The following is a 576,716-nucleotide window of genomic DNA, read 5'->3' as shown; positions in this document are numbered from 1 at the left end:
GAGGCTCTGAAATGCTTATGGAAGTTTAAGCTCCCAAAACAGCTACGAGCAGAACAGGCCTGCTCTATATGATTAAAACCAGTTATATATTCTTTAATCAAATCAAAAATACAGAGTAAACATGTCGGCCGAGACTGCGGAGAAGAAGACAGATATCAAGAATACTCCCGGAACATCTGGAGAAGGTGATGCTGCTCCAAAGCGCAAGCTAGTAATTCGAGAAGTTGGAAGGAGATGGCACAAATTTCGAATTCTGACACCGAATTCTGCGATTCTGCGAGGTTCCTTTGCAATGAACGATCTTCATTTTAAATATCGAAGTCGCGGTCGCCAAGCTGCTCCAGCGTCAATAGTAGCTATTGTATATGGGCGTCTTTTTGAACCGAAAGAATGGGTTCAAGATTATGTGAATCAAGTGTTGGAATATGGTGACAAAGTATTTCGCACTAGCGTCATGAGGAACCGAGTCAAAGAGGACGAATATATGAAAGCCAAGCTGGTTCACCCAGAATTCTACATTTCTAATTACAAAGTTTTAGTTTGCATTGAAGAGACGGGTATTTATGGAAATCTTTTCAGCGAAACTGTAGGCTGTCCAGATTTCACGGATGGCTTGCGAAAGTTTTTTCAAAGCAGTGACTCTGGTGTGGTTACAGCTCAAGGCACGTCAACCGCTATGTGGCGTCACCCTGATATCGGTTTTTTATACTTTGATCCAGCTCCTTGTGACGAAGAAGGTGTTCGCCATCCGGAAGGTGTAGCATGTGTCATGAGATTCAAATGCTTGCATGATATATGTGAGCACTTCCTTAAAAGCATGGACAAACGATATGACTCTAGGTATTGCATTGACAAGGTGACCATTTTGCGAGTGGCAGAGGTTGGTCGTGGATACATCGATCGCCTTCCAAGTGCTACTCATTTAACAGTAGACAAAAGTGTCCTTCGTGCCATCAATCCTGTAGATATTGATGAGAACAAAATGGATTGCACTAAACCAGTACCTAAAGGAGACAAGGTGAAAGCTGCCACAACCGCCAAGATTCACAGGGAACCTTTGTCGATTACCATTTCAAATTACAGCATTGACAAACGTTTTGCCACTGATCCTTTAGTAGATCAAAATAACTTTGACACTGGTTATAACTATGAGAATATGCACGTGAATGTACCATCGACGTTCAGAGAATTACCTGGAAATATGGCAATTCTTCATGGTTTGACACATGAAGCGAGCGAAATGTACAAGGGTAAGGGAGCGCAGAATGTGGCGAATTGCGTGATGGCTATTGCCATGAAAAAGGTTCATCCTGTGAAAACGTGGCTAAGGCCAAAGTTGGATGAAATATTAGCATTAGGGGATACATTGTATGCAGATGTGAAATCGGAGAAACCAATGATAAGGAACATGACTGCGTCTGATTTATACGATGTGAAAATTCAAGTGGAGGACAGGAAGTTAGTTATCGATGTGGACCTCATCACAGTCACTGGTACAATCAGTTCTAAGATCCCAACAGTGTTAAACTTAAGACAAGCATTAGACGAGTTCTTTTTAGTTAACACTGAAGGTGTAATTGAATCTTCAGCAATGTCTGTAGCGATTTGGAGTCAGGATGACTGTTTTTACATGTTCGATCCTCGTCAATGTGACCCCATTGGTGTTAGAGTTCGTGATGAGAAAGGCGGAAAAGGCGCCAAGGCGGATGCGCCAAGAAAAAAAGGAAATTGTTGTGTAATCAGATTTCCTAATGCTGATACACTGGCTGCTTTGTATTGGAAAAATGTTGAGCTTGCGAAGAAAAACGATCGTTTTACTATTAGGCACATTACAATCTTGGATGACATCCCCGGGACCAGACCCTGGTTCGATTTCCAACCTGGAATAGCTGGAGAAACATGGGTACTGCAAGGAAAGATATCTAACGAGGATGAAGACTTTGAAGATGAAAGTCGTGGTATTCAAGGACTCGCTATGCCAGTCGTGGCGTTGATTAGTGCTAGAGAAACGCCACCATCGAGATGGACAGATGAGACGATTGACACAATAGTTCGAGAAGGAGATGCTTACTATAATTGGTGCATTTCTTCTATGAAGCTCGATGAAGACAGCGAGCATTATTTTTTTGTATCTAATTTGAAGAAAAATTTGTATTTTAAGAATAGAAAAATAAGAATTGACGTGGAAGAAGGAACAATTGTTGGGGATTTGACATCACCGGATGACAGCGATGTGCCAAATTTATTGACAGCATTGAATCAGTTTTTTGAAAATCATCAATATGGTATCATTGATTTGAAGAATTTGAGCCTAGCTGTATGGAAAGTTGAAGAGGATGTCCAAGAAAAGGACGACGTAGTAAAACAGAACGTGTACTACTGTTTCGATCCTAATCCTAGAAATAATTTAGGCTTATCGTCACCAGAGGATGAAGAGGAAGGTGTAGCCTGCGCAATTCGAACTCTGAGTTTACCTGTGCTTGCGAAATTGATCGAAACAAACGCAGGTCACGACCCAGAACCTGAAAGTGAATTCGCTATCCACGACATAAAGAGTATTTCCATTGGTCCTGAAATGACTGAAGAGGAAATAGAAGCAGATAAACTAATTCCGGTGAAACCTGATTTATACAATTACTATAGCGTAGGAGATACTGGGGCCATTCTATTAGGCAGTTTTAATCAGGCTAATGAGGTAATGTTTAAGCGTCATACTAGAGACAAGCAGCAAGCAGCAAGTGCCTTGGTTACCCTGGCAATGACGAAATTATACAATCCACATCTGTGGTATAGAGAAGTACTTGATGACATATTGAAGCTAGGCGACAAGATTGCTATGGACAATTTAGAGAATCTTGAAGAAGCAGACACGACAGAAGAGACACCAAGAAATTACCTTCTTCCTAGTGAAATTAGCGAGGACTTTACCGTCGGAGTAAATCGAATGTATGTTGAGCTTGAAGAAGAGGCTATTTCGGGTAAAATGACAGACTTAGAAGCGCAGTTGGAAGCTTTTTTTGAAGCGAATGCCATGGGTATATTTAGGCAAGACAATATAATGATGCCCATTTGGAGGGAAGGCGACATATATTTTACAATGGATCCCAAAGGAAGGGACACCCGAGCTGAACCACGAGAAAGAGATGGTACAGCTGCTGTAATGTGGTTTACTGATATCGCATCATTAGTTACTTCGATCCAAGCAGTTGCCACAGGAGAGGACTTTGTTATTGATAATGTTAATTTAGATAATGCTTACGAAACGCGAGTTGCCGAAGGGGAACGCCCAACGAAGCCAACTTCAGGGGATAACCCTTGGTATAACTTTGCTAAAATGACCGAAGGTGTTTGGAATATCGATGGCACAGTGAAATTGGATGACGAGAGGTTTGCGGAGGCTAATCGCGACAAACAGACGGCAGCTATTGCAGTTATGGCTATTGTTTTCTCGAAGGTTTACGAGCCACGATACTGGACACAAGCAGTACTCGATGAAGTTATCGTTACTGGTGACAAATTACACTCAAAATGTGTTGAGAGACTCGGAGAGAGTGCTACACCGAGAATCAATGATATCATGACAGAATTCTTCCTTTCGAATCGCCGTATTAACTTGACAATCAAGGACTGCGTACAAGCTGGCAGTTTGACCGCGAAACCACCAAAGGTTCAGGATCTGCAATCAGGCATCGATAAATTCTTCTCACGATGTATCTCAGGTGCTCTAAGTGTAAGTGGGAATAAAAATATAGCTGTTTGGAAGTCCGATCACGAGTATTACGCTTTGATACCTACTTGGGTGACAACAACAGGGGAAACCACAACGGTTGCACCTAAAGTTCTACGCTTTGCAAATAAGGAAACTCTGGTGAAGTATTTGTTAGATTTCCTTGGAAGTGACGGAGACTATGAGCTGATCGCAATTGATGTAGTCAATTGGAACAAACTTCCTCCTTGGAGATTCGACCCAAGCTCAGCTGTTCGTCCTTCAAATCTACCTCCGTTGAACGCTTACAGGAGAGTACATGGAGAAGCTCGAGCAATCCTTCGTGGCAGCTATCATCAGGGAGATGAGATCTTTCCAGAATCCTTCCGGAATAAGCAGACTGCTGCTAACTGTGTTGTCGCTCTTGGAATGTCCGTTGTAAAAAGTCCCATTACTTGGACGAGGAAAACCATGGATGAAATTCTAGCAATTGGAATTAATGTTCACAGAGAAACTCAAAAGGCTAAACCAACAATATTACGAATTAAACCTAAAGATATTATCAGGGTATTCTATGTAGGTGTTAATATTCTAACTGCCGACATAGAGCCTGGCACGGTTTCTGGTATAGTTGCGATTCCTCCGCCTGCTCCCGAAGATAAGAAGAAGAGAAGACGAGGTGGAGCACGAAGAGCCAGGGGAACTAGAGGGAAAAAGAGTAGAACTCCAACAAGAGTGCGTGCTCCACCACCTCCACCAATTCTATTGGAACAAGGAATTCAGAAGTTCTTTGAGAACAATCGAGCTGGAATTTTGGTCACTGATCGTGGAATGGTGGCTATTTGGAAAGATATGGGCGTGTATTTTATGTATGATTCGCGGGCACGTAGCGATCAAGGGTTACCTGACTTCTATGGTACCTCGTGTGTGATGTGGTTCGCTTGCGTAGAACCGCTCTACGAGGTTTTATTTGCCAATATCGACGAGCAAGAGAAATACGGTCGCTACGAGATTTGCAGAGTTATCATCAGAACTGCTATGATCGAGCCTTTACCGTGTCCTGCAGGTTTCAGGCCATACTTTGACTGCGTGTCTCCTTCGATTCCGGTGCAACCTATGAAGAAAAACACCACATTAGATGTAGAGACAGTAACAGAATACCGTATCGTGGACGAAGAACTCAGTGTGCTGCGTGGCAGTTTACATATGAACCACCGTACTTGGAGTACCATGACCCGTGGTTTCCAAAGTACTGCTATCGCAGCTGTAGCCATTGTTGTGGGACTTCTTCATGTCCCTTCAACCTGGACACCCGAACTCATCGACGTTATACTGAAGTACGGGGACCTGTTGCACTCAGATAGCGTGCGCGCTGCGCGTCCTGGCTTTAGAAATTTATCGCCTAGTGAACTCCTTACAGTTTTTATCGTTGGCGATTTCCGTGCCACGATACACATTCACAATCACACTACGGCTGGATTACTTCATACCTTTGACTTGTCAGAGTCTCTGGCCATGTTCTTCCGATCGAATTGCGCTGGCATTCTTCACACAACTAACATGGCGGTTGCGGTTATGCAACATTATGGAAAGTTCTACTTATTTGACCCTTGTGCCAGGAGCGAGCAGGGTAAACCAAGCTTCGATGGAGCAGCCTGTGTAATGAAATGCGAGAATATCATGAAGATGGCCAAAGTGTTCGTAGAAAATTCTAATCTTAAGACTCCGAATGTTTATACGTTGAATGCGGTGAATGTGTTGAGCTTATACTTCTTCTCGGATGCTAAAACCGGGTGTCCATCCAAATGCGAACAGTAACGTGAATTTACTTGTTCTTAGTCATTTGTATCGCTGTCCTTAGTCTGCATACAAAACTTCGGCTTAACGTGCTTTCAAAAAATTGACCTAGTTATGATCTTTAAAATAGTCTTAATTTTCCTCTTTTTAAAGGTATGAACTTTTGTATTAACAACGATGTAGTATTAAAAATAAATTGTACTTACATCTGTACCAAAATTTACTTTTACTTTCTTTCTATACTTGTAGAATATTTTACTGAAATTGGTAACTGTTGTAATATTTGTGGGTATTGATGTGAGAATAATTAATTCGTACTCGGTACACAAAATACTTTATTTCCCACAATACTGTAGCGAACGTGGCACAGCCTACGTCTTCTCGTGAGGACACTTCATAGCGTTCTCCCTTCACGCTCTCGGTACCCAAATATTGGGACCTCGGGTTTTTCCGTAGAGGAGCGTGACGCGATGTTGGAAGAAAAACAGATGGCTTCACTCGTTTTATGATATGGTCTGCTCAAGGGCCTGCAAGTTCCTCGGCTTTGCCAATTCGCCCGAAAGTTTCTCTTCTAACCACTACGAATGCGTCATCATATATTCAACATGAACAATATCGGTAATCAAGCGGTACAGCAGTGACACAACGCCAAGTACAGTAATGTTGCGGACGAGAGCCGTTTCGTCTACACGGACGAGAGCTGTGGTTTATCCCCACTACCTCGTTTGATACGTGCCGCCGAGAAACCAATTCTTGGAACCATCGCGTTCGATCTCGACGCCTGAGAAGAAGGACGTCATAAAAAACAACGATAGCATTAGGGATTTAAATAGGAAAAATTGAAGTTTCTTATTCGCAAACGGATTTTCACGCAAGTAACACCAATCGATTCCTTGTGCTCTCCCGATTAAAATGATGTTAAACAGGACATGATTCCGATTATTTTTAACAATGATACATAAAACTTGATTTGTAGAACGGAAGGTCATGCTCGTCGCGTTATGTAAACAGACCCGGGCGCGACTCTCGTCCGTGAGTGGTAGTCGATTTTAAGCACGACTAGACCCGAGCGCGACTCTCGTCCGTGAGTGGTTGTCAATTCGACGAACGCGGCTCTCGTCATAGGGCTAATTCCCTATTATTCCCTCATATTTTTGTGTTTAATTATTTAATGATTGAAATTATTAAGAAAATGAAAGCGTGACACAAAAAGTATATAAGTTCCGTTTTAAATGTTTAGAAATTTTTATTTTTTTATTTTCAATATCTTCTTTCCGATATCGATTAAATATAATATACATAAATTCTGTTAGCCAAATCTTCATTTACTGTCATTTTTAGCTCGTAAAGAACTGATAGAAAAGTAACTTTGACGATTCTCCGTAACCATCGCAGGGTTCCAACCTTTATTATTTAAATATTTTTATTATAAATAATAGGAATCATGTCGTATTTGATATCATTTTTATCGGGAGAGCACAAGGAATCGATTGGTGTTACTTGCGTGAAAATCTGTTTGCAAATAAGGAACTTCAATTTTTCCTATTAAATCCCTAATGCTATCCTTGTCTTTTCTGACGTCATTGATTTCGGGCATCGAGCTCGAGCGAGACCCTTTTTTTTGCTTCTCCGGTCGTGTACCAATTATCTCGGCGACCGAGAGCAAAGGAAGCCGAATCGACTACCAGTCGCGGACGAGAGTCGCGACCAGACCCGAGAGCGGCTCTCGTCCGCAACATTACTGTATATGCGAGGTGCAGCTGGTACTACAGAACATACACATTGTTTGGAGTTTGGCGTTTGAAAAGCTTTAATTGTGTATATCATTAGATCCGTAGCTCAGATCTAAAATTCAGTATTATCGCAATATAATATTGGTACGATTTTTCGATTAAGCCTGGTCTCATCAAAATTGATGCATCTGTTGCTAAAATCTCACAATGTGATTCTGAAAAGTGTAACTTTTAATTTTCATTTTTCAAGATTTTCTTCTTCTCAGTATGTATGGATGTCCGGATGTCCGTCTCGTGAAAGCGCAGGCGCAATCATACATTATGGGAGGGGGTGTTCGGTACGACTCGGGAGGGGTACCCGAACCGCCCCCACCCCAGCCTGCAGAAGTACGAATTTCGAAAAAAATTTGTTTGCTTGCACCATCACAACTTTTCCAACAATTTTTTTTTACTGAAATCTGATAAAGTGCTATTATCATTGTTACGTCCTAACTAGACGGGCGGTTGTCTCGAGCGGCGGATATCGACCTTGAAGGTTCTTGCTCTTTTAAAGTGTTAAAACTCAGCTTGATTAAACTTATCTTAGAAGTGTGTAGTGGAAGGAAAGAGGGGAGCTGATAGATTATGCTTAGATTTGTCAGTTTCATATATTCAATATGTTACGAGTTACATACCAACTCCTTCTTACTGTCTGTACAATCTCAACGTTGTTACCTTGTAAGTTAACTGATCGCTAGTTCGTGGTCGCTTCTCGATGTGGTTTCCTTGCTACACGCACTTTTCTATTTTGGATTTCGCGGATTCTCTCAACGCAGTCTAAGGAGGCGGATTCAGACTTCGCGGAGTACGCTCACGATTTACGCTCATGGAATACGCCCTCGCTGTTACAATGTTACTTTCGCTCTCGCGGGTATAGCCTACAGCGGGTAGTTATCAAGGATCCACTCTGATCCTTGATTCTATATAATCTCGCATTCAACTTCTTACGCACACTGACGATTCTTGTTCTTATATTATTCCTTTTTGGGTCATAACATCAAAAAGGAGAACGCTTACACATCGATTTACCGAATCAGCTCGATTAAGTTGGTTGCAGTCGTTCATATACTTAGTTACATTATTCGAAATGCATCAGCATTTCTCGCTGATTGACACCAAAAAAAGGGACCAGGTGATGGTCGGAGGTAACATTGTAGATATTCAGTAGAGCTTATGTGTTAGAAACTTTTCTAAATTGATTCCTCGTTCAAGGTTCTGGGGTAAGTGCCGTGTCCCTTGACACAGTCCTCTTGCCAGAGAGTCAAAAGACTCTCCCCATTCCGTGGCCAGATCCTTTAGGAACAAAGTCCCTGTTCTTTAGCTACGCGGCGTCAGGCCGCTTGATATTTCCAAACTCTCTATCTCTTCACATAAACATTCAATCCCTCAACACCCGATAGTTGGGAGACCCAACGTGGTCATCAGCCATCGCCTGGCATCGAGGCTGTTTAGTCTCACGCACCCTCATTCAAGGCCACATAGCCTAAGTTCCATACATAAAACCCTTGAAGACAAGACGGCATGGAACCGTTCACGCTCAACTCGCTTTTAAAATACGTTGACGCTAACATATGAGTGGTTAAATTGGCATGAGCGTAAGCACATCCATTGGTGTATTACTACAGCATGTCTGTAAATATGAATGGTAGGTGTAGAAAAAGGTATATTCTTGGTCTCTCATGATCTTCAGACTTGTCTAGTAATTTTTGAGCCAAGTTGTTTGGATGGTTCTTTAGTTGTTGTTGATATAATCTGTTATATTTGGCAATTTCTTCTTTTACAGTACGTATAATAGTTTCTTTATTTATTTGTTTCTCTGGTACATACCACTCTGCGTTCAAAATGGTCCTCAGTTTTTTGTTTTGCCATCTCTCTATGAGTTTTAAATTTGAATGAGACATATTGACTTGAGGATAATTTTGTATATTAGTAGTTTGTTGTTGGTTGTTAGTTGTGATTTTTTGCCAATTAGCCATCAACGTTTTCCATATCTTTCATTTAGTTGTTCTATTTTTTTACGGATGTGCGTTTTCTACCTCAGTGTATACCAAGGTATTTAACTGTTTCTTGTTGAGGTAGTATGTCGTTGTTTAGTTTTACTGGTAAGCATGTTCGTTTTTTGGTGGTGAATCTGTGTTTAAATGTGGGGTCATTCCGAGGCCAATCCCTCATCCGCGAGGTTCGTTGCCTACAGTCATACATGACTTACCGAAAGTTTAACTTCGACAGGTGGTACTGATATGTTAAGAATAAACATAGCAAAAATGTTTTAGTTTCTGTGGTATTACTGCATCAGCTGTTCGAAAAAAGCACCTGAGGTCGTATTGTGACGTTAGAGTACCAGAGAGAGAGAGAAAGTGCTAGAACAATAGAGAAAAAGACATGGTGTGGGGGACATATCTCTTGTTACCCAAGCTGGGGACCAGAGGGCGACACACTCGCCCGATAGGAGAGAGGAGAGAGAAACCAAAGAGTGTTACGCAGTAATTACGTTTAAAATAAATTTTATTACAAAGTTAAAGAATTTTCTCGTGAAAACCTTTATTTCACCCACGCCCAATAGGTAAAGTGGTACACAACACCACAATGGGAAGGCAGCGAACGCCGCGTAGCGGCTAATTAGTGACGCGGAGACACACCTGCCCATCGTTCGACAGTGAGCAAACAGAAGCGATCAGTAGCACCTCGTTAAAACAGATCCGAATCTCTTTGACAAAAATAGGAGCGCTGTTCTGTCGCTGGTATCTCTGTCTCTAGCGACCTGATCATTCGACTTGTTCGAACTACACGTTCTCTTGCACGACAGTTGAACCAGCTCGCAATAGAATGACGGTTTTTTGGTGAATTAATGCAGTTTGGGAATCGACGACCATACCTTGATTCCTTGAGACTGCTATTCGGTTTTGGAGTACCAAAGACCACTCTTTGGTTGACCACTAGTTAGCGGTGCACTCACCAGAAAAAGTCAACGTGAGCTAATCTCAGATTCCTCCGTTGTACGAGCTTTACCACCTCGTCTAGTATTTCTGCTACTGCTGTGTCATCTGATTCAAGGTCTAAACATGTCTGAATAGAAAAGCTTTTTCGATTTATTCCTTTTGTGATGAAGAAATCTAATATATCCGGTTTGTGATTTTTGTGAGTGGACTAATATGTGGGTTCTCCAGTTGTAAAAACTTTTAGATTCAGCCTAAGTATGGTGTTCATTAGTCTGGTTTCTTGAGGGTTTGTTACTTTTGCACCCCAAGGAGTGTTTAGCGTTGTAGTCACCTCCTATGATAAATCTGTTGCCAAGCGTTTTAACAAAGTTTGTGTATCCCTCCATTGCCATTTAGTGGCGTGGTGGTTCATAAATTGCCAATATGGTTAGTAGTCCATTACGATCTTCTACAATTAAACTTGTGGCTTGCACATAATCCTCCTGAAAAGGTTGTAAAATATAGTGTTTGATAGTATTTTTAATGATTATTACTCACTCTGCGTGTGCATTACTACTGGGGTGGTTAGGGTCGTATACATTGTAACTTGGAGATTAACAATATGTCTATTTTGGCTAGATTTATGTATGCCTGGACCACTAAAATGTGTTGAGAAAAACCATTGGCGTTCCACAATGTTATTTTATATTATTCCATTTTATACTTTCTGTAGAATGTGGTTAAGCGTTGTTAGGAGTAGTTTTACTCGTTTTGTTTGTTAGTTTAAGACAGTTTTCATTTCTGTCATCATTTTCATCATTATAGTGATTTCTGCATTCTTATGTTGTCCAAGGTTTCTTTATTGTTGTTCTCGTAGTTCGCTCCTTAGTGGTACTCGCATAGAATAGGCACTCCCCTCTGTACTGCAGGTTTTTGGCATGCGTGTCGTATGATTGGTAGGTATTGTATGGATTATATTTCCTCTTCGAGACGATAACATATGCCGCGCAGTCCTTGTAGTTTGCTGGGTGTTTTTCGCCACAGTTTGTGCATTTGACGTTTTCGTCTCTAATTTTCCTTGTACATACTGTTGTATGATGGTCTTCAGCACATTTCACGCATCCAGAAGTTGTAGTAATATTTTTGAGTGTATCTGTGTCTTTGACATCTTTTGCATTGTTCTATTTCCTTTTTTTTATTTGTGGAGGTTCTATTGTGATTTTAGTGTCTAATAGTCTCTCTAGAGAATATATTTCTTTATTGTTAGATTTCACTGCTAGATCTATGAAGAAGATTTGTTCCGTTCGAAGAGGCAATCGCGTTTATTGCTGCCAGATGTGGAAATCCGAGTTTCTTTTAAATACCTTGTGTATTCATCCGTACTTTCAAAAATTCCACATCTGGCAGAATAAAGTAATTTCGTGCTTTCTTCGAGCGAAGTGTTCCTCCCTAATAACCACCGAGGGCCGTATTGCTCCGCAATCGGTGCCTTCGCCAGCTTATCCTCTTCGGACTCAGAGGGTTGACGCTGACTCGCGGGACAATACGGCCATAAAAACATTCAGCAAATACGCGCGTGGGCCCGCTCGAGCCATGCTATTCCAGGGTTCGTTCTTCCTCCCCAATTTTCGCGGCCTTAGACCTGAAGGAGAGGTCTCCTCCACCTTTGTGGCGAGGAAATCAAGACGGTTTCTTTGCCCCCGTCAGGGTGACTAGGAAGATCTTCCTTCTTTGGGTCAAAGGCCAATCAATGTCGATTTGTTTCGTCGTACAAAATCGGTGACGCCCTTAAAGTCGCGCGCTTTGGGGGATTTAAGGAGATGAAGAACGGACTCCGAAAAAACTGAAGAAGATGCATTCGAGTCTTGGATAAGAACGCAAGGAAAGAAGTCAGAGCCATCTGAACTTCACCGCATCTATACTGCGTTCACTGAGAGAACGCAGTCGTTTCACGCAGATGGCTTCCATTGCCCCGACTGACTTTTCCACTGAGATTGGTGAAGGATTCAAGAGCCTAAAAGGACACGCCTTGCTTCTTTCTACTCTGTATACCTAGTGTCCAAATGAAACAAATGTTTCTATCTATTAAGAAACAATATTTATTGAGATATCAATGTATAAGAATCCACAGCTTATTTGATTATAAAGAAACAGCAACGGTAGAACTGTTTCCTGGATTTCCTAGAAAATGTTCGATGCGACCAGGTCGTTTATGGTATTGCAACGCAGTAAGAATTCTGACTAGTACCAGTACGTTTTCGGTCGACAGAGACGATATTCAAGAAGATTTTTATTTACTAACAGAGCCGCATTAATACTTTCGGAGAAAACTAAAATCTAAAAGAATATCGTTTGCTTGCTCAAAATTTCTTTCACACCGTTTATGCGCTAACACTTGAAGAAGTGACTTTCTTTAGAAATGGTAGGACCTCCAAGGGCCCAACAAGGGGTTCATGGGTAGGGATGTGCTCGGGAGTGACAGAGCCAATAACTAATGAGCGTAGGCGTGAACTGCGCAAAGAGTACGAAAACTCGTCAACCGACAACTGCGTTCTCCCAGTGAACGAAGTATAGAGTCGTCGTGCGGACTCACTGTTTTTCATTATAACATTTCACTGTTGAGGTCCATCCGGAATTTGAAACAGCCACTCAAGATTAATTTGGCGAGCGGCAAGACGAGTGTCGCGAGTAAAACGATTAACCGCGAACCGAACAAGATTGGTAGAAGTTGTTTTGTGACTCTGTGTTCAGCACTATATGTGGTAGGTTCGAAGTTTCGTGTACCATTGTTTCTAATTCTTTCGTAGTTTCTTTTTGGATCTGACGTTGTATGCTAATTACCGCTCTTAAGAGTCTATTTTCTTTTAATTGGAATGTGTTGAATTCTACTCCTAATTGTTCTAATTTTTATCTTGTTTTTCTGTAGTCATCTATGGTGCCAGGTTGGATCTGAGTGTACAATTAACTGCTGATTCTGTTAGCATTTCGAATAGTTTTTGAATGTTGTGAATATTAGGTACTATGATCGGTTGTGGTTTTGCTACTGTCATATTGTCGTCTGTTATGTTTTGTAAAATTTCAAATCTATTGTACGTAATATTGTTGTTGTTGAACATACCTGAGTTACTGACTGTAGGTAACAGTTCCGAACACGATTGGTTTCGTTTTTCTTTAGTATCATTTTTAATGAGACTGGTTTCTTGATAGAGTTGTTGCTTCTCTTTTTTTATGCTGAATTACCCTCCAAGCAATCGTAGAAGTCTTTCTTCGAAATATTCGTTGACTGTAATGATGGTGATGTGATATTTTGAATGTCGGAGTCGGTGTCCACTGCCTAATTGCCTAACTCACCATGGTTGCAGCGTGTGGAGTGATACTGTTACGTGTGGTCTGTGTATTTTGTTGGGTTTGCTTATTAGCAGTTGAATTTGGTGCAAGAACATTGGAATCTTGTGTCGTGAATGTTGAGTTTTTTGGGCAATACATAATTATGTAATGTCTGTGCGAGCGTAAGTCACACAGATTAATTCATTGTGCGGCTGTTAAAACAAAATTACAAAAAACAATTAAAAACGAAATTCTAAATTTCATACATGAAAACACACTGATATTTTCTAAGATACTGCCTTTTTTGTATATCTGATTGCACAGCAAAATTGAACCTTTTCTGTCCTGAACTGTACCCACTTTACTTTCCTGAGATTCAGAATAGTTTATTCAAAACCAGCAATTAAGTGATTTCCTAAAACAACAAACGCCACTGCGCATGCGCGACAACACAACAGAAAGTTAAACAGAAAGTTAAACAGAAAGTTAAGTGAATACAAGAATACATTACGGAACTTCATGAATCAAATTAAACAATTCATTACATTATTAAATATGTTTAATTCAGAAAGATGCATAATATTTCTCCTTTAGGTTAGCCTAAATTTTAGCCTAATTTTAGAATTAGTTTGACTAATAATAATCAAACCTTTATTCAATATCACAAAAAGGAGTCAAAAAACCTTAAAAAGGTAAACAAAAAAGCACGCCAAGTATATGCGTTACATTAAAAGACCTATCTTACAAAAACCAGTCTCTCACAAAGCATCAATCATTCAACCAATTTAAGATATTAGCCAAGCGCAATAATTTAATCTTCTATCAAACCATTACTAATGTAGTCCCAACAAATATCACTTTTAAACTTATTTCTACTGCTACGATATATACTTCCCATTAAAAATATTTTTGATGCTACTTGCACATGCTACACGATCATATTTCACCATGTGGAATACGCCTTCAATTTTTATGACAAGAAATCAACTTACAAAAATCATTGCTTATGCCACAATTCGTAGCTTACTTGACTAAGAAACACTTGTTAGGCCTGATGATTTTTGCAAATGTAGTCTGATGCACATTTTTACACTGACAAAATTTTGTTGGAATCGGAATAATTACAATTTCTGCGAATGTACTTGGCGCACATATTTACACTGTTGTGGATTGAAATCAGTATTGATACGCGTGTTTTATTAAACCCACACACAGATTTCATTTTCCGATCATAGCCAAGGCGTGAACGCTGACAGAATCTTCGCGCGAAGCGAACGGTTGACCGGTTATGGTAGAATTAATTTCAACAGGCGGCTGAGGGTCACTCAGCCCCTCACGCGCCTTTCTGGTGGGTTCCCCCACCGCGGCAGTTCCCCGTGCGCGCGGCGCACTTGCCGCGCGTGGGGAATATCCATGAACTCACTCCTCTATCCCACCAGAAAGGCGCGTGAGGGGCTGAGTGATCCTGATCCGCCTGTTGAAATTAATTCTATCATAGTCAACTAATGACCATGTCGCTAATTTCGGAAGGCTATTTATTTACCCTTAGACAAGGACAGACAAAGTTCTGGCGACTGCCTCCACGCGCGGGAAAAAATGTCGCACGTAGTTAGCGAAAAAATACTTGTTGTCTGCGTGCAAGTCTGGCTACCAGATGTGGCCAGAATCAGACTCTACCCCAAATTTTGGAGAAACCCGCTCTACCTGCCGGAAACACCGAACGGCTACGTAAAACACTGCAGGGTGTAGAAATGGCAAAGATGCTACAACACTGACAGTGTTCTTATTAGGATAAATTATTTAACATATTTTCATTGCTAGAACAGAATCTTGAAACTGAATTTTTTCTGTTTCATGCTAATAAAGTGACTAGGTGTTTCTTCCGAAATTAGAATAGACGACTAAAGCTGGGGATGAAACGATATTTTCTATAAATATACAAAAAAAATTGACCATACCTAAGTATCGCCGAAGTTGCTTTACCGTCATCGGCTGTCTAAACTTCGTTATAGCCTCAACACGATCGGCTAAAGATCTAATACCGTGTTCGTTGACCGTGTACCCGAGAAAGGTGATTTCAGAAACCCCAAAAGTACACTTCGCAGGATTCATTACTACGCCAAATTTGTTCAAATGTTTAAATAAAATGTTTAAATGTTCATAGTGCTGTTTCTCGTCGGCGGATGCTATTAGGAAATCATCGATAAACGCGTAATAGTAATATTTTCTATAAATATACAAATTTTTAACAAGAATAGGTACAATCGACTCGGTCCTTCCTCCGCTCGACGAAGCAATTGTTTATTTGATTGTTACCAGATGCGAAAGTCAGAGTTCGTTCGAAATTGTCTTTTATATTTTCGATAGCTAAGGGTCCTGCATGTGGCGACTATGGTAGAATTAATTTCAACAGGCGGCTCAGGGTCACTCAGCCCCTCACGCGCCTTTCTGGTAGGACAGAGGAATGAGCTCACGGATATTCCACACGCGCGGCAAGTGCGTCCGCGCGCACCAGGAACTGCCGCGGTGGGGGAACCCACCAGAAAGGCGCGTAAGGGGCTGAGTGACCCTGAGCCGCCTGTTAAAATTAATTCTACCATAGTATAAAACAATTTCGGGCTTTCGTCGAGCGGCGGAAAATAAGCCATATAACCATTGAGCTATACAGGGTGTAACAAAAATGTCGCAGTTCCTTAAAAGGGGTGATTCAGGGGGTGATTTGAAACAACTTTTTCCTTAGCGAAAATGTAAGATGAGGCTTCGTTAACGAGTTATTAATGAAAAACACCGGCCAATGAGAGCGCGAGTTTGCCGTTCGAGCGACTGCGGTAGCGTTGGGTACGCGCTGGGCACTACGGTTGTACTCCGAACAAGAAAGTCGACATGCGTCGAAGGAAATAGCATTAGTGTGAAAATATTTGCATAACGTATAAACGAAAAAGCAATGCAACAAAAGAAATGAACGGAGAATTGGAGAATTAACGTTGAAGATAGAAACGTTGAAAGTAGTCTGCGTTAGATTTAAAAAATAATAATCATTAATGAATTAAATGCAATTCATCTGTAGTTTGTAAATCTGTGTCACTGGGTCACTGTACCGATACTGGTCATCGACCTCTGGAGTGGTTTATGGCAGGGTAGAATTTTTCCAAAGAAGCTCCTTGTACCCCCCACGTAGTTTAAGCACCTCAGACCTTCTTTGTTCGGACACTCCGAGATCATGTCTTCTTCGAAACCAAAGCAATAAAGCCATAAATTACCTAAACGCGTGCCCTAGCATAAACCATTTCGACAGTCGATGACCAGGATCGGTACAGTGACCCAGTGACACAGGTTTACAAACTACAGGTGAAGTTTGTTCTCTTCTTCCTTTATTTTTCGTTGTATTGCTTTTTCGTTTATACGTTATGCGAATAAGAGATTTACATATTCGTATTTTTACGTTGCACGTAGTTTTCCTCGATTTTAAGTAATTATTCACTTCAAGTGATAAACAAAAAAAGGACTCGGTGTTATTTATTATGTCGCTTTCAGTTTTCATACTAATGCTATTTTCTTCGATGTATGACGACTTTCTTGTTCGGAGTACAACTGTAGCATCTAGCGCGCGTACCCAACGCTACCGCGGTCGCTCGGGCGGCAAACTCGCGCTCTCATTGGCCGGTGTTTTTCGTTAATAACTCGTTAACGAAGCCTCATCTTACATTTTCGCTAAGGAAAAAGTTGTTTCAAATCACCCCCTAAATCACCCCTTTTAAGGAACTGCGACATTTTTGTTACACCCTGTATATGCGTCCATAGCACTCAAAAGGTTAAACTTCACGAACAGACGTCTAAAGTCGGAGGCAGTCAGGTAGTTCGGTGAGGGACACCTGTTTTCGCGCTTTTCCCCTTTCCACCTCACCACGTGAGTGAGCATGCCACATACGCACAATATTCGTACTTCTCTTCTCACTTACCTATTGTGCGTGTGTGCAGTGGCGGATTAAGATAGAAATTGGGGTCCAAAGTGTAATACAAAATTAGAACTCATAGTACTATGACAAAGAGGGCTATTATTGAAAAAGTTTTATTTTTAAACAAAAAAGTAATAAGAAAAAATTAACAAATTTTATTTGCAATTGCAGTACGGGAAACCAGGGACAAACGTAACACAGGGCGAATGTAACAAATATTTTAAAACAAATACTAATGGATCAATAGTCTTGTGCTTCCATCTTTGCATGTCATTTCCACCTCTCCTACACCATAGGTTTTGGCAACACATGAAAATAGGCAATTCTTCGAATTTTAACGTTTTACTTAAATAGTATATTAAAAATAAATTTATAGAGTCTGTTTCAATTATGCATCCTTTTGTTCTGGTTTCATAAAATCTTGTGACTTCTTTTGTAATGTATTCAATAGATATTGACCTTATAGGTAGGTATAAAAATTATTATGACTATAAGTGAGACTGGTATGTAGAACACGTCCATGAGAAATACTGCTAGGGACAAAAGTAACAACTTACTACTTTTTATTTACTTTTTAACAAGCTGTTACTTTTGTCCAAATTGTAACTTGCAACTTTCTACTATAATCTTTGCTTTAACGGATATGTTATTTTAATAAAATTTATTAAGGAAAAATCTTGTTAAGACATATTTCCTAAATTTTACAGATGAGTGATTTTGAAGTCTGAAACTGAATACTACAAAATAACAGAAACGAGTAATGCAATCAGCGTGGTCAATGTTTTTCGATACAATTATTCGAAACTACATAATAACTTTGAATTTCTCGTTAATATGTCAAATTATTTTCCTGTTTCACATAGGCTTGTTAAGGTATTTCCTTGTATACCCATTATAAAAATAGTTCTTCATGTCTTGATCTTTTCAACTTTGACATACAATAAAAGCATTTTCTTTTGACTCATACGACATAAATAAAAAATAGAAAATGGACAAAAATGGGGTTATTAAGTTCTTAAAAGTAATATTCAAATGCGGGATTACTGTTTAGAGAATGTTTCACAATCGTAAAAGAAAAACATATTGTGGGGTGGCTTCTTAAAAGTCAGTGTTAGGTTTATGTTGATATTTATACTTATTTTTACCTTCAAAATAAGTAGAAATACCTTTCAGAAGTATTTTTTCTATTATTTAATTTAATTTTTAAAGTTAAATAGGATATTGCCATCATTAATACCTCAAATTATCGTATGTTACTTTTGTCCCTAACCCTAGGGAGACGAGTAACAAATGACATACTTAAAAAAAGAGGTGTATTTAAAAAAATTTGTGTAACGTATTGCTTGTTTTTTTGTTTGATTGCGTTGTTTAATAACGTAAGTTTACTGTCCTGTTTGACTTATCTAAAAATTTCATAAAACTTAGAAGTTACAGAGTCAATAACCCAAATTGTTACATTTGTTTCTAGTTTTCCCTAATTAAATTAAATAGCAGTTTTCCTAGATTTTGATTTTGTAAAATTGTTAGCAAGAAATACATTTTTTGTCAATTTTGACTCTCCTTCAAGGCGCCATCTTTGTCCAGGTGGTCCTGGCGCGAGCTTCATGTGTTTTATACGTGATTTTCACCGGGTTGCTTGTTTGCCTCCGACTTTAGTAAAGGGTTACTTTAATCTGGTGTATTCATCGAGCCCTCCTGATAAAACTATTATTACATTTATTACCCAATATTTTTATCCTTAGGCTATTGTTGCGTACGAAAATTATTTTCGAATCTGTTAAAATTATGAAAGTACATGTACTAAATGTCTTTTCATTCGTTTATAAAAATGGCTAATTGAAAAAGTATGAATACTCTACAGTTTATTTGTAGTTATCGGTCTTTATGATGTATTATTAAATGCAAGCTTGCTTAAAATGTATTTCAAAATTGTAGATATTGATTATATAATCAGGTTTGAATGATATATTAAGTTTCACTGCATTTAATATTTAATTTTCTCCAATTACCCCAGGTCGCTATGTCTACTAATAAAGATGAAGCAAATAACAAATCTCTGTAGTCGACAACATTCTCAAATTGCTAATTTTATTTATAGGTTTTTATGACACAAATCACTTTTAGCATCTACATAAGTAGGAGATACAGGCTATACGAGAATGAATTTGATACAGATCACTTATTAATGTAAATACAATGTATCTTCAATTACACACTATCAACTAGATACTTAGAAAACACTGTACAACGCAGCTGAAAACTGTCGGTGATACTTTACAATATGTTACAAACACTCCTTGAAGCGAGACGAGCCTAGCCGCATCGAAGTCACAAATTCATTTCATAAAGGTTTCGTAGTCAGCCGCGAGAAGGCTTTTTCGAGCGACTTGATGACGCCTCGCGCGGTCTGTAGGCCGTGTTTAGGGTTCGGAAGCTGTTCCACGTCGAATTTTTCGCAACAACATTCATTCCGGCGTACGTCTTTCTACAAAACGAATCCATGAACAAACGTGAGAATAACTTCCTCGTCCCTGACCATTTTTTAGGTCACAATGGACCTTCGTGACGTCGTCTCGTTCCTCGTAAAGTGAATTAGTACCAAATTACACGAGCAGAGTTGAAACGAAGGATACACCTGGATCTATATAAGTAAAAATTATGATTGAAACTTTAGGTCTTCGAGGATCTTTGCCACGAATACATTTCAAACAGAGTCAGGGAATCATGAACAATTACATTTGGCTGTATCGCATTGTTTCTAAATGAACACTTGGAATAATTAAAACAAATGTGGAGAGTATAGATTATTTCTGCCATAAAATATCTAAAATGTTGTTTAAAGAGATACTTTAATAGAGTATGTTCAAATACAATCTATCAACTATTCCCTGTAACTTCTGCCCTTGTAACCTGGTTTACACAGCAATCATCGATTCCACACACATACGCGCACACACATGCACTCACACGCTTGGAATAATACATCGCGCGGTATTACGAGTCTTTTCTTTGTGGTTAACGTCTGTCAGTACTATCAAAAGATAGTATATTTCTCGCGCTACTCCCGTGAACTGCTGGTCGTCCTTGCTCGTACCTACTTATTGCCTTAGCGTCTCGATCGATTAACAATATCTTATCACTTTAGATAGAACTTACGACTCTGTCTTTTCCTGGTGCGATTATAATCAGGATTTCTGAAGATCCTCAAGAGGAATACAGGATTCGGAATAATATTAGACACTACAAGTAGATTTACAAAGAATTAGATCAGAAGAATGTTAATCTTCTTAAATGTAAAGGTTACTTAACATTTGCAAATGACTTACAAATGACAATTGCAAATGACATATTAGGGACCGAAAATATGTCGAGTAGATAATGAATAGATATAGGAATGTGAAATCACCGACTGATGAAGATTTCTAAACGTTAAATGTCAAAATGCCATCGATTTTGATTGTTCTGTGATCTTCAGAAATCCATAAAATACACAGCGCTATATCGTAGATTATGGACAAAGACTTTCGATTGAGAAGAACGAAGCAATGAAGGGAGAGGATAAATGATGGTCGCAATAAAAACGCGACAAAAAAAAAACAGAAATACGTACTCGCGTTGATAGACTACTGACAGAATGAAGGTGAACAGATCATAATGTAAAAAATATGTATGTATTATCAATATATTGGCATGATGTTGTTTTATGGCACCTTTAGTTTACTGTTCACTAACGCGTTTACAAGTTATATCTTACGTTCTCGCTATACAAACGTTGTAACTATCTCAGTCAGGAAGTGGAAATAATAAACGTAGAAAAAAAGAACAAAAAGGGGAAAAGAAAAGGGAAAACACTTCCTCTAATATTTCTTTGTGTCTTTGCTCTCTATTTTCCATACATGTACACAAATGCATACGTATACGCAAACAGACGTACTAACACGCACACGCTCACGCTTTGTTCATGCTTCATTTTTTGCCCACCCCCCTCATTTTCTCTCCCTTTCTTTCTATCTCTCTCCTATTTTCTTTTTCAACATATTCACGTAACTTTTATATTACGACATAACACCTTCTCTATTTTTTTCCTTCGTTCTAAAGGTCTTCCATTGCACTTTCCCTTTCGACGCAACAAATGCACCTTAAAACGTATTTACTTTATGTACAGAAGCTGTTTTTCAATACAAGCCTACGAAAACAATTTTCGATTAGGTTTTGTATTATGTGATTCTTTCTTCTTTCTTTTTTCTCTACCTTCGATTGGTACCGTCATAAGCGAGATTTGATTGCACCGAGGTTTCATGCAACAGAAAATTAATTTTACAGTAAACGCCATGTGAGATTTTGCGTTTAACAATTGACATTACGCTTGATGAGCAGACGATTGCAGGCTCTTCACTAATTCTGAGTAAATTTGCGCTCGCATGATTAACGATTCCCTTTCAATCAAGATAGAGTACCATTAATTTAATTGGTTTTCGAAAATGACATTAATTATTCATCAATCGATTCATAATTCAATGATACAATTAAAAAACAACTTAATTCATCGATTGCAATGTCAATGAAAAATATATAAAATTATAATAATATAATATCGAAAAAAATATATAAATGTCATTTGGTCGAAATAATCGAAACCACACCACAGATGAAATTACGAGACGATTAGCCTGCTTTCGTATAACTAAAACAATATTTCTGTATCACATAGTTAATATATCTTTCGCTGCGGTTTCTCCTATGCCAACTAAAACAATAAAAGTAAAACAAACGAAAAAAAGTTGTTATAAAATATTGCGATGTTTGATTTTCTGACATGTTTATTTCTCGCTATAACAGTGATCAAATGGAAATAAAAATGTAATAATAAACGAGTGATGAATTATATATAATTGACATTACTTTTTCGTAATTTTGTTGTTATAATAACAGTAACAGCGTTGCCATTTTGTAAAGTTTACAAATTAATGTGAGAGTATGATAACTAAAACGAAATAAAATTATTGTAAGGCGACAAGAAAAATTAAAACAAACGCAGGTGGCCTAATTTTGTTATCTTACAATTTCGCTTTAACGATTTAAATCGATTACACAATTATCACGAGAACTGTTGTCAAACATTCTTTGCCTTTTACCAGACGTAAGAGTAATTCTTCCAACATTCGATTATCGCATTTTATCGAATTCGAGGTCTAAACATCGTTTCTGCTAACAATCTTTCTTTTATTCTACGCTTTGCACATATTCATATTCTGGTAAACACGTAACTGCAGTTTCGTAATACCGAATTCTTCCCATGAAAATCAATGAAATCATGGGAAATCGCAAGAAATAAAGTTATTTTTGTTACTACTCGGGAAAACACGACAAAAGGATCGAAAAAATAAAAATAAAAAGACTGACGTTAAAAAAAAAAAGAAGTTAGAAACAATGAATTTTGAGAAATCGATCATTGTTCGGCCAGTAAAATAAGAAGCTTTTTCTTTGGTCTCGATCGTGAACGACCGGTGGAGCGGCTCGAATACGATTCCCGATCCCAATTCCATGGAAGCTCTCGACCGCACTTTCGATTTTACAACAGTCTCTTCGCCGTGGTTATTGTCTAGGATTGTTCGAAAGCGCGAGTTGTGTTTGTTTTAACCGCCGCATCCACCTCTCTGATTCTTTGATTTCGATCTTACTACGAAAGAAAACAGAGCGGGGGTTACTAGTGCTAAAGGGAGGGTAGATCGTTCACGAACGAGCTGGTTTCCGTGTTTCAACAGATTCCTGAGATTTTACTTTAAAGACCGTCACACCCTAGCGAACATTCTCGCGGAGCAGTTGATCAACGTGTTCAGAACTGTTCAGACATTTTTGAAACAAAAATTAAATGTCTGTAGACACTTCAACCGATTGCTCGATGCGAACGACGGCTAGCGTGGGACGGCCTTAACAATTCGATATAATATGTAATGGAATTCCCTGTTAGAATACAATTCGCCGAGGTCCCGTGAGAAAAGTCCTACGACATTGTTACCTGATAATCCCGTTACACCAGACTTGAGATTACCCGAAGAAAGGGTAATACGATTGTAACGGTGAAGATCGGGTAAGAGGACAAAATAGAGTGATTTGAAACTTACAGACTCCGTACTAAAACGAGATCTTATACGCTAATTAATCGCACAGTGTATAGACTTTTAAAAAAATAACAAATTACATACAGATAATAGGTATTTTGACACTGTGAGGTCGAATAAATGAATGAATAAAAAAATTTCGCGTTTGTTCTTCGACTTATCTTCTTGCTTACTTTTCTTATTCTTTATTTTCTTTCACTCTCTCTTTCTCTCTCTCTCTCTCTCTCTGTCTCTCTCCCTCTTGTATTTACCTTCTTTTTCATTCTCATTCATTTATGTAATTGCTCATCCCTTCCTACTTACAAGCAAACATGTGCATTCATTTATTCAGTCATTCATCCAGTTACTCATTCTCGTGTACATTTATGCACACACTGTGTTTTTGTTTCTCTCTTGCTTCCTTGATTTACCTTTAGTTATACGTTCACGGTATAATTATTTTATAGAATATAGTACCTGGCACAGGAACATGACCTCTCAGTCATTGGCATCACAACGTAACAAGGACTACAAGCTGTGTCACGTGTATCTTTATCGCTTCAATCGTTTCTGCTTTTCTCATCACCTCTCACGTACGCATCTACGCAACTGAGACTTTCACTCTCATTTCTTTCGCGCTATCTAACACACACAAACTCACAATCTTCCTTTCTCGAGTGAGTGACTACAGCCAGACGCTTGGTCCTGAGTATTTCTGCATCAAATTCTCATTTTCATTTGTTTTCATTTACTTTGTTCATTTGTTATACGCATTAACGTCTGTTCCCACCAGTCTCCGTTTGTTCACTCCGTTAACTTTGGACACTGGATTTATCCCCGATGAGCGAAGTTGGAGACGATTTATCCGAGTATCTAAATACCTTCTTATCTTTTATCGCGTACATCAGTCAAGCGATCTAAGCTCAGAATTGTACAATCAACGAGTAAGTATCGCCACCTCCGTACCCAAACATCGTCGATCTTGTAATCACTATCGGATAATTCTTCGGCTTGACAATTTCAACCCGAATCACGGATTGACAGACAACCAGCCGCTTAGAAGTGTCTGCGCCTCCCATTGGAGCGACTCTCGGCACTTGGGGCCGCCTCTGACAATCTTCGAGTCGAAGGAAGTTCCAAGGTTCCGAATTTTCTTACAATTGTAGGAAAGACCTCGATATACTATATTTGACAGTCTCTCGACCTAAAACCGTTTGGCCGATGATTTCTTTCCGTTTGGTCTTCGTCTTATAACGATCCCAACACAGAGAAATCTTCTCCGTTATCCTGCATATGGTCGCCACGATAATAATCGCTGCTATCGTCCGACTTTCTATCTGTACACGTACATGGACCCTGTGGATGACACGATGTGACGCAACAGTTTTGTCATGTGGGTCCGGCCGGGGCTACGTAACACTAATCGCCGGATTGGACGTGCCCGATGGCGCCGGTACCACTTCACTCTTTATACACTGTCCGGTTAATTGGTTGACGCTAAGGGGATTGTTAATGTCGTGGGGATTGGTGCCAACTGGGTTACGATGTGGCGGCGGCGGTTGCACCGATTGACTGGTCGCATTGGACAGGGGTGGAGGCGGTACCGGAGGTGTCAGAGGGCAGGGGCACGGGCTGGCCAGGCTTGAGGGCGACGGTAACACCAGTGATGGACTAGCCAGACTAGACAATGCGGACAAACCCCCTGGACTGCTCAAAGATTCATCCTCCTCAGGAGTGCCTGCCTCCCCCACGCTGCCCAAGTTGTCCTCCGAGTGATCGTCCTCGCCTTCACCGTCAGCTTCACCATCTCCGTCTCCTCCCTCCCCCATGTATCTGATACATTTCTTCTTACGTCTGTGAACAAGTAATGGGAGGTTAGACAAGTATTATCCCCAGGAAATGTCCTATTAATGATAATAGGAGATTGAGCGTCACTCCTTCGTGCGTCTGGGGCTTCTTCTGGAACTAGAAATGAATCAGGGAGCGTAATTTCAAGTTAACATCGCCACCAGGGGACACGGAGAGCAACATTCAATCTATCGAATAAAGTTACATCCAAAATTATTACCAACTAAGAGAACATGCGATCACTCCTTAGTCGTTGCAACGCTGGCAGTGCAAAAGAAATCTCTGCTTGAAATCTCTTTTTAAAATCTGTTTGGTTTTGTGGAAACTTCTGATTTAGAAATATTTTACTACTTCTTTTTTAAATTGCAAGGAACTTGTTCCAGCACGGCCAGCGTTGGATTTTATTGCTCAACACGGATCACTCGCTGCAAATGCCATGCTCAAAACGTTCAGACGTAACAAGCAAATAATTGTGTTGCAACCGTATACGTGGAGAACGAAAGTTTTAACAAACAGAATTGAAATGCCGGGGCACAAGGCGGGGGACGGGGGGTAGATGGAAACAGGAAGGCTCCTTTCCTCAGGCGACAACTATGTGTTCCAAGTAATACTGTGATAAACGGCAAATTGATCTTGAGTCTAAAACTCTAACAATTTAGCGTGTACCGAATCGCAACAAAGAGTCATGCGAGTCGGATCAATGCTACCTGGAACTTGGAACTTTCAATGACTCTTTCTCGTCGTATTTGAATAGAAAAAAAAAAAATTAGAAATAGAAATGAAAACAGATGAAAAGAAAATAGATAACGTTTAATCGCAAGTACCGGATGTAACTCGCGCAAATCGTGTTTAATTTCACGAAGAACGGACCACGAAAAGGAAAGAGGCAAAGTTTGCTACTGCAAAGTTTCCGAAAAGTGAGCCCGACCGACCCTTGCATGATAACTGCATCGAAGTCGAGACATTTATCGCTCTGCCATTGGCTCTCATTATTCATCTCTTAGCCAGTTAGACAATTTTCTTATATTCGGATGTAAATATTATTGCTTTCTGGACAAGACATCAACTGTTACAGGCACATCTGGACTGAAGCGTTAGATGTATCTCTACGCACTTCGATAATAGTTGATTCGTGCAGCTGCCGAGTCGCTGACTTTCTCACGAGTTGGTAAAACAGGTAAGCGATCGTTTTAGAATAAGTTGTCAGCACAAGTTGACATTCTTCGGATTATGGAAATTTTAGGTAGTATCATTGCCTGCAAAATAAAGTATTTCTGCGACTAATGTCACAATAGGTTACATTCATATTAAAAGCACCACAAATTGCATGATTATTAGTCAACATATTTTTGAGTTTTAAACAGACAGCGACAGTAACAGCGCGAATCAACGCTAATTCGATCTTTCGGATCTCTACGAAACATAAAAAATCACGTACAATAGCTTCGTCGAAAGATCGATCTCTGAAATTTTGAAATTACTACTAGATTATTCAGGGTATAGCCTAGCCAAATTTTAGTTTGATCGCGTGGCTTCTGTGGAATAAGATGACTCGCAGTTCTTCAAGTCGAATCATGACGCGCGACTACGTAACAGTTACATTACAACAAATAAGACAAATAAAACAGGGAACGAAAGAAGAACGTAAAATCTATGTTCACGTACTAAAAAAGGTCAACATATCCGTTACAACACATAATCGTCGGAAATCGTACGAACTGCCATGCCATAAAAATTAGAATCACAATTATATGATATTATGCTTCTCTATATGTCAAACGTTCAGAACCGAAACAAAAACATGAAAATTTGGTTACACGTAGTAAACGCGTGTAACATGTGTGTATATATATCCACACACACGCACACAAAGGATATACATATATATATATATACTTAATACGTATATGTGTATACATATATATGCATGTATTACAGATCAGCCATGCTAAGGGCAACACTGAGTAAAGTTTAACTAAATAAGGGAAACTCAAATAACAATAATAAGCTGCAAAGAGCCACAACAATGAGAAACAATGCGAGCATTAAGGCATCGCTGAGCCATTCACTATGTTACTCCGCTCGTAGAAACCTTCGGCAATGAACTATCTCGGTCTAAGCGGCTTCCAGGTAAAGATCGCCAACAAGTGTTTCTAAATTTAAAAGACCGTACAGCCGCTCTCTTTCGGTTTTGCCCGACACTTTCTTTCCGTTTCGCATCCGACGAGCAGAGTTGGTCGTATATAGCGATGGCCAGCTAACCTGTAGGTTTAAGTCGGGACTGACCACTGTTTAAGAAGAAGTGTTGCAGTAGAAGGGAGGCGATAGGCTTGACTAGAGATTAACATAAGTGGGTTCTTGCTGAGGCGAGGAGGCATTGGAGGCAGTGTTGGTGTTTGGAGGGGCAGTCGCTGCCCCTACTGTCCCTCCACCACCTCCAGCCCCGACCCCTGCCCCCGCGCTACTTCCCACACCGTGATGGATTATGCTCGCGTGGATGCCCATCCCCGCTCCATGCTCCACTGGGCTGCCAAAACCAACCACCAGCCATTAAAGGGGCGCTCTCGTCGCATCGACGTTATCACTTTAATCCCACTTTAATCCCACACCGTATCGTCGTCACCCACACGCATCGGCTCAAGTCCTTGGACTGCTGCGAGCAAGCTCGTACATTCAACCTCATTTCTTTGCAACTGTATTTTTCTTTCTCAACACCGAGAATCCCAGGCTCGGCCATCGTCACGATCAAGGGATCAGATTGCTTTTTTGCCTTTCAATTTTCTTTCATTCCTGCCCGGCCTCTGATCGATGTCATTCTAAGGAATTTTAAGAACTCTGGGCGCGTTAGTCTTTCTGGGACCTTGCATCAGCGAACGACGCCGAGCCTGTTGCAACAAACTCGATCCGATTTGAAGGAAACTGCGTGCAATGAGGGGATTCGATCGAAAGTTTTAGGTGATTCGGTTGTTTGATCAGAAAATATGTCTCCCAAATGTCTGCGTTAACGAGGTTCTGAAGTGTCATCTGAGACGCCACTGTTTCAAGAACATTTAGATCTGTAAGGTTTATTAAATTATCGACAAATTTTTCTTTAGATATTTTTGATAGTGCTTCAAGATAGCAAACAACAGAAATGGTGTCTAGTTCTAACAGATTGGTTTGTGCAAATAGAAAGGATTATTTTATTCCTTGAGTCTCTGATAGATCTGCGACTACTTCTTTTCCTCTTTGTTTGAATAAACGACCACTAGCGCCGCGAGCGAGGTTTGTTTCCGTCCACCGTGGTTGGGATTCGTTTTCGCCCCTTTAATGAGGTCCATATGATTCACAAACCCAGCCGGGAGTTGGGGCGTTTGGGCGCGTTGTGCGACAATGTATAATGAACGAGAATTCGTGGCGCTAAAAGATGGGTTGCTTGTGATACCGCAATAAACTACAGTGTGAATTCTAGTAGAAATATTTACAAGCAAAGTACAGCCGTTAGATCGATCCTGCAGTGCGCGAGAGAGATTTCTGAGCTACTCTCTAATCTCATTCTTCTTATTTCATTCTTTTTGGAAGACACATTTTCTGACGATTGGCGTCATCTACCCTTTGCTCCATTTTGTTTTTTCCGTCGAGGCGATTGCTAACGAACAGCTAGACTTGTATCAAGGACTCGAACATGTGTTTCAAACGTGACTGTTGTATCAAAGCGCGATCAAATGTGATTTTACCATAAACTACTAGGTCGTCCGAAATTTTTGATTAACTTTTTTCAAGTTCCACGATAACATGTGGATGACGGAACGGAGTAGAAAACAATAACAATAACAAGTGGTGATATTCAAGAGTACTAATATCGTGCCCGGGTTGCATATCTTTTACTTCAAACATGATGACCCGATTTATCCGTCGCTAAATCATGTTTTTGCTTTAGGCTTCTTGTTCGAGTATCTTGTAACACTAACGCCTCTTTCAGAACAACGAAAATTAAATTACACTTAATTACTTGTTAGCTCTCCATTATTTCAAATTCATTTTATCAAGATTTCTGCATTCACTTTCCACTTTTGGCAACGCTAATTACATTGCATTTTGTACATAATTACAGCCAATTTTTATGCAAAAAAGCAGCCGTTCAAAGATACTCGAGCATTTTAACCGACATGTACTGTCACCATCATTCACCACATGTAATGTAACTTTTTCTAGTGAACTACATAACTGACGTGAGACTTCTGTTCCTCTTCAACACTTCTCATGATCGAATAGTTATGTACACGCGACCGAAACAGCGTGCTCAGCTTTTTGACAAAACGGTATATATTCTTCTCTCAAGAAGCAATTAATCAAACCCTCTACATGATGCTCACGTACCTGCATGGTTTGCACCACTGGCTTTGCTGGTCTAATCCATACCTGGCGCGACACTTCTTCATGTTGTTACCTAGAAAATTCGAATCGTGCGTCGATTAGTATGTTGAATAGGTTTTGACCCAATATAAAACAAGAAAGAGGCTTTCGCACGAATAGATATACATAGACATAAATATACAGGGCGTTCAGCTACGGGTGGAGGAAAGCTTAAGGTATGATTCCAGATGTTAAAATAAGACAAAAATGAAGAATACTGAAATTGAGTTTGAGTCTTCCTTTGTTAATTATGAGCTTTAAAGAAAACAATGGCTGTCATAGCTATTGACATAAACCACGTAACTTGTCTTAAGGCCTCTTCATACTAACCGTCTAGCCAGCAGGACGCTAGCTTTCGTCAAATTTTTTCCTCATAGGTTTTAGATAGCGACCTCTATGGAACCGCCTGTTGGCAGTCGTACTGCGCTGGCGCAGAAGCTAGCCTGCCGCCGTTTAGACGGACAGTGTGAATCTGCCCTTACACAGCTGTGATGGAATTCGTAACAGTAACTATGATCGTCACTGTCCTCTATGGACTGAACTTTACCACGAGCTTCGCCTTGGCATTTGAATTGCCAAGTTTCGGGTGAATTTGACCAATCTTTAAATACTTATCACTAAACTCAAACTCAAACATATTTCATTATTTTTCATTTTCGTCTCATTCTCATGTCTAGATTCATCTTCTAACTTTTACACCATTTGTGGCTAAACACTCTGAATAAATAATCGAATTTCTACCATTTTGCTAGACATATGACGCTAATTGACATTTGAATTTTAAAGAACTGTAACCTAATGAACAATAATGCAAGAACTAATTGCTTTTATTGTTTAAATGCATATTATTTTGGGATGTCCTTTTTTATCATACATCAATATTTTGCAATAGAGTTTTGAATAATTTAGCGAAGGTAAGTAGCTCTACTGAGAATATTGACCAAATTCAAACGTTTGTCAACTAGCCATGCGTATAACAAAATGATCACAACTGATTGAGCTTGATCTACGCAGTTTTTTTTTCTTGTGGTTTTAGATTGCTAGTGACTCTCGCGACGTGTTACAAAGGTAGCTTGGTGTTCACAAAAATTCATAATCAATGTATAGTCGAGCTTTTAAAGAAACGTGTATAGTATTTCTACGAATATTAAGTTCTAGAGATGTATATATTATCGTTAGAGTTCAAGTGTTACACAGTTTTGTATTTTGCATAGATATTTAATATTGTCTTCTTGAGTGTCAAGCTCAAACAGTCTAGAAATTTGATAATACATCGGTAAGATAGGGCCTTCTCAGAAGACGTTAACGTTCTTTGACAATTGCGTAATTCAATCAAAAGAATTCTAGAAGATATTGAAGAAGATTACAGAAGATAGAAGTTAATGATTCGCTTCAAAATGACTTTAGAAATTGGCAGTCTTCAGGGAAGGACCAACGGATCGACAAAAAAGAGATATTCTGTCAAGCTGAGTAAAAACAACATGCAGCGTAAAAAGTTAAAACGGCGTACAAAATACGATCAAAGATTATATCTACTCATTAATGTCGTGATCTGTATCAAACACAAGCTCTAAATATAAATATTAAAGTTAAATATAAAAAAAATAGGACACCTGAGCACTCAGGTATTGTGAACAAAACACCTTGTATGTAAGAGTCGAGAATAATAAAGTGATTGATTAGAAATGATCATAAAAACTGAGTGAAAAAAGGTCGAGTATTGGTAAGTAAACTGAACGCTTTATAAATGATAATTAAGAAAAATTTAAGTAATACTGGACAAATAAAAAAAGTGAAAAAAGTCTGGTCATGTTGAAACGATCAAACGTGAGGGAACAGAATTAGAGTGAAATGAAATCAGTGTATTAGAGTAAAAAAAAAAAAAAAAAGAAAAAAAAAGAAAAATGAAGAGAGAAGAAAAGATTAATAAAAACTGCAGAAAATAGAGCACAGAAAGACGCAAGTGTTGGAACGAAGGGACAGAATAGAAACTGAATGAAAATTAAAAACGCTTAGGATTGTCTGATTGCGGAATAGGTCCCTGTAAAAATGCAAGATGGCCAGCGTCCCCAAAGTTGTATACGTAATTAATAATTAATAATGCTGTGTTATGTGCGTGTATGTGTACTGAATGCGCTCGTGTTTCCACTTGATCTCTTAATGTATTTATATCTACTGGAAATAGGTAAGTATAAACACGCACGTGCGCATGCGTACGCTTGCACACTCGCTCACGCGAGAATGTATTTTTTTTATTATCCTTACTCTTTGTTTTTCCATATTTCTCTTAAAAGAAAAAAAAAGAAAAATAAAAACACGAAAGATTATAATAGATAGTTATGTGTATGTGTATGTGTGTTGTGTGTTGTGTGTGTGTATGCTGTGTATATGCGCGTACGCACGTGTGCATATATGTATAATATCTTGATATATATTATATATAATATAATGTATATATAATATATATGTACATATCGACCCAAAACCCCAAGACAGGGGGAAAACATGCAACATAATGTAGTGTAGCAATAAGAATGTATAATAATTATAATAGTATATGTAATAATGAGGGGGTGGGGGGCTGCTGAGGGGAATTTCATAATTTTGTTGCTGTCGTTCATAGGACAGGGGAATTTTGCAAGAATGTGTGGAGTGAGGCATATGGGTACCTCCAGGATCACTGTTTGTGTCTTGTTTGCGCTTCCTCTTCTTAGTTCGGTTGGTATTTGCGCGGGAAGACCAGTCAGGGTACAGCTGCATGTGCAACTGTCTCTCCCGTCGCGCCAACTCATAATACTTGGCCTGTTCCTCTCGCCCTAGCGCGTGCCACTACCGAGAGAGAACCAAACACTATTTGTAATTGTGCATGAACCGTAGGCTAAACAATATTTTAATCAAGAAAAAAAGTTTAACTAATGCTACTGCCGCCACCCTAGTTGAATTTCTCTATCGCAAGTTGACTCTTTTTTTTTTCTTATTTTTGTTGCTCTCGCACGAAGTTAGAAATTCCTGCCTTATGTGAGTTATTTCATCTACAATACATGCTATGTTTCCTTCACTTTTTTGTTTGATTAAGAAATAGTTTTTATCGTTCTTTATAGTTTTCTCATTTAACGCATCGTTGCTATGTTTAGCATTTTCAGTAACACTGGGGTCCCTACTTTCCGTTTAAAGTGCTAGAAGAACAGCCTAGATCTCCCCTCCCCCTCGGTTGCACCGCTATTTATCGTAACGTTAGTTATCAAAGAACTTAGATCATACAGGGTGTCTGATAGGAGGTCGTCACAAGAAAGTGCTGAATAAACACTGTGGTCTGCTTTCCCGAGCATGTATCCAGTGAAACGAGGATTCTCGGCTGGTCTATACACTAAAAAAATATACTATAAATATGCATCGTACTGTATACAAACTTCACGTAACGTATACGTAATGATTAGATACAATAAACCAAATAATTTGGCCATGCCTCTTCCTTTCGAAACGAAAAAGGAAAAAACAGAATAAAATCGACGTTTCTAAAAACCAGATTGCTGTTGCTCTAACGGAACAGGACACTGAAATTCAAGCATCACTTACCAATGACGAGATGGTAAATTTTGAGACTTACGAGGAAACGAAAAAAGAATGGAGGAAGAATAAGGAGATTGAAGGGGTTTGAGCGTGATTAGCCAGCACAGAGTTCTCGTTGGACCGGGCTAAAACGGTGTCATCCGTTTCATAATCCTTTTTAATTAATACGGGGGCAGTAAGTATAAGCAGCGGCCCCCATTGAAAGGATTTCAAAAATCGTCCACGGTAAGAGTACCCTACGTCTACCAGACATCCCGTACCTATGGCTCTCGTTACAACATCGCTCTCGCTCGAATCATCGTTAATCTATCATTGAGGTACACCTCTTATCTTTTTTTCTTTTGTCTCTCCGTGAACGGATACCGCTTTAGGGAGTTTGGCCAAATACAAAAAAAAATTACATTACAGTCCGTTTTTTCCTCTACTGCGCTGCATCAATCCGCAAGATTTTCCCCAACAGACAATCCAATAATTCGGTAATCGAATCGAAAAAACGGAAACAGTACATATGTATACACGTACATCGTACAGGTTATGTACAAGTGTATACATACACGCTCGAAGAGCTGTCGGTATTATTAATAAACACAAGTCCGCACGTCAAAGAGTGAATGCCAGAATAAAAAAAAAACATACAAATGACAATTAAATAAAAAAAAAAAAAAAAAAAAAATTAAAAAAAAGTAAAACGCACAGAGACTTTGATCGTTTTAATATTAATCAGTAGGTAATCTATGAATTATTATAATGAATTATTAAGGGCCTGCTGTTCTAGCACTGGAAAGTGGTACCTCCGGTGGGATCTGCGGAGCGCTCTTTCTTCCTCTTCTTCTTCTTGCTGCCGTATCCGTAGTTATCCCTGGCACTCCAGCCGGGGTATCGTTGTTGATGGAGATGGCGCTCCTGCCTGGCCGCCTCATAATACCGCGCCTGCTCCTCCCGGCTTAGCGAGTGCCACTGCGTGTCATACCCCCAAAATTCAGATTCACAGTTTCACAGTATTCATCCGTGCACCGTGTCCCTTTCAAGCTTTTTCACGTTTCTTTTCTAATCTTTTATTGTTATTTCTTTAACAACTCTTTTACCCTTAAGAGGAAGGTGTATTCCTCGTCGCACCCACCCCTTTGCTCGATCGACGATCCGATCCCAACCCACTCGTCTTATGCCCTAGATTTCCTTAGATCCCACCTACGATGCTCTCTCTTTACTTCTACTACGTTACTAACGGATCAAGTTAGTGTTTCAACCTAGTTTACGGACGACCAACGGATAGAGCTAAAATGCATGCAACTTATGATCGCCGTTGAGGACATCTGTACGCTTGTAAAATCTCTAAGTTGTTATTTTTTGATTGCCAAGTCAACATTTGCCTCCAAGTTCGGCCACGAAAGTCATTGCATATACCCTTGAGAGTTATTCAAATGACAAGTATTTGGTATCGATTGATTACTGACCAGTGATAGTTGTATCGTAAATCTTCCTTAATTACATGTTGTTAGTATTTCCAAAATGGCTAAGCGGCGGCAATAAATTAAGTAAAAAAGAAAAAAGAAAACAGAAGAAAATCTTGACTTTGGCACGTGTTTACTATATTTACATCAGGGTTTCAGACATTTTTCTAATATTTTGTTTCAAACAGTGTAATTTGAAACAACTGTATTAAAACAAACTAAATATTTGGTATTGACAAGGACCTAAAACAAGTTCTTAATGTAACGTAAAAATATTGACTGCTGTCAAATAAAATGTGAAAGAGCAAATTCTTCTCAAAATCTTTCGTATAAACCCTGATGTAACAGATTTCCAATAAAAATGTTCAACAGTAAAAAATATATAGTCATTACTCACTCGTCTTCCCAATATTTGGTTGATTGCAGCACTTTCTTTTAAGGTACATTCCGCCACGACCTTTGCCCTCATCTCCTTCATGTATAGCATAAATGCGTTCAAAGGCTTTTTTATGTGGGGTTTCTTTTTATCTGTCAACGTCATCGAAGTGTGGTATGAGAAGCGACTTTCATAATTAAAAATAAGCGATAAACTGATCACGGAAACAAATTCAAACAATCGAGGCTTACCTTGATTGTTTTGTTGAGCTGAATCTACATTTTTCCCACTGTCGGGTGCTACCAACGTCGTAGAATTTTTCTGTTCTACCGAAGACCTGTGAACAGATTAAAAAAGACCAAAGAATAATTACATATCTTCACAAAAATTGAAACACGTTGCGTGAGGTCTCGTCAGCTCTATTACCGTTTGAAGAAAGGTTGTTTCGTGTCATGGTTCAAAGGTTGGTTGGGTTTCGTGCAGGTCAGAGGATAGGATGATGACGTGGTGTTTTGAGAATTGCAGAGCTGTTCCGTCAGATTCGATGTAGGCCCGTCGAAGTACGGCTGAGGTAATGTCAGAGGGTTTCTAGGAAAATTCTGCGGCAGTGGCCAATTCATCTGTTGCCACATACGGTGTCGCGCCTCGACCATCGCTAGCAACTGCATGAAGTTGTGCTGAGCACCGTACGGAGGCGGTGTAACGTTCCTCGGTACGTTCATGTTCGACATCTGCATCAGACTACTCATGTAGAGTGCCGTGAGAATTTTGTGATCAGCCGTGGGTAAGCCTGTTTCGTTAGACTTCATCGCGTCTTGGAGTATCGTCATGTTGTCTTCGAATTTCGACTGGATTTTCTCCTCGTCGATTTTGCCGATCGATGCGTCCTCGGTAGTCTCAATCACGGTTGGTCCGTTCTCAGCGTCGTCTTTCTTTATCACAAGGTTTAATGGTTCCAGGCACTCGGGCTCCATCGCCGGAGCGAACTACTCAGTATTTCGTGGGTCCTCTTATACCCACCGAAACGATCTAGACTGATCCATCGAACCGCAATCTGTCTGTTGCAATCTATTCGATCTTACGCGCTCTAAGTTTTTCGTATACGCAAGTGTACGCGTAGTGATTAGAATTCAAGCAACGATGAACCGGCTTGGTCGATTCAGTCCTCTCATCGTCGTTCAAAAACGGCATCGCATGCTTTATGGGATCGTCAGTGACATCTCTTCCACTTGTTCGTATTACCTTGCGCTCTACGTTCAATTCCCCGTGCCGTTCCATACTGTGCATTATAGAAACCTCATAAAATAATCTTCGTAAACAACACACATACGCGCACAACATCTACATGCTCCTCTGAATGTTCCAGTCACCGATCACATATCCGTACAAGCATTCACACACTGTCCCCGCTGTGTCAATGTTAATAGTTCTATACTATTTAAGATTTCTACACGTTGTGTTGCACAGCAAGATAGTTCCTCTTACGAGCCACCGTTTGGATTCAGCTTATCGCCCAGTAAAAAGTCTTTTTCTCTCTCCCTCCCTGCCCTCTTCTCCTTTTATTTCACCGATAAAAAATTCCTGGTTTTCGTTGTCCCGTTCGCAATGTTACACGGTTATCTTCTCCTGTCTGACGTTTCCAACCCGGCGTTTCCTTCTATCACCCTGTATCCTGTGCATCCAGCGAAAACGCGTCGTTTCTTGCGTCGGTGGAATCACCGAGCAGTGTTACGACGATTGATTATCCGCGAGTATGGACGGGCGGCAGGGAGGAGGGTTGCACTGTGGGGCCGTCATCGCGATTCATGGCTCCGCAGCAACGACACCCGACCATCCGCCGATGTATAATTCGCGCATGGGGGGTGAAGATTGCATTCTCTCTGCTTTCCCTGCGTGATGCCTTTTTTTGGCGGGCTACGTGGCGCTACCATCGATAGTCTCGCGTTGCCTGGGTCGCACAGCATTCGCACGATTACGTGCGACTTGATTACCTACGTCATTTGATTAGCTATTTGTTCTTATTCGAGTCTTCAGTCTTACAACGAGCTCGACAAATCTGGCATCGTTGGGATCAAACGCTTCAAAGGGGAGTCTCCCTTCTGGGCACTGTCTCTTTTGGTCCTTCCACGTGAGCCTGATGGATGTAGATCCATCACATCCTGGCAATTCGTGCACACATTTCTCCAGTTTCTTTTCGGCGGAGGCTCTTCAGCGACGAACCCACTCTCTGTAGAACGTTTTCACTTCCTAAGCACGTGGCTCGAGCGAAGGTCAAAATGGATGACAGGTCTCGTGGCAGCGGCTTGCCGCATCCCTGCCAGCCCCGTCTATGTCACTCGTAAAAGTCTGTTGACGTCCCGACGCATCGTCGTTGTCGTTGCAGTTTCCACGGCGCACGATGCTCCTCGGCTCGGGAACAATCCTCGGGTCAGCTGATCGCCTATGGTACGTGGGTTGCGAGTATAGGAAGCGCGGCTGCGACCATGCGGTTTTGTATACACTGGTTGGACCAGCCGATCGGCCGGGTACTAATGCAAATTAGAAATCTGTTTAAGAGGGTAATGATCAATACATAACCGGTGGCGGTGGTGGCGGTGGCGGTGGCGGTGGCGACGGCGGCAGGCGCAGACGCTGTGCGAAGAGAGTCATTCAATAAGTGTTATACGTGCCTCGTCGGCGAAAGGGGAACGATTGCACGAGGGGTTGAATACCCCGGGACGTGCTACCCCCTATGGTCGTCCCTGAAACTATCCGTCGATTTCTGATTGCACCACGCTTCTTTATCAACAGACGAGACAGCTGCATTTTCGAGTTCTCTTCAAAGCCTTTATCGATGGATGGACAATCCTGTTATCGCGTATTTTATCAAACGATTTACCTCATCTTGGTCTTATTACCTACGGCACCGAATGCGAATATGGAAAATATAAGTTGTATTAGCCAGTGAATTTTTCGACCTTTTATGAATTTTAGGACTTTTTACAATTTTTGTTGTATAAAGAGTTGGAGGTTTAACTATATAGAAACACTTTTATTATCGTTCACAATCTTCTGAGGTTCTTTGTTTCATTTCATTCAGCATACTCAGTATACCTCTGCATTCAGTAAATTATCGACTCTATTTGCTCTGTGGTAGTCTTCCCTCAGTTGCAATATTTACCATCTCTCCTGCGAGTGTGATCAAAGCGCGTGCAAGCGATTTATCCCGGTAGAGCGAGAATTAGGCCTCCAGATTCCTGTTATCGCATGCAGTGTGTCAAGCTTTTATGTATTTATAGAGCTCGTCATATCAACACCACATTTTATCACTAATCAACGGAACTTTGCTTCCACTTTCACTGCTGATACATTCGCCAATAGCTAGCTAAGTAATATTAATAATTTAGTATCTGATAGAAAACACTTTCACCTTTTTTGTTCTCCGTCGACTTTGTCAATTTTTATAGTTTATACTATTCACTTGTTTAGTTAGTACAAAATACTGTCGTCGATTTTAGTAGGGATAGGATTAAGAAAAGGAGTAAATGAGTTGCTAAACGAGACCACTGATCGGTTCTACATAAATGAAATAAGTGTCATCATTACTTCAGAAAAAACAAACCTGTGATTGTGATCCAAGGTGGAATGATCCGTTTTTGGTGTCGAGGGCACTAGGGCATGGGACGTCAATGCGTGTGCGTGTGGACTCAGTCCAGGGTGTGGGGGCATCAGACCCGTTGGCGAAAATCGATAGAGATCACTGGAAAAAACATCACATTGCTAATTGTAAGTCTTTTAAATAATACTGGATAATGGCTACCTGCAGATGTTGGATTAAATATTCCAACGTTGACTTGTATTCCATTTATAACGAAAAAAGGCGATCGAGGGGTAATGAAAAAATTTAGAATTTTTCATGTACTTCGAGTTATGGATTGAATGTAAAAGTCTATACAAAATTTTGATAAAAATTAAATTCCGAATTAATGAATTTTCTAATACTTGTAGAATTTAAAGGTTGCAAACAAATTCCTCCAAATTTTTTTTCTTTTGAAATCCAAATTTTTGTAGCTTTTTTTATTTTGTGTCTTAACGATTCCAAATCACATACTACAAAATTTGTATTCTTGCATGCGCTTAGACGTTCCTGTAAAATTCATTATTTCATATGGAAGCACGCGCATTTAGCCCAAACACGCACTAGTAATTCAATTCAGTTGCTACCAAGTAGACTGTAAATAGGAAAACGCTATCAATTTGAGCTTATGAAATGAATCATGATTTAAACATGATAGAAGATAAATCGACACATTTTATGCATATTCAGAAATGCTTCTTCTTTCGTGAGCAGTGCATCAAAGTAGAGAAAGATCAAAGATCAGTAATAGAAGTTAGAATATGTACTAAGCATTTGCAAAATGCCATAATAGCAAAACTAATCACAGACTGTATTGCTAAGTTGCTATGTTTCAAAAGAGAAAACCTTTCCAGGAACGACTAAAATGTTATATAATTTCATTGCCTAGTTTGTTCTGAGTGTATGATACCAACTGAATTGTTATACAATTTAACATAAAGCTTAAGCTTAAGGAAATATGAAAATGTTGAAATGCTGAAAGCATTTAATTATTACAACATGAAATGTTCAATTTGAAGCAAATGCCCAATGACATGTTTGTACATTGAAGTTGACAATGTCGTTTACTTTTGTTAACCCTTAGCATACCAAGGTATGATAAAGCTTTTATAGGGTAACAAGCAAGTTTTGAGTTACAATGCTGTGTAGAATAACTGCAATATTTTTCATGCTGAAATCCACTACACCATAAAACTGTATGTTTTTATATTAGGTACATATTTAAGTTCTTATCAATTTTTTCAAAATGAATTTTAGAAGTTACCAAATTCAGATGAAATTCCACTGAAGCAAAGGCATGGTTACATGCAAGAAACAAAACAATTTAAATGTTGCTTGCCTTTTGCTTTTTTTTAACAAAGATTTAGTGTCTCATGCAACACGACACAAAAAAGTGCAATACATTAAAAATCGCAGTCAACACTCGTATTAAAACCTCGACTGCTCCATGTAAATATACTGCTTGAGTATAATCTTACGTTTATACATAAAAGTAAGGAAGCTCAGCTAGATATTGCTTTTCCTACAATTAGAGCGTGCTAAAAAAGCTGGTTAGACTTGAAAAGATTTATTGTTAATTCGCTGTTAGGCGAATTGCCAAGTGGAACTGGAATTTGTTAAGCAAAGCGAAGTCGATGCAGTTGACTTCAATCACCTACTAACCTTGGTAAACTAGAACTTGTGATAGGTAAACTCGTGGGGTACGGACTTCTGAAACCAGCGCTTGACGGAGAAATGGGATACATGCTTGGTGTATGCCTGAAACGAAATTGTGATGCGTTAACAAAAAACATCTGTGGCAATTATACCTTAATATTTACCTAATAGCTCGAGGGCTATTAAATGCATTAATTATGTTAGAAAGTCAATTACATGAGAATGTTAATATTTCAGTTGCTGTAAATTTAAAAATATTTATTATCCAGGTGTCTCTGTAGTCCATGAAAGTTAATTTTCATTTAAATATTTGTCATAAAATAGAAACATTATGATCATGATTTTTATACAAACTATTTACATGCTTCAAAGCTTCTTTCTTCATATGCTTTCGATCTCTAATATAGGTATTCACTCCCTCTAGATTGAATAAAAAGCAAATCCTAAAGAATTATGTTATATCAATCGTAATCGAAGTTTTGTGTGAAGCAATTTCGTCAAAATTATTTTATAGGTACCCTTTTTATTGGGAAATGTCAATCTTAAAGTCACGAAAATAGTCCTGACGTTGAGTAAATTCGTCGCTGACGAATACGTATCTATATTTGATTCAATAATTAAAAAATTATTAGACAAAAGTTTAACGTTCAATAGGTATCTATGAAAAATCTGCATTTTTGCATGATAAATTAATTTATGTAAAATACTTTACGTTTGTTTGGTTAAATGATAACAATAAATGGTACCTACATTTTGCTCAAATCTGCTCACAGTTTACGAATAAATTTCTGGTATGATACAATTTTATGATACAATTTCAAATATTATGCTGAAATACGAAAACTAGAACTAGAAAAATATTACTTTTATTTTAATAATTTCGGGTTACCCATAATGATATCCAGTATTATTCCCTATTTTAAAAAATCTTAATACATATTTGTGTACTGTGGTAAAACAAAATATAAAGTTCGAATTCTTCAATAATATCTATAATGTCTAATATTGAAAAAAGGTTGTTTTTTAAATGATATAATGACATTCAAACTATTAAAATTTAAACCTGATCAACAAATTTAAATCGATCGAAATGCTATAAACAACTCAAAAATCATTTTCTTTAGTGATTTTTTAAATTATTATATCTATATCTCATTATTTTTTTGATTTTATGAAATTTTGTGAACTCTTTCCCAAGTTCACATCAAATTGCAATGACATTTTATCGCACGGTATTTCCGCCAAGATAAAGATAAACAATTTTCAGAAATAAAGAAATTCGAAAAATAAAATCAACTGTCGTTTTGTATGAATTCCGTTTTGAACGAAGACCTGAAGGATTATTTTTGATTTTTAGAGTATGAAGTACTAAAGATACAAAATCTTTAAAAAAATTCTTTTCTTAAATTTTAAAAACTTTTGATAAATAGTACCTTTAACACGCTTAATTCAAAAAATTAACGACAAGCTTTTTGCCTTATTAAAAACTAATCAGCCAATTATTTCGTTCCATCTCGTACACATGAATAATAATTTTTGTACAATTTATTCCAACTTTAAAATGACATAAAATTTCGTATTTGCTTGTTTCGTTAAAAATCAAAAATCCAACAGGTCAACATAGATCCCTGCGTTTCCTCAGAGCGACGAAGAAAGCCTCGGCAGAAAAACGCAAGGGCCGCCCTCCTAATTGAGAAGAACGGGCTTAATCGTCCATGGAAAATCTCAATTTAGGGAGGCTCGGGCAGAAAGCAAATAAGAAGGAGGGAGCTGAGGGAATTGTCGCAAAAAGAGGGTTTGCTCAATAGTTGTGTGGTCAGTGTGTAATAGCGACTGTTAGACGCCGATGCCTCCACTGATGGCGATGGTGGTGGTCGTACTCGATCTAATAGACCGGAACTGAGAGGATGACCGGTTGACCAAATAGGGGAGACGGAGTTGGACGTTGTGATTTTCTCGTTAAAAAGGAGAATTCAGTGTGTTTGTGTTTCGCGCTCATTATTCCGCGTGGGTTTCTCATCATCGAATAAATCTCAATGCCGCGTATAAGCGTACTATTCGTTCGGAAGGAGCGGAGGAGGTCGATTGAAAAGAATCTGGCCGAAAGAAGGACCGAGAGTAAATAAAAAGCAGATATATCCCGTGTCGAGTTATGGTTCGTAGCCGAATCGTTAGTACGCAAAAGGCAGTACTAACGACTGCTTCAGCGTGATAAATCAGACGTTTTTCATGTAAATCCAGTCATTTCGTGTCCGACAGAAACCGTTGGCGAGGTTTATTGCCACGAAAAGGTATTAATGCTTGAGCTACTTTATCCCGAACCGTTTTCTTCTTTTCCTCTGTCTCTTCCTTTAACAAAAACTGTGTTCTATTTATTCACATTTCTGATTCACATTTTGCTGATGTCTTTGCGAAAGAATATGAAATAAGAATTCTTTCAGCTTTATGATTGTCCTACAAGTGATTAGCACACACGAATACGCCGATTCCTTTAAACGAAGCATTCATTGTTCCTATTGACCAAAAGATAACGAAAGATGGCGGATCAATTCGCTTTAAAGCTCCTGGAAGACACAACAGATTCGTCATCCAGCTTTTTGTAAGTGACGTTTTCTATCGATGAAAGCGCGTATTGACTTACCAGGAAGCGGCGACTTGCGTCATTTCCGGACTAAGCATGGGGTATGGATATTGACCCGTGGAGAAGGGATACATTGGTGCTCTCGTCAGACCTGGAACAATAAAGATGCTGCATGAATTCCCTACCTTTCAAATGTATTTGTGAAGTAATGTTCGATTCCAGTCGACTTCCATCAAGTTGACTTTTTGTGAACGGTATCCCGCAGTTAAGGTTAATTTTAAGAGATATTTCATTTAAAATGAACCCCACGTAAGTTTTGTTGAATTTTGTTAGTATTTTTATGCATTCACAGATATTTTAAATGTGTGAAAAGTTACAGAATGCATAGAATATTCAAAAATATATAAAATATGAAAACCAAAGTGCAAATTATGGTATTTGAAAGATGAATCAAATTGTTATTTAGATTCTGTGTCTTTAACCTGTATGTCAATACTCAAGTAGCAGAATATCCTTTTTCCGATATTCTTTAAATGGCGACAATTTTGGGTGTTGACATAAGGGTTAATTGTACCTGTGAAAATATGAAACTGTATAATAATATTAAAAATTTGCAGTCTAGCGATAACTATTAGGTTACTGTGCAAGTTCTATTCATCACTTTAATTGTATAAACAATTACAAAGGTTATAAGTATTTGTAATAGCTCTGATGTAGTTCATGTAAGACGTTCCATGCCCTACAGAGTTTAACTTGGTTAAATAGCAGTGCAGGAAGAAATATTAGAACTGCGCTGGAAACTTACTCTTCATTCACCATATTTAAACAAATATTTATTGTTTTTGAACACTACAAAATAATTCAGAAAAAAACAATTTTAACAATTTTGAGATTCCAGAAAATACAATAAGTGTTTCAAATTATAAATCCGAAAATTTCTATAAAAAAGTTGAAACGCATTTTATAACGTTTTTATAAATAAGGATAGAAAATATAATGTTTATGGTAAGTATAAGTTGTTTTCAAGAATCAGATATGTAGAAAATGTACTTTAACAAACAGCACTGATGCAACAAGTTAATGTATAAACATTTAAAAAACTCACTGGAAGGATATTTAAAAAAATTCTACAGTGCTCTAAAAATTGTTATGTCAAAATTGTGATCACCTGATCTACTACAAAAGTAAGTTTATAGTAATAGATATTTAAGATAAATGAGTAGTATGAACAGTTGTGACGAGATTCCTTCAAAAGACATAGAAGACAAAAATATGAGTTAAAGAAAAGGGGATCTCGAAATCACAAAAAAGATACATAAATTGTAATAAGTATATTATGCGTGGACGTGTAATTAATTTGATAAAAATGGCATTAAACGTTTCAAAGTTGTCTGATAGATTTTGTTCTTTTTCTAATTTGTAAATTTGTAATAGTAAAAATGACAAATTAGTTTACAAGAAATTCAAACTCTTAATTGTAATATGAATTGGGATTTCTTAATGTATTTGAATATCTAGGATATTTCTGCTATATTTAGAAATTTTCATTATCATATTTGCAAGTTTCTCCAGGATAGAGTGTATCACTAATTTTTCTTTTTCTAACTAAACTACAATCTTTAGTTAATTATTATCTATAAGAAAAACTGAGTAGATACGTCAGTATTTTTCAAACATGCTTTACAAATTTTATTATAACAAGATTTCTACCTTTGGAAATTTGTAATCAATTGATGTAATCAAATAAGACACCAAAGGCACTAAGCAAAGCAAAAAATTAAAAATCCGACAATTCATATCTCTGAATTTTCACTATGGAAAATAGATTGTTAAAAATTTCTACTTTTGATTCACTCTGAATCGTGTAGGTAAATTAACTTCACTATATTTACACTGAAGACAATACTATGTACAACCAAAAAGAATTATTAATATACTGAATATTTAAAATTTTGTCACTAATAATTAGATTGTTAAAATTAGAAAAATAGTAACTAATTAAAGACTTTAAGTTTAAAATATTATAAAATATATTTATCTTTTATTAATTTCTATATTTTTCCATACGATACTGATTCTGTATTCTTTTGTACATTGAAATTTCCCATAAATTCATATAGACCAGCACTCTGTTAATAATACATAGCATCGTTCCTAGGCAACTGATATCCACATGAAAATCCGAATTTTTAAAAATAACACACAGTTTTCACAGTAGCGGTATCTGATATAACCAGTACGTGCTATGAAACCGGTCGCCAGCTCGAAGAGCCCCAGAAACGTCGGGTACTGATATAAGTGGGGTGCCTTTGGCGAGACGAAGTGTAATTGGCTTCATAAGGGTTGACGAGAAGCGCTCGGAATATCGGCAAGCCTGAAACCGCTTGACGAGGCCAATACTCCTACCCTCCCCCTCCCTCCCCGTCTCCAATTCTATCGTTTCTCTTTCTATATCGTTCATTGTGGCGTATGGATGAACTGGACTTACTCTCTTTTCACTTTCGTCTCCGCCCCTCCCTCTCCATACTCCTTTTTGTGTTTCGCGGTTGAATGTGTCCTAGAGGCGTATTATTCCTCTGCCACCCTTCTCATACGTCTCACTCCAAATCGGTTAACACGTGGTTTTCCATGATAGGGCTATTCTAAGCTCCCGTAGATAACGAGCGCTTTAATGTTGAACCATAAGGGAATCTTTAACATTTTTTAATTCGGACTCATTCGGGCTGTGTTTACGCGAAATATTTATATAAACGCCATTGTCCTAAATGTCGTGGTAAATAAGTATTTATTATTCACATTTGTGAAGATTAAATTTTAATTATTTTAACCTGTCAGAAGAAACTAGCACGTAGGTCTGTGTACGTTTAGTTTTACTTAAATTCATACGTTATTATAAAAGATACAATGAAAATTCTTGCGCGTAGATATTACCAAGAAACTTCCTTATTGTCTGTTGTTTTTTATTTGTTCAAATATATTTTAAATGAATATACTGACAAAATAAAGTACAATTGTTCTATTTGATTTTAAAAAGGCGATATGTTTCTTAGGTTCTATGTTGATACTTTATAATATTATTTAAATACATTTATATGTTAGCATTTGTGCTTTTTAAAGTGTAAGCCGTGCATTTTTCTGTAGCTCTTCGTACGGTTACTGACAGTTAATTAAAGTAAGTCTGTCCAAACATGATCTTCTTTACAATTAGATTCTGGCATACAATTGAAATTTGGTATATTACTCCTAATATTTTTATAACAGAAAAAAATATAAAATATGAGAAAGATGAAACAGAAAAAAATATAAAATATGAGAAAGATGAAACAGAAAAAAATATAAAATATGAGAAAGATGAAACAGAAAAAAATATAAAATATGAAAAAGATGATTCTTTCACCTTAGCGTTTTAGAATCGCAGTTTTAAATATCTAGGGAGATCTTTCTATATGGCGATACAGCTTATAATTAGAGTATCGGTACATAAAATCTAGTTATTTTACATAATTGCTACTAATGTGAAATTTACAACACAATACTTGAAATATATGAGTAATTGTTTTGTGAATCAAGTAAAATTGGATAGGTACATAATACATTACGAAAAATAATATAACATATAATAGAATGTGAAATAGAATAGGTACATGGCTTGTTTAACTCCTCTAACTGTAAATTCTCAGACGAAAATTTTAATCAAAACAAATATAACTATATAATCTTGTGATTTTTCATTGTAAGAAACTTGTTAATTACTTGATTTTCCTAGTTTGATTGGTTTCTACAAACTATTTGTCTGGTTTATTGGTATTTATACTACTTAATTTTATGTTACAAGGCCATGTTTTACGATTCGAACATCATATATACACTTGTTTCCTTGATCTGATTACTTTAAAAAACAAATGTATTATTTTTTGCTATGGGCTATCTCCTCCACTTTTTGCTATTAATTAAAGTGAGCAGTAGAATCTTCTGTTTACTTATGTTTTACAATTAGATGAGATGAAAGTGAATCACTGAAGCACATTTCTTCTCGCTATAAACTGGTCGTAGATGACGGTTGTAAGCTTATAGTAAAAGAGTAATATAATGATTTTCAGTGAGCTCAATTCCTTTGGCTATTTACCAGATATTTCAAGAAATGGCAACTTAATTTGTAACCAACAAATTATGACAAATAATTAAAGCAGGTTGAATTTAACAATAACGCATATTATTTTATTATATTGTGTATTACATTACGTTTATATGATACATCGTCCCAGTTTGCATTTTATTAAACTGTCTCACTTTAAAATTAAAGTTAATCAGTCGAAATCAGAGGTTATGATTTGCGTGTTTATAAAAACCTTTTTCAAGTTAACCCCACACTTAAATTTACTCAGAGAAAGTTCATTTTTTATCCTAACTAAGACGTTCGAATATTTCCGACTATTTTTATAATATTATTTGGCCACGTGCAGTTAATACTCAGCCTTCGCAATTTGTGCCATGTGTCGTCCAAAAAGTTCTCATCTAAATCGTGATTCCACTTCGTGGGTCAATGAAAAAGAACAAACTGTCAATATCCAGATCAGTCGTTTCGTATAGTGAAGTTTTCTAAGGGTTGCGATATGCAACCAGTTTAGAGAAACGCAGAAACAGATCGTTACCTATCCAGTAGCATGTAGGAATGAGATAAGGGACGAGAATTAGAAGCAGGATCTGCGGCAAAGAAGAGCGGGAGATGGCGAATGATGTAAGGGAACGAGAGAGAGAAGCGTGGAAGACAGAAGGACGACGAAGGTGGATTGAAAGGGGTGGCTCGTAATATCCTGGCGAGTCCGCGGGCTCCGTCATGTGTGCTTAATCACTTTCCAGTCGACTCGGCAGTCTGCAACCCCATTATCAGGGTCTCACCACCCGGAAAATTACTCTTTTATTCTCGAACAACTAGAGCTCCCGGTGTACCATACACCGCGGTATTCTGTCTTTCCTCTTCTCAGCCCCATCCACCGCCTTCTCCGTTTCTTCACTTCGATCGAATAACTTCGATGCTTTTCAAGATTTTTGGGGAGAATTTCCTCAACTAACTTTCAACGCGTGTACTTCACTCTACCAGAGACAAACGTTGCTGATTACATGGTTCTTGTTTGAATTGAAAGTGTGGATCTCAGTGGAAAAACACGGTAACAGAATTTTCTTAAAAAAGATATTTGTTGTTATAAGGCAAAACGATGTGAGCCACATTAAAAAAGATTGAGTTTTTGGCTTAGTTGAAGGCTACAAGATGGAATTTCTATTCTGGATGTAAGGAGATTAGATTGAAAAACTTTCTTCTTTTACAAAAATAAATGTAATACAAATGCTTATTGTATGAAATTGACACAAATTTATTGATAGATCCTATTATTTTAACCTATTTAATAGGCTTCTAGTAAGTAATGTGTTAAAATTCAAAATTGCGAATGTGAATGTCTCAAGAATAGAAAAATGTGAAGAAAAGATCCAATTAGAAATCTTGCTTACGAAGTATTGTGGTCTATGGAAAGAGAGCCCGAACAGAGAATTTAAAGAGAAAATAAAATTCATTATATCTTATAAACGAAGTCAGATAAAACATGTATTTTTATGACTTTTTTTATTGTTTTTAAGATAAAAAGATAAAAACACTTGGAAGTCTAATTCATCTCATCGTATGCAAGGTGTTCAACGACAGATATCATTAATCCTAAGGGCTGATTCTACACCTCAAAATAAGATGAAAATAAAGATAGACGAAATTACATTTTCGAGTTGTTAACACGTTGACTGCCATGCCATCCATATGTGGGTGACAATTTTGACATGATTGTGAATAACGATAAGTTACATAATCATGAATAATAGTAATATACAGAATTTCAGCGACACTTAGTAAAAGAGAAGAAACACTTTAAAATAATCATGAAAATGAATTAAAAACAATTTTCTTTAAAGCTGGAATCACAGCCAAAATGATAGAATTTTTAATGAAGTTAAAGTGGCAGTCAACGTGTTAATTGTTGAGAAAACACCTATCATACGTATGAAATGTGTTTAGGCTAGGACTTACTCTGTTAACTTTGTTATGTTTAACCTAATACACGCGGCAGTAGAGTAAGTCCTAAGTCAGACACCTTTCACGTGAATCTTATAGGCATTTTTGCAAGAATTAATAACTCTGAAACGAAGCCCTGAACCAAATTTTATCATTCTTGATTTTCCTTCGATTTTGATACATAGAATCATCCCTTAGAATTTCTGGTACCTGTTATTAAATACCTTGTAGTAAGACGCATAAAATTCAATAAAGTACACGTAAAGAAATTTCACTCATTTACTGTAATAGCATATTACCCCTGCTAACAAGTTCTCGGCCAAATGCAATAATACGAAATTATTTAAAAATATTTTAGTTTTTAACAATGTAAAATACCTAATGTAAAATGTCTAATAAAATGTGATGTAAATGTGTAAAATGTAAAATATCTAATATTCTTATGTATTTTGTATTCATATAATAGTATTTTACTTTTCGAAAAACACAATGTTTTTAAATAACTTCATATTGTTGTGTTTGGTCGAAAACTTTTTTCTAGGGATAGTACTATGGAATATATTATATAAATAAAAAATTCAATGGTTTGAGTTTTAGATTAATCTAAGTAACTAAAGTTATTGCCTCATTTCTTGGAAAGTTATGATTTCTGTGTTATGCTATTGCTGTAAAGGACTGACAATGGGAAATAGGACTGATGTATTGAACACGCAGAAGAGCTTAAAAGAAGATATCTTACATTATTCTGAACTTCTTAATCCTACTAAGGGTCACTCAACATATCACGCCTCTACTTTTCTCGAGGTCTTCTATACAATTTTATACTATACAATTTTAAGCGCTCGAAAGGTATTACAGAGGGAGAAATGAAAACATCCAGTTTGAAGTAGATAGAATCAGTGGTCAGACTGTAATCCCTGTAGGTACATTCCTGAAGTGCTGAAAACTATACATGTATACTGCTTTCTACTCATATTAAGTCTCATATCTTGAACTCGCGTTTCATATCGGATACAATGTTATTTGACTATTATGAAATGTATGTTACGTAGAATTAGGAACTGGACTTCGATTATAATTTTCATAGTAAATTTAAATTTTAATTCTTTTGAGTCAACAAGCAAGGACCTGATTAAGCTGCTTTACCAATCATTCGAAAAGTACTATTCTAAACTTCTTTATAATATTTTCCACGAGAATATACATTATACCACATTTAATAATACATAAAGCAACAATTATTACTTCAAAAATAGGTTTTCGATCGGTGACTCTAAAATTCGATATTCCATGCGAAGCCCAACGTCAAAGAAATGCAGATTGAAACAAATTAGAATGCATAACAACAAAAGAATTGATAAAATGTAAAACAAAAGAGGACACGAAGACCAGAAACGAAAAAGAATCCTCATCGCCGCAAATAAAAGAAGAAGTAGGATACGAATGACGAGAGTGGCGGGAGGAAAGAAAAATTAATCGGATCAATGGCAGCGTTTGGTAGAAATACTAGAACCGTCATTCTCCGCGTTCAATCTTCCATATCCTAGAGCACCCGTTTTTTTCCCCCACTCCCGTCTCCTCTTCGACGAAATCCTGAAATAAACACGTGGAGGAGATCGAAAAGTGCAGCTAATTAGAACTATATTCGTGGAAGCATGAATTCGGCTCGCGAGTGGGGAAGTTTCGTAGACAGAATGGTTGGGACCGTGGAAACTTGGGATGAGTGACGGAGAACGAGGAAATAGAGAGAAAGGGAGAAAGAAATCGGGATATAGCCTGCGATTCGAGAGAGAGAGAGAGAGAGAGAAAGAGAGAGAAGAGTTGTGAAAGGGTGGGGGGTGGGGGTGGAGAAAGAGGTAGAGACAAGGAGACAGAAATGAGGATGAAGAGGTAGAGGAGGCAGAAGAGGAAGGTCTAGGGAGGGTTGAACGAGAGAGGAAGGGAAGTCAGAGGTGGCGGTGCCCTCGGTCGAGTACTACGTTTCAGGAGAGAACGGGCGAGTTGTGGGTGGTGGTCGAACAGGAACGAGGAGAGAGAAAAAGAGAGAGAGAGAGAGAGAGAGAGAGAGAGAGAGAGAGAGAGAGAGAGAACGCTGTCATTCTGAAAGTGGGGGAGAGATGAGGGGAGAGGGGAAGGTGAGGGTGATCTCGAGCAAGGAGAGGAACGGCGAAGGAAGCCCGAGGGTTGGAGAGGGGGACAAAATGCTCGCTCGTTTGCAAGACAAAGAACCCGAGCCGCCGAACGAACTCGTAGTCGTGCATAAACGCTATCAACCCCATCTACATATTCCAGGGACCATGGGGAAGAAGGATAGGGGAGGAGCGGGGAGGCCTGGGGCAGAAGAAGAGAAGAGAAAGGGAGCGCGCGCGCAAACACGTCCAAAGTCTCCCGGCCATGACTCTATGTCAGTGAAACGATACCTGCAGTCTTCCAAGAGGTAATCTCGACGTCGAAAACGGTACATGAACTGAATTAGAATCATCCTCTCCGTGAGCCCGACGATTTATCTAATAGGGCATAATTGAAGTTATCTACGATAGAAATTATGAGCTTCTGTGGCATCTTTGTATCGATTAAGCTTTAAGTACTCCTTTTTTGTAATGGAACGTTCTTCTCCTTACTTAGAAAAAATAGTTTAAATTAGATGACTCTTTCAACCATTTTCTAACGATTTATTCAATACTAGTTTGTTTTCTATAGATCTACACACGTATGCTTCGTGTATTTTATTGATTAAAAATTATATTGGCTATGTGCGTACCAGTGCGTCATACGACAGTTCAGGTGTTGAAGTTAAATGCAATTGCATCTAAAAGTTTTAAAAAATATCCGAGTTACGATCAGTAATAGTATTGACAACATTTTGTATTTAAGTATAATATTATAGCGTGGAGAAGGTATAGGATAAACCTGTTATCAATGCAAATCTTTGTCACACAGAGGGAGCGTTAGCCCTTTCAGGTTATTGATTCGATTCACAATGAAATAAGAGTATAACACTATTTGCCACGAGAGTTGAAATTAAATATGATGACAAAAGGTAAACGTGATAGCTAACAAGTACACAATAATTCTAGTAATAATTAAATATGACTTTTATATTTATTAATTATGTTAATATTGACGATCGTTTAGAATAAATAGAATAATTTCTAGATTTGTCTAAGTTGATAATTATACCTAATACAGCTGACGAAGAAAGTATGTACATGTATAAAGTGTTACTAATTAATAACAAACAATATTATATAATAAGTGTAACAAATAAGAAAAGAAAAAAGAAGTTTGTAAAAGATCGCATGTTATTCATGAGTGCATCTGAAAAAGAGTATTTTTTATGATATAATAAACTACTATACGTATATTAATATTTCAAAAACCTAGCTTTGACCTAGTATAAAAGAATAAATGTTAAGAGAAATTTTGTAGAATATGAAAAGTAACAGTTTTCAATGTACTATCTGTACTTCGATAATGTAATTTAACCAATTTTTTCAGATTTTATATAAATACATACAAAGTTCGTGTATGCTGTTTCATTTTTCGTACTAAAACGATGTCAATATCTGCAACATATAAGTAGTGTTCTTATCGCCTAAGGTTGAAACATTGATGATAAAATCAACATTTTTTCTTTACATGGCTGCCACTTTGTTAAAGTAGATTCTTTTTGTTTTGTTCTAGTATGGTAGATAATCACACAGCAAATTTAGATTACCTTCGACTTTTCTATTCTGGATAAACATAACATGAATCATGGTAGCCATTAAAAATAACACACTGCTAACATATAATAACATAGTTGACGTAAAATATACATATAAATGCATAAAAATTTCACTATGAATTTTTTGAGCATGAACGAACGACCTTTTCAAATGGGGATATTATCTTAACGGAATATACAGATTATTTTATTAAATAAGAATTGAATTTCCTGAATGAATTTTAGGGTTAAAATGATACTTATAAAATGAGTTAAAGTTCATATTTTCAAAATTATCAATAATATCGGCAAATATACTATCGATCAATGATCGTTCATTTATGTTGGTTACGTAGCTGATAGTGAGAGATTTCTTTTGACAGAGAAGGCAGTCTTGGAGGGCGGGTACTATGAGGACAGGAAGGAGAGAAGCTGTAGAGAAATAGAGAGGCGGGTTGAAATCCCCTTGACCCGGCACCAGAGGGAGGATGCATGCCTGGTTGATTAGCCTAATGGTGAGTCCTCCTCTTATTCTCCTACTTGACGCCAGTTCACGAGTCTCTTCTCTCTCTTATCTGCCAACCGCTTCCGTTCTCCCTCTCCTTCTCTCTCTCTCTCACTCACTCTCAATCTTTCTTCCTACTTTCGATTTTTTTCCTTTTCTCTCTATTTCTCTCATTTCCCTCTAGGGACGCTTCATCTTCTCTACATTCTCGTTCGTACCGAAGTATCAGATCAGACCCTTAACTCAACAGGAAATATTCTTTTAGTTAGACCTCCATATAAATATCAATGTTGCATGACTATTACCATCGAACAGTTCGATTTCCATTTAGTTTCTTTTCCTTTTAGTTCATCACTGGGGCAACAAAACAGGATATTATATAAAATATTTTAGAACGTTTAAATATTTACACGACACAAATCTCGATTTTCTTTTGTTTTGAAGCAATAACATTTTAAGGCTAGCAGTATGATTTTAAAATGAAGTACATATAGAGTACGCATGCCTTGATTGAGAGCAACGTTCAAATGGGTTGTTGACCTAGATATGTATTCCAGTTGTTCGAGAAAGCAGTGCGTTACTTGGAGTAGGCTTAAGATTTTCGCACACAATGCATTTGACTGCAGTGCACCGATCAAGTTACTAGTTATTATCAATGCTTTAGAATTAGCAGTCACAGAAATAAATTAGTCTTTTTTATAAATTCCTTGAAGTTTTAAAACTGTACCGTTAAATTGTAGAAGATACAACAAAATGTATTCAGACATTTTGCATCTATTACTGTGCTATAATAAATTTGCAAAACTATATCACTTGAGTACTGATGTATAAACATATTTCAATTTTAAGAAATTATTTCTGCAAAACAAAAACACTTTAATGTTCGTTCGTGAAATACATTTATCTCATTTTATGTTCCCTAGCATACTAATTATTTCATACAAAATAGATTTCGTATGATTTAAATATGAAAGTGTCTTACTTGATTCATAATTTTCCTGTATAGAAAAAAGTAGTATCGTAGGACAGTCTAAGGTTTTCAAAAGTTTAGATATTAAAAAAATATAACTTATTTCGAAATGAAATTAATCATTAATAAAGTGTAATTATAAGTAATATTAAACTTTTTATAATTCTTTTATAATTATGAATATGTGCTCAGGAGCTTCCCCCACCTTACCTTCACATTTACTAAAGCACCATTCATGTATATATGTGCAGAATATTGGTTTTAATACTAATAATGATAGACTTTCAAATCTGATAAAAGTGGTGTTGCGACAGATTTGTCGTCATGATTGTAGAGTTCCAAAATGTAAAATACAATTTTTCGATGCTGCATCTCCTTTCCAAGAAAATTTAATTTGAATTTTGACTGGCTATAAATGTGCCATAGTATGCATAATTTTAGGCGCTCGATTGGTATGTAACACGGAGTGAGAGGGACGCTTCTAGTTTACAGTAGATAAGTGGAATCAATGGTCAGACTGGGAGTGTTCCTCTGACCCTGTAAATCTCTGAAGCGCCTAAAACTGTGCATTTGTATACTTTTACCTGGTTAAAACCTAAATTCAGTTTTCTCAAAAACGAAGCGTGACATTAAAAAATTTCATCACTTTTCGCCTGTGCCACTACTTCTGAAACAACTTATGGCAAAAACAGATTTATTTCGACAAAAAGGCTATAATTCAGAATATACCGCGTTGTTCGAAGATAACCTGTCTGGTTTATATTTATTTTTGCTCATATGAATAAGGAGAACTCATATAAGTGAATAAGAAGGTGTGAAACGTACAATTGTCACTTGTCGTGAAAAAGATGGAATGTACTTTCTCTCATTCTGATATTTAAATTTGCTCACTCTGTCTGTCTCTTTCAGCACATAATGGAATTTCTGAAGGAAACATTCACACTTCACGACAGAAATCTGAATAATTTTAAGACAATACCATGTTAATTTTATTATTAATGATAGAATAAAGCAAAATTAAAATAATTAAATTATACGTCTGATATGAAAAAGATCCTCTTTCAGAATGATTTAATAACTTACACGAAATAATTTCCGTAGTTAGTAGATATTAAAGTTTCAATTAGTTAAAATAACATACCCCTATGCAGAGTATTTCAGAAGTAGTGGGACAAGCGGAAAGATAGTAATTTTCCATGGAACAATGGATTGAAAATGTAGAATGAATTTGGTTACACAGAGTAAGAACACTTACGGTCTGACTACTGAGACTTTCTCTACTGTAAGCTAGAAACATTCCCTTCTTCTCGTTTATTCCTGAAAGCTGTAATTCGGTATTCTCTTGTACATATCTATTATAGTAAATGAGAATATTTATCAAAAAATTCGGTACTTACATAAATTGTTATTAAAATGCAATAGTGAATTAATAGGAACTAATATATTAATAACGCCAAAGTAATTTATTTTATATTTGCAATTTAATGTTAAATAAGAATTTTTAATCAATATTTAACGAATATTATTATAACTTTTCACGAATTTTTTTGTTATATTTAAAGGACAAGTTTCATTGAATTAAGAATAGCTTTTCTATTCTGAGACTAGAATATTTATATATATAATAATAAATATTATTAATCAGGAAATCGTAATGACACATAAAAGACAGTCCACGCATATTATACATAAGGTATATTCATGTATATGAAATATATTACTTAACTAAACTAACTTAATTTGTGGATACGTCTGGATATTTATATGTAGATATACTTTTAAATAGAAATAAAAACATTAAAAGAATTAAGACGATTGCATTACTCCGTCATAAAAGTGTTAGAATTAATTCGAAAGCAATAAATGCACTAACAAATAGGTAATACCAACAAATATGTAATAACAACATTAAATGCAAGTTAATTATTTCAATACGAATTCAATTTCAAGAAACTTTCTATGTGAATAATTCGAAATTAATTTTACTATTTTCAAATAATGCACCCATAAAACACTATACTAACTTATTTATAATTAGGTATTTTCAGAAAATGAGCATTAAGCTGTCATAAGTAATACTAATTAACTAAATAAGTCAGACAAACATGCATGTATAACTAGTGAACTCATTAGGACATAGAAGCCACTGCAAATTTCCTCTTATTGTTAGTTACTACGATCATTTTTTAGGTATAGTTTCGTAATACAAAAAAAAAGAAAACACGTAAATGCTTCTTCACATTAGGAATACCTTATTCTACAACAATTTAGTTCATTCGTATCTACGTTTTTATATTTTTAAAATATACTTCCTATAAACCTATATTTTCACGAATTTTACGTTGTTATTGATTTGTACGACTAAAGTATAAATGATGCTGTTATGAAAAGATGTTTTGAGTGGGTGTTCAGAGTAGGTGGCGATTACTCAAGAGTGCTCGATAACTAGTACTTACCAGCCGCCGCAGCCGCTTTACCAGCATCCAATGTTCCATACGGTGGAATTCCCATATGAGCTGGCGGTGGTTGGGTCAGGTGGTCCCCGTTGGGGCAGAAGAAGGGTAATCCACTCGGATGTGTCCCCGCTAGACCCATTTTACTTGCCTGTAAATCAGATACGAATATACGTTTAAAACTAAATAACACTATAATTGCATTATCATGCACATTTGGTTTTGCTTCTAGCCTTGAACGTCATATTATCGAGTAATTAATTCATGTCGAATCAATTAATGCTTTGTTAATACAGTCGGATAATCAGTCTGTGGAGCGTATCATTTAATTAGCGCCTCGAATTAGAATAATCTTCCATGGAAAATAATATTTTTCTATCTATCATCTATTACGGAATTATACTCTTTGATTAGATTTCTAAACTTCAGCAATTTAGATTCAGAGGTAAAAAATATAAAATAAACAGTCGTTGTTTCTCGTTTACACATTAAGAGACGATAGCTTTAACGAGCTACAATAATATAGTATCAGTTTCCAATTCTTTGATCGTGACGAGTACCATTACAGTTCCTTCCTATTTAATGTAGGCATTGGCCTTATTTCCATCCGTTAATCTCGGACGACGACACAAGACAAAAACAAGCGAGATCGCCGAGCTAAAAAGCCCTCAGAGAAAATATAATATACAATTCAATAAGCCCTCGAAGGGGAGCAGTTATCGAGGACGAGCTCAAGCATTAATTTGCAAAGACGACGCGGGCTCTTCGAACGGTTCGAGGGTTCGTTTGGCTTTTTCGTCCGCTGGCTCGAGACGTATCGCCGAATACAAGTGGCCCTTCAGCGTTCTCGCGCGACTCATCGCGTCTCTTCGACCCTTCTCTCCTTCCTGTTGAGTGACAGTCGATGGAATTAGTTCAATCTGGCCGCGAGCTTACAAGGTCGGGGTCCCCTCTTTCGCTGCTTCGTGATGCACACCGGCGATCGATACCTCGAGTGGTTGTCTCTTATCAGTTAGTGCTTACCATGAGTGCGGCGGTATCGCGCATCGATCTGACGGCAAGTAATAGTCCTGGATCAAGAGGCTCTCTTTCCATCCAAGTCAGCACCCTCGATAGCAGACCAACAGTCTCTTCTGCGGTGGGCTCGTCTTCATCTTCCTCCTGCTCCTCTTCTTCGCTTTCGTAATCAGTCCATTTTTCCTCCGCCTCGATCTTTACCTGACAATGGTCCTCTTCCAGCTCCTTCTTTACGCACGCAACTATCTCGCTCCCTTCATCTAGGATCCACTTGCTTAGTTCCTCGTCGCTAACAGCTATGCCCACTTCTCTGGCCAAATTTTGAAGTTCGATCAACAACATCTTGTCTTCATCTTGCTCGACTGACACACGAATCCGTGGAGACAGGGTTAGAACATTGTTCAAACAGCTTGTTGGTGTATCTTCGCGGTCACGCGATAGAATCCAACTCCTGGCGAACGTCTCTGACCTGACACTCAACCAAGCACGATGCAAATCGGCAAAAGCTTCCTTTAAGGTGAATCTTTTCATATACGCGCTCAGAGAATCAGTTTCTGACGAAATTTTACGATATATACTGTACGTGGCTCTAGAAAGGACTCCAGTGGCAAGTCGGACTCTAAGCTCTCTAATGACGATCCTCATTTCGAGATAGTCTTTGGGTATCACAAATAACCTGACCAAGCCGTCTGCAGCGACGCAGTCGGCTTCTGCCGGCAAGTAATCGGCACTCTCGGCGACCAGCACAGCACCATCGGGATGCATGGCCATTGCTGTAACAGCGAACTCCCGATGAAACCACCAGAGAAAGAGATCCGCGGTGAGAGAACCCCTTCCGCCACCGGCGTAGATAACTGGTTGACTCAACATATTGACTCGTCTCAAGCAACGCGGTCGCCAGTGACGACCAGTTACCAACAATCGTGTCCTATGATGGCCTTCGTGATCAGCAGCTCCCACCACCCATACTTTCTCGGCGTCGTCAGCAGTAGCGGTAGTCGCGCGCCGTCGTCCCGGCAAGTCCCGCCAATCCAAGCAGGTCACATGTGCGAGGTAAATTCTACTACGATCGTAGCTCTCCAGAGTGGTTCTCAAGCTCTCGATACTGGACGGATGCGATATGGGACAGGTCTTGGTGCTGGATTGACCCGGCTGCTCTTTCACTGTCTCCGAAACTGTGGACACGGAAGAGGAGAAGGGCGAGGGAGAGGATAGCATCGAAGCAGTGGGTGCACAAGTTGTCGACGATTCTGTCGCTGTTACAACCGCCGGTTTCTCCGTTGCTGTGTCCTTAGTACGAGACCTAGCAGAACATTGTCTTTCCTGCTTCCGTTTTCGAATCCTATCCTGATCGACGGTGGACTGGAGTCGATCGCTATACCGACTCGAGTCCACATCTTTTTTCTCGTCCCCTGATGGACCGTTATCCTTCCGTAGTTTTCCCTGAGAGATCGTCGACGTAGAAGTGGACGAAGTCGAGTACGCCGGCGATGAGACGGTCGATGGTGGGGAGACGGACCGTCTGAAAGACACATCGGTGGAGGACACTGAAGAAAGGTCTGGCGAAAGGGCTGACGACAACGACGTTGAAGACGATGTACTATCTCCGTGGGCAACATCGGTGAGCCGATTTCTCTTGGCGGCTACGATCCGATCGTGACGTCGCTGTTTCGTCGGCCATCGTTGCACCAGGGTACCGTTTTCACGGGGCTCGAGATCACTTTCCAGGGGCTGGCGCATGCGCGCCGCCAACGACGATCGACCCTCGCATGCTACCACCGCAGACTTATTCGTTCTCGTAGATGTCGTAGCCGTGGTCTTCGTGTCTGTCGTCATCGTTCTACTGGCTGGCTTGCTGGACGGACTGGTAGCGGATGTCGCCTGCCGTGCTGTGTCTGCAGCCTCGTTCAAGGTCACTCGATAATGGCCGCGCACGGATCGTCCCTTCGCAATCACTTTGTTGACACGCGTGCACCTGCTGCCGCGAGGAGACATTGTCTTTAACGAGCTGGTCGAGACAGATCCCCGCGACTCACAGCTCGAGCCTGCGAATCTCACGGATTCGGCAAGCTTTCGCGCGCGCGCGATCGCTCATCCACGGCGTGCCGGCTTCGCCTACCGAGCGATGACTGAGCGAGTGGCCGCGACGCAACCGTCAAAGGCCGGAGCGGGAACTAGAAGGCTTTGATGTACCGCCGCCCAGGCGCGCACAAAGCGAAAGCGGCCCCGGTTCGTTGGTTGGCATACCACGGGGGCGGAGGTGGGGGTGGATAGAGTGAGAGAACGGGAACATGGGCGAACGCACGTTACGGGTACACTGAGCCAGATAGAGATAGAGAAAGCGGGAGGGAGAGAGACACGGAATGTCGACTGAGAAGGACACAGGAGTAAGGGGGTCGGTGGAGGGGGACAGCTCGCGACACAGGGACACGGGGACATTATCTAGCATCGTACGAATATACAGTGCGTGAAACAGATGTAGCGATGTACTTCAAGCACGTTTAAATAGGGTTTTCAGCGATGATGGCTTGTGTCCTCTCGAGCATCACTGTTTTTCTGTTCGCGCTATGTGGTCTCAGAAGTCTAAAATATCTATATATATGTATATAACTAAAGTGTTTGGGAAATATGCCGAATATGTTCCTATAGCGTTTGTGTCTGATTCTAAACTGCGTCGCCAGCTTCACCGGGTCTGGGTTAGGTCGCATGTGATTGTTTTTATAATGTGTCGTATGTGTTCCTCCTATACAGTTAAGCAGTTCTGCGCAGCGTTTTAGTATCACATGGTTACGTAAACTGAATTTTATTCAACTTGTTAACCAAGGACAACGAGTCATCGCATAAAAATTCTTCCACATTGGGGAAAATAAATTCATTCATAGCAGAAGTTCAGTGCTAATAATAGCTTGGGACTAGAAAGTACAGTGCTCCTGTATTCATGGAGTCAATAATATGTTACTATAAACATTGTACAATAATGATTTCTTTAATATTTTTGTATACCTTTAGAAGGTTCTGAATAGATTAAAGACAATTTCAGTTAAGAGCTGAACCATTTATCAGGTTAAAACTCTAATCATATGATTGGTTAGGGTACGAATGATAGAAGATTGGAGTTTTTATTTCTTGGTCACCCTTTCTTTGAAGTAGCAATCTAAACGATAGCTAACATTCTATTTTAATGATTGACTTTAAATGTATTAAGTAATGGCGATGAAGTTTATAGTAAATTTTTGAAGTAGGCTATACATTAAGATCTGAAAAAAAGATCAAACAATTTAAGAGGCTTATATAAATAATATATTAATTTACACAATCTTTATAATAAGTATTAGTAAATATTCAGTAGTATAAGTATAGAACACTTCTTATTTAAACATTTTTTCTATACAGAAACAAATATTTTATTTGACAACATAAAGAGAAATATAAATCTTTTTCGTAAGATTTTAAAGCATTTGAAACTTTCACGAATATTTGCCTAAATTGTCTGAACTTGCGGTTTCAATTTACTATTCTACAACAAAATTGAGATTAAAGTACACACCCTTCATCTTAACCTAATTTCACAAAGATTAGGTTTCGAATCTACGTACATGAACTAAATGTCTTTTACAAAATTTAACAAGTATTTACTCTATAACCCTCAATTTCTTTGATTCCCTTTTCAAGTTGCCTTGTTCAGGTTACCTTGATTGAGCATCATGACAAAACCGAAAATTCTTTTTCTACTGTCAAGATAGTTTATAATACTTACAATATAATATTATATTTTATTTTAATGAACCAATCCTTTCACGAACATGAATTTAAGCTTTCAAATGATCTATGTACTCGCGTAATTGAGTAAGTGCCTCTATCTTCTAGATTGTAGACTATGGTTACAGAAGTAGAGGAGAGGTGACAGAGACATGAGACATTTACATAGATGTTTCGCATAGTTTACATGTGGGCGTCACATAGTTCTATGCGACATGCTTCCACAAATTATGTTTTTCATTATCAGTGACATTTCAAGAGAGCGAAAAATAGGTATATTATGTAAAATGATGTATAATAAAAGTAACATAACCTATCTGATGAATGTTATTAGGAATGTGAGAAGAAAATTTTAATACAAAATCTAACTAGAAGTAGGTAAATAATAATGATACATATATATTCCTTTAATTGAAATTTTCAGTAAATCCGAAGATGTATTCTCAGATTGGGATTTTTTAATTCTCCTGATTAATTTTATATTCATAAAAGTTATTTTCAGATTTTGTGGAATGAGGATAGTGAAGATATCTTTATTTTACCGAGATTTAAACGCAGCAAAATGAAAATTTCATGAAATTAGTATTATGAATGCATACAATTTATTGATATAAAGAGAGATAGAGAAAATCAATAAATTCTATCAGAAAACATTGTATTTTGTTCAAGATTAAAATTATGTACATTTATTTTTTATATTCAAGTGTACTGAATAATTTTAATTATTATTCTGACTATCTAGTATCACTTGTGATCTTTTTCAATGTTTTTATATATATATACAGTACATGTGACGTCTCTTTTCAAAGAGTTTAGTTTAAAAACTTTGTCAACAGCTCTTACATGATAGTAGAATAGGAAGAAATATTTAACCGAGTAATGTCTTAACACTTGTTTCCAACCCATTTATGGATTTTTCAAAACTGATTGTCATGCGAAGGAATTTTGATTAGCATAAATTCTTTGAAACTGAATTAAAATTGCATATATGCATTAAATAGCATATCAAATAGTATTGTTTGAATTGATCAAAGTGCTTCTTATATTAAGGATTCTGTATGCTCCATTTCTTGGGGTCGACTCAAGGGAACGAACCACCGAAGGCTACTTACGCTCCACACTTGTATAAACAAATGCTGAGTCACCATATTGGTTCATGGGAGGTGAAATAATTATAACTTTTACTTTTTCTTAATAAAACAATATATGTAGGATGAATTTGTATATCTTTCTAGAAAAATAATTTCTAGATAAATTCAACTCTTTTTAGAGTCATTAATAATTAGTTATTCTGTATAATACATTCTGTGTATAATTAGTCCTTTTGCGTATTAAACATCGAAAAAGTTTTACCAATACACCAATCATCGCTCTATTAAAAAAGAATGAAAATTATAAAAATTCGTCAATTCATTTAACCCTTTGTGGCCCAATGGTGCCAAATTGAAACCACATTTTCCTAGCTTGTTATCACATAAATTATTATCAAATTTAATTAAACTGATCTTTCCATTTTCGTATCCTGGACCACAAAAAGTTAAAAAGATGTATTTTTAAAAGAACGCAGATTCTGTTTCGCCGCTTTGCGTGAGTTTGCCGCTACAACTTTCCTCAAACGTATCGCTAAGTTGCCGCGTTCATATCTTTCCTTATTTTCGACAACTGAGAATTTGGACTTATCCTTGTTGCTACAACGCAACAATGTGAATTATCAATCTGTGTTTAGATTTAGGGATGTCAGATATGCTTTCCAGTAAAGAAGTAAATACATATATTTAAACCAATGTTAGGATACAAACGCAAGCAATGTTACCAACAGTTGAAAAATGTACATTCAAATACTTGTGTTCATGATTTAAAACTCATCATCACTATAATAAAAATTTGTTATAATAAGAATCTTGTAACGTGACATATACTCAGCATATCAAACTCAAGGTCACAGTACTTTTTCATTAGTTTCAGCTTGGTCAGTCTGAAATTCGACACAATCGCTACTCGCATTCGGCACGTTCTGGCTTGTCGCGTCGTCTTCCACTAATTGTAAGGCCGAGTGTTGCCTCACAGCCGACAAGCGATATCAAACATACCGATACGGCTTGGTCTAGATTCGATAGCTGCACAAGTTGATTTCAAACTAAACTTGCAAGACATACTGAGTTTATCTTTGTTTGATGTTAATGCGTTTAAGATTCTGTTTTCATTATATTTATCCAGGCTTTTTAAACATATTTCTCATGATTAACAATTAAGGTGTTTGAAAAGTTGTAGAAGACGATATTTTGTAATAAAGTTTTTTAATAATATATAGTGCGACGACAAGTTTCAGAAATTTTAAGGGGTAATTCTACATGATAAGATAAAATGAAAATGTACATAGATAATATTGTGTTTCAGGTTTCGTTCGCGAGTTAATAATTCTTGAAAAAATGCCTAAAATACGCCTGAAATGTATCTAACTTTCGACTTATATTACTAACTTCGCCGTCTCTAACCTAATGCACAGCGTAGTAGCATAAGTCTCAAGTCAGACATATTACATACGAATTTTAGACGTTTCTGCAACAATTAATAACTTCGAAACGAAGCCCCAAACGCAATTTCGTTATTTTTGACTTTTGTCTTATTTTGATACGTAGAATCCTTTAAAATTTCTGACACCTCTTGTCGAACACCTTGTACATATAGTGGAAAGCATATTAAGGAATATCTAACATATTTATGTAGATACTGTACTACGTCTAAAAATATTTAAAAAATGTATGTTATAATTGTTACTCCAGTTACTACAATTTGAAGTGTTCATTCCAGGTTCAATAGAAATAGCTTAGAATAGTAAGACACAAAATTTTTCAAATAAGTTTCTAGATTCTATGCTTCTTTAAACCCTTACATAAAACCAAACAACCCTTTTCTTCATCAACACCTACAGCTCCATCATCTGTAGCTCCTTTCCCATCTCTCACAGAATAACTACCCAAAACGAGACAATTCCTGCACACCCAAAGGTACAAATCCTGATTCCTTAAACACAGAGATTTCCCAACTAGGAAAGCGAGTTCCAATCGTTTACACGTCAATTAATTACTAATCAGGAGTTACTAACTCTTCGAGGCTGGTCAATCGATCGAACTAATTAGGAGAGAAAAATGTTGACTCGTTTATGCGACAGCGTAGAGGGGGCCGCTTAATATTGCAAATCGGATTTAGCCTTGGGCGCTGGTCGCGCATGATTATCGGCGTGTCGGCATTTCATAAACGCGTCCACATCAAACGCAGCTGGTTGGTCGATCGCGATAATATTTGTCACGTAGTTGCGGTGCGCGGCGACAGGCGTGCATGTACCGCGGATACAGGCTAATCGATCGGCCTCTGCAGCCCGTTCGTATGCGTGATTACTTTCCGGTACGCGATGTCTCCTCCACGTCCGGAATTCTAGGCTCGCATGCCACCAGACCAGCCTGCGATTCGATCTAAAAGCCCGTCCATATGATACGTCTTTCACGCGTCCCTCGCGCACACAGGGAACCCTTTCTATATGCACAGTATCCAGGCCCATGTAGATGGGAAACGATTGCTCTATCGGATTGCTTAACTGAAAATCAACCTCAGATCTTTCGCGTGGCACGCTAATCAATTAGATTATCTAAGTCATTAGGGAATTCGTTTTTCTGAGACATTACGAACTAGCTGTTTAGCCTAATCGGGAATGATTGAAGGCAACTGTTGGAAGCCCGTGAATATTAAAATGTACAAGTTTAGTTTAAAGACTATGACAGTGAATTATACCCGTTATTGAGGAAAGTTTTGGAGACAGAATCTCTGACGTTAGATTTTCTAGCTGTATACAGGGTGTAAGGAATGCAGCTTTCAATATTTTGAAAGATGCTAGGGGATGCAAATTGGAACATAAAATGTTCTGTGATATTTTGAGATGATATCTCGGATCCTTAAAGCTTTATAAAAGATAAATCGTAAAAGATACAATAAAAGGTATTAATAATTTTATAGTTTGCATCTATAAAATTACAGAATCCTGTGATTGTTGGTTTTGCATATAGGTATGTTTACTTTAGGATATTATTATTGCAAAACGAAGGCAAATCAGGCACTATGTTACAGGACATTTTGTGTTTCAATTTGGATCTCCTACCACTTCTTAAAATATTGAAGGCTATATTTGTTACACCCTGTACACATGTATCTACTAGAGGGTTTTAATGGGGAGGTGAAGACCTTAGCTCTTAGCTTAGTCACCAGATAAAAACACGAGTTTGGACATTCAATTGGAGAGTTTATGCAATGACCTAACCTGATTTGGATGGAAATCGCTTACCATGTTGACCCTTTATAAAGCAAAACTAATAAGCTAGTCCCCCAACACAGTGTTCACGTATTTCTGTATAAATAAAGGAAGTAGGCATGTGCGTGACAGCATTTTCGATGAAGATACGGAATCGTTTGAACGCTGCTTGATTATCGAATTGGTCAGAAACTGTTTTGTCTGAACTATATAATTGAATGAAACACGTGTAGTTCGATTGTCATTGATTGGTCCTTATATTTGTCTATAATAATTGTCTTATAATTGTCTCTTCTCTAGATACTTTCAGTATTTACATTTTTGCATAAAAGAGATTTAATTAACCTCGAAGAATATTTTCACGAGTAGTCTATGAACAATGAGGGCTAGTAAATAATCATCTTCATTTACTTTAATTAATAATCATTAATCGTATAAGTCGATCATGCGAACTTTGTAGATTTGACTAACCTGGACTGATTGGAACTAGAAAGCTGTTCAGTACCAATTGTACATATTTGTTACAGGTACATCTTATAATTTGGATTCACAATACTTTTCAGTCACTGCTGTTCTTGATTATTTAGTCAAGATTAGTCGCTCAAGTAATCATAGACGAAGGTAATAGGCTAGTCGATGTTCTTTTAATCGCAGTCGAAGGCAATATACAGGATGTTCAAATACAGATATTAGAAATTTTAAGAGGTAATTTTACATGCTAACATAAGACCAAAACGAAGATAAACGAAAGTGCATTTCTGACTTTAGGAAACGTCTAACACTCACGGAAAGTATGTCTGGCTCGAGACGTATTCTACTTTCATCACTGTTTCTGATCTGACTGCTGCACGACAATAAAGTAAGTTCCAAGCCAAGCATATTTCACATGTTTTATTTGCACAAATTTGCAATAATTAATGGCTCTGAAACGAAGCCTCAAACACGATTCTTTATTTTTTCCATTCGCCATTATAACGCCATTTTGTATTTTCATCCTATTTCATCTATTTTGACATGTAAAATCATCCCTTAAAATTTCTGACACCTGTTGTAGAGTATTTTGTACAAGAAATAATGTAAGATTATATCTTTTATGATATGTATTTAACATATAACGCAATACATTTAAAAGATGATACATTTCAAGTGAAGCAGGTGTAATCATGGGCATTCTTGTTAAACAGGGTTTGTTTAAATACAAATCATCATCAAATGAACTGAAATTTCGATTGCTTAAAGATGACAGCTCTATCAAGTTTGCCTGATTTATATCTATACTATGCTATTAAAAATCAAATGTGATTTATATTGTAGGGTGGAATAGGGATACTATATTGTTAGAGGAATAAGGAAATACATGTCCATATGTTTTTCTCTCTTTCTTTTTTTCCATGAACACTAATTGTAAGTGATTCTCAGATTCACTACCTGTGGTAAGGGACTATATGGCATGAAAAGCCTCGCCAGGTCTAATATAACTCATTATCTGAATCATTTGCATGTTTCCTTAAAAATTTTAAACGAACAACTCAACGCCTTTCTGTACATGAAAATACACAATCAGCATCGTAATATACTACGTAATCACGGACTAAGAGTGGGGGAAATTCTTGAGGTACATATGTCCAGAATGGGACAGGTCTGACGTATAGTAATGCTAGCTGCTTGTTCGTTAATCATGATCTATACTCAAATGTTTCGTTATTCAAAGCATATGAAAGCAACAGGCAAGAAAAAAATACTTGAAAATGTCTATGTTCCTTTGATATCCGAAACCTGTTAAGGAAACTAGTTGTACGTGTTTCTGACTAACGATATTAAACCGGAGAAAGTATTAAACGGGGAGCGTTGTTTCCAGATGACGTGTTGCGTTCATATATTTTCTTTCTTCATTACGCGGTATATAGCTTTCAAACAGCGAAAATTTTAATTGGGTTATCTGTTACGGAATGTCGTCAATATGTGTAGTTAGAACTGTGATATAGAGCTTTTCCATGTAGTTCCAATAAAAATGTTTTAACGTTGGTAATTGTGTATCTGCGTTCATACACGTTTGAACAGAGCTGTTTCTCCATTCTATTCACTGTGACGACCGCGTATTAACAGAGGAAAATTAATAACAGTACCCTTCGATGGCGGTAAAACATCATACGTGGTGGAATAATGTCATAAAATAAATTTGAAGGTATTTAGGATAAAAAATAAAAAGCGGTAAAATAAATAGTCGTTATAAGCTCAACACTATCTTTTTCATTGTTTAAAATTATCGTCCTAAATAGTTTCTCTGTTTCATCTTTGAGAAAATAAATACTTAATCTTAAAAACGCGGATTCTGTACTTTATAAATTCATTGCAAGTAACGAGTCGCAAGATTATAGTGAATGAATTATGGGCATATATCTCTTTTCTTTGGTTTACATACTTAGAACAATTTTTTTAAAAATGATAAATGTTATAAATTAGTAAATTGCGGGTTATTAAAAAGAATAAACGATTACATAATATGTAATTTTATCTTAATAAGTGTATCAAAATTAACAAATACTGTCAGTAAAAATTCGATAGAAATTGTTTTTTAATTTTTAGGAGTACATCCTTTCAGCGATATTATTTATGTATATTTGGTATTCCTCTGTTTTATTTGGTCCTTTTCCTTTTTAGGTTAAAAGTATTTCAATTAATTCCTTCCTAAGTTGTATTGTTTCTCTGTAACGATTAGGTTTCGAGAGTAGTCATCGATTATACCTCGCCCATTACATAAGAGTGTTTAAGTACGTATAATCTGTCTGTATAAAGTTATCTGGATCATAAAGACGTTAGTAATAATAATTTCAAGATATTCGTTATGTAACAAAAAACAGTCTTGGCAATAATACTTCGAAACACAAATACGCAAGAAAATGTAGGTATCGATTATACGCAGCACGTGAAAGGCGACCAGTGGGGTGTCATCGAATAACTTCATGAACGTGAATAGGTTCGAATTCGGAATTTCGCGGCACCTGCAGTAGAACTCCCTTCTTCATCCTCACTGTCGTCGGCCGTTGGGAGTTTACCATCGATTTAACCCCCTTGAAGGAAGAGACAATGTTTCCCTTTCGTATGACGCACTCGCAAACGACTACGCGCGACTCCTCCACCCGGAAGATCGAATCTGAACGTCGTTCAGCCTCTTACTTGGTGTCAATTCGATTCACCCTATTTCAGAACAGAAAAAGCGACGTAAGACCCTGCGCTTCTACCCTTCCGTCGATATCGAAGCAGTCGAGGTAACTTCGTAAAAACACAACGACGATTCTAAGGGGGTTCCCACTTTTTGGGACAACGGTTCAACTGGATCGAAAACTTCCTGTTCTTCTGCAAAATGGTCTACGACACCCTGCATAAGATGTATCTACTTCTGTCTAATATCTAATATGTTATGTTATAATCTTTTAACTGCTCATAAAAATCTATTCTTAAAAGCGAACTTACTCAATCGTTTTAAGGTTATGAGAAGAATTGTTTCCAAAGACGAGGTTTTAACGTGAGATAAACCCTTTGGTTTTGAAAATACATCTTCACACATGAAATGCAATATAATTGAATCTCGATAACTTGAATTTCTAGGAAATAGCTAAAATTTTCAAGTAATGAAGATTTCGCCTTAAGCTACGTTTACATTAGGCAACTTTTGGTGGGGCAACCGATTTGATTAACGTAATGTCGATTAAAAACTGTCATATCAACTTGGTTGAAATTATGTTTACACAAAAGTTGCCTGCTGTGAACGTAACTTTATTGATGTTTTCGAATAAGAGGCGTTTCATAAATGAAAATTCGACAAACATCCCTGTCCAACAATATTAGATCAATTAGCAGTGATCAAAGTTTGATTTATGGAGATAAGTTTGGAATTGCAGAAATTGGGTTACTCCAAATTTAAGTTGTAGAGGTAAAATAACACCTGAGCACGTGGCAAATAATTGGAGTTAAAGCAAATGTATATTCCAACTCGTAGAGGTTTTCACAGCAGAAAGAAATGAAATCTCCTAGAGGTTCGAGTTACTGATGTTCACCTGTAATAAATTTTGCAATCCATAAAACTGTGTAATCCCCAAACATAATCGTGACTGCATTTTCATCCAGATTCTGTCACTTTCAAACTACACATTAACGTCCTAAAAAAGAATTGTAACACTTGTTCCCAACAAACAACCGAAATCTTTTCAAATCAGTATTGGTGTCTCGTTAAGAGTTCAGTCAAACCTGCGAGACAGGGCAGAACCTCGGATTGGCCCGTCCACAAAACGCTGCTTCTTGTCCGCCTCGTGGCACTCCGAGTATGCATGAATTATTCGAGGTAGGTAAGTTAATTCAGTTAGCTTCCAGAGCAACCGAAATTCTCTTGCGATCTTTTCTTCCTTCACCGTTTCCTTCGCCGTTATTATTTCTCTCTCACCTCTCCTCGGCCACGGCGATCGCAGCAGACGTGCCTTTCCTTCTCCCGTTTCTTCCGCGAACGGTTCGGTCGGGGCAGGATCGAAACAAGGGTAGCAGAAAAGTAAAGAACGTCGCAGGAGGGTGACCAGGGGGAGCAGCGGAGTGAGGAAACGGGCACAGGACGGAAGAGGAGCGAGTCACGGTCGCAGAACGAGGAGACGTCGGAGGAGAAACGGGTTAAAGGGAGGGGGATGCACTGAATGGAGCTGTGGTGCACGGAGGAGGCGGAGGCCAACCCCAAGCTGGGGTTGCCGAGGCAACGCGGGAGGCGTAGGCGCTCTGGGGGCAGAGAGGATGGGTTCCCTCGTTCGTTCGGTCGACCAGAGCCATGCTACGAGGGTTGCAGAGGAGAGGGCTCCTGGTGAGTAGCGTAGTCGGGGGTGGTTGTTCCGGTAGTGGGGGTCAGAAGAATCGTCGGAGTAGCGAGGAGACCTTCTGTGGCAAATGACCATTTAGGAGCGACTGTTCGGTAACGACCGATAGATCTTGCCATGTTTATAGTTTAAACTGTGCACCTTACTTGTATTTCAATTCCTTGTGCGTGTACTTCAGTTTTATACCGTCGATTTGCTGGGAAAGTGATGTATCTAAGGAGTCGTCGATTCTGAGATATCTGCAAAAATTGACTCTAAAAGTGAACGATTTTTAGAGAGGGTGGGAATGCCGTAATTATTTAATAAAATTATACTGTTTGACGAGAACACTGTTATAATTTGAGACCCAGATCTTTTCATTTTTTTAGATGCTTTAGCCTTTTCTTTAATAACAAGCAGTCAAGACTGTTAGATACATTTAAAGAGAATAAAATGTCTTTATGGTTAAATGATCGGGAATTAATCATTTTCTTCCACGATAAATTTCAGATCAAGTTTCTGAAAAATTGTATTTTTTCTTAGTTAGTCTTACCCTTCTAACAAAATGACGATATCGTTCCACTTACGTGCCTACGTATGTTTTGTCTTTAAGCTACAATTTTGTGATGCTTTTAATTACTTTTTCATTAATACTACCAGCAATTTTTTATAATATAAGACAATAGAATAAAATAGAATACAAGAGAGTAGGAGATATATATAATTTCAAGATTAAAGATGAAGTATTTCCTCAGAGGCAAATGTATAAATATCAAACATAGAAAAGATTACAATTTTTCAACAACTGTTGTAAGCGATAATTACTTGAACATAGATTTGATAGAACCACGTTTGCTTTTTCATTACAAAAACGAGGCTTTGTGGTAATACTGCTGTGGTAATACAAATCTTTAGTAAATTTGTATAAAAATACACGTGATACAGCGTGATATAAATTCAAAAGCATTAAATCAAAGCTTAAGATATGCTTATGAGCTTGCCATTGTTTTTGTGTTTTTTCCCATTTCAGCTCTTTCTCATTTTATCTCATATTAGACAGGAAGATATGATACAAAATGTAACATTTTGTAATGTTTACAAAGCGATTGTAGATGTTACAAAAGCTGGATCCCTTTCAAGGGATAATGTAAAATTAATAGGTAAAGTGTATGTCTGACAGAAATTTTTTGTTTAGATGTCGACTAAATATATTGACACAATGTCATTTTTTTACTTACATGGACTTGTGCCATAGTCTTTACATGCATCAGTACATTGTAGGTACTTGATTCAACGTTAAATTAAAATATCAAATTAATTATATTTTGAGTCTTCGCCTAGTTCATCTTATCATTTATTAAAATACATTATTTATTTAAATCTTGGTACTTCTGTAAATAGACATATTATTATTACAAATCAATTTTCCTTATCTAATATTAGCATACTTTAAAGAATAATCAAATGTACACAGTTAACACCGTTCGTATAACATATTTCAGTATTCTACACTGTATCTAGTATTTTTTTTAAAGTCAACGACTATCCCGGATATGGTTCTCGTATCCATGACTTCCTAGTTCATGGCTCACATATTTACCAACATATTCGACTACATGGTCATTTATGTACACCCACCCACTTGTATACCTACTCACGTACACTTCTACTTATACATGCATTCGTGTTCCTATCTACCTAGCCATTCATCTCACTCTTCTTCTACCATTTTCCTCCATCTTGTTGACAAGAGATTGAAATAACCGTTCAGGAATCTGTACATTTTCATTTTTTAATTCAATATATCTTTCTCGTACCAAAAATGTTACATTTTTTCCCTTAGTTCAGTTTTGAACGATAAAGATAATAAACTGGTATACGATAAAGAACACTATAATAATATAAATCGCCTTTGCCTCATCTGTCCTGATTGTTAGTATTAAAATTAATTTATGATCAAGCTATTCTGTATCAAATATATTTTTTAGGTGTCTTTTGCATACGTACAAACGTACTTATTTTTAACAAAGTAGAATAGTGATATTTAGTATAATATTTCAACTATAGAATATAAGTAATATATTTACATACGTATAAAATACTGTTTTAATAGTGGCTTTAGAGCATTTCTGAGAGACAAAACATAATTCTTGTCACGTCATAAATAAGACTAACGAATTATTCTTTATATTCATAACAATGTTTAAGTTAATAAATAATTCTAAAACAATCAGTATTATAAATTCAAGAAAAAGAATTCTTTACCAAATTTCTTCAAAGTATATAGGGTATCTCAGAACTGATGGTACAAGCGAAACAGTGGAGATTCTACATGAAAAAGTAAGTTGAAAATACAGAAGTACACTTTCTGATGTGCTACGTTTTTGAAAAAATTGAGTTCGTATTACGATTGGGTACAAATGTACTAAAGTACAGTTTTGTGTTTAAAGGTTACAAAGAGTAAGGGGAACACTCATGGTCTGACCATTGACTTTCTCTACTGTAAGCTAGAAATGCTTAAAACTGTACTTTGTTATTTTCGTTGTTAGGTCAAATTCGAAATCTTCTATTCAAAATTAAAAACACGATCTTAATTATTTCCGGTATTTCTTTACTTCAGTTGTGGAGTAATTGCTGAATGGGAATTGCAAAATGTGTAGGGACAAGGACATTATGAATTTTGATAGCTTGAGATAATAAACGAAGTTAACGCAACCAATTAAGTTGAACGTCAAAATCATCTGGTCGAGATCTTGTGGAGAATGTGGTTCGGAAACGAACACAGTAGTTAACCTCGCTTCATTTCACAACTATCTATGCAGACATATATGGAATTTATGCAATTCCTGTGTAAAAACACAGTATGTGTACAACTAAGTATAAAAATTAATGTACTATTTGAAAAGTACTTGCACATGATTTACATATCTTATACTCTGAATGGAATTATATAATTCTACTGTTAGCTAGTATAGCTCAGGTATTTAAATTGTTTATATTTTACTTAGTTTCGACGAATTCTTCGTGATATCAGATAATTTGATTTGCTTTAGATAAATTCAAATATTACTTAGACAATATTTTAATACTTTGGTATGTATTATAATTAAGAAATTTTCCTGTCCTGGTTATTAAATCAAAATCTTAATTCTTATCTTATTTTCATATTTTTATATTTTTTGATTTTCAATATATTACCTATTGAAGTTATTAATAGATACTTAATTATCTAATTTCCGAAGACTCTTAATTTGAGACAAAATCAAGCGACAAAGTCTACTAAATCATGTAGGTATAGTTTAGATTCGAACTAACAACTACCTTTTATATATATGTAGACAACCTTTTGAATTTGAATTTTCAATTCAGTCACAAATTTAAAACGTTATTGAAAAATGAAGTAATATGTATTATTTCTAAGTGTTGGGGTTTCAATTCTAAATTTTGATGAGTTCTCGCAGTCTTGAACTCAAACCAAGGGATGTACAAACAGATAGGATGGGTTTGATGTGTACAGAGGTACAGTTGATTCATGTTCGACAAACTGTCCATCTGAGTGAAGGATATTCGGTCACGATTACTAGCTTAATGATGTAATTTATGTAGATAATATGGTTTATATTTCATATGAATAACGTATGTGAAATTGCCATAAACATATGTCAAGTAAGTATGTGACATGCAAATACACTTTTTAACAGTTTTGTGAAAATACAGAAAGTAATGATAACAATTTGTCGGATAATGGAAGTGATATAGTATTTTTCGCGTGATTCTAAAGAAGATAAAAATACATATTGCACGTATTCATATCATGTGCCTCAAAACTCAAACAATTAAAAAAAGCAATAAGTTATGGTTATAAAGTTATTTAGTAAACTCAGCTCTCTCTATCGGAAAAAATCTACTAACTGAACTTCGAAATCGTAGAGTCTACCTATTCAAAGAATTGTTCAAGTAAATACTTATGAAGTATGGGAATAATGTAATCACAATTGTTTATTGCAAATAGCGAGTAGCTATTTTTCAGACTGATTTATTTGAATGAAGTAACTTTCGTTAAATAATGCTATTTTTTTACTAATACTGCTTCTTTAGTAAATAATTTCCTTCTAACCTCGTAAAAAGTTTTTCATTGTTCCATTTTGTAAATAAGTGATTTCCTATTAGAGTATTATATTGTAGTACTCTAATATAGATACATTTATTATTCACAAGACTAGAAGAAACGCATAAGGCTAATTGCAGTTTATCCTACTAGCAATACATCTGATTAGAGTACAACGTATGTATTCTCTGGCTAATTACACGCTTATCTATTTAAAACTTCTTTAATGATATGGATCTTGCACCTCCTACTAATATTAACATTGTACATAATGTGTATATACAATATCATCTAGTTATGCATAGTTCATAGCATGATAATAGAGACAGATTTCTATCAGAGTTGAAAGTGCTCCACCCAGAATACAATGCTTGCAACTGGGGGAAACATCAGTCGGTCTAATTTATGTCTTGTTCAATATGAAGAAACGCAGTGCTTTTTGCTCTGCCTCTTTTCTCACCCTCAGTTTTTGTGGCAATTGCATTTCGTGTGGCATTATATCATGATACAAAACTCGCAACGTAGCTTTGCCTGTTGCTCGTGGATACCTATAGCTGTGTTTGTACACAGGATGATCCTCAATAATGCAATGTCGTTCATGATAATTATTCTAACTTTTAGACAGTTTAGAAATTGTAAGCTATGAATTTTTTGAAAGTCCATTTTTCAGCCTGCATTTTGAATTTCATTTATACACAGATCCAGTAACTCCTCCTCAAAATTCGTATATTCAAAAACAAACGTTTACATGAAATACATTCGCGTTTTCAAAGAGAACAATAAGGAAGTCTACGAGATACGTACTGCCAAAACAAAAACCGACGCGGTGATCGGGACTACCCAGCGCTACCATTCCCTCAATACGTAGCATGCAAACACACACTACAAATTATAAACTGAATCCTCCTCGTCACCCAAGAAGCAACGCTCACGACGCAATAAAGCTTGAAATTTGCAAATTTCACCGAAGCGTGAGAAAATTCGAGAGAAAATCGAGAGAAATGAAAAAGGATCGAAGAACGGCGGAAGAGAAATTGAAACGGAGAAGGGAAAAGCATGGGAACTGGTATACGGCGAAAGATGCGTGTTCCATCTAGGAGGGGGATGAAAAAATGAGAAGCACAAGGAGAAAAAGAGAATTGAGGAAGCGGAGGGAAAGGAGAAATAGAGCGAAAAGAAGACGAGAGGCAAGAGGTAGCGCGCGAGAGGAACTGAGACTCGGACGAGAGGGTGAATCGGAGGCGAGGTTGACAACGGGGGTGGACGGGAGCTATGAGCCAGAGGGGTTATCGATGGTGGTGGATAGTACGTCAGAACCGGAGGCCGGCTGCGGGGGTCGACGCCGGGGATTCAAGTGGAAGCTGCGGCCAATCCGAAGGAATCGTCACCATGGCTACCGGCGCCTGCGTCCACCGGCTTGCATACAGACGTTCCACACACAACAAACGTACCAGCACCCTACACGTTCACGCGCCCCCTCTATGCATTTAAGTATATCGCACGCGTGCGCGTGTTTGTGCACCTATGGAATGTGCAAATACCTCATACACACAGGGGAGGCTGATATATGTACCTAGGCTCTCCTTCGAGTGTATGTTCATTTATAGAGGAAGCCACTTATATATCCCTATGTAGACGAAATTGCCCGTGTCCTTACGCATATGGCCAGAGAGGGTGTTTGTATGCGTGGGCCAGAAGATAGGCGTTAATACGATATATCTTTGTCTCTTTATATCCACTCTTTTTCTCTGCTCCCCTGCCTCCCTACCTTTCCACCCCTTGCCCTCTACTCTCGCTGCTTACCTCTTCTTTGTTTCTGCATCGCCAAAGGGGTAGTCGAGGATCCGTATAACTTCTCCCTTTTCTTCCTTTAACCCACTTTTTGTTGCGAGTGTTACTTCAAGACCGAGGCAGAGTCTGAATTAAGCCGCAGGGAAACGGTGCACGCGCGTTCAATTTAAAAGTCATTTTTCCAGACACCCGGTGCATAAAGCTGCGCAAATAAAGTTATCGTCTTCGTCTTGTTTACACGCCACTTAGGACAGCGAAGTTTCTCTCTTTGAGAAGGGAACCCCTTCTAGAGACGGAAGCTTTCGAGATTTATTCAACTTTTATACTTCGATCCGGACGCAATCCCGCCGAGGTCTGAACTTTCCCCGTCAAGGCGTGCCTTTTTCTTCCTTCTCGTCTCTCTTTTCCAAAAAACAGCTTCGTTTCCTTTCTTTCTGCCCGCCTCCACCGTCTCTCTCGGCTGTTACAGTTTAATCGACGATCTCGGATCCGCAGTCGCAAAGACGACAGCTTCCTCTGTGATCTCTTTTCCCGCCGCAGGAACTGCATCAGTGGCTGTTCGACGAACCGTGCCGCGGCGAAGTATCATACAACTTCGTTTAACCCACTTTCGGGGCCACGAGTATAACTGTGACAAACTTAAAACCGAATGCGCTGGCAGAAGCTAGCTGTTGCTTCTTCTCACCCTCGCCTTTCGAGCCACTCTTCTTCTCATACTTCGTCAGCCACTTCTTTGAACACGAAGTACAAAAGAAAGTCGTTCACGGAGAAGTAGCAGGATAAGTGCCCCTAAATTGCCGGTGTCTTTTTGAAGTGTGCTTGATTAGGGTAACATGTGAATTTTTATTACTTTTGACCTCCTCCCAATTTTTCTGATTTCTTAATTTCTTTCTTTATTTCTTATCGCTATGATCCTTAGGAGCCAACAGTTCTGTGTAGAGTTTTCATGCAATTTGGGAACTTGATCTACGTTTATCCTCTTTGTGCAAAGTTTTGTGCACATTTTTGTTGGAACATATTTGACAGTTGCAAAGAATAATTTACAAGATCCAAAATTCAGTACATATCATGAGAAGTCTGTGAGATACGAATTATTTCAAATATACTATATGGATACTTAATTTCTTAAAATGATATAGACATGAAATGGAATATTTCTTCAAATAGTAGAGAAAAATGATTAAAGTTGGAGCCCCGCCTCTTATGTTATATTATTTTATTAACTACGTTTTTCAAACTAGTGCTGAGTGAGACAATTACTTCAAAGTAACGTCATGCAACAATGGTATCAGTTACTTATTTTTTATTGAGTATTAGTCAGTGACATAATGATACCTATCGATTTTTGTGGTTTTTGAAGTAGTTTCAACGCGTTTTTCTTATGATATAGTGTGTATGTTTCAAAGATATTTGTGTTTAAATATTTGAGAGTGTTTAACTCTTTTATGAAAGGGTTTTCTTAAATTTCAATCAATAAGTGTTAATTGTTTATTTTTTACACCTATCTCTACACATATATGCAGAGAAAATATAACAGTTTGTGCTTTATTGAAATTAGATTATTTGCAAAACTTAGTTTGTATTATACATGAAAGACTAGCAGAAAATGAATATTTTATTTCTTTTAATTTTGTTTATTCCCAACTGTTTAAAAGGAATAGTCTTGTGCATATGTTTCAATTGCTTATATTAGTGTACATCATATTTATTTATCAAAGCATGCGTATGTTACTCCACGTTCCTATAGACAAATTTATGAAAGTTTATTCTTTAATATTTATGTGGATTCATATTAAATTTGAAACAGGAAAGGATTATGCAATACATATTCCACGAAAGGTACGTATTTATGATATACGTTAATAATAGTAGAATTTTTATAAATTTCTTGATTGAAAAATACTGAAAAAAATTGGTTGACGATAAAGTTCACGCGAGCAATTATAATCTGACGTTTTCTCGTTTTTCTCTTAATTGCTTTCATTTAATATAATCAATAAATAGACCCCACTGTCCGATACATTAAAACTGAGAAACGATTTAACCTACTTTTCATCAGAAGGAATAACAAATATCGGTCGTACATATTTCAAAGACTGAAATACATAGTAGATACATATTCTTAGACTACAAAGCAGAAGGCTTTGGTAAGTGGAATGCTTTTCACTTTCACTTTGCTTCCTATTCTCGGCACTTTCAACTGCCTACCAACTTGATCCTTTACTTTATAACCGAATTTAAAGGAAAAATTATCTGGGGCGAGTTTGTGCCGCTTTTCCCAAACATTACGATTAATTAAATCTATTTTGTGCCAACGAATTTTGTAATTGATTTTTTGCAATAAAATGTGGTACAAGTTGACTCCAAAGTGAAGTGATTTTGTATTTGAAAATGCATAAATATTAACTGCATGACATTAGAGATACACATATCGGAAAAAGACAAGTTTGATGAACAGAACTTAGATTAAAACTTTGATCGAAATAAATTTCGTTGCTTGTAGCTTTAAATCAACTATAAACATCTTTCTTCTTGAGAATTAGTTCAGATATACAAATTTCTTAGAAATGTATTTTTTCTGCTAAATTTCGTTCCTTTTTTAAACAAAGATAGAACACAAAATATAACCCATAAATTATTTTCGTATTAAATTTATTTCTTAATTCTGAACTGTAAAATATAGCAATATTAAGTTGGTTTTATATGTAATGCCAATTATGTAGTATAAGTTTGTATAAGAAATACTATTTTTTATAGCAGATCCTCTATGTACAAAAAATAAGTCCTGATGACGATGCATGTTTAATGATCGTGTTTTGAGTAAGTACACTGAGTACTGAGTATCGTAACATTTTTTAAATAGTCATTTCTTCTCTGCCATACCTTTCATTTTTTAAATTGAAGGGCTATGTTAAATAATCGGACTGATAGGAGGAAGTTAAGCATACAAATTACAAATATAAAAAGATCTGATTTTGAGTTCGTTGGATGTTAATTACAATTTTACTTTGGAGATATCAGTACGTCTTTGGAAACTGCTTATTTTCAATTTGCTGCAGAGGAGAAGCGAACCGAGTGTTTCCAAAGCACCATAAAAAAAATTAATTTTTAATACGAATTTTATAATGCACGAATTCGTCGTTTAATTTCAATGAAATGATATTTGCAGTAAAGCAGAGGATTGCGTTATCTGTAGAACTATTTCCATGTAATTTTTAATTTAAAAAACCGGTAACGTTTTAATTCGGCTACTGAACGTTATGATTCGCTCACTTTGGTTGGCGTTTGGAAAAAAGTCAGCTGCCTTCGAGGGTGCAAACAGTTTATTTAATCTGAAAAACCTATTTGAGGGAATAAGGGAGACGATGAGCAAGAATGGCATCAAAGGCTACGTACACACTCTGAATCACATCCATTTTCCCTAACTCCCTTTCTACCACCCCCTATCCTCCCTTCGCCGTCTCTTCGATATAATAAAAAAAGAGTTTCGCAATAATGTTACTTTCCTTTGTAATTGAACATGTATCTTTGTATCTTTTTCTGAAAAGAATTCACGAGTTAAAAAATTACGATATAGAAAAACAGATCCTTGTACTTAAATTACTTATTGTTGGTTATTTGTTAAACACTTCTGTGTAAGTATAAAATTAACGAGAAAAATACTTTAATAAGTAATTGCCATGGCAAATTATATTGAAATTTTTATTAAGTTGATACCTATACAAAATAAAAAGGGAGGGACGTACAATACAATTTGTGAGTAAAGAACAAATATAACTGTATTAAAAAACAGAAAGAAGAAACGTAGAAACGTAGTGTAAGTGAAAAACAACAATTTCGTTGTATCTCATTTAGTGTAATAATTGACTAATGTAATAATTTCAGAGTAATTGCAATCGAAAAATCAACTCTCTCTTAGACAATAATTGATAAAGTTTGTTGAATATAATTTGCTTAACAAGTATCACACAAACAAGAATAGTTTTACTATATATACATATATAAAGTGTTTGACAACAGGTGTCAGAAATGTTGAGAGATGATTTTATATGTCAAAATAGGACGAAAATTAAGAATAAGAAAATTCCATTTAAAACTCTGTTTCAAAGTTATAAATTGTTGAAAAAGACGTCTAAAATTCGCGTGAAATGTGTCAGACTTGGACTTATTTTACTAACTTCGTTACGTGTGATCTGACTAGTGCACGTTCAACTACTACTGAGTTAGTAGTATAAGTCTCAAATGAGACATACCTCATACGAACTTTAGCCATTTTTCAGTAATTAATAATTCTGAAACGAAGCCTCAAGCAGATTTTCGTGATTCTTGGTTTAGATTCTACTTTGCCGCGTAATTACCTCTGTATACACATAAAAGCCAGAAGACCCTTTCCAGTACTCACTTCCCAATTAAATTTCATACTTCAAGAATTTTCGCCAAAAACCTGAAGATAAAGATCAGACACGACTGTTATTTTCGTCTAAATAAATATTGCAGCTTTATTTTCAAGCAGTTTGTAGAATTCCATCGGAGATCTTAAACTCTATCGCGATACAGAATATATTAAGATCGCTTTATACGCAGGACGAGTCGTGGCAGCGCGTTTGATGTTCGCACGCTAAGGCTCGGTAAACCGCTGAATGTGGCAACACGAAAGGCTTAAGTCCATGCCGTATCCCATGGTATTCTCAACAATGTTGTCGAATTTTTCACATGCAACGCTCAGAGTTAAATAAAAAGAAACGCCACCGAATCAAGTTACGCTCGTGGTTTGGGTGTTGCGTGCATAAAATTCGACAACATTGTGCCCATATGCGACAAGAATACGGTCTACCGCGTTGTCTCACGAGTGCTCACTGGTCACGGTGCACTCGACTCTCCACCGCACGAGTATCAAATTTACCAGCGCGGCTCTTCTCTGGGTTGGCGGCGGCATAAATCGATCTTTTGCGTCTTGAGCATGAAAATAACTACCAAATTTGTAATGGTCTGTGCAGAAACCATGTGTGGGATAAATTCAGAGGAAGAAATGAGCGAAATCGTGTGAAAATATTGTATTAATTTGGATCGCGTCTGTCTACAGATGTAATAATTATATTATTAGATTCTGTTGACGTTAAATTGATCTTCAAAACTGCTAGAAAATAAAACTAGATTCCCAGTAATGAGAAAGTTAAGTAGATGAAAATTAATGCTATTTATAATGTTTTGATAATGGTGGAACTTCAAGTATGAGTAGAATATTGAAAAATAATTAAAAACATTTTCTTTGGATCAGAACGTATCTTATCTTTAAATTACCGTATATCGTCGAAGACGAATATTTTCCTCTTAGATTGCGGGTTTTTTTAGAATATCTAATTTTATAAAAGCTAATATTGCTTATGGAAGAAAATGCCACTGGAAGAAAATGCTTCAGTTTTCGAAATTGCTTATGGTCCTGAGTATAGATACCTATAAACCTGATACTTAAAACTGTCTAAACTAAGTACGTATGCAGTAGTAATCATGATGGAAAGTAATGGTAAAAACGAAATTAGGAGTTCGAGATTGTTTTTACACTTATGGATTTAAACTCATTTAACGCCAAAGTGTAAATAGAAAATTAGATTTAAAGAATTATAAAGAATTATGGGTAGTCTAGTCAGCTACTACTATATTTGTCATTAGCAAGATTTCTACGACGCTACTTCTCGTCCACTATACATAGGTATGTATCTATGTGATCGTGTGACTTGCAGTTTGACAGTGTGAAAGGTTTGTAGCATCTCGATTGTTGTGATGATTTGGCATACTGCATCATGAGCATGAGAGTTACGCAAAGGCAAGGCACTGTTCAGAAGACATGCCTACACAGAAGTGTGCAAGTCCTTTAAACATTTTAAGTTTTCAAAATATATACATATGTCTTTAATAACATTTTTCATACAGAGGGATAGTATTTCAAATAACTAAGTTAGACTTATCTTCAGAAAAACTTAATATACACTATCGAGCATAAGAGTTTGAACACTAATATAATTGGAACTACATAAAATATAATTCAAGTAAAATTCTCTACTATAGTTTTGACTACAGATCTTATAATAAACGATTATTTTATAAGGTTTATAAATACCAATGAGAATAACATTTGATATCAGTTAATACATCTAAAAAACTGTATTTCATGCATTTAAGTAATGTGAAACTATCCAAATACTTATGCATGGTTGTGTATGTAGAATCATATTAACTGTTTACGATACATTCAACTAGCAATAATTGTATTTCCAGTATAAATCAATTGATTTGATATAATCAAAGCTTATTACGATTTACGTAAATCGCGTTTAAAGCCTTCCTTAAAATTATTTTAAGTTACAAAAAGTACCTAGTATACATATACCTACACATACAAATTCATGCATTCTTCATTGTATTTCAAAATAGAGACTCATTTACTACAATCATTTTTCCCCGAAAAAATTTAAAAAAACTCGTTTTTCCGCCCTCATTTAAATGACCCACCTTCTTCAGTGTAATCAGTAGTAGCGCGCAATATTTTCCAAACGGGAGTGGATTTTTTAAATACAGGATTACAAAGTTGTTGGATGTATAGCAGGTTTGGCTTCCAAAAGATAAGTATTTATTAACACTAGATTGCCTAAGCAAGTCATTTTGACTGCTTTTGAATTTCAATTAAGAAAATAATGATTTAAATAATGACACAGCTTCTTATAATTTTGTGACTTTTTCTACAACATATAAATGGGTTAATTAATCATTGTTGTTGCCCCCCCCGTCCTTCACTTCCGGAATATATATGTGTTATACCTATATTGCCGAAAAGCAGTCATTTTGACTGCTTGGAAAAGACCAGTTCGATAACATGCAAGTTCACGATAAATTGTCGATTTCGACATATTCTTGATAAGTTGCAGTTGTTCAATAACTAAAGTTATTGTTATTGTTATTGTTATTCGTACTTGTTATTCGAATCTTTATGCCAGGCCTGGCCACGCGCTTTGTTCCCTTTGAACGCGCTGTAACGTCATTCAGATGGGAAGGAGGATCTCTGAGTTTTTTTTCGAACTGAAATACATTTTTTTTATTGTTAATACTTATTAATAACTTGTTATATGACTGTAAGTGATATAAAATATACTAAAAATTACTGTTAAACAAATTTCTTTGCGCATTAGTTATTTTTTCACAATGCAGTCATTTTGACTGCTTTCAGGCAATATAGGTATATACTAAGCTCCCGTCTTTCTAGTGTTAAGAACAAAAATAGAAAAGAAAATAGTGTACAAGAGTACGGTCAATTCAGCGACCTAACGTTTCGAGTGTTCGTACTGAACTGCTTGCACGGAGCGCAAAAATACAATACTCCCTGTACGGAGGGAAGAAATTCACTCTTACCGTTTTTGGGAGAAACCCAGCAAGGTAACGGTAAGCGACAGCAGTGACTTAGGATGCAAAACTGACCGTTTTTTTATGATGCATTGTCAGACCGGAGCTTCGCCTAAACGTACATCAAGGCTATACCTTCTCAGGTAGTTTGAAAAATAAAATTACATCTAAAACTGTAAATTCAAAATACACTGAGTCGATTTATGAAAAATCTAACAAAAGTGTACACTAGAATTGGGAAAAAATAGTATGACGATACATACTAGTTCTTCAATGATACAAAAATGCTTTCCCCGATTCTCCGAATCGCGGCAAAGTCGTTGAGGTTTTTTATTTCATAAACATCAGGCACGAGGAGTGTGGCACGTGCGTGCACGCGCGTAGGAGTGTGCGTTTCAATAGTGCCGGAACTCGCGCTTCGCAAAGAGCGTTTGTCACGCGCTTGGAGAGTCCAAAGAAGGCGGCAAGATCGACGACGGCGCCCCGGATGTCGAGCAATCAGCCACCCAGCTAGAGTGTTTGATCTGCGAAATCGCGGCTCGTCGAGTAAACGAGGTTTCTGCCGTGCCAGTTTAGACCACCTCACTAGTCCTCTCTTTCTCCCTCCCTCTTTCGCCAGCCTCCCCTTTCCTTTCTCCTTCGCCCTCTCCTCTCCTCCAGCGTTCTCGCAGAATTTCCAATCTTTTATCTCTCGAGCTTCTTCTATCTATTATCGCAACTTTTTTGTTTCGTACTCCTCGCAACTGGATTCTATTGTCCGTCGTAGCACTTCTTTCTCCATCTTTGCAGTACCATTTCTGGGATTACGTACGTTTCTCTATTAAAATTCATTCAAATACCTCGCCCTTTTTCTTTATTCAATCTTTACATTTATATTTGAGATCTTTTCTCTGGTTCTCTACCTTTTTTCCATGTTAACATCTTCCCATTCTTTTTTCTCGTCGTGGACTATATTCGCAGTATTTCCTGTTTCAGGCTCTTCATTCTAGCACTTTTTTTCTCGCTCTCCCTCTTTTTTTAACCATTTTCTCCACCTGCATTCTTTAATTCCGTTTGTCTCCATTTCTTTCTCCTCTGCACACTTTTAACGCTTCTGTTTTCTCCTCTACCCTTTCTCGCAAATTTTTTCTGTTTTCAGAATCCCTCAGCCGATTTCTTCCTCTTTTAGCGCCTTTGGCAGCGCGTAAAAGGGCCACTGCCAGAGAGCGACGCGAAAAAGTACGCGGAGAACGTATCTGTAACGTCAGCGCGCGAGTTGAGAAAATCTCTGTAAACGAAAATGTATTAAGCGCGGCTGTCTAAGCTCGTAATTGCTACGAGGCTCAATTAACTTGTGTGTTTGATCCGGGCTGTCTGCGCCGTCAAACGCTCGTGTTCGCAATTTTCTTTTCCTTTCTTTTCCCTTTTTATTCCAAGATTCTCTTTGTATGTCGATTGCTTCAGACTGTATAGAATTTTTACGAAGAGTATGTACAATATTTTACGCAATGACTGCAATGATAATGTTTGTGTGACCTTCAGGCTGGAATCCTATTTTTACTGATGTTGTTTGCAAACTGGGTCTTCTAAGTCCATGCAGCATTTTTTATGTTTGTGTGTTTCAAAAAAGTCAAAAAAATTATTGAGTACAGAAACATATTTTCTTTTAGGAGCCATGGGAAAAATTCAAAAACAAAAATTGTCTGACTCGTAAACGACCTGGATAGCAGATTAAATTATAATAATAATAGTTTATAATTTAATTAAGCTAAATTACAATGCTGAAAGTTAAATACTTCTGTCTGTATTTTAATTCTGATTGCTTAAGTATTCGCCATTAACTTGTTCAAATAAAATAGTAAATGAAATCTGCAATTGCTTCTAACTTTAGGATTCCAAAATACTTCTGAACTACTTAGCTCAATAAATATTAAGAAAACGTTTAACAAGGTCTACTTAAACCGTGGACGTTACAAGAAACTCTGAAAGCACAGCAGCCTTCAAAACTGGATGTAGCAAGTATTACTTGAAAAGCAGAATCGAATAACTACAGAATTCGCAACGTGGAATTCGTGAAACTCGTTTCCATGACTCAACAATGAGATACGAAAACTCCTTTCCCAGTTTGTCTTTTTTTAAGCAATCAATATTTTAACGTGGAACTTTATTTAAGACTCTAATCTCAATCGATAACTACAATCCAGAATTTTGGAAAAGATAATAAGCATGCTGGAAAATCGTGAAAATTTCTTCAATGTTTTACAAGTAAAGCTAACGAAGGTTATTTACGCGTAGATCGCGCCAAGGAAATATCGGGTAAACGAAAACGTACTGAGCCCTGCGCTAAGCCCGTAATTGCTGCGTACCTCTATTAACTCCTGCGTTTGATCCGCACAGCTCCACTCGTTCTTTGTATAAAGTAACGTAAAGTTCGACGTACGAGCGCAACAAACATATTAAAACTTTTCTTTCGGTGTACTGGTACTTCGTGTAATCTTGGTATAAATTTCATCGGTAGAAATTCGATTAACGCGTTGATTACGAACGTGATTCTATCCTCAATGTATCGCAGCAAAAGGTACGAAATTTGGGAAGAAACAGACCACAATATGTGGGTATCAGATCAAAGTATTAAGTTTATCAAGTGCATACCTTGAACGAGTACAGAACTTTATATATTACTTAAAGTTTGATTTATTATTGAAACAGAAACTTCTTGAAACTCTGATATTATTGCTGTTATAATGAAATAAAAAAGTGAAATGAAATACTAGCTATCCTAAGTTGAGGTACTTCTCCCTTTTTTTCAGGTCTCAAAAATATGTTTCTGTATGGTATAAACTACTTATAGATAGTTTCTTGTTTCTACTTTTGTAATTGAAGAGTACAGTGGGAAAACTGATCACCTCCATTTTTTAACAAAAATAATTTTTTAAGGAGTTTTTATGTATTTTAGTATTCACTAGTTCCTTGTTAATACTGTAAAATTTTTAAAAATTGAGCTGACTAGTTTTCGCACCAAGTCCTTCAATTGTACCTTATAATGTTATAATAATATATATCGATTAATATGAATAATTCCACGGAAAAAAGAAGTAATGTAGCACAATCTTATGCATCAACCCAGAAATATTAAAATAAACTATTTTATTTTTTTTAACTGGAACTACCAGAGGACTCAAACTGACCCGTACGATTATTTTTTATGTATGCATATTTTGTTCTCTAACAACATTATATTCTTTATATGCTAATACCAAATTAAATTAAGAAATATGTAAAGGAATATTTTTTGTACGAAATACATATACCTACTTTTTCAAAATCAGTAATTTTGTCACTCTAATTTCGATATCAACTGATGCTCATTGTATCCTGTTTTGTTTTTATGCAAAATTGACTTTAAAATTTTAACTTTATTTTAAGTTATAGTGAACATAAAAACGAGAGTATAACGAGGAAGTCAAATTCAAGTGAATTCGTTATAGAGCATTCATGTTGCAGTGACCTTAACACAAAGGCATTTCATTTCTTGAAAATAGTATCTATCTTATTTTTACTAAAACGTACTTTTGTCAAAAAGCTCAAATATTTTACATGAATTAATTTCACACGAAAAATTGGTTCTAAATATATTCAATATACTATGTACGATTGTTATTAGTATACTGAATCACGAAGCCTTTACCCCAATACAATTAAAACCAAACAAAATCCGAAACTGTTTAATTAACTAGTACATAAACCTGTTCCATTTTCTCAATTCCACGTGAAAAAAACAGTTTCCAAGAAGCAGGAAAACGAAGTCCTATACTTCAACAGTATACCAATTGTTTCATTTCATGGAGTTTTAAATCATCGAAATTGAAGATATCTTAAACATCAACAGCTTTCGGTGGTTTCACAACAGTGCCATGTGATTTTATCACGCGGGTCGTACCCCTTCAATTCGTACAGCTCGATTGCACTCTCTCGCTCCCTCCCCCACCCTTTCAGCCCTCGCTGCCTCTCTTTCTCTCTCTCTCTCGTTCTCTTCCTTTTCCTCTCGTCTGGGCACAAGCGGTATTGAGTTTTCGCAGTAACTCGTTTAACTAAGCAGTACGCCGATATCGGTAATCTGCCAATGGCCATTTAAATACCTGTGGACTGGCCTCTCTTTTTTTCGCGCGCATTTTCACCGGCAAATGTCATTGTTGACTCCACTGGAACGTTTAAAAACCAGTCATAGTGTTCATAGAGAGCTGCACGAACATTTTAATTATTGAACACGATTATCCACTAGAAAGTCTTTTTAGACTTTTTTATCCGTTATTTAATAATACCGAAATTGAAGGAACAAAAAATCGTTTTATTCGTATGTTCAAAAACAGCATTAACTTTAACCGCGACCGTTTCGTGTTGTGCGCTATTGCTAAATCCAGTGCTTGTTAAAAAATAGTTAATAGAATATGTGTCGAATTAATATTTTTTAATTTTATGGATTCTCAAAATTGCAAATTGTAAATGTAACTCCTTTTTGTGAAATTTCGTATGAAAATTTTTCAACTAGAAAATCCTTATCCTGTTGGCTGTATAGTTTTAATTTAAAACTGTGTACTTAGATTGTGCAGCTGTTAGTTGTTTACAACGAGTATACTTACAACACAAGAAATTGACATATTTTCATGACGAATACACTCGTCATTTTACAGTTAACAGATTAATAATCAATAACTGTTTGGCATTTATAAGTCCCTTCTTGTAACGACGTCAATCCTAGTCTTTTTGTATATAAATCTGCAATTTTTTATGATTACATTCTATTTTAAAAACAGAAACTCAATTTGCAATATATTTGCACTGATTTTCATCTGGAAGGGATCTCATAAATGTATCACAATTTTTTGCACCGAGTTAAAGTAAAAGGTACAAAAATGTCTTTTTCTACAGATTTAAGTGATAAGTTACTTTTCATTAATCTTTGTGAAATACGGATTTATGTAGTAAAGTAATGCAATAGCTGCTCAATGAAATTCATTCGAAGAAGCAGTAATCATATTCTTATCGCAAGTAATGAATCTGCTCATCAGAATTAACGACATATTGCTTCGTATAGAAAATCTAATTGCACAACTTTATTTGGGAAGTTAAGAAGGCAAAGGAAACCTTCGCGTTTACAATTCAAGTTATCTTATTCCTGAAATAAAGTGTAATGTTATGTTGACTGAAAAATCTGTTTTATGACTGAATGTTACGTTCATTACTCCAAACTCAAGTTTAATATCTTCACGTTAAGACATTGCAATATTTTTAATAAATATTACACAATATAAATAATACACAACTCATCGTCAAACGGGCAAAGGAAGATTCTGTTTTCTATTAGAAGTCTTTATCAGTTTGTGTAATAGAATTCATAAAACTGAATAGCTAACAGGTCATTGTAGAAGTCTATGACCAATAGTTTGAGAGACGATATCAGTAATTAAGTCTGAAAAACTTAAAGACTTTGAAGTTCCTAAATATCTACTAAAATTCTAATAATTTTCCCATTTGCTAAATTCGATAATTTTCAACTTACTAAACGTTCAACTGTACAAATACCCTAATATCCAAACTAATAAACACCTACCTAAAACATTCATCTTCCTAAACATTTCAAACCTCTAAACATTCAAATCCCTTAATCTCCAAAGCTTTCAAAAAATTAGGACGCCCGAGAGAACTCTAATCACCAGCACCTCCTGGACTATTGGTCACATGTTCCCAAAATAGGGCACTACCCTCTTCAATTCACCGAGTTCTATAAACCGGCTAAGAGTTATCAAAAAGAGAGCTCAGCGCTAGGGGAACTTTCCCAAGCTTCGATGCTCGAGCCCGCTAACCCTATGCCAGCCCAAGCGCGCGTTGTTATGCACCAGAGGAAGAAGAAGCCTGCAGAGAAGCAAGGAAGTGAAAGAAAACGGGGCAAACGCAACGAAGACCGTTTTTTCTAAAAATACGGAAGATTGGAACGAGAAAGAAAGACGATCGAGGAATACGACAGAGAAGAAGATAGTGCGAAAAAGGAAAGAGAGGAAAAAGGGTGGTTTAGTTCGAGAGTCTAGGGACCATAGGGGATGGAGATAGGTCGGCGGTGCAGGGTCGAGAAGGGTGGCTGTCGACAGGATCAAAGGGCGGTGCTCGTTCGAGCTTTCGAGGTACGAGGTAGGAGGGTAGCGATGAGGGTGGACCGGTAACGGGACGGAGGGGGGAGCGTAGGGGTACCAGGGGGGGCGTGAGGGGTATGTAGGAGGTTCGAATGGAGTTGGCAGACCGGAGGTAGGTGGGTGGCGATGCTCGTGGGTGGAGGCGACAACGAGCAAATCTGATTTTCGCTCCACTTGCTATGCCTCTGGGCCCCTGCCGCACATCCCCCTATATCGCCACCCCCAACCCCTCCTGTCCCGTCTGCGTACCAATCCGTCTTTTTCTTTCCTTCGCCAATTCCGTAGCCTTATTTCCTGTCTTGCCCACGAGCCTCGCATATTTTATCCTTATCCAACATATTGGCTCGTGTTTTGCCCGTTACAGCGTTAACGAATGTTCTTCAATCGATGCGTTATGTTATATCGTTAGACGTGAGCGAGATGGACAGAGGTCGAGCGACAGGTGACGGGACTTTTTACCAGTCTAGAAAACTTGTAGGGGGATGTTGCTGCAGTTAATTCTTGTTCTGCATTGGGATTCAACATAAGGATGAGGCTTAACCAATATGTACTAAATATGGCGACAAATAAGATTGCGTTGGCGGAGAAATTCACGTAGCTGTCTTGAGTAACGAGAAAATGTTAATTAAAATTGAAGAAATTTACTCTTGGATGAAACAAATCCTTTGCATTACTATGCAATACAAGAAAACATGTTCTCAATACAGTGTTATATAATGTTTTTCTTTTCCGCCACCAGATCGTAGCGTTTATGTCGAATACCAATATGTCTAACTGATTTTATTTGTTACATATTTATTGCAATCCCATGGGAGGGAACAGTTTCCTTTTGCAACGTGACTGTATTTGTTACAAACAAATGCCTCTAGTTCAAGGGAAGCGAGTATTACCTGCCTTGTACAAGACATATGTTCCTAACCAATCCAGAGCGATGAACATGTAACGAAAATTTATTGTAGTTATAAAGGTATGTAATATAATCTATGTGTCATGTATTATATCTGTGCTTGTAAAGCAAAACGACCTATGTCCCATTTTCTAAAAATTTGAGTTACAGAATCTTAACTGAAATCTAGAATATAGAATTTATATTTGCAGAAAGAAGAAAAGGTATTAGAAGTTTTTCATCTAAAATAGAACCTCAAGAAAACCTGTTCATAGATAGTACTGAAATAAAAAATTTTAAACACCAATATCTTGAAAACAGAACCATATGACTTAGGTCAATTTGCTTTACAATCACAGATATTAGATTGCTATATAAATTATGTTCGCTATAGTTCAACTATAAATTTGAGTTTTGAAATCACCTTAATGAAATTATAGACTTATTTTAAATTATGTATTTTCCATCATTATTATAGTTTCTTATCTAGGTGGAAGTTCTTATCTAGTTTTTCATTTTAACATTAAAAATAGAACTTATTGCAATTTCTGCTGCTTTAAAATGATTGAAACTTTTTTCCTCTAAACTATTTTCACGATCTTTGGTGATCTAAAAAGGTAAAAGTCTGTTGGTGTAAAATCCAAGGAATATAGTATATAAGGCACAGATACATAAGTTTCCATTTGAGTTTAAATATTTCATTATTCGAATAGGTGCTACTGTTTTATGTTTTAAAACATGCAGTTCAAATTAATAAGAGGAGACAAACCTTTCTATTATAATAATTAATTGTAGCTTACAAGATCGTTTCTGAATAAATTTTTCTAACTACATTTTTAACTGCATTCATTTTTTAACAATGAAACGTAATCACTCCGCTAAGGTAGTGGAATCGAGAAAGGAAAAATAAGGCCACAGATTAATTATTGGAAATTGAAATTGCACCGATATTCTACGTACAAATTATAGGCCTCTTAATGAAAAATCAATTTTCGTGCAATCCCTGGACGTAGCATGTTTTCTGGTGAACCATTCAAAATAAAATTAAAAAATCCCATCCAATTACGACAAAAACGTGATTTCAATCGATCAAGAATACAGAACGTGTTTATAAAGGCTGAGAACTTTTATCTTGTAACTGCCTACGTGCATTAAGTGATTATATTATAAAAGTATGCAAATACAAACTATCAGTCATTAATAATGGATATTCTAGTGAAATTTTAGTTTACATGTTTAATTACTACATTATTTTTAATAGAGTTTCATTTCATATCTTTTTATTGTTAAATATTAATTTTAAATATGCAGGGTATATCGTCAATTATCAGAAAACTGTCACAAATCCGAAACATGAAATTTCTCAAGGACAACAGAAAGAAAATTTTGGTTTAGTGAATTATTTAACAGCAGTATTATGACACTTTTAACAATTAAGAATATCTAATAGATATTAACAGATATTAAATGCAACAACATGAAAGTTGAACATTTTTTACCTATAGTAGTCTGTAGTTGGTCTACACTTTCATAATCGCGTTTCTCAAAAGCGAAAACTGGTGGAATAAAAATTAACTGCACGTTTTCGATGGGCTTATTTACATAAAATTATACTCTTTCTAGTGATGTATATCTAGTACTGAATACATTATAATAGGTGCATGAATAGTAAATTTCAAAACTTAGAAAACTGCAGGAGAAACAATATTCTGTTAGTCTAGACGTATAAGGTGTTCTATAGTTTTCCGTTCAAACAGGTAAAAATAAGACTAAAATATTCTGTAACAGAAAGTTCACAAATGTTTTACTAAAAAGTTATGGTACAAATATGAACCATGATGTAAGGCTGATATCGATTTAATACTATTCAATATGTTATCATGTTGCATATTATAGCAATACCGCAACAGTCTTCAAAACAAGGGAAAAAAGTTGGCTCACACAAGGATGTCACGTGAAAAATCATGTGTCCACATGACGTGATATTAATGTGTTTGTATCACAAGTTCATTACATAATAGACTGAATTTCGTTCTGATTTTGTCCAGTAATTAAGCATGCGATGTTAATTCTCGTAGTTAGGTATACCATAACTGAAAATGTAACATTCAAATCCTTGATACTGGCAACTATATTATATGTACCAATAATTGTGTCTCAGGTCTAGTTAAATATCAGACAAAATTCGCATCTAGATTAAATTATTTGACCCCTTGACCTTCCATATTTTAAAGAATCTGTAAGATACTAGCGATTTTCTTCTTTTCATACTATAACTATAACTAATCCAATATTGCAACACTGAATTTCATTTAAACAAAATAAATTTCCATTAAAAACCGAGTAGAACTATAACTAATCCAATATTGCAACACTGAATTTCATTTAAACAAAATAAATTTCCATTAAAAACCGAGTAGAACTATAACTAATCCAATATTGCAACGCTGAATTTCATTTAAACAAAATAAATTTCCATTAAAAACCGAGTAGAAATATTATTACTCTCATTATTACTTAAAACTGAGTGTGAAGAAAAGGTCTGTGCATTCGAATGAGTTAAATTATTCTCATGATCGTCTATCGCGGTTAGACGAGGTTACTTTGCATAAATCCTTCTATTTTATCACATCTAAAATATATACACAGAAGACTTGATCGCCATCTCTTATCTACCATCGCATCTTAAAATATGGACAGACAGTGGCTTAAATATGTCAAGAGGAAGACGGATCGGGCAGAAGAAAGTGAATATATGTAAAGTCGGATAACATCGGAAGAGCGAATGCAGGCGATCATATGTACAGCAGCATCGGCCAGAGGGTATTAAACGAGTGGTCGTAATTGATTTCCACGGATCGTGGTCGCGCGTCGCTCGTTAATCATAAATCCGAGCTCACGCCTATCCGAGTAAATTATACGCCACGACGACGAGCTGGAACGGACGAGCAACCAACCAGCTAGCCGCTGTCGCCGCTGGTTGTTGTATCATCGATTCCTCGGACGTCGCTGAATGGCGTGGCGAACCGACGACATTGAAAAGTTTCGCGGGGGGTATTATATACCCTCCGGCCTGTCGGCAGCTGCCTGACAGAGCGTGAGGTAGCTGCAACTACCTGCTAATATACCTGTTCGCTGCGCATAAGTGATTCCATCGATGAATGAACAAGTTACTCAGCAAGTCTTGTGTTCGCGACTATCGATACAGACGTAACTGGAGAAACTCGAAGAAATGCTCTGAGAACTGTCCTTTGCTCGGAAAACACTTCGCCAGATTATTTCAAGCAACGTTTCTCTCCGTTTTTCTGAATTTGAGACAATGTGTTTTTCAGGGAAATTTTGTATCTTTATATACAACAGATCCTTCCATATTTAACTCAGCATTTATACTACACACCTCACTTTTAATATTTCTCATGTAAAATATTAGTGAATTACTTATTCCTCAATATTAATTTGAAAAACTATGAATTTTCTTTTTAGTATTATTAATGTTATAATACTGACATATCAGTTCAGGGTTAGGTTTTTGCTTCATCGAATGGAATTAAGATGATGATACCAGATACCTCATCATGTGTAGCTAATATTAATTCTCACGATACTTTTATGAATGAACACATCACCAGCCTTTTGCACTATTGTTTAAAAAAAGCTCTTTTATAAAGATTCTCATCCTCTATTAAAAAAGAAGTTTATTGTCTAAAATATCAACTTTTAAATGCATAGTTTTCTATGTTAAATATTATTCTCTTTGAGCAGTAGTCGGTCTTGGACCACTAGAAGGAAAGTCAAAATTGGCAAAATATGTATTCCTTGCTCACATGACTGAAAATTTGGACTACAAAAAGATTATTAACAGTTTTACAAAACACAAATCCAGGAAAACTGTTATTTCGTTTTAAAATAAAACCTTCTGAATAATAACCCCCTTTTGCATAGTAAAAACAAAAAAGAACAGTAATGATTGAGAAAAATAATTAGTAGATCTGTAACTAATACACTGACATTGAGGATAAGAACTACCAAATATTGCATGGTCTATCTGTATATCAATAAGTAAGGGGAAGCAGGTACTATATAAACAGACGAAGGAAGAATTTCCTCGTTATAAGACTGTGAATTACCATGTACCTAAATAATATGTAAGCATAAATTCTGAAAATGATTGTCAGTAAAGAAATTCCTAAAGGACCGAAGTGGGCCGAAAGGGTAAAAACACGAGCACAGGGGAAAGTGGACTGGAGCGATTCGACATCCAAAAACGGATGTCTGATGGGCGTCAAGAAGGGAGGAGGGTCTTTCAAACACATCGACCGATAAATTAAACGGTCGGCTGGTGACGCTCACGGCTTGACATCAAAGTACGAGAGAAGAGGGTGGTATCCATCGCGGAAGAGAGGGTGATGCAGAGAAAGAGAGAGTAAGTACGTGGAGAGAGAGAGGAAGAGGGAGGGAGCATGAATATGAGACAAAGAAAGAGAGATTCGCAAATTTTCTCGACGAGGAAAAACTTGATTACGAAATTTACAAGCGAGCGTTAAAAGGATCGCCCTGGAAAGAGGGGTCCCAGCAGATTGTTATACGGCACGGCTGGAAATGAGGCGTGAACGAAACGTGACATCATCAAGAGAAGTTAATTGCAAACGACGAGATAGTAGATTATAGCGTAAACTAACTTGGCACTTTGTGTGGCCCCCGATACACTCTTCTACCAGTTCTCTCACCCTGCTGTCCTCACTGAGGAATTGGGAGAGGAAAAGAGAGAAAAGGGTCTTATTTTCATGTTCATTTTCGTCTTTAGACGATAGCAGTAATGGACAAGTGTGAGAGGAAGGACAGTCGAAGAAGAAACTATGATTGTGATGAGATCTTCTCAAAACCAAATATTTTTAAGCTACTATATTTTACATAAATTGTAATATGCGCTCACGAAAGATTAAAATATTGTGAATATTCGGTGATTTAAATACATGACTATACGCTAGTTTGTATACCACAATCTCTGGTAATATAACATAATTCCAAAAGTATATTGTAAAAATACTGTCAGTAGACAGCTCTATCTATATAAATGTCAAATGTATTTAATCACTGAGCATTTTCGCTGAAATCGAATACATTTTTACTTTTCTCACAAAACATTTCTAAATAATACCTTCTACTCTTCCAGTCTTTTGGCAACAAGTGCTGAAAGAAGTGACTCGCAATAACTAATAGCTTTCCATTGCCATATAAAACAAATCTATCTAAATTGTTTAGCTATTACAAATATAAATCCATTTAACGAGACAACATCTAACAGAAAAGAATTCCCACGCCGAAGGGCGTCCAAGATTTTATCATCTATGAGTAACAGAGATTTATCAGCAGCGCCGTTTTCAGGCCACCTGGCATACCCTTCATCTAGCCTTTATTACTCTTTTAATAACGAGTCATAATAATATATAATTTCGTACGGATTACTGGCCGATCTACCCTCCTAGCTAAACACCTCGTCATCGAGGTATATCCACCGTAAAACCGACCATACAGGTCCACAAAACGTCTCTATCGTCTGCAAAACGACAGGGGAACCGAAACGTGGATGAATGGACGAAGAAACGGAATGGAACGACCTGAACGACTGGCGGGATCAGGGGTTGCGCAGGAGGGGTTGCAATGAGATCGACAGCAGGGTCGATGCTATCGCCACTCTTTGTGATGAGATCCGGTACAATGATATTGCCGAGGCTTCTCTCGACATGCGCGCAATACCCCAGAAGACCCCCCTTTTCCATGGACCCTAGGTAACGCACAGGCTCCAGCCCATTTCGCTAATAAGGCGTTTCCCGATCTCCGTGTTATGAATTGACGTGACACGAGGTCAAGCAAAAGAATCGTTGCATTCCGGATCGAAACTGTGGCAGTGATTCGCTTCCGGATACGAGTAATTAATAGAGTGGGCCAATGTATGTGGATGCTATGGATCTCTTCTTTTTCTCTCGTTCTCCGTGCAGCTGTGGTACTATGTGGATTGATTGGAGCTTTCATTGGTAATGGGCTGGCAGCTTTTATCATTCGGTATTATTACTGCAGCCTGTCATTGATTTACGAAGGAGATCCGATGACTCGAGCTGGTCGTATTCATATTTTTTCTGTTTAAGCTTTGTGAAATCTAGATATCGTAGCTTCAAATCAAAGTAGTAAGTACCTAATTCTTTGTTTCTATATTTTGGCATTTTCTGATTCGTGATCTTTGTTGAGCGTTTAAACTTTTAGCAGTTGGCAACAGAGTTAAAGTAACGATCGGACTGTTTACTGGAGTCTGATCACTAACGGTATAATACTACTAGCACGGACCCTCATTCAAGTTTGGATGCAAATTATGTGCAAACGGAATGTGCTGAACTTATATTGTTTTGTATTTTGAGCATTTAATGGAAATATGTAAATTGGATTGAAAACTAAACTACTTTATTTGTGACTCTTATTTTAAGCAAGTTCAAGAGGACTTTGTCATTCTTATTTCAACTATGTGATGATTAATATTGTTTGAATTTTGGCCCAAACTAGTTGAAGATTAAAGTTTAATTCATTTAAATGATTATGTATCCAAAGTTTTAATATGTATAAATATTATGTGAATATGAAAATTGTGTTACTTTTAAATAACAGAAATTTGACAATGTTAGTACCTTTTTTGTTGAGTGTAATAAGGACGTAGAAAAAGTGTGAAGATATCTTAAAGGATAGATTGAAGAAACTATTACTTAATAATAAACAAAAACGTGTAACTCCTATATTTCTATGGAGGCTGAAATATAAATTATGAAATATATTTCGCTGTTGATAGACAAAGTTTCCGACACTGTTACAGATTCAGTTACCGCATTTAAAAGTTCTTAAGTTTGTAAACTATAAGGCAACAGAAATTAAAATATTCTTTTTTCGAAAAAAGTGAATATTTATAACAGGTGTTCGAACTTATGGCCTTCAATACTCATATAAAGTGATTTATAGGTAACTATATAACAAATTGCGCATTTTCGATCCACAGTTTACTACCCAAGTGACTGATAGAAATTATGATTTACATAATTGGTAATATCCTGTTTGCGTGAGCGATTTCTTGAAGCCTGTGCAGAACTTCGTGCACAGGAAACGAAATATTGCTAGTAAAACATTAACCTCCCTGAAATAGTGAATGTATGGTAATACAGTACGCTACATATACTACTTCATGGTTATTTACGTCTACTATAAAAAAACAACCATACATAATATACAAGAATTGATAAACCAAAAAATGTGAATTGCCTGCTATAACTGATGTTATAATGCTAACCAATATACTACATAACTAACACTATACCCGAGGATCAATAACTTATCAAAAATACTTCAACAAAATCGTCATCCCATCTCTTCCCACTTCCATTCATAGAAATAACATCGCAGAAAGGTTAAAACTTCTCAAAAATACTTCAACAAAATCGTCATCCCATCTCTTCCCACTTCCATTCATAGAAATAACATCGCAGATAGGTTAAAAATCGAGAAACCTCGAACGTTGTTAAAGCAGCCTAACATTATTGGCATGTTCAGGAACGCTCGATCGGACTGATAGTCGAATCGCTAAGAAAGATCCAGCGGAAGAGATTCATCAGCCCAGGCTCCGTATATGACCTCGTCCCGTGGGTCGCATCTGTGTAGCGGGAGCATATACGCGCGTGTACACGCGAGAGCGTCGAGGGATAAACGATAGCCGTAGCATTCGTTCTTTAGTCAAACCTCCGCCCCTTTTCAATCGAGACTTCAAACGGTGAAGCGTGGAATCATGATTGGAACCGGCCGGCTGCTAAGCAAGGGGCTGCTGCCTGGCCCCGTTAGTTCGTGCAGCGTGTCCGCTGGACTCGAGGAAAGAGAAGGAGTGAGGAGGAAGAGGAGGAGGAGGAGGCGTTGGGAGGGAGGAGGGAGGGTAGTAACCCCAGGGGCGGTTCTCCGCCGGCATCCCCACGATCCTCATTCTCCGTTCGCTCCGCCGACGTCGTACCCCGCTGCTACCGTCTCCACGACTCAACTCATGATGAAATTCCTAGCATTCAATCGCAGCACCGGCCGCAACTACCCACATAAAGCGAGCGGGAGGACTAGGAACGAGAATCAGAAGGAGGAGGAGGAGGAGACGGGAGGAGGGGAGAAAGAGAGGGCCGGGAAGACGAATTGTCGACGAGGTGGAGATGAAGGGTAGGTTTCCGGCTATAGAGAAGAGAGGCCTGGTGTTAGTGCAAACTATCACAGGCACCAGGATTCTGCCAGGTCTGACACGCCATGACCACCGATATCCCTGGCCACCCCTAGGATGAGCGTCGACAGGGTGAGTAACCTGCCGGGTCCTGTGCTCTATGGCCGCTCCTCTCGGCCTGCTCGCGTCCGAGCTACGCGCTGGAATTCAAATACAGTCGTTGGGGAGTAACTGCGGGGGTTGTTGGGCTTTCCGAGATAGATAGGTTTCCGCCGAGATTGGAAAATACGATCGATCATCCCGCATCACCCTCTCTCAAGCTATCCTGCCATTGCCTTTTCTCCTTTCTTTTCACTCTTACCCCCAGCCCCTTTATCGCATTTCGGAATGATATAGGAGTCCCGGCTCTTGCCAATGAAAACTGTGCGAAACTCAAGCTTGTTTCATTCTTGAGGAATTCTTCAATCAAACATAATTTCGACTTCCCTGATAAAATAAGAAACACGAATAAAATAACGGAAATCGATATTACTGCTAAAAAAATACGTTCGATAGCTTCACTCCAAGATAAATTTAAAGATTAAGGATCTTAAAAAATTCCAAAGAATTCATCTCACTCTAATTTCCAACGCAATACCTGTGACATCTTGTTCAGAATACTTGCGCAGACGAAGAAAAAGTGATCTGGATTGTCACATGGTGATTTTGAATCTTTATTTCGCAGATTGTCAGTTCACCTGTCTGGGTAGGAACCGTTTAGACAAACACACGATGCACACGCAGCCAGAGATGGGACACGAGAAGCCTGGCAAGCTTGCGCTGGAATTCAAATACAGTCGGAGGGACGGAGGGAAGAGCAAGGCGAGGGGTGGCTGGAGGGGAGGGTGAGATTGTAAAATCGGATCGATCTCCCTCCCCCGTTCATTTCCCTCTTCACATCCTCCATCCTTCTCCGCTGTTGAACACCTCCTGCAACGGCTCTTGCTACGTCCTCACCCTCGGTTCCTCCTCCGACCTATCCAGTATAAATACCTTCCTATCATATTCTGACAAACAAAGGTCGATATGACAACGCGTCAGTCGGATGTGGCCAGGAACGAGAAACTTCATGTATCGTTCGGCCACCGATGGTTTTGTCATTGAAAAGGAATTTCCAGTTGCCCCCCCATCGTCACCCCTCTCGTTCCCCCACCGCTACCGGTTGCTGGTGTGTATCGGCGCTCGCCAGTTCTGCCAGTGACCGGTTCCCTTTGCAGCGGACCCATTTGTGGTGATTTCAGCCCGTGACAAACGACGTTCCGGTTTAAGGATGGCGGAGTTCTTCGTTTGCGCTCCTTCGAGGAGCGTGATGTGATTACACCACCCTGCAGCCGCGGCAAGAGTCTTAGGAGAGTTTCACATTTTAACGGATGAAAGCTTTTGCGAATTATGCGCACGTGATTCCTCCCGCCGTGTCCCAGTAGTAATTCGACAAAGTGGAAGAGCGCGAGACGGCGGCACGATTTTTCGCGATTTCAATTTGAATTAAGACGTCTCGGGCACCGCTGTCACGATTTTTCACCTGGAGAGAGTAATCCTGGGTAGAGCGGCGAGAAGAATGCTGGGGAGAACGATCGGGAAATCGGCACTGTAGCTTTGGTTTTTGAGAAAAGGAGGAATTTGAGAAATGAGAAATTAGAGACTAGTCGTCAGAGTGGAGAGTAATATTAGGATTAGAAAATGTTTGTCGGTGAAGAAGGAAATGTGGTGTTATCGGTATACGTAAATGGGAAGTTTTTGCGTGAAACTAAATAAAGAAGGCAGAGTGTACCAAAATTTGATATGACAGTATTTTATGGTATGCATTTTGAATATAATGCAAGTTTGACCCTCTAATTTTCATTACGTGAAGTCAAATAAATTTACAAGATGTGAGCTTTTAAATTACTTATACGAGAAGTTCTTAGACACTCATAATGTCTCGACAATTCACTGATGACGTAGGAAGACGTTCAAGATTCAGATATTTTTTTCTTTATAGTAAAACACACGTTCTTTCGTATTTGATCTTCTAGTGAATATTAAAATAGGTGTAAAATAATAGCTTGTAAAATCTCTTTCAGAAAAGCAGCTTTTACTTAGCGTTGGTTGTGGTGAAGTTTATTATTACACATGAAGAATTCAACTGTGGTCAAACTGCACATGTGCATATACACAGCTGTCTTCTTTTAGGTGCATTCTAACTTAAGATGATGACGACACTTTGAAATTTTCATAGCATAGCTAAATGAAGTCTTCGATCACGTGAAGTTAGAATGCACCTAGACGAATTGGTTTAAAAATAACGTTGAGTACTTCCTTATAGTAGCATCATAAATTTAACTAATCCTTGAAACTTCAGACTACGAGCAGTTAGTTAAATTGCTGATGCATTTGTAGTAATATGAACAAGCTTGAGTTGATTATATGTGCATGGTATGAACTAAATATGACTGAGCATACTTAATTAAAAAGATACACTAGGTCGTAGAGTCTGTTAAATGCAAAAGTAGTGACAGTAAAATTTCAATTAACCCTGTCTTAATTATGTGCAGGTGTTTTCTTATTTAGGATTAATGCTATATAGTCTAATAATAATTAGAGTACTATAGAACATTCAATCTTGAGCTATAATTTAATAGTAAGCTAGTATAAGCAATAAGGTTCGTCATCAAGAGTGTGCTACAGGTTTAATTGTAATACTCATATTAAGCTGGTTAATTGAGATCTTACTGTATGTTACGAACATGAAAGAGGATGATGAAATAAGTAAGCATTCCCATAATAAGTTTCCCGTAAAAAGCACAGAGTGCTTAGCAACCAATTGCTAACAAGGGATTAAAACTTGGGCAGTAGTGAATAAATTATAATTAATCATTTTATCAGTAATCTCTTCGCCATTTTAAGGATTCAAGTTAGGATCATATGATACCCCTACTATTTAGGAAGTATAATTCTAAAAATTTTTGAATACTATTCTACAAACACATGACGTGTTATTTATTTAACTTACGACATTTTATACTATTTTTAATATCGTAGATATTAAATCTCAATAATAAAGTACGCTTTTCGCCATAGATATCTACACATATACATTTCCTGTAATATATTACAGAGAACTTCTTCAAAAGTATTCAAAAGAAATGGACATATATATTGTCAAGAAAAAGTTACAACATACAAAATACAAACTCGTTGTCTCGCTACCAATAAACCAATTATTTGTTGTAGATACAAATGAAACGACACTGATACAATGACAGAATGAGTGTTTCTCGACACAAGTATCAACTTGAAGTAAAAACAAACGAAATACAAAATATCAAAACGTTATTTTCTCTTTCTCCTTCCACAATTAAAATAAGCAGCTCTAATGAAAACGTTGGATGGGCATTCCGTAAAAACTGTTTAGACTCAAAGCAATTTCCTCCGCCACTAGTCATTGGAGCTAAAATTCGCAGTGTATAAGTGACCGTGGTTTCCGGCGAAATATTCGTATAACGCAGCGAAGTTGTATTATGGTTAGCACGGAGTCGAGCGTCAGTTGGAAGTTGAGAAGTCTTTGGTGTCAGCAACAGCAGCCCCATGCGCTCCCTTTCCCCTACCTCTCTCAGCCATCATTTCCGTCTCTTTCCTCGCCAATGAACTCGCTCAGTTGTTCACGGTAGGATCAGGTAATTAGTTACGTAGCCGTGAGCCTTGTATCGCGGTAAGCCCAGGGCAGCCTAAACCTCTTCGTCTACGAGTAACACCAGCGACAACACAGCATCAACGCTAACTACAACCACTGGCGTCATTCTCGGGCTAGGTAACGACGAACGAGCTGCCAACAGCCACCGGTTTCCATTTGTCACGTTCACGGACTTGGCCGCTACAAAGCGTTGTCCCGTCCACGATATTTCCACCGACCTTCTCCGCTGGAAAATCAACCACCCCCTGAACCGTCCTTTTCCCTCTTTCATTGCCGAAGATCATGACAATACCACCTGCAAACGTTTCTGATCCCATTCAGATATTTTTCTCACTTATGAAAACGTATTACTGACTGAGGGCGTATTGGAGTTGATATTGGAATAACTTGAACGCTGGGAGTACACTTTTGTGCTTTCATACATGTATATCCATGGATATTGTGCATATATTCATATATAGTATGTTCAGGTGTATTGTATGTGCAAATAGATATACTTATGCATTTAATTATAGATATATATTTGTTTCTATAGTGAGGACATATTTAATACTCTGTTTTCTTTGGTTTTTCAAGAATTCCCAACTTGTAATTAGAGAATTTTTCAAACTTTGGAAAGTCTTCTTAGAGATATGTTGTGTGTTTCTTCGGATTTTTGTAGTATACTCTTGTTGGTAATTCATTTTAACGAATTTATTACGTTGTACCTATGTACATCAATATTAAAAAAAATACAGATGTCGTGGCTAATTGGCAGAAGTTTCAAACAGAATATTGCAAACAAGTTACAAGTCTAAAAACCGATAATTGAACCATACAGGTCTCACATAGAACATGTGATATTTTATTACGAGGTATAGCAACAATGAGCTGCGGAGCCAAAATCGAAGCTCAACAGTCCACCATCCTATATTCAGGAACACAATCGCATCAATACTCGCAGAAATAACCATAGTAACAAATAAATATAAAAATAGAGTAGAAACTCACAGCAGTCCTCTGGTCAGTAAAACGTACAAAAGAGTAGAATCGTTTTTTCAATAGTGGGACCGTCTACATGATAACTTATATAAAACGTAATATAACAATCCTGCCCAACTATGGAGAAAAGCATCTACTAAAAATATTTTACTATTATTTTGCACTGAAAAAAGACACGAAATGTTCGAGATTATCTGAAGATACAAAAAACTCAACTTCACATTTTTTGCAGTTACTGCCTTTCTTCATAGTTGGACAGAATTTACCTAATATTCAATTTTACAAATTGTACAGAACAAGGGAGATGAACAAAAAATGTATATCAATCAAATACAAGGTTTCTAATCTGTATGTTAGAGATTTTTATAGAAAATTGCTATTCTTTGTCTAAGAGTATATGAACGCAAATGGATATCAATGAAGCAGTAACGCAAGTAGTGCAATCTGTTTTCCCATAAGATAGTCATAGAATTGCTAAACTATATAGTAGGTAGGAACCTATATGTTATTGAGTTATTAAAATTATTTCTGCGCTATGTATCGATCTTATACATCACTGAATCTCTTTGACTAATTCAATAGCGTCACCGTCATTTTGTTTAGCTTTCATTGCGTCATGCAAATTCCGTTGAATGTGATAGCAAATATTTGGAACACTCTCGTCGAGATGCGAAGATTATCCTGCGTTTTCACTGTACGCTTCTAATCCAGGATTTACGTATTTTCAGTGATGCTCGAGGGTTGCAACCGTCCCTCTTCGGAGAGCTCGTCCCTCCCTTCCTCCAATAAGATGAAAACCTTACAAATATTAAGAATAACCCCTCGACATTGCCGTCCACCCCTAGGAATGAACTCCTGAAAGCCCAACCAAAGCCGATTTGTTTTGATCTCCTTCTTCAGGGTTTTGAAACGTCTCACTTCTATCTGCAGAAATATTGTTGCTACATTCGTACAATACTGGTGACCGTTTCAAAAGCGCAGACCGTGGAAAATTTAATTAAATGTCGGAGGTACAGCTGGCATCGATTTTAAACTATGACTAGATGAAATTGTAAACTTATAAGTGAAAAGTTCAGGGTAATAAGGACATAAACCCCATTGTAACAAAAATTTAAGTGTCTACATAGAAACATGCCTTAAGATGATCTTTTGTTTACTAGGCACACCGTCTAATAAAAATTTACGTTAGTCTGAGTCCATAACGTGCTAAGTCATACACAAAAATTAATAAATGTTTACCTGATTTCAGGATTTAATGAAAACCTTCGAGTCGGTTTTTTTTAGTTTAAACCCAATATGGCGTAGGTCCGTGTTATTCCAGATGCTTCAATTATTATTGTGCCAGTACTTATAAAAGGAGTCTAATTTGTAAATAAAAAAATTTAGATAGATGAATTTTTTACTTATTTTACAATGTAAATCGATGCAACATGTGTGTATAACAATGCAAATAAGTGATAAGTGTAAATTTTTAGATTTTTTTTCTTATTATTAGATCACTTTTTTAATTACTGGCACAATTAGTATCTAAATTATGCTCCTTATAATGCATAATGAATTATAATTTTTCGAAGTACGACCATGTACATATTGCTACGCAGGGTCAGTGATGCTCAAATAATATTGATCATGCATGAATCGAAATAGAGCAAAATCAATCTACAAAACATTTGTTCAAACCTTGGTTTTAGGAATCTAGTTAAAGGAAAATTTAAGAACAGAAGATATTGTAAAGTAGAATTCTTTCTGTGGGTTTTATGACACATTATCAAAACAAAGTGATGTCATTCCTCTGGAAGTACGTTAATTTTTTTCCAGTTTGTCGTTTTCTTTAGCTACTTTATTACATTTTGCACTAAATTTTGCTCGTTATTTATCTTTTGAACCTTCTATCTATTTGTAATAGAACAATACACACAACAGTCATCGGTACATATAAAAACCAATTACGTATACTATGTTTCGAAACCCTCACAACAACGTATTTGTTATAAGTATTTTCCAAGAAACTCGCTTTAAAAATGAGTAACGTTAATTAAATGCGTTATTTTGCGCGACACAATACTTTAATATAATTCGAAAAATTAATAAACGAGAAATACGAAAGAAATACGAGGAAGCAAGAATACATTTCCATAACTGATAAACAAATCGAGAAGATCGCGAAGAAAAGGCATAATCATGCGGAAGTATTCGACAGGGAGGATATTTCATAATTGCATGAAAGGGCCTTGCCGCATAATGGCCGCGCTGATTGTGAGACGCTGCATTTCGAGATCCCGCCGTTAAAACACAAATTAGTGGTTACGTCGATGACGATGATGTACCACGAGCCGTTCGTATAGCTACTTTAATTGCTGCTACAATGCCCGTTTTATATTTCTTTTATCCTCTCTCCTCTATCCCCCTCTCCATTCACAAATCTTTTAATAACGAGTCAACGTTGCTTGACGTCCTCTATTGAATCGCTCCTCTCCGAAGCAAAGCAGGCTTTATGAAAGGTCTGGGTGTGCTGCGCGTTTGTAACGTTGGCACGTTTGATATGCCCCGGCAATTAAGCTGCCGCGCTTTCCGCCCGCGATCACCACTTTCAGCGATCAACAGGGAAAAGCTTAAGGAAAAGTTTTTACGGATGGGGAGATTCTTGCGGGGGAAAAAACACTGTCGCTCGTGCTCCTTGCCGATCAATAACACGCCTGACAAGGACTCGTCCAATTAATTCGGTAATTATCGATTCGCCGACATAATTGACTTACCCTTAATGCAGAATTCGTTCCGTCAAACGGAACGTTACCACTAGCCGCGAACGATGCATATTTAGCGGCACTTTTCCCTCTCCTCCGTCGCGAAACAGTGCCCCGCGATTCTTCAAAGGAAATCTGGCGTGTTTGCCAATAACGGTGAGACGCATCGTCGATGCCATATTTAATTCCGACGGTAATTAAACGGCAGTTCTACTCTGCTCTAGGTCGTTAACCCTATCTTTTTATGTATTAAACGCACTCGAGGAAATATCGATTCGTTTCTCTACTATCCTCATTGGTCTACTCAAGATTCGTATGCTAATGTGTATATTCGTGATGGAGAGTACTAAGAAGCACGGAGTAATAAAGCAGAATCTAATACGAGATATTCGAATAAAAAATGGTAATAATGGCACAATTTATTGCGTTAAATGTAATAACTGTTGTAGGGCTTTAATTATGTACAAATTCCGAAGATTTAAATATCATGGTAATGAAATACTAAGTATGTGAAACTACAGCACTTAAAGTTTTATTGTGTACGTGAAATTATACTTCTAAAAAAAATAGTAGATACTAAAAGATAATACACTTTGCGTGACTTTGTACTGCCAAATCTAAAATTTCGAAAGATAACGAAAATAAGATCTTGACTATTTGAAAACAGTAAATTGAGTTTTAAAATATAGGTATTACCTATAATTATTTACCCTGAAACTGTACCAAATTAAAGATACAAAGATATCTATGAGAAAATTTATTCTTCAGCCACACAGTGTAATATAATACTGTAATATTATTACATTGCAGAAAAGAAAAGGAATAAAAGGAATATAAATTGAAAGGGACATAACAAGTATTTCATATCTGGTTACTCAAAAGCAAAGGATTTTCCTACGATAAAAGTATTATCATTGTGCAGCAATTGCAAATATTGTATCTAGCAAGTAATAATTCGAATCTAATAATTAAACAACGTCAATTTAGAAAGAAACAAAATACCCTCTTTTAATCCAGTAAGATTGCAGTATTTTCACTATGTATCATTTTCGGTACACACTATTGGAAAGCCTATAGTTTTTAAGTTAAATAGTGGATGTATACAAATTTTACAATTATTGAAAGACTATTTAAAAAAATATTTCTAAACAGAATTATTATGAATTTAATGGGGATACATGATAAAATGAAGATTATATGATGTACGGAGCTCGCCGCAGAAAAAAGCAACACAGGCAATTAACAGAAAAAATCTTATCATTGCAACTAATAGAAAGTCTTATCGTTACCACGTATTCTTAGAGTCAGTTAACTGACCTTTCCAACATTAACAAGTAAAACTACATCGATTATGCACCTTTCTTGCTGTCTTCTCACACAAAAATCTCCCTTTCATCCCGACGACCTCTCCCCTAGCAGTACCACCTACTCTTAAAATAATCGATTCCCCAAAGTACTGCTCCAGACCTATGGTCCTACCGCTGGCAGAATTAAAGGTAGGTATTGAATTGTCAATAATCGAACTAGGACAAGAAATTTTCCACGAAGCAATGGTATCAGCGGTAGTAAAAGGAAGCCAGATGATTAGCTGCATCAATGTAAGCACGATCAGGGTAGCCAGAGAATTGCCAGCGATGTTGCTAGCGTGGAGGTACAGCGTCGCTATGTCGCTGCTAATGAGAGAGACTTCCAGACACCCCTTGCGTTCAACCAACGCCGCCCATTGACCTGGCTGAAGCAACCAGCCCTTGGAATATGAAACCACCTGCTCAACCATTTGCATTTGCCAGAGGATTCAGGTTCCGCTAATTCGGCAAACGGCCGCGTTCTGGCTCTACGTCCTGGCCAGACCGACACTGATTGAGGATTAAGAGAGCGAGAGAACGCTCCTGCAACAGAGGGGCTCAGCTGACAACTGACGCAGACGTATTGCCATAATTAAAGAAAAAAGCTTATAGACTGGCATAACGTACCTTTTAGCGGGAAGCTGCCGAACGATTAACTGATTTAATCTCGCCGTTATCTCTGATTTTCTTTTTTCGTAAAGCTAGCCGTTCGCGTTGGGCAAAATATCGTTGTTCGTCTGTCTGAGAAGGTGGTACGTTAGTGGATTAGGGTTGGAAAACACAGACACAACGTGGCCAGTTTTACGGTCATAGTGGATCTTTTCATATGAAATTATTTTGTACAATTGATGACTTTATTCTATGTAATTTTCATAGATATCGATAAGATGGAAATACATTTCTGCGTATTAGTGGTTTACAATGGATATCTATCTCTGAAAACGTGAGGTTTAACCGCCCCATAATGAAAGGAATAGATAGGGAAGAGGATTGTGAGCACATAAACTACTAGAATCGAAAATATTTTCTGTGATTATTAATTATATCTTATTTAATTTTTGAATACTTATTATTTAAGAAATAATTAAAATTAACAGAATATGAAACTTTGTGTTCCATATTTGGTAACGCTAACACATTTAACTACTCTTGAGTTGTATTTGCACCCACGTATATAATTTTTAATATGCTTTGAAATTGAAAAAACCGTTCGAAACTTTTTCCAAAAATTGCCGCGTTGCCTACTGAAATCTGTCGCTCTAGGCTTTAGCAAAGTGATTCTAGCCTATTCAGCCTATATCTAAATCTACCTACAATTAGAATAGCCTGTATCTACTAGTCTATAGGAAGGTGGTTCCGTATTCCAAATCACCAAGAAAAGGGCGATTTCGATGCTTAAATTGATCCGCGTGTCGAGCACGAAGGAGTCGGTGGAGCAATCGGTGGCGATAGAAGAGGAGGCGTGTGGCTGCGCGGGCAAGCTGCAGTTCTCGACGTTAGTCCTGCGTGGCAGGGGGTGGAAAAGGAAGAAAAGCAGCGGCGCGCACGCACGCCGAAAAATAAAATGGCGGGTCTATGGGCATCTCACACGTGTTCCACCCTTACCCTCTGCTAAGCTTTTTAAACGTATCTTTTTAGCGTGCTCCCAGTATTAATCAGCCAATGGCGCTTTGTCTTTTAACTGCCACTTAAATCCACGTACCCGCATTCGTTTCTCTCGTTATCCAGCGACTCGCGGTTAAACGAGTATGTAAATCGCGTGTGAGTGCGCGCGCGCGTATGACGGAATCGTGTGTCACGGTGAATTTAACTCAAGCACGGCCGGATAAGTGTTTTCGTGGCGTGCCGTAACTTGCATGAATGGGAAGCTACTACAAGATTATTCCCGTTTTTTTGCCGTCAATACCGCAGGTGCACTGTGTTGCGGCTAATGTTATTTCGAGGTGTCTGAGAAATAAGACAATTTTTGAAAGTGTAAATGACCACGGAGGATCAAAATAAAGATGTAAACAAGAAAGATATGTAGATCAGAATATTACGCAGGAGAAATATACAGGGCGTTATGGAGAATGTATGACATTTTTGCAGGGTCGATAGCAGGTGTTAGAATAATGAGAAAAATGTATGTGTACAGTGTGTTGGATAATAAGTGCCAGGGATTTCAAAAAGTTATTCTATATGCTAAAATGAGAGGATGACCGAGAATTTCGAAATGGTCTTTGAGTCTTCGTATTGAAGTTTTTAGGTGTGAAGAAAATGCCTAAAATAACGTGAAATGTGTCTGACTTGAAACTCCATCCATTCTACTGGCATCGATGCGTCTGCTTAGCTAATACATATTGGCGGTACTAAAATAAGGACAGAATCGGGCACAATTTTCACATTTTAGGTGTATTTTTCACATTAATAACTCAGAAGGAAAACGCGATTTTGTTATTCTTAATGTTTGTCTTATTTTGGCATATAGAATCACCCCTTAAAGTTTTTGATACCTGCTATCGCACACTCTGGAGATGAGTCGAACAACTATTTATTAGTTATGACGTATATTCTATTTTTCAAAATATTTATTAACACACTAATTAACAGAGCCATTCATCACCTGTTATGAAACCATCCATCGGTGGTATCATCCAAAAAGCAAATGATTATCTCACTGAGGTTAAGGCTCGATGCACACGAGCGATATTTTGACGTACGATCTCGTTGCAATCATATGACCATCTTCGATGCTTGTCATTGGGAAAACAAAGAAAAACATATGGCCGCAACGAAATCGTCCGTCAAAATACTGCTTGTGTGCATTTCGTGACATTTAAACTTTTACATATTTTATGTATATTTATTTTATGTATTTTATGTATATTTATTTTATGTATTTTATGTATATTTATTTTATGTATTTTATGTAACAAGATTTGCAAAAATTGATTATGATTACTTGTATCGTCAGGACACAACTATTTCTTGGTTAGCTAATGATACAAAACGACTACCCAATACCTGTTGATTAGTATCTTAAATTAATATTTTAAAGAACATAGAATAACTTATAACAATGAATCTCGTATATGAACAAAGTTTCTGTAATTAAAACTGAAGGTACTTATTTATTGCGATATGATGATCCAACGAATTTGTTGTAGATAACTTTCATGTGTTAAAAAGAAAGACATCCATGAATGTATGTGTTTCTTTGCATCTATTTTTGTTATATTAAAAATAAAAAAACTCGTTAGCATCGTTATAGCAATATTTTTTCTGTAGACAGTAAATATATTTATCATTAAATGTCAATTTTATATAATGCACCAATCCTTAAAAGTTGCAAATTTATATAGTGATTAATTTAAAACTGATATACTTTCAATCTAAAATTAATTACGCCTCCTGTTTTTTAATACAACATTTTTTGTTAATATAGACTTCTGCTGCAAAGCAAATTTATTTTAATTTCGTTTTATATTGAAATTCGCTGTACTGTTAGTAAGCTTGTCACTGAATATTTAGAAATGAAAAATTACTTTTTAAATACAAAAATTTGATTTTACAATGCATGTCAAGGAAGCATTTTCCATTTCTCTCTGAGAGTAGCATCATCCCTTCAACTTTTAGACCTTTTTTCGTTAAATAACCTGTACATAAGTGACGTGTACTTATTATCACACTTTGGATGCATAAAATGCTTCGTGATGCTATTCTCTTCTCCTTCGTGCACGCTTATGAAAGCCACAAATATAGATTCCCGCTACGTCGGCTGGTTTACCTAGGGGGTTGACAACCCTTTCTTGGATCTCAGGCCTTCGAGATGGATCGTCGGCGGCGCCCTGTATAAACGACCAATCACTCGAAACATTATGTTTCTTCCTTTTTGATGCACCTTTCTAATTAATATATTGGTAGTTATTCTTTCTTTTGCGTAAAAAAGGAATTATTATAAAAATAAAATACTATTTAGAAAATATCATACTGTGATCAAATTAAAAATTGAATTAAAAAGCTGTTGAAATATGTTTCTTACAAAATACTTCCATGACTACAGATTACAATATAATTATTTATTTTTTTCTACTTAAATAGAATTCAATCTAATCATTTTTCCAATCATATACAGAATCCCTACTTTCGTAATAATAGAATACTGTGTAAAGATTTCAACATACGCTTCAGTGAAACATTTGCATACAGAATTTGATAAAAAAACTAGAAGAATAGAATCATTCACAGTTACAGGTATTTCGCGATAACGCCACAATATCTCCATTAACGTTTCAACAGGGTAAGGAAGAAGAGGATAGAGGATACTCCGACAAGAAAATTGAGATGCTTAAAGCAAAAAACTTTTTACTGTGGACCACTCGTTTGTTGATGACTGGAAGGGACGGGGGGGATGGGTTATACGCGCATTTTTCTTGCTCGTTTCTGCGTCGTCGCCCCACCCCCTCGGAATACACACATACCCTAAACCGAAGTTTCTTTCCTTCTCTCATTTGGTCCCTTTTCACTTGCCGCTTTACTAAGTGTTCGCATTTCAAACAATACCCAGGCTACTCTTGCACCCTTCGTTCCAAGCGCCCCCCTTCGTGCACGCGCTCAGATATGAACACCACCTCGTTCGCTCGCTCTCGTCCGCGTTCTACTACTGCCCATCCACCTTTTCGTATCAACCAACCATCCCTTCGCGTCGTTTTTCATTAGTGTATCCAAGTTCGCTGTTCCCAGCCGAAGGGGCTAAGAGTTTTCTTTCGTCGCTCGACACACTGCGAATATTGGCCTGAACAAGTGAACAACGCCGTGCCTAATCCTCCAAAAAAGAACTGGACCCTTGTAAAGAATACTTTGAGCGCGATGACATGAGTTGTGTAGTAATTATTTGATACATGAAAGAGAAATTAGTACGTGTGTAGTACCTACTAAACGTTAATTCTTTATGATTTTTTAGTATTGTGTACCTCTTTGCCTTATGTTTGTTATGTATTTCTACTTTATGTTTGTTGCTAATACAGTTTTATTGGAGAGGTTTTATATTGTTTGGGTATTGAACGATAGAATTATTTTGCGAGGTTTTGTGTCAAACATACCTGTAGAAATTTCTCAATTCTTTTAAGATAAAGAGTTTTAAAATGTTATAAATAAATTTTTCATTGAAAGAAGGTAGTTGAATGTAATGGTGTTATGTTTGAGTGACTAAATCTATTCCAAAAATTGCTAAGTTTTATGAAATAAACGTAGATACAAGTTTTCACAGAAATCTGTTTTTTTACAATTAAAAATTGATAATAAATATGCGTAGAAGATATTCCATATGAGAAAATGAAAATTTAAAGTTCTTAACTTGTGACAATTTTTTCACGAGGATGTGATACGTTTATATTATTGAAAGTTTATTGTTTCACAAATTTTGATTATGTCTCAAAAATAAGAAAAGATTTTGTATTTTAACGTTTACTGCTAGTGATCTGAATAAAAAGTAATTTGGAGTATTAAATAACCTGAATAAAACAGAATTCGAATGTACAATAGGTCCAAAAATGAGCCTAATACTATTCATTCTAATAATGAAAGCTTGAAATTCAAATTCTGATTTAAAAAAAATCCATCAATCGAATTCTTTCACAATATCCAGTATGTACAAGAGATTTAAGCATAAATAGAATATGGAAATTAATACACCTACTTTCATTATTAAGTTTTAAATATCTATGATGCTATAACAGTTATTCAATACAAAATTCAGAAACTATGAAAGAAATTCTTTAATTTTATTTAGGTAATTTTTCTTACTCTATAGTCTTATCATTATTTTGTTTCGAATCGATATTTATCAAGATAGCCGAAAATCAATGTGAATGAGTGGCTATTAATATGTAATGTATGGACACACCACTTCGCGATGATTACTTTAGGGATTTATAGGTTGTTGCGGTTTCGTTATCGTACATAAGACTACAAGGGTGGTTATAATGCATATACCACCCTTCCTTCCTCTATCTCGACCATTCGAGTAGTTCGCAAACTGAAAGTTACCCCTCTGAATGAAAAAGCTCTCGAGCAGCCTTTTGTAATATTTCAATTCAACTAGTGGGTTCGTTAGGTACAATCAGTTGGAAAATTTTGTGCCCTACTACGACAAATATCTCATTAATTTAGAGCGTAGTAGCAGTTTTGTACATTTCTGATTACACATGCTTGCAGTAGTAGGACACAAAGTTTCCCTGTCGTTTCCATAACTCATAATTATCGCAACGTTTCTCCATTTACGCCACAGAATGAAATAGTAACTACCTGTTGTTAAATAAATGACAACAATTAAAGGAAATTTTTTTCATTTATCACGTTAATTTTCTCGTAAAACATTATTCAATTCATGATTTTGGGACAATTTAATGTGCTCCCTCAAATCAATGACTGTACTGTGTTCATTTCATTCATACTTTCAATTAGAAAAAGTCGACTTTAAAGAATATGCTTGATCGCTTAGTTATTTTAATTTGAATAAAACACAATATTCTTACTGACGATAAAAAACGACCTTAATTTAAAAATTTTCTAATTGTAAGTTAACATTGAAGGTATCAAATGCAGATATACATATATGCCCACCTACTTAATGAACATATGCAATTACATGCATTAATCTTCGTAATTAGTTTCACGTTTTTTACTTTTTTCGATTAATTTCAAATGCAGAATATTATTATACCTGTCACAATTCATAAATATAACTTTCTTGCGAATCAACATAAAATAAAATTTACAATAAATAGATATTTTGATATAAATAAAATATTTTAGCTTTGTATAAAAATTGTTTCACGAATTCTCAACTAACTATTGTCTGTTCACTACACGCGAAATTCTAGTATCAATCTATTTCGTCACTTAATATTTTAAATCATAATCACGCTGCATCTCTTTTACAATATCACGCACACGTCTATGCATTATAGTTTTCATATCACAGCTCACTTTACTTTCACCATTATCCCATCATTGTCCCACACATTATTACCATAGTTACCAACATTCTCTACTCCTCACAGTCGCGTGCTGGTTGCGAAAACCTTGAAAACTATTTGAACAATCTCGACATCAAGGTTGCATCATTTTTGATACAGAAACGTCGAGTGTCCGCTTGGCGGGACTACGCACGATGACAAATAAACTGTGAGCAGTACGCTGACGGTTTAATCCGTTTATCCTGTAGTTATAAACGATTGAGCAGGAGTAATTTCATTCTGCGGTTTTGGCTTTCGCACCCGACAGCTTCGCGTCAGACTACACTTCCCGCTCTTTCTTCCCTTTCTCTCTTTCTCTCTCGTTCCCTCTCTTTCTCTCTCGCCCTCCCGTTTCCCTCGCCAACTCCCGCCCTTTCCTTCCCTCACTCTCTCTCTTTCTATCTGTCTTTCTCTCTCCCTTACTCTTTCTGTGCTCTCTATTCACGCCTATGTCCCTTGCCCCGTAAAAATTGCGCGAGGAACTTCTGAAAACCACATATCGAATTTTTTACGTAGCATCGTTTTTGTCGGCTAGCATTCGAGCATTTTCAGGCTCCAAAGGAAATAGCTTCAATGAACATATTGCTGAATAGCAGCGCAGTGACGTTTCGTTAGTCACAGTTCGATGCTGCGGAACGTTGTTCGATGTAAAAGCAAATTTTACAGTGTCTCGTGAAACGATTAAGAAAAATTGATATTTGGAGGCAAAGTCACCGACGATGAGACTGTATATTTAATTGATCTGTGAAGGTTATGTGCAAGTTTACTTTTATTTTTATTATATCTAGTATTCATACTTGGAAAAAGTCGCAAATAAATATGTATCTCATAGCTAGGAATGGTACTCTTTAATAGGTATTCTATTTTTCATTTTTTATTTTGAAATTTGTAATGTTTCAGCTTAATATAGTTTGACATTCAGGTTTTACTATAATATAATATTTGGAATTTATTTATTTCGTCTCAATTAGCTTCCAAAATCTTATTGGACATTCTAGTTTCCTTTTAAGCTTCCTCCTAACACCTAAAAGCGATAATTTCGTTTAAAAAAGAATATTTTAAATATAACTTTTCCAAGTCTAGATTACCTAACTTGTATTCGAATCCAAAAGAATTTGTCACAATATATTTAAAATATCAGAATTTGTTTTACTGTTCATAAAGGTTGGTTAGACTACTTTTCATATTTGGGGCAAAAGGAAAGAAAATGTAATTTACTTGAGCAACTACTTGCAGATAATCTTGGCCCGTTCAGCAGGGTTGCACGAGCTGAGCTGCTCTCTCGTCCATTTTGCAGGGCTTCCTATTCTACCCAATCTCGTTGCTCTATTAGTTTCCCATATCTGATTCCGTCTCATGGGCTATCCCATAATCAATTTAAGTCTACCTTTGCTACGCACTGTTATTCTATTTGATGTTACCCCTTCTATGCTTCTCTGTTCTCAGACTTATTCAAAATCGAAAAATCAAGAATAATATTACGTGTATACAAGTGAGTAATTTCTAAGAAAATATTGATGTGAGTTTAGTCGAGAGGATTGACAATAAAAGTCGTCCATCATTAATATAGTATTTAGGCATTTTATGACTGATGAAATCAAGTTCTTCGTCATTGCTCATCATTTATTTTTCATGGATAGTATTTAAATACCGTCAAAATATTATATGAAATACTAAATTAAAATTGCAAATACATAATCAAGGAACAAAGTTTAAGAATGATTTTAAAGATGGTAAATGTTTTATGTGATTCAAGATTTTATTGTATTTCCTGTTTATGCATCAAATTTACCAAATGTTTCTAAAATAGTTCATAAATCCGTCAGAATATTCAAAAAATAATACATAACTGATTCCATGACAATTCTATTCTAAATCTTCGACTTTAATGGTACACGAAAATCAGAAGTACAAATTAATGTTATCTGAACATCTTTGTGAAAAAGTGATTAAAGGAAAAATGAGCCGAGTCCTCTGGAATAATAAAAATTGAAGATTTATAGTTCGAAAAGAAGCCAAATAAAAAAAGTGAAAGATTGAAATTTATACATATAAAATATGTCTACTACTGAATGATTTCCATATTAAGTACAGTATTTGTATCATATTTTATTTCATATTGGTAACACTCATCTGTTTTGAGACATTTCCTCACTTCCTATAAAATAAATAGGTATTCTGCAGCACCTATTCGTGAAATAATTACACTTTCTCATTTTGTTTATCGTATAAACTTCTTTTGTCCATCATTGTACCTACTAACTTTCAGCATAAGGCTCTACAATTTTCATCTAAAACATTTTCTATATTACCGAGTGTGTCGAAATCTACGCGTTTACTTAAAGTGAGACACCCTGTATATGTCAAGAGACGATGTGCGAAGCCACAACCGACAGCAAGTCTTCTGATGTTTGGTATCATTGTACGGCCAGCCGCCTGCTGCCTACTGGTCCTGCCCTACTATTGTTGCGCCTGCTGCTACTCTTACCACTGTCTTCTACCGCCTACCTATTCTCCTTCTTTTCGTCTACCCTTTGCCTGTCTAAACTAAAATACAACTTCGTATTATATACGGTGTTCCATGCATCCACGTTTTCGAAAATTTTTAATCCCATAGGAGAACTTACTAGCTTTACTTGTTAAAAATATTACAATGAAATAACCAATACTAAAATATTTTCATCGTATCAATATTACGATGTATTAAAATCAAAATTTGTTTACAATAGACGCCGACTATTAGAAAATAATACAAAAGTTCTGTATATGTAAATAGTACTTATGGTTACGTTTTTTCGTAAGACATTATTCGTGGACAAGTAAGTATTTTATTTTAAAAAGTGGCCGAAAAAAATGGACAAATTCTTCTGTGTAATTACAAATATTTTCTGCCAGATGGAGTACCTATCCATTATAACATGAATATCTAGTATCAAATTATACTTGTTCTATATAAATAAATATTTTAAATTCAGTTAAGTGTATGAATAACTATTATAACTGCAAATCTTAGAATATAATAAAGTAGATACTATGATAATACATTTCATGAACTGGACATGCCATGGATTTTAAAATTTCACAAGCGAAGTACTGAATACATTTAGGTATGTTAAAACTATCACACCATATAGGAATACAAGGATGATGTAAAACATCAGGGATGATGTTTTTTGAAAACATTTCTGTCATTAAGATTGTTTCCATTACTTTTACCATTTATTAAAAAATGTCTAGGAAAAAACGGTAATTTTAAATTGTTGACAGGTTTACACACGTGTCGTCAAGTACTGAAACCCAATAAAGGAAATACTGTAGTGTTAACGACCGAAGATTTTATTTTACTGCGATTTTTCCAATGGGAAGAGAAAACCACTGTCATTCGAATAATATTAGTTACTCTAAGTACACGCTTATCTACTCCATTTCCTCTCTGCCCCCCTTCCGTCTCCTCTTTTTCTACAATTAGTCAAAGTGCCGTGAAAGTTGGAGTTTATCGTTAAATGCAAGAACAAAAAGGAATCCCCCTCTGTTCGTATCCCGAACGTTTTGATTTTATTATCAAACGCTGATGGCTCATTTATTTTTCCGTCGGTTGATTTGCGATGCTTAAGCATTCCGGTGCTCTTGTTTCCCCACAGCGTTCAGTTTCTTTATGTAGCCGCGGATGATGGTCTTATTCATTTATCCGCCACTCGAGTGGCTCGGTAATCACTGGAACCTTGCCAGAAATTTCGCAACGGGACGGCGAATTAATTCCATTGACTTTATTTGTGAAAGGGGTTGAACCGCGTACAGTCTCGCGAGTTGGGAACGACGACGCGTGTGAGGGAATTAATGGCGGCGACAGAAAACACACCTCCGCCGATTGTGAGGTTTCAGCGAACCTGCAAACGCTTGGACAGGTTGCTTATTCGTTGCAGTGATGACATAGCTCAAAAAATACCAATTCCTGATATACTAGTGAACTTTAGTGATTCTCAAAGACGTGATTGGACAAGGTGGCGATGATTGCTGGTTGATTGAGAATTATTTGCGCCTAAAGCAGAAGTAGACGGAGAAAACAATGTAAAAAAAAAAGGATATAATGTTTCCATAGATCTGAAATGTTTCGCTGTGTTCCGTACGTTTTGCTTTTATGTATGCTAAGTTATGTACATATGTATTTACTTCCAATTTAGGAGCAGTGTGTAGAGGTTATAGTATATTTTTCTCTGACAATGCTGAGTAAAAGCAAAGAAATATGTAAAGAAACATTATTTTTATAACTTACGCACTTTTTCTGAAAACTGTAATTTTGACACTTCGATAAAAATGGTCATACATTGGCCTCGGTAGTTCTAGTAATAAAGAGATTCTAGAAAATGACAATGCAGTTTGGACCTCCTCAGCAACACGTATTTCTTTTTATAAACTTTTAGGTACGTTTAGTGATATTTATTAGTTCGTAAATATTACTATTTTAAATAAATTTTACTTTGCTATACACGTCAATAGTACGTTACCTCGTACACTCACGTTTATCTTAAATTAGTACGAAAAAAAAGTTCTTGCATAAACTGAAAATATTTTCTCATTTCGATAAAAACTATAACTTTTGAGTTATGTCATTCTTACCTTTGTTTTATTTTTACCGATTATACGGTACCACTCGTGTGTCTGCCTAAAGTAAAATTAACAGATTCGTTTCAATATGGACAGTGAGTGGTTCTTAGTTCTACTAGCGATCAAGGACCATGGAGTGTTAGAGGTCCTATCTCGCCAATGGATAGGCTTGCTACATATAAGCTATAGCGCAAATCGAGTCTTGTTGGCACGTAATGGAATGACAAAGTTAACCACAATGAACCACGCTGTGAGATGTACGTCATAATAGTCTACGTCTGATTCCTAACTAAACGTAGTCTCTTGCACAGTGGAGGTAATTAATGTAATGGGAATCATTAAGCTCTGCAATCACCCCTTGATTGATTTTTAATTCTCTGTATTGTTTGTAGAATTAAAACAGAAGGACAAGAAATAAATTTTATGTCGTAAAAAATACTATTTTACCTTTTTTTTTTAGTTAAGAAGAATTTTGTTTTCTTTATAAATCTAATAAACTAGGTAGGTCTATTCACCTGTACCACTTGTACGTAGTAATTTTTAATTTTAACATTCATTGTGTTAGAAAGAAATGGAGTATGCTAAACAATTTAAATTTCTTATAAGTATATTATTATTTGTGATACAAAATTTGTATGTTCATTTACCTATGTAAATTTCAAAACAAACTTTCGACTTCCCTCACCACTTTTAGGCAATCAATATAAACATATTTATAGCTACACCTGCATCAGTTATTTTCAACTTCCAAATTCTTAGCAAATATCACTATACTAACTCCTAAAAATTAAACTCAGATACAATACGAAAACAAAGAAGATTCAATTATAACTTGAGGGATTAATTCAATGTAGACAATATTGTATACATTTTTCAACCAGCTATACCTTATTGCATTGAAATATGAAATGTATGAAATATAGAACAGGGTGTTCGACAACAGGTGTCAGAAATTTTAAGGAGTGATTCTACTTGAAAACAGTAAAATCAAAATTACTGTCAAAATAGTAGACAAAAATCAGGAATAACAAAATTGCGTTTGAGATTTTCTCTCGAAGTTATTAACTGCTATTAACTGTTACAAAAATGCCTAAAATTAGCGTGAAACATCTGACGTGGAACTTATTCTCCTTTCGGTAGAAAAGCAGGATAATGGCATCAGCCAAGTCAGACATAAGGAAGCCAGTAGAATAAGTCTCAAATCAGACACACTTGCAGAATCACTTTTGAACCCTTTCAGACCTGGTGCACAATACGATATACACTGCTCTATTATTTCAATATCTAACTTAAAATATTAAAACTGTGATTGCAATCATGCGTACGTCTTTCCTTTCCTTTTTTGCTTTGAAATATCAGGTCTGCAAGGGCTACAACTTTTGACACCTGTCGTCGAACGTCCTCTAAAATGTGCATCTAAATTTACAACCCGGTGGATTCACCTCAAAATTACGGAGTTACAACAGGAATATTGTGACCTAACACGGAAGTAAAATCACGCGAAACATCTAACAGTAAACGTCAGAAATACGTTCCTTGGATTCATGTTCCTAGCGATGACGGCACAGGTCATGCATCCGCGAGGATCGATCCAACAACAGCAACCGTTTCTCGAGATTCACGGGTACACCATCGAACTGTGGCTAAAACGGTGCGGAGAAGTTAGCGGGAACATCGTAACAATGCTGGGCTAGTCGGTCGGTCGGTATGATGTGGGAAATTCCATGGAAGTTGGAGCCCTGAAACTCCAAAACTAGCGGCGAAGTTATGAACTATTTCAATGAGTTTACCGGAGTTACTCGTTGGCGGTTAGTTGATTACCCTGGTCTCTCCAATTTGTGAATTTACATTAAACACAAGTGGCTCTGGCTATCGCGCGAAAACTCCCACGAGCCGTTAAGCTCGCGCATCGCGGATTAAGAGTGAACGAAAGTGATCGATCGCACAGAAAGCTCCCGATCGACGAGCAATTTCTTACGGACGTTCAACCACATTACTTCACACGCTGTTGACCTGAGCTGGGATGAGCAAAGGAAGGTAACTCGACCTCTCGTTTTCAGTGCTACCATAATGATGATTTAATGTGCGCATAATGACACGTCGAAGGAACTTCCGCAGACGTATATCACAGTAGTTGTATCATTGCTATTGGAGACATTGTTTAACTCTCTGTTATCAACCTGGGTCGTTTACGACCCAGACCACTTTCATTTTTGAATTCCTCTCTGCTTTGTTTAAAAAAGATTAAGGTAACATATAATAATAACTATTGGATAATATTCTGGAAACTTGAAAGAATGTTTGAGAATTTTTTTGGACTTTTTAGAATACAAAAGCATAAAAAACTGCGTGGATCCAGTTTGCAGATGGTGTCAGGAAAAATAAAGTTGCAGGTGGAGGATTGATTCAAAACGAAACTGTTTTATAACTGCAAAGTCTACGCAACTAAACTACAATATTGTTTTCTTAAACCGATAAACTAGGAAGATAATAAATAGATGACAAGTGGATGATATTCATTAGTATGGTACATGGGTCTTTTGGGCCATACTCGAATCAAATGCATTGACAAATCATTAAATGCTCGTAATTTTTTGCCCTGCTTACTGAGTCTGTTCTTTTCTTAAAGGAAAGAAGAATACAGAGGGAGAATTTTCTTATTTGGGCCTATTTTTGCGTGTCATTTATGCAAGATCAGTCCTGCCACCAATTTATTAAAATTAAATTTATGTACCTTTGGAAAAAAACCTTGTGCTCCCTGCCATCATCAGTTGTATAAAACGCATTTCGTTTTAATAAATATAGCCTTCAAACAATAAACGAAACTGATCTGACAACTTTCTGACAGAATCGTGTTATTCTTATTTATTGAAACAAGGCTGAAGTTAACAACAAGCTGTAATGCTGATTTTGCACAAATTTTCCTCAGCAAAAATTACAAATCCTCTTCCTATATCTTTCCTTCCCCTAATGCATTTTTTGCCCCTATTTGTAAACTTAATCTGGAGAACAAAAATCTTGAGTTTCTTTAGTGCATTAAAATGAATAAGCACATTGCAGTAAAAGTAATATTTGAAAAGATATAAAGGAATGATTAAATCTATATGGATTATAATTGTTATATTAATAGAACGTGGGTGCGAAGTTCTAATTAATAAGCTGAGATTTTAGTATACATTTTATACTGATTATAATGCACAAAAATGGCTGGATTTAAAGCAGAAAATGCATTTCACAGTTTAGAATCCACATCATTTGAAATCTCGATTTAACATTTTATAACTTCCTGTAGATTTAAAGGATTTGAAGTAACAAATGTATCATAGTTGTTGCTGCAGTTTATAAAAATCTGTTAATAAGTGTTCGACAAGAAATAGACATACAATGATACGCATTAATATTGGAATGCACTATTATACAAATGATTGCACTAAAACATTTATGCAATTAATAGGAAGGTACATCATTTATTTAACATGTTTGAATACTGATATCACATAAACCTAATAAAGAATTTCGAATACAAAACCTCAGATCAACTAAGAAACATGGTAGGGTGAACATCTGATGGCTCACAGAAACGTTCCAAAAACAGAAATATTTAATCATTTTGGAAGAAAATTAATTAAAAACAGCAACAAATATGAAAATTATAAATGAAGATATACTTTAATAAACTCACCGATACTATACAGCGGTGACCAAATACTAATGCGAATCACTGTATATGCAATAAAATATGCACTATACGTAGAAATGTAAATTTCACGTTATATGTAAACTTTAAGTTTACATATGTAAACTTTCATACTTTTTTATATGTAAACTTTCTACAAACCAATTCAACGTGCATCTAGGCTACGTATCCCTATTTCTATGCCCGTACCTACTTCTGTATCTTTGGATTGAAATCATTTTTAAAAAAAGAATTTTTAAATAAACTTGAATAAAAAAAAATTTGTAAATGATTCTAGCCCGAAATCACAGAATTAAACATGGACGAAGAAATATGGGTAAGTTTCGCGTAACCTATTGCATCTCAATATCTGCAACAGCTTTTTCATAAAATATTGAAGTTAACTACTTTTTCCCAATAATCATACTTCCAAATGTATATCAAGTATATACTTTGAATAATTGCGTAACTATGCTTCACCCACCCCAGAAAACGTCGAACAAAATCAAAATAGAATAGAGTGTGTTAGATGGCAGCTAGCTCCAATTCACAACGGTCATTTGACGCGATATTTCAGCGAAGAATCCGGAAAGCCCGTTTCCTCTTTAGTCGATCCGTCTCCGTAGTCGCAGAAACCACCACAATCGACTTCCTATCCGCGAGGGTCGTAGGAAAGCAGGTTGTGCGGCGGTCGACGTCGGTGTTCAGCGGAGAAAAGAGGATGAGGCGGGGAAGACAGATGCTGGCCCCTGCAGGCTTGCTTTAATTCGCTGATTAGGCGGGAACGACAAGGAGCGGAAAATAATCGGGCTTTCAGTCACGGCACTTTTCAATCCTCTTCCTCCTCGGCGAGTTGTTCCTTTCAGCAGCGGGTCCCGGTGCCGGGAGGGTGGTGGGCGCAGCAAGGATCCTGAAGAAGTCGTCTTTCCCTCTTCCTTTCTGCCGTTTTTCCTGCTCCATCGTCATCGTGGCTCGCGTCGTTGTGTTGTCCTTTTTTTTTTTTTTTCGAGTCCCGTGCACACATTTCTGGTCTCGTTGTCCGCTGCTTCGTCTCCTCTTGCTCCTCCCGTCTGTTCCTTAAGCGAGAGCATCGTGACAACCTCGTTATCGCGCGCTCACGCGGCTGTATCCCTTCGTTCTCATAATGCCATTCAGCCTGAAATATGAATGTGCCTTTCTAACTAAAGTTTTCAAGCATTCGACGTGCTAATAATGCGAGTACCCATCCGTGCTGTGCTCCTTTTTTCTTCCAGTTTCCTACCTATGCCGTTTCACATCCTTGCTTTTCTTCGCTGCATTCAACCCTCTCTTTTTCCCCTACAAGCTACGTCTTCCTTGTTGCTTTTCTTCATTTGCTTTCCTACTTCTATCTTTTCTTAATTCGCCGCTGATCCTCGTACCGCGGCTTCCCACTTGCAGCGCGAATTTGAAAGGAAGCAGGCGTTGAGGGGACAATTATTTCTTGGGGAATCGCGGAGGTCAAGATATGTAAACAAATTTACAGTTGGATACAATATTTTCTCGCTTTTTGACTCTGTTTCGAGATGGTCGATTTTCAGCGAATAGAATGATTATGTTTTATGATGTGCTTCGAAAACTAATTTTTTAGAATAATACGAATTAGGTACTATTTAAAGGCAGTAAGCATTTAAATATATTCTGTTCTATCAGAATATTAATATTTGTTACAAATGTATTTAAATATGGATTGAATTCTTGAACTGAATTTTGTGCTGAGCTTCCTCTAGCTTTATTCTGTATTTATTTTGCTGAGTCTTAGAATTAAAACTCTACACAGTGCTTTCTTGTTGAACACTCGGGTTTTCTGTCATACTAAATATTTATTGCTATTCTTATTTGTTAGAATGAATGAATCGGTCTCAAAAATGGTATCCACGTAATGATAAATGATTTTCTTAAATATAGACTCTGCGTGTAAAAGTGTTCCGTGACAAACACTGTCCTGAATGTAAAAAGAAAATTGAAAAAGAGATGCGCGAAAGACTCGACCACTGAAGAGAGAAGGCACCTTTTAACTTTCTCTTATCAAATTATAATAATTTATGTATTATGAACTGAGTATTATTTATTGAACAGCTTTCTATTAGCCAGATTCTTTAGTAACTCACAATTTGGAGTCAACAATTGATCATTTAACATTAAAATGTTTAAGACGTTTTTCCCTTTTCTTGATTTTTTAATCAGCTGCGATATTGCTTTTAGTACTTTACTCTATGTACATTGCTGAAAAATTATATTTAGAGTCTATAGGTATGCCTTTCCTTCATTTATTTTCTGTCTAAATTAACTTCTGCCACTATTAATATGCATTCATATATTTAAATATTTTAGACATGAAATTCTACTACATTTGAAACCAGATTTACAAAAAATCTTTTTTTGTTATTAACGTGGCTCTTATTATTACGCATTGACATTAAATTATTTTCTAATTGTTAACAGGTGGCAATCAAAAATAATGAAAAGAGATTGTTTACTTATGGTAGAAAGTTCTTACTATTTTATCCAAAATAGATATCGTATAAAGATGACCTGTTGAATTTGACAAAGAAAGATATTTGACTCTTCTGTGACATCAATTTATCAATCAAAATCAATATATTCCTTTCATTCATTCCACATTTCTCTCTCATCGATGGATAAACTTACGATAAACAATTACTTAAGCTAGTTTAATTGAAAATAAACCGGTGAGATGGAATCAGCACATCCCCATTCTAGAACAATGTGTTAAATATCTGCGTAAAAAAAAAACATTAACGCAAATTCACTGACTTTGTGCGCACCTATCATGCAACCTGCCCAGAAAATTTATTTTCACTCAATTTATTAATGCAATCTAACATTTGTACCAATAATTACACAAGTGATATAAGTTAAAAATATACAAAAAGTGTAAAAGTTAAATAAGTGAAATCTATTATTTATCTGATGTATCAATTTACATGACAAAATAAGTGTTAAATTCAGTTCTCATATATTTTTGATTTAGCCTGTTTTTTTTATAATTACCAGCATACTTAATATACGAAACAAAGAAATGTTTAAGTAATTACCCTAACACCTACACTGAAATTCCTGATACGTTAAGTTCCTGAAATTGTAGACCCCCAAGACGAGGGAAGGAAGCGGCTCACACACAATCATCAAATACAGGCTCGTGTGACGCGTGTGGTGCACGCACACGTAACGGTCGCGAAAGCCCTAACTTTTCCGTTCTAAGTGGCGGCGCAACAAATATTCGCGCGCGGCGGTGGTTTTTACAGAAGCGCTCCTCTTGGCGCTCTTTCGTCCTATCAGCGACACACAGTTTGTTTTCTGTCTTCTCTCCTCGTCTCTGTCCCCCTCCCGTACCCACCCTCCCCCCGATCCCGCAGTTCACTTTTATCTTTTAATCCTTTCCCTGCTTCCACCCTTCCTCTCCCGCTCTCTCTTTATTTCCGTATCTCTATCGAGCTCTCTCGTCCTCCGGCTTCCTTGAACGCAGCGCGAGAACAAATACAATGAGGGAAGCCAGAGGCCTCGGCACGGCCCATTAAAAACTTGCAATTAGCATTTAAAATATAAACCTTCGGAGTGGGGGAGTGAGACAAAGTGAGATGTCTAATGAAAGGGGAGGCCTTTTGGATTGGCTAAATGCCTTTCAGCCGCGACTGAGCACCCTGAGCGCGGTTTAAATGGAGCTCACCCCTGATTGGCCGCCAGCACCACACAGCCAACCATCAGCACCATTAGCTACCAACGTCGAAGCGACGCCTACGCCTAGCTCCCCGCTAGTTTTGCTCCTTCGCATTCCTTCACCTTCAACGCCATTCACTCTCTTCTGCTGAACAGAGATCGAGGGAGCATTGGATAGAGGGGGTGGGCGGAGGAGGGGGGAGGGGGTAGGAGGAGGAGAAGAGTGGACCACCAAGGGGTCAGGATCCTGCACTTGGATTTGTGCCGCGCGGAAAGCCACCGTTCCTCCGCTGGTCCCTCTTTCATCGTTTAGATCCCCTTTCGCTCCTCTTCCTCCTTTTTTCACATCTATCTCCCGACGGATAAACCCCGATGATCTCGGACAAACAAAGGAGCGCCGACTATTCGGCTGCTCAACTGTAAGTATCGAGAACGCAGCCTCTCTCTTCGGTATTTTCACCAAAGCTCGTACTACGTTGATTTTTTCGTTCGACCAGCTCGCAGCTTTTCACCGTCGAACCACCTGGCTGGATACGCCAATCGCTGTGAGTGAGCTCTGCGAATGTATTCAAGAGATCAGTCCCCCGATTCCCAAAGAATTACTTTAGAAACCTCGCGAATTTCGGATTTTCCTACTCCTCGCATCGATAGGGTTAATGGGGCTGTTTTTCTGGATTTATTTTTGTTCTGACGGTTAGCGAAATAACTCGTTCTCGGTAAACTTGAATTATTTCGGTTCTTTTTCTGTTTTAAACTGTACGAGTATGATGCAGGCGTGATTAGATTAATGAATCTTGCAGCTTCGAAACTCTTTAACATGTTGACTGCCATGTTATGCATATGTAGGAGATAATCTTTAGGTACATGATTGTGAGTAACAATAACTTACACAAATATAAATGGCAGTAATATAAAGAATTTTAGCGATAGTTAGTAAAAGGAAGAGAACACTTTAAAATAATTATAAAAAAAGTGAAGAAAATTTTTTTTAGATGACAGAATTACTGCCAGGCTGATAGAATTTTTAGTGAATTTAACGTAACAGTCACATGTTAAATAGTAAGATTTAATTAGTTGGTATCCTATTTAATATGAAGAACTGTGAATGAATGGAATAGAGGAAAATATTTTTGAATATACTTATACCTATTTAGAAAAGAGGAATAAGAACTTTAAGAAAGTTCTGTTTGATTTAGAATATACTAAAACTAATACAATTCTCTAAAACTGATGAAAGCAATTAACAAACATTCCAAATTGAATAAATCAAATATTATAAACAGCATTAGAACTTTTTACTTTAATATCAAAAACTTGCTGTCATCGTGAGAAACATACATTTCTTAATAACAAATATATTATTGATTACAATTTGTTGTAAACATTGACACTAATGAATCAATTCGCAAAAATAAAAATTTCATAACTAAGAATAACTCTGCATTTTGTATAGCAATATCCGATAACGTAGCGAATTCAAAATACAAGATTGATTTCAAATAAGTATTTATAACAATTAGAACCTACATTAATTTATTCATGATAAGGAAAAGCATCTGCAACCCAATACAAAATATATCAGTACTAAATAGTATCAACCCTGTTAGTACTATTCATTTCGAAATAAAAATAATATAAAAAATGTATTAATAGATGACTGGGAAAAATAGAAATACTAATTACTATCATTCTGAATCTGAAATTTTTTCTAAACCATTTGAAACTTGTTATTAAATAAAAATGGTATTTAACACTAGAACTACCAAACAAGTCAAAATGACCCGCACAGCTATTTTTAATTTACGATTTATTCTAAGAAAACTTTAAGTTTATTATCAACTAATACCGAATAAAATTGAAGAAATGTCTATATATTTGTACATGAATTCTATTTTCTTTAATTATGCATTATTTGTGCTCCTATGATTTTGAAACAAATGCATACATTTACTGTCGGTAGTTCTAGTGTTAATGAAATCTTCAATCATTTTAAAAATATCATTAACTTGGTTTGAATTCGCTATTTGGTTCTTCTCCTAAAAATTAAACAGCGATGTTTAAAAAATCGACAATTTTTTAACATTTTGATATCTATATATTATTTAACACAATGTTGTCGCTTCTCTTGCGTTTAGTTAAGAAACATATAAAGTTCAAAAATCAATTATATTAGTATTCTAGTATTCCAATATTAATAAGAATCACTGTATATTACTGACAAACCAAGTTCATTGATTAAATCTTCGCGCGTGTAATCATCAACTCAGTAGTATTGAAACAGAGTTACTTAAAGTAAAACGTGGTGTATGAGTTTCTTCTTCAGCTACTATACCCACATTTAATAGAAGAAGTTCGAATACTCGAATCCCTAGGAATTTTCCATGAAATTCATAAGAAGAGATGCGCGAACGTGCAAAAAATGAGATTTCCTCGAGACAAGTTCGTAGCAGAAAGCGATGAAAGAGGACGGTCGAAGGAAACGAGGGCTCAGAGCGCAAGAAGGAAGGAAAGGGATGGAATAAGAGAGAGGGGTGCGTTAATAATTTGCACTCGGACGAGTCCATTGTCCTGTGGCAGGCGCACGCGACCGTTCCAATTATGGCACTCCGGCTTGTCGAGGCTTCAACCGGGTTGCTCTCCACTCTCATCCCCCTCAGACCCATCGTCTCTCTATCCCTTGCTCTTCCTTCCTCTCTTGCTCATTTCTACGCGGATACCACAGGGCTCCTTTTCACCCTGAGAATTTTAATTACAATCGCAATTATCCCCCCAAGAAAGTTTTGCCTGAATACCCGCGGACTAACAATCCGACGACACGTACCGTCGCTGATCATCTTTCTACAGACGACAAATGGGAGAACGGCAGAAAAGGATGGGAACGAAGAACGACACCGTCGCCGACAACCACGGATGCCATGCATCGCGGTCTAATCCGGCCTGAGCAAACGGTGCCCCCTTCCGTTTGTTTCTGCCCCTCTTTCTCCTCGTTGTTTTGAAATCTTTGAGAAAGGAGGGAGGAGGAACGACGACGGCGAAAAAAAAAAAAGAAAGAAAGGTGGAAGGAAACTGCATGGCCCGAATCGAGCTACCCTCTTCTCCTCTCCTTGACTTCTGTCGATCTCTGAAAAGACTTAAGACCTGGCTGCCCTTTACGCTCGGTGGAAATGAAGTACTGTTGCTCCTTCGTTTCCCAGTCACCTTTTTGTTTCGTCTCATGAAAAGTGACGGCCGTGCGTGTTCTTGGTGCTTTCGCGAGACACTTGAATAGCATAGAAGCCTTCTTCGCGCGAAATTCGAGTTGAACCCGGAGGAGCGTAACGTCACGGCAGTCTCAGCAGTTCTGGAGCCGTGGAGAAAAGCTGAAGCGAGTGTCTATTAGGTATATTCAAATTTCTGCCAGCGTTATCTATAAGTTCTAGTGTCTTTGGAAGTTAAATACATTCCCTAGTTTCTTTTTCTTGCAATAATTAAGGCTCCAAGTTTCAGCTATATTGATAACTGTGTCTTCGAGCAGAAAATGGGCACTTGAATGAAGTGCTGGAATAGGTCAAACTGAAGTAGACAAAATGTAGGCATGTACCTAATAGTTATCTTTTTCAGTTCGAGTGGAAGAGTTGGTACAATCAAATTGTAGAATTGTGATTCAACGATTCTCCTGATTCTTATGTCAACACCGGGTACTCGACTAATCTTTTGCAAATATTTACTTAAAAATAATATTCCTGATAATACATTTTTAAATCCGACTAAAACGTCATTATGTGGCACATTTTCAATATCTATCTCAAGCTTAAAATACTGTTACCAAAATTTTATGAAAGTTGACTTATTGAAGGTATCATCGACGATTGTAACTATTAATATAAGAGTTAAAATGGGATTTTCTATGTGTGTCTAACACTGTTCTATTGTATTTGGTTTTTCATTAATCTTACAGTATGTGCATTAGATACTATGGTCAGTGGTAGTTAGAACCCATTACGACCCAAAATAGTGTAAATACAACGTTCCAATTCTAATTTCTTGTAGTGAATTTTCATTATTGAATTCTGTTTCTCCATGTTACTATCATGAAAAGAGATCTCAAAGATTAATTTACAATTAGAACTTTTTCTGCTTCCATTTCTCTTTTCTGATTTAGATTCCACAACGATTTGAAAGTAGAAAAAACTGAAGAATTTCTAACACTACAGAATGTCAGAATTTCTAACATTGCATGTATAGAATGGGTTTAAGGGGTAAAATCACTCTAGGATTTTAAAGAAATTGATATTTCTTTTTTTGGCTTAAATGATACTTTAAGGTCATAGAAAAAGTATGTCATTTGATTTATAATTGAAAACAAATTTTAAAAGGTCCAATTATCGATTTTGCTTCAGCGCCTCCGAGCGCGCGTTGAGATTTTTCTGAGAGATTTCTTAGCGATGCCGCAAAAAAACCCGAACATCCTTAGAGGCATTTAGGAAGGAAGAGGTGGAGGCGAACATCGACCTGCATGGCCAAATGTATGGTGCAGGCATTGCAGATTAGAGCTAAACAAAAATTTCAAGGACCAAAGTGTTCATAAAACTTTAAACGCGTTTTTCTCGACACCACTTTTTTCAAATTGGGAGGACGGATTTCTGGGCGACTATTGAATGGATCGATTTGAAATTTTTACGGTATCTTTACAACAATATTCTCTTTGGAAGTACGTAGCCGTTCTTTGATTGAATGTAAACTTTTCTTTTTATAAACAATTCAATGCCCATTTTTAGGGCAAGAAATCGATTCATTTCTTAAAAAGTGCAGTACTTCCACAAAAATCGATTAAAAAGAAAAATCCTACGTACTTCCAAAGCCAGTTGTATATAGATTACAAAATCTTTTGATCTTTTGTTCCAAGACTCATACATGGCGAGAAATTCGTCCTCCCATAGGGGTGTTTTAAAAAAAGGTGTTTCCGACGACGGGCCCCGTCGCCGCCATTTTGTATGAAAATGAAAATAAAAATATTACTTTTCATACTTCAATATGTGTTAAGTAAACCCTCTGAAAAGAAATTCTATTCCGTTTGTCATACTCCCAAAATAAATTGTCAAATTTAAGTCTTCTTTTCTGCGTCTAGAGTGGTTTTACCCCTTAAATGCGCATACGAGAATTCATTTTTCGATCAATCGAAAAATGAGCAAGCTGAAGGCTTTGACAGACGCGTGAAGCAGGTCGTAAAGGTAGCACCTTGACCAAGACCTTTGATGGCGAGCAGGCACGTCACGGTTCGGTAATAATCACGGCGGTAGGTAGGTGTATCGCGAGACTTTGCAGAGTAATTGAGAAACGCTCCCGTGTTCGACTTGGCTAACGTTGCCAGAGCTCCGTCACTAATAGGCTAGTTGGCACGCACGCGATTCATTCATAAAATCCTGGGAACAGCTAGAACACGCCTCTCCTGACCGTCGCGTCGCACGTACATTCGCTGAGCTTGTTTCCTCGAACAAAGGAGACCATGAACGACTCCAAAATCTTGTTGAACTATTCCCAGAAATCAAATTCTTGTGAAATTAGTAACTTGCCATAAAGATTTTGCCATCCTCGCGACTTATGGGTAGTCGAAAAGCAAGGCTGAATTAATATGGAGCCTGTATTTTCGGCTAGATTCTTTGCAAAGTGTCTCGCATGAGGAGAATATAAATGAAAGGAAATATCACCGAAAGTTAGATCGGTGGGACACACTTTCAATAACGAACGAAATTTTTTGTTGATACGAAATGTTTATCTTTTCATTTTGCACTCGATTCGAGTCAACTTCTCAACTCTTTGGAACACGGGCTGTTAAGACAAAAAGACTCTATACTTCGTTCACTGGGAGAACGCAGTTGTCGGTTGACGAGTTTTCGTACCCTTTGCGCAATTCACGCCTACGCTCATTAGTTATTGGCTCTGTCACTTCCGAGCACATCCCTACCCATGAACCCCTTGTTGGGCCCTTGGAGGTCCTACCATTTCTAAAGAAAGTCACTTCTTCAAGTATTAGCGCATAAACGGTGTGAAAGAAATTTTGAGCAAGCAAACGATATTCTTTTAGATTTTAGTTTTCTCCGAAAGTATTAATGCGGCTCTGTTAGCAAATAAAAATCTTCTTGAATATCGTCTCTGTCGACCGAAAACGTACTGGTACTAGTCAGAATTCTTACTGCGTTGCAATACCATAAACGACCCTAGATTTCCCGTGTCATAAACTACCTGGTCGCATCGAACATTTTGTAGGAAATCCAGGAAACAGTTCTACCGTTGCTGTTTCTTTATAATCAAATAAGCTGTGGATTCTTATACATTGATATCTCAATAAATATTGTTTCTTAATAGATAGAAACGTTTGTTTCATTTGGACACTAGGTATACAGAGTAGAAAGAAGCAAGGCGTGTCCTTTTAGGCTCTTGAATCCTTCACCAATCTCAGTGGAAAAGTCAGTCGGGGCAATGGAAGCCATCTGCGTGAAACGACTGCGTTCTCTCAGTGAACGCAGTATAGTTGCATAGAAATTTTATCGGAGAAAATAAAATCGATAAGATATATAGTATGAGATCAGAGGTACTATCCCAAACAACTTGTTGTCTATTAATTGTGCCAAAAAACGTTTTAAATGAATTTTGTTGTATTTGTAAGGACTCATTAGATAGACGCCATTGAAATTTTTTATACCCAATATTTTCTGAAATGAATTCGTTCGTAAATTGATGAATTCATCTTTTTACAAGCTAGAACACAGTATTAATTTGACTAACAAGTTGTACCTCCAGTAGTCAAGATTTTTAGCTGTTCTCCAATTTCGCATACAAGTAATGCTCACTTTAGGCTTGACGAATACTTAATGACTTAAAGTAGTTTTTGTAAAAGAAGAATGATGTACACAAAAACATAAAATGACAAGAAGGATGACATTTATCCGAGTTTGATGAAAAACTCATGTCTCATTTTGAACACGTTTGTAAGTGCTAGATACTACCAAAATATTAAATGTTAGATACTAACACGATAGCGAAAAGCACTTCAAAAATTGTGGGATTAAATGAAACAAAATTTCATAAAGAATATCTTAGATTCTTAGAAAAAAGTGTTTCGTAAATTCAAAAATTGTATCCTAAAGAACAATTAACATATTTGCAAAGAAATAATTCATGTATTCACCTTTAAAGACTTCTCGAGAAAAATCAATAAGCTATTTATTGTAAACCAAACGTTTCAATATTCCACTTTTTACCACCCATATCATCTTGTAATTGATTTTTCATTATCCGAGCCAGAATCAATCAGTCTAACAGACTTCGACAAATCCACAAAGCAAACTTCAGCAAAAGTGAAAAAGAGCGACGACCACTCGAGCAAGTGGTACACGATCACTTTATAAGTGATGTGCTAACGAAGTGTGTAACAGGCGATAAATAAGGAACCTATAATTACGGGCGGCGTGCCGCGAACGCGGAGTGGGCCACCCACGAGTCCACCGCCGGCTTCTACCATCACGTCTCGTTACGTGAGACCGGTAGCGAGGTGAAAAGCAGTCCTTAGCAGAACTGGTCGCTGTTGCCTCAGCCGAGGATGAAGATCTGGGTCAGCTTCACCGCTTCGCAGCTGAATAAAAACGATGCTATCCGATATGTACGTCTCTAGGTTCCCTCTAACGATGTCTACTCTCGATAGGTAATAGATAAGCGACAGTAAATGCGCTCTAATAAATTCGAGTTCTTGGGAAGTGTTAGTTTTTTGGAACTCTGGTGTGATCTTTTTGATGTGAGTGTAGAATATATGGGTGATTAAATATTTGCTATGTGATCACTGATTAATATTGTAACTTGATATGAACTTGACATCGATTTGGTGTGACTCTTAAATTATATTTAAGAAAATATAAGTTTTATCTCTTAATTTTATGATAAACTATAACTCTTAAATTTTATCGAAATTTTACTCATGTTGCGAATCCACTATCTATTGCTTTTAGTAAAAATATGAATAGTATATGAGTTCACTCAGAAATTGTAAGTTTCTTTTCAAAATGGCAATTTATAAAATATTAAAAGCACTCGAAAGCTAATGCAAAAAATATTTATATTTTGATAAACAATTAATACTTATGCATTACTTGCAACATACATACTTGATATTGAAGTACTTACTCAAGGATTTAAAATATCTTAAAAAATGAAAACCTAAGTTGTATTCAAATATCAAGATATGTTTTACGTACAATTATGCATACAAATCCACGAATTATTTTATAACCAATTTTATAATTTATCTTGAAAGCCTATTTGTAACATCATATTTGGCCAAATTTTTTAGTTAATTCTGTTTTACTAGTATTTACATATCGATCTCTGATAATGCTTTCTTTAGCAGAAACAGCAAAAAAGAGCAAAATTCTATTATTATGTGATTATTTTGCAAGACACATTTACAGGTAGTGAATTTTCATTTTGGAAACCATGAAAAAGGTGACTCATATCTTCAGTTAAAAATTTTGATTGAGTAGTACAGAAGTAAAAAATAAAGTTTCGTATCGATATTCCTGTATAGTATTAAAAGTGATAAATTAATACAATTAAACATAAACCAGCTTTAACCTCTGATTTTACATGGACTGGTAATATTGATTTATTTTGAGGAATTTTGTAACTTTTTGTAACAGTGAATAAAGGACAAAGTTTCTATCTTTGGCATTATAATGGGTAGTATTACTACTAGTATTATTACATCCAAACAAGATTCTTTCAAATTAGTTCGTAAAAATCTATACACTATTACAAAGGCGTCTACTGGCATTTCAATGCAAGCTTTCTTCACTTTTGATAAGTACTTATGCGTACTCTTTTTTGTTCCATTTTTCGCTCATATCAATATCTGAAAGGATATCTATCGAATATTTTTTCAATACTCTAATCATGTGTCAAGTTTCATGTAAACTAGTTTTCGCGTTAGTGGAACTCTGCTGGTTAAACAGCAAAAAACGCAAAGGGGAAAAGGGAAGAGGAGAACAGAGAAAAGAATAGTTGACTTTTTCCACCGATGCCAATCGGTAGACCCTGGGGAGTCATAAAATTTCTTTCCTCGTCGTGTCCTGGCTTGTTCTCACGCAACTCGATTGCCAGCTTCTTACCTTGCGGTGATCACGAAGAAAGGAAACGTTCGTGGCAAGCAAATACGACTTTTTACATGGCAAACAAGTATACTTCTACGGTATGCTACACGTTACAACACGCTTTTGACTCGAGCGAATAGGAGGAACCACGTCGAGTCGTTGGCCGTTTAATCGGTTACCTATGTGAAATTGCGAAACGGGGCTTTTAAAAGTGAAGCTAACAGTTACTAAATAAAGAATAATTTATTAGAACAACACAACTTCTAGTTTCCTGTATTCAAATCGTTGCAGATCAGAGAAGCTTAAAATATACCTTCGTTTGTGTTCGTACTGTAATCTTTATGGATGCCACTTTTACTGATAACTTTCTGACTGGATGACTGTAATATTGAATTTTTTTATAATTCTGGTAAACTTTCAAAGTGGTATATACGTCGATGAAGAATTTTACGAACTAATTCATTTGATTAGAAGTATTTCAAAAGTGAAATTTTTAACACTTTATGAACTTTGGTAACAATTACAAGGAATATTTTTGCAATTCGATGAAATAGATGTTAACATGTTACTGACGATGAAAAGATTATAAACACGAATATCGAACTGTGTAGATACGTATAATGCAAATTGTTCACAAAATTAATGCACAATATAAAATTGTCATTTACTACACTTATGTACAGTGTTTTCCAAAATATAGCGTAAAAACAGAACATTGCAATTAGCAGGTACTCTATACCACGCAAAGAAAAATGTTCGTTTTTATTAGATTCACTGATTACATTTATAAATTTGAACTAATAAAATGAATTAGTCGTTGAGAAGAGTGCATAAGATCATCTAGAATTTAGTTTGAGTATCTCAGTACATACATGTATTGATATTCTCATTCTAATACCATGTATTGATAAATTTTAACGTATTTTGAGGTTTGTGTTTCTGAATCTATTTTTATTGCTTGGTGGAATGATTCTAATATAACATACAAGGGGTTTGACAATAGGTGTCAGAAATTTTAAAGAGTGGTTCTACATGTTAAAATACACGAAGATGAAGAAAAATGAAATTGAATTTCAGGTTTCGTTTCCCACTTAATAATTGTTCAGAAAATCTCTAAAGTACGCGAGAAATGTGTCTGACTGGGCACTTATTCTACTGGCTTCACTGTGTCCAATCTGACACGCACGCAGGCAGTAAATAAGTTCCAAATCAAACACATTTCACGCGTATTTTGGACGTTTTTGCAACAATTAATAACTCCTAAACGAAGTCCCAAACACAATTTCATTTTTCATTTTTGTTCTTTTTTACATGTAGTTCTTGCTGTCGAACGCCCTGAACATCTCTTCAAATCTAAACTTCCGCATTAACAAAGAACAAACGTATTGGTTTCAAGGAATAACATACACATAATTAATAATTACACAGATCTCGATTAATTCCTCCACTAATTTAACTCTGAATCATTTCGTAGACCAGTAGTGCATTTTCTCAAGAATATTCACAACTCTCCCAATCATGTCATCCCGTTATCTCACCCAGCTAAGGGTTCTGGGACCTTTAGTTCTCCATCGTAACTTCAGATCGCATTGGCCCTGCCAAACAGACGAAATCAAACGCGACAATAGAGCTTTATCAGAATAGACGGCGACGAGATCAACAACGAAGAAAGGACGCTCTAGCAGCGGCTTGGAAGTGGTCTATTAACGTCCTTGGACACTGAAAATTGCGGCGCCACAGAGCGCCAGACACCACTCATTAGCTCATTATCGTGCTGCCAGTAGCTACCGCTGCCGCATACACTCGTCCCCAGTCTCTCCCTCTGTCCCTCACTCTCTCTCGCTCTTTCTCTCCACCCTACCACCCCCCTCCCACTCGACCCCCCCACCCATAGCCTCTCTTGTCCTCTGCTCCTGGCACGGTGTGTATATCCTTCTTCCTCGTTCCTGGTCCGCCTCCACGGTTTCACGCAGGCGTTGCATAGGTATATCGGTTACTGTGTGCCTGCATACGTGAACGAAATAACGCCGGCACGCCACGTGGATTGGACAATGTCTACCGGTCGCGCAGGGTGTCCCGGTTCGATCTAATGAAACCGGCTGGGCGTCGTGAAATCGAACGCCGGCCGTGAATCGATGAGCGTGCAGTAATGAATAACGTTGTTAATTCCAAAATGATGATGAGGGAATCTTCACTGGAGATCTATCACTCTATGCATTCAAATGGCCCGATTTTCGTTAATGCGTCACTCGAAACTGTGCCAATGGGTTATGGAAACGAGTCATAAAGTTGGGGATACTTTGCCGATAATGTGTTCATTCTATCGATTGGTTAAGGTGCTTTAAAATAAGTCTCGAATTTCAGGAGTTGTCGTATGACTTGCTGTATCTTTTGATTTTGTTTTAGCATGGAGAATATTTTTGTATTCGGGAACTAAACTGTGCTAAATCCTTTTTTGTTGTTTTCTTGTGGGGCAAAGAAAAATTGGCATACTTCTTAACATTGTATCTGTTTAAAATAGGTTACAGTATTAAATTTTCTTCAGTCACAACGCAGCGTAGATTCTCATTATTTTCATAAAGTAGTATAAAACTCAATTTTGAAAGAAATAGACTTGGATTAGGAATCCAAATGATAATAAATGGACTATAATCCAACAAACAGCAACCTAATCAATGAAGATGGAATTGGAGGTTTGATAGAGAGGATAGAGAAAACAGTGATTCCTTGTTTTAATGAATATGAGGATTACTTCTGTTGTTGAAAACAGTTCAGAATTCACCTTACAATTATTAAAATTTTGAAATGAAAAATTAGAATTTGGTATTTTTACTTTGCATTGAAACAATTATATTTAGGTTTTTTGATCACAAAGATTAGTAAATATAATAGTTTATAATTTCTACGATGCACCAGCTTTCTGCCAAGCGCAACAATCAATCGGTTTCTTTAGCTGCATACATGCAACTGGAATGTGTCGAAACATGATCCTTTCTATCACTTTTATAGTTTGATCACCTTGTCACGTTCCATTTTTTAAAGATACAGCTAAAACCCTATTTTAGTTGTCCGGTTTTAGAGGAACTCCCCCTACTGTTTCTTTTTCCTTAAATTATCCACAATTAAAAAGCAATAGAAACGAATGCTTTTTTATATTATCTCAAAAGTGTATGTAAAGTTCACAAGACTTCTTATAAAGAAAGTATTACTCTCTCCATTTTACTTATGCAAGATGCACTTACAATCTGCAAACAAGGACGCAACAAAGTATGCTTGAACAGCACTGCCTAACAAGTCCCAAGTAATGTACCCCTTATAAATTTAGAAAGATTAGACTTCCTTATACTGCAAGAAAAAGTTATTCCCCAAATATTGAATAGCTTCCCCCTATACAAATTTTCTAAAACATTTTATTCACCGTATCATACGCGAATAAGGCGAAAATCGTATATGTATACGGTAGCAGTAGTCGCGTTGCAACTCATAGGGAATTACCTTAATAGCAGACCACACTCGAAAGTCGACGTGTTGATCTGATTGCTTTGACTCACGCCGAATAACTCTGCATCTGGATAGGATAAGTTCAGCGATATTAATCGCGATCTCGCTATTCACGCACGTCGAGTCTCGTGTTGTGTGGTCGCTCAGAAATGGTATAGAGTATGGATACATGCTGGCTGGAGTCAGATTTATGGACTCCTACTTTAGTCAATCTAAGGAAGAACTGATACTCTTTTTACAACTCGTAGTAAAACTATTTCGGCGGCGTTGAAGTATGAATAGCATGCTACTTCTGAATTACTTACAGATCCCAGACTTCTACGCTTCAGCCGTGTTGTGATAATATTAAACTCACCTAAAAGCAAACGAAACATAATGTTAGAATATGGTAACAAACATAAAATTATTAATAAATATTAATAATAATTCTGTAAAATAAGCAAGGGTTTCGTGAAGCTAAAGAACTTTTGTTTTTACTTTTGTTTTTTGTTGTACCAATGATTTCTACGTTACATTAGTTTAAAAAATGTCTTGTGAATAAAATCAAAATGACGAGACACAGGAAATCCAAGAGTTATATAATAACGTAAAAAATATGACCTTTATATTTTCCATAAAAGGGGTTGAATTTAAAATTAAAATAATCAAAATGTTAAAAAAATACTAAATGGTGAAAATTTCCTGCATCAATAAAAATAGCCTGCATCTCTCTTCTTTTTTGTTATTTTAAAATATATAGTCCCAAAAATTAAAACGTAGCAATTATAAAAATACTGTTATAAAATAAAATTTCCATTTGTTGATAAATCCCATTGAATAAAATGTACCTTGCCTGCTTAGGCTACAGGCCGGAATATAGGAAATTTGGCAACACTGTTACCAATTCTATTATTTTGAGAAGCTGATCGCGTAACCATTACGCAATTCTTATATATTCTGTAGTTTCATAATTTCTTCTTAAAACCTTTTCCTACCAGAATTCTTTCTACAAAAAAGATGTACACAGTGTCAACAAGTTTGAAAGATTCACCATAACTTTACTTTATTGGATATATCTTATATTTAGATATTATACTTTTCATAAAATAATATAATAAATCAATACAACCTTGGAAGATATATTATTTATATCTTCTGCAGAAATTACAGACAAGTATATTCTAAAGTGTAAGAGTAACTATGTATCTATCTTATTCAAAATACAATGGTACTAGTTTCTTGTCACCCTCGCGAATTAAACCTAAAAACCTATGGATAACAAATATTTATTCACCCAGCTCAAATGTCTGAATAATTTATTAAAACAATATACGCGAACAGTTAAACCTAACTGGTACACTGTTGCCATATCGCGTGCTCCAGCCTGTACTAGAGACAGCCATGAAAAGCTCCCATTAACTCGCGTACGAACCCTATAGGATCTGGAAACAAAATGTTAATTGTTTCGGATCATCTGACCTGCTACCAACAGACGAGGACGGTTCGAGATGAAAAGGGTAACAACTCTTTCTATACGATACCCAAAGGGGAATCAGCTTCTAGGATGTCTCACGTGCTTGGGCTTACATAATATACACATTGGAAGGGATTGCGATTATTTGCTCGGCTGCAATACTATCTATATCCGTACCGATCTGTGTATGCAGTTCCCATGTTGACAAGCGTTCTACGCGCGGACTAAGCACGATGAACCGTTTATATTTACCCTCGTACGCCAGTTTACACTCCCGGCAAGCCACTACGGCTAAACAAAGTCAGAAGCACGCGTATGTCAGAAAATCAGCTACAATAAAACATTTAATTGGTTGGTTTATTGCTAATGATTTAATCACGCGCAATATTTTACTGAATAATCGATGGGACCATAAATACTTTAGGAAAGAGAGAAATCTGATAATTAAAACGGTGTCATAGCACACGGTCGTACTAATTATGTTTGAAGTATGATTGATTAGTTTGTACGCTTTCTAAATGCACGATTTGAGTATTCAGTGATAATTTGGTCTGATTCGAGTAAGAAGTATCCTACTAGATTTTTTAAGAACCTGGGCGCGAGATATCTTTCCACATTCTTTTTATGTACGTATTATAATACTACAAGGTTTACCTAATACAAATAGGTGGTAGTAGTCAGCAAGAGGAATGAATAGTAGAATGTGCTTTAGAAATGACAATTGTCTATAGACAATATAACTATATTATTTATAACAATATAACAATATAACTATAGTTCGAAGCACGAGGGTAGTAAATTCAAACAGGGTCATCGACCTCTAGGTAATATTGAAATTGTCAATAATATATTTATTGACTTAAATAATACAGATAATATAAATTTCATTAATACATTCTTCACTGGTATTTACTAATTTTGACGAACCAAGATATTCACAGACACTGATTTCTCGTAAAGATTAATTGATACACTCAGGTAGAAAAATGTATACTGCTTTTGTAAAAATAAAATAAAATAAGATATTTTGGCTGTTCTATCTGCGCCTCACTTTCTTATACCAACAAATTATAAAATAATAAATCCTTATAAAAGTAATAAAGAAACAGAATTCGTTGTAATTGTAGATACATTAGCCATTACACATCACCAGTAATTATATCCACATATCGTGACTACTGACTCAATATCAACAAAATTATAAAAATAAGTAAAAATGCAAAAAAATAGTGACATAATTTATACTTAAATAATTGATCTTCCATTTCAAAATAATTTAAATATGACATCATTTTCAAGATCTAAGGAAAATGTTTACATTTTCAGATTCAGAGATGCCTCAAATAATATTCAAACTACGTATAACCACTTATGCAACTATTCGATCACTCTGGCGATTAAGTAATATTATCTGTGTTTCTTCGTGTGTAACAACCAGATAACTAATCTACGACGATACCCATGCCGAAGACAGATACGTAACTCATGTGTCGGCCCTATTATACGGCACATTACCACTGTCAACATTGGTACGCGCACGTATAATAACGGTTATTAGATATGGCCTGGCTTGTTACGGGGTTTGCCCTACGCATTGCTAGTGTCACCCACGAAATCGAGCATCTGAACGGATTCCTAGGAGCGTCGCCCTACTGACCATGCGAGCCCACAGGTGTTTGCTCGAGTTCGGTTTACCTCTGAGAGGAACAACAACAGGGAAAGTTCGAGCCACCGTGAATATCGGTTGCGTGCAACTAGTGAGACAATTTTGTGAATACAAGGGGTATAAGGTCTCCCGTTCCAATAAAAGTTCAGGCGAAATTTGAATATCGACTTGTTGGTTTAGAAGATATTTTAAGGATCTTTCATCTCCAATATTTGAGGACTTGAAAAGGTTGTTTGTTCATAGTTTCATTTTTCTAGTGTTTTTAAAGAATGTTATAGTTTCACTTCGTTATGAGCACTAACGTTTTTATACCACTAATGTAACTATGTACACAGAATTAGGAAATTTTAGGTCAGATAACTCTGAAAGTCAGGTTTAAGTCGTAAAAATGAGGAATATCTTCAAAAATAAAATTTTTCTTTGAATATTCATTTTTGAAGTAACACACTCTAATGTTTCTTATGAGTAGAATGTTAAAAAAATCTGTATGTACAAGAAGTCACTTGGTTCTATTAAAGAAATTGTACACCATTCATTTAACGAAGAAAAATCTGAAACATAATATTCATTTTTTAATTTTGAATTTACAAACTCTCAAATTACCAACGATTAAAATATGATACATATTTCTGATTCAGTAAAAAAACAGGTTATTAATAGGTTATTATTTTGTGAATTATTAGCTGCCTATATGCCACTCAAGTGAGCCATTGGCGCTTGACGAATTCAATAAAGAAACAAATATTTATGACAAAACGTATGTTACTATACTTAATAATAAATATTTTGTAACCCTTGCATAGCATCAGCCTCCAATTTTTTGTGAAATGTATATTTGTAGTTATATAAAAACAAAAAAATAATCCAAAACATAACATGCTAAAATTGAAACAAAAAAAAGAAGAGAAAACTAAACCTCGAAAACTTGTTCAGAATTTTCTAATCTCTTCTAAAAAACTAGATACTAGATAACTTTTCTAAAAGTTAATAAATGAATTCTTAGATAATTTCTCCGTCTATTGCTTGATATTTATACAGTTTCTGAACCACTAAGCACGCAACCTCCCTAAAAACTTCAACCCCGTCGCGTGCCGTCTTCATCACTCTGCTCATCCCACTCGTCGTCGTGTTTCTACCCCGCAGAAACGAGTATCCGACGGCGAACTCCGTTTAAGCATATTTTGTCAATCGAAGGGGGCCATGGTCCCCAACTCGGTAGCTCCCTTCGGCTCGCGTATGTCACAGTGACCGTGGCAAACAAAGCTGAGAACATCATATGCAGGTAGGATTATACCCGACGACCCCTTTTTTCGGTTTAGCAGGATGATGAGCCACCCCAGCGAGCCGGTGAACTTCTGCCAGGCTTATCCTGATCTCCATTCTTCCCGCCGATGCTGATCCATCTCGATTCGATCATCGTGCGCGCACAAAGGGATGGGTTACACTTGGCCGTGGTTGGACAGAGAGAGGAGGAGGAAAGACACTGGCTGGGTCACGAGCACAACGCAACGCTATGGGACGGTGCACGGATGTTAAATGCACAAAAGTGTAACTGCATTGTCAAATGGAAAAATCCCCCCTGGGACGTCGATGGCACAATAATGGGACCGATTATAATCTTGTCTACCCCCTAGGGGTACTCTATCTCCCCGTCGCCACTGCTTCGTGTCATCCTCGGTCTAGGCTGGCTAACAGCCTCGTGTCTCTGCCTCACCTTGCCCACCCTATCTGTGCGTGCACGCTAGGTAGATGGGGTGTGTATCTTGTTCGGTTATTGACTATCCGTGTTCACTGTCTTCCTCCCTCTGCCGCCTAAATGCCTGTCAACGTCTCTTTTTTCGGCTCAGCGTAGAGAAGCCTGCGCCCCCCCGTTAATACCCCATGTACGACACGCCATAGGCTAATTAAGTGCGCATAATGGATCCGACAGTTGTGCGTATTGTGCGCTGATAGAAAACGTGTCCCCTTGTCGACTCGTTTCGGATGCTCCTACAAATTCAAGTGAAGCAGCGAAATTCTTCGTTGACTTTGCATACAGCTATGGAAATTCTCTGTGAGCTCAACTTGAGAGCGAGCAAGTGGATGGATTGGTTTGACGCGGTTTGTGGACACCTTGGTAGTGAAATATGATATTAAATGTAACGTATAGATATTAAAGGATATTAGAATATTAATAAATTTGATTTCTAGCCATTTATTGATATTGACGTTTAGTAGTGTTTTTGGTGACTGCAGATTGTGCATTCAGCGTCTGTGAGGATCTACACATTCTATAGTCAAATGACAGCGCTGTAGAGTTTACACACGTTGTGGGTGGAAAGTGCTTCGACTACCACAGTTATAGGATCAGATAGCTCCTTTAGTGTCAGACCCTTAACCACAGATATAATGAAAATTGCTAAGCCAATGCTTTAGTTTTCATGAATTGAAGAAAAATTCTATACTCATCACAAATGTTATTATTGGTGAATGAAATTTTTGGGATACGTCGATAAAACCTTCCAAAGTACATTATCCAAACGGGAGTCGTATTTTTTCTACACATTTAACGGTAACAAAAAGGTTAGAACTTAGCAGAACTGTGAGTTAACAGTGTTTCACCTTTTTAATACCCAAATATGTAGAGTAATAATTTTACACCACCTTGAAAAATTATTTCAAGCACAATCCCTTAATAAGTCAAATAAACCTATTTTGTTTTAATTTTATAAGAATAAAATTTCTGTGTAACATGAGTCTTATTTTCAAAAATTCCGTACATCGAAGAATTAAAATAAGTATCAATGCATCGATTCGTGTCCTACTATCATTAGATTAGTATCTTAGCACTAAAAGGATTTATTAGTCTCGCAATTTTCTTGAACTACTTACCGTATTTTAAACTTCCCTATCAGTTTCTAATAATATCTATGATTCTCTGAATTCCGACAAGTCCTCAGATAACGTTTAAAATAGAATAGCATTAGAATAATCAATCTCCAGCAATTTCCTCGCATCCTAGATAAACCGCTCAGCCTCTCAGCAAACATATTAAATCATGCACGCGCTATAACGCGAGGAATTATCCCGCGATAAGGTGCAACCGTATCGTCGTTACAAGCGCCAACAACTTGTCCGTAACAAGTAACCGAGCCAGCGTTAAGCAGCTGTCACGACTCAAAACGCGCGTACACGCGTTTCCTCGGCATTCCAGTTTTATCGGCCACCGAATCGACGATCAATCTCTATTCATGTCTCGGCGAGGCGGCGCAGCGGACAGCGTGACGAGCAACAGGAGCGCGGCACCAACAGGATTATTTTCAGGGATCTCGCTCTATCTACGATTCGAAAACTAAAAACAGGCGAACCTGAAGCCGTAATATATGCGCGGTCCACCACCTTAAACCAGTTTAACGCTGGAGCAGCTCATTAAATAAATCTCTGCTCTCGCGTTCCAATGACTGCTTCATTCAACCTATCAATCCGCATCGTCTACTACGGTGATCCTCAGAGGGCTGGGCTTATTATAATGAGGAACTTAGAACTTCTTGTATCAATAAATTAGAGACGGGGCTTGTTCTTGGAAAATGTGGGATATTTTAGTCATAGCTGTAACCTATAAGTTTTCTAGACGACATTTATGATGTATGTAGACTGTAGATGTTTATCGGGATTTCTATTTCTAGGATCATAAGCAGAAAAATGGTACCTAACTAAAAATTTATGTTTTCCTCTAAATATTATAAAATGCAGGTACTTAACTTTTCATGTTTTGTATATTTCTGTATATTATATGGACTCCGTATTTTTTGCGTAGGTATTCAAGCTTTCTAAAAGTTTATAGATATGCAGTTTAACGATGAAGCGTAAAATTGATTTCCTAAATTAACCTAAACTTTTGTAATTAAACATTTTTGGACGTTACTTACAAAAAGTTTATCTACGGAAGATGTTTATTTATTTATTGGCATCATAGAGAAGATGATATCGAAAAGTGTTTCGCTTTAGTATTTAAAAATTATTTATAAGTATTTAAAGGTAAGACAAAAAGAAATAAGAAAACGCTGTACCTATATTTTATGATAGAAAAAGGAATCCTGATATACCCCATATCAAATAGATGTTACCAAATGTTATAAATGTTTTTCAGTTTCCATATTTAACTGAAATTTTACATTCTTTTTTTTTTTTAAATCTGACAAAAGTAATGTCCCTCTTCATTGTCCAAATTTCTGCCTATTTTAGGATCCACTGTATCCCTCCAGTTCTCGAAACTCGACTCACAGTATGAGCTTAAAGTATTCGATATGCAAGATAAATAAAATCTAAATTTCTTTGTTTTAATACCTAAACATCTTACATCTTCTTTATTTGTCCTTCGTACAATCGAATATTCAAAAGGGACCTGTCATGATAAACGTTCAGAAATGGTACCGAACTGTGTGCATTAAGAAGGGCATTATACTAAACAAGTGTCAAAATTGTAAAGTACATTTTAGAAGTTAGAATTAGTAAAATACACAGGGGTTGACAAATTATTCACCAAACAAACTATAGAAATAGTTAATACTACATGTACTGATAATTTTACCCTACATATTAGTTAAAATTCCTTTAGTTATTTAATCCTTTAGTTATTAGTTAAAATTCCTTTGACATTTATTTGAGGAATAGCTTGAAATCAGTTTTATATACTCGTAATGAATGCCAAATATTAAGTCAGAGTACTGAATATTTCGAATATTTTTAACAGTGAGCCTAGACCATTTTAAAAATTTGTTATAATTATTGTAAATACGATATCATAGATTACTTATTATTTCTAAAAGAAATCCTTTGCTTACTAAGTTTGTTTACTGCTTAAAATTTGAAGTAGAGAATTATTATCATTTTATATAAACTTTAACTGAATTTTCCGATAAAAACCATTTCCCACTGATTAGTACTGCACATTTTAGAATACCAAAACTATATAAAACTGCTTCATTTAGGCATTCTCAATTTTTAACCAAATCCCAATTACACGATATTTAAAGCCAGTTGAAATTTCGCTTGCAAACTATGTAACCGTTTCGTCAACGTCTATATTCACTAGGGATAGAAGAGGGATCATCACAAAGCGTGGTCCACGGGGGCCGAGAGGAAGGAAGCGTTGGCGTAGGAGGACGACGTAGAAGAGGAGGAAGAGACGGAAGAGGCGGAAGAGGAGGGAAGCTGCAGGAGAGGGAGGGTTTCCAGCTCGACGGAGCCAATTCAGACCCGGAATTTATCCTATCAATTTCTGCTTGGTGGAGTGGCAAAGAGCTCGACAGTTCGGCTTGGCGTTCGCTATATTAACGCTACAGAATTTTGCCGGCCACGAAGAGGCCTGCGTGGAACTACCGCACGTTTCCACTCTTCTCGCGGTACCAACTCCCCTCCTCGCCCCTTTGTCCCTTTTCGCCCTCGTGGGGCCAAGCTTCCGTCGCTTGCGTTCGTTTGCCGGCAAATTTCGTCGTCTTCTTATTCAAGTGTACCCGATTATGTGGACGAATACACTTCCGATAGTTTTTGCGCGCGATTCTTCCTTTCGTCGTCCAGTATCTTTCCAGCTGGTTAATTGCGACCAGCTCCGCCCCGTTTCGTCGGCGACGATAGCACTGCAACCACCGAGGCTTGATGGAACAGGAAACGGAGGAAGCGGAGAGAACAAAGAATGGCTAGTGTCTATTGATCGATGGATCGGTTTTCAATCCTATTTTCCCCCGAAAAGTATGTGTTCAGATGAAATTTTCATGGATATCATGTACAATAAAAGTAATTGATCAGTTTCGACAGTGGTTTACCTGTTTGCAGGGGATTTCATCGACTTTGTGAATCAACTTTTTTTATGAACTCAGAATGTTCAATTTTGTAACGCTGAATCATAAAAGGAAACTTGAGTTTCCAAATTAATGGTATTGTTGTAAATTATTGTAAAAAAAGAGAATTGGTTTCTTAACCCTCCTTTAGGCACACTTGATTTTTATCCCTGTTGTGGGCACACTATTTTGTCCACTATTCTAAACTTTGAAAAAAACAACAAATATTCTGGGATACTTGTTGAGGTCTCTATTTTAAGGTACTGCCGCTACACAAGCCAAATATTTCTAGTATTAATTAGAAAAAATAAAAGAAGTTTTCTCGAAAGAAGTTTAAAAAAGAAACCGGAATTCACTGCAGATAAAATAGACCCAATGTGCCCAAGAAGGATTAGGGGGTATTCTAATGCTCCAGCTGAAACCATTTAGCAGTCTTTAAAATTTTCTTCTTGGTAGCTGAATGCTATAGCTTCGTACAACTTTTGTACTACAGTGATTTTCTAGAGTTGAGTCCTGGGCGTGCCAAGCGACCGACACATGGCTCGACAAGGACCCAACACTAGATGCATATTTCAAGCAACGTTGTCAGATTGTGTATCTGGTCCGATCTTTATATCTATTCTTAGAAGCAAGTGTGTCTTTCTCACTAATTGGATAAAGCAGATTCCTTCATCTGCAAGACACCATGCTAAAGTAATTACATTTTGCGTATTCCTTTATTAATTTAAGAGATTTTGATGATGATTCAATATTATACGGACTTGCATGAAGTTGCGAGGTGATTTAAGACACTGTTTAAACTATTCTTAATTTGAGTTAAATGAAGCCAAGTTGCTAGCCACTTCTTTTGTGCGGCACGAGTCTCTCTAAATGGCCAATAGGATTCGACACCCTTGTCAACCATCACTGAAATTTCCCAAGGTGGTCCCGCTGAGAAAGAAAGATGATGAATACTAGACAAAGATAGGGAGTAAGCAAGGACCTGTGAGGTCCCACGATTAAGTTTTCATATATTATTGGTTAAGGCTCAATGAGTAGAGCATGCATGGAAGGAGCACCATTCACGAACCAGAGGAGCGACAACATCGTAAGTTAGAAGACCTGGCCACCAGGACTCAACTCCAGAAAATGGGACTGTCTATTAGTGCATTTTTATAGCATACAAATATATTTTTTTCATTGATTTAAACACAGGTTTGAATATGAAAATGACAATTGCCATGGTCCGAAATAGGTCACCATAGAGTCCTTTGTTATAAACCAGGGATACAGAAGGCAATTTGACCATTTTCAGATCAATTTTCAAGATTACGATCCTTCACATACTCCTGCTCGAACTTTTCCTTTTTCTTCGTTTGAGAAAACAGACACCGAAGTGAAGAAACGCATATAAACTTCACAGTTGAACAAATAATCCCGGCAAAAAATTTGAGCATCGTTGGTGCTGCCTTTAGTCAGCGTTTATGGAATCGGATAGGCTTCCCCCATGTTTATCTATTATTTTCCTGGTCACATTGTGCTAATCGGCGAAGCGAGGAACAGTGAGAAGTGAGAGAGTACCAAACAGAGAGGCAAGGTATATTTGCAGCAACGAAGAAGGCAGATAGAACGTTAGACAGAAGGAGGCGGAAAAATGGAAAAAGGCAGGAGTAAAGGTAGAGGTCGCATAGGGATGTACCTTTTTAGGTTTAGCGGAGCAAATAATGCAGCAATGAGAGCCTAGTCGGGCTTTCCATAGAGACGGCCAGCGAACCGATCACACTGATCTTTGCTAAAAACAATACTCCGTTGGCCTTTGAATTTCACTGACAAAATACGGGCGCTAGGTGAATCACCGTTGAGTTTGCGCGCATGTGAACCAAGAGAAGCTTGCGCGCACCAACGAAAACATGTCCTTATATGAACCCTTTCTCTTATCTAAATAAACCTGCGCGCAGCTGTATCCAACTTATGTGTTGCTGGGAGCTCAGGAGATGTCAGTCGGGTCAGCGCAGAAGCAAGAGGAGTACTCGACTCCCTACAAGTATAGGCGTGACCAATTCGGCCAATGAGGGAAATGCAACACTGTCCCGTAAAAGATGCAATACTGTCCTCGGACAGTCCCGATGTGAGGCTTTTTTAAGGGACTGATATACTATTTTTTTTTGCCTTTCATCTTCGACATGGCACACTGAGGGACGAACCATAAATTTCATTCAGCCAGGGTACACGTGAGACAGGAAAACACAGAATTAGGATACTCTAGCAGGTTGGGTCTCATTCGACCTACACTTATCTTTTAAATGTTTTGGGAAACACTTTTGGCGATCCAACCTGTTAGAGTATCGCTTACATCCTTGGATTTTTCTCGGGCGTCAAGCCTCGAATCCTCGTACCAGATGGGATTTTACTTTAGGTTTCTTTTGTTTAAAACCACAATTAACCAGTCATTCCTATGTTACGATTTTGCAATCCCTCGATCTGATTTTGGAAATTGTTTCGTCCTGGCAAGATCTTCCTCTATTTTTTAAATTTGCGATCCATTTTCGACAAACATCTCAGATGTTTAAAGCTTTACAAAAGTAAACCGTAACAGACACAACAAAGTGTATAAAAACATTTTACTCTATCTCTGCCTTTCAATGCATTTGTAAAATTGTAGAATTTTCTGACTGGTAGTTTAGCATATTGGTATATTATTTTAAGACATTACTATTGCAAAATTAAGGCAAACCAGACACTATGTTGCACTACATTTTATGCTTCAATTTGGATCTCCTATCACCCCTTAAGATATCGAAGGCTATGTTAGCTATTACACCTTGTATAAGTTACGTATAGGTAACTGTATAAACGTCGTACATATGTATATATATATTATCCACAATGTTAAAATAATTATTATTTGTAACAACAATTAATGCTTTAGAATAAATAAAAGGTACATGGCAGCGATTTAAATTGGAGCGTGATTTGTAAATGTACTTGCATAGATACTTAAAGGTCAAAGTGGAAAAAAATATCCTAATTCTATTCTTTTCCTGGTACACGGTACTTCGATAGCACACAGAAAAGTTTATGGCTCGTCGCTGTGAGGACCTTCTAGGTCGCCTGACGAGAGGACCCCTGCTGAGTGGTGGGGATAGTCGCGAACGTTTTAAGCTAGATTCACACTATACCGTACCGTACCGTAACGTAACGTAACGTAACGTAGCTCACCGTAGCTCGCCGTAGCTCACCGTAGCTCACCGTTGCAGTGCGCCTACGAGGATATGTTACCAGCACTTTCGCCAGCAGGATTCTTCATTCAATATTAGTGCACCTTGTAAAGTGGTGTTGGAAAGTGACCCTTTTCCTTAGCTATAAGCATGGGTCACCGTGGCTGTGACTCACGGAAGAGTCACCATGATGAACCGATGTTTTGAGAGTTGAAAACAAATGAGTAAGCTAAGATACCTATGTCCAAAGATTATTTTACTGGCACCCTAACAAACTACAAAGGGTTAGACTCATCATCCCCCCACCAAAATCCTAGATTACGTTGTCTATATATATTACGGAGCAACACCAAAATGCAATACAGTGCTCTCGATTCTTTCACGTGGTAACATTTAAACGAAAGGACATGTCAGACTTCTCCGAAGAAGAAATGGCTATCATTGCCGTAGTTTTAGAAGAGGAGGAAAGAAGAAAAGTAGACGACAAGGAGAAGAAAACGTGGGTGCACGATATGTGGAGAGCAAGAGCCACAGAAGGAGAGTTCTCGACATTGTATAAAATGTTGAAAGATTGTACTCCATTATATCCATTATAATGCATATCGTTCAGAAGTTAAGTATTCTTTTTATTAAAACCCTTAAAAATAATCACATTTATATCACGCTTGGTATCATTTTAATCAGAAAAACATCAGCATTTCACCGGTTACATTTCTGTGAAGATCACATATGAATTTATAAAAATGACTTCTCATTACTAGGTACCATACTTCTGTTTACTTTTTTCCCGAACCCCTGGGATGCGGGTTCCGAGAGCTTCGCACCAAAGCACTCCAGGGTCATAAAAAAGGTCCCATTGAAGTGGTCACCGTAGAAAATATCGTTGGCAACGAATTTCTTACGTTACGTTACGGCCGACGTCGGTACAGTGTGAACTGCTTCATTTAAAAACAAGGCAACAATATCTCTTGCCGTCGGCCCGCTACGTTACGTTACGTTACGCTGCGTGTAGTGAGAACGAACGAGCGGTGCCGGTCACCGTCGGTGTACTGTGAATGGTTTCATTTAAAACTCAGGGACTCATATTCTGGCTTTTGACCCGCTACGTTACGTTACGTTACGTTACGGTGTAGTGTGAATCTACCCTTACGCGGCATGGAACGCGACTCTTTTAAGGGACAGTACTGTACGTGATGCCTTCTTTATGTGCTTTTTTGCGGGACCAATCAGACTAGGCTGATATCTTTTAAGCTCTCAATAGTATCTACTTGTGACTTCTATCGGGTTCTGGTCGAAATTTTAGATTCATGGTTGAAGAAAATTATTTTTTAATTATTTCGATTCGAATATAGTGACGAAAACTACTAATCGCATGTAGATAATGTTTTTTTATTTGAACTATTGAAAGTAAGATAAGTGAAATAAACTTATGATTTGAAGAAATCCTGTTTAGAGGCTTAAGGGACACTGTGTACAACTGACAACCATGTTGCTCCTAAGGTTTACAAAGTATAGGGTACACCTAATTCATTTGACTCTGGCCATACGACAATTGCTTACTGCCGAAGATATCTAGAAATTATTCTACATGCTTTTTCTTGTCTAGAATTGGTTTAATTAACAGTGCATTTGTGGGCTTAATGTACTTAACTCTTTACGATCTGAAGGTACTTTAAAATAGGTACTATTTATAATAAAATATTGTCATGAAACAAAAATATTTAGTACTATGGTGGTACATATAAATTACAATTGCTTGTAATAGTTGACAAAACAGAAAAATCATTGACAAAATTCACTGAACACTACAAGACTCAAAGAAAAGGAAAAAAAATTCGAAACAGGAAATACATTCTCTGTGACATTCTTAAAAGTATGTAAAAACGCGGAAGAAACGATTATCCAACTCAGACATAGCAATCATTTAAATACATCCTGAATGACATAATCGAAAGTATAAAAAACGTAGGTACGTGAAAAATATAAAATAAAATTAAAATTTAGGTAACACACCTATCTTTTAAGTGTTTACTTAAATTTAAAGACTACTCGTCACGCAAATTATTCGATCGAAATATTTTTCAGCACATTGCATCATAATCCCTAACATCATGGTCCAATCCGTAAAGACACCTTTTTAGAAATTAGCTCGCGAAAAATGAAAATTTGGCGTGCCCTGTCATTAGACTTAATCTCACAAGAGCGAACCTGTTGCCACTCACGGACACTGTAACATTTACTGCAGTGTGTTGAGTTTACAAGAACCGTCTCCAAAATTGCAGCGGATAATAGCTAGGCGATTAATTTGAAGGTACGATGTGCCAGAGATCGGCCACGTCCGATCGAAGGGAACAGGTTTCGGGACACTAACTGACTCGTGATCATTCACGAGTACGCCGATATAAATTCATGAAAGGAGCGAGAGCCATTTTTCAAGTTTCGTTCCCGAGCAACTGACGCCACGGTCCTCTGGCGCACGCACACTCATAACGGAAGAGCATGTGCACGCGCATAAATCTCCGCAAGTCGACGTGGCTGGAATTAAAAAGCAGCTGGTAATTTCACGGCTAAGCAGTCTCGGGGCAAAAAGAACGAATCGTAATTCCTAGTCAAAACAGATTCGACAGCGGTTCTCTAATTTCACCTGACGCTTTTTCAATTGATTCTCTCGCTTCGGAAGAGCGGCCAATCGATATTGGAGGAAGATGGATGCTGAAAAACCGATTGATAACGAATTAATAACTACTGTTCGCCACCGAGGATGTTAATTACTGTCAACCGCGAAATGCTACAGGAGATTGACAGCGTTGAGATAAACAGAGAATAAAAGAAAGAACGCGAGAGTGCGACTACACAAAAGCAAAAAGAGTGAAGGATTTTTGAAAAATGTGTCCCGAACGCATGATCCCCATCACACGTTATTCCCGCGTGGAACGCAATTTTCCCCTGTAAATCTCTGAAAATTGAATCAATCGAATTACTTCGATCTCGCTAAAAGGGTGGTGTAGAAGCATACAATGAAGTAGAGTTTATAGAAATCGGTTCTTTCATGGAATTCAAAATATTAAATATGTATTGGTATTTTCAATATAAATTCTTTTCTCTATTGTACTTTCAACTTTTGATGTTCGATACGAAAACTATTCATGTATATCTTCTAGAAATTAGAAATAGAAAATTTTCTGTACATACACTACCAAGGAATTTCTACATCAACGCAGCAGCAGTGAATATTTCACATTGGTATATGAAAACCTTAACTCTTAACTATGTTCACAGAATTTTAAAATACGAAAACCTCGAGTAAAACTTGTTCGTGTGTATCAAATTAATATGAAATGAATTCCAGGATTGGGTTAAGGTTTTGTGTGGTTCGGAACTAAACAACAGTTGATGACACTCTTGATATGAAAAAAGGGGTGAATGTTTAATATTGTAATAGAATATTCTCCACTCTTTGAAAGGATTTCATAAAGGATAACTGTTTTCAGTCCTTGGCCCAAGGTAAACTCAATTTTGCAAGACATATTTTCAACTGAAATTTTTGACTTAAGAAAATCATTTGTTTCTTAAGTATTATTAGACATTTATTTTACTACATGAAAAACTGAGGCTCATTAAGAGATTACATCTACCCAGAAGACCAAAAAAGCTATATAAGTTCTGAAATTCTTTTTTTTAACTATGAATGGAAATGACACAAGTGTTTTTTTTTCTCTAGAAGTTATATCTTTTAGCTGTACGTATTATCCTAAATTTTATGAAGAAATGTTATTAACTAAAAAAGATATTGTCAGCAATGGAAGTCGTATTTCTTTTTGCATTCGCTAGTGAACATTCTGTAGCCCAAGCAATGCATATGAAAACAAAAAGCCGAAAGGATATTAAAAGTATATGAAATTTAAGAGTCCTTCATGATCTCAAAATTGTAATTTTGCATTGTATTACAAACTGGCGGTCGTGTGAATTTGAAATGTGGAATTTTTATGGAAAAATCATCCTTCTTTTTTAATTATTAAAAAATTGAAAATAATATTTTAAAAAGTTAGATTGCCAAAGACAGCATAAAGTTCTTAAAAATATCTCTTGAAAATTTAAAGTGGATCGGTCAAGTGGTTCTCGAAATATGATGTTCACCGTATTTGAAAATCGTGTTTCGAAAAAAATGCGTTTAAAGTTCTAAATAGATACAGCTTTTTGTCGTTCAAAGCTGTATAACTTCATTAATTCTTGAAATATCGATATAAAATTTTCAGAATACATTTTTGAAACCTAAAATAAAAACGAAAAATTAATTTTTCTGAATCATCTAGGTAAATGTAACTCCTTAAAAACTGAGACTTGGAACCATAACCCCACCTAGACCTCCCCTTAATCCTGGCCTGATTACTTATTACATAGAAACTAAGTTTCACAAACAGCGTGTTCCTCTTCCTAGAGGACTCGAAGACAGCGAGACTCTATTGTGACCTAGAAGGACCACAATGCTCCTGTACCTTTCTTAACCGAAAATCGACAGATGTTATATACCAACATGGTGCTCCTGCTGTGACGGTTTCATGGCAGCATTGTCTTTGAATCCCCAAGGGAGAGAATCACCCTGTATATTACCAAGTTTTACTAAAAATCATGCATATTCAAATAGGAGCAATAATAAAAATGTACCTCACAGAATTTGTCAGACTCCACGAAAATAGTTAAGAATTAAATGATTTTGTCGAATCGCAATAACTCTCTAACAACGCTATCAGTTTCTAACGCTGTAGCATTCGAAAGTAAAGCTCTCATAAAATCCTAGCTGCAAACTAAAAGAGACACAGGCAACGAAAAGAAACCTCGAGAAGAAGGGCGAAGAATATGCGTGGCAAAATAGCAGCGCCTTTGAGGCGGAGGCAAACACACGAGACCCTCGGCGGGGATCACGAAGTCAGTGAACACTTTGTCCGCGGGAACAATCGATTTCTCGATCATAACAACGAGTACCGGTTCCAGTCACCGCAGCAGCCGTCTCTCGCCACTTAAAAAATCCATATAATAATTCGTCGAAGCTATGGGGACGAGCAAAGGGGTAGCGTGGCTGGCGGGTAGGGATGGGGAAAGATCGGGAGAGGAGAGAAGCTGCGGGAGAGTCGGAGACGAAAAGGGACAGAGGCGTGGGGGAGGGGGTGGATGCACGAAACTCGGTTGCTCCGTCGGTGGAGCCCCTTTTTTTATGAATATTCGAACACGCGCCAATAAATTCGAATGTGCACGACGGAAGGGTCGCCAGACGTGAAGTGGTAGTCCGTTTGCCGTTGATAGGCTAGCTCGCTGGTCTGGTAGAGCTTTACCAAAGGGTGATGCACGCATTACCATCGCTTGTATGCGTGTGTCGCACGCGTGCGCGTACTTATATTCGTAGGTAAAGAGGCGCAGGTATCGTAGGGCTCCCTATTCGCCGAGGAATCACCACCGCCATCGAAACGGGCTGCTCCCATCGGAACCACCCCCCGCCGCTGGCTCAAGCTCCTTATCCGAGAGAGAGAAAGAGAGAGAGAGAGAGAGGATACGCTTCTTCAACCCCTCTCGTAACATTGGAATTTCGTCCTTCCTCGATACCCATTCCCTGTCCCGAATGACTCTTGGAGTTATTCAAATTTGCTGCTCGAACGCAGTTGATTGAAATCAAATTCTAAGATTCTTATGTATTGCCCACTTGCTGGAACAGACATAACCAACAAATTATATTTTCTTGGAAAATGAAATGCGTCATTCAGAATAGCAATCGTTTCCTCTATAGTTATTAAAAAATGACAAAATTTAGATATATCTCATTGTGCAGTAAATGATCGTTATGAATGTTTGTTACGAAGGTTTTCAGTATCTGGCAATGTGGTCGCCAAAACTGATCTCAGATACCCATTTTCGTTTATTTCCCTAAAGCGGACTTTTTAGTTTCTACTTAATGTTACGAAAATATTTTATACTTTTTTATGCTATGTATAAAATATATAGTATATACCATATTATTTAGTGACTCTGTCTTAATAAGTGAGCCTTACTACTTAAATAAGCTGTAAGAACTGTGTACAAAAAGAAATAGTTCAGTTAAACTATTATGTATGTTACTACAGAAAAATATTTTATTTTTGGTCAATGTACAAGTACAGTAAACATTTTCTCAAAGACGCAAATTATGATTTTGAGGAATTTAGTCGAAAAATATATTTTGTCAAAAACCTTAATATTAATGATTAAATTAAAATTAAATTGATAATTAATAAATAGCAATTTTCAAACGTAAACTGTAATATTTAGCTTGTTTATACTTTTTTAGTGTAATATACATTTTATGTGTATAAAAACTTTTTTTGTTATATCAAATATGATGATTCAATAAAAATTAAATAATTTACGTTAGAGAAAAAAAATTTATTGGAATGCTCGAAGTCTGAACAATGCTATATAGTTAGCTGTACATATAGCTATAAGAATATTCTTCAGGAAAAAGCCCATAGTTATGGACAGACACATAATTGGAAGAGCAGTATAACGTGTTCAAAATACTTCTAGGTGCACAGATGAAGTAAATTAGAGAAAATTTACATCTGTGCCTTAAAGAAATACCGCGATAAGTTGTACAGTAAGAAAAACAAACATAAATGTTGAATACATGAAATAAAAACTGGAGAATTCATTGGGGCATAGTAGTACGCCTGGGTCCACTCGGATCCAGGTCCGTTCGGCGAGAGTTAACTAACGTTAATTTAAGTCTGCTTAATGACCTATTAATAATGCCAAGTACCCCTATTAAACTGGAGGTTGTAAAAGTTTAATCATTATCTTTTTATCGTAAAAGTGTTTCAATATCTGAGTACTATACAGCCTGTATTGATATATCTTCATGCAATGAATATATTACTGCTTCAAAAACATACTACTGCTTAACACGGAATATTCAATACTTCTGCTCTTTAATTGCACCCTGTTCTGCATTGGTGTATTAACCAACAAAAAATTGAATTTTGAGTTATGAATGCAGCATTATTAAAAACAATATAATCAATGATATTTTTACTAATAAATACTTAACTAAAACTTTTTGAAATTTTTAAACCCTAACATTAAATTTATGATTTGTTTTATTGGACAATTGTCATTTCGCATTTCTGTTGTATGTGTAATTTAAAGTGTACTTGAAATCTTTAATTCTGTAATATTAGTTATATTACTAGTTAATATTAGTAATATTAATTCTTAAAGCTAGATTTTTGTGGGCTAACATACCAATGGAGAGTAGGGTCCAATTAGGATACACAAACGAGGAAAGAGATAAGTATTGAGAGTCAGGTATTCATTTCCTTATTACGCATATAAGTAGACCAGACTTATCCACTCACTGAACCTCTTGACGCCCTCAATTCTCATCATCACTTCTAATAAACTTAAGAACCATTCCCTTCCATGTTGAAACAAACGAACCTGTCAAAGTTTTTCTGCGAGACGTGATTAATATCACAGAACCTGCAACGACAGATACGACAGACTAGAGGACGCGCCTCAACACTTAGGCCTAGTCATGGATAGATCTGCAGGCGGGTTACTGACAAAAACAAAGGAGCCGAAATTCATCGGTGACCAAGTCGGACCGTACGATTGTTCGCGGCTTCTATGAGGCGACTGGACCACACGATGCACATGCAGGAATTCTACTCTCAACAAGAATACAAGGGGCTAAAAGACGAGAGAGCTAGTAGAGAAGAAAGCTGAGCGACTCAGGCCTGGTGTATGAAAAGTGAAAGAGACACACACAAGCGTCTCTCGCTGGCTAATGCAGCGCGGTGAAATATTCATCAGTCTGCCTGCCTGCCTGCCTGCCTTGGTGGCGCGGGCCAACCCACCCTTTACATTTCGTAATTACCCTTCCAGCCCCGTTCTTCCACCTCGAGCTAGCCTCCCCAGCCACCTCTACCCTCGTCCATCTCCTTCATCACTGCCTACCACCTACACTCTGGTCCCCTTTTCGTCATCGTCGTCGAACTCCTCGTCTCGGGCGCCACTATCCTTATCCTCCTCCCACCGTTCCTTAAACCCTTACCGCCCCCCTTCATCATATTGCTTAGTTTTCTCCTACACTGGAACCAGCATTTCCAATCTCTAGTCTTCCGTCATCTACCCACTAATTTCCAAAGCTATGTCTTCGCTGAAGTAGCAAAAAGGAACTTTTTGTTGCTGTTCCATATATCTTGAAAATATTGTCGCTTGTTGCCTAATGTTTTTTTAGGTTTCTTTGTATTTCTGTTACCAGCAACAAATATTGCTTTAAAAATGACGCAAAACCTATATTTGGAAAACAGAGAAAGGTGATATAGCTTAACATGGATCAAGTATGCTTTGGTAACAAACTTTTGAGTGATTCTTCATGGTGCTTGCATTCAGTTCTTGTCTATCTCTTTTTTTTAACACGACTTCTTTTTTTTCTAAAGTAGAGACGTGCAAGCCTTTAAGAAAGACATTTTGAAGGAATTCTTTAACCGCAAGGCTAAACTAAAGGTTTTAAGATGTTGCATTTACCTTATTTACTAAGACCACTTTTAATTAATTAATCCAACTTAAGAATGACTTGCACCACATTAAAAATCAATCAACTTTTGTTGCACATGCATGAAAATCTCAAACAATTGCTGTGGGCTTATTAATTACACTAATACTCCATTTTGATATTAAAAGGTTCATGTAGAAAGATAAAATACATGTAAATCAACATGCAAACTTTGATATCGGAAGCTTGAATACTTTTCGTTGTACAAAATTCGAAAAATACTACACATACTTCAGCGTCTACATGAAAAAGATTTTTAAACTGCAATTTTTACCAGTCTGATTAACTAGCTGATAAAGGTGCACCATCGAGGTTAGATGTTGCTAATATAATTTTTTAGATTTTACTAATCTTGTTAGTAAAAGGGACCTCAATTTTTTTAATCCTACAATACAGGAACATTCTCTAATTAAAATTAAGAAATTTTAATATTCACTGCGTCAAGGATCGTCAAGAACGGATACTGAAGTTTTCGTTGATACTAAGCTATTATGGATGTCTGGCGCTTGTAACGTTTCTTTAAAATGTTCAATATGAATTAACAAGTATACATAATACTATTACATGTTTTTATTCTTATCTGTACATATGAATAAATCTTCAGAGTAGCTATAAATTCAGTAGAAAACTTTAATGCAAATAGGGGCCAAAATTTGTATAGCATCTAGTGTGTTAATACTTTTTCTATTTAATCAAGGAAAAAAGTTCGACAATTTGAATTTCCTGATTTGCAAAAACTGTATGACAAACGATACATTTGAAATTATTAATTTTATAATAGTGTCTATGATACAGTACCTATAGTAAAGAAGGTATTTCTCCTTAACATCTAGTTAAGTGTTTCATAAAAATATTATTTATGAAGATATTCACAATATCCCCAAATTCTGATAAATTCTCAAGCGAAGCAAGATCTCGAGTCCACCCTACAGGAGTCTCCGAGAGTCTACCAGAGCTGTTCAAAGGAACATTTTGCGCTATCACTGTGACACAAACATAAGCAAATCTGACCTAATGCAAGTAGCCTCGCAACTGTACACCTTGGCAAGGACTCAAAAGCTGGCGGATCCGAAACGTTGATCGGCAAAGGCGTTCAACAAAGGCGTGATATCATGCCGGTGAAAGTCAATCGAGACGCCCATACATATCCCAGGGAACGATCGGTGGTCTAAATATTTATGCGTTAATGCCTATGCGTCGATTCGAACATCAAAGACGAGGTAGTTCGATCCCTCCTGCATAGTCCGTAAAAATAAATTCCCGTCGGTCCGTGTACGCTACCCCAACGCATTCTCGTCGTCGACGTTATCCGACGAGGACTACGTCGTCGACGTCCTTGCATAGCGTGTATGTATATATCCTCTCCCTCTCTCCCTCTCTCTCTCTCTCTCTCTCTCTCTCTCTCTCTCTCTCTCTCTCTCTCTCTCTCTCTCTTCCTCTCCTATGGGTGGCTGTAGTCGAGGGGTTCGAAAAGCGATGGGGTGCGCTCGGCCCTGAAAACCTAACCTAGGTTCTGCGGTGCGGAACGCCGATACGCACGTGAAAACACAAGTTGTGTGCTCTGAGCAAACACTAGACACCGTTGGCTTGCTGCAGCGACGGCGACGCGGAAAAAGAAATGTCGAAGAAGCGAAGGAACCGTCGCGGACTCGTGAAGATGTTAAAGCAAATATCGGATCACACGCGCAGCCACACGTCGGAGACTAGGGTCGTGGACCCCCCGTCGTTCTACTCTTAAAGTCGAATTTCTTTTTCTTGGGATCTATGGGGGCTTTGACTTTGAGTTGGTAACCCATATTTAAGGATCCTTGGCAATGGAAACATTTATTGGATTGATCGGGCAGTTTTAAGCAAAAGATGCCTTATATTTTGATGTACTATTGAAAAGTCTGACGCCTTTTGAGAAAATGGAATTGTCAAATTACGAGTCTTTTTTTTTTATTATTATTATTATTAAGCTATAGAATCTCTTACAGGGTTATTAGCAATATACAGAATTTAGTTTACATTTGGTTACGCATGTATTTGTATTTACCAGCTAGAGATCTATATGTGTACATGTAAAAATAGAAATAGTAATAAAAATAGAAAAAAAGAAATTAATTTAGGTACTGCATAATATGTTAACATTTAGGGGTATATACCATGACTCTTAAGAAATTTGACAATGATTAACAATGGCTGGATAAATGGTTTACACAAGAAGGCATCTATCGTATAAGGAGGGTGGAAATCGAGTTGATAAAATTTCGGAACCATATCATGCTTTCCATTATCAAGTAGTGGACACTGCCATATAACATGACTTAGATCTTGCAAATTACGAGTTATTAAATGATGAAAGTATGTGAAAAGGAATGGTGTATACCTGACTGAATAGAAACATAAATATCGACATTAACACTTTGACTGCCACGTTGGTCATATATGACCGGCCACAGTTTCTCCTGTGACGCCACGGTGGTCATTGGTGACCGAAGCACTTAATCGTAACAAAGACTTGTTTTAATTTGTTGTTATCAATCGTAACCAAGGCGTCACAATGGTCACCTGTGACCACCAATATAAATACTCCCATGGCGTCCTGAGCGAAACATGTGATTTCGGCGTGGCAGTCAAAGTGTTAAAATATAAGACTGTGTTTTATTTGAAAATCGACACGAATTTTGCGGACAGCTCGATATGATAAAACCAAAGACTGCTACATAGAAATGAAACAAATCTGTAGAGGGTGGGTAAGGAATCGTAATACAATTAAGCAAGAAGTGATTCTACATGAAAAAATAAGATAAAATCTGGTATATTTTTAAGATAATCAATTTTTAAAATTAGATTATAGAACCTATTTTCTCCCAGACAATAGGAATATGTATTCACAGTTTATAGGCGATGAATTGTCTTCCTTGTTCGACAAAATACCACTCCTTGTCAAAAATCATATAAATTTTTAATACTGTTGAGGTGGTTAATCAAGAAACACATAAATGTGGTTAACTAAAAACTGGTTTTATTAGCACGATGAAGTGTAACTACAGCAGTCCGACTCTGACTGTTCTCGCGCCCTCACATCATCCCTTCTTATACCTTACAAACTAGAGAAAGTAACAGGAAGAAAGAAGGATGGAAAGAGGGCTGGAAAACGAAGAGGAAAGCGGACAGAACAGAGAGAAAAGTGGAGAAAGTAAAAAGGGGAAATTTGTCCTGAGCCTCGCGCGGATCTGGCTGCCAGATGTAACTGACGATGACCAGACCCGTGCCAATCCTTGGGACAGGATGTAGAAAGAATAGGCAGGAAATTGTAAAGCATTAGAAGAAAAGGTTAAGAACAGCGAAAGTCGAAGAGAAAGTCAGAACAGAAAACGGAAATGGAAATTGAGAAAAAATGACAAGGTCGTGGTGGCAGTGCCGAACTGCCACACTGTGACGCATCGCCATGTACCTAGTAGGTACTAAACCAGTCGTAAATTTCTAAAATCAAAGGTATTCGTGCTGAATCAGTCGCGATGGTAAAGTACATTAATTTCCAAGGTCGCTAGACCTTATACCCTTCAACTTTGATGTAGGAAACATATCAAAAACCAAGATGCACTGTACGCAGAGGGTGTCAAAAATATGACACCAAGATACACAATACTGATCTCTACCTATGTGATATCTGTCATCAACTTGTTGCAATTTTCAACAAAACCACTACTCTAACCTACATACCACCATTTTCGAATCAATCACCTTAATCATCTGTTTCAAAACACTTCAACCCCCCGCCCACCAAAATTCGGCAACACAAGTCGACGTAATGTTCCATCGAAGGTCCGTTTTCGAAACAGGTGGCACTTGTCATTTCTCGAGCAACCTGTCAGAGCTACCCTCTTCCGAGAGAAAGGACCGAATAGAGGCACGGCTGATTAGTCTTGCAAGAGGTTCGAACGCGCCAGAACCTTGGGACCGTGCCACGGCTGAATCGGGAAATCTCGAACCCCGACACGAATCGGTGCCTTTTCATACCGATGGCACACAATACCGCGGGCGAACGAATGAACGAAGCAGTCGCCTCGTCTCTCGAAGGGGAAGGACGTCTCGCGAGGGGGCCGAGCGCGTCTTTTTCGCACGGCTATGCGGTTTATAAATTGCGGGAGTTGTGCACACAATGGCCGAGGGGCCAGGGTAACTCTGTTATCGCGGTCCGCTAAGCGACTGGACAATGTCCTGCCCGGGTCTTCTCCTTTCTTCGATGCTCCGCTGATCCTGGCTCGTGGACGTCCAAATATTTACCCGAAATCTATATCCACGTTGTCGGGGGCCCCTACGCTCGTCAAAAAATCGTCCGCCCGTTCCTGTTATTCCGGAATAATCGTGGCTCGCTTCATCAACTCGAGGACTTCGAGTTCGATCGTTCTGCTTCCGTGTTGGAGGGGACGGTTCACGGATTTCGATCGAAGCCTATGTTCGACCAGCGGTGTAATTTGTAGTGTGTAAACAATTTGCACCTTACGACAGGCGCTGTGTGTTGCTTGTACGCTCAGTTAGTCGATACAAGCACTATCATATAGCACCGTTTAACGTTCAAGTAAACAAATGCAGACTATTTTAAGGATTAAGAGTCTAATATTTTTTAACGTCAAATTACAATTTTTCCTGTTGTTTTAAAAGAAGTCGTACAAAATTGAACTATGTACATATGTATGTAGGAAATATATTGATAAAGCTACAATTTATTGTATGGATTTTGAAACTTATATCTAAAATTAAGATCAAGTAAAATATTTTTAATTGTTTAGTGAAGTTGCTTAGATTGGACTAAAAGTAGTTGCCTGCATTGGACCGATTCAATATGGATAACGGAAAAATGTTACGAAAGCAATATCATTTTAAAAAGTAAAAAATGGACTTTGAGTGGTTGTGGACCTTCGACGAAGAAATGAAGGAAGAAAATATGATGCAGTGTATAAAATGGTGCAACTTGGGTTCGTAGACACTGTACAGGGGTAAGTGAAAAATTAAAAAGAGATTGCTTAGATTATTGACGTTTAGTGCGAGACTTTGCAAACTAGGTATGCTCACATCTACGTAATATATTTTGTAAACTTTTTCTTAAGAATATTTAATCACCTTTACACTTCAATCCAGTGGTCCAACTTAGGAAACTAAAGAACCTTTCTAGGGAACTGTTGAAATATGCAAAATACTTTTTGTGAAGTTCACATTTTGGACACGGAATAACAAATACTATTTTTTTTTCTCTTTAAACAAAAATATTGGAATTCACTCAATTGCTTTATAACATCATTAGTAGCAGTAGATATTCACTAATTTTTAAACTTATTTGTTTTCAATACGCTATGAAAGTTTAACTGTTTACTAAATTTGTCTATTATTAAGAGTCATCAAGATGCAAATATATCACATCTCCACAAGGAAACTATCACAAGTCAAAACCTTTCAATTTTCTTTTAATTGAATTAAGAATTGCCTAAATTCCTATAGTTTCTAATTTTGAAACAATAAATGTGAGTAAATTTAAATTAATGTATTTTACACAAAGCTGCAACGAAGTAATTTTGCAAATAGAAATATGTTTCCTCCTTTTGAAGAATTCCATTGTCAGCTTGCGATAGTTTTCTTGTGGGGGGTGAGATACTTTCTTAGATACATTAGTTACTATTTAGTTTAATTCATCATCAACAAATATTAACATTAATTTCGTGGAATATTATGAATGGCAAAATTGTACTAGACGATACTAATACCAGCCATTGCCCTAGATTTTTATTTTTGAATTCATCAATGAATTTCGAGTCTACAGCCAGAGAATATGTATTAGATTTCAATGATACGATCAGATGAACCAAATTCTCCATCAAAGATATTAAAATCGTAAGATTTATTGTCGACAATGCGATGGTTTTGTCCCGAGTTACATGTTTGCCTCTAACTTGATAGGTTCATCGATTGGCTTCTTGCTAGCAATGGAATTTTCCTAGTAGCGAGGACACTTGTCGGATTTAACCCTTCATGGACAGAATCATTTAATTTTAAATAACTTTGGGCAGCTATTTGTCGACATTCGTCCAGAAAGGGCTTTCATAACTGTCAAAGTGGTCGTTCGACTCGATACTTTTCTTCTCTATGGTTTACAAAGAAATGTAACGTTGTTGTAAATTATTGTGATGATAGAAAACAGATAGGGCTGCTCATGTCATTCACTTATTTATTATAGATGATAAGCCTTTTGGTTTAAATATTTTTATTTCCTTCTCGATTCTGAAGAAGGACAGGTTGGAGCAAAGCAACCGCTTCAACGAAACCAAGGAACTACCTATCCATCATTTGCAACAGAAGTGTGCAAATGTCGGTCATTCGTCCTTGATACGTGGCATTTCGTAAATTGCAGACTCGTCACGCATGAAATTGACGTCGATGCCGCATAATCTTGTAGGTGGAATATGTACACGTTGACACAAGCCATCAAGTATTCATTGACAGAGGGGGGGACGCGAGTTTCATTGTCAACGGGAATCTCGCAGTCGGTGGTGACACGCAAGCGGGAAGCTGACTCGCTATAGGTGTTAAGAATAAGAAATCGATCGAATCGAATCTCGATATGAAAGAAACTAAATCTATACGAAATCGGCAGAAAAAGGAATACACTTGTATATCAACATTTCAGGGAGTGAATCTATGAACTAACAAGGGACAACACTTTAGTGTCATCTTCCTGTTTTTATGGAACTTGATAAGATACTAGTGCATCGAAAAATATTAGACACGTATTTCTTTTAACTGCTGATATTCACGCTTAGGAGGTGAAAGCCAACCCAAAGTTGGGGAGGAAGAAACATTTTCGTAAATATTTTGAAAAGTAATGGAGGTAGGACAAAATGGTAAATATACGAAAATCGAAAACTCAGACACGCGTAGGACGTATGTTCAAGTGATGCTTTTTTATAATACTTATTTTAATATGTAGTTTGATCCTTACTAACATGCACTTATGAATCAACCTGTAAGTTTGTTCTCCTTTGATGGAACTCTGTACTTACTCAAAGACTTATACGTAACTTCATAGTGACGTTTCATGTGGCACACTTACCTGAAACAACCAAAAAGACAACATGTTAACGAAAACATAAATTTATGCTAAATGAATTGCAGAAATTTAAAAAAAATATTATTAAATCCTGCATAATATGATGTAACAAAGAAGAGAAACAAAATCTAATTTTTATCACTATAATATAGGTAACATGTACCATAAGGACCCATGGAAAATTTTCTATAACAAAAAATGTCTTGCATCTTGAGAAAATTCAAAATTCGGAGTTACAAAATTCGCTCACGAGCAGCAGACATAAATTTAGTTTAAATCATACAGTTGAACCGGCCATATTGTCACCTCTCAAACTCCATGCAATCATGGATGGCGTATTTCCAGAAATATTGATGTCTAACAATGGCGTGTAGGGTAGCCCTTTTCCTCTGGCCGCAAAAGAATCACCAATATTGCGAGTATTTACGAAAAAGCGAAAGCTCTTTGTGAGTCAGATTAATAAAACCAGCTCATCCTCGGGACAAAGCCGACACACGACGGCTCTGGCCGCAGTGAATTCGATGGTTTTCGCTGATCTGGCGAAAACCAGATCATATTGCGAGATGCTCTTTCCATGACGTTAAGTACTGTTTGAAGGATCCCTATTGTAATTCTCGCTCTGCCATTGGTCTTTAGGTTGACGATTAAGCTTCGACGTGTCGTCCTTTTAACATTCTTGTGCCTGCTTTAGGCTTTTTTGTAGTAATTCACGAAATCTTTTATATTCATATGACTCTAAATCGATGCACTTATCTTTTGTTTCAATCTTTTGTAAATAAATTTGGACAAATTCAAAAATAGTTATTTCTTCTTTCTTAATTTCTCCGGATAAATGATTTCCATGCTGTAATACTATATGTAGCTATGTAGGTATGTTAAAATCTTGACATTCGAATAAATTAAGAAAGAATTGTCATATAATAGTCAATAATGAAAAAAAATGTATACAAATATTCATTAAAACATTTTCGTAAAATAAACAGATTGCTAATTTACATAATGTTAGACTTCTTCAAAAGCAGTCTCCTCATGAAAAGCACATGTCAAAAATATTATTTGATACCAGAGAGTATCTTCCTCAAACTAAAATATAAAATTCAGGTACACTAACAATTACAAGGACTGCCATTTATTTTATATTTCTCATTGGTGGTTTTCAAAAATCAACCATTTAAATTCTACTTTGCATGAGATACTAATTTCTCGAAAGGTTACCGAAGAAAGAAGCAAGGTCAAAGCCTGTTCCAATGTAGAATACCGTTCGTTCTGGTGCCGAAACGAATGAGGAAATTAAAAGACGTTTACCGGAAGGTACCCTCCTAATGTCTTCGGTAAATCGATTGGTTATTCGCTCAAGCGAAATCGCATCAAGACTCGTCATTCAATAAAAACAAGACGGACGGGGAGCGATAAATCACTTAAGGCCATTCGATATCTCCGGTCCCGAACGTTGCTTCGAAAGAAAGGGAAAAGAAGTTTGCGGAAAAGGAGCGTGACGATGTGCACTTACACCTAGTCCTGAGCGAACTTGAACGCCTGCACGAGCGTTTCTATGACCATGCAACCAGTGCGACGCCCTGCTATGGACTTTTCATTTCCTTGCATTTCAGGAAATCATGAAGTGTAACGTATGGAAGGGGAAAGGAAAATAAAAAGCTTGACCTCTGTGTACTTGCTTTTTTTAGTTTTGAAATCTATTGTGGACAACAGAGTCGTAAATGAAATAATGAATAATAAATAAATTGCGGATATTTATGCACTTATGGGAATTTTCAATGTGTAAGAAGGTATAGAATACATATAGTATGAAAAAATGTGAAAACTTGGAAAAGTATGGTACAAATTATGTGTAGCATTTGAAGGAAGAAACGAATTTTTCTTTAGCTTCCATTCATTTAATTCTATTTGTGAAAATATGTATTTGCATGAAAATCTGAAGACTAGTAATGAATAATGGACTAATAGAATTAATCGAATACAGACTGAGTCATTTAACTCTTATCCAAATTTAGGTACTTATAAACTGGTATACTGTATAAAATAATGTTTCGAATGAAAGTTGTTTGGTACAAAAAGCAGTATGAAGTGCAATAATTACATTTTTGCTATTTTACTTTTTATCTAAATATGGTCACATTGACTTTTTTAGCTATAACGTGTAACATTTAATCATGCCATTTGAATGTCTAATGAATACAGAATAAAAAATTATTAAGGTACATGCAGTCAAAAATTAATAGTTACCCAGACATTCTTTAATTGATTTTTAATGCAAGAAATGCTCAAAATCTTGTCGATTAGAATCAATGCAAGCACGTAGAAGACCAAGCGATGCAAATGATACATATGTGTTTCTGGAGTTATAGCATTACATACTCTAACGATACGGTCCCTCACATCTTTAATGGTCGTAGGTAGCTCGCAATAAAGCTCATTTTTTAGGCATATTGTAAACACTGAAACTGGAGCAAGGTTTGTGTAAATTTCTCATGCACAAAAGTTTCACCTTTTTTCACTGAAGAATATCTAAGTAACTATTAATTTTTAACCGCGTGTACCTTAATAATTTTTTATTCTGTATTTAATAGACATTCGAATGGCATGATAAAATGTTACATATTACAGTTAAAAGGTTCAAGACGACTTCCATATTTTGATAAAAAAATAATTTGATTAAACAACTCCTTAACACATTCAATACGACAATACATTCAGTACCAAAAATGGAAGGGAATCCTTGATGTCGCAAATTAGTTTTTATAGAAAATGTATTTATCCATTTATGCTACTTTTAATATTTTAAGAAGTATTGGTCAAAAAAATTTGTTTTTCATTGTTAAAAAAGACATGACGTGGCGTTGATGTGACATTCTGTGGACAAACGGTTTAAAACGGTGAAAAATGCATAAAATAAAAAACGGCTTCACACGCTGCTGGACACAACTCGTATTAAATGTTTATGGCAAAGGACATTCAGATACTTGAAAAACTCTTCTTCCCTTTCCACGTTTCTTGGAATTGAACCCATGACGTGACGTAAACGTCACAAGATAGGAACATTCTGTTATTAAATATTTATAAAAATACTATGACACTACTTGTTATATAAAGTGGAGACTCAGGTAACATATATTACAAATATTTATTAGAAAATATTTCACAATTATGTAAATAAACTAACCCAGATAGCACACGACGTCTTGAATACGTCTATTTTATGTTCATTTTATGCCTAAACGTCTTACGACATAATATAGACGTCTTAAAAACATCCAAGAGCGTACATCTTAAAGACTTGCAAAGTTTACGTCTATAAAACGTCTTAAAGACACGCTACATGGACGACCTAAAGACTTACGCCTTTGGACGTCTTAAAGATATCTATTTTTTGTCCGAACGTCTTGTAGACGTAATTTGGACGTCTTTAAAATGTCTTATGAATGTCTTTTAAGACGTCCTAAAGACAAACTGATTTGTAACATCGGACATCTCTGAGACGTTTTTTAGACATTTTTAGGACTTTACTGGATGTTTTTAAGACGTTTTTAAGATGTCTCTGTGCTATTTGGGAATTTGTCGCGTGAGCATAACCCAAATAACACAGGGACATCTTAAAAACATCTTAAAAACATCCAGTACAGTCCTAAAAATGTCCAAAAGACGTCTCTAAGACGTCAATGTTACAAATCAGTATGTCTTTAGGACGTCTTAAGAAACATTTATAAGACGTCTTAAAGACGTCCAAATTACGTATATAAGACGTTCAGACAACAATTAGACGTTTTTAAGACGTCCAAAAGCGTAAGTCTTTAAGACGTCCATGTAGTGTGTCTTTAAGACGTTTTACAGACGTAAACTTTGCAAGTCTTTAAGATGTACGCTCTTGGATGTTTTTAAGACGTCTAAATTATGTCGTAAGACGTTCAGGCATAAAATGAACATAAAATAGACGTCTTCAAGACGTCGTGTGCCATTTGGGAAGAAACGTATACAAAATCTGTCAGACTTCATGCCAGTTGTAAACGTCTATAGTAAAATGTATTCATATGGCGTGTGTGTTCAATGTGTGTGTTTAAAAACAGTTGAAATGTGCTTGTGTCTATATTTGCTTCCATCAGAAAAACTGTATCAATTCAATGATAATACTCTCACGAAGATTTAGCGAAAAAAAATTTGATTTTCATTAGTGGGAAACTTGAGCCCTTGTAGGAGCGTATTACTCCCGATTGCCAGCTATTAACTGCAGGTGAATCAATGATCAAAGTAAAGAAAGAGTAATGGAAATAATTCTACCATCAAATATCCAGAGAGCATTATAATTAGTAATTAGCGATGAAAAGGTTTATTATTTTATGATAAAACAATCTCATGAAATCATCACCAGAGTAGAAAGTGAGTCATATGAAACAGTGTTTTATAACTACATTAAAAACCGTCAGTAATTGATTATTATTTGCCGTAACTATGGGATTGCTGCTTTTCTTCGTTAAATGATTTTGGATTGTAAGCGCGCTGTATGTGATTCACTCAGCGAAATTGATATTCGTGGAAGCTACGTTGAAAACACGAATCAATTTTAATATTTTAGCTAACTCTTTGAAGCATAGCGAAGTTGAAAGTGTCCCAGCTTTTTAGTACCTAAATATGCATAGTCGGATACTTTTTATACTACCTTGGAAAATTAAAATTACTAAAACCATTGTGCAACATGGACCCTTTTATTTGGAAAACTTCGTATTTCATAGACTTAAAATAGTTTTCTAAATTTCATCCTTCTATTTGAACTCTAAATTAGAATTATTAGAAATATATGTTATTTCATAAGAAATAATTGATGAAAAAATATTAACTACTCACTAATCTCCACAAGTTTATAAACCCTAATTAACTAAAGATTCAAAAATAGAAAGAATGTAGATGGATGAGAGACACTACTTTTCAAAAATAGAAATCATAGTAAAGGCTACGATTTCTTAAACAACTTACAGATAAGATCAACAGAAAATTTGAAAATTTTGGTAAAATAACAATATTTTAATAAAAAATACAAACTTTCACGTACTGATCTTATTTAAAGAATCTCTTTAAATATGAACACAGAGAGTATGAAAAATAACAGCAGAAATTACGGAAGCCTGGTTACTACCACGATAATCTAGTAAAACCAAATGAAAGTCTTTGTTATGCAATAAAGCTGCGACACTAGGAGTGGAACGAACTCAACATGTAAGGTCGAGTGCACGCATGTATGTATAATGCAACATGCAGTGTAACAAGTACGTCCACATGTGCAAATCACGTTACATTACGTGCTACATTACATATTGCATTACACACACGTGTATCCAGCCTAATAATGTCAGAGAAGAAGCGTAATATGAATGAAACAGTTTGCCAATAATAGTTCTTCCATTACAGAGCATTACAAAGATATGGCGAACTGATGTTTGAACTTTTCATACGTTTAGCGAAGTACATCTTGTTCCAAAGAAATAGTCGAAAACAAAGAATGAGCTAGACACAATATCTGGTGCGTTGTAGAGAAACGTTCTTCTTCAATACAGACTATTGCAGAAATTGTGGAACATTTTTGAGAAAAGGGTTCTAGATATAAAAACAATGAAAAACATTTATATTCATAAATGCTTTTGTTAGGCTTCTTAGTATATCTCTTTTAGTTATTTCTTTAATTGTATAAAATTTTATGAACTCTTTTTCTGAAAGTTAAAACTCCAAAGTAACATTTTAGAAGACGGTTGCAAAAATTCAGTAACAAAACGAGAATTATGTAACAGCATGGACTTAATTTCCAGCAATTTTTAAATTACGTAAAGAAATTTCTGGAAAGGAAATATTAGGAATGTTTATCAACATAAACAGAGAAAATCTACTTGTATTAAATTCAGTCTTGACTGTGTACACGTGTGTTTGATAAGTTTTCAGAGTCATTTTTCTCCCTGATAAAGCTTTACATGAAAACCTTCTGAGGTATTTTTTATTTTTGATCTGATTTATGTCTAAAATCAGCATTTCCCACTTATATCATCATCTTATATTTTACCCCTTAACTCTTGGCTAGGGGTCTGTAAGATGCCGCGTGATAGATTTTTATTATTTTTTCCATTTTAATATGCAAGACTTGATAATATATAGCTCAATTTCTATATAACACTAATCGCCAATATAGTCAATAATTTGGTAAATATTTCACATCGAAAGTCTTCATACCCTAAAATTGTATGCCCATAGGTAACCCTTAACTGCTTTAGGGAGGCCCTGCAAAACCCCAGGCATTACATATATTTGTTGGTAGTTTTCTTATCTACTGACAGATAGCTTTTTAAGAGTCCTAGTAATCCTCAGTTAAGTCATATTTTTTTGTATGTCACTTTGCAATTAGTATTATCAATTATTATTCCTGAACTGTATCGATAATAAAGTTTGGAAAAATATTCCACCACAGCAGTTAAGGCTTAAGGATTAAGAAACAAACAATTAATATTTCAACGTTCAAAAATTATTCCAACATTAGTTTTCAATGAGCTTCTTCAGATTTAATCCCGAAGACTAAAGCAACATGCTTCTGCTATCTATTCCTAATGATTATATTAATCACGCAATATTTCTTTCATCCCACCCCATTGCACAGTTATGTTTTGCCAGGTCTAGGTGGTACTGGTTGTTTCAGCCTCTATTCTAGGTCGCACGTTCAACATGTAATTTCTAGGGGGCTGACGATGACATTCGCGAGCACGTTCTCCGCCCGTCTCCTTCTCTCTATTTCCGTTGTTTCGTTAGCCGGTCTACAAGCCCCACGAATGCTCCACGCACACGCGTTTAAGGCCCACCGGCTGCCGCATGCACAAACAGGAATAATAAAACGGTGGGTAGGTAGGTGAGTCATTAAATATGCATCTTGCGTCATTTGGGGGACGCAGGTCATTATTCCATCCGCTGTCTGTCGCGTTGCTAACTTAAGTCTATCCGCAACGTAGCTGGTCGTTCGATCGAACCTCCCTTTCCGTGAATAACGCAACGCAAAGAACAAGACCGAAGAAACGCTGTCGTTTTGCAGATCCAGAGGATCCAGCTTGTGAATATTTCGCGATTGTTGAGGGGGACCAGGGATTGTTCGATTAGGAACGAGGAATCAATGAGACACAAAAATGTGGGACGCGCGATGATCCTTCAGATGTTGCGACGTAGGAAACTGACAGAAGATGGTATAGCCTAAAGGATTCTTATGGAATGATATTTATGGCAAATATCAATCTTAATTCTTTGAATACCATTGGCAGCAATAATGGGCTGGGTACTCTTGGAGTGGATTTGGAGTTCCCCAAGAAAATTAAATGAAGTCTTCTGGATCTATTCCTATAATTCAAGTAAAAGAAGAGGGATAATTCGTACTCGCTTGGATGCTTGATTGCTTAATGCTGATGCTCAACCTTTAGCATTCCATGTGGAGTCACTTTAAATTTTTAAACCCTTCCTCTCTTTAATAATTTTTTAATTTTTAAAACCTAGAAAATTTTCAAAATCTTTTCATGCTTATACGCACTTTTTTATGGATTTTAGAATTTTAATTCCTGCAAATCTGTATTTAAACTCCGTGTAATTCTACATTGGTATGATAAATGTTAATAAGCACTAAGTTGCTTTGGGAAGGAGTGGAATCTATTAAGCCTCTCTGCCATACTCAATATTGGCAGGTACCTATAGTTTTGGAGTTTATCCAAAAATATAACGCGACAAATTGAGACATCAATAAAAAATACTGTTCAGTATAAACAAATTATGACAACCGATCCCCTGATGCTACAAAAACCTAAAATGCCCACCTTCCAATATCTCTGTCACTTCACTTGTTCTAGTACCTTCAACATGCTTATTTTACTGTTTGATTAAATTTACGCTATACTTATGGACCATCTATAGCACTCTAGGACTTCCATACACGGTGTATGCAAAACACTTTAACTGCTGCAGTCAAAGACTTAATGCGAGAATCTAGGAAATTGTTTGAATTAAGGCATCACGTGAGGAGGAAGATATTTCCCATGAAACTCATGAATTTTCCAGATTGTAATTCGATACATGCCACTGTTACTGCGGCTGCTACCATGTGATTAGCTGAGAGTCGGAGTAGCGACAGGTTGGCCGAGTGGGCGCACGTGATCCACAGCAAGCGCGGGAAAATCGCAGCACGCGGTATCGATAGATCGCTATGTTTGTTATCATGACGATCAATAGAGCTGTTTCATAGACGCCTTATCGGAATGACGCACTTTCTTTTGTTTTTGAGAGTGCCCTCGTGACTAGTTCGCTCAATTTCTGTTGATCACCTCAGCTCTAATCAGAAACTTGTCTAATTCGGGCTTTTCACTGGTAGATAAATTCTGCGAACTTTGACGTAAATTCGCTATAGGCTTGTCGTTAGTTTTGCTATCGCAAGTTTCATTTATGAAACAGGTATTTTCTTTCAGTTTCGTCACTGAAATCGTAAACATGAAATAATTTCTTTTTGTATTTTGCAAACATATTGTTCATAATAAATGTGGAATAAATTTTTGACCTAGGCATCACACTTTATTACATATTTCTGTAATTATACAATAGCTATAGTTTCGTTATAAGTCTTATGTCTATAATGATTCTTATGAGTCTTGTGTATAATAAGAAATCTTGTTCAAGAGTAAATTCATGGCCTTAATGGCCGAATAGTCATCATCATCCCTCGTATTTTCTAGATTTTATCTGAAAAGCTTTCCTCTCGATTGCAATCTCCCCTAATGTTACATAAGGACAATTTCAGGAAGAATGAAGTTTCTCCTATTTTTGTTCCCCTACAAAACAGTATGATTAATTGTTCGTAAAAATTATAAAAAGGATAATAAGTGTCATCTAATACTGTCATAAAATAAGAAATAAATGAGAAATAGAAGCAAAATGCTTCGAGATTATATGTTATTTTGTGCGACCTTTAAATATTTAAAAAATCATGTAAGCAGATATAACTTGTGATTAACTTATATTAGGTGATCATAACCTGACAATACAGTTTTATTGTATATCTTTAAATTTTTCTAAAAGTAGAATTTCGAAAAGTAGAATTAGAAAAGTAGAAAAAAGTAGAATTCTACACTGATTTTATACATAGATATACATATATTACGTTTATTATAAAGGTCAAATTAATGTTTATCAACCAATTAAATATATTTCCTGAACTATCACTAAAATGTTTATTGATTACATATGTACTTATATATACCACGTGTTATTGCAATAATTACAATTTATACATACATGAACACGTATACATGTGAATGTGTATCTATGGTTATGCAAGTGTATAAAACATATGTTGCATACAAATTACTACTTTATGTGAATTACTTTTGTGCTTATTTTTTATTAATAAAATAGAGTTTGTTGAGATATGAGATCAGTAAACAACGATATTCAGTATCACATTGAAAACAAATTACTGTCAAATAAAGCTACGTATATGATTCAACACAAATGTCTAAAATTCAAACAAATTTACATTTCAACACTCAAACCAAATTACAACCAAAACTACTAAAATTGATTTCCCGAAAAAGGAGGGACTTTCCTCAAGTTCGACTCTGCTGCCATAATCTCGATCGTGATGCACTCAGAGAAATAAGAAATTCAGACAACGCATGAGAGAAAGGCTTTGTAAGTTTCTCGTTACTAGGAAGATCCAAGATTCCCCGATAATCGCGGTGATTTAATCCCGAAACGGAGGAAAGTGGAAAAGCCGAGTCGTTCCTTCCAGCTGGTAGAATGGCGCTCTTCTCGACCATTCGAATGAAATGATGCGCAGGTAAGAGGGCCCCGAGCCTTTCGATCCGCGCGATTCGAGAACGAACACGCTCCAGTCGAGCATTCGTCTTCGTTCCTCCCATTCTGCTGGCTGAGGAAAGCACTCAAGAAATGGGCAGATATTTTCGAGGCAGCCAGCAGTCGTCTATTCGAAAAATCTGATGTCCGAGGAGAGCGGAAGGTCGCTCGGCGTGGGCACGAGAAGCATCGCGAGGCACGCTATCGTAATAATCCTAGACGAGGCGGTGGAGAGAAACGGGAGCCGATCATTAAATTGTTCCGGCCCCAGTTAACACTAGGAAGAGACAGAGAGACCTTCGGCTCAATGTGGGAGGCACACTTCCCGCCATTGGTCAATTAACAAGTGCATTAGAAAATAATGAGGCTTCTCGTATCGTGGTTTACGGTCGCGCCTCGTGTTCGAGCAAGTATAGGCATGAGGAGTTTAGCTGCTCTCTCGTATCAATGATTGAAGAGAAACCCCCGCGAAATTAATTTATAATTTCTGACTGAAATCCTTACTACTGGTGTAAAGATCCATATTTTGGTCTGGAGAGAAAAGGTCGATCGCGTTCTGAGTTGTTGCGAAGCCAAAAAGAATCTTTTTCATGAGGAAGCAGATTTTAAATAAGAATCTTAATTTTAAGTTGAATTCATGAAAAGTGTCGATTACTTTGTCTTGAAATACAATATGTGAAAATACATGAAAAATTCGTTTATTTGTAGTTTGTTCAACACTTAATTGGTTCACCATAATTCATAAACTCAGATGTTTGAAACAGAGAATTCAGAAGTGTAGAATGCACCAGGTCTGATATATGTCTGTTTATGGGTCAGGTATGTTCAACACAGAGCAAAAGGTAGGGTTTTTATCACCATAATCTGCATGAATCGTGATGTTGCAAAACGAGGTATACGCAGAAAACATGCAATGAGCGAATGCAATCAGTTTTCGAGTAATTATTGTTCTCTTAATAATGGTTCATAAATTATTTCCTATCGGCGAATTTTCGACTACCTATAAGACCACATAACGTGAATCGTAGAAATGTTCCAAAACTTAAGTATAAGTTCTAAATTTTCTCTTTCTTAATCATTTTTACACATAAAATGATTACACACCTACATAAATTTGTCAATAAAAAGATAAACCTGTTAGAATAGAACATAGATTTATGTAATTCTTCAGTAATTCCTCTTTAACTTTTCTGCAAGTGAACCCTCGTCATCAAACAATTGCCAAGTCCCAATTTCCCTTAAGGCAGCTCGCAAAACAACCCCCTACACAGTTTCCTCGAACCTAGAGCAGCAGTAGCCGCATAACTATGAAAAACCTGACGCCTACTCACCGCAGAACCCAATATCAGTTAAGGCGTATCATTACAGCAGAACACGGTGCACTCCATGTCCACATCTTACGCTTTTTTCTCCCCTGGACGCCTTTCTCTCTCTTTCTCTTTCCCCTCCCTTCCTTTTTCCACATTCTTATTGCCGCGAACGAACGGAAGCCGAGAAGCAACCACGTAATTCGATTTTCTTTCCGTTCGACACCGGATTACGTTCGAACAGAGCGAACGAGTAGCAAGGCGTGCGTGAGTGCGCGCGCATAAAACCGGTACGCTGCTCGCCGTATAATCTGCTGCTTTTCTTTCTGCCGATCGCGAGCAGCCCTCTTCCACTTCCTCGACGTGGATCGAGCTAAATCCGCCGTGAGAATTTTAAGGCGCACCTTTAAGAGAAGTTCGACTTTTTTCTTGGGACTCGAGTTTCTTGGATCAACGCGCGCTCTCGCTCCTCGAGATGCATGCTAATGCAATCGATGATCAGGAATCGCGCTGAGCGTTTCATGCAACGCATTAACGATGCCTAACGATAAATAACGAGGAACGCAATGTAATCGGTCAACGACTATTTTTAGTACTGTTTTTGTAGCACGTTGATAATTTTCGATGAGCTCCATTTTACATTGATGACGCAGTTTTGTTGATTTTGTGGGGAATCCTTGGAACTCGTTTTAAGTAATTGTAAAGTTTGCCTGCTTCTCTTTACTTTTTACTGAAACTTGAACTTAAACTTAGAAACTGCCCCGAAAGTTGGTGTGGAAATTACATTTTCGTAGTTATCTCGAATATCGTTTACGACATATTATTGCTTATGAAAGAACAAGCATTTTGTATATATACTACTTTTTTCTACCTGCATTAGTTTTCGAGATATTTACGAAAATATATTTTCCACCCTAATTTTGGGGGTGGTTTTCGCCCCTAAACATAAATTTCAGCAGCTAAAAAATATGCGTCGAATATTTTTTGGTGCACTACTGATATTCCTTGCAAGTATTTATCATTTCCGAAAAGAATACAAAGATTTTGTCATGTACTGCAATTAAATATACTTATTTATCTATATACGTTTCCTGAATTTCACTTATTAGATGACTAGACTTATTCCTAATTCATAAAGGATAAATACAATAAGTGATATCCATGCAAAACAACTTAGGTCACTATGTGTGCATACTTTCTAAATTAGAGTCCAAAATGTAGTTTCAGTTACTGACTAAACCAAAGGCTAAGTCATCTTCTTACCAAAAACCAACCATATATATACACCCAGAAAAATCTAAAACGTGAAAATAGAGAATAGAATAAAGCAGAAAGACTTTTTTAATATTCATAGCTATGCTTGATAATACATATTAGTCATAGTTAGTTTTCATAGTCTTTATAATTGTTGTACCTCTTGAAATAAATTACATAGTTCAAAATACAGTTGTGTATTTTAATACTTGCGAATTTCTAACACACCAATGTCAATTTAAAGTTTGCATTTAATAGCTAGGAAAAACATCCCAGGAAACTGGGATAATGCACACTATCGTCTAAATTTGATATCTACTCCTTGTATTTTAAAATAAATTATTTTTATGAATCTCGATATTATAGATAGTAATAGAAAGTTTGACAACATTAGTTATTTGTAGGTAGTTATTTTACAGCAATCTGAGTAATAGATGTGAAGGCAAAATCTTACTTGCAGCAGTAACAATGTAGATTCATGTACACCAAGGTTTAGTGCTATCTGATTTGATAACTAAAATCATGATTAGGATGGAAAATTTTTCTTTTAGATATGCTATAATTTCGAATCACTAATGATAGCTTCAATAACGTTACTATCCAAATTTACAACTGTGTAAACTCGAAGTACATACGTGTAGAAGAGGACACCTTGTCTATAGACAATTGTTACACTAGTTAGTTTTAGTTTAGTTAGTTTTAGAAGACTTTAATAAGCAAAAATTGTGTGACATTAGTACCTAGGGAAAAAGCACAATATCTGTTTATAATTAATCAGCATACAACCAAATAAAGGAAGTTACACTAGTCTCTACTAAATTAGGTGAACTATCTAAAACAGATTCATTATTACTATTATGGATTTGTAACGATTTCACCAACGTCAATCAAACATTCCCCTATCAAATTACTCCTGCTAAATTATAGACTCGTGTGATTACGTATGTCCTACGACTTTGTAGCTAATTTTAAGACTGAAAATATAAGTATACACTGTTATGTACAAGAGAACATTTTTCTAAGAAATTTAAGCATTTCATTTTTGTTCTTTCCGAGGTTGCTTCCTGAAACATCGACTTTCATGTAACACACAAATAACAAAGTTTCGTTTTCCTAATCAGTGCAATTAGCTGCACGATGCTGCTGTAACGTTACAACACTAATGAAAAATTCAAGGCAATTATTATCGCCACATATTTTCTCTCTCGCCTGACATCGCTACATATACCATCAACGTAGACTTAGAACAGTTCAACAGAAATTATTATAAATGTATTCCACAAAGGTTGCACTTAATTCGTCCTGCTACCTGCAACGAATCTATTAGTAAGCGAAAGTTTTGAGAAACACGAACGCAAGTGTCGCTTGGAGCACAGGTTAGGTCCAAATAGCAATTTTGATTCGCGTAAGTGTGCGCGCTGCTATTAAAAAGTTCTTGCAAGGCGCGCGACCCTTGCTCCCTTTGGTCGTGTTATGTGGCAGCAGAGTGTGGACAAAAATAGCGGCACCCGCTGAAATAATTATGCGGTATGATTACGATCTCCGGACCCGGATGGAGGACGATTAGCCTGTGTATGCAAGAACGTGTCCCCGCGCTCGTAGATACGCGCTCGATCGTTATTAATATTCTATGAACGACGCTCCCAGCGCCATTCCTTCGCGTCCCTGCACCACTCCGCCAGCGAGTATTCTCTGGCTGTTTCTTTCACAACGTTACAAATTCCACGTAGGATTCTTCGACGATTTCCAGAAAAGCTACGGTGGCTCGCAGCCTCGGCCAATCCAGCCTTCTTTTTCGTTGTTTTGGCCACGATCGAGGAAGTCGCTAGTCGCGTCGTAAATCTCTGATGCCGTTCCTTCGTCCCACTCGGGCCAGCCTCTGTTATTCCCCTCGATTTTTATCATTTGCATGCGTGGAATTCGAGGCCTCCGAAATGGCCTGATAAAGTATGTCGTAAAATATTGATTATGAATTCCTAGTTAGGTGGACTAGTTCATGGTCTTCATTCTGGAGTCGAGGAGCATGGAGTGTGGCAGATTGTTGAATATTTTTCGTTTTATTTAACACTTTATTCCTAATCCATTTCAGTTCTGAGAGGCAACAAGTTTGCATATGGCAACGATGGCCAAATTATAGTTCATGGCCGAATCAAGCCACATGCGGTTCTTCTAGATACACTTCTAGGTTCGGTCGATATTAACATTAATTTATAGTAAAGCTATTCTCTTAAGAAGACATCAATGGCTTAATGCATAAACGTCCATTCAAATCACATTCAAATTTCAAATCACCCCCTGAATCACCCCTTTTAAGGAACTGCAACATTTTTGTTACACCCTGTATATATAAAACATAACGCAATATAAAATCTATTTATAATATAGAATCTTAAACTTGACCAAAAATGGACATAGAACGTTTGTATATTAAGCCATTGATATTTCTTAGATAGGATTTCTATGCATATCTATATCCATGATTATCTACTAAAATTCATATGTTGTATGTAATGTTTCAATAGAAGCTGCAGTTTTCGAGTATGTACCTACTTCTGATAGGCAAAATATGGCTCCTATCATTTCAGAATTTACCTACCACTAGTGTGTGACTTATAAATGTAGGGGCTGTGGAGTTCATCCCTACTAAAGGACTGTAAATAATCAAAAGAATTTTTCTTCTTCTATAAAATCTTAATTTATACTGGAAGGCGTAAAATTCACAGAGCATGCCTATAGGAATGTGTATCAGCTGGCGTAAATCAATTTGATGAAATACACAATTCTGAATAAAATATTGAGTTCGACCTTACAACCCCACAAACGCTTCATGTATATAGTTAGACATTTCACCAGGGTTGCAGTTAGATATGTTAAATCGTTAAGTAAAACATGAGAAACCACGCTTCAAATATTTGCAATCTATTCTAATAATAATAACATGAGGAATATTGTTACTAGATATATTAATATTAGCAACGATGATAACATTTTTCATCCAAGCCTCTTTGAATAAATATCTCTAATGCTAACATTAGTTAACATTAGTTAGCATTAGTGCTAACGCTTCATGTATATAGTTAGACATTTCACCAGGGTTGCAGTTAGATAGGTTAAATCGTTAAGTAAAACATGAGAAACCACGCTTCAAATATTTGCAATCTATTCTAATAATAATAACATGAGGAATATTGTTACTAGATATATTAATATTAGCAACGATGATAACATTTTTCATCCAAGCCTCTTTGAATAAATATCTCTAATGCTAACATTAGTTAGCATTAGTGCTAACGCTTCATGTATATAGTTAGACATTTCACCAGGGTTGCAGTTAGATAGGTTAAATCGTTAAGTAAAACATGAGAAACCACGCTTCAAATATTTGCAATCTATTCTAATAATAATCACACGAGGAATATTGTTACTAGATACATTAATATTAGCAGCAATGGTAACATTCTTCATCCAAGCCTCTTTGAATAAATATCTCTAATGCTAACATTAGTTAGCATTAGTGCTAACTGAACGCATACTACGATCTTCAAACACGATACAAAAGGAAGAACCGTCACGAGCCAGACTATCGACACACCATCTCGGGAACGCAACATTTGGACGTTCAGGTTCGCACCTCTGATGAACTTGACGCCCCTCGAGGCCTCTGACGAGCTGTACTACCAGAAGATCAAATTCCGCGTTAAAAGGCACTGGAAAAAAGTAAAAAGAAGTTTAAACGCGTTGGAACCTACCGATCGAGCGTTAAAAGGCGACAAAGATTCCCGGGGTAGAGGCACAGAGCAAGTCGAATTCCTAAACAAGCCGTTCGATGCGCTCAATCCCCGATCTCGCGCTATTATCAGAGCTCGTCGACCGGGTTCTGTACCATGCAAGTGATTCCCGTTCGCTGTTGTGCTGGCTTTTTTCCGCTCTGCGCTGAAGGTAGCATCGATCAACCCCAGAGGACAGGTTGCTTCGCTGGCCAAGAGCTCTGACATAGCGATCGTATACAATAGCTCGGAGAGATCCGTGAATAACGGATCGCTTCCCATCAAAAATTCCGTTTGTGCTCCGGCGCTCTATGCCTCTGCGCGGATCTTCTTGCCTCGGTTTTCCTCTCGCACCCCTCGAGCAGTGCACCCCCACACGACTTCCCTCCTCTTTGCCGTTCACTGCTGCGCAGCCTACTCTCATCCTCCTTGATCATCGAACGAACATTCGTACTGTTCCAATGGCAAGTCGGTTTCCTTGTGGCGCTGCTGGATCGCTTCACTGTCGATTGTTTACACTTTGCGAATCTTAAATTATTGTGGGGAAACTTGGAACGTCATGGTATCGACAATATTTTATAGTAAATGATGAATCTCAGGAACCGTGAATGTAATTCAAATCTAGTTGTTTTAGTGTGCTACTTCGAAATTATTTACTGATGGATATGGTAAATGATGAATCTCGGGAACAGTAAATGTAATTCAAGTTTAATTGTTTTAGTGTGCTACTATAAAATATAGGACAACTCGGGGATTTTAGGTAATATGATGAAAGCTGTGAGTGTTCAGTGCTGTCCATATACTTCAAAATCAAAGCAAGACAACATTCGCTTTTTCAAATCAAGCCAACTATTCGATTGTCCAAATAGTTTGAATATTTGAAGAAATTTTAAAAAATGCAATCTGTTCGAATGTTTGTACAGCTTCGATGCATTCAAGCTTGGACGCATTGATACTTTTTTTAAATTTTTAGAATAGCATTGATAGACTATGATTTAGAATAGTCTGTTCCCAAAATCTCGTCTTATGGAACATCAATTATAGGTTGTCAACCTAAAACAAAGATTGGGACGTCTGAAATAAAACACTTTTATTGAATCACAATATGGAAACAATTATTTACAAGCTGGCGAAAGATCTTTAGCAAATTTTAGTAACTATAGGAATGATAAGTTTGACGAAAAACGATGGTTTTGTCCCCAAAAATCAAGTTTAATCATTTATGAAAAATAAAATAATTAAGATATAAAACAATCGTGAGGTACATTGTAGATAATAGCTTCTAGTTTACGAATCAGCAGAAGTCTTTTTATTTCAGATGTCCTAGTTTTTGCCTGATGTAACAGCCAGCAATCGATATTCTACTGGAAGAGGTTTTGGGAACAGCGAAAAACTCCGCCATTTTGTAATGATCTAATTTTAAAAATTGTAACTTTTATTTATATCTTCCAAAAAATAAACTCAATTAGTAATTAACTACGAAAACAGTTCCAAAATATTACACATTTCTTGATACCCCAGACTGTCAACTAAATGACTTCACACTTAATACTTAAATTCCTTTGAAAATTGAAATAACACGATTACAATTTCGTAGTAAAAACGTTTCGTTCATACAATTAAATTGCACGCTTGTCTCTCGAAACAAGAACACCAAAATTAAAATCTCGAGAAATAATAGAATTTCTACAATCGAAAGAAAAAGTCTATCGTGTGATATTCTCCGTGAAATCAAAGACAAAGGCAGCGGGAGCTAATTGACAGTCGCGGCCAATTAAAGTCCTGCAAGGAAAATCGTCGACACAATCATCACGCAAATCCGATCAAGAGATCGTGACAAAGGAGGGGGATTGAGGGTCGACAGTAAGGCATAATACACCGCGAAATTACACAGCACGATCGACAAGCCGTGTGAACGTGGCGAAGGAAAAAACTGGGGAAGAAGCAGAACAGGAGGCAGGAAAGAAATTATTCGTCAACGCTGGCGGTGGCTTGCAAAAGACAGAGCGCTCGTGGAATTAAAGGTGAACGACGGAGGTGTGCCTATGTATGTTTAATCGCGATCGAGTATTCCGTTTGGAGGGCACAGCAGTCCTTTCGTGGACAAGGGATGGAAAGGGTAGGGAGGGCGGAACACGAGGCTCTCGGCCTGTCCTGCTAGCTCAATATGTAATTTTCTCTCTTGCACCCTTATCTCTCTATTCGTCCCTGCACCTTGGTGTTCCTGCAAAACGTTTTCCACACCCTTGGTTAGCAGGCTACGTGTTTATGCGTCGAAGCCAGCTACAAGAATGACCAGAACGAAGCCGTGGCCGCAACTAAATGATATCGTTTAACCCTTTCCTATGGCTGAGCTCTATCGAAGAATGCTGGGGTAATAGGAACTCTCCCTCCAAACGAGTCCTTTTAACTCTTAGTGGTAGAGGGCTGGGATATTTCCGACAGTGTTGAGTTTGTTTCCAATACTTCTGCCTGACAAGAGCGAAAATATTCTCATAAATACGATAATACATTCTGCTTTCATTTACGAATTAATGGTAAATTGAAATATGCAAAAAGTGAGTATACAAATTTCGAAAGTACACGTTGAAATATTTAGAGACAGAATATTTGAAATGTTTAAGAATTTGATGTCTTAGAATAGATTATTTAGGGATTTCATTTCTTCAGTTGTCTTTGAAAAACTATGAATTTATAGGAACATCTGCAGTCTAATAGTTATACAACAGAAGTTTTCATGGTGATGGTTGAAAATTTATACTCAAACATAGTTTCGTGGTAATAAAAGTTAAATTTTTAATAATTAAATTTATTATGTAAACATAATCTGTACACTGAATTGTAAATTAATGAACTAACATACACAGAAAGCAATCCAAAGAGTGAAAGTTGAAAAGCTTACGTTAGTGATTTCTGAACATATATGCACATGTCATGGTTTATTTCAGAGATACGTTGTGATGTAGTGTAAAATTGTTTTAACGTTTAATCGATCGGTATAATCTACAGACTTAAAACTTTAAAGCTACTCATTGTTGTTATACTACTTGATTTCGACTTTAATAGATATCAATCGTCCAATGATTTATCTTATAAATATAAACTTTTCACAAATTCATCTGACTTCTACTATTTCTGTTTACGAAATATGTTAAAAGGTTTTGCATACTCAGTGATATTGTGGATTTGTCTATAGTCATATAGTCTACATATAAATGTTAAGTCTATAGTCATATAGTCTACATGTAGATGTTAAGTCAATAGTCGTATAGTGACGTCTAAGAAGCAAGTCGAGTGTAAACCTAGAACAACAAGGGGAGAATATTGAATTTACCTATAAATAATTTCCGCTTTTCTTCTTTAAAATTAATATGGCATAATACACCTTAAAACACTATTTAATTTATTATATCATTCTTCATCTATATTATGTACCATATTTCACACGTTGTGCTCATTTACTTATAAATTTAAAAATTCCTTTCTTTATATAAAAATTGTTGGAATTTAATTGAATAAGATTTAAAAAACTTCTGAAGTTCTACCAGTTTTTTAAACATTTTTTTCATGTAACATGTTTTGGGAAGTATAAAAAATGAAGTAGTCTGTAGATGCAAGTTCTAGTAAGTATAATGGGTGTAGTAAAATTATTCACTTGAAAATCTAAAAGTTTGCGTTAGGTATACGAGCTCTGTGATACGTGGCATTGCATTATCAGGCAATAGAGCCACACCTTCGCGATTACAAGTGCACACTGTTTTCCTTCGAGTTTCTGTTGTACTTAAACCAGCTGTTGAATTTAGATGTTTACTATTCGTTAATCCACTGCCTTTATCAGCAATAGTTTCTATGGCATTTACTTCTTATCGTGAGTGATAGTTTTGTTTTAAAATGATTCATTCTTTCATCGCTAGAGATCTCAACCCTTTTCACCACAATCTCGACAAACTTACTTTACCAAATATGTTTAAATAAATGATATAATTCTCTAATTATTCAATCGTGATCGTTGCTTTATTAGCATTTTCAGAAATTTCATAATCTAACCTGAAATTTCATAAAATGAAATGAATTTCACACTGCCTGATTCAATATTGTATCTCTACCACAAATATTGCACAGTTTTTATACAGTAACACTGTCTCTTTAAATTTTTCAAGCACCACCTATAGAGTCTACAATGTAATTCGTTATCTTTTTATATACAAAATCCTATTTTACACTTGACGCCACGTTCTAATCACTGATTAAAAAACGAGGGATGTTTACCCACAACGGAAAAGGAAAGTCAAACTTTTTTTGATGGCATAAGTTTTACCGTCACCTCCAGCGGAAGTTATTTATAACTCAAATGTACTTAAAGAGATAAGAAGCCGGATCTTACTCATAATCACGACTATATGAAGTATTTTAACGTTGGTTCAATCCCCCGTCTGCGAAGAGGTAAGAAAATATCCCAAACATTGCAAAAACGAATCATAATTTACAACTTTCTTATTATCAGATTTCCCTGAATTTATCAGCTTTTTATTACATACGCGAAATCTCGTACGCTAAATCTTCCTGTCACAATCAATCACGCTATTTAATTACCAAACATGATTTCCATTTTTGGTGCTATCGTCGCTTTAAAACGTTCCACATACGCAATTCGGCAGAGGTACGCGGCCGATCGTGATGGTGAATTAAAAATCATTGAGAGATTTTCAGCAATTAAACTCGCCGATGTCGAATTTCGAACTATGTACATCCGCCGTATGGAACATCGCGGAATAATTTTACGGCTGGTTACTTTGTAATCGGTACTAACAAAACTTGCACACAGCGAGATTCAATTTCCAAGTTACATAATTAATGCCAAAGCGCGACGCGGAGTGTCCGCGAGCTGACGATTTAATTACTGACAGAAGCGTAGTTCGCTTTAAGGTCTATTCACACATATGAGTGACGCGATGATTCACCTCTGAATATCGGGGCAATGTCGGTGATAAAAATGATTGGTCCTGTTTTGAAATTGGAGAAATCACATTTGTCCGTTTTATCGAGGTAATGCTCCTTTTAGTAGATACTGATTTCATATGTTCTCGTACGAAAATATTATATTAGGGCACCTACTAGCTTCAATGGACTTTTATTTTGTAATATAAATTGTTGCTTCTTTCAAAAATTTAGGTACAAATGACAAATGTAAGTATATTTAATATACTGTAGCTGAGTAGATGTGAATCATTTAATTATTTATATCCTAGAAATTATTAAATAGTTATAGAATAATTCTCTGTACTTCATTCTGAAATATTCTGTCAGTTTCTAAAAATTTGGGGACATTTTAGAAAGACTGTGAAGAAATGAAATGTAATATAAAAATAAATTACCAAGATGCCCAGAAATATAAATAATTATCTCATGTTCTTGACAAAATATTTAATGGATTGCTTTTTGAACCTATACTCTAATATAATACAAAACAAAATGTTTAACATTTACTGCAATTGATTACTGGTTTTATAACTTTTTCTAAGTATCACATTAGAGTATTATTTGTATATTCAGTAAGTAATCCGATAAGTATTTGATAAAGGACATTAAGCAATACTTATACAAAGTATTCAATAGCAAGTGTCAGAAATGTTAAGCTGTAACATTCTATTTAAAGCAAGATAAAATTGCACTTCAGAGTTATTAATTTTTGAGAAAATGCCTAAACTTATTTTACTGCCTTCGCTATATCTGACTTAATGCACTCCCGAATTAGAATAGGCCTGAAGTTAGAACATTTTTATCTTAAGTTTAGACGTTTTTGCAACAATTAATAACTCCCATTAATGGAGCTCTAAACGCAATTTTTATCCTATTCTGACATGTAGAATCACCCCTTACAATTTCTGACATTGTGGAACACTCTGTATTGTTTTTCATCTATACATACACTTGTCACATACCTCCTACCAGTGTTTATACAATCTTTAACATTCTGGCTATTAATTTTTATATCAGTATTATATTTTTCCATTGTCTTTCTAAAGACTCGTCGAATTTTTAAAAACTGATAGAATATTTCAGAACAAAATAAAGCGAAGATATATCCTATAAGTATTTAAGAACTTCGAGGATTTAAATAATTAACTGGTTCATATTTATATAATTAAAGTATATTAAGCGAATATTCGCAACAAAATTCGCGAAAAATAGTATTAATATTAACAATTTATATTGTAAAATGGAGGATCATTAAAGATAGTAGCTGCCTTAATACTTTTGAACAGCAGTGTATGCTTGACTACTCTGTAAAACAGTCCACCAGGTACAGCGTAATCAGTGGTTGCGCATTGTAACAATAGCGTGTAAGTGCAGAAGTTATTATGCTGATAACCACACGGAGTGCAGTGTGAACGATGAAAGCACTGGTGTAGGAAGTAGAAGTATCGAGCTGGTCACGGTTCGTGGAAAAAATCCTCGAGTCCCACCCTTACATGTTGCTACGGTGGGTTCACAGTATTTCTGCTGACTGAATGTCTAATTATTCACACTAACTCAACTGTTAATACTTTATGCAGAAAATATTCACAGACAATTTACACAAATTAATAATCCCAAATATTATGAATTTTCTATGTGCTACTATAAATAATTTTTTATAATGAAATCATAGTAACCTTGTTACAAATTTTATGCCTCTAACACCACACCAACTGAGACTTAACAAAGATTTGTGATTCACTATATAGACTGAATCCTTCAGGTATGAGTCGTGTAGTTTTAGAAACCCAAACATTATGAATTTCCTGTGTGCTACTATAAATAATTTTTTATAATGAAATCATAGTAATCTTGTTACAAATTTTATGCCTCTAACACCACACCAACTGAGACTTAACAAAGATTTGTGATTCACTATATAGACTGAATCCTTCAGGTATGAGTCGTGTAGTTTTAGAAACCCAAACATTATGAATTTCCTGTGTGCTACTATAAATAATTTTTTATAATGAAATCATAGTAATCTTGTTACAAATTTTATGCCTCTAACACCACACCCACTGAGACTTAACAAAGATTTGTGATTCACTATATAGACTGAATCCTTCAGGTATGAGTCGTGTAGTTTTAGAAACCCAAACATTATGAATTTCCTGTGTGCTACTATAAATAATTTTTTATAATGAAATCATAGTAATCTTGTTACAAATTTTATGCCTCTAACACCACACCAACTGAGACTTAACAAAGATTTGTGATTCACTATATAGACTGAATCCTTCAGGTATGAGTCGTGTAGTTTTAGAAAAGAAATCACGTTTTGCAAGCATCCAGCTTGATCTAGGGACCAAATAACACGCTGATGTTAGCATTGCTGGGAGTACCCTCGAAAGTCCCAATAGTGAGAATTAACAAACTTAATTCTCATAGGGGAGCATCTATGACGAGCAGAAATACAAGAATATCCCTTTATACGAAAGGGCAGATTTCAGGTCGATAATCCCCCAAAACAGGGAACCCAAGAGCAAGGTGATATAATCCAGACAGGAAACGTCGCGCACAGAAGAAGACGTTAACGCTCGATACGATCCGAGAGGGAGGAAGAGATTGAAGAAACCAAAGAAATCACTGTTCTCATGGTGTGCCAAAGGAAATGCTAAGGGGTGGACGGTAAATGCTGGGCGGCTTTTAAGGAAGGACTGAGATTCAGTCGGGGAACAGTCGCAGGATAATACCTATTTAGTTGCCACGTTGTCCACGACACGAAATCGTCCCCCGCGCACGATGCAACATTAATGTTCCTGACCCGGCTTACCTGTGGTGGGGTAAGTGTGTTGCACGTATCGAACACATACAGGCCCGAGTGCGCGCGCACGTGTAAGTAGGAATAAAAGCGACGAAAGGTCCGTGGCGGACTTGCTCTCCACCTGCGGCGTGGAATCCCTTCGGATAATCTACCACCTATAATCAATCACTATTGATGCACCGTGCTCCAGCGGCGTAGGATTCGAAGCGTCGGTGCAAGAATATATGCAGTGTTACCTGCACGAAAGTCTGTTTCGCAGAGTGTCGCAGCTCTGAGAGAAAATTGTTAGAAGATATAAATGTCAAGTTTCATTTCATTGTGTACAGAAGGTGGTTTCTAATATTCTAATACACAGATTTATTCTCATTTTAGATATTAGAAATTTCGGTCAATTTTGGACAAAGGAGTAGTTAATACATTGAGACCCAAAGTTGCGTAAATGTAACAGTTTACTTGGTATTTTTTCTAGTGAATTTACATTATTAAATTCTGCTTCTTCATGTGTCAAGTTTCATTTCATTGTGTACAGAAGGTGGTTTCTAATATTCTAATACACAGATTTATTCTCATTTTAGATATTAGAAATTTCGGTCAATTTTGGACACTAGGTATTTCGTAAAGGATTAGTTAAGACATTGAGACCCAAAGTTGCGTAAATATAACAGTTCACTTGTTATTTTTTCTAGTGAATTTACGTTATTAAATTCTGCTTCTTCGTGTTATATTATTGTAAAAAGGGAACATAAAGAGTAGCTTAAATTCAAAATATTGATTATTAGTTATAGGAGTCACAGATTTTCTTGTGGGTAACTTTTCATGTTGGCAGCTCTGAGAGAAAATTGTTAGAAGACATAAATGTCAAGTTTCATTTCATTGTGTACAAAAGGTGGTTTCTAATATTCTAATACACAGATTTATTCTCATTTTAGATATTAGAAATTTCGGTCAATTTTGGACACTAGGTATTTCGTAAAAGAGTAGTTAAGACATTAAGACTCAAAGTTGCGTAAATATAACAGTTCACTTGTTATTTTTTCTAGTGAATTTACATTATTAAATTCTGCTTCTTCATGTTATGTTATTGTGAAAAGGGAGCCTAAAGAGTAGCTTAAATTGAAAATATTGACGTATTAGTTATAGGAGTCACAGATTTTCTTGTGGGCAACTTTTCATGTTGTTGGCGTCTATACGTTTAGTGTCTATTATTATAAAATTTTCTGTTTTGTTTCGGGAAAATAATATGTAAAATGTATGCATTTATATTTTTCAATAATGTTGTACATGTACAATTTTGAGTCTTAATGGGTTAAGAAATTATACAGATAGAAATTTGTTTTATTTTACTGTCTCGAAGAATTGTATGCTTTGGACGTGTGACAGTTTTCTCGTGGGAATGTGATGTACTATAGAACAGCGCATGAAAAATTCAAGACTTTCAGATACTTTTCTCGCACAGCTCTCTCACTTTATTTGTTGCTTTCTTGGAGGATAATTCTTCCATTGCAAAATTGACTTTAATAATTGCAAGTAGGGATAAAAATAAGAGGGATAAAAATAATCATTATTAAGAAGATTATTTTTTTTTTCGACCGTCGAGGTAGAAACAATGTTGAACTTTTTAATTTCAAATAGAGCATGGTAAAGGGATTAATTATGGTTTCATGAGGAAAGGTTTATGTATATTATTGAAGAGATGAAAGGTATTGGATAATCACGCTAGAGGCTCTTTATACTTTTCCAGCTATTCACGCTATTATTTTTATGCAGACGACTTCGTTTTTCGTAATAAGCTTTAGAGACATAAGAAAAACGAGAAGTAACAAAGAAATTACTCACTTCAGTGGATTGCAATTAGTACTATTTATTTGTTAAATGTGGATGATATTACAGATTCTAACTTACTAATATCTTCTTAGATTAAATTTAAAATGATTTAACCTGACCATATGGACATTGAAACGAATAAAAGAAGCTTTAAATTTAAAATTTGTTTAAATATTACAAAGTTTACAAGTTCTGCAAATCATAAAAGTATTGCAAGTCTAGAAAATCTTAAAAATTTTTAGAATTATGGAACTCAGAGTATTTATTTTCAAAATGTTAAAAATCTTAAAAATCTCGAGGATCTTGAAGATATTAAAAATTTAAAAAAGACTTGATTTTCCAACTATATAAATTTTAAATTGTTCGTCCTGAAGAAGTAAGAGCAGTAAGAGATCTACAACACTTATGTAATTATAATCTATGATAAAATTCATAACTATTACACAAATGTATATCTACTTTTATTCTATTCTAGTACATTCTATTCCATTCTACTTTGCTATAAATACAGTTCCTATTCAAGGACACTTTTGAAAACCACCAAAACCAATATGCATGACACGATGTCGAAACAATTCCCCAAAATCTCTAGCGAACGTTACCAAAATACCAAACGCTAAACTGTTGAAGAAAGTAAGCAACGAATGGTGACAGCACCCGAGGCGTAGCACAGCTACTAGCTTCCTCAGTGAACCAAATTGCGCGCTGAATAATTCACCGGCTAAAGTTATGTAGTCGGTCCGTAGAAAATCTGTCTAAAGCAACTCCTTCGAGCGATTTGCGAAGCCTAGAAACCCACCGACTCGATCCTCGAGTTGGATTCTCGGGATAACTTCCGGCCATCAGGCAAAGATTTCCTCGAGCAGAGAGCGTTTCCGATAATGGCAGTGTTTGCGCGTAAAAAGAGCTAAAAATTTCAAGACGCACGAAAGAGAATTCAGGCTGCCTCGATCGGCATTTATTATTCAGACAGACCGATCAAGGGAAATTTCTCCTCGACGGTGAAAAATCGTAGCGGGATCGCGGTGTTTCTCTCTTCCTCGAGCCGATCGTTCTATAATAAATGGGGGCAGACACTCGACTTAACCGGAACGCTTCAGCTCCCCTGTGCAAATTGTCCGAACGCTGCGAAATCGTTCGTCGAGGTTTCCTCCTCTGCGGCTCTTTCACGGGGACAATGGGGTCGCGATAAGAAATTCACGAGACACACGAGCCGCGCCGGTGCTTGACTCGAGGGCAAGGGTAGGTCAGGTAACAATACCGCTCCGAAGTGTGCCGGTGACTCTGGAATTACCTCAATGGGGGTTGAAAAAAAGACTACGGCTAACGGTGTTACGCGAATGAGACGCTTGCCAGCTTCTTTCGCTTCGGCTTTTGAATTATTATTGACCTTCGCCGAGAGCTGCGATAAGAACAAGGATCAGCGGCAAGTAAGCTGGGTATTTCATCTTTTTTTTACGGATTTCGTGAGTAATTTTCAACCCCCACTGGTTTGGGCTAGTTGTTCTGGAGGTATCGACATTGTCATTCTGATAGAATATGGACTCAAAATATGTATGATTGTTGAAGGACTGTGAACAACGTTAGTGAGGACTTTAATGCTGAAATCAGTATGTTACTAACGATAAGGTATGTTTTTGTCTATAGGTTGTTAGATGAGTGGTGTAAGACATTGAAGGGCTTAAATTTATGTTACAAAGGTATATCATTTCGAGTAAACTGAGTTTAAGGTTAGTCTGCCTGTATTTATTGTTGAACAATATTACTAACGTTATTTCTACGATTTTTTAGTATATATGTCAAGACTGTACCTACAAAACTGCAAGCAGATTAACTTTAAACTCAATTTATTCGAAACAATGTATCTGTAACATAAGACAATCATCCTCTAAATCCTTTAATTGTACCTAAGGGGTGATTCTACATATTAAAATAAGAGGAAAATAAACCGTCGAGACCCAAATAACACAGAGACATCTTAAAAACATCTTAAAAATATCCAGTAAAGTCCTAAAAATATCCAAAAGACGTCTGTAAGACGTCCAATGTTACAAATCAGTATGTCCTTAGGACGTCTTAAGAAACATTTATAAGACGTCTTAAGGACGTCCAAATTACGTGTATAAGACGTTCAGACAACAATTAGACGTTTTTAAGACGTCCAAAAGCGTAAGTCTTTAAGACGTCCATGTAGTGTGTCTTTAAGACGTTTTATAGACGTAAACTTTGCATGTCTTTAAGATGTACGCTCTTGGATGTTTTTAAGACGACTAAATTATGTCGTAAGACGTTCAGGCATAAAATGAACATGAAATAGACGTCTTCAAGACGTCGTGTGCTATCTGGGGAAGAACCTAAGCGGAAAAGAAAGACGTCTAAGATACGCGTAAACTATGTCTGACTCGGGACACATTCTGCTGACTTCGCTGTTTCTGACCTGGCTAATGTATGTCGCTGTCAGTAGAGTAACAAAACCACATGGGAATTTTAGACGTTTTTGCAATAATTATTAACTCTGAAACGAACATCCCAACGTAATTTTGTCATTCTTGTTTCTTGTCCTATTTGGACACGTACATTACCTATTAAAATGTCTAACACCTGTTGTCGAACATCCTGTATATAACAAAGTTTGAGAGAACATAAGAACAAAGAACACAAGAGTTCTGTAAAAAACCTTCGGATATAAAAGGTTTGATAGTCTTCAGCCCTAAACATATTGTTTATAATACCTATACATTTATCCAGCTAATTAACATATCACTTATGATTTGTATATAAAGTTCAATGTTATATCAATTATTTGCTCAGTACTGATATTTGAAAACGGTTTTAAAACTACTCCTCCAAAAGACACCACCTTCATAATTACAAAACTCGTGTGTTCTTTTTTCAATTTTAACATTCCAGAGCGAGGTAAGTGACTACAATTTCGCCATTGCTTTCAACTTCGCCACCCATTCACCAGCAACCCATGAACATATAGTTATAAAGTTTAACATATAGTTAAAATCGTGAAATAACATTGAAATATTATGATACATTTTATCTGTATCTTTACCTGAATCTCACAATACATTTTCTAATTTCACTAAATAGGTATTTAGCAACATTGTAAAATATTTTAAACGTTAGCATGACGAGGTTATAACACCTACCTCACACCAAACGTTCCAAATCCGTGATTTTAATATTAGGACATTAACCCATTCACTGTCCCACATCTAACACACATGTGACGCAGACTGGACGTGTTAAATATTCTCTCTAACACGCGATGATTCAAGACTAGAAAAAAGCTAAAACGATGGTAATTGAAAAATGAAATTCGAGCCGCGGACAGAGACGGAAATGGAATTATGCGAGGTACATAATTCTTTTCGTGGGCAGTCGTTGGTTCGCGATTCAATTATCGTCGCCAAGGGGGTCGAAAATTATCTGGCAGAAGGATCAACGAATAATCTCGCCAATTTTGGATTTTATAATTTGTTCCTATCATCCGGTGCCTGAAACCTCCTCCGAGACTAAACTATCAACGAAACGAGGCAAGAACACGCATTAATAATACGGTCTCGTCGGTCATTCCACCGAGACGGACAGACGGACAGACGGGACGGTGTTAGGAAGCACATTTTTCAAGTCATGCCTGCTAATGCGATGAACAAGGGACTGAGCCGGGACCCTCAATGGCGTATGCATAGAGGGACATGGCAGTGGAAAAAAATTAATTATGCCCACCTCTCTGACTCGATAATTCTCGATAATCAATAAGTGATATTTCGCCTGAAGAACTCTCAACCACTGTGGAGTCCTTACCTCTATCGATAAAAAGAAAAGGAGAAATTACACCAAAAATGCTCAATCAAACTTCGTATTTTGTTCTACTGACGCGTTCAAAGAATAATATGTTACGTTTAAAGAATGTGATCGATTAAAGAAAATGTGTCAAATAATTTTATTATTATATCTATGGTTTTAAATTTAATTGTTAATCTTTTTCATCAATATCCTTGCGTTTATGGGAGAAATTGTTAAGGAAGTTGATTTTTAAAATCCTTTAGTCTGTTGAATGAAATGATAGCTCTTACATGATTAGCTGATAAAGGAATTTTATGGCGAAAAGTGTGAAGATACATAAAATTAACAGTTTCCAAGATATTGTAGCTTCGAAATATATGTTTGGGAATTATCGTATTTATTTTTCAGTGGTGCTTTTAACCGTCTGTGGCCCAGGATGTGAAAATGGAAAAATGCAATGCAAATTCAGTCTAACTGAATTTGATAACAATGTATATGATAAGAAGCTACGAGAATATGGTTTCAGTTTGAAACCACTCATGAGGGGTTGACTGCCCATACCATTTATTAAAAATGTCCGAAATAACTATTTGCATCGATATAAATTTGCGATGTACGGATGGTGTTGGCACAAAAAGCTTGTTAATTTAACTGACTATTACGTACGATCGGTTGAACATAATTTACGATTGATATTAGGGCTAATTGGTTAGACTATTTCTGCACTACATGATAAGTATTTATGATACTAGCAAATGCTATTTCCGCGTCAAGTGTAAAAGATATAAACTAATAAAATTTAGATAATCGATGTGTCATTTATAGTAATTACCAGAATACATTTGGATGAATTTTTTATTCTCATAAGCAAGTTGTCCTTTTTCTCTGTTCCTTTCTTATATATCGACCTTGATAGCCCACAGAACAAACGATGCGTTGTGTACACCGTCTCACGATCACAGATATCTTGGAAACAGTCAGTTGTGATAGGCAGCAACTTTAATACTTTTCTTCGAAAATTGCACTGTTTCACATGTTGCCATAAAAAATAATTATTCATTCGAAACAGTAAAGTCAACCTTGAAATCTCCTTCGCCTTTAGGAATGCCGGAATGACTGGCATCACGTAAAACTTTCAAAGTTATAAAACCTTGTGCATATTTTCAATATTTCAAACAACTTTGACAAAAAATTTCAAATGAATAAAGTTATATACACTTTTTAATATAAGTTTATATAAAATTATATTATATGCTAACAATAAATATGCTACAAATAGAGACTAAGAAACATTTGTCAGGTTTCTGATTTATTCAATATTTCATGAACTCAAATATTTTTTTATTTAAAATAGGAGTTACGATGTTTTAGCATAATACATTTTATAGATATTAATATTGATATTTTTTCTACGTTTAAAAAGACAAAAATGGACTGAATAATTAACTTTCTCACATTTTGTGCAATCGCAATCACGTAATCAATTCATATTTAATTTTGTTAGTGCATCAAAAACCAGAATTCAGCTACACAGCACATACATCCTATATTCCCTCGCCTGCAATCTTTAACATCTGTCGTAGAATACGAATGCGACTACATATTTCTGATTGAGTAAGATTCTCACTCAAGGTCGTGAACTAAACCAAAAAGAATGAAGCGGTTACTAAATTAAATACCAACTAACGAAAACTTCTTGCTAATAAGAATTTTATTTTCATTTTATTATAAAGTCACTTATGAGAGTTGTGACTACTACTTCATCCTCATCCAAAAACAATTGTACAAAATTACAATATGTTCTATATATGTAACAATTGTAATATGTATATTATAGAATATTTCATGTCATCTGCATAATAAAAAGTTTAAGTATTATCCAATATCATAAAGTTGACCATTCTGTTTTGAAAGAATGTAATATGTAAGACACTTAAATTGATTTTTGAAATGACATTAAAAAATCAGAGTTTCAAGAAACATTATTGTTGTTCAGAATATACTTATACAGACTTGTAGATCTATAAAGGCTAGCTACAAATATGTAGTGCAAATTAGTCCAATTTATGAAGTGAAATCAGCCACAATGGATCTCTTAAAGGAAAAAAATGATTGCACTCAATTAAAAATATTCGTTTATGTAAATATTCATACTATGACAATATGTTCAAACGTAAAGAACCTTCGCCTATATATTCTAAGCAAAATCTGACAAGTGATAGATTATTGCAAACTGTTCGCCAATCATCATACGCAATACGTTCATGCGTGCAAATCACGTTGGATTACACTGCTTGACTTACAACTAACACTGATTTTATTCGAAGGTTCTGCTCAGCAATCGATTCCCTGTCTTTCAGGTAGGTCAATTAAAAAGCGTAGATACTCTTCAATTTTAACAATAAACCAAGTGGTCGTGCTCAGTTTGTCAAGTACGACTGTTCCACGTGAGCAATCAGTGCAACCATTCGAACTAAATTTAAAAATTTTAATACCTACCTACTAAAAACAGTAAATACAGCGTTTCCTTGTTACAGGCTCATCACTCGGTGACGATTTTATAGCAAGACATTCGTTTCAAAGAAGACTTTAGATGATAGCCCAATTTGACATTATTAGAAGTACCTATATGATGGTGGATGAAGAATAAAACTCATTTACTCGAAACAGTTCCAAGATGTAATAAATATAGTAACGAGCTTATAACGAAGGAATAAAGTATACTTATAGAATAATTTACAACTCCCTGTCAGACAATTATGTATTAGGAGTCAGCCTTCAATGCTCCACTCACCAAATTTGGAAATTTTATATTTCATGTAATGCAATCTGTCAGAACTGGCGAGGACAGATTCTAAAGTGTAACTCTGTTGAAAAATTTGAATACTTGAACGTATTAAAATTGGAAAATGTAGTCAGAACTGTTAATATTTCCTAAAATATTGCCATATACATCCAGCAGGAATTATTGACTTACTCATGTTAACGAATTCTATGAATAGATGAAATGGAACTCATTAAAATGTGGGCGTTACGCCCATGAAATTCTTGTCAGCTTTTTAACTTAAAGCTCCTAAAACTCAAGGCTAGCACAATACCGCGCCACATTACACCTGTGTGCACACAGCCCAAGATAACCCTCCACATGTCGACTGCTATTCACCGATCACCGAATGTGACAGATTACAGTCGTTCGTCGATGGAATGTCGTACAATGTGCGTGCAGGTGAGGCCGTTAACCGAAGAAAGTACGTCGTTAGCGAAGGTGGCCGTGCGCGTTAGCGTACTTGCGCGTGAAAAATTAAAGGCTGAAAGCAAACGGATTTCCCTGGCTGCCTTTGACGAAGTGCAGAAGGACATACGGTCCTGTTGGCGTCGTGTCCTTGTGTTTCACGCATTTTTCCCCACGACGCTTTTCTCGAGGTCGGAAATTAACGAGGGAATATTTCATTTTCAAAGGATCGAGAGAGAAGTGCCTCGCAGCGAGGGTGAAAAACCCGAAGGGGAAGGAGGGGGAGAGGTTCGAGCGAACGAGCGGTTTGCCACTTTATTCGTGCGCGCCTCCCATCCTATCGCGTCTCGTCTCCGTTTTATAATCATGAATTTCGTCGACGACATCATTAACGTGGATTAACGGCGGCGTTAAGAGAAGGCTCGCTCTCCTGCTCAGCTTTCGTCGACCTGATGCATCATCGCGAGCGTCCCGAAAGACAGTTCCGGGACTCAACATTCGTCCTGTATTTAAGAATCCTTCGCCGCAACGGGCGAACATAACGAAAGGAGAGGTCCTCTGTTTTAACAACTTTTCGATATGAGCAGCCAAACTTATATTTCAATATTTGATAAACAGTCGGTCGAAAATAGTTTCTAAATTGTATAGTTATTGACTTGTTAGCATACTTGGCTTAGCTTTTTACTAAAATATTCTGTTGGTTACTGAGAGTCTCCTTGATAAGGACCAATGAAAAACTTCGTCCATAACCTAATAACCACAATATCCTTCGTGAATTCTGCGTGTTGTTTTGATTGTGCCTGACCTTGTTCCGCTCATTGTCCATTTGTTTACATTTATTGATTCCTCTCGTTGAATCAACTATATTCATCACGATTTTAGATCTAAAAAATAAATTCGTACCAAACTTACTTGTGTAGCAATTTAATAATTCTATCTAGAACCGAGGACTGCTTAGAATCTGCTTAGAACTATTTGGAAACTAAAACTGGATACAATCTAAGACTGTCTAGCATCCAGGATGTCTGGAGTCTAGAACCTGAGACTATTTATAACCTGGAACTATCTAGAACCTAGAATTGCCTAGAGTCTAGAACCTGAGACTACTTGAAACCTAGGACTGCCTAAACTCTAGGACTTTCCATACTTCCATTTCATTCCCGAATGTACTTAATTTACGTCTTCTCAGTTCTGCTTGGCCCCCTATTTAATTGTAATCGTTGCCATAAAAAAAACCCTTACCAAAATATATAACATTACTAAACTATAATCGGTCTACAAGGTTCCTCACTCGACTTGCATTCTGCAAAATTGCATTCTGTATTAAGTACGATACGAAAAAAAGAATAAATGAAGATCAGCAAGGTTGCTTCCCCAGCAAGATTGCGAGGCCCAATCGTTAACCGTTGCGGAGGACGGGCCAGCTATTCGAAAAGGCGCACACCCACGCCAGGGAGGACCGAGAAAACGACGAAAACGACGACGGCGAGCGATAACTCTTGCAAAAGGAGTCGGTCGAAACAGGATCCACGTGGCGCCGACGTCATGCGAAACGGCTTGCGAAATCGCGCCTCCTCACGATCGACGCCCGATTTACATTTGAATCACGCGCGCCGCATCACCGTGGCGTTTTGACGACCACGAAATCCCTGGACTCCTCGTAAATCGTCCGTGGCTGGTGAACGGCCAGCAGTTTTCGGCTAACGTACACGCTCGTTTCGCCTGGGCTACGCCACTGGGCCCCTCGGTGCGTGTAGTAGTTCGCCCAGGTGATTACACTGTCGCTCGAAGCCTGTCCCCCAACCCTCGAATTCTCGCCTAACCCCTCGCCCCCTGCCCCGGCCGCATCACCTCTGGACCGAAAGATTCGCGTACTAATAAACGTGGGTATACACGTACGAACGCATACTGGGATCGCGTGATGAACCAACTGGACCACCTTACGTCCTCAAACCGCGGGAAGAGGCTGGCGGAGCAGGGTAGGGAGCAGGTGAAGTGTGAGGAGGACGATCGGTTAAGACGGAACGAGTGGTGGACGCTGGTTTCAGGCTGAAGGGGACTCATCTCGCAGCGATCGCTTTGGTCTCTCCCAATTTAATCAGGTGTTAAATACGAGCATCGTTGCACACCTTGAGTATTCCCACTACCGGCCTATCCGAGAGCTCCGCCGCTCTTCTGCCTTCGTCCCTCTTTGCCCGTCCTCTGTGCTCGTTCGAGTTTCTGCAGCACACGCCTTCTTTCTGACAAGGCCCAGTGTATCAATACTGCCTGTCGAGGGAAAAGAGGGGAGGAGGGCTCGAGCTGAACTTGCGACAGAGGACAGGTGCGCGGTTAAGTAGGTAATTGTTTGATTTTGAAATGAAAATTCGAGGAATTCGAAACTGCATATCATATCGGGTATTTTAGCGGTTCATTCTTCGAAGTGAAGGGTACTGGCCATAAATCAGGTTTCTTCGATTTATCTAGGTTTATCTTTGTGGGACGTGGTATGTTTGTGTGTATGTTAATTATTTCATGTTTCTAATAACTACCAAATGGCACTGTACTGCTTGCAATAATTGTAACTGCATTAAGCTTACAGAAACGTATGCTAAGTACTGCAGTAGTATTTATAATAATGAATAGAATAACATATGGTTTTCTTGTTAGATGACTGTTCCGAATAAAAGATTTTTAGTTCTTATTTTATTGCGTAGAGTTTCTTCTAATACATAATTTTGCCTTCATTCTTTGATTCACATCCAAAATTTACGATGCTCCGCTTATACAATTATAATTACATTTAGTGTTACAGAGAGAATCAATTGTGTAATATTGTATATCATACAAGAAAAAGTTACAAAAAGGATGATCACCAATTCTGACACCTAAAGTGGAAACCATGTTAATTGAAGACTATTTGAAAATAGGAAGCAAGCTTTTATTGGTTTAGTTTTGCAGATCTAACTTTATTTTTGTATTTTTATTAATAAAAGAGCTTCCAAATCCATAAATGTCAACTACAGAATTTGTTTCAACCCGTGAAACTATTTGCACCACTAAAACTAAGGGGACGAAGTTAGAAACATTTTCTGACACGTGAAAAACGGATTTTTCTACATTTTCTGTTTCTGATTTTTGATACCAGGGTTTCATAATCAAGAATTCATAGTAAGTATACAAATTTTTCTCAGATTACGATACAGCTTAGTTTTCAAACAAAAACCAAAAAATCTTGGGGTAAAGAGCAGAATGGGTGAAATTCGAATCCTCTATTATTCAATTCAAACGCAATTAGACTTATAAGGATAAATTTTCAATTTTAAAACACTTATTTCAATGAAACTCCGTGAAAACCACGTGAATCGTACTAAATATTCATCGAGCGATTTTTCTGCGCAAAAACTCTGTAAAGAGGAAAAATTAGACCTTATAGTTTTTTCAGTTTCTTACTTTTTGGTATAATTATACCACATATAACGTAATAACAGCACAAAATATGACAGAACAGAACAGAACAGCTTGCTTAACAACATTCATGTATAAATTTATTGCAGTACAAATTATACTGTGTTTGCAAGTGATAGATTCATTGCTACATTAATCATTTCATGGAACTGTTTTCACAATTTGTTTCACCTTCACGTTTCATAAGACAACAATAAAGTATCCTACTCGTTGTAAGATCGTTGATGCTAATCAGTTGTGAGACTCTACTAATTTTCTAAAAATAGAAAATCGAATTTTTTTCAGACAGGATATATCTCCTATTTCTGTACCTTCCGATTAAAATTATATACAAAATAGAATTTTACTACAGGGCATTCTATAAGAGATGTCAGAACTTTTAAGGGGTTATTCTACATGGTAAAGTAGACGAAAATCAAGAATGACTAAAATGTGTTTGAGACTTCGTTTCAGAGTTATTAATTGTGGCAAAATCGTCTAAAAGGCGCGTAAAATGTGTCTGACTTGGGACTTCTTCTACTGCCAACGGGCACCAGCGCCGTCAAACACAGCGGTTACTAGAATAAGTTCCAAGTCAGACACACTTTGACATTTCTCATAAATTTCAGGTGTTGTCTCGCCACTTAGTAAATCTGAAACGAAGCGTGCAACGCGACTAAATCATTCTTGATTCTCGTTATATGTATTATTTTGACATGTAGAATCACCTCTTGAAATTTCTAACATCTATTATCAAGCACTCAGTGCATAAATTGAGGAATTATTTTCTTATTGAAGTCTGCTTATTAACACGCAAGATTAAAAAGTAGTAGGTGTTACACTTTTACTAAAAATTCTTTTTTATAAACAATTCAAATCCAAAGGTACACAAACAGGAACAAGTGTCCCAGTCTCGTTTAAGAAGTCCTACCGAAAAATCTGACCACAGTTTAATTGTACGCTCAACATTAATTATTTTAACTCTTAAATACGAAAAATTATTGTGACATTAATTATTCTACACTACAAAAATTAAACATGAAATATATTACACTTACAAAGAGAGGATTAACAAATCTACAAGAAAAATAAAACCTGGATTTTTAAAATTTTAAATAAAATTTCATTCAAGAGTTTGTCAGACTTCGTGTTAAGGGTTAATACTAATTAAATCCAATAAAGAAAATAAACCTTGGTCCAATTAACTTTATGTAAATTACCACAGGACATAAATGTACGTCAGATATAAAATATCTCTAGTAATAACGCCATATCCTTATTCATGTCAAAAAGACTTGATACATTCCTATTTCTCATTTCAATTTCTTTTGTGACGTCCTATTCTTTGCATAGTATAAGCACACTCCTATTTTCTCAATATTTACATTTTGTTGTAAGGAAAATACGTTTGATACGTAAACACATCCGACCCTAGTACTAGTCATACTGAACGAAAAACAGCAAATACTGCGAGAGTCCGATTTTACACTGGATAGACGAAGACACACAATGCTGCGTACTCTTTCTATTAGGCGCAAAATCGGACACTCGCAGTGGCGCTGTTTTTCGTTCAGCGTGGCTAGTATTAGAGTCAGTTATGAGGTAGACAATGCTGGCTTCCCTCTTGTTTCTTGCACATTTTCTTCTCAACTTTTACTACTCCCCATCGTAGATTATATTACAATTCAAAGAGTTAAATTAAAATCTTGTGTGACGTTTATTCTGAAAAGACGTTCACCTTCTTAGCTCAATCCGCCTGCCACCTGCTTTGCTGGTAATATTCATATATAATCATAAAAAATAAATTATAAATTAAATAATTGATTTAGTAAATCTTAAAATTAGCTCAACAAACTGTGTTTTAAATTAGATATAACATCAAGCCAGTACCAAAATAACACAAGATTCTTTCAGCTAAGACTAGGACAGTATATATAAATTTTCAAGATCTCTCAAGAACAAAACAATACTCCTACAAACGTTATCTTGTCTTGACTCTCCTGCAGCACCAGCGTCGTCGGAGCAGCCGGCTCGATCCGAGCCAGACGAGCGACTGATTAACCCGAAGTGGCGCGGTTACGCGACACGCGAGGTCACGAGGTGCGCTTATGGAAAAGGTGGTAAGTAGCAAAAAAAGTCGAAGGCGTCTGGTTGAGACAAGCGTGGAGAGAAACATGCCCGAGGGCGGTCGACTCGTCTGGGTTCGATAATCGAGAAGCAGTAGCAGGAGGTGGAGACGATTTGGGGGGTGGGGAGGAGGGGGGGATCGTCACAGAAAGATGAAAAGATGGCGAGAGAAGGAGAAGGAAAAGAAGGAGGAATCAGTCAGGCAGCCAACCCGCCAGTCAACCAGCCAGTCCGTCAGTCAAGCCGTCGCGGCTCGTTCTTCGTCACCCGTTCGCTCACTTACTCGCTCGCTACTCGGTGTGTTAATTAGTTAAGGTTGTTGGTCGGGGACTAAATTACACCTCCGGAGCTACTCAAAGGAAGCAATTACTGCTGGCACAACCCAGAGGGGGACTCGTGAATCTCGCGAGCGAAAGAGAGAGATGGAGGCGGCGGAGGAATAGAGACGGAGGCAGAGTCGGTGGGGAGGGTGAGAGGGGGGTAGGCGAGAAAGGGAGAGAGAGAAGAAGTTAGCGACAAGCGAGTAAGTGAGCCAGCCCAGTCAGTCAACCAACCAGTCAGGTAGCTTAGCCTAAGTTCGCAACATAGCTCGCCTAGCTGCCAATGCGGGAACGGCGCCCGACTGCCTCTGTTGCCGTTGTTAACGTCGCGTATAGTTTTCCTGTCGAACCATCTCAATGCCCCGAGTAGGTACACGTGACTCGCTGCGTGCCCACTTTTATGTTCAACGACCCCTTCTTCTCCCTCCTAGCCCGGCCCCCCTGCCATTGGTGCACATTCTTGTTCGAGTACCACGACCGATACCGTCCCAAACCTTCCTCCCTCCAACCCCTACGCCACCTTCCCTGTCCTACCCTTTTCCACCCCATTGCGCGGTCGTTACATCATATCGCTGGGCAGAAGATGGCATTGATTTCCAAAGCAGGTACGCTGCTGGTAATAATTTACTAAAACTAAGGATATGCGGATGCCCGAAAGTTTGGAGTGTTCCCTGAAAATTAGCCGAATTTAAAGTCTGACTAGGCAGTGGTTACAGATCTAGAAATACTGATTATATAACCACTGATCATGCTACAGCACATGGCGACATTTCTGAAAACACGATTGAAAAATCATGAAGAAGCATCATATCTTTGTCGTTACAAAGTTTCTAGATCTGTGGACAGTAGGATTCCTTTTTAGATTTGGGTACCCAAAATTCTCCAGCCACTCGAATTTTTTCAGGAACCCAAAAATCACAAACTTCCTGGTCTGAACTCGCACATCCCTCACTAGAACGCAAGACTTCGAAAACAGTGGATGTATCTCAGCATCCCTTTCCCTTTGCCCTTCTGTTCTGTCCCTTCAGCGACGAAAAGTGAAGGGATAACACAAAGCGTGTTATCACGAGACAGGAGAGATTGTCTGGGCTGAGTTAGAAGAACATGATCAAACGTTGTATATGAAAATTCGAAACTAGAGATGTTGCAGTCAGTTCTCCCGAACGAGCTGGGACGAATTTTGCTGAAGCTTTCTTCTACCGTCACTGTTGTTGCATTTAATTAAACACGGAAAATATACAGTACACGTTAAACGGAGTTGTTTAAAATTCATGTGTTGTTCCTCCTAGCCTGCTCCTTTTGACGCGGCAGATAATATGGATAGGACGTACGCCGTGAAAGGGAAAAAACGTCGACCTAGGACGCAAAGAGATGAGACATATCCAGGGATTTATTATAGGGAGCAGAGTGTATTGAAGCTACGCCAAGTAATGCCCAATCGGCCTTCTAGCTGCTCCATCGCTGGCGAGGGTGCACGCTCACCCATACAAGCCCACGCACGCGGACAATAAAAGTCTTACAGCGCCAATGTATCGTGATTCCTTGTCGAATCGGCGACCCTTGCTAGACTATCTCGAGCTCCAATTGCCTACTTTTCCGCTCATAGCGATTCAACCTTAACTCGTAATTACACAGTCTGTCATCGGTTCGTTGTTGATTGAAAATTACAGCTGTCTTCGCCTTTTGCTTCTCCACTTCGTTCCTACGTAGTCCTTACTAATCATAAATCATCGTTGAGAACTCATCAACAGAGAAAGGGAACGACAGTATTTGGAATCAAAATAAGGTTTGATAACGATGGAAAAATACGATATTCATAAATATGAGACTAGTTTTAGGTATTATGAAATGAATATTGTGTTACATGGTGTAAGTATAAAAAATTTTGGAAAAAGATGAGTTGTACAGTTGTTTCAAAAGTAAGCAATAAACAATCATATAATCGCAAAAAATATAGGATCAAATTGGCAGGTCGTGTGTAAGTACATACTGCGTGGAACCTCAGATTCATTCCATACACTATACAAGACGTGTGATTGACAAGCAACGATGTAATATTTTTAAATTCTATTTTGCAATTCTACTACTTTTACAGATCAGGGATAGCGAATGAAGTCAAGCAAAATTCAAAAGTTGTCAACAAAACTGTAAATGATTCGTTTAATAAAATACAATTTGTGTGATCCAACGACATTGCCGATTTAAAGTACCTGTGATTATTGCCAATTAAGAAAATATAAAATTAGGTTTATGGTTTCCAGATGCTCACAATATCTTCATTTCGTTTTGATGAAATAGTTATTTCTTTTTCAAAAATTCTTATAAAACATAGTAAATTTTAATAGCAGACATTAGGGCTCATGTCCCTAACAATAATAAGTTTCAATGTAACCCTGTCAAATTTTGCAAGTAAAAATAATTTTCTATAAAATAACATTTTATAGAGAAGAGAAAATGGATTGCATTTCCTTTATACCTTCACTAATAAAAACTATTGCCACTATGTGTTCCTTTTAAAATGATAAAACACCATAATTTCAAATTCTTCTATTTTTTAAATAAGCGCAGAGAGACACTTTAAATAAACAATGTTAGTGGACCACTCTGGGTGCACTTACAATAATATGCACAAGGAAAACACGTTAATTGCTTGTCAAGCATCAGGTGGTTTGCAAGTTACACTACAATTTCTCTCTCTCTTCTCTTGATCTTGTTTTTCATTACAAACCATATAACTAGATACAGCTTTATTACATCACATTACATGGTAAAGTTCGTGTAATTCTGTTACCACGTTTCAGTATTATTCTCGACGTTATTATACAAGTAGATTAATGTCAAACGTGAAAGCCGAAATTTAATCACTTTAATGATGAAAGTTGAAATCTTAATATCAATTGGAAAAAGAATTGTATTAAAACAATTTTCTTGCATTAAAAATTGAAAATATTTTTCCAAATCAAAATTTTAGATTATTCTCAAATAATTGTCACTCTTATTAAAATAATATCCAAGGTTTGTCGTAGAATTCTAGATCTAGCAAGTTACATAATTCGGAAGACGAAACATTCCCTACAATCTTGGAGTATAGTAACACCCACTAGTAATAGCAAATAAAAATTTGACTTTTATAAAATCATTGAAGAGAAAAGAACATTTTCTGTAACATCAATCTTGTTTGACATGTTGCACACGCGCTTCAAAAGTGACACAACTTAAGAATCATGATCTCTGAGTTACGACCATAAAGTACTTTGGTGTAAAATATATTCTAGCAAACATACTTTTTTGAGTTGTATCACTTTTGAAGCAAATGTGCGATACAGTAGGGGAAACCAGGAACAAACGTAACAATTTGGGTTTTTGACTCTGTAACTTCTAAGTTTCATAGAAATTTGAAGAAGTTCGTACACAACAGTAAATCTACATTATTAAACAACATAATTAAATAAAAAAACTAGCAATATATTACACCAATTTTTTTAAATAAATTTTTCTTTAAAGTATGTCACTTGTTACTTTTGTCCCTGCCCCTGGGGATGAAAGTAACATGCGATAAAATGTAGTAGGGGCGATGATAACATCCTATTTAAGTTTAAAAATTAAATTAAATAATAGAGAAAATATTTTTGAAAGGTATTTCTACTTATTCTGAAGATAAAAATAAGTACAAATATTAACATAAGCTTAACATAGACTTTAAAGAAGCCAGCTCACAATCTGTTTTTCTTTTACAAATGTCGAATATTCTATAAACATTAATACCGTATTTGAAGATCACGTTTAAGTTCTTAGTAAGTCCATTTTTGTCGATTTTCTGATTTTTATATCGTATGGTAGTCAAAAGAGAATGTTTTTATTGTATACTGAAGTTAAAAAGTTGAAAATCTTAACAAGTCCCAAGATATGAATAATTATTTTCACACTGGGTATATGTATAAAGGAATAATTTGACAAGCCCATGTGAAACAAGAGATAATTCTAGAGACAAATCAACGAGAAACTGAAAGTTATTAAATAGTTATAATTAGTTAGAAAAACATTGATTACACTGATTGCATGACTCGTTTTTGTTATTTTATAGTGTTCTGTTTCAAACTTCAAAATCGCTAGTTTATAGAAATTATGAAATCTGACTTAACAAGTTTTTTTCCTAATAAATTTTATTAAAATAACATGTTCGGTAAAATAAAGAGTATACAGTTAAAATCGGTAACAAGTTGTTACCTTTATCCCTACTGGTCATATTTCCCATAAATGTGTTCTACATATTAATCTAACTTATAATCATAACAATTTTGATACCTAACTATAAGGTCAATATCTACTGAATACAAAAACAGTTAAAGGATTTTATGAAGGCAGAACAAAAGGATACGTAATTGAAACAGACTCTACAAGTTTACTTTTAATATGCTATTTCAATAAAACGTTAAAATACGAAGAACCGTTTATTATCACGTGTTACCAAAAACTAAGGTTGAGGAGCGATGAAAATAACATGCAAAGATGGAAGCATAAGATTATTGGTCTACTAGTATTTGTTTTATAACGTTTATTACATTCGTCCCGCGTTAAATTTGTCCCTGGTCTCGCCTACTCCATACCCCTGCCTCACGCCTCCCTCTTAACCAAATTTTTTGAAACTTTGACAGAAACCATCGTACCAAATTTCATGAAATATCAATAACCGAGTCCATAGATATAAAGCAAAACAGACACCAAAAACTGAGAGGGTCAAAACATGACCAATAGCAATCCGTTCCTCCTCTACGTGTATCATAAAAATCGAAAAAATAAATCAATGACGAATCATTCGAAGTCCACCGAGCTACCTTTGATTCTCTAAACAGAAACCTACAATCGCAGTACACATTCCAAATATTTAGTTCACTTAACACGTTGATTGCCACCTTAAATTCATTCAAAATTCTATCACTTTGGCAGTGAATCCACCCTTAAAAGAAATTGTTCTTAATTCATTTTCATAATTATTTTAAAGTATTTTTCCTCGTTTACTAACTATCACCAGAATTCTGTATATTATTATCATTCATAATTGTGTAACTTATTGTTATTTACAGACATGTAAAAATTGTCACCCACATATGGGTGACATGGCAGTGAAGGTGTTAACGCGGAGCAGGGAGGAATTAACGACCAAGTTCCAGCGTGAAGCATTTCAGGAAGATCGAGGCAGGGGACACGAATTTTCTTCTCGCTGACGAAGGAGAGACCGATCCCGTCCCGTTCGCACCAATCGTCGTTGAAAAAAAGGCTAGCTTCGGGGCTGGGAACAATGAAACGGCTTGATTTGTTCTAGCGCCTCGCCGCGCGACGCTCCGGATTATGCCCGGAAGTCCTCTCTTTATCTCCCGGTGTTCCCCGTGTCTGATTCTCCGACGAACACAAGCAGAGGACGTGGCCGGGAAGCGGTGCACGTACACGAGGAGAGGGCCTGTGTTCGGCGGAGGACACGCGCGCGTAGCTGGCGTGGTTATCATGCAGCCTGGAGCGATCGGGACATACCGAGTCGGCGGATCCTCACGCACGTCAGTAGCAATCAGCCAGCAACTGGCATTACTAAAGGCGGCAGGCGTACCAACCGCGCCGGCATCAACATCAGCAACAACTTCCTTCGTCACTGTTCGCCTCGACACCATCGTGTACCGATGCATTGTGCACGGGGGACGTGTCTGTTGCTTCGGCTCACATTTATTTCCCTGTTACTCTCGCGAGCGCGCCCACGGTGTATACAGGCACACATTCTCTCCTTTTCTGTCCCTCCTGCCAACCTACCGGGGAAACCTTGAATGACAACGGCGCAAACACTGCCCCAGGGAATATTAAAAACGTTCCGTGAGACACTGGCGCGCTGGAAGAGAAGGATGAGGCAGAAGGGATGCTGGCATTCGCGTCACCACGGCTGGCTGCAGTAACACGTAAGCATGACGAATAACAAGCCCCGGGGTTCTGTGTCATCGCCATCGGTTCGCAACAAACTCGGCCGTGGACGCGTGATACGCGTCGACGGGCCTGCGCTGTTCGCGCTCGAAATTCTGACGCGTTCTGGGGACTTCCGTGTTCGAAGAAGACCACCGCTAATTCTCTGCTGCCCGATAAACGGAAGGAGGGCTCGTGCACGCTGCCAACTATGTCGTGACGCGTCCTACGTTTCGATCCAGAAATGCTTGGTCGATCGATGTGACGGAAAAATTGCTAACGTCGAAAGTAACCTGGGTTGGTCTTTCTGTGAATATCGATGTGCTGTGACAGGGTTCAATTGACAGAGGCAATCTTCTGAATGATTTGAACTATACAGTTCGTCGTTTGAGATGCGTTTTTACTATTTTATAATTATATTCGAGTTAGTCTCTTAAAGGAGACTGGTGTATACGTGTACATTTAGTTTTCCTTGAATTTGTATATAATTAGAAAGGGTACAATAAAAACTCTTTGTGGTAGATATTCTTATTTTAAGGAATTCTCTACTGTCTGTTGTCTTTGATTCGTTTGACTATATCTTAAATGAATGTATTTATAAAATAAGATACACTTGAAGAGCTCAGTGCAAAAATTAATCTACTCCAGTTTTATAAATTTCACAATATTAACAAAAAACGCTACTAAATACTAAAATACATAAAAATCCACACAAATAGTCATTTATGCTAAAAATTGGAACTGAAAAAATATCTCTTTCAAGAAGTCAGTAGGAAAGTAAAGTAACTCTGGGGTAGTTAGACAAAATTAATCTACTCCAGTCTTACAAATTTCACAATATTAACAAAAAACGCTACTAAATACTAAAATACAAAAAATCCACACAAATAGTCATTTATGCTCAAAATTGGAACTGAAAAAATGTCTCTTTCAAGAAGTCAGTAGGAAAGTAAAATAACTTTGGGGTAGTTAGACAAAATCAATCTACTCCAGTTTTACAAATTTCACAATATTAACAAAAAACGCTACTCAATACTAAAATACAAAAAATCCACACAAATAGTCATTTATGCTCAAAATTGGAACTGAAAAAATGTCTCTTTCAAGAAGTCAGTAGGAAAGTAAAATAACTTTGGGGTAGTTAGACAAAATCAATCTACTCCAGTTTTACAAATTTCACAATATTAACAAAAAACGCTACTAAATACTAAAATACATAAAAATCCACACAAATAGTCATTTATGCTCAAAATTGGAACTGAAAAAATGTCTCTTTCAAGAAGTCAGTAGGAAAGTAAAATAACTTTGGGGTAGTTAGACAAAATCAATCTACACCAGTTTTACAAATTTCACAATATTAACAAAAAACGCTACTAAATACTAAAATACATAAAAATCCACACAAATAGTCATTTATGCTAAAAATTAGAACTGAAAAATGTCTCTTTCAAGAAGTCAGTAGGAAAGTAAAGTAACTTTGGGCTAGTTAGACAAAATCAATCTACTCCAGTTTTACAAATTTCACAATATTAACAAAAAACGCTACTAAATACTAAAATACAAAAAATCCACACAAATAGTCATTTATGCCAAAAATTGGAACTGAAAAAATGTCTCTTTCAAGAAGTCAGTAGAAAAGTAAAGTAACTTTGGAGTAGTTAGACAGAGAGTACGTTTGATGTCTCTGCCGATGGAACATAATATATGTCCATAAAATATTCTATAAGTTCGTTAAACTCGTTACCTTCACGGCTATTTTTCAATATGTCTGCAGACATATTTCTTGGAGAACATAAGATTACACTTCCGTAGCTAATGGCTCCGCTGCGAGATATTCTATGAATGTAAGTTCCTGATTCAAGCGTACGATACGACTTTCACTACTATACTAGCTCCCCATTCCTCATTTATTGCTGATAGACGTCACTTGTCCGTGGCTTTGCTCCTCGTTTTGCTCACGGACAATCGCAGAGCCAGCTAGAGTGCTACTTAATCAAAACCCTCATAAAAGATATAGTTCATAGTAAGTCTAATTTTGTACGAATCAAAATAGCTTTCTATATCGGTTAAAATGACTCTACATATACCCCATTTTCTGATACCCTCAGTTGGCACTTACACTTTCGTTTGAAATAGATTTTTTATAGTTGCGAGCAGATGTACTTTAACCTGATTTTGTTGATTGTAATATTATATGTCAGAAACAATAACATTTATTGATTAATGAATTATTTAGTACCTAGTATGCATATGAATAATAGTAACGTGTTGCATAGAAATAACTTTTATGGGAAAACTGAGAAACAATACACTGGTATCATCATACTTCTCAGGTTAAACCTTATCTGTTCCCAATGGTACAAGATTTGATAGATTTTATTTGTATAAATAATTCGTATGTTTCACAACGATATCAACGAAACCTGTATCACTAAACAATAAGGATAGAATTAAATATAGAAACGATATATTTTTGTCATTTTGTTTTAAGCTATCAAACTCTGGACTTGGCACACAAATTTTTGGAGTACTTCTCGACTAAAATCACAATACTACAAAAATTTCTAGTTTCATAGATTCTACGAATATCGTTTATATTTATTTTCTCGATTTTATTAAAGTTCATAAACTGTCTTCTAGGATTGCTCCGAATAGTAACGACACTTCATCTCACTTACGCGACTTTTTTACTGCAGAAATATTAAGTGTCTTTCTACACGAATTGCGTTTTAGAGAAAACAAGTATTTAGAATGAATAATCATTATTTACATCTGGAGCGCACACATTAAAAGATATAGAATTCTCGAAATGAATATTTTGGAAACAACAAATTAATTCTGCATTCGCAACCTGAATCATTTACGATCCTGACCACTCTTATTTTTTAATTGTCTCCTACCTTATTTATGATAACTCCCTAATGATATTCTAGAAACATGGAAGAATATTTAAAATTTTGGAAATTTTTTAAAATAGGTAAACAAATATTTACTTAGACCTAGTTTGCAAACGGCGTCAAACTTTCTCCTACTTTATTTAAAAAAATTGAGGTAACATATAGCGATGAAATCTACCGAATGATAATACAGAATCTTGGAAAACTATTTAAAATTTTTGTAAGATACAAAAACAAAACAAAGTACATGGAATTAGTTTGCAAACGATATCGGTAAAAGAAAAGTTGCAGAGGAGTGTTAAAACTTCGAGGCACTCGTGCCTCCTCAAAACTGATTTCAACAATAACTAACCTTTGCAAACCTTTGCAAACCTTTGCAAACCTTTGCAAACCTTCTAAAACACTGAAGTCAAAAGTGGTTCACTATTACAGCATCACATTGTTCCTCACTCACCTATAATCAAACAAACCAAAACAGTCGACATTTTACATTCCCTAAAGAATTGAATCGTGCCTAGTCCTGGCAACTCAAATTGCCATTTAATTCCTAAAAATGGCTCCGATCGGTCAACGAGATCGCCTCGTGGAATCTTGGTATGTCCTTCAAAGCCGATGGGGCCAAATCGAATCCTGAATTCCCGGTCGGAGGTACGCTTACGCGTTCGCATGCGAGCGAGCGAGCGAGCGAGGGTAAAGAGCGAAGAGGTAGAGCGCGGCGGGGAGGCAGGAGGGGTGGAAACGAAAGGGGAAGAAAAGGAAGGAGCGAAACATAGGCAAAGCAGCCGTAATAATGGACGAGAAAACGAGACGTGGACGAGTCGAGGCGAGCCAAGGCAAGAGCAACAGGAATGAGTCGAGTTGGGATGAGCGGACGGGGCTCGGAGAATCGGAGGGAAAGAGAGAAGGAAGGAGAATCAGCCCGAGGAGCAGCAACGACGAAGAGCAGCTACGCAAACCCGGTCGGTCGAGCGAGAGCGGAGCCATTGCGGAGGCGACGTGGCTCGGTCGTGTTTTATTTACTTAAGACCAGTAGCGAGCTCGGTGCAGGTAGAATTCCACAGCTGGAATCTTAATAAGGGTGGCCAGGGGTTCTCCCCCACTTCTTTCGTTTCTCTCCCCCGGGTTCCTGTGTCCTTACTCCCTTCTTCCGAGGCTCGTATCGCCGGGGACTACCGTCGCCCTTCCACCGACTTCTTCGTTCTTTTTCCCTTTCTCTCCACGAACACGTCCAGCTAGATGAAGATTATCAAACGGAAGTTTTGCCTCGTATATAACCAAATGTCCGCAGCTGCCGCGCGCCTCCTCGCGTCCTCCGCGTTATTTTTAGCTCGCCTCGGCCGTCGCTGGATTATGAAAACATTTTACGCCGATTATTGCGAGCGGTATCAATCGTGAGGGAAACCTCTTATCGGACTCGGCCAGCAATCTTACGGTTACTAGAGGCTGAGTCGGCTGACCCTCGCCTTACCGACAGGTGCGTGCTCGCCTGGAGGCGCTATCGCCGAAGAACTGTAGGTAATTAGTCAAATTTTCACCGCGACGACGTTTATGTGCACTGGTGAGTTGGAGAGTAGTGCAAGCGTGAAATTAGCCATTTTTAAATTGGCTTGAGAGTAAGGACGTGTTTGTCGAAATCTCGAAATACTCGATTTCAGTTAGAAAGTACTCAAATTTAAAGGAATTAGGAGAAAAATATCTCATTGAAACCTTTATCCAACTGATTTTAAACTGTTAAAGGAAAATAGTTTCGAAAGATACGAATTTTAAAAGTTACGAGAGGTTTTAAATTTTATAGAGTATCGAACTCGAATTTTGAGAATTTAAAAATTAGGTTCCAGTCTATACCTGCTCAAAACTATATTTAGACCTCAGAGCCAAAGATTATTAAGTGACACAGAAAGCAAGTTGGTGCAATTCCACTAACGTAACATTAGAGGGGATTTGTAGCATGCCACAATATTTGTTAAGTTAAGTAATATGTACACATTTTACAATAACTGAAAAATTATTTAAAAAAATTATTTAATAAAAATTATTTACGCTGCTTCGGGGAAGTTTTTTAAATAATGTTTGAATAATTGCAAAATGGATATAGAGATTAAAAAATATTGTGACATGCAACAAGTCGCCTAGGGTTGTCACAGTGAAATTGCGCCTTTAACTGGTATGATGGTGTCATAGCCTTATTTATACTACCTCATTTTTAATATTTGTTGGGTAAAATGTCAGTGGAATACTTATACAGGGTGCTTCAAAAATAGGTGACCAAACTTTGGTATCATATTCTACTCTCTTTAAACATAAAAAAAGTCGTGAACATAGGTCCAAAAACTTTCTTTTCGATATGTTACATGTGATAGAATTCGAAACACAGTGGAACTTTGTGAATTTCTTGGACAGTCTCTGAAACAACAGTACATTTTCAGCAATTTCTTTAGGTAAGTTACAAGCATTTCTAAAATATTCTCTCATAAACAAAATATGTTTACATCTCGAAAGGAAAGAGTTTAAGGAACCTATATCTGTATAACCCTTGTTCATCCTTAGAAAAAGTAGAATACGATACCAAACTTTGCTCACATATTTCTGGTACACCCTGTAGATAATCATAAATTGAAAAACTGTGATTGCTTTGAGTACTATTATTAAATCATTTTTGATATTGGAATTGTAGTAATTGTACCATACTATATTATAATACTGACACCATACCAGTTAATACACTCTAACTCTGAGGTCCAAACATGTAAAACCCATAAAGCTGGATTCAAATATCAAAAAACGTGGTTTTCGAACTTCTATTCTTCAGTAGAGGACATCCACATGTTTATCAAGAGTAAGAATAATCGAGATACAGAACAGAGAATGTGTTTCCACTGTAATATGAGGATTTGCAAAACCCCTTGGAAGTATTGTGGTTCTGCTATGCAAAGAGACGAAGGGTGGGCAGGCGAGGAGGAACGCGGAGAGAGAATATCGTCCATGGGTGCTGGCAAAATTATCGTGTCCGCCTAACTAATCCATACCGCAACGTATGCAACCCTCAACCCCTGCGTACATGGAGTGCGTGCTACAGTCAAGTGCGCCACTGCGCGAGCCCATGTACCGGGTGACTTTAAAGGATCGTTAAAACACAGGGAGGGATTATCCAAATTTTTAGAGCTCGCGCTCCATTGCGGAAATGCGACTGTCGATGGCACTCGTCGCTCGAATACGAGTCCACATTACTTTCGTCGCGATCGGCTCAATTTGCAATTGTAAATGGAGGAGCGGTCAAATCCTCGATGTGTACAGAGTGAAATTTGATAAGAAACAACTGGAACCATACAAATGTAAACATTTTTCGGGTGATTTGCGCGTATAGTTTGCTGGAATCACGATTCGATTAACGAATATAGATTAACCAGTTTGGATGGAGATCTATTCGTGATAGTTGAAGGGCCTTCAGCAATAACTACTCAGGCCTATTTTTATATTATGTACTCTATATTATAAAAAAATATAGATACTTGGTGCAAGTAGGGGAGAAGTATGATTTAATGTAGTGAAAGTGTATAGTTTTAGAAGTATCTACCAATAGAAATGAAAATATTATTAGACGCCAAGAATTGTACAATAATTGCCAGACTGTGAATATTTATGCATTTATGGAAAATTTCAATTTTTGAAAAAAATACTGGATCCGTATAATATGCAAAACATTACTATAAATACACATTATATTTAATATTTAAAAACAAAATGAATATGTAATCAGGTTCCATTTTCCTGATTGTAATTATGAAAATTATGATTTGTATAAATATCTACAGTTTAATGATTACATGTTGCAAAGTTTGAACATGTGCTATATTTTGCAACAAAGTATATAAATAAGTATGTTAAAGAAAACTATACGTGCTATTATAATGGACTGAAACCAAATCATTTAACACTGGGTGATTCTGAAAATACAAAAGCTGAATTTGATGACTTCACCTTGTGGAATTGTAAACCATTATATCTATCATTAAAACGTAACTAATTATAAAAAACATTATTTCTGTTCTGATTAATCATATCAAATGCAATAAATTTATTTACATTTCAGAATATACTACGTCTTTCTATTTCAGTAGACACTGCTAGGAGGAAGCTTCAACATTTAAACTGTATTCGTTGGAATCGAAAGCAAATATAAATTTAATATTTAATATAAAGTCTGTCTATGCTGCAAATATTAAATGACTATGAAAATTTATGAAGTTATATGCAGACAATCATCAGTTAAAACTTTTTTGCATTTGAACTTCGTATGAATCTTATAAAAATTCACAAAATAATTTTTTCACTTACTTTTAAGAGTCTCAAAATAATTTTTGGAAAAAAAAAATCCCCTCAGAAATATAATAGTAATTTTGCTACAACCATAACATCATGTAGGTACCTACCTACAAATCACCAATAAACTTTAATAAAGACTGTAAAAATCTTCACTTTTCAGAGTATTATCAATGGAACCAATGTAATAAACGAATTAAACGTTTAAAAAATCCCCGAAAACAAAAGCTCCAACATTTCAAACGTTGCAGGCACTCATATCTCACAGGCACATGAAACAGATGTAGCATTCACATCTGGAACTGTTAAATAAAAGTGATAAAACTTGCACGTTCGCATGCGACCTCTGCATGTGTTTAATCTTGTGCTACTATATGCATTCCTATTACGATCTAACGAAAACACTAATCGTAACATTTCTCAAGAGATTATCAGTTGCATACAGCACGTCAATTAGGTGCATAAAACAGTATTATACTTCCACTTGGTTGTCATCATGTGACTATACCTATCATGTTTCTTGCTGCTGCTATTGTAACTTCCAATTATGTTTTCACACGTAATAAGTAATCCGTTCTAAGTGTCTCGAATGTGCTCTGCGTGCCGCGTTGCACATGTGAAAATGCAGTTTAAAATGTACATGCATTGAAGCGAATACAGCTAACGTGTGCATACCACGGTGTACGTTACGCGCGTGCATAGCACGGCACGCACGTGCTAAATTGCAGAGCTCTGCGTCTCCTTACAGAAAACCGGAAACGTATCTTGTATGATCATGTAATAATCGTTAAGCTTTTCAAATGTCGACAACAGACCTGGGTAGCATTCACATAAAACCAAGTGAAGATGATTTTTCATAATTATGCTAAAGTTTAACCCGCATCCTGAAGTTCTGGTGGTGCCAAGTTGCTCAATGGGCATATCTGGGATTGTATCTATTGCGGTGATTTTTCTAATGGGACTTTTGTGAAATATGGAAGTTTAAGAGCATTGTCATGGCCTGTTTAGGCCTTGCCCACATTTTTGATTTAACTATCAGATGGTGGGGTCACAACATTTATAGTAATTCAAGTTTTTATGTTTGGTGTGAAGAATGTCCTTAGGGATCAGATAAATATTAATAAACTGAGAAATAGTTATGGCCTGGCAGTAGTAGAAAAATTATCCACTTAAATAATTAAATTATGTAATTATGGTCTTAAGTCTTCAGTGTAGATATGAGTTTGATAAATACTCCACATATTTATCATAGCTTTTATTTTAATCCGAGTTATGAATACTCAAATGTATCGTTAATTATGAAAGTGTAAGTAGTAAATCAATAATACAGCATCAAATCAGTGATAGAATTAAACTTTTTTAGAGTTTTTACTTGGACCATTAATCAGTAAAATTTTATGTTTACTTTTAATTGAATTTATTCTCGTATAATGTAGGCAATTCTCTTTTTTGTGTAGGCAGATATAAAATAATTCTATGTCACATTGTAATATATGTACGTCGATACAAACAATTAAGATTGCACCTCCAAAGCGCTTCTAATGAACATAATTGTAATGATTATCTGGACGAGAAGACAAAACCTTTTTACTGTAGCTGTTGTCACAAACGTACAAAACTCCATACGAATGCAGAAAATTCTATCCACAAACGCGAAAATATACGATTAATCTAGATACTATACTTGCATCGCAAGACAATTTGAAGAATACTATTAATTTAAAAAAAGACACAAGCATTTAATATATGTGAAACCAATAGAACTTCGTCGTTAACATTAGAACTACCAGAACAGTCAAAATTTTATTCTCTACAATAATTATTTAATCCTCGGTTATTGTCAAAACTAGAAAAAATATATAAATAAACGTTGTTTCTATGAATTATTTCTCCAAAAATTTGTTATTTTGGCACTAAAATGGATCATTTATTATGAAAATGGTGCAAGTCCATTCTTGGAAAAAATTGAAAGAACAAATAATTTACATGTAATTTAATAAACAAATATAGAAGATTTACTTCACTTTCATAATGTTTAAAAGGTTTAAATAAGTATACGTTAACTTTGGTGGTTCTAATATAAAGAAAACTAAAAGTAAGCGTGATGCAACGTTTAATCTCTAAAAAATCCCACTAATTCTCCCCCATTTTGCTCTTCTGAAGCCTCTCCTCACCAATACCACCACGGTCACACTACGATACTTTCTCGATTCCAGAAACACGTCCCCAAACTAAATCAAAACCATCGAAAACGAAGACTAGAATAACCCAACGATTACTCGCTAAAGCCATCATTTCACGGTTGAGAACAAATAGATTCACTAAATTCGCTGCTCTTCCTGGGTTAGAAGCATCCCGGAAGCGGGGTACCGAGCAGCGACCTGCCGCTTCTCGAGGGTTGGCGCTACGCAGAAACGATTACCCGATATAGTTGTAACCCTCGACGGTTCATCGATATATAAAACGCACGACGAGTACGGTAGAGGGGGCTAGCGTTTGCAGGATCAGAATTGCGAGGGGAGGGAACAGGCAGGACCTCGCATAATGTGCGTGTAACACACCCTACTCATCACGCGCCACTTGCTCCCCTCCCGTGCGCCTCTTCAGCCTGGGATCGACCCCAGAAAATCAACCCGGCTACGCTCGTCTCCCTGCGGTGTAATCGCGTCTCGCTTCATCGCGAGGCCCGCTCGTCGGCTCGCTGTCTCGCACACGCGAGTTATGTTTATATTATGATATTAATAGAGGGTAATACGCGACCTCCATCGACAGTGTCGGTAGCAGCAGGTTGTTTGTCGGTTCTGAGAGACCGGTCAGACCCGTACGCAGCGTCGAGTGGGCCCTGGGGCCGGGCTCCTGAAAAATACCCCGGAACGCGGGCTTCCCTCCCGCCTTCTTTGAATACCTCCCGAGTGATTCCTTTTTGACTGGGAAAAGCAATCTCGTTGTATCGGGAAATTGCATGCCGCCGATCGAATCGCATCCTTTACCGTTGCGGGTTTCCTTTGAGCTCGCCGCTGCAGACGAGACAGGGTCGTTTTTAATTGAACCGATTCGTTGGACATTCTCCTATCCGCCGCTTTGGATGAAAGTTCTAATGTCCGGGGCACCAGTCGTGATTAAACATCGCTGCGTGCCGAAGAATTCTTCGAGGATGAAATTTTCGTGGTAAGACTCTGAGCGCTTTGCTGTGCAGGGTTGGTAAGTTGGCGGACGGAGGAAATAGGGGTCTAATTGATATTAGAGAAATAAGTTAGCCTGCTCGAACCCAGTCGTAGAGTCGAGCGACGTGAACTTACGCTATTTGGTCGGATCGGTCACATCTATACTGCGTTCACTGAGAGAACGCAGTCGTTTCACGCAGATGGCTTCCATTGCCCCGATTGACTTTTCCACTGAGATTGGTGAAGGATTCAAGAGCCTAAAAGGACACGCCTTGCTTCTTTCTACTCTGTATACCTAGTGTCCAAATGAAACAAATGTTTCTATCTATTAAGAAACAATATTTATTGAGATATCAATGTATAAGAATCCACAGCTTATTTGATTATAAAGAAACAGCAACGGTAGAACTGTTTCCTGGATTTCCTACAAAATGTTCGATGCGACCAGGTAGTTTATGACACGGGAAATCTAGGGTCGTTTATGGTATTGCAACGCAGTAAGAATTCTGACTAGTACCAGTACGTTTTCGGTCGACAGAGACGATATTCAAGAAGATTTTTATTTGCTAACAGAGCCGCATTAATACTTTCGGAGAAAACTAAAATCTAAAAGAATATCGTTTGCTTGCTCAAAATTTCTTTCATACCGTTTATGCGCTAACACTTGAAGAAGTGACTTTCTTTAGAAATGGTAGGGCCTCCAAGGGCCCAACAAGGGGTTCATGGGTAGGGATGTGCTCGGGAGTGACAGAGCCAATAACTAATGAGCGTAGGCGTGAACTGCGCAAAGGGTACGAAAACTCGTCAACCGACAACTGCGTTCTCCCAGTGAACGAAGTACAGTAATCGGTGTCTGTAGGGATGACAAAAGTGGAGTTACGTGCTGTCCCAACTGCCAACTTTACCAGCCATACAGAGTACAGCGTGCTTCAACCTTCATGAACGCTGGGTATGGTAAATCTTTTAGCCGATCATGTCCTAGCATTTCAACAATAACACTAATTTTATTTAATTTTAAGCTGGAATTCCAATATACCCAATAAAAGAGCAAAAATAGTATATTTAGCTACTGGGACGTAATTCAAGTTTTGGAATGAGGATAAAAATATCTACCTGAGAAGGCTGTCTACTTACTGGGACATTTGACATCTTAAACGCCCAGATATTGGGACACTTACCTCATGTACATGTATCTCAGTAACGAGGACTCGATAGACGGAGGACTTTTTGAAAGAACGATCTTCCAAAAAGGGAAAAAAAGAAAAGAATAATGGCCCCCAGGTCCTGTAGAGCGAATGAATCGAACCATCTAGCAAAGTTGGAGCAGGATCCAAAACTCGTCGTGACAGCTAGCATTAATTGTATGTTTTAAGATCGGGGATGGAGGCACGAGCGGGCGCGGGGAAAAAAGAAGAAAGTCGGAGCAGTGACGGAGGGGGCTCTTCCGCTATAAATTACACCGTTACGAGGAGGATTCGTGGGCCGAATTGACCTGGTCCTGTTCTCCATGTCCGCAGCCTGTGATTTCGGTGGCCTGAAATGTGAATTTTTGGCGGCGGCAGAACGGCTGAGGAGCACACGATGGGAAGAGCAGAAAAAGGGTATTGTGCCTAAGTGGGCCGCAAGAAAAAGACATAGAAGGGCGTCGTCGGTTCCCAGGGACGAGGATGGGGGAGAGATACATATACCAGGAACTGTTGGAGCTGCTGACTAGCCTTCCTCCTTCCGCCTCTCGGTTCTCCGGCATCTAATTCGAAAAGGGCAACCCCCTCGGGACCCGCATCTCGTTACGCGGAACATCGTGTAATTAGCACGTCGTTGCGATCTCGGTTTCCAGACAAGGTGCACGGCGCACACGGACACCCATATCTCGGTCGGTGTTCGAGCGTTTCACTGAGTTTTACAAACGAATTACTCCCTGCGAGGGGTACCAGCGAGCCTTTCTGCTTCGATGCAGTGTTGTTTCGATACGAGCTCAATGGTAGGTGCTTGTTTTATTGAAATTATTATTTCGCTTTACCTGAGTTTGCCTTTGAGGAAACTAATTGAATCAGTGAGCTGGAGATAAGTATGTACAAATCCAAAAACCACATTTGCAGATACATACTTGATCTCAATATGTAGTTCTCTGCTTCTTAACATACGTACACCATCGCGGATAAATATTTGGACACTTTTACATTATAGAAAATGCATAAAGTACAGATCAACGAAAATTCTCTAATTTAGGTAATTTTGGCTATAGATCTTATCCTAGATGATTATTGTACAAGGTTTACAAATACTGATGAAAAGAACATTTGCTATCAATTAATATAAATAAAGAGAGTGTATTTCACGCATTTTCGATAATATGAACGTATCGATATACTTATACACTACCATGTATATTTAGAACATGAGTGTATTGAGTCCACTTTTTTTCTGTGTGACTTAACACACTTTGGCTCTGGAGTGCAGATACATGCAGTTTTGAGATTATTTGAAAATGGCCAATTTTAGACATGTATTGTTTATCAATTCACCGATTCAATTGAGAAGATTAACAGTTGCTAGTGAGTAAGCTAGTTTTAGAAATGAGTTTCTCAGGTTTTCTAAGCTCCTGACAGATTCTGATTCATGAGCTTGTGGCGAAACAGTGAAGAAATAGAAATGGGATAGGATAAACCTATGGGATACCAATGTTTTGATCTTTACATAGTAAGTGCCAACTAGCAATGTTTGGAAATTAAATATAATGAAAATTATAACAGTCTTCTAGAGCATGTTTGGTTGGTTGGTTTGATTTATAGCAAAGTTTATTTAGTTTATAGTATCCATATTGTAAAGTGGAATCTACTTTATTTATTTTAAGACATCTTGCAATTGTAATTTGAGAATATCAATGAGGATTTAAAATATTTGTACGCTGTGTTTTTAAGTACGATATTATGATAAAATCTAAAATGGCGAATTAGATATAATATAAATTACTAATATTCTAGTACCTACTGTGACATTAGGACAATAATATCATTGACACTACTACAATTGATTAAAGACATAGTTCACATTCTAACAGTGAACTGCTACCCCAGTGCTTGTTATGTAAATTGTAGGTATACACATAATGATTGTTGAAGTCTAGAGTAGGAAGTCTCTACGCATACCTATGTGATTGTTGTAAAGATAATAACAAATATTTATTAACACTTGTATATCATTAAAACTTTTTATTACCACTTTAACATAGTTTCCTAACTTCTTCCATAAAATAATAGATAAGTATTGTCACTATCACTCATTTCATATAATACTGGCATAAATCAGAAAACAATCGTTTTTGAGTTAGCATATAAAGAACGACTCTTGCACTAAATTTTATATAACGAGGTGAGTCCTTTAAAAAAATTCAACAATTCTAAACAATTGTTTGTACACGTAACTTCGTAGTTCGAGATTTTACGTGTAATCACTCACTCCGACTTAACCTTGTGTGGATGGGTTAATTATAGAGACTAGTTCTCGGAACAAATGTATAATCGTTTATTGAAAGGTTGGTTGTAGCTTGGTGGTCTAAACAGTTCTGTCTTCTTCGACTTCTTCTTGTCTAAGGAAAACTTCCAAACCCTTACATTGGGTAGAGGTGGGAAAATCAGAGAGGAGGTCGCACGGTCAAAACGGACAAAAATCTGCAAGGCACCGAAGAACCTACGCTTAACCCTGACCCTGATGGTCGCCAGATGTTTTATTGCTCTACGCAGGCCTTGCAGTTCCATAAACGAAAGAAAATACAATAGCTTAAAAAATGTGTGTCTTAACAACAATCTTTATTATATTTCCCTGGAATTCTCCAAAACTTGTCATGCTAGTTCTTTCTCTATGGCTATCTTAAAACAGATCAAGCCAAAAACCAATGCTTTATGCTCCTTTCTTCCCTCTGCTGCAATCGTTTCAGTCACCAGCGAGACACTTGAAGATTACAGCGGCAATTTATCACTGTCGCAACGACATGTATCACGAATCACAACTAATTCGATGCCTGCGTTGTTACTCATCCTCTCCCAGCGCTGACTCGCAAGATGGCGCGCATTTTTCAATTTCTCCATTCATCAGATCGCGCGAACCCGTTCGGCAGCGTGCCCTCGCTAGGCCGCAACATTCTTGTACTCATTAGTCAAGAATTATTAACGTACGACGAGATCGAACAATTAGTAAAGCTCGGTCTTTAAATGCGCGCCGCTTGAAACGGTATTTTTAATGACGCGGCCGAGACTGGTTGCATGGTCATAGACGCGTGCGAAAAGTACCGCAGCGCTGTGAAAGCGAGAAAACTTTCAGCGGCCGTTAAAAGAGCCGATTCATGCAGTAAAATGTGTACGCCCATTCATTTTGCCGGCGGAACGCGGTGAATACATCAACTAGAATCGACAGAATAGAATCCGCGCCGAGGGATGAATAAATACAAAGGCGTAACTATTTTATTCTCCATTTTGTAGGAAAACGTTCTATGCCCGCCGTGGATCCCTTCGTAATCATTTAGCTTTAAAATTCAACCTCTTTAGAGTGCGCCACTCCAACCCCCGTGTTCGTTCGCTTTATTTTCACCTCCCTTCGCCCCCCGAACCCCCCCTCCGCCTCCAACCCCCGGCGCCTACGCCCTCTCCAGCTGTTACTGCTGCCGTTGCGAAATCTGCCGAGTTCCACGAGTGCCAGGAGTTTCATCCGAAATTAATCCCAGCGATTATGGCCTCAACGGCGGGATCAGTCACCGGTAAGTTTTATGCTCCGCGGGGCTCGAAGCGATTTCTAATTAACGAAGAATCCTTCGGATCGGCACGGTACGATTGCGCCGCCGATTTTTTTTCCGCGGCACCGCAACGACCGAAACGCGGAACAGGGCGGAAAAACAACAAGAACGCGCAGGTACGCGACGCAACGGAATTCGATCGTCATTGTTTAACGATATTGAATTACCCCGTAGCGCGGCGCGATCAACGAGATCAAACTTTTCGTATTTCGCGGTCGGTGCTTGCATTTGTACGACCGTCCTCCTCCTCCCCCCTCCTCCTCCCTCTGCATCCCAGCTCGCTGTTACCGATGTTCCCGACGCGTTTCCTCTTCCCACTTTGTGTTGCGTCAAATTCGATATCGAGTTGTTTTTCAGCGTGATTACATTAATTAGCCGGTGACGCAGGTGCGATCTCTGTAACGTCGTTCCACAGTTGTTCGGACGGGGGAGAAGTGTCCCTATTTCCAACAGTTTAACGCGATTACTGCACACCTCGACGGCGAACCGTCTGTCGCGGAAGGGCTTTTTCTCACGCGAGCTCTTCACATTTCTGGGCGCAAGTCGTTGGTAGAGAATAATTTTAATTCTTTAATGGTATTTGGCTGTTCTGTAAATAGTGCTTTCGGAATTGTTTTATTCGTGAAGGAATTAATGTGTACTGGTACTTTTGGATAGAGGTCTGTCGAATGTTACATCCTGGGACTGGTTTTTACGATTAGGTAATTTTCTAGGCTCCTTTTTGAGGGATCTTTAATTTTCGAAATTAAAGTGTGAAACAGGAAGCTGCAATATTTAGGGGATTACCTAGTAGACGTATCATCGAAAGACAAAAATGGAGCAACATTCTGCATTACGCTTTTAGTAATTTAATATGGATAAAAGATCATATTAAGAATAAGGAAATGCCCGATTTTTATTCCATTAGAGTATAGGTATGCGTTACATCTTAAATACCCTAAGTTTCTAATGCTTAAAATGTGAAATTGCCAAAAAATTAGAATATTACCTAATACGAAAATATTAAAACTACCTAATATCCAGATACAAATATTTTCACGTACTGCAATATGTGTACGATTACTTGCATATTCAATTCTTCCGTAATTTCAAAATTTTAAAATGTCTTACTATAATATGTTTAGTTTCCAAATTCCAACTCGTGAAGCAGAATTGTCTACCATCTTACAAATAGTTTTCCCAATGCGAATAACAACTATAATTGAACACTTTTGTAACAAGAATTCATAAAATTACAATAAATAAATAGTGAAATGCTAACAGTTCTGAATTCATTTTGAGAATGTAAAAAATGATACGCAAAAAAAGGGATACTTATGTACAAAAATAAAATGAAAATGTTAAGAAATTTAATATATATAAAGCTTAGTCATATTTCAATTTTGATATCGATCAAAAAGAAATAACACTGATACATTTTGGTTTTATTATTACGCGTGCATATGTAAGATATAATGCATAAAATATTCTACAATCGTGTCTACTAATAGAACAATAATATTCTAATAATGTAATGCTAAATACACATCCTAATCTTGTATTGTGATAACTGTAAAAAGTTTGGAAGACAATGAACGTAAAGGGGCATAAAATCCATAAATATACTCTGCACGCTGCCCATTTTGGAGAACGTCGTTTTCCAGGGCGTAAAAATTGACAGACAAAAGGTGAGGAGGACAGAGAGTGATTTAAAACGTTGATTTTCAATTTCATGGCTGTCGACCGCTTTTGTAGTTTTTGTTTTCCCGACCGCGAGCGCAGTCGGTTTAATCACTTTTGCGGCGCAGGTGTAAATGTATTTTTTCCGAGATTGAAAAACCGAATTACCGATTTATTCGCGAAAAATAGAAGGAGCCACGTTCAGAGGACACGAAACAAATTCAGCGAATACAACATTCCGTGTACAGGTTGCTCGATGCAAGTTCACTTTAATTACCGACTTATGTAACACTCTGTTCCAAGCAATCTGTATAAACAATAGCAGAGGCGGAACGCATGAATTACAACCCCATTACCCGCTAATCCAACAGCAATGTCAGCTAATACCCACTGAAATTCACGCACGGGTAAACCACACCAATAGCATAATAATCACCAGGAATTAGCGATCGTGATCGAGAAAAAGGGGGAGAGATAGAAGTGCAGCAAATTTACTACATTTATTGCGTTTTAATTTCATCCCTTCTTTTGTTTCCTCTTTATTGGCCTTAATTAGTCGTAATCCTTAAGCACTGACAACCCTTAATTATGATGTTTCTTATAGTAGTATCTATGGACACAGAGTAAGTACACATTTAACACCGATTCGAATATATAGTTAATAAATATTTAGAAAATTAATACCACATGATTGGATAGAAATATGGCATAAAGTGCTTTACAAAGTTTTACTAGAAAGTATTTCAGTTACATAATGTATAGAAGATAATAAAAAATTTTTTACCCAGAATCTACATACAGACACCACTGGCCAAGAGTTTGGAATAATTTACTAATTTCTATTCGAGTTAAGTAATACATTGGCAAAAAGTTTTCGAACGAATGCAACAATACGAAGTTATTTAAAAATATTGTAGTTTTTGAAATGTAAAATGCTATCGTATCCAACTTATCTATTCTCATACGTTTTATGTTTATACAATAACATTTTACATTTCAAAAACTACAGTATTTTTACATAACTTCGTAGTGTTGCGTTTTAGCGGAGGCTTTTTGTCAGGACTATTATTTAGCAAAATATATTCCACTGGAAGATACTATTTGCAACAATAATTATAGTGTTCTTCCCCCTCAATGAGTGCAGTAAATTGACACAACTTACCATTTTTACAGGAAAAAGAATTGTACTTATATATGTTAGTCTACGGCCTAAGTGCACACTTACTGACAACTCGGTGACTGACAATTTTATTGATATAAAGGTGCATTATGAATTTTGTGTCCATTGTCTTCTTATCCAATAGACAGAAAAAGAGGGATTTTTAAGTCGCCGATTGTCCTTAGCTGTGCACTTAGGCTTAAAGAAAGTATAGTTGCAAGTGCTGAACCTAAACTTTTAGCCTATAGTGTATGTAACCCCAAGTTAATTAGTTAAGGTGAACTCACTTCTATTAATATCTACATATCACAATGAACTCTAGGATAAGATGAAGTCACCTGGTACATTACTATACACCATCATAATAACACACTATACTAAAAAAGAAAAAATAGTAATAGATACAATATTTTAGAAATTCTAGTTTCCTTAGGGCATTGATAAACGTAACAGGTGATACCATCTCATTCATCACGCAACAGAGTAACCCATTTAAAGTTTCGTACGTAATTATCTCCTAAATTATAGCTCCTTTCAAAATATGTTTTAAATAAAACTTACGAGGAAGAGGGTCTGATGAAGGTCACAAGTCTTCTTTAAGAGATTATCGAGATTCCACGCGAAACTTCAAACGAGTCACCCTGTACGTACAGAATCCCACCTGTCTACTCTCTGGGGCTACCATTAAGCCCAACTTCACGAAGGTGAGTTAGAACACTGCAGCCCAGGAAAATTTTCCCCAGAAGAGCCGCCACACAGGCAAAGAAATCGCGTACGAAAAACGATCCCCCAGCGGTTGGGGGCGCGATCGTTTTCGAGCGAGTGAATCGCGGAAGAAAATTAGAAACGTTGAAGTAGCCAACATATTCCGGAGAACGCGACGTCTACTTCAATTTCGAGATCTCTCCGACGAATGTATGCAACTCGTTAGATCAATGGCTTTGCCACCCATTTACTCGTTTCTCTTTTTCTCTCTCTCTTTCTCACCCCCACCCCAGCACCACACACGTACACACAACCATGCACACGCAGCATAACATTTATATCGGTAACTTTGTCCTTCCCGAACCCTTTCGAGAAGGCAGAGCGTCGGTACCGCCACCACCATCGCCGCTACCACCCATCGTCATCATCCACAGCGCCGAAGCTATCTCGGTGACGATGGGCCGGTTCCCCAAGCGAAGCGGCGTTGATGCTAAGCTAAGCGAAGGTTCGCTCTTTGATCTTCTGCTTCCTATATATAAACACGAGTGCAGCCACACTGGTAAGGGGTGGCGACGGCGGTGGCGGTGGCGATGGTGGCGGCGGCGGAGGAGGAATGGCAGGGAGGGAGGGAGGGCAGGAGGACGTAAGCGAGAGTACAGGAACGAGTATTCTGGAACGAGAGAGAAAGAGGGATGAGGAGCGAGAGAACGAGAGAGAGGGAGAGGGAGAGATCGAAAGAGAGGACACATGCAGGAGAGCAGAGGAGAGACAAGGAGGAGATGGAGTGTGAAGAGATGGCCTCTATTCCGTCGTATCTCCTGCGTGGGGTCTTTATACGTCCGACTGTATTCCCCCACATCCATTATCTGCATACATACCGGGGATACATCATGCAAGCGTAACGTGCTCGCGGCTTCGTTTCGTCTCTTACTCTTTCCTCTCTTTCGCTCCTCGCGCTGCCCTCTTTCTAGGACCGTCCGGTGGTCATGGTAAACGTCGCCAAAGATATAAGCGTCGCCCTGGTAGCCGGCTGCAGCCGCGGCCTCAGCACATCCGCGCGGAAATAATAAATTACGACTGGCTGGCCAAAGGAACCCGATAGCTGCGCGAATAATGCCGCTTTAAGCCAGATTAATCGAATTATCGACGATCGGTCCTAGAGAGTGCTGCTTGGATCAGCGGACCTAATACGGATTAATTATGAGCGATAATGGAGACGGATGTGTGTTTGGAGATTTGAAGTAAAGGGAATTCGAGAATCTGGTGAATAAGTAATGCTGAGAGGGAGGAGACGATGCTGAAAATCCGAGGGCTGGGTGACGCTTGGTGTTGAAGGTGAAGAGATGTGTATGGAAATTTTAAATAGATGGTAGAAGTGAACCTTTCTATGGTGTGGATGTTGTAACAGATCATGATAGTTAATGTAATTTCATTGTGAAGATTTATCGACAATGTTAGGTACAGAGAAAATTTTCTACTTTCTAGGATATTATCTTTCATACATCTGTAGTTGTAAGGCACAATTATTTAAGTCACATGTCTGTGTTTTCAAGATATTGGCAATGCACATGAACGATACTTTGACGCACGATTTCGTTGCGATTGTATGTTTTTCTTTGTTTTCACAATTACAAACAACGAAGAAAGATACGATCACAACGAGATCGTGCATGAAAATATCGCTCAGGTTCATCAGGCCTTAACCCCTCAAGCATTACAGTTCATCACTGAAAGTCGACACCACAGTGGCACCAATTTTCTGCCTCATACCCGATATAAACATTGAAATATATAGGACTCGTCGTAATCCGTGCATATATGCCATACCCATTGTGAATTAACTTTGAATATGACGTACATAAACAACATAGCCTTTTCAGAGGTTAAAGTTTTCAACTTTAGTACTATCCTAATAACTTATTTTTCCTTGAATCCTTATTTTTAAATGAAAAAATTCTTTCAATGACCTTTCTTCTTTACAAAAATATAAATTCTATATTCTAGATGTTAATGAAAGCTTTAACTCGAATTTTTTGAAAATGAAAAATCCTCACATAAATAATACAAGATATCCATAGATGTGTTCATATTAAATATTAAACAAGTCTTTGCTGTTTAATATCAAATTTAGAAAAATAAGAATACATAATGTAATAATAAAGATATAAGAATATCTTAAGAATATACACATGTATGTGGGCGTTATTTGTGTGTATTGCAACAGAGTGCAGTTCATAGGAGCAGATAAAACACTTTCGTCGCATAAAAATAACTGAACGAGTTCCTTTGCTTGCTGTCGATAAATCTTGAAGCTCAATGAGAGCTGAGATTAAAGATGAAAGGGAGAATAATGGGCAGGACGTAAATTGGTTCTAATTTACCAGGCATTTTCCTTTTAGAATATCGTGCTCCAAAAACTCGACACCAAAGTTGAAAGTGGAATAAAGCTGCTGTTGAATTATTGGTTACATTTAGATTAATATTCTAATTAAAACTAATTTCTTGGATTACTTGTTCTTTATGAAAAATATGCATTTTCTTTAAGAAAACTAATATTTTTATAAAAGTTTCCTAATTTTGTAGTATGCTATTTTCTAGTATTGAATAATTTATATTACTATCTATAAATGATTACTATATAGTTTATTACTATACATAATAATTTAAACATAATTTATTACTATAGTTTATTACTATATATAAATTACTATATAATTTATTCTCAATCATTTCAAAGAACATCTCAATAAAATGAAAAATAAATAAATAGATTGTAAAAATATAAAAGCGAGATCAATGCCCATTACAAATGAAAGTTCGTCAAACCACGTAATGGTGGCAGAGGAAAGCTTAAATATAATGATGAATATATTTGAAAGCATTTTACTTTGTCTGAAAAATTTGTCCACTTTTAAATTGTAAATGTTTTCGGTTTTCAGTTTCGCGCGAAAACAAGACGTTCTTTTGTCACGGTTGATGACAAAACGTGTTTTCACAATTCGAGCACGCCCCTGATCGTTTGAAGAAACGCTTGACGCAAGCTTTACTTTGTAGATTAACGTTAAATTGATTATTTATTGGACACCATTGACAATAGCCACAATGATTACATGCTCTCAGCTAGCTCATTTGTCCATCCGTATATTTCTGGCGTTAAACTCGCCCCTGTTACTGTTATCCTCTTTTTCTTTCCGTCCTTCTCTCTCCCTATCCCCACCCTCCCTTTTCCCCTTTCCCACTAATATGATTCGCGTGACACGACTGTTTTTATTTGCTCGTTCTTTGTGCATGAGAGGCGGTCAACGAACAAGGAAAGAAAAAGAATTAGTGGAAAACGAAATAAACGAATAATTACTGGACAATAATTAACTTAATGATGTTGCTTTGCTGCTGCAGCGAACCGAAATTTTTTATACTGAATTATTCAAGTGTTTACATTGTAAATGCATTTTCCCTGATATTAATATGAATTGTCCAGCAATTTTAATCATTTATTTTTGTCCCCATAAAAAAGCTTTGCAGTAATAAAATATTAATATCGTTGGAAAGGCTCATAAAAGTGTACGATAATTGGTTGGTCTGGGAAAAATATACTTTATACCTTATCACAGAATAATCTGACGTTATATATACCTGTGTTATAAATTATTATATTTGAATATTTCCATCTGATACTATAGCCTAACTTAAATAATTAAATTTACATTAATAAATTTACATTAGTAATTAATGTAAATTTAATTATTTATACATTAAGTGTAGGGTAAACTTGGGTTAATTCGTGATACGAGTTAATCCGTTATATATTTTTTCAATTATTTATAAAACGGAAACTATGTGGCCAATTTAACTCAGAAAAAGAGGGACAGGTAGTGATAAGAGTTTAGTTTATGTTTCTCTTTTTCTCAATTAAATTGGACGCATGGTTTCCGTTTTAGAAACAGTTGAAGAAATACAAAACAAATACAAATAAAGAAATTGCAGTTTACGATAGTTACATCGATTTAAAAATCGTTAAACCCTTATTTAACAGAAATTCTTCCTCAAGTTTAAAGAAAGTCATAAAATTTTGTCGTGACAGCTATATGGAACAGCCTCTATACATATGTATGTACACAAGAAAACTCCAGGTAGGAATCACTAGACTGCGAATTTTTATGCAGATTTATATTTTCACGAATAGGACTAAAAAAATGGAACTTAAATATAAATCTTGTCCTAAAAATAATATTATAACGTATACTTTAGATATTTTGTATATTTTCTCAAATTCTGTGTATTCTGTACTATTTTGCAAACTGAAATTTCCGATAAACGCAAAAAAATCCGCCATCTAGTAATCACTTAGCCTAAATTCAGTAACCACTTTGAAATGTATGAAACAAGAGAAGTCAGCAGAAACTGCTCCCAATCCATTTCGTTCCCCCAACGGCGACATTTTCACGACGTTGTTTTCCACTTTTACAAGCCAGCGAAAATCCCCCTGTCGATTGGAAAGCAAGTTCCCCAGTTGGGCGCAAAAAACGGCATAAAACGGGAATAAACTGGCTAGAATTATTACGCGAGCAGATATCTATCCGGCGATGGGCTAACCGAGAAAAATTGCAAGTTATGATTGTCGAGCGGGCAAAAAAGTTCACGGCGATGCTGGAATTGCGGTGAGTGGTCTCCGGAAAACGAACAAATGAAGAAGAAACGTCGGAGGGGCAGAAGAAAGGGGCTGGGAGAGGACTCTTAGCTAGTCTTGCCGCAACGCTGATTCCCCGCGAGTAAGCACGACCGCAAACTCGTGCCGATACTCTTCGCTGATGGTTACTGCGTTCCATTTGTTGCCGTCCGATCCTCGATACGAGACAATCCCCTCGGCCTCTCGCGCGAATGAAAAACTAGACGGCGACTAAGCTCGATTGAAAATTGATAGATCGTAAAGATTCCCGGTGACGCGGCACGTCTGGCGATCCCGCTCGTCCCTGCGGCAAGAAACCATTAACAACAACACTGCTGCACTCGATTTCCTTTGACGTGTAGCTTCACACGCGAAAAAATACGATCGAGGCTGCTCGCCGTGTCTACCGTTCGCGTAAATGGACGGTCGATTAACTTTTACGAGCCGGTGATAAACATTTCCGACGTCGATTTGTCACTCGGAACTGGTGCTCTGGTTAAGTAACCTCGCGGTAATAGTCGTTTCTCGTCAGCGATAATTAGAAGCGGCGGGCATTTAAAGAAATAATTTACCGTGGCAAATAAAGTAGTTGAAGAGGGAAAAAGGAGCAGGAGAAGCGGAATTGTGGAGGAAGCAAGAAAAGGGATAAGAGGATTCGTGGGCACAGCCGATCAGGGTTTCGCCTTTGGCGGCGATTAGGTCGCAATTAGGTCGACCATTGTTATGTTAATGACAGACAGCCTAGGGGATAATATTAGGGTGAGCCGCGGGGGAATGATGTTATAATATTTCAACACCAGCCACCCCGGGGTTGCCGGTGCTCAATTGATAAATCATTTTGTAAGTAGCGGGGTGCGATATCATATTCATATTCCGAAAGGGAGGGGAACGCGAAGTGGCAAAGCGGAGGATCACCCCGACACGCCGTATTTACCGAGACTCCCATTCACGGATCATGGATCACGGATCACCACGAATAATCGTGACGTTCGTCGAATGGGCAAGCAACACACAACGGCGAGTTCCGCTCTGGTGATTTGGGTGCTCCGTTCGTGGGACAGTTGGCGATCCGAGACAGAGGGTCGATGCGAAAATTAGAAGCGCTCGCTGACCAGCCTCAAATTTTTCACTCCACTGCATTTTATTGTTATGATATACTGTCTCTCAATTTTTATGCAATCCTTCGTTCATTCAGACATAATTAATTATATTATTTACGGCCTTTATCTGTGTGGCAGAAAGGAATGAAGTACTATGCCTGTTGGTAGAATGTTTTTTACTATTTATGATTTCTAATAATAGACAAATTTATTTTTTATAATGCTGTTTAAACTGCTGAAATTTGAATTTCATTGTGAAATTTGAATCTCCGCAAGCTATAACAAAATTTTGATTTTTTTTTTATATAATTTATTTATTAATACTTCTGTAAATTTTTCTTTACGAAATTGTAAACTTATGAACTCTCTTCAAAGTGTGTCTTTTTAAAGAGTATGAAAAAAACAAAACATGCTAGAATACAGACATTCACAAAGAATGTTTTAAAAAGTAACTCAAAGAATTCTTTCTGACCTTAAAAATATTACAAAATTAATAGATATAAAAGTGTTAAGTCTTATAAACGTTTAAAAGAATAAAAAATATTAAACAGTGAAATTTTTGCAACATTTCAAAAATTGACTTCAGTCTTCATCCGAAAAATTAAACACAAATACAATATTAAATCTACTATTAGGGAACAGTTGTATAATTTAAAAGAATTTTTCTTAAGTTACCGTTTAAATAGAAACAAGTATGCATTTTAGACGTCTCATTATTTCACTGTTATCATTAGACTACTGACTTTTATGCATTTATGGAAATTTGAAATGTATAAGAAGTTGCAGAATGCATATGTATAACATTCAAAAACGTAGAAAACATGAAAAATAGAGTGCAGATACATATACAATGTATAGTATTTAATAAGTGAAGCAACTTTTTGTTCAGCGTGTCTATAAAAATATGAAATTGCATAAAATACCGCAGTCTCGTTATTATTTTCTTATTTCATACTTCAAAAAATAGTCTCTATGCACGTTTGACTTGAAAAGAAACTAAGAGAACTGAAACTTAGCGAAAACACAAGTTTCTACAAAACCCACTATAATCTCCCTACAATGTTCACTTTTTCAGCATAGGAAATTTTCAATACATAATTCAAACAAGCTAACGCATGAATTACAAGGTAAAAACAGTCACATGTATAGATATCGACCCTCGGTACTATACATGGCACATATCACAAGTCACACGTCAATGACCTCACCGATATCGACTCTAGTCACGAAAACAGTCGTCTCCCAAACTGTCACAGTGAAACTATGCGCAATTACGAACTCCCCAAAGGCTCGAAAATGTAACAAGTGGAAAAGACGGCGATGCACTTGCTCGACACTATTTTGGCGTTAAACGAGACGGATACGGTGGATGTATGGCAATCCACTTCCATTCAGTACCTCGTGCGGATAGTGGTTTATATTGCGGTGAGAGTATAAAGGAGGGGATGATAGACAACCGCATGCAATTGATGGGGTGCAAACGGGGTCGACCGCGCCTGACAGCCTTTCCTAACAGCCATATTACGCGGGTGTTATATTTATTTAATACGTGGCTGGGCCAAGGGGGGTTCCGTGGGCGCAAGTATTTATTTCGAGTTATTATTTCTGTTGGTGGCTTGGGGTGCCCTCTTCCCCTGACCGATACGGCCCATTGTAGCTCGACAAAGTGGGCCGTTTTGACGCCTGTTAGGGGTGAGCTCAATACTTCTCACACTCGGACGAACAGGAAACGATACATGGGGGAAAAGGATGATTTGTTCGGATTAGTGCGAACTAGAAGCTGACCGAGCCATGTATTTATGGAAACGTGCGGTGATATCAATTGGAGAGTCCATTATTTGATTTTCATCTTTTAATTTGGGACCCATTTTTTAATGGGACACAGTGATATAGTAAAGTGATCTTTTAGCAAGATATTTTTTAATCTTTTAACCATCTTAGTGTGTAGTCTGTGTGCCATACGTTCAAATAGTAAATACATAAATCAGTGAAATACTAGTTGATAATTAACGAAGAAGCAACTAAAGAGAAAGTTCACAAGAAGTAATTACACATAAGGTATGTATTTTAGACCTTATTATTATTCCAGTTATTTCATTTATTGGACATTCAAAGGGTTAAAAGGAAGCGTTCTTCTGAAAAGTAACCTAAATCTTAAAATTATTCTATATGGTACGTGCAACAGTTTTTAACCAAAAAACAAAATTTTCAATTTTATTATTTACGCTACATTTCACAAGAACGCTTCAAGTAACGATATAAACTATCTGAGTTTTTGTTAAAGTGGATAAATGTCGTTCCAAAATTTTTAAGTTTCAATTAAAAAATTGTATATTTTCTCTCTAATTATCAATGACCAACCTACTACACGTGCATAGTCATTTTCTATTTTACACAACACGTATGTATTTCAAAGAAATACGTAAAGATTTCAGCAAAAATGCATAGCCCCATTCCCACAAATACAAGCACGAGTCTCAAGATCCGAACACATGTTCCTCGTAGTCGAAGCAAATAACAATGACCGGTTAGATTCGCGTAAATCACGATCGGCAGCGCAGAGCTCGTGCAAACTGAACAGCCTCGTAGGCATAGTAGGTTACATTTAACGGCCATTACAGCGCACTAAAGAAAACTACCGCTCTACTCGACCACCCACGAAGGTAGACGTTACGGATAGATGCTGATTGATTCGGTAGGGTGGATACGATACTTCTCATAGTCGACGAGGATCGTCGGATTAGGCTAATGCACCCTTCCCATCGTGCTCGACCAACACTCTCGTGGCCTGTCATTCTATTACGCTCTGACGAACCTATATCGAGGCTAAGTAAGAGTCCATCGACTCTTGGACAAAGCTCCCCAGCCGTATTACCGACCAGCCTGCTGCCCCAGTTATAGTTTTAATACTCTCCTCATAGGATACTCGAATCTTCTCTCTTCGTAATCGTCTCATGGCTTCGTAACAACACGAGGATTTAACATCTCCATTTAGCGTATAGTGAACCCATTATGCGCATGACTTACGATATTTAAATGGACGTTCGTGAGATAGTTACATAGTAACGCGAATTTGGTTTGAAAGACAAATTCGAGTAGCAATGCGCAGAACAACTGTATGTAGATATAGTTTGGTTAGAAATGTAGTGTAGTGAATTGAGAAAATAGGTGAAGATGTTGTCTAATATAAACAGGTAATGAGCAACTGATCGTAGTTCTGCAAGAGGCTCTCTCATTTTCTAATGTCCCAAACTTGTTTATTTTACTGTTCGATTAATTTTACAACTATATTATACTTCGGGACCAACTATATCTGTGGCTGTAAGGCAAAACAACTTATATTACATTCTCAAAAAATTCGAGTTTAGGCCTTAATTAACATCCAGAATATACAATTCATATTTGCAGAAACGAGAAAAGACAGTAGAATTTCTCACTTAATAAAGGTTTAAAGACAGAAGTCCATAAGACAATACTGAAGTTGAAAACTGTAAAACTGACAATATCTATCTCTAAAAAAGACCTATAAATTAGGTAATTTTGCTTACAAGCACAGATATAATCAAACCGATTGATATATTGTGCTCAGCAGTGACAATGAGGGTCTCAAGGTTTGAGCCTCATCGCGTTATGTTCCAAGGCAGCGAAAGTAAAAGAGATGCTTACCCAATGGCGATCTCCACATCACAGTAGGCGAAAGAAAAAGACTGGTGAGCACTTACCTGAAACAGAGAAACGAGAAGGACAAAGGTTAACGGTGAGAAACGTCGGAATTCCAGCGAAACAATAGGGGTATACAATGGAAACGAACACGACCGAGTTGCTGGAAGGGAACACGGTCGTACCCTTGGTGCTTTTGCTACTTTCGTTAGCTCCGGGGAGGCTGCTGCCGCGTCAGGTGAGGCTAGGGTCGAGAAACTGTGCAAGGCACATCATATTTTATCGTCGTCATTACCGGGCCCCCTTTTCAAGATGAATGGGGCGTCCCTTTGAGATGCAGGGCACAACGTGACGAGGCGCAGGGACTCATTACACGATATAATAAAATGCGCCAAAAAGCCAGTTAGTCGACGGCCCTCGATAAAATCCATTGGCGTAGGCAGAGGAAATCGCGCAAGGGTCTGTGCGCCTGTGTGGAGCGAACGAGCCGAGCTTTTTACGGGAACGACTCTAGCGTGGAATTCGTTTATTCACGTTTGAAAAATTATGCAAACGGGATTTTAAAATAATGCACTGCCCGCGTTTTATGCGCTCCGATGGAAATGACGATACGAGATTAATTAATTAACTGCGATGCAGATTTAAATGGCATCCCGCTTTGCCTGCAAAGGGCGAGTCCCGGGGACTTTTTAAGCATAAAAAAACTTTTTTCCCACCAATTAATCTCAATTATCGCCTATCGAAAAGCTAACGGAGCTCGAACGTGCTGTTCGATCAGATCCAGAACAGCCGAGCGCTTAAAACTCGTTTACGCAGTCTCTAATAGCGAAAAAAGGTGATGCAGCTGGAACAGAAAAGCCCTCTGATAATGCAGAACTGCTCTGTTCTAGTTGCGATTTTCATCCCAGGTTATAGTTACACGTAACACGTGTCCATCATCCTTTTTTGTTTTCTCAAATTTTGAAATTTTCAAATATTTAGATACAGTATTTCCTCGTTATAACACCGTTATTATATTTGTCATCACATGAAATTAATTACAGAAAAACAGTTTTATTTGCGTAATTCGGAACAGTCAGTTGACGTATCAACGAAATACTGTACTCAAATATTTAAATACTATTAAAAAAAAAACTCTAATATTCAAATATTAACCAACTTAAATATTCAATATTTCATAAAATCAAATCTTCAAATATTTTAATATTTAAATTGCTAAGCTGTACATTATTTAAATACCTCAATTTTCAAATATTTAAATTTGTAATTTCTAACCCAGCTCGCGAGCTTCCTCAAACACGCAGACTTAGGAAACACGCCAATGATTAAACGACATTAGACTATCTCCAAAAAGAACCTATCTCACGCATGTTTCACCTCACACGGTAATTATCTTTCTCCACTCCTGTTTGCGGTCGGTCCACATATATAGGTCAGAAACAGAAGTAATGCAATAACGATGGCAAAAGCGAGCAGGTAAAGAGCATCGGTGCCGCGGCGACTGCAATCAAATTGGCCACGCTCGAGCGAAGAAACGACACAGTCTACGAGATAACTGGTGTCGTGTGGTAACACGCCGAACGGTGTACTCTAATGATAAAGGGTGGAATTCCTTATCGGTAGCCACAGTTTTCTGCCGGTTAAAATGTTTGATGACAGAAAGAGAGAGAGAAAGGAACGCGAACGAGGGAACCCACGTGCGAAGGGAAGACAGACGACCAGACAGCCAGGACAGAAGAAAAAGAGAAGAAACGATCGAGCCGTCTAAGGAGAAGGAAAGCAAGAGGTGCCAGAATCGAGGTAGGTCGACAACGTTGTATATTGTTCATAAATTAAGTATATAAAACCGCCGCAGTGTCGGTCTCTTTGATATTAGATAGACGGCAAATGCGTTTCCTCTATTTACAAGGCAGGCTTGCCATCTCGTGGAAGCGGAGAGAGCGAGGCGCGCGCGCGCTCTCGCACGTTCGCGATAAGGTGCACTGATTAAGCATTAAGAATTAACAGGCCTGTGCCATAGATTTTGTTCTGTCGGTGCCTGCTGCATCAAGAGCACTCCGACTGCGCACGCGGCAGCGTTGCAGGTATTGCCCAGCTACAAAATTTATGCGTCTCGAACGTAGCGACCTAGTGCAGCCATCCTCGGTTCATGTCTGCTCGGAGATGTATCATTGGGTATTGCATATACGTTCGGTGAACCTATATTGCATATAGATTCGGGGAAAAACGCTATAAAGCTATGTCTGTATTCAAGCAACATTGAGGAAGATTTTGTCGCTTATGCGTTTTCGGCCATATTTGCATTTGAATTTTTCATTTTCTTTGTGTCCTTCAAAAGCATCCCACTTTTTGTTATCTTTTTCACAAGAGGAGATAAAATGTTCCTCGTTATTGTCTCAATGGAGACATAGCTTAAGGTTTACAGTAACAGTGAAATATAGTCTCTTTGTAAAAATAACAGAAGTTTAAGTTCTTCATGACTCTGACATGAGAGGTTAAGCGCTCAGGAACGACTTGGGAACGAAATGTCCCAGTCGCTATGTCCCGATACCTGGACACCAACGCTAATTTCATTTAATTTTAAACGTAAATTGTAATAAGAAACCAGTACTATTATTAAGAAATAAAAAATATTATCATAAAATAGTCTACATATTCAGTTACTGGGACACAATTCAAATATCGAAATACATATTTTCTGATTGTTCACTCATTGGGACATTTCATGTGTTCAACGTAGTGGGACATTTATCTCAGTTGTTTAGAATCTTACAGGAACGCTATCCAAACAAAAGCTCGTGAACCCCATAAAAATTAAGACAGTAAATGTGGTTAAATAAAATAGTCTTGAACCAAGCATCAGAGAACACATTTGTCGACTTGTACTTATAAAGGCATCCCATAGCACGTCACTTGAGTGGACCTTACCTAAGTTACTGTTTTTGAGGAGGCACTATAAATGTTTCAATATCTAGATGCTTTAGATGTGAAATATCTCAACAAACGAGTAACCTAAAAATGCACTTCGCGACATTAGGTACATTAGAGTTTAAGCTTAAAATTAAGCAAAATTAGTGTTTAGATACTGGGATACAGTTAGCTACTGGGACATTTGCTCACTGTGCAAAGCTGGAAATACTGCACCTGAAACGCATGTTAATATAATAGTATGACCCACTTGAAGTTTCACATATAATCATCTCCCAAACTATAGCTCGTTTTAAAAAATGTTTTAAATAAAACAGTCACCTAGAGAAAATTTGTGACCATCGAAATGCTTCTCCTGAAGTAAGTTTTATTTAAAATGTGTTTTGAAACGAGTTCTAGTGTTGGAGATAATTACGTACAGAACTTCATATGGGTCACCCTGTATAGGAGATACGTCAATTCAGTTAGCAGTTATGACCGCTTCGGTTAATAACACACTACGCCCGAAAGTATGTGTGGAATCAGATGGCACATCAACCGCAACCAATTGGATTCGCATTTTTTCAAGATACAATCTTTCCAGCTCCGCGCAGTACCTTACCAATCGTTCATTCTGGCATTCGAGGCGAGAAATAAATCCTGAAAGCCACGGGAGACCAAGTGCCCGTTATTATATTTCAGTGTTCTTTTTCACGATTATTCAATTTGCGCTATCGAGGATCCTACTTGCGACGAATCCACGTGTCACGGAGTACGGACGCACGCCCGTATAATATATATAATATATCGAAAAGGCGGCAATTTGCTGGCCCGGCGCCAATTATCGACGAGACCACGGCGGCCACGTGGAATCCTGGTCGTTAGGGTAGTTAACGAGTTCGCTGGCACGTGACACGAACGGCTCCGCCGCGCGTCCTCTGCGGCACCACGCCAACGCAAAGCGCCGCGGTTGGGAACCACTGAAGGGCATGTCCGGTGGGGACTGGCTCGGCGGAGCAGCGACGAAGGAGACACTCGTGAGGGTGAAGGGAGGGATCGAACGGTGGGAAAGGGGTGGCCAGGGAGAGGGACGGAGGACCCAGGCCAGAGGAAGAGCAACGAGCGCGGGAGGAAGAGTACAGGGCTGTGTTTGAATTTTTGCAAGCCCTTCTTCCCCTTGTTTCTTTCTCTGTGCAGCTTGGCATTATTCTATATCTGCTCAGTGACGAGAGATACTTCAAACGTTGTCCATTTTCTTTCACATTTATGGCTGCATTCGCGTTTAATTGTAGTTGACTTTTATATGCTGTGATTGATTATATTTGAGATTGTTGTGTTGGATATTAATTGAAACATGGATTTTTTGTGAAATTTTCTTTTTGGGTACCTTGTGAACTTATCGTCAAGCAAGATGTTTATTCTTCTTATATATTATAAAACATTATTCATCGTCTTTACAGTTTCTTCATTTGTAATTACTGTAGTAATTTGAATTGAGTCAAAGTATGAAAACTTTCGATGAAATTCCATATTATCTTTATCATAACATGATAATAATCAGCATAGTTTGTTTGTTCAAATGGTTATATTTCTAAGACGATATAAAAATTTAAATTCATTAAACCGTCTTGCCCATCTCTTCACAGAATCTTCATTAATTTACTTAAAACTTCAAAAGATAGATTGCTCATTTCGATAGTGACATGTTCAAACTCGCAGAAAGTGTTAGGCTTATCAAAATAAATTATCATTAACTTATCCAGTTAATAATTAACGTAGGAAATAACGTACAGACGAAGCACTTGTAATATTTAAATCACGCCGAAACGTTTACGTTAAAATAACTGAACAATACTTATGTAAATTTCCACACTCTTGTACATTGATAAGGTGTGTTCTAATCGATTACAAACTTTTTGAATTAAACTTGATTTTTGTTAAAGAAAAATTGCAAACGTTAACAGAGATGCAATATGTAGAACTTTTCTAAATAAGAAAATCATGTTTGGTCCACCCTCACGAATATTTCGATTTTTGAATGTTAAGTTGCTTCTTCTACGTTGATCGCATTAGAGCTAGAACTACATTTAGCAAACATAGTTCGAGTAATAAACAAGGAAGTTAACTCAAAATTTCAATGTATTGAAGTATTTTCATACTTAGATACTCGAGTATATTATGTCTCTTAAATAGCAAGAAAGTCAAAAAACAAATGGCAAACTTGAAGAACTTCATTCCTAAATACTATATTGTTGGAATACTAGAAATATTTATCTAAATGTGTCACTGTCTAGTAAATTCAGATACTTAACCATTCCAATGAATCATAAAGTATTAAAGTACTAAATTCCTCAAACAGTCCCCCATCTAACTAACATGTAATTTAATGTGATGTTTCTAACAAAGAAAACTTGAGAAAACAAAAGAAGCGGTGCCAGAACGTATCACTAAATCCTACCTCCAAAAAACATCTTCACTCAGATCCCAAAATCTGTCAAAACCAATTTCCTAATCTCCCAAGGATACCCAAACGAATCCCTCTTCCTCCGTAAGCAGCCGTTGCAATAGAACACCTTGAGTGCAAATACCAGTTCCCAGATCCCCGTAGTTATCAAGATCGGGGAAAAAATCTCGAAGTAGAGGGAGCTTATCAGGCTCCCCCTATTTTCAAGTTAAGAAGGCCTAGAGTGGAGCTACTTGAGAGCGTGCGGAAAGTAGGATGGCGGGAAGCACGCTGTCGCCGCCCGGAGCGGCGAACGAGTGTGCAAGAAAGAAGACAAAGAGAGCGCGGCGAAGGAGAAGAAAGTAGTTGTAGAAAAGGCTGATAGATCATGTCGTGAGGGCTGGCGGAGGGCGTGCGGCAACTGCGTCGGTAACGAGGAACGGCAGCGACGTCGGCGGCAACAGAAGCGACACCCACTACGTGTGCATACATTCGCGCACGCTCGTGTTCTAGCACTCTTCCTCCCCTTCGTTCCCCATCCTCGAGCATCTTCCACGCAGTCTAGCCATATTTCTTCCTGCGTTACCATTTCTCTCGTTTCGCCTTCGCGACAGCTTCTGCCCGCCAAATCGCGTTGGACCTCTTTTCCATCGCTCGCTTCCTTCCCTTCGGAAGCTTCTCTCTTCTCTCTGTACCCTACGTCCTCTGCTCCTCTCGCTATCTCCCATGCGAGGGCCCAGCCGATACTCCGTTCGGGTACAATGTTGCCGCGTCTGGCGTGCAGCACCGCCGCGTGGCCAGGGGCGTACGCAGCTCGTGCACAGCCCGTTAGAATCGCTTCACGGATTCGTCGCGTGCTTCTCGATTTGCAACGCTTGCGCTCGCGCGGCTAATTGAATCGCTCGCTCAACAGAGAATGGATCGTTCGCATCTGTTTCGGCCCGTCAAGCATGCCACGACTTCTCGCAATTAGCGTCTACCTATGGCCGTTTTAATGCGGACGCGTCAACCACCACTTTCATGGGCGAATAGTGGCGCTGTTCGGGGAGATATTTATTTGAAAACTGAAGGAATGGTTTGTTTTGGCGGAGAAACGATACTGCCAATTTTTGAGAGGTCACAAATTCAAAATAGGAAATTCTTGAGAAAACTAAAAAGAAAATTTCTGTTTGCAGAATTAGCTCGTTGGAACTACAAAACACATGTTGGTTAAAATTGACTCAAAAATTTGTTATTTAATCCTTTTATCATCGACGTTGTAATATATGTGATATTATAATGTTTCAGTTGCAAAAACGAATGAATAAATATAAATGTTTGTTTTTAGTAGAATTATGTACATGCAACTATGATTCTTGAATAGTACGGATTCCCAAGACCTAAAGTTATTAAGTTTTATGCGAAGCTTATTTCACTGGCTAGAAGGTAAAACGCCCTATGTTACGTTTTCAAAAAATTTGAGTTTAGGCTTTTATTAAGATCTAGAATATAGAATATATATTTGCGCATTAAAGTTGAAAATTATAAATATAGCTCTAAAACATAGATTCAGCTAATTATTATTAGCAGAAGGTAATAAAATTTCTGTTACAGCCCATAAAAAGTCAGTCTAGAAAGATTTAAAATTAGATATGATCGTAAATCTATGTACAAAACGAATCTCACGCTTAAAAAAATAACAAGTAAAAATTTTACACTAATGATACTTTTCTTGGGGCCTTGCAATCCTCCTAAGAACAGGTAATTTTAGATTATGTATGAAGAGTATGTATCATGCAACAAATAGAGGTCCTCGTTGCTACCTTAGACATCTCTATGAGACAAGTTCCTATACTCATACCCAAGAAACGAATAACTACGAAATGCGCAAAACGAATATCATAAACGTAATTCTCTAGCAAATATAAAATATCTACAGTAGAATACACGTTATAATATTTCCAGAATGAAAAAACTCCACTGTTGGGATTCTACTCCTTTAGACCCGTTTCTAAATATGAATTTGCATAAACATCCCGAGTGTAAAGGTAAAATACCAATTCAATCGATTTCTGTTTCTCAGATTTTGCATTCCTATCGAGAGAAAAAAGTCGAATCTGAACTATTCCCGACTGTACGTAGTTCTACTGCTGTGACAATCCTTCGTGGAAGCGTTTCTACGTTTGAACACTTTTTCAAGACGGAACTGAGCAAACTCGTGGGCGAACGGGTATCGGTTCAAGTTCATTTACATTTTCCGACAACAATGTATTCATTCTTGACACCGAAACCGAGGGGGTAAGGAAAAGAAGTGTGCAGGGAATAACGAAAACTAAAGAGAGAAAGAGAAGTAAGATTGGGGACGAACGGTAGTTGTCAGGGTGCAACATTTCTGGACTAACAGACTGCTATGGCGCACAAGTTCGACTACGTGGGTGTCGCCGCTTCGTCACAGTTTATCGGAACACGAAACCATGTTTATTCGGTTCGATAAATAAATTCGAAGTTCGTTTTGATTTGTTGATAATATGACTGAATCGCATCTGATTACTGAAAACAATGCTTCCGAAAACAATGGGGAAATGCTTGGACGAATTTACCATGATGGTTGCTGTGTAAACGAAATGGATACGAGGAATAAATGAAATCACTGGTATCGATGGTGAAGTCTTGTGAAGCAAAGATAGTGGATGTGTGTTGTTAGTAAGGAATACAGTATTCCTTCTACATAAGCTCAATGTTCACTGATGAGTTTATACTGTGTGATATATTTTTGAGGTTAATTGATGTTCATGGTATTCCACTTTGATTTGTATAAAAAATATTGAGTAACAGTGTGTATAAATGATACAATTTCAAATTACAGCAAACGTAGCTATACGTGTAGATGTGACTATCACGAGGAAATACTATACTTCGTGAATTATAGTAACGTAATATAGATAATTTAGGTAAAATTTGTAATATCTTAATTTTGTTCATTTTTAATACAACCAATTAACACGGTTAATTTTATACGAAAATCATCAATATGTTAGAAATATTTTCAGAAGCTTGAAATATTTTCTTGGTTGTAAGCACCAAAAATAAGGATAACAATCTGTAATCTGACTCTTTCAACCTGTTTGAAATGCTGCCCAATGCTATTCGAAATTTGCATCCAAATGATGTTATTGTAACATTTATAAAAGTTACTGACTTCTGTTTTCAAATTTGCAAACAATACATTCACATTTCATATTTGTTTGAAGGGGTTACTGTTACTGATATCATAGATTCCATGACATAGGGAACCAGAACGGAAGTTCTATAAATATACTCAAGTTACCACTCTTCAATACACTGGCTGCATTTCTTTTTCCAGAGAAGACACAGTATTAATTGATATCCCAGTGGTAGCCAATGCCTAGAAACAATGACAATAAAATAAATGCTCCAATCTTGTTTCACATAAACTGCTGCTACCAGCAAATTATTGAACCGATAGTAATTACACAACGTACGGAATCAATAACAGGTGTATCAACAAAATAAAAAAGAATATAACTTTTTACCGCGCGTTGTAAACGAGCTTGTTCTACAATTTTTTCAACGAGATAATACACTGTGCTGAAGCTGTATGCAAAAAATAACTTGACTAATTTATTTCCAATTTTACATTTATACAAATGCATTGCTATATCTCCATCGTTCTTACTAAAATGATGTCGATATTTGCAATAGTTCGTTTTATTACTTAAAAAAAAAAAACTTTAGAAAAATTAAAACTTCTATGGTAAAATTGATATTTATTAATTTTTATTTTTCAATGGCTACCATTTTATCAAAATACATTTTTTGGCTTTAACATAGTATAAATTAAGAATATCTTTGGTTTTTCTGTGTTAGACAAACATAAAAATCCGAATCGTAGCAACCATCGAAAACGATATTCTACAAACATCATGCAATAAATTTACTAAAATACAAAACATAATTGTACAACACTTTCCTAGTGCTACCTTGAAACATGGATAAACATATTCCCGAAAATTTTCAATTTCCTTAACCTATTAATTTTTAACAAGTAAAAATATCCCTTTATCCCTTTCTTTCCCTAATGTAACCATATCCCTACAAATTAATCAAAACCAAAACCTCAACTAAGTTCTTCATTTACCAAAGCTAAAAAATAACAACTACTATATCCAAGACACATATCTGAACCATACATCCGATATACAAAGCGCTCAAAATAGAACTATTTCTTTGTAATCGTTAAACAATTTGGAGAAAAAAGGTTACGCGGAGGCACATCGGAGGTGCAGTACAATCGTACAACACACCACGACAAGGCACGACACGAGGTCTACGTTGCAGCTAGGAATCTCCTTCGTCGATTTGTTTTGGAATAGCAGTAGAACGCATCGGCAGTAAGGAGAGCACGCTGAATGCAGCGCGCGCTCGCCTCGTGCCGGATATTCCTCGCGGGACTCGAAGCTTGCCTCGGTACTGAAAGCGGAGCAGCTAAATGAGTGCTTTCCACGCTACTGGATGATGGATGAATGCCTGCACGTTTGCCGCCGTCGCTAGATAAGGAGACGAATGATTGCTATACGTGCCTGGTTTGCTCTAAACGCGCGCCGAGGGAGTTGCTTCTCTCTCGGGCCGCGGCGTACGCTTGGATCCGCACAGTTGCTGCTGCAGTTACCTTAGCAACGTGCCGCCGCAACGAGAGCACAGTTGCTATGTGTTTCCTCTTGCCTCCATGCGACTGACGTCTCCCAGTCGGTGGTAGCCGGTGTCGTTGTTACCACTTATCGCAAAAACTGATCGAACGCGGTTCCAAGCCACGCGAGTTGGCCCGTGGAATATGTTAGCGCAGCCGTTTAAGGGATACGACCGGCTGTCTTAGGGACGAGAATTCTCGGCCTCAATAATCTCAACGCGAGGATTAATGCAGGTCGTGTATTTGTCGAAGATTGCGAATTTCTAGCTGGCGAAACGGATGAATGCCTCATGCAAGCTCTTTTCAGCATTTATCGATTATAAAGACGACTTAATATGAATGGTGAGTGTGTTGAATGACAGTGGCGATTGCATCCTAGGACTATTATGATGATAGCTTGAATAAACTGTGACTTAATGGAAGATGCTAAGAAGTTTTTTTATTTTTTAACAGTCTGGATTTGGTAAATTAATGTATCAACGTAATGATTCTGGTCTAGTAAACTTCTTCGAGCTGTAAATGTGTTCTGTCTGGCTATTGTAACTTCCCCAATCGTTGACAATTATTGTTTCCTCCATGTGGAGTTTAAGGTTTGGTAATAAAAGTCTGATGGGGCTACATGGTGTATCAATTCAAAGTAGCACTTGTGAATTTGAGCCATTGAAACTTGTTGATGCGTGGATTATAGCAGTCAGTACCTAATCCCCTTAAACAAAATTTAAGGGAAATTACTATATAAGTGGGATATTAAAACAAGAATTTGCAGAAACTAAAAAAGAATATTATTGTGTGCTTGATGCTGCCTTTCCAAATCTGGTTATAAACTTTTCAGTCAATATAAGAATTTAACATCTCCGGTTATCGAGAAAGATATGACGATCTTTTGGCAGTTTTAGGGGATTACTAATCCGTTGTCTAGTCAAGAGTGTGAATTCCTGCTTGAACAGAAAAAGCATAGTAGAAGCCATTTGAAGGTATAGTTGGGACATGATCGACGACGAAGAAAATATAATATTTATGTTGATGCTGCGCGCCAGTGGGTCTCGGTATTTAAGTTGTGTAAATCCAGTATAAACGCCAAACCTGTAATAAATAACCTCTCGGCTGGTCAAGGGGAGAATCGGACCAGGCCGGAAGAAGAGACGTGGCACAGGCGAGAGCGAGAGGGAGAAAATCGCGAGGAGAATGAGAAAGAAAAAGCGAAACGATGGCTGAAGGTTATATTGTACCTGCCTTGGGGCCTTCAGTCTTCGCCTTCGAGAACAAGATGAGAAAGCATCGATTCTCTTCCGTGGTGTTGAACAGAGCGAGAGGGAACGATAAAAGTAGGAGGAACGAAAGGTATCCTCGAAAAAGAAGGCGGAGGAGTTTTGACCCATCGCTAACGGGACTCTTCCTCGCTTCTTTTCTCCCTTATAACGCGAATCCTTCGACCCTCGGCCCAAGATAATAGTCTTCCACCGACGAGGCCCACATGAAAACGAGACACCTACGCTCTTCGATCGTGCCGTTCTTGCCTTTACAATTCCCTTCCGTCTTTGTAATGCCAACTACTCTAGTTTCCGTGTTACGCAATATGAAATCGCGAGGCAGGTGCCATTCCTAAACAAGGTCGACGTCCGTCAGACGAAGGCTGACGGTGGGTCGAGAATTACGAAAAAAAATTAGGATGACACGCTTCAACAGCAATGAACTCGTATTTTTGTTTGAAAGGGGGCCGTGGTAGAAATGGGGAAGCCCTTTCACAAACGACAACAGGAGTGAATAGACCTTTCAGAGGACAATTTCGATAAACACCTAACACCGTAATTTCTAATTAATGTTTTTATTGGATATTCTTCATCCTGACTAACCATTCACTCACCGATCAGAGAATAAATCACTTAGCGTACCGTTAGGTGTGTCCCGATAAAATTCTATCTGAACCTCCATAAAACAGCACCAGCGTTCCTTCTCATTACCAACTCAAGCGTATCCCTGCATATCACGAAAGATCTGTCGAGGTTCGTTCCACAGTTCCCGATATCGATCGCACAACCTTGACTCGAGTTTGCACCGTTGCTGTCAAATGTAACCTTGCTCTCGGTGCGAGTCGATCTTGCAATTTCGCGTCACGAACAACCCAGTTGCCAGCGCTAGAAGCACTCTGGTCCATGAGACCTATCGCAAACTGAGACCATACATTACCATTAAGCAAGCCAAGTTGGATATCTGACGTAAATGAGAGAAGCAGGTTGTAGCGAGCGAAATACTATAGCTCCGTGAAAGTGTATCGAGCAGTGATTTCTATTTGTACTCTAGGTATCGAAATTAATATACCGATTATCCCTTTGAACTCAGCTACTGTTATCCACCGTGACTAAATAAGAATGCTCTTATGATTAATAGGCTATTTTAAAACAATGGGCTTCCACTTCGATCCCTAGCATAGTCTACGATCTTCGAATCTAAACGAGACGTAGCTCCAACCGTAAATATTCTTGGACTCGAGACTATACTCGACGTAAAGCCAGTAATTGTGCTTGAACTACAAGTAGATACGATATAATTGAGCTCTACAAAGTGTCTTTGTAAGTTCAAAAGATCGACCGTTTTTTTCATTACGAATACATATTCACAGAGGGCTCGTTTCTGTTTCATGTTTATGAGATATCCGTCGCTTTTTATTCATCAGCATCTCTCTGCATCGGAAAGTTGCACTCGATCAAAGATAATGAGGAAGCTGGATCTGTTTCGTTAAAGCGGGACTTATCGCTGAAGAAAACTGCAAATCTACGTGTTTTCTTTATATCTGGAGATTTAACGAAATTGAAAGAGACACCATGCCTGGAGTCTTTAGTCGATTGGACGTTATTCAAATTGGTCTGAAAACTGACGATCATTGCGTCAGGACTTTAGTTATGAGACTGTTCAAGGTCAACTGCAGAGGGGCATCGGTTTTACGAAATAGGCAATGGGAGCAACAACAATGCTTGTTACCTATCTAGGTGTTTCGAAATGCGCTGCCTCTGTACCACTGATGTACAAGGTAGGGTCTCTAGTATAGGGACTACTGCTGTTAGTAATTACCCATCGTAAATCGTGCCTTTCACCGAGGTCGCTCCTTCGAGTAACAAGGCGGTTAACTTTGAAGACAACACCGAAGAGCTGAACTTGGCTACAGGGACCGCAGCCTCAGCGAGTGGTCGCGTGAAATAAGAAACGCGATAAGGCGAATATTCATTGTTAACAAAATATTGCAAATTCAAGTGCAAGTAGGGTGAAAGGCACAATTACTCAGACTGACCCAATTACTGGCACCCTTTATTTATTTTAGTTATATTAACAAATAGACAGCGAAAGCTGAAAAAAAATATCACTCCAGTTGGTCATTAATTTTTCAAAGATACTTGCTTAATAATAAATTTATAGTATTTAAACTACTAATATAACAGAACACAATTTTTCAGATAACTGAAACATTATGGAAGATACTAACAAAGGATCGCTTAGTTATTTTATATTTAATATGTCAGTGACAATAATTGAATAATTGAATAAAACTTTGAATAAATTTTAAATAAACAGATTGAACGTCTAATAACAAATAGTGAAAGATCTTATGTTTTTGTCTCATTAACTATTTATTAAGAATTTATCGGATTCATAATAATCAAGATTATACCTAAGTAATATTATTCACTGGTATGTTACGTATTGCCATATTTAGTATGAATTATACATTCTTTACTGAATGAATGTTTCATTTATAGGTTCACATATTATATAACTATGTAAGTGGGTATTCTCTTGTGATTAAAGGCATTATAAAATTATGCAGATTTGAAGGCTACACCACGGTGTTTGTTGCATTTGCGCACAGAGTGTAAGTAAGAAAGTACAAATACTCATGGCATTATGATTTTATGATACTGCTTCTTGTTCTTAAGTGCTAAGTAATAACCAAGGAAATCTAAAAAAATTTGTATGACACTATTTATGTAGTTTTGCTACATCAGAACATGGGTGAAAAATACAATTCTTTTATACTAAATTTATAAAGTTTACTTATTTGCAATATGCCCAGCTAGTTGATTATCTTAACCGATCATCCATGATTGTTTATAATAAATCTGCAAAAAGGATCAATTTCTAGGAATATATCTGGCAATTGATGCCGCAATTTTACTCAGACAGGAATATTTATAATATTTTAGGTCTGTAACTCATAACTAATATTTAATCTTTATTGTCAGGTTCCTAACGACAGACACTTCATTCAATAATATTCCTACATGTAGGTATATGAATTTTAAAATGAGTGCCAGTTGCATTTATAAAAACTAAAACTAATTAAACTAAACTTTGAGTTATTCGTTTTGCAGGAAACGTTCGATGATGTATAACTCCCAAAATATTTTCAATAAGAGAATACAGTGAATTTTTAATTAATTAAAATAACTGTAAGTGCACCTGCAAAACGTTCGAGATGTTCTACGAACAAGTACCCATCTATACACTCCTAAATGCGTTGCATGTGAAGTGGCCGAATGCATCGATCCAATTCCATTTGTAAAACTGCATAGACATGCAGAAGCATGAAGTAGGTAGTTTTTAAGGTTATCACGTTCTTAAGGGAAATCTGCATATCTACTACCAGCGCTACAACAGTTTTCTTTTTAGGTAGTTTACATGTCGAACACAAGAATATGCAATGCTTGTTAAGTAAATTTCACGAACTAAACATAGCCTTGCAACCTCAAGTACAAATACTTGTTAAGCAAAAAACACCAACCAGTCGCTAACGTTCGACTGTACAACATTTGCAAGAAAATTTTCGCAATCACAGCATTTTTACAAGAAGAAACCAAAGTAGCATTCCAAGATTCTGTAATGTGCCCGCCTATGACTATCTCTATCCTATCTATACTTTCTACAAATATGTACTCATAGTCATACTTGTTTTCGAGAATCAAGTCACCCTAATCTTAAGAAATGCGTCATCCGCGCCCTATGAACTAAGCGTCATCGCTAAACCTTAGATTATCTGGTAAATACGTTCCCTATCCCTACCACTGTCCTATTCACAACCCTTAAATAGCCTAAACATTCTTACTTTAGTGAGAGATTCTGTCAAGAAGTCGAACAGTCTACATTTAAGAACAGTACGTTGTGAATAAACCTCTTTAGAAAACCCAAAAGTTGGTATAAGTTCTTTCTTGTGTCCATTACAATTCGCTAAAAGGCCCAATAATTAAGCAAACCTCTCCGAGCGAACTAGACAGTCGTGACAGCGGAGCTACATATTGATGAGGCATCGGTAAGTAGCGAGTAGCTATTTTCGTCGCGAATAGTCAAAGCGCACATCCGAATGACATCTTGACACGTACGGTGGTCGTGCGCGCACAGCTGCATTTTATTCCGGTGTTTCGGCGCAATTACGTCTGTTAATGGCGCAGCGTTATGGCATCACACGGTTCCCCGCGACAGGCTGCATAACGAAAAGTGCGAAGGCACCAAAGTTACAAGAGGATAAAAGGATTCATGCCTCGAGCTTTTATGGACGGCCGATGGTGAAGTGTGAACAGAGACGGAACGATGGAAAGAAGAATAACGGCGAGGACCGACGTATGACGGAGAGGGAAGATACGCATTATCTAAATGCGCGACACTGCTATACGTGCTCGTGGAGACACCGCCGTCCCTCCTTCGCTGACAGAAGCTACCAGATTTTCTTCCTTTTTATAGTCCCTTCTGCACTCGTCCCTCTTACTTCCCCGCCTAAGTACCGCGTGTTCCGAGTGCTGTCCAACGACCGTCAAGTGGACAATCTTCGAAGCCGTCTCGTGGTTCGGGCATAAACGCGTCATTGTGCTTCCCTCGTACGGGAAACCCACGTGGGACAAGGATTATTGCAATCCTGCTGTTTACGACGGTCATCAAGGCTCTGGATAATCGCAATATACACAGTTTTCTCGCGCGATATATAAATTAGAAGCTGCCTTAAAACGGCTATCGAAGCAACCGAAATAATTGAACAATTGGTTGCTGACGCGTCAGGCATTACGGAACCGTAAAATGAGACAACGCCTTAATCTAAATGGGAGTATGCGTACTGCCAATGAGCCAGATTGTAGTTTGCGTAATTGCTTCGATTTTAGTTATCGGATTGAACGAGTGGGAATAACAAACGAGGCGTGCAGGGTCCAAGGAGATACAGAAATTAGAAAGGGGGACTGATTGGAACTGATCAGCTAATTATGTGGTACAGTCAAACCTTGGTAACTCGAATTTCGAGGGAATAGCTAACATCTTTGACTTGTGGATGTTTCATCTTACCAAAGTTTTTCAGTAGGAGTATTTTAATAAATGAAAGTTTGACATACAGAGGCTTTGAACAAAGATTAATATTTTTCCGATTGTAAGGGTTCAAACGAATCCAAACACGGATCGTTATTATTTAAAAGACATGTAGTTTTATTTCGTGTTGCTGTGTTAACACATTCTTTTCAATAACATTTTCAACTATGATCGAAGCAGAAAATACGATTTCCTGAATATTCTTATATCTCTCGACGAATGTTTGTAGAATGTTAAGTGTTCTAGGGTCAAGAGGTAGGTGTACGATAGGTTAATTTTTGTTTCTCAAAATTCGAAACAATTATAGAGGAAGACACTATTGAATGAACTGTTACTAACAGGTTGTGATACATTAATTATTTCGAGTTGTAGATGCAGCGGTGACAAAAATTTGGCTTGCGACTTCCAGAATTTGGGTTACTCCGAATTCCAGGCGCAGAGGTCAAGTAGCGTAGTTCAACATATAGCAAATAATTTGAGTTAAATTAGAGTTTATATTTCTACTTATAGAGGCTTCTACTGCGGAAGGGTTACGAATGAACAAAATTGTAGCCTTAGATAGATTTTCGATTTACATTTACATTTAGATTTACAATTTCAGAATTGAGTTATTGAAGTTCAACTGTATGTTGGAGCCAATTTTTCTTACTACATACCTATGCGTGGATATATAACATTATTTTCCTTTAAAACACTTCTTTTGTAATGTTTCAACAAAAAAGAAATCCTAAACTCGATGTTATTTTAAGTACTTTTTTCCTTTCGTTGCCAGTTGGAATAATTGGGTTTTCTTTGCAAAATAAATTATACAATTCCTATCACTATATTCAAATTGAAATACTTTTTATACTATTAATTTCATCTGACATCAAAATCGACTTTATCCTTTTACTTACCAAATTATTAATAACCAACCTAACATATTGTATAAACGTTACCCATATTAAAAGTTGAATCAACCAAAGATTAATGCCAAAAATTTGTCGCCGAACAGTGGAGTGTCAAGTTCAAATAATTGTGCAGTTAAAATTTCGTTCGCCAGTGGCGAATTTGCACGTCAAAGCGGTATTGCTACAGTCTGGAAATGTCGGCTTCTTGCGTCAACGTTTTTGAACGTGAACGAAGAGGTTTCGACGGCAGCTGGGCACTTTTAATATCAGCCGAGACGATATGCAATGTACGCTTGATGCATGTGACTTTGTACGTGTATAGAGTCTCTATTATTGGCTTCTTGTCGATTCTTCCAAAATCAGCCTAAAAAAGGCAACAGCTATGCAGCGGAGTCACACACAAGAGTTCAAAGCCTCGCTACGTAATAGTTTCACTGCAGACGAGGTGCCCTGAAAAGTCTGCTAGGCTTGGGAGGAAGGTTCATCGTTGAGTCCCTGCCTGGCAAAGTGTTAATTAATTTCTCCCCGCCAGAGTCCTACTATACGTTGAAATACGCTTTCGCTCTCTAAATAATGCGCTGCCGTATAATGAAGCGACCAAATGCGTCACGCAAGTCGTCCAATCGACTGTCCAAATCCGCCCTCGAAGCGACGGATCCTTCAGCTGTCGCCCTACACCTGTCTATACGATTGGCAGGCGAAGTCGAACTCTGATTCGAATCTATAAAACCTCAGGCGAGAGAGGAAAGAATTTTGTGTCTGGAGATCTGTAATTCGGAACACTGTTGATCAGACAAATTAGCAGACTTAGATACATCTGCCATGGAGATCATCAAGAGCTACTGTTGATAGCACAGGAGATGTCAGCCGCACATGGCTAAGCTAAGCTAAGCTATGCTGTGCTAGCAATAAGTTTAAAAATATTTGCTTCTATACAATGCACTGTATGGACCCGTTCCCACCAAAAGCTAGGCTAATTGTGCCTCAGCTGTGTGCTGTACTAAAATTATGCTTTGCCTGTTTCCGAAAAATCACCCACAAGGTAATCTTGTGTTACGTCAAACTAATAACTTAACTTCCAAAAAACATAGCACTGCTCAGCTCAGCTTTTGGTGCAAACGGTTCCATATATGTAGTCAATATATTTTAAGAGCATCGAAATCGGTGATGATATGACTGATCTGCAGGTTCACCATGTATTGTAGCATATATTTTTAAACTTGGTTTAGCATAGCTTAGTTTTCATTGGAACTCCAAGCTGTAGAAATAGTGTGACTAATTCGATCAGTAAGGGAAATGCGTGTGTATCGTCTTTGCACTGGTATCTCCTGTGCCCCTATCAGTCCTACCTTCACCTGTTACCCCATTCCTATCGTTTGAATATCTCTTGAGCTGCATTTACAGTGGATGCGTTTTCTGATGAATACGTACGAACTATTCATCACACGAGCGAGACAAGTTCAGACATAGCCATCAGACATTAGTTCGCTAGAAAACACATCCACTGTAATAAGAACCTTAATCGTTCAGATGTAGCGATAGTCCAACTAATAGATTGTTTCTTCTTCCTAATGGCATGTAAAGTAGGAGAAGAATCGAAGATAGCCAGGTGATTCCCAAAAGATGTCAAAGTCGCTTAAGGTGTGATGTTCATCACAGCTGCCCTGATCGAAAGAAGTATCTTCGAAGAATAGAACGAATGTCCATAAATTGCTATAATTCTGGGCTCTCAGTACAGGGAAAACGCAACCATTGGACTCCCAAGGTGCATCGACTTCGCGTTCGAACATGCCTCCTTATCCTTTCTATGCATCCAACTCGATGAAGAGAATTTGAAGAGGATTCGCGTCAGCCTGTGGCGACGATGTACCGGCTGAACGGTTGTAAATGACTACTTGATGCTTTCGCGATAATGACGTAACAACTTCGTTCGACGACTAATTGGGCTGTTTCGACGTTGGACGACTGGGAGCCCAGGAAGCGCAATTGATGCGAAACGATAGTGGCGTTGGTGCCCGGCATCGATTCGCTTATCTGTTCGCAAATATCCATGTGAATATACTTAATTGAAACAGCACTCGATTCAAGAACACGACAACCTGTGCTGAATCAAACGGTCGGGTGTAATCAAATGGAAATCAAAACCCTGTATCGCCTCTGTTTTTTACGAATGACAGTAGGGAATACGCATCGGAGGATTATTGATTTATCACCTTCACTGCTTGCGCTAAAAAATTTCCCTATACACTTCTCCCTCGCTGATGGCACTAACGAACTGAGCTGCCAAACCTCCAGCTTCAGTTATCATCAATGCCTTTCCTAAACTCTAGGCAAAACGATGGAGATTTAATACTCTCTATGCAACAAGAGGACCAAATGATTCAGAGTTGAATCTCGACGAGAGGCAGCGCGGTTTCCCTGGTCCCGAGATCGAGACGCCGAAGATCAAGAACGGAGAGCAAGGATGGAGCAAGGGCGTCGGACAGAGCAAGGAAGAAAGGCGAAGACGAAGGGACCGAGAGACAATGACACGTACGCGGCGTGGATAGCCAGCTAGGGGAATGCAAATAACAGAAGGCACGGATGTTTTTGAATTGACTGGTAAGTCGAGTAGGGGGACCAGAAAGCGCGTCTCACCGATGGCTAGCGTGAAATATTCGGTGCGTACACGAGGTATGGCAACGTCGCGCACTCCGGCAGCCTTCATCTCCTCACTTATTCCACCGCTAACTTCTCCTCCGCCGCCACTCGCCGCCACTCATCACCACCGCCACCACCACTGCCACCGTTTCTATCCCACTCGCGTTTCGCTACCACCTCCGAACCGATGCCGCTGCCGCCGACGCGATACACGCTACGCGCGATAACGTCACGCCACGCAAACTAATTAATTAGTTGCTTTTCTAACGCCGAGGCTAACTGCCGCCGAGAGAGCACCTTGTTGCAACACAGCCTCCCTGTGTCGTATCCTTCAATCTTTTCCGTGTCACGTCGGTCGTTCGCCTGTGCCGAGTTTTTACTTTGTCACGATCGACGCTTTGGAGGATTTAGCCCTCCCAGGGTTGCCAGGGTTCGCGGAGTTTTAGAATGTGAGAAATTTCAGATACCTATCTGGATCGTGGATTTCGTTTCCTCGAGTGTCTAGGTAATAAAATTAGAGGTGTGTAATAATTAGGGTAATTATCTGTTGTAAGGGCTCTACCTCTGATTTTGATGATTTTCAAATATGTTATAAAGGGCGTTATATTTAATAACTTTTTCTTTTGAAAAAATTTGCGGACCGCTTTAATTTTCGAGTTATTTGCAAAACACGGAACACGCAAAAAATGGAGGTGGAGCCCTCATAACAGACAGCTACCATAACCAAAATCATTTGGTGATGAAGGTTCTTGTGCTTGGTATTAGCTCTACATTAAGCAATTTTTTATTTTGGATTAAAATACTTTTTGTACTGTAAAATGTGCTAGAAAATAAAAAAAATAATGATAATCATTTATCATTTTTTCATACTTTTTTTTTTATTGAAAATGTGAGAATTTATATTAGGTACTAACATAAATATGAATGTTTCGTATTAATACCATTAGAAAAATTAAATTATGTATGTTATCATAATTCTGTAATTATGAGTGTAGAAACAGTGCTTTCAATTCAGTAATTATATTTGAATGAACGATTTGCACAGTGTCTCTTAGTTTCTTATATTAAGAATTGCCATGATAAATATGTCTATATATACTATAACAGTTGGTATTCAAATGAAGAAGAACTATAGTAATTTAAATATCTATATTGTATATCCAAAATGGATGGAAAATCGTAATACAATCGGTCAGAGGAAAAATGCTACGTAAAAAAATAAGGAAAAAATGTGGTTTACAATTTTTTCATCCGAGGCTTCGTTTTCGAAAAAATCATATGTGAAGTTTGCTCAACTACGTAATGCGACTTACTTATCGTGTATTCTATCATCAGTTGTCTGTGCCTGTGCTAGCGTTTATAAACTTTGACAATGATAGGATATTGTAAGAAATACTCAAATGGTTCGATGTCTGAAAGAAGTCGTAGTTTATCAGACTGCACAACAGTTCATTTCGTTTTGTTGGTTGCAAATTATTAAGTTACGGCAGGGTATTCTAATCGAGAGTATATTGACACGTTACTTGCTTTGGGAATTTGTGGAGGTAACGCTTCTACTGCAAGTAGATATTGCGCAGAAAAATGTTCTAATCACTGACATCCGAATAGGAGAGTCATACTGAGAGCAAACGGCAGCTGAGACTGGCTCATTTGTATCGTATCATGAAAATCGTAGTCGAAGTCGACGATTGTGTAACAGCATTGAAGATAGTGATCTTCAGAGTGTAAATGACACACCCAGCAATAGTGCAAGAAATCTTCCGTCTACACATAATGTTAGTACAGAAACAATCTGTCATTGACTAAACTAAAATGAAGAAAATAAACTTCAAATTCGATTTTCCCGAAAAGAAAGCCTCGGATGAAAAAATTGAATACCAAATTTTTTCCTTATTTTTTTATGTAGAATTACCCCCTGGCTGGTTGCACTACGATTTTCCAACTACCCTGTATATATAAACCTGTCTATAGTTGTAAAATTATATACAAGGAACAATAAAGTAGGAAAATGAAAAAGAAATAGAAATAGCATTAAATATTATTTTCAAATTATCTTTCTTTAAAATATACTGTACGCTTTGTGAAAACGTTTTAATGTTAAATAACTGATCAAAAACAAAACTTCTCTGGCAATTTTGTAATTGAATTTCTCTAGTTTGCTTTCTCTCAACTATGTACTTACAAAAAGACGCATAAATGACATTTGAAATTTATACTTTCAAAAAAACTATTACTGAAACTAGAAAACAATATTTTTTCCAACAAATTGTTCTAGTGACATACTTTTGGTAAAATTTTACCTCCAAGTTATTACATTTGAAATTTACGTCGTTTAAATTGTTGGGCATCATTTACTCCTAATTTAGACGTGGTTTAGAAGAGATAGATTTGTCTAGAATAAAAACGCCCAAAAATATTTTCCGTGAATTAGCGGTTTCTTTAAAGCGCTAATGACAGGAAACGAGTGGATGATGAGAGCAGGCTCTGGGGCCGTTTATGGAGCTAACTGGTAAATTGTCTAAGGGGACATAGGAATTATAAAGTGCTCACTAATTATAAAGGAACTCAACAGTTTTGCAAAATTTTTGTGAAACGTTATACGAGTACCATATAAAAGATAAACTATCTATTGAAATCTATTTCTAAAATATTTTTTTTGTCATATATTAAATATCAATTGAATTAACGAGTACAGTACTATATTTTATTATCGAAGTGTAAAATTGTAATTATAAAAAATGAACGAACTGATTTTTTTATTTCTTTACAAGAACTTGATGCAATGGAATTAAAAGCACAAAAGTAGTCGCCAAGAGAATTTTTTCCATCCATAACTTTGATAAGCCTCAATGCGCATTAAATAATAATTTAATCCTTTTTACATTCACTGTCTTCCATCATTGTAATATCTGTAACACCGATTTGGTATCAGACTTCTCTTCTTTTATCACTACTATTACTTTATTACCTATTTCACTGTTTATAAACACGAGACAAAGGGTCTTGGTATTAAAACAATGCCAGTAATCTAGCGACATGATAAACTTCAGACCAAAAAGGGTAAATTCCAGTTACTTTCACGACTGTTACAATATAACTCAGGGAAAATATTGTTGTCTAACGAATGTGGACCCCCCTCCTGCCGCCAGTTTTATTTAATTTCTCGATGTTTCGAGGTCCCCTGAGTCCAAACAAAAGCCAAAAGCCCGAAGAAAAAATTCTGTATGCATGTGTGCGTGCGAATCGGCGTCTATTTTGCTTTATATTGCTGAACTAGATTATTGGAATTTCATTAAATTTTGTATGGTGATTTTTATGTATGGTACATTAATGCTGTTAAGTTTTTAAAAAATTAGTTAAGGCAGACAGGAGATGTGAAAATATGGAATACCATATCTCAGAGAGGGTTGAAATGCAGTAAAATTTTCTGATACCAAGTTTTTAGCACATTATGAGAAAATAGGGGAGAGTGAGGACAAAAGTAAAGACGTCGTGGAAGTAACAAACTTCTTCCCCCCTTCCACAAATATTCCCAGAGAATTTCTTTTACACAGTTACAGGTGTACAGTAATGTTTCTTTTATTCCATCAATCAGAGTTGCGCAGTAACACACATTGCAAGTTGTCGAGCTGAATTTGTGTATTCAGATCATCCAGATAAGCTTCTAATCTTTTAGTTCTTTTGTTAATGTACATAGTTAAATTATAAATACTAAATAATGTCTTTATATGTTCTTCTATTTGTTTTCAATAAGTCTTTTGTAATTTATAATATATAATATATGATATTTTTATTCTGAAAAACGCGGCTGGGGTTAAAAGCAACATGTCGTTACGGGGGTGAAAGTAACGTTACCTTTGTCCAGATGAAAGTTCAATATGTACATATTGACTGAGAAACAATGAAGAAATAAGGCAAACAAAATAGCATAAAGAATAGAAATTCTTCACATGGCAATGACTGTATATTTCTGGTTTGCTTGGAACCCTTTAATGAAAGCTGTTCGAAATAGAAGTGGATCCAACCTCTAAATTGTAAGGGTCGATCTCATGACGACTGCGCCGTAAATATTCTTCATTATATCTGTCTTAATTGTAATTTGGAGTACAATAAAAGATCCCATTAAACCAATATCCGATACGAAAAAAATGTACGAAGTTATGCTTTTTATCTATCGTTATTTAAAATATATTTCTCTTTATCGTTACCGAAAGTATGTTTATTTATGCTTGTTCCTATCCTTTTTATAACAAAATATTCTATTATTGCATTGGAAGAAATATTTTTACCTAGTCTTCGAAACAATTATTGTTACTTTTATCCTCATAGTATGTTACTTTCATCACCATTCTTCAGAACAAAAGCAAATTGTCGCTTTTTACAGTTATTGAACTGCAATTGCAAAAAGCTGCCATGGCTTTGACTTCTTATCACCTGAAGCTAAAACGTAGATCAAATGTCTAACCAATAAACATATTATACTTTAATAAACCATACGTTTTATTTTCACATCTTCAAAAGCTAGCTGACAACCAGGCCAAATGTATAGAATGTTGCTTCTGTCCCCGCTCTCCTCTATTACTTTTTTTTTTTATTTAATTTTTAATGTTGCATCTACCCTCAAGGGTCATTAGCAACCACGGTTGATAAACATGGCTTTGGCTTAAATTTGGTTTAGTAAGTTAACATGTTTCAAAAAATGTATAACATCGGAGCATGATTTTTCATTTTTGATCGCTTCTTTGAAATTTCCGCAGATTTGGTACAGATTCCGTTCACGTTGGTATTTTTGGCAGGAAGTGATGATATGTTCCATCGAGATTTTGGTGTTGCAAATGGTGCACAGTGGTTGGTCTTCTTTTTTGAGCAAGAAGGAATGCGTGAAGTTTGTATGACCAATTCTTAGCCTTGTGATGACTACTTGGTGTTTCCTGTCTCCTCTATTACTGGTAGAACAGATATTCCCAATGATCCTAATTCCCAATAATCTACTTGCTCAATGTCGATAAAGTATCGCAACCAAGTTGCCCAATTTTTTCGCCCGTGAAACGTGTTAACGCCCTCTGCAGACTCATTATGAAATGGAGCTTCGATATTTAGCAATGTGGTAATGACTAACAAGTTCTAACCGTGTGTAACCACGTGCCAGTCGAGTCGAGTAAAAACCAACGAAGGAAATACGCGCAAGGAAGCACCGGGAATACCAGGGGACCAGCGATACGAACAAATTGCGAGGGGCACCGATGCCATTAAAGGAGCGAAAGCGGCAAAAATGTGTACCATCGCCCCTCCTTCTCTGCGCGCGAGGTTCCCTTTCGGTAAACCCTCCTTGCCTTTCACAGTTTGTTTCCGCCCCGTCCTCCTGACAACGCCAGCGACGCTACGCCAAAGAAACATATCACCAGGTAATGACACGTGAAATTTTTAGGTGTTATAGCATCCGCTTTACAAGCCAAGGAAACTGGGGTTGAAAAAACTGACGATCGTTATGGACCGATGTAATAATGTTTAGTGTTACGGGGAGAAACGACAAAACGCGGGGCAAAACAATTTATGCAATTTGGATCAGGTGAATTGTACGATCGGCTAAGAAATATTTCGTGCTCTAACGCCAACGTGTTATTTGAAACGTGAAGTATGATTGGTTATCAACTGTGGTTGATAGAATTGAGATTACATTTGTGCTAGACTGTGAAGTATTTTTTGGTCGATTGTGTGAGTAGTTCTAACTATCTTTGGGACCTGGAATTGAATTGTCGGTTTTTTTATATTGAAAATGAAATTTTAGAAATTTGTGACTTTGGAAATTTTGTTTTCTTGTAATCTTGTTATGTTTTAACGATATAGCAATAATATACAACTGGATGGTAAAGTGCTTTAAATTCAAACTTAGAAAAATTGAATTTATTCTCTAATTGGAGTTATTTTTTGAAAGTATTTTCCTACTTTGCCACACATGCAATAAATTGGTTTCAAGAAGAATCTTGAATTATGAGCTTTTTTAACAAAGAATTATGAGTTTTTAAAATTTTGTGAACTTAATGATACCGATTACAGTATAACTTGTCTAGACTTTGTAGCTGTATTTTTATATTAACTTCATATTAAACCTTGAAGGTTATCATGAGAGGAATTTCACCCCTTATGAATTTTTTTAACCCTCCGTCTGCAATCTGGATCGTTTACCACCCCAACCACTTTGTGTTTAAATTTTGTCCAGCATTGTTGCAAAAAACGTGTAGAAAACATACTGCGATAGAAACTATGGGATGATATTTTAGAAACTTGGTAGAGTATTTAACAATTTTTTAGATTTTGCAAAATATAGAAAAATAAAAAACTGCTTGAATCCATTTTGTAAACAACGTCAGTAAAAATAAGTTTTCAGAGAGAGGGTTAATATCAGATATTAAAAGATCCGTAAAAACTTGTAATACCAACTGTTTAGATATTCATTGAGGCTATGAGTAATGTTCGAAACTTTATTTTAAAGTAGATCAATTATTTCATGTACTTCGTTACGTCACAAAGTTTGCGCCAATTTGATGATAGCTTTTAAGAGTTAAAATGAGATTAATATGAATAGATATAAGATGACATATCTACAGAGAAACATAGGCGGAATTTGTAGACATGTGCAATGTGCTTACTTCCTAGAATTGAAAATTTAATTTTGGAAAGTTGCAAGTAACTGGACCTCTTTTGCAGAATTTCAGAAACATATTAATATTACAATATTAACATTACTATATTACTATTTTTTTAAAATACGGTGGCGGACAAAATAAAGTTTAACACTGATCTTTTTATAAATGATTATTACTAACTTCTATAACAGACAGTTTACTTTATATTTATATAAGATGTATTCATTCTGTGGTACAACATATTCCCTATATTCTGTATAACCTAAATTCTCAATAACTTTGTTTTGTAAAATTAGTATGTTTCTCCATTTAGCTTGCTTTTTAAACTTTCTTTTGTCCGACACTGGTTTTTCCTTGTTAATATTGAATAAAAGTAAAGAATTGTATAAGTAAACATTATTTCTGTGATTTATGAACTTTTCTTAAATCTGTAATTTTGACACATTGATAAATAAAAACAGACGATATCGCACATGTATTTGGAAAGTAACACAAGTAAAAGAACTATGTTCTTCAGGGAAAGCAAAAATCTACTTATGAACTAAAACGAAAATTATTACCTACAAAACATTGACATAAAGAGCAGTTTTACTTAATCAAAGTTACCTTACTTAAATAACTATTTTAAAAAATAGTTATGGTACCTAACATATTCTACATCATTTGTATCTAATATATTCTATTTGAAAAATTCTTTAAATCGTACCTAAATCCTACACATTCGATGCTTAATTACCAAACGTTTTACAGGATGAATAGAAGTGTATTTAACAAACAGATTCATACTTGTAACTCTAAAATGCGTTATCTGAGTTCTGTCACTTTCGGGACACCTACATGTCTAATATGCACATTGACATTGTCTAATATGCACATTGATTGATTGTACCTAAATCCTACACTTTCGAAGCTTAATTAATAAACGTTTTATAGGATGAATAGAAGTGTCTTTACCAAACAGATTCATACTTGCAACTCTAAAACTGCGTTATCCGAGTTCTGTCACTTTCGAGACATCTACATGTCTAATATACACATTGACATTGTCTAATATGCACATTGATTGATTGTATCTAAATCCTACACTTTCGAAGGTTAATTAACAAACGTTTTACAGGATGCATAGAAGTGTCTTTACCAAACAGATTCATACTTGTAACTCTAAAACTGCGTTATCTGAGTTCTATCACTTTCGAGACACCTACATGTCTAATATGTATGTACAGTGACATTGTCTAATATGCACATTGATTGATTGTACCTAAATCCTACACTTTCGAAGCTTAATTAACAAACGTTTTACAGGATGAATAGAAGTGTCTTTACCAAACAGATTCATACTTGTAACTCTAAAACTGCGTTATCCGAGTTCTGTCACTTTCGAGACATCTACATGTCTAATATACACATTGACATTGTCTAATATGCACATTGATTGATCGTACCTAAATCCTACACTTTCGAAGCTTAATTAACAAACGTTTTACAGGATGAATAGAAGTGTATTTAACAAACAGATTCATACTTGTAACTCTAAAACTGCGTTATCCGAGTTCTGTCACTTTCGAGATACCTACATGTCTAATATGCACATTGATTGATTGTACCTAAATCCTACACTTTCGAAGCTTAATTAACAAACGTTTTACAGGATGAATAGAAGTGTCTTTACCAAACGAATTCATACTTGTAACTCTAAAACTGCGTTATCCGAGTTCTGTCACTTTCGAGACACCTACATGTCTAATATGCACATTGACACTGTCTAATATGCACATTGATTGATTGTACCTAAATCCTACACTTTCGAAGCTTAATTAACAAACGTTTTACAGGACGAATAGAAGTGTATTTAACAAACAGATTCATACTTGTAACTCTAAAACTGCGTTATCCGAGTTCTGTCACTTTCGAGACATCTACATGTCTAATATGCACATTGACATTGTCTAATATGCACATTGATTGACTGTACCTAAATCCTACACTTTCGAAGCTTAATTAACAAACGTTTTACAGGACGAATAGAAGTGTATTTACCAAACGAATTGTAACTCTAAAACTGCGTTATCTGAGTTCTATCACTTTCGAGACACCTACATGTCTAATATGTACATTGACATTGTCTAATATGCACATTGATTGATTGTACCTAAATCCTACACTTTCGAAGCTTAATTAACAAACGTTTTACAGGATGAATAGAAGAAGTGTATTTACCAAACAGATTCATACTTGTAACTCTAAAACTGCGTTATCCGAGTTCTGTCACTTTCGAGACACCTGCATGTCTAATACGCACATTGACAGTTCTCGTATCAAAACCGAGGCCTTCATCATATTAACAAGAAAAGGGAATGCACATGGAAGAAGGTTACAGAGGGGCATGAAAAGAGAGATCTAGATATAGTTCCCGAAGAGGGATCCGGCATCACGGAAGCTTGGCGCCGACGCACGAAGGGCGGGACAAGGGCGCGGCCACTGCTCGTTCTCCCAATTTCGCGGGGTGCGCCTGAAATGAGGTGCCGCTGCAGCGCAAGGACCCCCTCCTCAATTATCGGACGGCGGTGATTTAAGGCGAACCTTGTGTAGGAGGGCAAGGTTTTCGCAGAGCGGACACGTCGGCCAGCGATCAAGCCGTAATCAACGAGTCCAAGATTAACGAGATGCTAAAAGGAAGAGAGCTCGGTTATGAATAAATCAATATCGATAAACCTCGTAAGCCGCGTTACGTATTCGTAATAAGCTCCAAGGATTTATGTGCCGACTGTTAACGTCGACTTTTTTCCCTGCGTTTCGACTTCCTGCTGGCAATGCGTCGATCGATCAATTTATGTATTTCTCTGGCAAACTACTGGCTGTCGCGACGCTCGTGTTTACGGTACACAAAGGGAGGAAGGGCGTGCGTTTAACGATGGAAATTTTATTAACGTGGCTAGATGACCTTTCCATTCGAATTATTCTTCACTTAATTCGCCGCTAATTAAGTCGACTGCGATGATCATCCTGCGTAGACGTATTAAAGGCTATTTAGTTTATTGTGAATTATTTCTTTATGTCCAGGAAATTTCGTAATTAGCAGAGAGCAACTCTGTAGCACTATTACCGGTCTCTTTTAATTAGAAAGATACTGGGTGTTCTATAATATGCGAGCTATTGTTTGTTTAGGGAGTGCAGATCTAAAACAATGAAAAATATGTATATAAACATACGTCTATTTGACCTCGTTTACGCGATATAATAAGTTTTGTATTCGTTAATTAACTTCACAGCAGATGCTTGATATAACTATCTTGCAACATAGCATCTGCTGAAACTCTTGTTTAATTTGGTACACTAGGGATTTCAAGTATCCCTACACACAAGTAAGATATATTTTTACATGAACTTCTTTCATTGTTTCTAGGTATCTACATACTGAATCAATCCCTGAAATATTGTCCAGATATTACAGGATACTTTTGTATATTTACATAAAAAGCGTAATTACAGTAATTCAAATTTTTCTAAATTTTAAAAAATTTTTAATTTATTTTAAATTTAAAATTTTCTGAATTTTAAAAAATCTGTGCATGAAGATGTATTAATTCCTGAAGTGTGAAGTTTGTAAAATCATACTAATTCTGCATCATTTTCATCCTCACTCTTATTTAAGCAGCAAACAGGTATAGGTACTTCAGTCACTTCTTTTCGATGTAAATAAGTTACACCAAAACAATTAAGGTTACAATCGTCGAATTTCCTATTCGGTAAAAATATGACCCCCCAAGTGTAATTTCCCTAATTGACATCAGATTTACAAGTCCACGCCTTTCAGAGCCTCAGTTACGTAATTGTGTTTTGAACAAGTACCGACACGAGCAACAGAAGACGTGAAAGCAAAAGAAAACAGGTTTACAAACATCTTGCTTCTGCTCGCAGCATTTCTCACCTAGCAATCCCCCCGACGCGCTCTCAGAGACTCCCACGTTAAACAGTCGTAATGAAGGGAGCAACACGAAACAGCTGGTTATGAAAATAGTAATTTAAAGTAATTAGCGCCGCGTCGAGGTATTACCTGGGACTCGCCATCGGCGGATTCTTTATCGAAGCGATTCCCAAGAGGATCCTCTCGTTTGCTAGGCGTCGGTGAATTAGCGCGCATTACACTCACGCGATTAGCTCGGTAGCAGCGAGAAAACATACAAGTTTCGGTGCTCTTCCGCCAGTCAAGCGGACGTGTATATGCATATACCTGTGGCTCTAATGCAAAACAACCTGTCACATTTTCCAAAAATTCGATTTATATTTTTGGAAAGAAGAAAAGGCATTGGAAGAAGTTTTTCACTTCAAAATATGGGTTCAAGAAGACGCAAATTCGTAAGATAGTACTGAAGCCGAAAATTTTAAACATCAATATCTCGAGAACAGAAACATTGTGACTTAGGTCAGTTTATTTTAAGCTTCGTTCCAATTAGTCAAGTAACTTGAATTTAAACCCCTTGTATTCAAGTAGCTTGATTTCAAGTTTGTGTTCATACAAGTCAAGGTACTTGGATTCAGATGTAACTTGAATTTAAGCTGTCATACAAAAATAGTTAAAATGGAGTCGGAAGAAGTAATGTATGCTAGTTATTTGATTATGTATTTTTCAAAGAAGACACACTTTTGATAGATTTCTTGACGTTTATGTTTGTCGACTTGCTTGAAACTAGCTCTGTATAATACAGTATACATTATGGTATACAGTAATCAATGTGTATTTCAAGGCAAGGAAAAATTGGAAAGACGTTAATTTCACTTGAAGTTTGAGAGGACGTTTCAAGTCAAGTAAAATAACACATTTGCATTGATCAAATTGCCTCAAATTGTTGCCAGTTAAATTCAAGTAATTTGACTGATCTGAATCTATCTAAACGAAATAATAGAAACTTGAAGGGATGTTTCAAGTCAAGTCAAATATGTAACACGTTCACATTGGTCAAGATGCTTCAAATCGCTTGCATTCAAGCTGCTTGAATTCAAGTAAATGGTCTAATCTAAACAAGGCTTTATAACTACAGATATACATACTTACTTCGTTAAGAACCCCCGTTGGATATTTAAGAATGTGTAAAAAGAGCTCTTATCCAGAATTAATTACTGACAAAATTATCACAAGATATTTCTCAAAAGATATCCCACTCTCTGCTTTCATAACGCGGTTACTTGTCCATTGGGAACGAGAATCACGTGTGGCCATAGTAAAAGTATCAATAGCAAATCGTCGAAAAGGTTAATTAAATAAAGCCCTCTCGCCAGTAATTAATTAAATATACTTAATATTTATTTACAAGGTAACGCAACATCTCCAGCAGGAGAAGCACCTTGAGCTTAACTGGGCCGTAAAAAATTGCCATATCGCCCGCCTCTGCCCCTTTTCTTTGCCGTTATCATACGATGCCAATCGATAATTAACAAATACTCCCTGGTGATTATCTTGGTCTAATTACTGGTGTTATTAATATCGTTTATTCCACGCAGAACCGTAAAAAATTACGCAAACGATAATGAACGATGGCAAAGGGTGAGACACACACGGCGCTGCGGGTGTTATTAAGCAAGATTAACCCGTGTTAGCAGTTACGGTAGCGTGAGGATTCTTCACGCTGCCTCGATTCGTTCCTCAGCACATACTGGGTGCCCCGCTAAGAAACCACCATCAGTGGCTCGCGAGGGGAACGATCGTTTCGACGAATATCGAGGAACAGATAAGCTCGTCACGCTTTCGTGCCCGTCACGATAACACGAAAGATATGCGTAAACAGTAGCGGTAGTATTCGATAACGCCAAGACAGAGATATTTCTGCGATGACACGTCTGTATCGACGAATAAACAACAGCCTCCACACGACGCGCGAGGGAAGGTACGGAACTAGCAATGGACGCGAGCTAGAGCAATGGCCAGGTGTTTTTCTTCAGCCTTCGATTTTAATACAAAAAGTAGCGTGTATTGAAGTAACAGATGCAAATTGTAGTTTCTTTATTATGCATAGAACTGTGTGGCAGAGTGTAACAATAGTACTCAAACTGTGTAATATCACAACGGATTAAAAACCTACTGTCCTCCTTGGAAAAAACTAATCTCCTGAAAATATTGTAACAATTCACCTTGTATCTAGTCGCTAATAACTTGACTAGTTGTTGATGGGACTATAAACAACCAAATAAAAAAAAAAATACTACTCAACTATGCAGAAAGATAGTAACTTACAGAAAAATTATAGAATTGAATGTTTTGCATTTTTGGATAATTTTGAATATTTTGCGACTTGTTTTAGTCCAAAATAGTAATAAAATATTTTTAGTTGATACTGTTTTTCTCCATAGTTGGGCAGAATATATCTACGATTGTAAGTTAGAGCAATATAGTGGTGGAGAGAAATATTACAAAACAAAATTGTTAAGTACTTATATTGTACAGAATGTGGGGTACCCCAGAATAGGTAAATTTGATCTATATAAAATAAACTGTCTATTATAGAAGTTATTGATAATCATATTTACAAACATCATTTTTAAACTCCTTTTGTATGCCACTGTATTTAAAACTAGGGAACCAAAAGCGATTTTATGTGAAGAGAGGTCTTTTTAAAAACTAGCTTCCTGATTTTTACAATGCTATTTATGCTTTCAAAGTTGAAACCTGACCAACAAATTTTTGAGAGCTGCAAACCACTTACAAATTATTTTCAGTAATATTATGAATTTTTCTTATTACTTATCTTTTCTGTTTTTTAGTTGTGCAAGAGTTTATATAAAATTTCTTTCGAAATAACTCCAAAACTACGCTTAGCGTGACATTAGTTCCGTCTCTCCCAGTTACAAGATCATCACGTTGTTAGATTTCATTAACCCTTCTGTGACGCCACACCTTATTTGATATTATCCACGCCTTCATATGCCCGTGGGTCATTTGTGTCTGGTTAAGTTTATCTTATGCTGTCGTGGTCGAATATTTAAAGAAATTACGTAACCTCCTTTTTCATTTGCTACTTTTTCAGAGTATTTGTCAAGTTTTATTACCAAAACATATTTTTAAATAAATCTTCATAAATCTTTGTATTTTACATAAAAGAATTATAAGTACTAAAATAAAGAGCAGTGAAAAAAATCTTAACGTCTCTTATAACTTAAAGATCAAATTTTTTAAATTATAATCTTGATTTATTAAATGAATGAAAAAGAAGGAAATTTTTAGTTGAAGGAAGACAGAAAGGAGACGCTTTTGGATACTGCAATTATTCATCATGCTCACACCTAATGAATTGAGCAAAATGTAAAGTGAAGGAAAATAAACACAAATACTCATTTAAAAATCAATTTGTACAATTATACCGTGTAAATTTCGATGTTCGGTGTCCGCTGGATAAATAAAGCATCTTTTTTTTAGTTAATTTACTTGCGTTTGCTTAAGAAATTTCAAGGTGTAAAATAAACTTGTATACAAAAGACTGCATTTCTCACACGTCTAAGGTTTCAGTTGGGAAAAAAGCATATAAAATAAGCTTCGAAGTAAAACTTCACGCTTGCTCTTAAAAAATCTTGACCAAAAATAATTCAGAATAAAAACATTTTAGTAGGAAAACGTAAAAAGTGTTTGTAATAATTCGTAAGCCTAAAAAATAGAATAAGTGTGTAACAGGAAACATCATACAAATATAAATAAATATGTATGAAGTAGTAAAACTATAAACTGTTAGCTATTAAACTTTTTGTAAACTGCGAAGGAAAAGAAATTTATTGTTAGTTTTAAAAATTATAATAAACGAAAAAAATGAGTTGAACATGCACATATGACCCAAGGGCATTACGAGGGCTGTAATTAAGTAATTAATTAAGAAGTAATTTGCATTTACAAAGCAAAATCTGCGATGAGCGAGATAAATTTAATAAGTACTTACTTCCCTGCACGAATTCGAAAGCATAAGTTATTGTAGACTGTACACACAATATACGAGCATTATAAACAAGATTTCCTTCTGCTAAATACTACTTTGAAATACAAATTAAGTTTTTTTTCTTTCTTAATTTTTAATATCAAATAGGAAGATGAAACAAAAGTAAATTAAGTATTAATAAACGTAGTAAGCATAAAGTTTACGTATTTAAAATTCACGTATTATTTGATATGTTCTTTGCTCATTATATTAGTTTGAATATTGCACAAAAATTTATGTTTAGTGTTGTCACAATGCAAGTAATATTTAACAGTAATAACAGTATCTTGTGAATATCGACAAAATAGCTACACTTAATCTTTCAGGGTTTAATAAAATGATGAATATAAATGAAAGTATTTTCCTATACCTATCACTTTTGATAAAGTGTACCTACATAAGTACACATGTATCTATTACTAAATATTGACTCTGTTGATACATGTACAAATCGAAATACTCCAATAGTCAAGTTTTACAAAATACTCCTCTTTAATAATATCACTGACTTCTTTCAATAATCATTATCAGACAAAAACAATCTCTTCCAAATCCCCAGTACCATTACCTCAAATTTCGATTCTCACATTTTTCCTCATTTCATTACATTTCACTTTTCCATCCCCCGTCGCACTTCGCAGCACATTTCCCTAGTCTACTGTAAATTTCCCGAACCGTACGTTTCATCACAGTTCCATAAATCGTGCATTTCCACGAACTTGTTTATACCGAGTTAAAAGTGTCCCGAAATATTCGCCGAGAAGGCGTTTAGGTTTCGGTAGAACTCGAGGACCTGTGAAATCGGGCGTCCTCCAGAATCACCGATCCGTGGCCAATAAAACAATGGGTCCCATCGTCGGTGTGCAGGATTCCGTCGAAAACCAACAAGGACCCCCCGAGCCCGCGCGACCAGGGCTTGCAGAAGCGGAGCCGGGACGTTCTTTTTTTCAGGTCTCCCTCGTAGAACCCGAGAAACAATAACCGAAACCTGCCGACCGGTCCCTGGTTCGGTGAATGAATAAACCAGCGTATCCAGAGATCGAGAGAGCTCGTTTGGGGCCTGAAGGCCATGTGGACTCGGTCCAAAGGGCGTTTCGTGTGCGCGACGCGACGCGGGGAGCGTAGGGGGAGCGGAAGGGGACCGAAGGGGGCGGAAGACGCGGGCAGGGCCCGGTTGCCAAGGGCTATAATAATAACTAACATGAGGTTGCGTCAAACGCCACATTAGTCACATCCGATAATGATAAAGCCGTGGCGGGAAGTTCGCTGGACGTCGATATAAACAGACCTCCGCGTGGCTGGTCGCACACAGGCGTCATGCACACGTGCGCGCCGCTGCTCTTCACGATTTTCTGCGGCTGTTGTACGAGGCCTACGAGCACAGGTAGGTCGTCCTCGCGCGGCCAGCAAAGGTTAAGAGTTGCAGTTGGAGTCTATTTTTCGACGAAGCGAGATGCTTCGGACCATTGTACTGGTTTCGTGAATTGCCAATTATACAGGGTCTCGTAGCTGTATCACCTACATTCTCTTGGGAACTAGTCGTTGCGCGAGGAAATGTTTCGGAGGAACGTTGTTTGGTACTGGAAAAAGTGTACCTTCGACACTGAACAGTTTTCGTTCGAACGATTTTTTCAGTTAGAGCTGGAATTCGAAAATCATGGTTCTTGAGTTGTGTCACTGTTGAAGTACATGTGGGATGTACGATTTTGATTCCTGGATGATGGGAATTTCTTCTTCTGTGGATGAAAATCCGATTTCTGTCAGACTTTTTGTTTACGATGCTTTTGTTACGTGGTCAAGTTGTTATAGTATTCTTCTAGAGGAGATTCGAAAACATATTGTAACTATATTTCTCATCAACCAGCAGGTTCACTCTATCGCTCATTGGTATGACTGTAAGAACTATTCATTTGACTGACTTGAAACTTTTACTGTATGTTGAAAAAGTATCCTTCTATTGTTTGACGAAGCAGAAGAATATTGTATACTGTTCTTATTGCAAGAGAATTGGGTCATTTCTCAGAGTAAAATTGATTATTTGGATTGAACAAAGTCACCATCTTCTCAAATATTTCTATTTTTCTATTCTGCTTCGTCAAACGATAACTACATATATTATGAAACCACTTTCACTGTTTTAGGTACATAATCTAGAGAAGGAATACAGGGTGTTCTATAAAGATTTTTATACTGAAATATAAACAGTGTTACAGAACACCGTGTATTACATAAATCTAACCCAATGAAAAGAGGGACATGGTGGTTGAGAACAAATATAATCGAAATGTATTTTAGAATAAAAAATATAACTACTTGGACACAGTGCAATAAAAACATACAGAAAGACTGAAAATAATTTCCAATAGAATTTCTTTAATAAGAAATCTTAAAGAAATCGATTGTTTATTACAATAAAAAGAAATTCCCTCCTTGATAACGTTTCATTTATATATAGGTATATTTTTTCATTTGAATAAAGTGACATTGTAATTGTCTTCAGAAATACCCATTTTCCACTCAAGTAACTCTACCTCATTTTCTATGAAAAATTTCCTTCCAGAGCAAGAAGACTGTATCACAGAATAATGTTAGAACTTCGTGAAGATAAGTGATGGTTCAAATGAATTCCAATTTATTTCCATATTTCAAGACAGTTCGAGATTTTTATCGTTCAATCTTCTTCATGTCTTCGCCATTTTCTACATGTTGTGCTTCGTTGTGCGAAACGCGCAGATCTTCAATACGACATTAATTAAAGTTCCCGCGCAGAATAACGAAGACAGAATGAGCGACGATTTGTAAGCTTCGGAACTAATTTATAAGGTTGGATAGCATTGTTTGATACTCGAATGCAAGAGAGCAGTCGAACGACAGCATGTTCATTATTCAAGCGGATATAAATTGCGTAATAAAGCAAATATTTTGATAACATTGAATACATTATGCAAACGACCGCGTATGTTTGCGGAGATTATGCTACAGACGATTAAGAACTGTCGATAACACGAATCACTTCTGAAATATCTTAACTAATCACATACTATTCTTTGCTTTAGAATTCAATAAAAGCAGCTTATACCATTTCTAAATAAAGAAATTTTGTAACAACGAAGAACTTAATGCATTTATTGACTAACAATGACTATTTTAAATTTTGTTGTTTAAATTCTAATATTTTAAATTCGAGTAAGATCTGTTAGAAGTCTACTACTTTCAGTGAATATTTATTTCGAGGAAATTGTAATAATAAAAAAAACTACCATAGATTATGTTCTTGAAAACGTTTGCAACATGTAGCTACTAAACTAAATTACCTAATATACTTAAAAAACTACCGAAAATCTCACTGTACTTATTGAAATATTGAGAAATGAATCATTCATAAATTCTACTTTGCATTTAATGACAGAGGAATACATCGAAAAATGAATATTAAAATAATTGAATTTCCTATCAAAAAATCTTATCTCTGTTACCAGACAAATATTCATGATTTTTAATATGAAAAAATTCCTGGTTATCTGTTACTGAATAAAAATCCGGTTTCGGCCCACACGCGAAATGCTGTATTAGTCAACAAAGAGTCGACTGTGCAGCACGAGTCTCGGTTAACCATGAAGGGCTTAACAGTCTGCCATCGAGGTGAGGCGATTTAAAGTCGTAAATGTTCACGAGCTAGCGGCCAAAGGGCATATATCCTACGTTTCTGATAACAATGATAGCGTTGTCTTGGCTACGTGTTGTCAGCGACCAAAGGAGAAACTGTACCGTGAACAGTTTATCACCGAATTTACATGGAAATTGCTCTAAGCGCATAGAAACAAGACAACAGAGACCAAACGCGAAATATCTGGTGAATAGGTAGCAATATGAAGAAAAACTGCGATGTATGCCAAAATTCGGCTATTTATGTTATCTCGACTCATAGGGATAAGAAGCAAGTACATAGTGAAGTGCTCAGTTATAATTCGGATTTTTATTCCAGGCTAGGTGTAATTACACGTGATATTACGACTTTTTTGTTTCCTTAAAACGAGCGATTAGTAATTTTCAAGTATTGAAATTAAACAATTTCTAAATAGTAAAACCTTCAAATATTTCAGTATTAAAATAATCTTACGGACTCCTATTTGTTCATATATTATTATGTTTAGTAAAATCATTGTAAGAAGATATTTAATAGAATTTTTCTACATAACTTCAGAATAACTGTAAAATGCATATAAGCTATTTAATTTAGGAAATAGAAACCCCTTGTACAGTGCCACTGCCAATAAAAATATGTCACTGTTTTAAAGAATTAACATTTTTTAATCATTCATATTTTCCAATAGCTAAAATCCTTGTGTTTGTTTAATTCTCTGAAGTACAATTCTTGTAATACAATTGGCTACTCTCGAAAATAGCAAATGATTTCTGAGTTCAAAAAATCAGAAACCGAAGCGACTGCAATAATTCCAAGTGAAAATAATTCTTCCTTGTTTATATATTAAAAGAGCGTGAATTAGCTACGGCATACTTGAAACTTCGAAATGACGTAATTTACATAATAGAGAGATAACTTTTCTAAAACCAACAAAAGAGGGATTAACTCAATTAACACATTCGCTAGCGGCGCTTATTTGCAACAACATCCGCCCACAAAACACGCGATTATTTTTATGCCAGTTGCATACCGCGCTTATTGATCAGTTGCGCTTTTTTAAATAAAATACCATAATTTAAGAGCATGCGCGTCGGCTGCGGCGTACAATTACTTCAAAATGATAACAGTCACCGTACAGATGGGCCTTTCATGAGAAATCGGAGACCCATATACTTACACAAAACGTTAATAATGAAATGCATTTGGACAGAAATGTACTTGGAAAAAAATATGTGATAATGATGGTGCTAAGTCAATCAAATAAAGACGTGTATGCTGCAAAAAAGGGCGGAATTTCATTTTACCAGAACTATAAAGTTAATATAAGATCTATAAAAGCCAATCTTAATTGGAATTATCCTTGACTGTTTCTGATAATTAGAAACGGAATCGAGAGGTAACTGAAGACGAGTAAAAAAAACGAGACATTACGCCGGTGTAATGCCCCACCAACAATTCCACGACGTGGCAATTACGCAATTACGTAATTCGCCATAGCCATTACCAAAGTTTTAATTGCTGTAAGCCGTAAGCGACTTCGTAATAATATCATTATTCTCGGCCACTTGGGACTCTGATGCGAAAATATTTAAGGGATATCTTCTAAAAAAGAGCCACTAATAAAATGGTAGATTAATATTCGAATTAACACTTTCTCCAGTTCTGACGTAGTGGGAGCTCTTTTTGTATCTGAAATTGAACATCATACATAGTTACTAGTTTTCTAAGTTTTTAGAATTATATCTCGATCATATAATCTAGAGTTCGACGATAAACTCAAATCAAGTTAAGTGAAATTATAATTGGATATGACGTACATATACGAAACATGAATTTCTGTGACAAGAAAATGGAGAGACTAATGAATAGCTATTCTGATTTTGTTACGAATTATATTGCTTCAAAGAAAGTAATAAAGATATGCAATAGATATTTATTTTATATACCTAAATTGACATAAATATTTTTACAATAATAATATCTAGTAACTATAATGATAGAAATATTAAGCACTACATAGATTCTGTAGAAATAAACGAAGTCTACAGTATGATTGAAATATGTTTCTAGAGTTAAAAGAAGTACCTTTCTTACAGTTTCCTATAATAGTTAATTGCAAAGTTTATCACATTCATTGGAAAAAAAACACCATAGCCACTGTGTTCTCGATTTGAATATATACCAATTTTAGGTGCACGCCAACTGTATCAAATAATGACGAAAAATGTCGAAGGTAGGCGTCTTGTATATCAGTCTTATCCCTTTGTTCGTTATCACCTCTTGACACCGAAAAAAGCAGCCAGCGAAAAGAGCAAGAGGGAAAGACTAATAAAAAACGAGAAGTCTACTTAAACGTCCGTACTTACAATCCATTTATGAATATGCGCCTGAAGTGTGGAAAGGCAGGTGCGAAGTTTCGCAAAGCTTTCTTCCTGCTATATAATTCGCCCTTAATGGCCACTCTCTCACTATTATCCACGCCCCGAAAAGCCCAACACTCCCTACGCTCATGGTTCATTCGCCTCGTCCTCTGTTTCACTTGGACAGGCGATGGGCCGTGGGTATACTTAGTGCTTCTAAGCACCAGACTAATAGCGACCATATCGGCTGCTCATCAAAACGCTTCGAGATTGGTGCACGACGCTGCGCCACGAATATTGCCAAATCTAACTAATAATAATTGTAATCGCGGTTTCGACGGCTCGGGATGAACTCCTCGTTGCTGGCGGGGCAAAGGAGCCTCAAGTGTTGATAAATGATTCTAAACGAGGGGTTTCGAGTCTTTCGAGGGATTTTTCAAGGCGTTTACTCTCGTGTTACTTCAAAGGAGAGGTCCCAAAATCATTTAATTTCAATATACGTCCGGTAAGGGGAATTAAGACGCTACACTGGTATTGTCACTCCCTTTTAATTAGGCCGACGACGTGAATGTAATTACCAGGCATAATGACTCCGCGACGTGCAAACGAATATTACCGCTGCGATAATTACAACCGTCGGGAATAACGATTGTCGGGGTATTAATACGAAAACCCGATTAAACGAGAATTTACAATGAAGCTGCGTAATACGCGGCCACTCGATAATATTACGATCTTATGATGTTTTTATGGTGGTCGAAGGATAAAAAAACGCGCAAGATGTAGAACAGATTTCGAACTCTGAAGGAATTGAAATTAATGAATGCGTAATTTACACGTCGATTTAAGGAAACGTACGATTAAATTTAATTCTGCCGCGGTTTTTGTTCGAGATTACAGGAAGAAAATGACCAATTTTCTTGTACCTTCTTCAAAACTAATGAAGATTGCAAAACAAATAGTAAATTAGTTTTAAAAGTACCTGGGCACTATAGTAAAACACTATAGTCGCAACAAAAACGCAATGTAGATAAAGAAGATATTGTATCTTTATGACAAAAAAATTTAGTACAATAATTTTAATGATATATATGTACAAAATACTTTTAAAGATAGATATAAGCTATTTTTTAACAAAATATTTTTGCTTGGTTATAGTTACCTTATTGTTCATTACATACAAATTTGAAAAAACATACAGAGTATTAAATTAATTGAGTGTCTTCTACTGAACATTAAAATAAAATAAAAATACCAAAGTAATGTTAATAATATCTATTGTCACGTGCAAACTTTTAATTTCAATTATTGCAAACATTTTAATTATTTTCCATAGATATATTGGAACATGAAAGGGTTCTACCTTCTTTCAATATTCAATTCATTTACGAAGTTTTACAGAATCTCGCCAGTAAATTCCAAAATCCCACTTTTAAAAAATATTTTATCGCAATATAAATGCTATTTAAAATGTTATTTTTAAATCATAAGCAAATGCAGGGAAAAGAATCGAAGTTTCCAAACTTGCACATTGCGTTCATCCTAGTACCTACACCTATTCAAATCTAAATTCTCAGCGTGTATCGTGTGCGGAAATCCTCTATGCTATCTGGTATCCATATTCGTCATCGTACATACGTGTCCACCATAGCCAAGAAAATAAACCAGTAAGAGTCCTGTGCTAATTTCCTGAAGAAGTGACTATACGAATAACGTGTGCAAAGACAGATAAAACAGTCACTCTAGGAGCTGTCGCAAAATAAGGGTTGGAGTCACGCGATGGCAAAAGAACCTCTACCAATTCAAGTCGATGGCTTTCTTGGTGAAGTCGGTGGCTACCATTAATTGAAGCAAACGAAATTTTCGTGTTCCTGTTACTAATACGAGTAGGGAACAGTTTAGATGATGGTTTTAGGCAGCAAAGATAAGAATCACGAATAAAGAAATTGCGTTAAAATCTTCGTTTATCAATTTTGTTTTATGCTTGTGACGCGAATATCTATTCGTGTTACAAATTGCCTTGGTGGACGTTTCAGGTAGGTATTGAGAGTCAAAGTGGCGGCCTAACTGCTCACTGATCGGAGGTAGGACTGGTCAAAATGGATATAAAAAGACTGTTTTCCTGGAAGAAGGTGATTTTCGTCTTATTGTTACCTAGTGACCCGAATAAACCGAAGCATTGAGCAGACAAAGCAGAAAGTTTTACAGAATTCGAAAGATCTTTCTGAAGACTGAATCAGGAGCATGAAGGTCCAACTCAGAATAAGCTAAATGTCCTAGTACACCAACACTAATGTCAATTTTATTTAATTTTAAGCTTAAATTTCAATGTAATTAAAAACAAATGATAATATCATAGAATAGTATATTCAGCTACTGATATATCATAATTCATGTATCAGAACATGCATTTTCAATTTGTTCACTTTACTACATATTAAGTGTAAGTATTTAATAACAATAAAAGTAGGATATCAACCAAGGCCTAACAAGCGAAATAACAGTAGTTCTTTAAAGAAAATAAAACTAGGTTAAGAGTACTAATTACTTTATAGAGACCCATTATTAAACTGAATGTAACTAAATGTAACACTACCAGCCTGAAAATTAAAATATATTTCTAGTTAATAAAAATATTCTCAGTCTAATAGCCATACATCTTTACATACGTGAAAATAAAAGAAGGGACATAAAGAATTCGAGTTACGACCTTAACTGAGATCTAAAATATAGAATTTATATTTTCAAAAAGAATAGAGAACGTTAAAAAACTTTGTTCACTTAAACATAAGGGATCAAGAATAATTAGCCAGGACACTGTAATTGGCTCTCTTACCTTAGGTATCAAAAGGATGCTTCAGGTTTGAATCTCACTACTATATTTCGAAATATCCAATTCATGCATTGCAAATCTACATTAACTTGCAACATTCTTTTTTTATGACATTTAAAATAATTTTTTAAACTTCTCTTCACATCTGTCTGAACCTCTCGTACACAAACATTGTAACGTGTAATTCATTAGAAGCTACTTATTGTAAAATCCTCATAGGTAGGTGGTTGCAGAAAATTTATTTTAATGAGTTCCGCAAACGTTTAAGTCTCTACACGCGTACACGACGGAATCATTTGTCAACAATGCGTCGGCATGTCAGTAATTCACGAACATGAGTGGTACTGTTTGTAACAACGTGCCGAGTTGGCGGCAATTTACGCACAGCTGTGCAAGAAAATATCCTTCCTCTCGGTCTTCGTGGACATTTAATTTGTCAGCAACATAGTGAAATTCCATGATTCGCAAGAAAAAGGTACACATTGAATTTGATTGTACTTTTATCTCTGAATGTACACCACGATTTATTATATCTGTGTTTGTAAAGCAACATGATTTAAGACCTAAGTCACATGTTTTTCTTTTCGAGATAGTGGGGTTGAAAGTTCCCAACTTCAACATTGTCTCATGGACTTGGGCCTTCTTGAGACCTTACTTTCAAGTAACACAATTTTGTTTAATGTCCTTTCTTCCTTCTGAGAATATAAATTCTATATTCCAGACCTTAATTAATATTTTAACACGAATTTATTGAAAACGTGACATATGTCGTTTTACCTTACAATTATAGATATGTAGCCGAGAGATTTACAAAGAGAAATACTTTCTGTAATATGTATTAAGTATTATGTTCACTGTATACACTTTTGCATCATGTAAACTTTTTGAAAAAATGAACTACATGTATTTTACTTATGTTTCACTGTAGCTAAGTTCACATAATGTTGAAATATTATGAGGAATATACCGATATATATTTCAGAGACATGTGATAGCAGCAATTACAGATACGACTAATTGTTAATATTATTTATTCATAATAACTTCTTGAATTCCAGGTCCATGTAACTTGGAACGTAAATCTCTTTCGCGTTAGAAGATAATTTGCTACAATGCTAGATTAACTCACTAAGTTGGCAGTTTCCCAGAAAGTACGCAAGTTTACATGATCCTAAAAAGTCAAACTTCTAAAGCTTCCAGGTTCGTCGTTCGAAAAGGTAATATCATCTCTTTACCTTGATCTACATTATCTTTGCGCTGCACACCTGGATTTAACAGGAACGTTCAACCCGATCGATTTTTCACACATTCACTTTTAATGGAACCACCAGACTACTTCCCAGTGTAAAGAAATAATCACGACATTGATACGCTTACGCTGTGACATATATGGAGGTATTCAATTTCTCGATGTAAATGAAGAGAAAAGAAGCTGCTTTTGTCATTATTAGTATCATCAAAGCTACGCAGTGATACAAAACGAAAATAAATTAGAATAGAAAGCGTTACTGTACGGCTGAGCCTGAGGAAAAGTTTAGGAGTGATTGTTTTCCTTCTTTTTTTATACTCAAAAGGCAGGAAAATGTTTGCTGATGAAATATATTTCTGAATTATTCATGAAAAGTGTACGATTATTTATGAATTAGAATTAGCATATCCATATTTCTTATTCTTTCGAATTTTGTAGATACTATCAACTCCATAGGTCTTTAGAAGGGTTGAAGACTCTTACGAAGCGAAGAACAATATATAAAATGTCTCAGCTAAATAGGACATTTTTCGTACAATCAAAAATAAGGTAGATATTTAAGTGATCCCATTTAGCTGAGATACTCTGTATATTTATTCTCAAGTAAAGCATCAAAAGAAATTACCACAACCTATCCAACTTTCTAAACATGTTACAAAAAGGAGATATCTACTAGGATGTACTAGTTTTCCTAAAAGACATTTTACTGTACTGTCTAATACATACAGTTACGTGGCGTGGCTTATTGTCAAATCTTATTGTGGTCATTATTTAGTAGCCTTAAAAGCTGACCCTAACTGTCAATTAGAAAAAAAATAGGATATTTTAGGAACTTCATTTATCCTCAATCTTGATAGTCTCTTTCCACACCAAAACTATAGGTAGATATATTTACTGTGTTTCGCTGACAAGAATTCTAGGGCCAATAAATCTGCAGCACTACCACTGCGTTTCTTGTTAGCGTATCACTGTACGACCACAACGTACGACTGGAAATTACTTTGCACTACCTTAACTATTGATTAACGCTGACATACCTACTTACCCAGAACCGCGTTTATTCACCTGTCGTTCCTGGAAGAGTCAGGGTATACCTGCCCTTGTTGGCAGAGTAAAAGATGAACCTCAACTCCCGACAAGATATCGTAGAAGTCGAAAGACCCAGTTCTACTAGAGCAACGCGATGGAACAGTGCCGCGCTATACCAGGAAATGAAGCGCAATGATACGCTGGCAAGGAATAAATATTAAACAGACGAAAGTTCACGCTCGCGCACGGACAAAGGGCATAATAAAGCGGCGGAAAACGCGAGCTGCTAAACAATAACAGGGACGGGGAAGAGAACAGTGACCAATTGCGGTAAACAATAAGAAGCGACGAATTGTAATGCACTTTTTTCTTTTTGGTCAACCACAGGAGTGGCCTAGCGTGACGTCACTTTTTTTTGCAAGCCGCTCATAATAGCACAGCTTACCAGCTATTACCGTAACTGGCACGCCCTTCTCATCGTTCACTACCATGCTAATACGCTTCTCCTCGATCCTTCTCCCGTTCTCTTTCTTCCTCCTTCCTCCGGTTCTTTGCCTCGATCCGCGGCTTGCTAACAGTGACACAACCACGCGCGATTACAGCTTTTCCCGAGGATGACACCAGCCTGGTGAAACACACTCCTCGCAACATTGTAAATTTAATGGCTCGATAAATACAAGTGATTATGGATGCTGTTTGACCGTGGCGTGCAAGTAGACGAGTTTTAGGTGTGTAAGATGTCCTGACAGGGGTGGAACGAGGGGAAAGATGGTGATTCTAGTTGGAAAAGTATTGAAGGTATTGTATTACTGGCCGTAAGTTAAGGAAAACAGAATTAAGGGAAGATTGCTTTGTTAAACAAGGAATTTAAGTACCTACCAATTAGAGGTGACCAAGTAGCTTGAAACCAGAGTCGGAGCTAAGCTTAGTTTGTATCGTTCAAACTGAATCGAATATTTGAACGTTCGAGTAAAGTTAATTCAAGTAAACTTGATTACCGAGTAAACTTAATTATCTAAAAAACCTTAATTAGATATTCTTACTTAATTTTAATATTAGACTGGGATAACAAAGTTTGCTTGGATAAGATTTCGAAAAGTTTGGATAAAGTCAAGAATAATGGTGATTATTCTAGAAATTTAAGCAAAAATACCAATGCAGTTTAAGCTATTCAAATATTTGAGCTGATTAAATTTGTTCAAGTTTGTTCAAATATTCAAGCTATTTGGATAATCAACTGCTTGACTCAGTTTAAAAAAATGAATTTTGTCTTATTTTAAATTTTAGGTATTTATATTTCAAGCACTTGGACAGCACTAATATCTACCAATAAACAATTGTATTAATTTTCTTTTACTACACTGAATTGAGGAATATTGGAGTCACTACTGAAAGTACTAACTTCAAGTAAAATGTACTTTCTTATGCAATATAAATTAACTCTTTGGGGTACATAATTCTAAAAAGCCAATTTTAGCTGCATAGAAATCTTATTTAAAGAAAAAACAATCGGTGGTATGCAATAATTACTATGCTTTGAATTATTTTAACATTTCAAGGTGGAATGAAAACCATTTCACTGTGCATATCGCTCATCTCTTGCAATAATAACATAACCCCTCCAAAAAACAAGTTTTTAAATTACTAATATAAAAAATTGGTTTTTGCGTGAAATGAAATTATTGCCTTATTTTTCAACGAATTGTGATTTTTGAGTTATGAAATTATTACATCAAATAAGTGATATATATCTATCACTACTAAAAAGACGGGACACTTTTCATTTCACTATGTCCAAAAGAGTTGTAAGAGAATCCTAAGCGATTTCAAACTTTCAACCAATCATATGGAATCAAATCTGGTGATACATATTGTACTTCATTTTTTAAAACAGTGATTTTGAACTTGAATCGAAAATTAATGTATAAAAGTAGAGTTTTAGGTATTTCAAGGGTACCCATAATAAGGGAAACGCTTATAGTTTGATTATTGACTCTATCTACTGCAAACTGAAAGTGTTCTTCTCACTCTATGTACCTATCAAGCACCTACAGCTGTAGTTCAGTGTAGTCGACTCAAATTTGAAGTTAATTTTCTCGAGGATGGTGTGTAATATCAGCAAATTTGACTATAAATTTTGTATTTATTTCTTCATGCACGAATATTAACTTTTTACTTATGTCACTGGTTCTGGAACTCTATAAATACGAGCAGGATGTCACGGTTTATGCACTAATTATAGATTCATAAGCATTACACTGTTTCATTTTATTGGCAATAAGAATGAACGTTTTCAAATGAACTGGATATAGTTCTACTAATATATGAAAAAAGTATAGTTAATAAGTACAAGTAAAAAGTTTACTTATTTCTGTTAATTATATATCTGTGTTTTTATTATTGCATTAATTCTTGCAAAGCCATTTAAAAAACGAAATGCATGCGCATAATTTCCAGTGAAATGTATATTTACAAAAGTTATAGTAGATAATATTTTAAATACAGTAATGGAACAGCTAAGTACTTTCTACAGAAATCTAAGTTTTCTACTGTAAATATCCCATATTTTCAGAATTATTACTTTATTGATAGCTCACAACTTATAATTATAATCTATAACTGAAATTTAAAATTGAAAATTGTAATTTTGCAAGAAAGTAACATACTGTAAGTGCTTGCTTGTATATTTTTCCACCAATAAATATTATTTTCTATCACTCGAAAACCCTTATAAAACCGCTCACAGTCTCTTGGGATTTACACCAGAACCATTTGACGAGTAAAATTGATTCATATAATTATTTCTGCTACACACTTGATTCTTCAAAAAAAAAATATTATTTTACTTCTTCCTTAATATTAAACAAAACTAATAAAATGAACGAATGCAGGTACATTACTTTTCTGACTTAAATAGAATGCACTTTTCCAAAAATCAGAGATCTTGTCACTTCAGTCAAAGTAGTTAGCCTTGGTATTCCTAGGATAAACTCGCGACGAAGAATCGAAACGCTAAAACGCGAAACTTAATTTGACGAATTTCCGCGCGCGCCTATAACGCGTCGCAGCTGGTGGCACCGAAATAGCACCGACTGAACCGATTTAGTCTCCCACGAGTACATATAAAAACAGCTCGATGAAACGAGTATCGAGAATCATTTAACTGGATTGATGCCACTCGGCCACGACAATGAATAATTTCACTATCGCGTTGCCACTTTTTGTCGTTCACCAATATCGTGTAATCTTCAATGGGACAAAAAACTCGCACAATTTCACAGTTATTAAGCAAGTAGTTACGTGACTAATGATTTTAAACTTTAAACGACTGCTCCGGCCTCTCGGATAATCAGACCGCTAGTTAGGGAAATTTCTTTCTACCGTACCCTCCCTCCCTGCCCCACCCCAAAGCCAACCTTTTCCTCTTCCTCTCTCTTTCCCTCCCTGTCTCACTCTCTCTCTCTCTCTCTTTTTCCCTTTACCGTTCCGTTTTCTTTTCTTTTTCTGATCTTGAAACGTTATGCGCCAGCCGCTGGCTGCGAGAGAACCGACTGCGAGGGAAAACTTGTTCAGTAGTTAGAGAGCTGTGCACGAGGCAACGCAATTCTTTTTTCGTTACACCGACGAAAGTTCTCTCCCGGCTCGCGGCAACAGAAAGAGTCTACTCTTGCGTGCAAGCGAAACACGCCTCCGGTAATGCTGCACGTTTTTTAACGCCAACCCCTTCCAGAAACTGTTTAAAGCCACCAGGCAGAATATTTTAATTGGAAGATCGTCCCGATTGCGTTGCCGGGCGGTTATATAATTCCCCGTGGCGCGTAGATATCCTACGATTTGTATAAACAAAGTGGACATCGCGTCGCGCGTGCATTCTCGACCTCGCCCGCGCCGCCAGCCCAGCTTCCTGGCTACCAGATACGGGTGACGCCATTATTTCTCGGGCAACAATAACCTCGTGTCGCGGCGTGCGCTTTACCTTACCGCGACAACGAAATTATTCGAACGATATCGAACGTTTCCCCTTTATCTCGCCTTGCGAAGCGTCTAGGGAGGAAACTTGCCAACGAGCTTCTCTGACGCGAGGCAGAAGTACGTAAGAATGAGGAACAAGAATCTATGAATAAGAGAAGAAGTGTTAAGAAAAATGTCCAATTCGATAAATTAATGTTTCTTAAATTCTTTTAGCCTTAGGCCAGATATTCAATTTTATTAAAATTCCTAACATCCCCAGCCATACGTATATAGGATGTGTTAGAAAATTCGAAGTCAACGAATGCTCGAATAGGGTATGTGCTTTTCGTCAACGTGCTTTCTCTATCGACGGTCAACTGGGTACCTCTAGGGTTACCATAAACACAGGAAAGGGCGATATTGATGAAGGCGTCCTCACGGCTGAAAAGATGGTAGAAGGACCATTCTTGTATGAGCAGTCGTCGTGACTGGTAAAACCCAAGAATAAATCTAATATAGTTTTGCTGTTAGCGTAAACGCCTGCAAAGTGATTTCTTGTGACCACCATCACACCAATCCTGATTTTCTCTTACAGATGTCTTATTTTAATGAACTGATATTGTGAGATCATCGAAAAAGTCCTTTAAACATCCTATTAAAATGAAATTGTGAAATATTTCAATAATGCATACAAAAATAAATGTAGAGTAGTTCTGGCATTAAACGGTGATTTACAAAGTAAATAGATAGAGAATAAAAAACATAGGTAGTTATTAATATTTTAAAGAAATAACAAGGAAAGTAATATCTTCTTAGATAATTAAAGCACCTCTAAGTGTATAGTGGTGCTCACTTTCAAAATAATTCAGCTAGTGTAAAGTTGTTAAGTTACTACTTTACTTTCATTAATAATCACATATTCATTTTTGAGAAATATCTTCAAGATAGTTTTATTTTTCGCATTAGATACTTTCATACGTTTTACAGTATCATTGACACAAGCCACTGTCATGTTATTCTTAGCTAAAGTTCAACCCTTTAAAGTTTAACTCTCTTGTTTAGTTAGTTGTAAATATCTTTACAATTTCAATAATATCAAGTAACAACATACAAGTATTATGACAAGAACCCTATAATTCCATAACAATAATAATAAGAAAATTATTAATACGATTATATCTCACAGAAAATTCAGGACTTCCTAGTATATTAATTTTGAGTAGTTATCCATGGATAGTTTTAATACCAAATAGTGGATACAACAAAAGCCAAGTTAGTAGTTATAAACACTGTGACTTTTATTACACCAATTAAAACTTAATTGTTTGACATGAGTAAATTCGTGAGTCAGCCTTTAACAACAGGTCTCTGAGGAAAAACCTCCACAAAAATGTCCTCAAACTTAGCTACAATTTGCTGCACAAGGTTCATCGCCTGGCGCCTTAAAACATAGCCAATGCGTCACTAAGGGAAATGTCGATCTGAAATTACCCTGACAGTTCGACATATTCCACCAGTGACCGAAGTACTTACGCGTATGGCGAACGCTGCGCGGCCGTTGCCAACCGCACAATAAATTCCTTCAAACGTAATCTGCGGTGCGCGACACAAGGCTTTCCACCGTACTATATTCACTTCTCAAGGTGAATGATGCAAATGCCAATGCGGTCAATGGTCTTTCTCAGCCGTGTGCGGCTCGTTGCATCCGTTCACTTCTCTCGATGAACCCAATAAACGAACGACAACACTATTTTTGTCTAATGACGCGCCGTCGTGTCCTCCGTTCCGTTCGACCTATTCATCCATGTCCGAGCGATATTTCCACTAATAAAATTCATCTGGGGCATATTAGATTAATCACGCTGCGAAGGAGGGCGTCAGCGACAGGCAAGTCGACTTTTTAACCCCCTCGGGGCGGCGGATCAACTATTTCACACACGTCATGTGCGGAAATCCTACTGTTATGTCTAGCAACTATAGCCATTATCTATCAATGCATACGAGTGTTGAACGCAGAGTTTATGTTGATCACTTGAACATCTATTTTATATCTAAGAGCCAGGCTAACCCTAAAAAGGGGATGAAATAGTATAAACTACTTCAAATACTATGTTAAGAAATGGATAATCGTGTTTGTTTTCTGCTCTCCTGAAAGATAACAAAAGAGGACTTGGATCAGGTTGGCTGTCACTATTGGTACTAAAAGTAATCAATTTCTTCGTCCATGAAAAGCAAAGCGCATCAGGTCCATTTGTTTTCCAAGTTAACATTGAAAGTAGATAAGGTTTTAGAGCTAGCATTGATAGTAAATGAGATTTAAGTGGAAAAGTAGGATGTACAGTGTTGTCTTGGGAAACACTAGACTCAGTTCTGACTGATGAATTTATAGCGTGAAATACTATTGGAGCCGCTCATTTGCCAAATCGATTAACTTCACAAAACAAAAAATATGTATATTTATTTAAAATATAATGATCTAAGCATTAATCAAGTGCTTTGACGCTAAAATTTAAAAAAATTCAAGCAGTAGAGTTGCTCACTTTGGCATGCTCATGATATCCTACTTTGGTCTTAAACACCTTAATGCCTATTTTACTTTTGGTATTTTAAATATTTTTGTATACAGTGTACATATTGTACACTTCTACAGAAACTTTAAATGCGTAATAAAATCCACAATTTTCTGATCAATAGAATCAGCTGAAACCTCATCTGCTCTAACAAAATCCTAGCTATGCTACCCTAGATCTCCTAATGCTATCTAGAATCCTAATACCATCCTGATAAACTCTTCTTTTTCGTCTACCCTCCACCATTTCTATCCGACGCAAGCTGCTCAATTCTGCTTTCGGCAATTTCGGTGTCCCCAGAAATACCTCGGGCTCGCGACAACCCTTAAGATTGCTCCTCTCGCGTTTGCGGTTTATAAACCGCTCCCGTGCACAAGGCGCGTACACGAAACGGACTGTTGAGAGTTCGCGCTGTAATAACCAAGCCTCGACGATCCGTTTCCATTGCAAAATGTCGGAAAGAAGGAGGAGAAACGGAAAGCAGGGGTGGGAGGGGCTCAACCCGCCTCTCTGTGTACTTGGCAAGTAGCATTTCCACCGGCGAGACCGTTCTGCTTTTTTATCCTTTCGAATGAAAAAGCGGCCAGAGTATGGGCTTGTTTTGTGTCCACGGAAGGTATCGACGGTCGGCCGACAATTTAAAGAAGGCAAAATGCCAAAGCCCCGCGTAAACCTCTTCCCCTACACCCTCTGCATCCCTCTCTCGACCCCTGCGCAACCCCCTCCCTCCAGCCCGCGCAGAGTCCCTAGGAAAGCACCCACCTTGCCCACCGTTTTTCACCCACCTGCCCTCGTCGTAAAAACACAGCTTTTACGATTTCTCGAAACTGACCGATCTCTCGTGCTCCTCTCCACGAATTTCTTCCTTTAGATCGTGACGGTGCCAGGCACTGTTCTGACAAAATGACGGAATCGAACGAAAACGGGGCATTGTTGCGTTTCTACGACTGACAATGGGACACGCTGGGAACGATGGTGCATTCTTGATCGCGATATATGGGCACAATTCGAGGCTGCAAGAGGGTTTATTGGTGCTCCAACCACCCTACGCGCGAGCTTAGAGACATGATTTGTCGTCTGAAGTCTGTAGCGTAAGTGCTGCGCAGGACTGGTAAAGTTACACCTGAGATGTACGTTGGCATAGTAGTATTTTTTCGTATATAGGGGATACGTAGATTCTGTTAGTAGTTATAACCACTATGGCCAATGATATGCTAGGTCTGAAAATGTATGTGAAATCAGGCGGTCCTATATACAGTAAACATATAGATTCGCATTTTTTGCAGATGCATCCTTACTAGCTCTGTACAGGATGTGTATACATGTAGTTATATGGATGAGTTTCACTTGAACAACATACTTTATTAGTGATTTCATTATTTGATTCATTTAACTGAGCAACTGTGTGATAGTTTGTTGTTTTATCACTTTGATAGCAATAATTTTTTACTAACACCGTCAGTATTTTGAGTTCTTTATTTTTACCGAAGTTTTCTTGATGTTCGAGTCTTCTAAAAAATCTACAAAAATTCTGTACTAATTTTCTGTATTTCTAGAATATCGTCTAATAGTTTTCGATCGTAAATATCACACCGTTTTTATAGTTTCTTTTTAGTTTCCACAAGTTCCAGGAACTTCAGAAGAATAACAAGGCTTGTACCTTAAAATACCTAGACTGCTGATGAAGAGTTAATGTTTACATATACATATGTAGACATTCATAAATGAATAATGAAAACTGATGATTTCCCGAGTTAGTCAATTTTCAGCTTATTTGTTTATGCCATTCGATATTAATAAGTCAATGTCTCGTTTCAGTTTGTTGAATTCCTCGAGTTCAGTCAATCTAATACAATTTCTGTTTTATTTGATGTCTTGTTAAAATTAGAGTTATAAGAATCGCTCAAAACATAAATATACGTACATTTATGTTTTTATATTTATGAATTAAAGAAACTTTTCCCCTAAGTAATGACAAAGGTGAATATTAATACCAATCTCAAAGATAGAAATGTGTGACTTATGACTAGACTGCAGATCTTTATACATTTATTATAAAATTTCAATATGTGAAAATGTAGGTATTCATATAAATTGCAAAAATGTACAAAATATTAAAAGTTACATACACCATGTAATACCTGAAGAATGACATAAATTTTTAATTAGATTCCACTTTTTTAACTGTGTTTATGAAAACAGAAATTTGCATAAACATTCGCAGTCTACTTGTGACATTTTTCACTACAGTAGTAGATATATCATACTGTTGCCATTTGTTCCTCAAACAACCTAGCCAAATGATAGAAAAACGCAAAACTGTTAAATAAGACTTTTCAGATCTTTGAAATAGATACCTACAGATAAATATTACAATTCTGAACAAATAACAGTTTATTATCTATTCCTTACTTCCCATTGACGTTCGGTATGTAGATTAAAATAATTCCGAATAACTCCATAAATAATCACTTCGCATGAAACGACTTGAATATGGTTGCCACGATGTTTGAGTCAATAATCATGGGGGCTAACGAACGTTGAATATCGAAAATAGAAAAATTAAGAGGCGACTGATTACGACGAGGACGTGCTTTTTATTTGAAGAATGCTGCCTGTCTTCTAGCGCCTTTTGAAAGAGAAAAGTGGAACCGCCTCTTCGTGCTCCAAACCTTGCCATGCTATAAACTTCCTGCGGCAAGGAGCTTAAAATAACCACGTCGAGAAATGAGAAGCAGGAAAGGGCGAGGCAGATGATCGTTTTTGTACCTCGATTAAAGGGTTTCCACGCCCTGCGAACAGATTCAAATTCGTGTATGGTTATGGACCCGTGCCCGATAACGAGCACCTTTTTTCCTCGAAACAGTATTTTCGGACTCTTTTTTCTTCTTCCAGATGATATCGATCAATCGCTAACAAAGACACAGCGCAAGATTTCGTGATCACGTTCATTCAACTTTGGCAACAGGGAGAGGCTATCTCGTCGAAGACGAGAGGAACCGAAAGGTGAAAAAATTCCAGAGAAGCCAGCAGTTCAATTTGTTCGCGCTTCACGCTTCGTTATTGGCTTTAAATCATGAACGGCAGTTTCGACCTGTGGGTGGTACCAACTTCTGTAAACAGGTTTACCTTCCCGTAGTTTTATTTCCTTGGCAGCGCAGATGGGAGTAAATTAAATTTTCTGCTAAAACAAAAGTTGACGTAAACGTGTAAATTTTCTTATTAAGTGCCCTCCGCGAGATATAAATTTCTGTAATCTTTGGGGACCTGCTAGATTTATGGAAGCCTGCGCACTAATTTTATTTTCCACCTGTGTTATGACACAGGGACTTTTTTTACAAATTTGAGTTGCACTATTGATTCACGAAAATTGGAAAATAATATCGCTTAAAACAAATGTTCCCTCAGAGCTAGCAACTGTATAAATTATAAATAACAAAATTTCTCGATGAACTAACAAATTTTCCCAATTTTTTCATTAAGCAATATAGAGAAATAGCAATTTTTAAGTGACAAGATAATCAAGTCTTCCGTTTTGAACTTTTTCATCGCCTTATTCTGGGCATCAGATACGAATTGCTAAAATTCAAGACATTTAAGAAGTACAGTGTTAATAATGTCTGTTATAAATGCAATAATTAGAAGATAATAAAATAATAATTTAGAATAGACCAGTTATCCAAAACTTAGAAGAGATACTTCATATACAAATACAGTTGTACAACTATGGGAAAGTATTTTTATTTATAATCTTTCACACTTTTGCATAGAACAGAATCGACAGAGTTCAGTTTCCATATAATGCCACTCATTCTGTCATATTCATACAGTAGCTAATGTCACAAAACTATATCTATGTTTCTGAGCGTTGCCTCATAATCTATAACTTTCTTTTTCCCCAATAACCTTATTAACTCTGATTAGATACAGTTTTAACTCTCTTTTATTCCTAATAATACATCAGATATAAGAATGATACAGAGATATAATAAGAATCTGAAGAGGGGAAAGTGTAACTGGAAAAGAAGGAAGAGTCATTTGGCCTTGAAAGCCCCCATAAGACTGCCTCTAGAATAGAAGATCGCAGCAACTCCTTTTAGAGGAATCTCACTACTTTCGCTGAGTCTAAGACATATTACCGCGAATAAACCTAGTTAAATAGATTACAGTTTCTCAAAGTGTAGGTTACTAGCAAATTTTAAATAGGTCCCATTCACATACACTACAGGCCAAAAATTTTAAAGTAATTTTCACTTGCAATTAGTATCTACCTTCAGTAGGTAATAATCACAATATTTACTTAAGTAAGTACAGCGGTAAAAGCAAGTAAATCGTAAACTTCGACAAAGAACAGTTTTTATTATGAGCTCTTGAACTGCTTATTATAACTTGAATCATCTGTTTAGCGAAGGAACCTCACTGTAGAAAAGGCTTCTTTATTTAACTCATGCATTGATATATTAATTACAAGTATTAAATCCAAAATTTGAGAGTAGTAAAGCAGTTTCATTTAACCCCCCTTCGCTTTAAAATCTACATGACAAAAGTTTGAGAAGCTCCGAAACAGATTAAAAGACACGCCGCGTCGATCGACCGACACGAAGTAAGCGTGCACAGTCGCAGATGTCAAACAAGGATTATCTCAAGTCCAAGTGGCTGTCACGTGGTCGTAAGTCCCATGGTCGGCGTGGACACGACCCACTTGATCCTGTCCGTAACGCGTGGCGACGACGGTTGCCGTGGTAGTCGTCGATCGATTGATCGATCGATCGGTCGATTAATAAATACACGGTAAACGCGGATCGGCACAGTGGCGAGGGAGCGTACACCACAAGTGCATTCCCAACGTCACGCTGTCGCTAGAATTATGGCCGACATTGTCCTAGATTCTCGATTAGTCGCGACGATGGATTCCCTTCTCCATACGTGTCGCAACGATACGATTTACATGCGGTTCACTGCTCGACGTTGTCTACAATTCGAGAAACTTTTCACACACTTCGCTGGGCTTCGAATGACCGATTGGTGGAGTCGAAACCCTTCGCTGAGTTGCCGCCATTTTTCTCGCTGGCAACGTAAAATGGATACACCAGCAACGCGACGGTGCATGCAACACATTTCGAGAAGCAATAATGGAGAGCTGCTTTAGAGCACATCGACATAATGGCTTAGAGAGCGCGCTTCATGATGGACTAATATGCATCTGCATCGATGGTAGCGCGCTACAGGGAGCGAGGGAGAATGTGATGCGTATTTGATAGTAATTCCTCATTGCGCGCCGAATCATTAATGAGGAAATGACAAAAGGGTGTGAATATGTTCCTGCGAGATTGGAACAGTAGGTATTCTCATTTGGAAATCCGATGACGAAGGGACGTTTGGAATTCATTCTGATAATTTTGAGTCGGAGCAGTTTGAAACGTTTTCAAACTTCTAAAATTAAATTATCAAATCATGGTTGATACATTATGTTGAAATGTATTTTTAAAGAATGATATAAAATACTTTACTTAACTTTTTCGGTGGGAAAGGGTCTGAAGACATAGACTGGTACCATTTTATAGGAGAACATACATTTTCGAACAGCTAGATTTCTCCAAAAAAAATTCTTGTTAGTAGACTGGGGATTTTTACGCAAATTCACATCTTCAAAATTATGACTAAAGAAATGGAACATAAATAAAGATCTTTCTCATCCTCAAAAAATAATACTATAACGTATACTTTAAATATTTTATAGATTTTCACAAATTTTATGTATTCTGTACTATTTTGCACACTTAAACTTCTGATAAAAGTATAAACATTCGCATTTAAGAAATGTTCTTTCAGCTATTTCAACAACTTTTATAATATTTTTGAATTTAGACAAATGAGTTATTACACTCATTTTACTTTACCTATAAATATCTTACTTACATAAATAAATATATTACTTTACCTATAAATAAATTTCCCAATGTATACATACATACATGTACACATAAACAAACGTGTTCGTAAACCATAGTAGTAAAATCTGTTTTACGATACTGAGTTGTGTGAGAAACAAGCTCACAACAGCCTTCCTAAATAGATAAGGCAATAAAATGACCATTCATCAACTATACTCCGTTAATCCTTTTCCAGCTGCGATATGCGTGACGTTTCTTAATACCTATTTTAGTTTATTACCACTTCTCTGTTCTGGTTATGGAGCTCTATGGTATTTTTCAAACTCTTTTATATTAATCCGTGAAACCGCATTTAGAGAAACTCTCATTAAGATGTTTTAACACCTTTCTGATGAAATGAATGAGCCGTTTCATTCAGCTAATGTTCACGACATAAATTGATATAAATCAATAAAATTAAATTGCCAACCGATATTTATCCTATTAACGGATAAAGTGTTAATTTCCTAAGTCTACAATTATTACAAGAAACAGAAGTAATAAAACTTCTTAAATTTAATAACATAATTTGGGACTTTCACTTTTGACAGGCATTTGACAATTTATCTTCTTATCTGTGGACTCAAATTCAATTTAAGACAAATCGACTTCATTTAATAATCTGATATTAACTAAAAACCACGTTCAAGTTTTATTACTTTTTTATATAAAAAAGACTTGATACTAATAATATATTACTGAGTAAATATGAAGCAATAAAAAATTGCAGTAATACTTTTTTCTGCTTTAAAATTGAAAATATATTTAAAAATTTGCTGCTTAAACGATGGTAAAACTCCACAAATACGCGACCTCGCCACCCTCTAATTGTTACAAATCGTTTGAAGGTTCAGCCACAGCGAATATAAGCTCTAACAAATCCCAAGAATTCGTCGAGTCGGAAACACGACGATTTATTTGTGGAGACGCAGGTTGCTGTTTACAAAGAAAAAGTCGGCCAGATGATCGTGTTGCCCCTTTGCTCGAACGCCCGTAAACCCAGTATTCGCAAACATTTCAACTTCCGTTTTCAGAGTGGTTAGTTCTGGACATTCGCCGATATTCACGGCCCACCCTGGTATTTATTCTGGCTCATTTGTCCCTCAGGAACCGCTGCGTCATCCGAGACAGTCTCGAGACGCAGGGAACCTTTTTTAGCCGCTCTCTGACTCCCGTTCGAACCGTTCGAGGGTCTCAGGTGTTAACTAAAAACGAGTAATGGACCGACATTAATGCCATGTTGGAATCCGTTCGCCCAGAAATTCCGATGCAAGGTAAGGAAAAGCCTCCTTCGAATGAAAAGAGCCACAAAGTCATGGAGATTCTTGAGAACTGAATTATCATTCAAGTCACCCTAACAGAACCTTACATAATAGGTATACAAACTTTGACAATACGTTGTCAGTTTAAGGGGACACATGCACCAAGGTATGTATTTTCAATATGTTATATGTATACTAAAAATTTTCCGAAAAATTAGAAACAGAGATTTGCAAAAATATCAAAGTAAAGTACTCTTTCGTGCCACTATGTATTAATCATTTGGAGTACATAACTTCTGTTTTGTAACGTGATGCAACGAAATAAGGAAGACTATTTCGAGAATTGGACACACTTCAATTTAAAGAGGTTACTTCAAGTTTAAATGACTCATATACTTTATGGACCTAGAGTCAATGATTTATGGAAAGAAATAAAATTATTGTCTGCGTTCATTCCAATCCCCTCAAACATTATATTACATTGCTTTTAAAAATTACTAAACCAACTTACTTCAAATTTGGCTTAGTTTCATATTAGATAGCTACATCATTTTTAACATAGCGAAGTTTTGTTATTTGTAATTTTTATACTGCATAAGGACTGCAACCTTTTTTACTTGAAAATGGAAATAATTATTCAGAGATTTTCATTTTTCTTAAAAATGAATTTTTGAAAAATTTGTACATTAGAAATGGCACTCTTTTTTGTATATTTGTATACCTATTTTAAGAAACTAGTTTACCTTTTACATTCAAGTAAAGTTTGTTAATCAACCTCTACAAGTGATTCATTTAAAACTCCTCCTAACTAGGCTGTATGACAAATACTTATATGTAAAAAAATTATTCATTATATTACCCAAATGTACGACGAAACTACTTAAAAAAAGCGACTTCAACAACATTTATGTTCAAAGATCAAAATCAGAAAGATGGTTCTCCAGTTATATAAGTCCTCTAAACAGCCTCTTCCCAGCCTATCTCAAAAATATTTTATTTAAACTACAATATGCTGACATTTATGGTGCACATATTCTAGAAGACACACTGCTTCCCTTTTTTTTTTGACTTTGAAGCAGAAATTTCCGTCGTTCCCAGCGCTCGACTGCTACTAATCAAAAGGCGAGTGTCAAAGAGCAGCGTGGTAGCGGCGGCTGAGATCGAGAAACTCGTTCAAAAGTAACAGGCGGGTCGTTTCAGTTAGATGAACGATCAACCACCAAGGCGGAAGATCGCGACAAGCACGTAAGACTTGCGTAATATAGTCGGGCGAACGAGATTCCTGAAATCCAGCTCGCCGATTATGTCAAACGAGCGACCGCAGCAGAATCTCGACGCGAGATGGACGACCGTCCAATGCGAGCGCGGGAAGGAAATAAATTCAGCCGGCTAGGTATTCTTGGAGACGCGTGCTCGTCGAACTGTTACTGTTTCTAATAAGCGGATGAACGTGTTCAGCAAACGGTTCGAACGGAAACCTCATTTTGCGGGAGAACGACTAAACGCAGTCACAGATTACGTTTAGGGGAAAGTGAACTATGCAAATTTTCAAACTGCACTTTTCTTAAAGAAGTCTCAAGGAGACTTTTAAGAAAAGGATTTCTTATGGGGTGAGAAAATGATCCGACTTTCTATAACTTTTGTCAAAATGTCGTCACTGGTATAATTTAGGGATTAACTTGCTTGTTTTGTGATAACTGCAGTATTTATTTCTTTAGAGCTAAAAGAAAATAATGGTTTTAGTGCGATTTTCAATATTTTCTTTCCAAATGATCGTGAATACCAAACAATCAATTTTTTGAAAATTCAGCTGTGATATTCATAAGTTAGAGCTCATACCTGAAGGACATAAACGACTTCTTTTTATTTATAATGTCTAGATAAATAAATAAAAGCTAATGTTTGTAATGGTATTTTTACTGTTAAAACCTGGATTTGATCAACAAATTTGTTGGAGTGCCCTAAGATACTCAAATATTTTATTTCCATTAATATTTGAATGTTTTTTATACTTAGGTATTTATTTTAATTATTTATGGAGTCTTTTTCCAAGCCTCTCCAAACTACGATAACATTTTATTACACAATACAACTATTATTTTAGAAAATGTAACAAAATCTGGAACATTAAACTTAAAACCAATTTTTAACCATAAAATTAATTGTCTTCCTATATAAATTTCATTATACAAAAAATAGAACGTAAAGAATCAATTTTTACTTCTATCATATAAAATATTAAAAATACTAAATTTTTAAAATTATGTGAAAATACAAAATATTGAACTTTGAAGGCTCTTACGACACCTAAAGCATGGTTTCGAGAAACTAATTTTCTCACATTTAATCTGTAAGAATGGAGATAATGTTTTTCAACCCTTAGAATCTAATCACACAAATTTAGCTTTTCTCCGTTTTACCTCAGTCCATAAACACTAGAAATGCACTGATTTTATGTTACAGCATAGGAACAAATTGTCGGTAAGCGATTCCTATCTACTAGTAAGCATTTTACAACCACTCTCACGTAAAATAAAAGACCACGACAACAATTAGTAGGTTTCTAAGGACAAGGGTCTAACACGAGTACGTAATGGAGTCGCGTATCGCGTTGGCATCTTAAGCGGCCTACATGGTATTATCCCTAAAGAAAAAACCGTCTTCGGATTTGTGCCTGCACAGAAGACGAAACTTGGTTGGTTCTTTGAACATGAAAGTGCTTAACGTGACCGCTGGAACTAATAGCATTTTCGCACTAGGTAAAATTTGCGGTAAGGAAAGGGTGCAGAAAAGGATCCTTCATCTCGTATTCTATCTCTAGAGTTATTACAGCCTAACAAGTTAACCCCAGGACCTACCATTTTTTATTTAACAATTCTATAAATAATGAGTCGACTAAGTAATTAAAAATTTTTAGGAATAATACTTTCAGTTTCGAGTCCATGTGATTGATCATGATTACTATTAAATGTAATGACGAAAATCCCTGAATACCATAATAGAAATGCCTCCAGGAGTTCCCTGGTCGAAGTCATACTCGCCGTATCGCGTGATAAAAATAAGCTGACACTTGAATGCTTAACACGATTCATGCTGTGGGTGATTATTCTTGCATCGCTGCAAGGAATTCCATTATTGCCGAAGATCCTGACAGACTGAAGAAAAAGGCAGGGAACGATCTTCCCACAAATTTAACGCTACGAAGAGCCAGAGAACAATGCTACTACTGCTGTACAAAATAGGAAGTCAGGTAGGATAGTAAATTAAAAAAAGTGTTGTAGAAACACAATAATATCACATACGTAAATAGTGTGTTAGTAAGATTTTTTTGTTTAGTAGAATATTGCATATAAAGATGGTATTTGGATTTAGAAGACTTGAAGAATACTGTAAATAGTATTTAGAATACGATAGACAGTAGGTTATAAAATATTGTGAAATACTACTGTATAATAAACAAATGGTAATCGTTAAATCAAAAAAGTATTACAATGTTGTTTTGATACAACAAAGTAATTTTCCATAAAAATGATATGTCACAAGAGGAGCTGAGAGCCTCTTGTACAAGTGTTTGAACTTTATTTGCTAATATCAGAGCAAACTGTATGAAATTTTATGTACACAGGTGGAATACAATTTATACAGGAAAATATGGTGGAATAAAATATAGAATAAATAGTAGCTACTAATTTAACACATACTAACAATAAGATTTGAAAGAAGAATATTCTATCGCCTCTTACACATGACGATGGATACGTCATTATTTTGGAGTGTATAATCTATAATAGTGTTATAAAAATAGTACGCTTACGGATGAAACGATGACAATACATATTATTGCAATTAAAGTTAAAATAACTACTTCTCAAAGGATTTTCCTCAGCTTCTCATATAAAATTAGTACTATTCTTCTGTCTGAAAGTCTGACGAATAGACTGCTACTGTATTATGCAAATTCTTATTTTCATAAACACAATAAGAAAAATAGAAGCTAGTTAAAGATATATTTCACTCTCAGAATATTATTAAGTGTAAGCATTTAATTTATTTCGGTACTTTTTTGCATACTGAAACTTCTGATGAGTGTAAATACTTTTTCGACAAACAAATCATTATTTAGTTTATATTAGTATAGAGTCTTCTAGATAAAAACATCATCTATATACGCAATAAACCATTGAGTGAAACCCAATTAAAACACTACCTACTTTTCTAAGTAGGTAATATAGTTACACATAAACTTCAATATAAAGATACTTCCTGAACCAACAGTGACCATCGAAGGAAGAAAGCTGAGACCCGAAGAAACACAAACTGCAATTTGTAGATCAAGCCAATGTGCAATTTACCTCAAACCAAATTGTAAATCGTGACGAACAGAGCGTGCTTCCAAGGAAATCGCGACCACAAGTAATTCAGGGTAGCTCTGGGGCCTAGATATGGCAGCTCGAGCGAGCCAGTAGAAAACGAGCTACCGAGTATGGTTAAGAAAAGCAAGCTCGCTCTGCTCTTCCCACGAGCTAGACTCGCAGGACTGATTGGCAAACAATTAGCAAAGAGGACGGTGCTCACGGCACAAGAAGGGCACGATGAAGTACTAAACAAGGGGTAGGCATGTATCATGCGAACATCTTTGCCGTGCACAGTACACCTCGGCCCCTCGCGCCCCTCGCGTTCTTCTTTACCGCTCGTGTCTCAAAACAACGAGAACAATGCCGTTGGTCTTCCGCCGGAGCGGACAGACAAAGCCCCGACCCAGGACAAAACCATCGTCACCATCGTCACCATCGTCAGCATCGTCACCATCATCGCCATCGTCCTCGCCTGGCGCGCCTCTATTCCAGCCGGAATTAGAAGGAACCGGAGCGCGGCTCGGTGGCAGCCAGTAACGGAAAGAGCATTATAAGCGTCCTCTTAATGCCGACATTTTCTCTGCAAATTCGTGCGACACAGACGGGACACGATGGCCTAGAGGAAGCGAGGACGCAAGAAAGAGGAGGGAAGGGGAGGAAGAAGGAGCAACAACAGCTATGTTGCTGCGCCCATTATATTGTTTTGAATTCAGTGCGTCGTGACTGGTTGGCTGGACTGTGTTTTAATATAAGGGTTTTGGATTTCACGTGCATCCACCGCTCCGAACCTTCTCTTTCCCCTGGACCACCTCTGCACCCCGCGCACCCCCGTTCCCCGTGTTCATATTTCTCTACGCAACGTAGTCCTTGCCACCCTTCTCCCCGCCTCTCGGCCCTGTCCCCCGCGATCCTCCGCTTCTTCCTTCCTGCTCCCGCGCCCCTTTTTATTCCTCTCTCCCTTTTCTCGCGAAGCCACGCTCCGATACGCCCGTTATTTTCAGGAACCCCGTTAAATCGAGTTCTGTTTAATTGGCGGTACGTTTGCGCGTTTCGTGCGCGTACAAGTACACAGAGGCGTCCGCAACTTTTTCCCCTTTTTTGCTTATGTGGGTGGCTGTGCTTGTGCACGCTCGTTTCTTCTCCTTCCTTTTCTCTCGTTGTTCTCTGCTGCGTTGATTCGAGGCAGAGGAACGATGTCGGGATTACAGGCGATTTCGTTCGTCGAAGCACATGGTGAACGATGTCGCGTCAACAGATTTGGGGAAAACTGCGTTTTGAAAAGTTCGAATGCTGGAGCAGGGCTGAAAACTGCGCGGTGAGGAAGGATAGTCGCGAATTGCTGCGTGAGGATGGGTGGTTCAATGCTGGGAATATGTTGTCTCCATTCTATTATTTGTTATTTATCAATGATTGCATCGATGGGTACTATTTCATTTATGCTAAATAATATCAGTTTTGTACCTTGTACATGTGTATAATTATCTTCTTTTCAACAATTTTATAATTCAGTCTATTATGCTGTGACATATTAGATGCTAATTTTAATTTGGCTGTGCACAGTTAGATAATTGTTCATTTATCAAGAGGCCTTTGGAAAGCAAATGCATTTCCAAGAATGAACCCGGTTTCATTTTAGAAATAGTTAAGGAAAGAATAAAATCTTGCGTAAAACCTAATGCATTTGTTCCTTTCATTTAATCCTCTGAGGGCACACCATGTAGGTCTATTCTATCAACAGTGAATTTTCACTTTTGAATATCTTTGAAGGAAAGTTCTACTTTTTCTAATTAATCTTACAAACATTTGACTTAAATAGCGATGGTACGTTAAGATAGAGCCTTGGATAAGTATCCCAAAGTTTTTTCAGATTTTCTGAAAGCTTAAAACAGTGGAAAAAATAGTCGCGGACAAAATACACCCATTGTGCCCATGGGGGATGACAATCAAGTGTGCCCGTAGAGGATTAACACTTCCTGTCAGATCACAAAATATCACAGAGAAATAGAATTTTTAGGTATCACTAGTATTTTAAGCATAGAATACTTTTTTTGATTTATGCTAGTAGTTTAAAAAGTGCTGTCAATACGTAGACAAACGATTAAATTGTGAAAAAATAACATATACTATTTAGAAATATACTAACCAGATGATTGATAATGCATGAAATACTTCAAATATTTTAGTACAATTTGTCTTAATCGCCTCTAAATGATGAGTGACTTCGAGTATACCCAGTGCTCAAGCATAGGGTTGGTTACCTGTATGGAGGCTCGAATCGTGAGTATTCTGAAGATGAATGAGATTTAATGTTTCACTTATGTGTTATGAATGACATTTGCATGTTAACTTAATAGCAAAACACAAAGCTATAGCTAACTTTAAAGTGACCTGTAAGATAGCTATGAAGAGACTATTTCTTATTACCACCTGATGCAGATTCTCAACCTCTATGTGAAGTATACAGAAACTCTAAGACTTGTTCTCTTATTCCTAATAGCAATATAAGTACATATAACACCCTACAAGTGGTGCACTTGGTATATCTACTATGCATACTATAATGCTTCCTCAAAAAATTCAGAATATAGATTAAAGCACTAGTTTTCGAAGTATTATCCCCTATACAAAAAGAAAGATAAGAATCTATACAATACTAAAACATACTTACTGACTTCAAAGAATGTAATCAATTGTTTTCACAGGCGCCCTGCTAGATTTGTAACAGAATTAAGATTACAAAAAAATAGAATTTCTTCTAATATTACCAACTTTCTCTATTACTTTCTGTACATAACAAAATACCAGATTAAAGTTACCCCGATTACGTGATGGATCTTGTAGGCCAAATACAACGTCCACAGATAAATACTCAATTTGGTCACGATTTCTCGAGAATCTGCCAACGAATTCCTGATCACCTAATTGCCATTTTACGCGCGGTCGTTTATTGTGAAAGCTACGACTACAAAACCTCGCTCGATTTAACTCTCAAAGACATTGCCAAGACGCTTTATATTCCACAAAGAACATCGAACAGCGAACACGCATTGTTTAAGAAATTCTTGCCACCCCGTTGCTTAATCATGTGACGATCACATATAGGACTGATGGTCACCTGATAGCCACTAGAACACTGTGGTATCAGTGTGAGCTAAATTCACCCAAATAATAATAATAAACAGCCACTAGAATAGTTTGATCTCGTATCATTGTGGTCAAAAAGTGTACCTGATCATGACAGTGTGTGTTTGTTACTATAATATATATATTGTGGGTCTATATTAATACTTTATCAATTAATGCAGTCTTCAAATAACACGTTAAATATAATATTAAGATTTATGCATATAATAAAATATATTCCACACTGAACTATTAAAATTATTTGTTTTTTAATCATTGCTAGATATTCTATTTAGAAAATGAATTTATGGTAAATTTATATAAATATACACACTTCTTTGCGTAAATGTGTAATCATGTTTACTACAATCTCGATTATGGGAGATAATATCTGTATTTGAAAATTAGTCTTATAGTTTTATAGTACGTAGGTAATATAAATTGTCCTTTAACCGCATAATCATTGTATATCTCGTTAAAAAAGAGTACTTTTGAATATAAATAATATTGTAGTTAAAAACATGAAAAAATAGATTCTACAATTTTTCTATTTCAGTAATTATAGCTTCAGTAGCTGAGATTTGAGATTTCAACATTGTATTTCACTATTGTAAACATGGAAACAAATCACAGAATTTACTTCAATTTAACCAACATCCTTCATTAATAAGTTTTCTCTAATAATGAAATCGCAAGTCTTCCAAAAGTCTCAGAAAACCATTTAAAAACTACGCCTGCGATACTCCAAATTTTTATTTAAAATTCTTCATAATTTGAACTCTTTCCTTTCTACCAAATTTCAGTTATAAATCGCAAAATATATTTAACCACTTTACGAAAATTTCGCTCGCGCTCATCATCACATGGGCCATCAATCACCCTCTGGCTACAGCGCAACTGAACAAAAGTCCACTCTCGATAATAATAATATTCATAAGCCTCTAACGAATAAAACGAACTGAAGATCAAGCAGTCCCATAAAACCAGCAAAGCCACTTAGCGAAATAAGAACCGCGTATTCCGCTGTCCTATGTCTAAAAAGGGGGAAAAAACAATTCGGCTGGGAGCGTGCATTAACGTGCATTAAAGTGACATTGTAGTTGAACTCGGCCGCGACAGGAGCGGGTTCATTCACGAGCAGTGTTTGTAGTTGGATTTCGGTCGAAAGAAGTTTCGCGCCCATTTCTGTTGGAGGTAAGCGTGCGAGGGTTAGTCAGGACACGCTCGTTGTCGGAAATAACGACATAATGACATGGTAGAAGATGAGTGCCTGAGGTAGGTAAATCCGAGACAAGGCAGAGGATAGAGGGAGCGAGAGGGAGCGAGAGGGAGAGAGCAAAGAAAAGAGAGAGACGGCTTGGGTGTCTGGTCTGGTAGGAGTATCCAGCAAGAAAGAAGATGGGGAAGCCTGTGATGTGGTAGTGCTAGCGAGTCGGAAGCGTTGCTGACCATCACTGAGTAGGTCGGTGGTTCATCAAGTTCCGAGTTGAAGAGAGCTCAATAGGCACTTTCAACTTCTTAGCTACGTCACGCAATCCTTTATCGGCAACTTGATCTGATCTTGTTTACGATTCATTACTGCTCGCCAGCGACCAGGCCCTATGCCATTTTAAATTTTGCAAAAAAAATACAGTCGACTGCTTTTGCGTTTTTTTCGACATTCTTTAATACGACGCATAGTCAAAGAACGCTCGCTATTTGTTGGTCATCCGTTTTTTATTAAATTTGTTTCATGTCGTTTGTTCCAGGCGTTTCTAACAAATAGTGGGAATAGTGATGAATATTTATTGTGATGCGTACATCAAGCGTTTAACGAGAAAAATATGTATACAGATGAATCTTTAATATAGTAAAAAACTGAATGATTAAAATGTTGATAATACAAGCTAACGAATCTTGTTAATTCTATTAAGCGAGGATTGATACTTTCGGTACTTATCAACAAAATTGTAAGATGCTTATCTGAGTATTCTCATTTTGCATCAGTTGGTGAAGACTTTTTCTAATAGCAATATTTTACAAGCAAAGATAGTAAGAAACTTGTATATAACAAAAGTTTGATATTTATTAGATTCTTCTATCACAAGATATCGGTTTTAAAGTTGTAAGTTAAAAAGTTGAACTAAGAGAACAGTGTTTGTTTATCAAAGTGTCTGATAGGTCGTTTATTATTGTATTTATTCTTAATCTTATACAAAGATAAAAGTCTTATTAAAAAATTATAGAGGTTTCTATAGACCTTCTCGTTGTATAACTGGCTCAACCATTAGCTATTATTAGACTACAGCGATATCTACTTCAAAGTATTTATAGTTTTTATCGTTCGTATTAAATATAACAATTTCATAAGGTTAACGTTAACGGTTGTTCAAACATATAGTTTCAAATATCAAAACACGCACTTAGGCATATGTACATGTTTACTTACATGTTTATGTAAATATTTTTAGGTAGATTAATTAAATAATTAAAAGTGTATAAGATATCAAGAAATTCTACGACGGTCAATGCGTTAATGCAAAAATTTTCTATCCGCGCAATAAGGAAACAGGTTCTCTCTTTACAACCTTGCAAATTTATCAGACCCTTCTATTATATGTTTAGTGTATTATTATACGTTATAAACAGAGACAGGCTCTTACAATTTTAAAACCTGATCAGATACCTTTATTACATAATATGTAATATACAATAATTTTAATTTATAATAGTTTATAATGTATAATAATACATGATGCACTATTATAATGTATAATATAAATAAATGATGCTATATATTATACAGTATAATGTAGTCGACAAGAATATATCATAAATTATAACTTATTATCAATAATTTATGTCATACATGCTCATAAAATGGATATACAGAACCCTTTAGGTAATAAAATGAATACATTTTAAAATAATAAGAAAGAAATAAAATGGACCAAAGAAACAAAAAAAAAACCAAAATTCCCAAAGAAAGCACTGTCATTCATCATTTTTGAGAAGATCTAAGTATAAATTGACCACGATAATGAGTAGACTGCGGATTTTTATGCGAATTTCTATTTTCATAATCACATAAAGTTTAAAAAAGAATTGAAAAACCTCTCCTTTTAAATAGCACACAGTGTATTTAATTTTTGATATTTTTTGCATTATTGCATATTATATGGATTCTATACTTTTTTCGACACTAAAATTTCCCATAAATGCATAAACATCATCAGTCTAATAATAAGTCTCACGCTACAGATTTGTCAGTAAGTAGCGGGCCTATATCGAGGAAACATTATAATAACGTTCAACTTTTGTCGATCGCCGCTACATTCCCGTTTGCTGCTGATTTCAACATTAGTTTATTTTATACATATACACCAACACGCGTATTATCATGTGAAGTAGACAAAAAAATTAAAAACTCTTTTTCATCTAAATCTGACACCTTTCAAAATCGTACGAAAATAAAATGGTAGCTCGTTCAGACGATGTCGTTTTTTAAGTAATTCAATTATATAGCCAAATCGAATATAAGATAGTGTGCACAAGATTTTCCGTATCTTCAACGAAAATTCAACTTTACCTATTTCCTTTGTTTGTTTATAAGTAATAATGTGAATGTTCCCTTCGGTTATTACTGATTCAGAAAAATGACTCAATTGGTTAAGAAACCGAGCGCTTTTCAGCTACGACAGACTGAGCTACACTGTGTTGTACTATGTCAAGTACTTGTTGGAACACAACGTAGTTTCTTACAATTAGTGTAATACCAGAGTGCATTATACTTTTTTGAACCAATACATGAATATTTAGCGTGTAGTACTTAATTAAGTTATGATTTTAATGTATCAAGAAACGGCCAAATTTTCAGTTATTCATAATATAATCAAGAAAATAAATTATGTAAACTAGAAGCTGAATTTAAATGAAAACATCTTTGTTTTATAAAGATCTTTTGTCGTGTAAACAGTTTTCTACTTTAGATGATATTAAAATTACAGAGACTGCAACGTACAATTATATTTCACTTAATAGAAAATATAATAATAAGTCCAATGAATTCGTCACGTTCTTTGTGCAAAGTAGGAAGGTTTACCGCGGCCATTTTTTGCGTACTTTTTTGGAGCTCCTTCAGCGCCTACAGTATTACAGTGTGATTACTAAATTGGCATCAACTGGCATGATTCCCAAACCAAACTGTTACACTGTTGGTAGCAAACATGCATTGCACACTACAACTTAGAGTTTTGTTGTGTCGAGCAGTATAACGTTGTGTCCCTGTTGGAACACTATTGTACACAGTGTTACACTGTGTCGTTTGTGTCTCTATCTGGAAAGCATCCACCTTACTCTGCACCAACTGCAAGAGTTACCAGAGCAAGAAGACTGACGTTCATCCTCGAACAATTTATCAGCCGCGAAGATCAACAGGACTCTCAATGGAAAAATCTAGCGCGCACCGCAAACAGAAACGCGCGAGCATCGCGTGCCTCTCTCTCTAACACCGAGTCGGCCCAATTTTGCCCACTATTTAGCGACGCCATGCTTCACCGCAGTCAAATTAGCCGTCTGTGCAAACACGGCGGCGCGGCGTGCGTGCATGCGTGCGCGCGTACGCGCACGCGACACATTCGACCTGCGAATTCCATTCGGTACAACAATACTGTTCGCTTGCGAGCATGTACACGCCAATCTGCAAATTTCATTCATTCTGATCGGGCTGGGGGTGGGGTAGAGAGAAAGAGAGAGCGAGCAAGAGAGAAAGAGAGAGAGAGAGAGAGAGAAAGGCTCGTGATTTTATCCAGTCGGTGCAGCTTTTTTAACTCGTCCCCAGCGCTATCGATCAGTAGCATCACTTCCCCTTTCCGATTTCACGCCGCTTCTCGTTAAATTGCTATTGTCACGTACTTTCCATGTAAATCATTCGCAAAACAAGTTCTCTCGAGTGCGACCAATCTCCCCGCGTCGGATAAACAAGGACACGCGAGGCTCGCGCTCGACCACCGGCTGAATTCCATTCGCGTAATCGCTAATTGCGCTAATTGCGCGAGCCACGATACCTTTCCCCTTTCTCCCAGACGTTCGCGCGCGGCGGAAGAGCGCGATCGTCCGCGGGGGCCGTTTCGCGAAACGAAAACATTCCAGACGCGGAGGAACGGTGATGGACGATCCACGCTAAGCCAGGCGGTCCTGTTGTGCGCGATCAAATATTGAAATGCGTGACTACGCGTATCATAGGAAGAGAAACGATTCTAGCGCTGTTTCAAGCGGCACTTTATCATCGACCGCGAACGTGCGAATGCACGCTCGTAAATAAATCGTGAATCCAATTTGCGAGCATCGTAAATCAATACCGGAATCACAATTTAGAGGGAGCAGAGAACGAGACGAAATTGGACTCTGTAAACAGAAGTGCGAATACGCCTTGCCGCCGAAGTGTTCTCAGCAATTTAGATTTTGGTGATGTTAAAGCTGTTTTGTTTGGCCTTAGAAGTTATCTGGAGGATCGATCGATTTTTCTTGGTTCGAAACACGCGAAGATCTCGTTAACTGGTTCGATAATAGACTCGAACCTGAAACACCTTCCTAATGGCAAATTGTATTGTTTTTGATAGGCTAGTGTTGAATTGAGTTGAAGAACAGTGTAAGTCCAGAATTAACCATTTTAAGCTGATCCATGTGTAATTTTCAATTTGAAAACCCAGAGCCAGATTGTATTAAATTAGACAGAAAACAAGTGAACTTAACACACTCTGGCTCTGTGATCCAGATACTATGTAAAATGCATAGAACTAGACGTAGGAATCAATCTTTCAAAATGGTGGCTTTTGTGATCAGACTTGTGATCTTCAACTCACCGATTCTATTAAATCACAATTAAAGTCATAATTTCTGATCTATTATATGCTTATTGTCATTGCGCCCTATAACAGCAACACTGAATAAATGGTATTACAAATCATTGAAATCCCAATAATCGAGGTTTCATTTCAAACAAATTTTAATAATGCACCTATTTCTAAAATAGCAACTTTGGATCGGTATGAAAATTCATTGCGTGTTACCTAACCGAAAAATTGCTATGTAATCCTAATCTAAACTTTAGTTGCCCTTTAGTGTGCCTACGTCAGAATAAATGTTTATGATTTTTGGGAAAAATTTGCTGAAAATGAATAGAAACGAGATAAAGAATTTAAACAAAATAGTGAACAATTACTCACCATAGATACAGGAATAGGTCCTCCAGCGCCATTGGGGTAGGGGTACGGCGAAACGAGGTAGCCCATGTTGAACGACGAGGTATGCGGCGTTGGATCCACCTTACCTATTAAAACAACAAAAACATATATGTAAATATACAAATAACGAACAATGCAAAGAAAATTCACTGTTTTGCTAACTATTTTATCAATTTTTATTGATAGCACATCCATAAAAAGAATTATATAAACTCCAGTCAAACTTTTGGCAACAAGCAACGTTTAAATAGTCCTAATCGATAATAATTCGTAATTACAAGAATACAAATTATTCCTTCAAAATTATAACATTGTTTAAATATAGTTCCATTCGCCTATGCTAACTTATATTCCTGTTAGAGAAGAAGCTAAAAATACGAAAACTTGTTCAGAGTACCTACACAGTACCTGAAAACAGGATTCAAACAAGTCCAAACAAATATAAACAGTGAGGAATATTTAAGTAAAGTATCATTAATTTTATCCACCTATTAAAACAACTTCTAAAACCTATTTTACTACCGATTTTTATATTTAGTTAAGAATTCAACTCTATATATTGTAAATTGTAATTAAATCTGGATACCTATTACGTCACTTAAGTTTAGTTTCATCAGTTTCTCGGCACGTTTAATTATTATAGCATTACCAAATAATTAAACAAACTTATTGAAATTTAAAGTGAAAGATGAATTTTCAAATACTGTACATAACGACATAAATTGGTTTCGAGGTATAAGGACAAGGACTCTACCCTCCCTACTCCCAAACCACCACTAACAGTCTGTTCCTTTAACGTTCAGGATGGATGCTGCTGCTCGAGAAACCTTTCGAGTTTATCCGTTCTGCGAAACTGGATCGCGGCGAGCAACAAGAATCTGCACGAAGGACTCCAAGTGATACCGATCATCTTCTCCAGACTGCCGCCAACAGGGACGTCCAGATCCGCTCAAGGCGGATCTTGTTCGCTGGAGAACCACCCGAGTTTGCCTGTTCCGCGAATCCTCAATCGTTTCGAGAGGTAGAAACCTGCTTTCAGAATTCAAACTGATAAGTATCGTCCCGATCTACCTACCCTCTAGCTAGATCTTATCAACGGCCAATGAGAATCTTTAGGTGATCGGTACCACCATTAGTTCCTGAGAAGGAAATATTAATGCTCTGGAGCTCGGTTACGACTTTTTGGTAATGACACTCGCTATTAGCTATCACAGATTATAGGTCTATCTAAAAAAGTATTTACTAATTCACTTTAGAAAAGGATGCAATAGAGTGGCATCTTTTGTCCAACACCACTTAATTCTATTACATTTTCCTTAACACCTTCTACAGCCAGTCTTATTTAAATTCACACGCATTAAAATCACCCAGAACACTATTTACATAATATGTTGACTGCTACGCTAAATTCGCTAACAATTTTATCACTTTGGCAGTTCCCTCAACTTAAAAAAAAGATTATTTTTCATTCACTTTTGTATTTATTTTAATGTCCTCCTCCTTCTAGTTAACTGTCGCTATAATTTCTTGTTAATACTATTCACAATTATGTATCTACTTCAATATTACTCACAATGATATAAAAATTATCACTCATATATGAGTGACATGCCAGAAAGTACAATTCAAGATAAGTAATAAAATAATTTCATTATTCATATAAAGTACAACGAAAGTTAGAAATAATTTATGGCTTAATATTGAAATGTGTACAAACTTCAGTCCTTGGACATAACTATAAACCCTCCCAGTATTGGCAGCATTTATTGTAAATACTATTACCATTGAAGTGTAGCAAACACTCACTAAAGGGTTTCCATTTAAACTGATTACTGTGTATGTAGATACAATGGGATCATAGACGACGACTCATATTCCGAATAAATCGAGGGTGAAAATATGTCTCTACTTTTCAGCAGATTTACTAACCTCAAAAAAAACTACAGAATACATAACACCCTCCTAAACAGAATGGACTTACTTCGAAGAGCACTGTAAAAGAACACCTCATCCCAGACCAATCGTCGCGCATAGTGTGGCTTTACACACGTTGGCAAAAAAGTTCACAAACTCACTCCACACTCGCACGAAGCTCGTAGCATGCCAAGAGAGAAGCCCGTCAGTTACAGCAATTATTGCGCGACCCGCCTGACCATTACCCTCGCAACACCTGATGCGAGCTCGCGTGTCGCTCTATGGTTAAGAAAGCATAAGCGTGAAACCGTAGATCGGTCCAGAAATTCCATCGGAAGTTCCCCTCGGAGTCCTTATCGTCACTCGAAAATGGGTCGTAACAGCGGCGCAACAAAAGCAAAGGGAGGCTCGTTGGTAGCGGTAAACAGTGATAAATCAAGCTCGTAGCAGTGGCCAGAGAGCCCGTGTGTTTAATTAATACTTGGGCAGAGCGACCGGTTGCACGCGGATGCGGCAGCGTTGACCGCGCTTGACTCGGGCGCAGCAGCGACCATGAAAGAGTTAATTCTTCGTTCGAGGCTCCTCCGCGACGATCTCGATCGTCCCCCGACGCAAGACCATTGACCTTTTCCAAGTACGAGACACAGAGAGCAATCGCTTGCCCGAACTTATTAAGACGCGAACGTACGAGCGACGAACGAACTGTACGCATCGGCGCAATTCACACGACTGCGGACGATTAAATTGTCAGCTACGTGGCTCTATAAATAACGCGACACGCATGCATACCGGCGAGTTTCGTCGGAATCGCGTGCAATCCTCGTTTTATCGCGGCTGCGTCGATGAAAGCCGCGAGCACCGCGTATTTCCCCGACGCTGCACGCGCGAGCAAATAGGCTTCGCTTTTAATGAAAGTTTTATCTGTTTACAACGGCTCGTGGATGCCGGCCGACTTAACTTGACACGTCTCGGGACGTGTTAAAAGTCCCGCGAAATCTCCGGTGAATTTGTCCTGGATACTCAAACGTCGCACCGTGACCACGTAAAGTCACTACTTTATTAGTTGAACAGTGGCAGCGTGCAGAATACGCCTGGTGAATCAGTAACTTCAGTTCGAAATCGATAGGAGGAATGTAGATTAACTCACCAGCCAAAGATAACAAAGTGTATTCCCTCGTTAAGAGCTTATTGCTACTCGTACATTCGGATTAGTTTGAAATAAGTGACCATTTAGTAGTCACGACTTCTACTGAACATGTCATTATTATGATTATATTATTCCTGCGCAGATGGTATGTAATTATTCTCACCAGTTCTGGAATTTCGCTTTTCATAGTGATACGTAAATAGTTTAAATTTTATCGTCTCGAGGTTTCTCACTGTATTCCTCAAGCCAGGTCTAGGGTGTTAGCTTCCTTGGTATTGGTCATAAGACTGGTTAACTAAGTGAGCGCCACTACAAACAGAGTAAACGTTTAGATTGCGTGCACTGTAATGTCGAGATTGATTGAATTTACTGTTGTTTTTTGTCACTTTTAAACAAAATAGAGAGTAATAATTATTTAACAGTATCGACCTGGAATTTAAGAGAAGCACTCATTTGGCGCAAGATAATAAGCAATGCCTATTAAGTATAAATGTGTATGATTGTAAGCCTCCACAATCAGGCTTTACATAAGCCAATCGCAAAGTGTTAATCAAATATTAAGTATTAATGACAAAGAAAGTGTAAATTGCTATATTAGGGAAGTCTTCTTCGTAATAATTGTATTCACAATTAAGAAATTGTCCTCAACGTACTATATTATTTTATAGTCTATTGCATTTGTTTGTTAATGTATTGTGAACTATGAAAGAAACTTGTCTCCTTTTTGTTAGCTGAATAAATAAGATGGACTGACATATTTCTTCAACTATCCTATGCCAACGTACACACTAAGTCAAACTCAAAAAGGTTTGATACTTTTGTCTAAATATCGATAGATAGGTATCTATTTTTGAGATTTGTTTTCCTATGACTAATTAATATGCTTGTAAGAGTATTCCTATCCTCAATGCACTCTAAAATTCTCAAGTCCCATCTACACTGAGGCAACAATGAGGACTCTCGGTCGCCCCTTGCGTAAAAAATAAGAAAAACGTAGGATACTTTTGGAGGATAGGTTCTAGACACAAAAAGCAGTTGCATACAAAAGCAGTTTTTTAGTTACACGCTATAAACAACAAGATGCGACAAAATGTTCCTCGATGTCGCCTCAGCGTAGATATACCACTAAACGCAATTGTACTCGAGAAAAGCGTATATTTGAACCATCCAAAATTTGCTGGTGGCGACAAAAAGGAGGCTTGCGTTGCATCCACCAAGAATTCATTCCTTCTCCCTTTTCAAATGCATATCCTCGGTGCACACGTGCACCACACTCCTCGTGCTAAAGTTTACTGCCGTCTCGTTCCCCTTTCCCCTTCCTTCGGTTCCTTCCACCCTTTCCATCGCGATCGGTGTACCTTCTCTCCCCCGCTTGTCCTGCTGTGTTCCAATAGCCTTCCACCCGGCGCTACACACCGACTCAAACTTCGCAGCCTCGTTCTCTCGCTCGCTCCTTTTCGTCTAGCTTGGCTTCGCTTTCGGCCCTCTCCTGCGGATTTGTTTACTTCGCAGTCTTGTTGGAATAATACTTCAGCAGAGTAATTATAGATATTCCGGGCACACAATGCGCAAGAACTCCGTCATACGCTTTACCAGGCCGTCTGCCGAAGAGTACGTATTTCTCTTCACTGCAAAATTTCTACATTCGCGTTAAAAGAATAGCATTAGTCCTTTAATGCTTTGATATCTCTCCGTATTCTAGTCAACAATTTATCGACTGAAAAGAACTGAAGGATGTTAAGAACCCGTGCGTGAACATCGAGTAAATAAACACAACTTGGTTTGGTTAATGTTAAGATAAAAGGTGTCAATTGATAGCAGTGAAATGATGGTTGTTAATAGTTGCGATTTTTATTTCTGGTTACATTCTACATGTGACGGTCTTGTCAGTTTTGTTGCTTTTCTCAGCAGGGGTGGCTTCAAATTTTTGAATATTCAAAATCTCAAATTTTTAATAGCTTTTAATTTGCTTTAATTTTCGGAGTAAAATTCCTGGAAAAAAATTTCTTACCCCTTCATGAATAGTTTCCGGACACGAATACTGTAATCATCAGGCAACATTGTAATTTCCATTAAAGCTAGTTATTATCAATTATCATACATTTGTAAATGTTCTAAATAATTTAAGAAATGATATTAATGGGATGAATAGGAAAATATAACTCTAGTTGATAATGAACACTATTTAAATACTATTAACAGTATTAGTAATAGTAAACATTACTTAAATAGTAAACATTACTTAAATACTATTCATTGATACTTAAAAGTTACATTTCTATTCATTCCATTTTACGATACTTTTCCAATAGAAAAATTAAAGGGTTACTTCTGAAATTTGCTCAAAGCTAGAAAGTATATAGTAAATAATAGGTGAATACATATATCACCCTAACTGGCCTAGAGGGTTTAACGTTAAAATATCACAAATTTACTTGCAACACCGCAAAAACATTTTACTTCTCAAATAATCGTATATCCCCATACAGTCAAAGCTTTTTTTATTCATTAAAAGTTTCTAACTCATTTTTTAACAGTAGCTTCACACTTATCATTCACACCTATGACCAATAATCACGTATTTTTGCGCAGTATTGTACCAAGTTTGACAAACTAGTAAAAGTTTCAAAAAATGTAAAATGATATGTACCTAAATAGAAACCTCAAAACGACAACAAAAAACATATGAGAGAACAGAATTTTCAGAGAGTGCACTGCGGTGTATCTTGATTGAAAACCCTGACTACCAGAGAAACCACAGTTATCCATAGGATGCACGGGTTCTTAAACAATGTTCACGTTCCGAGTTACTCGCAGTTCTGCATCGATGATTCTGGAAAGGCTCCATTAGAACAGAGGAGGCAAAGAGCGGAAGCCGCGAAGAGATTATTATGGATTTGCATGTTCTGAGTGCCCTCGATTTCGAGCCGAGTGTTCGCGAGCATTGTCTGCGCGGAGAATCATTTTCGTTTGATGGGGGAAAAAACGATAGCGCGAGACTTCTCGTTCTGTTAAAAACGATAAATCTATTCATCCCTTCAATTTTTCTGTAACCTTCGCGTTGAGTGGGCGACAATCATCACCATAGTATTGAATAACGAAGCACAGAGGACAGGCTGCGTTTGTAGTCGCAAGAAATCCCAGTGAGACAAAGGAAGTTTAAATAAATTTTCTATCTTGCAATACTTTTAACGTATGACTGAATAGCAGATTATAATTTTAGAAATTTAATAACGAAAACATTTACATTATGCGATTAAACCTAAATAATATTTTTCGAAGTTGGAAAAAGATCTTACGAAATATTCAAAGTTGCATGAATCAAATAATAAAGAATTGGAATCATGCAAAATCCTGATTATAGAATTTCAAGTTAGATTTCCAGCTGAGTTGAATTTGGCTTAAAGGGAAATAAGGAACAAACGTGTGTAGTTATCATCATGGGTTAATCTGGTTGTACAAACTATTGTTGACAGGTAAATTACTATAGTAGTGAAGTTCTGGGGATTTCTAGATTAGCTTTGGCCCATTAACGTCTACACTTATCTATGGACTTGCCAACGCGACTGTGTAGTGCAATTAAGGGATTCTCGAATCCTCACCTGCTCAGTTAAGCATAATGAAGAAAAAACTAAGGATGTGTGCTAGTCCTGTAGTGGCACCCAGAAAACTAATTACTTGCACACTTAAATGTCAATGACTATTATTATTTACCCTTCCTCTGAAACATAACGTTACTTCATCGTTTAAACTCTCCCATTTATAATAAAAACATACCTATTATATTACCAACGTTCAATGAATTAATATTTTCAGTTAAAAAAAAGAAAAAAAAATACAAAATGAAAGTCGGATGTGAGACAGCATTATAATCACCGAAACGATGATTCTCATTTTCCAAATAAGTTAGGAAAGAGAAATTTTCCACGGTTACAAATTAATTCTGCGAGGCGCTACGTGCCGGAAATACTTCAGAATCCTCGCAGATTTATGAGATTCTTCCATCTCCCATGGGACAAACCATCGTTGGAACACAGAGGGGGAAAAAAGCTAAGGATTACAGCACCCCCTCCCTGTCCGGTCGCAGCGATGCCAAGAGGACCGTACAGATTCCTGTGGAGACCAGAGGCTAGGATCTATTGGTCTGTGTCAATAGAAATCCGTACTTGTGTCTCTCGGCCACGAACGCGTTCGTGACCCTTCGACACGGGGGGGCCTGCCGGATCCTTGTCGAAAGGAAATCAGAAGAGAGAGAGCCACCGGAAAGAATTTTCATCCTCTGGCACCCTTTGTGCAACAAGTGCCTTTCCTTGGTTGCAGATGTCAAGTGTTTGTATCGAACAATTTTCTCCAAGAAATGACCAGTAAGGAGCTATGACATTGCTGTTTAGCTACAGTTTTTGAGAAAGTCGTTTCTGACAGTGGACAAGGTTTTCATGAGTCTACAAGCAGTTCTGTTGAGACAGAACAGGTGACGCTAATATTTTATATGGTAAAAGGCAAGAAGGTCCAAAATATTTTGTATAGATTGTGTACCAAATATATGCATAGTTGCAGTGCGAATTTTTGAGGGGTTCGGTAACGTAAGCGATTCCAAGAACTCCAGGAATCAGGTTTCTAAAGAAGAGGCCACTTTCAGTCAAACATCGAAATGGGAGTGTAACTTGGTGACCATCCACGCGGGAGGTCCATACACAAAAAAATTAGGGGATAAGAAGTGGAGGGAAAATAGGCGACGCCGCACAAAAATTCTGTCCCCAAACGCACTTCGTGCAACAAGTGTCATGTCCTAACTAGGATACATCCATTGACTCCAATAAATTTTCCCGAAATATCTTCGAAATCTCTACTGAAATATTCCGACTGGTTCAAGTGCTGCATACCTGAAACAAAGTTTCCTAGAACTACTCAAACCATCAAAACTTCCAAATCGGGTTACACTGCAGAGTCATGCTGTATTTTCATTAGGAAGCACGTAACACTTATCATTGAATCGAAGCTGGAATCTCACAATCGTCTCCGCGTATTTGCATAATGTAGAAACGAATGAGCAGAACTAGTTTCCGCGATAAAGTTCACGATGAAAGACGGCCGGGAAAACGCACGTGCGCCGGATGATACAAGACAACGAAACGGGTTTTCGCAGTATAAAAGATCGCCAAGTAGGCGCACCCTCGTAATGGGACCCGGAGAGATTCCTGACAGGCCTCGAGGCCAGGCCGACTGTCACGTACTAGAGGTCCCCGACGTGCTAGTTGGTTAGAATCTAAGAGCGTGTCCACGAGCAATACAAGAATCAAAGCAATCAGGAGCCCCCGGACGTCGATTTGGTCCGGATTCCAAACACGATGAGATCCCCGCGATGAAACGGAGAACCGGAAGGTATTTCGAGGATTACCTCTCGAATTGCCCGCGCATGCGAAACAAAATCCAGCGAGCCTGGGGAGATCGCATCTCCAAAACGTTTGGGAAGAACAGCTCGCAACTTTCGTCCCGATTGGAACGCCCGTTCGGTACCTAAAAAGTTGCCGAACACGCGCTGCCTATTTCCATAATTCAGCCTGAGGGGTCCTTGAAACAATGTATCCTCCTCCGTCCCGCCAGGCATAAATTCCCCGAGGGATATCGCAAAATTAAACCTCCCGAAATTTTTAACTTCTGTCATCGGCTCCAGCGAAACCGCATACGAAAAGTCGGGGACCTGGCTGACCGGAGGTCAAGTTGGACTCGGCCGAAGGAGCCTCGTTGCAATCTACTGCGCGGGAGAAGAAACGAGAGAGATAGACGTGGCAGAGGGAAGAGGGAAGACAGGCCGTGGGCCCCGAGGCAACAGACCTACTGCCGTGGGCCTCGCCGGGCACATAGGTGGTTTTGACTCGGCACGGTCCCCGGCATGGCAAGATCCGTGCGAAGGAAAGCAACAAAAGAAAGAGAAAAGGAGAAAAACAAGGAAAAGAACGAGAAGGAAAGAGCCTGGGTCTGCTCGTTTGACCGCCGCCTGGCTGGCTCTCTCTGCTCGACTGCATTCGTCTCTTTCCCGCATTCTCCTTCCCTGTTCATCTTCCTCGATCTGTCCTCTCCGTCCCTCTGCCTGCCTTGTCTCGTCTCGTAACAAGAGACGGTGCGGACAATGGGTGCCGTGCCAGCGCCTTCTACCAAGGCTGCTTTGCCCAGTACACACAGCTTCGAAACACCATCTACGATTGCCGAAACCGCTGAATTCCCAGCAGCTCTTGCCCATATTTCTTTCGCACTTTCACGGACGCAGACACGAACGAAATAGTGTATTCCAATTACTTTTGAAATTGTGTGTCTGAAAGATACATTAAAATATGAATACGATTGCGTGTTCACGGTTTGTCGGGAAATGCAAAGTCTGTGGTTTCGGAGGAGCAGTTAGCGTAATAACGATACTTTTCTTAACAATAATGTTTGCTGGCAAAGTTCACGCAACTCTGATGAGATCAAGATAGGGAAAGGGTAGCAGAGGTGGGTTGTAATAGTGAAAATGGAGCATTCCACCTTGTCTATGAGCGAGGATTTCATGATGGTAATGGAACGAGATAAAGCTGAGATAACTGAGGATGCCCTGAGAAGAAAGCGAGAGCGTGGCATGGGTCTACGATAACGCTTAAAAGAGAAAAGTAGCTGGCCGTTATTGCGCAGCGATGAGTTTTTAATCGGGCGAGATCTCTTTGGTCAGTTAACTGATCAAAGGAAGCTAACTGGAGGCTAACGTTTTCCTTACTTCCTAGCGTTGGAGGTAGTTCTAAGTCGGATCCCTTGCACTCGAAATTTGGATGAATAAAATTTGGTAATTCAATCTTCATATTTGTGTCCATTTTTCAAGAACTGTTCCTTAAGAAATGGAAAAAACAGAATCAGAAATAGATATGATCAACGTAAAAAAAGGTAATGACTATGGATAAAAGATTATTTTTCGAAACCAATAAAAGGAATGCAAAGTGACAAACTAGTCCGAAAATACCGTATGGGATAAAATGAGCGTTCGATTATGGCGGGAAGAGTAAATGCCTGTTTCAACAGCTTGTTCATTGGCCCTACTATCGGCGACATCTGTGTCATTCGAACCACAATAACCCGTTCTGATAGAGTAATTTCTTTATAGTGATTCTACAACAGATAGTAGATCACAGAACTCGATGTATCATATTCAAGCCTTAGACGAATCCATGAAACAATCAAGATCTTTTCATCGAAACTGAAATCAAGCACTTTAGATATAGACAATGTGAATTCACTGGAGCATTAATAGTCACAGTCAAAAAGACGAAATGAAAAGGGCTTTCCGTTCAGTGAAATGCGTCGACGCAATTAGCAATTTCCAAAAAGAAATAAACTGACGAACGAATTCCCCAGGGCGTGCATGCACGATATTTTCGGTCCAACGACCTTCCATCTGGAAAGCAGTATTCCAAATCCTACCAGCACCCGCCCTCCCAGAAATCCGTAGTCGCCTGTTCTCGTGGAATCAAATTTCGACGAACGTTCGTGTTCGACTACCGAATTTACAAGCTAATTCGACGGTGGTCAAGCAAGAAATATAAGAGAGGCTTGTTGAACATGACAATGATAAATTCGAGCAAATTCTCGATATTTCTTTTGTGTTGCTTCACATTTCAACAGTCCAGGAATTGTAAAAATATCCACTAATTACCAACTGTTAAATATCCAGGCAGTCGAGGTTCCAAGAGGGGAATGTTCATTATAGATCAATAAGCACACAAACATATATATATAGTGGTAGAGATAGTTGTGTATTGATGATTCATCTGTCCTTCCTACAATTTGTCAATTGGAAGTAATAGTCGCCTCTTATTTTACAGTCATTATTAATTATATCTGCGATCAAGAATTTTGCGACGTTGTTGACAATCAATGCTCTCATGGCTAATAGAAGATTACATGTAGAGAACACGACGGAGACAACTCGCGCGCAAGCCCAGGCGAATAATTTATACAAAAGTAGACCTTCCTCGTCGAAACGAGAGTGCGAACAAGTTATCGGAAGAGGACTCGGCAACGTCGCAAAGGTACAAGTAACCGACGGTACCGTGGCTGGGGCCTACGGCCCTGCGTTCTTGGCCTCAGGCTGGCTGTAGGAAGAGAGAGAAAGAGAGAAAGAGAGGTGGTTCGGGACTCCGCTGGACCCAACTGTCCACGGAGAAGAGGTAAGGAGACGACACACGAGCACCCACTCTTGCCAATAGTTCCCTCTCATTTCCTCTTTTCCTGCTTCTCTTTATGTTTCTTCTCTCGTCTCCTCTTCAGTCGCGATTTCTCTCTTTTTCTTATCCTTTCCTTTTCGTTCTCCGCGTCTGCATTCACTCTCCCTCTTTGCCTCCCTTTTACGCATACGTCGACGCTGGGTGCCACATCGGTGCATTCTCGCTCCAAAACGAACCTCTGACCATCTACGAAGTGGCGATCACAGTGACACCGGGACACCGAGAGCTAGGTAGTCAACATCGTAAGGTGCAAGGATAACAAGACGATAAAGTCCCAAACTTGGGGACCTGCTCGATCGAACGGTGCAAGCACCTTTAGTCTCGTGGACCAGCGCCTAAGTACACTGAACTGTTCGGGAATGGTTATATTACAACTGGATCTGAATATATCCGAGGAGTACGTCTCATCTGCGCAATTCCTTGGACGATCCATTAGCTGATACAAGTTAAAGATTAATAATCAGATTTTAATAAGAATCTCGGCAACTCACACAATGTTTGCACTTCGCCAAAGTTCTAAGCATCTAAGGCATCGCCTCGTACTTCATTGAAAAGGAATGGAAGTTATGATCGTAGAAGATAGGAAAACAGCAATCACGCGTGACACAGGACACGTACACGCGTGACTTCCGCTCGACCACCCTATCTACCCAGAAGAAAACTTCCATTGAATAAATTACACGTGTACACCAGGATCTATAACGAAGGTGGGCTGTTTCTTGTTTAACATGCATCGTCAAGGTCAATGTCCTATTATAGAAAAAGAAAACAAATTTTTAAACAACGACATCGAGTAACGATTTTATCACAGTAACGAGCCGCTATCTTGGTACAGATAAGATTAGCGAATCCATAAGCGTGAACTCATTGGCGAGAGGACGCACAAAGCCTTAGCAGGCCAGCGACGGCGTGAATTGTGAACGACTGCGACTAATAATCTGCTGGAGTTTCTTCCATGTACAATAATTAATTTCGCAGATCGTGAACGAACAATGGATGGTTTTCGCCTTCTCATAAGGATTGTCTTTTTGCTCATACAACCACTAAATGCGAAGGATTTAAAAATCCACCTTGGGAAAACTTTTTAACTTCGTCAGATAGTGAAAACGTTTAATGTCAATTGAAAGAATTGTATGTTAAAGCACTGAATCCTTTTAAAAAATGCAACTGACAAACAAGCTAAGCCATCAAATCCGAAAGTTCTAGACGATAAGACAATCAATTGATTAATATTGTATCCTGCTTAAGATGGGTTAAAATGTAAGCTAGTACTGTCCTTTTTTTTCAAAATTTGTTATACATATCTACTTAGAGCCAAAAAGTATGCTACTGTAACTATGCATGTAATTTCAATATTTATAAAAGGATTAATAGTACTATATTACATAGAAGCGCAAACAAAACAATGGAAGAGAGAACACTTCGATTTCAACTTAAACCACACGCGTATTTGCTAAATTATTAAAATTATAACAATTACTAAACTCTATTAAACATTGCAAAGACTAATAGCTCCCTGAACCAATAACCAAACAATCGTCAAACAGTCGATTTCTTTCATATAAATCAAATTCTGTCAAAATCAGTAAATAACGACTCGTGTGGTCCCTTCGTGAGTCCTGTCCAATGCACCGCGCGTGAAAAATGACAAAACAAGTTAAGTCTTTGACACGACAGTGACCAGAAGCAAAGAAGGGGACCTGTCTCTTCAACGGCCGCCTCGTGCCACGTGTGTACCGCAGTACTTACAGGTTATGTTCGACCGAAGAAAAGGAAAAAATGGGAGAAGGAGGAAGAGGTTGCGGAGAAGGAGAGGCATACGAGGGAGGAGGGATAAAGTGGCGGCTGCTATGCAGCGTTCTATACCGAAGTAGCAAGTGTCGAGCTCGTCGGTTACGCCCATATAAATCCTCAGTTACCTAGCCGCTTTACGAGATACAATTATTTACCAAGACCGGTCAGTCACCTTATTTAGTCCTAGTTAATTCACCGTCGGCTTAGCCTTTGCTCTGCGCCGCATCACAATTTCTCCTCTGTTATATCACTGCGTGGCTTGTCATACATACCGCTAACTACTTAGAAAAACTACGCAATTTTCTGCGATACATGTTCAATGTTAAATCATTTTTTTTCTTATTTCTTATGTATCAGCCATGTACACATATGTAGTAGCAAGTAGGTAATTACTGGTCGCTAATAGTGGTATGACAGGTACTTAACTCTTTACTACTGACTAGTTTTTGGATACCAACATCAATACACGTCTGTCAGATTTTGATGAGAATACATTATTATTCATTAGATATTTAAAAAATTAATGTGATATTAATTATTATAATTTAGTCACATGAAAAGAACAATTTGTGATGGAAGTAATTATGAAACAAGTATTCTGTTCAACTATGGAGAAAGGCAGTAACTACATAATAATACGAAATTGAGTTTTCTGCATTTTTGGACAATATTGAACATTTTGTGTCTTGTTTTATATACCACTAAACTATATAACAGTAAAATATTCTTAGCAGATACTGCTTTTTTCTTGGTTGACTCCATATCAGTGGTTACAGTTTTGGAACAGTTTTCCTTATTTGCAAAATCTATATGTAACTTTGCCAATTAGCTAAACAAGTCAATAAAGGAGGACAGTAAGTAAGCAAGAATTTGATCGTGTCATGTTCTGACATATATAATTGTCACTTGTTTAACTCCTACAGCTTTGATTGCAGTTGCTTTGTAGTTTCAGTGCGCATGATTGTCAATTGTTTTACTTTTACACTCTCGTGGATTACATATGTATGTATAGCAAAGCTAAAGTCAAAGGTACCAGTTTGGTCTATTAACACCGTTTTCTTCTCCTCTCGTACTTTTGCAGAACGACCTCTGTACACAGAATACGTCGCGTGCCTGAGCGTTTAACACAAATACAACATGATACATGATGGGTGGTATCGTCGATCCATCCGTCGTCGTAATACATATCGCTGACGGCTAATCGCTGTTTTCGCCTTTCCTATCTCTCTTTCGCCCCCTCTCATTCGTCCATTCACTGCCTCTTTTAAATTCCTTCGTTAACGCAAGATCTTTTTCCTCTTTAGTCTCACATTACCAGAATTTCTTTCTTTTGTTTTGCTTTTTTTAATGGACACATGTGCGCTCGCGTATTGCTCGGTATCGTCAAATGAAAGAAGTCTCAAAGTAACGAGGAAAGGAAACAGTGAGAAGTAAATAGAAGCATTGTGTTAACAAACAAATCTAGAAAAAAACAGTTTTAGAGTAAATGTAAAAACAAAGGACAAAGGGGAAGAGCGAAGACAATGATTAATGGTGAGGAGCCACCAGTAAATATATTGTGTTGTCACATGTTTTGATCACAGAATGCAATGAAGGCTGTAAGCTTCTCAAAAACGCGGGAAAGAAAGGTGGCATAGGTCAAACCTGATGCTTCTGACTTTAGTTAATGGATTCTTTATTTTTTACTAACTCGTTATAAAAGTGTACTGATGAATTAATAAAGTTTTTTTTAAAGAATGAGTCTCATGATATCTACTCAATTGAAGTATTTTTAATCTATTGATTCCTGCAATTTCTAAGTTCATATACAAAAAATTGTAGATATAAAGTTTTAGACTAAAAAAATGTCTATTTTCGCTAGGAACGATGATCTTTTCATGCTGACCATGTCATTTCTGATTGATGACTGGGTTCAACAAGGCACCTGAAATCCATCTTTTCCAACTCATGAATAATCTCCATATACCTTCCTACTAACAATAAGTAACCTTACACATTTTCTACAAAAATTTTCAATAATATGTGTAAATGAGTTATAAAGATCGATTTTACATGCATAGCCAGACTTATATCACAGTCATATCATAAAAAAAGAATCTGCTTGATAGAATGGTTAAGTACTCACAAAAGATTCTACCTCTTATTAACAATAAAAACATGCGATTTTCTCATTTAATTCTGTACATATTTTTTTTCATTTTGAAAGATAGTGTCCCATAATTCTGTTCAACCGAAATTATATTATTTTGACTGAAACTGAAAATTTGTTAATATTCATTTGCATTATGAAGCTATTAGTAAAAAATAAATGGTTCTATTTCACACATAACGCTATTTAATATAAGTACAATGTGGCGTCCTTATCCCAATAATTTTCGAGGTGTCTTATAATTCGATCGAGCAGCGTAAATTATTTCAACGCACCACGTCCACGCGATGCACTCGCGCGTTTAAACCTATCGACGCAACGCATCTAGCGGACGTTAATTGCGCCGGAGCAATAATGTTGTAACGAGTATCGCACGCGGTGCGAGCAGGCCATACTGTTCGAAAAGCCGCGGTGTAACGTTGCCGGTTTGCTGGAACTCGCTGCTTGTAAATCATTTTCGCCGCTTAACCTGACATTAGCGTGACAGGGTGTTATCCGGGCTCAGTCATTTTAGCATATGGTTAGCAGATGCCACTGGACCCGGCCGTATCTTTTTCTCTCCTTAATGGACGAGTCGTCGATAATTTTCACGTGTAAACGTGGCTTCTCCGAGAACCGAGGTCCGCCACCCTCTGCACCACCGACGAATCTCTTGATCGACAACCACAAAGGATTCCATCGAAAGTCAAGTAACTGGAGGTTGGCACAACGAATACTGTTACATGAATAGAACGACCACGGTCGACCCTAAATGACCGTGCGAGCAGAAGGGCAGAGTTTGGAAAGCCGGACTAGCTGCTCTAAACAAAGAGCTTTACAGCCATATTTATAGTTGTCGTAAAACACTACGCAGATTGCTAACCTTCGTTCAACAGAGGGTTCTAGCTCTCTCTTTCTTTCGCGCCCGTTCGTGGCTCATTTCCCGTCCTCCTTTATTCCTGTCTCGTTACTCTCTGCTTCCCTTCGTCTTACCTTCTCTCTCGCTCGTCATCCCCGGTTTCTTCCTTCCACGCACACAATCCACGTTCCTCTTGCTCTTTTCGCTTCGCCATCTCGCCTCGTTCTCTAAACCGTCCCTGTATCCCTCTCGTTTCCAACCGCTTTCACATTCTGCCCCTCTTCTTCCATTTTTTTCTGCCGAGAGACCTTTCCTTATCCGTTTCAGCCTTACGCCCATTCAAGCTCGCAACATTTTTCAATTTTCGTCTTTCTATTTCATTCCTCGAGAAATATGTTATTCTTCCGAGAGCTTCAAGCCGTGGCTCCTCTGAAGGAATCCTACTCGAATCCATAGATAGCTACGCTAGATTCTTATTTTAACTCGTCCTCGGAGCGTGACTGGCCTGACGGAAGTGGTGCAATTAGCGGCCGAGAATTGATCAGAAAGTCGTACATTCCCTCGTAACCTCTTTTTTGTTCCTGCCATCGATCCTTAGACATTTCTTTTTTCCCAGAAGAGTCACAGGTCCTCGATGGTCTCCTGGCGTTAATTGATTAGAGAGTCGTACGGTTGAACGACTTTGTTTGATGAAAATCATTTCGACAGAGTCTCGGAAACTACCAGAAGAAACCCGAATCGTAGCCACGTCGTTCGGAAAGGGAAACCGGTATTTTTGGTCCAGTATGCCTGATTATCATATGTGTGTTTCGCTTGTTCGTTTTTTTGCTGCTGTGGTCCTTTCTTCAAATAAAACGTGCGTCATAACACTAATACGTTTATGTATTGGGGTGCTAAAGGTCGTTTCTCTATGATTCAAATTTCACTAAAATTTTAGTGAAAAACTACAAAATGCCCATCATACGTAATAACATACAAAATATGAAAAATGAATTCCAAATTATAAAACTTAAGGGTGAAACAAATTTTGATTTTGATTTCATTCCTTTAACCGTGCTTATGAAAATATGCAGCTGCATAAATGCTCGCAGTCTAGTCATAAGATACATATTTTGCACACAACTTTTGACAACGGATGACGATATTTAGAATTACTCGTTCTATGTTTTGTGTTCAATTTAGAGAAATAAAAGGTCTGTCACGTAAAAATGAAAGATCAGTAGATTTTAAATTTAATTTCATAATTTAGAATAGTTCAAAAAGGAAAGATTTATTTTGACTCTATGAGCATTATTGTCAAAAAATTTAATTTCACTTGTTTTTAATGTTCTAAATAGTTAATTGACATCACGACATTCCAAGACTTTCATAAAACTCCACATATTGCGTTAAACAAGATTTGAACTATATTTAAGTCAGCATAGTTTGCATAAACTGGAACTATTTTCTCAAAATAAATTATAGACCACAAACCATATAATTGTTACAAGAACAGACATAAGTAGTATATAGAAAGTCAACACAGGTCACGCCAGGATAGCTGTTGCAGTTTTGTGTAGTCGATTATAGTGAAATTGCAATCCATTTCTTTGCTAATCTAACTCCAATCGATGAAACGAATTTGCATTTGTTACTTTTAAATTTTAAATGTATTCATATATTTACATTTCTGTTTTTGATTGACAGAGCAGAGATCAGTGATTCCTAAACATATTTTATTACGATACTGATAATACTGTATATTTGTTTTGATATAGTGTAATAAATGTGAAAAAATGTAGGTATATAAACAAATCTGGTTTACTTAAGCTAATCTGACTTAAATATAGACATTCAACTTTCAACACAATTTAACACAATTTTTGAACAGTAAAAAATGGATTGTAAAATAATTAATTTGAACTATTACAAAAACTGTTCCTTTACTATACCTACAATATAAATTTTGCTTACTATCTCTATACATACTATCTTTATAAACAACATAAACACATTTACTGACTCAGTAAACAAGTAGGCGCGAACAGTCAGTTACTCAACTCCGCCATTATCAATCTTGTCAAAGGACACCATCACCATGTAAACAGTGAATGGCACGAGTCGCATAATCATGCTGCTCCATCTCACAAAAGTAATGAATTATTTTTCTCGAAATGAAGAAAGCTGATGAGCATACAGACGCGACCATGAAGATCCCCTTGGACGCAGAGTGCGGCGATCGCAAAGAAACCACAAAATTACAAAGATCAGAGGCTGGGGGGATGAAGGAAACCTCACGGACGCCAATAAATTCCTCCCAACCGAGTAAATCACATCGATACGTGACCTTCCGACCAACGATACGATGATCCCCTGCGAGAAGATTAAGCGACGATAGACGGTACGCACCGTGCGAACGTTGCTGGACTTATCTTGTTATCAACGTTGATCGGATCGCGTGATCACTTCTACGCGTACAAGTAGGGATTAGCGTTGGTAGTACAACATTAGAAGCAACGTCTCATTCAAATATCCAGCGAACTTGACCGATTGCAGGAGGAATAATGCGAATATGCGTTGGCGTGTGGATTGCGGTCCTCGAGACAGAAATGTTTGCCCAAGTCGTATCGGGCTCCTTATCGTAAACGGTGAATGTTCAACATATTTGTCCAGGTACTTCGGTTCGCGATAAATCTGTTGATCGATTTCCTTTCGATAGATTAAAACATACACGAGTGCTATGTACTCCTTCATATGTGGCAGTGCGAGTCAAAGACAAACCCTACGTGTTAAAAGACAAGCGCAAATTCCGAGGAATACAGTCAAAAGTGGACAGTGGTTGGAAGAGTAGAGTTCACGACCTTTAGATTTGTTTATCAGTCATAAAGATTGCGCCCTGGGGGACGTGTTGACAAACACAACGTAGAAGCATGTACGAAGATGCAGTTGCCTTATCTTTGACATAAATTCAACATGCTGAAATCTTCAGCTGCCAAATCTTGGCCTATACTTGAGAGAAACGACTGTTATTATCTCATAAACGAATATCGTCAGACGTACGATTTAGAAACATGAATGGGCGATAAGTAGTGTTCAGAACAGAATAGATGATAGCCTTGAATAGATCAATAGACTATAGTCAATGACTGCCTAAGGTTATGCAGCAAGGAGCAGGAGCAAGTCCGACCAGCGCGAGATCGGGTCCCATCGAACACTGCCCTCTTTTTTCGCCGCTCCTTTTTAACGTGAAGAGACTGATGTTACAAAAGCACCAAAATACGATGCCAATAAATTCAATTTATGTTTAGCTATAAAACCTTTCAAATCTCTGATCTCACGCAAGATTTGGGTATGACCACAAACACGCCTGCAAAGCAAACATATTTTCTGAGCTCTGTCTGTCCTCTGGGTTTTGTCTCTCCTCTCTCTTCTCATCCTCTTCTAGGAAAGCCGTTTTACGGAGGAATTTGTTTAACCGTTTATAAAGAAAGGTGCAAGCACCACCGCGGGGTGTAGATGTCGAACCTATGGGGATGGGTCTGGCCAGGGATGGGGTCCACTTCTTGAGCAACCTTTTCGAATGCAAGAAGTCCGGCAGGTAGGCTCGTTAGCGAGCAGGTAGGTAGGTAGAGGCGAGTCAGGGTAGGTGTATAATGCTGACTGTAATCCGTGTGTCTGTATTCATATACCGGGTGTTCTGATAACTCTAAATCTAACAAGCACCATAAAATGTATAGTTATACCTTTTCTCTACATAAAAAAAAAGTTCAAGCTTTGGTATCGGCCTAGAATAGTTTATAGCCTTTCTGAATCACTTAAATTTACATTTCTCCTAATAAATTGTTATATTGTCCTGTGGTTTCTCTGCTCCTACAGTTGTAAAAAATATGAAAATAATATTTGTCAACTATGCAATGTGAAAGTATCTTTTTAAGAAGTTACTCTTGTACTAATTTTATACGAAATAACTTTTAGTTTCTATCAAAATGTAAATATAAAACAAAAAAGATAATAACTGATTTTCGTATATTTTTATGTAATCTGTAGATACATAATCTCTATCATGATACCACTACATTTAATTTAAAATAAAATTAAGCCATTAAAAATTGTTACATTACAAAATTACTTTTCTCCCAATAATTTATTTTTATTCTTAGTTGCATTAACTAATATTAACTACAAACACAAAACGCTAAACGAGCTTGGTGCATGTAAAGTAACAAGACGCAATGGTAATTTATAAAACAATAATTTTGCTAAAATATGAATAGATATTAAATAGATTTTTATATACAAACAAAGTTATCGCTCCTTACTTTAATAACAGATGAGCAAACTATAAACTCCTATCCAATAAATAATAAAGTAAAATACATTTCTAAAAACTGCTACAAAAACAATCACTTGAAATTATACCCCTTCTTTTATTACCAATAATTATACTAATTTCTCGCACGCTGTCTTATCCTCTCATTCCAAGTATCACATTAGAAACGCGGTAACGAGTTTATTCGAAACGAATTCCTAGCAGCATCGTTAAATCAGAGATCATCCGTGGTTCCACCGCTATAGGATGATAGAGGACTACGACCAATATCCCTCCCCCGTCTCCTCCATATTGCACCGGAAGTTCCACGCATCCCGTCTACCGAGCAAGCTATCTATATCCAAGAATATTACGCTGACACCCGGTATACGGTGCAGAGCGTAAGAAATGGGTGGGTTAACTCCGCGAGGAGGCGAAGCAAGAAAAGGAAGCGAGCTGAAAGGGCGAGCGAGATTCGAGCGAAGGAATGAGAGATGGAGAACGTGGGGCCAAGAGAGAACTACGAGACAGGCGTGAAGAGGAGGATAAGGGAGGGCAAAGGGGGAGAGGAGGGAAAGAGGAAAGGATGGAGGAAGGGAAGGGTGAGAGAGGAGAAAAGAGAGATAGAGAGGGAGAGAGAGAGAGACGGGGAGAACTTGCTTGGGTGCCATGTGCATTGGTGAGCAGATATACACCGTAAGGTTCGGAGGGAAGGTATTCGGGCAAGTTCAGGGTGATGCAGCAGCGACTCCTTCCTCTCTCCCTCTGCCGTCGCTCGCTCACACTATTCCAGTCACTCACTAATTTTCTATCGCGCACATATTCTTCCGTCCTTCTCGTCCTCACCAACTAACCTACTCTCAATTTCTGTCCTTCTCCCCCCGACTAACCGACTCTTCTGTCAATTTCTCTCCCTCTTCTTTTCTTCTTTCTGGCTAAAAGCCGTCCCTCCTTCTCGCTCGCCTCACCATCCTCTCCCTCTGTCTCTATCACCGTCTCGTTTTCTCTCTTCCTGTGTCGACCCGCGCGAACCCACCTCCTGCTCTTTCCGCCTCACGGCTCCTTGCTGGTATCAGGGCTGCTCGTTTCGTCTCGTTTCGTTTCGTTTTTCTCCTCCGAGGATAAGCCTACGGTACGCTTGAGGCGATCTAGGCGCCCAACCGCCTACACGCGAACTCGTCAATTACTTCGCACAACGAGACACATCGTTTATGGTTCTGCTCTCGGTTCTTCGCTCCTTCTCTTTCCTCTTCTCCCGCGGCTCCTTCCACGCATCGGTCGAGGCCCCGTCCCCCGTCCCTCCGCCGTGGTCAGGTTGCATACGATATTTGCGGCGAAGTCTAATCCGCAGGCGAAGGTAGTTTTCAAGTAGCGACAAAGTGTATATCGCGGCAGCGAGGGCGCTTTCGCGGAACCAAGGCTGCTGCTAGGGGAGCCGGGGCTCGGCTCAAGTCAGAAAATTTCGCTGTATTTGCAGGCTCGCGGTATTGGAAAACCGGGTACCGCCCATTTGGAACATGTTGCGACACAATGCTCGCAGTCGCGAATTTTTCTGTTCCTTTCTGCGCCTGGGGTTTGGGGGGAAATGCACAACTGTGGGCGGATACTGTTACGTGTAATGGGAAAAGAAATTTGTGAAATGTGGATTATTGGTTATGGTATTAATAAATGTTTTTCTTCGAACTCGTGTACCTAACAATTATTTGCTCGAATAAACCTCGTGTAAAAAAAAATAGAGTTTTAAATAGCGATCGATACAGATTTGGATTACCAATTTTTCAAACTAATTTTTAATTTATGTATTTTAATTAGCATTATGTATATGCAGTAAATATAACTTTGCATTATTGAAAGAAATTTCAGAAAGCAAACATTTTGCATGTTATGCATATACATAGGTACATATCACACTAATGTAAAGGTGAGAGAAATAATGAAGTGTTATTCGCGATCTTATCAATATTTATGAATACTCGATTGAGTACATATGTAACAAATTTACAAAATTAATTTTCCTGAAAGTGGAACTTCTGATAAAGGAGTTTTACTTTAGCAGTCGCTAATTGTGGTAATAAAAATTTGAATTTGTATTTGCACTTATCGAGTTTGCTAATTTACTAGTTAAATGTATATCTGTAATTATAGAACAAACTGCATCCACTAATGATCTAAATGTGTATATGATACTTTAACAGTTATTCAAGGGTAATAAGTATCTTTTTACGTACAATAGATAACTATACTAATACAACGTTTTAGGAATGTAATTTTAGAACAGAACAGTCTGATATTCCAAAAATTTGTATCTTTATATAACACAGTTCTTTAGGTAAAATTAACAGAAAATTCACTCTTCTATTTAATAAACTTTTGCACTTACTACAAGCTTTACAGCGCGCTTTATAAGAGAAAGGTCCTCTTCAATACACTTACAATATACAAATGTACACATAGCGATATGAAATATGTAAATATTAGAATTACTTGTATCATATTAGAAAAAAATATAGTTAATTGATACATGTGTGAAACTGATGCAATTTACTTTGTTCGCCTCAATCGAAAACCCTTTATGTATTCATATTCATATTTCAGAATATGTACATAGTTCAGATGATTGAGTCAAATGGAATTCTCGAGTTAGCGCTCATTTTTTACTTTGAATGAATGATTCATGGAAGTCATGTCTACGTTTTTTGTTTACTTGGAGTAAGTAATCCGTTATCCACATACAGTCAATGAGTCGTGGCTTACGGTAATAATTATTCACAATCAATTATTTCTTACTAAGATTTCTAATTTATATGCTCATATAATACATTTATAAGGACATTTTTATTTTATAAAGATATTAATAAGATTTAATTTTTAATTTTAATTAAAATTAAAAAATTTAAAAAGATTTTAAGATTAATAAGACTTTATTCGAACTGGACATTATCCATCGAATTCAATTGAAACAATTTCTGAATATTGTAAATAAATTGCAGACTTAAATTTGAACCCCTTTTCGCCAGAATACATCAATAATTTATTTATAAAACATACTTCTATAACAGTCTTAAGAAAAATATGAACGTTCTATTTCTAAATAGCAACTCCTCCATACACCAATGTCCAATAATGGAGTCTACTACCTTCGTCGAATATACGAGTTTTATTTTGCCTAATTTCACAAAAAGAAGACTGGTTTCCTCGAATCGTCTGTTTGCTAAAATACGTAATTTATCATTGTATTTTATATCGTCGCTGTAAATTAGTTATAAAAGTTAGAAGTAAATCTTACTTCTCAAAATTTATTTCCGCATTTAACGATAAAAAATAAATACTTAAATAAACCCTACACAAATAATGATTGGACAAGTGTTCAGCACAATTTGTATTTAAAACACACGCTAAACTTGAGTAGCATATTTAGTTGAAAACTGTAGAGTAGATATTTGATCCTATATGAATGGCGTAATTTATTAAAAAGAAAAGATCTATGCTAGATAAACCTCCAAAGTTTCACGAGAGTTGACAACCACCCAGGTAGAGTCTATTTATTAGTTTACCTCTCCTCATCGAAAAGTTCAAGCGAAAATTCAATAGAGCGTAAAACAATTCTCTATTTTTTCCGGTCAAGTGATTTTGAGTAGACCTGATTTCATGTTCGATTTACCCGTGACATATTACATTAATTAAGAAAACCATCTACTAAATACACACGTATCAAAATTACCTACATCAACACATAATTAGAAGGAAATACTGATGTCCTTGAGTGACTTTAAATTCTAATTTTCTGTAAGATAACTACATTTATAATTATGTAGATACATACTACATATTTCATAACACTCGTGAAGATTACTACTGAAGAATAAAGTTAATAATAATAATAATAATACTTGAATTACTACTATCCAGAAGTTCACTATTTTTGTAAGTTGCTTATGATTATGAAGAGTTCTTGTGGAAAGTAGCAGAAGTGTTAACATTGAAAAACTTTCTTTTTTGGTAAAAAATGATAGTATGCACCACATATATTTTCCTAACAAAAAACAAAAACACAAGACCACTTTATTTTTAAAGTAACTACAAATTCACAAATTTCGTGGAAAGTCGCCAGAAATATTGCTCTGTTATTTTCATTTTTAATACCTATTTTTAAAAATTTCCCTTAGTAAACTCAAAAAGCTGAGACACTATTAAAAATTATTAGGTAAATATAAAACGTCCTTTCATTGAACGTGTGATATCATGTCATGGCGAACACTAGTTACTATCATCGACGTTTGTCCCAAATATGTACATGAAACAAAGTGTAAAATAGATGTATGCAGCGTTTACTCGAAGAACGCTTACAACTCGAGACAGGTGACGATATCTCATCGTGACGTGATACCATTTGTGAAGCCCATTCATTCATTGGCCTGCCGCCATTCATTTATTTAACGTAGCTTCTTTCGAATATTCCTAATAACTTGTAGAGAATCGTGATGTAAAACTGTGTTCAACGAGGGAACACCTTTACATATGCATGTAGAAGCTTAGAGATTTATTTCACTGACGATGGAGAGTATTCTCAAAAAAGTAGAATTTTCTTTGACAAATAACATTTCACAACATCGAATACGCTCAAGAACCACCTCCTCTTTGGTGTCGGTGTTTGACAAGACACGTCTACACTGGTGCACAGTAGCCTGCACTGTTTGTAACACAACATGACAGGCTAGTACACTGTATAAATATACTTGGTCATTGTTACGTCTAACGAGGTATGCCGAATGATTACTTAGCAGTTACAGTAGTGGTCAGCAGTTAGACTGTTGTATCGAAAGTGTAGCAGAACAAGTAGTTTGATGAATCTCAGTAACTGTAAAGTGGAGCTAATAATGTGGTATTTATTTAGTCGGTTACTCTTGTTAACTAATCAGGGGATAGTAAATGAAGAGAAATGATAAAAAAGATGTGTATAGATATGCAACCATAGTAACATCACTAACAAATTGATTGTTTGTATAAAACTGTTAAATCATTAGCAATTTTTATTTCCCTTTTCTGGGACAATTTTTAAGAAGCGTCAGTTATTGTGGCAATGTATACATATGTCGACAATAGATGTAACTTTTCAATATGTCTATGAATACTTCAATATAGAAAACTAGAAGCGTAACTATATCTTAACCCTTATGCTATGGTAAAAAGTTCAAAATTACAGATTTTTTTTTTTTTTTTTTGTTTAAAATCGACACATTTCAAGAATCGTTGTAAAATTTATATACTCACTGGAAGGATTAAATAAGGTGAAATAAAATCAGATATGTGTGATTGTTTTTAGATGGTTTAAAACAAAATTGCTTTCAGTCTCCTAGAATAAATCTGCAAAAGCTAGCCTCTGCCAAAACAGTTTTTGATCTTTTATTTCTTTAAATGTCTTAAAAGAATACGTATTTAATAACTTTTTTCATTTTAAAATAAAAAATAATTCTTAGTGATGTCTTCTGAAATGGAATTTATGCAAGAAGATGGTCTTGAATATCAAAGAATTTGTTATAAGTTTTCACTTTTTTCCACACTCTCTAATCACGTTATGTAGGTATATCGCGTGATAAAATGTTCTCACTGCAATAAGAATTTACATTTTTCCAAAAGGTTTATAAAATTCATCAATCAAGTTCAGGTCATTTGACAGGCTTCAATTAAACAGGCAATTTCTATTTACTATTAGAAATGATACATTAATAAAAAAATCGCCGAAATGTCGAATCCTCGACCTTCTTTTACACAGAAATTTACGTTAACTAAATCTAAAATTCTCACTGAACATTGCGCAAGGGTGAAAATGCACTTTGGAGAGGACGAATCACTCGATCGAAACGAGCAGAGTTTATCGACCTATCCACAGAAAACAAACCACGTTCCAATCATCGATCGTAGAAAAATCCGTAGACCCACAGAAGATGGGAGCATAACGGCGCAGGGTGTAATCAATGGAAAAAATAAGTGACGCATCGCGGGGCATTCAGAAGCAAGCTCTCGGTGGAAAACTAGTTTCAGTGAGCATAAAAAAGGGTCCAGTGAAGTAATTGATGCCAAGATTAATCCCACCTCAGCCTCCTCTAGCCTTCCTCGAAGCACCATAATTAACCACTTAAGCGATTACGATGGATCTCGACGTAACATTTTGCACGTCTTCCCGGACTGGTCGGCCGTTCAACAGCCCAGTCGCCCGGCCAACCACTGAGTGCAACGAATTCTGATCCGAGCATTATTTGCACGTAATTGTACGTCACAGAAAGTGATTTTCGTGTCGTGCTGAGCTGCCGCGTGTGGCTACCGTCCAGACAAGACAAATTATAATAATTTAACACTCCGCGGATTCGTTTACACTTTTATGAAACTGACAATACGAGGCTGCATTTCGAATAATCTCTGGTTTTCATCGAACAGAGCGTACGTGATTGTTCCACTCAAAATTCATTTTCCTAATAAAACTTGAAGATGAAACAAATGTTAACGGAATAGGATATTTCATACAAAATCAAATATATAAAGAAATAGTTTCGTTATGTTTTTTACACTTTTTCTAAGGGAATTTATTCAATGAGTAAAACTTAATTTCAATAAGATTCGGTATTTTCGAAATTGTATACGTAGGAAATAAATTCATTTAAGTTCTAAGTGATAAAATATACAGTGATTGAAGAATAAATAATGTAATTGTAACGTAATGGTATTTTCAATACAAATATTCTCTACTCTTGCGTGACAGACGAAGTTTCAGCTTACTGACCAACTGTTTGACCGTGACAATTAACTGTCGACAAAGCTATAATCAATTTAATTGTAGTCGTGCAATTGCTTATCGTTACTCAACTAGCATCTCAGCTATAAGCACATTTCGAAGGAAATTAGATCACAACGAATTGTTATTTAAGAATAAATAAATAAACAAAAAATGATTTTTCTGGTTTAAAGACGCATTTGGATACTTCAGTTTCACGTGACAGTCATTTCAAGGCGTTAGATAAGTTGTCAGATTTTATACAAGTTGTCCAACGTGTAATTCTCGTTAGTGTTTTGGCAGCGCGGTGACATTCTGTTGGGCGACGCAGCATCGATTTGTCAGTGACAAAATCTGTCAAGGAAGAACTCTTGGAGTACAGATTCGGTACTTCATTGTGTGTCGCCTAACGAGTTACAATTTGTTTCGAACTTGTCGCGCGAATAATAGCGTTTCATGAACTTTAATCAATTTCTCTTGGCGAAATCAGATTAACTTTCTCTGCAACTCCTCGCCGAGAATGCTTGCCACTTCTTTTAATCACACCAATTCGGTACACGATTACTTTCAACTACTGCAATTATTGTTACTTTTGCATTATAAAGTGCGAGGAAGATATACATACATATACACGAAATAAAAAAGATGCAAAAAAGTGGTTGCAAAAAGACAGAAAAATTGATCTTAAAAGAATCCGACTATATCTACTGCACAAAGTTTATAACGTAATTTAAAAGGAGGAACTTACAGTATTTGAAATTATACTTCAGTGAAACCAACTATAAAAGAGTTGCACTGAAGAGACTCTAGATTTATGACAAAGTTATCACCGCCTTATAGTTTTGACAATGTTTCAAAGAGAAACCAAATGAACTATTAGATCTGAAATGTCAGTTAACCCTTCAGATGCGGCGCGTTTCAAATGGAAATTGACCATTGTTTTCTTTTTTCAATGAACTCGCATAGATCACAGTGCGTAGGGCAAACAGAGAGCTGGCATACTGGACACCATGCATATACCATTCGCAAATGAGGCGCTGTTTATACAAGATGTTTCATTGATCTCTGATTTCGTTAGAAATCTTTCTGAAAATTTAATTGAATAAAACCGCTTTTATTGAGATTTTTAAGCTCGAGGAAACAAAGTAGGAAATTGGAATACTTTTTTCAATACTTCAATGTGTAATTTTATACACATTTTTAACGCTGATGGAATAAATAAACTAAATGACTGAAATGTCATAGAAAAATCGAGATTTTATATTTTACATAAATATTATCCGACTTTAATCTTAAAATTGAACTATTGGATACACTTTCATTTCGAACAGTATAATTTGAATGAATTATAATTTCAGTTTCGTCTACTTTGCAATTGATACTGATCACTGATAGACATTCAGAGATTGTGATCAATATTTTTTCAAACTGCATTTGTAATAAGTTACAAAAATTCAATTCGATCTTTTATTACGATTACTCGATTTTTTCGGAACACTTCGAATAGTATTATCAAAAACGACAGTGAGCACGTTAATCATGATTGTATGTTCTACAAATGTTGATGAATATATTATCATTAAAAATGCTTCCAACAGAAGTTCAAATTAATAAAGCTTTATCACTTTCTTAGATATTTTAGAGATTCCAGTTTCCATTGCCCTCAATTCTTCATAAATGACAAAAACCATAAATAACAATTCTTTTAAAAAATTATGATATACCGACAGCTACAATAAACTTTTAAAAAATAATTTATAACGAATGAATAAAACACTTCATCACTGAATCATTTCTGTCACTTCGATAACTGCTCTAACCTTGTTTTTTCGAACGTTTGTTTGTTTAATCCAATGATTAAATCATTAATTTTTGTTAAAAATACGAAAAGATCACTGTTTTCGCGAACTTCTTGTAACGTTATCACAACAGAAGAAAATGTCCCATATTTTCTAGAAACTTCAGGTAGCCTAAAATGCAACTAATTTTCAAAGAAAAATTTCTCTAAGTGGAGTTATTTTACGTTAACATTCCAAGCATTATGGCCTTCGATGTCACTGAATATTTTACAAATTTTAATTGTAACGACAGTTGAAGGTGCGATGGCGCAGTCGTTCCGACGGAAAAAGTTCGACGCGCGAGCGCGCATTTTTAACACACTTTTCACACAGTTTGAAATGTTTGTCGGGTCACAAAACACATTGCTCCCAGCAAGTATCACACTTTGCGCGAAAACGTACGCGTATTAAATCTGAGGAGACGATTCAACTGCAGGTTTACACTTTCCATTGGAGAGCAATCAGAAATTAAAAAATACATCAACGCTCCATTCCTAGCGATGCAATGCAATAAACGATAACACAATAGCGATAATCTCATTTTCGATCGCTGCCGGAACGATATTACTGATCACAGATACTGACGCGAGTCGTTTAAATTATCATCAGGACATAAGAGCAATTTGCCACGAGTAGATTACGTTACAAGATCGTAAGATAACCACCTACAATGACGTTAATTTATATGAATCACGACTGCCCCCTCGCGACACGCATAAAATATCATAACACGTTATCAGATTTCATAGTTGACCAACGATAAACGTCCGACGGGGAAGTATTACGTCCGCTGACTTTCTCATCTCATCACCAGCACCGAACCAATCGAACACCTTAAGCTGAGCTTTCCGAAATACTGACGTATCGTTATCGACACGAAATTGTATCGAATTCTAAGAAACCACTGGAGGCTAAACACGTATCTTTCAGAAGCCATATTGTCACCAACCGGCTCTGTGATGACAGAGATCCATATTTATTTGCAATTCTACGTACACTTCAGCCCGAAAATAGAACTTTTATAATATTCTAAAGCGACCTATACACTCTGAGCTCTAGGTGTCACGAAAGTTTTCATAAAAGTCTCACGATCGGCGCACCTACGCGTTACTGATTACTAATTCTTGATACCAATCTACATACATTGTAGCCTGCATCACGAGACCTGAGTTGGTGTGTGCATCACACATGTTTTGGACGTGTGTGGGCCGCTTAACAGATTACGCTCGGTTCATCCGCGTCACGATACCGCATTTTGCGAGCTACTGGAACCGCGATGCGTGAAGAGAGCACAGTGTTGCCTTGATACAAGTTCAATAATACACTCGTGTTTCCTTCACTTTACCTGGTCCTTACCCTTGACAATATAGACGTAAAGACGAATTTACGGTTTTTTACTTTAAGACACGCATCAATGATGATTCATCCGTAGTGAATGTGAAAGATGAAAGCTAGTATTTACACCAGTTCAATATTCAAGGGAAAGAAAAGTATACAAAGAGCATTTGTGATTTTTCTGAAAAGAAGATTCGTGAAAGATTAACGTGGCGGTTTATTGATATCTTTAGCCTTGTTTCAGTGAATAAAAACAAAGAGACTCTGTCAAAAAGTTGTCAGGTTAATTGGCAGGTTTAATCGAATCAGTATGTTTATACGCACACGTACCAGGACTGTACAAATTTGACTTTAATAAGTTGCTAGAACTGATCTTCGCACAAATTATCTCAATGAAAACAAATAGATCAAAAAAGGAAATATTCCTTCTTTAAAGTTCAATAGTTGAATTCATTTCATTAGTTCTCAAATAAAATCTGAATAACTAACTGTAGCTATTCACTTGTTTCTGGGCACGTTTAAACTTGTCACTATTATTTGACTACGAATCATCCATATACTTCATCAAAAGTAGAGACCAGGTTTACTTCATTCACTGTTCATTTTGTATGAAATGTAGACGAAAACAATCTTTAGTCTTTGCACTTTTCACTGTGCTTGAATTATCCGCGATGCGTATAAAAAATGTAAGTCTGAATTTGCCTTCAATTACCAGAATACACATAAATTTTAGAAACGAAATTCTATTCTATGTATTCTCCCAATTAGACCCGGCACGCATGACCAACAATCGGTGAACACTAATTACGTCGGTTCTAATAGCACAACGAATTCTGATAAGACTACACATAGAATTAACAAAAAAGAAAAATTCATTGCGTCTATTAAGGCTGGTACAGACTGAGATACAATCTTTGGACATTTCCTATATCGACTGTCTTCTCATCCATTAGATATAAAGAGGATTACTGTTGCCGCCATGTGTTTCCACCGATTATATCCCGCCTGTATCACCATTTGGAACAGAGAGAAAACAATCATTAACCGATCGTCGGCCGTGCGCGTCCAGCCTTAATTGTATTTGCGAGACAATACTGTAGCGATCGAAGGAAAGAGCTTCGCAGATACCGTAGATAGTCTTTCGTCCCTAGGATCGAGAAAGGAATGAAGGGGAAGTGACTTACCGAAAACGGGATTGAGATCGGATCTCGCAGAGGTCTTGCCCGTCGTCGCGTAACTTCCACCGGCGAGCGAGCCTTTTTCCTGTAACACACGTGCACGCACTTTTAATGCCTAGGTCCCTAGGCTGGCACTAACGACGAGGTAAATAAACGAGGAGAACGAGTAATCGGAAGACGAGAGAGACATAGGGGGTTTCTGTCGACGCACCTCCGACTCCGTGAGGTTGATGAGGGAGCTCTTTTCCTCAGTGAGATTCTCGGAGGACCTCTTCTCGTCCTCGCCCTCGCCCTCATCCTTGAAGACCTTGAGCTCGTCTTCGCTGCCGAGATCGTCGCCGCCGCCGCTGCTGCTCACGTGCGGCATTATTGCTGGCCGAGCGACGGCCACCGTCTTTCTCGTCTTCGTCGTCCACCGACTTAACGCGAGAGGTGTGTCCGCCTCGGTGAGGTCAGGCGGCCGTTCCGGCCAACGCGGCAATTTCGAAAGCCGGAGCCGGTCCTCGCGTGTCGGCCGCCGCGGTTCCACCACGCGCACCACGCGTCACGTACGACGTAACAACGATCCGACGGGGATCCGCGGGTACTTTCCGAGCCCTGGCCGACCTTCGAGCAGACGCCACCGTCGGGCACTCGCCTTTCTGTCTCACCGCCGCACAACAGAGAAATAGAGGATGCAAATACCAACCACTAACTGTTCACCGACACCGTCACCGTCACCCTCACCACTGTCGCCACCGTCGTCAACGCAAAGACGCTCGGGCTTCAACACTTTCTGTACACACCAACGTCGCACCGAAGAGAACCGCGCGTCGACGAACTATTCCAAAGCACCCACCAGTCAAAACACAACGACGCTGGGGATCGGATACGGTTCGGAGCGCGACAGTGCACGGGACAAGAGAGAGAGATCGACGCGCGCTTTTTCTTTCCCCGCGTTCACCGAAAAGTAATCTCGGCGAGGACACGGGGACCGCGTGGGAAGGCTGGCGCGCTGGGGAGGAGTGAGGAGGTGCAATAGGGGCGCTGGATACGACGGAACGAGGAGGCAACAGTGGAGCGTGTGATGTGGGTTGCGTGGATGGCAGATCGTGTGTGTCGGATTAACGCGCAGCAACTTTACGCGCGTCGTGTTTTCTCTTTCCTTCGTTTTTTATTGCGTGCACCAGACGCATAGTCCGCGCGCCACGTATCCGAACGACGGTGGCCTCGATGCTTTTGCGGCCGCGCGATCCTGCCTCGATTCCGTGTGGGAGCAAATGCGGAGAACGCGCGCGGCGTGTACGGCACCACGACGACGGTGACGACGTTCCTGCTTTTGCTGTTGTTGTTGACGGTGCACGCGCCGGACGGCCATCGTGCCCGTGCTGGAGGGTCCCGAGATGCGTGTTTCCGTATCTCGCTCCGACTTCGATGGCTCGATGCGCTCTGTCTGGTTGCTCGGTGCCGACTGCCGGTCACGGTGAGCTCGGGCGGGCGGCTCTCCCACGCGACGACCAATCACGACGTCGAATTCACTGCCGCGGCTTCCCTCGCCGACGCGCCACCGCGCCCCCACCCTCACCCCCCGCAAGGCCACGACCGGCCAGTCATGGCAGGCAAGGCGGCGAACCGACCCCACCCGAGTCTTTGCGACCGAGCCCGAACTTTTACCACCGCCACCAACGCCGCCGCCGCCGCCGCCGCCGCCGCTGCTATCGTTGCTGCATCTTTCGTGCATTTTCCTACGATCCCATTATTTCGCGTTTTACTGTTTATGGATCTGCTTCTTTCCTCGCCTGGGAGACGATGCTAAGGTGAACGCTGATGTGTGAGCCTTCTGCTCTTTTCGTCGGCTAGCGGGATCGACTGAGGTTTCATTCAGCATCTTTCGCAGTGGACGACGGATTTTTTCGCGAGCGTTGTCGGTGATTCATTCGATGGTTTCTGGAGTTTGAGATCAATGTTGTAGATGGAGTTTGGGGTTTGGTGTTTGAAATTGTTGGGTTGCTGTTCTGTATCTAAGAGCTAGTGTAAGCTGAATGTTGTTTTTATGAAATTGAGGTTTATGCAGCATCCTAGTGTTTTCTTTTCAGTTTACTAGGATGATAGAAATTTACTTGAGTTATGCTATAAGTGGAAGAGATTAAATAGTATAAAGTACTTCAAATGCTTCGTCTTATGTTAAGAAATGGACAGTCGCATTTGGTTTTTTGTTCTCTTGAAAAATAACAAAAATGAACTTGCGTCAGGTTGGTTTTTAGGTACAGTGTCCTTTGGCTGCTGTGGTGTGGGTCACAGAATTTATGTTAACTCAGGTTTTATGTAATGTCTGATGATGAGATATGAGAAATATTTTGAGGGTGATTTACTGAATTTGGTAAGCTGAAAAATTGTAAATTCTTTATATGCTACTGTTAATTTGATTATGAAGCTCCAGTAATCCTGCGAGATTATGTTATAATATTAATACCACACCATTTGAGGGTTAATTTCAAAAGCAGTATTTGACGAGTTGGTAACAAATATTTGAATAGTTAATTTAATTCGAAGGGCTGAACGGCTGGTGATGTGCCGAATTTTCATAGGTTATGAGAGCTGAAGCGTTCAGTTTTGAAAGTCAGAATTTATTGTTGGCGGAAATGGATAACAAGCTTTTGTTCGATCATGTTAGTAGATGAAATATTACAGATTAACATAATTCGGTGAAAACTCATATTAACTGTTTTCGTACTAAGGGAGTACATTCCATGTAGCAGACGTCGCGCGACGTTTTGAAGACGATATAATTTGAACGTCTTAAAAACTTTCGAAATTTGCGTACATAAGACGCAATCGTAGACTTATACTTTTGGACGTCTTAAAGACATCCATTTTTTGTCTGAACGTTTTATAGACGCCATTTGCACGTCTTTATGACGTCTTTCAAGACGCCCTGAAGACATACTAATATGTAACTTTGGATATTTCAAAAACATCTTTCGGCACATTTAAAATTTGACTGAATGTCTTTAAGGCATTTCTATGCAACATGGAATACATATATTCAAGAGTGTTGTGTAAAAATAACATTCTTCTTTCAATATTCGAAACAATTGTAAATTAGAGGGTATATTCTTTGAAGAATGTTTTTTAAAAATAACACTTCTTTTCTTTCAATATTCGAACCAATTGTAGATATGACAAACTGTTGAACTGAAATTTATTTTTTGTTAAAATTAAAAATTGTTGTAACGCAAAGAGTACCCAATTTTCTTAGAGTATATAATTCTATTCCATATAAATCTGAAAGTCATTTTTGATATCATAAATAAAATAAGTCATAATCTAACAATTATACAAAATCGATGATATGGATTAAAATATTTTAAATTTGAAAATTTGCCAGGTCTACCAAAATATAACAAAATAAATTACATAATTATAAATTGATCAAATAGAGTATTATAAAAGTCACCAAGAAAAATTTAAAATAGTACATCATAGAACTAATATATGAAATTATTCATAATCTTTATGATTAATTACGAAAATTACCTAAATTTATACGTCGACATTAATTAATCTCAGAAACGTTAAAATCTCTTTACGCACCTTCGTTAAGCTTTTCGTCACTTATTTCTGAAGTAACGAACGTGATATATATTCGCTTGCTTATGAATTAATATGTTCGTAAATTTTACGTTGCTCGAATAAATTTTGTTAATACTTTACTTATATAAATTTCATAAATTATGAAATTGCGTGGTTCTTTAACTGCGGCGCATGGATCACGGATATTAGAATCTATTGAGAGGAAAGGAAGCGAAAGGAGGAGAAAAAGAACACGACTGCAGAAGGGTATAGAAGACGATTATTGAAACCTTGAATAGCCAACATATTCTTAATGCGGCACGATCAAGAAAACAATTTGGCCAGTGTACTATCGAAATTGAAATGAGGTAATCTGAATAATATTAAATTTAATATGGCGGTTTTTGCACTGTTGTAACATTTGGAAAAATAGAGGTAAGTAGAAGATCCAAATTTTACTATTATTTCTGAAAAGATGTATATTTGTCATGAAACTACAAGAAACGTGTAATGATAAATATTTAATTTCATATTAAAGCCATAATATGTGTTTACCTGTATATTTATTTAGATACTTACAATAATATAATGTACGTATATACATAATAATATAGTATATGTATATGTATTTCAACCTTCTCTTTGAGTTTTCGTGTACCTTTACTTTTTCTTATTTGAGATCTAAAAGTCGGCTAGCACAAACCACTTCCTCCATTATATCATTTTTAATGGAAAATATTTTGATTTACATGGTGATATCTAAATAATGTCTATTAATTGATAATTCTCATTTTTCGCATCCAAGACATAACTTCAAAATTTCATTCTTTTTTAAATTATTAATATAAAAAGAACAAGCTTAGTATTACATGGTGGTGTTATTAGATTTCCTTAAAAATTATGATTCCTTGGTTATATCATTCTTGTAACAGTAGTAAATAGTGTTATTAAAATTTTCTGATAGAATGTACTAGAAAAAACCTACAAAGTAAATCAATGACAGATTAAGAAAAATCTTGCGTTATCATTTCAGTCCTTTTCACCACGATTCGTGCTATTCAGATTTTATGCCAAAAAGTACCATTGCGATGTGCAATTGCGCCTTTTGAAATAAAATGACCAAACGTGATCGCGCAAAGTTATGATCACTATACATATATCCTAATAGAAGTTTCGTTGAACATAGCATAACAATACTCTACCTAATACGGTAGTGAAAATGTTAAGATAAGTCAGTATCAACAATAGATACGTTCAAGAAATGAATTGCAATAACAGATACGACAGTACTTTTACTAAATTATAAAGTATATTTCGCTTTCTTTTTAACAATTAAGTAAAATTTAAAATTATTATTTTCTGATTGAGTTAAATAACTCAAAAATATGATTTTTTGAATAATAAGAAAATGTTGTCATTCGGTTCACTAATCGCTCTTTCTATTTTAATCACTAGACTGCTGTTCTTTATGCATTTATGGGAAATTTTAGTTTGCAGGAAAAACCAGAATTTATGTAATATGGGAAAAGTAGAAAAATTATTGAAAGATAAATACACTTTATACTATTTCAACGGTGAATCAAGCCTTTAATTAAGTTCTGTGTCTTTAATTTTATATATTACAATGGGAATCTGCATAAACATTCCTAGTCTAGAGTTGTGATACTTTAGAGTAGTAACACTAAATAAGGAATATATATACATATTCTCATAGAAATGGCTATACATTAAAATTTTTCCCGTGACTGTCATGAAGCTTGTATCCGTCGTCATTGTTAATATAAATACGTATATATATTTAGATATTTAATGAAATATTTTTCTGTAGTGTCAGAATAGATAACCCAGTAGTAAATTCTGAATTTTTAAAGCACCTACTACATTTTTCATTTCATTCTAACTTCTAATTATGAAACGTTATACTTACGAAAGTACTGTTTACTCTGATGAACGCATTAAATGAGTAACAGAAGACGATTTTCACAACCGTTGTGATATACATGATCAAAGTATCAGTTTAAGAAATGATAAAAAAAATTAATAATTTAAAAAAACTTTGTTAGTGCTTTATTACGTTAAAATACCACGTATTTTGCAAGAACTCTGTAAATTGAAAGATTTGATACAGTAGGTATAAATATTACAATGCGTACCTACATATATTTATAATCGTGCTTTGTGCGTATTGTGACATGCTCTCATTTTTATTTATTTGGATTTGAAACTATACATATTTTGATATATCGATAATGAAATACAAAATTTTTCAATAGCAAATTATTTTTTTTCTGTGCACGTTAGCGTATCTATTCGACAGATGTTAACGTATCTATTTGAAATAAAATCTCATATATCAACAAGAACTGATTTTGATCAACCCTTACACTCATAGAAACGAAATTGTATTTATAGAGACATCTATGCAAGGTATGATATTTGATTGAAAACTTTGTTACGAAGTGTCGATAATACACTTTTCTACATCACCGACGGTTAGTGATACAGCGTGTACACTCATTTCAGTTCATTCAATTTTCTCTGAACAGCTATAAATGCATTACTGATTTAATGAATTACAATTCATAGGTCAAAAGCGTTCGTGGATTGATTTTACGTGCTTCTGCCTATGTGTGATTGATTATATTAATGATAAGATAAATGCCCCAGTAGCTGACCATATCCCGGTACTTGAGCATTAATAATAACTTTATTTAATTTTAAGTTTAAATTGCAATATATTCAATGAGAAACAAAAAGTAGTATCATAAAATAGTATTTTCAGCTACTGTGACGTCACAATTCAAATATCGGGACATGCACTTTTAGGTTGATCACTTATTGATCAATCACATTGAGTATTGGGATATTTATTGGTGTTTGGGTATTGGGATATTTATTTTACAAATCTTACTTGGAGGTGAAATATATAGGTACTTCAAGCTACTAAACAGATACTTTAAACAAAGAGCACTGGAATATTATATTGTTCATAATGCTGGACAAGGACGTGTATTCAATTTTACTGTGCTAGTTATTCTATGATAGCAAGTGATGTTGCTATTTATTAAATGACATTTTTCGATAAAATAAAGAAAATTTAATATGACCATATTACAAAATGGATCTCCAATCGTTCCAATCGATTTTATAATGAATTAAAAATCATTGTTTAGATTATTTTTATTCGTACAGGATGCTAAGAATGTCAGAATTCAATTTTTTTAATAAAATTTAGGTTTCCATATAATTAGTTCATTGATTGTATAATTGTACTTTTCAGCATAACATAAAGGAAGAAATAATTAAGTATTCGTCTTTGACACTATGCAGGAAGTTGCGCCATTTGTGGTACTAAATAGAAAAACCGTTACGATTACAACGCATGTTTAATTTATGCAACATTATAGATGAAGGTTTTACATATGCTATACTAATCCTTCTAAATCCAATTAAAAAATTGTTACGAGCAGTTTAATTAAAATTAAATGTAAACTTTAAATCTTGGTACGTCCTATTGAGTAATATAAGTATTTACTCCTGTTTATATTTGTTAACTTCTCCTGTTTTTATTATTTTCACAAACTATATGAGTATCTTACCCTTTTTGATACACAGTTTATTTCATAAATCTATGGACACCTATTGTTTACTTAATAAAACTTTATAAGTAGTTAATTATTATTAACATATTTATTAATAGTTTTTATACTAGATATAGGTGCATTAAAATGTTATATTATCAGAAAAGACTACAGTCACTATTAAAAGCGAATTTTTTTCTTCTTGGTAAAAAAATCAATTCTTTTTTAATATTTTATCAATGAAACTATATAGTAAATTATTTTCAGTCTTGTTATTAGTTTTTACTAAAACGTTTAGGTAATCATAATATTTTTTTACACATTCTACCTGTTTCTATGCTATTCGATCGATTAGTTTCAAATTTTTACTATATTTCTCTATCTATTATATGTTGTATATCTTGTTTGTATTATACAAGAAGCGAGCCATTTTCAGAGTAAAATGGATTATTTAGGTTCAAACGGTAACCACTTTCTCAAATATTTCTTTTTTTTATTATTCTTCGTCAAACAATTGCTACATAAGTATATATAGTACCTATAAAATAAGAAGCCATTTCAGGGCTTTAATTTCTTTTGCACTGTAAAGGGAGATACATACTAACTAGCGAAAAATGGACACAGTGACGGAGGAGGAATAGTAAATAAAATGTGTAATAAAATCTTCTCTGAGAAAATATTGTAATAGGCATGATAATTACAATAGTTATAATTTATAACTACCTAAACATATAAGCAGATACTAAACACATACAGAATAACTGAAAATTATTCTACAGTAGTGTCATTAGTAGACAACTAAAAAAGTATCGACTTTCTACTAAGAAAAAAGGAAATTCTCCTTAATTAAAAGTGCACTAACGTTTCTGTTGTAAGTGTGGCTGAATACTTATATCATATTTTATTTAATAGATTGATTTTGAATATAAATATGTTTTGCATATGAAGAAAATGTTCGTAGATGAAAATGTTAGTAGGTATATAAATGCTTATATTTTCTTAATATTTTTATGTATAATTTTTCTTCGGCGCACAAGCTTGAACATGTTAAAAGGTTTTGAAATCTTTCGTGTCGATGTAGTAGTATGGTAAGAAGACGTCTTTAATCGTAGCAACACTTCTTCCAGTAACGCCGCTAATTGAGTATGGTTATTTTCCTGAGCAACATTTGTTACCAAACTGGAAGAATATCACATCTTTAAGTTGATAGCAATTCAAATCATTATAAAGTAATTATCAATTAAAGTGTTAAATATTTTATTTTAAGAGCAGTTATTTTGTACCTTTTGTTTCTAAGTGATTGTTTCGAAGCCAGTAGGAATAATGCCTCTCTAAGCATTGTTGGTATACTGAGATAAGATTTAGGATAATTTCCATAATATCTAAACGTAATTTTTGTGGGAATGTTGCGTCTGGACTCTATTAACCAGTGCAACCAATTGTTACGAAAGATTCGATGCGATGTCAGCATTTCGATGTGACCTATGAACTCAGCCTGCTTCAACAACTGACGAATGTGACCCTAGACATTATAATGTTACACATAATATATATTAATTGTTATAAAGATAAAGTAAATAAGACAAGTGAATGATAATAAATGCCATTAGTAAGAGAGGAAATGGTAATATGACTCTATGGCCCATATTATAACCCTTTATTTTTATCAAGTTTTATTCTTTTCCTTTTTATTTTTAGGAATACCACTTTGTCAGGGAAGACTGAATTAGATGTTATAATGATTTTTTTATTTGTGACTTCTACAAAAATTTTTAATTAAATGCCATTAAATGTCAGTAACTAAGTAGACATAATTTTCTCCAGAAAAATTCTTAAAATTATTTAATTTTTACTGTTTCGCATGTTCAAATGTTTTGAAACTTTTTTATTTTTTGGGGGCTAAATAATTTTGAAATTTTTTATGGAATTACTACAAATATAAAAAGAACTTGTTTTAACGTTAAAATACAAAATCTGTAAAAAACATGTTACTTAATATGTATTTTTGCCTTTTCACCCCTATTTCTTATTACTTTCTTCAAAATAAGTAGTTGAATTTTCATACTGAAAAGCTTATACATTATATCAGCTCCATAAGCTACCTTCATCATTCCTTCATGCAATTTATATATTTCTAGTAGGTATTTGTGTTTTTCTCGAAACAAAAACAATTGGTCCATCCTGTCACCTTCTCCCTATGTACTTACACGTCGTAGACTAAATATTTCCGCCAATGCCTTATAACCTTATAGCCAAGTGATTTCAGCGGATTAACGACCAGTGCCATAAATAATATCGAATGTGTGCAAGTAAGAATACTGCTAAATTGTACCTCTTTCACAAGGCCTTGAATGTCATTGACCGCGAGGCCGATCATCAGGTTCATCAGGACGATACTAGCGAGCACGACGAAAGCAAGGAACACGACCCCGTCCATGGCTGGCAGGAAGGAACTCCCATTCTTCGTGTCCGAGAACAGAGCCCCATATTCGTACTCACCCATCATCATTACCACGGTCTTCACGACGGCCCTCCAGGAATTGCGAAACTGGTCGTTCTCGGGAAACAAAACGAAGAAGCTCAGCGCGAATCCGACAATCAGGCAGACGAACGCTAAAAGAACCTGAATGGAAATAAAAAGCAGCGGATGCATGTTGTTATAATCGTAAGGGTGGTGGGTTACGAGAAGGGGTAGGCAAGTGGGTCCTGATGGGAGCCGTGACACCGAGGAAACATTTAAATTCCTGATCCTTTCTCGCTTTTCATTTCTAACGATATTCGCCGAAGGGTAGAGCTCGTCGCTCTTATCTTCCGTTCCGATTAAATGCGGATCTTCCGCAAGAGAGACGGAATTAAAAACCTCCCTTAGTATTAAATCAGAGTTAACGGTGATCCTTTTAAAGTTTTCTGTGGAAACGTTTTGTAGAGCCGAATGTGCATGATTTTTGTCTGTGCGCGTTTAAGCGTGTCGTCATGTAGGCACGTTAACGAGAAAACCTGACGATTCAGCTGATACTTATTTCTGGTTACTTTTACTTTTAATTCTGTTTCATTGTAACTTGGGCAGGGTCGAAACACATTAATATGATTCTCACGTGACATCCATTAGGGTGAGCCGATATTTGTTCTTTATTTTACATTTATTTTGCGATAATATGAAACAAAGAACGACCGCAAAGCGAGTGCATTTTTCTCCAATTTTGGGGTCCTCGATTTTTGGGCTAAATTTTGTGCCAAATGAAAGGTACGAAAGATAAGACACTAATGACAAAAGTTTTACAAAAAAGTTTTATCAAAAATACAGAGAGGTCATGGGTAACAAGCTTCGAATTTATAGTTAATAGTACTCTATACTACTTATTACCAATCTAGGTTTAGATTTGGATATTTGAAATGGTAAACTTTAGTCAATGGGAGGTTAAATATTGAGATTTGCATCAGTAACAAATAACTTTGAACTAGGTGTTCAATATATGATGCATTTTGAAAATCAGAAGATGATTTGGACAAGATCGAAACATTATTCAACCAATGAAAACAAGATTGGAAACTGATCCAGCTAACGAAGGCAGAATCAGATGTGTCAATAATGTACTATTGATGAATATGTGTTGTAACAATAGGTACTGTAAAATGAGCTGAATGGAAACAGAGATAAGTTGGGAGATTGTCAATGCTTATTAGAAAATCGAGGCAGATTCGAAGAGGCGTTCCTAGCGGCCAACTGTTGAACTATATGTCCATTAGAAAAAGGCCGCACGTGAAGGACAGAGAACTGCGCGTACAAAACTGATTGAAAAGTCCCCACCACAATTTATCTTTCATTCGTATGTACGTTTTTCTATTCTTCACGTATGGTTTCTTTCTAGTATGCATATAGTTCGACAGTTAACTGCTAAGAATGCTTCTATCGAATCTGCTTCGCTTTTTTAACAAGAGCATTCGTAATCTCTCGATTCGTCTCTGATAGAAACAGTGGGGTAAATGGAAACATAACTGTAGGTTACATACAGAATGATTTCCTCGCTAATGGACTCAAAAGCGTCATCGATGAATATGTTATCGATAACAAGGGTTACTGTCGCGAAGACATTGGATCTGAAGACATTGGAGCTTTGTACAGTGAATCTTGGTCTGTTTACTATGTCCACAATTTCTCTAAGAGTTTTACTTTCATTGTGTAATCGAGTAATCATTTAACTCTTCTTTGTTTCGACACCTTTGGGACCCATATCGAGAATTTTGACCCTGAACACGTGGTAAGACTTTCACAGACACAAGTCCTTCAATGAGACTCCTATTGTAAACGGTCCTTCGGGACCAAATACCCGATCTTTGATTTAAAACCGTAATTTAAAACCGTATCTTTTATTTAATTCAGTAACAAAATAAATAAGTTCCCGAACCCACAAAAAGATTTAGTTTCGAACCGAAGTCTTCGTTCACCTTCAGAATGTTCTTCAACACCGTGGAAAACATCAGTGCATAGTAGCCGCATATTGGGAGACGACCAATTAGCAACATCATTTGTATCCAACCGAGCAAAATTGACACGCTGAGGAAACGTAGCATCCATTGTGAGGATTGTTGAGGGAGATTTAGTGTTCCCTTTTTTACCTGGATTGCGATATTTGCAGTGTTCAATGAAATCACCAGTGACATTGCTGCACATGCAAATGATAGCCAAGTTTCGCATCGTTTTAAATAATATCTATAACAAATAAAAATAAATGAGAAGAGTATTTCTAATAAAACGTTCAATGAAAAAATAATTAACAGTTAAACTGCGGATCTTTATGGATTTATGGGAAATTTCAATATACCAAAGAGTGTGGAATCCATGTAATATGCAGAAGTGTACGAAATCGCGAAAAGTAAATACATTTTATAATAATTTGAGGGTGATGCAAATCTTTCATTAAGTACCATTTTTCTAATTGTATTTCTAAAATAGGGACTTGAATAAATGTCCGCAGTCTATCAATGATCATCGATCTTATAATTTATATTAATACAGTGGCAGCCAGCGCGCGGCGTTTCTGGCGCGAGATCCGTGGTTGGATATTGCGTACAATTTTCAAAAGTCCTAAGTAGTTCTATAAGTAGCTGGTTTGCCGATATTCAGCTACCAAAACGAAAAAGACAATTTGAAAAATCGCTTAATGACCGACAGTTAAGCTTTCTGTATAACAGATTTTTCTTCTTTATAATGAGCTGTATCATTTTTTTCTTTTAAAAAGCTTAAGATTAGGATATTTCTAATAACCTCCACGTAAAGTAACATTAGTAGCAATACAATAATACTCGTTAAAAAACATGGGTCGATCCTTTGAAAAATTCAGTTGCAATAAACTAAAAATAATTGCGAGAGAAGAAGCAATACATGTTTACGTGGTAATAGGAGTTTTGTTTAATTTTTATCATAAAAAGAACGTTCGCTTTCAGCCTAATGCACATGAGCAATATTTTGGCGCATGATCTCGTTGCGATCATATGACTGTCTTCGGTGTTTGTAATTGAGAAAACAAAGAAAAACATATGATCACAGCGAGATCGTGCATGAAAATCTTACTCGTGTGCATTGGCCCTTAATCTTTGAAATTGAAGAGTATGATCTTTTGTTTTGCCTAATGTAGATTTATTAATGTAGGAAATATACTTTAGTAAACTATGTCAGAGAATTAATAACACATAATATATTCTTCAGATTATTTTTGAGATGTATGTTTGATAACTCTAAATTTTTTTAATATGTTTTCTATATCTTTTCTGCATAAATAGTCGTAAATTCAATTAGTAACACTGTTCTCAGGAACCAACTATGGACTTTAAAATGACAAAAATATGCTATTGGCTGCCAATGTATTGAAAAACGTCTTAAACCTTAAACTGTAAAATTGTTTCATGGATTTCGATCGTACCTTGGCAACATCAACACCTGAACCATATTGTGAAATAATAGGAAACACGAACAGCAAGTCAGAATCGCTCGTAACAAAACAGAGTCAATCCCGTATTGCAGAAGCATTATAGAATAACCAGACAAAGAAAGAATCAATAAGGCATGGACAAAGACGAGACTTAAGAAAAATACTCTCAGTTTCGACCATTTTAACCAAAGGAATGTTTCCACCAGCGGATGCTGTAATAGTGTCAAGTGTTCCATGTCTGAAGCTGCTGCAATTAGAGAGTTAATTACTCCCATTTGCAATTCTCCCTTTGGTGCTAATATGTCGAAGTTAATGGTAATCTTTAACAAAAAGTATATAAAAAATGATAAATATAGAATATTAATTTCAACGTTATTAGTCAAGTTTAAATGAAAGTAAAGTAATAATGCTTGTAAAACGAGAAATTATATGATGTCTTACATATGAGTATCTGTCTGTATAATTATTGTTCCTTCCCACCCAGGAATCCAAGATATTCTGTAGAAACAGCACTGGTTTTGGTATATGAGCAAATATGGCGTCGATGACAGTAACACCAACTTTTGTCCTTGCAGCCAAGTTACCACCAAAATTGATTAGTGCTCGAACACATTCGATATGCCCTGAATAAGAAGCTCGATGAAGAGGTGTTCGATTGATCTGAATGGCACAGAAATAAAATAATATACAGTAGTGTTATATTACAACTTCAATAAGAAGGAGAATTGCTTTAATACCTTGTCTTGAATGTCAATATAATCACGAGGTATTGCTTCTAAAAGAATCAAGAGTGTATCTATGTTACCAACACTGGCAGCAAAATGTAACAACGTACTGCCAGTGTTGTTACACTGATAAAGAGGACATGCACCTCCATCTATTAATCTTTTTGTCGCCAAAGAGCTCCCTAAAATCGTTGCATGATGTAAAGCCGTAGCACCTTGAAGAAAATTGTAATTAAATTAAAATTAGTTTATTATTTTATGCCACCTCGCAGATGAGCAAATGTGTAATATTGAATGGTTACATCAATAAAGCATTGAAACTGTAATTGTATCTGCATTGTAACCACAACTACAAATTAATGGTTACTAACTCCAAAATTCATGTAGCAATTTTTAAGAAAAAGATTAGTAGAAATAATTAATAAATATTAATACATGGACATCCTGGTGCTTGATAATTAGTATTCAAAGTACATTCACACATTTCTCTTCTTCTCTTTCCGTTTGCAATTCATCATTCTTGTATAAAAAGTGAATGACAATGAGTAATATTAGTACCTGTATTCGGATCAATGACATTTAACGACGCCTTTGCAGAAACGAGAATTTCAATGATGTCAACAAACTTGGACATCTCAATGGAATCTTTTTGAATTACACTCGAGCCCGCTAACAACAATGGCGTGATTCCTCGTTCATCTTGGACATTCACATCAGTGTTGGCGTTTACTAATAACTTAACGACTTCTGAATGATTGTTCTTCACCGCCTGATGCAAAGCTGTTCTTCCCCAGCACTCCGGTATTGGTAACTAATCGAATAATTGATTAGGATTGTAAAGACACTGGCATTCATTATTCATTGTAAGCAGCTGGTACCAATAGATATAGGCAAATTAAATAGTGGTAAGAATGAGATAATTTAAGAGATAACAATTAGTTTATTTTTAAAATGTAATAACGATATTATCACTAAAAAATCAATTCAAAACACAGTAGTTCATTATTGACTGCAATACACATGGTTTTTGTTGAAGTTCTAATTAAGAATATTACAGAATCATTAATTAACATAGGCCATAAAATGAATTCTTTTAAAATGAAATTTATTCTTTTTACGATCATGTAATCACGAAACTGTATTTCTTTGCTGTACATAATACAAATGTAAACAAAAAATCGATCTGGAACTAGATGGCTTTAGGATTACACGATAAAAGAAGATTATAAGGTAAATGTCTTAATACTTGGACACTTAAAATGTCAAGTGTTCCAATAAGTGAATAACTTAGAGTAACATGTCCTAATACTTGAATTATGACATCTCAATAATGTAGGTACTGTTTTATGATAGATATTATTTTTACTTTTAATTTCGATTGAATATCTGAATTTAATATTTGAAAATATACGTTTAACCCTTTCCCTTACAATTTTCTTTCGTAATATTATCACTTTTGCTGCCGATCTGTAACGTGTAACTATCTTAAACTGTCAATATTAAAGCTCCCATTAAGCGAACATAGACGTGTCACGCGATGGTGCGTGATCGGTTACTTGAGAAAAATCCTTATCACGCATTACCGCGTAATCGGCAGCGAAGATATTGTAGAAAGTACACGAGCCAGACTTGTCAAAGTTAGGCAAGGGGTTAATACTACGTTGACATGGGAGGAAGATACATAGAGTATTTCTTGAGAATGGGATTGTGTATATTTTATATCCCCAAAACTGATTTTAGGACTTGTGTCAATTCAATATTTCTTATTTTGTTTAAGTATTTACTATAAACCTTTAAAGTTTTAGAGTTTTTTCTTTGACGCCAAACAATAATAAAAGATAATCACATTCGTAACTTAAAATTTGAAACACTTGCATGCAATTTTAATCTTAGTTTTAATACCAACCTGTTGTCCTATTGAATATGGACCTCGAATTGATTTACGAAAATCTTTGGAACAAGAATCAACATTGACTTTAGTATCTGTAAACGATCCTCTTTGTAACAACCACTTCACTACTTCGCTGTTTCCACGGTGTGCAGCATGAAACAAAGCACATCGTCCAATCTTGTCCGTTGTGTTGATATCAGCACCATTTTTGTAAAGCAAATCCAGCAATTCTAGTCTACCATGCCAAGCAGCCAAATGGACTGCGGTGACCCGAAGGATTCCAGTAGACTGGAGGAATTTCTTGTCAAATTTTTCAGTAATAATACGTGTTGCTGTTTCCACGTCGTCGTTTTCGAGGGCGGTTATCATTCTAACGTGATCTTCATTAGACGCAGCCATTCTTATTTATAAACTCTATATTAAACGTTAACTGTCAAGTTATTAGAAGTTTAGATATATGTTTATTTTAATCTAGCATCTATATCAAACGCATAATAATGGCTTTCATATTTAATATGAATTCCCATTCTTCCATATAGGTTCCAGTAAGAACAAATTTCATTTACTTGGTAAGGAATCACGTTATAGTCAATAAAATACTTCTGAGTATAGAAGCGGATTATTAAAGTCTGTTTGAATAGAATATAAAGTTAATTCAAGATGGTCGCCAAAAAATTCACAATCAGAACTTACAATGAAACTTCATAATACGGTAAAGGGCCCAAATTTCGTCTCCCCTACGATTTTCTGGTTCTTCTTTGAAAAGAAATCTACAATATAATCTGAAAAATTTTGTGTAGTCACTTTAAAATCTTACGCAATTCTATTATCATTTCTTCATAAAAGCTTATAAAATGAAATTAAAGATAAAAATCTGGAATTTTTCTGGCGTTTGTCATTTCGTGTCAAAAATTTTAAGGGGCTATTCATTTCAGAGTTAATGCTGAAAAAACGCCCAGAATTTGCGCGAAATATGTCTGACTTCAGACTTATTCTACTGCTGACGTGTACCAAATATAGCGAAATTAGGAGAATAAGCCTCGAGTCAGACAACTTTCCCGCGAATTTTAGGCGTTTCCTCAACACTTAATAACTGTAAAACGAAGCTTTAAACGTAATTTTGTCGTTGTTAATTTTCACCCTATTTTGACATGTACATTTACTTCTTAAGATTTATGACACTTGTTGCCAAACACCTGCATTTCATCGATTGCGTAGATTATCATTGCTGCCCGTGTTTGTTATCGTATACAACGAATTCAGAGTTGCTAATTTACATGTTTTCACTGTACTTTTTCAATATATGTAGGCGTTTACTGTATAGTATTATAATTGCAATTCTCGCTATTTTTAGCCAAAGAGTTTATACAGATATGTTTGTATTTTTCACGTTTAAAACACTTACTGTCTTTTCATTTAAATATATAATGTAGGGTCACGCCTTCTTCGTATGTGCATAATTTGATTCTGAACTTTTATTTGTCGTTGTAACATATAAGCAAATGTTTCAATTCTACTTGCTGATAATTTCCATTATCTTTATCTTGTTCAATTATGCAGATTTAATAAATCGTAAATTATGCGCATTATATTTGTCTTTTCTGTTACATAAACTCTTCACTATTTAAACACTGTTTTTCGGACGTTCTATTACTTATGTTTTGTATGTAAAATATAGCATGAATTTGTCACTAAAATTATTCACATAATATTCTATAGTCACTACAAAAATTATAGCACTAAATGTGAAACAATTATGGAACTTGAAATCAGTAAAAGTACAGTTTTTCTATTAAAGAAATGTGTCTATAATAGAAAGTAAGTAACTCATCAACAAGTAAGGATGTTAAAGAGCGAAAGCGTATTATTCAAAAGTACTCGAACTGAACAGTTCGAGTGTTCCTGCAAACTGAAAAAGTTTAATGGCACCGAACAGTACTATTCTACACTGCGTATCAAAACAGGATGTGGCCACTGCAATGAAGCTGATGTTAAAGAATTCTTTCAGTCCAATAAAACTTATTTAATTGCCAGTGAGTTTGTACATGACCTACTCCATACAAGGGCGTAATTAGGGTTTTGTTTACGAGGAAGCAAAAATGCTAGACTAAAATAAATTGGAATTTTATGTTAATTATCTAACACAATTTTTTACAATATTATTTTACAATAATATTTGTATAATTTTTATACAATATTTAATCAAAATTAAAAGAAATGCAGTAAAAATCTGAATCTTTAACAGATCTGTTCAAAACATCGGTTTCAAATTTGTGCTTGTTTTCAAGAACCAATTTTCGATCTACGCTAGGCTTTTGAGTCGTTGTAGAACTGAGCCACGTTTTAGCTCGTTGCAATGTTGGAAAAGACCTTTCAATGATGCTTGTGGTACACGGTTGTACCAGAGCAATAAGAATTGCAGTTTTTCTAGCAACAAAAAGTGGCTCGGTCTTCTTCAATACTTTTGCAAAATAAAAACTGTTTTAGGTCTCCTTATCTTCTATTCTTTTAATGTTTTTATCCTTCCAAAATTTATATCTACCATAATTCAGCTTTGTCAATAGTATTTTCTGTCTTATGATACTTACAAAATTCCTGCAACTTATTCTTAAATTCGTTTAATGTCATATTCAATTTGGAATCTGGGCAGCAAAAATACAGAAACAGGTTGAAGGTTTTTATCAGAAAATTGCTGCTTAATTGAAAATATTACTGAAACCAAGTAGGGGATAAATAATAGTTGCTTCCAAAATTCACTTGGAGTTGTAAGGTGATAGACCAATGTTGTCAATTTACAGTTCGTAGGAGTCGTAAATATATTCCAATACTTTGCAGAATTAAAATACCAGTGAATAAATTTTGACTAAATTTCGGCTCTAGATGTCCACATTGTCTCGATGATTTTTTAACAAGAAAGGAAAGAAAACATTAGCAACTAATATTAACAGTATTAAATATTTAGCTATTAAACTGAAACATAAAATATATTCAGATTTAATTGCTGTGCAATGTAGTTGGAAGGAACTTTTTCTAGTTATAGTTGTTACGAGCCGAGGGCTAGATGGTCTGACCGAGGGTCAGGGTTTTTGGAATATTGTTATTTTTTCGTGGACGAACCAACGGGTAACTTTGCACTCGTTGGGAGCCACCTCACGGATGTGGACGAACCAGTGCGCAACTGCCAACACCGGGAGCCACGTTAGGATTTGGGTAGGTTTTCGTGGACGAACCGACACTCAACTTGGCGAGTATCGGGAGCCACTAGGATGGAATAAAGACTGTGGACGAACCAGCGAGTAACTTTGCACTCGCCAGGAGCCACCGGGACGTGGACGAACCAGTGCGCAACTGCCAACACCGGGAGCCACTTGTAGGTTAGGAAAAGGACCTTCGCAAGGATTGCGAAGATGTTAATATAGCCTCGTAACTTTTAAATTTACAATATATATCTCGAGCGGTAAAGATATATTATTTGTGGGATCGTTTACGCGTTCGCTTCTTATTGGATTTAGGAAAGGTTTTGATTGAACTAAATCCAATTTAACAAACCTTATAAAACTGTATATAATTACACGTTTGAGTTGACTCGAAGGAATACAAGTGTTTATGATTTTACGTGTCGCGGAACTAAGTCCTCTCTCTCTCGATTACGCACAGAGGTATGCGGGGGACGCGTCGTTAAGACTACGTTACAGTGAGTTTTTACGTACTGTACTCAAAGATTTTTGCTTGAAGGAGAACTAATGCTCGATCTTGCTTTCCGGTCTAAGCCACGTACTAACTTCAAAACTGAATTACGAGTGAGCCCGCTAGACCGAGTTTCTTAGCCTTTTTATAGTCAAAAATCTATAGGGAAAATGGTGGGGACTCGGTTGCATCGCAGAGTTTCCAAGAAAATTGAGAGATATTAATTTCGAAGAAAATCTATTAATTGGGTGCAACGGAAATGCCTATCGGCCCTTACATGGTGACTTCCAGGCAAAGTCAAAGGTCAACGGAAGGAGCTTTGAATCGAGCCCTTTCATAGTTACTTTACGTAACTCGTCTGGACTCGTAACATAGTATTGCCATTCATAGGTAGGTGTAAGAGCCTGTCAATAATGCCTTTAAAGTTTACAGTAAAAATGGTAATACTTTTACATTTTTGAGAGCAATGCGTTTCTGATAAAGTTAGGATATTTGATTACATGTTTCATGATTACATGTTTATTATATTCTTTATGGTGGAAATTGTGTTCCATATCTCTGATTAACAACAAAATTTAGTTTATAGCTCGCACAATGGAAGAATAAAGCTTTTTTATATTTGGCTTGCAATATGTTTTGTATTCCACCAATGTAACCTGACATAGTTGTACAACCATCGTACTCATGTTCAACACGTTTCTTAGCAACAAACGCTTCATTTTGTAAAAAATTGATGAATTTTAGTAGCTACACTTTTTACATCTACAGCTGACATTTCTAGAAACCTGAGACATTTTTGGATTATCATGTTTCCAACGTCATAAAAACGAATGTCAATGGAAAGTTCTTTTTTTGTTATATCGAGGATGACTCACATTATCAGTTTTGAATATTTGAGATTTTAGGAAAAATGTTGAAATGATAAAAAGCATAAGAACAATATCTCTATACTAATTGATAGGATTAAATGGTATTAGAGTTTATTATACATTATCTTTATTATTAATATTTGCCTATGTTGTTAACATAAAATTCGATTTATTTATAACTTTGATCACATAGAAGATATTTGACGACAGGTGTTAGCAATTTGAAGGAGTGACTCTATATACTAAAATAAGACGCACATGAAGATGAAATCTGTCTGACTCGAGATACATATTCTACTGACTTCCCTGTGTTTGATTTGACTAATGCACGCTCCTAGTAAAATAAGTTCTAAGTCAGACATATTTCATGCAAATTTTAGACGTTTTGCAAGAATTAATAACTCTGAAACGAAGGTCCTAATACAACTTCATCATTCTTAATTTTCGTCCTATTTTGACACGTAGAATCACCTTTTAAAATTTCTGATACGTTATCAAACATCCGTATACATATTATGATCTTATAAAAATATGCAGAATATAGAAAAACATTGTACAGAAATTTTAGTAGGTGTTTCAGAAAGTTAAATTAAATATCGTTGGTTAATGAACTACGTTGAAAATACAAAAGTATTTCATTTGACATTTTATCTGAATGACAATGTTTCAGTTCAAATATCTAATATAAACGTGCTCTATGAGTACATATGCGTAATCTATCTTTGCAAGAAAAAGTTTATTTCTATTTTTCATCAATCTTAAGATTTTAATCTAGTCGTTTCAACATGGCAACCGAATTTACATAAGTGTTGAAGAGCTTGCCTAGCTACAGGGAACACACATCTTGTGCTACTTAAATCCTGTCTCCACTAAATGTGTACTTTCTTTAAAATTATAGAATTTCCATATAAACAATTTTTTCATGTTACAAGATTGACTATTTTGACAAGACAAGACAAGATAAGATTGACTGCAATATTATATGTATAATATTATATGTATAATATTGCATACATTATATTATATACATTATAATACATATTACAACAAAAATACTTGTTTTTATTTCTATTTTCTCTTAATATTCTTTCAAATATAATAAGTGAAGAATTAAGTTAAGTTAAGATAAGTTAAGAATTATTTGGCATCATTAAAAGATCAAGTTACTATTAACTTACAATATAATATATGTATCTGCACATACAATTATCTATAATACCTTTAGCTTTCCTAAACTATATTTTATGATTGAAATACATTATACAGTAGAACTTCGATTAATCAAATTTTGAATATTCAAAATTTTTGTTACTTAGGGTTGCGCATGAGTTTAATAATAATAAGGATACAGTAAAACATCGATTAAGAATTAAACAGTGCAGCAATAGTCGTTTGCTGAATAAAACAAGGCCAGCTATCAAAAGGATACTTTAGATTTGAATCTCATAGTACGTATTTCGAATAATCGAAGTCCTACTGTACATGATATTTTAACACTAGAAAGACGGGAGCTTAGTATATACCTATATTGCCTGAAAGCAGTCAAAATGACTGCATTGTGAAAAAATAACTAATGCGCAAAGAAATTTGTTTAACAGTAATTTTTAATATATTTTATATCACTTACAGTCATATAACAAGTTATTAATAAGTATTAACAATAAAAAAAATGTATTTCACACTCAGAGATCCTCCTTCCCATCTGAATGACGTTACAGCGCGTTCAAAGGGAACAAAGCGCGTGGCCAGGCCTGGCATAAAGATTCGAATAACAAGTACGAATAACAATAACAATAACAATAACTTTAGTTATTGAACAACTGCAACTTATCAAGAATATGTCGAAATCGACAATTTATCATGAACTTGTATGTTATCGAACTGGTCTTTTCCAAGCAGTCAAAATGACTGCTTTTCGGCAATATAGGTATAACACATATATATTCCGGAAGTGAAGGACGGGGGGGGGGGGGCAACAACAATGATTAATTAACCCATTTATATGTTGTAGAAAAAGTCACAAAATTATAAGAAGCTGTGTCATTATTTAAATCATTATTTTCTTAATTGAAATTCAAAAGCAGTCAAAATGACTTGCTTAGGCAATCTAGTGTTAATATACATGAGATGTGTCATTATTTCAAGAAGTCTGCTAACAGCAAGCTCATAACGAGATGATATCGCACATCAAATCTAACATACTCAAACTTAAACGTGACACGAACTAGGCTATTACGGTGCCCTATAGCCATTTTTCGCGCAGTTGCATTCCAAATGCACCAAGGTGCTCCGTTATTTGCGTACAAACCGATAGTCAGCCGAACTGAATACTCATGAACACTTTAGTATGCACATTCGATAACGAATCTGTCAACTATAACTAACGGGATCGGATCGCCGCGAGCATCGGAGGAAACCGATTCATCGCTCGAAGAAGTCAGCTCTCCAGCCTCGACCGCTCCGATCACAAACACAACACACGTGCACAGTAACACAGAGATACTTTATACCTGCTGTGGACATAGTGTGCGTATACTCAACGTACACTCGTGGCAGCAGTTACAAGCTTAGGCTAACGCGACCTTAACACAGGTTCTCGCGCGCGCACACATTTATGCGAAGAACAGACGTTGCACACATTCGTAGGCTCAATCAACTGGAGAGTATCGCGTTACCTTGTTGAATTCGGTTCCAGTGCGCGCTTGACCACGCTGTCGAGAGGATCGTCTTCGTCGCTTGAATAACTGTTCCTGTTTGGAGGAGTTGGCTAGGGGACTCAACATGCCTAATTGTCCAAAGTGCGATAAACCGGTATATTTCGGTAAGTGAGTGTACAAATACTTTATTTTTTTATTAATCAATGTAGTTTTACACTAGAGGGGCGAAATAAGTATAGTGACATTTGTGAAAAAAGTTTTTTTCATGCGCGATCGGTTGAAGAATATGCATTTGCATCAAGAAAAGTGTGTTGCTGGAAATATAAACTATGATTTGTTCTACGAATTTTTTCTATTCTTGCAGTTAGTTAAATGAGTGATGTGTCTGTGTTAGAGTGCTATGTACTTTTTGCTTCACAAATATATACATATTTACAGTACTGGCCAAAAGTTTGGATATACTTTCTAAGTTAAAGAATCAAAGGTTCTCCAGCAGAACACATAATTTAAGTAGCAATAAATAAATGTGTGATATTTCTCCACTGTACTCGGATGAAGAATATTGTGACTGTTACTGAAAGTATCGATTTCAATTCAAAAATACTTTAGTATATAGTGTCATTTTAATCAGAATTTGCAAGTGATTTCAAACTTTTGGCCTGTTCTGTAATGTTTGTGTAAGTGGAGATGGATTGAAGACTAGATATTTAGGTATTTTTGAGAATTCTGGAAATGAATATGCTATACTAGGTTTTAGTAATTTTAGTTTTTCGATCTAACAATCTACAAATACTTTCTGTTAAAATAAAGTTTATAACTCTTATATTGCTATCGGTAGTTTTCCGTTTTTCAAGTATTCAATATTATCAAAGTCACGTTCCTACATGTGTTAGTTTGCACTGTTTCTTCTTTTATAAATTTTTCCAAGTATCAACAAACACATGATACGTTAATCGATAATTATAGACATTGCTTGATTACGATATGTGTTGCGCGAGTGAATCGTTGTGTTTCTCAATGACGCATTCATCTGCATCTTTTTGCATCATCAACGCCAACTAAAGTGCACTCGCCCGCACACGATTATGCATACTTCTGTCACAGAAATTTCGCGTCATGACAGTAGATATATTCTTCATTCCCAAACTAGTGAAGTTGGGGCCAATGATAATGGCAAGCAATGATGTCATTGCTCGATCTCGCGGTCCACCTTGACAAATATTATGTCACAGTTGTTCCAATGTGTACAAGCAGATACGTAACACGAAGACCAAGTAATACGACTCGTACTGTACGATTCAGTGGAAAAAAGAGTTTGTGAAGGAGAACAGAGGATTTGTTATTGCAACGTACATATGTACATTTCCATTCTCATATGAAACATTGAAATTAATGTTTTGTCAAATGATAATGTAGGTTATTATGAAAGTGATGTAAGTCTAACATTTTTTCTCAAATTTGTTTTTTTTTTTGTAATTTGACTCATTTCCATACGATTCAATCGATAAAATAACATCTTAATAACATCTTAATAACATCTTAATAACATTTTAAATTTTAGTCTTATATATCATTTTTTTAGTAAGTAGCACAATCATATCTAATCTAAGTTCTGTTAATGGAGTAAAGTTAAGCAACATGACGCGAATCATTTTAAAACATTGTTGCAAGTAATACGATATACAGGACGTAAACGATATACGTAGCAATATCTTAAAAGGTAATGGGGGAGCTAAAATGGAATACAAACTGTCTTATGACATAATCTCTGATCAATAATAATACCTTAAAGTTAACATGTTTATGTTAAATTAACTGTTAGAAGATTCTGTAATTTTATAGCTTTAACGGGAGCTTTCGGTCTGAGAGGCTACAAAAAAGGTCATTTTTAGGATTTTTTCTATAGCAAACTAAATAAGGTGACAATCTATGGTTTTAGCATTTCGTTGTGTACCTTATGAGCAAATAAAAAATTGTATACTTTTTTATTTTATGTAAGTATTAAGAGCGTCCGTGCTGTATCCCATTCTAGTTCTGGAAAAATTCTCTTTGAACAATATGTGGCATCTCGACTGTAAATCTAAACTGAAAAAATCAAATATGTTCTTAAACAGTATGAAATTTCTGGGACAGTGAAGCTATGGAAGTGAACAAAAAATTGTTTTATCTCATTTCCTGATACTTTGATACCCTGAAAGCCCAGTATCATTTTTTAATAAATTTTTTCACAATTTTACATCCCTTACAAGCTAGTAAGTTTGAAAAAACTTAAAATATGACGAGTTTACTCAGATATTTGTTCCACCACTTTGAAATGTAATATTTTAAGGAAAACTGCACATTCTTGAAACACCTAAAAAGTAAAAAAAATGTAGAAAAATCGAACTTTAAAAGCTCTAAACGGAACACTCCCTAAAAATCCAAGCTGCATTTCCTACGAACATGATAGATTTTTAAAGATTTAGAAAAATTAAATTCTAAGAAATACAACGAAAAGTATTAACACTGTTTTGTTTTATTGCTGCTTTTCAATACATCTGTAAAATTATAGAATTTTGTAACTGTTAGATTAGCATATAGGTATGTTACTTTTAGGACATTATTATTGCAAAATGCATAGAACATTGTATGTTTCATGTGAGTTATTTTACGATATTGCTATAAAGAGGACAGCTTACCCTACACGTCCATTTCAGTGACCTTGAGATATGTCGCCATAGTCAACGCCTTGAGTAATTATGTTCTATATCAACCATATAGTCGCTGCTCTGTCTTAGTTTCACAAATATGTGCGAAAGTATATTAAATACAATTTTATTGCATTATTTCAAGATTTGGTCTATGATTGGATGTATGTGGATACACTTATTATTTTATCTTTAAATAATTAAGATCATTCATCGACATCTTGCCGTAGCCAGATCACGCCAATTATGTATTTAATTTTAAGATGGCGGACGTTGAAAGAAATCTCTAGATGTTACACCTAACCTGAAAGAATATTTGTTAAAATATATAATAAACTGTATTGAATGTATTTTTGACATATTGCAATGAAAATATTGTTTAAAATTTTCATTTCACGTCTTTTTTTATACACATGTATTGTTAGGCGAGACAAAATTGTGAAGAAAGTAAATGATTTTATTCTGATTATTATTTTTTTCTAGCTTTCTTAAGAAACAAGATTTATTTTGTGGTATTTTTTGTCTTAAACTTTTTGATGTACTTAGCGCAATTTGTTTACTTTTTTGAAGCTTTCTTATTGGTTATAATTGAATTCTGTTGAAGGCGATAAAAGAATGAGCACTCACTCATTTGGTTTTGAACGCACTATAAGAAACAACAATGAATGGAATGAGAACTTGAATGTTTTGAAAATGTTAAAACATTTTCATGAGACAGATATTTGGCATGCAGTGTTCAAAATATAAATACATTTAATCTTATTATAACATAATACTCTGAAAATACAGGTTTGATATAACTGGATGTAAACATTGCAACAGCCCTTCTAGAAGACAGTATTCTTATAACACGTTTCTAAGATTTATAGTAAGTTTTGGGGATGAGGGTGAGTGGAAGGTGGAGGGGCACTGTGATAGACTGAGAAACAACTCCATTTTTGTAATCCCATTTAAATGTTTGAGGTTCCAAAAACAATCCTATAAAATATTGCAGTAAAATTCGCAAAACTGACAGATATAGAAGCTTTATTAAATATTACGTAATGCTTGCAAGTGGTAGTTTTAAACTTTAAATGCGTTTTCCTCGGAACCCTGTTTTTCAAATTGGAAGGATCTCTAACTCAGTTAATTTTCATCCGATTTACTACAAATTTTGAGTGGTGGCTCCTAATTCTATTCTTTTTAGCTGCACGCAAGGAATTTTCGATTGAGTAATTAGTTCCTGCTATTCCAATGATAGGAATATTGAAATGATTCAATTGAGGGCTGCAGCTCGGGTTTGGACGCGAGTTTAAATCGTGAATCGTAGTCTATTTGGCTGTCTTCGCTTCTGGCGCGCTTCGTGATATATGTTTAGGCAAAAAAGGGTCCCGCTTAACCGTCAACACTCGAGCTCGATGCCTGAAGACAATGGGTGCCCTAAAAAACAAGAGAAAGATGCAGTCGAAAAAATCAAATACCGTATTTGCTATTGAATTTTCTCGCAAGTAACACCAATCAATTCCTCGTGTTCTTGCAGTGGAAATAGCACCAAACTCGACATGATACTGATGATTTATAACAGACATATCTAAAGCTTAGTTTGTAGAAAGGTTTGGGGTAAAACGAATAAGACCTTTCTTTCTACAAACTAAGTTTTATGTATCTTTGTTATAAATAATTAGAATCATGTAGTGTTTGGTACCATTTTTATTGGTAGAACACAAAAAATCAGTTGGTGTTACTTTCATGAAAATCTGATAAAAAATAAGAAATTCGACCCTACACTTCTTAATCCCTATTCCTATCCTGGTCTTTTATGAACCCATCGTTTTCAGGCGTAAAATTCGAGTGTGAAGCTTCCCACTTTTGCTGTCTTTGCAGCGCAGAAGAAAAGAAGTGGTGGGGATAACAACAGCCTTAATCACGAGTCCCAAAACAGTCCCCATCGAATTATTCCTGTGTACTTACAATTTTATATAAAATTCTAATCCTAGATACCTACTATAATTACATAAAAGTTGGCAAATGCTAAGATTCATTTAGTGGTAACCAACGTCAGTCAATGACGACCACCAGGGCGGTGAATACGTCAGTTGGTCATGCTCGAAAAGCAAGTTTGATCGGAGCTGTAACAGTTAGCGTCGCAGCAACTCGTGCCGCGAGTTTTTGCTTATTGCCAGCGATTCCGCGAGGCCGTCTTTGGACGATCGTCCAACGAACTGTCGCGATAACATTATCGGCGACCAATTGTGCTTTGTACGTCGCGCTTCCCCTTCAATTCGCAGATAAACGGAGGCAGAGGTGCTCGAACGATAGCGCATTCCCTTCGGCGAGCGCGCATGGAAGCTCCGTATTCAGAGAGGTTCGCTTTTAATTGCGCGCTTCCTCTTTCGAGCGGCCTTTTAGACGGCCGTTAAAGCACTATTAGTGCTGAAAGCGGATTTTTCTGAATGCATTGCTTGCTCCTCCCGCTGCCTACATGTATGAGCTTTCAGATCGGCACAAGTAGGCGTGTGAGAAATGGATGCTGGGGCAGGCGGCGAATTAGAGGGACGACACTCTTTTTCTTGTATCGCGGAAAAAGTTTCAAAGAGAAAGGTCATTGACCTCTAAACTCTTTTCTGCTAGCGTGGCGCGGTTTTAACCCGTCAGCGGGCCCCCGTGTACCAGCCCTGAAGCACTCGAGTGCACGTTTCGTGGCTACGTGGAGAAACAGAAGATACGGTCGCCTCTCTAATTAGTCCCTGTTTGCCGGATTTAAGCAACGCTTAAAATTTGGGAGGTTGTTACGCTAATTAGATCAGATTAGATTAGATTTTTATCACGGTCGGAGAGTGGACAGGCATTAGATTTTCAGGGATTTTATACATGTTGCGTTATTTAATGAAGGAAAATAGTCGAAAAGTTTCAAATATGTGAAAAAGTTAGGCAGCTGCTATTTGTCAATTCGAAATCAGCTAATTAATATTATTTGTAAATGGATTGTATACAGTAGTAGCCATTGAAATTGCACCACCTTACAAGTAAGAAAACTTCCCCTCTTAATGTTTTTGGTTTCTGTCTCATGAGAAGTGTCTCATGATTTGTCATTAATATGATTCCTTTTTTTATATGAAATTTTGGTTTGTATAACTTAGGTATACCTCCTTAGATATCAAGTTACTAGACTGAGGATGTTTATTCAGATTCCTATTGTCATACTGCACAACTGCAGAAATGGAATCTAATTAATGATTGTTTCCTCGGTATACTGTGTAGGAGCCATTTTTGACTCGTCTCTGTGTGGGTTAGAAATGACTCTAGCACAGTACGTTTGACTGCAGTACTCGGAGGGTTAAACCTTTTAGAATCTTTGATTAATAATGTCTACATTTTTTCATATTATATAGATGTTTTTCCACATTGAAATTTTTCCTTCATACAGAAAGATCTACGATCTAATAATTACTTTCATATAACACAAACTGTATTTTTAGGGAGTCTTGCAATTTTATTTGTCATTACTGCACATGATTAGACTGCGGATTTTCATGCATTATGAGAAATTTAAGGTTGCAAGATAGTAACCCAGATAACATCTTTGGAAAAAATTGCAATAGCTCACTCTTTGCGTTCTGTTTTTTATGTCTATCGAGTATTTTCTGCAACCCCAGCGTTATAAAGTTAAAAGCTTTTTAGTACAGCAGTAAGAGATTTCCAACCTTTTGAAAAACAAAGAGATGAATTGCTTCAATGATTTCAGGGTATGTAAGGAAGTCGCATATTTCTCCTTGGTAGTTTCCGCTCCAATCTTTACAAAAGCTTAATAAGATAAAATGAAAGAGGAAGTTTAACTTTACATGATAGCTGATTCTCACTTGTTTTCGCCATGTAAATAGAAAGATATTGCTTAATCACTGTGTTAAGTAAGTTCCAATATTTACTTCGTGTAAACTTGTTGAAATCTTTACGACTTCGGTTTTCTTTCTTGAAGTTACTTTTATTTTTTTGTGACCTTGACGTTGATAAAATTAATACGAATTTTTAACATATAAATTTTAACGATAATAATAATAAGTAGAGATTGCACACTTAAATGTTAATTCACTCTCAATAAAACAGAGCGTAAGGTAGGTCAGTACTATAACCCAGATAGCACACGACGTCTTGAAGACGTCTATTTTATGTCCATTTTGTGCCTGAACGTTTTACGACATAATTTAAACATCTTAAAAACATCCAATAGAGTATGTTTTAAAGGCTTGCAAAATTTACGTCCATAAGATATCTTAACAACACAATATATGGATGCCTTGAAAACGTCTGATATTAACGTTCATAAGACGTACCATAAGACATGCTACATGGACGTCTTAAGGGCGTCTTAAATTTATATTCTTAAAACACCTAAACGATGTACCAGATGGATGTTTTAACAACATCTGAAATTTGCGTCCTTAAGACGCCTCAAAGACGTATCAAATGGATGTCTTAAAAGCGTCTGAAATTATTGTCTTATAGATATCTACGAGACGTATCCCAGATAGCACACGACGTCTTGAAGACGTCTATTTTATGTTCATTTTATGCCTGAACGTCTTACGACATAATTTAGACGTCTTAAAAACATCCAAGAGCGTGTATCTTAAAGACTTGCAAAGTTTACGTCTTTAAAACGTCTTAAAGATACACTACATGGACGTCCTAAAGACTTACGCTTTTGGACATCTTAAAAACGTCTAATTTTGGTCTGAACGTCTTATATGCGTAATTTGGACGTCCTTAAAACGTCTTATAAATGTTTCTTAAGACATACTGATTTGTAACATTGGGCGTCTTAGAGACGTCTTTTGGACATTTTTAGGACTTTACTGGATGTTTTTAAGACGTTTTTAAGATGTCTCTGTGCTATTTGGGTATCGATATTTGTAAGACGTCCTGAATGTTTAGAACAAACATTTTTAAGTCGTTCTTAAGACATCTGTACGTCGTTCGAAAGATGTCTTAAAGATGTCACATTCTGTATCAGTAGATGTTCGGATGATCTGTCTACACATTCAGAAGATATTACTGACGTCGTTAAGATGACTTGAATGTTAGACACGGGCGTCTTTATGACGTTATTAAAATGTTTTGTGCTATCTGGGAAGATTCACTTGAAAAGTATAATTAAATTATAATCTACAGAAAAGATAAATGTACCTACTAAATTATGAACCATTTATACTTGTAATTAAATTTTACTCAGGATAAGAATAAAATAATTAAGATACATTAAATTACGAATGGATAATTGATTAACACAAGTTAGATAAAAACTGGTAAGTTAACTAGGGAAAAAACTGATAGATAAAACAGAAACTTTTGTTCGATTTATTACACAATAATAATATATTTGTATAGTTTTATGCGCTGTCACTTTTTATCAGTTATGAAATTCTGCAGACATACAATGCATTTGTAATTTCTGTCGGGCAAGTAGGTAACTATAAGTACACAGACACTAAAGCGAAAAATTTACTACAGTTTATACGTAAACATAATTAAAAATTAAAACAAAAAATTATTGCAGTTCAGTCATATGTTAACATTTAATATTGAAATTACTAGTTTATACGTTTAAAAAAACTTATGATTGATGTCGTTATATTTGGAATAAAGAGTATTATAGTTGAAGCAGCTACCAGACAAATGTGTTCAATCATAAACAGATCTGCTTTGCTTAAATGCATTTATTTAGTACTGAAAAGTAATTATTATATCTTGTCACATATCTTGTCTCTACTTCAGCCGAAACAAGAACTTTGAATAAATTTTTATCTAATAAGTGCATGGCTATGACCAACATTAAAATGAATATTACAAATTCTTAAATTTTTGTAGAAAACTTAGACAGGTTTTTTTAATAGTAAAAAAGTATATTTTGAACACATATTAGTTTCACAAATCATTAAAATTTCAAGTTAATATTTTCATTAATGCTACTAATTTAGAAAATATTCTTTCGAGGAAATCAGGTGTAAAGTAAAATACATATAGGTACTTAATAACTCATCTTCTGTATATTTAAGATAATTCTAAGTACTTATGGTTAATTAATAACAGCTATATCTAAAGCCATATATCTGGCTAAAAAGAAAGTAAACGCTGTTTCAAAAAAACATTTAGTTCATTCTTCAATTTGAATAAAGGGAAAAATGGAATTTATGGTTGAAATAAGCAGAGGAAGTGACGCAATAAAATATTTATAATTTCGCAATTTTTGCAAATTTCATTAAGTTTGTGAAATTATCCTTATAAGATTCTATTTTTCAGAACAATATCAAATTTTTGTTGCTCTGAATAGAAAGCAAGGAAGAAAAATATGATATTGTCATATATATTCTATATCAACATTAAGCAATCAACGATTTTGATAAAGCACAAAACCAAACAATTAATTCAATTATTTTTAAAAGTGAATCTTTTATGTCTTTTCCGCGAATGGATGGAAGAAACATAAAGAATTCGAGAAAAAACGAAAAGACAATGTTAACCCACGTTACATTGAAGGCAACAATAACAATGTCCAGCGAATAAACAGCGACAACAAGCGGGCAAGAAAAAGAACACGTTGTATTGGATTATAATAAGAAGAACAGAGTGAAAACTGGTTTGCAGAAGAATAGCCAGGTCGTGGTAACGAATGAAGGTGAAGGAGAAGAACGAGAAGGTTCGAAGAGGAAAGTAACAGCTATCTCTTCCTCTGTTCGGCCTGGTCGTTTAGAATGTTGGCTGAAGAAAGCTACGACGAGCCGTTTTTTAGGTACTTTCTGCGGAAGAGAAGGGCATTGGTAGGCCGACAGTTTGAAAGAAGAGTGGTTTGCAAGGGTGGAACATGGACTGCCAATGAAATAAAGAAAAAAAGCAGCAGGAAAGATCAGGGGATGATATTTCAAGTCTATGCAATCAGCAGCCGCCGATTGTTTGGCACCCGAACGCAACGATCCGTGCATAGCGCTGTCTGCCTTTTCGCGCTACCATCGCACAGCAGCAATGCTTGACGATTATGCACTCGCTTCTCCGCCGCCAGATAATTAGGAGTTAATTAACTAATGGCCCTTTATGCGTACCCCTCTTGCTCTACCCTCGCTTTCCTTCTCCGACCCATTCTCCGCTCTTGTTCCTCTTTCTCCCCCTTTCTTTTTTCCTCGTTCTTTGCTTCTTCCGCGGCTCTGTTCCTTCTCTCGCGTTCGCCAACCCCCTGGACCCCGCAGCTCCGTGTCGACCCCTTTAGACCCGTTGTGTCTCTCCACTCCTCGTCATTTTCCAATTCCCCTCGCTGGCACCAGCGTCCTTTGTGTTCCTTCTTAGACGCGGAGAAACGTTTGAATGCTAACCACCAGTCCGCCACGGTTCGTGGCTTTTTTGTCTTCCCCGCGAGGTTTGATATGCCGTAATGGTATGACGCACTGCGACGCACCGAAGAAAAAAGGGTACATTCACTTCTCTGATTTCGCGATCTTTTATCAACTTCCCGGCCAACCGTGTGCGCCGTATCATCGGTCAAGTAAGGAAACAGGAGCCCGTGAAACATCTCGTGGATACACGCTTTTTCGAGCTCGGAGCTTCCACAGCGCACGACTTTATCCGCGACGCCAGTCTACGCGTTACCTACTGTTGCTGGGTGACTAGTGTTTTTTAGCACAATTTCACGTTGAACTTCGCGTTATTTTAAATTGTAACGCGAGTTACCACCACCGTGAAGTTGCGTAAATTCCTTCTTCCCGGTTAGGGTTAGAAGGATGTTAAATTGTTCCAACACGATTATTAGTTGCAAATATATATAATTTCAATTCACTGGTTGTACAATTGGATTTGTAGTTTTGTTTGTAAGGCTCCAAAGGCTTATTATACAGAATTTACTGAAACTGAAGCTGAGGACGTCTCGCGACTTCAACGATGTCGATTCAGAAAAAGATAACCGAATAATAATTGAACGAATACTCTGAAGTATCCTTTTTGAATAACTTCGCCTTTCTCCTTCCATATCAAACCGTCAGCAAGAGCCGCAGAGCATATTCCAGCGAGGTAGGCCTTGACCTAAGTGACCAATTAGTAAACGTTTGGGGTTTATCTAATGGAAATATACTGAATTGTTCAGCAAATCAGCTCGCTGGACATTTCCCATGTAGGCTAGCCGAAAACCCAGCAGCTGTGGTGCACGCATGAGTCGTCAACGTTGACGACTTCAATTCTCATGTTTGAGCGTGCTTTTTGAGTATTTGATCAGAGCGAGCCGGAAATACCCCAGGCACGAGCCATGTTTGGCTCAGAAAACCCTACGATGGGTCATATCTTTGAGATATGTGGTCATGGTGACCGGTGGTACCTAGGGTATGGTTACGTTAGATGGCTTGGAACCCCTGATGGGGTTCGACTCTGATCTTTTTGATTCGTGCACCACATGAGGTTAGCTTACGACATGGAGGAGAAAGTCATGTTAATATTCAGAGCCAATGTCGCCGAGAAGGTTTGAATGTTTATTCAAATCGGCTATAGATATGATTACTGTTTCTTCGTAATTTCGCGTCAGGTTGGTCGATATCGCGAAACAACTAGTTTCAGTCCTGAATCATGCAGGACAAATATCATCAGACATTCTGTTCAAAACAACTTAGGTCACTGTTTATGCATACTTTTTAAATCAGAGGCCAAACTAGTTTCAGGCAGTGACTAAGATAAGGGTAAAGGTTCTTAGTTCTTCACCAAAAGCGAATAGTATACATGTATGCACTCAGGAAAATTGCAAGCTCAGGATTTTGTACTCGAAGCTTCTTCCGAGTACACGTCTTCTTACTCGTCGTTATTTTAACTGTTGCACCTGTTGAAATACATTGCTTGGTTTAAAGTCAAACTTGTGTATTTTAATACTTGCAGGTTTCCAACACTGTATATAACTGGTGAGTTGGCGAACAGAAGGAATGTGGGTCTAATTGGTCGTAGCGAAATAAATCTTGGTTACATGACCTCTAGGTAAATATTAACCCTTTGCACTCGCTAGTATTATAGAGTGCTGTCTCGATAGAAGTTCGGTGGTACACTCACCTTTTCTTGGAATTATTCTTCTTCTTTATTTATCGTTTGCTTTTGAAAAAGCGAATTCAAGTTTCTGTCTTATAAGTAAGTGAATTTACGTCAACATAAGGTAGCTTCGTAGAAACGGATTGTCCCAGTGAACTTATATCGAGGCAAAACTGTAATCCTTCGCACTCAGTAGGATTTTAAACAGGACTATATTAAACCAGTGTACAGGTGACATTAGGAGCGCAAAGATGTAAGAGTATATTATGCCAGTACAGCTGACATTCCGAGTGCAAAGGGTTATATTGAAGGTGCAGAAAGGAATGTGTAGTAGATATCTTCCAGCTAATTATAAGTCTAATTAGAAGATATCTGGATGTGAAGAAATCGGATGTTAGACACAATTATAAGGATCAGTTACAGGAACTTTCGCTATTGGTAGAATTGATCACTTCTATTAATTGATACGTGTAACTTCATGTGGAGGTTGGGAATAGGTAGACCAGACCTTACCTTGCTTCTGAGCCGTCCTGATTACCAACTTAGCAGCTGTATAAAGTATTTAGGTATATTACATCCCTAAAATATATTGGCTTCGTAGAAAATGCAAGGGTTCAAGATCTTCACGCCTGTGATAGCGAGTGTTTCGGTAATAAGACGTAAAAACCCATATGCGCATTTTAAATAATAGTTCCTAGTTTATGAACTAACGAAAGTTTTTCATTTTAGACGTCCCAATTCAGGCCAACTGCAACGGTCAAAAATCGATGTTTTGTATACTTGCAGAAGTTTCGTGAATAGCGAGTAATTTCGCTATTCTGTATCATTTTTACCGTCAAAAAATTGACAAATAAAGTTAAAGCTTACATTTAAATTCTCGAAAAAAGACCAGATCTCTCAGTCAGTAATTACATATAAAAACAAAATTCTTTTTTACCTACTTTTTGATGCGTCAGAGTGGTGTTCCTCTCTAAGTCACTACGCAGAGTGTTCGACCACGGGTATTAGAAATTTTAAGAGATGATTCTACATTTCAAAATAGGACGAATATGAAGAATGACAACTTCAAGCTTCATTTCACAGTTACGAATTGTTGAGAAAACACCTAAAGTACGCGTAAAATATGTCTTAGGACTTAAATATGACTTAAAACTTATTCTATTTATATATGATTTAGGACTTATTCTATTGTCCGCCTACAGTAGCTAGGTGAAACACAGAGAAATCTACATATGATAAATCCTAAGTCAAACACAGAGAAAGCAGTAGAATAAGTCCCAAGCCAGATACAGTGGAAGCAAAAGAATACAACCCAAGCTAGACACAGACAAATGAGTAGAATGAATTCTAAGTCAAAGAGAGAGAAGTCACTAGAGTAAATTCTCAGACACAACGAAGTCAGTAGAATAACTTCTAAGTCAGACCCATTTCTAACGTATTTTAGGCATTTTCTCAACAATTATTTTAGCGTGTTGAATCACCCTTTAAAATTTCTGACATCGAACACCCTGAATATCTGAGAATCACTATAACACGAGCAAAACTATCACCTCGATGACAACGTGATCATGAACACTGATGTCAGGGAAAACTGAAGGCTCGATACTCGTCACGTTTCAAGCGTTTCATTAATAAAATTTCCCTTACTTACTCGTTCTCGGAATCGCAACGTCTTTCGATTAATCAAGCGATGCTCGTCTCTTGTGCAACAACGCACAAAAGGTATCTAGCGAATTTCTTGTCTGGAGCCGTGCGTCACCTTTCACCCTTTCGCGATTCTTCCGCGAGTGCAGTCAACCCGATAATTTTCTGCGATACAAATCGCCCATGGGGCCACACGTGGGAATTAAGAAGGGCGTCGCGCATAATGCGGCTGCTCGCAGTTGCGATGGAATGTTTTGTAAAGCGGCGTCGGTTCGTCCTGGGCCCTCTTTGTGCAGCCGTTTTCGCGAACATCACGGACTCGCTGTTTCTCGTTCGCACCTTTAATGAATGAGAACTGCCGATCGTGTCTACTGGGAACCACCCATTCAATTTTATAATTACGAAATTGCTAATGGTGACGGCAGTCGTGGTACCGTCTGCGACGCAGTTGTTGGTGTGTCCTCGGCTGGAGATCCTTTCGTAGATGAGAAACAGAGCAGAGCTATAGGGCCCAGCTATGGAAAAAGGCAACAACTGCAGAAAAACGTGGAATTGCGTTTCTTGTATCTATGGCCAATTATCTTGATTATTATGGAAGTGATATACGTTCAATATTTTTTCTAAAATTTCTTTTCGTTTTTTATGATTTGACTTATTTTTATGAGATTCAATTAACAGAATAACTTTTTTTACATTTTTCGACTTACACCACTTTTATAATAAGCTACACAATTGTGAACAGTTTATGTCTTGTTTTAATGCAGAATTATTTGGTACAAAAACACTAAAAGTAAATGATTCAATAACCGACAATGTCTCGGTACCTGAATACTAACCTTAATTTTATTTAATTTTAAACTTACATTCTAATGTACCTAATAAAAAACAGAAATTAGTATTATAAAATAAAATATTTCCTTATTAGAATGCAATTCAAGTGCCGAGACATGCTATTTTAGGTTATCCATTTGTTGGATCATGTGACATCTTAAGTATCCGAGTATTGGGTCATTTACCTTACTGCTTTTAGACAAAACGCACTAAATATAAGCAAGAAAAGCAGTGACTGAATTATAAAGTATTATTGTTTAGAATATTAACATCTGGGATCTTCATAGTGTATGTCGATTTGCCATGAATTGGTTTGTTTTAATAAATGCTGTTTTTTCCACATTTTGACAATATAGTCTCACATAATTTTTTCTTTCTCTAATGTTATAATACAACAGGTTCTATCTTATACTTATGTAGAGATTCTTGTTTTTCATTGATTTACTGGAAAAAATTAGAAAGCTAAGATGAAGAAGAGTCCTATAAACATGGTGTCAAGTAATCTGATATGTCAACATGTAATGTAATCTAAGCTGATATATCGGAGATAGAGCTCAGTGTTCAAGTGCGTATGTCAACTATATCTCAACAAAATTGTTATTTGTTATACATATAAGTACATATTATACTTACAATAAGCTAACCTTTGTACACAGTAGAAGGGTGGTGATGTTCAGCATCTAATGTATGTACAGGATGTTCCATAAACTGTAGTACAGCCTTGCAAGGGTTGATCTTTCTTAAAAAAAAATAAGTGGAAAATGAAGTAGTAATAAAAAAGGAAAAAAATAATCCACTTTTTAAAAAATCGTTAAGATTTTTCGTTAAATCGTTAAAAACGTTAGGATTTCCGTGGTCAAGCGTTTGGACATTGTTAATCTGTAAGAAGTGTTAAAGCAAAAAATAAAGTACAGGAAAATAAAGTACAACACTTTGATAATTTCAATTATAAAACCCAAGTTTGTTAAAATTAAATTGTTACGATCAGTATGTAACACTGCACAAAGCCTAAGTTATCATGACTGTAATGATATTCATCGTTCTAATAACAGACAGTTTTAACATTACCTTTATAAAATTCTTTTCTTTTCCTTTAATTTATTAGCTACATTATCTATTAGGGAGACCAGTGAGTAACAGAACACCTTGTAAACCTAAAATTATTTAATCTTGTAACAATATAATTTTTTGAATTGTTTTGTAGAACAAAAGTAGTACATAAATATGAGAAAGAGAGTAAATATAGCAAAATTCAGCGTTATACTTAAATAATTCTTAAGAAAATTACTGTAATCCGTTATGTTTGCCAACACATGGTTTGTTGACATGTACGATTTATTTAATCAGCGATTTATCTGGCTCTGCTCAAGTGTCCTCATCAGAAACATAACGTTGCATGACTTCATCAACTACGTAGATAATCAATATCAGGGAATCACTCTCGACTATGTAGATAAAGAAGGAATGTAATAGTTTTCTTTCAGTATTTCTTTTCTATTTTAATTCTAGTTCCTGTTCCATTCTAACTTTTAATGTTATCGACAGAAATCACTTTTCATAGCATACGTAAAAGAAAAATTTGAATTAAAACTAACAGACTTCCATTCGATTTTCTTTTTGTTGCAGCTGAAAGGAAAACGTCTTTGGGGAAGGACTGGCACGGTTCCTGTTTACGCTGTGAAAAATGTAATAAAACGCTGACACCGGGTAGCCATTCGGAGCACGAAGGAAAGCCATATTGTAATCATCCATGCTATTCTGCTCTGTTTGGCCCTGGAGGTAGGGAAAGATAGCATTTTAAATACAATTACTCGTTAGTGGTGACCAAGTGTACATTTATATTTTTTGTATATTTGAATCCATTTATACAGGGTGTTCCAGAATTGATTGTACAGGCGGAACACATGTGATTCTACATGAAAAAATAAGTCGAAAATATAGAATAAAGTTTTTGACATCGTGCTCAGTTTTCGAGAAAATTGAGTTGGAATTATGGTCGAATGCAAGCGTACGGAAGTGCAGTTTTGAGTGCTTGGAGGGTACAGGGGGTGAGAGTAACACTCTCGGTTTGACCACTGATTGTCTTTATTTTTTTTTCTCTATTTACACTTCGAACACCAAAAGCTGTAGTTCCGTACATTTGTACTCGGTCTAATTTCAAAGTCAATTTTCTCGAAAACGAAGCGTTATACTTTAGCATTACACTATAATTTATTATAGCATCATAGCACTATAATTTATTATAGTGTATACAAAATTTTTATCCATCAGTTCTGGGACACCTTGTATAATTTAAAAAATATTTCAAGCTACAAGTTCGTATAGTCACATTAAACTGACTGAGTACTCAATTATTCAAGTATATGTTATCTTAATGATTCATACAAAGTTAAAAAAATTCATTTGCACGGCTTGCTTCCATTCAAGCTCTTAAATAATAACAGAGAATGAAATCCCTTGAATTAAAAGTAAACAAAAATAGACGAGAAAAAGAAAAATTGTTATTATATGTAGAGGATTAAAAAATGTGAAACATGCATTAATAGTATTTATTCATTAGGTACATGCATAGTTTGAATCTCTAGAAATTGCATTTTGTGTAATACCAATGACTTTACAAGTTCTTCCCATTGAAATTGTTAAAGATAAGGAAATAAAGTTGTTTATTACTTTCATTACGTTCTTACAACAAGGGTTCAATAACAGGTGTTAGAAATTTTAAAAGGTAACCCTACATATCAAAATAAGACAAAAATTAAGAATGATAAAAATGCGGTTGAGGTCTCATTTTAGAATAATTAATTCTTGTATTTGACTGAATGACTTATTCCAATGTTGACATGTAATAGTAAGCCTAAACTGCTAGACGCAGTGTAGCCAGTAGAATAAGTCCCTAGTCAGACATACTTCACGCGTATTTTAGGAATTTTTTCAACAATTAATACGTTTGCTACCACACATCGCAAATGAACGCGACACTGAAAGTGCTATCCAAGGCCCTGCGTCACATATCTGTAACGGAGATCAAGGTACAATTTGAAATGGCTGTGGATAGCGTCTTTTACCTTGAACAGCGATAGCGAACTTGTTAACAACTCGAAAATAAAGCCGCAAACGGAATTTCATCTATTTTTATATTTGTTCTATTTTAATATGTAGAATCACCTCTTAAAATAAAAGATATCCTCTTCACCTTATAACAAAGCTGCCTAATGCTTCGAGTATGTATGTAATTTTTTCGGATGATTATTTTAAATATTCTTTTATTTTGCATAATTAAAAACATGTGACAAATAATAATTTAAAAGTATATTGTTTGATTTAACTTTGAGCAATTCATTAGTTGTTAAGGCGATGCAATTGGCGAAATAAAAACATGTAATATAGATATAAAATTGGCAAATCAATAAAAGAAGTATTTACTTAAGTATTTACTTATGTGATGAAGAACATATTTAACAATTAATTATACAATTTGTACCAGTTTGTTTCGTTTATCCAAGAGTCACCACTAAATTGTAATTGTTTCATTGAATTTGTTGCTAAAGCATGGAATTGTTCATGTTGCAGGTTTCGGACGGGGAGGTGCTGAGAGTTACGTTTACAAGAAGTAAAATCCAAATGATACATCAGTGTATAATTACTGTTAAGATCATAATGTTACGTATATTATAGAAATTATAATTAATTACTTAGTTTGTTTAGGCATAAACATATGATTTACTTCGTAAGTTATACGGACATCACCTATATCGTTCAAAGCAATCAAATACTTAAGATAATTTTTTACAGAATTGTATAGTGGGTAGCATAACTATTTAATTGTTGTAGATATAATTATATACAAGCTCTGTAAAACATGTTAAAAATCATGTTAATTTAAAATTGTATGCGTGATGATTAAATGATGAGTATGAAAGGAATCTGCCTTTCCTACCGATGATTAGTTACGTACCAAACGTGTCTACCATTGATAAAGTAGATATTCTTTGTGACGCTCAATGTTAGCAGCTGTGTGTAAAGTAAGAGTGCAGTATTTCTAATAGTAGGCACAAACGAAACATCTAGATAGAAACACAATATGTTTTCTACATACACCACTAGAGAAACGTAGAGATATCCTCTAATGATGTTCCAAAATAACGTATAACTACAAACTAAGTCTTTCTGGGGTTATAGTAACATGTATAAATATTTGGAAACTTTCATATTATGGGCAATGCACAAAGTACACTTTTATTAATATTCTCTAATACAGTTTCGACTACAAACCTTATCTCAAACGATTGTCGTATAAGATTTACAAATACGGATGAGAATAATATTTAATATGAGTCAGTATAAATGAAAAAGTGTATTTCATGCATTTCCAATAATATGAAAGTGTCCAAACATTTATGCACGGTAGCGCATGTGCACATGAACTCTTTTCTTTGACTTCGTGTCTAGAATCTATTTTCTAAAAATTCCCCTCATGTTGGAAACATGCTGCACAGAATAACTAGAGAAAAATAACCAAATCCGGATTGCAACTTGTTAGATTTCTTATTTATTTCGTTAAATATTTATTGCATTTGAGTGATCAACCGTGAAATCAAAAGAAAACAATGAAATCACGTGCATTTATTTCTTATTCGGTATTAATGAGTGATGCATTGATTTCAATTTTTGTGATTTGTTAAAAAAATTGTTAAGTATTAGTTTCCCGCTTTTAATTTGTTGAAGTAGGCTAAAAGTAACAATCTATGTGATTTTTATACTGTTAGAGCAATTTAAAAAATGAAGTTTTTCATTCAGGTTCCATTTTTTAACCGTGTTTATAAAAATGGGAAATTGCATAAGAATCCGCAATCTAGTCATAATTAACGACGAAACGTTTCCAAAACAATTCTTTTTTCCTAAATCGGACCCCTACGCATTCCTAAATTCCTAATGACCGACAATAACTTTTGTGCTTACAATGCTATACTTGGGATTATGTAGAATGTTTAGGAGAAGAAAAAATTAATAGTTATACTAGTCACGACTATTGCAAACAAAATTAACAAAGCAAGTTTTAAAATTTATCGTAAATAAGCCATTTTAGTATATAATCAAGGTCTATTTTTATTTTCACCATAAAAAACATTTATATGAGGCAGTTTTTAATATATAAGAAATAGGTCTACGACTTTTTTAGCCTTTTCCCTAAACCATCATTTTTACACTTTTTCGTAGATTCGAAAATGCTCTTCACTGTAATCTTTTTCATGAAAGGAAACACAGATTTTAGATAACTAATCAGATAACGAATCAAAGAATCTTCTGCTGTGGAAAGATTAAATTTGACTCTAAAGTAAATGCATGTATTCTGTAGCGACGCGTTGGTGCAAATGGTTGCCGCCCTTTAACTGCTGCATCAAGTGCCATCATATCTTCCATCACAAATTTCCAGGAAATGATAATTATAATGTGCAATCTGACTTATTTTTATCCATTGATAGTCCTCCCAATATCAAGCCGAAATATCAGTCCGATAGTATTTCTACAGCGCTGTAAGCAGCAGTAGTAGACGGTATAGTCGACGGCGGGATATAGCGATCCAACGTATTTTTTCTTCATTCCAATTCAAAGTCCCAGAGATAGTAAAAAAGGTAAACAAATTTTAATTCTACAAGATTAATTATTCAACAAAGTATTATCATTAGTACAACATAAATAATTAATTAAAAATTACAAATAGTAAAGGAGGTAACGCAGAAAAGAAAATTTGACATTTTAGTAAAGATGATGTTACATTGGTAAGTTTGAGCAATTTTACATAACTAGATACGACGTAATTAACTGACAATGCTGTATTAATGATAACGCTCCTTTGTAACTCCTAGGGCTCTGAATTGAAGGGAATCGGGAAAAAATACGTTTGCTTCTACCTGGGTTCCCAGTCTGTCATCGCAATGTCGATTGTTAGAAGTGTGAGACAGTTTGTTAGTAAGGTGCGCAGACGAACCTAATGCGAAACTAGGGAGCTGTTAGGATTATTGACGACGAGGACGAACCTGATGTGAAATCAGGGAGCCTCAGGATTGGTGGAATCAGTTGCGGAAGAACCTGATGCGAAATTGGGGAGCCACAGGAGGTTGAAACTTTGTGAACGAACCCAATGAGAAATCGGGGAGTCAGTAGGATTGAAATTGGCAGACGAACTCAATGTGGAGTTGAAGAGCTGCTAGAAAGTTGGTAAAAACGCAGATGAACTTGGCGCGAAGTCAGAGACCTGCTGGGAGGTTGGAAAACGATAAAGCAGACGAACCTGATGGGAAATCAAGGAGCTGTTAGGATGCAGACGAACCTAATGCGAAATTAGGGAGCTGCAGAATTGTTAATTTGGCCTCGTAACTGTTAATAATAATAGTTAAATAATTAATTATAATTAATAATATTTCGTGTGGGAACGTTCAATTATTACTAAGAATTGTGGAGCTAGAATGCGGGTGTAAACTTTAACTCAAGTTCAAAAGTTAAACTCTAAAATATATTGTAACTAAGTCTTTTGTTTACAGCTGTGTCGTGTAATTTTTGTGACGTTTAAGAATATTTAGAAATCACCAAATAGTTAATGCTCGGTTTTAACGCACTGGCAATGCAGGGGTAGAGTGATTGAAAATAATCCCAGAATAGAATTTATGCCGACTCGTGGATCCTATAAGGTTTGCTTCGATTCCAAAGGGAACTTTAGCCCGATCTCACAGGATAATCGACTCTGGAGAATATGACGCGACGTTGACTCTGAACGTGACGATGTAATTTTGATCCTCTGATGGTTAAAATGGACGGGTTTATACAGGGTGTAACAAAAATGTTGCAGTTCCTTGAAAGGGGTGATTCAGGGGGTGATTTGAAACAACTTTTTCCTTAGCGAAAATGTAAGATGAGGCTTCGTTAACGAATTATTAACGAAAAATACCGGCCAATGAGAGCGCGAGCTAGATGCTACGGTTGTACTCCGAACAAGAAAGTCGTCATACATCGAAGAAAATAGCATTAGTATGAAAACTGAAAGCGACATAATAAATAATACCAAGTCCTTTTTTTGTGTATCACTTGAAGTGAATAATTACTTAAAATCGAGGAAAACTACGTGCAACGTAAAAACACGAAACGTAAATTTCTTATTCGCATAACGTATAAACGAAAAAGCAATACAACAAAAAATAAAGGGAGAGGAGAACAAACTTCACCTGTAGTTTGTAAACCTGTGTCACTGGGTCACTGTAACGATCCTGGTCATCGACCGTCGAAATGGTTTATGCTAGGGTAGAATTTTTTCAAAGAAGCTCATGTTTCAAATCACCCCTTTTAAGGAACTGCAACATTTTTGTTACACCCTGTATAGGCCAAAAAACGAGTGGGGGTGCCTAAAATTTCCCAAATAAGGAAAGCTCTAAGTAAAAAGGTTCGGAAGTTGCATCATACTCCCTGGAATTACGGTTACAGTGCAGCTATTATGTACGAAAAGCGAGTAGGCAAGATTAAGAGGTTTCTTCATTGCCAGATAAAAGCTTCATTGAAAAGTTTTGGGAAATTGGGCGAAAATTGTACGAAATTGTACGAAAATTGTATGAGCTGCATCCGTAGTGGTGCTAAATACTCACGGATGCACAACTCAGTCAACAGTTTGCAAAATACATGTCAAACAACTTTCTCTATAGACTATCATTACCACGTGTGGAATTTTCTTTTCGAGCAGATCAATTCGCGGGTGGAATCTTTCGATAAAAAATATTGAACAGTTCGTACATGATGCCGTCGTTAAAAAAATTTTGTGTGGAATTTGATCGACCTAGTGTCACATACGCTCCTGGTGAAACCGTGACTGGTGACATTATTGTAGAGATCAGTAAAGCCAAGAACATAAGAGGTGAGTCTCGATTTCTGATAAAGAAATGTTGATGGCTGAAGGACCAGAATGAGTTTGAGCTTTCGGTGCCCTAGTATTTTAAATTTTAAGTGCAGCTGCGTTTCATGTATAAAGCTAACAGCTTTTACTAAAGTTTATTTAAAAAGCTAGAAAATGTAACAAAAGTTGTGTTACTTTTTTCGTAGATAATAATATAAAGAATTGTAGGATACCCCATATCTACGGTTTGGTAAGATGAACCTCTAAAAGGAAACAATATTTATATATATTTTTTTTTAAGAATACAATTTTATATTTATTATAATTCTTCTTACTTTATTTTTTGTCTACAATAGCTACAATGATTTTCGAATTTCATAGAACATCTATGTACCTATCTATCGTTTTGAAGCAATTTTCTTCGAATTAATGTAGTTTTGGGAATATCAAAAATGATTGTAGCTAAGTTAATACCCATTTTTTCATTTTTAATAGCACCTATTACAGCTTCAATTGTCTTTCTGTTCATTTGTCTCTTACTGAGGTATTTGTCTGTTTATATTCCGTTGGCACACTGAAAAAGTCAATACATGCATGTGTATAGTGGTCCTAATGCCTTCTTGTTTGGTCCAACTATCCCATTTTTAGCTCATTCGAGACATTATGTACATACACACCGTGTGTTTAATATAATATAGGAAACAAAATTTGATATAGATCATATGCAAAAAGATTATTAAAATATGTGTCCCTTTTCACCCTTCACAAAGATAAAGTTTTAAGCAAGAAATTTTCACACTCAACCACAATTATAAAAAGGAAGTTCATCACGTGTTATGTAAATATGATGCAATTAAATATATTCTTACTTATAAGTAAATTTTATAAAAATGTAAATCAAAAATTGTGGCACCTGTTGGATATTTTAAAAATTATTCATCTCTCTTACTGGGTCCTTCTGTCACGACACTATCATATACCTACATGTCATGTAAAATTTGATCTATGAACTTTTACTTATTCAGAATACAACCTTTTGTTTAAATATATATTGAAATACACGGAAATGATTAAGATCTATCGAATTTCCACAAGACACATAACTCAGCATACTAAGAATCATCGATTAATTTATTAATAAACTAACTGATACTCTCTAGAATTATACGTATCTGCCAAGGGAAAAGCTCACGTGGAATGGAGCGAATCACGGTCATACTATGATGCACAACAAAACCTTGTAACTGAGACAGCTGTGTACAGTGATACCGAAGATTATTTCAACTTCAAATTCACTATACTAGGTGCCAGAGACTGTGAGTAGAAAGACTGCGTTCCTCTTTTCTTGCTCTTTATATTAATTTACATAATTGTTCATAAAACATGGAAAATTGATATTGGAAGCTTTTCCAGCTAATGTACAAGTCGAGATTCCTCCGGGTTATCATCGCTATCCATTTGTATTCAAACTGCCCTGCAGCATACCTAACAGTTTCCAACACCCTATTGGATATGTAAGGTACACGGTAAAGGGTGTGATAGATCGAACATGGAGATTCGATCGCAAGTGTTCGGCTATCTTCACTGTTCTCTCAGTCTTGGATTTGAATTCGTGCCAAGAAAGATGTGTAAGAAGTTCTCCTTTATTTCGTATGTACAGTCAGCGAAATTTCCATAGATCCACTAAGACATTTACATGGTTTTAATTGTTATCGACTGAATATTTCAATATTACCGATGGGAATAATTAGATGTTTAACTGTTTCGTTGATTTCAATTGCTTTCTTCATCAGTATTTTTGGTTGTTGCGTTTTATTGTGATTGTCACCGTGATATCTGTCGTAATATTACAAACTTGAGCGAAATTACCATAGATCCAGCTCGTTTCCTTTCATTTTTAACGGTGTAAGTATTGTGTATGGTATGAAAAATACACATTATTAGGAAGCAATTATTAAATAGAACATGTTGTTTGTATAAAGTAAATAAAGTATAAAATTAAGTGGAACTATAGAAATTTCGCATATATTTTTACCAAAATATCATATTTCTGAATAATTGCTCAACTATAGAAAGATATGTACTTTAAAGTTATTCAGTTGTCTTTATAATCAATGTAATGTTACATCTGTAATTGAAACATGTTTAGTTTTTAAAAAATATTCAATATTACGAAAAAATATTACGTGGACCTATGGAAATTTCGCTGACTGTACTAACCCTGGCAGTCTTCGATTAAATGCAACAAGACCAAGTTAAATTAAAATATTGTAGTATTCGAAATGTAAAATGCTATCGTATTAAATCCATTTCACATTCATACACGCTTTATATTGACACAATAGCATTTTACATTTCAAAAACTACGATATTTTTATTTAACTTCGTATTGTTGCGTTTGGTTGAAAACTCATTGTCAGGGTTGTACTATTCAGAGATGAGATGTTGGCTCACTAGCTACAAGTTGAAACAGCCGAGGGAAAAGGGGAATCGTCCACTTGCATGACAGTGACGTCACGACTTAAGACGTACAGATTTATTCGTTAAATGCACGCAACTCGGGACTGGTTACGAGATAGTTGCCAGGGATACGAAATTTGAGCTTCATTCAGCGTTTGTGGATATAAGGAACGACAGTGAGTGAAAGACGAAAAGGGAGTGAGAACCCAGGAGTCCCTCCAAGCGCTCTCGATTGAATCTTTCTTTACTAAATGAAGCTTCTCCCAGCTCAAAATCTTCTAACATAAGGATGAAAAGGGTATCCCCGTAAACCCATGTTTACAATTTACAATTACAGACATTTGCTTAATTTTGTCGGTAATATCGTCGCCTATACGCTTTTGACGCTGCAGCCTGTGCTTGCGTCAAATGCACACATCGTGAAGACAATGACAAAACACATTTAGTAGGTAATATGTATGTTGAAAACTGTCGTGTGCGTTTGGACGCACACAAAATTATATCAATACGCCTTAAGCCTTATCTCTAATGTTTTAGTGATGCAAGTGAACGATTCCCTTCCGCTGGTCGTTTGAGTTTACAGGTGGTGAGGCAACATTTCATCTCTGAACAGTACACCGTTTCATGTAATTGTCAGACTTGAACGAGGTACCATACTTTCATATAGTTAGGAGTTGACGATGAGGTCACAAGGAACTTTTGTTGCTTTTGGTGCATCGACTTAGGCTCGTTGAATATGCGTATCAGAGTTCCAACCCTGGGATACGTCCCAGGACAAAGAGTAAGCGCAATGATAGACTATGAAAATTCTTCAAGCAGTGTTCAAGTGACGAAGATCGAACTGAAATTAGAACAGGTGAGTGAAATATCTTTAAAAGATTTTACTGTGGCAAAGATACTGTTGCAGGGCACAACAGGAACGACAATTCTTTTGTTTCTTCTTCCTTTTACTTTGCAGGTGCTAAACTTTCACACGTTAATGAAAACAAAGACTGCCTGTCGCACTGTAGCATGCTCCAAAATGAATGTGCCCTTCGCTACTAATGCACAGATCGTTCCTGAGTTGCTATTACCATCACTGCCACCATCCCATCTGCCATTTTGCCTTATTATTGACATAAGCTACAAATTAAATATCATCGTTCATGTTTCGGGAACGTAAGCAGCCAATTATTATTTCGTAATCGGAACTATAATAGAGCTGTTAAAAATTATAAATATTGTATTTTCGAATAGCAGCAGAAAGTCTAAGCTTTTTAAATTCTTTAACTTTAAAGTCTGACTTTAATGATGAAATTATCCTCACTCTGTTTGCAATTAATAATTTTGTATGCCTTCTAATTAGGCACTTTGCAGTGAAGAAAATATATTTTCCGATCATTGGAACGATACCATTGAATTCCTCATCGTCTGCACCTCTGCTGAACGAATTAAAGGACGTACCCAAATCTGAAGAAATCGTTGAAAAATCTTCAGAAGTGCATATTCCATTGTTAATGCCAATATCACCAAATGCACCTAATCCAGCTGGTAATCAGTCTTCATGAAGTGACATACTTGTTATACCTGAGACTGATTTCACTGGCTCAAATCGAACCGAAATGTCGATTATCAACAACGCAGACTAAAACTTTATTATACTTAACTTTATATAGATTTTAGTTAAAACATAGATCATTGCAGCTTTTTTAAAAGATGTTCTCATGTTATACGTTCCGATAAGAGCAGATAAAAAAAGTCTTCGAAAATAAAGGTTTTAGTCTATATAGAATTTATAAAATATAAAAATAAAAATCTTTCTGGAAGAGTAGCACATGTTTTGTTCATGAGTATTAAAAAAGTTCTTAATTAGTGTACCAAAACTAAATACTCTTCTGTTAGTAGTAGGTCTAAGTGTAAAAGATAGTAGTTATGATATTATCTACCATGCTGGGAAACACAAATTAAATAGTTTAACATTATAAAAACTTTATTTCTGTTAAGTCAATACTAATTAAACAATATATTTTAATGAGTTTTGACAAATATTACCTTACGTTAAGTCCAGTGGTGTAGCTATAGGAAGGTACATAGCTGTGTGCAGTGCGCAAGAGCTCAAGGCCAGTACTGGGCCTACTGGTCCACGTATTCAACATTAGACATTTTATTGTTAGTCTTAGATTATTACATCTTTTGGATATTTTCTATTATTTGTCTACTATTTTTTATTAAATTCTGAAAATCACATTTTAGATAACAAATAACTTTTTATTCCATTTTTAATACATCTTTAAACTGTTTGAGAAATATATAAAACAATTGTATACAACATCTATATGAAAAACAATTACCAAAAAATTATATTGCAATGCCATTTTGGATACCAATATGCCACGTATAAAATGACAGTTTAGGTAGAATAAGAATAGATATATGTAAGAATTCGTATATGCTATGTCCAGATGTGTTTTTATATTCTCAAATAGCATTTTCACATTCGTACTATAACTATTTTTCAAATAAGAAATAAAGGTATGTTATTTACTTTTAATAATTTTGTAGTGTTATCAATAATCGTTTGAAAGTTTCAAAAGATCAATTTTGTCAGTTTGAGAAGCGTGTCCTACTCTTTGCCTGAAACAAGGCGAGAGCGCGGTACATGAATGAGTGTGTATGAGTCAGGGTGAAAAGGAGGGAGCTCGAGTATATCGCAGTTATCAGATAAAAGATCGAGGCGAAGCATCTGTACGTAAGTGGAATTGAAGGATTAAAATACGTATACACATTGAACAGAACTCCTTTTAATTTTAACACAATTTTTGGGAAACTTCTAGAAAGGCTATACTTTCTCATAAATTTCAATGATTCTTAAATTTGTTGCATAAATTAACATTTTGGAGAACTTTCTTCTGTACATGTATACGTTTTTGGCCTTAGTTTTCGAGATATATTGAAATTGAGGTAATTTCTTCAAACGTCCATTTCTTTAAACTTTTTAGTATAGTGTGTAGTGAACCAGTTACTTCGTTAAATAAATTATAACAGCGAATCGAAGGCAGTTTTCAAGAAATACATAAGGGGAAAATCAAGGGATCTTTGAACGTGTGCGTGCTCTACAAAAGTGCCGAAGTGTGTCTCAAAATCAGTGGCAGTCACTTCTCTGTAAAGAGAAGTAGACAATACTTTAAAGTCGACAATGTCTCATAACTATGAAATTAATAATATATGGACCCATGTTTATTAAGACTTTATCTGTTTTGATGAGTAAGGGCTGATTTACATTATTCATCTAGCTCGTGTGACGAAAGGCTAATTTCTGTGGTGTATCGATGCAGTACGAATATTAGCAGGTGATCATATAGTGGTCACCATCCAAATCCCATTCAAAAAAAAATTTGACGAAGTTAGATTGTTGTCACACAGTGGAGTATTGGGCCTGAAAAACTGCTCAAAATACAATTTTTCAAGTCTTGTGTAAAATATAAAATTTTCGCTGTTTGGGCTAATGGAAAGTATGAACAGCATTGTATCAGTATTATTTTTTTAATTTACGTACTCACGAAGCATTGTTCTGCATTGATAAATAAAAACTTTTGTAGTACTAATTTTTCTCTTCATTCGTTTCTGAAATATCGCTCGGTTATTAGTATCATTTACATGTGATGAAGATATTATGTTCATTTTTTCTTTACAGACACCTTTTAAGTAGGTATACATCATACTTTCCAGTAACTTTCACTTTCTTATTATTTATCTGTTTGCAATTATTCAAGTTTGAAGATCACCTATTGTTTAGTGTGATATTTCTCATTTATAGAATCTTTATGAAAGTTTTGATCAGCTTTTCTGGACAAATACTCCTCTGCGCACTGGCTAAACGAATAGTATGAAGAGGCTCTAACACGCCCTCAAAGTTTGGCACCAATTTTTAAGGACACTCTGTATATTATTTCTTCGTTACGTGGATTCGAATAATTCGTGGAATGCCCAAAATGAGTCAAAGTTACGGCTAGGAGTGTCACCTTGACAATATACATCAAAGTCAAGGTCATTCAAGCTGACTCTGATTCTTGAATTTAACAACCAGTGGATATATTTTCGAGATATCGTGAAAACTTCTGTTAGAAATTTATTGAAATTGTGTTCTAACTCTTGAGCGCTTATTACTGTTACGTATGGAGAATATTTTCCGTCTATTCTCCCAAATATTCAAGTCTCTGCCTGTTAAGAGAAAACGCCCTAGCACTCTCGTTTTTTTCGTTATCTTAATGTAAGCGCGACCCTGAGCAGCTGGGTAGCAACCACGACGCTGTACCAACCGTGAGAAATTTCCTTATATGGAAATTTCTAACGAACCCCCACTCATTTTTCGGCCTATATAAACTCAGAGATTTTAGCCCTAACGGGTTCAGAACAGTACCGTCACGTTGATAGTCAAGTTCGTCAGAGTTGGTTGCTATCCAGTTAGATCGGGCTAAAGTTCCCTTTCGAGTCTACAGTTAACCTCATAAAATCCGCTAGTCGGCATAAATTCTATCTGGCAATTCCTACAACCACTCTGTAAGTCCCCGCATCGCCAGTGCGTTAACACCGTGCATTAAAATCATACACTTTACGCGACAACACTACACTGTACACTTGTACGTAAAGACTGATTTAGAATATATTCAAGTATTCATTGTAATTTTGCGTAGATTGCTTACAAACCTATAACTACCTTAAGCGATCCCATTCGAAGTTGACAGATCCACCACGATACAGCTTAACCGCTCAAGTTGTATCAATTAATAATTAAAAAGTTACGAGGCTCACTAACATCTCCTGCGGCTCTCTGATCTTACATCAGTTTCGTCCGCTTACCCTTACTTCCAAAGAAACTGTATTCAACCTAGTTCGTCCATGAAAGCTAACCTATCCTGTAGCTAACTGATTTTGACATCAGTTTCGTCTACTTCCTACAGCCACCTGATACCAGGTTCGTCTGTACATTATCCAACTTCCTTACAGCACCCTGATTTCGCATCAGGCTCGTCTGTTCGAATTCGCCAACCTCCTTAACAGCACCTCAATTTAATTTGAGTTCGTCTGTAAAACTGATCCTAGTGACTCCCTGATTTCGCATCAGGTACGTTCACAAACTCACTCTCCTGCGGCTCACTGATCACCGATCAGTTTCGTCCGCAAGCACACCTATCCTCAGAGGCTACCTGATTTTACATCAGGTCCGTCCTCGTCTACAATAATCCTAACGGCTCACTGATCTCGCATCAGTTTCGTCCGTGTACCAACCAACACATCAACCACTATATTCTTTGGAATTATACCTATCTTCGACGGTCTCTCGCGCTGCTCGCCTCCCGTCTCGTAACATTACAATGATTATAAGCTGACAATGAATTCGTCAAATCAGGCGCAAGAATTCCACCGATGTTGCTAGTAGCGATGCTCGAGCCAGAAGGAAGGGCCCTACGCGTGGGGTCCCTTTCCGCGCGCAGTTTCGGCTACGTTGCCGAGGTGCGTTGTCTCCCTGGGTTTTTCCCTGGGTTTTCCCCCGGGGTTGCCGCTTGCCCTCGCAGGGTGCATTTCCGCCTCGGTGGTTGCTTCCGGGGAGTGCCACTCAGGTCGTTTAGGCGGCAATTTTGAAAATTTCTTACACTTCCGCTACTACTACACTGAATTTCGTCTTCACGTATACATGCATGACAATCTATGCAGGTCAGCGCAGGTCGACGCTTGGCTGTCTTTCCAAGAACAGTGTGGCGCGACAGCAGTTGACAAAGTTGCGTATAAGTTGTGTATTCGTTAAAAACGTACCTTAGAAAGACAACTACATTTTACAGCTATTGAAGAGCTAGATCTGAATTAGGTCTGGGTTAGTGGTAACTGTGCAGATTAGGGTACGATTCGAAAGAGTTTCTACTTTTTAAAATAATTTAAGTTCTTTCAACTATACTTCGTTCACTGGGAGAACGCAGTTGTCGGTTGACGAGTTTTCGTACCCTTTGCGCAGTTCACGCCTACGCTCATTAGTTATTGGCTTTGTCACTCCCGAGCACATCCCTACCCATGAACCCCTTGTTGGGCCCTTGGAGGTCCTACCATTTCTAAAGAAAGTCACTTCTTCAAGTATTAGCGCATAAACGGTGTGAAAGAAATTTTGAGCAAGCAAACGATATTCTTTTAGATTTTAGTTTTCTCCGAAAGTATTAATGCGGCTCTGTTAACAAATAAAAATCTTCTTAAATATCGTCTCTGTCGACCGAAAACGTACTGGTACTAGTCAGAATTCTTACTGCGTTGCAATACCATAAACGACCCTAGATTTCCCGTGTCATAAACTACCTGGTCGCATCGAACATTTTGTAGGAAATCCAGGAAACAGTTCTACCGTTGCTGTTTCTTTATAATCAAATAAGCTGTGGATTCTTATACATTGATATCTCAATAAATATTGTTTCTTAATAGATAGAAACATTTGTTTCATTTGGACACTAGGTATACAGAGTAGAAAGAAGCAAGGCGTGTCCTTTTAGGCTCTTGAATAGTTGGAACGAAGTAGTAAACAGGAAAAGATACTTCAAACATATTCTACAGCGCTTTGGGTTATCTTCCCTCAAGTGCTCTGTCAAGTGCCGACACACCTTCCATTACAAATTTCCAAGAAGTGGTATTTATACTGTGCAATCGGTATTTATATTGTGTCTCATTATTTATTGATAACTCTCTCAATATCAGTCCGAAATATCACTCCGATAATGTTTTTGCAGCTGTATGCTGCAGTGGACAGCACGAATTACGCTCGTAAGAAGAGACAAATTGGCAAATCCATGTCTGGCAACGTTTTCTACGATTTATTTTTGTCTTGTGTGGAACTTTCTTCCTAATCAGATAAATTCGCGTGTGGAGTGATTCGATAAAAAGCATTGGACAGTTCATGCACGATGCCATCGTTAACAAAGTTTTGTGTAGAGTTTGATCGACTTGATGTCACATACGTTCCTGGTGAAACCGTAACTGGGAATATTGTTGTAGAAATTAGCGAAGCCATGAAGATAAGAGGTGAGTTTCGACTTTCAACAGGGAAAAATCGATGGCTGAAGGATCAGAAAGATTCAAGTTTTCGTTGCCCTAGTATTTTAGATTTTAAATGCAACTGTGTTTCATTTCTGATGCTAACAGCTTTCACTAAAAATTTAAGAGGCTAGAGAATGTGATCAATACAGGTAAATTAAAACATGGAACAAAATATTCTTCTTATTTGTACTCAAGGAAGATCCAGTGTTACTTGGTGTTACTTGATGCATTACATAGGGTAATTTCAGTAAAGATAGATCATTTTTTTTAAAAGTAACATTATGTGTACAAATAATTAAACAAATGTAAAAGCTTTTGCATTTTGTATAGTACATTTAATGAACTTATAATAATAATGCTCAGCTTAACAAAAATTGTGCTACCTTCTTCGTAGATGAAAATATAAAAAATTGTAACATTGGTACAATTATTTCATGTATAACTTTTACGAGAAAATAGTATTTATGTATTCTTTTTTAACAAAAATAAATTTTTATATATATTATAATAGTACATACTGTTGTGAGTATCGGGTACATGGGCATTGCCTGCTGTGCTCGCAACGATGAATGAGAAGACGCTCGAGAAAGACGTCTTCGAGATTGATAAGAAAAGAGTCTTTGGTTACTTTGTAAATAAATCAGTTAAGTTGAGCAGTGTTAACATTTATTATATGTAAGGGTGTAAATAAGAAATTTTCACACTTAACTAAAATTAACAAAGGAAACTAATCACGTGTTATGTACATGTGATACAATCAGATATAGGCATTCCTACTTATAAGTGTACCCTATAGAATTAGTGTAAATTAAAAATTGACACCTGTTGGATAGTTCAAAAGTTATGTATGCGGTCCATCTCTCTCTCGAAATTATCCTAACATATCATGTAAACTTTAATTCATGAATTTTTACTTATTCAAAATACAAATTTTCTTTTAATTGAAATACATGAAAATGATTAAGCTTTATCGAGTCTTCACCAGGCACATAGCTCATCATACTAAGAATCATCGATTAATTTATCCATAACCCGATTAATATGTACTCTTTAGAATTGTACATATTTGCCAGTGGAAAAGCTCACGTGGGATGGAGTGAAACGCGGTCACACTACAATATTAATGGACAGTTTGAAACGGAAACTGTATACTATAGTGATAACGAGCATTATTTCAACTTTAAGTTCAGCTTACTAGGTGCTAAAAACTGTGAGTAGGAAGACTCTATTTTTCTTGTCATTCTTTTTCATTATATTAATTGACATAATTGTACTTGAAATCCGGCAAACTAAGATTAGAAGCAATTTCAGCGAATACACAGATAGAGATTCCTCCGGGTCATCATCGGTATCCATTTACATTCACTCTTCCCCGTGACATACCCAACAGCTTCCAACACTATTATGGCTATGTGACGTACACGGTGATGGGAGTGATAAATAGGCCTTCGAAATTCGATCAGAAGTGTGAAACTGCGTTTATCGTTCGCTCGGGCTTGGATTTGAACAAAGAAGAATGTGTAAGAAGTCTTCCCTTATTTCTCATACATGCATCGTTTTGTTGAAGACTTGAACGAGATGTCATATCTTACAATAGTTAGGAGTTGACGAAGAGATTACAAACAATTTTTGCTGCCTCTGCTTCATCAGCTTAGGCTCGTTAAACATGCGTATCAGAATTCCAACCCTGGGATACACCTCAGGACAAAGAGTAAGCGCAACGATAGACTATGTAAATTCTTCAAGCAGTGTTCGAGTGACGAAGATCGAAATGATCTTGGAACAGGTGAGTAAAATATTTTTAAACGGATTCATTGTAACAAAGACATTATTGCAAGGTATAATAGGAACGATAATTCTTTTGTTTCTTCTTACTTTTACGTTGCAGATGTTAAGCTTCCAGGTCGAGTCTTTCAACTCGAGTGTAAGGACTGACCGCAACACTGTAGCCTCCTCCAAAATGAATGTGCCTGTTGCTACTAAAGCACAGATCATTTCTGAGCTACTGTTACCGTCAATAATACCGTCCTATTTGCCATTTTGCAGGTTTATTAACGTAGTATACGAATTAAATATCATCGTTCACGTTTCGGGAATGTAAGCAACCTATTACTAATCGAGCTGGGAGTCTATAATCGAAAGTACAATTGAGGGTACGTATTTACTGTAGGGAAGGCTGGGAAGATGAACTAACGCAGAACTAAACCGATCCGAAGATATTCGAGTAGAGATTTTTTCATTCTTAATAATTAATAACTTCTTAAGCAATAACAAACGACGGCTAAAACCTTTCGGTAGTTACTCATCAGAGTGTCTTTGACAAAATTTGTTAAGGTGAACGTCATTCGAGCAGCCTCCCCTAATGTAAATATTTATCAAGCCATGTTGTTAAAAATGATAAATATCGTATTTTCGATTAACCGTAGAAAGTCCAAGCTCTTTTAATTTTTTAATCTTAAAATTTGACTTTAAGGGTACGGTCGCTCTTACTCTGCTTACTATTAATAATCTTGTATGTCTTCTAATTAGGCACTTTGCAGTGAGGAAAACATATCTCCCAATAATTGGAACGGTACCATTGAATTGCTCAGCATCTGCACCTCTGCTGGACGAGTTAAAGGAGGTACCCAAATCTGGAGAAGTCGTTGAAAAATCTTCAGAAGTGCGTATTCCATTGCTAATGCCGATACTACCAAATGTACTTAATCAAGCCGATGATCGGCCTTCGTGTAGTGATATTCACGGTGCACCTAAGTCTGATTTCACTTGCTCAAATCAAACTGAAACGTTGACTATCGACAATGGAGACAAAAACAGTTATGGAACTTTTTCGTAGATTCTATTTAAAACATGAACCATTGTAACTTTTTTTAAAAAAGGTCCTTATATTATACATTTCGATCAGAGTAGGTGAAAAAGTCCTCGAAAATAAAGGCTTTAGTATAAATAGAACTTCCGGTTTTTAGTCATATCAACTTGTTACGAGCCGAGGGCTAGATAGTCTGACCGAGGGTTAGGGTTTTTGGAATTTTGTTATTGTTTCGTGGACGAACCAACGAATAACTTTGCACTCGTTGGGAGCCACTTCACGGATGTGGACAAACCAGTGCGCAATGGCGAACACCGGGAGTCACTTGTAGGTTAGGACAGGGAACCTTCGCAAGGATTGCGCAGCTGTTAGTATAGCCTCGTAACTTTCAGATTTATAATATACCTTGAGCGGCAAAGATATAATATTGTGGGATCGTTACGCGAACTATGAAAGGGCTCGATTCAAAGCTCCTTCCGTCGACTTTTGACATTGCCTGGAAGTCACCATAGGCATTTCCGTTGCACCCAATTAATAGAATTCTCTGAAACTAATTATCATCGAACTTTCCTTCGAAACTCTGCGACGCAGCCGAGTCCCCACCATTTTTCCCATAGATTTTTGAGTAGAAAAAGGCCAAGAAATTCGGTCTAGCGGGCTCATTTCCAATCCAGTTCGAGTTTAGTACGCGGCTTAGACTGGAAGCAAGATCGAGCATTAGTTCTCCTTCGAGCAGAATCTTAAGGTCGCTTCCCATTGCTGTAACGGGCTCGTTCGGTCATAAATTGTGCGTGCTCGGCGAATTTTATTCGAAAAGACGTTCCCACTAGGCGAACATAGGTGCATGGTCGCTTTGGGTCCGCCGGGCTCGTTTGGTGATTAAGCAGATCACGGTGCAGGCTCGCTAGATACTTAAGACCCTTCTGCTCGGAGAGTTGACAGTTTCAAGTGCACGGCGAACGCGCTCGCGGCCCGAACTTACAGCAATGGGAAGCGACCTTTAGAGGACAGTATGTAAAGTAAAGTCACTGTAACGTAGTCTTAACGACGCGTCCTCCGCATACCTCTGTGCGTAATTTAGAGAGAGAGAGAGGACTTAGGTCCGCGACACTTAAACTCATCAACAATTTTATTCTTTCGAATCAAACTTAAACTCGTAATAATATACGTTTTTATAAGGTTTGTTAAATTGGGCTTAGTTCAATCAAAACCTTTCCTAAATCCAATAAGAAGCGAACACGTAACGATTCCGCAAATATCATATCTTTACCGCTCGAGATATATTATAAATTTGAAAGTTGCGAGGCTATACTAACATCTTCGCAATCCTTGCGAAGGTCCAATTAATAGATTTTCTTCGAAATTAATATCTCTCAATTTTCTTGGAAACTCTGCGATGCAACCGAGTCCCCACCATTTTCCCTATAGATTTTTGACTATAAAAAGGCTAAGAAACTCGGTCTAGCGGGCTCACTCGAAATCCAGTTTTGAAGTTAGTACGTGGCTTAGACTGGAAAGCAAGATCGAGCATTAGTTCTCTTTCAAGCAAAAATCTTTGAGTATAGTACGTAAAAACTCACTGTAACGTAGTCTTAACGACGCGTCCCCCGCATACCTCTGTGCGTAATCGAGAGAGAGAGGACTTAGTTCCGCGACACGTAAAATCATAAACACTTGTATTCCTTCGAGTCAACTCAAACGTGTAATTATATACAGTTTTATAAGGTTTGTTAAATTGGATTTAGTTCAATCAAAACCTTTCCTAAATCCAATAAGAAGCGAACACGTAACGATTCCGCAAATATCATATCTTTACCGCTCGAGATATATATATATAAATTTAAAAGTTACGAGGATACTAACATCTTCGCAATCCTTGCGAAGGTCCCTTTCCTAACCTACAAGTGGCTCCCGGTGTTGGCCATTGCGCACTGGTTCGTCCACGTCCCGTGGCTCCTGGCGAGTGCAAAGTTACCCGCTGGTTCGTCCACAATCTTTATTCCATCTTAGTGGCTCTCGATACTCGCCAAGTTGAGTGTCAGTTTGTCCACGAAAACCTACCTAAAACCTAAGGTGGCTCCCGGTGTTGGCTATTGCGCACTGGTTCGTCCACATCCGTGAGGTGGCTCCCAACGAGTGCAAAGTTACCCGTTGGTTCGTCCACGAAACAATAACAATATTCCAAAAACCCTGACCCTCGGTCAGACTATCTAGCCCTCGGCTCGTAACAGACACATGTAAATAACGTAATACCAGTATAATGTAATATAATATATAAAAATGCATTTAGTTTAACATTTTCTTTCAAAATAGAGTTTACAGTTTTGTTCTCATATTTACATTTTAATATCAAATGAAAAATCAAGGAAAGTGCCAAAGTATTGTGAAAACATACCCTAGTCTAGTGTAACATCCGTAAGATGGGTCTACGCTCTACGCTATCCATGGAAGAGCAGTTTTCCGATGCACGAAAGGTGAGGGTTAGCGTGGTGCATGGTTCAAGAATAAAATCCAAAGCTTATTATTAGATACTTTCACTAATAATAATTTATTTAAATAAAAACCTAGGCTGAACTTTATTTTGGGGACATCAAATTTTGTATAGTAACTATACTTCGTCGGTGGTGTGATCAATTTAATCATTCCTTCTCTGAATAATGCTAACATTTGTTTATATAATTCATAAATTTACAATTAACCATTTTATTTAATAGAAAACATATTTAAACGATAGTATAGCAAATTTATTGCTCAGTTAATTAAATAATAATTTTTTTTCAATTGTGACTCCTAACTCGGCACCACTTTCCCTGCACAACCTTCGACTGCTCGACTATTAATGGGACATTAGTTTTAGATAACGCCGGTAGATGGTCATAGTGTTCAGTATTTGCTGTAGCGATGTAACTGATTTGAGAGGTGAAGAAAAGCGATGATTGGCAATTTGGGATTTTGTGGAACTGCTTATTATAGCAAATTTAATGTACAGAATACACCCCTCAACGAACTTGAATATTCGTTGTCGTATTAATTACATATAAATTATTTCTACTGCTCATACAGCTATATAATAGACATCTAAGGCTCTAAAAAGAATCCAGGTCTTCAGATTTCAAATAAATGAAGAATTAAATTTTTTTTATTATTAAAGGTATTATTTTTTAGAGGTTTTATTATTATTATTATGTATTTTTAAATGTAACAAATTTTTTAAATGTTTTGATAGGAGTAAATAAAGTAATTCCTTATTCTCTGTTATTGCATATGCAATACACAAGGTGTCTCACTTAGGTTGAAAATCTAAATTATTTTCACTGCTATTGAAAGTAAGAAAAAATGAGTAAGAGGAGTTTCTATAGTTTGTGAGCATGCATCTGATAATGATCAATTTTTATTTTGTTACTTTTTCTGTATCCATATTTAAAACAGTATAAACGTTTTCATTTATTCATTGTATCGAGCTGGTCTCGTCATGAGGTAGACGTTAATAAATAGTCGTATACTACTCTTACTGAAAATTCTTCTTGAACTACAAGGAACAAGGTTGTCACATTACAAGGTAAGCTTCATATAAACCTCATATTTATTTAAAAAGGATGTACAGAGTTTTGTTTGCAAGTATCAACAGCGAGATTCGGCAAGAGCAGCGCAAGGAATAAGAAATATCACACGGGACAAAATAATAAAAAATAAAAGACAGAACTGTTTATTTCGATTAAAAGTCCGTGGTACTCGGCATTCAAGCCGACGTCTGTACTTCACGCATATGTTTCAATTGGTGCGGGAACATCTTCGCGATGCAATATTTTCTTTATAATTAATCATTATTGTGTTATTATTTTTCGCTTCTTTTCATTCGCTTCCATTCTACGAAAGCGCAAAACGTTACGGCAATATTGCTCTTTCAATGGATTCTTTGGCAAAACTTATTACACATAGGTCGTCGTTACAATTAATAAATAAAGAAGACATTAAATAATAATATAATAGTAATGATGATAATATAATAATAATAATAATCGTAGTAATAATAATGAAAATAGCAATAATAGAAAATAGAATAATAATAATAATTAATAATCATCATTGTTATGATAATAATAATTGAGTAACAGTGTGAAGTACGCATTAATTAATTACAATCCCGACATATATTCGCACTAAACAGTCAGATCGCACTAAATCACCCGATCTTCGACCCAATGGAATTATCTTTGAATGTTTGGTATGGAACGAGAAAAGACGAAAAAATACTTTCTTTTTTACAAGCTGATGTTATTGCAAAACATCGCAAATAATTGGATACGCAGATATGCAATTTAACAAGATCATTTTGTTCTTATTTTTCGTCCTTTTTTCTTTGTCGCGAGTATTATTTAACGAAACTGTTAACGCAAAATTCCGGACATTGGTCCTCTCTTCTGGTATAAATGCAATAGAAACGAAATTATTGAACGACTTTAACATTCAAAGAATGTAATTGGAGAGAAGGGACGAAGTATCGGATCAACGCGGTAACAAATTCAAACGATCAGCCGAGGGAGACCGATTCTGACGAAAAATTTGATAATTCATCTGACGATCGATAAACAATCTAAACCGTTGCAAGCGCGCTTTGGATCGACATCGTTTGATCGTTTTCGCGCGGTCTCAGAAGCAGATTTATAAAAGGAAACAATAATGGAAAGGTGAAAGATCGTACGAGTCGTTCGACAAACAATCGAATAAATATTCAATAATACGGGCGAAAAAATGGTTGCCGAAAATGAAAACGAAAATAGGAAATTTCAAGTTACCAGACTCCTATTATTATATTTATGTAAGGTGCATCTGAAAATAACCTGAAGTAACTGCGATGCAAGCGAATCGTGCTTAGAAATCCATTTCACGTTGAATTTCTCAAGCGAGACGAAATACGTTAACAATCTATGCAAGATGAATGTTTATGATCGACTGAAAATGATGATTACGAAAACAGTTAATTAAAATAGTTATATTTCGACATATTCATTGCACTACTCAGATTCGTATCGCATAAAAAGACATTATTACAAAGGCGAATAAAATAAAATTAAAAAAAAAAAAAGGAAACAACTAAATAAATAAATAAGTTTAAAAACAACATTTTAATTTCTAGGCCATAGGCGTACGTTTCAACACTGGGCGCATGTTTATTGTATGCCAGCCACGGGAGTTCAAATGCCCTGGACAATCGCGTGTTCCCTATTAGGGTAACGAATTAACATTTTTGTCCGTTAATCATAAAGAAATAGCGAGCACGTAATTTCTCATTAAAGTGTCCGTGACTGGACGTTAATTACGGTTTCGTGATAGTCATATTCTTTTTCTCGAGCGTTCCGCGTGCTGCGAAGCCGGAAGTGGCATGACTTCCGTAACGTGGCGCGAGAGCAGCGAGGGCATTGGATGGAACGCTAAAACAAGCGCGATCAATCGATCATCGTGAAAGAATCCGCAGCTCCGCTTTTAAAAGCGACTCGCAGGAAGGGGTTCGTTACGTGCCCGCAAAAGTCTGTGGACGATCTCTGATCGACGGACAACCTCGCCTGGCTCGATCGAAGGTGAATCCTTATCCACGCGATCGCGACATCGCCCTCGCGAATCGACCGCCGACTCGCGTGCGCTGACCGACTTCGTTTCGCCTTTCACGCTTTCCCCGATTTCCAATTTTCGTTCTTTCATTGTCTCGCACGCGTCGATCCTGTACGTCGCTCGCCGGCCCGTATACATTTACATTTAAAAGTCACTTAAAATCGCCGTAAAACTCTGTCTCTGCCGTAGCTACGCGGCGCACGCAATTATCGTTCAGCAATTCGTCTGTGGTCTTTGGTTTCTACAAAAAATATATATAATATCCTTAACAGTAGTGATCGTTACGTCGATTCCTGATTTAAAAATCTCAATAAAGTTATCCGTTATATCTACTATATATTATATATTATTTAAAAGGGGAGGGTGGGTGGTTGGGAGAAAAGGGTGGGGGGTCGTCGTGCTTATCAGAGGAGAAAAGGTGCCGTTTTTTGGGCTGTTGGCTCTGTTTGTTTACACGGGTATATGTATATCCATATATATACTTTTCCGTTTTATATACATGTACACGTCCTAACTCCGTCCATAACAAATACGACCAATCACGTTCGCGGTGTTCGTGGTTGTTCCTCGAGAAACTTGTCAGGAATGGACATATTTCGGGGATCGACCGATCTCGGGCGTCGTGAAGAAATTATGCTAACTGAGGATCATTAAGTTCAATTATCTATGGTTATGCGCACTCTACAGAGTACCGACGCTATCGACAGAGAGACTGCGGGAAGATCTACAGATCGGGTCGCTCGGGATAGCGTCGTCCTTAAAACTGCTGGACCAGACACTCATCCAGTCATTGCCGTTCGTTCAGTGGCAGACAACGTCATTGGTAACGGCAAAGCGTAGAATTCGTCCGGATGGAAAGTAATTCTTCGATGGACAATTTCTAACCATAATTCTATTGCATCGAGGACTATCGTGCGTTGGAAGCTTACGATGATTTCCAATGGTCTGACCATTGGGATTAAAATAAAATTTCGAAGTCTTTATCTCTCTTGAGATTGTCGCATCGATATCGATAGAGCGAATCATTGAGTTCGACGCGTTCTGAATAATCGTCTTGAATTCGATCGTGTAAACGATATCGCGATGCATCGACGTGAACGGTATCTGGCCAGTTTGCCTTGACTCGTTTAGATAACTCCCTCGATCCCTAAGTTTCCGGCAATAATGTACAATTTGGCCATTTTTAGCGGAGTCCCGATAATATTTGGCGATTATTGGTGGCGTTTATCGTTCCCAAATCGACAACGAGATCATTTCTTAATTTCAATATGGTTCCTGGTGATATGGCGTCCATCGTCGTTGGTTGCTGTTCCCATTCCAGGAAAACAGTCTGCTCGAAGTTGGTCTCCTGTACTATCAATTAGTCAGGCCAGATAAAGATCCGTCGGCGTGGAAGTGTGATCCGGCTTAGTGCATGCACTTCCGGTTGGCGAGGCTGCGCTCGCGCCGCTGCTCGCCCTGGTTGCCGCCAAAGGCGAACGACTAGCCACGTCCGTGCTGTTCTCTGGCCCTCCGTTGTTGCATCCGCCGCCCTGCTGCGCATTGTTGTGGGAAGACGCCAGCGTATCCCCGTTGCAATAGTAGTACGTGGAGTCTGTGAAATAGCAGACCATTTCTTATTTGTAATTGTACCACTGAGCGCTATTTGTGTTATGAATTACTATGTTATTTCCTTGTCACTTTGAAGAGTCGCGTGTTGTCAAAAGTGGGTGAAATGTTTCCTCGAGGTAAACCTTTTTATGGTAAAATAATGAAAGAAGTTTGTGTCAGCATACTTTCTTAGGTATAATTGAGTCCTTAAGTAGAATTGGAATTTATCTTGTATTATCACGATTGTTAGATTTGAGCTTATGAAATCATCGAATGTTTCTGAGAGCAAGGTTTAATTTTGTTATCTGTGTTTAATGGGAAATTAATGCATGTCAATATTTTAAGAGATGAATTTTTACGAATGGCACGAGGCAGACACTTGACTAAGTTTTCTGAGCATCTATAGTTCGAAAATTAAAGCACGTAGGGTATATGTTAATATAACTTTTTTGCCTATTTTAGTGTGCAGATTGGTCTCCAAAAGCATAAACATGTTTTTATGAATCTCCTCATAGAAGGTATTCGACAACAGATGTCAGACAATTTAAGGGGTGATTCTAGGTGCTAAAATAAGATGAAAATCAAGAATGATAAAGATGAGTTTGAGGCCTCGTTTCAGAGTTATTAATGTATTGAAAAAATGGCTAAGGTACCCGTGAAATATGTATGTCTGATTTAAGTCTTATTCAACTGACTTTGCTGTGTCTATTCTTACTAGTACACGTCGACAGTAGAATAAATCCCAAGTCAGACTTGAATTAATAATTCTAAAACAAAACCTTAAATACAATTTTGTCACTCTTGATTTTCGTTTTATTTTGTCATATAGAAGTAACCCTTAAAATTTCCAATATCTAAATATTGTCAAATATCTTGTATATGGGAACATTAAGTAAATTAACAGATATAATATTGCGAACATTTTTATAGGATTTTGTTCAGAAAGCTAAGAGATATAGAAAACAAAGCATAATCAAAATGTTAAGTGTTATCAAGTATGTGTGCTTATGAACTTTTTGCATTATTTTTTCATTTTGTATATTCAACTTATACGTACCATACATTAGTGCCGTTAATGTTAAAATAAATTTGATATTCAAATACATATCGGGTAAATATTCGAAATAATAAAAGTGCTGTACATAAAGTGCCTATAATATCGAAGATGCTGTACATAGATATACTTATCAGACATACTATTTTAGATTACTTGGAATGATTTGATAATTTATTAATTTTCATATAAATTGTTGTGCCATAACGAAATCTTTAAATTTTACTGAATTAGCTATTCTAAATATGTAATTTAAAATAATTTGGATTAACGTTCTATATTTATTAATGAAGACTGTAACATGGATTAAACTAATTACTTCCATACAGAATGTTTCATAACACGCAGGACTCATTTCAGCGACAGAGAAAATATATGGAAACAATGAAAACTATTTATACGAGTATTTAAATATTTTTGCCTGCGTATCATAGTCACAGTTTCGTCCAATACTGAGCAGATATTATAGAAAGATGCTTGAAACGATCACTTTCATTTTGAATAAAAGGTTACAGTCGCCTAATCATAGAATTTCAAAACCTTCAAATGAGTTTAGATATTTATCATACGACATTAAGGAACTATTAAGCAATGTTTATTATTCATTACAACCAGTTGTACTAGCTCATTTTGCTATTAGTTTATTAGTAGTAGGATACTTCGTACTAAAATACTAAATTGCAAATTTACATATTTATATAAATTGTGTTTGTTGCTTTCATGTTTGTCGTTTATAATTGAAATGGGTTTAGTATGCTATGAAACGTTCCGTATGTTTATGTATTATATACATGTACATATAGCAAATGTGTTTGTTAATTTACAATTACTATGTAATATTAACTTGCATAGTATGTCATGGGTTTGTAGATGTTAACGTGGTGCCAAGTACACACGCCTTAAATTTAAATTATTAATGCTACTACCTGTACGACCCGACCTTTTCTAATTGATTTCTAAACATTCCCTATACGCTGAAACTTTCCCTGTCATGTAACTGAAGGCGAGATCTCATGTGAGGCAATTTGGGTGTCACGATACACACTTAAAATCAGTAGCACGTTTGGCTTCGAAATGGTGAAATCGTATTTTCATTCTATGGACAAAAATTTCAATTGAAGTATGGAAATAAACATGGTTAAAAGTACCATTTTAAAAAAATTGTTTCATTTTTCATAAAGGGGATGTTTATATGAAATCCAATATCAGTAAATTGTTTTTCTCACAACTTTAATTTTAGCACTTTCCGTGTTTCCTATTTCCACTCTTCAGTTGTAGCCAATTACTTTATATGTAGAAGAAAAAGTCTCATCGTGTAAGGAAATACTTGAGACTTCGTTTTGAGTCATGCAGAGAAGCAAGTCTCTCAGTGTAAAGGATATTTTTCACATACATGAACATCTAGTTTCACGTTGAAAGTATTTTTGAACTGAAAATAATTGCAGTACGTTGGGAAATAATGTAGAAAGGGGAAAAGTCTGTGAAACTTCAGTTTTACGGTGTCGAGTCTAGCCATGCATTACGTCATATGTAAGATACAAGAAAGAGACTAGCAACACATCGTGAGACCGATAAAAAATTGTTTATTATTTCATCAATCCTTATACGCTAAATGTATTCAGTTTGCGTAAATTTCACCTAGATGTATAACGATCTATGAAATACTTGCAATCGTTCACCATAAAAGACAAGCATTGTGATTAACGCTAAAATTGATTTATTGAATGACTCTATGATCTTCCTCTGACTCGAAGTTTTAATTGCATTCAAATTATTGTAAATCATGCTAAAATAATGTGAAATTTCGACGATTCCAGAAAGTTAGGGTGAATTATACTGAAGTTGTTTTATTGTTCAACTACTTCGCATTTTGTAACGAGAATAATTTATTAAATTTATACAAAATCATACGTTTAATTCGCGTTACCATCACACCAACTGGATTAGCCTATCAATAGGTTAGTATTTGACATTTCATTGACCCTAATCTAAACGGCACTCATACTCACTGTTTACTTACTGAGCAACCCGCTTGTCGCTGCTCCATAACCATATCCACTGTAAGGTGTACTCGAATATTGAGAATATGCTGCACTATACGCATAGTCACCGCCACCTAAACAAATGTTGATCATGGATGCGTTAAGTCACTGACTAATACATAATTAAATTATTTCAATTAATATTAAAAGTATTATAGGGACACTTAAAAATGAATTTCATGAATCCGATTTCTCACTTTAAATTTGTTTATTTGTTAAAAGTATGATTTGTATTATATGCTATAACTTCAATCCTATTTTCTCATCGGAATTTGAGGGGGATAACCCTTTAAACTACTGTAGGATAGTTGCATTTTCTTTACTTTATTATTTTTTCTTTTTACTTTATTTTGACTATTTGAAAGACCTGAGACTACTTCAGAAAAAGTTTGAATTACAGAAATATATTTTTGAGAGCTATACACGTTTTCCTAGCACGCCTTCTTCTGAATGGTGGCCCTGAAAAGGCTTGTAGGTACACTGTATCGAAAAAGGAAAACTAAAACAGTGTAGTGTTAAACATAATAACAGTTGCAACCAGATATGGTACTTAAGGGGGCTTCCAGAATTCTGAGAAATAAAGGAATAGTGATCCATTAAAGTAAAAATTCGGTTATTTTGGAGAAAGATATCAACTTTTTTTCTTTATAACTAAAAAACGAGGAATTGTATTGAAGAAAGCCTTCGTTATTAGATTCAGAATTTTCTGATATACCTGTATACAAATTTGGAACGTAGCTCGAGTTATCAAGGCCATTGTATCGATAAATGTAGTTTCCAGAAACACGCGCTTAAATTTCTTGAACAAATTGTGGAGCTACACTATTTTCGCTAATTTTTCAAATTATTCGCAGGACTTTCTTAAAAGTATTCTTAAAATATCATCCTATATAAGTATGCAAGAATAATTGACTTTTTGAATTTTTCAAGTAATTATCCCCTTAAAAACGAAAATATCTAAAGAGCAAGCAGTAGCTTGCTTTCGTCTACATGGCATTCAAGTAGCGGCGAAGCTGGTAAGTCAGAGCTACCTTACAGGGCTCATTGTTATCCTCTGCATAAACTGCAATACCACAGAGGATCACGAGATCTTTTTACCCTCAATAACGAGACGAGCAAGCTGTCTGGTTGTACTCACCGGTGGCGTAGTGTCCGAAACTGGGAAGCATCGTGGAGTACGGTGGTATCGCAGATGCTACCTGGGGCTGAGAAACTGGCGGCTGCAAGACCGTCAGTCCGGGATCCCCTCCGGGGGTGTTAGGGGCCGCGGGGGTGGCGTTTGTCTCATTCTGCAACGAAATCGGAGGACTTTGCTCGCCCCCTCCGGCCCCCACCCCCACATATGACACTGCGACGGTACTGCTCTCTGCTATGGCCATGCACAACACAACACGACATTCGAGTCAAGCACTAGCTAACGATCAGCGCCTTACGTCTAAAGCTTAATTCAATTTTCCTTGGGATCGTGGGTATCAGGACAGTAATCGTATGGAACTTATAGTCGAGGACTTTGCAGAATTTCTTGGCAAAATGCATGGACACGTCGCGAAGTCTTTCTTTGGACAGTAGTAGGCTAAATAAAATCGTTATCTACATCCGAGTTCTTGACAATGGAACATGTGAGCAATTATGGATCTTCACTTTTTCGTATTATTCTTGTATAAGTAATAAGTGGGTCATAGGGTCAACTCTTCGTTATTAATGAGTATGCTGTATGTATTTTGTTCGGCTACTAATGGTAAGTGAGGATGTTTGGTGAGGGATTCAGAGCGTTTTTGATAGAATCTTTGTAAACGGCTCATTATGACAGTATACATTCAAAAATATGGACGTATTAGTTTGGAAACCATATTTTGAGGCTTTAAATATATGCTTATGGCGCACAGGTATATGTGATTGGGCGTACCCCATAAGAAAACTAAAGAGGTGGCGAACTCACCGGTAGTGTGGTAGGGAGACATGTTAGCCCCGTCCAATGTTTGGCTCAATTTTAGTTCTTGCATCGTCAATGGCGCGAGCGGCGTCAAAGTACCACCTGCTATTAAGGGATCCCCATTTTTCCGTTATTGCGTTTTTCGTATTTTTGGCTGGCGATCAAGGCGGAACGTTGTGTGAAATATTCTTGAAAACTTACTACAGACCTTAATCACGGTTTAACCAAATTTCGTCTTTAGTTACATACAACCAATAATTTACTGCGAATAAAAGTTTCAATCACCGTGACGGTTCGCGAGGACTTCTGAATGAGAGCTGTAGGTTATGTATAGCAAACTTGATCAAGACTCTCTCCATCGAAAGTTTCGGCTCGTACATATTAACGGCGAACCAGCAAGCCGTGCAATCGACTTGGCCGGGCTGTGTCGTCCTTCAAAAATTCTTCGATCCCGGTCGAAGATCCGCGATTGAATTTCATGAGATGAAGCAACCGTTACACGCCTCGCTTCGCCCATTCCGAAAACTACCGAACGAAAGAATTCGCAACACAACATGACCGAGTTGTAGCCGGCAACACGTGCCACCGAGAAAGTTCTTTCTGTGTTTACGTGCGCGCAGTATCGACAACCAGATTTCAATACATTTTCCAGCAGTACGTTCCACCGTTGATCAGCCATCGTTAAATGGCACAAGGAAGAAAGAGACGAGAAAAGGACAGAGTAATAAGATGAAGGAGCGTGTAGAATTACGTCAGGCTTTGTGGAATAGTCGTAACCAGTTACAGATAAGAAGTAGAGGGTGTAGGATCCGCTATCACCAACCTATACAAGAGTTGCAGGTGTCGTAAGCGAAAGAATCAAAAGATGAGATGGATACGTGGGAGATTAAAATAAGAGGTATATCCCTAGGCTGAAAACCGAGACACCACCAAATGAAGTGTTCCGCCACCTCTTCTGGCACCATTGCTGCTGCTTAGCACACCTCATGCATTATTAAAGCCATGTATTTAGCCGATATGGGTATGCAAAGCAAGACGTAAGCTGTAATAATAAGCATACGAGGAGGGACGGGGAGACGTGAGGGGTGGAGGAACGAACAGAAGGAATTGGAGAATGGAGAGCTAGACATGCATAGTTGGGGGCGGGGGATGATGGTGGTTTGGTAGAATGGAGAAACGGGGCTTGGTACACGAGTATTATATACAAGAGGTTGTGATGAACACAGTGTCCGGGATTCTGTGCGAAGGAGAGGTGGTAGAAAGGAGGGTGCAGGAGGGTAAAAAGAGAGAACAAGTCGCCTACCTATGGTGCCCCCTATGGGCGGGGTGTAGAGATGGGACGTTTGCGCCTGCGTCATTGTGCTGATGGTGCCCAGGGAGTCGTACAGCTCGGCGGAGGTGGCAATAGCGTTCCCGGGGAATCCTCCGTGTTCGTAGTAACCTCCGCTACCGCCACCTCCGCCTCCACCACTGCCACCTCCGCCTCCACCACCGCCACCACCTCCACCGTTTCCAGCGCCGTTCGTACCGCCAGTTGTACCACCGCCTCCACCACCGAGCTCGCTCAGGAGCTTGTGCTCGTCCTTGATGCTCCATTTACTCGACCACAGCTGCAACAGAAGGCGGATGCTTGAAGCAAAGTTCGGATAGAGAACGGACACTTGTTCACAACAACCGATTAGATTGACTTTCGGGCCGTGTCGACTTCTTCGACTCTTGGCCAACGTTTCTTTTACTATATACAGGCATAACAGTCAAACTCAAGTTAATTTCTTCAAAACAGACGCTATTCGCTTATTGTCAATTTCGCTGATGTGATTTCGGTATAAAATATCTTGTTACCATGAATATTAGTAACTTACATTGGAATACAGTTGGTCTCCATTGTAACTGCTCCTCTGTCTCTTCAAGTCTTCCTCAGGGTGATCGTTCAAGTCTCGGTTGTCGTCTGCAATCACATGAACATTAAAACTTACACTAAACTCTTGCAGTATTTCCTCCTTGCTAAAGCAACTAGTTACATCTGACTTGTACTGTGTCTCTAGTTTATCACTTAAAATACTTAAAGTCAAAGCTCGTACTCATCCTATGAACCTGATCGTCAAGTATACAAGCCACAAAATGAATGTGTGATCATTTCTCAGCCCGATGGTTATGTATGCAGAAGAACATAAGTACGTGGCGGCCTATAGGCGCGTATCATTCAGGAATCAAGACACAAATTAAACGTGGCTGCACGAAGCTAAATTGAATCTGTCGAATGGGTTGGACGTAGCTCGTGCATAGATGGTGTATGGCATTGATAGATAGAGAAACAATTTCGATTCCATTATATGTCTTTATTATCTCCTGGCCATCCCAGTGGTTTAATATAGAAACAAGCACGTGGGATGAGTACATGGGTACGAGTACATCGGCGGGAGTATGGATACCGCTATACCCTTTTAGTGGCCGGCGCGGGAGTAGTGGACAGGGAAGGATGAAACTGACCAACGTTTCCAGCCGGAGAAGGGGGAAATCGGACGAACTGAGGGTGGCGTGGAGGGGGTAGATGGTCCAACGTTCGTGTATCTCGAATAATTAAATGACCATCCGAGGGTAGATGGGTGGAGTACCTAGCATAGGGCTCGTTAAACCTCCCTGTCAAGTTGTGATTGTCCAGCCGGCCGACGGTCTCGACCATTCGAGCGGCAGGGTTTGTTCCTGGACCGCTATAAAATCCCCGTTTCAAACACGGCACACCGGTACCGTGGGCTTCCATGAACTTGCTTGAATTTTACGATTCGATCGGCCGAGTTAATCGTGCTCTCTGGTATCTACCTACTGGACACTGGTTTTCGTGTAACGTTGGCGCACAGATTTCATTAGAGTTTTAGGACGCGTTCGATAATTCGTTTAATAGATTTGACCTGGCTGGATAATAACTATAAAAACGGAAATGTGCAAAATGGAAACTAGAACCAACGTTTTATGTACAATGCCTATAGTTCGTGAAAGTTAATGTCTCCATAATTGTAAGTTTTTATCGGGTAAGGTAAATGTCCCAATATCTGAACGCTTAAAACGTCAAATGTCCCAGCAAGTAGACAATCAAAAAAATGCATGTCCCAGCAATTGAATGTATTGTTTCCTGATAGGACTTTTTGTCTTTTTTTAGTACAACTGGTTTTTAAAATCAGAATTTAAACTTAAAGTTAAATGTAATTAGCGTTAGCGTCTAGATACTGGGGTAATTACCCTACGATGATTGCGGAAAAAATATCGTGCTTCTGAAAATCCTAAAAATTCGCCTCTATAAACTATATTTCATGCAATGAATATTTTTGTAGTTCTTGCAAAATTATACACTCTGGCCTTTGACAGGTTTGACAGTGGTTGAGTTATGGCGTAAGGAAGGTCAGCGCTTCTCTCCCCAAAAAGAGCAGTAAATCGAATAATTCGATTGATGTCGGAGAGAGCAAAACGTACGCGCGTGCACTCGTGTTATTCGAAAGCAATTGAGTCAATGTTAAGCAATACAATACACGGGTAATAATGGACTGTGGGGTGAATCTGGTCCCAGTGTGTCCCCTACGCGAATAGGGTGGGATACGTCGACCTTTTGGATTCTACGTGGGGCAAAAGCGCGCAGATGTAACGCGACAACAAACAGCCCCGATAGATTGCAATGCTTCCCTTGAGAGTTTGTTCGTAAAATTGTAATAAGCTTCGGGATTTCTTCGATTCCATGAAGTCTTACTTTATGTCCTAAACACATAAATAACGTAACCAATTTGTAGGCAGAGATTTAGGAACTTTCTTTAACAAAGAATTTAACTGTGACCACTTATGTTCTTTTTAATATCTTTAAATGTAGGAAATTTGCATACATCTTCATATATTTAATTGAAGACGTAGAAATTTACTTACAATTAGCGTTGTAACAATAAGTAAAACCGCAGGTTAAAAAAATTAAATTCTATAATCGAGTTTGTTATTAGTTGTACATTATCAGTTATGAGTTTGCATAAATTGTATTTTGTTTAAACAAACTGTTTGAGATGTGTATAATATCCACTTGCTTTTAATTTTTTTTAAATATTTATTTTACTGGTTAGAGCTTTCTAATTGGCAAACTGCTTAATTCTTTCTAATAAATTATGTTTCTTATTGAGTATAGCCTGGTCTAAAGGCTAGATTATGTTGTATGAATGTGTGCAGAATATTCAGGGTTTAAGAAGTTAATTATCAATTAATTACTTTGAGTTTACAATAATTTCTTGAAACATGTGTAGTAAATAAACTCAAATATTCACTATATTGTTTTTTGTTATACCAATGTGATTAAAAATGACGTTAATTAATAAGTATGCTTTCTTTGTATCTAAAGTACAGGTATGATATTCAAAGATATGCTATAATTAAATCTTCCTTTAGGTATAGTAATACAAATATCAAAACACAATAAAGTATCTTCCACATAAGTACTTTCATCGCGTACTCTATATTAATTTTACTATTTGCAGTGCGTTCCACACGGTACGCGAGCTACAATAATATAAGAATTTTTGTCTAAAAAAAGTCAAATACCAATCTACTCAGTATAACGACGCTCATGCCCTTTTTCTGTCGTTACAGTGTTTTGTGAATTCCTCTCGAAGATACAACGTACTACGTGTTTACCGCAGCCTGCACGGAGGAAAGGAATCGTTGGCTCGCTCGTTGAAATTCCAGCCAGTTAAAAGGTGCGTGCGGATACATCGATGATCTCCCAGGAGGACAGGGAGACTAATGTGTCGTTGGGTCGAAATAGAAGCCGCTGTGGTTTGTGAAGTTTATAATCTAATACGTGTACCCTCGGCGGCCGCAAAACACTGAGTGCTCTCGCCGCGAATGCGACCACTTTTGCGACCGCATATCGCCGCTCTCATAATCCGATTATATCGAATTACTCGCGTACCATCGGTATCGCTCCACTCACTACGTACGAATCGATATACCTCTCGACATGAAACGCATCCATGCGACTTTGATCGAGGACACACGAGCGTGCCGCGAAACATGTCTCTTCGCGCAAAGTACTGTCTTCCGTGGACGATCGTTTTTGTAAAAATGATGGGAATATGCAGTCCTTCTCTAAGGAAAGTTACATTCATATGAGTCTAGTCCTCTAGTTTAGAAGCTAAGTTTAAGTCAACTTTTAGCTATACACGTGGACTTTTTTAAAAAATATTTTGTAGATGTATAATTAGTTTAGTGTTCCTTCCTTGTGATTGCTTAAATTGGCAGAGCATTTACTAATGCAATATACATACGTATTTTCGATATCTTTAAATTATACAATGCAAGTATACAAAGATCATGTAGTGTCTATATAATATATAATATATATAATTGATTTTTTTTAAATTAAAGACATAAACATCCGCTATCTATTATTTTTCGAAAAATCCATACCTTTGGCAATGGCTCGAACAAAAATAATCAAACTTTACAGATTAAAGATTAACTAGGCTAAAAGTACCTAATCTTAAGAATGTTTTTTACTCTTTTTAACAATGAGACAAAGTTGAGAATTAGAGATTTTAAATTTTTATAATCCGGCATTGCACAGTTGAGACAATTGAGACTTTCGGATGTCCCTAAGCTCTGTCAGTATCAGGGCGTTATTTGAACCCTTGATAGAGTTAGTTATAATACTTATGGGACGTTGGAAAAATTCTTCCAAAAGGACACGACTTACACTCAAAAATCTCAACAGAGGAAACCTAAAAATTATAAGTTTGAGGACACTTTAAGGTCATATATTTGATTCAAGATTTTAGAAATGATATTGGACAATGGACTTAAATGGACCCATGCAGGCACAGCATGGCTGTAATTTGAAAGCTAAATTAAATGATAAGGATTAAAATACTCTATCCTTTAGAACCATTTCAAACACACATATTTCCCAACAGAAGTTTAGGATTCTATCCCATTTTGTGCACAAAATGTATTCCTATTTTACTACTACAATATAGAGAATATGTTTCCTAATTTGAATACTCTATCTCTAAAAAAATCGTAACGCAGTTAATTATCAAGTTTCTCGAATTTTAGTTTAAAGAATTTTAGTCAAACATACGTAGGTAAAACAAATACCGAAATACTTGAAACTTAATTTTCATTGATTCTAATTGCGCAAATCTGGTTCTAAAACAATAGTACAAGAAACAATTGTTGATTTCATATCAAGGGATCAGAGAAATAGAACAAAAAGATTCAATTTCATTCCTTCAAAAAGACATCGTTCGTTCGCAGCCTATTCACACCTCGAAAAATTAATAGCGAATTGCTTTCAGATCGATATATGCAGCCAAAATGTAACTCTGCAGTTTCTCTCTTGGTTGGAGTAACGTTGGTCACGTGTGCATGGCACGTGTCAGGAATATTTCAGGGCACGTTATTCACGCAATGACAGTAGAATGAATCGCAGCACGTGTTGCCTACCATTTGACTGATATCCTTGGTGTGTATAGCTAATCTTGGTCAGGCCGTGGTAAGAGGAAAACGAAATTGTTCAATTGTAGGTAAATACGATCGTCGACCTCATTCCGTTTCAGACGGATTACAAAATGTTTATTGTTGGATGTAATAATTTCGATAAGTGCTAGGAATTAATATTTTATACCTACAGAGGAGCTGAAATTAAATTTTTCTCAGTTCTGCGATATTCGGTTTTTGCGTTTGGAAAAATTATTAGGTGGGTTGAATCCTGTAGTGTTATAGGGTTATTATCACTTTAATTTTGCAAGAACATTCAATTTCTCCATTATTCTTGATTTACGATATCTTTGTAGTTATGTATATCAAATGAAACTGAAAGGTAGCTATAGGAAGAAACCAATAAAAAATAAACATTAACAAAAAATGAACTTTTAAACATTGAAACTTGAATACTTTTCTATGTTTGCAAATTAATCTACTTTTGAAACTTAGGCTTTTGGACTCACGTTTTTTATTTTCCCTTGAAGCTAAAATCATGCTCGGTGTTTATTTACTTACACAATGAATTATGTGCAATAATTATTTGTCCATCATAACTATTAAATTTACATCACAATAACTTGTAACTACCTATTTCCCTATAAATCATTTTTACACTTTTAAATTCTGTTGATTTATTTCTTACACCTTTCAACTATTGGTTGGGTATGTGTTTGTTTAAACTAATATCCTGTGTAACTAATGCCCAATTTTGAAAGTCACTATCCGCGTATAGACTGGCGAAGAAAGTGATTGTAAATTATAGACAGAAAGAATTGAATGACTCACCGTCGTCGGTACGTTTTCTTTTGATGCTGTTGCCATTGGGGTCCTGATGGTGAGCCGGGATTCCCAAGATACCGCTGATGCTGTAAGCGTTAGGAGCAGTGGCAGCGGGATGACCTGCTGCTGTTGCAGGTGCATGGGCTATCACCGATACGGAACCACCTGATCCTGGCTGACCTTGTTGCTGACCTTGCTGCTGCGCCTGCTGTTGCTGATGCGCATGTTTCGCCTTCTCCGCCGCTTTGTTCCTTACGATTCTGCGGACAATAGATTGTAATGTATAGAGTTACCAGTTACTAAAATAGCTACAGGGGATTTAATCTTCTTATTAAACATGTTGCATGGTAATGGAACTAAAATTACGTCTGAACAATTACACTGCTTTTGAGTTAGGTTGGAGCATGAAGTTGTTGAATAGGCATGTGCAGTTCCTCTATTCTAAATATTTAGAACATAGTGTGGTTTAGCTTTTTACCTGGACTGTTGATATGGAGTTTGGTAGACTCCGTTTGATATAATTTTTATTAGTGAAAGACTTCCTAATGAAAATTGTGAATATATGGCATAGCTAGGTTCTACATTACAATTCATATTCTAATTTTATAAGTGCTTGATATCAATAATATCAGGTTTTATAGGTTTCAGTCAAATTCTCTGTAACTTAAAATAAAAGTATATTATTTCTTTACACTGTATGCTCATTAATTCTCTAGACTCTACACCTATCGTTCCTGTTATATGATCCTCAACATTCTATTTATAGCTGGGAACAGTCGCGTTTAAGGCTACGAGGAATGCGTGTTCTATTCGTTACAACGCGAAATCTGAGAAATAGTATCATCTATTGATTCTATGACATCCCTCAGATCCCAACTCATTTGATCCTAGCTAAATCTCATTCACGCGATTCTAGTTTTTCTCGCCAGTAACAAGAAGTCACCAGATATCCATCCATCGATCAGCGATTACAAAATGATTAATTACAATTACTCCAGTGACTTTGCGAAGAATCAAGCTACATAGTGCATATATCACGTTTTATGGTACCCAATACGTATGTAAACACGTATTAGCATCAGAACTCCTATAGGTTTGCCTTCCTATAGATGCAGTGGTCTGAGTGTGCCTTCATCTTCGATATGGAGTAACTACATGACTCTGCGGAACGGTTACATATCATAATCGCATCAAGGAGTCTGCAGACGTCAAGCAGCTATAACGAAGCCTCGTGCCCCTCTCTCATCGGGCCACCATCTAGCTGTGTACCGACTACTTATTATCTATGATATATTGTGCGTGCGGTTTCAATGGTCAACCATACCGATGTCGGTATCAATTATCTCGGTGAATATTCACGTGGGCGTTGTTAATCTCCTTGCGTGTAACTTACTATCTACTGTTATGCTTTACGGAAAAGTTAGCGCAAAGTGCCGCAAAGCGTCGATGACTGGCAAGTATAGTCTTTTGGGCTTCGCCGAGTTCTTAGAACGTAAGTGTTAGTTAATAATAGCTATAGAGAACTGTTTACGAGCTTCTATAAAATTTTATATAAGGCATAAGGTGGAGAATGCATTTGAATATAAAATCTACGATTATAAGGTAAAATGACCTAAGTCACATATACTTTTTCTATTTTTTTAATTGAGGATTAGCGTTGCAACGACATCTAAATCATTGGTGATGTAAACTGATATAATTGGGGATATTTAAATGGAATTGCCAAGGGGTTTAGTACTTTGAATAAATTTAAGGATGTGGTTTCCTGCATTACAGATGAATTCATGCAGTGAGTTCGGGAGTTTGGCCTGATTTTGAGTAGTTTCATGGTTTTTATAGGATATCAATATGTGTTTTAGGGTTAAGGGTATTGGTGTGTGTCACAGTAAGGTGGAGGTGTTTTCTCTGAGAGACATTCGTATAGGATTCTCGTGTGGCCAATGTGGATCCTGTTTAGAATGACTTGGTGTCTTCTATTGGAGAATCTTCTCACTTCACATGTTTCTTTTCGATACATTGGTATTTAAAGTTTCCGATTTGAATACTGTTTTATTAACATGTGTCTTCTTGAACTCCTATTTTTAAATAAAAAAATTCTTTTGATGCCCCTTTTTTCTCAATTACAAATTCTATACTTTAGATCTCTAAAAAGGCCCTAACTCAAATTTGTTAAAAATGCAACGTAAGTCGTTTTGCCTTTCAGTCGCCATAAGAAATATTCTCGCCTAGTTTCGCTAAATGAGAGTAGTTCCAATAGTAATATTAATAACAACCTTTCTACTGCTATCATTTTTGTTTATAACCTTCAGAACATTTCGATTCGTAATAGGTCAGTGGTTTAGCTACAGGATTAGCCAGTGCGTAAAGGATTGACATTAAGTGCTTCGTTTCTGTCGTGGATGTGTTTGCAGGCTAGGTAATCGTGGGGTTGCGAGCTACGGCGATCAATCAGATGACACCTGTTGCCCAATCTCCCTGGTTCGTTCACCACTTTCACCAATTCACAACAATTAGCAACGATCCTTATCAGGGTTAGACTGTGGGGTAGTCGGATACCAATGGCCCTAAATCATTCACCAGACACTGGTATCTTGGTAGCGAATGTTCTTCAGTTTACTTGGAGTGTCTAAACTTCAACAGTGAAACATTTTTTTGATATATTATTCATCGAACTTAATCATACTTTGACTTTAAACGAGAAAATAGTTTACCAAAGCATAAGAGAACCTTAAGGCGTTCACTGTAGAAAAGAAGACTACACGTTTCTTCTTTTTTAATTGTTTCAACGCGAGAGTTTTTGATTTACTGTCGGTGAAAATCCAGACTGCTCTAGGGGCGATGGAAATCAGACGCGTGGCTTCCGTGAAATGCAGTAAAACGTAACGGTCTCAACCGTGGAATAATGAGCATGATCAACGATCTAATAAGTGCAACGACGCTAAAAGAGAGTGTTCGTACAACAGGTGCAGATTTTATCGACGTACAGATGGCGCGAACCGTTGCCGCACGGTGCCTCGAGAGCCGAATATAAGGAAGCTTTTCGCTGAAACTCATTGCTCGAGCCATTCCTGTCTTCTAATTAGCATTGCGTTTGATGTGCTCGTTCGTTATCGATGCATTTACAAATATTGAGGACCGTTAGCAATTCAGTGCAACGCGTTGCATGATTTATGTAATTCTACGACTGCAAAATTTATACTGGACGCAACCTATTTAAAATTCTTCGGGCGCACAATAGTTAAGGAAATTATTGGAACGGCGGGATGACCAAAAATTTTAGTAAAAGAAGACTACACGAGGCATCGTGCTCTATTGATGAAAATGTTATGCTCGTTGGAGTAAGGTATTTAAAATTTGTTTAAATTAGAATGCTACAAATAAGAGTGTAGCTGTGAGTACATTGAGATATGTTTATTTCGAAACGAAGTTGATGCATGTCAAGTGGCAAAAATTGACAGGTGATCTCGTGTTTCTCAATGACGATGATTCTTTTTGAAATTGAGTGTGTCATAAGACACCAAGGTAGTTGCCTGATATATATTTCAATATGTATACACGCAGTTTTATAGAATGTTTATTGTGACAATGTCTCATTGTTTGATAATAACACGCATGTATAGAGAAGTAGACAAAAGAATTAATACGCAATACTTATTATAGACATTCGAATGCTTACATTAATGAATATATGCTAATAAGTGAATTGCAACGTAATGGATCATTTTTACAGGGTAAATTGTTCACTATTGTATCGTTCGACAATTCTTGTGTATATTTAGTGAATAGATAGACTACTCACAAACTCGTAGAGCCAAAGAAAATGAAACGATTTCACAAAAAGAGGAGTAAAATCCATTTACATTCAAAGCAATTAATGGTAGCAGTAAAATTTTTTATAATTATAAATGGGTCTTGAAGATAAGCGAATACCAGTAGAATTAAATTTTAATATTTAACCATCGATGAAATGATTTTTTTGTTCTTTGTTGAATTCTTCAAAACCAGGTCTTCCTTTCTTTGTGTTTTCTCCACCTTTTTTTATGTTCCACCTAAGTATCAAATGTCTCGTTTCTTTTTTTAGCATTTTTTACTCGATTTATACATCGATACAAATCATCAATCAATTAAATTTAGGCATCTATAAATACCTTTTTTTAGCAGTAAAAGGATAAAGATAGCAGTAAAGGCTTCCTTCTACATCTGCTTTGTATCATTGCAAATGGAATGGAATAATTAAGAATGTATTTTTATTACAAGAATCAGGTTTTCTAAATAGTCTGTGCAAAATACAATTAGTAGGTATTACTATTTTATTCGTTCTATATCCTCAATCTAGGAAGATTTGTAAAAGATTTTACACTGTCTGAAACATCTGGCAAGAAGACAGAACAATCTGTCGTCGGCGAACAATATCCAACACCAGAAGAGCTATTGTTTCAAATATGTATCATGCTAAAATTTTGAAATTTTATCGTTTTTATTCAATATTCCTGAAAATACTCCTATCCAAAATAGGTTTGAATTATTCAGACTATTTTAGATTATAGGTAAATCTAGTTTCAAAAATTAAAAAAATGTTCCAATTTTTTATGAATAAACATAGGACATGCATATATGTATAAATTAGTGTTTGTACCAATCTAGATCAGAAACATTTTTCTTGAAAATCTGAAAGGAAATCTAAAAATGTTTATTTTTAATAGCAAGTAATTTCCCTACTTGTTATTATATCTTACATTATCTATATAACATTAAAATAATTAATATTTAAATTAACACATTCAAGTCAGGGATCATTCTACTTTTGGCCTCCAAAGTAGAATGTTTGCTTAATCGTGTCACTTATTCTGTGTGCTCAACTACATTCTTCTAATACTTTCAATAATGTTTCTAATTTGAATTGAAGTTTCATCAAGTCGCTACTAAAACATGAAAGAGAGTAGAACTGTCGCTTTTAGGAAAATCAGATAGCGGTTTCCATTCACTAAAGTGGTCGAGGAAGTTCACTAATCGTTCAAAGGAATTTCTTCTTCCTTTTCAACATTCTCTTTGATTTCTCTGTAGCTTTTCTGTTATTCACGGCATTATAAGGCATTAGAGCAAACAGAGGTGGCGCTTGGTGGAAGGCTGAGTAGAATTATGAGGGTAAAGCGTGTTGAGGGGGCCACGTGGGAAGAAGCTATGCCTCCCCTGGCGCCATCAAATCGTTCCCCAACGGCCACTCCTGAGCTAAGCTGTTCGACTATCTACTTTGCAGTGCCACCAACCACTCTAAAGTCATTTTTCCTTGGCCTTCGACTTAAGTATATGGATATTGTACGAGTTCCATTTAAATCGCGATTCCTTAAGCAGATTAATGGTTTTTCATGTTTTAACAAATTTAAAATCCAGTTTGTCTAATTACTATAATACATGTCCACTGACTTCTATAGCTTTTTTCAAATTTTTATATTATGTCTCTGGATTCTGTTACACATTTACAAAATGAATCTACCATTTTTGATATCACTGTTTTGGATGGTAGTGTCCAATTCTTAATTCGTTGAATTTTTAGATTAGCAAACTCTATAATACACACATACGAACGATGTTATATGAAGCAGAACAATTAATGACATCGGGATATGTATTTTAAGGTACTTCCTCTTTTCATAGCTTCTTAGGACCAACGTGAAGTCATAAGCTACGTGAAGATGTTCCGAGAGTAAAAGCAGAATAGTTGGAACGGTGGCATAGGATGGGTTCAGCCGTGCCACGGCTCTGGAACCACAAACTTTAATGTTGGCATTACTTTTATGCGGAACTTTATGCCAAGTATCCCATCAAATATATGACCCGCGCTCCTGCATGCTTCCCGAGGGACGAGCACCTTTCCTCCCTCCCTCCCTCTTACACTCCACCAACCTGCGTTCCTCCACGCAGCTAAATTATTGCGAATAAAACTTTATACTCAAATTACCTCTACGCCAACTTTATCGCATTTCACCGCTAAAGCCGCTGCTTCTCCTGGCCTTCGCTACCCCCCTGACAGTTTTCCCCGTCGTAGGGGTTGGTGACTGAGTGGTCTTAAATTTTCTGTCATGAATTGCGCTTTATTTCTCTGGATTAAGTGCCAGGCTTATCTTCCCGATTCTTATGAAGAATTTTCAAAATCACTGGTAGCCTGGTGACGTTTCCTTTCAATGATTTAGGGTCAGCGTCAATCTTTTCTTTATTTCTTTAGACGAGGTAATTTCTTAGTTGTTGCAGGAAGTTAAGTTAGAAAGCTCGATTGTCGTTTGACTGTTAGCCAGGTTGCAATATTTGCACCATTTCTCGAGAAGACCAGAAACTTAATCTACTTGCCCGATTGTGGCTTCATTCGTGGTGTTAATGCGGGCTTTAAAGTTATTACATCCTATTATATTCCAGAGAGGATTGCGGGGGATTTCAGGTGGTTTTCTAGAATTTAGCAGTCTCGGGCCAGATGCTTCGACCGTATAGCATCAGAAGGGAACTCCCTCCTTTCTCTTCAATCTGAAGTCAAGGAAAGAGAGGCAAGATGGAAATGGTAACAGGGTTGGAGAGAAGGAAAAGAGGGTCAGAGTGCGAGAGAGTCGCAGAACTATTCTGTCGAGCTGTAGACACAATACGGGACTCGCTCCACGGCCATTGTACGCCCTTCAGAGTCACACAATGGCTGGAAAAGGTGTATCCTGATATTCCACCACCTCTCGAGAGGCTGTAATATACCCCGAGCGTGCTGTAGTTGCCGTTTCTCAGTATAGCACGGTGTGATTCTTGAACAAAAGCTACTCTCGAGGAAGCGAGGTTTACCATTTCTGCTACGAGGGTTATCTTTTTCTTTGGAGTTAATTATTTTCGGGAGCTCTCTTTGCGATACTTTAAGAGTCTAAATCAATCGACAATTGAAGTGAATCAAAGATGCTTCTTAGAGTGAGTGGAAAACCTGTGCAAGTTCAAAAACAATATTTTAAGGTATCTGTGGCTGTAAGGCAAAATGACCCATGTCATATTTTGAAGAAGTTCAAATTAGGGTCTTAATTGAGATCTAGAATATAGAATATATATTTGAAGAAAAAAGAAAGATCAGTAAAACAACATTTTTACTTAAAAATAAGGAACAAGGTTTCAAGAAAACATAAGTTCATAAGGTAATATTGAAGTTGAACATTTTAAACACCAATATCTAGAAAACAAAACCTGTGACTTAGGCCATTTTGTCCTATGACCTCATATATTTTATCCCAATCTGTAGTTCTGTACATTTTGCATATGTGGATCCTAGAACCAGAATGTATTAAGGCACTTCTTTTCCGTATGATTTAATACATTTTGGTTCTAGGGTCCAGGATATAGTTTTGAGATTCAGCCACATTATTATTTAACAATAGTTAATTATGGAATTGTACTGTTCTTCAGCTCACCGATTCAATTCATCAGGGATGAATCCATCTTTCAACTTTGTGAAATAAATATTATTTACTCTACTAGGTCCCAGATTAAATTAAAATGAATTAAGGTATCAGTTTCATTAGCTGTTCATTGCTATCATCGAAGCCATAAGACTTTCCTTCAGCCTGGAAGTTGCTGAATGCATACAAAGCATAGAAAGCTATTGGTAGATTGAATCAAAGCAGAGCATCGTGCTGGTGTGATACTGCAGGACCGCACCGCATCATTTTGATGAAGTGTCCCCTCTCGTACCAGGGACGAGTATATTATTATATTTGGGGACGTAGTTCGCATTGTCAAACAGCAGCTGTCTGCTCCGTACACACAACTATATTAACTGTGACATCGTACAACCACTGTAACGGAGCCTTGAGTGTATGTGTTCACGTGTAGCGACTGAAGCCATGTTTGTGTGTTTGTTTGCGATGCCTGGCGTACGAGCAACAAAAGGTGTTCTTCCAACAATGCCGCCGACGAATCAACAGTCACGAGGATCCTCCAAGCACAATGCAACACATGATTTATAATATGCCGCCTCGATTGACACCTTTCACCCCCCTACATCGAAGTCAAAGGATATAGTCTATCTACAACCTATTATACATCTTGAAGCTCTAACATTTGGATGCACTTAGTAATCCTGATCTTACTAAAATTCTCCCCCATAGAATCACTTAAACCTTAAATTAACCGAGCATTTGCTCTTGTAATCTGCTTTGTAATTTTAGGATTACAGTAATTCGAGACTGTAAATTTTATTGTGTACCCAAAGACTTAATGTAATTAGTTTTTAAATTTTAAACTATTTGTAAGGTTGTCATTATTTTTACTCTTTTGACTGTTATAGTATAATATTATATACATCTGTATTTGTCCTTTTACTAATGGGTCATCTATCCCATAAATAAATATATTATTATTGCTAAGGGTCAAATTTTAATCCTACTAGTTTTTTTTAATTTCTCGATGTTTTGAGTTCTCCTGAGTCTAAAAATACCACAAACCGAGAAGTAACTTCTATATGCATAGATATGTGTGTGTGTGTGTGTGTGTTGACGTCTATTTTACTTTATATCTGTGGACTAGCTTATCGGAATTTTATGAAATTTTTTATAGCGGCTTCTATATAATATGAGGCATTGATGCTATTAAAGTTTCAAAAAATTTGGCTAAGAGGGAAGAGAGATGCGGGAGTGTGAATTACCATACCTCAAAGGGGATTGAAGTTATAAAAAGTTTTATCTTATCAAGTTTTTAGTACGTCATGGAAAAATACTAGTGGTCAAACAATTTTTTTTTCAAATATCCCCATCCTCACCCCCAAAAATAAAAAAAATGCTGAGTTCTGATAAAATGTTAAGCTCTCATTTAAGTTTTCCTAAGCATGACAGTTTTCTAAAATTCTTATTAGCCGTTTCATTATCTATGAAATAACTGATAAAGGTGATTGCAAGTGAATTAATTAAAAGTGAAAAGTCTAGATGGAGCATATATGTCTTCACAGTTTCAAATCATGCTGTTGTTAAGAGATAACAAATGCGTCGATCGGAGTGTCAGCATATGAGCCGCGCTAGCTGACGTCGCCATTTTGTGCTACGCTCGATTACTACGTATATTACGCTAGTCATGCGCTGTACAATAATATTCGATTAAACTTCTCTGTGATTACTTCATTGCAAATTGCCGATTAATCTTCGAATATTTGATGGTTGATTAACTGTCAATCATTGGCGTCATCGCGCTATTAAACGCGTGTTTCCACGAGTCATCGTGCACTGCATAGAAATCCTATCTTTCCCTCGTTAGTAATATCGGCATTGCAATAGTTCTCCTGTTAGTCATGCTAGTGTTGCTGCATCGCAATGAAACCCATTCAATGCTTTCACTGCAGGATATTAACTCACCTTTGAATTTCCTTAACGGTCTCCTTAATTAGACCATCATAGTATTTTCTTTACCATCGCTTGCTTCAGATTCACTTTCGTGTTTGCTCTTACAAATCTATCTACGTATGATTATTCATAAACTCCATTCCTCTTCAAACGTAACAAAAATCAATAAAATGTCGGAATATTGAGTTGTAAATAAATGATCACAAAAAGGACAATCTCTATAGGTAGCATAACCTAGAACCTTCATATAGACTAAGTTGCACACGGTCATTAACCTTTAGACGTCCGGGATGGTCCATAGAAGAGACACTAACAATAGGTAACTACCTTTTTGAAATTATTAAATGAACCACTTATTTTAAAAAAGGTTAAAGTTCATTTTCTTTTATTTTGATATAATGAAGTGCTCGAGCTTCCATTAAATGAAAAATTCTAGTAACATCTATTTACTTTGTACAAGTCTCTATTAGTTTAAGTAGATCTAAATTCATTACAGGTACAAACAGCTTTTTGTAAGTTAACTAGACCACTATCAGAATGAGCGAATGTTGAATTTCTACGCCAGTATATAACCAAGAAGAAAGTTTCTTCTAAAGCTTTGGGATTAAAAACGGATAATCTCCATTGTCCAATGGGACAGTTTGATGGTGTCCAAGTAACTTTGGTATTCCCGTTCTCGTCGAAGAACAAAAGGGGTCGAGTATTATAGACTGGTAGAGTACGCGGCCATCCGGTTTCATTGCGATTCCGTCTGTCCTCTGACGTTTCCACGGCAACCTGGATTGCGTATCTCGGCCCGCGTGATGGTCCTCATCTTTATCTTTCCCGTCATTGTTGCGGTTTTCGTCGTTCTGTCTGTCGTCAGCATCGACGTTCAACCCCTGAAGTCCCTCTCTCGTATCATTTCTCCCCGTTCAGTGGCAGGGATACTGAGGATCCGTAATTGTAACTTCATTTGAGGCTAATTTCGGCCAAGGGGGGTATGATGAAACGCGGTAATAATTGCATTATCCAGACAAAGGATGGTTATGGATACGCGCCGCCGCTACCGTCGCCGCTCCCAACGTGGAGCGTCATCACCGGATCCTCCGCCCAACCCCGAGGGTGCTCTCGGATAAGGTAGGAGGGGCTGTCTCTTGCTCGTTCTGCAAATATGGCTGCTTTAACGAAACTTCAGCAGCATAGTGCACCATATTGTTTCCTTCCAACCGCGTGTGCAACTTTTAACCACCAGCGGGACAGAGATGTACTTCATCTTCCCCATTGTCTTGACGCGTTTGTTCATTGTATGTACTTTACTAAAGTTCGATGAGAAGTTGATGTGAAATTGATTTCACATTTATTTCGACAGCGATGTTTAAGACAATTGTTTTTACCGAATTAATAAAAAATGGGAATATATACTAGCTTCTAGAGTATTTGTTTGAATAAATTTATATTGATTGATGTTAGTAAAAGTGTAGTTTGAAGTTAATGTCATGGATGCGAGGAGGGTATTTCTGTTTGGGTCATAGATTTAATGAAATATACACATTATTAAAGCGTTTGTAGGATTGTACGAAATTCCTGATGGGTAACATTTTCTATTGAATTCTCCAAATTAATAGAAATTAACATTTCAAAGTATACGTTAATAAAATCTAGTATTTTCAGAGTATCCTAAAACGAAATGATTGATGTTTGACGATACGACTTTTACAAGCTTAGACTTTTACAATCTTAATGCTTTTTGAAGTATGTTAGCTTTTACCACAATTGTCTTGAACATTTATAGTATAGTGCCTACTTAACAGTCACAATTCTTGCACAAGTAGCAGTCACATCTTATCCCTACCAGTTTTAAGATCTAGTTTTATACAGTAAGCGATAATCTACTACGAATAGATATTTACAATTGCTATCCACAGCAGTGTCCTTAACTCTACTTCAATCGAAAATAGCTGCAATAGTGTTTTGAATCTATGACCAACAATAAAAGAGTTCCACTCTGTTTCTAAAAGTAACTATGGAAGTTTGTCGTCAGCTATGGAAACTATGGAAGTCAAAATCAATCTGGTAACACTTAAGAAAGTATTTTGCTACTTATCAGATTCTTCATTGCCAATTGTTTAGTTCAACAAAACGATCCACGTAGATGGCAAACAAACTGTTCCTCCTAAACCCTATGTTCGAAGAGGCTGATCAGACACATCCAGGCGTCATGTTTCAGCAGAACTGAGAAAGTATACTTGGGGTAACCTGTACAGAGAAGTACGTCGTCAACCATAATATATATCAACAGTACGAAAGGGGGCCAGAAGGTGGTCCTCTTCATCCCTGAGAAACGCGCAACGAATACCGATTCGTCAACCACCACGAGAGGAGGGTTCCTTGCGCGGAGTCGATGGAATGGTAAATAAGGCAGTTGGTAGGCAGGCGTTATTTATGGGGACGTAATTTAATAACCGAAAGATGAACAGGGAGATACTTGTGTCGCCGGGCGGAAGGCCGAAAGTGGCATGAAAGTGGCAGCCATCCTATTGGCCATCTTTGTCTCTGGCGGCGTCGCGGAGAACAGCCGGCCATATGGCTTGGCTGTTCCTGCGCTGCTCTAGGCACTTGGAGGTTCCGGGGGTGCGAAATGATATGGAAGTAATGGAGAGCAAAGCAGATCCCGTTGCTTCTCAACGGGAGATTGACCCGTACGATAGTGGAAAAGGAGAGTGGCGGGTTAGTGTTCGACGAAGAGAGCGATGACAGATTGATACAATTCCATCGAGATTCAACTCGACAGATTTCCTACCAACTGTTGTTGCTTTGCTGATCATTGCGTCGAATTAAAGTTACGGGGGTGAATTGATGAATCGTGTTGGAATCAAACGATCATGGATAATGGAGACATCAGTACCTAATCAGTTATAATTTAGGTGACTAAAACTCTGCTCCAGTTTTCACTACACAGTAGATAGGCGTGGATTCTACAAAAGGCAAGACAGGATAACTTTAAAGGAAAGCAAAAATAAGCCTTGTAGCTTCGTGGGAGCAAGATACACGACCGGAACGAGGAGAAGTCATCTTTCCTTAACCCCAATATCGACTTCATCAAAACCACAAGAAAGGGCGAACGCAAGGCACACGCGAGAGCGTAACGTCGGGAGTTCTGTTGAGGAAACGGGAAGGAGGTTGTGAACTCGGCGTAAAGCCCTCGGGCAAACCTTGCTCCTTATCGATCTGCCCCTGAGACTTCTCCGACCAAGGAAGAAGAACGAGGAGATTCGGAGAAAAAGGGACAGAGAAGGAGAAACTGGAAGCAGGGAGTAGAGTGGAGTCTCGACTGAGTTTGTATATGTGTAAGATAGACCTCAACTGAGAGTCGGCTACTCGAGCGTGACTCCGCAGCCGAAGCCGAGCCTATCAATATTTCCTCCCCAAATCCGTCGTGGTACCATCTGCAATTTTTCTTTTCTTATTTTTCACATTTTTGGTTTTTTTAGTTTCTGTTTTCCTCATTCTTTTTCTTTTCAAGCCGAATTAAATAAATAGATAATCACATTTGTTTTAGTATTCATCTTATCTGTTGGTTAAGTTCAAGGATTAGAGCTTTGGGTTTATCCATAATATCGTGTTTGTTGATAAAACTTGTTTCATGTATTTTTTAAAAATAATATTGTAGCGGAATGACATTTAAAAAAGATGTGAAATTTGAACTGTGAAGTTTCGTGTACCTTTGAACAGGGCGAAACCCCTACAATCCTCCACAAAAATACTGTCACAAATAAAAAATATTTTACTTTTATTTTCTTGTGTAGCGTATCGTTTAATACTTTCCCTACCATTCTTAATTCTTTTTTAATCAATTTTAGGTAATGTATGTTTCATAATATTTCTTCTTTGCACTGAATTAAGTAATTTTTATGGTATCTACCTAAACTATTGTACTAATTTATTGTATTATATTAAAATGAACAGCTTACTAATTATTACTAAAAGTATGAAAACTAAGTAAAAAATCTTTGATTATATAGTCTTTTTTTAATTTAATGAGGTTTTGCAAATAATCCCAAACTTTTGGTCTATAGTATATAAATCATGAAAAACAGAAAAATGTGTAAGTTTAAAACTGTTTGAATTATCTGGGGTGATTGATGTATCTCAAACTGACCAAAGAATGTTTAAAAGGATGAAGTCGAGGGAAAATCACGTCGTCGCCAATTTATTAAACTAGAAAGAAGCGATGAACAGTTAGCGTCCAATCTTAGTATCATTTTTCGCTCGGTTTTCCACTTCCTAAGATTTTGCTTCATGTTCAGTATATATATATAACTGTTATTTTTCGTGAAACTACTCCATTATTTTGCTCCTCTCATCTGCTTTTTTACTACGCGAGTACTTCCACTACGCTTCCTCTCCCTTAGCTTCTGTTTCGTCTTTCTAGACGGTCCCATTTCAAAGTGCCCCAGCAAAACAGGACAATACATTATATTAGCCGTATCATTATTTCTCTGTACGAAAGCTGGCTCGAAGCGAGAAAAACCAAGGAACGCTCGTAATAGGAGAAATCTCGGCTTGGACGTAGCCTGTCTACCAATGTACTCGGTTCCTATTACCACAGTGTTCTCTCGCCTGATAGCTCATCGTTCTTTTACCTTTCATTTTTATCTTATTAGGAATCGATCAATTGCCGAAGTCTGTTGAAAGCTTGACTCTTTTTAGTGTAATCATATACTAGCAATCTATGAACAGAACAGTATTGAAATTGGTTTTACACTAGAGTCTTTGTTTTTGGGATTCTCCGGCATATTGAAAGCTGTTGATTTCTTCTCAAAGTTTCGTCAGTGTCAGTGATGAACCTATCGTTTCTGTAGATATTAACGAACAACTCAGTAAACTAGTCAACTCTTTTACCAAACTAATTAATATCACTTAAGAGGCAAACACGCTTCTTAGGAGCCTCACAGATTCGCACTGGTAGCATGTTGTCCTTTTGCATTCCCTTTTCGTCTTATTACAAATTGATCAGTATTATCCAATTCTGTTGAAAGCCTGACTCTTTTTTACTAGCTATCTGCTAGCAATCTATAAACATAAAAATATTGGAATTGATTTTTCAATATCTTTATTTCTAGGATCGTAGGTACTTCTCCCTATTCGAAGTTGTTCATATCAGCTATGAACCAATTATTTCTCTAAGTATTAATACCCAATTCAGTAAACTATTTAATTGCAGATACCATTACCTCAAGGATGTTAGGTTCTTCTGTCTACTTGAAGCTCAGCTATAAATCTATTATTGCTGCAGACATTGATGAATAATTCAGTAAACCAGTCAATTCTACCAGTAAACCAATCAACGTCACTTAAGGCGCAGATACGTTTTTCATGTAGGTAATGCTTCCTAGGAGCATCACGCATTTCTATCTATTACTTGGCAAGTGGAAATACATTTACCTACGCGCAGATAGAGCGGAAGGTTGCGGGTTCGGTGTACGTGAGTGGGTGAAGGTAGGTTGGATAGATACATGTAGATAGTAAGGTAGGTAGGTAAGTATCCGCGGGGTAAGTTTTTCCAGGCGATCTGTTCTCTGGATTCAGATCAATACCCGCCATCTGGGCCTTGGGTCGGGGTATACGGATAAGGAGGCAAAGGAGAACGTGGATGGAGAGACTGAGAGAAGGCTGACAGAGAGGAAGAGAGAGCGGCGAGAGAAGGCGAAGGAGTTAGTCGAGCAACAAGCCACCGCCGCACCCTTCACTGCAATCCTAGACACATCGAAAACCTCTGCTAGAAAGCAATTCCTATATCTACATACGCCCACGTTTCACGCTGCCATGAATATGGCGACACCACCGGCGTTATCGTTGCCGTCCTTATCAAAGGAAGGGAGAAATATTGAAATCATTTTTTAATGGTCGTGATCATCAGAGACTGCTATAAGATTCTTTTTCAAAATTAGTATTTTACTGTACTTGTAGATTTCAATTAATTAAGAAATTGGTAAATGTTAATTCACTTAGTTATAGGAAAAAATTGTCTATATTTCACAGTGAAATGTCAGTAATCGATTTTAGTAGAATCTTACACGTTTATACAGTAGTTAAAAATAGTACAGACTACTCCATAATTGAAGGTGAGTAAGCTATTTACTCTAATATATCAAGAATTGTGAGATGCGAGTAAAAAATAGAAATTACGAAATTAAGTACTTTTTAGAAGAGAATTTATAGTAGTAATGAAAATAGTTTTAGGTCAAATTCATATGTTAAAGAATACATGAAAAATTAACGCATGATGCTTTTAATACAGTAATATTTCGTGATGGTTTTTAGTCTTTGTAAATTGTTAGAAACAGAATGAAGTTTAGTCGTTTATTAATTCAATAATTATTTCCAAGTAGATAAATAGCATAATGATTTTATAAAAGAATCCTTTCAACTCTCACGTTTTTATTTATTTTAACAGTTTAACGATTTTCACGTGTAGGTATAACTTGTTACTCTATACATCAAAAGGCAACTTGAAAAAATCCCCTTTTATATTTTCATACACTCATCATTTTGTTATGCTTTGTGCTGTTAATTGGCCCCCTCAAAATTAATTAAAATTAATATCTCAGTTAAAAGGAACCATAGACTGATTCTATACCATAAAGGGCATGAAAATTTTCAATTACAAGCTCTACTCAACGCAATTCGCAAGTACTAAGACAGTGAACAATCTTTGTTTGACATCTGTAACAAGTTAACAATCGGATGACTACAGATAATTTGTTGAGACCTTTGTTGAAATTCTGAGAAATAAATAAAAGTTAAAAAGCAGCTTATAGTTAATAATAAACTTGCCAAAAACATAATAGAAATATCTGTAGTTATAAAACACAGTTACCTACGTTACATGTTTTTGTTTTCGAGAGATTGACGTTTAAATATTTTAACTTCAATACTGTCTCATAAGCCTATGTCTTTTTGAACCCTTATTTCTGTAATCAGGTAGCAAAACCAGATATGTCACTTTTCCTCAAAATCGAGATACGTAATATTTATATTTTTATAGATGAAATTTATCAATTTATAAAAGATTGTCAGATGGAAAAATTAATGAAAAATGTAATGTAAGAAAAACAGGGAGGCAATTCAGGACATAGAGGTTTGCCTATTGATTCACCTAACATTAAACTCGCTATATGTACTGAAAAGTTAGAAAATGATTACATATCAGATCTTGCCACCTGATTACACACACAGATTTTTAAATGAAAAAATTGTTTTAATACCTTTTCTTCTGCCTGAAAATACAAATTCTATATTCTAGATCTCAATGAAAGTCCTAACTCGAATTTTCTGAAAATGTGACATAGAACATTTCACTTTAAAGCCACAAACGTATGATACAACCAAAAGATGCAATAACATTTCCCAAACGGCGAGAGAGAACGACACACCTAAAATGACATCAAGAAACGTCTATTATTAAGCGATCAAGATTCTACCTGAAGATTTGAGTCATTGCGTAGGACACTTCCGTCTAACGTGCAGAGTAACTAATTTGCGTGTGTTTCCATTAACGCCCGTGGTCGTCGGAAATCTCGTTAGTAGATTTCACTTGCAGGCAATTCGATCCGCATTACGCTCGATTACATTATCAGAGCTGCGGCCTGTAGGGAGCGAGATAGACAGAGGGAGCAACTATGAAGTAGGTGCGTACAGGGAGCGTCGGATAAAGCGGGAGATAAGGTCTTAAGTAGTGACTGATTAAATCTCGGGACATATGTGTACCGATCAATGGTACCCTGGTGGTCCCTTTCTCTTTTCCATCTCCTTCCGTCTCTCTTTCACTCCTGCCCTGGGCTTTTCTCTATTGCTCGGAAAGGGGATGCACTCGTTCAGTTTGTGCGGTGCTGATACGCTGTAATGCTGTCTCATGGGAGCTCACTCCCTGTTACATAGGGCATCCCTTCTGTCGTGGAATACTCGTGTTCTAGCCACGCTGTCTCTCTCCGCTTGCCCCGACTACTGGGCGACGTAAAAACACTTGAATTAATCGGCCCATTCCCGAAGGAACCTGCGAAAGGTCAATGGGATCGGGGTAACGGAGTGGATGTTCACTTATCTCGATGCACACTCGAGGGTGCGATCGGGCCTCCTTTGACTCGAGTTCGACGCTAGATAACTAATCGGTCCCATTGGCCGCTGGTCGAAGCATATGCCTCGAGCCCTTAATTCGTTCAGGCGTTTTGGATGATATATTTCGAAACTGTTACGTTCTCGTCGATTGACACGCGCAGGATAAGTGACGATTTATCAGAGTGATGGATGATTCATTATTGAGTTGTATCGGTCATTGCTTTCAATTAGTTAAATAGCCCTGGTCACACTATTTTCTTTAAGATCAAATCTTACCATCCTTACAATTCTTTTCCATTTCTCTTATCTTTGTTTCAACATCTCTAAACTAGGGTCGATAATCGTAATCAAGTTTCTGTTTTTAATCACTGTGTTTAGATTCTAAAATCAGTGAAAAGATCTCTACCCATTGACTATATTTTGGCAAATTAGTTTGTTTTCTTATGACTGGTCTCTTTTCAGACATTCTGGCTTTTACATAGGTAATAAATAGCTAAGAAACTTACCGATTAATCGAGGAGACGGATGGCACGTTGTCCTGAGAGCAAATACCTTCGGCAAGCAGTCTGTCTCTAATCTCCCAAGCAAACATTGTTGGATTGTCCCTCTTATAATTTGCAATCGCCTCGACGACTGGCGGTGTGGCTACTTTCGGTTTGGAACCGCCTATAACTCCAGCCTTGAAACTGCCGGTTTCATAATACCTGCGAACAACAAGAACCAACTGATAGATCGTTTCTACTATCTTTTAAAGCATCTATTATAACTCGTTGTTGTCCATTCCTTTAACTTACTTTTGCTTTTACTGCGTGAGCCTAACCGAGTGTTCAACTTTTAAACGAAATTCTTATTTATTTTTCTATGCTTTTAGGAAAATGTATTTGTGGGTATAATGATATAGATGTTACGTAATAATTGATTTCTTATTTATATATTTTCCATTTAAGTCTTATTTTACGGTTTTGAGTTTTTACAAAAGAGTGAATTCGTGTTTTCTACACTTTTTAAGAAAATTTGTAAATTTTGTAAATTTGGAAACTTAGTTTACATATGGTTATTCAAAAGGAGTCTAAGAGTCGGAGATACTCTTGGTGTTCTTTAATTCTTTTAGCGTGAAATTATTTAGGAACTATAGAGAAGTTGATATTAAAATTTTGAAGTAATCAGAATTGCATGATTTACCAATAAAACATTTAAAATGTCTTAATGCTTCTTTATGTTGTACCTACTTACTTTTAACAGTAAAATATAATAAAATTATATACATAACGTTTAAATGTTAATTACAATTTGGCTATACAACAAAATTCACTATTTTATGAATTTAGATATTATAGTAACTTTTAATAAAATTAAAAATTTTACTAGGATATGAAAATTAGTCGATAATTAAAAGTATGCAAATAACAGTCGGACGTCTACATTTTCATATAATATGCATGTACATACTTATAAATTTTCTTTCTCATTAAAAAGAATTGTTTGTTTCCAATTTCGCTTCCTCTACTTTAAAAAGTTACAATTTCTTTCTAACTTGCAAGAGCTCTTTTTACTTTCATTTACGGTTAAAGCTACATTAGTCCTAAAAGTATAATATCTTCCTTTGATTTGAAATCAGTGTACCCATTTAAGAAAATCAAGATTTATCAACATTTCAGAACTCTGTCTTCCACTCAATAAAATAATTATACATATCGATCAAAACAGAAAATATAATTAAAAAAAGCATAGACAAGCTATAAAAAATTGAATTTAAGTAAAAATTTTGTTGATACCTAAATCTTTTCTTTACGACAAGTAGAGTTGTAAGATGCACCTCAGTCCCTACACTTTCAGAAGTATAATATCTAGTAGAGATCTAGTGCTAGATCCATACTTTCTTTCTTTCCAGTCTGGTCGAGCGGAGTCAAACAGAACGAGAAAACGGGCGAAAGAGAGACAAGTATGATCGTTTTTCCCGCGGTGGGTAGCCAACGTCGGAATAACGAATCACCGTCCAGCGGTGCGTCAACGACCGGCTGTTTTAAAACAAACGACTTCTGCCCCCCGCTGCTAGTCTCCCAACCTATGGCTGTTCTCTCTTCCTCTCTGTCGTTGCCACTCAGCCTCCCACCAGAGCTCGTATTTACGCCCGATGGGCAATCGCGATTGGCCCGCCGTGAACGCGCCCTTTGTGTCTAATTAGTTAAATAATATCTTCGCTCGTGCTTAAATTCAATTACGGCAGAAAGCCCGCAATAATGGTCCGCTTGTGGGCCACCTTGATGGATGTGGGTCCGTCGCCACTGCCGCCACCGCCGCGCCGCCAGTCTCGGCTCCTACCCGCTGGATATCTCACCAATTTTGTACATGCTCAACACCCTGCCCGCGTTTCCTGCCGTACTTTAAATCACTTGCCCAAATAAATGCGAAGATAGACTACAGTGGCGGTTATGGGAATTGCGTTAGCTTCAAATTGCAATTTTTTTTAATTCTCGCGTTAGCAATAATTGCGCGTCTTATCAGGCACTGAGGCTTTAGCTGGTAGAACAATTTTATAGGTAGATTGGACGATCAGTTTTTTGATCAACTCGGTGATTTTTTGCGGGCAACACACAGTAGCCCCAAATATGGGTTTAATGGTTTACATGATTTAACCCTTTCCACTCCAATGTCGAGTGTCACTTGACACTGATTTTGTTCCACTAGCTCCACTGTCGAGTGATACTCGACATGGTGTAATACCTCTTTTTGCGGAAAATTTTAAAACAGGAGGGATTTTTGTTACTAAAATGTTTGAATCACGAATGAATGAAACATATTCTAGAATCGTAAGATACTATAATTCAATTAAATTTTATCGATGCTACATAATAAAACTAGTTGTGAGACAAAACCTTCGCTTCATCCTGGGATTTGTTTCGAAAAATACCATACCAAAAGGGATTATAAAGATTAAAATTTAGGATTTTAATATAGTATCATGTAATTACTCATAAAATAAAGTTTATTAAATAAGAAAAATTCGTTTTTTTTTACAAAATACACAAAAAACACATAAAGTAAAAAAACGTAATTTTAGCGTGGAGCTGGTGGAATAAAAACAAAAACAGCCTTGGAGTGGAAAGGGTTAAAGCCAAATGAATCAAAAGTCTAAAAAGCACGTTTTCTGGATTAGTATGCTATGGTCTAATAAATAATAAACGAACTAGGTAGGACCTGAAAATGTATAGTAGAGTATCCTAAGGTATTAATATTGCTTAAATTATTTGAAAGTCTGGATCGCTAAATATTGACTTCAGATCACTGTGCAGTGTTCATAAGATTGCGTATCTTCATCGAAAATTCAACTCTCACGTATGCCTATACTACTGACTTCATTTGTATTGGATACTCATCAATTATCACACTATTCTTCAGAAACGTCAGCGCATAATTATTTTAATATTTTTTGTAGCCCAGTTATCGATTACTACCTGTTAGCGATTGCTACATGTCATTGGCTCAAATACTGCAGTCTTAGTCACTAACAAGACAAATGTCACAATACTTGGACGTTTAAGGTGTCAAATATCCTTATAAGCAAGAAATCTAAAAATGCACTTGAATTATGTCTCAATAACTGAATATACTATTGTATGATAGATACTATTTTTCCTTCTTTTATTAGGTATATTAGAATTTAAGCTTGAAATAAAATTAGTGTCAGTGTTCACATTGGACATTTATCTTAAGAATCTTTCTTCTTTTCGTCCCTATATCAGATTTTTAGAATGTATAAAGTTTGCCACAGAGAAGACCTTATTGTTAGCCAGATTGCTACACGATTTCAAAATGCATACTTCCTCCAATAAACCTCTTACACAGCTTTCTTTAAAAAACGTTGAACTCATTTCACAACCCACAATTCAACATGTGTTTATTTATTTTGTTATATGCAATCGAGGAAGATTGGGTACCTCTTTGCTTTCAGAAAAATTACCGAATCGGTCAGAAAACCACATCCTCTGAACTACATAGCTGTTAATGTAACTACTTATCATCTTTGTAATGTATTTACATAGATAATTAACGAAATTTTTATGAAGTAGTGCAATTTTATTCGCCACTGCTACATTCTTATTATCTTTCTTGTTATATGTCTGAAATTGACACTTCAATTCCGAATAGAGTCAGATATCTTCCATTAAAGTAGTGTATCGCGTGGGTAGGATTACAAAAAGCGTGAGAAGCTGATGGAGAAACTAATAATTCGCAAAAGAGAAGTACTGCAGATGGTACGTAAGAAATGGAACTAAGAGAAAGCGGTCATAATCAGTATCGTTGGGGGAAAGCTCGAAATCGATCCGGAACGCTGGACGTTGATCATCAAAGCGATCATTTTAATCGAAATTCGTCATAGACCAGGAGAAGTAATCGAGATTTCTTCTAACACGAAATTGTTTAGCAGACGTCGTTGGAATTAAACAGTAATTTGTGTCAATTGACCTGGTCTAAGTCATTACACTGTGTTACGACTATTGAACCATATATCATTCGACACTGGTCGCCCAGAAAAAAGCGATTGCCCGTGAACCTGCAGTTGAAAGCGCTGGAGGGTTCCCTTAAACAGGCAAGGTCGCGCCGTGTCACCCCGCTTCGAAATTATTGCGATTATATCTGGCGTAAAATCCCATTACCGGTCCACATGGCAATACTCACCCGTCGATATTTGGGTTTCTTTATGCTGTAAATTCGTTGCCATAAACCACCATAAAATGGCCATTACGTACGATTTCTATGTACGATTTCTAAAATCCACTTGGTTACAGGAATCATCTAGTTTTAGAGACTGAAGTGAGGATAATTTCCATTATAAAGCAATTCAGGGTAATTTAGAGCAATTTAGCAATAGTACACAAGTATAGTAAATTCTTTCCTTTAATGCTTGGATGTGGTTATAGAATTAGTTTTATAAGGCTGAAAATATTTTTTGCAGCAGATTATAATTTGTAATTGATTGATGAAAAAGGAAAATAAAGAATATCAACATTTCAAAATTAAATTCGAAGGTCAAAATGGATCTAGCATTTTAATATATGGCTAAGTTATCTTTTAACAGTCTTGGATTTTTGTTAATGAAATGTTCACGACTATAGATCAAAGTTTATGTAAAATAATTAATAATAGTGGCTTTATCTTTATCACTCTAAATGAAATTATATCTTATTTTATTATTGACTTATTGGAATCAGTATTTTTCTTCCTATTTTTTTTTGCGCAGTTTTATATTTTAATCTACAAATTTATGTATTTTGTATACTTGATCATTTTTAATACAATTACATGTTAAATTTGTATGCTGAGGTTAGCTCAAATTTTTACAAATTTCAAGCTACTACCTTATGAAATACTTTTAAAATACTACAGAGTTTTGAAAGTTTACTACTTTGATGTATTTGTCGATGAAAAGTGGATAGATAATCTGAATTTTTTATATTGCACAACATAGGTACATAGTAATAAAATTGTGTTAACGTGTATCTAAAGCTTTATCGAGTAAAAAACTTTAATTAAAATGTTCTTTCTATAATTATTCGTTAAGGCTCTAAATAATTAAAAGAGGAAAAGTTTATGTTCGAAGTTTAATCAAAAGTAATTACTGATTTATTTCTATAAGATTGCAACTTGCACACGAATCAGGACATGTATGTGTCGTATTAAAATCGAGTAAATATGACACTCTAAAAAATATTAAGTTCTAAAAAAGAAAATGTTAGAGTCAATACGTGAGGAGATTCTGTGTAAAATGAATTCTACAATGCGGAGACTATTTTCAGCCATTTCTTCTGAATGGGCATTTAAAAAGCGGCACTTTGTGCTCTTGCTGAGAAAACCAAAAGAAGTTTTTCGGTTAGAGTACTTTCGAAGGGTCGCGCGAAGTTTCAGCACTCTGTTGTGACTTTACGAACCGACATAGTCGGTTCGTAGTCGGAATCAGGTGCTTCCGTTTCGTTTTGGAGAGCGTCGAAATCGTCACGATTCCACGAAGAACCAACGCACATCGTCATGACGTATCAGCAGTGCGTGACTGCGTAAAGCTTTGGTGCTAACAGCATCTCGTTGTCGCTGTTTAAATCTGCTTTTGTTATAGTTTGGCTTCTTTAGGGTTGTAAACTTCGAAGGATGTAAAGTTACATCTGTATGGCTAACAGGAGCTAACATATTTTAAACTGACGTTGAATGACATACAGAATGTATTTCAAAGGTAGCATTATTTGAAAAACGCCATTTTGGAGTTATAAGTATGAGTTACTTTGACAAAGACCTCGATTTATCGTCTAACATTTTTGCTAATTCAACTTTGAAATTGTAGAATTTATAATTTAAAGAATTCTTCAAATATAAATTACAAATTATTTTAATAATGATGAGAAGATTATCTGCTGTAAATTGCGCATAAATCTACTTCAGAGTAATTATTCAAGCAAGATAATTTTCAGTAGATAAAACTACTTTTTATGTCAATAGTATGTATTCTGTAAATAGTTTTCTTCTAAACTGATCAAAATTTATTTGCCTTCCATGAAAAAAATACTTTTTTTAGTTTGTCATATACATAAACATCGTACGTAATATTCTTTTTTCTTATAAAAATTTATCCTAATATATTGTCTTCAATATCTTGAAGATTATCATTTTATAATTTTTCTTTAAAATGATATAGGATTTCGAAGAATTAATAAATATTGATATTTTGCCGCCGAGAATATTGAATTTTATAAAAATTGGCATTAATTAAAAATTATGTGTCATGATTATTTCATCTTAGTTACTAATATTTTATACGTTATTTTTAAGTATAAAAGTTTCCGCTGAACTGTTTTTTGTTTTGAGTCACGCTTTGTCGTAACGTTCTAATCTAGTAATTACACGCACGACTCACATTATCGATCGAATCGGTTATAAGTCTTCAAAAATTGATACACATCGATATCCATATAGCTGTTAATTCCTGTTTATAACACATTGCTCTTAATATCATTACCTAGTAAATCCTGTTACATTACACTACTTCTCCTAGATTTATGATTAGTTACTGTCAAACAGCAATTACCTCTACATGAATTCCGTATACACTAATTTTCGACTTAAAATTGACATACAACAAAACGTTGCTTCCAGCAATAAAAAAATTAATAATTCTTTAAAATTTAACAAATTTATTAAAATCTAACTGTCATATATCTTCTCATCTTTCAAACTATTATACATGATAACTTCTATTATATTTCCATAAGCTCATAAAGTCATAAAGATAAAATCTGATAAATCAAAAAAAAAATCTACGTTAAAATACAAGAATATCTCGCGTGTCAAAAACTTAAAAGCGTACCTTTATAAATAAACAATTAAAAGTGTCTCTCCAAACAAAACTCAATATTCAAAAGACCACTGATTGCAAAGTATCGAACCTCGATTCCGAAATTCCAACAAAAAGCCAGGGAAATAAAGGGAGTGACGTCTCCAGGAGCAGTAAAGTAGTAAATAATCCAGCGGGCCTATTGTGCACGGAATATACGCGAAAGAGTGGAGTATATGACAATGATATTCCAGCAGCGGAGACGTATGACATTTGGGCCATCAAAACGGCACGAGGCCACCCGTTATGTAACGCGGGGAGGAGGGTGGAAAAAACATGGAAACCGCATATCGTCGCACCCGCTGGCACCCCCCGTTGGAGGAGGAAGAAGGGTGGTTCCTTCCTTCCGGCGTCGCAATTTCGTACCAGGGTTCGTTCGCCTCGTGGTCCTAACAGCGTCTTTAATTAAATCACTCCGACCAGGAATAGTCTCCTTTTTTGCCAAACTCTGTCCTTTCTTTCTCTTTTTACCCAGCAGTCTCCACTTTTCTTGCTCCCTGCACGGTGATTCGAGCGGTCTCGACCACTTCGCCTCGCGGAAATTACGGTGTTACATTTGGCAAAGCGAGTTTGATCTTCTCGTAAATAATTCGGTTCTTTGCGTTACTGACTTTTGTTTGTAATAGACAAATTAGGTACCTGCCGATGTTAGGTATACTTCCGTTTGGACCAGTAAGGGATCGCACAAATTTTCTCAAATTTTAATAATATTAGCAAGATTCAAAGGTGAATTGTTTTGGGAATCATAAACACAGTTCCTGTATTATAGAGAAATATGATTATTCAAATTTAAATCATATATAGACTGAAAAGAAGGGGTTCAGAAAGTTTAGGGTAGAGAGTACTCGCCAAATAGAGCAGAAAGGTCCTAATAAACATGGATCGAAAAATTAGTATTTCTAAGTTATAAACAATTTCTTGTTTCTTGTAGGATTTGTAAGTGTGTGATTTGCTCTAAGATCAGTCCTACCATATTTGAAAGAAATCATAGAGTACGCCTTTCTACTATACACACATCATAACACAGGATTGTTTTATTTAAAACCTTTCATAACCAAAGAAACATTCCAATTTCCATGTCACAATAGATCCCTAAGCGAGCAAGTCACTTAAACGGAAACAAAAAAAAGTAGATATTGATTTTTTGTCCCCTGTTTATTACATCTTTTCTACTATCTACCCAATAGGGTATTATCTATCATAAATGTAGAACCCTTTTTTCCACCTTGCAGGAATATCGCTGGGTTTAGCCTACAAAACCTCCGAAATGCTACCGTCGCGACAGATTGAAATTCCTTAATGATCGTCGCACCATTCACTGACGGAACAATCCACGAAAATCACATTGAAGGGCTCACGATCGAATCAATCGAGGAAATCGTTGGAGCGCCAAACAAGGCGAGGGAAGAACAAAAAGCAAGGCTATTGCCGTCGGACCACGAACACCGCGGGGGCTGCGGTTGTAACGGATACGATGGAGACCTGGATGGCGCCGGAACGGTGTCGGTACTCACCTCGACAGTATCTTGGATACACAGCCGTGAGATACCCTGAGTTGTCTGGAAATGTCGCACGGTCGGACGCCGCTGTGCGCTAGCTCGACGATCCTCTGCCTGACTACATCCGGTAGGGGCCTTCCGTTCACGAAGACGCCGCCGAGCTGGTTAACTCCGCCGTGGCCTGGAAAATGGAAATCGATAACGCATTAGCCAAACGAACCCTTTTGCGACAGTCGAGGGCAGCTTTCCACGAATGGAGAACGAGTCTTCCTGGGAAATCGCGACCTCGGCGATGCCAGAGCAGGTTGGTCGTGACACTACTCTTTAAAACGACCTTCGATTTTAGTTTTTTGTACAAATTTGGTAACAAGCTGTGTTTCTACTGAAGCAACAGAGGAACTCTTTGCGGCTGATTCGTGGATCTTGATGAAATCGTCATTTGTTGCTGAATATTTCTTTAGGTCTGTGTTTCTGTTGGTAATAAGTAATGTCGTTTTGAAATCGGGACAAAACTCAAGTATTACTCAGATTATGTTACTTCAGTTTGGATAAAGTGTATTTATGAGTTGGTAATGGAAATATATTGGCACAATGTTCCTCGTTGATGCTTCAGTGGAGACATAGCTTAATTGAAGCTTCTTTTGAAATTTGTGAATGACTCTAGGACGAGTAATTTCTCCTCCAATGGTTCCTACGAGAAATAATTGATTAAAATGAAGGCAGCGTGTTTGGAACATTCGATTTTCTATCGTGCTGACATTATTTCCCCATTTCCCTCTCAAAATGAGCTACTCCCCTATGCGTAACTATATTTTTGCGCATTAAAGCCGCCTAACGTGATAACTTCGATCTAATATCATAATGGAGGGTCCTGGACCGCGACATATGTCTCACTGTTCGAGCCAGTGCACTGATGTTTCGATGATTACCGCTGTTTCCAACCCCCTAACAACGGCTTAGGCTCCTGTCAGTGTTCTTCTGCGTTGGGTTCCACGACTCATCCCCCTCGTTTCTGTTTACTGTTACCTAGATAATCAACTCTGGTCGGACGGCGTTAATGTAGATAGAAGTGGTCTGTCAGGACTTAATTTAAAGAGAAAAAGAGCCGCGGTGAGAATAGTATCTGATTCGACGTGGTCTAACAAGTCAGTCAGGTGTAACCGTTCAAACAGACATCTTGTCGGCGCGTCTGTCGAGCGACGGCGTATTCTACTGGAATTGTTTAATCCACTTGTCAGATTTTCGATCACCTAGTTACCATGAAAAATTGGAGAAACGAAATCATTACAACGAATGAATAGATAAAATTTTTCTTTATTATAAACTCTTTATACACATATATATATTTTTGTTTAACTCACTGAATGAATTATTTAAAACAAATGGTCTATGATTTCGTGTATCGCCACTCACGTTCTTCACGAAATAGAAACAAGGTTTACTAACACACGAGTTGAACTCAGAAAAGTGGATCTCGTTATAGGAGTATTGCTACTATAACCCGGTATGCGTATCGAAACAATCGTCGCTAATTATCATGATGAATCGGCAATTTCGATCGATTGTTACTGAAATGACACGCGTGCTATGACGCGTGAACGACGATCAGCTTTTTTCTTCCGTCGACATTGCCCATCGTATCGCGATCTCTGCGCTGCAGCAAGACAATGAGGGATTCGCGATCATTACTAGAAGCGATACGCACTTTCCGGTCGCAAATCAATTCACTCTTGCGTTTATGGTCGCATCCCTGCGGCGCGGCCGGTAGTCAGGGGATATCGCTGGAATCATGGTGGCACTGCCACGGCCAAAGCACCATGACTACCCTACGTGCACACACGCCGTCACGCCTGCTGACCACAACTATATGAGGGTCCTGAATTCTGCCTGGACCACCCCCGAGCCCGAATCCAGATCTACTAGTGCTACGAATTGTCGAGCCGTTGCTCTCGCAGCCATCGCGTCACCGAGGCTTATTATTGTTCACTCCGCGTTGCAATCCTGGCCTACAGTAAATCTAGTTTTCCTTCTAACCTGGACGTTTGTTCTGTAGCTGTTACTCGCTACTTTATAAATCAGCTCACCTTGGTACTCTGTCTTGTTTTCTTATTATTGTTTCTACAATAATAGCATGTACTCAAAGTACATAATTCTTCATCATTGTTCTTTCTTTTAGTAACTGGAATTAGTGGATTTTATACTTTAAATCTCAATTGACATGACGCTAGAATATTAATATGGTAGAAACTTGATTAACTGAACTTGGAATATTTAAAGTATCTTTTATTTAAGGTTGCACTGAGTGTAGTAATAATAAAGCCGAGAATCCACTGGTAAGCTAATCTATGATATGCTATGTTATGCTATGCTATGCTATTTTGTACTATGATATTGTGTATATATGTATATTGTGCACGTTTATTGAATCGCAGCAAATATTTTTAAACTTAGCATACTAGCTTAGCTTAGCTTGCTGGCAGATTCCCTGCTTAAGAGTATAGTGGGACATCGATTAAAATTTAAGCAGTGAAGTAATAGTAGCTTGCTGAAGAAAACAGAGTTAGCTATCAAAAAGATGCTCCAAGTTGGAATCTCGTGATACATCGTATAATTGAAGTTATACTATAATAATAATTCATAGTATATTCATATAAATAATTCATAGTAGCACAAAAAATTTACACTTTTTTAGCATAGTAATACGTGTAAATTACATGCCGATATCTTTTATGCGAAATATGAAAAGATGAGTCAGTATAAGCGTTGTAACATTATCATGTGAGCTAAGAATTAAGACTTTTTTTTTACTTTTTGTGAACTTTAGTACCTATGTAAAAGACGAATCGTTATTTGGATACTTGTATTGTCCCTAAAACGCTAGCTGGTAGCAATTCTCTGTACAATTAATTTATTTATATTTATTCACCAATTCCGAAATGAAATGTACTTATCGATCATAGTTTTATCTACAATTTTTCTTTTATAACTTTAATGTATATAATAATAACAACACTAACCAAGGTGATTTTGTGTCGGAACTTATAGGCACTTTATAGGATGTCACAATTTCTATCGATTATTTAATAATTCATACAAAAGATATTATACCATCTTTACTTCTTATTCCATTGATTACTGTTCTTTTTAAAAAAATATTTATCATAGTACATATATTGCATTTTAATATGACGTTACATTATGCTCTGAATCTCGTTTTTGACCACTAGAATGTGTTCTTACTAGAAAAAATCGTAAAACTTGTCAAGTGCTGCTTTTATTATAGGTAAGCTCTTTAATTACAATCATATAAACGACCATAATGAAGAAACCATCACTTTATGCTGTACCTGAATAGTCACGCATTTACAAACGTTATATAAACCTACGATGGATGCGACACATAAACCCAATGAACGAGGAGGCGACTTGGAGTAATTAGAAATGAAGAATTTGTTAATCGTGACACACGAAAGAAACGAGGGAGACGAATGAATTCGACGACGGCGTCTGTAGCAGTTTTCCGCATCACCAGAAATGGCAGAACCCCTCTGGTTTTAGCTGGTTTTGGAGTAGCACGGAAAAAGGCCTTGTACGACACGCGGGTCGACTAGGTGTGCGAGTGCGCGTCAGTAGCCAAGAACGTTGATATACATTCTCGAATAGTCACTCGATATTTCTCCGATAGTTTTGTTACTGTATTACGTTATAACTTGGCGTTATATATTGTCGGGAAACTGGATTTTATTACCTACTTGGTCGTTAGAAAAATGGATGGAAAAAATACGATTCATCGTTATGTGTTGTCACTTCGTTTTAGAATTTGGTGCTTAATGCGAACAATATTTTGCCATTTCGTTTAATAATAACGCGACAGTTAGAATGCTCGTATGAAGTTTTTGTCATTTTTAAGAGTTCCAGTGAAGCATGTTCATTTACAGGAAACCTTCTGTTCGATAAGATTTAATGCTGTTTTCATGGAACTAGTGGTTCACATTTATTGAAACTAGACATCATTTTTTTAGCACAATGATAAATATTATTTTCAAAATTATGTAAATAAGGGTGGTAGAATTTAGGTACACTATAGAATAGAAAAGGCAACAACTTTCAACTAGTAATAAGCGTCTTCAAGTCCAAATAGTATCACAAGTTTCATATTTAGTTTTAATTGAAGACTATATTAACACAAGGAAGTATATCAAAAAGTGCTCTAATGAGCACTTCATTATTAACACCCTATATTTGAAAATACTTAGCGAACGAAAGAAAAGAAATTATTTTACTTGTAAATCTAGCTAATCAGTATTTAGAAAAAAAGGATTTACCACTATTTCTACAAATACCATGTACATAATACTCTCTGCAATAATTGCATAGGTTGTTTTGGGCTATTCACCGAAAGAGATTGACAGACAATTACAAAACGATTCCAATGCACATCGCTGCCATACCATTCTTGTAAATGTTTCATAATTATTATCATCCCATTAGGTTGAACGGAACCACTGGCCGGTCATAAACGAGCGTGCGGTGCGCGTGGCGGTTTCGATCGCTGCTACTTCAAACGACCCTCGGACTCGCCTAATTAATATGGTCCGATTGCTAATTAGATACAAACACTGTGACTGGTCGTATTTTTGCTTATAGCCAGGAATTCGCGTGAAATTGTCGCATTCCAAACATCAAAATTTTACACTTCTCTATATTTCAGGCGATCATTTTTTAAATTTGGGTATTTTAATTTAGACTTCTGTAAAATATCTGCCTCATGTCTTACATTTTAATTCAAAAAATTAAGAATCCTTTAAAGAACAGATTTACAGATGATTTGATAGGCAGAATGTAATATTTGACAGAGCTATGACTACAAATAATAGTACACATTAGTTTTATTACGAATAACATGATTTTCTGAAGCAATATTTATGAAATAATTTAATATTCCTAAGTTACGTATTGAAAAATAATTTTGGAAGCAATTTTAGTTCATTATCCGGAGTTCAAATCTTTTTACGAAGGCATAAGGCGAATCTAACTACACAAATTTCTCTATATCAGGAAATGCTAGTTCTTGTCCAGTTTAGGGGAAAAAGAAAGTGAGAGAAAAGGAAAGTGTATAAAAAGCCCGGATTCTGTGGCAAAGTTTTTTCGTGAGTATGAAGTGGAAAATTTTAGTCGACTATTTGTTGCGCGATACGTAAGGTTTCACTGTGAATTTAAGGGAAGAGAGAGTCGGACGATTTTGCAAAATGGTTACTACGCAGATCAGGGACTTCAACGATTGTGGTTTAGCTTTTTGCTGGCCTCGGTACCGTTACGAATCGAACAGTGAATGAAGGTCATTGAATTTCTTGTTTTCGCATTCTCATTTGTCCGTCGATAGGATAGAATTGTTGTTGGACAATTGACTGTTGCTAAACTTTCCTATCTACTTGATACCCCGCTTGATCGACAGCCGACTTCCAGAGAAATCGTTCTTCACGCTACGCACGTAACTCTCACAATCGAGGAAAATTAGCCAACGACTATCCTTGTCATTTCTTAGCGGTCTATTCAAACTGAAACTTTTCGCGAGAATATAACAAAAATTTTTCAGAGGCTAACTCAAACTTCTTTGACTACTTTTATGTTAAAGGCATTAAAAGCTTTCTTCTAAGAAGAAAAGAATTTAATTGTCTTCTAAAGTGAAAAAAATAAGAGGCATACTAACTTTAACTAATCACATTAATAATAAAAATGAGATTTTTAAAATAAGAAATACAGGCAACAGTAGGTACATAGGAATAAGATTTCTTCAGTGAAAGGTCATCAACTCTTAACTTGCGTGCAAAGAAAGAAAGAAAGATATCTGAAGAAGACGTAATTGGCTTACAAGTGTAATATTCCATCATATTTTGATTGTAACGGTAGGCAGTGCTAAGGTCCATTGCGACACCCCAAAAGCCGACGGCCGTCGGCTATGGGAATCCAGGTGGTTCCTCTCGCCGTGTAGATTTATATATAATATGAGAAAAGTATCCAAAGGGCGGACGGTCCTATTGACTACCGATGAAGACTTCTTATACGTTTCCAGAAGTGGTTTTCATCTCTTTTTTACTGGAGCGTGGAGGGTCAGTCTATGGCGACGCGGTACAATGACTGTCATCAGGAACGTCTTTGTGCCGGACGACGGGTGGCTTCGGCGAGCACCCGGTCGGCCGTCGCTTCATCTTCGTGAATCAGGAGCCGAATCCTTGTCGCCAGTTACAGAAGTTTATCTATGAAACACCTAGAATATCGCTTCCCTCACACCACTCGTGCCATCACTGAACTGCACTTTCGCACGCCCTACACAATGAACGAAACGACGTGTCCTTCAAGGACAGTTTCTTCTTCATCTTTGCTTTCATCTCACACGCGATGACTTCCTTGTAGAACCGTCATGGCAATTAACAACAAGAACGAGTCTTTGACTCTATGTACCCAACATTCAGCTAAGTGTTTTATTAACTACCAGTTTATTGCAATCATAATGGCTAAGTTAATGACTGTTTTGCTTTGTCGACGAGTATTTTAGTCACTTGACACCATTCTCCATCACTAACTCGAGTTTCACTTCACCGTATCCAAAGTGCTAATTGTCCTTTCCATTCGATGCTAATGTTCACTTGTCACTGAAATATTTAACAAACGCATAAACTGTTTTTATGTTTCGACGCACAGGGTCAGTCTTTGAGCCTGAATGTCTTAAACTCTTCACAGCTTCACCCTGTCTCCCTTATCCTTATCACACACCACTGACAAGCAAAAAGTGATCCAAAACACCGCGGCAATTATCTCCAAGATGATTCAATTTGATATGATCGACCATTGTACATTGAACATTGGTTGTCTGTCGGTTCGTCAACAGCCCGATTCGGAATACGGAAAGAGGTTCTCGGTCACGTTCGACTCTCGTTATCGTTATCAGCCGCGGTGACACGGTGGCTGGACCTCAAAAAGCAGCACGACTGTGCGGGTAACAACGACGTGAAAGCACGAACGAGGTTTCTGCCGACGGGCACACGTGACTTCGCGAAGCTTTTCGACCCCCGCCTCGTTCGGCGAGCTTTCATCCCCACGCGTTTCGCAACCCCGCCTTTTGCATCCCTCGATCAGCATCCAGCCAGGAGGATCCGCGCCACCATTGGCCGGGCCAGGATCACGTGGAGTCAAGGTGGGGCGCTCTGTGACGCGGGGTTTCTACGGAAACGGCGGCAGTGTCGCGCGGGATAACGTCGTTATTGGCATCGGCTTTAGAGGGACTGAAACCAGACCAGGGAGAGAAAGAGGAAGAATCGGGATGGAAGAGGCAAAGGTTGCGAAATAAACGTTCGCCGGCTGGTCTACCGCCAACAGTCCCACGCGAAATCACGCGGCGCACACCCCCGTGAGCACTGCTTATTCATGAGCTTGTCCCTCTTCCGAAGGCTCTACCTTGCTTCTAGGATACGATGTCTCGCCTTATCGATTTTATTTATTTAAGAGTTTTCCTTTGTCACTTCACTTCTTCTAAGATACCTCTGCGTCACTGTTCAACCACTTTATCCAGTCGCTTCTTTTATTTCTGGTCTATAACGCTGCTTCATGGTTTACCTCGATTACCGACCAAAATTCTGAATCCTACATTCAGGTGGAGCGAGTTTATGAATAGGCTAAGACACTTTGAGACTCAATTTCTATAGCTTGAGTCTATTTTTGGTAGCCTGCCTCTTCTCATGGCTTTCTTCAACGTATTTCCTTGAATGAGAGATTAAACTTGATAGCAGAAAATTCTTCGAGCACCAACTCGCACTACTTTTCTTCAGTTTCCACGCAAAGGAACAAGAATCGAAGCTTCTTTTAATTTCAGAGGAATCGCGATAATTTGCATAGTCTTTAGAACCTTTCACTTCGTTTCAATCACTGCACATGGCGATAGGACGTCCACCAGACCCAGACGTGATTAATTACGAGACTGATTACATCGAGACAAACACCGTGGACATCGTCCACAGTACGTAGAGGGATACAAGAGGTGGATGAGGGAGGAAAGGACTAGGAATCTGCAAGTTACGTGTCACAGGGTGGGGAGCTGAGAAAGGTGGGGACGATATACTGGTTCACAAATTGCAGTGCACTTGGTGCTGGATACTTTGCTTGGGAACTTATACTGAAGTATAACATTTACGATAATCTATAGATGCTTATTCGCCGGAAGAAACTTATCATTTTTATGCTACGACATAACTTGAAAGTTAGGCAATGCACGATGCATTTCAATGACCCTTCAACGGATCGAATTACTCATATCTACAGCTTTCCAATTTTTGCGATATATTCGTCCGAATTATTACGCTCAAGGGAGGCAGTAAACTTCTAAATACTCGCGCAAGAATTAATGGAAAAGTTTGCCTGCGATTCTAGCTGGGTTTCACAAAATGCATGGTAGAAGTTCCACTTGCAAACCTGTAGAACGACGGAAATCTCGCCATAGATTTCAAGTACCGAAAACACGTAGATCTCCAGACTTGAATCACCCCCTCGACCTCCCATCTCGACCGATACTTTGACCGAAAAAGAAATCGTGTTTCAGAGTTGCCCTTTGAAGCGAATAAGAAGCCAAAATTCAAAAAACGTTACACTGTTTTCGCAGCGGCAAATGATGCATGAAACAAATACAATTCGCAGGAGGGTACAAAAAGTGTATCGGGATCCCTGGAAGGAGCGGTGTCAGTGGGTATCCCCCCCGTAAGGGTGAGAAGAGAGACCACAGAGGCCCCCACCTATCTAAATGTTGCGCTGGGAAGGTCTGGCCTTAGTTCGGAGTGACTTGGATCGCCCGGAAGGTGCGGTCAGCCATCAGCGTCGGTGGGACCGTCGCTGGGCCGCGAATCTCACAAGGGTCCGGTTTACATTCGAGTGCGTTCTTTTACGACTCCTTTCTTTATTTCATTCCTCCTTTCCTCTGCGCCGACTGGGACGCCGTTCCTCCTCCGCCTCGTCCACGCCCGGTCTCCGATATTAGATACGTGAGATCGGGAAACGCGCGTCTTGTCAAACGATGCAGTTGCGCAACCTGTGCACCTGACACTCCGTATCCGTGCGGAGGGGTCCCGTAATTTCCTAGCCGACTCTGCCTTTTCGATTGACGACTACATCGAGATCGATTGCACCGACACCGCATCCTGTTACGCTCGCTACTTTTTAACCTTCGAGGCTAGACATTATTGTTCGGAAGTGAATAATGCTTGAGCCTACCGATCTTGCGTCTCAGATGTGTAGAATTGGTTTTTTGGAAGTGGTTACATATGTATACTGCGTACATGTATTAGGGTGGAGTAAATGTAAGAGCAGTTTTGTTTATGAATATTGACTTTTATAAATAATATTTTAGTTTTCATAGCTGAACTTGATGAACCTAATTTTCGAGGTACCTCAAGATTCAAAAAAATTATTTTAATTGGGTTTATGAAGTTTTTGTGTATTTATTCATTTGAATTTTTTAAACTACGGTTCTTTGATATAAAAGAAAACATGAAAATGAAAAGCAATTTTAGTTAAAGTGTTTTAGTTAAAGGTGGTGTAGTATACTACCTCATGACCTTTTTGTATAAAGTGTAGAAAAAGATTAAAAGTTAATAATAAAAAATAGAATCAGTAAGAGGATTCCATTTTAAGGATCACTTCTTACCTCAAGGTTACAAAATATCAAAAGGTATACAATTTTTTACATACTTTTCGGGGAATAAAAATTGAAAGTTTCAAAATCCTCGCGGGACATCAAAAATCGTTATGACAGAAATAAAATTTCACTGATTTAATTTCTAAAACTAAAAGCATATATTTTTACCACGTCCTCTACTCCTTCTTAATATATGTTACTTTCAATTAGTTTAAAAACAAGGCAATTTTAAAGACTGCTCAAGATATGATTAACTCTAGCGTGACACAATTTTGTAATTAACTGAAATCTTAATATAAGTGCCTATTAATCGTATGAGTTCATTACCAGTATAAATAATTTTATTATTCTATTTCTATTTAAAGTACAGTGGTGTTTTTAGATATGTCTATACAACAAACACTTCCTTTGTACATATATTTCATTATAGTAGGATTACAAATATATTTATGTACTTATACGAGTAAGGATTAACTTAGCTGCTCCTAGTTACACCTAGTATAGATAATCAATTTTAAAACATAAATATTACAATAATGTGCACAATAAATAATGAAATATAAGTAATAGAGTCAACATATAATAGCAATGGGAATAAAAACTTGATTGACTCTTCTGGGAAGATAAGAAAAAAACAACGGCTACTAAATAAATATTATAAAATATGAGATTCTAACAAAAGTAGCAGCGCCATCTTTCTAAGCAAATCTAAATAAATCAAGCATAGATCTATTAAAATATCTAATAAAAAGTATAGAACATACACTTCTCACAATTGCTTCAAGGACATCTCCCCAAATACCATTTTTACAAAATGGATGCTTATTTGTAAAAATATATTATAACATTTGTAAACATTATGAGTCATATTGCTCCTAAAAGTGACGTACAGTTGATTCCAATTAAAAGAGCATTATAACGCTTAATGCAACAAGGAGCTTAAGAAGTTAAGGGTCGGCCATAGAGTAGTTTGAGAAGCATCGATAGACGATTCTTTATTCTCCTATCCCCATTCTCCCTTCGCCGTTCACCCTCGAAAAAATTCTTGGTTCACCTGACACAGGATCGGGGGCCAGCTAAGATCCATTCGTCATTACCCCGTTGAATGACCTAATCTCTGGAGGATCTGCCGAGATTACAGTTTGGCATATCATTTGGCTGAACGAACGAGCGGTTCTGCTCGCGTTGACGGGCAATATGTCCCCTACATGACTGCACCGGCACTCGACGCGAGATACATTTGCAGCAGAATGGGGACGTCGCTCGGATTGTGGACTCGGAGACCCGTAGTTTCGTTGCTAGAGGGTCGAAGTTTGCCGCTACGCGGTGGTACAGCGGTGGCAGAATCAGAGGGGGTAGATGCAGATGAGCAGGCTGCTCTGGATGCATCGATCATTGGGGTAATGCGGGTGCATGATGCTCTTGGCTACCTAATCAGTACCTAGAGGATCTTCTATCCTTCCTAATCCGTCGGGAAATCGCAGTATTAATCTTACTTGTCATATTGTAGATCCAGAACTACGGAGTACGGGAGTTTCGCTGCACAGAAAGGTAAGTCGTGATCTTTGATGCTGTTCCAAGGGAGCAGGTCTTGAAAATGCAATTTTATCGTAGAAGATTAGAGCTCTGTTAGCTTTGGCTCAAACAAGAAGCTTGAGTGTTTAAATATTATTATTTAATTTATATCGTAGTTATTTGTGGTTTCACAATTTTATGTATATAGCTTCAGAAGTAGTAATAGTCTCTATAGTCTTAGAAATAATGATTTCAGGATATCAATCCATATGTGAAAGATTACAGAAAATAATTATAAGTCTCTCGTGCAGTGATAATATGTTCTTAACAAGTGATGATAAAATAAAATTGTTCTTACAATATCACTGAAGACTTCAACTAAATTTCATTAAAATTTCGAAACTTTATTTTGGAAAATTATCGACAAGATTTATATCTGACTGCACTCAAACCAAAATAAGCTAATGAATCTCCAATGAGAATCCCATTTCTGACAAAACATTGAGGAAAACACGTCAACGAATTATGCTTTCCATGTTCCCCTCCGTCCTTCGGGACGTTACAGAGAAATGGATGCAAAACCTGGAAATTTCACAAGTGTCCTAGAAAATTTGGTAACCATTCCGTGAAAGATTAACCCTTAACTACATTACCGTAGTATACTGCTGGCGGAGGAACGAAGAGGCAAGCAACGATAACTTACGAGACTTGATGTAAATAGCACACTTACTTATTCGCCACTGCCGCGCGGCACAAGTTAAAAATACAGAGGCCAAGGTGAAGGATGCTAAGACGCAGGGAACGAGAGAAGGAGGCAGAGAAGGCGAAAGGGGAGAGAAAGAAGAAGACAGAGAGGAAGTGACTTTTTTGCGTAATGAAAGCAATCAATTCAAGTCCTTGCCTCCAGCGTCCTTTGGTAAGGGAAAACCGCGCTCCAGCCTCGCTCTCTCTTCGTCATCTCCTCTCTCTCTTTCTCCGCGATCCAGCTAAGGGTGGAAAAAACGGTGTAGGGGTAGTAACTCACTCTCGCTTCGCCCTGTCACCCTCTTTCTTGCCACCCTAACAGTGGCCGGACCACTTTTGTAGTTATCATAAAATGCCCTGCTTTCAAGTTCCGACGATTGCTACTTTTTTTTTTTCCGTGCTCTGACCCTCCCTTTCGAGAGTAGTGCGGCGGTAGGAAATAACGAAGTGGTGAGTTCAGGAGGAGCTAAGGGAGGGATCTGAAAGAGTGGCGACGAAGGAGGGAGCGAGAGGTGGAGCAGGTTAATCCTGAGTATTTTCTGTAGGGGGTGCGAGCATCCAACCTCCTGGGTGAAAATCCAGGGTAGGGGGATGGACCTCTTTAAAACAGTACTAAAGTATCGTTAATCTTGGAAGAAGAGCCGCTTACTTTCGCCGGGACAAACTAGTTAGACACATACACTTGATACAAAAATAAATTGCGATCCCCCGCGATACATCTTCCCTGCTGCCGAGAGCAAACCTGGAACTGCTCTTTGCCATTATCGAGTGATCATCTTTCTCAACATAAGTCTTTCTCGTTAATTTATACATTGCACGCGAAAAATTTGGAACATCTTTTCACCCCTGAAGAGATAACGTATTTGTTCTGTGTGATTGGTATGAAAACATTGTATACAACACCAATGATGATTTGAGGAAATTATGATATGTAGCATAGCAACGTATTCTTATGTTTTATTATTGTGCTATAAATAAACTGCTGGTGACGTTTTACTCTTGTAGGTTTCATCTTCTTTATTTTTAGATTCAAACTTTCTGCACGGTGTCCCTGTTTCAAAGGTCTTGTTTAACAATTTTTATGCGAATTAGGTATATACCTTGGAACTGGGGAAACAGTCAAGGGATTATGCATCTACAAAATCATATACTGAAGATTCCGGGCTTATAATATTTTAACTTATGAAACAAATTACATTATCAAACCTGTATTCACTAAATGCTTCCCTAATGAGAGTCGTTTGAGATTTAATCGGATTTACGCCATATAGTTTTGCCTTAGGATGTATGAACATAACTTCCTGTTAATAACTAAATATGTAGATGAAACCAATTTGAATTTTCTTTATGTAACTTACCTATTGATTACAAAATCACTATAGTGCATTTTTGAAAACAGTTGAAAATAAGATCAGATCATTGGAAAACACGAGAACTTTAATATTTCTGAGGAACATACGTATATCTTTCGTAACAAATTTCTGTTGACAGATTTCAATATGCCAGAAAATAATTGCCAAATGGTCGTGAGATTTTTTGAGCTAATTATGGATATACATAAGTGTAATATTCGATTTTACCTTATTTTACGATTTTGTACAGTTTCTCCTACTAAAAAACATGAATTTACAAATTTATATCACTAGACTGTGGATTTTTATGCAAAATTAAACTTTTATAAATACATTTCAAAAAACAAAGTTTGATTAAGAATCTGTTTCATTCGTTAAATATCGTGATGCGTTTCGTTTTGATATTTCATGTATTTTTGTAGAAAGTGCATACTGTAAGGTTCCGAAGTTAATATTCAAGGTAATTGTCATTAGAAGTCATATTGTTGCGAGTTCTGTCTCATTCATTTTGCATTGATCCTTAAAATACTTACATGAAACCTTGATATAAGTTCCTACAAATAAATAAATCGGTCTATAATATAAAAAGTGACTCAATCAAAAGATTTTCAGGTCTCAAAATACTTTTCTTTTTTAAAACTTTTTCTTGAATATTCAGAAACCGAATAAACGTGCAAATTTTCCTTTTAAGATATACAAAAAGTGTATTACACATTTCAAGGCAACGACATTCCTTAAAATGTCCTGGACATTTAAGAGAATGTATATTCATCGAATACAAATCAAATCGGAAGGGCTGATGATAGAAAAAATGCGGCTCAGGAAAACCTGCGAAATATCTGGTAAATGTTACGAGAATGGGATCTTCCGTTGATGGATGAAAGTCCAAAGCTTCCCGCGGGAAATGCTAAATGTCAAACACACAGCCCTCCTCCATCCCAAGAGAACTAAAGGCCACAGTATCATAATATGATTACGCGCTTTCCGTCACCCCCTTGTTTAGACACAATTATTGTGCTGTGCGTACGATGTAATTCATTGACGAATTTATGTCTCATAAACATTCTCTTTCTTCTTTCGCCCAACTTATTTTGAAATTCAATGAGGATCAGCTCACGAGTTTAATTAAATCGAACGATCCGTTCGTGTTCACGTTTAATTAAGCACTACACGAAGGTGAGCGAATCATCGATGTCATCGATACTCGAATTAAATTAAAAAAAGCTTAATTTTGTAAGGAATTGCATTTTTAAACCTGCTGTTGTTGAAAAGTGGTTTATTTTAACACTTCCAAAGTTTAGGTCGTGGAAGATTTGAGCAACGCATAGAAATTCTCTGATTTACTTAGATTTTTTGTATAAAAAGCTTCAATTTAATACTGTGTACGTGTACACATCTTATTGACTCCTTGCGTTAATATTATATTCTATTTCAAGTCTAAGTTAAAATTTTGTTGTTCCCTTGAAAATTATATGGCAAAATTATATTTCTTCTAATTATTTTCAAACGATGTCTTATATTCTTCATATGAATTAATATTCTTCATATTTGAAGTAATACATATTCTAATTTCGAAGTATCGTCTCATTGAGTTACCAAGAATTTAGTCTATTTAGCAATGGAAGATTTTACTTCACTAACAATACGTATCAAAAATGAAAATCTATAAAATAATAAGTAGCGAATTATTCAGGAAATTAATGGAAAAATAAAATACAACATAATGTATATTTTGTGTTTTAAAATTTATTATATATGACGTCAGTTATTTTATTTTCTTACTATAACAGTAGTAATCTAAAAGCAAATTATTGACTCTAAGAAGCCTAATTTATGGCTAAATTTAAGATCAGTTGTAATTACATACAATTATGTACTTTCTCAGTTCTCACTTAAAACAAATTATTGAAGAAATATACAAGTGATTTTATGAAAATAATGAAAGGTTATTTAAAATTGAACATCTTTGTATCTCTTTCTGTCTCTCGGGGTAAAAGAACATTCCCATAACTTATTTCATTTGGTCAATAATTAAGTATTGGATAAAACGATTACCTAACACAGTGTTTCTAAACAAAAAATAAACTTACTGTAAACTATAATCGGTGAATGAACGTCTCGATCCTTACTTCCGTCAAGGAAATGATAGTTATTGTTCTGTGTATCAATCAGCTGTACTATCAAAGTCATGTTGCTATACGTTTAACAATAGCCTGTCACTTTTATAAAAAGACAATTCTCCAGGGCAGTTTAACCACTCGACGGTTCACTGTGTGAACGACCGATCGACAGATCGATTGACCTGCTATTCCTTTCACTAGTACGCGCCCGCTACTGAATGAGTAAGAACTCCTCGAAGATTGAATATCGATATTTACTATTTACATTTAGACCTTTCACACGACCGAAATTCAGCGTAAGAGCAGATACACACGATGGCAGTGATCTTCAGTTAATAGCATTCCATTAGTGTGTACTACGAAGTGTTTGGAACAATGATTTCAATTCAGAAATCACATTCTCGAAACAAATAAATGTTTTTATTGTAATAAGGTAGTTAATGTGTTTAACACGTGCGATTTCTCATAATTGTTATTATAATAATGCTTATTTTAAGAAAATAGTCAGAATAAAATAGAAGCATTTGAAAAATACAAAGAATTTCAAAATAACAACTAATAACAACTGTGAACAAATTGTACGTGTTAGCAAATATTTATATCGAAGTTTGTTAAAGATGAATTGCTACTGTTCAAAAACGAGCTGATTCTAACAAGGAAAGAAGGACAGAGAATTACTTCATTATAATCAAAAGTTCAAATACTTATTGTCTACCAATAAAATTTTTAAAAAGTATCATAAATAGTATTGCTATACGTCAAAATTCTTTTCCATTTATATTCCAATTTAGTTCCCATTCTTGATTATTATAAACAGTTATCTAGTTTCTCTTGTGAGTTCTATCACATGTTTCTAAAAGTACAGAGTCCCTTGCTGTCCATCGCACATTGAACATTTTCTTTGAATTTTCACAAGCCTAGAATATTTCGTAGATTCGTTACATCAAGTATGAATAGCATTAGGGTAATGGCTAGAGGAAGGTTATGCCAGATACATATAAAGGAGATCCACTCGAGTGGTCTGTCGTTTGTGGTGAATGGAAAGCTCATGAAGTTCACCCTAAGTACAGAGGCGCACGGAGCTCGAAGGAAGAGAGAGAGAGCAGGATGGGGAGAGAGAGAAGTGATTGCAGAGAGCACGTGCTGTCACGTGTCGGCGAGCCCTTGTGATCTATGTGCCGTCACTGCACCACCTACGTACATATATATGCATAGAAATTATTGCTACATCGACCAAATATATCCCTCCTAATGTTCCATTGCGATACTCCTATTCGAGGGCATACTTCGATTTGCCAAAATATTTTAGAAGATATTGATCGCAGGACCTATTTAGCAGAACTTGCCTGTTTCGAATTCATCATCAGTAAATTGCATAACAGACACTTTATTTTGTTTTGTACATACTTAATACAGGTAAAAATATGCTATGAGTGATGGAAGGAATAATTTTGGATAGAAAACAGAAGATAAAGAATTTTTATATTTTATATTATTTTATTCTTCTGTGGAAAATTCTTTTTAGTTTTCTTATTAGATCTTTGTCATTATTATGTGATTTTAAGCCCTCTTCGTGTAACTGATTTTAGAAGTTTGATATTACTAAAAATTCAAGTAATGGCTTCTTAACTTTTAGGTACGGAGACTTGAGACACGATATTTGTGACATTTAACCCTTTATGAAGCTAGCTGTAATCCTGGTGAGGTGATCCGATACAGTTTGCAAAGGCATAATTCACGCTTGATAGAGATTTGAAGAACTATTCAGTATTTAGAATGTATGAATCATCCTTAATTTTCCATTCAGTTATTTACATTAAACGAAAAGTTTTTATACGCCTTATTGTGGATATCTTAGAACTTGTGGTACAAGCAAAAAGGTAGCAATTCTACATAAGAAAAATAGTCGAAAATGTAGAATAAAGTTTTTTAATATCGTATGTGTACAGTCTTGTGTCACCAAAGTTTGATTATTGCCCTGATAATCTTAATTATTGGCTGTTGATTGAAAAGCTGTTTAAGAGACCAGCGAAAAACCGAAGAGTTAGCAACAATTAAAAATTTTAAAGCCTCTGTTATTTCATAATAGCGTTTTGTAAAAAGAATTCCAAATTGCTTTAACAATAGAACATATACCAAAAGTTTGTCACATCACTCATAGATTATGACTAATATAAATGATGTAAAAATAGTCCTACATCGTCTTATTTGTCACACTTATGATGCTCGAAAATAACTTTGACGAGTTTCATTTATATTAATATGCCTACCAGACAACCCCAAATTTCTTCCATTCTCGTTTATCCCACATATCCTCAAAAAAGTCCTCATCATTTATAAAATGATCAGGTACATTAATTATAGTCGAGATAATTCTGTTTCAAGATTGATATGCAGATTCCAGGCAGAGAGACAAGCATAAGGCTTTCACCGCTAAGTAGACGCGAAAACGATCTCCTTCGGCATCCGAAGGTGGTGATGCGGTGGTGAATAAGGGTGGGCGGTGAACCTCCAGAGGGTTTAACCTGAGGGTTGGTGCATATTTCACGGTTGGTGGTCCCATCTCGCGGAGACAATCTGAACCAGCGCGGATACATCATCGCGTGACGCCACGTAATAACCTTCTGGTCCACAGCGAACGCCTTTCAAAACCCTCTTATTTATTCATCTCACTTCGTCCTTACTCTCGCCCTAGCCTTTCAACCCCTGTACAGGCTCGCGCTACGATTACGCAAAGCGTGGAAGTTAAAAAAGTTCCGATGGGCTGTTAGACAGCATGATTAATGCATAGTATCAAAATGTAATATTTACAACTTGATATATGCGCAGATGAGGAAAGTCAGAAAAAATAGGCAGTCTAAAGTATAGGGTTTCTTTGTAATAAATTAATGCTACTAACTTCGTGTTGGAGAAATGTGGCTTAGTCCACTTTTGCATTCAATGTCTCATAATTATATATATAATATCTAGGATTTAATGGTTTCTTCTCTTCCTTCTTTCCTTTTTGCGTTTTATGTTGCACCGACTGCTCGATCAGTAATAGACTGCGATATTTACGCATTTATGAAAAATTAATAAACATCTGTAGTCTAATTATTAGTGATGATACATAGTAGATCTTGGTAGACTATATTTTATGATGTTTATTTCATTCAGATAGTTTAATGTATTCAATGTCCCTATACTGTTAGATCCGTGTCTGATTTCATGCCATATTTCCTTCTTCCTAGTTCTATTGCTCTGCATTTGTACGATTTGTTGTCGATTCAATAAAGCTGCTCTTACTGCAGTCAAGTTACCTTCATTAATTTTGCAAAGGTCTATGACAGATCCTACAAAAATCTAAACTGCTTAAATCTACTTAGGAAACTTTTGCAAGGTCTGTACAATCATTTTTGTCGTGTGGTAGTAAACTCTACAACGTAATACCAATAACATTTTATTGCTGACTATTTAAGTTTCTTTATCATTAGGGTAACTTTGTACAAGTTTCACCTGAACCGACACCTAAAATATGTGTATCACTGTGTTTTAAAATTTCGCAAGTCGCGCTTGTTATTTCGCAAAAAATCTGTGCTCAGTGGAAAATAGATGTACCAGTGATTCGTCTGTTGGCACGAATAATTACCAGCGGACCATTCGAAGAAGAAAGCATCGATCAACCGGAGGTCGACGCGACACACGGGCATTCCTCGAATAGCGGCTAATCCATCAGTGAATTCTCGTATCACTTACCGTGCCATTTTTTCTTCGCGCGACATCCTCACGACGCTTCGTCGCCAGATGTTACAGCGTAAGTACGTCGATGAAGGATTTCACGGTGAAAACGAGCAGCGGAAAGCGGAGGCGCTTACTGTTTACTGTTTCCAGTGTCGTGCCTGATGTTTTTACGACTGATGTGTTTAAATTTTAGTCGGAACTGGTCAGATATAAATATTAACTAAAATAAATGATATGTATAGGCGCAAGGAGTCCATATTATTTTATGTAATTGTTTTGGTTTTAATACTAAGGGGATCATATTTAGATTATTTTTCTGCAAGCTCAGGACTGAATGTTTTGCTTATGTGATGTAAGTAAATAAATTTGTTATTGTTTGTGCAGTACTGTGTCAAAGTTTTCTCCTAAGTGATTCTAAAATCTCAAATAATTGATGTAAGACGATGAAGACATAAATTGAGGTTGAATTCATTTGTATATGTATTATTACATATTATATATCTAATGTATTTCATTGTATTAGAAAGTAGATCTTTATTTGGTGAAAGCGTAAGCTGTAAAAGCAAAGTTTAGCATATAGATTTGTTTTTACATGTGGTTAATCCTTGGCACTAAATAGTCAACCATAATATCGAATACAGAGACATAATCATATTTCGAGACAGCAACTTAAACAGAACATTTCTGTCCATTTTATTCAATTAACTTGTAAGGCCAGAAATTTGTATTTATTGCATTAAAATATCTCAAGGTATACATATCATAAGCCACAGTATACTTTCTTCTAAGAACAAGTCGAAGAATGAAAAAATAAGAAGGTCACATTATAACGACTCTAATTATTTGCAAAAGTTAGTAATGTTAGAAATACAAAGAAGATAATATATATAATAATGTTAGAAATACAAAGAAGATAATATATATATAATAATGTTAAAAGTACAAAGAAGATAATATGTATAATAATGTTAGAAATACAAAGAAGATAATATATATAATAATGTTAGAAATACAAAGAAGATAATATATATATAATAATGTTAGAAATACAAAGAAGATAATATATATATATAATAATGTTAAAAATACAAAGAAGATAATATGTATAATAATGTTAGAAATACAAAGAAGTATTATGTATATACAGAATGTTTGATAACAGGTGTCAGAAATGTTAGGGAATGATTCTAATGTCAAGAGTTATTAACTGTTCCAAAAGCATCTAAAATTGACGTGAAATATGTCTGATTTAGGGCTTGTTCTACTACCGGCGTGCATTAGCCAAGCCAGACAGCGAAGTCAGTGAAATAAGTCTCAATGTCAGACACATTACACGCGCGCTTCGGTAGAAGTCTCATGTTGGCATGCAGAATCACCTCTTCAAATTCTTGACACCTGTCGTTGAACATCCTGTATATTTACGATGCACGAGGTTAATTTAATGTAGGTGATCCAATTAATTTTTCTTTTTAAATATCATGATTTATAACGGCAGCTGTTCAGTTAGTATTTTTAAAAAATAGCATTAAAATGACTAATGAAACATATTGTTAATTCTTTTGAACATATTTCAAGAGCAAACATAGCTTGCAGTTGGTAGAATATAAAGAAACTATGACTAAATTCTTAAATCCTATTATGAAATAGTGTACTTGTTGTAGCTAGTGTACTTGTACTAATTTAAAAACCAAATAATTGTCACAGCGATATTTTTGGTTATAGCTGTTTTACAAATCTCTCTAGTGTATCCAGGGATGGAATGAAACTGTTAAAATTTTCCATTACTGATAAAATAACAGTAATTTTTTTATTGATACCTTTTCTGTCTCAAAAAGACTGTTAAGGTGCGTTTAAATCAAACGAGCGAATGTTCTTTCTTCCTCCATTTTAGCATAATTCCAGTGACATCAGCATTGTTTCACGTAGTTGTTGACTTTATCCATTTATACATAATAATTGAATTTTGCTGACACTGAGAGAAGTACGAACACACGTTTACACGGTTTAAAAACACCATTATAAAACGAAATGTATTCATTATATCTTTTTCATTTCGTATTTTTGTATAAATAGAAAATTTTAGTTTCTTCAGAAATAGAAAAATGTTCCAGTGAAACAGGAACATTCACTTACAGAAGTTTACAGTTTCACTCGATCCCCGAGTCCGCCTCAGCGCGTATTACAATTCTCCATTGACGATCGCGATTGACCCGAAGCAGTGTTGCGCCGCGAAATTAATGGGTACGAAAGAAGGTATTTCTGTGCTAGAGAAATATCGTCGGGCAGGCACGGCCCTAGCCGTTAAGATAATAATAATCTTACGAGCGCGAATCCTTCCGCACGAGACGGGCGACACGCGTACGAGAGCGTGCACTCGTGTCGACACACGTACTTGACTCTTCTCGTGTAACGCAGTCGGCAGAAAGGCTATTTGTCGGATGACAAACGAGCGGCGGGCTACGTGGGTGGCTTCGGCAGTCGCGGGAAATGGTGAGCAGCGCTCCGTGTCGCCGCACGCGCTTTCGTGTCGTTCGGTTTTCAGAATCGAGTTCGGATACGGCCTGAATTCGAATGCGCCTGGATCTCTGTGTCTCGCAAACTCGAACGAATGTTCCGCTGGATTGGAGAAGATACACCGCGTACCCGCGATTCATGGATCTACTCGTGCCACGCTCGCGGGATTTATTTTTAAGGATGTCCCTGCTGTTGCATCGATGGCCCGAGGAAATTGAAACGTGAACTATGATCCGGAGAACCGCGGCACGTTTATTAGCGAGCAAAACTATCGATTGCGGTCGTGGAATTAATTCATGGGCCCTGGAAAGTTTCAACTACTCGAATTTATGATAATATAATTGTATGATGATTTTCACTGAGAAATTATTAATATATTTTTGAGGAATACTAGGAAGCCCAAAGGAGATGAAAAGAGTAACGCAAATTGTTAAATAATTACAGTAATAAGGTAAATATCCCAATACCTGGACGCTTAAGTTGCCAAGTGTTTCAGTAGAGGAACAACCTAAAAAGAGACTTCTCGAGACTTGAATTGTATCCCAGTAGCTGGATATGCTATTTATGATGCTATTTCTAGTTTGTCTTGTTTTTCTTATTAAGTGCATTAGAATTTCAGTTTAAAATTAAATAAAACCAGCATTAGTGTTTAGGTACCAGGACATGGTCGGCTACTGAGACATCTTACTCCAACTTATATTAATCCACACTCGTTTTCTTCATTTGCAATATTATGCGCAGGTGCATATGACCAAGAATTTTTTCGGTTTGACTAAAGGCTGATTAGAAACTGAGCAATCCTTTTTCTATGTAATGTATAAGAAGATAATCGATATATAAAATTCTGTTAAGACTGTAATCTGCTTTTAGTTAGACCGACAAAACTGTCGGTCGTGTGCACGTAGGCTATTGTTAGAATTCACAATGCAAGTCTTTCATTGTTTTATTCTTTGTCAGCTTTAGGTAAACAAAAGTGAAACGTAGTTTCTGTTGTAACCCTAGGGACATATTTAAATGCAGAATCAACAATTTTCTTAATTTCTCTAACACACTCACTATAATATCGAAACAAAGATTATATTATGTTTTTACACAAAAAAGGAAAAGATTTATATTTATATATGTATGAAGTATGTACGTTGGCGTCTTAAAATGTAGTTAGGTCCCTGCATTCGATACGTGGCCACGATCGGTCTCGTGGCTCTACCATCTTTACAGATATAACTTTGTGCGAAACTTTGTCTCTAAGTGTGTTTGACTACAGGTGTCAGAAATTCTAATAAAATTTTAGTGAGATATGTCTGACTCGAGTCTTATTCTACTGATTTGCTGTAGTTCTAAGTCAGACATATTTTACCTGAATTTTAGATGCTTTTGAAGCAATCAATATTATAAATAAAAATATAATACTTAATGGTAACACTGAGTATGTAACACGATGTACCTAAAACTTAAAGTAATAAGTAACATTTAGTGCAATTAGTTACTATTAAATCTAACCTAATTGCTTCTGCACAGTTTTAGTTCTTTTTCCTTCCCAAAAAGTATCTGTACCTAATAGTTGCAACCAAATGCATTAGATATCATATCCTTGTTTCCTATTTTCCATTAGGGTTGGGAAACGTTCTGACAGCTTGAGTTTCCTAAAGTTAATTAGGGTTCACAGTACAATTGTTCAATTTACAATTAAATTACTTGTCTTCCAAGCAGAATGGTTCTAAAGGGTCTTTCCTAGACATTGTCGTGATAGGTGCTCAGATGGACTCTGCAAGGAGGAACCCCAGTGCTAGGAACTTGCAGCGGTACACAATTGTTTGCATTTCTCGTGCACACTTTGTAAACATAATTTCATATAAAAAAAGATATAGAGAAGTGCAAACAGTTTAAGTAATACAAAGCACATAAGTCTATTATTTAACCCTGTTAAAGTCACAAGTATCTCTTCAAGAAGAATGATAATCGTACAGGAATCATAACAAACTTATCTCCTTCTCAAAAAGTAAATGCAAACAAATGTTAAGAAAAAAACACACAAGAAAAAAAATGTTAAGCTGAAGTTATTGAAGTCTCTTGTAGATTTTACAAAAGTACTCCAACAGGCCTGAGTTTAATAGAATCAGTAAGAGTTGACTTTGTAGATTCAACAATGTTGCTCTTGCTGTAGTCAAACTACCTTTCTCAATTTTACAAAGGTCTACAGTGTGATCAGTTCAACTGTAAACCTCCTAATGAGTGTTGGCATCACTCACAATTCTACAGCATTTACAACAAATGCTGCCAACACGTAAAGGGTCTCCAATTAAACTGATCAGCTTGTATAACACATCCTATAACACTGTACCCTACTTAAATCTGCTCAGGAGACTTCTGCAAGATTTGTATGACCAGTTTTTCCTTGTCCATTGCCAGGACCACGATGACAATGTCCACGCAACGCAGTATTTCCACTTTGGAATTGAAGAAGCGAATCACCGTGCCGGTGTCGTTAAAGACGGGGGGCAAATTCGAATTTGTTACAGCACTGTTGCGGCTAGTAGCGTAGATCAGCACTAGTATCATAGCTCAGAGCCACGTACAGAGCGAATGCATTTCGGTGGCCGGTCCGGTAACGCTTCACGCACGCACACACAGTCTCCTCCACTTACGTGAACGTACGTAAGTGCGTGTATGTGTGGCTGGGAGGCACATAATGTCTAATGGGGGTGATTGTGCTCGCGCTCCGTGACGGATCAATCTGCCACCCCCTTCAACCCTCTCCTCTGCTTCGAAGAGAGACCAAGAGCGAGGGAGGAAGTGCAAGGTAGAGAGAGAGAGAGAGGGGGTGAGGGAGAGGGAGAGAGCAGAGAGGCAGCAAGTGAGGGAGAGAGAGAGAAAGAGGGTAACCCTTGGTCTCACCAAGCCGAAACCCAAGAGAGCGGACTCGCGTGGATAACGCGCCTATTCGTCATACCCCCCAAAGGCCTGGAATTAGACGCTGGAAACATTATTAATCGATGATCGTCTGCAGTCACCTCGCGCCCTTCTAGTTGCCACCGAATTTGCTTCCCTCGGTCCAGCCACCAAGAACCTTGACAGTCGAACCGCCGACAATGGAAATCTTTTCGAAGGGTGATTCTGCGGTAATTAACCCCGTTACGCTGTGTTAGGATCTGGAACACCCTCCAGAATCGCTTGATTCACCGAGACTTTGGACCGCACGTTAAATGATATTCGTGCGAAACAGTGATCCTTCTATGCGATCGATCTGATTTAACTACATAAATTTTTGCATTCGCGAAGGTGAATCTGTTATAGGAATCTGTATCAGTAGATTTTCTTAGGTTTAATATAAGTGCTTGGTTAACTCTTTGAAGCATGGTAGAGTTAAAAGTGTCTTGCCTGTTTAATACCTAGATATGTATAGTGGGATATTTTTTATACCATCTTGGAAAATGAAAATTGCTTGAAGCACAGCAATTCCCTGTTACTAATTGAAATAAATCTACTTTGTTAAATTTGATGAGACTAAAATTTCTATGTAACATGGGACTTTTTATTTTCTGAAATTCCGTGCTTCAAAGAATTAATAACTTGATATTGCAGAGACTGCTTTAATATATGGAAAAAGATTATTTTTGAAGTTCTGTCTTTAGAAAAATTAATTTCGAAAATTTATTAGATGCCTCAGTTTATGTTTGATCTCATAGAATGAAGCAAAACTTTGTTTGTATTTATGATATTTATGGAGAATTCTATTTATGGAGAATCATTGTTTAACTTTTACTGCTACTTAATTTTTACCAGTAGAATCGAATTAGTTCAACCATGTACTTCAAAAACCTAATGAATACAAAAAATTTGAAAGGATGGGTTATTCTTAATTTCAAACTTTGCGTGTAGTAAAGGGTTGTATGCTATTGTACTAGTTTTGTATCTAGTTAAACGTATAAATTTTACAGTACCTACTTTATAGCATAGTGAAATAGATTTAACCCTGGATAACTAACCTTTGATAAGAAATGACGATTATAACATTGCAATCGCAGGTAACTTAATTATCTAGGGTTAAAGGGAAAAAAATAAAAGGTATAAGATGGTCCTACAATCACAAATTCATATTTATGTACATTGCACATCAATGTTCATAGAGTTAAGATTCGATTCAATGTACCCCTGTACATCCACTGAATCATCATCATCAAATCAGTTTTCTTCGAAGACAAATTTCAAATAAAAAATTGTCTTTGCAAATAGTTATTTCCAATCTGCAAGTACTATGCTTCATAATGCATTCCATATACACATGCAATAAATATACAGTAATTTACCTTTATACATTCCGCAATATATGTAGCACGATATTTTGTCATTTCATAAATATCGTTACGTAATCAGCCTCGAAACCTAAACTGTCTGCGAAGAAAGCTATTCTAATTACCAAAATAAACACGAGTAGCCTGTTGTGTGGGTGACTTTCCGGCACACATGGGCCCCGTCGTCGATATCTCGGACACCCAACTGGTAACCAGGAAAAGCAATATTTTAGAACGTACGCAGAAACATTTATAAACGTATACCCGTAACCTGTTTCTCCACGGTTTCCAGGCTCCGTTTCGGAATATGGTGTATATGGTATAAAGTAACAAGGCGATCTCTCATATCGCGCCGCCCACGCGCGTCGTTGACACAAACATGGCCATTCGCTGTATTCCAATCACTCTCAAAGCGGTGAGCTTGCGATTGAGAAATTCGAGTAACGAGGAAGAAAGTCTTGTTTAGTCCTGCCTAATGCGTTATTCGTTATTTTCTTGTTTGCAGAAATAACGCTATTTGGCGGATTATTTAATACCTACTGTGTATCTACACTTTTCTGTTTGAGGAAATTGTGCCTGAACTTGAGTTGTATACCTAAGGCACTGATTTTAATGAACATTATTTATATACTTAATATTCATTTGATTTGTGTAATATAATTAAATTCGTAACTGTTTAAACACTTCTTGAATAACATAAGTGGTTTTTTAAGTTGCTAGTTGAAAATACAGTGTTGTAATAAGAACAAATATGAAATTTATTATTAGTAAGTTCTTAACGCTCTCAAATCCATACCTAACTTGTTTAGTGATATTGATATTTTATAAATATTTACTAATTTAATAAATCAAGAATTTTTTGTTACTTTTTGTAATAACTTCGAAACATTCTACATGAAATAAAAGTGTTCGGATTAGTGAACTCTTTTCAAAGGAATATTTTCTCTTATCTTACATGCAAAGTGCGGCATCATTAAAAATAATGATTTAGAAAGTATGAATTTGCGTATGATAATTTTGACGCTTCTAAAAAGCGGATAAAATTATAGTGGTTTGTAATAAATGTTTTGTAGAATGAATTAGTGTCTTAAAAATTTCGTAATACTGAAAATCATCTATGAAATAACTGTCTGTTTTTAATTTATTACTTTACAAATAACTATTTCCCGTCTTCCTTCTTCACTTTTTCTAATTGAATAAATACATATAATTATTTTATATGTATTCGGAAGTAAGTATAATGAATATTGATTTTATTTGTGCATGTATTGTTTTACATGATCATGAAATCAACAAAGATTGGTTTTTATTAAAATATTGAATATGATAATACTGACACTCATGTTTATTCAGAAATTCCTTGTGTCTAGACTTGTACTTTTCCTCTTTCTATTGCTTTTTATAAATTCGGTTAACTAATTAAGTCCATACTTTTAGCTGTAACATGATTTTATCTCTCTATTATTTGCATAATTTTTAACATTTAATGATACAATACTGCATATTGTAATTATACAGCATGGTATATAATTACACTACAGAATATTTACATAATAGTTGCAGCATATGAATGCATATACTACAAAAATAATTTCGTTACTATCACGATTATATTCCTAATTTGATCATTTATATACAGTCGAAAATATATAAGATTAATCCTAGATATGGCCTAACTAATCCTATTAGTACTAATTAATGATATTTCCAAGTCAAGTATGTTACGTTCATTCTGAATTTATTATTCATTTTCTAGACGATCAGTGAAAGGATACAATCAGTTACGATTACAGTAAGTGGTTGAACGTTAATTGTTAATTTGAGCATAATCTGAAGAAACGATTGCAGCTGTTCTGAAGGGAATACCATTATCGTTTGGCGAATTTGTATTCTTTACCCTGGTCAAGTCTTTATATTGTTATTGGTGTTCTTCATAAGAACCTATTGTTGTTTAATGTCTAATTCTAGAGGGGTTTATGCAGTTAACTTTTAATAAGAACTCAATACAGCAGTCGAATTAACTTCGGTTTCATTCTTACCTACCGAGACTCTGGCGGCAAAAGTTACGACACTGTTCTCAGTAGCGAACTGCCGAATCACAGATGGCAGCAGAAGGTTGCTACAAAATTTTACATAAGACAAACTGAACTTTCAAATTGATTTAGTTTGTTGTTTTTGAAGAGGATATACAGGGTATTCGACGACAAGTGTTACAAATTTCAAGGAATAATTTTACATATTAAAATAAAATGAAAATGAAGGTACACGAAATTACACTTCAGGCTTCATTTTCGAGTCATTAACTGTTGAGAAAACGCTTAAAATGCTTGTGAAATGTGTTTAACTCAGGGCTTATTCTACTGATTTCGCTGTGCTTAGTCTAATGCACGTCAGTAGTACAATAAGCCCAAAGTGAGGCATTTCTATACAGCAATTAATAACTGTGAAAGGAAGCTCTAATTGCAATTTCGGCATTCTTGATTTTCGTTCTGTTTTGATATGTAGAAACACCTCTTAGAATTTCTGGCACATATTATCAAATTCTCCATGTACAATAATAATCTAAGGGTTACTAACCGATTTAAGAAATCAAATCATAGATAAATAACAAGTTCTGCATATTATTTAACTTATTGTTTCATTTTTAGAAAAGAACACTGTATTTTAGGTTCTGTATTTTAGGTAGACAAAAAATTTGGAAATACTGTAACGTAGGACCGTGACTTTAAAAAGTTACATCAGTTATGGATGCTTTAGATTGGATTTAATACTATTGTTTGATGATATAAATTACACTATTATTTAAACTGCACCATGAAATAATATATTAAATCAGGAGGTGCAAATATTTCTCTTCAAATAATGTTTCCCGTTTTGCGTTAATTGAACGTTCATACGTTGACTTTTTTTGCTAATACTTGAGTATATTATAGTTATTTATGTTTGAATGTAACGTGGAGCAAATATAAAAGAGAATCTGTTGTTATGCGATTTGTCGAGGAAATATCCCTTTTCCCTCATGAATTGTACAAGGACATGTACAAGAACAAATAGTATCGGATGAAGTTCCATTGATTATCGCAAGGATATCGCAAGAACGTAATGAAAAAGTGGCCAATTATCTATTTTTACAACTTTAGAAATTGAACTAGTTAAAATGATTCTCGGAACGCTGGTAACCATGTAGATTGATTACGAGTACTAACTTTTTGCTACCCCCGAGCAGTAATCAACCACTGCTTACTCCGCAGGCACTACTATGTTTACATGCGTATTCACTATGCAAAATTTAATTGGACGTAAAAGGAATTTGCGTTATTAACGACTGAAGTTAATGATAAGTTACAAAATATTCTAGAGATAAATCTGTAAATTCTTTTGTACCTATGTCACTCCTAATTCATGTATTTGTTAATTATATATGGGAAGCTTCTCTTTGTTATCTTTATTTATTAATGCTAGAGATTAAATAAGAATCTATTTACAATAAATGCTACGAAAAGTTCAGTATTTTCCATGTGGAAGATTCAATCTACAAAGATCAAAAAGTGACACTAATTCTGATGCTGCTCTTGTATCACAAGACCTCTTACCTAAGGAGCACTGTGAACTTTCTAGAAGACATAATCTTTATCTCGAAATCTAATCTAATATGTATAATTAAATATACAATAGTGTTCCATTCCTAATAATTTTGTACCCGAGAGCAAACTCGATCTAAATTCACTTGTTTTATTTTCCAGGAGGATAGAAAGGACTAATACGAGGACCTAGTTCTTAACACAATATTTAAAGTAGTTTATATTGTTAAATCTTCTTTACTTGTAACTTAACTTAAATAGATTCGTATTATTAAAATAAACTTAAGAGAAAGCAGTACCTCGGAATAATATTCACATCCTCTATATCTTTTTCGATGCATTTCCAAAAAATGATCAACTGTATACTGTTCTTGTGGTTTATATAAATTTATTAGAATTTTTATATGTGAAATTTATTTTGATAAAAATTTGTTCCAAAAAATTAATAATTAATTTTCACTTATTTTGACATTTATACTTAAAATTGAATAGCTAGTAGTCAGACACAATTAAATTGATCAGCTATTGCGTCCTCTGTATGTCTCATTTCAAGAACTAAATTATGATTTAATTATTATTATTTTCGCACTTTTTCACCAACAAATTGAATATGACACATAGATTTCGCTAAATAATAAACAATTCTTTGGATTCGGCTAATGTTCTCGTGAATACGTAGGAAAACCATGCTACCTACCCCTAAATGATCAGGAACTGGGCTCCTGATGGTAGTGTTAAATTTCTGAACGATTAGTGCCATTAGACGACGAGTAGACGCAGGAAAAAGCGCCATGGCAAGAAGAACCGGCAACAAAATTATCTAAAATCGATACTGTGTTCTGCGGTCCGATGGATCTCCGCTCGAACCTGCACGTGCGTTATAATCGTGCGCCGCAGCCAGGCGGCGCAGGAGCGAATTTTTTGCCGGGCTCGAGGATTCGAATCATTCTCACCAAATCTCTGATGCGGTGGCACTAGTTTTTGCGTACGCTAAAAATTCTCGATACTGCGAATCCAGGTCGCTACGCGTCGCGTATCTGGACCGTCGGGAGTCCTGCGGTCGTGTCGGCCAATAATTGACCCCGGCACTCGTCCCGGCGTGTACATTATAAATGCGTGCGCTGCTACCAAGCAGGTATTCGTCTCGGCTAGTGGGTAGTTAAGAAGTGGCTGCAGTTTCGACGTGACGTGTTATGGCTTTAACCGCAACAGCGCGCCTCCGACCGCAGGAACCCTTTACTTTGCTCTTTACTCCTGCCCCTCGCAACGCGCTGTCCCACTCCTCCCCTACCTCGCCCATAATTACTCCGCGATGATACCAATGGTATCGATCATCATCCGGCTACCCCTCGTTCTTCGATTCCTCGCTCGACGGTAATCCCCATTAGCCGCAGCAATTACACCTCGATATTATGTACTCATGCAACACCGCGATTCTACGAACGTGTTTTCGAGGAAAGTACTAGGCCGCTACACTTGGAACTGCGGTTTTTGTAATCTGGCACACTTACTTCTGCTTTTATGAATTAACTTGGCACGCTGAGGGTTTTCATTGTAGTGCTTTAAATTGAAATGTAGGGACTATTGTTTTTGTGACATTGTTTGTTGGGATGAAGGTGGGTTTACTTGTCTGAAACTTGAAAGTAGAATCGAGTTTGAGTAATTATACTTTTCTTTTGCAAATTCAAATTTGGACACGGTGTACTTATAAGGACAAATTGTTGCAGTTTGTGGAGGAATAATATGATGTTAATTTAGAAAGTGTATATGAATTTATTTTTATCAAAAGATCTTTATTATAATTTGGAATAAATTGCGCACTTGTTATACTGCGAAAGAGAACTTAAAGAAGTGGAATAAATCAGTTTTGCTCAGACAAGTGAAAAGATAAGGCGCATCAATTTGGAATATAAATTTCCTTCTTAAAAAATATCACATATAATTTTTTGCACATAAATGTATAGCATTTGACGAAATATTGTTAAAATTGATTTATGATCTCTGCGACTTCATTTAATTACAGTACCGAAGTAAATTTTTTATCAAAACGGATTACTGTAACATTTAATACTCTGCTTATGACGTTATTAATTATTTAAAATGAGCAATTATACAAACAAAAATTATGAAGAGTCATAATTAATGTACAAACGTATACGTGTAAAGTAAATTGTATAATAGACATTACGTGCTGTTAGTTCATGAAAACATTCGATCACATATTTTTTAAGCGACAGTATAAACAATGATTCCGATATATAAACAACGAATCTCCATACATATCTCATACAACAAATTCATCGATAGAGTAACAACTAAAATACATTCTTCTAGCCATTGAATTAAACCCCTTGAAAAATATTGAGTTACTGAACATCCTTCTTCATAAAATTGGCAATCTTAATGCATTCATTTCTTGCTATTTAATACTAAAGTAAGCTGTTACTCTCAAAGAGCCTAGCCTCTTTCTGATTTGAGATGTTCTGCCATTTCGCTATATTAATTTCTAGTGATTTAAGTCTCTTTACTGCAGAAGACCTAATACGACCAATAAAATATTTGTGCACCAATGGAAACAGCACTTACTTTATTTAAATTTCATATAATTCTTAATATTTTCAAAATTACAGTGAAACCGATTGAAGTGATTAGAATCAACATATTCATAACATCTGAGAGCTTCATTTGGGGTAATTCATCACCCCTAAGGTTCGTTGTGTATTATCCTCTACGTATTTAGCCAAGCACAGTTTGTCATTTCAAACACAGTGTTGTAGGTACAAAACCAATTTTTGCATGGAGTCCTAACTCAATGACCCTGTATGTTTAAAAACAATTTGTTGCTTACAGAAATGTTCTATCTTTATCTAGAGTAGTCTCCCAAAATCTAAAATTCCTTTTTTTCTGAACACCTGATGCTTCTACCTTCTGATATCTTAGTCTTGGAAACATCAATCGAACCCAAATTCACACCTATCTACTCACAAGCGTTTTAGCGTCCTCGTTGTAAATCACGCACACACTGAAGGCGTGGATTTATTTTAGAGTCCACTTCATAGTATCGGTTCACAGAGGATGAGTCATGGTGGTATTGTTCAGCCGGACGAAGAGATACAACACAAATCATTTCCTGCCGTATCCCTATCTATCTGCCTTCGCGTTTACGCGGCTTCCCTCGTGTGTGTCACACGCTCGTGCATTTCGTGCATGCCAGTGGATCCACAGTTCTGGCTGTATAGGTGCAACTACGCACAACGCATCTCACGCTCGAGTGCATGCATCGTGCAATCGTCTAGCGTTGGACGCGTGCACGCGACGTTTTGTGAAAACGGTTTCACATTTTGCAGATGATGTCGGGGACTTTTTATCCAATCTAATAAAATGCGGCACGCGCTGCATTAGATGTACCCTTCTCTTTTACTCGTCAGACTTCATTTCACGTTTCCGCAACAAGAACTGATGCATGTGTACAAATAAGAGAAGCGAAGAAACTATTTTTGACAGCAAATGGAAGAAGCTTGCGCAAAGAAATTTTTTTAGCGTGGTTCAGTGATTTCGAAAAATATCTTCTAAATGGCTGACAAATTATCTTTTTGCTAGAAGTAAAGGATACAGGAGTTTTGAACAAGACGTGTGGTAAATAAAATTTCATGAATGTTGCTAATAAATTTAGCGAGATTTACTGACTCGAGCAAGAAAATAGTGAGACAAATAAGAATCGAGAGTACTGATACTTAGACCAATGCATTCTTCACATAGTTTCTTTAAAAAAATTTTCGCGTTCAGTACACTTTTTACTGTGTTCCCATGATCACTGAAGAAACGTAAAAAATTTGTTTATTTTTTATTAAAAATTCTTTTCCTTGTAACGTTCTTCTCAATATCAGATGCAGTTAGTAAATGTTAACATCAACTTTGAAAAGAGAGATAGTAGGATTTACTCTCAGTATATCAAGGTGGGGTTATTCTAGTGACTCCTAGTTCGTTTTAATCCTCAAATTTTCAAAAGTTCAAATTTTCAATTTACAAATTTCAAATCTAAAAACTGATAGGTAGAAGTCTTTATAACCAGGCTATTTTATTTTAGAAATAAGGCTAATGTTGCATACTTTAGAAAGTAATGAATACATCAACTGTTTCCTTCTGAATTCCTTAAATTAGATTTCATTATATTCTTGGTGACCAGTCATGAAACTTTAGCTTTTTTTGTAGCACGGTAGTGTATACGTAACATAACGTTGTAATTTGGAATCTAACTCCAAGTTTCTGATCTGGTATCAACATTCATAATCCTTAAGTTAACCCTTAACTGTTATAGTAATATCACAGCATTTATACTACCACACTTTGAATATTTGTTACGTAAAATATCAGTAAATGGAAAAGCTGTGAATTCTCCATATGTTTATTATTAATCATTTTTAGTATTCGAATTGTAGTGATTCTACCACAATATGTTACAATACTAACATTATCTCAGTTAAGGGTGAATAACTGTAATGAGAAAACTCAATTTGTCAACTTGTCAACTCTACATTTCGTCAATTGTCTTTAAATAAAAGCTGATAACGACTGTATACCTAAACTGCAACGAGATGACAAGAATTTATTCTTAATTTCCCCTCATAAAAAGTCCTATCTTCGTCAAGATAAACGAAGATACCTAATGATAAATAAATTTTCAATGCGTCTAAAGAGTTCTCGGTAGCTTCCTTATCGCTCCACATTATCCCACAGCAAACATAGAACAACGTCGCTAGAGAATGCCGACAGACTTGCATACGCCAACTAATAGATGCCAGCAATCTTCGGAACAGGGCGAGCTTCGCAGGATAATATTTTCCAAGCTCCGAATCGAATGTTCGCGCTTCTTCATACGCGTGCATTGGCACATCCGCGTCCGTGTATCGGAAGCTAGATCTGTTAGCGTTAATTTGTCGATTCGCGGCGGTATTAAACAGCCGGCTAGATTCTCATTGGTACAGGCCAGCGACAGACAACGATGAGGTTGCACTCGCTCCAAGGCTGATATATCTCGCAGCCGGGACCGTGTCTCGATTCTATTAATTCAATTATATTGAGGAAGCGTTGGCGCGCGATAACGGATTCCAATAACGAATCGTTTCCTCCGGGAACGATCACCCTTTCGTGGATATTAATTATGGGCTGTGCATATCTGTCGCTGGTATCGGTCAATTTGTTTGTCCACAGGAATGCCCATCTTTGATAACGGATGCGCTATGTTCTGTTGGATTTTTCCCTGGACGCGTACTCGTGCAGGAATATTTAAAGACATCGCTAGTCTAGTGGAATATCCGCGCGGTAATAAACAACCACGCACGGTTCATTGCTTCTCTTTAAGAAGTTGTTAAAACGTTATTCTCTTAACCTCATTATTTCTTTTTGTTTTTGCTTCGTCTTGTTTGGAATCTGGGATTTGTCTGCTACGGAAATTTATAAACCTGATTCTTGCTACATTAAGAGAGGATTTTAACGTAGTCGATATTTTATTATGCTAGATGGGATTTTTCGCGAAACTGGAATTAAACATTAAAATATCAAGCGTTCTGCATACTTTCTTCGTTTTCATCTTTTTGGGGAAGAGAATATTTTATCAGTCTTCAAAATTACCTACACTTGGTGAGCAATGGTTCTTTTCTTGACTATTCGTATTTAACTACATTTCATTCCACTAGAGATCTAATATACTAGTTATTTATATGAAAAAAGGAATTTAGAGGAGAACTTCAATTAACCGAGTCTTAATCATTTGTAGTATTTCTTATTTAGGACTAATGTTATGTAACATTAATTGTTCTGAGCTATCAAACAGGGTGTTCAACAATAAGTGTAAGGGACTTTAAAAGATGATTCAATATGCTGAAATAAGACGAAAATAAAGGCAGGAATTATTGTATTTCAGCTTTCGTTTCCGAGTTATTAATTGTTATACTGACTTTGCTGGCTAATGCATTGCGATAATAGAATAAACTCGAAGTCAGATACATTTCCAGCAAATTTTCTGCTTAGGTTTTTTTAAATTTCCATCTAAAAATGCACAACCCATTTTTGCATAAATGTATATGCTATGAATATTGTAACATTTCCTTTTGCATTTCTAGTGGTGCAAGAAATAGTTTTATTGTATCTCTGGTTATACCCATAACTGTTACAGACTTGCGATAATGGAATATTTTAGGTTAAGTGATTAATAACTCTAAAACAAAGCCTCAAATACAACGTCAAATACAATCTTAATTTCTGTCTCGTGCTGACATCTGTGGTAGAATCATTCGTCAACATTTCTGACAGTCGTTAACGAGCACTGTATATACAATTTAATACTAATCCGTGAAAGTAATAAACTTAACCATAAAGCAGGTGCTTCAGGTTTACCACTCGCGTTAAACCTGTATCTCCCATGCACCACTGTATGCTATCTAAATAAGGAAAGTTATGAAAAAGAAAATGTGCCTGTTTATTCATTCACAAAAATCCCGTCCATATTGCCTCTCTAACAAGCGCGGACAACCCTACGAGGAAACCTCATGAGGAAATGTCTCAGAGAGGATCCGTCCCGGCGGGAAACATCGCCAGGGGATCATGGTGTCCCATATAAATAACTACCGGTGGTGTGTCTACCAGCGATCGCGTCCCTTCCCCTCGCCAGACGGGCCGGTGTAATGACATGATTGCATACCTTCCACACATACTCCTTCCATGTTTTCCTTAGCTTAGGCTCTATGCCGTTCTTCTACGCGTATGCAGCGGGCCGAGGAAGGAGGGGGAGGAGGACGTCGTGGAAGGACAACGGGGCGGTGGGGAAAGGGGAGGGGGGAGGAGTTTGCAGGGGCCTTTCCCTAATAAGATACTGGCATGTACTGTCGGCTCAGCCACACCACACGCGAACATGCTCGATCTTATTGCAGGAGGTATTGGCCGAGAGGGCATACCGATACAGAACTTTGTGCCCGGCATAACCGCGAATAAATCCTCTAATCTAATTGATACGACCGCTGGTATGCAGGCTCGCGTTGCTACACGTTAAAACGGTCGTTGTTAAGTAGCCTTGGTCGAGGAGATACCGCTCGCCATTGCCGCGGTGAAGGAAAAACGACGCTGAGACGGCGCGTTATAACAGAAGGAACGTCTCCACGTTCTTGGGATGAGAGATTTTTGCCTCGCGGTAGCGGGAGCTTATGGCTGCGCCCGTGAAGACCAGAGGATCGGTTTTTGAAGTGCTTCCGCTGGGAGTGCCGGTCGGTATCCCGATCGCTGATGGGCTCATTAAATGTCTTCATCTTGGACCGAGCGTATATGTGTTAAGGTTGAACGATAACGATTACCCGGGAAAATTATGATTATTCGTTTTGGTCTGTGTCGCATTAGCGTCGGCGGTACGGACAACGGGAGACGATCAGGGCAGTTTCTTCGGCTGAAATGTTCAAAGCTTCGTCGATTCGTTGGATAAACTGCGGTGTATTTTCCCGACTTTCCTTTCGTGCAATAAAGTAAGCGTCGATACGGGCGTATCATAAAGGAATATTGAATAGCATCGACATGGAAACCGGTTCGAGACCCGGGAAGCGATCCTCTGGTGGCTGATGTTGTTTTAAACAGGGATCGCTAGACGTAATATCTGTAACTGTTGCGTAACTTTGTGCGTTACATATGTATGCAGTTATAAGTGGCGGTTCACCTTTGTGGTTAGAGGTACAGGGAATTGGCTGGGGGTAGTTCTCATCCTAATTCTGTATCAATTACACATATCTCATAATTTTGTATAATTAGGTATGTCTATATAATATTTTTCCTATAGAGTGGAATCTTGGTTAACTGGCCTAATAAAACACAAAAAATTTAAATACATACTCACTTCATGATTAATTTTTTCTTTTTCGTATTTTAAGATTCTATTAAGTTTTTACTTAACAGAAAATGCATTTTATCTAAATGCATAGAGACTGTAGATTATCGAAATTTGATTAGGTAATTCAAGTCCTAGAAAGTCATCAGATATATTAAAATCGTACGAATTTTCGGTGATTGACAGGAATTCATGTCTATATTCAAATACAAAGAAATTAATCCCTCATCACTTTTGAACGCTACCTATTAATATATACAAAGGAAGAAACTAGAAATTGGTGCTTAAACTTCACATTAAGCGATTATTTTTTCTTAATGATATATACTCTACCATCAGTAACAATAAGTAGATGAAGTCAATTTGATACCAAACAGGTAAACATGCATTACCAATTGTCCTGATTTCCAAATCATCTCTAGATTTTTGTGGTCCCCAAGTCCAATAACAATATCTATTTTGATGAATTTGTTGTATGGCAGACTTCATAGTTCACTTGATCGTAGACGTCAAAGACAATCGCAACTGTGTTATGTATGTCTTTTTTTTATCTATTTAATTAGCAATAGTTTGCCAATTTCTTAATCATTTAACAAAATAGTTTTTAATAGGTTTATATGGTCAAATTTATACTGGTAGTTATCGTTTCTTTTGATGATCATCTAACAGTCATTCAATAGCCACCCGATAACTATTGGGTGGTCACTGCTCTCAAAGAAGGTTTTAACGGATAGTAACGATTTAAATAAGCGGATAGGCACCTCCTAAGCGCTGTTAAAAGTAGGATGTAGTAAAAATTTATGTCAATGTTCCTTGCAATTTTATTGAAAGTCGTCTGGCGCCAAGTAGAAGCAAAATATAAATTTTTATTAGTACATTAAGGAATAAATTAACCAAATATCATAAACGATTTCATTAATAAAAGAAACCTTGAGAGAAAACCACAATATCTTATCGAAAAATTTTGAGGCATCCTTTATGACTGTCGCAACCAAGTGGGTAATTCTCTTCCGTTACTCTAAGTGTTACCGCAACATTTTTCCTAGGAAACAGCGTATCCTTTGTATTACGCTAGGAAGATTGGCGTTTGAGAAGTATAATTTCCGCTTACCCAAAGCAACATCTAATTAATCTATTTACATTAAAATTATACACAGAGTATATTAGTTAATTCTCCTGGATCCCGTTTCTACAACTTCAGAAGAAAGAGCTAATCCAACCACAAAAAATGCCACTTTTTGTCTAATCACATAATTACAATATCTATATACTTAAATGTGTAGCTATGAAGGTAGTATACTGTGAACTGCTGACACTGATTTTATTTCATCTTTATTTTGTAACCCAGGTCCATAGCTCGATGACAACAACCAGCGAATAAGGTCGAGCAATGGAAATGAATGGCAAGGGGTGAGTGAAAGAAGTTACAGATGCAAGTACCCAAACATTTCTCCAAGATTTCAGCAGACTCTTCAATATCGGTATCACCAACAGGCGTAACTAAGCAAGAAAAGGGGTAAGAGAGAGTAAAGTCCCGGTAAGAGAGCCGGAGGAAAGTAGAAGGAAGGGCCCCCCACGAGCCATGAGCCAGGCCGGCTCTCCGTGTGGTCCTTGCTACGCCTCGCGGCGACCTCATCCCTTCTGCTCACCACGACCATCCTCTTTCTGCTCCTTCTCATAGTCTTCTTCTTCTCGCCGGCACTCTCTCTTCTCCTCGGTAGACATAAATCTCGGTAGGTTGCATTTATACTTAATGTTGCCAATATCCCGCTTGATCCCCTCTCTGCACCCATCTCCCTCTCTCTTTGCCTTCTTTATTAGCCGAGAGACCCACCACTCGGCGGAATCGAGAATACGACATGCTGCTCTTCAGGTTCACCCGGTCAACCCTGGCAAGGGTGAATTTATCGTCCCCCTGGTAATGAATAGCCACGATGCCGTACGTCATCGACGTGTCGTGTAAGATAGTTAAGCTTTGCGTTAAGATTCTGTAGGAATCAAGATCCTCCAACGTGGACAGGTACCTTCTGCTCGTTGTCTTTTACTATTCATTTGTATGTGGATCCTCTGAGTATTCACTTCCTTTTCTTCCCTTTTCTTTCTTTTACCCTCTTTTTTGTGGACGACAAGATGGATTTGTAGATATCGCGAATGCAATCGAATTTGGTAATGTTTCCTAAAGGATCATTTTACGTAGTGGATGTAACCCTTTCTTTCCCAAATTATTTGACAACTGCAAAAAGGTATTTATTTATATTTTGACCTCCTTGAATGTCAAATATGTGAAGGCCTCATCCTATGCGTTGATATTTTTTAACACTGAAATGTAGACATATGGCTATGGGGGAAAGAAAGGGTAAATCGTTAATATTTTAAAATCCTTCACATGTTTTGTTATCCTATTTAAAGACAGTTGAGTGGAGTTTCAAGGTCCTGACATCGTCTCGTAAAAAGTCTGTTACTTGTAAACTGTACGGTAACTTTCCCTCCTTCAAATTATAAGCGAAGGTTAAATTGGCGCAATGATTTAAAGCTGGCTGTACATTAATCGTAGATTCAAGAGATTAAGGTTCATTCTGAAAATATACGATAATAATGTTACATCTCGACGGTGCAAAGATGCAGCCCTGAATTGTATTCTAGCAACGCTGTTAGAGGATCAAGCGTGGAGATCACCCAAAGTGGACGAGCACGATCCACGTGAAGGATGGAACTACATCACTGCCAGGTCTCGGCACGAATTCTACACGGCACGTCGGCAGTCGGCATGTTCGGCTTGCCTGTGACCTTGAACGACCCTACTGCCACGAGGATTTACTTATCGAACTTCCTCGCAATGGTTGCACAGTTCCTGGTCTAGAAATAGCTATACACCTGTTCGCGGATCAGATAATAATATCCATCGATATTTTTGGTATTGAATTTTTTTTACTTCCAAAAGAATGTACTACTGGAGCACTAGATGTACTATTAATGACTATTTAAATTGTTGATAAATTTGAGCAGTTCCGTGGATTTTAAATGAATTAACGATGAGTTTAGACTAAAGGGGTTGTTCTCACGTTGGTCAAGCCACAGAAGGGAAAAAGAATGTCTATCATACGCGCTCGCGCATACTCGCCATCTACCAGCTCACCAGGGCCGTTTTTCTGTCAATCTCCGTGTGATCCCTGTAATTTCCTGTCTAGAGAACCACGCCGTAGCTTTAATGCTCCATTGTCTCAGCTACGTTCCCTCTTCGCTCCACTCTGACTACAGACCGTACTACTCCCAGTTTACTCCCACTATTTTAACTATGGACAGAGGCTCTCATTCCTATCGTTTTCAATAAAGGAGAAAAAAGGACAGAGCGTTCATTTGCACTCTAATTACACGAATATCGGGCAAATCGCGCAGCGCATTAACTGCCCGCGCCGATGATCCTTCCCTTTCTGATAGGCGTCGTTATGTACTGCTTTGCTCGCAGGACTGCGTTTTTGTAAGCATCGACCTCGTTTCTCTGATGATCCTATCCTCATTTACTACGCAGTACGTTCCAGGAAACGCTTTACGACACAAGCACGAGCGTCGGTGTCAGATAATAGTTCCTTGGTAGTAAAGAGATACGAGTTTCAGCGTGACCACTGTAAACTCCACTAGATACATTAAGATTCAAAAATTCAAAGACGATATCAGTAATGGTGTGTAATGCTTTAGACTCGGATCAGTTGAATCGATAACTTGAAAAATAGCACAAGTCCAAAAATCACATTTTCAGATATTTGATCCCAAAGTGTACCTAGTTCTATGCATTTTACATGTCTAGACACCAGAGCCAGTATTGAATCCACTTTTCCTCTCAGTGATTTAATACCCTTTGGCTCTAAAGTACAGACATAGTTTTTAGCTTATTTGAAAATGTCTAATTTGGGACTTGTACTATTCTTCAATTTATCAACTGAATTTATTTCTTCTTTGCCTCGTGCTCCTACATTTTGTCTACTTCAAAAGTCCCACTAATCCGTAAGAAAATCGAGCGCAATTGAAGGTTCGGTGCATTGTTGCTGGTGCACGACAGCATCGAACGTATGTAGGGTTGCGTTTAAACAAAATAAAGTGGCTGTAGGGAAGTGTTGTTAAGGAGGTCGGTAGAGGGTCGGCGAAGGTATCCAGAGAGGGAGCACGAGGAAAGGGGCAGGATCATTGTGATGTACAGAGATCGGTCACACGATAGACCCGGTCAAGGACGTGCTCCGCGTCGAGTTCCCAAGCAAACTACACAATCGTGTGTACGCGTGCGTCTGAACACCTCCTTTTCTTTTCCCCTTACTTTCCTCTCGCTCGTTTCGTGTTTCCTCGCGCCCCGTGGATTCAGCTACAGTACTCCCGAGGAATCCGACTATTGTGAAAAACGTAAATTAGTTCGTTAGAGTGAAGAAAAGAGAGTGGGGCAATTAGAGGATTGTTCTAATAATTGCAAGTTCCGATAGCGTTCACTTTCATAAGTGTGTCTCGCGGTCTTGCTGATTACACACGTGATTCACTTTGCCTTTTCTGGGACACTGGATCTCACGCGATATTCTTTTAACATGAGTACTTGACTACTTTTCTTGTATTATGTTGCGTTTATTCAGGATTACGTGAAGGAACTCGTTGATTTCAAGCATTGATACCTTATTTCGAGAAGAATTGCTAAGCGGCATAAAATGTGGTTAGAATAAAGCACTTAATCGCGCTAAATACACGCTGAGGATGCATGTAGTGAATTCACTTAGCCACAGAATTAATAAAAAAGGACAACCCTAGTGTTGTTACTCCTCGGTCTGTTATTATCATTGACCATGTAAGTGCTTTATTAGCCCGGTACCAGAAGCACGATATCGAAATCGTGATTCGACACCGTCTGAAAATGGTTCGAGTTTGGATACGAAGTAGCACAGTTTGCGAAACCGACAAGATCCTATCGACACCGAAGTATAGTAAATCGGTGTCACCCGTATCGTGGCTGCCATTCGTGCTGGGTAATGCAATTAGATAGCTGGTGGTGGTAGCACGTGCGCCGCAATCTATAGCGCGGTTAGGGCGGGCATGTTATGTACACTTTCGCTATACACACCAGCAACCTCATCTGACCTCCTCCACTCGTCCGCGTAACCCTCACCATCTGATCACGCTTTCGATTTGCTTCTGTATTCATTTGATGCATTGTTCGAATACCAGTCGAATAATACTTATCGAGCGCAAAATGAGAAATTGTTGTAAATAAGAAATATTTTTGTATAAGCATTTATGAAACCTACGAAGTTACTAAAGGGATCCAAAATAACTAGCATTAGTTTGGAAACTGTTGCTCTAAAGGCACTCAGGTTTTAGAAAGCTTGTTAACATTGTTTCAATTTAGAGACAGTGTTCTCTTATTGCACTATACATATTATTCGTGTTTCAAAATCTGAAAAGTGAAAGAAATGAAAAAAACATGACAAATTTATAACTTCAATTAAAAACACTAAAATAAAAGTTTGAATGTTAGAATACATATCTGAAAAATTAAAAGACTAGATATTTGATAATATTTGAAGATTTAAGTGCCCACTAGGGAATTTTTGCTACGGACATTTTCACTAGGAAAACTCAATAATCAAGTACCTCTGTCTATACAGTCGTTAAGCATATCTTCTGAAAAACTTTTGTAAGAGTTTAGAAATCTCAAAATTTTTTACTATCTTTTAATAACACACACCCATCTAATTAAAATTCCTATGAATAAAAGCACGAAAGACTTAATTTTAGTAAAGAGAACGGTTATGCTACAAGTTGTTCCATACCATTTGTTTCTTTCCTCATCCCTTGATATACAAAAATGCCTTGTCATTGTGAATAAAATGAATTTCTTTCCCATGTTTATTAAATATCTTCTCTTCAATTTAATAAACACAATGCCTATACCTCCCAGAGACATAACCCTGCGTGATCACCCCCCATAGTACTTCCTATCCTTACAAGCAAAATACATTTAAACTCCTAAAAATTCTCACTCGAAATTAAAAAGAATTCAAATCCCAAACATAGAGTGTTCAAGTTTGAACGCAGCTAAGCTTTCTCGTGCCATACTAGTTCCTCTAAGGCGCGTGCAACGTCGTAGCTCGTTAAATCCGCTCGGTGATGTCGTTTGTCACAATTTCAAGCCAGATCGAATAAAGGGCGCAGCGCCGTAGGCCGGTTGGCCGGTCAGCGGGCAAGTTACCAGAAAAATTGTCTGCTCACGAACTGCTCCCGGAAGTCTCGCGTTCTTCGGCGGTAAGACGAGGTCGAGCGGGACGAGTCGGTTGCAGGTGCACAGGTGTATCCTTCTTAGAGCTGTTGTATGTATGTTCGGCCAGTTCCCCACGGCCTGAGCCATACCACTGACGGGCCAATCTGACCTCTCGCTTCCTGCAATTTGGCGTTCTTGAAAATCAATGTGCGGGGGACTATCTCGCGGTTCCCATCACGCCAGTGGCGGCTTCAGTTTGGCCCGATCCCCCTTGAGAAACTTTCAAATCACCTACGGGGGGGAATTTGAAGAAAGGGAAACAGCGCAGTTCAGCCTTATTTACGGTGGCTCTTGTTGGGAGACTTTAGATTTATGTTTCCTTTCAAATTTTCCGCAAAAGAATATACTGTATGTGCCAATAAAATTACAGCACCTGATAAAAATACTGTTTGTTGAATGCAAAAGTGATTATTAGACTGCGGATCTTTATGCATATATGGATATTTGAAACGCATAAAAAATTAAAGAATGTATATAGTTCTCAAGAATATACGATCACCAGAGTACAAATTACAGTATTTAAAATAGAAAGTAAATTTTTATGTAGATCTCACTTTTTGAATTGTGTTTATGAAAGCATAAAATTGCATAAAAATTAGCAGTCTAGACATTATGAACGTGATAATTAAGCAGCTTCAAATTGTTATATACACCAAAATTTCAAGTAAAAAGGAGAATTAAATCTTTAACGACCAAAACGGAAGTGGTACAATTTGAAAAGCTACTAGTGTACTGCTTCGAACCGCCCAGTTATTTGTTCTACTCTTGGTCATCTTTATCCTTCAACAATTTAGTTTTTGAATAGTGAGACTTCGATTAAAATATATCGTTATTAAGTATTTATAAGATAAATAAGACATTTATTATTATATAGAACATAAGCAGATAAAGATTACAGTATTAGAAATTTAGATAATAATATTAATATTAGAAAACATTTTACAGTTAAGTAACGGGAGCAGTTTCTAATAAGACCAACAGAAAGAAATATACCACGCACGATCTTTTGAACTCCGTTCTCAATAGTTAACGTTTAACCTTTCGACATATAATTTCGTATTAGAAAATGATGAAGCGAGCAACTGGTCAAGACTAACAGCTTTATTAATTTGGCGAAGAGCAACAATTTTGTTCCGATTTGAACGTAACTGGTAATTTTATTCGTTTTGTTCGTCGTGTTGAATCATCATCATTTCCTTCTTTTGAGCGCTAACCATAAAACGATTGCGAAAAGATGTGCGATTTCGCTTCTCCTTGGGAACGACTTACGAAATCGATGTCGCACGATAACGCCCGCAATACACCTGCGAAGCACGTGCGTCTGCTACGTCGTTAATAGCGTGTAAGTGTAATATTTCGCACGAAAAACACGCGAGGTATGCTTTTATCGATGATTTCTTGATAATTATTCTATATACTGATTTCCAAGGGCCGTGTTTCGGCACTCAGCGTTTGAAGGTAAATCGACCTCGACGTCACGTTTCTTCTGATCGATAAAGCCACCTGTTAGAGTGTTTGCAATAATCCTCTACGCAGCAAAATTTCCATTTCTTTCGACAGACTTCCGGTGCATTGCATAAACATTAAACGTATCTAAGATCGCGACTGTTTTCGGACGTTGGAATCGCGTTTGAGGGCGACTAAGTTGCTTCGCGTCGGAGGAACGTGGATGGAACGAGCATAGATCATTTCTGATGGCGTCGAATGATTAAACAGTGTTCTGGAAAAAAGGAGGCACTTTCGATGATCGCACGCGTACGGACCTAGTACGAGCAAAATGAGTCGGTCGAGAAGGCACAATGGGGGCCGCGGGAGTAAACGCAAGGACGATCCCACGACGTCGTCATCCTGTGTTTTCCCAACGTCACGAGCAACGCGTGTTACAGCTGCAAACCGATCCTATTATGCCATTTCTCCCCAGTCAAATTCGCTTACCGGCATATCGTCTAAACTCGATCTTACTTCAAGTAGGTAGAGGAAAAACGCTGACTAGAAAATGTGAGACAAAGCAATTGGAAAATGTAGGATCTTCGTTGCTCTGGGGAAGGTTTTTTACATCTTGGGAGATAATGATGACTAATTGGAGATACGTGAACAGGGATTTATTTGCAGAGTGTACGGTTATGGAAAGAAGTACTTGTTAATGATTTCGAGGGAATAGTATTGAATTTTCGTTCAAGGAAGTATTCTTGTTAACAAGTGGGAACAGTTCTGGACATGTTTTACAAGGGAAGTATAAAGGCGAAGAATTTGAAATTGTAATGAAAATCTATGGAATGTGATCATTATTATTTTTTTGTTTTCGATAAAATAATTATAGTCAATTCTGAATCGATGACGGACATAATATCACAATTCTGGTACAGAAATGAAAGGTGTTATTAAATTTTTGTTCATAAGGGTGTAGTGAAGTCTGGTACTGGAATAAGCATTGTCCAACAATAAGTTTAGTACAAGACTTGGAGAAACATCGATGCACGTCTATAATTATAGTTATAGTAGACTTGGAGAAATAAAGGTACATACCTATACCTGTAGTTATAGAAGACTAGGAGAAATATAAGTACATACCTATAGTTATAGTTATGGTAGACCTGGATAAATATGAGTATGTACCTATATTTCTAAAATCCTTCTATATTTATTGATTTTCAAAAAATGCTTATGATATGATCACTAATTTATTTCCAAAGTATACACTTATAAATATGCTTTTTCTTAAAACTCATAAGTAAAAGTTTATAAGAAAGAAAATTAATTTCTTTAATTCAGCGAACGAGAATTCTCTTTACCAAAAAACAGAAAAAGCAATATTACTGTTGTTCAAACAGTTTTTCTATGATAAATTATACGAAAAATACAGTTCTATTACAACTTTGTGTTCATTTTCATAAAAATAGCAATAACTGGTAGGATCGTAACAGCAAGGTTTCATGTAACCTTTAAACACAGGATGCGTACATCACACAGAGATTATCCATATATGTAAATGGCGAACTAAAGACAGTAAAGTACGAGAATCAAAGTATGGTACATGCACATCGATGTCATTTTCGAGCCTTGAGTGAACCGTGCTGTTTGGTCGAATCGAGTTGCCTTTCCTCTGTGGCTGCACTTTGATCTCATAAACTATTTATGCTAATGATAATGCTAATCGTGTGAAGTCAACGCCTAAGACACCATCGTTGCTTAGGACGGAGCTGGTGCACGACAAGATCTCACGAGTATTTCACGTACGGGATAGAAAAAGACATTCAACGACCAACTGTTATGCTAATGTTCCCGCGGCATTAAATGGCGTGAAATGTGATTCGAAAAATACTCTTTGTATTATCAATTCAACATGCTCGATGCAATGAATTCTCTTCTATCAGCGAATTTATATGATCATAAGTACTCCGTAATTTTTCTCTTCTATTCAATCGAATTTCACTCAATAGGAAAGACAATCGACTTCTGTGTGTTGTGTCACGTTTCATTCTCAATCTTTATCCGAACACTGTGCTTCGAGAATAGGACAGATGGTTCACAGTTCAGCAGTAATTCAGATCTTTTTTGCCCTTCCCAACCCGACTGCTTGCTTTGCCACGTTCTGAAAGCGGTATCCTTCATCATTAGTCCTTCCCTGCTCAGCTATATCGAACCATCTAGTTGGATTCAGGTTCGTTCGAATTACCACTTGTGCCTTCCAATCCCGCCCAATCAAAGGCAAAAACTAGATGAATTGAGCGCGTAACAACATAACGACGATTCTGGTTAATGGTTGTTTCTGTGCTCGCGGGACCCTCGATTGAAGAGATACACGAGGTGTTGCTATTAAGCTCTTGTCCGGTATCTTACATTTATATATCGATTAATTCTCTTTCCCGCTTTCCTCTCTGCCTCGTTTCACACCACATGATCTATCATTCATTCTTCGATTCATTAACATCATTCGATCCGATCGTCGATTCACTAAACAGTTCTTCAATTCCTTGATTTCACCTCGTTTCACGATTGCGAGTCGTATTTTACATAATGGCCAATGTCTGGAACACTGTTCCCATGAAATCCTATTCATTAAACGTTATTGAAGCTTTCGTGATCCGATGGAGGAAGTAGGATGGAACAAGAGTAGTAACAATTTGTTACACTAATCAGGTGTAAATGTTGGGTTTACATAGAAGTAGGCTGATTCAGTGCTATCAATTGAGTTTACGCTCTTTCATTGAGAGAAGGCATAAAAAATATCTAAAAAAGTTTGGATTTCCTCAAAATACTCTTTCTCTCTTTGCTAAATGTTATTTTATTGTTATTAATGCCATTTTAAGGTTTTTTAAAATACGCGATACCACATGTAAAATGTTGGAAGCACTTAATATTAGTTTTTTTTTTAAATAGAAACAATTAAGCAACTGATTTTAATGAGAGAAAATTTATGTTCTATCTGTCCATCGATAGGCGATTTCTAGAATTTTATCTTTTGCTTTTAGTAGCCCTTAGAAAGTTTCTCAAAAACTTTTTCCCTTCGTCCAGTAATATCTGGAGACTTGCAAATACATATTCGAACCCAAGTTCTATAAAATCATCTAAACAAATCTAACATTATATCAAAAACCGTTTAGCTTTACATGTAACATCTGAATAGCATCTGCTAATACCCAAACGTAACTAAAATCATTTAGATTTTCATGTGAAACATTGAAATTGGCAACGCTGGGCTGATTATCAGTTTGAAATAGAGATGTAACGCTTATCGAGGAGGTCTGAATCGGCCAACTTTCCGTCTCGTCGGTCGGGATAAACTTCTTCTCATTGAGAAGGAGCTGGAATGGGTCCACGTGTCGGGCCCCAATCCCTCGATTACGTGTACCTCTTATAGCGGTGCTGATCCGAGAAACGATTTCTCGGTCTGCGGAGCCGGCGCGCCGATCAGAAAGTCATACGGTCGCCAATCAGACTGCACGACTTTGCACTGCTCGCCTTGCATCCCATTCCGAATAAATTATCGTTCATACGTCGACTGTCGGCGGTGCACGTTCGACTTGCTGACTTGTCGCTGGTGAAGTGCAACGCTGGCCCGCCCAATGAGACGGAAGCTGACTTCCGTGACGATCGTGACCAACGAGACTAACAGAAAACTTCTGTTCCAATGATCTGCTGAACTATATAGTGATAATTTGCGAGCCACGCGATTCAGAGAAATTGAATGTGATCGCGGACAACGGTATTCGTTAGGTGTTTGGGAAGTGTTATTTTGGTCATTGGCTTGTAGAGATCTGTTTCTTGGTCTTGTTGAAGGCTGTTTTGTAGATTGTAGGATGAGCTGAAATTTGGAATCAGATTATCTATAGTGCATCAGGTTTTCCCGAGATGAAGATTCCAGAGTGTGAAAAGTTATTTTAAGAGAAAGGAGCTATTTGTGTATTAAATAATTAATAGTTGCTTTAAATCATGTATATCATGTAATTATATCTAATGCGTGGTTGTAATTATTTCGAAACAATTGTTTAGTGTAGCTTTGTTGCCAATAGTTTTTGTGACATTTTAGGAACGGTTTCTATTGTAGCAAATTATCATTTTTTAAACTAAGAAAATACTGTTAATTGGATCTTTCTTTCTCACTCCAAATTGAACAGAATAGTAACAGAGTACTGAACTCGAATAGTGATCTCAAAAGATGGCGCCTATTTTGGCGCGTGCATGTCACGGGAAAATGGATCTAAAAAAGAAACTATTAGCATTACTTCATACACTTGTTTCTTCTTCCTATTCTTACTTTTCTGTTCGCGAAGAAATTGAAGAGACAGAGAACCTCGGCAATGGCGTTTTCACTGTGTATTTACGGAAATTGCGGAGCCCGCGGGCTGCTACTTTTCTGCCGACAGTGATTCGTATGCAACAGCCGTTAGAGGAACGATTACAGTTCTCTTGCACTTCTAAGAATCGTTGTCCTTAAGGACCCGAGACCTTCAACTAGTATGTCTTTCTCTTCTTATCTCGTGGCTGACCCTACTGTTACAACCTTCTTCGAACGTTATTTCCTCAAAACACGATACTTCAGAGTGAATATTTTGTTTCTGTATATTTATCTGAACAAGCATATAATGCTAGTAAATCTGTCCACGTTACCAATTTGATTATTCAAGTACCATTAGTTTTTGACTTTTTCTTCATACTGTGCTTTTAGTGTAGATTCTTACAAGGAAAGGAAAAAATTTGCATACCAAGAATGTACGAATTTTTAAATTCTACTACATGTATTTAATTCTTAAATACTGACACTATATTTTTAAACAATAACGCAAGCAGGAAGTCTATCAGGTTTCAGTTTAAAAATATTGTAACTAAATACTTGTGAAATTAATATAACATTAACTATTACGTAGAAATGAGACATTACATGTATTCAAAATTTTTATTAGAAAATATTTCAGTCACATATTTTAGACTGAATTTTTCCATGGAACTATATTTCCTTATTGTCCTAACTATCAACAACTAAATTGAAAGGTGAGTATTGACAAGTCCATTGCCTTAAATTCCTAACACTTATGGCAATTTTGAGTCCTATACCTGACGATCTCCCTGAAATGGGAAATTAAATCACGTCATGTGAAGTATCTTAAACAGTCAATCCCTAAATGGCTACCCACGTATTGATTGACAGAAAATCTGAACTAGCAGCTCGTTAAGTGAATCTTAGTGAACAGACTAAGTTGAGCACTTCCTTGAGTTTCACTACGAAAGTAAGCATACCAATACGGTAACACTGTCAACCGGTCTTTTATTTTTATTACAAGAATATTGCGAATAACCGCTTGAGTAGCTTATTTATATGGTGCATGAGAGAAATTGAGATTTCCTATTCGAATGGTTACAGATAGTCATACTTCGTATAATAATATTTGGTTCTGTCTCTGAGGTAGTTTATAAAACATAGTTAAACTATATTACACAGTATTTACTGGTTTTCGAAATATCAATTTTATCCAATCCAAGCTTTTAAAATGAGAAATAATTCGAAGAAGCAAACCTAGAATTTCTTTAAAAACATTCATTGTCATCATAGTAATTGAAAAAAGAGAAAATGCCAGAGTTAGCTAACATTGACTAGACTGCCACCTACGAACTATGTAGATGCTTCGATATGAACAGCTCCTATGTAACTTCAGAAACGTTAACAATATTGCTGTCGAATGATGTTCAGTAAATTGTAATTAAATGTACCGTTAGAGATACCAGCGTAGTTATCAAACGTTAGGTGAGTCCGTATTGCCGATTACGAGATAACACGCCTTTACAACTACGCCAAGCGTGATAACAGAATACACGTCTGCATCGGAAGAACTATCATCGAGACAGTAGAGCTTACGTTTATTGTGTGAAGATTCGGTCATTCCAAAGACCATTGTAGATCCTCAGCAGGTAGAATCGAGGATCAGTCGCTGGAATTTCAGGTCACCCGCAAGATAAGGCCAGATTGCATATATCGAGTATAGTCTTGCAGCAACTGGACTCTAGAAACGGGAACGAGCCGCATCCGCTACATAAAGGTGCGGCATCGTAGGAGCAGGCCTTAAAGCCCGGAAGAAGGTTCGTTGTTGCTCAGCTATATTGCATAGCAGTCACTGTATCTACTAGTAGGAGCGATTCAATGCCATCGATAATGAAATCACCTATCATGGGGTAGCGAATGCACCGAAAGTTGTATAATCTGCTGTACGTGTGTCCGATTTATGAAACCTCGCGCAACAGCTGTGCACGTCGTCATCGTTAAGGTCTCAGTTTTAGCCCAAGGCGAATGATTGTATTGGACCTAACTCAGACACTGTATCTTTCTTTCGTGAGTAATAAACCTTCTTTTTGTGAGCTGTTGTTGGGGGTACAAATGGTCATTGTTGGAAAACATACGTACGGGCTACAAGTTTGAATCATTTTATCACTTTAAGCCTTGGTCGCATTAGTTAGATTGCTTCGCTTTAAGATGTTTGAATTCAGCTCGAAATTGCTTTGTCTCAACTCTCTGCCTGCAACGTGGGACATTATGATCTGGGTCATTTTGTTCTCAAATTTTTTCTTATCTTGTTCGAGAAAATTGAAGCAACACATAGGAATAAAAACTATTGGATGATATTCTGTAAAGTTGAAAGGGTATTTAAGGATTCTCTTGAAAAAATATAAAAGACCACATGGATGGTAACTTTACTAATGTAAATGAGATTTAAGAAAAGTGAAGACTTTTTTACTGTGCAAACAAATATATAAGTGTATGAACAATTGCACTTATTTTGTTACTTATATTAAAATAAAAAAGGTTCATGCTATTTCTATTAAATTTGAATTAAGGGAAACTGTGTTTGCAGAGTATAATTTTGATGTCCAGTTTATGTCATATTTTGGCGCTTTTTATATTTTCCTGTATTTTTTACCATCTATATTGTTCTTTATTTTCTACGACTGCAGGAGTCATAATTTATGAAACACTATTAACGTTTCTCTATGGTTACGTTTAATTAGATATGAATAATGTAAATACCTATCCATGTTGCCTCGGTTACGACACACATGTCGTAACAGTAGATGTTATTGAGATTTCTTATCATTTCATAATATGGAGTACATATAATTTGTTTGAACAGCCCATTGAAGCATCCAATTCTAATATGTAAAGTTAGTTTAACCTGAATATGATAGTAGTACTGTCCTTTTCAAATCATTCAACTGTGAATACTGCATTTTTAAAAATGATCTTTTTATATTCTTGGTCATAATTCAATTTGAAGGTAGAGTTCTGCAATAATTAGCGCGCGAGACAAGATGCATACACAAAGGAAAAGAGAAATTCGAATTAAAGTTACTAATTTTGAAGTATATAAATCGATCCTTGAATATTAAATTAGAAATTTGCATTTGTAATGCATCATAAAGTTGAAGCTTACAGCTAGATATTAATTAGGGGCAAGGCAGATTTTAAATACTAGAAACTAGAGTATATATGTATAAGAATCTAGATTACGAACTAATATACAGTCACAAAGATAAAATTCTCCTCATTTGTTCCAAATAGCTAAATAAAATAGACATAATGTGGCGACGCTTTAGAGGTCATTCGTACCCCTCGAAACCCAGCGCGTCCATGTCCCCTGAGGCAAGGACGCTTACAGTTCCTTCACTTTCTTCAACATCTGCTTGATCATTGCTCACTGACTGTACGTGTTGGCAACCAGCTAAACCACCTGAATCGCAACAGCCTGTTGCTTTCCAAAGAATTCGCGCATTCCGCTATTCAACCGGCATTACCTCCCAATAAGAGCAATTCGATCGAACGATTAATGGTACCTACGCGATCCTCTTGCCCCACCTAACTCGTTCTCGCGTCTTTCCTCCGCAGTTTCCTAGTACTACTCGATGCTGCGGATACACTAGCGGAATTACGAGTAATGCGATATGACCCTGGTATATACGACTCCCATTGCTCCAGGAAACTAAAAGAAATAGGAACACTGCAGTAGAATAGTCACGTTGCGGTCAGCCGGGTCGTTTGATAGAGGTTCCTTGGGTAACTGTCTTCGCACTAGATAAATAGCAAGGAGTATTGTACTTTATTCTCTCTACATTGACATTTATATATTTATAAATTATTATAATTGTCTTAATTTGTACACTTTCGTTTCACATTCACAATCTAATAATAAGTATACGTTACTTGTTTCATGAATGTTTTTCTCTTTGCAAAATTAAAGAGTCTACATCATTTTCTTTCTTATCTTAGAAGTTACTGTGTACTCAAATTTCATGCTTTTACTAATTACGAATAATTATTAATACTATTTTTAAGACGTACCTTTAACATTGTAAATTTCAGGAAAATATAGCAACATGAAAAAGACTACTTTCATAATATTTATGTCGCAATTTAAAAAGTAGAAATTGAAACTAGTTTTATTTAGTTTTATTGGATGAATTCATTCGTTTCCAAATTTCGGTTGAGGTGATTTAATAATTAGTATTTTTCGGTAAATATACAGTAGTAGTCATTGAAATTGTATCACCCTACACGTATCAATGCTTTTGGTTTAACTGCCTGTACCATTTGTCATTAATCTAATTCCCTTTTTTTACTGAAATTCATAACTTGTATAACAATTCAGATGTATTTAGGTATCTCGTTTACAATTACTTTCATATTCGACAAACAACAAATAATATTTTTAGCGAGTATATTGAAATTTTATTAGCTGCTACTATAAGTTACACAAGATTAGGACACTGCATGGGTTAAAGAGTTGATAAGAATATATCGCGCATTTACTGCAGCAGTATCGTATCTAAAAAATCATGATTTTCCAGAATGCCCAATAACTTAAAAATAGCAAATTGAGAGTTGCCTTTATCAGAAGTAATTAATCATATACGAAACTAGTTTTGACTTCCAATTTCTTCAGAATTGAAAAGTTCCTCAAAATGTCCTATTTTTTGCTCGCTGGAATAAATGGTCCCGTAATAATGCATATAAAACGCAAATTACAGATAAAATCGGCATTGAATCTATAGGTTTCGCATTCTGAGATTATTTCCTTGACCTCTCTTTCCGATCGATTTCACAAAGCATACAGACCGGACATTCGGGAAATTACAAGTAACGCGATATATCCGCACTTCGTTGTGGCTGTTGGGAAGTAAAGTACACGTTCTCTCTGCAGACAATTGCCACTGACAAGGTCACTTCATGCGATTCGCTGTGTTCGCATTTCAGTCGCTGAAAATGTCAGCTTTGTGCGAGTAGATCGACTTTGTAACAAACGCTTTGACCTTATAATAATTACTGGGTAATTGAACAATTACCATTGGACTGATTCCAACTAAAGGAAAGTTTTACACATTCTTATAATCAATGTATTGATTCTATTCTCGTTTGTTTAATGGACATGGCTTTTCCAGTAAATTGTTATAAAGAGGTAGTGTTTGTAAAATTTGAAGACTATTCATATACTGAGTGTTCATTTGAAAACTTTACAGTTTAGACGTAAAGTTTTCCAATAAACATCCTGTATAAACATCCAAGTGGATAGTTTACTCAAGTATAGATTGAAAATAATATTTGAAAAATATTAATACCGATGAAAGTTCAACTTCTTGGTTACACGCATAATAATCAATACAAAAATTTTATGACCAAAGAATGTACTTTAGTTGAGAAAATATATATCCATCTATTTTGTTATAGGGAGATACATTCAGTAAATTTGAATTCCTAAGAATATCATTTCAATATAGTATGTTTGTAAGTTCTATTAACTTTTTGACTTCGTTACCTGATGCAATGAAAGTGTTGACAAGTATTATTAGTTTAAATAATAAAATATTTGATTTAAATCTTAACAAAAGTTTACATTATAAATTTTCAAAATGTACTACATTATAATTTTCTTAATAGAATTCCTGAGAATCGACTATCAGGACTTTTAATAGGAGTTCCATTAAAATTGTTAAGTTACTGTGAAATAACAATTTTGTGCTGAGAAGACTGACAAAAACCTTGAACGATTCAACATTTTATTTAAAAACATGAAAATCGTATCCATCGTTAATATCAAACTGACAATCTTCATCTTTCTTGTCACTCAGCGTTATGTAAAACAGGGAAAATAAGAAATTTATTTCCTCTTGAGACAAAAACGAATTCGATCACTTTGCACGCGACAGGAAAAAAGTTATGAAACACAGTCATAGGCACGTTCGACACTCTTGGACCAGATAAGCAAATCTCGCTTACTTATTCATGTATACGCGTGTAAATCTGTTCGAACGGAGATTATACAATGTCGTGACACAAGATTCAGCTGAGTGACTCAGTGAAGGCATGAGTAGGGTGTTGATTGAGTGGTAAGATCACTCGAGCACGAATTCATCTCGCCTTTCCAGCTACCAACACCGCATTACCTCGTTCTCTACGGGCTGCCTAAAATAACCTATTTATTATGCTAACCTGTACACGTCGACCGAAGCATTTTCACTTCACCTTTTCAAACACTCTTTACAGATAATTTCTATGTGGGATGCCAATACTACTATTTAGTCGAGTGACTGAGCGTAACGATACGTATCATTAAGTCTTATTGCATACGCATAAATGACGTTTCTACACATAATGCTTACACTAAAATCAATTTCAAGTATGTATCTCCTGTTATTCAATTATTGCATTATGTTATTATTCATATCTATGTAATTATAGTGTAATTATTACATGTATCCTATAAATAGACTATTGTAAAACAGAACCACATTAATATATCCATTTTAAATATTACTAATTTTAATGTTACTAATTGTAAAACGATAAAAATAAATTTAACAAAATGTCAAAAATGATTTTGTGTTCTCTCATGAGTTTTAAAATTCACTTTTCAATAAATTAATTCAGTATAATCGTTTTCCAAAATTGCTTTCCAAGACTGCTTTTTTCAATGTCATTCTTCGAAATCGATTCGACGACAAATTTCTGCAGCAGCTTCAGAGGTAAGCTTCCAGGAATTGTAATTACCAGAACCATGTGACAGGTTCTACTTGTCCTTTTCCACCTGCTGAATCCGGTGTTTAGCATAAAAGTCTTCATTTGCGTCGTGATTGCAACTGAGACAACCACGACACGGCCTACTGTAACTGGTGTAATAAATTAACTGCGAGAGGGTTGCGGCCAATCGATGAAGTCCACATTCTAGCATTTTTTTAACTCTGCACGTCAATTAATCGAAATACAGAGAACTGATAATTGCGTATCCTTCGTTGCTGTTCGTTCTTCTATCCTCGCTGAGAGATAAGCGGAAAACGCTCATCTCTGAAGTCTCTACTCTTGTTTCTACGTTTCATTTTCTACTTCTTGCTGATCATATTCACTTCGACACCTTTAGAAAAATTCTCTTTGTTATGAATCAAAAGTGTTGATCAAACCGTTGGTCTTTTAAGTGTCTATGTTTAGCAGCTCACCAATGAGATTATGTATGCAAATTGCTACTTGCTACAATATATTAGTTTCGAATGAATCATCACATTCAATTCGCCAAAATTCGATTCAGAATGTTTAATATTATTCCAGAAATGTGATCAGCTTGACATAAAATGTGTCTGAATGTATACACTATGGTCACAGCACATGTACCTGTCTGAAAACTGTTATGTTTAATTCCGAAAACGAGAGTGGAATCCGATGTACCCGTGGAAGTAAGTAGAAGTAGCCGACTGAGTCAGTCATTGCGAGAAACGACATTATTTCGCATATTTTAATGCACAATTTCTTGATGTTAGACTGCTTTAACATAACATTGTAAAACATAGTTGTATTTTTTTTTAAACTTGACTTATTCTTGATTGTATTCATTTTAAAGTGGATTTTAAAAAGATCTTAAAATAAAATATTATTCTCTTTAAAAAATCAAGCTGATTTTTACACAACATAAAATATGTTGTAAACAAAAGAACTATTACTTTTATTCCTCTAAAAGTAAGTTTGTAGTATAAAATAGTATAATTTGTTCGTGTTCTATTTTCTCAGTTCATCCATAAATTAAGTATGGGATACATTTGTCGTCGGTTTGAAGCATTATTTCTTGAATCGTAGAAGCTAATTGCTAATCGATAACAGTTATCTTTCAGGGACTTCGAAAATGTGAAATTATAAAATTTTTATAATCTTATGTTTTCTGTTTTGTATTATTTTCAAATAATAAATTTTAGTAGTACTCATTATTAATTGGTTAAAAAAATCCAAATTCTATTAAACACTGTGAAGTAAAGGTTATTTAATTGAATCAATATTTTTATTTACACGCTTTACCTGGGAAAATTAAATGAATTACTACAAATTATGCTAGAAATTTCCACTAAAAATGATAGATATATTACTATATTTTTATTGCTTGCAAAAACATTTTGAAACCTGCTAAATAGACGATAAAATTCTGACTGTCCCTAATAGAATAGGTTTTTAAATTAGTTTAGAGAAACTCTTACTTGGTCATTTCAATCATGAAACATTAATAGCTATTATAGCTGTTATTACATAAACCAAAATATTTAATAATTCATAAATGTATCGAAAGATTAGTTACAGAATATTCGTATTCGTGTTCAACGTAAAGAAACTGGTTAGAAACCAAATAAAGTTTCAGCTTTGTTCAATTTTATGAAGAATTATAGAAATATAAATCTATTTGCACTTTGAAAACAAATTTCAGTTAAGAACTTTTTTCATTACTATGTATATTAATTTTGCGCATAAAGTGACACGCATTTATTTTAAAGAATTCCATACGTGCAGGGTCTTCTTCCTGTTACTCAAGAACATGTACATATATATAACAGTATCGTAGCACGGTAAACGAGTTGTTGTTAAAATATGAGATCCCATTGCGCTGAACACTATATCTTACACTGAACGAGTCTTGAAACAGTAGTGGTTTCCTTCTTGGCGATGTCAGTTCTCTTACACATCTTGAAATTATTCTCATATATTTCTGTATATCATTCTTTATCTGTGACAACATTTAATTACGAATATGATTTCATTTCTGCATTCCAGGTTCTCTTAATTTAATTTGTTCTGGCTAGTAGAAAAGGAGTATAATTGGACACTTCTTAAAATATGGTGAACGTTAAATTGTATGCAGCTCCAGAAATGATCTCTTTTAATTAAGTATATGATCTTTACTAAGGAATATTTCCTAATTCTACGAAAGGAATTTCTACATTACGTTTCAGAACTATAAAATCGCTCTAGAAGCTTTAATCCTCGTATCTTTCGATTGAAATTAAATTAAGCTAAATATTTCCATAATATTTCAACAATTCCAGATTTTGACATTCATTTAGCTTTAAGTTCAAATGGAGTCAATCCAACATACAATTTAAAAACTTCAAACTATTATTATAGTTGTGAGATACAACGCATTATACTGTCAGTATAAACCCCTGCCAGTTTATATTTTCGTAATATCGTGTTAGGAAAAGTTTCAATCAATAGTTTTTCCAATTTCCTGCAGCATCAGGAAACATTATCTTCAAAAGTTTTCCTCGACTATGAAATCATGATAATCGTATAAGTATCTGACACTTCTTTGGCATATACAAGTACTGCAAGAGGGAGCACGGAATGTCCCCATTAAGAATCGAAAGTTTGTTGCAGACTGTCCTTGAACCGTGTCGTATTTTCGAAAAGATTGTCAGAGAGCTCGGAAAGGCCACTATTCGTCTACGTTTCCGGCGCAGCTCGACAAGAGTGATGCCTGATAAACACGGACAGGCCCCAACGTAACGTATGTGTTGGCTGCTTGAGCGTAGTCACGCGAGGGATTGCAGCTTTTTTCTCATACCTCCTCTTCGATGAGTCGGTCGGTCGGTCGTTGGTCTCTTCCGCGTGCTGATTTAGATGTACTCGTTCCAGCTATTCGATTCCAATTTAAAGAAGATCAACCAAAAGCGATACTCGCTGAATCTTGGTATTTCCATATACTTTTAGTAGATGGCAAGTAGGATGATGAGATTGAAGAATTGACTAATAATCTATTGAACACACATATGTATGGAAATACTAATAACATATTGCTATGGAACATATTACTATGTAGCAAAAGTATACTTGGTCCAACACGACATATCGTAGAACTCCATTTATCTGAACTCCGATTATTTGACGCAATGTAATCACAGTACGTGGTTTACCAAATATGTTATTTGACAAAATCCAGTTATGAGAAACTTAACTTTAATTATATGAATAACTATACTTCGTTCACTGGGAGAACGCAGTCATCGGTTGACGAGTTTTCGTACCCTTTGCGCAGTTCACGCCTACGCTCATTAGTTATTGGCTCTGTCACTCCCGAGCACATCCCTACCCATGAACCCCTTGTTGGGCCCTTGGAGGTCCTACCATTTCTAAAGAAAGTCACTTCTTCAAGTGTTAGCGCATAAACGGTGTGAAAGAAATTTTGAGCAAGCAAACGATATTCTTTTAGATTTTAGTTTTCTCCGAAAGTATTAATGCGGCTCTGTTATCAAATAAAAATCTTCTTGAATATCGTCTCTGTCGACCGAAAACGTACTGGTACTAGTCAGAATTCTTACTGCGTTGCAATACCATAAACGACCCTAGATTTCCCGTGTCATAAACTACCTGGTCGCATCGAACATTTTGTAGGAAATCCAGGAAACAGTTCTACCGTTGCTGTTTCTTTATAATCAAATAAGCTGTGGATTCTTATACATTGATATCTCAATAAATATTGTTTCTTAATAGATAGAAACATTTGTTTCATTTGGACACTAGGTATACAGAGTAGAAAGAAGCAAGGCGTGTCCTTTTAGGCTCTTGAATCCTTCACCAATCTCAGTGGAAAAGTCAGTCGGGGCAATGGAAGCCATCTGCGTGAAACGACTGCGTTCTCTCAGTGAACGCAGTATAGATAGCGAGGCAGGGGATAATTCGTGAACCTTTATTATTCGATAGATTCAGTTACTCGAATAGACCTGTCCCCTGATCCTGTTGGATAAATGGAGTTCTGTTGTATTCTAAAAGACTCCTGCAATTGTACTAAATAGAAAAAGTCAATCAATACTGTCCAAGCTAAGAAGAAGACAGACAAATCTCACTACGTTCGTTTAATCACCAAAGAACCGAAGAAATGCCAAGTTAACATACAAGAATCACCAGGAACACATAGCTATTAATTAAGTGTAAAAAAATGTTCGAACGAAAGGAAATAGCACAACATTCCAAGTAATCTAACGGCAGTCCTTAATAAAAAAAGAAGTTATTAACTGCCTTTTACAGTTCCTGAAAAACATTAACCTCCTGCAATAATCTAGTTGTAGTGTAACAACGTAAATAGTGTTACAGTAAATACTCTTCACAATTGCTCTATAATAACTACAAATTGTTATTCGTGAGCGGGTAAATAGCCCATTGTGAACATTATGAATAAAATGTAAGAAAAGATAACAGAAAATATAATACTCATTTTTTAAAACTTCGACTGGAGCAATTCTCACTGTCAAGGCTAGCGAATATAACCAATATACTTTTGGAAGAATTATCCTGACATTTCCAAACTTTTAGACCTAGCTTCATCAAGGCTCAACTGACATATTAATACAAATACTGATGCTCAAGACTTACATAAAAAATTATAATTCTACATTTTCAGCTTACTTTTGCAATTATGAACTACTCCTTTCGCCTCAGACCACTATTTTGGGTACATTTTACAGACAACTACTAACTTGCAGTCATATTAATCTTCATAAACTATTGATTGCAAGTCCAAGTAGTCATTGAACTCAGACTATAAAAAAATGATAATAATACGTTAATTTGTTTGACAACTGAGCTGGGTGATGTGAAACGTAGCAAATCCCAATGGCGTGCAGAATGTTTCCTTTGGATACATCGATCACCTGAAGGTAGGTCAGGCTCGGAACTTTCAAACGAAGATTAGAGCTAGTGATGCCTGGCTAATAAACACGGAAATGATTTCATCATCGGCGAGAAGTTCCCATGAGAAGTTCAAACAGTTCCGGAGCTTGGCGCAACAATCAAGAACCGTCGACCGCAGAAAATGTCCATCTTAGGATCGAAGCAGAACGGAGAGGCTGCAGGGCAAAAGTCTCCCTTCTTCCTCGTCACCTGTTCCATCTTCTTCCTTCTCTCTCCTTCCTCTCTTCTTTTCCGTAATTCTTCGATTTCCTAGGATCGATTCCTGCAGACTCCGCCAGCGTGAGATCTCGACCGTCAGCGTTGTCTGTACGACGATAATGGGGAAGATGTTTCGTCCTACGAGACGAAAGCGAGCTCACGGAAAAACAGTATTCCATTTCATAACTTAATGTAAGTATGAGTAATTCTTTTGAAGCATTTGTCGATAGATTTTTTACAAATCTATCTATTTATCAATATTACACATTTATTAAGGTATTAGAAATTGGGAATTTAGAAGAGAAAAGAAAATGATTTCGTCAAAGGATGGATTCGTTAAAATAGTGTTTTAGATCTATCGGTTTGACAACATTTCAAATCTTTTAAAATATTAGACATTAAAAGTCTCATAATAATTATTAATGTAAGGAAAGAAAATTAGAATATTCGTGAAAAGTAATGGATCTTAGTTATAATTATTTAACTTAATGTAAGTATGAGTAATTCCTTTGAAGCATTTGTCGATGAATTTTTTTACAAATCTATCCGTTTATCAATATTACACATTTTTTTAAGTATTAGAAGTTGGAAATTTAGAAGAGAAAAGAAAATAATTTCGTCAAAGGATGGATTCGTTAAAAGAGTGTTTTACAGATCTATTGATTTGACAACGTTTCAAATCTTTTAAAATATTAGACATTAAAAGTTCCATAATAATTATTAATGTAAGGAAAGAAAATTAGAATATTCGTAAAAAGTAATGGAACTTAGTTATAATTATTTAACTTAATGTAAGTATGAGTAATTCCTTTGAAGCATTTGTCGATGAATTTTTTTACAAATCTATCCATTTATCAATATTACACATTTTTTTAAGTATTAGAAGTTGGAAATTTAGAAGAGAAAAGAAAATAATTTCGTCAAAGGATGGATTCGTTAAAATAGTGTTTTAGATCTATCGGTTTGACAACATTTCAAATCTTTTAAAATATTAGACATTAAAAGTCCCATAATAATTATTAATGTAAGGAAAGAAAATTAGAATATTCGTGAAAAGTAATGGAACTTAGTTATAATTATTATGAAATGTAAATGGATATAGTCTTTCAAAATGTGTTTTAAATAAAATTAAATATTTGTTTGCTATTTCTTATGTAATTTCGAAATGTTATACACACATAAGAGGTTCATATTATAAAAGAACTCTCTTTCATTTCCTAGCAGAAGAAAGTGTGTATTAGTAGAAACAGACGTACAGAGGCAGACAAAAAAGTTAAGAAGAGAAGCGGAACGAAAATATGAGACAAAATATCTAATAGGGAAGTTACTAATACTCACATATTACACAAAAATTTGAATTATAAATTATCTTTTACCTAGCTCTGTGAAAGTTGAAGTATGTCGAATCAACGAATGCGTAACTTGGTTTACTTCATAATCATAAACACTAGTAGTCGTAAAAACACAGACTTTGTCAAATTTTACGACTTTTTTAGCCTTAAATCGTATGGTTAGATCATGGCAGTTAATTAACCACTTTTTTAATATTCGTTGCGTAAAATATCAGGTATTCACCTTTACATAATAAATAATAAATTGAAAAGCTGTGAATTTTGTATCAATTTATTATTAACCATTTTTGATAATATAATAGCAGCAATTTTATAAAATTATGTTATGATCAGATTGCGAACATTTATGTGTATTTCTATTTTCATAAATACAACTAGAGAAGTGGAACCTAATTAGAAATTTATTTTACCCTCCAGATATTACAGGGTGTATGGAATATTCGATATTTTCTACATTCCTGTCTATTATATGAGTACTATACGTTTTCACATATTTATATTCCCATAAATGCATCAAGATCCACAATCTAATTATAACACTGCTACTATATGTATATGTTAAATAAGAGTGTCTTTTCAGTGTCGAACAACGATACATTGTCAATTTTTCAAGGTAAATTACTTCCGTTGGCACTAAAAGAATTAATTAGGACATACTTCACTGTTTCAAAACGAGATTCACAATATAATGGAACCTGTCCCATCAAAAATGCAATATTTGTATTACGTTGAAGATTTGGTTAAAACAAACATTAATCAATTGAATAAGAATTAAGGACGTTACAGTACTTCTTGTTGCTTCTCTAGAAAAAGACGAAACTTGACAAGGTTCATTTTTATTATAGCGTCTTCAATTATTTTTCTTTCGCGTGCCTCAGAATCTATTCGACTAATCACCTGGAATAGTTTATTCGCCCGACACTACAGACAAAGTCTATTAAGCTTAAAACATTTTGCGCTTAGAGGCTGACTCGCGTGCTTTCGCGGGCACCGCTTACCCCTTAATGAGCTATAAAGCCTACGTTCGAGGCTGTTTTACGTTACGCCGCGGCGATCGACACTCGCGATTTTTTTCCCCTTTAATGAATGTTTTTTAATCTACGACTCGTCGTACTTTCGTGAATCGTGCATTATGTTTTACTGGCTAGAAAGGTTGTAACTTTGTACGCTTTATTGAGCAGAAGTCCTTTCGACGAAAGCAAAACAAGCGCTCGAATCGTGAGCGATATGACTGGCTACTATCATAGCATGTTTTAATGATACACTGCGCACTAATAATTCCCCCTAACCCTTTAATATCTCTTCAAGCGCCTACCGCGGTATCCTTGTTGTAAACACAGGGTGTCTCAGAAGTGACACTATAAATGAGAAGAGAGGTGACACTACATACAGAAATAAATTGAACAAGCATAATAAAGTTTTTGGGTATCATACTTCGTTTTCGAGAAGATTGATTTTGAATTTTAATTTCTTGGAGGAGGTTGCTTCAAATTTCTTATATTCATGCATTATCACAGAAGGTATAGTGAAAACTCTTGGGAGTAGACGTTCTGTAGAAAAGTTCTTATTATCTGTTGTCTCTGATTTGTATAAGTATATATCAAATAAATATAGTTTTAAAATAAAATACAGTTATTCTATTGAAAAACATTTCTCCTTCAAGAGATTAACCGAGGACCTGTGACCCAAGTACAGTTTTAAGCACTTGAAGGGTAAATGGGGAAAGGGCAATGTTTCTAGCTTACAAGGGAACTTTATCAAATGTGTACTGTGTTTTTTTAAAATTTTTTTTAGATGTAAGGAAGAGCAAACGAAATATTTTCATAAAGTAAGCATTCTAAACTGCACTGTCATACATTTATACCTAATCATAATTCAATTCAATGCTCTCGAAAATGAAGCATGATATCAGAAAGCTGTATTCTTCATTTTCAACTTATTTTTTAAATACAGAATCACTAATTTTCCGCATGTACCAGGACACCCTGTATAAACCCTTGCTTCTCAGTGGCAAACGGAAGGCTGGGCACAGCTAGTACGCAGCGAAGAAATACAGGGGAAGGCGAGTTCACTAATGCTCCCTGATAACTCCATATACCTTGACAGAGGGAAAAAGGCTAAGCTCGTAAAAGACGACGAGAGTGTTGACGTTCGCGAGAGGACGTAAAAAACCGCAGTGGAAATAAAAACCAAGTGTAATTATGTTTACGAGTTGCGGCTGCGACAATAACTGTGGAAAAAAGGGAGATGGAGACGAAGGATGGACGGCCGGACGTGAGGTGTTACTGCGCACTCCCTGTCAACCCGAAATGGGAGGAATCGCTAGAGGTTGCTGGGTGTTACGATCGAGACGATAAAAATTGGAACAGCCTTGTGAAAACTGTGCCTGCCACGGGCAATGATTTACGACGCCATTCATAGCCTTGAGAAACAACTTCGCCATGATTGGGGGTGATTTAAGTGTAATATTAAATGATGGAAAAGGAAACTATTTTGTTGAAACACTCATACGTGATTCTTAGGAAACGCTATTAAATACTTCAAATACGTTAAACATATTTTATTGTCGTCGTTATTGCAATATTTTTCGTGCAACGAGATTTTAATTCAAAGCTTTAGTAAGAAAAATTTTAACATAGCGTAGGACCTCGATTAAGTGGTTTAAATTCGAAGCTAAAGAATCCTCTTAGTGACTAAATTTTTTAATTTTTTTAGTACTGACAATGAGTTCTATTGCTAGTCCCATTGTGCTTTTATTATTTATTTATATACTGAATTATTGAAACCTTGATTAATAGGGAATGTAGGTAACTAAAATCCAGATAATATATGCTTTACTATAGTAAAATACCATCTTGTACTTGAAATTAAATCTTAGAGGAATAAAATACATAAGTTACTGTATGTAGAATATACCTACTAGTTTTCAGGCTTTGATTAATCTATATGGACTATGCTTCATCTTTTCTTAAAAGAAGTGTATAAGATTACAGTTTAACTAAGGAATTTAAAAACTTATTGAGACTTTTGTGACAAATTATTTCTCAATTACGACACATTAACATAAAACAGTCAAATTAATGCACTGCTATTTTCTTGTTACTAATATTCATTAATTATTAGCAATGAACATTTCACACATATCCGCATTCTTTGGTGCATTTATTTCAATCAATGATTTTTTAATTGCTAACAGTTACGGTTCGCCTTTCCGACGATTCATTGCCAGTAATTGCCATCATTTTAAATGAAAAGAAAAAATGAACACGAAGGAAGGAAAATTATTACACCAAGTCTGGTCGAAAACGTAAAATCTGGTATTCTCAGAAAAAAAATGCTTCAGAATGAAATTGAATTTTTTCATTTTGATGTAACAATAAAAAGAGTAAAGATATTGCCTCTGACGAATTTTACTTTTAGTTTATGGATACTGAACTGATATTAAAAAGCAGTTCTGAAATTATGCTTTACAAAATAGGGAATAATATAAAAACTAATATTCATAAAATTAGATCTGTCCTATAAAATTCATTAGTGCGATGAAATTTGTAAATTTATTGAATTTGACCTTCACGATTTGATTCACAGCGATATATTTTTCGTATGTTGAAAGAAGAGCTTTTCTAAATTCGAATACAAATCTTCGTTGGCTAACTATAACTGGCAGCAACGGCTACAGGTACCACAGAGCGCGTCATAAAGCGCTGGATAATAACACGCGGCATAATAACTATCGGTGGACCATTGTTGGCGGCTGTTAAGAAGTCGTGAATGCACGGCGTTCGCGTGGACTCAACGAGCCATGGCGAAAAGTGCATGAACTGCGGTTCTTACTCGTTTTAACAATTGGTAATGTTAGTTCTAATATCCTCGCTATGTCAACTATTCGTCTTTGCGTCTTTGCGTGTCGCGTGTTTTCTATACCTACACTGTAATTTCTAATTAACTGTATCTTCGTTAAGCTCCTAGTATTCAATTACATGACAGTAACACATACTACTGATATTTCAATAATAACATATTTACTTTGGAGTTGTTGGGAAACGACTCGCATTGTCTTGGGGATGGTGTAAATGTGAAAAATGGAAGTGTAGGTTTTGCATCGGATAATGTTAACTTAACGTGTCATCAATACTTGTAAATTAATTTAATTATGAAATAGCGTCTTTTTTATAAATTTTGGAATGTTTTTATCTTACTCCAATACTCTTTCATTTGACTTAGAATACTGTTCAATTTTTGTAAATTGCGTCAAATGTTTCATGATCATTATTATTGAAAATAATAAACTGTATAAAACAGATGTTCCTTCTAAAATATTAGCCCATTTTTTCTTACAGATATTATTAATTTCAATTGTAATATTCTGCATTTCTTTTGTAATATTTCCTATACAGCATATCTTTTATACATAAACCAAGGTATTTATGTAGCAGCTCTGATATTGACAAAAGTGTCGTCATTATTTCGGGTAGAACGATAATTGAATTATCGCAACGACTTAACAAGCATAGTTATAGCAGCCGATTGTTTCTGGACACGTGCCTAACGCAACCGTGACGGCTGACGCGATGCGCGACGTAATGTTCGGTTATCCATAAAGTGTCTTCTACATTGTTCGTACATGAATACAATATTCGTATCTTGTTCATCTTCTTGTCATCCTCTATGACATCCTATCTTGTCATAATTTCTCAGTTGTGATTTGTTGTGTCTGTATTTGTTCCATAATGTTTAAAGATATGATATTCAATTATTGTATTTTATCTCTATCTAAAAATGTGTACAAGGAAATTGGATTTTGCCTAAATTGAATGTAAGATGTATTAACACCGAAATATTATGATAAAACATTAATAATATTTATTTGTTTGTTTCTTTATATCGATGACTTAATGCACACACACACTGTCACATGATATCAAATTTAGTTATAATACAAAATTTTAAACTTGACCAAAAGTGGACACACAGTGTCTGTACATTAAGCTATCGATATACAATTGCATATATTTTTCCAAATACAAACACATATCACTTGTTATGAGATAAAAAACAAGAAGAGTATAAAGGAAGAATGAGAAAAGCATAGATATAATAAAAATAGAAAAGAAGAAAAAAGAAAGAAAACGAAACGTATAAATTAATAATATGTTGATTATGATCGTACAAATCTTTCATGCATTATATCCTGATCAAATTAGTCAAGTGTTTCTTGAATCAAAATACCTTGAATGTAATGAACTTAATTTGAACTTTTATTTCATCTTTATACTCAACATGAGATTGAAGAAAGTTGATAATTTCTTTTCACACAAGAAACAATGTGCATTACTTCTTTCATACTGATTACACTTTTATACTTACTTACTGATTACACTTTCATAACTATCATCACAAATATCACGTTCACTTTCCAAACAAGTAAAATAACAGCCTCAATTGCTAAAACGGTTTCAAATTATTTGAGTGTAAGCAATCTGAAGCCCAGAAACATGACAAATAAGAATGAGCGCAAAAACATTGTCTAATCCAGTATTTCAAGAAAAGTAAATAACAAGTTCATATTAATAAAGTAGTCTCACGTTACTTGAGTCCAAGTCACGTAATCTCAAGTTACTTGAGTCCAAGTCATTTGATCTCAGGTTTCTTGAGTCCAAGTCATTTTATCCCAAGTAACTCAACTAATCTGAACAAGGCCAAAGTAATCATTATGATAAGGCAGAGCATTGTCTAAAGACAAACGTTTCTTTTTCACTGATCCCCTGAATAGGTTTGCCAGGTTTGGGATGTAAGTACGCAAAATTCGAGAGGCTTTCTCGTTCAAGAAAGAATGCCGTGGCTTCAACCGAAAATCATTTGCAACGCGGCGTGACAGCCTATCATCCTGAAACCGCAATCCCGGTTATTGTACACCCGCGTACCAGTACGGGATGGGTCGGTGGACTCGGCTCTGTGGCCACGCCAACCATTATCTACGTCCGGTCAAGTGTTTCTAAACTACGATCGCTAACTCCGTGTTCAATTGGCGCGGAACACAATAAACATTTAAATTCGGTGCCTTTGTAATTGCCGAACTCCTTTTTCGCCCCTACGCTTCGTGTTCCCTTAACGTTTCCTTGAATGGTCCTCAAGATTGGAGATAAAAGCCTCGTTCGAAGTAGTCAAATTGTTCGAATTCAAGCCATTTGTATTCAAGTAGCTTGATGGTAAGTTTGTGTTCACACGAGTCAAATTACTTGTTTTTTAAATACTCCTCATAAGGTACAATATGCATCATGGTATATCTCAGTCAATGCGTATTTCAAGGCAAGAAAAAGTTGAAAGTACGTCAACTGCACTTCGAGTTTGAAAGTATATTTTCAGTTAAGTAATTTAACACGTTCGCATTAGTCAAATTGTTTGAATTCAAGCCATTTGTATTCAAGTAGCTTGATGCTAAGTTTGTGTTCATACAAGTCAAATTACTTGTATTTCGAATACTCCCCATAAGGTACAATATACATTATGGTATATATCAGTCAATGTGTATTTCAAGGCAAGAAAAAGTTGAAAGTACGTCAACTGCACTTCGAGTTTGAAAGTATATTTTCAGTTAAATAATATAACACGTTCGCATTAGTCAAATTGTTTGAATTCAAGCCTTCTGTATTCAAGTAGCTTGATGGTAAGTTTGTGTTCACACAAGTCAATTATTTGTATTTCGAATACTCCTCATAAGAATATACATCATGGTATATATCAGTCAATGTGTATTTCAAGGCAAGAAAAAGTTGAAAGTACGTCACCTGCACTTCGAGTTTGAAAGTATATTTTCAGTCAAGTAATATAACACGTTCCCATTAGTCAATTCCTACAAATTACTTGCATTCAAACCGCTTACATTCCAGCAACTTGACTAATCTGAATAAAGCTAAAGTATCAAATGCTGCTTAAGGTGAAGAAAGCCGTGAAAAAAGAAAATAGTCGATCTTATCTATGCACGAGTTATTTTGTAATAACTTTGTTCTGTAACTGTAGGTTTGAAAGCAAGAAACGAAGTACTAATAGGTTTAGTCAACTTACAGAGGGTAAAATTACAAAGAACTTAAAATTGGAGGAAGTAATTTGCAAAAAAGTAGTTCTTGAGAATATTGGTCGATAATTTGCTGGTATGTGCATTGTGGTAGAACTTAATACATAATGTATACTTGTTAGTGTATTTAATTAAAATTCTACTTCCGCATGATTCTCCCATATTTTATGTTGATTTAATTAAATTTGTTTTACTGAATATTCATTCGAAATATTCTACTGCTACTTAAACTAATAAAAAACAATGTCTCAAAATTGAATACTTTTGTTATTCTTAGGAGTATAATTTTTGTGAGTAATTTTCAAAAAGTGTGTAAAAGTATTCAATACCTTCTCACTATAAATTCATAATTGTTTCAATCATTTTTCTCTAGCTTTGCTACTATTCTTTTCCAACTATTTAGTTTAACCTGATAAACTCGAAAATTGAAGTGACCCCTTCTCAAAAGTTGATAAACATGTTATCAGTGATAATCTGCAAACACACAACAGAAAACGTATAGTAAAATACACAAGAATTTCGTGAAATTTGTGATCATAGGAAATGGCAACACTTTTGTCGTAGGGGACACTCTCAGCATCTAAAGAGAACAGATAGTTTCGTTTAAAACTGTGCATTCTACTTCGCAGATCCTACATTTTCGAACAATCTGCAGTAATACGACGCGCTCTGATTCGTTAACTACCGAAATGTAAGAGCTCTCAAAAATATGTTGCTCTTTTCTGAAACGATTTGTCGATGCGCCTGAAGAACAAGAAAACAGCCTAATTTCGTCAACTTTCATAAATTTGATAAGTTTCTTAATTTGAGTATGAAAATAAGTAAAATAAAAATCATCGATCATATAAAAATGGCACAAAACATATTTCGAATTCTTTGGTATAATTTGAAAGCTAATTGCATATCTTGTTTATTGTTGTGTGCAAAATCACAGATAAGCCGAAGGGGATGAAAATAATAACACACGACAATCGATTTCCGGCTTGTAGCTTGAATGCACGTAATCGCCTAATTATTAATCTCCTCACAGGTTACGATTTATCGCGACAATTAATAGCACGAGGGGTTCTATGATAAGCAGCAGCAGTAGCCAGAGGGAATTCGTGTGAAATTGCAAGGCGACTTTTTAGCGTGTCGAGTGTGAAATAGTACGCGACATTAAATTGAGACATATAGAACAATAGTGGAAGTAGGAAAGTGTGGAGAAAGAATAGAATTCATTGAAATATAATGAAATGAGAAAGAACGGTGAAGATATTTGAACAACTATTAATTATTATTACATTTAAAATTGTTGTGTTTTTTTAAATTCCAGAATCATGGATACGTTCTTTAATAATAATGTTTATGGTTTTCACTGTGCTTTTTATACTTATTTTCAAATTTAAAGACAAAAAATATACAAATCTTATAATTCAGTAGTAATATCTCGTTTTATGATGTTGGTGAAAATAAAATACCTTCATATAGAAGCAACCAAAATATTTCCTTTTTCTTTTATTAATGTTGTATTAATTACCTATAATGATTAGTAGCAATAAGAAATGGAATTGCATTACAATTGAACTAACATTGAATAACTTTGTTCTTCTAAAGAAAGTTTTTATGTTAGGAATTCTATTGGTGATGAAGTCTTCAAAATTAGGCTTAGTTTCACTTCTTTTATGAGCACTTAGAACATTTAGGACAATCTCTAATAAAGTGTTTAATAGTAATGCAATAGTAATATTATTGCAAATGTCACAGTGAAATATCAGAAGGGTTTTTATGATGATTCAGAGTCGCGTTTCTTAGACCATGTTTATCATGAGTACATTAATATTGTAGGTACAATCATGAAAGCTGAAACTGTATAATTCACAAGTATTCACTTCCTTTTCTCAACATTTAATTTCCAAGTAGAATATAAATAAATACGTATAAGTTGTAAAATCTGATAGAAAAGTAGTCAACATTTTTTCTTACTTCAATCTTACATTAATTACAAAATGAAAGTTTATGATAACTTCACATTAACAATATAGATGATAATGAAATCTAGGAAACAAGCTCGAGTAAATTAGAGAAATTGATCTAATTTAGCTTTAGATTTTATTATATTGTACGAATCAAATAATATACATATACACACTTATAGAAAGTTAGAAAAATGGAAATTAACTACCGTAACTATAACAATATTCCTATTGATTGACTAAGCTTTATTGTATTAAAAATTGTATACAGACATTTATGTAGAATCCAACGAATTGGTAATAAGACTAAAAGAAAACTTAAAGTATAAATGACAAATTAATGCATTCATTTGTCTCATTTTGTTACTAGGGATTATTTATTTAATACCTTGTTGTAGCGTCTAAGGAATATTTACTGGCTTCTAAGATTCCAGTTAAATGCAAAATAGACATAGGTATTACAAAAAAAGTTTAATGCATAAAGGAAGGGCTATACGACAAGGTAAAATAATAAAAGGAAAAGTGTTCACCGTGAAAACTGAAGCGTCACGCGAAGCTGTGATTGGTGCACGGCGCATTAGCAGCCTGTTTGTTGGCCGATAAAACAGCTATTGCTCGTAGATTTACTAGATTTATGGACTGGTCACAGAGCGGTTTGTTAATGCTACTGAGCAAATTTGTTAGTGCATGCCTTCTTACGAGGTTCTCCAACCTATGATGCATTAGAGGGACAATCAAGAAGATAAGAGGTCAGGCGTCTATGGACTGTGAAAGGGAAAACAAAACATTGGACTTTCACTTGTGTTGGCGAGTCGAATAAGCAAAAGTTGGTGGAAAATGTTATCTTCTCGCTACAGATTATAACTAGGCAAGAATTTATGTTTCGTAAAAATTTATACCACATATAGTAGGCCACAGAAATATGCAGTCAGTAGAACTGCATGCAAGTAGAAGAAATTTCGTGCATTTATGTTAAAATATATGAAAATAGCATTGTATAATCTTCTTCCAATATTTAAATATTAGTTAAAGGTAGTTTTTAAGTTATTACTTTCTTTTACATTGACGTACCTATTGAATGTTAAGATTTACTTAATATTTAATTTGCTGGAATAATTATGTGACCAACTGCAGTTTGCCTAACAGTACTATCTTTGAATAAAGAAATATTACTTAGAATTTAGAATAGATATAGGATTCTGCGCAATTATGAAATTTTAGACACCATGAAAAATTGATCAAATCTAAGTAATATTTGAGTTTCTCTAGAAAACTTAAATTGTATCTACTTTAATTAATTACTTAACTAGTACAGTAACTAATTGAATGTTATATGCAATCAATAATTATACGTACTCTCCTTAACTAGTTGTCACAGATTAGACTAATTGCAAGGTTAAAAATGGAATGATTTTCCAGAGGATATAGCATGTACTAAAAAAGAACCTCCAATCATTTTATCTGTCACGATCTACAGTAGTTAAGTATTAGTGTTCATATTTTAGAACGGTTAATCGTGACTTATCATTAGTCACACGTACGTTGATTGCCTTGTTTTTGGAATTCCAGACTGAGTAATAACTACTCTGTTTCGAATCAAGTTTTATCATCTACGATTTTCCGGTACGCCGTGTTGTCCGAAGCAACTGATTCGAATCTCTGCGTTCTAATGCACTGATTCATTAATAAAATCGTATTTGTGTTTATTCACTGACTGTCAACTCGGAACAGCGGTAACCGCGAAGCATTGGCGATAAGGAATCACTTCTGATCAATTTTTTCTTCACTTTACAGTTCTATACATGTTATTAATAATCAGTTCCGTTAGATCGTCGAATTAGCAGCAGAAGCTTCCTTTGACGAAGTGAATCAAAACTTTATAGAATTACCAGGATTGAAGGATAGGATTAGGGATGAGTTTGTGTTGAATGATGAACCACTTTCAGACACAAAAATGTGCGAATGCAGTATTTACAAAGAACGAGCATACAGAGGACAAAGGGTGAAGAAAAGTTAGGTAAACGCATTTTTCATCATACCACTCAGTTGATGAAGCAGTGGCGTAATTAAACAATCATAATTTTTCAGAAAAGAGGAAAATCTCGTTATTTGTTATTCTTGCAACGAATGAGCAATATGCAGGCAGTCATTGACTATTTTTCTTTATATAAAATAGAACCTAGACTCATCGGTTCACAAAGAACCTTAAACCTGGTATATTTCATTATTTTAGATAGATTACTGTCAAATTATATTTCAAATCTCCATCGACATACTATTCTACCCTTACAATAGTCGTAACACTAAACAGCAGTATTTAAAACTAAAAAGTCTACGACTCATTGAGGCTCAGTTAATTGAAGTGCTATTGCATTAATAACCCATTTTCTGACCCGTGAAAAGCAAAAATCAAAGAAAATAATGAAACGAGGGAAGACTTCACGCGGAAGACAAGGACAAGCTCACAACGAAATACTGTATTACGATGATCAGCTCCTCTGCAAAGAAGCTGCGTCTTTCACCCGGAATGTGCGCAGCACCGCGGCTCGATAAGCTGCAAACTCTCGGTTAGTTGGAAACGCTTTTTCAGTTTCCCAATCGAAACGCCGATAAATCGCCGACTTGAAAAAGTAACTATGGGAACCACTAGAGAACCCTGTGCTGCACCGCGAATTCCGCTCGCTGAGTCAAAGGACGAACCGACGGGAGCCTCCTCTTCCCGATAGGATGGCTGCCGCTGAAGAAGAGAGAGAAAGGGAAGGGTTAAGAGGCTCGAGTGGTATTCCGGATCAATTAACCGAACGACGCTGAGGTTAACGTGGATATGAAAAGGGACGACGGCGTTACTAAGCCAAGTGAACGAGCCCCCAGGTATGCATGTACGCAGATGCTTACCGCGACCGTAGGCTATACGAAACATCCGTAATATCGTCGCGGGTTGTTTATCGTGTGAACACGCACAGGAGGAAATGAATTGTCAGCTTCCTCGCTCTTCCCCTTGGATTCTTCCTAGGACCCTCTCGTAATACGGTTTACTACACCCGTTCTGTGCTTCACGGAGGATCCTTCCGTGGTTTTGGTATCTTATGCTTCATCTACGCGAAAGGCAATGCTTTATCTTTTGAGATAGATTTGAATAATCGAATTTGGAATTTCTTAGTATTTTCTCGATATGAGATGGTTGAGGTATAGACAGTGATCATAATTTTGCTAAGTTAACATTTGAAATGTTTTATAATGTTTCTGGAAACCTATTTAGTGAAATTATTAAATGTCCCATAAAGTTTAAGGGTTTTTATCTGATGTTTAGAACAGTAGGTAATGTTATTTTGCGATTTTAATTATTCGTTCATGAAGTTCTAATGGATGCCAAATTTCACCCTTATGAATTTTCACGCGTAAACGAATTTTGCTTTTGTATATTTTAACTTTCGATTTTGGGGAAAGAAAGTGAGCTATCAATACGTAAGTTATACTCAAAAATGTGTTTTTACAGTACGTCAGGTAACTTTGCTATGAAAGTGTGTTCCGTCAGCCATGAGTCTATAGCGAGGGAATATGATACTATATCACTTCTATTATTTATAATTATATTATATCGTAATTATATCGTAGATATAATTAAACTTCTAATAACCGTAGAATTACTTAGTAAGTTTACTTCTAATTGTAAGTTGTCTTTCTTAATTAGTTCTAAACTCCCTTTCAGTAAAATAAGAACTTTCTGCCAATATGAGATTCATTGAAACTTTTATAGTGTTTGCTAATAGGTGTCAGCAATTTTAGAGCTCTACATATAAAAATAGAATTGAAGTCAAGAATGATCAGACTATATTTGAGGCTTCGTTTTCTAGATATTCGTTGTTAAAGGTACATCTCAAAGGCGCGCGAAGTGTGTCCGATTTGACTTATTGTACTGATATCACTCTGTCTGACCAAGCTAATGCACACCAGCAGTAGAATAAGATTCAAGTCAGACACGTTTCACGCGTAGTTTAGATATACCATTAACAATTAATATCTCGCAACTAAAGCCTCAAACGCAATTTTACCATTCTGCTTTTCGTCTTATTTAGGCGTTTAGAATAATCCTATCAAATTTCTGAGACACATTAAACATTCTGAATATTAATTGAAGAGTTTTTGTGGAAAGTAGCATAAATGTTAAAATTAAAAAGATTTTAATTTTCTACTTTGTGCACCACATAGAACATTTTTTAAACAAAAAACAAAGCTTTTCCATCTTGGCACTCACGCTACTTTCAACCAGAACGTTTTAATTATATTAACAGATAATTCCTTTAATTGTTTATACATATATTTTTTATTTTAACTACTGGTTTAAATTTTATGCGAAATCAATTTTCATATTATGTCGTTTGTTTAAAAAGGAAATATTATGACTATTATTCTGTACTTTTTACACAATTACGAAATCCTAAACAGAAAGAGAAACTCTTCGTGTTAGTATGTGGTTCTTTATAGTAGAATATACATGAAGAAAAGGCGCGAAGTCTCAGGTATGCGAGCAGACAATCTATAGTGAATGGTCATAAGATACGTCAGGCGTCCACTGCACCAGCAGAGCGGCGTTTATCATGTAACCACAAACGAGATTGTCACCTGTTCATGCGTGAGCACGCGCCCCCGTATTCTCCACGTTCCGTCCTTACACCAGGTGTCCACCTTCAGTCGATTAGATTTCGATCTTTATTCGCTATGTTGTCAAAAGCTTATGGCAGAAGTTAAAAATCTGTTTCGAGATACGTACTGATAAAATAGTAACGACTGTTGTGCTCGTTTGTGGATAACCCTTTTTTAATTAAAAGCATCTGTATTAAATCTATTTTTCGTATGAATTTTCTGTACCTGTAGTATTCGAGGAGAAGGCAAGAATGTACGATAGTTCTTGATCTACATACAAAACTGATATTAGATGCCTAAGTATTATGAAGATTATAACAGAGTACAATAATAGTTTGTCTTTCATTATTATTCCTTTTGTGCAGTAGAGGTTTTGTGGGACTTTAGTTTATTTTCTGATTTTCAATTAAACAAATGAGGTTACTTATTCTACAGTAATTGCAGGTTTAAAATATTAGTGAAGATGTAAGGTATATTCTGCTTTAATGCGTGAGATATAACAACAAAAAGTACAATGAACAAATGTCAGTAATAGATGAAACGTTAATATTTTTGTGTAACTATATTGTGAGAGTAGTAATAGTTTATCATAATTTCGTTTTTTTCCCGAAAATAATTATGTCCAATTTACTATCCACATTTCTATTTCTCTAATTTTTCTTTAACACTTTAACGACGCTAGTTTCAAAAATCACTTAAAATGACGCCAATGTGGCATCAAATGGTTGTCATAGTGTCAATTTAGAAGAAATAAAACATTAAAAGTTTTATAAATTCTACAATATTTATATTTATATAGTATGTTTCACATTATAAAATTCCCTAATATTATTCTTCTTTTATATTTATTTACTTCTACTTGGAGACTCTTTAGCTCAAACAATAAAATAGGTATCTCATATTCTTACCCTATCCTGCATACCTGTTTCCTTCTTTTTTTTAAACAAAAAGTGTTAAATATCATTTCAAATTTTCATTGCAAAAGGGATCTGAATATTTGCATAATAATAACATCTGTCCTTTTGTAAGTATACAATTTTGGCTAATGCCTTTTGACAATGAAATACGACATATAGAATTATCTCCAAATCTGTTACAATAGATACCAAATAAATGTAAACTACAGTATTTATATTTCGCAGTCTCTGCACAAAAAAAGCAAGAACTGAACTTTTTTCAGTTCTTTCGTAAGTGTACAATTTTGGCTAATGCCTTCTGACAATGAAATACGACATATAGAATTATCTCCAAATCTGTTAGAATAGATACCAAATAAATGTAAATTACAGTATTTATATTTCGCAGTCTCTACACAAAAAAAGCAAGAACTGAACTTTTTACGTGGAACATTATGGAAACCTCTGATGAATGTGATAAGATAGGTACACATTCCGTCACCCGGTACATCTGTAACAGTGGACTATACACGCGGATGTATTTGCTAAGCGGATGTATTCGCAGTGTTCTCCATACGTGGTTGGCTAGCACTTGCCGCTTAGTCCACCTATCACCTACCAGGCGAAACACAGTGGTCATTGTTTACGAGATTGTTTGTTAATACGACACACCGAACGCGGATCTGTTGACCGTAAAACTCTATTCTCGTTCGCGATGCATCAAACCGAGTCGAGCACACCATACCATCAGTAACGAAATTGACGACCTGTACCATTGACTTTGCCTATTTTTACGCAATTATAAACGAGTTTCCAAGCCGGCGCGTAACGCCTATGCGAATAAATTATAAAATTAGCACGCTGTAATCCGCGAATTACTCGGATCGGATAATAAGCATCTGCCCTATTTCTTGGGTATGTGTTCCTGCTTTCCTGGGGAATAACTCAATGCGTAATCGCATGTCTGGGTATTAAAGCTACGGTACATAAAATTAGCGATGTATAAGAAAAGGGAGAAAAATTAAATAACTAGAAACTTCGTATAAATGTGTAATAGTGGATATTTTATATTTCGAACTTATTGTTTTCATTAATGTTTTTAAAGTTTAGAATTTAAAGAAATTTATAGGTAGGAAGTAGGTAGATACTTGGGACATAAAAAAGGAAATTATATCATTAATCATCTCTAAACTCTGATCGTTGGTAGAAAAAGATAACATTTCTGACACTGTCGTAATATGTAGAACAAAATCTTTGAAACGGTCATAAATCTAGAAACATGTTTCAGAATTAGCTTATTTTAATCTGTAATTAGTCGAGAATTTCAGAAGCAAAAGAATTCGAGACTCAAGAAAACTGGAGTACTTATTAAAAATAGTACACATAAAAATGAGTGAACTGCACTCGTGTTGAATCGCTAATCGAAACGAATCCGGGAACAGCCACGAACTCGTAGTATGTATTGTGATATACATATACCATATACATGGTCCCACGAGCGCGGAAGCCATGGATTACAAGTGGTAGTCTTTATCGAGCCAACTTATCATAGACTTTTGTGAGTCAGGGCGGTTATGCAAATAAACCTCTTTCTCTCTCTTCTTTAGCTACTCTGATTCATTCTCCTCCTTGCACTCTCCCTTCTATTCTTTTTATAGAGAAAGCGTTCATGACCTGGTTGGACCTTACCATAAAACCCTTCTGGCAAACTCCTCTCCCAGCTAATCTTGTCCTAACGTATAACCAATATGAACAAGTTTTCCGCGATGTAAGTAGAGAAAATGATTAAATGCTTGGAATGAATCTTTTAGATAATGTTATTTTCTTTATCTTAGTTTACAGAACTCAGAAATATTCCGAAGTAAACCGTTAGTCCAGTATATCATATACCATTAAAGAAGAATAATTATGTAGATAGAATGAATAAATAATATAATTGTTTAGAAACAAGTTTGATAAACTTCTATTATTATATATGATAGTGTTATATCTGCTGTGTTCGCCAGCAGATGTCAGAAGTTTTTAGAGATGGTTTTAAAATTCCCGTGAAATGTGTCAGACTCAGAGATTATTCTACTGCCGACATGCATTAGTTAGGTCAGACACAGCGAAGTCAGTAGAAGAAGCCCTGAGTCAGACACATTTCAGATGTATTTTAGAATCACTTCTTAAAATTTCTGACACCTGTTCTAGGACACACTGTATAATTTACAATAACAGATTTAATTTTCTATTCAAAAGAATCTTCTTTCATGCTAAATTAATACAAAGTCGCTAAATTAGGAATTAATTATCGATTTTTAACATTCATCCAGAATATAGAAAACAGAGTTCAGAAAGTAAAAGTAAGTTTTTGTGTAAATATAACTAATACATGTTTCATAATGACACCGTGAAGATACAGTTTTAATAAGAGATCAACTATTGATTGAAATTTTATAATAGATACAAGTAATAGTTACAAGACTGTGAAAGTGTACTTCCTGTACGTTCATCCTCGCACAGTAGACTGTTCACTTGAATCTGAAGATAGTTATGATACCCAAGGTTTACACAGAGTCTGAAGCATGACGAACAGTCTAACAATAAGAAAAACTGACGATCATGGGTGAATTGATAGACGAATTCTTGTGGTTCTTCAGCGACCGATTAGTCGCGTCGGACAAGATTTATATCGTAAGGTTATTTGTGCTGCTCAAGCAAGTAGCGACGTTTATATGCACGTTACATCCTCAATTATAGTTATTAGCTTGCTGTTAATGGACAATAAAAACTTTATGAGATACTGTAGCTGCTTGAGCCAGAGCGCCCACTGGAACAGACTGGTCCAATTCAGGTGTACTCTGTTCTATTTAGTGATGAGCAGTTCTTGTATTCGAACAATTTTTAAGCATTCATTGCACAGTTCCGAATATCTTCAAGGATCATTCCAAGGAAGCAATTTTTAAAAGTTTTGAAAATTATAAGACACTTAACACTTTCGATAAATACATTTTGAAGCACTTAATGTTTAAGTGGTTTCTGTCTTGTCCTTCTCATGAAGACAAAAGATATTGTTCCCTAATAGGTGGTTAATGTTCATTGTACATCATTTGTATGCGTATAGGTGCCTACTCCTAAAGATGTAATTGTTCATTAAAATGAAACAAATGATTCTCGATAACACAGTTTATCATGCAAATCCACGGTTTATAAAACGTTATTGCGGTTTCGTCAATAAATTTTATCGCATCCATAAAATATGAACTGCATGCACAGATTTTATCATTTTTCGAGCTCTATGTACTGCGCTTCTCTTTTTGCTGCTCCTTCTTCTTTGCATATGATTATGCCTCGAGTTTAATGCAACGATCTTTGTAACGTTTTATAAAATGACAATACTCATTCTACATATGTATATCTACTTATATTTCAAGAGAAACATGTTCAGCTGTTTTTACTTTAACTTACGTCGTTTAGCCAGTTCACAATGTCAGGGAGCAATAAGTACTTATTATATTTAATCTTTGTACAAGTTGATTATGTTTCTTAGGTAAATTCAGTATAATATTTTAATATAATATTTATAATATTTTTGATAACGACGAGACAAGAGTTAAATGCTGAATTCATCTGCTATTCCATGTTACGTTACACTCTTGATGTCTTTAAAATACACTGATCGGTTTTTTTAAATTATAGTTCCTATTATTGTGAAATGTTAATTTAGGTAATTATCTTGATAACTTTCATTAAATTATTTCACTCCTATTGTAAATATTATATTCTGAGTCACTATATGAATTAGAAACCATTTGCCTCAGTCTACTCTGCGGAAATGAAAAGAACTGAAAAGTCCCATTACCACAGCATAAAATAAACAAAGAAGATAACAAATATAGGGAATGAAAAAAAAATTGCAAAAATTGAGAACTATATCGGTAAATCGAATTTACACTTACTCACTTTGGATATGCATCGTGGATGATTCATCCAGAGTGAATGTGGAATATAAAAGCTGGAGTATTTACACAAGTTCAATAGCTGAATTCATTTTATTAGTTTTCAGATAAAATTCAAATGGCTAGCCGCGGCTATTCACTTATTTCTGGACACGTTTAGAGACGTTGAGACTACTGTATTTCACTGCGAATGAATCATCCATGCATTTCATCCAAAGGTGAGGTCGACTCTACTTCATTCACTGTTCACTTTGGATGAAATGCAAATGGAAACAATACATGTCCACTTTTACTTTTCGTCTCTCTTTTTTTTTTTATTACAATTTTTTATTTTATTTCCTTTTTTCTGTTATTTTTCTTATTATTACTTTTATTATTTATATTTTTCATAATATAAGTTATTTCTAGACTTTATTCTTTTTTTTTTTTTTTTTTTATTTAATTTTTAATGTTGCATCTACCCTCAAGGGTCATTAGCAACCACGGTTGATATACATGGCTTTGGCTTAAATTTGGTTTAGTAAGTTAACATATTTCAAAAAATTTATAACATCGGAGCATGATTTTTCATTTTTGATCGCTTCTTTGAGATTTCCGCAGATTTGGTACAGATTCCGTTCACGTTGGTATTTTTCGCAGGAAGTGATGATATGTTCCATCGAGATTTTGGTGTTGCAAATGGTGCACAGTGGTTGGTCTTCTTTTTTGAGCGAGAAGGAATGCGTGAAGTTTGTATGACCAATTCTTAGCCTTGTGATGACTACTTGGTGTTTCCTGTCGAAGGATAATGCTGGACTTGTTTCGTGGATATTTTTTCTGATGTTGTGGATATTTGTGTTCCGAGAATTTATCCAGGTGTCATTCCAGTTTTCTGACTTTATTCTTATTTTCGATACTACTGTACATTAATTGGTTATCTTGTATATTTGAGTAAATTAAAAATTGAAATTTTTACACCCTTGACTCTAGATAAATCATTCGCGATGGCATCTATACTGCGTTCACTGAGAGAACGCAGTCGTTTCGCGCAGATGGCTTCCATTGCCCCGACTGACTTTTCCACTGAGATTGGTGAAGGATTCAAGAGCCTAAAAGGACACGCCTTGCTTCTTTCTACTCTGTATACCTAGTGTCCAAATGAAACAAATGTTTCTATCTATTAAGAAACAATATTTATTGAGATATCAATGTATAAGAATCCACAGCTTATTTGATTATAAAGAAACAGCAACGGTAGAACTGTTTCCTGGATTTCCTACAAAATGTTCGATGCGACCAGGTAGTTTATGACACGGGAAATCTAGGGTCGTTTATAGTATTGCAACGCAGTAAGAATTCTGACTAGTACCAGTACGTTTTCGGTCGACAGAGACGATATTCAAGAAGATTTTTATTTGCTAACAGAGCCGCATTAATACTTTCGGAGAAAACTAAAATCTAAAAGAATATCGTTTGCTTGCTCAAAATTTCTTTCACACCGTTTATGCGCTAACACTTGAAGAAGTGACTTTCTTTAGAAATGGTAGGACCTCCAAGGGCCCAACAAGGGGTTCATGGGTAGGGATGTGCTCGGGAGTGACAGAGCCAATAACTAATGAGCGTAGGCGTGAACTGCGCAAAGGGTACGAAAACTCGTCAACCGACAACTGTGTTCTCCCAGTGAACGAAGTATGGAGCATAAAGTATAAATTCGTCTTAAGTTCCACTTTGTGGCTGCAAACAGATTTTTACGATGCAGCACGAGACTTGTGTACGCAAGGTGAAAGGTTACCACTGGAGCTACCATTGGGGAACCACTTGGAAAATCGACGCGACGGGCGGGCTGAGTCTGTTTCGCAATAATCAGAGACCAGCCACAGTAACGGCGCTATGTTGTGCTCTGTATGCAAACCGAACCCGTGTGCAAAAATCCAGCGTGTGTACGTGTATCTGGTTCATGTATCTGTGTGACGGAGCACGACGAATTGCGAGCACGCACGGTTCTTACTGGTCTGTCGGCCGCCACAATCGATCGATCACTTTGTCGATCTCTAAATGTCGATCGAAACGATTTTTTCTTGTTATCGATAAAAGCGACGTGGTTTGGACACGTCTGTGTATCTTGATTGGCTCACTGGATTTTTACTGATATTTTAATTTTGTAATTTTGTGAGCTTCGAATAAACAGCTTTCAGTATTCAAATTTTTTTGTTATTTGTGGAACGAAGGAATTTTGTGAAATGTGTAAAAAGAAGTGCAAAAGATATGAATGAAGGTAGAACATTAGATAGAAATTCAGCTTAATTTGGCGTGTTTTAGTTTTAATTGTCAACTGACCCTTTAAGTCCCAAGAGAAGAATCTACAGGAAAATGTGTATAACTTACAAAAACATATTATAGAATCTAAATAAAAAAGGAAGAATAATAACGAAAAAATTATTAAGCTAATCTCTAGGCTCCATTTTCATAACAGTCACATGGAGAAACAGAACTCAATATGTAAATTTACTAAAAAAAAAGTAGGGAATAAAGTGTTGCATTTTCGTAGCTTTGAACCTTAATGGGGTAAAATAGTCGTGTTATAACAGAGTTCCCTCAAAGTATACCCTGAGCTCACGGAGTTAATAATAAGGAACACGATTCTCAGGACAACTCACGCTCATTCTAGTCAATTGGTGTTACCTAAGAATGAATGACAGTAGATACGTAAGTTAAATTTTTCGGCTCTAGTTAATTTCAAGCTATAACAAATATAGCAACGTGTTTATGTAGAGGAGACACCATGTATATTCTTTTTTTAATGGATTCGACAATGAGTCATTACAGTTTTATTATAAAAAAAATGATTAATGGTTGTACACAGAAAATTTGGAATTTCTTAATTCATTAACATTTGTACGAATAGTTTCATACGTATATCGATCATTAAAAGTTGAGTTAGTAAAAATGCTATAACCTCCACCACACCAGTTAAGGGTTTCATAAGTAAAAGATACATATGTAAATTGTTTTCATACAATAGAATAAAAATATATATCATATTAAATTTTCACAATTAACAAATATAAGATTTCGTATCGATGGCTGAAATCATTTTTATCCTACAAAATTTCATACACACACTACTTTCTCGTGTTTCTAATAAGTACAGATAATTACTTTCTCTAATAAGTACGTTAACGAACGTCTGGTTTTAAAACCAGAGCAATTCTTAAAACAAAAACAAAGAACGTCGTATCAAAATACAACTGTGCACGTAATTAGTCTGCTGTAAATATGCATACAAATAAAGGCTTACATCAAGTGAGTGTAAATATGTACCACGTCGACTTCGGATGCTTTATTTGAACTTAAACGAATCAAGTGAAGATTGTCGTAATTGGATTTCACCGGAAATTACAAGCATAGCCACAGTCAGATAAGGAAGTAGTGACCCAGTTTGTTGCTGTGGAAGGTGTTAGCGGCGAAGTCAACAAAAAAAGAAACAAGAATTTGCGTGTAGAAATTGCGTGGTCCTGCAGACCTTATCGTGTTTTCCTCATCGCCTTTTGAACAACTTCGAGTAGCTGGTCGACTTGGTTGGACTACCGGTCAAGGAAAAGCCGAATACCAATCACTTTTAACTTTCCCTATAAATTTCAGTATTACTTTGACAGACGACTAATTCTAAGTTCTGGATTGGTTTCATTACGACCTTCTCCTGTAGGCGTACTTGCACCTGTTGTACAATTAGCTCTGCAATCGCTGAGTTCTTTGCAATATTTGAAAAGATTGGAGTTACAATGTATTTGCGTACTTTTACTTGTTATTTCATTTAACCGTCACTTAGAAGATTGATAAACAGATTTTTGCTGATTTTTAAACATGCAAAAGCGAGGGTTGACCAATTAACGATGGGTGAAGAATACGATCATATTATAGTATATTTAGATTCGACGAATTATCTTAGAAGTTAAACTTTACAAATTTTGGTATTCAAATTGCATTAAATAACTTGTATTTCAAACATGTACCTACGATGAAATGTCTCTTATATGAATGATAAGTGTACTCTGCAATTTCGATTTATAAGAAATAATGGGACGTTTCTAAAACATTTGATTATTCAGATTTAGAGACACAAATACTTTTAAGATCTATTACGTAAAATTTATTCTTTTATACTTCCATTGGCACTGTAAAATGGTTAATAAATGGATGCAATGAAATTTAATTGTGGAAATCAAATCTCTATATTGTTACAAAGCCAAGATTTAATATAGTATTGGTCTGTTCTTCTTGCAAGTAGCAATTCTTGAGTATCTTTCCCACTCATAAGAATAGATTTTCATCGATAAAGTAACTGAAAGTGCAAAATACACTTCAGACATGTTTGCCAATTTCTCCTTCACGTATGATACACAAATAACAAAATTTGTGTTCAATCTTGAATACTTCTCGCAGAGAAACTCAACGCGGCCAAAATGTCAAGAGGCATGAAGCAATATTAATAAATGATATCACTCGAAACATCCACAAGCAAACATTCTCAAACTTTCACAGCTGAAGAAAATCATCTGTTACAATGCCCACATGTCGAAACCCTATATAGTGACGGCGCGGAGATCCACAACCAGGAAGAGAAACCTAGTCTACGTCACTAGAGCCGTGCACCAGAGAACAGCTGGTTCCTCTTTTATCAAGGTGCCTCCTTCGGGTTTCGTATCTCTGACAATACTCGTTTCATATTCGCTGAACTATGTAATGCAGGAACAGAGATTAATAATTTGCAGTTCCCACCCCGGCATTATCGGGGCACGAGGCAGGCGAATTGCGAACATCATGCAGCGAGAGAGCAAGCGGTGTGTTCAGCAGCCGCGGCTGCAGGGTCGACCGGTCACGATGGCTCGGGTAATGATAGCCTGCCCTCGCCTCATAATCAGTCCCCCATCTTAATTTATGTTTGCCCCCGCCCGTCCGTCCATCCGTTCGTCCGACTCCTCTTCGATGTAGGTACCTGCTGCTCACTGTTACCTCTTTACTACCGCTAATTTACCGTAATTCGACCGCGAGACAAGCAATGTACTTTTGATTCTGTCGCTGATTTGTTACGGGCACGTCGAACGACCCGACTGACCCGCGAACAACCACGTGATACCTGTTTCCGGTGGCCGAGGGATCGTTCAGATGCTTTGGTTTCCGTTGTTTAGATTTCCTTCTAATGAATATAATTTTTGGAAGACCTCTTTCGAGGAAAAATGAAATTCAAGATGCGTACGAGTGACTGGTATACGGGACATACAGAGTGTCCCAAAACTGGTGGCATTAGCAGAAAAGCAGTGATTCTATGATTCAATGATGTGAGAAAATAAGTTGAAAATATGGAATAAATTTGTTTGATAACGTGCTTCGTTTTTGAGCATATTGAGTTTGAATTATGAGCGAGTACAAATGTATGGAAGTACAACTTTGGGTGCTTGAAGGGTATATGGGATAAGGGGACCACTCTTCGTTTGACCACTGACTGTCTCTAGGATAAATGTCCTAATACCCAGACGCTTAAGATATATGTCTCAATAAGTAAACAACCTAAAAATGCTTATCTCGATACTTGAATTGCATTCTAATAGCTAATTATCTTATCTTAGGACACTTATTTTATTGTATAGGTTTAGTTTTTTATTAGGTACATAAGAATTGAAACTTAAAATTGAATAGAATTAGCGTTAGTATCCAGGTACTGGGACATCATAGGTTACTGGTACATTTACCTTACGGTGAGCTAGAAGCATTCCCTTTTATCTCCTTACCCCTCAAATGTCTAAACTTATACTTTGGTACACTTGCACTCGGTTAAAATTCGAAGTCAATTTTCTCGAAAACAAAGCATGAAATCAAGAAATTTTATTCTACATTTTTGTTTTATGTTTTCATGTAGAATCACCTTCTTTGCGCTTGTACCACCAGTTCTGGGATACGCTGTGCAATTGACATTATTCATAACCCCATAGACCACCTTCATCGCTGGTATAACTTCGTGGACTATATATTCAAATTTATTAGTTACATTTACTAGTGAATTGCAGATTTTTATGCATTTATGAGAAATTTAAGTTTGCAAAATAGTACAAAATACACAAAATTTGCGAAAATACAGAAAATATCTGAAGTACATGTTATAATACTAGATATTTTTTATGGAGGACAAAATCTCTATTTCTTTAGTCGTATTCATGAAAATGTCAATTTGCATAAAAATCCATGGTCTATTTATTAGTTATATTATAAGTTAGTATTAAGTTATATCACACTTCAAAGCAAACGTGGACCATCCACACACTTGGTTAACCCTTTCCACTCCAAGGCTGTTTTTGTTTTTATTCCACCAGCTCCACACTAAAATTACGTTTTTTTACTTTATGTGTTTTTTGTGTATTTTGTAAAAAAAAAAACGAATTATTCTTATTTAATAAACTTTATTTTATGAGTAATTACATGATACTATATTAAAATCCTAAATTTTAATCTTTATAATCCCTTTTGGTATGGTATTTTTCGAAACAAATCCCAGGATGAAGCGAAGGTTTTGTCTCACAACTAGTTTTATTATGTAGCATCGATAAAATTTAATTGAATTATAGTATCTTACGATTCTAGAATATGTTTCATTCATTCGTGATTCAAACATTTTAGTAACAAAAATCCCTCCTGTTTTAAAATTTTCCGCAAAAAGAGGTATTACACCATGTCGAGTATCACTCGACAGTGGAGCTAGTGGAACAAAATCAGTGTCGAGTGACACTCGACATTGGAGTGGAAAGGGTTAAACATTTATATTCCCTTAGATTACGTGCACCTATACTACAATATAGTTTCACAGTAATTAAAGCGGCATATAATTTTACATGGTACATTTTCTGTGTAAGTTGTATGTAAGTTGCATAACTGTGGTAGATTCTGTACTGAGATAAATTGTTATTAACTAATGAATATCTCTGATTGAATATCTCGAACACATTCCTTTATAAAAACAAACAATAAAGTGACATATCGATGTAAGAAGTGCTTACATAACGCTAGAATGAAGAGTGTAAACATCTACTTTAATAAACATAATTTTTCAAAATATCTTGTTAATTGTTAATTTTTCGGCCAAATGCTTCTACTACTTTTTTATGTAAAATAATAAGGAGAATCGGTATGTATACAAAAATGTAGGTACCTATTTAAAGATATGTCAATGACCTTTAGATGACTGCTACGCCTTCTTTACCTAAGGAAAAACGATTTCCATAATCTCATAGTCCTTTAAAAGCCATTCATCTTTTTCCTATAACATTTAAATATCCTATCCTATAACATTCAAAACTAACAGCTTGTTACAATTGCGTGAATCACCCTATATAGTAGGAAAATCGAGAGAATACTTCAGCGTATAACCAACAATGGTTATAAAACAAAAGTATAATTAAAAAAACGAAAAAGATGCGTGCAAGTATGAAGGTTCATCGAAGTGATACTAGGGTAACAGGTACCACGAGGTTCGAGTCTTCATTTTCTCATCTACGATCACTTTTTAAGTTGCTAATTCCTTTTGGTGGATAGACCTTATTTTATAGAATAATACAGAAGATAAAGTTTACATATGATTATCAAGATTTTTTTTGTGTGAATGAATTTGCAAACGAGTTCTTTGAAGAGAAATATATTTCAACTACTGATAATACAAAAAATTGTTATCCACTGTCACTCACATCTGCAGGTATTGTCAAACTACATTGAGCTATTGATGTCAGAATTGACCTTAGAAACCTGTCTCTCAGTACAAACGGATCAGTGAGCCGTAAACTTGTAGTATAGGAACACTCTATGTGTATCAAATTCTCTTCAGTAAATAGAGAAAGTCAATTTATCTGTATAACTATATAGTTTTTTTGCGAGAACGTTGACGACACACAACAAATAATCTTTACCCTACATGTGTTTTGTTGAAAGCGTAATACCTAAATGAAAACTAAATATAATTACACGTTTCGTAAAAGAAACTATCAAAACTTGATTCTTCGATATTGCGTCTCCATTATTTTACCTACTCAAGCAAATAGAATAAGTCCAAGTAGTCGAAGCACTATCTAAACATAAAACAATCCTAATCATCAAATTGTAGTATAACGAATATGTCTGAGGAGCACATGACTTTACTAATATGTAGTTCCTGCAATGTCGTAAATTACGTACAAGTAATTTTCTCGCCATATTTCTACCACGCACGTACACACTGGACGTATTACGTCGACGATCGGTAGATTTGCATAAGATCGATCTCAGTCCCAGATCACGCGTGCGATCTGTCCGTGGCGAATCGCAATGTGATCCAGCACTGAGTCGATTATGATGTTCAGACGGTTATCAGATATCGATCCTCCCATTCTCTGTACCTCTGTCCTCTCGTGCATTAATGATTTCGATCGATCGTAATTTATGCGACAGTGTGTGCAAATATTCTTTCCACCGCGATGACTTGGAAATTATGTATATTTTATGCACAATTTAACACTAGGACCTTATATTCCAAATTGGGTAGGTAACTAATTGCAGAATCGATCTTGGAAATTTTAAAGAAAGTTGGGACTCAATTATGTCACTCACAATTTTTTCAGATAATATCTTTTAATTTATCACTTTATTACATGCAATGCACCTCTGTGCACCTCTGTTACCATTAATCGATAATTTAAAATCTTGATAGATCATATTACATTGAAAGCGAGCTTGTCAAGTTATTAACCCAATTAGCCAAGATCCAACTTCTGTTTTCGTCACTATTAATAACCAGAAATCACATTAGTTCGAATCATTTTGAATGTTTAAAGTTCTGTTAACGTTCAATCGTCCATTTGTAAATTTAGTTCCATTGCACTTGTACATCATCAAGCACACGTAAATCAGTTATTCACACCTCGAATTCTGTGAATGCCTTGCGTAAGATTCAACAGCACTTTCAATCAGCCTTCGAACTGGAAACTATTATCAGATATGAAATTCTTTGAGCACTCGAGGGAACTCCGAAATTCTCGATACTTTGACAGCAGAACGTGGTACTCCGTCCGTTCGTGGCAGTCGAGTGCGTTAATCTGAGAGCGGACAAAATAATTGAACTGCAAAAGAACACGTCGGCCATTAAACGAACGGTTCGATGGTCAAGAACCAGTTCAGAATCAGTTCAACCGGAAAACCGTGGTGGGGAGTTGAGTATCGCGTGGCGTGTACATGTGCGTGAACGTAAACGTAAACATGCTGCGCGTCCCTTGGAAAATGCGGGAAAGACCTTATATCGAGGGGACAGTGAATGACAGCCTTTTCGAGTAGCTTTTGTCGCGTAGTTGTGTTGGATCACAGGTTTTGCTGCATTCAAGAAGAAATATTGTAATGGAGATTTAAATTGAATGAAGTATGAATAAATGTGTGTATTATGAATGGATACTTGAAAAGCGAGCAATTTTTGAAGCATTTTCTTCTAGTTAATGAAGGATACACGTTACTCAAGTTGCTTATATAACTAACTCGTAACAAGATTGGAAATGCGTAATAGTGTTTGAACTTTATTCATGAGCTTCTGTTAAACATTACCGAAGAAAATATGTGGTCCAATATAATATAGTTAATATACATTTAAGTATATTTTATTATAATAAATTTTAAATATCTCCTTAAATATCAATCTTTTAACTGTTGTTTTTTTAAAAATAAATTCGATAAAAACAGTGCAATTGTATTTGAAAGATGTTCTCAGAAAATACTTTCCAGTGTTTCTGTCTTCTCCATTACTTTGTACCTATTTCTCTTTTTTTTAAACTATTCAATAGTGATTATGAGGAATTAGTTATTAGGAATTTGTCAAGTAATTTGATGTCTTGTGCAAAATTAAATATTTTATAGAAGTATACTATTGTAAGTGTAAACGACGAGGAATTTCTAATTTACTATTCTACTCTAACCACGTTAAGTTTCTGGCATTCAAAGAATAATTATATAATGTGTCGAGAGTCTAGTATTACATTTACGTTTAAACGCTTAAACATTTAAAAATGTTTCTGGAGTTTCTAAAGTAGAAAAAAATAGAAAGCTGCATGGACTCAGTATGCAGATAGCGTCAGTAAAAAGAATATTGCAGACAGAGGGTTAGTAGTACCCCAAAAACGTGTATCTATTTTCGAATAATACTTTATGCACTTGTCTTCCTTATTCTTTTCATTCAAATTCTTATACATATAGCAAAGCAGTGTACTATTTATTGAATTGTAGCACATCTACTATTCCCTAATCGTGTGCACACTTGCAGCAAAACGATATGTTGTTTGGTCGAGGTACAATTGCGAGATATCGGTCACTAGACGGAGGTCTAGGTCTAGGAGTCTATTGTTAGCCTAAGCACTTTGAGCTAACATAGTCCACTGCTCGCAAGGGTGCAACGTGTGGTCTCGTTACGTTAATGGCGTCATGCTCTGCCGCCCCGCAGACTACTCCTTTACGGACCAGTCGGGTCAACAAGCTATACTCACGGCGAATAAGTCAACGGAACCCTTCGGATTGTGATAATAAAAGCCACGCCACGAGGGACGTATACCCTAAATCGAAATAAACTCTCTAATGTAGGTACTATCGATTGCTAAGCGTAAGCATGTGATACACTGAATAAAATATGACAAAGTATTATATGTACGCTCTTGAAAAGTGCCTTAACTAGTAACTAGCTTTATAAAATAAAGAACAATTTTATGAAAGATGCTAGGAAACTTTCAGTCACAAAGAAATTTCCAAGGTTTCTTTAGATTTTAGGCAATACATAATTAAATTTTGTTTCATAGTTTAACTTTCAAGTATTTCTGAAACTGTTAATAGACATATTTTTGTTAACAATTCACTGCACAAATAATTAGAGGAATACCAACTTTGTATTAGTCTTTATTTACTCACCTACATTTCATAATACCATAACATGCGAAGTATCAAATTATGTCACAGAATTTCTAATGGCAAACGATCAGGTTTGAAATCATTTGCTAAACGAGGCTCCTATATAAGGCTAAGAGAAGGAAGGAGACATGAATTATTTCCATAAAATGAATCTAAAGGAGGTTTTCCATATCGATTTCGTGCGATCGATACAAGCACGTTCGTCAAGCTCATCGATTCCTGGCGGACATTCGTGATCGTTAAAGGATAATACGGCGTCTTACGTACTCGCCTCGACATACTCGTCAGCTACTTTCTCTTGCATCAGGCTAAGTAAGATCTATATTATTAGCTGATTCAGAATCCGTTATCGAACCATCCCTCTACTTATTGAAATTCTTCGCCAACGATCTAATAAATGCTTCATTTGAATGACCTGAGACACTTTTATTAAGTAGCAGACCGGTCTCATTTCAAGCATAACTAAAAATAACGTAGGAATATACAGGGTGGGCCATAATTTAAGAAGCAGCTGGAACTTATATTCTTATTGCTGTTTCTACAAAAAAAATTACAATTATTTTGTGTTATGAAATAATACGTTGTTGGCTTTATATATACAGACTGCATGTTTTATGCAATTACGTGTATCTACAACTCGACATTCCTATTTCTTTTTTAACATTGATGTGTATACGTTTAATATTCTCCTCTACCATGATTGAACATAGTTTTCATGATTATGACAAGTCAATTACGAACGAACATTGTATTAAATGATTGATTCTGAGTAAACATTGCTTACGTTAAAAGTGGCGATATAACGATATGCTCTTTACTTCAAAACAGTTGAACACTGTTTTACAAAATAAAATTACACGATATCTCTTTATTGTTCAGTGATGAATTTTTGCATACTTAATCTCTTTAACATTCTTTTCAAAAGTTGAGAGAAATAACTAATAAGAAAGTTATGACAATCTCAAAGAGTAACATGAATAATAACTCACTTTGTATATTACAAAATTTTTAATGATGGTAATCATGGTGGTATCTAGTGTTCATTAATCATATTTCGTGACTGCTGAAAAACATTGATCAAAATTTTAAAATATATCTCAAAACTTTCATTTTTATTGGTTTCATAAAATCAGAGCTCGCAAATCTTCCTAACATTTCATAAAAATGCTCTGAGAATGATCTGTGTTAAAGTTCTGAATATTTCCTATAACATTCCAAAAGGCTCCTGTTCTGGCACTTTTTGCTCCATCCGTTCTTAAAAGGAGGACACGCGCTCATTCTAGGTAAGAAAAACATGATATATGTTGGTCAGGATACGAAAAGGACGCATCTTGCACCGAATCCCTCTAAAGGTGCACGTACATCCATGCACTGACGCTTGCCACGTCAAAGGATCTCGAAGAATTTTCGGAGCAAAACCGATCAAAGGCTGATCATCAGACGGTCGTTATTTGTCCACAAGGTGTGCAAGAAAATTAACAGGAGACGGCGCGCTACTTCCGGCGGCATTGCTCGACATCGACCGAGGGACGCGCCTTAACTTATTAATAATAATAAGGTACGACGGTGGCGAAAAAACGGGGATAGACTCGTATCGCGTGTATATAATTAGCCGTAACGCTGAGACAGGAGGAAATAATTGCATGGCTGCTGGCCAACGACACCGACTCTGACCGCGTGTCATCGATTTGCTTCGAGTTTCTCATATTACTCATATATGCAGGCTTTCTAGATTCAGCTCGTAACGGGATACGATGCGCACGAGTTTCTTCAAGGCGAGCGAGATCCACCGGAACGATGATCCCTGATTGAAAATTCATTCGAGTGGATTTCTGTAATTAACTAGCCTAATGCGCCACAACTCTGCCTCTAACGTGACAGAACGAATCTTCATTCAATTAGAAATTCATTCATTCGATTGAGAAACGCTGACGACTTCTGAGCACAGATCTCATTCACCCTAGGAGAATTTAGAAATGTATTTTATACACCCCTGCGGTTTTATTAATGTGACTAGTCTTGGTCTCTTCAGAATTTATTTGTGACGTTATATATTCAAGTTTCTAGAATGATAAAATAGGAAGTGCATGTATTGTAAATTGATGCATTCGTTGTTTGTTAGAAATGGTTGCTTTTTGTGTGTGAACAAGAAGAAACTTAAAACTACATAATTATGTTTTCATGATAATATAGTAGATTATTTTAGATGTATTTGGTCAATTGCTTTCATGAAAGATGGCCATGAAAATTGACGTTTTCCCAAGTTTCTTGAAAAGAAAATGGGGTTCATATTTACATTTATTTTCAACCTCATAGAAAAAATATTTATGAAGTATTAACGTTTAAGGCAAAAATAATTAGTCTCTTTGAAACACAATTTCCTTCTAATGTTAGATGACACATACTTAGATATGTTTATAAAAATATCTAGTTGAATATGTGCAAACTATACTTTTTATATTCATTTGCTTTTGCTTGAATTCTCACTTGTATACTACCAAATGCACTACATTAATGATAAATATCAACATGTAAACATGTCGTCATATTATTTTCGTCATATTGTCCTTTAAAATGTTAGCCTCATAAAAATGTTTTCATCAATGTGTAAAATATGAAGTATTTGCTTTTCAAATTCTTCTAAACAGAATGACCCTAATTATTGCTTTGCTCCTGTATCATTTACTTCTACTTAAAATAATACACAAATGAACATATAAGCCGTATATAGGCCAGAGTAATTAACTCCACCTTCTGAATTTTTTAAAATTTCAGTGCAAAAGTGCTTCATTAATATTTAATTTTTCATATCTAAAATAAATGTAAATACTTCTGTTTTCTGGAATTAATCGATTTACCAACTGAGCGGCTTATACGTACATGATAATATATGAGAAATATGAAAAGCAGGAGAAATAGTGTCCTACAACAGGTAATCGTTCCAAAGATAATAGTTATGAATGAATCATCAACGTTTCAACTGTTATCTAGCAATAAGCACGTACACATGTTGTCAACTATAATCTTGGGACGAATCCAAATGAAAACTTTGTCTCTTCCATGTCTCATCAAGTTTACGTAAATGGCAGTCGAGTTTGATACCCTAGCAATGACTTGGAGCCATTACAGGAGGCAGCCAAACCGGCATTCAGGCTGGCTCATTGCTGCAACTGCATTTCCTCCGACTGTTGTTTGCGCAAATATCTCTGTGTACTACTCGAACATTACGTAGCGACGTTTACATTGGCAGAAAAGCAGATACCTTCGAGGTTGTTATCCGTATGTATGCGTTCACCAGCGAGCATGTTCAGGTGCACACACGCGTATTTGCTGCTCATTGGTGCTAACGCAGGTTAAACGGGATAGTCCGCAAGACCGCGGGCTTTGAATTAAGTGGAACTCGTTGCCGATCAAACGCACTGCGTAGGAGGCGATCGTACATTTCGAGAGAAACTTGACAGTCGAAATTTATGACGAGTAACTTTGTTGGATGAATCGTGTTCTAGCCCCCTTTGATCAGCGGAGTAACAGATTGCGGAGCGCTATCGATAATGTCGCAATAATTAATGCAATGCCTGTTACTAGATTGCAATTATAAGGCAGTCACTGCGTTCATCACAATGAGGATTATTTGTAGAAACGAGTTTTAATGACCATGACAATTATTTGGTCAATTCGACGCTATTAGATTGAGTCAAGAGATATTTGTGGAATAATGAAACCTGTTTTTAATATTAAATTATGGAATAATTGACTATCTAACCACTATTCAATTATTGTATAATAATATATAATTTTGAAAAAAAAATGATTTTAAATTATGCTTTATTGAGAAATTTGGATACATGTTGCTGAGAAATTATCTCAATTTAAAAGATTTCAAACCGGAAGTGACTCAATATATTCACAACTATAATAATGTTCCTATAACAGAGATTAATCTAACTGTACATAGATGAAATAAAGTTTACCACCAAACGAATTTTCTTTTATCTGATATAGCAGAAATCGTTTGCGATACAAGAATTTCTGCGCTCATTAAAACATCATCCAAGTATTTCTCTGAAAATTTCACTCAAATTCCAGTATTTCAAACTCGTTAACAATCTTGACATTCGCCAGGAGCTTAATTAACATATCAGTGAATGCATTTTCCTCGTAAAAGACACTCGAGAATTTCAAACTCTATTGTCCTCGCTATGGGGCACGTTAAAATCGCCAGAAAATTCGTTTTCGATGACAAAGTATGCACCTACGATGATACCGTTGTGAACCAGAGCCACACCCTTGTTCATACACACTACCATCCATACATATGCGATAGAACTAGCGGCAGATACACGTAACTCTGTATACACCAACAGTTTTACTGATTGTATCTCGGCGTCCAGACGCGTTAAAGCGATGGAAAAGGGAAGAGTTGCGTGGAATTCGAAGCGAAACTACCGATTCCTTCGATATCGGCATACGCAACTATCTCATGGAATCTACTAATTCCCCCTCATCCTATAGAATGTTTTAATTCCATCGAAGAATGTTCCTCCGCGAAAAAGTCACTGTGGAACGCGTCGACAGTATAAATCAGTGAAAATTAAGTAGTCAAGCCCGCGATCCTGATCACCTGGAGAGGCACTCGTTCAAACTATGCGAAAGACATGTCTATCAGTCGAGGATAAGAGCCCAGCAAAGTCAAAGATACTGTACGTCGAATCATTTCCGTAGGGTCTGCGTCGGGGAATAATTTGCATGTTCGTGACACCAGAAAATCGAAGCGAATGGCGGAACAGAAATTACACGATTATCCTATCGAAATTGGCACGGTTGCTGAACCAACTACTCTCCCTCGCCTCGGCATGGATACGTGCATTACTAAACGCGTTATACCTCCGCCCCTCGCCGCCCCTCTACGCCAGCGACCGCGTGTCATTAAACCAGTATCCTAGACAACTGGCGCTGATTATTTAGTAATACAAATCATTCCGCGCGCGAACTCTATCTCCGCGCTCGTCCCTCTTCAGCGAGCCCTCTCTCTTCCATCCGCTTCCAAGCGGGTTCTCGCGTGCGCGGGCGTGGTACGTACCACTTACGTGCGAGAGGAGAAACACACACATCGCACGCGAGCTGATCCTGTGCACATGTAGGACGCGGTTGGCTGTGTGCATCAGATAGCAGGACCGAGAAACAGTTTTGTTGATTAGCGAGCTCGTTGAACCGGCCGTATTACTTTGTCGAATCGCAGAAACGCTCCCTTGAGAGAGTTACGGCGGCCAGCCGGCTTAAATATCGTCGCCTGTGTCGCTTTATCGAGCCGACTGCTTGTGGTGCTTATGGACCAGTGACAAGAGTTTGTAGTCTAAATGGAGAGCAGCGTGTTGGGAATTTGTAGCGAGCTTAAATGCGACGTGTAACTCGGGGCTGGGGAACAAATTTAGTTTTGTCACTTTTTAGCGATATCAAGTGAACGACGGTTTAGGAGTTTGTGTGGTAGGTTTATTTGCCAGTGGTTTTGGTTGAGGTTTGGGGAATAAATCCTGGAGGGATTATCTCATGAGAAAGTTGACATGTTTTTTTAGATAACGGAGTAGGGAATTTATGATTCTCTTTGTTGAGAGGATTTTTTGAAAATTGGGCGTTGAAAGATGGACAAACTTCTGTCGAACGAATTCTAATTTTAAAATTCAGGTAATAGGGATTGGCATTTGCCTGATTATATATTTGTTCTAGTACAAATGTATAACTTGGAACCAGCTAGAAGCCTACAGTATATCAAAAAAGCACTGTATTTTATGATTTCTATCACGTTATACATCGTATTAAATAAAAACTTTTATTGTATGATATGCTAAACTAAAATCAGGTACTGAATTTATATAGTATTTACTCGCTTTAAGTTCATGATTAAATGTTCTCTAATTTTCAAAATTAGAACTACCTCGTTTTCGTTTAATGTGGTTTCCAATAATTCGATGTGTTTGATAACAGGTGTCAGAAATTTTCAACATTGATTCTACAAGCCAAAATAAAATGAAAATAAAAAATAATGAAATTGTGTTTAAGCTTCCATTTTTCAATTGTTGATTGCACTTAACGTGCACCAGAAATGTGTCTTGAAAACTCATTCTACTTCTGAAGACTATTAGTCAAATCGGTCTCAGCGATAAGTTTAGTTAGACACATTTCGTGAGCACTTCAAGTTCTTTTAGCAATCACCCATAGAATCATCCCTAAAAGCCTGTTGTAGAATGACCTGGGAATTGAATTAATTAATTTCAGAAATGTGTACCTTATAGAGTATCTATAATCTATATGTATACTCGTTTCTAGTAACCAATCACAGCGAATAAAAAATAGGGTGACATTTGAATCCTTCTATCTCATTTTACTGTTTACAAAAGAGATCAAAATAAATACGTGTTTAAAAATCATTCTTTTAACCTCAAAAGTGAAAACAATATGCCAATAAAAAGAATTAAGATCATGAAACCTGCTACTTTTTAAGTCACTAAATGAACAAAAAATCCTACACTTACTTCAAAAATATGCATATCTCAAAAACAACATTCAAAACCTACTGTAGAAGCCCAGAACTATTTAAGTTTTGCACACAGGCATCAAAGATAGTTTGCAGTACAGATGCGCTCCGACATTAAGATCTTCGATGCTCCTCGGATGACTCATCGTATTCCAAGAGTCTTCGATAATGCGTTATCGCAGGGGTCATCGATCAGATCGATGTTATCACAGATGCTGCTGCTAATCAGCGCGAGCGGAAAAGAGAAGCGAGTGAACGTAGAAATAGTGAAAAAAGGATCAACCCGACTTCGCTTCCTGAATCGTGCAGGGCGGTGGCGTCGTCTGCCAGACAGTAGGTAGCGTTACTTTAGCCAGCTTGTACTCGTAGGTACAATAAAATATAGAATTTCAGTGAAATGAAACATGAACTTATTGCCTTTCCTTACTACAAAGAAATACCACTTGAATGTAGCTAAACTAAATCTATCTCTGGCAACAAGTTTTCAATTTTGTTGCTTGACTCGAAATATATGTGAAATAATGGCTGATCATCAGCTTCTTCACGTAATTTTCATTTACTGACTCCGTTATCGATGACTGACGGAACTAATGGTTTCTGCTAACACTTTTTCTTCGTTACTTAGTTATCTATGTTCATTTATATTGCTCTTAAATCGGTAGATAGAGTTACTGGCATACGGATTAAATGGTGCTTATGCAGGAGGATTCAATTAAAAGTGGAGTTTTGTAGCATGTAAATATGTTTCAAGTTGCAATTTGAATACGTGAATGCGTCTCATAACATTTTAAACAAGAAAGTCGTAGACGTTTAAGACGTTCAACTTTAATTTTGTAATTCAACATTTACATAGTTTCGAATTATAAAATTGTAGCTACATTCACTATGACTCGATAATATTTTGATTGAACGAGTTTCACTTGCGAGCAATGGTACTTACATCTCTGATAAAATCAAAGTATCACAAACTTAGGCTGATTTCAGAAACAAATTACTCGCTACAAACGCGACAGTGAATCATGAGTCTATATTGAAACATACTGTATGTATAACAGTAAGTACCTTTGACCATCGATTTCACATACCGATTCAGTAAAAATAAAATTTTTTGAAACAGTATCCATCATTTGCCAATTGTCGTCTTAACTGATTTGACTGTCTTCAACTTTCTACTGAACTACAATATTTTCTCGTTATAAACTATTATAATTTACTATATTTACTATATCTTGAAATTATTTGTTGAAATAATATGTCGAGCGATATTTATCAAGGACAAAAATTAATCTCTTTGGGAGAAGTAGTTCTTAGAACTCCAATTACTGGATCAAGGACTGTTTGTTTATATAAAAGGTGATAAGGGTCCGTGGGTCCTGTGATTAAATTCGTCGGTCGCTTTTTAGTCTTTCGTAATCACTGAGCAGAGTCAGTAAAAGATATACCTTCCTATATGAAATAAAAAGTCTAAGTATAAGAAGGAATAAAACTGTTACAATTATTTTTCCATAACCATAGAGTCCCAATATTATTTATAACAAATGAGTTTTGCTTGTTACATAGTATCACTTATTAAACCACACATCTACTGAATTATATTACATGAATTACCCGTAGAAATGTGTCTTTCACTAAGAACTCATCAGTACTTGTTCTTTATACATTTTTGAGCTACAAGATCATTAATATACTAAAGCAATAAAAAAATTCAAAAAATCTCCCGTTTACAAATTATAATTATCAGAAAACAATTTGTGAACTATAATAAATAATACGACATTTTTCTGTAAATCAAAAATTCTTGAGTTACGTTAGAGACTAAGTCAAAGACATTTGGTTTTGCTTAGTAGCAAACAATTCTCCTATCCTTTCTAGCCAGTTCCACTGTAATTGACGTTCGCTACCACCGTTATCGTCCATTCTTGGGCTTTCTCCGGCATTTGCAGTCCAGATCATCTAATCGGAGTCAGGATCTCGCGGTATCGACAATACAATTTTTACGGCCGCGGACGAATCGTCGTGGCTGATGTTATTATCCTAGGCAAGTAGATAATGCCGGTGCAGCCGCGCGAATGCTTGGATCGGCAGGCGAGGCATGCAGGAGCCTGGAGCCGCATTATCGTGAAATTACGTAAGCGCGGCATACGGTACGCTTGTGTTACGCTATAATTAGGATCGGTCTGGCATAACCCCGTCGCCACCACCACCACCACTGCCGCGATCGTCACTACTGACTGCAGATACATTCGGCATAAAATCGGCTTCCCTGTTAACGAGCATCGCTGTACCTTAGCGTGTGCGTTCTTGCTGAGCAGATATAGAAGTTGGCAAGGTGAAGTCGGCAACAGTGGAATGGTGCTAATTTTGAGTGGCTGCTAGTGTTGATACTGGGTACTTGATTTTTGAGAATTGTTCAGAGTGGTTGACAGCAAGTGTCAGAAAGAGGTGATTCTACATACAGAGTGAGTCACATCATTTTCACCTGAATTTTCTTGTAAATTATTTGTTGTATCAAAAAATGTTTTAAATGAAAGTTGTTTAGTATGGAGAGTATGCTTGTTTTTGGTGTGCTTCTCTCGATACTAATTAACTTTCGTTTGAAGCATTTTTTCATAGAACAAATAGAGTACAAGAAGATTCAGGTGATACAGTTGTCTGACTCACTCTGTAGATATCAAAATAGGACGAAAGTCAAGAATAATTGAATTTTGGAGGTTCGTTTCAGAGTTATTAATTGTTCTAAAAGTGTCTATAATTCAAGCAAATCGTGTTTGACTTAGAACTTATTCTACTACCAACGTGTATTATTTAAGAGTGACGCAACGAAGCCAGTAGCATAAGTATTAAGGAAGAAAATTATAAGAACAGGCTTAGATTATACTTGTTATCTGCTGTGAGCAGAATGAGGTAACTTGTTTCGAAAATGTCTAATTGTAAGTATACAATTTCGAACAGGCTGAAAGCGCTAACAGGTGATCCTCATTCTTTTTTATTAACATAACATATTAATTACGGGGACATTTTATCAAAAATTAACGCCTTAACAACTCTAAAGAGTTAAAAAGACGAGCATTGAAAGCTTGAGATGAAAAACATTCAAGTGAAACAAAAGCGTAAAGAGGATAATTGAAGACCAAATTTGCCTAATAGAAATGCTAGTATAAGTAGCAAGGTATCCCAAAATTGATCACCTGTACCCATCAAAACCAAAACAATTCCCAGTAAGTAGGCATCTCGGATAAATTGATAATTGCACGAATCTGGACGTTACGACAGCGGAGGATCCACTTGGCGTGAGTAAGTGGTGAAAATCAAGATCTCGCGTTTCTCCTTCTCAGCGCGTGTTTGATTAATACCCAGACGTAATTACTAGCCGGGGGAAGGGTGCACGCGAGAAAGAGAAGGGCAGCTTACACAATGACGTCGACAACGAAGAGCCGGGAAGAGAGCTGAGAGCGCGCAAAGAAGACAGAGTAGCACAAGGTGGAGGAGGCGAAGAAGAAATGGAAGAAGAAGGCGGAGAAGGTGGATGCTGTTAAGTTGCCGAGGGAACGAAATCTTGACAGATTTCATCATGGGCTGACGTAAACAATTTGCGAATGTAAATACCTGTTGAATATTGAGCGCAGCGAGAGACCTCGAGGGGTTTCACGCTAACCTCACACCTTACGACCGTTTACCCTTTAAACTTGTGATTACTTCCACCACCTTCCACCTACCGCGGTGAAGCACGTACACATACACCGAGCCGTTCTACGTCATTGGCATAAATTATACGAACATTTTGCTGCCACGATGGATCCGCGGAGCTGTCCAACGTATATCGCAGACCTATCCGACCGACTCGCGCGATTCGCAACCACAGAACCGATTGAGAGACTCGATAAACTTGTGAAATCCTCCCTCATTTTAGATAGTGATGGATCAAGCCATGTTTGTGATATGGTTCGCATTAAATCTCTGCTACGATATGATTTACGTGATTTACTATTTTAAACGCTGATAGGTCAGTTCAACCCCCTTGTTCGTTCTTGTGATGTGTTTGAGGATCATTGAAAATGTATCTTCAATAATTGTGAACGAGTTAGTTAAATAGCGAAGTAATTTGGGTCCATGTTAGTAAAGGGTGACAAATACTTGGCTATGTCATGTGTGCGAATTTTGTCCCATAATTTGAATACAAGGTTAGCCCTCATCATCCCACAATGAGTAATTTTTATAGACATGTTAAAGCTAGCAAAACATCAAATGATGCTAATATGATTAGTCTGCGCATGTTTATGCAAATTTCTATTTCCATAAATAGAATTAGAGAAATGGAAACTAATTCAAGATTTGTTTCATTCACCAATTATAAAATGTAGATAACTTTCATTATTTTGTACATTTTTGCATGTTATCTAAATTCCATTCTTTCCTACGTATTGAAATTTCCCATTAATGCTTAAAGATTCATGGTCTAATGATATGTAAGTATAGTATTATATATATCATGTGAACATTACATGTCTTGGTACTTTTTCTTGTCATAAACTTGTCAGTATTTGTTTTGAAACACAAATATTCTCTTATTTTTTCATATTTACTCTTGATGAGACAGCCATGAATTATTAACATATAAATTGACCTCGAAAAGGAATGTCTTACTCATTTGCACCGAATCACGAGTTTATAGCAAATAAATCCTGTACTTGAATGTACTATGCGCTAATATCTAGCAACTAATGCATGTGTAAAAAGGGTTTAAAGCTAATGTTCTCCTTAGCAAAGTTTTTACTGTTCATGTAAACAGATAAAAATGATAATCGACGCAAATAAAGTAGGTCCTTTTAAAATTTTTAGTAGGATAATTTAATTAATGTCTTTAAGAGTTCTTTTGATAGTATAGTACCCGAAGTTTCGGTAACGCAACGTCAATTTCTATAATCTTCAATTATGTTTACCTATCACATTAGCATCTGTATCCTTCCAAAAACCTAAATGCTCGCTAATCGATATTGCTACAAAAAAGATTGATGAAATGTTCCAAAACTAGAGCAGAGAAAAGAGTCGAATTCAATATCTTCAACAAAGTATCGCGAACATTCCAGATGTTATCATCTGACGTCAACGCTATCCTGCTTTTAGCCACTCGATTTATTGTTCCACTGCTGAAACGCAACTTTGCATCGATCTCCAGCCATGACAGATCCGCGAAGATATATTTCTCTTCGCTGCGACACGATTTCAGCGACGCGAAAGAAACCATTATCCTGGTACGATTAATAATTCCGTCTCCATCGAATCGGATCGCAGCGATAATTTATTAAGATGCTCTCTAACGTGCACAAAAATAAAGTTTATCAGCGTGACGGACCAATTAAATCTCGTAGGAGCTGTGTCAACAGCGATAAAAGCAGGCTAGAAGCAATTGCTTATGTCTTATAATCGGATGTGGAACCGATAAAGCGATCAAGGTGTTAGTTCATTTTTACCATTCTCCTTAGATTTAATTATAACGGGATCGTTGATAACTGCGTTCATGTTTATGTCAAACTTATCTGTTGTTTACCGCTTTAGTCTAACTCCTTCTAATTCTCTTGTCAAACTGCAGTGTTTCCTGGATTGAAAATCCCTTTCAATTCTTGATTAAAAATTGTGAATAATCGTCACCTTCACTTTGTGTCACTTTACTGATATAAATGCCCTCATAAATGCTATATACTCAAGAATAATAGGGCTAGTAAATATGGCAGATTCGTAATTTCTTATCAAGTGTTTATAATACTAGGACCTATTATCCTCGACTTTTATTTCAATAAAAATTATATTTATACTCTAATAAAACACTGGGAATCCATTAGTGCCATATTTATGTCCAGCGCGCGATATGTAGATCTACTAACTCATCTTTTAATATTCAGTGTGAAAAACATGCATAGATAACTCACAGAAATTAATGGATTGAAAAATTTTGAATTTTCTGATTGTTACTATTTTTGCATAATGAAATCGCAGTGGTCCCACCATATTGTTTGTTACAATCTTGTCACCACATTAACCGAGGTGTTAAAGATTATTATCTTCAAATTCTAGAACTGGAGTTGTTCTGCCTCACTTACTCTTAATTCGTTTTCATAGATCACAGGATTGACCACGAAACCGATGACAGGACACCATGATGTCTCAAAAAAAAGACGATTCCATCTCTAGGTTAAAGACTGTGGTCGTTCTTATTCAACGATTTTCAATCCATAACACTGCAGTTTACCGTTTGACTAGATCAAATTGAAATTTGTTCCACTCACCATCTTGGTTCATCCCGTGACTGCCATCATCTGTTCAAAAAAAAGAAAACGAAATTTTATATTGACATCTGAAATTATGGGCAATGCGAATAAAATTGTATTTGCGTAGATCATGTTGGTCTCCTTTTCATAGATAGAATGTAAAATCGAAACAATCATAAAATATTTGGGTATACAAAGGTAACAATAAGTTAAATGTAAATTTTTGTATATAATGATTTAGTATTTCGTTTTGTATTCGCAGATTTGCAAATTTTGTCTCAGCAAAAATTGGTACATAATAATAACAAAAATGCATTTATTCTTGTGAGCAAGAATATGTTTTTGAATAATAATGTTTGTATTTACTGTTCTAATAAACATAGATTAATAGAAAAGTGATAAAAAGAAACTTAAATTTCAATTTTTACTACGAAAAACCAGTAATGTACTTTTTACAATCATAAATGATAAATAACATTGCTGTTATCCATAGTAACAACATCCTTATATTTAATATTATCTAGTATTCCTAGCTGGTTGATATTCCTAGCTTAGCTCAAAATAAAACGCTAAACGGGTTTACAGAATAAACTGTGTATCTACATATGTATGAATATATGCTTGATTGCATACTGGACGTAACTACTTCATATTGAGCTTGTTCTACATATCACAGAGATAATTATTAATAAAATGTATCAAATGAAGAAATTTTAGTATCTATTGAAACAATTTTTGAATGACCTTAACCGTTCAGGTTCAGGAGATTAGAACTAACTGGAGATTTCTTCTACCTACAATTCACATGATCTTATGAATGGGAGCAAATATGACGTCGAAATAATAAAAAATAAGTTTTAGGCTAAACTAAAACCGCTAAATTTTACATACGCGAAATTTTCAAACCAATGGATTCCTAAACTTAAGTTGGTATTTTTAGATCGTAAATTTTGGATCCCTCGAAACGAAGTTTAACCAAGAATAATAATTATACACAAATAATACGATAGTTATCATATATGCACTATATGTATGTCATATGCATCCAATAAACAATATTATATTTTACGTGTTCGCTGAGTTAATGGCTAACAGTAATAATTCTATTAAAAATAGATAAACAATCTTGTGAAAACAAGCACTAACATATAAAAAAGTTACAAATATAGTAACACAAAACTTTATTGAAAAAATAGATAAAGAATTTATATTTTAGTCAGAATGGACTCGAAAATCGTCATTCACTCGTCAAAGTGGCCTACTATTCGAGGATTAAATAAAGTCTTTGTAACCTCAAAATCGTGCATCATTACTAAACCAATGAATTCAGAGTACCATTACGCTCAGAACACGCATGCTAAAGAAAATGAATAACGATCTAATCACCTGACATCGAACACTCTTCAATTAATCGACCTAGTTGACCCTACTCGACTTATCTAATTTGATTCAAAAACAACATTCCACTGAAATTCAAGTCTCAGTAATAAAAATCCACTTATTCTAGCGATGAAGTTGGAATTTCTTACAAAAGGAGAAGTCTTGTGTTCAAGTCTTATTGTGTAAACTGCGTCGAAATTCAGAACGAGAATTCATGTCTGCAAAAAGAGTGGCTTCTAATGTTGCACGTTGTGCATCATGACAACTTGCAACGAGGAAAGATAGCAGGGTATGGCAGCGAGTTGCAACCTATTTGTACTACTGCCTGGTATCGCAGCATCGCATAGTGCTCCTTTATTTAACCCCATAAATAACCTGTTGCTATCTCCCCCCGAACACTTTCTTGCTAAAGAACAATACAAACAAATATATATCACATGCTACTAGTCACTTGCAGATGCCATAATAGAAAACAAACGAAAAATATGCTTTGACAAGATTTTTTTTGAGACAATTGTTTAGTCATTTATGGTATGAATGAAGGTTATAAATGTAATTAAGGAGAATTCCTAGTGAATGTAAGATTCATAAAGTTAATGGAATTATATGGTTCAAAACATTCTTTATTTGAAACGAAAAAAATTGTGTAAAATCTGAAAGATACTATAAAACTGTAAATTAAGTTAGTAATTTACAATAAAATAATAATAGTATCGATACTTTGAATTTAATATCATATAAATACCTATAATTTCTTTTATAAAAGACATATTTTGTTATAATAACCATTAAAAATGTAAATTAAGCGTATAAATTAAACAGATTTCCTAAATTCACCTTTTTTCTTTAAGTGAAGTATTCGTTTATAATACGTAGGCAGGTACTCTACTTTGAATATTTCATTATATTTATAATTACATGCATTTTGTATATCTTTACATTATTAAATTTTCCATAAATGCACAAAAGTCTATAGTTTATTCATAATCAGAAATCACATACCTGTTCAACATTCAAAGCCGCTGATTTACGAAAGAAATCACTGCCTTTATTTATAAAGAATGGTCCACTTCACTCTTCTACATGATTCAAATTTCGCGCACTTTTGTGTTATAAAAGGAGGCTTCAACGAAATATCGATGATGCATTGATAGGGTTATAGAGAATTTCGAAAAACTATAATCTACACTGAAAGATTTTTGAGATAACACTCTTCTGATAACTTTGTCGTACAAGGAATCATTTTAAATACAATTTTAATTGAAAACTCACAAACTGAACTATTTTAACACAAATATTAAGGGACTGGTAAGAATTCCAAACCGTGACTTCAAGTTCCCCATTCCATATCGTTCCGCAACTGTTCCACTTGTACCCTCAGTTCTATCGTTCCTTTTCCAACGTTTCCATAATACATAGGGTTAATCTACGATGATCATGTAATTGGAAAAGATAATCTACCGATATTTTCTTACTTGAATTTTTATGAGAAAACACAAAAAGCCGAGATATTGAAACTACGAACATTAAAATTGAATTGAATAATGTAGAATTAAAAGTTTGTTCTACGAAAAAGTAAATGAAAATCGAGGGACAGTTTTGACGTCTGAACGATACGCGAGGGAATTCCGAGAACCGCGACTGCGCATACGCAGAGTACTAATCACGTGACTATGGGTTAAATACCTGTAGGGTCTTCAAATAAACTTAATCTCTTTATGAGAGGCATGAGTTGTAAAAGCTACCTTTCTACACAATGTATTATATTCTTTTCTTTCGTTTACTTTATTTAAATAGATGAATGTATTATATTTCATTCGTCTTGAAATTTCTCGAGTTAAATAGGAAAAGTAAAATATATTTAAATTTCGAACATGCGAATATCATAATCCTTTATGGATTTCGAACTTTTGTTATACACTGCGTTCTATAATTATAAAATCGTTCTAAAAGTTCTACTCATTCTATCTTATGATTGAAATACAATTGGTATAACTATTATGAAATAGTTTACTTTTTAATTAAAGGTATGGGCATTTTCATATCCTCATTTTACCTTTATCCAGCTTCACTTAATTTAATATATGATTTAAATATTACAAGTTGATCTCATAATTATAAGATGCAGTGTACCTATCTTGTTTTTCGACATTAATTTTCGCAGAGAATTGTTCCTATCGATATGAATGAATTTAGGATCATACACAAGTCGTGAAAATAAAACACAATTAATTGCATTTCAACTGTAAAAAGTATTAGGCCTCCGATTAATTTCAGTATATTGTCAGACACTTAAATGTTACAAGAATCAAGGAACAGTAGATATGAAACGATTGTCAATGTGATACTAATTTTTCATTCGAACTGACAAAGTGCGAAGGACTCTACTTCTTTGACATAAGTTGTGAAATAAACTTGTTAATTTTGTATGACGGCAAGTTCCAGAGGCAGGTTTTACAACGTTGCATTCATCATCACGTTTCTTTACAGAGGCGGACAGTTTCGATGCATATGAAATTCCTGGCTCGCCACATGATTACATATTTTATCCTTGATACGAATATTTCTAACCCTATCGAAATCTTACTTCAATTCAAAATGGGTTATACTTAATAACTAGGACACAATTGTACAAATTTATTTTTAAATAGTATTTATTTAATCTTAAACATTCTGAACGATATTAAAAATCATTAGTACAAACAAACACTTATTTAAGTGTTTATAAATACTAACATATGACGAGTAACAAATAGACAGTTTTTACAACATTAATATTATGAATTTGTTGGCTTCAGTTAATCAAAAAAGCAATCATCGAGAACTCCAATTTTTTCCAATTTCTTCGAATGTGATATATTTTGAGCAAACTGTAATTCTTTAATCCGATCTGACGAACATTTTCATTAAACTTTATTTAATAACCAGTACCTTCCTTATATGTATTTGTAGAAGAAGGAATGTGAATTAGTTGTATTAAATAGATTACAAAGTCGTGGCAAAACTGAACCCCGGTCTCAGTGAGACGAATTGATAGCATCATGTGGTTAGCAAAGCATATAATTCTCCGTAGCATTAGGTGAGACGTTGCAACAGCCACTGCATATAGTGAAGTATTAATTACAAATTATTGCAACTGGATAAACACGCGCTACTAGAGGTAATCGAAGAGTGATCTACCATTGCTTGCTCTATCGATGCAATTAAATTCGCTATCAAGACATTGTCGCTCGATGATTGATACAAGAAAATCGAAAAGCACAATAAAAATGAAAGTAGGTACATAAGAACTCAATTTATGTTTCATCCAGTTACGTTTCTGCAAACTTTTATTTCTTCCCTTTCATATAATTGCACATGTTCTCCGTCGTTAAAACATACTGACAGGTGGATAATGTTGTAATTAGCGAAAGGTACAATATTAGAACGTGCTCTATTTTTTAAGTAACGTAATATTTAATTTTCAGTTTTCACATAAGTCACAAGATAATTTAAATAAACTTATTTTGTATACATTTCCTACTTACGTCAAAAAGTATGAAAATCCTATCTAGATAATTCTTAAAATATATTTAAAAAAATTGAACCGATTTTGATATTTATATCGTTAGCTACTAGAATCATTGCAAAGCATCAATATTAGTAAAATTTTTGATAATTTCGCTACAAATCTTTCAAATTTCGTCACTTAAACAAGTTAAGGAATTGAAGGAATGTAGGAATAAAATGATCGTTAGTTAACGATGAATTATTGGCTTTGTCTGTCACTATCAAAATGATCTTCCGCGGCTGTCGTCGTTGACCGTGAGACTAATGATATCGATCTCTGACGATCGAGATGTAGGTACTCACACAACGGGCCAAGGTGGTCCCCCGTGATCAATTTAATTCGAATAGCCAGTCTCAGCGTGAATCGACAAATATTTAGAATTGCATTAACAAAGCTTGAGGTTTGATTAACGTTAATATCAGCAAATGCAATTAGTTCTGATCTTGATACAATTACTTGATACATCTGTTATTGGATGAGGATGCAATGTAAGGAAATGATTCTTACTATAATAAGTAATAAGCATTGTAAAGTCTTTCATTGCAATGTAATATTAAAGTAACCATGTAGGTACTTATCCTATAAATCCACTTTGATATGCTATTCAAGTAGGTTTTATTAATAGTTTCTGTCGTTTGCTTATACAAGAAGCTTTAATAGTCTATCAATGATGACAGATAAAGTTTGACACACCACAGCTTTCCTCCTAACTGCTTGCAAAAATTTCTGCTTTCTGACTGTTCAAAAGTGAAATGAGTATAAAAAAAGAAAGACAGAAGGTGATAGCATTGAAAGTTTGATATGAAAAGTTCGGAAATAGAACGAAACAGAATAGTGGTTTAAGCTAGTTCTTCGCTAAACGCAAAAGGTAAAGACTTCGTTCAAATTTTCAGCAAAACTAATTTGGACTACAAGCTATCTTTGTGCAAATTATGGAATCGATACACCGTACAATTATCACGAAATTATTAATCAAAGTTTTCAGATTTTAATATCGTACAATATGGAAGAATCGAAAAAAACTGCTTCTCAGACACGTTTTGTCTAAAATGACTGAAATATATTTAAGTATGTTAGTAAAAGTAGAATAAAATGATATTGAAGTATTCTGATGTAAATTCATTAATTTCAATAAAATGTTCGTATAATTTTTTCGTAATTGTTAATGAAAAAACAGATTTGTGTAAAAATTTGTCTGTCAATTGCAAGGAAACTAGTCAATTATAGCCAAGCATTAGTCAATTGAATATCCTATTTTCATGTTGCACCCATTACATTAAAGTTGAACTTTTTTCAATAAATCTCTATACTATTAAAAATTAGTACTATAATTTACATAGTATTATACCAATATAATATTCATCGTTTAGTAATGAACTTCCATTTGACCATTATAGTTGGCTAAGACCTACCTTAATTGTATAAACAATCAAATAAGTAACTTATAAGGATTATTATACACTAGTGAGTTAATAAAAATTGAGAAGAAATTTTATATTCAAAAAATAACAGATAAGAAAACATATTTTATGTTAGAAAAGTTGTTGAAAAAATCAACGACTAAAAATCACTAGAATATAAGACTATAATATGACTGTGAAATAGAACACTTCCATATTTTATAAAACTAAGTTATGGTTTTATCGAGACGATTTGAAACAGACTCTGAAATCATTCAAATCATCGCGTAAGGATTCGCTTGTAAAAAGGTGTATCAGCATGTCAATGCAGTCAGAAATGCAAGCTACCACGAGCATGTGGGGTCCACCAACTGATCGTGGCTCTTTCTGTCAAATACCTGATATCATTAGAATTAACGACCCCCCTCGGATCTCTTCTTTCTCTTCCTTTCTCCCTTTCTCCTTTTCCCTCGTTTACGTTAGCTCGTGCGGTGTTAGTGGCTGCTGCCACGGCGGCAACCTTTCATCTTCCTTAACCAGCATCATTCTCTTTCAACGTCAAGAACGACTACACACGTGTAGGTGCGCGACTCCACCACAATGAGCGTTCTTAGTGCGATTACTGTTTCCGGAGAACTATCCCTTCAACTAATATCCTTTGTATGTACACTTGTACACTTTACGTAGAGGTATTACTTGAAATAATATTGAAATATAATATTGTTTTGCAAAGTTTATTCTTGATTCTTGAGGGTTAATATGACTGAAATAGGTACTGATTTTTATTTTTAAAAATAGCAATTTTTTAGTGGATTCTGTAGAGTGATTCTAGAAATCAAAGTAGAATGAAAATTAAAAACAATAAAGTTTAGTTTGAGATCTTAGTTTCTAGAACTAGAGACATAGAATGTTTCTAGAAATCTTAATAAAACGAAAATCAAAAATAAGAAAATTGAATTTGAGGCTTCATTTTCAAGGTATTGATTATTAAAGGTATAGCTAAGGTGTGCCTAAAATGTCTGACTTGAAGACTTCTTCTACTTCTGGCATACATTAGCCAGGTCAGACGCAATGACGTTAGTAGAATAAGACAGTAGAATATGTCTACTCAGACACATACATTTCTCGTACACTGTAGACGTTCTTTCAATAATTAATATCTCGACATATAGAATTATCCTTTAAACTTTCTGACATCTGTATATTGTTGAATACCTTCTAAAAAAATTTGAATGTTTTAAATTTTATCTGACTGTGCTTCTTTTACGATTACTTTAATATCTGTACTATATTATGCCTGATTATGATGACCCTTCATCGCATACTTATACATAATATATTTGAAGGAATGACAGTTTTAAAATACTGATATTTTGATAAAATATCAATTCTAGGTACATTAACTATTAGCAGCTATTAACTTATTATATGTTATCCATTTTGTTATTGTTAATCAAGCAGAGTTTTATTTACATTTAATATAGGTACTGCTTTAGTTTCATAATAAAAAGTAGCTGAGTTCAAAATATTGTTGACATCATTATTAAGTCACATCAAAGCAATAATAGTTAAATAATAATATAAACAGTAAATCTTGAAATTAATAGAATGTTTGAGTGTCGTAACATCTAATGTAAATATTTACTTACATAAATAAAAATGTAAATAAATGTAATAGTGCCTATTCGAAAATTTAATAACGAAGTTGTAATTAATATTAAAGCAAAATATTAAAAATCGTAGTGTTTTTCCCCGAAACTCGAACAAAAACTAACAATTCTAAAATTTATATCCAAGACCAATAACTAACTTTTTAGTATTAAACAATATTTACTATTATATCCTATAACTTCAACGAAGCTCAAGTTATATCTATAGCAACTAAGTATTAAAAAACTTTTTTACAAATTTCATGATCAATCATGCAAATTTTAATTTTGACTGAAATTTTCAGTCTCGAATAGATAATACTACCGGGTAAATATATGGCGTACACATGTATGTACAAGTTCTCCAAAGATCATTGTCGAGAATCTCGAAGCAATTTCAGTTAACTCGATTGTTCCGTACGTAACAAGAAGGCCTTTCACGCGGCTCTTGTTCTGCCGGTCTTTGATGAAGGGTCGGCGTGTATCGCCTGACTTGATGTCCCATAAGGATAAGATTCAATTAAGTTGATATTGATGCACCGATAACATGATCTTAATGGTATCATGGTAATACGGTACCAAACCATGGCATTATAACGCGATAAAGAAATTTTAAGTCTAGATATATTTTCTTGAAAACAACTTAAGTTGTAAGCAGTGGATATATCATACTTGACAAATGCTTCAAAAGTCTATTATATTATATAATTAAATCAACGTTGCAATTTATGTTAAAGATGAATAATATTTTCATAGTACTAGTATGGATGCCAGAATCTACCTCAAAATTTTTCGAACGACTTTAGAAGCTACTTTTTTAGCGTTGATATTAATTAATTTGACGAAAATTCAATATTATTAATGATTCGTTATGTCTAAAATAAATTTCCACATTCCGTAAAACTGGACTATTGAATACACTTCAATACACCATTATTTATTTATGAAAATACATATCGCTCATTTGTTGCAATAATAACATAACTAAAAGATTAACTGTTTTTAAATTATTAGAATTAAAAATCGATTTTTGCATGAAATGAAGTTATATCCTTACTTCTCGAAAAATTATGATTTTTAAGTTATATCATTATTGGAGAAAGTAATCGATATTATACACTAGCATTGTTAACAATAAAGAACGAAGCAATTGGTATGACTGAAATTTCAAATTTCTATTGTACAAATGAAATTAACGAAAGTATAAATTTAGTCAGGCAAATTTTCTTATGGGACCGCGCCGTACCATGAAACAGACAATTGCACCGTAAATCATTTCTAGCATCTGCGTAATTGACAAATCACGTCTGAAAGTGGATCCATTCGTCTTGGAGAAGACGGATAATGCCGATCGTAAAATTTCCTCTGTCAAGCACTTCAAACCTCCGCAACGCGGGAAAGGAAGACTGGCAATTTTCTGCAGGACAGTCTGGAGTCTAGACTTCGGAGATTCTATCAAACTATTTCTGAATTCCAAGTTGACTCAGCGAACGTGATGGCATCGTCATCGCGTATGATCGTAATAGAAGCATCGGCCGCCATGGACAAAGATTTATCGTGGCTTTCTACGAAGCACGTGCTCCGGCCTTTTTGCCTGTACAACATTCCTATTGGCTTGAAATCGCACGAAAAATATGACCATGTTATTATCTGTCGCTTCCTTCGAACGTCAGGAAAAAATACGTCGTCGTGCTTCTGATACTGCTTATGCCTGAGCATAGTAATTATCGATAGTTATTGACAATCTAATCGTAATATTTCATTCTTAATATGTTTAACTTACATGAACTATAGTCTTCCGAAAGAAGTAAAATTTATATAACATGTGTCTTCATTATTTATGTCTAGCTTAAAAGGAAAGCTATTAAAGATTTACACATACCTCTACAGAATTGAAGATATAAATACTAAGAATTTTAATTGAAAGAGTAATTTAAAAATTTCAGGTCTTTCAAATCTGAATATATTTTAGAAGAACCCAACAGAAATATTGAGTACTTTCCTCTTTCGATCAGGTCTTCCTTCGTTAAGTTGAGAATACCTTGAAACCATAATAGAAATTTTAGTTTATTTTTTAATCATTTATTTGTGTTTAATAAAAGCATAAAAATGTGTCTTTCTACAGAAATTCTTCCATGCCTAATCTTAAATAGGGACAAAGAAGTGGTAGTGGGAATTTGAGGAATGCCCACAAGTGTGTTGATACTTGATGGCCAGCGAAGAACCAGTATACAAGTTGTCGGCATTACCAGTGGACCGTTTTTACGGTGTGGATATTGACTCGACAACGCGAACAAGAAGATCAATTACTCTGATAAAACACCGATCACGCGTCCCTTGCGACAGGTATCAAAACTCGTTTGTTTTGACGTTCAAGGAATGAAGATGCTATAGTCACACTAACTTCCAGTAATATTTTCATTTAACGTGATGAATCTCTGGGGTTTTCTATTGGAATTCGATATAAACTCAATGGCGTCTAGTGGCAGAAAAGAAAAAGTTATTAACACTGCGGTGAGAACACTTTTCCTTCAACAACGTTTCTATGCGAAGGATTTGCTTTCTGCAAGAGTAAATTTTTTTGATTTTAATTAATATTTTCGCATTACTCGAGACAATTACGTGTACTTTGTGGCCAATGCAATATTATTTGTCGCCATATGTAGTGTATATGGGTTAAATACCTCCCCTGCAATGTCGAATTCCAATGGAGAACTAAATTTAATAGATTGATAACAACCAATTTACTTCTATCAAGTAAAGTACTTAATAAAGTAATACTTGAATAAGTTAAAAGTCTACTATAGTAAGTAATTATAAGTTATAAAGCAATTATATCTACATTACCAGTCAAACGTTTGGAATGACTCGTTAATTCTTATTAAAGTTATTTATATTTGTCATATAGCAAAGTAGTTTTAACTTGAAGTTAATACTTTAAAACTTTGTTTTAATACAAAATAAGAAAGTGAATAAATTAATATAATTCTCCATTGTTATTTAAATTGTATGTATATGTATGTAACAAGGTGATCTTTGTTACTCTTAATTCAGAAGATTAACTTTAATTCTAACTTTTGATTGGTACTGCAACATAGTTAAGTCTAGCGTCGCAAAAAAATGTCTTCATATTACAAACTGTGACATAGATCTTTTAATCTGTTGCATGATTTTTAAGTCATCAAAATATTGCATACTAACGTTATTTCTCGACTTTCTCGTGCGACATTACTTTAGTATAAAACAATGAAAATGGATTCATAAGGAGAAACATACGTTTCTTCTTGGAGTCCTCGTGTATACCTCCGGGTGTTGCAGCTCCATGATTATGGTGGTGGAGGGCTAAGGGGTCCTGAGGATGCGGATGAATGGCGGTCAAGGTACTTCCGGCTGGGTCACCTGGGTTGACTCCGACACTGACCCCCAAGTGAAGAGCACCATGCTGCGTCGTGTGTGCCGGAAGCTCCATGCTGATCATAGCACGTCACCTTCTGTTCAACCCTCTTCTTCCGCCACCCTCCTCCGTCTCGGACAACACCTCGTCGATCTGGACGAGGCGTCTGTTCAACCCCTCGTCTCCTTCTGAAATACAGAAATTAAACAATATGTAGTTCATTAGAAAATACCTACAGAAATTATACAATAATCTAGGTGCAAAAAGGAAACTTAACTCTTTGCACTCGACTGGTACCTCTAAGGGGGCATATGAAGGCAAATCGTAAATTTCCAAGTGGAAAGGGTTAACTATGTGATCATCCAAAGTAGGAAATTATGGGGATGTTTTTAGATGTAAGTTATATCCTTTTAAAAGAAACTTCCCAAGATTCTGCAAGCTTTACAGCTAGCTTCATCAGGTCGACACATTGATGGACGCATAATCTAGTTGCAATACTTGCAACACGTTATGAAATTTCTATCAAAAGAACTTGGTTAACACATGCAAACCCTTAAGTGAGACCTGTACAACACAGGGTTGTGGAAGCTTCATATTTCTGAATAGGAGACTATGATTCCGAAACTTTTGACATCTACATATTTAATGTAGAAACGTACTACTATATTTGCGAAGTGTACTATCTTCGATGATAATCAGAAATTCCTTTTAGAAGCTTCAATATTCTTTGTAATGCCATTTTTAATGCAAGCATTTTTATCTTAGTTCTCTAGTATAATTTTCAAATTTTTGCAATAATTATACTTCAAGAACCTTTTTCAGAGAATCTACCCATTACCAAAGGAGGTGTGCAAACAATTTTTCTAAACGAACTTCTTCGAAGTCATTCTTTATTAGTGTATGCTTCTGTTTCCAGGTGAACCTCTGTCATGAATTTCTTGCCATATAGGTAATATACATGTTTTTCATTAATAACTGGTTAACGAAGGCTCGGAGGAAATTTTGGCTAAGGAAAAAGTTGCTTAGAATTACCCCAGGAATCACCCCTTTTCAGGACTTACACTTATTCTGGGACACCCTGTACACATATAGTACCTACAGCTAGCTACGTATTAAAATCTGAGGATTTCATGTGGTCAATAATAATAAAACTGTCCGACTAGGTGTTTGGCTATCTGAATTATGTTCAGACAAACAGTATATAGAATAGAAATTGTAGTTTAGTTCTTTCTAAGACAAATGCAGGTTTTTCTACGTGTCGGTGCTTGACAGACATTGAGATTTTTTAATTTCATCGAATCCTGGAAAGTACAAGGAATGTCGATTGTTATTACAACGTGCAAACAGAAATTGATCAGGGCAAAATAATGCTCATTTTGAAGTGTCAATATATAAAGGTGAACATAACAGGAAACTAAATTTTTTAAAAGTTGTCAAGAAACAACAAAATGTCTAAGTGATTGGATCACTTCCCTTGAAATGGCACGTTATTAATGTTTATACTTTATCCAGAAATATAGCGTAGTAAATTGAGCTATCGAAAGGAAGTGCCACCCAATACAAACAGATAATAACTACTGATCGTGGTCCTGTAAGCTGAAGCCCTCTTCTGCCAATATTCTCACTTCGCTTGCCCTAGTGTCGTAAACATGTTCATTTTAGTGTTTGATTAGGTTTACGACTACACTATATTTCTAGACCAACTACACGTTACACAATTTTGTTCAATGATTTAGTTTTATTAATAAACTTCATCAAATCCTCAATTTCTTGTTTTTAAGGGTACCTTTTACTTTGTGTTTCTAATAAAATTTATTATTCATACACCGAACATTTTTTAATTTATTATTCATACACCGTATACTTTAGTAACGCTGCGATTCAGCGTTACTAAAAGTATACAATCTCTTCAACACAGTCCAACTAATAAATTCGATAGCAAGATACAGCCACCAACACAAGTAACAAAAATTCTAGAATGCCAAGAAAGAGAATATTCATGAAAAAAGTCTCAATCACAAAGCTCTCTTCCTTTGATGTTTTCCTTTTTCGCTTAATTACAAGCAGTTCAGGTGGGAGTTCCTAGATTCTCTCTCAGAAAATGGTACCGATAAGCAACTTCCTCCCACCTGGCCGAGCGAATGCTGCAAGAATAGCGTAGACAATGCCCGACGTCTAGTAGCAATCGACGAAAGGCACCGTGTCGCGGGCGTGCAGAGTAGCACAAAAATAAGGCTCGGTGGTTCAACCGCGGTAGAATTGCCTTTGCCACGCTTTTTATGCTCGTGGTAGATGATTTCTTCGTTCCTTTCCACATAATGGCCCGACAGCCTGATCTTTTTTGCTTATTACGCCCGAGAAGGCCGCCGCGGTGAGGCCCGCTAGCCACGAGTGATTCCTGGATGAATGAAAGGATGAATGGAGAGTCGCTTCGCCCACGTTACCGTCGATATTCATCCAGAATTCCGACCTAGATATGGACTTAGCCTAAGCCCTCGGTTCAACTGGAAAATTACTTTACTGACCACTTCCAGTGAGGGAATGGAACTGATTCGCACGAATTAAGTTTTGTTCTCGATGTCACGGGATACAGAAATAGGACTTGATTTTTATTCATCGATGTTATCTTATTTTGAAAGTCCTAATGTAAGCAGAAATGAGAGAAGCAACAGTGAGTTTTCGGCCAAGGAATATCTAATTAGAAATACACAAACTTTTATTTGCGATGATAACTGTTTTTTTAAGTATTTTATACATTGTAATCCTTATGATTGGATTCTGATGTACTTCTTAAGGAAATTGACCCATTTGTTAAACTTTGAGGATTCTGATGTACTTCTTAAGGAAATTGACCCATTTGTTAAATAAGGAGAACTTCGCTACCTCAGCTGATTTTGCCATTAATATTACACTATAATATAACATACAATATTTTATTTATTAAATTAAGTTATATCACATATCGTCTACTAATGTTTAAGAAAAGGTTTAAACAAATTTACCTACAATAAATATCAAGGAACAATAACCCACACATTTATGATTTTTTGATACACTGAACATGAATATGAAACAACCACAATTCTATTGTAACAAATATCTCATTTGGTCGTATAACATTGCAGATGATGCAAATCTAATCTAAGGGTAATAAAACACGATGTTACTCTTGAATACTTATTTCTTAAATACTAATAATTAACAGTTCTCCCGTTATCCATGAAAGCACTTTTCATTCATCGATTCTTCGTCACATCCTCCAATATCCGAAGATCCTATCAACGCTCGGACACTATTATCAAAGAACGATCCAAACCTAACAGTTCCCTAGTCAAAAAAGGAGGAAAAGGGAGACATCGAAACGATACAAAGCCAGCAAGAAAGAAAGGTACAGTAAGGCTGGGCCTCTCTCCGAGGGTAGCAAAAAAGAAGGAACTTATCGGAAATGAGGACGAAGATGATTGTGTACCTCTTAGACCCGAAGACCAGTAACCTTCACTCCCAACAGTAGGCCCACTCGCGTAGTCAAAGGAGGGCTCGTGCTACCAACGCTGTCCCTCCTAATGGACTTTGGAATGTAGCTAGAACGCCGGGTAAACGTCAGGTAAACGCTGGACGATCGTTTTGCAGGGGGAGAAAGGAGGCAACGCACGGTTCGCGCAGGACTTGAATGGTCTTAAGTAAAGCAAAGTGGGTGAATCGTCGACGGGCAAACTACATGTAAAGACCAGGCTTGTTGAGCTGCTCGGAGGAGATTCTGTTTCCTCTGTAACCGTGGGAGTCAGCTAGATACTCAGCTGTTAGGTTGTATGCACGCACTCGCTAAAATCATTGTTTATGGCAGCTCTGAACGGTTGCGTATTTTGCTAACTAACCCTCGGTTCAAACGATCTTTACAGGCTACCGAATCCCACTGTCGAAGCTCAAAGGAACTCTGGGAAGGGACTGAGCAGCAACTATTTGCCCAGGGAAAGTTCTTGTGTGTGGTCGGAATGTTCGGGTTATGAGCAACGTTAGTTTAAGCAGTTATAGATTTCTGAAATTTTATGAGCTGGTTGTTCATAAAACGCGCTCAGCGAAGTATCCAATGCCTCGTTTTGTTAATTTCTTTCAGTGTATTGTAGAGAGTCATCCTTTAAGTGAGATTTCTGTGAGTGCTTTTAAGATGGGTCTTATCTCGTGGAATATTTAGTCAGAACTTAAAGTCAGATATTAGACTTATAGTCAGGATTCTTGAAAAGAGAGGCATAACAATTGATGCACATGTGGAAATCTCTATTTCTGCTGTACTTTGGTATTAATCTATAATATTAAAATCACACGTAGCGTGAAATGACTTATGAACTAGTATGGGCCAACTCGTTTCATTAATCTCTACTATTTCATAAAAGAAAATATTACATTTTATTAGAAAAGCAAATACGCAAATTTCGCAACTTTTAAGTTAAAAATCTTTTTAACCAATGGTTCTCTGTCATAAGTGGCTTAGTACTTTTCAAGAAAATGAGTTGCATCGAATGACGTGTTAGAAATGAAACCTGACTTTCATATCTTTTCTACACCTCCACCGACATATAATAAAATTAATGATACTGGATGATGTCCCCCTCAATACCTTCACCTTGTGCATCTTACATATGAATCAAGTGGATCATCCACCTCAGATAACTAACTTCTTAAACCCATATTCTTCACAGCGATACGAATTTCAACAATTCACATAAACAGAAAAAAACTATACGTAAATACTACGTTATAAATTTATGTCTCAACATTTGAATGCAATTTTCAGATTCTGCTATTTAATTCAGGAAGACAGTATTAGGTACATCCAGATTACCCCTAAAGTAGTAAAATTTCTCATTTACTCCTTCCTCGCGAAGAACACTAAAGCCATTTCATGGGAAGAAAACAGCAGAAACGGAGCATCCGGAATTATTCCAATTTTCACGGGAATGCAACGATCATCGTTCCCTTACGTAAACAATAATAGTCGGAGGCGATACTGGCAGTTTAACTAGTCAGCCAGCCAATACAGCGGCGATTCTCTGGTAGCTAGTACAACGTGCAGCTACCTTCTTCCTCCTCATCTTTCTCTGCCGCCCGTCGATCCCCCGACTGGTCGTAATGGCGGTGCTCTCGGGGCTTAACAACGCGTGACAATATGCATCAAGAAATTGCTCGACCGAGGAACGACTCTAGCCGTGCTCCTCTGAACGAGTCGGTGAGAGCGTGCACATAGCCAAACAGGAGTCTCCACATAACCAAACAGAAGCATCCACAACGAAACTGGTCCTCGTGTTCGCGGCACATAGACGCAGAGACGAGACGCGGATTGGTGTACGGGAGTATAACACTCGAAACCGCGGCGAGTCTCACGCGAAAACGCTGATACATTATGCAACTGGTCAGGTCCATAAACGAACGCTCGGGTTCGGTATTTCTGATGGGATTCTGAAGAGGATTCACTCCCCCGATTACCACCTCCCGTGGGATTTTGAGACTGCGTGGAATTCAGTCGGCTCGATCGTTCTTTCTCTTGGTCATGTTTATTAATTTATTCGAATCACTCGACGGAATGCGCCGTATCCCTGCATGATCTATATGGAGAAGCGCTGCTAGGATTTTCCAGCTTCCGTATTGCATTCTTTCTCACGTAGCTGTTTCGATCATAAAGACAGAAGTTAGGAATATTTGCTGATTTAGTCATCGCTCAAGCTGGGAATTCAGGCTTTACCTTCAGATTAGCTTAAGCTTATTGGTCTACGTTAGTTTCGGCTTTCTTTTACGACATAATTCTAAGGTTTATTGAATGCTGTATTTTGTACTTTTTCGTTTCCTAAAAATAGATTAGTATGATCTCTCTTTTTTCGCTTGGATTTGAGGCTAAAATATGTCTGTAGTATTAACTGCTGGTACTTACCTACATAGTTATATGCAGAATAATTGACTTTTAGTTGCTGCCTTAAATACTGAGTTACTAAATTCGTTATTATTTATTATTTATAATAATTTTGATAATTGCACGTTTAAGGTATTCTGTTTGAAATTTATGTTATTCCAGATATAGTTATCGTTACAATTAATCTTGATCATATTTCCGTGTTCACAGCTTTAAATTCTCTCTTTACATCTTATTTGCTATTCCTTTTAGCTCTTAAGCTGTTCTTGTAGTTTAAGTTAGCATCTTAAAATTGTAAATTATATCCTGGTAAATTTTATTTAAGTTAATACAACGAAAATATACTTAATTTTGTTATAGTAATAATACTTAGTTATGAAGTACACAAATTATACCTCCACAAGGAAACTATCGCAAATAGAAAAAGTACAATTCTAGAGAAGAGTCAAAAGAAGATTGCTTAATTACAGTAGATATTAAAAAACATACGCTAGCTATAGCTTACTCAAAAAATATTAAAAAAAGTATTCTTCTAGTTAGTCTAAGTGTTAAAAAAAATTACAAATAACGATAACTTTACGTATTAGAAAATATTCGAGAATTCAAAATCTTTTATTTGTGACAATTTTCTCACAAGGTTGCATTATACTCTCCACTTCTTCACCACAAAAATGATTCTTAATATCAATCCCTGGTGTATCAACTTCACCCCTCAGGCACAACAATAGTAACGGTAACTGATGAAATGAATTCTGCCGATGATCCAAGTCGATGCTTTATCTTATTACTGCTACGATCATTCCTAGCTGCCTTTTTGGAGCACGCGAATTCATTAGGAAGAGACTGTGTAGGAAAGACGTGAAACCGAAGCCGCGCAATTTATTCTTGCTGTACACTTTGTCGGGTCTTTATCACGGTCCGTGACAACTGGACGCGTCCACCGTTACGTTAACGATCGGCCGCGAATAGGAAACTTTAATACGTTCATTTGAATGCAACCATGGCGCGATCAGAGGAATAAATAATTCATAATAATCTAAGGGTTCACGGACACCTTTAGCGTTTTCCTTGGCACGGCTATCGGCCGAACAATTATCGCAGGCGTATCGAAGGCGATCGCGCAGCTTTCGCGCGATACTAGATAAGTATGTGAACGATTCGCCGGCGGCCACTATGAATATTCAGCCAAGGCGTAGCCTCCTCGTCAACGCAATCTGCGGACGCGGGATTAGCATTGGCACTCGATCGCGTTTTCGCCCAATAAAAAGATCTCTGGCTCCTGCTCATTAACCCTGTTACCCGTACTTGGCCACCGCGGTAGCGCACGTTCTACCGGTACACGAGCAATTCGCAAACGCATATATCTACATTAATAGAAGGTACAATGGCCGGCGTGAAGTTGCGGTTTCGAAACGGTTTGCTTCTGATGCCGCAGAATAATAAAGATATATTAAGGGAATGAACGTATTGCGTGTTCTGCGTGAAATATAAACGCTGCCAGGCTGTGATTATGCTTTTCGGGGTCGCACGCGAAACTATTCGCCAAGAGAGATTGCAATTCTGTGAATAGTAATCCGAAAACTGGAATAAATACAATGCTTCTGAATATTTGAAAATTAGAAAATTAGAGGATTTTAGTGCTTGAATATATAAATATTGGAATTCGAATATTTGAATAGGTATTTACATTATTATTCAAATTATTATCATTTGAGAAGTAACATACTGACAAAATTGAAATATTTAAAATGTTTGAGTAGTTAAAAATTAGAAAATTAGAGGATTTTAGTGTTAGAATATATAAATATTGGAATTCGAATATTTGAATAGGTATTTACATTATTATTCAAATTATTGACATTTGAGTAGTATCATACTGACAAAATTGAAATATTTAAAATGTTTGAGTAGTTAAAAATTAGAAAATTAGGGAATTTTAGTGTTAGAATATATAAATATTGAAATACGAATATTTGAATAGGTATTTACATTATTATTCAAATTATTATCATTTGAGAAGTAACATACTGACAAAATTGAAATATTTAAAATGTTTGAGTAGTTAAAAATTAGAAAATTAGGGAATTTTAGTGTTACAATATATAAATATTGAAATACGAATATTTGAATAGGTATTTACATTATTATTCAAATTATTATCATTTGAGAAGTAACATACTGACAAAATTGAAATATTTAAAATGTTTGAGTAGTTAAAAATTAGAAAATTAGAGGATTTTAGTGTTTGAATATATAAATATTGGAATTCGAATATTTGAATAGGTATTCACATTATTATTCAAATGATTGACATTTGAGTAGTAACATACTGACAAAATTGAAATATTTAAAATGTTTGAGTAGTTAAAAATTAGAAAATTAGGGAATTTTAGTGTTACAATATATAAATATTGAAATACGAATATTTGAATAGGTATTTACATTATTATTCAAATTATCATTTGACAAGTAACATACTGACAAAATTGAAATATTTAAAATGTTTGAGTAGTTAAAAATTAGAAAATTAGGGGATCTAAGTGTTTGAATATATAAATATTGGAATTCGAATATTTGAATAGGTATTTACATTATTATTCTAATTATTGACATTTGAGTAGTAACATACTGACAAAATTGAAATATTTAAAATGTTTGAGTAGTTAAAAATTAGAAAATTAGGGAATTTTAGTGTTAGAATATATAAATATTGAAATACGAATATTTGAATAGGTATTTACATTATTATTCAAATTATTATCATTTGAGAAGTAACATACTGACAAAATTGAAATATTTAAAATGTTTGAGTAGTTAAAAATTAGAAAATTAGAAAATTTTAGCGCTGGAATATATAAATATTGAAATACGAATATTTGAATAGGTATTTACATTATTCTTCAAATTATTGACATTTGAGTAGTAACATACTGACAAAATTGAAATATTTAAAATGTTTGAGTAGTTAAATATTGGAATATTTGAAGATTTGAATATTTAGGTGTTATAATGTTTGAGAAATTTGAATATTAAAATAATTGAAGAATGGAACATTTAAACGATGAAAGGTTTGATGATTTGAACATTTTAGTATGTAATAGTACTATGCTCGAAAGTTAAGAGCACAAAGCACTGAATATAATGTAGAGTATCGATAATTCACGCAAGATTTCAACGCCACTGGAAAACAGTAATGAGGAAGAAATGAGAAAACCACTAAGAACATGTGAATCTGATTCGAATGAATTCATATGTATGCGGAATTAAATACTTATCAGACATTCGTTCTAAAAGTACCACAACTCAGAAAAAAGTATGTCTACCAATATGTATTTCATACCAAACTACTTTATAGTCATAATTAAAAAATCACGTTTCTGGAGTCGTGTCATTTTTGCAGCAAATGTGCAATATTACATATTGAAAAGCTAAGAACCTACATTATTTATAAATTCGACTTTTTCTATCTTCTACACTAGTTCAAGCCTCTCTGTAGTAACATATTCAAATTCGGTTAAAGTACTTTTAACAAACGTGTAAAAATTTTGTAAAAATTTCATTTTCATCGCCAAAGTACATGACTAATTGCCAATTTTCCGAAAATTGAAAAATTTACTTGCATAGTTCCATCTACTCTTATAAAATAACAAAATTATGTATAGTAGGTAGGTATATAAATAACATTTAACATATTTCTGAAACCATTTTGACACATTTATTCTCATTGTCAAGAATTTGATATCTCAAGCATGAAACGAATTATCTCTTAAACAGTTTACTATTACTACATCATTATTATACTATTACTATAAATTATTTTAATTCTCAACTTGAAGCTAAATTTTAAAATACATCATTTATCGCGCCGTCACTTTTCTCTACTTTTCGATTTCTGGATCAGTACAGCAGCTAAGCGGCTCAAATATTGAGATTTAACTGCAGAAGAAGCGAAGACTGCCATAAATCACGGTATTCACTTTACAACTGATTTACCACGAAAGGAGCCCAATTGACCTGACCGCTGATATCACCCGGCAATCTGCCACGTTCACGGTTTATCAGTAATCGGCTCGTAAATCTTGACCATCATTATCGGACGGTGTACGCGCGTACACATTGATCTCGGGCCGGCTTAACGGTCGACAATCCAACAGCGTCTAGTGTCTTGTTAATGAACAAAAATCCACGAGCCTACTGGAGCATGGCGAGGGCAACCCACGTAGGATACGTAAGTGCGTTTATGCTGACGCTATATCGCGGCACGTCCGACTGGTCCGATCGCGGTTTGTCCGCGCCGCCTGGGTCAAGTAATTCCAGTTCTGAAACTGGCATCCGCTAAATACGGCTTCCTATCGGCCACCAGACAGAGTAAAAGGGAAAAGACGCGCCGGTTTCGCGAATGAACAGCTTTCGATGAGCCACCTGTGGCACGTGCCATTCACGGCCGTTCTTGCGTGACTGCGTCTCTTGAGAATTCTATCGAGGGTAGTGATTTGTTCTGGCCGCTGGAGTAGTCGGATTTTTTATCCACGAATGTTTCCGATATGTGCAGAGAGTGTTTGTTAACAGGTGTCAAAAATGTTGTAGGGTAATTCTACAGTATCGTATGAATAAATGTTAATGGAGGGATTCTTTGGGATTTTTACATGTGACAAATATTTATGCCATGTCGAAATAAGCGCAAAATTTTATTAATGGAAACAGAAAACACGGTTTTTTGTTAAACAGTCAATATAGCGTATTGTATTTCTACTCGAAATTAATTTTATGTATAATAATGTATTGCAGTTAACACTAGATTGCCTAAGCAAGTCATTTTGACTGCTTTTGAATTTCAATTAAGAAAATAATGATTTAAATAATGACACAGCTTCTTATAATTTTGTGACTTTTTCTACAACATATAAATGGGTTAATTAATCATTGTTGTTGCCCCCCCCGTCCTTCACTTCCGGAATATATATGTGTTATACCTATATTGCCGAAAAGCAGTCATTTTGACTGCTTGGAAAAGACCAGTTCGATAACATACAAGTTCATGATAAATTGTCGATTTCGACATATTCTTGATAAGTTGCAGTTGTTCAATAACTAAAGTTATTGTTATTGTTATTGTTATTCGTACTTGTTATTCGAATCTTTATGCCAGCCCTGGCCACGCGCTTTGTTCCCTTTGAACGCGCTGTAACGTCATTCAGATGGGAAGGAGGATCTCTGAGTGTGAAATACATTTTTTTTATTGTTAATACTTATTAATAACTTGTTATATGACTGTAAGTGATATAAAATATATTAAAAATTACTGTTAAACAAATTTCTTTGCGCATTAGTTATTTTTTCACAATGCAGTCATTTTGACTGCTTTCAGGCAATATAGGTATATACTAAGCTCCCGTCTTTCTAGTGTTAAATAGCCTCTGTTCATATTAATTCTCACAATACAGTATACATGACAAAACAGGACGAAAATGAAAAGTAACGAAACTGTTTGAGACTTCGCTTGAAAGCTAATAATTGTCGAAGGAACACCTAAAATGCACTTAAAATGTGTCTTACTTGGAGACTTATTCTACTTTCAGTGGGCATTAGCTAGATCACGCGTAGCAATGTTAATAGAATTGGACAGTAGAATAAGTCTTGTCAGACACTTTTCATGTGCACTTTATACGATCTTTCGGCAATTAACATTCGGACTACAGATTGTTTGATATTCATATGTAGAGCCAGCATACTCAGGGTCTCCTTTGACCCAGGCTTTGTCGTTCGAGAGTTCATATAAGCAGAAATGGAACCTCAAATACCAATTCACCTTTTTTTATTTTCGTCTTATTTTGATATCTAGAATTACAAACATTCCTTAAAACTTCTACAAAAAATATGTGTGTCTTAGAGTTTATTTATACTTGATGTGACTTGAAGTGTCTAGTAAAAAAAATTGACAATTTTTTCAATATGTAGAAATTCTATGCTTTCAGGCGATTAATTTATACAAGTAGGTTTTTGAACACAAGTAATTCTCTAGAGTTTTATTCGTTATGCTTTCAACTTCAAACCATTGAAGAACTTTTGGAAATAATTTAATTTAACATAAGGAAGAACATTTTCATCACTTTTGTTTGCTGCTTTAGCTGACGTAAAATTTATATGGCACGATATCTCTGTCACCATCGTCTTTATTCGAGGGAAGTATATACAGAGTGTTCGATAACAGAGTATCAGAAATTTTAAAGCGTGATTGTACATGTAAAAATACGACGAAAATTAAGAATACGAAAATTGCTTCTGGGGCTTTGTTTTAAAGTTATTAATTGTTGGAAAACGTGAAAAATTAAAGTGAAATATGTTTCAGGCTTATTCAGTAGAATAAGTCAAGTCAGACATAATTCATGCGTATTTTAGACGTTTTCTCAATAATTAATAACTCGAAAACGAAGCTAAAACGCAATTTCGCCCATCTTCATTTTCGCCTTATTTTAACATGTAGAATCATCCCTGAAAATTTCTGACACTTATCGTCGAACACAATATCAATACTAGTGAACGTTAACCACTGTAACATTGTGCAAACTTTATTTATTGATTTTAGGATTTTAGGGCACGAGAATGTTTTTGCAG

At 36.5% G+C, this 576,716-nt stretch overlaps 8 protein-coding genes across 15 annotated transcripts; 4 read left to right on the top strand and 4 right to left on the bottom strand.

The window, feature by feature from the left end:
- Positions 1 to 121: 121 nt before the first annotated feature.
- Positions 122 to 5,524, top strand: LOC143182524 (uncharacterized). The gene has a single exon (XM_076383564.1). It carries the CDS (start codon positions 122 to 124, stop codon positions 5,522 to 5,524), a length of 5,403 nt encoding a protein of 1,800 aa, XP_076239679.1.
- Positions 5,525 to 19,538: 14,014 nt separating this feature from the next.
- Positions 19,539 to 59,919, bottom strand: LOC143182634 (uncharacterized). 6 transcript variants are annotated; one of them, XM_076383777.1, is made up of 11 exons: positions 57,786 to 59,919; positions 56,766 to 56,913; positions 43,131 to 43,221; positions 40,496 to 40,591; positions 38,819 to 38,956; positions 35,469 to 35,554; positions 35,239 to 35,369; positions 34,182 to 34,347; positions 29,785 to 29,854; positions 27,712 to 27,952; positions 25,302 to 25,431 (listed from the first exon to the last, which is right to left on the bottom strand). In XM_076383777.1, exons 1-10 carry the CDS (start codon positions 59,772 to 59,774, stop codon positions 27,760 to 27,762), a joined length of 3,108 nt encoding a protein of 1,035 aa, XP_076239892.1. In that variant the 5' UTR covers positions 59,775 to 59,919; the 3' UTR covers positions 25,302 to 25,431; positions 27,712 to 27,759. The 6 variants fall into 6 exon arrangements, 4 of the variants coding, with proteins under 4 accessions (XP_076239890.1, XP_076239891.1, XP_076239892.1 ...); XM_076383778.1 differs by lacking the exon at positions 34,182 to 34,347 and adding an exon at positions 32,490 to 32,649; XM_076383775.1 differs by lacking the exon at positions 27,712 to 27,952 and having other exon boundaries at positions 19,539 to 25,431.
- Positions 59,920 to 139,922: 80,003 nt separating this feature from the next.
- On the bottom strand, positions 139,923 to 346,174 carry LOC143182635 (protein pangolin, isoforms A/H/I/S). Of its 3 annotated transcripts, none has more exons than XM_076383781.1 (4): positions 344,964 to 346,174; positions 344,759 to 344,837; positions 313,236 to 313,339; positions 139,923 to 139,986 (listed from the first exon to the last, which is right to left on the bottom strand). In XM_076383781.1, exons 1-4 carry the CDS (start codon positions 345,117 to 345,119, stop codon positions 139,957 to 139,959), a joined length of 369 nt encoding a protein of 122 aa, XP_076239896.1. In that variant the 5' UTR covers positions 345,120 to 346,174; the 3' UTR covers positions 139,923 to 139,956. The 3 variants fall into 3 exon arrangements, with proteins under 3 accessions (XP_076239896.1, XP_076239895.1, XP_076239894.1); XM_076383780.1 differs by lacking the exon at positions 139,923 to 139,986 and adding an exon at positions 167,371 to 167,437; XM_076383779.1 differs by lacking the exon at positions 139,923 to 139,986 and adding an exon at positions 240,197 to 240,269.
- Positions 346,175 to 352,874: 6,700 nt separating this feature from the next.
- LOC143182089 (transient receptor potential channel pyrexia) lies at positions 352,875 to 360,830 on the bottom strand. The gene is made up of 9 exons (XM_076382830.1): positions 360,447 to 360,830; positions 359,099 to 359,351; positions 358,553 to 358,755; positions 358,257 to 358,475; positions 357,807 to 358,135; positions 356,332 to 356,596; positions 354,218 to 354,508; positions 353,169 to 353,407; positions 352,875 to 353,064 (listed from the first exon to the last, which is right to left on the bottom strand). Exons 1-9 carry the CDS (start codon positions 360,828 to 360,830, stop codon positions 352,875 to 352,877), a joined length of 2,373 nt encoding a protein of 790 aa, XP_076238945.1.
- A 6,822-nt stretch (positions 360,831 to 367,652) lies between these two features.
- On the top strand, positions 367,653 to 386,068 carry LOC143182243 (cysteine-rich protein 1). The gene is made up of 3 exons (XM_076383134.1): positions 367,653 to 367,808; positions 383,457 to 383,609; positions 385,401 to 386,068. The coding sequence occupies exons 1-3, from the start codon at positions 367,769 to 367,771 to the stop codon at positions 385,442 to 385,444; spliced, it is 237 nt and encodes a 78-aa protein (XP_076239249.1). The 5' UTR covers positions 367,653 to 367,768; the 3' UTR covers positions 385,445 to 386,068.
- Positions 386,069 to 389,612: 3,544 nt separating this feature from the next.
- Positions 389,613 to 393,814, top strand: LOC143182088 (arrestin domain-containing protein 17-like). Its single transcript, XM_076382829.1, has 6 exons — positions 389,613 to 389,730; positions 390,870 to 391,025; positions 391,114 to 391,337; positions 392,837 to 393,025; positions 393,128 to 393,327; positions 393,515 to 393,814. The coding sequence occupies exons 1-6, from the start codon at positions 389,613 to 389,615 to the stop codon at positions 393,714 to 393,716; spliced, it is 1,089 nt and encodes a 362-aa protein (XP_076238944.1). The 3' UTR covers positions 393,717 to 393,814.
- Positions 393,815 to 399,089: 5,275 nt separating this feature from the next.
- Positions 399,090 to 402,058, top strand: LOC143182087 (arrestin domain-containing protein 17-like). Its single transcript, XM_076382828.1, has 5 exons — positions 399,090 to 399,207; positions 400,534 to 400,742; positions 400,820 to 401,008; positions 401,111 to 401,319; positions 401,752 to 402,058. Exons 1-5 carry the CDS (start codon positions 399,090 to 399,092, stop codon positions 402,056 to 402,058), a joined length of 1,032 nt encoding a protein of 343 aa, XP_076238943.1.
- Positions 402,059 to 408,869: 6,811 nt separating this feature from the next.
- On the bottom strand, positions 408,870 to 564,283 carry Sv (paired box protein shaven). Its single transcript, XM_076383307.1, has 11 exons — positions 564,082 to 564,283; positions 552,845 to 552,874; positions 447,893 to 448,058; positions 439,504 to 439,701; positions 421,557 to 421,810; positions 416,123 to 416,208; positions 415,564 to 415,870; positions 414,267 to 414,362; positions 413,466 to 413,693; positions 412,306 to 412,401; positions 408,870 to 409,235 (listed from the first exon to the last, which is right to left on the bottom strand). Exons 1-11 carry the CDS (start codon positions 564,281 to 564,283, stop codon positions 409,006 to 409,008), a joined length of 1,893 nt encoding a protein of 630 aa, XP_076239422.1. The 3' UTR covers positions 408,870 to 409,005.
- Between the last annotated feature and the right edge of the window lie 12,433 nt (positions 564,284 to 576,716).

The sequence above is a fragment of the Calliopsis andreniformis genome, chromosome 8 (assembly GCF_051401765.1).
Source record: "Calliopsis andreniformis isolate RMS-2024a chromosome 8, iyCalAndr_principal, whole genome shotgun sequence".
Classification (NCBI taxonomy): domain Eukaryota; kingdom Metazoa; phylum Arthropoda; class Insecta; order Hymenoptera; family Andrenidae; genus Calliopsis; species Calliopsis andreniformis.
Note: the sequence above shows the minus strand (reverse complement) of the source record. Positions and strands in the feature narration are given on the sequence as shown.

Coding starts and splice junctions, on each gene's coding strand:
- LOC143182524 (XM_076383564.1), top strand. CDS start 122: ATGTCGGCCGAGACTGCGGAGAAGAAGACAGATATCAAGAATACTCCC.
- LOC143182634 (XM_076383775.1), bottom strand. CDS start 59,774: ATGTCTCCTCGCGGCAGCAGGTGCACGCGTGTCAACAAAGTGATTGCG. Junction 38,957..40,495: donor ACAAGTTCTAGTTTACCAAG/GTTAGTAGGTGA, acceptor TGTTTTTTCCAG/TGATCTCTATCGATTTTCGC. Junction 35,370..35,468: donor AGCTCAACAAAACAATCAAG/GTAAGCCTCGAT, acceptor TGACGTTGACAG/ATAAAAAGAAACCCCACATA.
- LOC143182635 (XM_076383779.1), bottom strand. CDS start 345,119: ATGCCGCACGTGAGCAGCAGCGGCGGCGGCGACGATCTCGGCAGCGAA. Junction 344,838..344,963: donor TCAACCTCACGGAGTCGGAG/GTGCGTCGACAG, acceptor CGTGTGTTACAG/GAAAAAGGCTCGCTCGCCGG. Junction 240,270..313,235: donor GACCTATTCCTGTATCTATG/GTGAGTAATTGT, acceptor TCTCTGTTTCAG/GTAAGTGCTCACCAGTCTTT.
- LOC143182089 (XM_076382830.1), bottom strand. CDS start 360,830: ATGGCTGCGTCTAATGAAGATCACGTTAGAATGATAACCGCCCTCGAA. Junction 358,476..358,552: donor ATATTGACATTCAAGACAAG/GTATTAAAGCAA, acceptor TGTGCCATTCAG/ATCAATCGAACACCTCTTCA. Junction 356,597..357,806: donor CAGGTGTTGATGTTGCCAAG/GTACGATCGAAA, acceptor TATTTGTTATAG/ATATTATTTAAAACGATGCG.
- LOC143182243 (XM_076383134.1), top strand. CDS start 367,769: ATGCCTAATTGTCCAAAGTGCGATAAACCGGTATATTTCG. Junction 367,809..383,456: donor CGATAAACCGGTATATTTCG/GTAAGTGAGTGT, acceptor TTTTTGTTGCAG/CTGAAAGGAAAACGTCTTTG. Junction 383,610..385,400: donor TGCTCTGTTTGGCCCTGGAG/GTAGGGAAAGAT, acceptor TTCATGTTGCAG/GTTTCGGACGGGGAGGTGCT.
- LOC143182088 (XM_076382829.1), top strand. CDS start 389,613: ATGCCGTCGTTAAAAAAATTTTGTGTGGAATTTGATCGACCTAGTGTC. Junction 391,026..391,113: donor TATACTAGGTGCCAGAGACT/GTGAGTAGAAAG, acceptor TGATATTGGAAG/CTTTTCCAGCTAATGTACAA. Junction 391,338..392,836: donor ATTCGTGCCAAGAAAGATGT/GTAAGAAGTTCT, acceptor ACTTTCATATAG/TTAGGAGTTGACGATGAGGT.
- LOC143182087 (XM_076382828.1), top strand. CDS start 399,090: ATGCCATCGTTAACAAAGTTTTGTGTAGAGTTTGATCGACTTGATGTC. Junction 399,208..400,533: donor CGAAGCCATGAAGATAAGAG/GTGAGTTTCGAC, acceptor AAGCAATTTCAG/CGAATACACAGATAGAGATT. Junction 401,320..401,751: donor ATCGTTCACGTTTCGGGAAT/GTAAGCAACCTA, acceptor TCTTCTAATTAG/GCACTTTGCAGTGAGGAAAA.
- Sv (XM_076383307.1), bottom strand. CDS start 564,283: ATGATCAGCATGGAGCTTCCGGCACACACGACGCAGCATGGTGCTCTT. Junction 552,875..564,081: donor CGAGGACTCCAAGAAGAAAC/GTATGTTTCTCC, acceptor TTTTTTGAACAG/ATGATGGCAGTCACGGGATG. Junction 413,694..414,266: donor GTCTCCCTACCACACTACCG/GTGAGTTCGCCA, acceptor TGGCCATAGCAG/AGAGCAGTACCGTCGCAGTG.